The following is a 542371-nucleotide window of genomic DNA, read 5'->3' as shown; positions in this document are numbered from 1 at the left end:
TACACACACACACACACACCATGCTCCAGTCTGAGAGCTTGCACACGCGCACATGGACACACACACACACACACACATACACACACACCATGCTCCAGTTTGTTCAAGAGCTTGCCCTGGACTGGAGCTAATAAGCTCATCTCATGGTTAAGAATCTTTTCAGGGCAGGAGTTTATCAGCTGTGCGACTTGGAAGAGATGACACAGGGAGGCCTGGAGAGGGAGAGATGGAGGGAGCAGAGTGAGAAGAGCCCTGACAGCGAGCGAGGGGAAGAGGGCAGGGCAGGGGCGGGAGGCGGGGCCGGGGAAAGTTGCCCACAGTTGTCACGGGGCTTCAAGTCTTTCTGCCAGACAGCAGATTGACAGCTCAGTGGGCAGGGGGAGGGCTGGGCTCCACCCCCTCCCCCTTCAGCATTTCAGGGGCAAAGGAATGGGAGGAGGGGGATCTGCGAACACGGGGGTGGAAGGCGGCGGCCCAGGCTCTGGCTCCCTGCGGGCGAGGGTGGAGGGGACGCCCACCACGCATTCACCCCTGGCTGCCTTTCCCTGGGTTCGTGTCTGCGGCGTCTCTGCACAGCACCCTTTCTCCGGAGGCCGCTCTAGTGCCCTTGCAGTGGGGGGCGTCGGCAGCTCTCCCACCCTGCCCCGGCCTGGCTCCTGGGTGCATTCGTGCTCTCAGATGGGACTGAGGAGCTGGCCTGGCTGCGACTGCCCGTCCTCACCCACACTGGATGTGGAGGAGGCCCAGGCGGCCATGGCGGGGGAAGAGGCCGTGGGCACTGAGAAAGCAGGTGGTCCAGCAGGTCCAGCAGGCTGAGAAATGGCCCCACTTCCTCCATGTGTCCCTGAGTGTGTGCTGATGGAGCAACAGTTGCATTCCAGGCCCCGGGCGAGGTGCCGGGGCAGGTGGTGGTCCTGATGCCTTCCTTTATGGGTTCGCAGTATGATGGGATGACAGGCAAAGAGCCAATAATGGCATAGTTATGCCAGCGCTCTGCTTCTCCCCTCCAGGGCCCTGGCTAGGTGTGGGGACCGTGGCCAGGGCCTGGGCGAGGACTGCAAGGCACAGGCTTGCTCTGCTCAGCTCCAGGCACTCTTCCTGGGTGACGTGGGGTGCCTTGGCCTTGAGCAAGCAGGTGACGAGGCAGCAAGGGCAAGAAGACTGGCAATGTGGAGAACTTCCTGCGAGGCCGGGGCAGGAGAAGCTGGAAGAAGCAGCTACAGATCCTGCCTCCCGGCGGTCTCACAACAGGAGCAGTCACCTACCAGCTAGAAGCAGCCTGGCAGACTGGCCTGCCTCGCACTTCCGGGACCCCACCGGTCTAGGACCCTTTGTCAAACCATCCCTGCCCCGGGGACTGCCCAGCTGCCTTCACCTGCCAGCCCAGCCCTCCTGTGCCCCGCCCCCCCACCCCACTCACTGCCTCCCCCAGTCCAGGACCCAGGCTCCGGCTGTGACTTCAGCACCCACCTATGCAGGGGCCTTCAATGAGTTCCTGTTCTGCTCCTGCTGGGGAGGCGGAGGGGAGAACCATTGCTGTCATCTCCACTCCTGGGAGATCCTTTCCTACAGGGAGCGTGCTCTGTCTGGGGCCGGGCTGGCCGTGACTCCACGTCTTGTAGCACTCAGTCCAGCGCAGCTCTTAACCAGCCCAGAGTACAGTTGGAGGAGGCTGGTGTGATCCGAAGATTGGTTTTGAAAAGAAGAGAGAAGGAAAAGCTGTAGGGGACAAGACCTTGACTGTCGCGCTGTAGGGATGCAGGCAAGCAATGGTTGCTGCCCCAGCACAGGCGTGTAGGGGAGTGGGGTTGGGATGCAGCCAGTGGAGCTTCAGGAATCTGAGGGTCCTCTCCTGGCAGCAGGTGTCTCTGGCTGTGCCACACCCAGGTTGTGTGAAGCGGAAGTTGGGGGTGGGAGGGGCAGGTCATCTTTGGAGTCTGGAGACCCATGCTGGAGGGCTGAGGGGCGGCAGAAGGGGGTGTTTGGTAAGAGTACTTTTTCCTTTCCTCCTGCTTCCAAGTCCTGTACTTGGCAAATACAAGGCCGCACCACAGCAGGGGCTCGTGGTGTCCCAAGAGTAGGGGTGCGGTGAGAGTTGCTGGACAGAGCCCTGGCCAGGGGGCCATTAGTTGGGAAGTCCACAGTATTGCTGTCCACCTGCTACACTTGGTGCCAGCTTTCCCATAGTCAACACCTGACCTCTGAGATGGGGGATGTGCTGAGGCCAGGGCGAGGGGGCCAGCCCCCCGGCACCTCGGGGTCGTGGTTGAAGGGAAGGATGGTGGCCAGGGGAGGGGAGGCAGGTGGCACCGTGGGGGTGGGCAGGGCCTAGGGAAGGGCTGTCCATGCCTTCTGTGTTTTCCTGGCTTAGTGCAGCTCTGAGTGTCCTGTCCTGTCACTGCTGGGAGTTCACAGATGGGGAAAGAGAGGCATTTGGTGGCCAGGCTCAGTGCTGCCTCCAGGGCTGGGAAAGCAGAGAGAGGGCAAGCCCGCCTGCAGGAGGCACGTCCATCATCTAGTTTCCCCCACACAGGTGTCCCCCGCACAGGTGCTCTGATCTGGAGTCTGGAGTGGGAAAAGCTGAGCCACAGATGGGAACCCAGCCCCTTCCTCCCACCAAGCCTCAGGTCCCCCCTGGCCTCCTCTCCCTCCTCCTCCTCTTCTCTCCAAGTTGCTGGCTTCACCTGCCACCTCCCACCTGTGTGTGCACAGCCCTTTGCCCATCTGAAGGCTGAGCAGAGCCTAAAAGCAGCTCATTGGCCTCAGACCCTCCTGCTCCCGTCGGTGCAAACATGGCCCGTTTGCTTTGCTTGTGCTGAACCCGCACCTGGCTCTTAGGGCTCCAGGTACCAGCATAGTCTGTGTATCACCCCCACTGTGTCCCCTGCAGCTTGCCTGGCACCTGTCTCAGTGTCACAGCCCACCCTAAAGCACAGAAGTGCAGTCTCTCCCGCATTCCCCGAGTGCAAAGGAAAAGAGGCAGCTGTTCCCAACAGCATCCTCACCAAAAGGCTGTGTAGTCTGGGCCCTCGTCCAAGAGGAAACTTCCTCAGGACTCAGAAAACCTGCAAGAAATGTATGGGCTGGGTGCTGCCTTGCCCTCCGACCGGCGTGGCACCAGACTGATTCCAGCACACAGTGAGAGAAGATCATCTCTGCTACATGACGCAGACAAGGCTGAGCAAGACAGCCAGCCACACCAGAGATCCGTCAACGAGTGGGTGGCACCTAGGCCTGCCTGCCTGGCTCCCTCAACCCAGCCTCCCAGAGCCCCTCCCCGCCTCCGCCAGCAAAACCCCTACCCCTACCTCCCAGACTCGGACTCGGCAGGTATGGATGGAGCACCTTCCAGGCACCGAGAGGACTGGGTGGAATGCGGAAGTGAGTAGCATGTGGGGACGTGGCGGGCATGGAGCCAGAAAGGCAGGGCAGGCGGCAGCCCTTGAAGCTTCACTGTCCAGGGTGCTGGCACCGAACACCCTTGAGGTTCGCAGCAGGGCAAGCAGGGAAGGCTTCCTGACAGAAGCAGGCGAGCTGGATCCCCTGTGCCAAGTGCCCACCCCACCCCACTTTGGGACACTAGGGGTGTAAGCGCTCCATAGGGTCTCCAAGTGAAGATGCCCAGTAAGAAATTGGGGGTCTCTAGCCTCCCTGCTGCCCAGCTACCGTAAAGGGGGCTCACAATTCAGCTGGAGACCACTCCCTGGGAACATCCAGAGCCTCATTAGAAGCCTATTTTATTTTATTTTATTTTTTTGACAGGCAGAGTGGACAGTGAGACAGAGAGAAAGGTCTTCCTTTTCCATTGGTTCACCCCCCAATGGCCGCTGTGGCTGGCACACCGCGCTGATCCGAAGCCAGGAGCCAGGTGCTTCTCCTGGTCTCCCATGGGGCGCAGGGCCCAAGCACCTGGGCCATCCTCCACTGCACTCCCTGGCCACAGCAGAGAGCTGGCCTGGAAGAGGGGCAGCCGGGACAGAATCCAGCGCCCTGACCGGGACTAGAACCCGGTGTGCCGGCGCTGCAAGGCAGAGGATTAGCCTAGTGAGCTGCGGCGCCGGCCCAGAAGCCAGTTTTAAACATCCTGAGAAGAGCCCCGGGAGGCAGCATGTTAAAATAGGGCTTGAGGTGGCTAATGTGCGTGTGTGTGTGCGTGTGTGTGTGTGTGTGTCTGGCGAGGGTGGCTTGGGAAGGGAGAGGCGGTGCTAGCAAGTCTAGAAGCTGCCCCTTGACCCTAAGGGCGCGGCTTCTGTTCTCTCTTGGAAGAGGGGAGCAGGGGTCTGAGCAGAGATGGCTCCCAGGGACTTTCCTGTCCACGTCCCCAAAGGATCTCTCCATTCCCGGACAGCGGGTGCCAAAGGATCAACCGCCTTTCCAACCCGTTTCTTCAAGACCTCAGACGCTTCCCAAATGGAGAGCACGCAGGGCTGACCACTCTCCCGCAGGCTGGAAGTAAGCAGTCCCAACTCCCCTGTCCCCGGCTCACACAGAGCCCTAGGCTTGAACCTAGACTCAGACTTCAGGGTCAGGGAGTAGCAAGCCGCCCCCTGCCCCCTCCTGCTGGCGCCTGCTCTGGGAAAGAACTCTCAGGGGGGCATTTGTAACTGCAAGTTCCGCCCCAGGCTGTCTCAGGAAGAACAAAGAGACTGGGCCAAGCGCCTTAGCAGGGAGTGGGAATGGAACCACCGCCAAGGGCCTGCAGCTTCCAGTCTTCAGGCTTTCCCACCCGTCCAACCTGGCAAGGAAAAGACACACACACACACACACACACACCCGCCACAGTACTGGCCAGGGTCTGTCTCCATGACTGCGCTAGGGAAGTTGCGCAGAGAATCCAAGGCACGCCCCCTGGTGGCGGTTCTCAGCCCGGGCACCTGAGTTAACGTTAATGACAGGGTAGGATCCCATGCTGGAGACTCCGGTGTGATTGGTGGGGAGCTGGCTCGAACTGGTGCATGTGAAAAGCCCCCCACCTGGGAGAGTCTAATGTGCAGCTCACCTTGGAACTGCTGTCCTAGGACACAACCCAGCTGGTGCTGCTTGCCGACGCACTCCTGGCTTCCCTTGGCAGCTGCAGGCTATGGCAGGGTGGGGTGAAGTGCTCAGGGCCCTACAGGCTGGAGCCACGGTCCAGAGGCCACAAGGACAGGGGACACAATGCTGCTGGTCTGCTAAAAAGGACTTAACGCACTGAACACCTGCCACACCTCTCACCCTGCGCCGATGCCGGGCTGCTGACAGGCCCCTGCTCAGCCTGGACGGGAGAGCCACATGAAGGTGGGCCTGCCGGCTGGCTCTGGGTCAGAACTGGCCAAGAGTAGGAGCAGATGAGCCCTCGCTGACCATCCTTGGGTTGGAGGGGCTGCTTTCATCGTGCTGTCCAACAGCCTGGACAGGCAGAGGGGGGCAGGCCAGCACCCCAGGACATCTGTCCTGCCTTCACCCCTCCCACAGCTGGTACCCACCAGCCACCTAGCCACAGCCTCGGACACACAAGGTTAGTGTGGGCAGCCCCAGCCCTGCCCACAACCCCAGGCCAGGCGAGGTCAGCTGACGGATGACTGATGTGGCGCAGGGACTGTTCACCAGGCATGGCTGAAGAGAAGCGAGCCTACCCTGTGACATCCCAGGCCTGAACACCGCCCTTGCAGCTCCCTCTGCTGTCCCCCGCCCTGTGTGAACTCACACACATGTAATACAGCTCGCCAGACAGCTCCCACACGTGTGCGCATGCACACACACACACAAATAGTGCACAGATCAACCTGTATGCAGAGGGACGCTCTGATCCACAGCTGCACTGACTCCAGGCTGAAGCCTGGTAGCACAACTGCACCCAGGGAAGGGCAGGACTGGGGGCCAGGAACCTCGTGTCTCATTTGAGATCATAAATCCACAGCAGGGGCCACACCCTGATCTCACAAGAAAACCATGTGGGAGAGCAGTCATTGGGATGAGGGTCCCTGGGAAGGGGAGGGTGGTCACGGTGGCAGCAGTGGCTGGCCAGGGCCTTCGGCAATGGGCAGGTCTGACAGCTCTGAGGCCCTTGGAGCAAAGCACCTGCCTCTGGCTCCCTTGCTCCAGCCTGAGATGTGGGGCCTGAGCTGGGAGGAAGACACTTCCCAGGCCTCTGTGGTCCCTTGGTCTTGGTGGGAGGCATCCTAGGATTCAAGAAACCCCGTGAACTTAGGTGAAAGGTGGCAGGAGCCTTGGGGAGCAGACGGAGTTCACGCTGGAGATGAAGTTCATGCAAGAAGCATCTGATGATGAGAAAACAGCGTCCCCAGCTCCAGCCTCCGTGGTTCCTCTCCCCACCTTGCATCACCCAGGAGGCCAGGTCCCGTTCGCCCGCAAGGCCTAGGGTGAGGGTGAGAGCAGAGGGGAAGGGCCAGCTTCCCTTCCACCACCCCCTCCCCTTCCAGGCAGGACACCCCAGGTTGTCCAGACCTCCAGGGAGAAGGCCACCGTGCTTTTGGTTCTGGAGGGCAAGCTGCAAGGCCATCCTGCCTCCACCGTGTATGGCCAGCACTTTGAGGATGGCTGTGGTCCCCTTGAAGGCAACCAGGTGTAGACGCCTACACAGTGCTCCAAGAGGTTGAAGGCACTGGGAAGGTGCCCCCCAGGATGGGCGGGTGGAGTGGTGTGCAGCCGGCCTCCTCAGCAGCACTGGCATCAGCTCCACACTACAGCAGTGCAGACGCCACTCTTCCTCCCCGGGGCAGGTAGCCAGGTGCAGCAGTGTCCAGTTCAGCCTCCAAGAGGACCCAAGTCTATGTGGCTCTCAGCCAGCAGGTGCACGACCTCCAGGGGGCCCTTGTAGGCTGCTAGATAACGGGACATCAAGTCCTTCTGGGTGGGCAGCTTGCGGCTGGCCTCATACCTACGACACATCTTGCAGATAAGGTACTTGCCCCAGCAGCTGCAGAGTGCAGTGGGTCCAGAGGACCCTGTTGCCCCACTCTTCAGCAGGTGTGGGATGGCCCTCTCCACACACCACTGCCAGGTGCATGGCGTCCTCAGGTGTCTCTGCGGAACATCTGGCTTAGCTCCCCCCGGCCAGCCTGCAGCTTGACAAGGCTGACATGAGTGAAGCAGGCGTGCCCTGTGGAGCGGAGTCTTGCCCTCCGTCTCACACAAGCTGGGGTCTGCTGTTTGGGAAACCAGAAGCTGTGCCACATTTCCCAAGTTGCGTGTGGTCAGGTGCCACAGGGCCCGGTCCTTATGTTCCATGAGAGGCGGGCGGTGTGGTCGTCCCCGTCCTGGGCCACAAAGTGCAGTGGGGCAAGGCTCTCCTCCTCCTTAGGAAGCAGGTGGAGCGCACAGGCTGCTGGGACTGTGTGGCGATGGGGGGCGGGGTGGGGCATGTAGCTGGAGGCTTGTGGCGCTGTGTGGCGCAGCCCCACTGACCCCATAGCAGACTCCCTGGGCCAGCAGGGAGTGGAGGGGACAGACCTGGTTCCAGTAGATGCTCAGCTCCTCACTGCTTAAGACCAAGCACTCGCTGTCTGCGAGCTGTAGGACCTGTTTCCAGTAATCCCCGAAGTCTGCTGGGAAGACAATGAGGTCAGAGAAAAGGACCTGTGACCTATCTAGAGGTCATCGTGGCCATCCTCCTGCAGGAACTACCCAGACTAGAGGGCAAGGATAATACCTTTCCTGCATCACAGATCTCTGCCCACTCATTGCTGCTATGCACAACAGAGTCCAGCCTGAGCGGTCTTGGAGTACCGTGCGTGCAGCTGTATTGCACTGCTGAGGCGGGAAGAGCCGCGGGCTCAGGAGGCGTGAGAGAGGTCCTGGCTCCTGGCATCAGCCAGTTCCCAGCCGCTTTGGTCTTCCATACCCAGTTCAGGGGAGGGGGGTGACTGACGCCCAGCTCTCTCTGCCCTGTGAGGACAGATTATGTAGGGGAGAACTGCAGAGGAGCGCCTGGGGCCAGATCAGGAAACAACTCAGGCTGGGAAATGAATTTGTGGCTGGAGCTCTGTGATTTTACGCTTTCCCTGAGGGCTGAAGGCCCCACCGTCCCCTGCTCCACGCACTGGCCCACGATGCAGATTCTGAGTTAATTAGCCTGGGGGAGGGGGTGCAGAACACACCGCTGTTTTGTTTTTAATTTCCTGAGTTTTTCCAACAAGCAGCCAGCCTTGAGACCCAGTGCCCTACCTTTCAATCCTCTCTCACGCAAAGACCAGAGGGGACGCAGATGCAGGTCCCCCCTACCAGGGACACGCTTGGAGGGTCTGGGAGAGGGAGGGGACTGGGGAGGGTAGAGGAGGGTACCATTGATTCCACCGTCTCCTTTGCTGTGGATTCCCTGGTCCCCCCAACATCATGGCACTTACGTCTCACCACTGTCCATTGGCTCCTGGCTGGCCCCGGAAGAAGAGACAGAAGACACAGGTGGTCTGTGCTAGCCCTGTGCGCCCCTGCCATCCCACCCGGTCCCGGGAGATCCTCCTCCTGTGCCATTGCGCTTCCTGCTGTGTCTACAGGAAAACCTCAAATAGGGGAGGTGACCCAGGGCCTCGCCTCCCTGGTGAGCTGTGCAGACGGCAGGGTGAATATGGCACCCCCATGCTTGGCTGGTTGCCAAGGCAGTTTAGGGACAGGAGAGCGAGGGGTGGTGCTGATGTTCTGGGTGAAGTGAACATATTATTACCTTGTTCCTCATCTCACATAGAGGAAGAACTTCCAAGCAGAGAAATTTAAAAGCAAGATTTATTAGAGTCAAAGACCTCCAAGCCAAAGAGGCATGGAGGGGGCCTCCAAGGTAATATCAGAGTACGAGGTGCCATTAATGTTACTGGGTGCTTATTAAAAATTTTGGAATATTAATAAGCATTGTAGGTTCTTGCCTAATATTCAGAGAACTGTGAATACTGGCATAAATGAACGAGGCAGCATGATAATTTTTGGGCTTTATATTCAGTGAGAGAAGGGGAGTGAGGGCCCTACCTAAGAAGGAGGGGAAGTCTGGACTCATCCCGGCAGCCGGGGCAGCCACCTGGAGGAGCACGCAGGCCAGGAGGCACAGGCGGGTGGCCCAAAGGCGCGGGCACAGCAAGGACCCACATGGAGAAAGAGGCAAAAAGGCCAAAAAGGGCCGGGCCCACCCCGTCTCAGGCCATTAATCCATTTCCAAAGGGGCGTGGTTAATTAGCCTGATTGGTGGTGGACACACAGGTGAGGTCACACAGGGGGCATGGTGAAGGCGTGGTCTTCCAGCTCACAGACCTGATCAATTTTATCCTGTATGTCTGCCTACAACAAAGGGAAGAAAAAAAAACCGGAAGTGGCTGGTGGTAGTGGGGTTTTTAAGCACAATTTAAAAAAAAAAAGAAAAAAGTGACCATCAGATTGACATCCAGTTGCAAGGCAGGGACAAAACCCATCAAAAGACCTGATTTGCAATCCTTTATCCTCTCTGGCTTGCTTTTTTTTTTTTTTTTTTTTTTTGACAGGCAGAGTGGATAGTGAGAGAGAGACAGAGAGAAAGATCTTCCTTTGCCATTGGTTCACCCTCCAATGGCCGCCGCGGCCGGCGCACCGCGCTGATCCGATGGCAGGAGCCAGGTACTTATCCTGGTCTCCCATAGGGTGCAGGGCCCAAGCACTTGGGCCATCCTCCACTGCACTCCCGGGCCACAGCAGAGAGCTGGCCTGGAAGAGGGGCAACCGGGACAGAATCCAGTGACCCGACAGGGACTAGAACCCGGTGTGCTGGCGCAGCAAGGCGGAGGATTAGCCTAGTGAACCACGGTGCCGGCCTTGGCTTGCTCTTGATAAAACAAAAAAGCCACCTAGAAGGCTGGGAAAGGTAACTTGTTTTTGCCATAATCTGTGAGCTCTGGAGATGGAATCGCCACACCCAAGCTATTATCATGGTAAATTTGGAGATTCCTAAGGAAATACACCCCAATTTCCACTGAGTGCCTATTAACTCATTGGACCCCTCACACTGACAGCTTGGGAGAGCCAAGTGCTCCCTCTGTGGGAGCCCGCACGTGTGTCTTTCCCAGGGGCTCGGGCCATGTCGCTGCTAGCCCTCAGGTCACGCCTGTGCCCGTTAGGAGCGGGCGCCCTCTGCACAGGGGCAGTCCTGAGGTGTGCTCCCTGGCTCGGGCAGCACAGCGGGGGCTGTTTCAGCCTCTACTTGCCCCTCAGCTGGGCGGCCTTGTAAAGAACACGACCTGTGACCACGCAGTCCACACGGCAGGCTCCAGGAAGCACGGTGGTGAAGGAGGAGAGAGGGGAGGGCAGGCAGCGGGCTGGCCAGCGGTCCCTTCCCTGCTTTAGGCACCATTCCTGGGCTCACGTGTGTTCACACATGTGCAGGAGAGGGTGGGAAGATCAAGCCTCCTTGGTGTGATCGCTCAGGATGAGGGGGCGGGACTGAGTGATCTCCGTGACACACTCACACACACACACGTATGCATTTTTTCTCAGTCCCCGAAGGACTAGCTAACCTCACCCCATTTCCCAGGTGTGTGAGCTCATTGTCTGGGGACATTTTACAAATGAAGACAATGCGGCTCAGAAAGAACCCAGGGTAGCTGGAGCCAGGCTCAGATGCTGCAGCTTCTGCATGGAGGGTTTTGTAGCCTACCTCCCGCAGGTGCACACATTAACACACAGACCAGATCCTGGCCTCAGCCGCCCTGGCTCCCCAGGCATCCTCCCAGCCCCGCCAGGCAGCTGATGCCTCCAAAAGTTGCTCTGGCCCTGGTGCCAGCGGCTGTCTCTGCGTGGCTCTCCAGAGTGGCCTTGGACCCAATCAACTCCCTTCCTGGTCGCACTAGCTCCCTGGGCCCCAGGCAGGGAGGCTGGGTGGGCTCCAGGAAGCAGGGCCTCTTCTTGGGGTCCTGGCTCCTGTAGCATCTCATCAGGTCCACCACGTGCTGGGCCTCACCTGACCACCCATCAGAGGTACCTCGGGGGGCTGCATGCCCACGGTCTCTTGGCTGATGATGGTGAACACTGTATTGGGAGGTCTGGGCTGTGCAGGGGCTGGGAGGCAGGAGCCGAGGGGCCGGGCAGGAGGCTGGGGCTGAGCGTCCTGGTGGATGTGCACACAGATGTGCGGTCAGTAAACGCTAGGTTTCAGGCCCACCTGAGGTTCCGATTTGAGCAGCTGAGTCTCCCAGGTCAAGGGCAGGCATGACACCACACCATAGGCTTGTGCCCTCCAGCTGGGCGAGGTGTCCCAGCTGACCTGACCATCTCTCTACCAGGAGGAGGTGGTGGGGCAGGGCTGGGAGAAGGCAGGGATGGGTGCTGTGGACAGCAGGAACTTGAGCCACAGAGCTGGTCTGGCCTGAATTGTGTCTCTCCTTTCATGAGCATGTGAGCCCTAGAGACATGGAGTGGAAGAGAGAAGGGTGAGGATGCCAGGACATGAACCTACCCTTGCTCTGCCCTCCTCAGCCCTAGTCCCTCACGGCACCATCCATGACCCCATCTCTGCCCCAGACACACTGCCACCAGAGCTCTGTGCCTCTGGAATTCTGTCCCAAAGCTGCAGGTGAGGATCATGTGCCCCAGGGGACTTTGTTGAGTGTCTGTGATCACCCCAGCAGGCAGGCCCACAGCTCACACTGTCCCAGGAGAAGCCTCCCCAGCTAGGGTCCACCCTGTCCTCCACCTCCAACCTGGACCAGGAGGGGCCTGACCTCACCCCTGTCCTGCCTTGCCAGGTTGGGTGGGGGCAGCAGGCTGCCTTCTGGGCATGTGGCTCGGAGCCCTGCCCCCTCTCACCTGCACATCTGATAAGTGGACCCTGGAGAACATCACAGGGCGTGCAGCCGAGCGCACCCTGCAGAGCCCACCCCTCCGTGTGCAGCATCCAGGCCATCTGTCCCACTTGGACAGGCCCAAGTCTGAAGGCTGGAGAAGGCCAGGCCACCTGGAGTCGTGCCCCCAGGAGGCTGCCTGGCATTCTCAGCCATCCCACTGCCCACCTGCAACCGCCGGGTGTGACGGCTTCCTACCACCCCGTCTCCAGCTCCACACTCACTACTCGCGTGATCACAGACAAGGTGCTTATCTTCTCAGAGCTCCTGTCCCCTTATCTGTGTGTGGAAATCACATGAGGGCCTAACTAATGATGCACTATTGTGAGCATTGCATGAGGCTACCTGTAAAACTGAGAACAGTGCCTAGCACGGAGTACATACGCGGCAGGTGTTGCCTTATCCCATAGAGTGAGGATGAGGTCAGCACCTTCAGTGAGTGAGCTTCTGCTCATCCCACCTCCACGGGCCCCGAGGCACTCACACCCACAGCTATTAATCCTCATTTATCTTCTGACCATGGCTTCCTTCATTCATCCACCAGCCACTCACTTAGGGCCAATGAGGCGAGGACTGAGGACCAGGCAGCGGTTAAAAAGGATGCCTGCTGTCCTCTCCCTCTCGCCCTCCTGTGTGCTTATTCAAACAGGGAGTGTAGTCACAATGGAAGTCTCAGACATGATTATGGGTCTAGCAATATGAAGAAGTACAGGTGCTGTGAGGGCACACAGCAGGGACCTGTTGGTGTAGAACAGGGAAGGCTTCCCTGAGGAGGTGATATTCGAGCTGAGAGCTGAAAGAGGAGTGAGTCTCTACTAGAGAGAGAGGACTGGGACAGGAGTAAGTCTCTACTAGAGAGAGAGGACTGGGGCACAGAATGTTCACCGATCATGGGGGGAGAGGGAGTGGCATGTTTTAGGAACTAGAAAAAAATGGCCCTTGGGATTTTTTTTTTTTTTAAGATTTACTTATTTATTTGAAAGTCAGAGTTACAGAGAGGCAGAGGCAGAGAGAGAGGTCTTCCATCTGCTGGTTCATTCCCCAAATGGCTTCAATTCCTGGAGCTGCACTGATCTGAAGCCAGGAGCCAGGAGCTTCTTCCGGGTCTCCCACGTGGGTGCAGGGGTGCAAGGATTTGGGCCATCTTCTACTGCTTTCCCAGGCCACAGCAGAGAGCTGGATCAGAAGACGAGCAGCTGGGACTAGAACAAGTGCTCATATGGGATGCTGGCACTGCAGGCGGCGGCTTTACCCACTATGCCACAGCACTGACCCCGGTTGTGATCTTTTTTAACCATGATCTGTTACACACATCCTCATCCAAAGCAAAAGTTGGGAAGGGAGGGATTGAAATGGGAGCCTGCAGCCCAGCTAAGGTGATGCAGGCTTCCTGGTACCTGTTTCATGCACCAAACTCTGCTGCTTAGAAGCCTGTGTTCCAGCTGTGGCCCCTGACTTCTACATTTGTCCATGACGGGCCAGTCGGCAGGTGAGACTCCTGCCCAGGGATTGCTCAGGACCCTGACCTTGCGAAGCACGCTGCTGCCCAGGAGGGTGAGGTCCAGGGGGAGCAGGGGTGGCTGGAGGCCGTGGAGGAAGTTCATGGCTAAGCTGGTCTCATGGAGGGTAGGGAAGCTGAGCTGCCAACTGAGGCTGGGTGTGGGTGGCACCTTCTCCTGGGAGCCCTTGGTGTTATCCCCATCACCATGACCAGGGACTGCTGAGGTAGCCCCAGGTGGACAGGACGTACTGAAACTCCATCTTCTCCGTGCTGGCTGCTACTTCAACGAGGTGATTCACCACAGAGCCCCAGGCAAATGAGAGCGAGAGATGGAAGAGTGACCCCTTAGTTACAAGAGCAACTGGTAAGACACAAGCTGCGTGTGACGCCAAGCTGTGGGGACCCTGGCCTGGTCCCAGAAGCTTGCGAGGCAAGTGGGGAGGAAAAAGAGAGGAAGGGAGGGCCAGCAGACAGCACAGACCCCAGCCTGCCGTATACTCTGCTACTTGTTTCTGTTTATCTCCCCTAGGAGACTCTGAGCCCAGGAAGGAGCAATATTATATGTCCTGCTTCTGCTTCAAAATGCCATCAATTGCTATTTTGATTATGAAAGTAATACACATGCTCAGAGAAAATCTAGGGAACTCAGCTATGAAAAGGAAAATTAAATAATCAGTAATCCAAGCTTCCTGAGTTGGTCTCTATTAATATCTTCGGATATTCTTTGATGATGCCTTGATACATTTTCAGGTATCTTTCTGTTCTATCTCTCTCTTGTGATCTTCCGATCACACAATGCATGGAGCATGCGTGTGATCCCCACCCTGCTGCTCTCCCTCCCGAAGCAGGGTGGCTGGTGGAGCGCTGTTCTGCTCACGGAGGAACCGTAATCATTCCTCCTTGTACTTCCCCACGGCACATATGCACTGCACGATGCCTCTGTAGAAGCAAGTGGGAGTCTAGACTGAAGCGAAGACGTCACAAAATAAGCATTTGCAAGCCCACCTTTCAGTCTAGGTGACTGCACAACAGTAAACACGCAAATTGTTGCAGATTGTTTGGGGAGCCTGGGGACAAGGATTAGAGGAGAAATGGCCTGTGTGGAAGCATTGCATTTGCAAAGCTATTGGCACTGCGGTCAGAAGCTGCTGGAAGTGTGCTGGCAGAGTCCCTCTGGGCAGCCAGCTAGAGAGGCTGAGCTCCAGGCAAAACCACCGTGGTGCCAGGCATCGGACAGCTTGGCTACTCCAGGTCCCTCGTGTTTCTGCCCTTACTTCTCCACTGTTCTCCAGACGGCCCCGCAATGCTGTGGCATGTTTCTATCTGTCTCCTTTTGTCCTCTTGGGCTCACAGGAACCAGAACAGTATCTGTCAAGTGGGGCAAGCGAGGGATCCAGCAGTCACTCCACCCTGACTTCGAATCCCACATTCCCCACTTACTCTGTGTGTGGCCCGTGAGTCCCCGGGGCCACGTTTTCTCAACAGTAAAATGGGAACGCTAGTCACTGCCTTGCACAACTCCACTTCATATCCTGACTGGTGAAAGCCGGGGCTGCCGTCTCCTTTGTCTCGGTGCCCAGCACCCCTTTCATCTCGTTTCTGGTGCCAGTACCTCCCTGATGCCTGTTAAGGTCGCCAACCACCTCCAGGTTGCTCCAGCCAATGACCAGTTCCCAGTTCCTGGTTTATGTATGGTTCACATCTCTCTCCCTCCCTCCCTCCCTCCCACCCTCCCTATCTCTCTCCCTCTCTCTCTCTCTCATCCTTTCTGGCCTTAGCCCTGTGTCAACATTCTGTTTCTCTTTCTCTAGTCACATCCTCTCTGTGTCTTTTGCAGGCTCATATTCTGTTGTTTGACTACAGGGCTGGATTCTAAGCCCTCTCCTCTCCTTTTCTCACTATGTGTTCTTGCTCTAGTTGATCTCAGCATCTCCGGTTGGACATTCAAAATCAACATATCTGGGGCCAGCATCATGGTATAGCAGGTAAAGCTGCCACCTGCAATGCTAGCATCTCCTATGGGTGCCAGTTTGAGTCCCAGCTGCTCCACGTCCAATCCAGCTCTTTGCTAACAGCCTGGGAAGGCAGCAGAAGATGGCCCAAGTGCTTGTCTTGCTTGCAGTCTCCCTTCTACCCACATGGGAGACCTGGAAAAAGCTGCTGGCTCCTGGATTCAGCCTGGCCCAGCCCTGGCCATTGCAGCCTTCGGGGGAGTGAATCAACAGATGGAAAATCTCTGTCTCTCTCTCTCTCTCTCTCTCTCTCTCTCTCTCGGAAGTGGAGCAGCTGGGACTCGAACTGGCGCCCACATGGGATGCCAGCGCTGCAGGCAGCTGCTTTACCCACCACGCCATAGTGTCAGCCCCCAGAGTGATAGTTTTAAGAGGTAGGTGGTAGCATGTCCTGCTCAGGATCCTCCAAGGCATCCTTTCTAGTCCTCAGTAACACAGTGTTCTTACAGCGACCCACCAAGTCCCACGTAGTCTGCTCTCACCTCCAGGTGTAGCTTGCCAACCTCACCAGCTGCTAATCGCTCCCTCTCTCACTCTTCTGCTGTTCCCACCTCACTGGCAGCTCCCACCCTCTGCCTGCAGCGCTCTCCCTAGGAGAGCCCCGTGTCTTCGCTTCAAGTCTCTATGCAAATGACACCTAAGCAGTAAAGCTTTCACAAACACGCGTCTACACCAAGTGGCACCCCCAGCTCCGGCGAGCCTTGTTCTTCCTTACCCAGAAGGCTGCAAACTTAGGATTTCCACAGCAAACGTTTCCCCGCAGGATCAGGCTACTCAACTCCCCTTAGAGATTTGATTCGAGCAAATGCCAGGTGGCCGTGATGCTACATGTCTGTCTGTCTGTTTCCCTCCTTCCGCCCTTTAGATTCTAAGCTGCACAAGCCAGGGACTTTGTCTCATTCAGTCAGTGCTGAGGCTGAACGCACCTCACCCAGGCGCTGGCTTCAGTCACCACCCAACACAGCCGACTCGGGCATTTTCCCACCGGGAGCTCCAACCTTCCCTCTGAGGTCTGCGTGGCAAATCTGGGCTCTTTGAAGGCACCTCAAACTCAGCGTGTACAAAACTGAACACAGGACGGGCTTCTCCAAACCCGGGCCTCTCTTCCCGTTCCCTGTATCACCACGCTGCCATTCAGCACTTAGGTGCTGAGCACCAGCTGTGTGCCAGGCCCCAGGGACAGAGCACTGAGCAGACAGACACAACCCCGCCCTCTCAGGGCTGGGGACTCTGCTGACCCCTCCCTCCCTTTGGAAACCAGACATGGCGTGAACCCTGACATCCCTCCGCCTCCTCACTGGCCCTCTATAGCCAATCCAGTGCCAGGCTGGGTAGATTTTTCACCTCTTAACTACTGCTTAACCCAGTCCTTTCCCTCAGAACCCCAGCATAGACCCCAATCTTCTCTCGCCTGAGTGAAGACAGCAGGCTCTTGTCGGACCCCTTCTAAGCCATAGTCCACTGCAACTACAACGAGCTCCTTCCTGTCACAGCCGCCCCTGCCTGACAGCAGACCCTCCACGGGCTCTCCACTGCTCCTTTCCTCTCCCAGCTCCAGCCATGGTGGCCTTTTGACCAGCCTTATACTTACCACGCCCCTGCTGCCACAGGCCCTTTGCATACCCTGTCGCCTGTTCCTGGAAAGCTTTCTGCTCCTCACCCACTTAACTCACATGGATTCTTCCCATTCCAGCTCTAACACAACTTACTCTGGGAGGCCTCTTCTGTCTCAGCGAAACCTGCTGTTAATAAGCTTTCACGGAACCCTACATCTCTCCTTTCTCTCGCTTCTCACAGCAATGCTACATTGATCAGGGTGGGAAGCTCCTGCAGGGCCGGGCCATATCTCGTTCATCCTTCACTGCATCCCAGCGGCCAGCACAGTGCCTGCCACGTAGTAGGAGCGCCCGAAGCACTCATCAAGTGATGAATAAATGCGCAGGCGGGAGGAGCACCCGGCGAAGTGATGCACCTGTGATGCCTCGAGCGCCCAGCCCAGCTCTCCGCACGCAGCAGTCACTGACTGCCATGAACTCCTTTACCCGTTCCACCCTGGGAGTTCCCAGACCTTGGGAAGGGAAAGTGGCAGGTGTTGTCATCAGTGTCTTCCAGGAGAGTCTTGTCAATGCCATCTGTTTCCTTTTGCTCTTTGCTCCAAAGCCCATCAATCCCAGACTAATCTGACTGAACTCCAAAGCCAGCAGGCAGGTGTCGGGGGAGGAAGGTGCAGGAGCCCTAAGCTATCTCACCTTTCCCCCTCTTCATGAAGTGGGGGGTCCAGGCTCAGAGGGAGAGTGTGGGACCTCAGCTGTCTTGAGGGGCGTGATGACCAGGGAGCAGGTGACAAATAGATCCATGCAGGAGGCCAACAGGAGACCTCCCCTCCCCAGGTTCTCTAGGTGATGAACCAGCAGTCTCGGCAGGAGGACGTGGCTGCCATGGTTCTCGGACTTGACCTCCCAAGCATCCACAAGGCAGGCAATCGCATGGCCAAGTACGTGCAAATCCTGCAAGAATGAGACTGGCGCTCAGCCCAGTGGGAAGAGAGCAACGAGTGGGAACAGTGGTCACGAGGGGAAAGGAAAGGTCCATTAAAGTATGTCAAAGTGACAGCCAGGGGCCAATCAAGGCCAGAGATCTGAGTCCCCAGGCCTCAGCCTCCAGCAGGGGAGCTGCATGCCTGTGGCCACTTGGATGATGATTGTCACCATGTTGAACCCTGCAAGGGGAGGTCTGGGCTTTACAGGTGCTGGGAGGGAAGGGTATGGGGGCTGAGCAGGTGGCTGGGGCTTTGAGGGTCCCAAAATGAGGTGGCCGAGTCGCTAAAAGGGATTCACAGCCCAGCTGTGGCTGTCGGCATGAGCAGGTTGGTGCTGGGTGTCCGGCTGGTGCACCTTCCTTGCAAGCATCGGGGCCGTGAGTCTGCCTTCCGGTTCCAGCATATGAGCTGCTTGGATCGCAGCAGTGATCTTTTCTGCTGGGACAGCTGCACTTGGCTATTTCATCACAACAAAGCCATGGGAAGGTTTATTCCCGCTGGGAAGGCCGACCCCAGGACAGTTCATGCTTCTGACATGGAGGGTTTGGGAGATAAAGCTGTGCACTGCTGTTGCGGAGGTTCAAAAGTTCCTGGTCTGTGATGGGTTCCATGCAAAACACAATGAAGAGACTGGAGCCCACGTGGGACCCCTGATGCTCAAGGAAAAGGAAACATAAATGGACAGTTTGGATGCCGCAAACCCACATGTCATGATGCGACCTGGCTGTTTAATTAGAGTGACTGCGCTTCTACTTCACCTCCCTTGGTCCGGGATGTGATATATTGCAAACTGCACCTTTCACATTCATGGCATTTACTTTTCTTGTTGAAACTTCATGGCGTACATTTGTTTAAACCAAAACCAAAAAAAAAAAAAAAAGTAAAAACCAGCGTCATGGCCTGTGAGTTATTTTGGTCTTGTAAGGGTCTGTTTCTTTAAATTTAAAGTAATGATATTATGGGCCGGTGCCGCGGCTCACTAGGCTAATCCTCTGCCTAGCGGCGCCGGCACACCGGGTTCTAGTCCCGGTTGGGGCGCCGGATTCTGTCCCGGTTGCCCCTCTTCCAGGCCAGCTCTCTGCTGTGGCCAGGGAGTGCAGTGGAGGATGGCCCAAGTGCTTGGGCCCTGTACCCCATGGGAGACCAGGAAAAGCACCTGGCTCCTGGCTCCTGCCATCGGATCAGCGCGGTGCGCCGGCCGCGGTGCGCCGGCCGCGGCGGCCATTGGAGGGTAAACCAACGGCAAAGGAAGACCTTTCTCTCTCTCTCTCTCACTGTCCACTCTGCCTGTCAAAAAAAAAAAATTTAAAAAAAATAAAGTAATGATATTATGATATAGTTGTATCTTGAGGTTGATGTGTTAAATTTTTCTCAAAATTGTGCCTAAGCAGATTGTAAGTTTCAAGCAAAAAATACCAAATGACTTAGTAGAAGGTAAATAGGGTGTGATCAAGCTACACAGACTTCTTAATACAACCTAGGAAAAGCCCGATTATGACCTTGATTTTGTTCTTGACAACAGTAATGACAGTGAGAGGATATGGCTTCTGTGGTTTCAAAGTTTTCCATCAAAAAAATGAGTTGTGAATGCTGTTCTGCTTAATTATAACTGGTCAGGCCAATAACAAAGGGGCAATAACTTCTTTGTACTCATCTTGATGGGTGTTTCATTGATCCATTACAGGAACTAATAGATCAAAGTGAAAAAAAAGAGATTCATGCCACTCTCAGGGGACTTGGTCAATTTTTTTTAAGAATTATTTATTTATTTGAAAGGTAGAGATACAGAGAAAGAAGGAGAGAGAGAGAGAGAGAGAGAGAGAGAGAGAGAGAGAGGTCTTTCATCTGCTGGTTCACTCCTCAAATGGCCTCAACGGCCAGGGCTGGGCCAGGCTGAAGCCAGGAGCCAGGAGATTCTCCTTGGTCTCCCATGTGAGTGCAGGCGTTCAAACACTCCGGCCATCTTCCACTGCTTTCCCAGGTGCATTAGCAGGGAGCTGGATCGGAAGTGGAGCGACCGATACTCAAACTGGAGCCCATGTAGGATGCAGGCACTGCAGGCAGGGGTTTAGCCTTGCCCCAGACTTAGTTAATATTCACAGGAATGACAGTGAGGGGCTGCATTTGTTACAAGAGGAACATTTTTTAAAAAAAGATTGATTTTATTTATTTGAAATACAGAGTTAACAGAAAGAGGTAGAGACAGAGAGGTCTTCTATCCGCTGGTTTACTCTGCAGATGGCCGCAATGGCCGGAGCTGAGCTGATCCGAAGCCAGGAGCCAGGAGCTTCTTCCAGGTCTCCCATGTGGGTGCAGGGACCCAAGGACTTGGGCCATCTTCTACTGCTTTCCCAGGCCATAGCAGAGAGCTGGATCAGAAGAGGAGCAGCCGGGATTAGAACTGGTGTCCATATGGGATGCCGGCGCTTCAGGCCAGGGCTTTAACCCGCTGTGCCACAGCGTCGGCCCCATGGAACAGGTTGTTATAAGGTAGGACAGCATCTCAAGTCTTGCAGGTATCCCTTGTCCTTCTGCCTTCGGCCACGCTGTGACGCAACTTGAGTCTCCTGCCGGATGCAGCCACCCAATCTCAGATTTTCAGCCTCTGGAACTGTGAGCCAAAATAAAGCTTTTTTCTTCTTCTTCTTTTTATTTTTTTAAATAAATGACTCCGTCTGTGGTATTCTGCTATAACAGAAAACAGAGATGGAAATATGTATCCCAAAATGGGGTATTGCTATAAAAAGACCTGAAAATGTGGAAGGGTCTTTGGCACTGGACGATAAGCAGCAGTTGGGACGGTTTGAAGGGAGTGCCGGGAAAAGCAGGGGCCACATACATGCAGCATTGGGGGAGACTGAGGGCTCAGGAGACAAGAGGAGCAGGGGAAGACAGAAGCTCCTTGGAGACCACGTGAACGGTCGTGAGCGCAATGCTGACAGCAACGTGGACAGTCAGGGCGGCGAGGACAAGGTCTCCTTCAGAAAAGAAGGGTCTTTGCGGGACTAGAATACAGACCTGCCTGGTGATAAATGGGCAAAGGCTTGGGCAGAATCCTGCCCATGACCCAGGAGCTCGTGGAAGGCTGAAGTTAATAGTGGTAAACGGCAGTACCTGGCAGAAGAAATACCCTAGCCACAAAGCCTTCATGCCGCCACGCAGCGGCTCAGGGCCACCGCCAGCGAGTTGCGAGAGCACAGGGATGACCTAAAGGCAGCATTTATCATGAACAGGCAAGCAGAGCATAAACATCGGGAAAATTCAGAACTTGGCCATGAGTGAAAAAGCACGCGAGAGTGCAGCCAAGCAACCGTTTGCTAAAGAGATTAGCATGGACAGAGGGAGCCAGGTGCTATTCATCGGGACAGTGAGAGAACGGCCCCCAGATGTGTTAGGGATCTCTCAGGCTGCCTCTCCCAACACAGGCTCAGAATATCAAGGCCTGAAGGGCTCACCGCCCAGGGCTGCCTTGTGCCTCTGCTGCCCACACTCCGGCACGGCACTGCGCAGCTGCTCCCGCCAGGGTCCAGCAGGCCCAGGTGCGGCTTATGCTGCAGCTCCAGAAGATGTAAGCTGGAAGTCTTGATGGCATGCAGTGGTGGTGGTGATTCTTCAAGTGTGTGAAATTCTAGGGCTGTGGAGGCACGGCTTCTTCCTAAGACGTCAAAGGATGCATGGAACGGCCTGGGGGTCCAGGCAGCGGGTCTCAGGGCTGGACCCCCTGCAGAGAGCCCCTACCCGGGCGACACTCAGCCGAAACATGGGGTTAGAACCATCACAGAATCCACATCAGGGCAGTGCTCAGCTGGGCTCCAGGGGCTGGAATGCCACCAGGACCCTAGGACTATGGGATTGCCAGAGTGCAATGCCAGTGGGGGAGAGCTGAGTCCTGGGACCCCAACCCAAGAAAGCTGGCGTACGGACTGAGCCCAGCAAAGCCATGGGTGGGCGCAGGGCAGCATGACGGGTTGGAGGCCCAAACTCTGCTCTGTGTCTAAAAGGCAGAGCATGGAGTGAAAAAGTCTCTTTTAGGAGCTGGGCTGTGGCACAGCAGGTTAAAGCCCTGGCCTGCAGCAATGGAATCCCATATGGATTCTGGTTCAAGTCCTGGCTGCTGCACTTCTTCCTTTTTTTTATTTTTTTTTTAATACTTTATTTGTTTGAAGGGCAGAGCTACAGAGAAGCAGAGGTGAGAGATGGAGATAGAGAGAGAGAGAGAGAGAGAGAAAGAGAGGGAGAAAGAGAGAGAAAGAAAAAGGTCTTCCATCCATTGGTTCACTCCCTAAATGGTTGCTGGCCACAATGGCCAGAGCTGAGCCAATCCAATGTCAGGAGCAAGGGGCCTCTTCTGGGTCTTCCACACAAGCGCAAGGACCCAAAGACTTGGGCCATCTTCTATTGCTTTCCCAGACCATAGCAGAGAGCTGGATTGGAAGTGGGGCAGCCAGGACACAAACCGGCACCCATATGGGATGCTGGCACTGCAAGCAGCAGCTTTACCCCCTATGCCACAGCACTGACCCCTGCTCCACTTCTGATCCAGCTCCCTACTAATGCACCTGGGAAAGCAGTGGAAGATGGCCCAAGTCCTTGGGTCCCTGTACCCATGTGGGAGACCTGGAAGAAACTACTGGCTCCTGGCTTTGGATCAGCTCAGCTCCAGTTGTTGCTGCCATTTGGGGAGTGAGTGAACTAGTGGATGGAAGACTGACCTCTCTCTCTCTCTCTCTCTTTCTGTATCTCTTCCTCTCTCCTGTAACTCTGCTTTTCAAATAAATAAAATAAATTTATAAAAAAAAAAGTCTTTTCTGGTTTTAACACTTACCCCCTGCCTTCTTGGGTTTTGGACTTGCTCGGGCCTGTTACCTTTTCCTTCTGGCCTATTTATCCCTTTAAGAATGGGAACAGGGGCTGGCGCCGTGGCGCAGTAGGTTAATCCTCTGCCCTTAGTGCCGGCATCCCATATAGCGCCAGTTCTAGTCCTGGCTGCTCCTCTTCCAATCCAGCTCTCTGCTGTAGCCTGGGAAAGCAGTAGAAGATGGCCCAAGTCCTTGGGGCCCTGCATCCACATGGGAGACCTGGAGGAAGCTTCTGGCTTCGGATCAGCAAAGCTCTGGCCGTTGTGGCCATTTGGGGAGTGAACCAGCAGATGGAAGATCTCTCTCTGTCTGTAACTCTACCTCTCAAGTAAATAAATAAATATTTTTTTTTAAATGACAACATGTCAGACCCACGCTCAGTCACTGGGGATGTTGAGGCAGGCAGGGCCAGGAAGAGAAAGGACATCGAAGAGCTGGAGGCAGATGGGTCATTCTTGATTCAGGCAGCAGTAGCAGCGGCATAGGTGACCAGCACAGAGCAGCCGCTGCTGCCTGCAGGCCTGGGGTTATACAGGGTTATACAATAGCGGCCATTAGCCAAGCAGTCACCTAGCAGAATACTGGGCTCACTGACCAGCAGGAATGTATCTATCACTGGGACCTGCCCAGATGCCATGAGGCATAGATAAGAAGGCATAGTAGTATGCAGTTGCAACGCTATTAATCAATCTGCTTACCTGGATTTTATTAATGGTTCCAACAGAACGCCCACTCTACGTCCATTTGCATTTGGGAAATCATTCCCTTGCTTGGATTTTATAAGCTTGTGGCTAGACTTTGGGCTCTTGAGTTGATATTGATGACAAGTTAATACTCTTAGGACAATGGGGATGGAAGGATTGTAGTTTCCATGTGAGAAAGACAGGAGCTTTGGGGGCCAGGAGCGGAATGCTGAAGTCAGGAGACGGTTTGCCATCTGAAACCCATGCTGGAATCGGATAGCCCTCATGGTGGTGTTGGGAGACGGGGCCCTTGAGAAGTGACCGGGCTGTTAAGAGACATGATGGCTGCCCTCATGGAATTGGGTTAATTCTCGCAGGAGTGAATGAGTTCTTGCTCCCGAGGGACTGCATTGGTTACAGTGAGAACAACATGTTCTAAAACGAGGCCACTTCTCATGTTTGGTCTCTTCTGCCCGAGTCTGCGTGCCCGGCTGCCTTCCCGCCCTGTGAGGGTGCAGCCCAGGCTCTTGCAGGTAGGACTGCCCAGGCTTGGACTTCCAGCTCCCAGAACCACGAGGCAAATAAACCTCTATTCCTTACTACCTCTCCTGTCTGTGCTAAGGCAGTCAGCTCCCTCGGAATCTCGTGGTCTAAGCGTAGGGGAGGTGTGGTTCCCCAAGAAACAGCAAGGCATCATTAGCAGACCCTTTGTGGCGTGGATAAGCAAGCACTCACTGTCCAGGACAACAGGCAAGCCAAAGGCCAGATGCGGAGGAGAGAGCTGATGCTTGGCGGTCCCACGCCTGGCTAGGGCAGAGCTGAGCCCCGACTCTCGGTGCACGCTGGTCCCAGAGGGCCTCCAGAAAGCTCCTGGGTGGGGTGGCCTCCCGCTGCTGAAGACCCATTCCCACCACCCCAGCAGAGTGATTTTCTTTTCTCCCTGGCTTTGGTGACAGCAACTAACAGTCCAGCTATTAGCAATGTCTTCATTTCAAAAACACCAAGCCTGCTTGCAGTCCCTGAGGCCTGAATTTCCAATGATCCCCCTGGTTCTGAGCAGCAGCAGCAGCCCATGTCTCCTTGTTACTCTCATAATGATCCAGCATCAGATGTGGGCCAACCAGGACTCGGTACCGAAACCCAGTCGTGCTTTGATGGAGGAGGCTGCCCAGCAAGCACAGAAGGGAGAGATGGAACCAGGCCCTCCTCCCTCTACTTGCTGCAGGCCAGTTTCTCCTGGTGGACTCCCATTCGGCCCTGGGGAGAAGACGGCACAGCTGAGCCGGGAGCAGTGAAGCCCACCGAGGAAAGGAATCGCGCCATCAGCCGCGATGCCTCTATTCACAAACCAGCAGGGGCCGCACCACGACGCACCTGGGCACCCACGGCAGCCGGATCCCCTCCGTGGACGCTGCTGAAAGACCTGACTCTGCAGTGCGCATGGGTCCTGGCCAAAGGAGAGCTGTTGCTTGTGTCTGATTCGTTGTCACCCAGTTAATACCCTGCTATAACCGTAATAGAGGTGGACTAGGACAATGGACTCATTTTACTCAAAGTCACTTGAGCCACGTAGCGTGGTGCTTTGGCACACAGTAGGTGCTTGATACATCCATGCTCACTGCATGAATGAATGAGGAGCTTTTGGGGGCGCATGTGTCGGCTCAGTAACCTTGGCTGAGGAGCCACCTGACGTGCACACAGGGCGTGATGTACTGAGAGCAGCAGGGCCCCTGGTCCTCTGTGGAAGGCAGCAGGATCTGGACATCTGAGCAGCCCACTTCCACGGAGACAGCGCCACAGCCACTGCAGGCTCGAAGCCACCGCACGCCTCCCGTAACCGGCTCTGCTGGATCAGATGGGCAGGTAATCCGCGGCGGTGGGGGGACTTAAGCTGCTATCTAACAGACTGCCGATGGATTAGCAAGGCTTTCTGCTAAGACCTTAAAGGGGTTAGAGTTTCATTCGCCCTTCATGCTCAGGGAGCAAGGGGAGGAAACTGGCTAGTTGACCGAGGTGCAGGCTGGGCACAAAAAATTAATGAGAGCAGAGACCAGGCAGTAACATGCAAGGTCAAGTCTCAGTTTTTGGTATCAGCTCAGCCATGATGTCCTTGGCAAATTCCAGACAAGACATTGAACCTCCCTGCCTCTCTTCCCCGTAGCTTCAAATGGGCCCTAATAATGCCTGCCTCCCAGCGCCATGGTGCAGATGGAATGAGATCACGGACATGAAAGGCCTTTGAAGAAGTTAAAAGTCTTTCTCCATAGGCGGCTGCTATTATCATGTACAGGAGACACCGCAGGACCGAGGCTGGGCCCAAAACATCAGGGTTCTCAGTGACCTTTGAAGCACAGCCTTTGACCTACATTTGCCCAGAGGCAGCAGCAAGGGGACCCTCGCCTCCCCTGCTGGCGACTGGGAGCCTGGCCACCGGCTTGGGAGCCACAGGACATAGTGCCACGATGTCAAAGGAAGCCACGCCCATTGGCGGCCCCTCATCCACCTGCTCTTGAGGCCACGACCATGCACTGTCGCAAGGCCATGCCCCACAGAATGATATTTTCTTGGTGTGAGGACATTATTTCCCTCTTCTCCTCCTCCTCTTTCCTTTATCTAAAGCTCTCCCACAAGAAAAGAAATCTTCCAGGTCCTTAATGAAGTCACATTTGGGTTGGAGAGAAGAAATAAAGACATGGAAAATAATTCTGTAGCAGTGAGTGTGCAAATGCGCAGCCCATGGCAGGAATTCAAAAGCTGGGGGGCAGTGCGGGCTGGAGGGGCCTCCACGTGCATGGGGCCGTGGGTGCGTGGGGAGGCCAGATGCAGGTCTCAGGGCAGTGGCTGGGCCACTCTGCACCTCAAGGCTCTCATCTCTAGAGGGAAGGTCACAGTAGTACCTGCCTTGTTGGACAGAATGTGAAACCCATTCCCTAAGAAAGAGAAGGTGTCTGTCGTGCATAGGCTTAGGAAAAGCAAGGGGAACATTGTTCAAGTGGGGGAAAGAGCAGAGCAGTGGGGACAGGGATGAGTGCGTTATGTGCAGAGGATGTTGGGAAGCTGGCCCAAGAAAAGGGGTGGGGGGAGGAATAGTCAACAAATACCACTCAGTCTTCCATGGGGAGCGGGAGCCCCACAGCAAACTCCAAACACCCAGGGTCCAGAGTGGATACCAGAGGTTGGCTGACCCAAGTGGAAACCAGAACTTGACCCTAGGATCAAGCCTGCTTTAAAGCTGGGTGAGGGACAGGTGTTTGGTGTGGTGGTTAAGATGTCTGCATTCCAGAGCGGAGTGCCTGGGATGGAGTCTCAGCTCCGCTCCGGCTTCCAGCTTCCCGCTAACGGGCACCCTGGGAGGCAGCGGATAAACAGCTTTGGCAGTTGGGTCCCTGCCACCCACATGGAGACAAGGATTGCGCTCTCAGCTCCTGGACATTGTGAGCATTCGGGAAGTGAACATGAACTAGCGGGTGGAAGCTTTCTCAAATAATAATTTTTCTTTTTAAAACAACTCAGTAAAGTCAATTGAATTGGGTTATGTGCAAAGGCCATGCATACGTCTATCACTAGCATTTATAACCAGAGGGGTAATGATAAATATGCTTATTTTAAATTATACCTAAGTCTTATGAAAGTAGCTCTTATTCTGTCCTGTGAAGGAACGCCTATACATCCTACAGTAGTGTAGGCAAAAGTAATGTGAAAGCTTAATCAGTAAAACCTAGGAAAACGGAAAAAGCTCTCTGGTCTCACTCCACCTCCACACACATAGGCACATACCCCCCCGCACGCATGCATGCCAAGCAAAGGAGTTCACCCTTTATCCTGTAGCCAGTGGGGAGCGTTGCCTGAGAAGGGGCCTGGCGTGATGAAAGTGGTGTTTAAGAGGATTACCCTGGCTGCAGCGTGCAGGGTCGCTCAGAGGCGAAGAGGGAGCCGGGGAGATCCACTTGGAGATGGTACAATTATTCATGTAAACTCAATCCAGGACCCGCCTCCTCCTTCCGGTCTCCTGCGGTGGTTAACCCAGTGCAGAGCTCAACAACATGCGCATTCCCTGGACCCTCCCCTGCCCCACCTGGGTCCCCACCAGTCTGCCCCAGCCCACTCCTCCACTTCTGCAGGCCCATGTACAGCTGGATAACCCGGACCCTGGACGCCCAGTCCACTGTCCCCTGCCTTGGGGTAGGCTCTTGCAGGACTCCTTCCAACCATAATTTAAAATCCTTGGGTTTAAGAACTTCGTGAAGTACACGGTGGAAGACCGGGCAGGGGGCATCTCTGATCCGAAGGCAGGAGCCAGGTGCCTCTCCTGGTCTCCCATGGGGTGCAGGGCCCAAGCACTTGGGCCATCCTCCACTGCACTCCTGGGCCACAGCAGAGAGCTGGCCTGGAAGAGGGGCAACCGGGACAGAATCCGGCGCCCTGACCAGGACTAGAACCCGGTGTGCCAGCACTGCAGGCGGAGGATTAGCCTATTGAGCCGCAGCGCTGGCCAAGTTTCACTTTCCTGCTGGGTCTTTGATCTAACCTGAATTTTGATTGCATGTTAACTCACCATTTTTGCGTGAAAATTCATGCAAAAGGATGAACTCTGCACGGGCATGCGTGTGTATGGGTGTGCTTGCAGCCCAAGGGGGAAGGGGTGAGGGAGCTGAGTGAGCAGGGATAGCTGCCAAAGATGCAAAGCACAGATGTAAAGGTGGAGACACCTGTGCCAACAGAGTGGGGGGCAGGCTGAGCTGAACCTGCACAGCTGGCAGGCAGCCCCAGGCGCACGGAGCCGCTCCTTGGCTCCTGCCAGGGACAGGAGCCCAGCCCCAGCACTGGGAACTCCTGGGCCAGGGGTGGCTGGCAGAAATGCTCCCTCCACAGCCCTGCCCACGCTGAATCCTCCAGGGAGAACTCACTCTTTATTTCGCCTTTTTGAAACGGAGGTCGAATTAGAGACCTTGCTAGCCAGAAATAAATCACCCAGCCGGCTGCAGATCACAGAAGCCCGGCGCTTGGCTGGCAGGCAGCCATGGTTGGGCCGGGAGCTGTGGAGCCCTGTTGGGCTCAGCTACCCTCTTTCCTGGACATTAGGGAGGGAGGGGCTGGGGCCTGCAGAATGTGCAGTTGGAGCAAATTTCATCGGGATCAACAGGTTTTCCTGATTCTCAACTGAAGACAAAGAGCAAGAAACAGCAGAGCATATGCGTTTGGGGAGGGGATTTCGGGCACTGATTCTGGCACCTTCTGCTGCACAGTAGGTCCTGTTGATGGAAACACAGCCCAGCCTCAGGCTCTGGCAAGCCCCACCCCTTGGCTCCTGGCAAGGAACACTCACCGCACCCCTGAGCCCTGAGTGTGCTCAGGACTCCATCTCAGCTAGGACTGGTGCTCTCAGACCTCGTTCCCTCAGAGCTAACATGGGAAGGCGGGATGCTGGCCAATAGCTGGGTCTTGGGGGAGCCTCAAGTTGGTCCCGGGCACAAGAGAGGAGAAAGGCAAACAGCCCAAATGCATGCTGCCTTCAGGGAGCCATCCGAGAGAGTGGGAGGGCGAACAATGAGTTCATGATCATCGCTGGTCCGAGTAAATAAATGCCTTGGGTTTGCTGGTCCCCTCTGCTCGACACTCGTGCCTGTAGCATCCAAACCACAGAATGCAAGGGGACAGCTGTGTATGACGTTACTGGCACTTCAGCTGTGGCTTCAGGATGGCCAGTGAGTTCCTTCTGGGCCACATCCTCCCCAGAATGGGCCTCCTAGCTACTTTGTCCCGCTTTCCCCAGAGAAGCCATGCCCCTGGCACGTGGAGGTGAGGCCCTTCCTAAACACGTCTTTAGTTTGTTTTTTACCCCCACACTGCCTGGAAGGCCTGCATGGCAGCAAATGTTCGAGGTAACAAGAATGAGGAGTGGGGGTGTGGGTGTTGGGCACAGTGGTTACGACCCAGTTGGGATGCCTGCATCCCCTAGCAGAGGGCCTGGGTGCCATGCCCAAGCTCTGCTCCTGACCTCAGCTTCCTGCTAATGCCAACCCAGGTGCGAGGAAGACTGGGTAGAATTCCAGCGCCAGTCCTGACCATTGCAGGCATTTGGGAAATGAGCCAGTGGGTTGGATCTCTTCTCTGTGTGCTCTCAGATAATAAAAGAAAAAGGCTGGAGCGGGGAAGGGCAGCTGGTGTTGGAGATATGGAGATGGAGAACAGAAACTAGGATGTCAGACACCTTTCTCACCTGTGCAGTGGCGCACCTCAGGTGCAGCGGACCCTCCTCCAAAGCGGAGGCGACCGCTCCAGAGACGATCATAGAACGTGACATTGCCCACTCTTTAGGGAAGGGCTTGCCCCTTTAAAAGGCACTTTTAAGAGCCAGGAAGGGGGGATGTAGTGCAGAGAAAGTGAAGGAGGAGCTTGGGCTCCAACACTTCCCCATTTTGAAAGCCCCACTGAATTCTCTGAGAACAGCAGGGGGGTTTGCAGCCTCTAATTTCTTTTCTGCGCTGTTCAGCATCAAGCCATTCTCCCTTTGCAATTCAGTAGCCTCTTACAGGGTGTTTGCTTGCAGGATGGGAGTGGGCAGCTCAGGCCCCTCATTCACATGCCTTCCAGGGCAGTGTTGCAGAGCAGTCACAAAGCTCATCCTTGCCCCAGGAGCCCCACCTGCAACCCGGATCAAGAGTGAGGGTGCTCGGGCTATGGATTTTTTCCAGTCCCCCAAAGCGCCAATTATCCATCTTGGTTTTATGAACAAAGCATGTACTGAAACAAGTGGCGACCTCCCTTGTGAGGGCCGTTTCTTTGGAGGTGCCGAATACAGTCTCCCTGGGGAGGCGGATGCCCTCTCCCACATGCTCCAGACGTCCAGCCTTGATTCTCGTTCCCAGACCCCTCAAACCCAGCCCAACTGACGTCCTGGCCAAGCCCTCCATCTCAAGCTGTAGCCTGCGCATCTCTCATATTTGTGTAGCTTTCTGGGTAATTCCCAGAGTGCCTGCCCCTCCAAATCCTCATTTAACCTTCACAGCGTTGGACAGGCATGGTTCTAGTTTCTCCAGACGCGGCGGCCGAAATGCAGAGAGCTTAAGTGACTTGAGCAAGTCACATAGATGGCAGGTAGCTGGGAAGGACTAAAGGTCTTTGGAACTTTGATCTGGAACTTTTGACGTTCACTGTCCCATGTTTTTCGTACCCTAAAGCCACCAAGGGAGGCACTGAGGAAGTCCAGAGCAATGTCACTCACAGGCTACCTTCGTTTAGGGTGGCCTTGGGGCATGGGAGGGAGTGCAAGGAGGGTCAGGGAGATTCACACGGGAGTATGAGGTTCAGTAGTGTCGCTCCCCCATTCGCAGAGGAACGACACAGGACCCTGCGCTGTTCTTTTGTCTGCTCGGCCCTTCCCGGGTTTGCTGCTGGTTCTTCCCGGGTTGGCTGGCAACCCCTCCACCTCCGTGGAGGGGCGGTTCCCCCTGCCACTTTCCCCACTTCCGCGGAGAAGCGGCACACCTCCGGCCGGCTCTCTCGGGGGCTGCTCAGATGTTATCCGGATGTTCCTGGTGCATGTTGTCTCTCTCCTCCTTTATAGTCCTCTTCCACCAATCCCAACTCTGCTACCCACACGCCGAGCACGCTGCTCTCCTCCAATCAGGAGCAGGATCAGCTCCTGCAGCTCATCAAATTGGCGAGAGGCAGCTGTGTAGAAGTTGCTTGGTCTCTTTCTCTCTGCGCCATATTGTGGGAGAGCAGATGCATAGAATAAGTCTTAATTCCAGTAACTTAGTCTAGTCCGAGTTGCTCCCCACAAGTAGGGGAACAGAAGCACCTGCTCTGGCATCTGATGCAGAGAGCAATCTGGCGCCGACTGGGGCACTTACAGCACCCTTCCATGGGCTGGAGGTGTGTGCCGGGGGAGACCTCCACGAGAGCTTCCAGGACTGCAGAGTTCCCCCAACAGCAGAGTCACCGACCACTCAACGCACTGAATCCAATAGCGTGTGTCCCCGCTGGGGCCAGGCTTCAGGCTGCTGCCATGACTCATGCTGCTGCAACTACCACTAGGGTCCCCTGTGCTGCTGTGCCACTCCCAGGGAATCCAACGTTTCCAGCACGCTGCCTGCAGAGGAAGCAGTCAGGGCAGGGAGTGGCGCTGGGTTGGCAGAAGGGAGTCCCCCTCTAGAATGGTGCTGCCAGGGAGTCTGGGAAGCATGGCGTCTCCTTGGCTGAGGAAGAGCACTGGAGGCAGGCGCAATGGACGCTGCACAGGGTCCACCCCAGTGGCCACCCTGATGCCCGTTCTCCTATGCCCAATGAAAACCAGACAGGCAAATACACGGAAAATAAGTATTTGATTCTGGAGTAGTCTTTATTACAAGCGAAGGAACAAACCCTAGCATACAACCAGTGTCTGCATATAGTTGAGAATTCACAAAAACGCACACAGATGCATGTCTCTCAAGAATCAGTGATGTACTTCATCGTGGAGCTGAGAATTTCTATCCCGTGCAGCTCTCTGAGTTGAGTGGCAAACCTGTCATAATCAGAATACAAGGCCCACGGCATCAACGCCATGTTTCAGAGCCAGCCCCTCTGGGAACAGAGGCTGGCAAGGTCAGCCCCACCACTCTGGGTGGAAATGGGCAGTAGCTGTGGCACCCAGAAGCCCCAAAGATCAAAGGGGAGAAAGAGGGAGGCTCCAAGGGAGGCTCCTGAAACCCTAAGAGCTCTCCTCTCACTGCAGGGGGCAGGTGTGCCAAGCTGATCAGATGGGACCCTGCCTCTGGGAGCTCGCCAGCAGGTGCCACTTGGAGCTCATCCTGACTAGTGGGTCTCGCCTTCCCTGTAGCAAAAATTTTATCTATTCCCTCCATTTGAACAATCAGACAGAATTTGTCACCCAGGCCACGCCCCTCTTTCTGCAGAGAAGGAGCCAGCAGTGTTAAGGGAAGGGCCCAGTCCCTCTCCATCCCTAACGACCACCCCCGTTTCTGGGCCATGCTCAGCCGCAGGGTGCAGGCCCTGGAAGCAGGCCTGAGGAAGAGTTTAAGCAGAGCATGGTCTGTGCTAAAAGGGAAACAACCCGGGTGGTAAAGCCAGGCTCCCCTGCCCTGGTCGCAGCGTGGCGTGGTGCACGCAGCTCTGCACCTCTGCGTCTCCTGCAGGATGCTGGACCCCCACAAGGTCCTCCATTTGCTTGGGCCCGGGCAGAAAAGTGAAATTAGGAACCCCACTGTGTCTGAAAAAGCAGAGAAGTGAGAATGGAGGGAGAGAAAAGGGAGAGGGCGGGCCAGGGAGAGGAGGCTGGGTGGGAAAAGCAAGGGCAGTCGGTGCATGGAGCGGAGCACAGCCCTGGGGTCTGAGTGCTCCCTGGGAGGGCTACAGGGCCCCCACGTGGGCCTTTGCAGAAGACCACGGGCTTGCCTGCATGCTGTGTGTCACACGGTTGCCACTGAGGCACAGCACCTCGGCTCGGCCCGCTTGCCCTGACGTGACAGACGCTCAGCCCACTGGCTCAGAGGTGGCCTGGTGTACCTGGGCTCGGCGGTGCACAGCTTCCCCAGCGCGATGCCCGCGTTGAGCTGCACGGCCGTCTTCTGCGCATCACCGCCGGCCAGCTTTAGTAGGACCTGCACGAGGTCAGTCTTCAGCAGGGAGGCTGCAACGTGCGGCACCTCCATGCAGTTGCCGAGGCACAGGGCGGCGTTCCCCACCAGGACCTCGTCCTCAGAGCCGAGCAGCTGCAGCAACACGCCAAACTCTACACGGATGCAAGAGAACACGGGAGGGGCCGGGAGCTGTCAGTGAACGCCTGCTACCCCAGAAACTCCTAGGACGTGCTCACTCAGCCACCGTGCACATGAGAATTTCTGTCAGAGCCGCCTCACTCAGGCGCCCAGCACTGTGCCCAGGCACCAGTTGCAGTGTGAAGGAACAGCAGGTGTCAGACAGGTGTCTTCTCCCAACTCCACATTCCTAACCCTCTATATGCTCCACCTCGGGGTAAGGGGGCCCTCCTGACAACCCTATAGTGGGACAGCGTGCCCACCGGGAGCCTGCAGGGCAAGAGACGGGAACAGCAGGAAGGGTCCTGCTGCCACGTTGGGGCGGCCCTCAGGTCCTGTCTGCACACACCAGGGAGGTGGCGAGGAGACCTGAGAAGGTGCCCCCAGGAGGGGCCGAGCCGACTCCCTCCACTGGACTAAAGCTCGGCTCAGGCTCTGACACCTGCCCCCGCCACTAAAGGCTCGAGGTGGCTGCGAGCTCTGTTTCAGTGGCTGCTCCAGAAACAATTTCCATTTAACCTGGGAGAGGAGAGCTTCCCGGCTTGGATCGCCTCCATCAGCCAGGTCTCCGGCAGGGGCATTCCACCCGTGTGCAGCCAGAAGGTGGGTGAACCGCTCCCAGCTGCGGGGGTGGCCCGACCCGCCTCTTCGTAAACACCGCGCAGGTCTGGGGACTGGGTGACGGCCTTCACAGCTCCGGGGCTGGCCCGACCCGTGGGATGCAGGCGTGCGCGGCGGAACTGTCACTTACGTTTATCCAGCCTCACTACTTCCTCCCGAGCGCCGTGGCAACTATTGGTGCAGGCAGCTAGGATCTTTATGGCGTAACGCGATGCCGTCTGGCCTCCAGTCTGGGAATGAAAGCAGGGACGATTGGTGTGATGATCCTTCTCGGCCAGACACCACCTAACTGGTAGAAGGGAGCTGCCGCACCGTCTCTACCCCTGCCCGTGCCCCATGGCGTACACGGGTAGGAGCCTTGGGAGACGGTGGCTGAGAAGACGATGCTGGCAATTGCAGAGCTACCAAAGAGCGGAGAAAGGGAGGGGAAGGCCCTCCTACGTCATCGAGGACACGGGCTCCCCTGCTAAGGCTACCAGGCTGAATACCAGGAGATGTCACAACTGGCAAATCACAACCCTGACAGCCCCTGAAGCCACTTAACTGCTGTGTGGCCTCACTTGGAAAATCCCAGCATCCCTTGGTCACATGGTAACTCTGCAGCCTGCACACCTGCTGGGGCCCTCTCCAGAGAACCATGGAAAGCATCACCAGTTGCAAGAGTGGGCCAGAAAAAACCTGGCACAAAGCCGCGTGGATGTCTCGTTCAAGGACGGAGGTCACACGTTTTAAAGTGAGGCTTGAGGGGTAAGCAGTTTTCCTGGGTGCGTCTAATGAGAGCCTTCCTGTTTTATTCAACATTCTTTTGTCGGGGTTCAGAGCAACATCTGGGGGAATAGGCGGCAGATAATCCCCTATGCCATGCATTTAAAATTGAGCAGGTGTGAAGGCCACCCTTGTGGCACAGTAGCTTCAGCCGCCACCTCCCGTGATTCTAGCATCCCATATCGGATTGCTGGCTTGAGTCCCTGCTGTTCTCGTTCCCCTCCAGCTCCCTGCTAATGAGCCTGGGAAAGCAGCAGAGGATGGCCCAGGTGCTTGGGCCCCTGCACCCATGTGGGAGACTCGGACAGAGGCCCAACCATTGCAACCATCTGGGGATGAACCAGCAGATGGAAGATCTCTATCTCTCCTTCCCTCTCTCTGTCACTCTGCCTTTCAAACAAAATAAAAGATAACTCTTCCAAAAGTAGTCAGGCAGGGAGAAGTAGCAGCACGCTGGCCGTCCAGAGGCCATCTTGATTCTGTTCCTCCATAAGCGAGGAACTCCTGGGACCTGGAACTGGTGACGTCACTCTACCTTCAGGAATTTCATCATTTTCTTCACCACTCCGGCTCTCAGGGCCTCCTGGGTGATTCTCGGAGAGGACGGGAGGGTGCGGCTGAGGACGCCAGCGGCTCTCTGGGAGACACAGGAGAAGGGTGATTCAAGGTCCTTTTCAGAAACACACACGGCCTTTCACAGTTAACGAGGAGCTTGGTGAGGCCAAAGCAACGGCTGGGATGCAAGCGAAGGGTGCACCTTGGTTTTTAAACCATGTGGTGGCCACATAATAAACAGTGGACTCTGTTGTGTTTAAAGAGGCTGCTGGGCAGGCAACCCCAAGGGCTGGGGTCCCTGCCCCTCGGCACCTGGAGGCCCAGCTTGTTACATGGAGCAACCGGCCCAAGGCCGAGAGGGGACGTTTGCCTCTGGGCCCTGGGCCCCTGGCCCCAGCAGGGCCCTTACTAGGAGATGTCACTTCCTGGATTGATCCTCTGCACCTCTCAGCTTTCCCTTATCGTCATCTTTCTGAACCTCTGCTTTCTCCTTCTCGGGTCTGGGAGATCTCACTTCCTTAACAGCGAGCCGTTACTGCTGCACGCCTATCCATACCCGGCCTCTTACTCGGGATACAAATGAGAGCTACTGTTTGCTTCTCCTGTTTTCCTTTTTTCACCGTCTTTCTTTTGGGTCAATTTTTCTGTTTACCTTGGTTTTCCTTTTTATGTGTGTGCTGCCCAATCAGAATAAAGAAAAAGCAAACTGGCGTTTATGGGGAGTCTGTTGACTCACAGGCGGAAAAGTAGTATTGCTAAAGGCTAGAAGGCAAAGATCTCTGCTCTGGCCTTTCAACTCCATTCCAGGGAAAAATGCTGGCATTCCATGCCTGGGGTGGGGGAAGAGCTTGCCCGCCCACCATGATTCCCCCGCCTCGCACAGCTGCCCTCTGCTGACCCTGGGCGCCCCACGTGGCATCTCAACTGTGTGCCGAACGCCTGCCCCTGCGCAGGGTATCCTGAAATGGGACAGGCCAGATGGATTCTGCTATGGAAGCGGTTGAGATTCAGGTTCAGGATCCTGGACCCCAGGGGGTCCACAGAGGGGCACTGGGAGGAGGTGGCAGGCAAGATGAGAGCATTCATCCCAGGAGGATGTCCACACCATGCCTAGAGTGAGCAGATTCTCCAAGGGGGCGCTTCCACTGAAGGTAGAACCAGAACAGGAGTAAGTGAAGAGCTCTGCGATTGCCCTGCGGGAACTTACCGTCAGGATGCCTCCGTCCTGGCTGTTCAGGAGAGACAGGCACTGAGCGCTCAACTCCGCAGCCCACACCTGCACCCGCAGGAGAGGGGAGAAGGGCGGGCGGTTACCTTCCTGCCAGCTCAGTCCTCCATGGTGCACTCCCTCCGCGTTGCCGCCATCACCTGTCCCGACTGTCCTCACAGCACCTTCTTCATGGCTCCTGCGCCTCCCCATGGCTGTCCCCACCAACTGCAGGGCACTTGGACAACAGTGGGGCCCCACTGTTCCTGGCTTTTGTGAAAGCACCCTCTGGGACGTCACCCTCAATGGAGCACAGCGGCAGGGCGTCCCTCCCGCCTCCCCCCCCCCCCACCTCCACTGACGGCGTCTGAACCCGGATGTCACGTGGCAGCTAACAGTGGGCTCCATGGGACAGGCGTGCGGTGTGTCGTGTCCCAGGGAAGGAGACGAGGATGCTGTACCTCTGAGACAAACGGAGTCTGAAGACACAAGTTCATCAGGAGTCCCAGGAGCGTGTATGTGACTTCTCGGAACCCAGCCGCATCCTCCTCACACCTGGCCTTTGGAAACGAAGCGAGGTGATCGAGGACCTGCCTGCCTTGTGGCCGTGACCTTCCATGGATTCCCATGCTTCCCTTGAGCAAAGGTCTGGGAGGTAAGTACACTCCCTGAATAATCAATGCCACCCATGTAAGTGATGCTGGGAGACCAGGAGCTAGTGTTGACCTAGGGAAGCTGGCAGGGGCCTCTGCTGGCCCTGCCAGGGACTGGAGCTCCACCTAGTCCTGGTTTCAAACTGAAGATGAGTCTCTGAGATGGATGATGGAGCAGACTCCACCAGAAGGGCCTTCAAATCGCCCCGGGGCAGCTGAGACTCCACCTGCAGGGCTCTTTAAGGAAAAGCCACTAAGGCCAGCGCCCTCAGAACAGCAATTTTGGGAAAGCCAGAACGTCAGGAGACCAATGCCCCAAAGAGGCTAAGAGACCAACTCTGGGTAGAATAAGCTGGAATACCAGGAGGCCTAAGCAGGCATCCCCAAATTCTTCGCAGGCTGCCATGTGTCTCCGGGTGGCAGGCTCGGCGCTGAGGTTTCCCAGGATGGCAAGACACTGGCAGAACGCTGTGTAGTTGGTTGTCCTGGGATCGTGCTTCTACAGTGAACCAAGAGACAGTGAGGCTGTGAGAGCAAGCCAATGTGTTGCAGCAACGTCACTCACCGCCCCCAGCCTGGGAGCAGAGCCGCCTGGTGTCACACGGGGGTGTCGCTGGAGTCACACTCACAACAGATGGGGGCACAGAGAGGGGTGCCTCGGCCCAGGGCTCGGTCCCAGCTCCTCCAGCACCTGGCCGGGAGGACCTGGGCAAGTCCTTCTCCTCTCAGAGCCTCCGTTCAGCCCCAGGAGATACCAGGGTATGGTAATGCCCTCTGGGGCCACTGGCACTTTTGTGGCTCACCGGGGACAGCACACTTGCCAAGGAGAAGAACCCCTGACAGTCCTCTGCCTCATCTGCTCTAAGTGCTGTACCTGTCCTGCCTGGGATGACCTCCACTCGGGACAGGGTTGCGTGTTGGACTGACGACAAGGCTCAGAGTCAGCAGGGGACTGATGGAGACGGACAGCCTCCCCCTGCCTTTAACAAAGACGCTGCCCACACCCACCTTTCTCTCCCTGGGAGCCAGCCCCGCTCAGATGCCACCTCCCCCTGTCTCAACCCCAGCTGTAGACACTGAGAACTGTGTCAACTCCAGCTGTGAGTGAACGATCAGTCAACCCCAGAGATGGCAAGGGTTCGGAGGTGTGAATGGCGCTGAGACAGCTGTCACAGATGACAAACAGAGGCTTTGCTCACCAGAATGCCTGTGAGTGCAGGGAGAACAGCTGGAAGGTTGGCCTGGAACCAGACTTGGAGTCTGTCGAGAAAACATCAGCTAGGATTTACTTCCACAGGGCACACCTGCAGCATGAACGCACTGTCTTGGCTGGGGCACAGTCACAAACTCTCGGCCTGTGTGACTGCAGCGTGCAAGGCTACTTCACTGGGAACCCAAACACACATCGCTGGTGGCACCGTGGCCTTAATGCTTGTCTCTGCAGAGCTGCTCTCGATGTTACAGATTTTAGAAGGCAGCTCTCTTATGCAGAAGTTGCTGGAATCCTTAGGCTTCGGCCACGCCGGCTCCCCACCTCTTCCCTGGCTCTGGGTTTCCACGCCAGGCCGAGCGGGTGCCGCACACATGGGTGACTTGGGCAAGCTTCATCCTTGTCGCAGACACGCACGCAGGGCCAGCTGCACGCATGGCTCCGTGTGCTGCTGCAGCAATTTCGTAACCTCAGCTTGGGCCAGCGCCCAGCCTGGCTGTGAGCACGACAGCTTTCTCTTGTGATGTGACCACTTCTAAGCAAGACACTTTTTTTTAAAAAAGTATGTTTTAAAAGAAAAACTTAAAGAGTTATAAAAACTAAGACCTTTACTATTTTCCCCAGCAGCTAAGCAGGAGGTGGGGTGGGGCAAGAAGAACCAAGACAGAAACACACACAAACTCAGACAAGACAGGGCAGAGAGAGGCAGTCACTCACAATGCCAGTGGCAACACAAGAGGAGCTACATTTTGCTGTTTGTTCGTAGTGCTTGTTCTCTGGTTCTCTCACGTTCATTCAACACAAGCTGGCCGTGAGTTACCACGTGCCAGGTCCCGATGAAGTGGGGACACACAGCAGGTGTGCTTGCTGCCAGAGCTGCTGGTGACTATGCTACTGTTTCCAAACCCACTGAGGCCCGGGTCACCCTCTTCCCAGAGAACTTGGGATGGGAGTGGCAGGCCACAATGCCCAGCAGGAACCTTGTGCCTCATTTCTCTGCTGCAAGGTTTGCAAGGTGGAAGAAGTAGTCAGCGTCTGGGAAAACAGCGTTACCTTTGCTCGATGGCCAAGTCTGTAAGCAGTTGCATGGCGCTGGTGGCCTTCTTATCTGAGAAATCAAGAAATGACACCAGGGCTTCCAGCAACCTGCAAAAACCCAGAACCACCTCAGAGGAGCTGCCTCCACCAACAGCATCCCCAACCACGTGGAACACCAGGAAAGGGTCAGCATTCACGGGAGGCAGGCTGGGAGGGAGGCCTAGCCGAGCCCTCCCTGCACACCAGCTCCTTGCTCACCCGAAACATGGCTCCATCCCTTAATGTGACTGCCCAGGGACTGAACGCTCTGAGCCAAAGCTGACTGACTACCAGATGCCAGCTAGGAAAGAGTACCTGGTGCTCTGCCATGCGACTCTGGCTCAGTCAAGGTCATTTACATAGATGGCATCTACATGGTGCACTCTGCTGATGACTCTGTGCTATGGCCTGCAAAAGCAGTGGAAGATGGCCCACGTCCTTGGGACCCTGCACCCACACGGGAGACCCAGAAGAAACTCCTGGCTCCTGATTTTGGATCGACCCAGATCTGGCCATTGCGGCCATTTGGGGAGTGAACCAGCAGATGGAAGACCTCTCTCTGCCTCTCTGTAACTCTGCCTTTCAAATTAATAAATAAATCTTTTTTTTTTTTTTAAAGACTTAACTGTTCAATCCATCAGGCTGTTCAATGCATCAGATGACACTGAATTGGGTTAAACTCAAAGTCCTCAACTCACAGCTGGAAACTCTGTGTAAGTAACAGAATTTGGAGACCTAGTTTAAGACTGGTTCATGGGGCCGGTGCCCCACAACTGGTTAAGCTGCTGCCTGCAGTGCCGGCATCCCACATAGGCACTGCTTTGGAGTCCTGGCTGCTCCACCTCTGATCCAGCTCCCTGCTAATACACCTGGGAAAGCAGCAGAAAGTGGCCCAAGTGCCTGGGTCCCTGCCACCCATATGAGAAACTAGAAAGAAACTGCTGGCTCTGGCCTGGCCCAGCCCCAGCAGTTGTGGCCATTTGGGGAGTGAACCAGCAGATGGAAGACCTCTGTCTCTCCTTCTATCTCCATAATTCTATCTTTCAAATAAATAAGTAAATCTTTTTTTAAAAAAAACTGGTTCAATGAAGAAGATTTTAAGGGTCTTTAGCCAACTGCAAACACAGTCTGAGCAAACAGTGTAGCTACATCCTCTCATTTTTTTGCTGTCCAAAAAACGCTAACACCACCGTAGGCTGTCCTGATGCACTTGTGGCACCAGGACAGGGTAGGCAGAGGGATCTCTTCACCCTGCAGACACACCCTAAGCATCTGCAGGGTGCACAGAGCTGTGCTCAGCACTGAGCTCATCTCCTGCCGTGACACCCCCAGAAGTCAATAAGGAGGATAAACTGCCTTAGGGGCTCTGTTAGAAGCGGCCTCCCTGGCAGGTGTGGCGGAGAGCAGAGAAGGTGGCATCAACAGCAGGTGCAGAGTGCGAGGTGAGCCGTCTGCTCCTTCATTCAGTCGACAATACAGATGCTGACTGTGAACCAGGAGGAGGAGGAGGTGCTGGGGCCACAGCAGTGAAACTAGACAAGGTTCTGGCTCCGGGGGGGGGGGGGGGCTTGTGGCCCAGCATCAGGCACATGGGGGCAGGGGCAGGCATGTGGCACAGAGCACCCAGTGCTCACAGACTGTGAGGTGCACTTGGCCACATCCTCCCGCTAGCTGGGGAAAGACCCCTGGTTTACCAGCTGTCTTACTGCCCGCCCCAATCGGAGGAAAACGCTGGGACGGTGCATGAGCTGGGACACCGCCGACAGGGGTGGGCTGGCCTGGACTGTCTCTGAGGTCCAGGCGGCGCCAAGCTCCTGCAAACCCGACATCCTGGGGGCGTCCTCCACGTTCCCGCTGGTGGAGAGGACCTGCCCCACAATGAGTCCAGATTCCCCCATCACCGATTTCAGTCTGTTTGCTTCGCTCTCCAAGATGCAGGCTAACGAACCTGAGCGGCACAGAAAATGAGACAACAGCGCGACGGCGCACTGGTTTTGCCATGGGAGCCAGAAGCCTGAGGCTCCCTTACTGTGTGACTCAGTGCACACTACCACTGAGTTTGTCACTCAGAAGGACAGCGTGTCCCTTCCCACTTCCAGGGCGGACCACGAGTTCGAGGTCTCATGCACCCAATGAACGTGCTGCCACCTCAGTTTAGGGCCTTAAACAGCACAGCGTGCAGAGAGAAAATGACCGTGTCCAGACCGTGTGTCCAGCATGGTATTATTTTGCTTTCCCCTTCTATGGCCAATGCTGCTCGCAGACCAGCCCCACTAACATCCTACTTACTCCCTTCTACAGCGCCGGGCCCTACTCCAGAAGTTGGTGCCACTTTGTCCTCCAGCCTGGCAGGGGACACAACTCTGTCCAAGGAGACGTGAGCAGCAGTTTTCCTTGACAACAGGGAATGAAGTAGCTGGTGCTAACCCGTCTCCCAGGAAGCTGTGAGGCTTGGGGTTGCAACAAGGAGGGAAGCTCAAGAGGACAGACCTGGCCTTGATACCTCTAAGCCACTGCTTCTGTGAGAAAAGCAAGCCAGGCTCTGTCTCACTCACACTCTTTTGGGCAAGTGTTCTGCACAATGCAACATGCAAGCTTGTAACTGGCATAGACCGATCACCACTCCCCCACCCACACAGCGAAGTCTGCGGTGCAGTCGGGCCTCGGGGCCCATCCAGGCTGAGCAGCTTTGCTGGACCACATGGAGGACTTAGGCTCAGGCCTGCTTCCATCTATAGGCTCAGCACTTTCTACAAAGTGACACTGGCCATTGGCCATCCCCGCCTGCACACAGCCAGCCTCCCCCACGAGGACAAACACTTTGGGAGGAATGTGAAATATGTGCCTCCTTGGGAGACCTGGGACTGTGTACGGCCCTGTCCTGCCTCGGATCGCTTCATCCATCCCAGAGGATCCATTATGTCGCCTCGCGGCTTAACTAGAGACAGACATTTGTGAGACAAGTGGACACGGAAGCAATAAGCAGAGGTTTCCTTGGCTGTCAAGAGTAGTGAGGTGGTCATAAATGCCATTCTCCAAGACACTGGAAAAATTCAAATTGGAACTCAAGCAATTCAAGGGTCGCTTGGGGGAAAAGCTGATGATAACTAAACCTCTATTTACTCAAAGGGGCAAAAATCAAATAAAGGAAACCATATGATGAAGATACTGAGGGGATGACTGCAGTCATTTCAAATGTGGAATGCAGCCGGCGCCGTGGCTCACTAGGCTAATCCTCCGCCTTGCGGCGCTGGCACGCTGGGTTCTAGTCCCGGTCGGGGTGCTGGATTCTGTCCCGGTTGCCCCTCTTCCAGTCCAGCTCTCTGCTGTGGCCAGGGAGTGCAGGGGAGGATGGCCCAAGTGCTTGGGCCCTGCACCCCATGGGAGACCCAGGAGAAGCACCTGGCTCCTGCCATCCGATCAGCATGGTGCGCCGGCCACAGCGCACTGGCCGCGGCGGCCATTGGAGGGTGAACCAATGGCAAAGGAAGACCTTTCTCTCTGTCTCACTCTCTCTCACTGTCCACTCTGCCTGTCCAAAAAAAAAAAAAAAATGTGGAATGCACTTTTGGAGACTCTAATCCCACTAAGAACCCATGTGCCGTGTGCACTGCTTGGTGGGGCCTTGCCAAGGCCTCTCCCGGGAGCCAGTGGGTGGTGACGGGGAGGGGGCAGAGCCACAGCCAAGGGTTAGCAGCCACTCTGTTCTTAGTAGACAAAGGCCCTCCTCACCCAAGGGGCAGGTGCAGGAAGGCTCAGCGCCGCCCAGAGAAGGGCAGACGGGGCTGAATAGTCGACTCCTCTTGTTGGGAGCAGACGGTGGGAGCTGGGTGCCAAGGAACAGGTCCCGGGAGACAGCTGGGGGAGATTTCCTGGGTGGCTGCTGCAGTGGCTCCTGCCTCATCTGCAAAATGGACCAACAATACCGACCTTGCCTACCTTTCAGGATTGGGGGGGGGGAGGCGGGAAACAAAGCGAAGTAACAGTGAAGAAAATCAAGGTCTGCTTTTCAATAATGTGTGAAACATTTATAAAACGCCTGGAATGATGGCTACAATTTTTGTTAGGCTGAGCCACGTGAAGGCTGACATGCCACCCTTGTGATGTGAAGACAGCAGTTTCACCTGCTGAAACTAACTGAAGATTTAAACTGAAAAATAAAACAAATGTGTAACTAATAAAGAAAGCTATAAAAACGCACTGGCAGGCACTGGGCAGGACTACTGGGGTTTGGGTTAATTTTTTAGGGCCTCTACTTAGGAGAGCAACACACTGTTCTTGCAGCCCTCAGGTCTGCGAAGCTCTCCAGGCCACAGCCCTGGAGATGTTTTGCTCATTTATCCAGGAAGGGTTTAAGGATGTGCAATGTAAGAACATATCACCTCAAACTGGAAAGAAAGAAGAAAAGTTATGGCAGGAGCAGGTGGAGCCAAGACCGAGGCAGAAAGGAAAGAAGCAAGCAAGGGACCTACTTCAAGGCTGGGCGCCCACTCCAGCGCCGCAGGGCGGCCACTGAGCCCACCGTCTACAGTGCCTGTGCGGTGGAGCTGTCCTTGGTACTGAGTTCAGGTGGCAGCCTGACCCGGAGCTCCTCGGGACGGAGCGCTGCCTTCCATGGCTCTCTCTGCTGCTGATCCGTCCTCAGCCCAATGGCGCCCACACATCAGATGCAGGCCAGTCGGAACTGGACAGGAGCCGACCTGCGACGCTGCAAGGAGCATCGTTGTGGTGGAGACTTACCGGGCCAGGTCAAGGTGGGAGGCGATCAGGTTCCGCCCGTTCTCCGTCTGCGCGAGCTGCAGCAGCAGGGCCAGGCTCTGCTGTCGGATGGCCAGCACTCTGGAGGCCAAGAGGGAGGGCAGCAGCGCCGCCCTGTCGGGGTGCGACACGAGCAGACGCTGGTTTTCCTCTGCAAAACACAGGGGGCCGTCTGACTTGGGCGCGCCGCAGTGGCAGTGGGCCCACATCCGTCTCCACCGTCCCAAAGTGAAGCTCCATCTTCCCCATTCTTTCAAGAGGCAGGAAAATGTGCCAGACCATGAGGTCTCCAGCCAGGCTGCCGGGTCTGCAACCTCAGCCAGTGATTAGCTCCCGTGCCCTCAGTCTCCTCATCAGTAAAATGGGGATGATGACCCGCCTAAGGGAGTTGTTAGGAGGTTTACACTACTAGTAGGTACCAATTAGCTGTGTCATTATCATTGACAAAAGGCTGCTTGGAGTATGGGATCTGGGAATGTGAGCCAAGGGAAAGAAATCAGCTTAACTGTGGGATGTCTCTATATCATCCCTCTTCACCGAACGGTCCCAGTAACATCCGAGTTTTGTTTAGGAAACTAAAATGTCACATGAGAACAATTGTTCCTTCCTGGGCCATGAGTTTTAGCTGCTTCATTTTCTGACCACGCACATGAATGGGTTGTGGACAGCAGGCAGGGGCACAGGCTGGAGCATGAGGCTAGCTCTGAACACAATGGATCTTCTCCTTACCCTGGAGCCCGCCCCCGGGCCGCTGGTCTGTTTACACACAAGACACAGTGGTCAAGAACACACACCAGTGTTCTAGCCCTAGAGGAGTCAGGGGCATGGGATCTGACTTGCAGCCCACATAGGAAACCATGTTTTTACTGCGAACATAGCTTAAGCCTAGAGCTCACCTGTGACTACTCCTGTCCATGTGAAGTAGGATTGACCGATTTCCCAAATGGAGATGTTTTAGTTGGTTTCCCTGATGAACATATTTTTCTTATACATAAATAACTCAAAGGACAGAGAGGCAGGATCGAGCCGAAAACAGAAGCTCTCTGCTCTAGTGCCACCTGCAGACTGGCGCCCACTCCCCGGAGGAGCTGGTGCTCACCCCTCCACGAATCACGCAGACGCCACTACCCATCCCGCCCTGGAACCGCTTCTCTCCCCGACTCTACAACATCTCCCTGGCAGATTTTCACAGCCTCAGCCTCACCTTCAAGCATTTCCTTGCACTTTTTAAAAATTGCTGTGTATTTATTGAGCTAGGTACCAGGATTTCACTCACCCGATATACAGCATTTATATCACAGGCCATGTCCAATGATATTTTTCAGACGAGATATATATATATATATATATATACATATATATATAAAAAACTCTTGAGTTCCCAGGAACCAAAATAAGTGGGTTGGATTCACCCTGAGTAAGCACACCCCAAGTGCTTCCTTCCTTCCTTTCTGTCCTTCCCAAGGTACGACCTGCAAACACCCAGCCCTGAGTGGCACTCCCTTCAGGAAACAGGCACCTGACTGTCTAGCTTCCTAGAGCCTATTTTCTTAAGTTCTTGATTTCTCCATTCTACTAAATCATGATAAAACACCATGGTGCCGGCCGGCGCCATGGTTCAATAGGCTAATCCTCCACCTTGCGGCGCCAGCACACCAGGTTCTAGTCCCAGTCGGGGCGCCGGATTCTGTCCCGGTTGCTCCTCTTCCAGTCCAGCTCTCTGCTGTGGCCCAGGAGTGCAGTGGAGGATGGCCCAACTCCTTGGGCCCTGCACCCGCATGGAAGACCAGGAGAAGCACCTGGCTCCTGGCTTTGGATCAGCGTGGTACACCGGCTGCAGCGCGCCGGCCACAGTGGCCATTGGGGGCAGTGAACCAATGGAAAAGGAAGACCTTTCTCTCTGTCTCACTGTCCACTCTGCCTGCCCAAAAAAAAAAAAAAAAAAAAAAAACACCATGGTGCCTCACACTCAGTATTTTATAGTTTGCAAACTGCAAAACTGCACTCCCACACCCCATCGCTGGCTCCCCTGCAAAATGGAGACCCAGCCGTCAATAACCCCATTTTCAGTGTCTGCATCCAAGGTCAATTCTTTTCCTGTGAGATACACTTTTTTAGAAATGAGGGAAATACTTAGAAGTTTTATTTACATTGAAGTCATAGATGCGAATAAGAAAGATTGCCCAAGCACTTAATGACCAGCACAGGACACTAATGTGAGAGAATGGAAGAGTTACTATGGTAAATATGTTCCCTACAGTACTTTACTGTCTCGCTATCGGACGCTAATCAGTGTCTGGAAATGCTGGCAGGCAGGATCACAAATCTCATGATGCCGAAATGGGTTCTGTGGTCAGCAAAAAGAAACAAGGTGTTTAGGCAGGCAGGAAGGGCATGAGTCTGCAGAGGGAGGGAGAGGGCTCGGGAAGGAACCACAGTGGCCTTGCTCACCACCTGCCGGGCGGTTCTCCATCACCCTGAGGCTGGGTGGGGGAGCTGGCCACCGTGATGCCGGGGACATCATTGCAACACAGGCCTGGCTTTCGATCGACACCTCTTTTAAAGGGAGGGGCGTGTGTGTGGCAGTCTAGACATCAGCTCTCCAGGGCCTGGCCTTCACGGGGGCCGATCAAGCCTGCCTGCGTAGCTCTGCAGTAGCAGCACGTTCTCGGTGACTAACGGTGAGGAGCCAGGCTTACCGTTCCCGCTGCACACGGCTTGCCAGAGCTTGAGGACGGATAGGCAGGCTGTCTCTTCAACTGCATCCTTTTCTGCCGTGGAAAAGCACCTGGAGTGGACCAGGCAGGAGTGCTATGGAGGCTGGAGAACAGCTGTGATCTCTGTCGTTGCATTTCTCCCCCAGACTTGCTCAATTTTGGTTTAAGAACGTGATTTTACAGGGCAGCGCCACAGATCTCCCGGCATCCATGGGCTGCCAATCACTGAGCCCAGAGCTCCAGGTAGAGGAGGAGGAGGTGAGGGCTGCGTGGAGCTGGGCAGAGCCAGGGGCCAGGGGTGATGGCTGCACTGGGACCAGGGAACTGGCACTGGGCACACCGGCGTGCGCTAGCGACTCCTGCTCACAGCAGGATGCTGAGCCTCTGGAATCTTTCCAGAAATATGCAGGAAGAGGAAAACAAAGTTAGCGAACCACCTCCTCCCACATGGGTCTTTCCTCAGGTGATATCATAATAAGGGGTCAGCCAGGGCCCAGCTGATCTCACTCCCTGGTAGGATCAGCACATCGCAAATGAGGAGGAGAACAAACAGCAGCCTTGGCGGGGAAACCAGCACAGAGGTCATTTCTCTGACTTGGCAGTGCCCAGAGCGGCCCTGGGAGGTGCTGCGTTCCCTCGCCCGCCGCTAGGTGCGCCCGGAGGCTCCAGGGCGTCCCTGTAGGAACCGTGCGCTCCTGGAGGGGCCTCGGCTACTGAGGGAGGGGCGGGGACCACTGGGTTTGCTCTTCCAGCTCTGAGGTCAGGCTGTCGTTGCAAAGGCTCTCCTACCTTCTCAGGACCTCGTTGTCACTGATGATGCTGAACCCATTGTGTGTCCTGAATAAAGTCCGTTCTGTGCCTGAAAGAGACCCACGGAAAGCTACATCAGACTCCCACAGCCCAGGGGTGGTGAGAAACCCAACAGGAACGCCAAGGTCACCCAAGGAACAGTTTAGCAGGAACAAGCATTTTTACGTGCTGAAAAATGTGACTGTCGCCGGGCGCCCGGTGCTGCCATCAGAGGGGCTGTTTAGAGGCAGGGAGCTGGGCGGGCCCCGGCGTGCGGCGCACAGCTCATCGCCCCGCAGTCTTCGGAGAGCCCTCAGGAGCTGTCACCTCCGGATGCAGTGGCACATCGCTCTGCCCTGCTCCTTAAACGTTTATTTCCAAGCTGTTTCCAGGGGAGCCCATCTTCTCCAAAGAGCGCTGCAGGCCTATCTGAGCACCCCCTGTGGCATGCTAACGGGGAGTGTGAGGCTCGATCCGTCTGTACAATCGGCGTCTGCCAGCGTGACAAAGATCGTTTAAGCCCGGGCCTCCGTGTTTACAAGAACTGCTCGGAGAGAACAGGGCGCTCTCATTAGCAGGAGAGAGTTGATGTGTGCTGTGAAACTGCTTGCCCGTCCTAAGTAGCTGTTAAGCCTAACGAGGGTAAACCTTACCACTTCTCTACCGTACCGGAGGGGAAGGCGTCTGGGCACTGGGGATGTTTGGGGTGGGAGTGGGGTAGATGTGGGGCTGTACAGATCACACGTGATGGGGAGTGCGTAGGATACAAATACTGATAAAGTACTGATGGTGTCAGGGTACGTGTGTGTGTGTGTGTGTGTGTGTGTTGTGGTGCAGGAAATGCAAGTGTGTCTGGGTGAGTGCACGCCATGTGTATGTGTGTCTTGTGCTGTGCCCTGTGCCGGCGTTTACTGCCTGTGTGGTGAGCAGTTGCACGCTCTGAGGAGAGAACTGAGTACGGTGGGCCTGTTTCGTAGGCACCCCTGCTAGCAACTGCATTAGTGGGTTCTTCACCATTATCTGTGGAAGACAGGAGGGAGCGTGCCCTCACACTGACGGCACTCCTGAGACCACACTTACAATCCTGCATCATTTCCGTCAGGATCTCGATCCCCCCAGCGTAGAACAAAGGCGTGCGGCCGGGCTTGGAAAGGGTCTCCAGGAGGTTCCTGGTTGACACAGCTGTGCTCCTTCCCGCGTCTAGAAGTCCTCGGGCTTCCTGCTCTTGAAGGTCTGCTTTCTCCCGAAGATCTACTTGGTTCAGGTATTCTGGCAAAAGGAAGCAAAAACCAAACAGTGCTCTAACAAATCAACACCACCACCCAAGAAGCAACCCTTCTCTCTCTTTTGAGGATGGAAGGTTGAGCAGCGTGAAGAATTCAGATCATTCTAGAACACGGGACAGGCCACACCCAGAGTCTTCAACATCGCGGGGATTCAGGACAGCCTAGAAGGCGCTGCAGTGCACAAGGGTCGCAGGGAAATAGACTGAGGCCAAGATTTGAGTGGGAGACAGAGGGAAGAGAGGCTGAGCCAGGCAGTTGACACCGAGGACCAGGCTGTTACAAAGGCCGAGGGCAGCAGTGCCGGAAGGCATCCTAAGGCGGGAGCCCAAGAGAAGTGAAATTCAACCGCAGGACGGCAGCAGGAACGTGCTCACCTTTCACCTGTGTCTGCAGCTTGGGGTTGATTTCTAAGATCTTCCGGTAGCTGTCTCTCGACTACAAAAAAAAAAAAAAAAAAGGAATGTTAGGGGTGATGGGGATTACCAGGAAGACACTGGGCATCGTGGGGTTCGGCTTCTTTGTTAGTTGTTCTCTACCTCCTCCCGCAGCAGGCCTGGGGAACGCGGTGTGCACTTGGCACTTTGTTTAGGCTGTTCTGGTTCTGCAGGGTAACAGGTATTGTTTCAAAATCTGTTCTTAAAAAGAGTCCTGTCAGAGGCAGTCAGTGACAAAGAATACCCAGGCCTAGATTTGTGTGGATCGTGTCTGTCTGGGGTGGGAGTGACCATGAAGTCAATGCAGACCTTAGACAGGATGTCTGCACTGAGAGAGAACAGGAGGGCTGTCAGACGTGCCCCTGGGGAGTTAGGGCATCAACAAAGAGGGACACAGTACCAACAGAGGCCCAGGAACGGGAGAGAGAACACAGAACTGCTGAGTGAAGCGTACAGGCTGCAAAGAGAGCTGGCTAGGGGTCAGCCGGAAAACCTGGGAGGGAGGGACTCTCCTCCAGGGCACGGTGAGATAGGATAGTTTCTAGAAAAAGAAACATTCTAGTTCATAGGGATTTCTGGGCCAAAGTACTATGGCCCTGGGGACAGAAGAAATTCTCAGCATGTAATCCAAGCACTCATGCAAAGAAAAAGCTCAGAAAAAAATTTAGAAAAAAAAAAACAAACCACTTGTGAGAGATCTTCAAGGTTCAAGACCTTCCTAGAAGACTAGAATTAAGACATGAACTGAACAAAAAAGACATTAAAACAAAGGACAGTTTCACAGGATAGATGCATACATATTAAACAAAGTGAACAGGCATCCAAATTCTCTTTAGGCCCAGGTCTAACCTATCAGCAATTTCTGTTGGCTTCACTGTCAGTACATATTTGGAATCTCATCACTTCTTAACACCTCCATCGTCTTCATGCTGGTCCAAGCCACCACCACCCCAGCTTAGATAATTTATTGCAACAGCCTTCTAACTTGTTCTCTGCTCTTGGTGTGCTAAGATATATCCTCAATGTAGCAATAGGAGCAATCCTTTAAAACAGAGTCAGATCACGTCTCACAATCCTCTGATGGCTCTCAGATCACTCAAAACCAAGGCCAAGGTCCTCCCCCAAGCCTGGAGGGCCCTGTGGGATAGCCTTCCTGCCTCCAGGGCCTCTCTGATCTATCTCCTATGCTCTCCCTTGCGTCTTCCTTCTAGCCATCCCTCTGCCTTGAATGCTCTCCTTTTATAGCCACATGGGTTGCCTAGGTCACTCCCTCCATTCCTGAAGAGAGGCCTTCCCTGATCACCCTACCTAAAACCAATCCCACCTTCACTACTTCCTGACTTTTTTCTCGATAATACTCATCGCGACCTAACATGCCAACACATTACATATCTACTAATCTAGTTCGTGTCTCCCAGCTGTCCCCACCCCAGGAATGTGGATTCCATGAACTCAAGGACTTTGTCTTGTTCACTGCTGACTGTTACTGTGTGTGGCTGACACACTGAGCACGAAATAAAAATCTGCTGAGAGGATTACTTAATCGAATGAATAAAAATCAGTGCAGGGGGGAGATTAAAATGTTCTTTACTCATATTGTTTATTTGACTTGATTACTATAAGTCTGTCTCATCTTTACAATTAATATATAACAATAGCTTTCAAAAATGCTCAATATGAGGCAATGTCACTTAAAAATATAATAAATAGACATCTCACCGGCGCCGCAGCTCACTAGGCTAATCCTCCACCTTGCGGCGTTGGCACACCGGGTTCTAGTCCCAGTCGGGGCGCCGGATTCTGTCCCGGTTGCCCCTCTTCCAGGCCAGCTCTCTGCTATGGCCAGGGAGTGCAGGGGAGGATGGCCCAAGTCCTTGGGCCCTGAACCCCACGGGAGACCAGGAGAAGCACCTGGCTCCTGCCATCGGATCAGCGCTGTGCGCCGTTGTAGCGCGCAGGCCGCGGCGGCCATTGGAGGGTGAACCAATGACAAAGGAAGACCTTTCTCTCTGTCTCTCTCTCTCACTATCCACTCTGCCTGTCAAAACAAACAAACAAACAAACAAACAAAAACAAAAAACAAAAAACAAAAAACAAAAAAAAACAAAAAAAACACAAATAGACATCTCATATTCATAGATTGGAAGACTTTATAGTGCTCATATGGCAATGCTATCCAAATTAATCTACAATTTCATGTTGTAACCATCAAAATTCATCTGCCTTTTTTGTAGAAATCGACAAGATAATCCTTAAACTCCAATAGAAATTCAAGAGAACCAGAACAGCTCAAACAATCTTGAAAAAGAAGAGAAGAAGAATTGGAAGAATCACAATTCTCAATTTTAAAACTCACTACAAAACTGCAAAAATCAAGACAGTGTGGTATTGGCACAAGGACAGATATGTACACTAAAGAAATAAAGCAAAGTTCAGAAACAAATTCATATATTTATAGTCAACTGATTTTTGACAGGGTGCCAAAATCCTTCAACAGGAGAAAAGCAGTCTCTTCAATATATGGTACTGAGATAGCTGGACATCCTCATGCAGCATAATAAAGCTGAACCTCTACCTCATCTCATATACAAGAGTTAACTCCAAGTGGATCCAATATCTCAATGCCAGAGCTAAAGCCATAAAACTCTTAAAAGAAAACACAAACATAAATTTCATGAGCTTAGACTATCATTTCTTTTTTTTTTTTTTTTTTTTTGGACAGGCAGAGTTAGACAGTGAAAGAGAGTGAGAGAGACAGAGAGAAAGGTCTTCCTTCCATTGGTTCACCCCACAAATGGCCACTACAGCCGGTGCACTGTGCCAATTCAAAGCCAGGAGCCGGGTGCTTCCCCCTGGTCTCCCATGCGGGTGCAGGGCCCAAGCACTTGGGCCATCCTCCACTGCACTCCCGGGCCACAGCAGAGAGCTGGCCTGGAAGAGGAGCAACCGGGACAGAATCCGGCACCCCAACCGGGACTAGAACCCGGGGTGCCGGCGCCACAGGAGGAGGATTAGCCAAGTGAGCCACGGCACTGGCCAAGACTATCAGTTCTTAAATATGACACCAAAAGCACAAACAACCAAAGAAACAATAGGTGGGGCTGGTGCTGTGGCATACAGGGTAAAGCCGCTGCCTGCAGTGCCAGCATCCCCTATGGGCACTGGTTCCAGCTCCCTGCTATGGCGTGGGAAAGCACTAGGCGACGGCCTAAGTCCTTGGGCCCCTACACCCGTGTGGGAGACACAGAAGCTCCTGGCTTTGGATCAGCACAGCTCCAGCCGTTGCGGCCATCCTGGGAGTGAACCAACAGATGGAAGACCTCTCTCTCTCTCTGCCTCTCATCTCTCTCTATGTAACTCTGACTTTCAAGTAAATTAAAAAAATAAAAAAGAAAAAAAGAAACAATAGGTTACTGACGCTGCATAAAAATTAAAAATCCTTGTGTTGTAAAGAATATCAACAATAAAGTGAATAGGAAACACACAAAGTAGAAGAAAATATTTGTAAACTGTATATTTGACCAGAAACTTACATGCAGAATATATTTTTTAAAAATTCTTAAAATTCATTGTAAGTAGACAAATAAACTAACTTTAAATGAACAGCCTCTGAAAAGACATTTCTTCAAAGAAGATATAGAAATGACCTCAACACCATTAATCATTTGGGCAATGCAAATGCACGCTACAATGAGATAGTGCTTCCTGCCCACTAGAATGGTTGTGGTTAGAGACAGAGAATACCAAGCACTGGGGAACACATGAGCAACTGAAGCTCCCAACACTGCTGGACGGGATGCAGAATGGGACAGCCACCTTAGAAAACAGCCTTGCATTCCTCCAAAGGTTACACACGGCGTTGCCATCTGACTTAGCAATTCTACCTGGGTGTAAATCTAGCCCATAGGTTGCATGACTCCATTTATAAGCCATGTCTAGCATAGGCGAATGTATGGAGACAGGAAGATTCGCGGTTGCCTGAGTTTGAGGTGGGGGTGAGAGGAAGGGGATGACTGTTAAAGGGTACAGAGGTTTTGTGGTTTTTTTTTTTTTTTTAAGAGGTGACAAAAGTGTTTTCGAATTGGTTGTGGTAGTGGTTGCTCAACTCTATGACTATATAAAAATCACTGAATTGTATACTTTCTATAGGTACACAATTGTACTTGGATAGTATGTGACTTTTACGTAAAGCTGCCATTATCGATATGTAACAACCCGGTGTGTGTATCCTCATACAAACATATATATGTGTATAAATGCATGTATATATACATATAAGTATGCAAGCGGTCTTCAAGAAGCTCATGGAAAATGTGTTATTAAAAAGCTATGCATGGATTTCGAAAACATTTTTCCACCAAAATAACAGCCAATATAAACTTTTCCTACCAAATGTTTGAATTACCTGTGTATATGAAAGGGGTTTCAAAAAATTCATGGGACATGGAATGAAGATAACATGAATTTTCCATGACCTTTCTGCAGTCCCTTCATATTGGCGTGGTGGCTTCTGGGTGACGAGGTTACAGGTGAATTCTGCTGCTGTTTTGCTTAGGTCTACGCCAGCAGAGAATGCTGCTGCTGAGACCCCCACAGCTGAGGGGGCGGGGGCCGTTCTAGCTGACACCCAACTCCCTTCCCAGCTCTAGGATCTTACGCTCTACTTGGGCGAACACTAAAAGGTGGAACACTGTCTAAGTGACAGGGGACCAGGGTCCTCCCCGGGGGCAGTGAGGGGCACGGCTCTGGGATCGGCTAAGAACTTACGGCGCCGTAGTTCCTGAGGGCCAAGTGGGCTTTTCCCATGTGGAAATACGCCTTCGTGCAGTTTTCATCACACTGCATGAAAGAGAATGGCTGATCAGACGTTTAGTGGATTTCCAGTCGTTAGCTGATCTGCTAAGCACTCGGCTGATCCAGTTAAGGCAGAGCTGTGGTTCTCAGGATGGCTACCAGAGTTGACAATTAAAACTTTCTACATCTGTGACCAAACTACTTGATGCCTGCGAGGAGCCTGGGTGCACAAGTAAGCTCTCTATCAAATTAGTGACACCTGCCAGTTGTCATGTCCTTCTAAAGGGCCTGCATCAGGAAGCAGACCAGGAACCTGTCGTGCAGAAGAGCTCTCCACGCCGGCCGAACAGTCCCGGCACCTGGGGTGCTTACACAGCTCTTCCCCAGGCTGTGCCCCATCCCGCTCATCCTCGGGACGGGCCCAGGCGTACGTAATTTTTCAAGCTCTCTAGGTGATGCACATGCACACCTACACTGGAGAACCACCGCTTTGTCAGAAGAGAGACTGAGCCTGGGAACAGACCTGAGGCTACCAAGCATCTCAGTGGGTGGGGCAGTCCCACAGCGGATTATACTGGGAACTTCCATTTCATTTAAGATCGGGCCGGACGCCCCCTCCAAATGGCAGAATTGAAACTTATGACTGAGAACGGATCCTTTCCACAGGTGGCCCTGCACCTGCCTGCTCCAGTGACTGTAACCCCACAGGGAATGATTTAGCACAGAGAAACTAAAGTCTGAAACAGGCATTTAGTTAACTAACGTGTCAAGGCTCTTCTATGTGCACAGCGTGATGCTGGGTCAGAGGCTCCTCAGGGCCTGAGATTGAGAGGTCGGGTGTCTGCGGCTTGGGGGTGCATTCTCACTGGGCTGCTGCTCAGCCGTGGGGTGCTGGCCCCGCCACCTAACTTTCCCGGCACTCGCTTTCCTCCTCTAGAAAGTGAGGGGAGAGCCTCTCTCGCACGTTGCTGTGAGGAAGAATCATGTAAAACAGGCACTGCGGGGCCAGGTAACGCGTCATTAGCTCTGTTGCTGCAGTACAACAGCCATCCCTTCAGAGCAAATGAGAAACTAAAGAGCAGAATAAACAACAGAAGAGGGGACAGGGCTGCTGGAGAAGCCTCTACAGATGCATGTCCGTGCGTGTCATTTCCGATGACGGCTGTCACGGTAATGACAGCACAGGAACAGTCTGAGCTACACTGTTCAGGTGAACCATCTCGGGAAAGCCTTGTACCTACTCTAGGAAGTAGATACAATTATAATCCTCACTGCACAGAGCAAGGAACTAGGAGTTGAGAGGTTCAAGGTCACACGAATAGTAAGTGGGAGAGGTGGAGTTTGAAATTTGGTCACTTAACTCCGGGAAGCAAGGGCTTGAAACTTAAACCTCCTTCTGAAAAGTGCTATATTAAAAAAATAAATATGGCTGGTGCCGCGGCTCACTAGGCTAATCCTCCACCTGCGGCGCCGGCACACCGGGTTCTAGTCCTGGTCGGGGCGCCGGATTCTGTCCCGGTTGCCCCTCTTCCAGGCCAGCTCTCTGCTGTGGCCCGGGAAGGCAGTGGAGGATGGCCCAAGTGCTTGGGCCCTGCACCCCATGGGAGACCAGGAGAAGCACCTGGCTCCTGGCTTCGGATCAGCGCAGTGTGCCGGCTGCAGCTCGCCGGCCACGGCGGCCATTGGGGAGTAAACCAACGGAAAAAAGGAAGACCTTTCTCTCTGTCTCTTTCTGTCCACTCTGCCTGTCAAAAAATAAAAAAATAAAAAAATAAATAGCTGCTATGGAAAAATGCCAGAGAAATAGTTTAGCAGAAGGAAATCTAAAGAGCTGTAATCTACACCAGTGCATGCAGAGGAGGTGGAGTCTGGGCTGGATCTTGACTGGTGTGAAGAACTGAAGAGAGGAGGATGCAGGGAGAAGGGGCTGAGTGAAGTCCTGTGCTGGCAGAGAGCCGGGGCTCCCAGGCCAGTGCAGCGGGACTGACAGTGCAGCGGGACTGAGCAGGTGCTGGGCACGGGGAGCTCGGGCTGCAGCGGTGAGCCAGACCATGACTGCACAGGGAGGACTTGGACGCTGGGTCGCCATGTTCACACTCAGGTGCCCAGAGGAGGGAAAGGCAGGGAGATGACAAGACCACAGCCTCACTTGGAGCAAGGGCTGATGCCTGAAATCCTGGTGAAGGGGGTGGGAGGGAGAGAAGGAAGTGCAGAGCTTTGCTGAAGAGGAGCTGGCCAGTCCCCACTCAATGAGAAGGGTTTGAAGGAGAATGGGAAGACAAGGCCGGATGCAGGCAGGCAGAGAGGAAGGTGAGTGGGATGGAGAGGCAGCTTCTAGACAGCCTGAGTTTCAGATGACCCCGATGACCAAATGGAAACACACAGCAGGTGACCGAAAGGCAGCCCTGGAGCCAAGGGCTCGGGTGGGAGGGACTGGGTAAGCAGGTCTGAGAGTCATTTGCAGAGAAGAGAGTTGAACCCGTGAGAGGAGACCAGAGCCCTGGGGGAGCACTGTGTCTTCTAGGAGATAAAGAAACCAGCGAGGCAGGGGCTGGCAGTGTTTGTAAGAGGATTAGGCTACTACTTGACAGACTGGCATTCCATATCAAAGTGCTGGTTTGGGTCCTAGCTAATCTTCTTCCAATCCAGCTTCCTGCTAATACACCTGGGAAGGCATTAGAAGATGGCCCAAATCCTTGGGCCCCTGCCACCCGTGTGGAGGATTCGGATGAAATTCTGGGCTCCTGGCTTTGGCCCTGCCCCAGCCTGGCTCCTGAAGTCATCTGGGGAGTGAACCAGCAGATGGACACTCTGTTCTCTTTAACTATGCTTTTCAAATAAATAATAAATCTTTAAAAATAAACTAATAAAAGGAGATCTCTTTTAAAAAGAATTTATTTGAAAGGCAGAGTGACAGAGAGAAAAGGAAAGACAGAGATCTTCCCATCTGCTAGTTGACTCCCCAAATGGCCACAACAGCTGGGGCTGGGCCAGGAAAATGTCAGGAACTTCATCTGGGTCTCCCACATGGGTGCAGGGGCCCAAGGACTTGGGCCATCTTCTGCTGCTTTCCCAGGTACACTGGTAGGGAGCTGGATCAGAAGTGGAGCAACCGGGACTCGAACTGGTGCCTTTATGGTACACTGGCATTGCAGGTGGCAGTTTAACCTGCTGTTCCATGGCGCAGGGCCCAAAGGGATCATCTTATAAAAAAGAGGAACAGGAAACACCAGCATGTCCAATGTTCATCACAGACTCATTGGCAGAGCCCCAGGGAGGCAAACGGATGAGCAGCTGGAAGCCCTGGCCACGGCCACCGTCAAGTGGGTGCAGCTGTCACACTGCCTTTCTCAGATACTGCCCCCCAAGGGCTGCTCGCAGAGTTCTGTACTACCAGGCCCGTTCTTCTGTGCTCATGGTTCAACCCTCAGCATGATTCTCTCGGGGCACCCCAGGTTCCCTTTAAAGGAGTCCCACCTTCGGAGGAAGACGGATTGGGTCGTGCAGGAAGAGTCCTGCCAGGAAAGAAATGAGTCCAGTCCCAGCTGAAACCGGCTCTGCTGCCCTATCCGCCTTGACAAGAAACGTCTGTCTTCAAATTTCATTACATGGACTGGTCTCTAGCCACTCAAAAGTGGCATCAAAGTCCAAATACTGTCCATGAAGGAGTGCCAGTGACAGTCATGATTGATATTTTAAAGACCTGTAAGGACACTGAAACTTTTTCTTTTAAATCACAGCTTCCATATAGTCAAGGCCATTATTAGTTTTTAGAACTCCTTGTATTTTTTTCCCATCCCTCCCGGTGTTTACCAAAACCTCTTCAATAAAGAGCCTGGCTGGGTGTTTCACCAGACTGACTGTGGAGTGGCAATGGTTTTAATGTCAGCTCCGCTGGGCTCCCGTGAGTACCTGGGCGCGGGCCAGTGTGGTCCCCGGAACCAACACCATGGTGCATTGACTTCTTTGGTTCTTCCCAGATCAGAAAAGATCCTTTGGGAGGCCCTGAGAGCAGATTTTCTTTTTTTTACGAAAGGGAGTGAGAGATCCACACCCAGGGATTACGGGATTTGCGGGTTTCCAAAGAGAGGCCATTTATAGAAGATGGCTAAGAGCTCATTCTAGTTAAACCAATACTAGCTTTGTGATCCTGCACAAGTTAATCTCCGGGGCTTGGCTTCCTTGTTAAAAATGCAGGGGAAACAGTGAGATTGAACTGAACTGCAGAGAACAGTGTGGTGTTGCTGTTACCATTGGACCAGCGCAGGAAAAGGTCCTTGCCTCTCCCTTTGCTCACAGAGTGATGGTAGAAAGAGCCACTCTGATCAGGCAAGGTGACTAAGCCAGCTGGAAGGTCTGTCCGGAGCTGTGAGGAGCTGCATGTCAGTGGCTTTGGGCAATTCTTGTGAATCAGAGATCACAGCAATGCAATGGGACAAGACTTGCCCCATGCTGTCTCTTCTAACAGATAAGGAAGTCAGACACTCCAGATGTCAGTTTTAAAGGATCCCCAGGGTTTCATGCGCTATTCGAAGAGAAGGTTGACTTTCCAATTCATCCGCATCCCCAGTGCTCACGCTCTCAGGGTGAAAGAAGCAAGCAGATGTGGTCAGCATGTTGCCACCACCATGTGCCTTGACTTGGGCCATGCTCTGGGCTAGGATTAGCATTAGGACTCAAAGCCACAGGATAAGCCTGGCGCATTCTTCTGACACCTCGGTTATTTACGATAACACCCTCCTATTAAAACAGGTGAGGATTATGGAGTGCCATGCAAAATCCACAAGGACTTTTTAGATAGAACACTCATCTTAAAAGAAACTGCAGGGGCCGATGTTGTGGCATAGCTGGTGAAGCCAACACCGGCAGTGCTGGCATCCCATATGGGCACTGGTTCGTGTCCTGGCTGTTCCACTTCGGATCCAGCGCCATGTTAATGCACCGGGGAAAGCAGTAGAAGATGGCCCAAGTGCTTGGTCCCCTGCTACCCACATGGGAGACCCAGAAGAAGTTCCTGGCTCCTGGCTTTGGCCTGGCCCAGCCCTGGCCATTGCAGCCATATGAGGAGTGAACCAGGGAATGGCAGATCTCTCTCTCCGTAACTCTTTCAAATAAATAAAACTTTTTTAAAAAGAGAAAGAAACTTCATACTTTCTGTGTCCAGACCCTCAAGGGTCTCATGTCCATTCTGGTCTGACGTCAGCAGCACTCCATGTCAGAAGTTGGAGAAATACTAGTTTGGGTTAGTTAAAGACCCCTGTGACAGAGCAGAAGGGAAATGTGAATTAAGGGTTCTTTAGTTACCTGCAATAACGTTGCTAAGAAACGAGCGTGCCATTTCTTTTAAAGACTCCCACACTTCTGCACACCTGTGATGGTCCGAGGACATGTCATGTGCAGAGTGGTGCGATCTGCCTGAGGACTGACTACGACTGAGCCGGAATCCTTCCTTCCGGTTATACGTCTTCAGACAGAGGGTGTGGGTGGGGGCTGGGGTGGGGGGACAGCACAAATTGATGAGGAAGAAAGACAACAGTGCAGGGAGCAGCTCTCGAGGCTGGCTCTAGCGGAGAGAAGGCATTTACACTATCCCATGGAGCCAAGCAGGAAAGAAGGAGCTGTTAGGACATTACCCTTAAAGACCACTACAGCAGCTTCTCTGGAGTGAAGCTATGGTGAGCCGGGCGCGTCACGTGCATTGCCAGAACCCTCACAATAACTCTACGCTATCCCACTTTGGAGATGAGGAAGCTGAGCCCTTTTCCTACCACGACACACGGACAGCTCCTTTCACTTCAGCATGAAGACACCGGGCCCCAGCAAGCCCAACACCGTCTTGTGGGAAGGGAAGTCGTCTCTTACCTTCAGAGCCCAGTCGCAATCCTCCAGCGCCTTCTGATAATCCCCCAGTTTTATGTAAGCCTACAACGACACAGACAGCTGGGGCTCACACACAACTCAGCGGCAAGCAGTCTTTGGCCACACAGGAAGACCCGATGGGACATAGGTGGTGAGAAGTCGCCGGCTGCTGCCTGGATCTGTCAGGGAGCTGGCAGGAAACGCATGGGACACTCACCCCGGGCAGCTGGGGAGTCTGAGAAAGGCATTACTTACAGGCTGCCACGGTGGGCAACCACTAGTACCACAGCTAGCACCGAGGGCTGGGAGGAAGGGAGCAGCGAATGAAATGGGAGAGGAAAGCTATGTTCAGAGATCTGCCTGGGGGGCAGGCGTGGTGGCGCAGTGAGTTGAACTGCTGCTTGGGATGCCTGCACCCCACATCAGAGTGCTTGGTTCGAATCCCAGCTGCTTTGCTTCTATTCCAGCATCCTGCTAATGCGTACCCTGGGAGGCAGCAGATGATGGGGTCCCTGTTGCCATGTGGGTGACCTAGATGGAATTCCTGGCTTCTGGCTTCAGCAGGGCCCTGCTAAGGCTGTTGCAGGCGTTTGGAAACTGAGCCAGTGGGTAGAAGATCTAGCCATAGCCTTTTCTCTTTCTTTCTCTCTTTCAAATAAATAAAAACAAGTAAACTTTAAAAAAAAAAGATTTATTTATTTGAAAGTCTGAGTTACACAGAGAGAGGAGAGGCAGAGAGAGAGAGAGAGAGAGAGAGAGAGAATTCTTCCATCTGCTGGTTCACTCCCCAGATGGCTGCAATGGCTAAGAGCTGTGCCGATCCGAAGCCAGGAGCCAGGAGCCTCTTCTTGGTCTCCCACATGGGTGCAGGGGCCCAAGGAGTTGGGCCATCTTCTACTGCTTTCCCAGGCCATAGCAGAAAACTGGATCAGAAGTGGAGCAGTCAGGTCTCAAACCGGCACCCATATGGCAGTAGCTTTACCCGCTATGCCACAGTGCTGGCCCCCACAAATAAACTTTTTTAGAAAAGAAAAAAATGCCTAATGTGAGCCGAGGCCTTTACTGCAGCCATAAGTTATAGAATAAATACCCAGTTTCCTTTCTTTGGCTCTTACTGGCTGAACCCACAAGGAAGAAAAAGGGCTGGGACGCCAAAGAAACCACACAGGCCAGTCTGCCAGGACATAGAGCTGCCCAGAGAAGGATCTGGAGGGGAAACAGGAAATACTCAGGCACACTGAGCACTCTGCAAAGGAAGGGCTAAGTTCTAGCATCTACCCTGCTGTGAATGTTCCAAAAGGATGCTGAATGCTAAAGGGAATCAGGAAAACAAGAGGATAAATAAGGGTTAGTGAGGATGTGGGCATCCCATATGGGTGCCGGTTCTAGTTCCGGCTGCTCCACTTCCGATTCAGCTCTCTGCTGTGGCCTGAGAAAGCAGTAGATGGCCCAAGTCCTTGGGCCCCTGCACCCATGTGGGAGACCTGGAAGAAGCTCCTGGCTTCTGGCTTTGGATCAGTGCAGCTCTGGCCACTGCTGCCATCTGGGGAGTGAACCAGCGGATGGAAGACCTCTCTCTCTCTGCCTCTGCCTCTCTGTAACTCTGCCTTTCAAATAAATAAATCTTAAAATAGACATTTAAGAGTCAGATCATCACCACAAAGCCTCAGTGCTGGGGGCACTCCTTTGACATCTCCTAGAATTGGGCAAAATCAAGAACGGACTTAGACTTCTGTGACGCAGTCACACTACACCGACTTGAGAATTTAGTTCATTTGAAGTGTCCAAGGGCTGGAGACGTATAAACAGGTGAGCGTCTGCTTAGAAACAAGCACAGTGGCCTCTGCCTTCACCCTGGCCACAGGAAGTGGTCAACACAGGCTTCCCAGGCTGCGCTCAGCAGATCTGAGCAGTCTTCTTTCAGAAAGCACGGTAAGAAAGGAAAACCTCGGCACTGATGACGGAGTGGCTTCCCAGGGTCCTGTGCGTCACCAGGAGTAAACCCAGTAAGAGGGTGACACGTAGGTTGCCCATGATCAAAAGTGTACCAGGCGCTGCAACATTCTTAGTGAGAAGCCCGATGAGATATACGCATGGACAAGCCAATTATAAGGGCAGTGTTGCGAGTCATGGGGAATCCGGGCATCCAACCGTGGTGAGACGGGGGCGGGCAATGCCTGCTGGTGATTCTGCAGTGCCGCTCCAGAAGGCAGGCCGCCACGCGGGGCTTTCGGGAGTTCGCTTCTGGACTAATTGAAAAGGACAACTGCTGGAGCTGTCTCTTCTACAAAGCCCCGTCCTGTGCTCCGGGGCCCAGGCCTCATCTGGAAGTCAGAGGATGCGAGGAGAAGCTGGCGTCGTCTGGGCCGCGGCAGCCGTGACCTCGTGGCATGGTTACCCAGGATACACACAGGCCCGGGAAGGCTCCGTGATTTCTCTACATGCTCTTTTACCTTTTTTTAAAAAAAGTATTATTATTAAGGGCTTGGACTCAACACCCTGTAACTTTCTCATTCTCCTCTGATTTTCCACATTTTGAAAAGAACTACTTTTCCAAAGGGCAATTCAACTCCGGATTCATTCAACTTACACCAGCAATCTATTGATCATAACATCAGCTCCAGGAGAAAAACAAAGCCGTGAAAGTGTGCGTTTTCTCTCCAGCGGGCAAGCCCAAGTCACAGGTTCCTTACTAAGTGTTTCCTAACACTGCAGGCAAACAGGGGAGGCATTTTAAAAATAGTCCGTGGTTCAAATGATTCGTAACAACGGGCAGCACATTTTGTGTTTATCCGTGTCTGAGTAAGGTCTCTCCCTGGGCAGGCTGGAAGGAATTGCTTCCCTAAAGCTTTGCGTTGCATTTACTTCCATTTCTCCAAATCCATTCCTAATGTGATTCTTCAGAACTAATCAAAGTGCTGCTTAAAATTGAGTATGGCAAAAATGTAATTAATTTAGATGACTCAGGGTATAGATAGTCTGAACGAGATGTAAGTCTGGATTACGTAACGTTTTAAAAGCAATTCAATTTTATTGCTTTCAAATGCCTCCTGACTCACAAAGACTGCATCAGGATGAGAAGGCAGATGTTTTTAGAGACCAAATCTGGAGATAAATAAGAGGGAACTATGATTATTGTATTAACTGCTTTCCTTTAAATGATCCTTCTGAATTGTCAACAGAAACTTAGCTCCCTTAAATGGGATTACTGTTCCTCCAACATCGTGGAACTCCGCAAGGACTGAATGGATTTCTGTTGTAAATAAGGCATCGGGAGTGGGGGTGGGCAGCAGAGAGCAGATTTCCTCTAAGAAAATTTATCATCTTGTTAGAGTGCTAAAATGTACGTGACTAACCCAAGCTCTGGCCATCTGGTTTACCAAGTCACTCCCTTATTACGAGATTCCTCCAGGCCTGGGTAGGTAAATGACGCCTCCTCTCTAATCTGACTTCTGCAGGCCGCTCCAGGGCTGGGGTTCCGCTGCTCTCCCATTAGTTTCGTATTAAAGTCCCTGTCGCTCCCCAGACTTTCTGTCCTCCTGTGCCTGCTTTCAATACTCTCCCTCAGCATCCCACAGCCAGACACTCTTCACCCAGAGTTCCAGAAATTGGAGCTGATGAGAACTCGGCTGTGGCCCCGAGATCATTGTATGCCGGTCCTGCTGACATCCGCTGGCCAGCGCGCAATCACAACCTTGAACCTGTCAAGTTTTCAGGCCTGAGCCACAGAGAACTCCCACTCAAAAGCTCAACTGCTTTTCAAAGGTAAGGTCACAGGCGACATCTTTGGTTCAAGTGAGAACCAAATTGGCCTTGCCACTTCATTACGTAGCAGGTAACACACATCTGGGTGAGGGCTTCTACCTGGGACTCCAGGAAGCGCAGCTTAAGAGGGACTTTTGCGAAACTGGCTGTGTGTGCATCAGCTAAGCCACTTCCCCAGTCACAGAGCATTCGCCTTAAAGAGGAGTCGATTCGATGAGTAAGACGCCTGCAGGAGGGCAGCCCTGCGGCATTAACTTCGTGCAGCACAGTCCTGAGGTGTCACAGGCCACTCCACTGGGCTAGTTCTCTCCTTTATCCACATAGCCAAGGGCCCGGGCACCATCAGCGACGCAGCCTTGCTGAAGCCTCCTTCAGTGATGTTCCACTGGGAGCTTGAGGCGACAGGACTCACACCACAGGAACTGGCAGATGCTCCGTGTCCACCAGCTCCCCCACACCCAACCCAAAAGCCCGCCTGCTGTTCCAGGTCTGGGGGCGCCCGCGCATGGCTCACTGACCTGGGCTCGGTTGGTGTAGAGGACCTTCATGTCCTTCAGCTTCTCCAAACCCTCGCTGTAGTGCAGGACAGCCGTGTTGTAGTCGCCTCTGCCAAAGGCCTCGTTCCCCTTCTCTTTCAGGGCTGTGGGGGGCCAGGGCACACAGGTGAGCGCTCCTCTCACAGTTGCCACCCCTGCTTCTCCAATTCCACTCCGGACACCCTAGCCTGCCAGGGATCCCAAAGGGACTCCTCTTGCTCCTCCCTGCAGACACTCAGGGCCGGCATCTTCAGGTGTGTCTCCTGAGAGCGACTTCTTGGTACAAGTAGACTTCTGCACCAGGGCTCAGAACCACTCCAGCCTCACCACTGAGGCCAAACTGGAGGGCTCAGTGCCTCTGAGAAAGGGGCAGGTAACTGATCTGCTAAGTGACATGGGAGCATCCACACCTGCAGCACACACGCCCCCGGTGGCAGGAGGTAAGCGCTGGAAGCATTCTTCCGTCCTGGGCCCCCTCCCCACACACACGACCCTGTGTCTATTTCTCTCCTCCTTTTTCACACCTTTGTCTGTCTTGCTTTGTTTTTCTTCTCCATCTAAGGCTAGGCTAGCCAGTGGTACCTCACTCCCATCCTCTACCCCACCCCCTTCCCCCTGGGCATGGTGCTGCACCCTCCATTCACTCGGATCTGCTAAGCCCACCCACAGCTTAGAGGCAGGGCTGACCATGGCGGTGAGTGAGGGCGACGTCCCACTCCTGCCTGTTGCAGCACACACACAGGGCAGACTGCCAGGGACTGCTGCCTGGCCCAGTCCCCCTGCCTCGGGCCTGTCACCAGCCTGCCACCTGGGAGCCCTGTGCCTGGGGGCTCTTTCCAGGGCGCGCGTCCCAGCTGCAGGAAGGCAGGGAGGGAAGGGCTGACAATTACCGTCTGCCAAGGCTTTGTTTTCCCTTCTTCTCCTGGCTCGTTCCTTTGCGTCCTTTTCCACAGATGCCAAGAAGGCCTCTGACCGCGGAGGCATTTAAATATTAAAAAGAAAAATCCAGATAGGAGCATTAGTTCTTGAGTTCCAGTGCAGGAGAAAGCTATGTTAGAGCGTCACAGCCACACCTCTCATGCACACACACGCACACACGATTAACTTGGAGGCAACTGAAGTGACATTTTTTAAAACTTGACACTAAATGGCAATCTGTGTGATGTATTATTATGCATGATGGTGATGACTGTGCTTCAAATGTGAATTATGCCTTTTAAAAAAGGTTTTCTTTGAAGAGAGACTTTTTTTTTGTTTCATTTAGCATAATGAGCCTCTGTGCTGAGCAACAGAAAATATCTGGGTCCCTCGAGCAGCTCCAAGTAAATTGGATGACAAAATAACTGAATTCAGTGTATCAGAGACTGGCCAGGAGAAAATACAGAAAAACCTCCGTGTGCAGTCCCCCTCTGACCAGTTGTGGCAGGAAGGGTTTTCATCTGTGGGTTGTGTGTAAGCCCAGAGGCTATCATTTAAGGGTCTGGATGTACGATCATTAAAAACTGATCTTAAATAATAAATGGCAGATATGGGAGAGAGAGATTCTGTCCTTACCTGGGTTTATTTCCTCTGTATTCTACAGGACACAGGTTGTCATAAAAACAAAGAAACAAAGTTTAAAAACCACTGCCTGATTTAAACTTTTAAACTAAGAAGGGAGATAAAGTACAAGGAGGGCGAGGTGGTTCCCCACTAATTTGGAAGGGCCCAGGACTCAGCGGGCTTGGTTTATATCCGCGGGCCTGACCTGTGCAGAACCAACGCTGGGCAGGTGAAGGGGCCCAGGCTCCCCCAGGCAGTCTGAGATTCACCCACAGCCTCAGTGCCTGTGTTCTTGCTGCACCCACTTAGATCCCCACCCTACAGGAAGGGACACCTCCGTCGGAGCTTGCGGAGGGCTGATCGTGGTCTTGTTCAAGGTGGTCCTGCACCCGTCCTCCTCCTCCCGGGCCCCCTCCATGAGCAGTAGTCTCTTTTCTGTCTCCAGGACGGCTTTCTGCTGCACAGCTGGGTCATCGGAATTCATCTCCTGAATTAAATTGGCTAGAGGAGGAAACAGATGTGAATCAAACAAACAAGGTCTTCACAAGATTCCATCCGCGCGAGAGGATGGTGCAGACGATTAATGGAGACAAGCTCAACGAGGGAACAACAAGGCAGAGGCAAGCAATACAGAGCGATCAGAACCAACGTGAAACAACCAAAACCAGGATCTATTTTGCCTAGAAAAGACTGCAGGAGAATTTAACAAGGGACTTCAAGGAGCACAGTGTGAGATATTATTTAATTCAACAATAACCTACAGGGGAGCTTATTATGAGTTAGATATTATGCTATTATGCTGAACACTATAGATAACAATGATGGAATAAAAAAGGTTTCTATTTAAAAAAAAACTGATAATTTTGTGTGGGAGATAAACGTGTAAGTACAGACAGCTCTGACATCACAAAACAACCTTGAAAACTCCCCCACCTGCCTTCACTTTACTGCCTACCCAGCTTCGGTTCTATGCCCCATCACTTGGTGGTGATCCTGCCCACATACCTCCAACTCCACCACACAGACAAAACTCCAACTTCAGATGAATCCAACTATCTACCTGTGAGCCCTTGGTAGAGGGATACTGAGTAAGGATGGAGAAAGACAGATGCTTGGGGGAACTAGTCCTCAACTGAACCTTCAATGAGGCACAGCAACCCTTATTGTTATCCTAGGCAAGTTGTCCTATTAATCTCCCAAAGGCATTGAATCTAAACCTGACCATTTCACACAGGTGACCCGACCAATTCAGAGACGAACATCAGAAAGGAACTCTTTCAACTTCCTGACATCAAAACTACTAGTGGATACGTGTCTGCATCTTTCCTCCCCACCTACTCCAAGGAAGAGCTGTCCCTCCTCCTGTGCTCAGCATCCCATCAGCCTGTTTTGTGTAACCAGGAACCTACACACCAATGAATGAGCCCAGTTCGCAATGTTTTCAGCCTCTCCCAGTTGATCAGTGTTCTCCCTAAAGGGCTTTGTCCCCTTTAAATTTATCCCAAAGTCCTGACTCCTGCCCTTCACATCTAAACTTCTCAAAGACACTGTCCCGTTTCCATTCCTTCATTTCCCACCTGACCCTTGGCAAACTTGTCTTGAAAATTTTTAGCCATAAATCTTTCAAACACACAGAAAATAATCTAATAGCATTTCTGCTTCCACCTGCGAGTTTGTATCCTTTCTCTAACATTTAAATCACTCGGCTTTTGTTGCATAAGACACCACCTTAAACCTTAGTGGCTTAACTGCATTTAGTTCACAATCCTTTGGGTTGGCAATTTGAGCTGGTCATACTGGCTAATTGTTCTTTTGGTTTCAGCTGGGCTCACAGATCATATCTATGGTCAGCCATCAGTCACCTAAGTGGCTCTACTTTGGAAAGATATCTGGTTGGGGCCAGCACTATGGCATAGTAGGTTAAGCCACTATCTGCAGGCATCCCATATGAGCATTGGTTCAAGTCCCAGCCGCTCCACTTCCCATCCAGCTCCCTGCTAATGCGCCTGGGAAAGCAGCAGAAGATGGCCCAAGTGCTTGGGCTCCTACACCCATGTAGGAGACTCGGAAGAAGATCCTGGCTCCTGGCTTCATCCAGGCCCAGCCCTGGCTGTTGTGGCCATTTGGGGAATGAACCAGCGAATGGAAGACCTCTCTCTCTTTCTGTAATTCTTTCAAGTAAGTACATAAATAAATTTTTTCAAAGCTATCTGGCTGCTGTCCCACGCAATAAGAACAAACAGGCAAAGTGTACCTTATCCCCTGACAGGAGTTCCCAAGAGGAGCAGGAGAGCACTGCCCAGTTCATGAGCACTTTTCCAGCCTCTGCTTGTGCCATGTTTGCAAACATCCCTTTGGCCAAAGCAGAGTCACATGGCCAGTCCAGATTCATGGGGTGGAGAAAGAGACCCTGCTATTGTTATAATGAAAGGATTTTTTTTTTCAGTCTACTAGAGTATTATATGTACATATTTAAACATTTTAAATAAATGGTTATAGAAGTGCATTCTCTTGCAACCATTTTTTCTCTCAGTGTACATTAGAGATTTGTTCTGATACATATGGTCTCAGGTGATTCACTTTAATCAATCATTATATATACCAGTTAATCTACTCTTATTGATGGATAGCCAGATGTTTAATTTTTGTCTTTAAACAGTAGATAAATGCCAAGTTGAATACTGGTATGTGTAAGCATATTTCCTTGTGTATATCTGTTATCTATAATTCAGGATATGACTGTACTAAGTTCTCCAAGCAGTATACAAAAACAGTTCCCATCCCTCCACGTTCTTGTCAACATCTGCTATTGTCAAATTTTTAAATTGCTGCCACCATAATGGATGAGAATGGTATCTCAATGTTCTGATTCAGTCTGCTGAGTATGATTGGGACTGAATATTTTTTCACTGGTTTGCAGGCCATTTGGATTTCTTCTGTGAAGTGCCTGCTCCTATTCTTGGCCACTTTTCTATTGGATCATTTGTCTCTGTTAATTTAGGATTCCTTTAGATAGTCTGGACTGGTTACATGTATTTACAAACATTGTCTTCTTGAATACCATCTGTTTCTTCATTTTTTTTGTGTGAGAATACTTTATAGTCTTTATTTATTTTTTTATTTGTATCTCTTTGGTCATTACTGGAGTTGAACTTTTTTTAAAAGATTTTTTTAAAGATTTATTTATTCATTTGAAAGTCAGAGTTACACAGAGAAGAGACGGGGGGTGGGGGTTGTCTTCCATCTATGGTTCACTCCCTAACTGGCTGCAATGGCCAGAACTGTGCCAAATTGAAGCAAGGAGCCAGGAGCTTCTTCTGGGTCTCTCATATGGGTGCAGGGGCCGAAGGACTTGGGCCATCTTCTACTGCTTTCCCAGGCCATAGCAGAGAGCTGCATTGGAAGTGGAGCAGCCGGGTCTCAAACCAGCGCCCATAGGGGATGCTGGCATTTCAGGCCAGGGCGTTAACCCGCTGCGCCACAACGCCGGCCCCTCTTCATTTGTTTTTATGGGATCTTCTGTTGAAATTTCCTTTTTCATTTTAAGGTATTTAGTCCACCTGGAGTTGATTCTTGTGTACGGCAGGAACGTTATTTGTGAAAGGGTCCCTGCCTCTCTGCTGATGCACCTTGTTGTCCTGGGTGTGAGCATGGATCTACTCTAGGCTCTTCTCTCCTCCCCTCCTGGATCGATTGTCTTTTCCAACACCAAAACACCCACGCAGTAGTCCCAATAGCCTTGCAATAAATCTTGGACATTGGGTAGTGCAGGTTGTCCCACTCTTTTTTTTTTTTTTTTTTTTTTTTGCCCTGCTGAATTTTCTTGGTTATTCTTTGTCCTTTGCTCTTCCATGTGAACTCTGGCAACTGCTTGTTGAATTTGAGCACAAAGCACCTTTGGAATTTTGATCTAAATAGTAATTGACTACATAGAATAATACCAGAATTGGCATATTTGCCAAATAAATCTTCCCTTCTATGATAAAAGTCTCCATTTATTTAGATAAATATCTTTTAACTAATTAAGTTTTTCATTAAACCAATTCGATATTTAACTATAACTTCATTAGAATATCCCTTCTCAGGGCCAGTGCTGTGGTGTAGTAGGCTAAGCCTCTCTCTGTGGTGCCAGCATCTCATAAGGGCACTGGTTTGTGTCCTGGCTGCTCCTCTTCCAATCCAGCTTCCCGCTTGTGGCCTGGGAAAGCAGTAGAAGGTGGCCCAAATGCTTGGGCCCCTGCACCCACATGGGAGACCCAGAAGCAGCTCCTGGCTCCTGATCGGCCCAGCTCTGGCCACTGAGGCCATTTGTGGAGTTGGCCAGCGGATGAAAGACCTTTCTGTGTCTTTCCCGCTCTCTGTAACTCTGCTTCTCAAATAAATAAATAATCTTAAAAAAAAAAAAAAAAAAAGGAATATCCCTTCTCAATCCCAAGATATCACATTACACTTGGTTGTGTAACCCTAGGCTGCTTCTGGCTGTGACAATTTCTCGCTTTCCTTGTTTCTGATGACCTTGATGATTCTGAGGGCTGCTGCTCACATATCTGATAGTATGAACAGATTAACAGAGAAGGGAAATATGGGATGCACACACAATTTGAGTTATCTGGTATTTTTCTCATGGGTAAAACAGAGCTACAGGACTTGGGGAGGAAGACCACAGCACATTGTATTGAGGGCACATGCTGTCAACATGATTTATCACAATGTTAACCTTGACCTTCTGCTGAAAGTTGCATTGGTCAGCTTTTCCCACTGTAAAGTTAATTTCTCCCCTCCCTTTCTACACTTTGGAAGCAAGTCACTAAATGTCTCTCAAATTTAAGGGTGTAAAAGTTATGCACCTTCTTGATTAGGGATCATCTACATAAATTATCTGTTATGGGAAATTTTCTATTTGGTTACTTATTTATTCAATCACTTATTTAGATCAGGATAGATCTGTGGACATTTATTTCTCACTCTGGATTTATTTTGTTGTTCAAATGGTTCTACCTTTGACCGCTGGAAGCTCTTTCAGTTAAATTTTATAATTTTTCTCCATAAATGTCTTGTATATATTTGCTTTACTTTGGTGTTGTGAATGAAGGCTTTCTTGAGGACAAAAATTAAAAACAAAACTATCATATGAAAAAAAAAAGGACCTAAATGAAAGATCTCTGCAAGTGAGATCCCAGTGGAAAGAACGGGCCATCAAAGAAGGAGGTACCTTTCTCTGAAGGGAGGAGAGAACTTCTACTTTGACTATGGCCTTGTCTACATAAGATCGGAGTCGGCGAGCTCAGGGGGCTCCATGGCCTTGGCAACTCATGACTAGAGCCTGGGGAGATTGCTGACACCTTAAACAAGAGTGTCAATTTGTTAAGTCAACAACAGGAGTCACTGTGCACTTACTCCTCATGTAGGATCTCTGTCCTTAATGTGTAGTTCAATGTGAATTAATGATATGACTAGTGCTCAAACAGTATTTGGCAATTTGTGTTCTGTGTGGGGGCAAACTGATGAAATCTTTACTTAATATATACTAAATTGATCTTCTATATATAAAGATAATCGAAAATGAATCTTGATATGAATGGAATGGGAGAGGGAGCGGGAGATGGGAGGGCTGTGGGTGGGTGGGAAGTTATGGGGGGGAAAAGCCATTGTAACCCATAAACTGTACTTTGGAAATTTATATCTACTAAATAAAAGTTTAAAAAAAACTATCATACGATGCAGCAATCTCACTTATAGGTATGTAACCAAAGGAAATTAGATCAGTACATCAAAGGGAAGTATTATTCAAAATAGGAAAGATTGGCTGGCGCTGCGGCTCACTAGGCTAATCCTCCACCTGCGGCGCCGGCACACCAGGTTCTAGTCCCGGTCGGGGCGCCGGATTCTGTCCTGGTTGTCCCTCTTCCAGGCCAGCTCTCTGCTGTGGCCAGGGAGTGCAGTGGAGGATGGCCCAAGTCCTTGGGCCCTGCACCCCATGGGAGACCAGGATAAGTACCTGGCTCCTGGCTTCGGATCAGCGCAGTGCGCCAGCGGCCATTGGGGGGTGAACCAAAGGAAAAGGAAAACCTTTCTCTCTGTCTCTCTCACTGTCCACTCTGCCTGTCAAAAAAAAAAAAAAAAAAAAAAAATGATCCAGAACTTCCCTGAGTATCCATCAGCAGATGAACAGAGGATGGACACACAATGGAATCCTATTGGACCTGAAAAAGGCAGGCTACCCCGCCATGTGTCTTAACATCCCAGTTACAAGCTGGCCAAGGAAGACGACTTCTGCATGATCTCTTTCATACGTGGATTCTAAAAAGCTGAACAGATGTGGAGAGTAGAAGGCTGGTTACCAAGGGTCACAGGGGTGGAGAGGAAGGGATGTCGGTCACAGGGCACTGAGTGTCAGCAGGAATGAGTTCTGGTGATCTCCCATACAGCGTGGTGACTGCATTAGTGCTTTGGAGTCTCTAAAACAGCTAAAACAGGAGATGAACGTTCTTACTACAAGAAATGGTACGTATGTGAGGTGAGGAATATGTAAATCACCTTGATTTGAGCACTTCACAATGTACACATTAATCAAAACATCAAGTTATACCCTATAAATAGATACACTTTTATTTGTCAGTTAAACCGTAATAAAGAAAAATTTAATTACGGTCTTCTTTGAAATCTTTACCATCTGATTTTAATGTTCAACATGGACTTTCTTCGAGACAATCTTTGCTTGGCAATATTTTTCCATTTTCAAAGTTTCAACTTTTCCTATGTCCTCAAGCTCAGGTGTGTCTGCATTGTGTTACCTGGAGTTTGAGAACCCAGTCTGACAATGTGGCTTAACTGGAGAGTAGTTTGTTTTACTATGGTTCCTGAAACAGTATTTGGACTGAGTTCTAGTATTAGTTGGGTTTGATGCCTTCTATTTACCCAAACCTTTCTATGTTTTCCTCTCCTCATTGGATTCATGGAGCTTTCTTTATTCGCTCTGTGGCCTGTACAAGCTTAGGTGTTGTACCTTCTTTTTCTGTTCCTGTAGTGGTAACTCTGACAATTGTAACCAACACGCTAAACAAAATCTAAACTCCCAGCAGCTACCATGTTTTATCCAGCCTTTCTCCATGTTTTATAGTGGGAAGGGTTTTGGATTATCTCATCAGCCAGACTGCTGGAAATGGAAGCCCCCACTTCCTCTTCAAAATTTAGTTTCTCTTCTCACTACTGCTCCAAAGTTGTTCCCATCAATTACAAAGACCCCCAGGTTGCTAAATTTAGTGGTCACTTTTTAGTCCTTGTTTTGATAGAGCTCTCTGAAACAGATGACGCTAACCATGATGTTTTCTATGAATCTTTTTCATTTGGCTCCCATAACTGAATGCTTCCAGTTTTCCTCCTACCTCTCAGTCATCATTTTTAGGCTTCCTTTGTTTGCTTCTCCTCTCCCTCTCCTGTCTATATTCTTTTGGTTTGTTTGTTTGTTTAAGATTTATGTATTTATTGGAAAGGCAGGGACACACAGCGAGATCTCTTCTTTCATCTATTAGCTCACCCCCAAAATGGGCACAAAAACTAGGTCTAGGTCAGGCCAAAGCCAGGACCCCCATCCTGCTGTCCCACTTGGGTGGCAGGGGCCCCAGGTACCAGGGCCATCCTCTGCTGCCTGTCTGGGTGCATCAGCTGCAGCTGCCGCCTCCCCCACTGCACCACAATGCCAGCCCGTCTCCTGTGCATCTTTTAAGCTGCACTGACACTCGAGTCTCTGCCTGAGGCCCTCTTTTCTGATATCTCTTTCCAGGTATTCCCATTCTCTCTGATGGCTCCAAACACTAATCAAAAGCCAACCCCTCCTAACTGACATCTTCGCTCCATTCTCTCTCCTGGAATCCGGCCTTCTGAACGTCTGCACTAGTATGTCTTACTCATCAAACTCAACACGTTCGTTTTCCTTCCAAGTCTGTTCCCGCTTCAAATGCCTGTCTCAGTCAATGGCCTAACCATCCACCTGTCATTTCACCAAAAACTCTCAAAACTCACCCTGGTCTTTATTCTCTCTCAGACCTCAAAGCCATCAAACACCAAAGCTTGTCAAGGATGACTCTGAAGCACACCTCACATCGACCTACTATGTTCATTCCCACCACCAAACTCTAAACCAAGCTACCAGTCTCCTTTCCTTGGAATATTCTAATAGGGCCTAACTATAACCTACATTCTACACCACAGCTGGAGTGACTTTATAAGCCAGGAATCTGGTCATGTTTCTGCCCTAAGCAAACCTTTCCAAGGATTCTCATCGCTCTCAGGAGAAACAAATTCCTACTGCAGCTTCCAAAGTCTTCCCTGCTCTGGGCTCCCTACACCCTGGCGAGAGCTCTCGCTGAGTGAACTCTTCTTCTCTCGGGCCAGACAGGCTTTCTACTCCTTCATTTTCCCCCATCTTAACTGCCAGTTTCCTTCTGTCCCAGCTAGAAAACTCTCTGGGCTTCTCATCCATGGCCACGTCCTAACCACTTCAGATTCTGGCTTAAATTTTCCTTCTTCAGGGAAACTGTATCCGGCCTCTGTTATAAACTGATTGTATCTCCCCAAAATTCATATGTTGAAACCCTAGCCCCAGTGGGACTGGATTCAAAATAGGACCTTTGAAGAGTGGAGCCCTAATTCAATGTGGCTGGTATCTTTGGAAGAACACACACAGAGATGGCCATGTATGGAGAGATGGCCATCTGCAAGCCAAGGAGAGGCCTCAGGAAAACCCAACCCTGGCAACACTTAGATCTTGGACTTCTAGACTACAGAAAATCAGTTTCTGTTATTTAAGCCACCCAGTCAGTGGTATTTTGGTATAACAGCCATAATAGACTGATACGACTAATACAATGCCTAAGTTGGGTTAGATTCTCCTGTACATATTTTGAGGCTCTCTTTATATCACTAATCACACTCCAAGTTACTTGTTTAGTATCTGTTTGCCCCACTGGCCCGTAGATCTCCTGAAAGAAGGTGATTTCTTTTACTGTACCTTGCAATGCCTAGAAACACTCAACACAAGGCAAGTGCCCAAGAAATGCAAGTACAGAATCTCTACACACATGGCTATGTACACTTCAACTAAGAAAGCATAAAATAAAATTCGAAACTCCGTTCTTCACACCAGCCACACTGTAAATGTTCAACAGTCACATGTGGCCACTGATCATCGTGATGGGTGGTACAGACTACAGAACATCTCCATCATCACAGAACGTTCTCTTGGATAGCAGTGGCATTTAAGACATCTGCAAGAACTTCAAGTACGAAAACCTCAGGTAAAGAAAGCCAGGGAGGCAGAGGGAATGACAAGGACCATGTGAATCAGAACATGAGTGGGAAACTAGAAGTGGCCTGTTGCTGCTCAAGTGCGAGGCAGGGAGAGGCGAGCGCTAAGGACAAGGTCATGCGAGGACTTCAGTCCTGATGAGAGCTTGGAATTGACTGATTGGGAAGGATCCAAGCAGAGAAGTGTCTGGGCCAGATCTGCATTTTAGATACATTACTCTGTGGGGAGTAAAAGCCTGGAGGCAGGAAAACAATTAGGGGGTTGTTGAAGCAGTCTGGGTAAGAGGGACTGGAACAAGGGGAGGGTGGGCGAGGATGGCGTGGCAGACACAAGTGAAAACTAGATATCTGATTGGATGTAGGGCAGGACTCGTACATTCTGGGTGGTGGTGCCACCAACCAAGATCAGGTTGTAGGTTTTGTTTGGGATGGGAAGGCAGGGGGAGGAAAGCCAGGACGACTCCATTTGAACACACCGTTTGAGGTTATTTACAGTGGACATGACAGTTAGCCACAGAGGCTGAGGCCTGGACAAGAAAGCCGGGTGGCACTTTAGGTGTGAGGGTCACCAGCAAACAGGTGGTGAAGCCACGTGCTTAGCCTGGACCCCTTGGAGAGAAAGGTGAGCCGTAAGCCTCACGCTCGAGAACAGCGTCCAGGGAGGAGCAGAAGGGAGGCCAATGAGGAACAGAAGGAGCACACTAGGGATGGATCGTTTAGAAAAGTATCCCAACCCTTAAAACTACTTTATTCTTTGGGTTCATACAGTCATGGCCAGGAAGAGCAATTTAAACACATCAAAAGTCTGAGGAAAAATGTAATTAATGGGTAAGTTTATTTTGGCACAAAATTTTTTTGGAATCCATGTTTTTTCATACAACGCATTTCCCATGAAGACCTTTCGTATTTGCTATGTGATGTCTGCCGGTTGGTTGGTTTCTGTCCTCAAACCAGATCCCTGAAGTCCAAACAGAGACGGGGTTTGGAATCTCCTGAACAGGATCTGGGGGTGTAGAGTACTTTCTCTGGACCCCCACTCCTCTTGCTGAGAAGGGCAGAGAAGGGGATGACAACCATAAGCCATCCATCTAACATGCTGCATGTGAAGGGAAGCCACTTGATTTGTGTCTCCAGTTCAAAACCAGAAACGGCCCCGCCTGAAGACAGAGTGACCTGGAACTGATCGAGAAGGCTCGGGCGTGATCCTGAAGGGAGCGGCCAGGCTCTTCGGCAGTAAGAAAATGACACGGAGAACCAGGCAGGAAGCTTAGGTAGGAGAAGCTGAGCTGGAATTTTTTTCCTATAATTTCTCTGTAGCATTGCATTGGCACTCCACCCTCTTTCTTACCTGTCAATCTGGCAGGCGGACTTTCCCATGAGGCCCCTGTGTCTCATCCGGAACCAGGAAGGAGGAACGCCAGGAAACTTCCAGAAAGCCGCACACAAAGGGCACCACCCCCTGGCTTATAAGAGACACTGATACACAGGGACACCCTCTTCTGCTCTTAGCTTCTGGCCCTAGCTTTTGGGCCTTCTCTGGCCTCCTCCAACACTCCTCCACTGGGCAACAACACTCTTGCCCAGTGACGGCTATCTCCCCGTGGGGGGCGGCTACACTCACACGTGGATGTATATTCATATTCATTCTCTCTAAATATGTCCTGCACTCCCCTGCACACTGCATTTCCACCTCTGCTTTGAATTCTCTCTGTGGGGGCAGGAGCTTGGAATAAAGATGAGGCCTCTTATACCCACAATGGAAACAGACGCTCCTTTTGACCCGAAAGAGCTGTCCACCTGAATTCCAATCAGAAGGTTTAACAGCTTTTGTGCTACCAATTAGCCAGAACATTCTGCTGCGAGACTATAATATAATTTGCTCCTCAATGCTCTGTTTAATTTTAATTTCATTTTTTTTTTTCCTTCAGAGTCATCATGTTGTCACGCAACCTCGGAACCATCTCGGGGCGATCATTTGTTTACCCACTCCAACTCTCCAAAGTATTTCATTTGTTTACGATTTATCAGTACTTACCGACTTCATCCACGTTTTTAAGAAATCTCTGCAAATCTTTATCTTGATTGTCAGCCATTGTGGACCAGAATCCCTGAGGGGTGCAGGATAAATGATGAAATTAATAACAATAAAACACTAAACAGAACTGTCAGGCTTATTAGTCTTCTAAAGCTAAGCCAAATGATTATTTCTGAGACAGATTTGTGTGTATTAATGTCATGAGCAAGAGCAGGGTGATTCATTTTCACTCTGCCTGCTGTCTGAGGCCAAGGGACACTCATTATTTGTGGCAATGCTTCCAGAAAGCTGCCAGCCCTCCCTCCGCTGGGGAAATCACTCGGCAAAACATTCCTCCAAAGCCAATGTTATCGGCTGTGATTCAGGGACCTGCAGGAAGGCCAGGCGAGCCGCTGACAGGCAGCCAGGAACAGAGGAGGAAGCTAATGCCTGGCGGGACGACAGCTCGGCCTAGTCTGCAGCTTGCACCTGCAGGCGTCACAGGTACCCAGGGATGGGACAGTCGGCATCTGAATGTCCATACTCGCTTAAAATAGGAGCCTCTGGCTTGTTTCGGAGGAGTGAAGAGAAGCTACACATTGGCTGATGGGATTAGAACCTGATGCCACAGTGCTCTGCTCCTCTCCAGCGACTCTGGATTTAAAACGTCACAGCTGTTTCCCAGTGAAGGGGACACGCGGTATCCCCAATAGCACCCACAAGTTCACCCACCACCATGAAAATAGCATGCAGAGGCTTGTGAAATGTGCAGAATCTTTAGGCTCAGCCCCAGGGACTCTCAGTACGCCTGGGATGGTGCTCAGGAATGCACATTTAAAATTTTTTATTTATCTACTTGAAAGGCGGAGACAAGAGAGAGAGAGAGAGAGAGAGAGAGAGAGAGAGAGAGATCTTCTATCTGCTGGTTCACTCCCCAGATGCCTACAACAGCTGGGGCTGGGTTAGGAGCCAGGAACTCCATCCGGGTATCCCACATGGGGTGGCAGGGGCCCAAGTATCTGAGCCATCATCTGCCACCTCCCGCGATGGGCATTAGCAAGAAGCTGGAATTGGAGGCCATGCAGGGAATGGGACCCAGGGACTGGGCTATGGGATCGCGGGCATTTTAACCACACTGCACCAGACACCCACCTCCATTCATGTGTAGTGCAGACACTGCCCAGCTGCTTCCAATTTACAAGGAGTGGGAGTAGAACCCACCTATGAGCAGCAACTAGAAATCGCGCTTACAAGCTGTCAGTGTCCTTAATCTCCACAGATCACCGGCCCTCTGGGCCGAGGCCTCCTCGGTGCTATGGAAACGGTAACACAAACGGGGCGCGCCCCAGGGGTTAACAGAAGCCCCAGGCCCGAGGACGTGGCCTCCCCGAAGGGCCGCGCGGCCTTTGAAACTCCCGCGGAACGCGCGCCCGAACCAAGTAAGGCTCCACACCCGCACCGACCCGGACCAACGCCCCGCACCAGCGCCCCGCACCAGGGCACCGGTCTCGGGGCGCCCACCGCCCGGCCGGCGTCCCCAGGGCAAGAAGCGGGCACGGACCGACGGCGAAGGCCAGCTTGCAGCAGCAGTGGGCCCGGCCCGCGTCCAGGGCAGCGCATGCGCCACTCGCGTCCGGGCCGCGCGCGGGGGACGGGGCCGCGCCGTTGCTCAGCAACTGCTCACCGCGTCCTCCCGCCGCGGTGCCCCACGGAGGTCCCAGCCCGCAGCGCCACCATCCCGTCCGCCGGGACCCAACCCAGCGCCCTCTGCCCGGCTCTGAGGGCCAGTCGAGGGCCAGATCCTGGGGGAGACCTCAGCGTTACCCACGGCACTGACCTGACTCCAGAGTAGGACAGGAAATGGCAGTTGGGGTGGAGGGGAACAGGGCCTCTGCTGGAGCCAAGGGAGGCGGGGCTAGAGGCCAGGGGCGTGGCTGGGGGCGGGGCCAAGCGACGGGATGGGGCGTGGAGCGCTCTCCAGTTGCCAAGTTCAAGGCTAAATTGAGGGCCAAGATTTCCAGTGAGGGCACATGGAAGTTGGAGGAAGCAAAGCGCTGGCCTCTAAGGCGAGAGTCAAGGTTCTTGTTTTTGTTTTAACTCTAAAGAGAGGGAGCCTCTTTCCCGTTAATTTAATATCCTTAACCCAAAAGGTCAGCCGGCAGCATACCTGGGAGAGACAGGTTTGGGCTTGAATCTGGTTTTATTGATAAATGTGTGACCTTCAGAGAATTGAATAATTTATTTGACTCTCAGATCTCTCATCTGTCAGAGAGATGGCACTTTCTCATAAGGTTCATGGTTAAATGGCCTGGAGCCTAGTGGGCAGGAATAAGTGGTAATGCATATCTTGGAAATCATAGGATTTGGAGCAAAAAGAGCTAGTGGACACATCCATTCCAGTATATTTTTATTTATTTACTTTTATGTACTTGAAATGCAGTGAGAAGCAGAGATCTTCCATCTTCTAAGTCACTCCTCAAATGCCCGCAACAGCCAGGCCTAGGCCAGGCTGAAGCCAGGAGCCCCATCCAGGTCTCCCATGTGGGCAGTCGGGACTCAAGTGCTTGAGCCATCACTGATGCATCGCAGGGCATACAGGAGCAGGAAGCTGGATTAGAACCCGGGCACTCTGATGGGCATGCAGGCCTCCAAAGCGGTGTCTTTCCCTCTGCCCCAAGTGCACCCCTCCATCTAGTTTTTGAACAAAAGCTCAATGTACGTTGTGCTGGATTGCCAAGGGGGAAAATCAGGTGTAGGGACAATGTAAACTGAAGCTCAGAAGCCTCTGAGAATTCTTGTCCAATCTGTGGGTACTTGATGGAAACCTGATGGGGACTGAGTAGTACCTGGGGCTAGAACTTACCAGAAGCGGAGCGAGGTCCCGGATGGCCAGCCAGATCCAATGTTGACTCTGGGACGTCTTGTGGGCTGGTCCCAGAGATGCATACCTGAGCCCTGTGGAGAACAGGAGGGCTGCTTGGCTGAAGGCTCCAGCAGGCACTGATACACACACCACGTGGGTACCCCTGGTGGAGTTACAGCACCAAGGGGCTCACAGCAGTGGAGTGTGTGCAGCTTCAGCAGTGTGAGCTTTCAGCACACCAGCTGTAGCAGGTGGTGGTGGCCGACAGCGGCTGTTCAGAGGGGCGGGGGCAGAGCATGAACGTGCCAGGTTGTTGGTGAGCACAAGTCAGCACACCCTGGGGGTTCCCACCTGGGCTGCCCACAGCGACTTGAGAGCCCGTGGGAATTGATGGCGATGAGAATCAGTGACATCCGGGCCATTACTGTCAGTGTCGTTCCATTTTCCTCTCAGCTGTGTTAGGCCTTGAGCACATCACAGCAGGGTCTTTGGCCTCAGGGTGTTCCTTGTCACTTTGGGGCTGATCGGTCCAAACCACCTGCTTCTTATTTCACAACTCTTTCACCAAACTCTTTCTGGAGGGACCTACTCCTAACCAACCACATCACACATTCATTCATTCACACACTCCATTTATCGAATGTGAGTGGGCCACAGGGTTCCAGGTTCTGGGTGCACCTGACAAGTGTCTCGGGTGCTGAGTAGATAAGAGTGACAGGCTCTGAGGCCAGTCTGATTTGAATCTCAGCTCTCTTCTTAGTAACATTTATTAAAATGTCCTTAAGCACTACCTCACACCCTCATACCCTGCTGCACACTGGAGATCATATCTCTCCTCTTTTATTACTAACTAGTACTAACTAGTACTCCTCTGATTGTGACCAGGTATGTGACCCTCAGCAAGTTACTTAGTCTCTCTGTACTTTAGTTTCTTTATCTGTAAAATGGGATAACAAATGATTGCTATCCCATAGGTTTGCTGTGAAAAGTTCGAGAGTTAATATGATTGGAATAAGGCCTAGAGCATTATCAATGCCTGGTAAATGGAACCATTTTTGCTACTAGTATGATAGGCAAGCCTGAGGCCAGGGCCTGTGAACGCTGACTGTGCGTGGGAATTGCCCAGAGATCTTGTTAAAGGCAGATTCTTAGTCGGCAGGTGTTGGAGCTGTGCTTCTGCAGGGACACTGGTCTGCTGGATGTGGTCAGAGCAGCAAGGTACAGAGACTTTGTTACAGGCTCCAGGCATTGGCGACCAAGCTGGGGTAAAGGTCACCCAGCAAGTACCCATCTCCTGCTCAATGTTGGAAGTCAAGGGTGAAAAGCCAAAGGGTGCTGAGAAAGTCTGGCCTCAAACCTTGGAAGTCTCCCCGACACCGTGACCTGTCATGGAGTGGGCACCGGCCAGTTGCAGGAGGAGGCAGAAGCGGAGGGAGCGGCCTGGGCAGTGAGGAAGGGGCCAGCAGGAGGCCAGGCCGGCCTGCTGCCTGACAGCGAGAGGGGAGCAGTGCGAGACGGAGCAGGGGCCAGATCACAGTAGGGCTTTGAAAGCCTGGTGGAAGTTTTGGGTCCTTGTCCTACGTCCCTTGGGCAGCCTTTGTGGGGTTTTAGTAGAACAGCAACATGCTCAGATCTTTTTGCTTTCTTGGCTTTTCTGGCTGCAGTGTGTAGAATAATCTGGGAGAAGAGAAGAGAGACATTAGGAGACAAGGTAGGAAGTTGTGGACAATGGGTATTGGCAAGAGAACGGAGATGAACTTGGGATGCATGTTAGAGGGAGAATTGACAGCAGAGAAGCATCCACAGTAACATCAGGTTTCTAGACTGTGCCAGACTGGAGCCCTCTGTTGGTGGAGAGATCAGAGGAGAACTAGGTTTGGAGAAAAGATGAGCTCAGGCGTGTCGTATGCCTGTGTATTATCTGCATCTAGATGGTGAGTACAATGAGGCTTGTCCCTTAATTGTTACTGTCCTTGGGGCCAGCGTTGTGGCATAACAGGTTAAGCCTCTGCCTGTGATGCCAGCATCCCATATGGGCGCGTGTTCAAGACTCGGCTGCTCCATTTCTGATCCAGCTCCCTTCTGATGTGCCTGGGAGAGCAGCAGAAGATGGTCCAAGTACACTGACCCCTTCATCCACATGGGAGACCCAGATAAAGCTACAGGCTCTTGGCTCCAGCCCAGCATAGCCCAACCCTGGCTGTTGCAGCCATTTGGGGAATACACCAGAAGATGGAAGATCTCTCTGTTGCTCTCTATCTCTGTCTCTGTTTCTGTCTCTTTTTCTCTCCATAACTCTTCAAATAAGTAAAAAATAAATATTTAAAAAATTAGCTATTGTCCTCTTCTTCAGATCCTCTGCTCTTTAGTAATGTACACAGCACCTAGAACAGGAGTTTCCCAGCTGTCATTATACATGACTAGGTTCTGGGCAATCAGATAGAGGAGGAAATGGTGGTGCCACTTCTGAAAAGTGTCCCAAGAAAGGAGGTCCCTCCCTCTCCTGGCCTTTCCTTCAATGTGGACACCATGGCTAGAGCTGGATTGGCCATTTTTGACCTTGAGCTAGAAGCAGTGTGTTGAGGATGGAAGGCTACAGGCTAGAAGGAGCCTGGACTTGGCTGATCATGGGGTTGCCTAACACAGAGTTTCTGTGTGAGAGACATTTAGCTCCAACAATACTTCAAGCTGCTGAGAGTACAAAGACTTTTCTCTTGCTTAAGTCACTGCTATGCTGGGTTTCCCATCATTCCCAGCCAAGCATAAGTTAACTAAATACGGAAGGTATTACTCATTCATTCAGCTAACATTCTCTTAATGTTTATATCTAAATTTTTTTCATCATAAGCTCAAAGAATATAAGTGTTATTCTACTAGCATAATAAAAATGTTAACATTTTAAAAATAACACACATGTTACATTTAAAATGCATCTCAGCCAGTGGATCTTCAACACCAGAGTAATTTGATACTGTGGTCATACAGTTAAGAAGTCAATGAATTGTGTTTTCTTTATAATTAGAAGTTATGTTATCACCATTTACCCTTAAGTCATGTTTCCACCTTCCATCTCCCTATACACACCCAGAATGCTCTCCAAATATAGGACACTTTGATGATCATTTCTTTTTTTTTTTAAGTTTTTTTTATTTATTTATTTGACAGGCAGATTTACACACAATGAGAGAGAGAGACAGAAAGGTCTTCCTTCTGTTGGTTCACTCCCCAAATGGCTGCCAACGGCCAGAGCTATGCCAATCTGAAGCCAGGAGCCAGGTGCTTCTTCCCAGTTTCCCAAGCGGGTGCAGGGGCCCAAGGACTTAGGCCACCCTCCATTGCTTTCTCAGGCCATAGCAGAGAGCTGGACTGGAAGAGGAGCAACCGGGATTAGAACCCGGAGCCCATATGGGATGCCGGCACCACAGGCAGAGGATTAACCTAGTGCGCCATGGCGCTGGCCCCAATTTTTTTTTTTTTTTTTAAGATTTATTATTTATTTGAAAGAGTTAAAGAGAGAGGTAGAGACAGAGAGAGAGAGAGAGATCTCCCATCCACTGGTTCACTCCCCAGATGGCCACAACGCCTGGAGCTGTGCCAATCCGAAGCCAGGAGCCAGGAGCTTCTTCCTGGTCTCCCACGTGGGTGATCATTTCGTCACCCTCCTCTCACAGAAATACCAGGGAACATGGCTGGCGTGATTGCTTGACCTAGGACACAGTCTGGGTCCTGGACGAGCTCATAGTCTAATGAGGAAGACGGAAGCACGATGAAATCACTATAGAACTGTGTGATAAGGGCAGCGATGGTCTCGTGCCTAAATAAAGGGGAGGGAAGGAGGAGACAGCGTTGGCCCAGGCCCCATAGGAAGAGGAATTTCCATAGTTAGCATGGAGGCTGGGGGGTGTGGAGGGTGCCAGGCAGAAGGGACAGCAAGAGCAAACGTGTGATGGAGAAAGCAGGAAAGTGTAGGGCAAGATTGGTGACAGGTGAGCCCAGAGACATGGGTGCAGGGGAGACGTGTCAGGAGGAGGCCGTAGGGAGAGTGAGAGGCAGGCACGCAGCGAGGCAGGCAGGCAGCGAGGCAGGAGCAGAGCAGGCGAGGATGAGAGGCTACAGAAGGGGAGAGGAGCCTGCCTGCTCCGGAGCACTGACACCCAGCAGCCCCGGACAGGGCCAGCTCTGCGGACGTCGCTTCCTGTGCATCCCACGCGCCTCTCTGGTGTACCCAGACCCTGCTGCAAGCTGCAGCCGTGTAACTCCAGCAGGCTAATTAGGATGATTAGAGTCTCTCGGCAGCGAGGGTTTTGCCGGATTTTATCTTTGTATTCCCAGCACCTGGTGCTTAGTTGGCGCTAAATAAAGACCTGTTGAACACATGAGTTAATCTCTTGCTCTCTGTTGAGAAAAGCCCTATGTAAGTTACTCCAGCTGGAAAAGGAATAATGAGAGTTTCCAATCTCTCAGCCTCGGGACCCCGAGTGGGCCACTGTGGAGGGGAAACACAGTCATGTAACACCCTTCAGAATGAATCTTAGCTTTGACAGGTGGATGGATCCCTTTAACGCGTCGAAGTTCTAGTAAACCCTGCATAGTAACGGGCAGGCTGTCCACAAACCTTCCACTTGTACTCCTTCCAGGCTCCTGGTAGGGTCCCATGTCTCTGTAGCCTGGTGACTCGCTTTTGCCAACACAGTGTGGAAAGAAGGGAAGCGGACAGAGACGTGCAGAGCTGGTGTGTGAGTCACCGTGTGCCCCTTCTCCTGGACCTGGAGCAGATGGCAGGGGCTGTGTCTGCTGGGGGGCCTGAGAGAGTCGAGGTGGAGCAGACACCTGTCTCCCTTCGCCGCGGGATGAGTGAGCAATGGACCTTTTCTGTTACAATCCTTCACAACTTGGGCCTGATTGTTAGCATAACGTTGCCTGTTCTGTGTAATACAGCCACGCACACCAATTTTCTTCACTTGCTACAAAGACAAAATCCATGTGCCTAAGCATATGTAGACTGTGATCATGTGGTTTACACTCTCCTATATTGAGAGAGAAAGAGTGAGCGAGTGAGAGAGAGAGAGAGAGAGAGAAAAGAAAGAGAGAGAGCACTCCCATCTGCTGATTCACTTCCCAAATATCTGCAATGGCTGGGGCTGAACCAGGAGCTAGGAACCCAACCCAGGTCTCCCACATGGGTGGCAGGGACCCAAACACTTGCGCCACCACTGCTGCCTCCCAGGGTCTGCCTCAGCAGGAAGCTGGAGCCAGGAGCTGGAGGGGGGACCAAAACCCAGGCTCTCCCTGCTGTGGGATGTGGGCGTCGCAACCAGTAGGCCAAGTGCCTGCTCCTGTGATTTGCGGGTCAGCGTCGATGCCTGTGTATTTCCACGTCCATTCAGACACACAGGGGAAGACAGCAGTTTAAAGCATTGGTTACTTGCATTGCAAACACACTTCTCCTAGACGATCTTTATGAACCATCCTTTCACAACCGCCACTTCCTCCAGACTTAAATCCCTTATGTGGTGCTTAAGTTTTACTTTTTCTTTATGCTGTCCATAAAAACTGGAGAACATTTGGTGCCCTTCCACCGTAGAGTAAATGTGAGACTTGGAGGCTGCCTGCTCGCTTTTGTGTAAGCAATCCTAGCTCTTTAACTTCTCACATCAATCAGACCTTATAAGCTTAGAGGAGGTTAAAGAACAAGTCTTCTCACCAAGACAATGCATGAGGAATAAAATGAGCCAGCCTCTGCCCGCTGCTACGAAACGGTGCACACAAGGTTAGCCTGAATCCAGGAGCCGAGCGGCAATGGCTTCCTGTTAGACAAAACCCTTCCCCCTGGGTGCTGGGGCTGCAAGTCCTTTGGTAATTTTGGTGGAAAGATTAAACAGGGAGGACTTGGAAGGAGATCAGCACTGTCTTTTCCCTCCCTAGAGAGAATTTAAAAATCACGTTTGAGCCTCCCCCCCATATGTCCTACTAAAAATTGTAAAAACGGTAGCAGCAATTCTAGCTTTTTGGACCTTGGTTCCCTCCTCATCATAGATCAAGGAATCATTGAAGACTCTAGTCACATGCTTAATCTGTGGCCATGGGGGCGAGAATCTTCCTTGGGATTTCTGTGATCCATTAATGACATTGCAGTTATTAGCAACAACAGTCTTATTCCCATTTCACAGAGAGGAAAATGAAGCCGGGGAGGCTAAGTGATTTTCAGAGGCTGAGCCGTGATGTGAGCCCTGGCCTGTGTCCCATTGTGTCACCACCTTGGGGCACTGCCTCCCGTGTACCCCCTTCCCTGGGGAGTCCTGTTTGCAAACCCCTGTGGTCGGTGACCATTTCTGGGGCCTCTTATCCTGGCGTGAGCCTTGTGGTGTATAAACCTCACCTAGGCTGCTCCATCAGCTTCAGATTTTTCCTATAACCAAGAGGGTGTGTTCTTGCTCCATTAAGAAAGCCAGGGCGGCCTCTCTATGGATCGCGGCGCGCCAGTGCCGCCCAATCCTGCCTAGAGTGGAGCAGCACTGCCACCGTGTGGGCAGCCTGGCTATGCGCGGGCAACTGGGGTGGCAGAAAAAGACCAGGCAAGTCAGGGGCCAGCTGCTTCTGCATTTATTTGATGTGCGTTGTGCACCTACTGTGTGTCCTGTGCTTGACTAGGCTCCCTCCGCTGCTGTTGCAACTACTGAGATGCCTTCTCTGGATAGGGAATTAAATGATGTCCACAATTCAGGCTCTCTAGAGAATTTTAAAAATTAATTCATTTGAAAGGCAGAGTTATAGAGACAGAGAAAGCTTTCATCTTCTTGTCCACTTCTCAAATGGTGGCAACAACTTGGGCTGGTCCAGGAGCCCAGAACTCCCTCTGGGTCTCCCACACGTGTGGCAGGGACCCAAGCACTTGAGCCATGACCTGCTGCCTCCAGGGTGCACATTAGCAGGAAGTCAGAATCGGGAGTGGAGCTGGGACTTGAACCCAGGCTCTCCAGTACGGGATGTGGGTGTCCCAACTGGTGGGTTTAACCACAAGGCCAAATGCCTGCTTTTGCATGCGTTTTACATTTAAAAATCTTACTCTGAGAAGAGGTCTAGAGGCTTTACTTTACCACCTGTCGGTCGTGGGTTGTAACAAAACAAAACCTAAAGCTCCTGCCCTACAAGTCTTATAGGAGAATCCCAAATGCTCAGGGAAGGCAGCGCCCCTTCTATGGGGTGGAGCTCAGTCCCTCACCCTTGAGTGTCCACTGAGCTGAGTGGTGTACTTCTAAAGAGGAGTGTGATGAGTCTACAGTGACGAGATGTGGCTGACACCGCTTTAACCAAGTGACCAGAGCTAACCCCAGCAGTGATGTCACGTGCCGCTAAGAGAAGGGTATTCCTCCCCCAGAATAGATAATCATAGTCAGATCATGAAGAAGCGTCTTATTTATTTGAGAGGCAGAGTTACAGACAGAGAGAGGGAGAGACAGAGAGAAAGGTTTTCTGACCACTGGTTCACCCCCCAAATGGCTGCAATGGCTGGGACTGAGCCAGGCCAAAGCCAGGAGCCAGGAGCTTCCTCTAGGTCTCCTACATGGGTGCAGGGGCCCAAGGACTTGGACCATCTTCTGTTGCTTTTCCAGGCCAACAGCAGAGAGATGGATTGGAAGTGGAGCAGCCGGGACTAGAACCAGCACCCATATGGGATGCTGGTGCCACAGGTGGAGGCTTAACCCACTGCGCCATGGTGCCAGCCCCAGAGAGACATTCTACAAAACACTTGACAAGTTTCTTCAAAGGGGCCAAGGTCATGAAACACAAGGAAAGACTGAGAAACTGCCACAGATAGGAGGAGACTAAGGAGGCAGATTACTCAACGGAGCATGGTACCCATGAGTAGGTGAGAAGACACTGGTCGCAAATGTGAAATGTAAAGACTGTGTAGTTTAGTTCGTAGGAGGAGGGTATTTCTTTTTTTTAAGTTTTTATTTAATGATGCATTTTTTCATAGCTACAACTTTAGGAATATAGCAGTTCTTTCCCCCATACCCACCCTCCCACCCTGACTCCCATCCCTCCTCCCTCTCCCTCTCCCCTTCCCTCCCCTTCTTTGTTATGGTTCATTTTTAGTTTGATTTTATAGACCAACTCCGTGTTAAGCAAAGATTTCAACAGTGTGCACACACACACATAACATATAGAGTACCATTTGAGAACAAGATTTGCAGTTGATTCTCATATTACAACTCATTAAGGACAGAGGTCCTACATGGGGAGTAAGTGCACAGTGACTTTGGTAAGAGGAGGGTATTTCAAAATGTTTGTGAAAGAATGAGTTAAAAGATGTTTATTTTGGTGCAAAAATATTTGCATTGTTTTTTCATAATATGCATCTTCTGTGAAATTTTTTTCTAAGATTTTATTTACTTATTTGGGAGGTAGAGTTACAGACAGAGTGGGAGAGGCAGAGAGAGAGAGAGCAGTCTTTCATCTGATGGCTCACTCCCTAAATGGCTGCAACAGCCAGAGCTGGGCTGATCCAAAGTCAAGAGCCAGGAGCCTCTTCTGGGTTTCCCACGCAGGTACAGGGGCCCAAGACTTGGGCCATTTTCTACTGCTTTCCCAGGCCATAGCAGAGAGCTGGATGGGAAGTGGAGCGGCTGGGACTTGAACCGGTGCCCATATGGGATGCTGGCACCGCAGGTGGTGGCTTTACCTGTTACACCACAATGCCAGGCCCATCTTCTGTGAGCTTTTAAAAAACCCTTTGTATTGTGCCAATGACACTTCTTGAGTTTTAGGAAACCTTCCCTGGTCAAATAAGATACTAACATTAACAGGACCTGGGTGAAGGGTATATAAGAACTCTCTGTACTATCACTGAAACTCTCTGTCAATGTAATAATATTCCAAAATAAAATATTTTGAAAAATGTGAACAAAATATGCCAGAACCATTCTCATCTTCAGTTTCTAGTTCATCCAGTGACCAAACGTCTTGAGCAGCTACTTGGTAGCCAGAGAATTAGACCGGGGTGTGACGATGAGGAGGAGAGAATGGAAAGACAGTGGCTTCAGGGAGCATATGGTCTTCCAGGAAAACCTGCCAGGGCCACAGACAGGCTCGATGCAATGGCCTGGAAGCTTCTGGGGAGCTGTGCACCGTGCACAACAAGAGCATGGGAGAGCTGGCGCCGTGGCTCACTAGGCTAATCCTCCGCCTTGCGGCGCCGGCTCACTGGGTTCTAGTCCCGGTCGGGGCGCCGGATTCTGTCCTGGTTGCCCCTCTTCCAGGCCAGCTCTCTGCTGTGGCCAGGGAGTGCAGTGGAGGATGGCCCAAGTGCTTGGGCCCTGCACCCCATGGGAGACCAGGAGAAGCACCTGGCTCCTGGCTCCTGCCATTGGATCAGCGCAGTGCCATTGGAGGGTGAACCAACAGCAAAGGAAGACCTTTCTCTTTGTCTCTCACTGTCCACTCTGCCTGTCAAAAAAAAAAAAAAAAAAAAAAAAAAAAAAAAAAAGAGCATGGGAGAGGGGAGAAAGGAAGGTGTTGGCACCGTGGTCAGAGTGTGTGAAGGCACACAGGTGTGACAGCATGGTGTCACAGGGGTCCTGAGGTAGTTCCCTTTCGGAGGAGGGAGAGTAGAGAGCGAGGGGAGGTTGCACTGAGGGAGGCCAGAGGGGCAGGCAGGTGAGCCTTCTTTGGTTTTAACGTGTGGGTGAAGGTGAAGGTGAAGGACTGAGGTGCTCTGAGCCAGCCAGTCCCAGATTTGCACTCCAGGAAGATAGGAAAGGACGGAGAGAGGCGGGAGGCTTTCTGGCTGTAGGCAGAGGAAGTACCCCAGGCCTTGTCTCTTGCCATCTGCTTTGAGTTCTCTCTTGCCTTGCCCTCCCTGGTCTGGGCTTCTCTGTCCACACACCATGAGCCACCTTCCCTGCCTGTCTTCTCGGAGATGTGCAGCCCGGGTTGAGAATCGTGGGGCTGAACATGCTGACTGCTGTGGAGACGGCTCCGCAGACCACACACTCCTGTCCTTTACCAGCTCTCGCTCCCTGACTCCTTGCTCCCTGGCAGGTGCTCAACCTGGGTGCCAGCCTGTGGGGGAGGATCTGTGAGCTTACAAAGACACAGAAAGGGCTGATGGGAGCCTGACCAGGTCAACAGTCACGTGGGTGACAAGGAGGAAGTGGATACAAGAGACGTTAATAGTAGAGAAAATCAATAGAAACATTGATTAATTGGAAGTGGAGAGGAAGAGAAAGGAAGATTTCTGGGCCGATGAGCTAATTTGGCTTTGGGAAGTGAGTGGGGACCTGTGCTCCTCTCTGGGACTGGGAATGGAGGAAGAGAAGGAGGAGGGGGAGGAGGGACGAGGAAAGTGATAATGAGCAGGACTGAATCCTTCGAAGGATGGACTCCACGGTGCTAGGGAAACGGTTGTTGGTCCAGATACTCATTCAGGAGGAGCATTTTGGAACTGGAATAAATAGCATATTTCTAGTATTCTGTGTCTTAGCCCCTTTCCTGCGGCTATAATGGAATACCCCAGACTGGGTCAGTCATAAAGTAAAGAAGCTCAGGGAGCTTGCGCATCTCTGCAGGCGACTGCGTCACTTCCGCCTTCCCAGCTCACTGCAGTCCTTTCTGCCAACTCTAACTGGAACGGAGCAAGGAGGGGGTTCTGGAAAACGCATGTAGCTCCTAATCAACAGGGGACATTTGGGGGCCAACATTGTGGCACAGTGGGTAAAGTCACGGCCTATGATGCTGGGGTCCCATATGATCCCTGGTTCAAGGCCCGGCTGCTCTGCTTCCGATCCAGGTCTCTGCTAATGCACCTGGGAAAACAGTGGAAGATGGTCCAAGTGCTTGGGGCCCCGATATCTATGTGGGAGACCCGGATGGAGTTCTAGACTCCTGGTCTGACCCAGCCCTATCTGTTGCAGCCACTTGAGGAGTAAGCCAGAGGTAGAAGATTTTCTCTCTCTCTCTCCTCTCTCTTTCTAAATCTGCCTCTTAAATAAATAAATAAATCTTTTTACACACGCACACACACACACGCATGCACACAGAACACTTTCAGTGTACCATCCACAGTCTGAAGAAGCCACACCGGCGCTGGATTCCCTGCGGAGCTGCTGTTTGCTACACTGCTGACCGTGGCCTGCCCTGGTCTCAGCCAGCCTCTCCCTGTGGGGTGGCACCAGGAAGCTCAAGACCTGTCTTTGGGGCAGGCATGTGGAGGAGTGGTTGAGACGCTGCTTCGGATGCCCACACCCCTGTCAGAGTCCCCGGATGGAGCCCTGGCTCCGCTCCCGACTCCGGCTTCCTGCTGATGCACAACCCTGGGAGGCAGCAGTGACGGCTGAAGTGGTTGGGGTCCTGCCACCCACATGGGAGACCTGGGCTGAGCTCCCAGCTCCTGGCTCTGGCCCAGGTCCCGGCTGTTGCAGGCATTTGTGGAGTGGCTTAGCAGATGGGAATTCTCTGTCGGCCTTGCTGATAAAACGTAAAAAATAAAAAACTGAAGAGAAAAAAACCTTCAGTGGATTAAAACGGGTATGGCTGGGTGAATACATTGGTTCAGCACAGACGCGTGGCGAGGGCTGAGGCGACATCAGGTTTCTGGTACACAGGAAGGCCTCAGTTAAGGAGTTTCCACAGTAATCCAATCACGTACTCGTCCTCACTCCCTGAGAGCGTTTGTACACAGCAGGGCGCCAAACCCAGATGTCTTATCTCCTTCCAAGGTCAGCAGACAGCTCAATCCCGGAGCAGGGCGGAGGGGAGGCGGGGCTTTCTGTCTGGGCTGGGCGGGTTGGCCGCCAGGCCCCGCGCGCCTGTGCGTCTCAGGACGGCCACTTGGTGGCAGCCTTCGCCCACTCTGTGCCCTTCCCAGCCGGAGCCCGCCCAGCGGGTCTGCTCCTCCGCGCGTTCTTGGGGAGTCTCAGGGACCCCGCCCTACTCACCCCTGCTGCCCGAGACTCGCTCTAGTTGGGGATGGAGGCGCCCACGTGTTGGTGGATGCGTGCGTCGGGGTCGCAGGGAGGTTTTGCCAAGCCTGGAGCGTCCTCACCGGCTGGACAGGAGGTGGGTGTGGCTTTGGTGATTGGGCAGGGGCCTGGGGCGCAGATCCTGGTCATGTTCCCGCTGCCCAGCGCTTGGAGCATCCTTGCTCTACTGTGCCATTGGCTGCCAACGAAGGACCAAATTCTCAACTCAGAGAGGACAGTGGGCAGTGACAGAGAGGCCCAATGAGTGGCTGGGAGTCTGACCTTAGCTGTGTTCTCCAGGCCTCCTGCAGGTGTGGGACACACTTGACAGCCTTCAGCAAACTTCCGGTTTGGTACAATCGGCCAACGTTTGCTTCAACTGCCCTCCTCTGGACGCTGCTCCTCCTGGGGTGTGGCAAGGGACAGGAGAGCCGCCCCACAGACGTGGCCTGACCAGCACCGGACAGACCGATGGCTCCTACATTCTCCCCTGTGGATCCCTTATGTCTGGGTTCAAATCTGGGCTCTGCTTCTTGGTGTGACTTTGGGCAAGTTACCCAGCCCATCCCAGCTGCATTTGCCTCCTCAGTGAAATGGGGTTAATAACGGCACCCATCTCACAGGGTTATTCTAACGACTCAATGAGTAAATATTTATAAGGCACTTAGAACCGTGATCGTTACAGTGTTACAGAGTGTTTAAAAAAATCAAGCTGTCAATGTCAACATCCCGAGTAGTTTTATCTATTTGCTTATTTTGTTTATTTGAAAGGCAGAAAGACAGAGACAGACCGACTGACAGACAGAGGTCTTCAATCCGCTTCCCAAATGCCCACAACAGCTGGGGCTGCCATAGGTGGAAGCCAGGAGCCAGGAACTCCATCTGCGGCTCCCACGTGGGTGTCGGGATCCCAGCTAGTTGAGCCATCACCTGCTGCCTCCCAGGGTGCTCTTGAGCAGGAAGCTGGGATTGACAGGAGAGGCAGGACTCGAACCCAGGACACTGCATGTGAGCAGTCCCAAACAGCATCTTAAGCCCTGTGCCATACGCCCACCCCGCAGGTGTTTTTGATCGTCCCTGCTGCGTTGCCTGTCGGACTGAATTCAAAGCCGATTTAAAGGCCGTGGTCTGCTTGATTCTATTTAAAGCATAGTCTGCCATTAAGCCCATCCCCGTCTGGTGTGCTGCGGGCGGGCTGGGTTTTCAGAGCTGTGCAGGAGTCTGCACCTGGCCCTCTGGCATGACGTCATCTTGGCTGCTGGCCGCCTGGGGCGGCGGAGGCTGGCTCGTCTTGCCTGCAAGATCCCAGACGCACACTGTGTCTACCATACTTCCTGTCTGTGGGGGGACCCTGTCCCCAGCCCTTAGCCTGCAGGGCTGGGCCTCACCCCACAGCTGCCACGTTCCCCAGGCACCTGCCTGCTGGTGTGTCTCCACCCTCTGCCCAAGGACCACCTCCGGTGGAGTCCCACAGGCCCAGATCCTCAGCCGCGGGGTCTCTGGGGGTGGGTTCTGGAAATGCTTAGTTCAAACAAATGCGCAGGAGCCTAGACGCTGGTGTGGGATGAGGGGAACCTGGGCCAGGGCGGGGCTCCACTGCTGCCTCCCAGCCTGGGCCGTGTGGGGCATGGTGGCTGCGCACGGGAGACCCTCTCCTCATCCGGGGGACCTGCTTCCCTTTGCCAACATCAGGACACAGATGTGGCAGGATTTCCTTGGTGCGCCACACTGTCCCCCGTCAGCCTGAGAGAGCTTTTGGCTTTGTCCCTCGGGTCGCAGCCCATCACCCCTAGGAGGCTCCTGGCGACCAGCCATGGTCCTGGGCTCCCCTGGTTAGAAACAGCACAGGGCTGTCCCCTGGTCACTGGCGCCTCAACCTGGGGACTGGTACACCCTTGGCTGGTTCACACCCCGACCCCTGTTTGCTGGTTCCTGGTCTCCCAACCTAGAGAGCCACCTGCTCAGTAGGAAGATCCCAAGGAAGGAGGCTCCCAGGCTTTGCCGGGCCAGCCTTGTCCATTGAATAACCGTGACTTTGAGACAGACACGGCAGACCGGGGAGCATTGATCCTGACCGTCAGGATCAATCAGAGAGGCACTCTCATTGGCTGGACATTGCCACCAGCCGGGGAGAAGGGGAGGGTGGTGACCCACGAGCAGAAGCTGGGGCAAGCAGAGTCCCTCCGCAGCCGCATGGGAGCCCTGTGCCCTGACGCCTCCCCTGCCCCATACAGACTTCTCCAGGGTGCAGGCTGCAGGGTCTCTGGCGAGGCTGTGGCTCAAAGGCGCCCTCTCTGGCCAGATGTAGACCCTGTATGCACACACAGATGAATGTGGTTCTTCATGAAGTTCATGAAAATGGAATTTAAAAAAATCTACTCTGGTGCAAAAATTTTAGGGGTCGTCAAATAATTCATGAATATGCATATTATTAAAAACTATGTGGGAATCTCAATATTTTACACAAAAATAAACTTATGTTTTAATTCCGTTTTCCACAAACTTTTCAAAGCTCCCTTGTATTTTCAATTTCGAAGCTCCCTTGTATCACTGCTTCACTCACATGATCAGGCATTCCCGATGTGTGCAAGGTGCTGCAAGGTACAGGAAAAAAATGAATACAACAGGCAGACTCTGCCCTGGGGGAGTTGAGAATTCAGTGGGAAAGAAAAACATGGAATTAGAGATTAAATAAAGCGTGGAGCCTTAGCATATGGCCAAAGGGTATGTAAGGAACATTCTATAGACTGCATTTCACAGGGTCAGGGGTGCGCCAGTGGTGGAATCCCAGGGCCACCTGCAGATTCTTGTGTGAAAGGCGACGGCGCGGGCAACAGCACAAAAGCACCTTGAGATTTTCAAAAGCAGCGAGGCCAGCCCTGTCCTGACCTTGGATGGAACCTAGGACAGCAGGCTGCAGGCTGGACCCAGAGACAGAAGATCCTGAGACGGAGGCTGGAGTGAAAGTGAAGCCGGGCCAGGGGTACAGCAGGGAGCTGCAACGCGGTGCAGGGAAAGCCGAGTCCCCTTGGGCACGTGGGCGCTGGAGGTTGGAAAGAGCGTGGCGTTGTGTGCGATGGGGGAATCGTGTAGAGAGACAGAGAGTGAGATCTTCCACCTGCTGGTTCACTCCTCAAATGCCCACCACAGCCAGGTCTGGGCCTGGTAATTAAGGGGCTCACGAGCAACACTGAGAGAGTTGAGGGGGGACCCCAAGTTGATGGAGATAAAACTTCTACTGCTCCAATGCAATGGTGGAGTAAAAGAGAAATTGAGTTGAATGTTAGAAAATATTCATTGCATTTTCTCCAGGGAGTCTTATCCTTACTTAGAGGGAAGGCACCAGCAGAGGGCTCTGTGCTTAGAACACAGGCTCCCTCACAGTTTTAGGTCTCTGCTTAAAGGCCACCTCCTCAAGGAGGTCTTCCCTGATTGGCCCTTGTAAACTGGCGCTCCCTGCTCATGAGTTTCTCACCCCCTAAACTCACACATGCAATTAGACCTAGAACGCAAGCCCCAGAGGTCAGGTCTTAGCGCCTCAGCACCTAGACTAGGCCTTGGCCCTCCTCGGTGGGAAGGGGCTCTTTGAGCGAGCCAGTGTGATGACTGGGGGCAGGCGTGCAGCACAGTGGGTAAGTCGTCACTTGGGACGCCTGTGTCCCACCGTGAAGGGCCTGGGTTTGAGTCCCTACTCCACTGTCATCCAGTTTCCTGCTGGTGTGCACCCTGGGAGGTAACATGAGAGACCCGGATTGACTTCCGGGTTCTTGGCTTTGGCCTGGCCCAGACCTGGCTGTTGTGGGCATTTGAGGAGTGAACCAGCAGATGGAAGATCTCGCTCTCTGTCTCTCTGACTTTCAAATAAAATGAAAAAGAAAAAACAATTTGTTGAAGGGACATTGAGTAGATGAAGAAAGGGCCTTGCAAGCAGAAGCCAAAGGCCAGGGCCCCGGGGGAGGGGTCGGTTCAGACAGAGGAGGCGCTGCGGGGCCGCGTGGGTGGAGGCGGAAGGGAGCTAGGCAGGCGGGCGTGGGCGGCCGCGGGGCTGAGCGTGTCCCCTCTGACGGCTTCTCTTTTCCCTCGCAGGAAGTGATAGGCGCTTGGCTGAGGCTGGTGGAGGGGCTGTTTTGGGGGAAATGAAGTGCTTTCGTGGAGGGGTGCAGCCAGGAGTTGTTGAGAAGTGTCAGCAGGATTGTGGGGCGGTGCTGGCGGCCAGCCTGAGCGGGACCCCGGTTACCTCTCGGTGCCACTGCGCCTGCTTACCTGGCTTTTCTCGGGCAGCACCCCCTGACCAGGTGTGGGGGGCAGATGGCAGCCAGGTAACTGCGAGGCGGGAGTCTTTGAGCAGGGCTGCAGCATGAGGACACGGTGGTGGCAGGAGCGTCGCAGTGGGCGTGTTGGGCCAGGGGGCCAAAGCAGGTGACATCGGCAGGCAGTAAGCGGAAAAGTCTGGGAGTCGATCAGCAGGGGACTTTGCCAGGCTCAAGAGCCAAGGATGGGAGCTTCTGAGTGCGGGAGCCGGCGGAGTCCGGGAGACCTCAGGGGAACTGACGCTGTGACATGGGTGGGTGGCGGAGAGGAGACGGGGTCCAGCTGGGGGACTGGTGTGTTGGAGGAGGTGTCCACCCAAAGCACTGACGTCACCCGGAGTGTGGTAGAACCGCACCGTCATCTGCAGGGCTGTGGGCTAAAAAGCCAAGGACCCCCCGAGGGTGTGCCCATGGTTAGCATGGCCCCGGGGGGACGGCCAGCCTTCTGGGGGGCAGGGACACTGGCAGCCTGGAGGTGACCAGCAGGAGCCACCGAGACTCGGCCCCTAGCCCCGAGCGCTAGGGCACCTGGAATGCAAAGTGAGTCGCAATGCTGGGAGGGGAGAACCCATTAAGGAGGGCAGCAGAGGCGCCGGCTGATGGAGGAGGCGGAAGCCTGGGAGTCCCAGAGCCCAGCAGAGTTTAGGAGGGAGAAACGGGGGGAATGGATGTTTGCCTGCCCCGTGCGCCTCTCCCGGGCTTCTGTCCTGTTGAATTAGTCCTCGCTGTTGCACAGCCACGTGTGTCAGGGAAGGCAGCGTGCCCTCACCTTCTCTTTCTTCCTTGTGTTGTTGGAGAACAGGTTGCACTCACACAGGGAGACGACAGAGAGAGATAAGCTCCATGGCTTAGCTCTGCACCTGCCACAGCACCGAGAAAATTCTACCAACCAGCTTTCTGGGATAGAACAGCATTGTAGTCCGGCTTCCCAAGGGACCTCTCTTGCCATCCCTGTACGTCCCACTGACCACTTGCCCCACTGAACGGCATGTGATCCCTTGCCCCAGACCCTGAGTGTTTGTCCCCTGCCACTTGCCATCTGAGCCGAGAGCAGACTGGGCTCCGTGAGCTTCACAGCCTGTGCTCAGACGGAATCCCAGTGTTCCCTTTACCCCAGCCTGGCCGTATTCGCCTGTTCACACTAGTCAGGCAGTTGAACAACCCAGGCATGGAAGGGACATGGAACATAGCTGTGTAAAGTTCTTGGGGGCAGAGACGGGCAGGAGCATGGAGCACTTTAGGGCTCACAGGGAGTTGAGCAGAGCTGGGGGGTCATTTAGGTGGGAGGGGCGCCTCTTCACTCTCTACCCTGCCTCATCTCTTGCTCTCTGTCCAGCCACGTGGACTTTTTGTTCTTCCAAGACACCAGTGGAGTCCTCACCTCAGGACCTTTGCACCTGCTGCTCCCTCTTTCTGAACAGTGACTCAGTTCTTTCAGGTTTTTGCTCAGATTCACCGTTTTAGACATGTCTGCTGTGGCTGCTCTGTACCTGGACTTATTGTTATCCATGGCATTTGCTGTTCTCTGACTTAGCCGAGATAAATTAGATAATGCTATGGTAAAAAAAAAAAAATCCCAAATTAAGGGACTCGTGACAACTCTGAAGGAAGGGTTATTCAGTGATGTGCTGAGAACAGCTTGTACTGACTCCAGAGCTCGCTCGCTGTCTCTCAAATAAAAGAAATCAGAACAATGTTTTGAAAGTTACATTAAATTAGCTTACAATTAACTGAATCATGGGAAAAACAGGGCCGGCGTGGTGGTGCAGCTGGTTAAGTTGCCGCCTGTGAAGCCAGCATCCCAGAGGGGCACCCACTGGAGTCCTGGCTGCTCCACTTCCGATCCAGCTCCCTGCTAACGCACCTGGGAGAGCAGCAGAAGACGGCCCAAGACCTTGGGTCCTTGCTGCCCACACAGGAGACCCAGAAGGAGGTCCAGGCTCCTGCTTTGGCCTGGCCCAGCCCTTGGGGAATGAACCAGCAGATGGAAGACCTCTCTTGCTTTGTCTCTCCTTCTCTCTAACACTGCCTTTCAAATAAAATAAAGTCTTAAAGCAGAAGCAGCTTTAAGACTTTAATACCCCAAGTTCAGCTCTTCTTTATTGTGCTACTTGTTATTATATTCACTCTGTTGAAGGCAGTGGCCTGTTACCATGACACGTTACTCTTACCTACCTGCCTACGCGTCCTCGTGCCCGTGAACCTGGGTGATGGATACGGATGGCTGTGCATCCTACCTACTCCCCGGCTGCAGATGCCAGATTGCAAAGAGCCAGATTGTGCGTATTTACACACTGCTGAAATCAGTAAATGCTACAAATCAGAGTTTATTTATTTATTTTTTAGTGCCTGTCTAGACGTAAGGAAGTGATGGGAAAATATTTATGATGCAGATTAAGTTTACAGTGTGCCATGCCTGCAGCTGTTAACACTGTGAATGGCACCAAAACATTGAGACAGGGCTCTGCTCGTACGCAGAAACGTGTGCCCAATTCCACAGGGAAGCACCCCCGCAGCGCTGGTGAGGAGAGAGTCCGGGGCCCTCCGAATACGAGTCTCTGTGGCTTCCCCTTCATCTTCCCGTTAGCATCAAGGAAGGTAGCAGACAGCACTCAGGTGGGAACTACCCTGTTTTGAGTGGGAACCGTGGGCTGATTTTGGATTCAGTGCTATAGCACAAAGATTCTCATTTTAACTGGCTGTATATAATTTCTTTTTTTTTTTCTTTTTGACAGGCAGAGTTAGACAATGAGAGAGAGAGACACAGAGAGAAAGGTCTTCTTTTCGTTGGTTCACCCCCCAAACGGCTGCTATGGCCGGCGCTACGCCGATCCAAAGCCAGGAGCCAGGTGCTTCTCCTGGTCTCCCATGCAGGTGCAGGGCCCAAGGACCTGGGCCATCCTCCACTGCACTCCTGGGCCACAGCAGAGAGCTGGACTGGAAGAGGAGCAACCGGGACAGAACCGGCGCCCCAACTGGCACTAGAACCTGGGGTGCCGGCGCCGCAAGCGGAGGATTAGCCAAGTGAGCCGCGGCGCCGGCCTTTGCATATAATTTCAGTTTAGAGTACTCTCTGCTTTATTACTTGTAAATTGCATCCCTTATATCAGTAAGGTTGATAGCACGCACGTGCACACACACACACACAGCTCTCCTTCTCCCCTGCCACTGTTGGTTGATGCTTACTTTATTTATTTTTATTTTTATGTATTTATTTAAAAAACAGAGCAACAGAGTGAGGGAGACACACCACACACAGAGGTCCTCCATCTCCCAATTCACTTCCCCAAATGGCTGTAACAACCAGGAGCCAGGAGCTTCTTCCAGGTCTCCCACATGGGTGCAGGGGCCCAAGCATTTGGGCCACCTTCCGCTTCTTTCCCAGGCTCTTAGCAGGGAATGGGGTCAGAAGAGGAGCAGCTGGAATCTGAACCAGTGCCCATCTGGGATGCTGGCGCTGCAGGCGGAGGCTTAGCCCACTACACCACAGCGCCGGCTCCAACTGATGCTTTTTATCCACTGGATGATCTTGGGCCACCTGTCCAGACCCTACACTCAGGTCCTGGCACATCTACCACCCAAAGCACCGCTGACTGCTGTGGCCAGAACCGAGGGTATCTATCAAAAGCTCTGCCTAGACCTGCGAAACAGTGCTACTTTGCTTGTATCCCACTGGCTGTCGCAAGTCGCATGCCGTGCCCACCTGCATGTGAGCAGAGAAGTGTGATGCTGTCATGTTCCTGGAAGGAGGAAAGGAGGCCTGGACTCTATGCACACAGCCCCGATAACCATCAGGACCTACTAGGATGCTTACGTGTTTACCGTCTGCCCCACCCCTCACCTGACCATAACTTCAGTGGAGAAAGACGGCGAGAGCAACGGAGATGCCCCGTAGATCCTTACTGGATGAGTCTGAGTAGAAAGGAACCTGGAGGAGATGGCTCAGTCTGCTAAGGGCCAGGGGCACTAGCAAGGCCCAGGGGATGCAGAATGCGGAGGCGTCCCCCTCGGATTCCTACAAGCGTGGTGGCAGTACTGAAAGGAGCGCTCCGATACAGGTGCGAGCAAGGCAAGCCGTGTTTTAACCACCGTGCGGTGTCCTGAGGCCTCCTCCGGCCCTGCAGCCGGGCCTCCTCCAGGAATTCCCCATCCCAGCGCCAGCAGCTGCTGCTTCCAGACACAGCCAGACAGCGGCTCGCGTTCGGGATGTGGAGATGAGGTATAGTTGTCATCACTGTCTAGCTGGAGGCTTTGGTCAGCTCCAGTTACAGCTTAAGTGCTGAGGGTGAAGCTACAGGAGAGGGGCATTCTTTCTAGAAGAATCCTTGTGCGTCTGCTTTAGTTGAATTCTTTTAAGTAGGCAGAGAGAGAGAGGGAGGGAGGGAGGGAGAGACAGAAACCTCTCATTCAGTGTCACCCCCCCCCCCAAGTGGCCACAGCAGCTAGGACTGGGTCCAGCGGAAGCCAGGAGCCAGGAACTCCATCCAAGTCTTCCGCAAGGCCGGCAGGGGCCCCAGGACTTGGGCCATCACGTGCTGCCTCCCCAGGCACGTTAGCAGGGAGCTGGATTGGAAGCAGAGTGGCCGGGGCTTGAAACGTCACTCTGATACGGAACGCTGGGGTCACAAGCAGAAGCTGAGCCTGCTGCACTGTGACACTGCCCCACTGTGGCAGTGCTGAGGCTCAGGTGTTGATGGCTGTGGCAAGTGTGTTGTGTCCTACCCACGGCAGCCAGCGGCACACACTCCCATGGAGAGAGGAGCTGCCTTGTGCAAAAAAAAAAAAAAAAAAAAAAAATTACACTAGGCCTTCTGCAGTGTCTCACTCATCAACCAGGGTGTCAGCTCCGTTCCCTTCCTGGGTAGTTCCTGTCCCCCAAAAGGGGAAGCTGAGTCCCAGGGAGATGACGTCATTCTTCTGAGAGCAATCAGGGAATGGCAGATGGGGCTGGCGCTGCTATGGTCTGGGAAAGCAGTGGAAGATGGCCCAAGTTCTTGGGCTCCTGCACCCACATGAGAGACCTGGAGGAAGCTCCTGGCGCCTGGCTTCAGATTGGTGCAGCTTCAGCTGTTGTGGCCAATTGGAGAGTGAACCAGCAGATGGAAGACCTCTCTCTCTCTCTCTCTCTCTCTGTGTAACTCTGACTTTCAGGTAAATAAATAAAAAAATGGCAGAATCAATCTTTCTGAATCCGATGTGTGGTCCTTCCAGACCAGGACTCTACTACCAGCCCATGAGAAACAAAAGGGGGACAAAAGCCTGCATTCAGGCAACAGAACTCAAAACACCAGGGTTTCCTGGATCTTTCTCACCAGGTTTCAGAATCAAAGGGCACAGGCACGCGCACACTGGACTCCACGACAGAGTCTCACTGAACGGAAATAAATCCCAGCCGGACCATGACAGCTTTTTTTTTTTCTTTCAATTTTTATTGAACACAAGTATTCTGACAGAATGCAAAGTCAAAATTCTCAGTTAGTACTCAGTATTTACACCAGTGAGAATGGAAACAAAGGTGGCATCGGTGTTTCACTCGGTAAAAAGTTTCGTAACAAGAGAGAAGGCCCCCGGATACGGAGTGCTGGGCGGGGGATGCTCACGGAGGGCTCTGAGAACCACCATCCAGCCAGCCAGCCGGGCTGGGCGACCCTGGGCTGTGGAAGGCGCCGTACAAAAGTGTGAAAAGAGACTTCCACGGCGAAAAGCTGCGCTATATACACGGCGGCCCTGCAGGACTGGGAGGCCCTGCTCGCGGCCCCGGGCGCCCCTCCCGCACCACCTGGCCATGCCGGTCTCTATGTGAATACATACGTATGGCACATACACACATAGACACATTGACACTGGAAACTTGGGGAGTGGATCCCTCCTTCAAAGAATTAAGAAAGGAAAAGTATTGATAAAGATAGAACATCTTGAAAATAAAGTAACTCCCTCTTTGATCTTAGAGAAAGCATTGCTCTTTAAAATAAAAGAAGAGGAAAGGAACGCTCACGCATGCAGAGACACACGTATGTGTGATGGGAGAGAGGCAGGCCAGCGTGTGGGCAGTCTTGGGTTCCGGCTGGTGGTGGAGCCAGGGTTCTAGGGGGTGTGGGAGGGGGGTCAGCTGCCCTGGGCCAGGTTATCTGAGGGCTCCCTCAACCTCTGTCTCTTCCGAACCATCACAACCAAAATCAGTTTGCCTGATGGCAACGGCCTGGAGTGAAATGCACGTTTTCCGCGAGGTACAGCGTGGGCTTTGGCCTACTTGGTCAAAGCCATTAATATCAACAGAGGAGGAACTAATTCCACTGAACAGCCTGGTGACCGGAAGAGCCTGCCCGTCCCCCTCCCCGTCCCAGGCACCCAGCCTCTCCCATTCTGCTGCCTGCTCCAAGATCTGTCTCTGCCTTCTTTTCCCCCTGGAACCCGTGCATTTGCACCACAGACGTTGCACAAGGCCGTACAATCAGAGAGACCAACCAAGGCTGTGGGTTCTGGGATCCTCCATTTCCATCCCCAGGAGGTGAGAAAATGCAAAATAACCCCAAGTTGAGCAAATGACAAGACCATTAGTTTTCACAGTTTGAAATGATAATCTAGCATCGCCACTGGGCAGACCGCAGAAGTGTCAGAACATGGGGGAGAGGGTCCAGAGGCAGAGGCAGCCGCACCACCCTAAGCTCTGCTGCTTTGTACCTTAGGAAGGGAATGCATGCCGGAGGACTGGTTTCTGTTTACTTAGCGTCACCTTCATCATCATCTGTATTTCATCTGCTTTGTTTAAAGGCTTCAATTCCTTTTAAGAACTCTTTTTGTTTCCTGAATATTTTTTTTCTGAACTATCTGCTATACCTTCCACAACCAAACTATGTTGAAGTTTTTATTTCAATACTATGACAAAAACACGTTTCACACTAAGATAGTCACGCATCCACAGTGCACAAGCTTGCAGTTCTAAAGTAGAATGAGAAAAACAAAAGCAAAATTTCTATACAAAGGGCTGGCTTTTCCCTTCTCCCCCCTCCCATTCCCCTTAAAGTTTCTGTTATGTTTTCCCCCGCTTGGTTTCCGATCCAGGAAGTTGTGTTATGATTCCAGACAGTCGGTGGTTGTTGTCACTGTTGCTTTTTTTCCCTACAAATGCTGCCTAAGTGAACAGAAGGCTGATGTTATTTGACTTCCATAGATTTCCAAAAAATGACACTAATTCCCTGAAGCACACATGCTCTTCCGCTCAAATCTAGATTCTGGGCTCAAAAGGAGATGGTATGGATGTGTTTTATTTGGCTTTCTACAAAAAAAGGGGATGTTTGGGGTAAAAATGTGTGTTCACCAAGACCAGCCCCAACTATACAATCTTCTCTGCTTCATTCAGCAAAGCCAAAGGAGTCCTTCAAATGCGAGGGCACCAACACCTGGGGAGCAGAGCCTTGTTCACCGATGCAGGTGGGTGGCGGCTAATCAGAAAGTGGTTTGACCCCCCCGGAAGGAACACAGAAAGAATTGAAACCAAAACACAAAACCCTTCCAGGACGAGACAGATTTTCACCTGGGCCGGACACAGGTAAAAACTGCACATCAGAGCGTCAGGGAGAGCCGCTGCGGATGATGATGTTTTGTCAAGTTCTCTGCTAAAGCAATCCTGCGATGATCTCACCTACCTCTAGGCAGAATTTGTTACTTAAAAAGTAAAAAAAAAAAAAAAAAAAAAAAAAGGCAGCTGTTTTATAAACACAACCGAAGTCAAACATTTATCAACTTGTAAACACTGGCAAACAAAGTTGGCAGAAAGGAAGAGAGAGAGAGAGAGAGAGAACCAAAGAGAAACATAAAAAGTCCAAATACTGCAAATTGAGATCTACCCCCAGAAGCTGCGATTTGGCATTCTTCCTACAAAACAAGAGTCTACGTGGGAATCGAATTCAGCTAGAAAGGGTGACACACTTTGCATACTGAACAAATACAAAGTGAACAGAAATGATAACTTATTTATGAGGTTTTACAGAGTTCGAACTCGACTGAAAGTACAAAAATAAACTGTGGACTTTGTTCATTCGGTTAGTCTTAGTGCCTGAAAGGGTTTCTCTAAAACAGGTCTGTGCCAATTGGGTAACACCAAGTGTGGTCTTCCCGAACCTAGACTTTTTTCTTTCTTTTTCTGAGCTTCCTAGATTCTTAATTTGGGGTCCTTTTGTTTGATTTTTTAAATGGTTTCAGGGAACAGAGTGTCCTAGTTTGGCTGTGGGTTTAACCTTATTGTCTCATTTTCTTACAAGTGAGTGCGCAAGAAAGGGACCCTTTCTATAAACCTACAAAAAGGATATCCTGTATTTATCTGTTTTAGTTAATTTTTTAAAGGCAAAAGACACTAGAGGAATGAGGTGTGTGTGTGTGTGTGTGTGTGTGTGTGTGTGTGGTGTGCGCGCGCGTGCGTGGGATGCAGGAATCACTCCGGGGAAGCTGCTGTGCCGCGTCATGTTTTGCTCTCTGCTCCTGGCCGCTCGCCCATCATGCTTTGCTCTCGTTCTCCTTTGTCTGTGTGGCGTCGTTGGGGACCGTCTGGGCTTCGGCTGGCGCTGGCTTCGTTTCTGACTCCTGGCTCTCCGACTTGGCTTCCACAGGGCCCTTCCTGCGGAGAATCAGGAAAACAGCGCCGCTGAGACAGTGGCTTGCACACGCCTCCCCTCTGCCTGGGGTCTCCAACTTTGGATGCACCTGTGCATCACCTGGGCTGCGTCCCCAGAACGGATCTGGATGTATTTTAGAAGCACCCAGGTGACTCTCATGTGTGGCCCGAGTGGAGAAACACCCAGAGAACAAGCCCTTTCCAGTTCCATGGGTGCCGGGGACTCTGCTTGTACTCGCGGCAGGAGAAGGGGCAGTGGAGGCCACTGCCACCTCTGCGCCCTGACTAGGGCTGCCGTGCAGCTGGGCGTGCTGCACCTGAGGCACACAGCTGGCTCCTCTAGGATCTTCCCCTCCCCACCCTGCCCGGGCTCTGCGTCTCAGGGTGGAGCCTCCATGGCCTGCTGGCCACAGGGGAGCTGCACGGGCAGGGCTCTCAGAGTTCTGTTCCCTCTGGACACTGACCTGTGGGCTTCCTGGTGAGGTTGTTTGGCAGCCATAGAAGCTTCCAGAAAACCCCAAGTCTGGCCCTGTCTCCATGAGATTCAAGCCTAAGCTGGCACCACTGCATTCTGGCGTTACACGGAAGAAACCCAAAAGACTGAAGGCTTTGCCTTGACCTTGTAGACCTGGTAGCTGAGAGGTGTGTGGGTGGCCTGGGTCTTCCCCGCCACCCCAGGAGCGCGGTGGGAGGAAGGGTGGGCATCTCAGCAGGAGGTCACAGGACCTCTGGACCACACCCTCTCCCCCCTCCCAGTCCCCGAGCCCGGGGGCTGCCTCTCTTCCTCCCGAGCGGTGGGGGCTCAGCCTGGCACTCGGTAGCACCCGACAGTGGCCCTGGCATAACTGAGAAGGGCACCTTGGCCTCCTTCGCTGCCTCCCCCTGCTATGCTTGTCAGGGGCCCGACCGCCAGGGCTCCCTAGGGTAAACCAGAAGCCGCTGCTCGGATGATAAGGATGAAACGTAATTAACACGGCCTAATTAGTGAGCAGCGGCTGCTCTGCTGGCCGGGGCCCAGCTGCCTGCCCCGGACTCTGTCTGCCGGTCCCAGGCCCAGGGCTGACAGTGGCGTCAGAGAAGCCCCAGGGGAGGCTGCAGACGTCCGACCAGGAGGACACAGCACAGCACAGACACACACCACCACAGGACACACCCCGACGACAGCACACAGAGAGAGGCCGTACTCGGTCTTTGCTGGCGCAGGCGACACAGAGCTGTCTGCAGTGGAAGGAGCAAGCTCAGGGGCTTGTCCACTGGCCCCAGCGGCGGGAGCAGGAGAGCCCAGGGCTGCAAAAACATCCTTTGCAAGGTCAATATCTGGGGTCTTGAAGTTCCCTTCGTCCATTTTAAAGTCCTCGCCCTGGGAAGGGTTTGTGGCGCTGACGGAGGCAGCCTCGCTCTTCGGGCTAGCGGGGGCTGTGGCTGCCTCGGGCAGGCTCTTCGCGGCGCCGGGCTGGGTGGGCTCCGGGTCCGGGCCTTTGGTGCTGGGAGCCTCCTGCTTGGCCTGGGAGGCTTCTGTAGCAGGAGCAGCCGGGGCTGCCAGGGGACTGGCTGCACCAGTGGGGGCCGGCTTGCTGGCCGCAGGGGCCGTGGAGGCGTCCCCCACGCCGGTGGGGGCGCTGGGGCTGAGCACGGCCCCCTGGTTGGCCAGGACACTAGAGGACAAACTGCTCGCCGCGGGGGCTGAGGTCGGGGTGTCGCTCAGGTCAACGAGGGGGGCGACTTTGGGGGCCGAGGCCGGGGGAGGGGAGGCGGCCGAGACGCTGGGCCCCTTGGAAGGGGTGGCCTGGCCAGCGGGCACAGAGTTCAAGTCTGGCGCGGCTGTGGCCGGCGGGGCAAGACTGGAGGTCAGGGTGGTGGTTTCACTGGTGGGGCTGTTCTGAGCAGTGGCAAAGGTTTCGGTGATAGTGTCAGAGTTAGTGGTGACGGTGGTGACAGAAGGCAGCATGTCCTCGACAGTGGCTGTGGTATCGGCAGGCAGCCTGTGGGGAGGACAGGAAGTAGAAGAGAATAGACAATGAGGCGGAGACTGACAGAGAGGCCGGGAGGAGGGCTGGAGCCGAGCAGAGGGGGCCGTGGGTGGGCATGCGGTGACGCACAGGCACGGACGCAGCCCCACAGAGAGACAAGGACGCCGAGAGAAGCACACGCCCAGGCGGGCAGAAGAGGACACGGGGAGACGACAAAGAACGTGGCGGTCGCAAAGGGCCCGGCCAGCCCTTCCTCCTGCTGCTGTCCCTCCAGCTCGCTGCAGCGGGCTCCCTTCCTCACACACCTGCTGGGGCCTTCGGATCCCCACCCAGAGCTCCACTGAACCAGAGCCAGGCCTCGGTTCAGTGTCTGCCTGCACTGGGACCTGGGCCAGCCACCGTGCAGGGCCCCAGGGGACAGGGATGGGGACAGGCAGGAATAAGGCAGAGCATGAGTGCCCCAAAGGGCTCCTAGAAGCCACAGGTTCTGTGGTCCCGAGAGACGCCATTCCCTTCAAACCCACAGGTGCACGTCACAGCCACGGCTGGTCAAGGTCACTGAGGGTACCCAGGCTTCCAATAACAATACAGCTGGGGAGCTGTTCTGCATCACCAGTTTCCCTCACTCTTTTAGGCAGAAAACCAAAAAATCCTAGCACTCTAAGACATCCTATACAGAACCTGCCTAGCCTCTCTCCACGAGCAGTTCCCAGAGTATGTGTATAGCCTGGAACAGGATCCCTTCTCGGGCAAGGAGCCCTGCAGGGGCACCCATGCAGCCACCCTCAATGGAACCAAGAGTGCCTTCTCTCTAAGGAGAGAGGGGGCCAGGCAGCTCCTAGCCATGTGGGTCTTCCAGCCAAGGGCTCCGGGGTCCTGGCCTGCACTGTAGGGCTCCGGACTGAGGACGGGGAGCAAGGAACGTGGGGCAGGAGGTGGAGATGGGTGTGGGGCTCTGTAGAGGAGGTGCCAGCCCCGCCCTGCCCACGTACTCGGGCTCCGTCAGCGGCGTGGTCTCATTGGGCTCTGTGTGTTTCCCACCATCATGGTTTGGGGTCCGCTCCTCCTCGGTTCGAACCTCCACGATGGGCTCCTTGGACTCGTCTTTCCTGCAGAGAGAGAGTTCTGGGGGTTACATCCCAGGGAGAACAGCGATGCCTCAGGGGCCCCAGGCAAGACGGGCTTCTAGAGCCGGGCACCAGAATCTGTCTCGGTGGCACCTGGGCTAGTGGTGTGACCTAGAGTCTCTGACCTGCTCACTGCCGCCTCGGTGCCTTCATTGGGGAAATGGGGCAAGGACCAGTTCCTACCTCTCCTGGTGGTGACGAGGACTTTGTGCAGTCCTCCCGTGGGTGTGTGTTCCGGCAGTACCTGCCGTGCGTGGGGTGCTAAAACACTTATCTCCTTCTGCCCCCCTTTCTGGCTGGCTGCAGGTCAGCCAGTCTTCCAAGGTGCCCACTAACTGGCTCGCCAGCTGCTGCTGGAGGGGACAGCATCTAGATTGTCAGCTCTGCAAGGACAGGACTTTTGGTTCATTGTTTCCTGTTGTGCGGGAGAGCCTGGATAAATACTTGTTGAGTGATGTATGAGTGAATGACAACACGGAGGAATTGGAAGCAAGGCAAGTGTGTGCCTGAGACACCCACTCCTCTGCTGTAGCTCCGTGCAGGGTCAGCTCTGACAATTCCCCTTATCTTCACAGAGAGATTTGAATACACCAGATCTGGGGCTGGGCCTCCCAATCTACTTTGCAAATAGGCAATGCTTCTCTCCACCAAGGGTGCAGTTGAAGGGAAGGCCACCCCCGGGTGCAGTGGATGCTCAGAGTGGGGACAGCTGCCAGGGCTCTAGGCCAGGGCCCGCAGGGGTGGGTGTCTGCACTCACGAGAAGGCGGCTTTGCCCTCCTCCATGTCCTTGCCCTTGGCTCCGGGCCCGGCTTTCCCACACAGGTTGACGGCGATACACATAAGCAGGCCACACTTGTTCAGGAAGTAGCAGGTGATGTCCACAACCACCAGGAGCAGGACAAAGATGACAATGAGGATGCCCACGATGGCGCCGGTGCTCAGGCCTGAGGTGGGGCTGCCGTTGGCTTACGTAAGAGAGAGAGGGGGCTGGTGGTTAATAGGTGGAGACATGGGAACCCTGGACCCTACAAAGCAATAGCCCTTGGGGTTGGGGTTGGGCCCACAGGACAGAGCCAGGGTGTTCGTGTCCAGAGGGACACCTTCCGTGGGGCCTTCCTACACTCTGGTGTTGAGATGACAGGGTCTCTCTACATCTTGAGGGAGGGATGACAATCTCATGTCACAGACTTAGGGACAGGGTCATGAGCCTTCCCCAGAGCCACCCTCTGCAGGCCTCCCATGAGTCCTGGGAGCAGGCTGGGACAGGGGATGAAGCAGCTGGGGGGCGGTGTGGCTGTCTCCTCCGCAGCAGGTGGTGCTCACTAGTTTCAGGCTGGGCTGTGGCTCCCGACAGCAGCCTGGGACAAGGCGGAGGAGGGCTCCAGGCTGTCCTCGGGGACATCAGGTGCCAGGAGGTGCTGAATCTGCTCCCTACTTCCTCCCTGCCCTGCCTGAGGAATGGCGCCAGAGGACCTCATTCTTCCTGGTTCACCCTCCTGCACAGTACCCAGGAGGATGAACAAAGTCCACCTAGCTCTGGAGACATGGAAGCTGCCCAGGCCTGGAGGGCATGGTGACCCGTCTGGGAATACTCACCGTCTGGGAGCTCCGGCACGCTTGGCTCAGACTTCGGGGAAACCCGCAGACTCACCAGAGATGCACACTCCCAGACAGGCACGCTCACACACAGAGCAAGCGTCCACACACACAGACACCCGTTCTCACAGTCAGTCCAGCAGCACCCAGCACCCTGGTTCTGGCTGGACGCACCAGCCCCTGAGACTAACTCCCTTGGTGTCCTCTGCAGAGTCCCCCAGGGCCCGAGGCTATTGGTGCTGTCCCGGAAGGGCCGGGGCTCAGTGCTCGGGGGCCCCGGGAGCCGTGAGGGTGGACCGGCTGACCTTGGTGGGTTCTATGCGGCTAGGAGACAAATGGTTGTGCTGCAGGAAGCAAGAGCCCATGAGCAGCTCTGCTGATTGGTGAATGTGGACGCAGTGACCCCAGCAGAAATATGAGCACTTGCCATTCCGTGTTTAGGGGTGGGGAAAGGCCTTGCAACCAAGTGGCCTGGCCCTGTCAAGGGAACTGCTGGCAGGACCCAAAATTCAATACATCTACATGGCAGGCTAATTTTTTAAAGTTGATAATTTTGTATGGGCTGTGAATGATGTTATAACTATCCTAATGGCCCTTAGCAGAGCAAAGGTTCCTCCTCCCTGGTCGAAGGACATGGGCACGGAACTAACAACCTCACCCCACCAAGCAGACCCTGTCTGAAGCTTCCTAGGCTCTCAGAGCTCCCTGGCATTAATTAGCTCAGTGCACTGGGGGCGGGGACTGTAGCCAATGCTACCTGGAGCTCGGCCCCACCTAACTCTGTGCTTTGCTGAGCTCCAGGCCAGGCCCAGGGGCCCTCTAGCCACAAGTCACACAGATCATGGACGTGGCCCAGGGGATCCAGTGCAGACATGGGCCACCCAGGCCTCATTTTTCATGCATCTATCTGTCTCATTGTTGGGGGGCTTCCCTCACTGCCCCAGGGATCTCTGCCCAGGCACTGTGGTCTTCCCCAGCGACAGGCCCACCCACTGATCCTCATTTCAAACTTCAGTTTAGGGTAGAGGGTGCAAGCCCAGCATGGCCAACAGGATCGTGTTCCCCGTAATAAGGAAGGCATTTCAGTCTTGGGTTTGCTCTCCAGCCCATGACGCTGGGTGCGGAGCCTCTGCAACCCCCGACTTTAGTATCTGATGAGTGTGGCATGTCTGTATCCTCAAGAGGGGATCGGAAGCAGGCTGTTTTTTATTTTGGTAGTGGTGGTGGAGGAGATATGTCTGTACTTTTTGGTTTGTGTTTGATTCTGTGGCACCAAGTCTGCATACTGATGTTTATGCGTGAAGGTGAGATTGCGGGACTAATCACAGGTCTAAAGAGGAAAAGAAACTGCTGAAAAGCCGCTCTCTGTGCCCAAGAGGATGGCAGCTGGGGCAGTGTTTGCTCTGTGCTCGTCAGACCCAGTCCAGAGGCCCACACTTGCTCTGAGCACAGGCAGGAGGATAAGACTCTGAACTGCACCATAAGCCAAGAGCAGGGCAGTGGTCTCCCCTTTGATTTGCTGTGAAATCCAAAGTCTTTCTCCTGGCCTGTACATGCTGGGGACTCTGATAACCCCTTGGACCACGGTGACTCATGGTACAAACCCGGATGGGTGGTGAACACACAGCCTGTGCCCACCCAGGACTGGGCTCCTTCCTCGGTGGCTCTTTGTCATCCTGCAGGCCTCTGGGTGCAGCTCTCGGAGAGGCATCCCCCAGTAGCTCACCGAGGGAGGAACTTTCCCCCAAGTCTCCCACAGCCCCTCATTTTCTCCTCTTACCACTGCCTGCTGCCTTCCACGCATTCACAGCCCATTCTCTCTGGACCTCTTCCCTAGAACATCCCACAGGGGCCTGCCTCTCTGTCTCCCCAGCATCTAGAATGGACCTTAACTCATAGAAAATGTTCCGAGAATACTTGCTGCACACATGAATGAGTATCTCCCCCGGGGATGAGAAGGCCGCTTCGTAATTTAAAGGTGTGTCATGAGAAGACAGAAGCATCTAACTGGGCATGGCACCAGTGGCTGGCAACGAGGGGCCCGGGGACAGGGTGCAGCTCCACTGAGACAGGACGAGCTGTTCAAACACAGCGTGGGAGCTGACTTCCCTGTTGCTGGAGGCCTTTGAGCTGGGGCTGAGCCTGGGGGAGGGGGTGCCTTCAGGTTCTCTTCAACCACAGAGCCTGGCTCTCCAGGTCAGTGTTCTACAGATCTGGGCACAGCTATAGATTCCCTAGTGCCAGTGTCCTCCTCCGTGGTGTGCACCAGGGTTTTCTCCTGGAAGACTAAAATGCTCGCTCAGTCCTATCTTTAATCATGGTTTCTAGAGCTTTTGTTTTTGCATGAAAAAGAAATACCTTACAACTCATGGATTTTTCCACCTGCAGTGGACTTTCTGGGGTGCCTTATTACAGATCCAGAATCTGGGGCTCCCCATTGCCATGGAATCAAGATCGCTGGGCTCAGGCTCAGCATCAGGATTGGAACAAGCAAGCCCGGGGATCCAAAGGAGAACCAGCCCTCCTGGGTTCTCCCTCCCCTGCACCACAGTGTATTGCAGCTGGCCGGTGATCCGCACCCAGCCGTGAGCTGTTACCATCTTGCCCTGATGAGCCAGATGTATTGCGAGAGAACAGATACTCTCCCCCTCCAAAAAAGGGGCGACCCTGACCACTGCTGACTGCCCAGACTCTAGACATCTGGAGCAAGCAAGGCTCTCCTCAAGCTGGCGAGAGAAGGCTTGCCATTTTCCCGAGAAGAATCCATAAGAGGGCATGCCATGGTACAGAGAAAAGGGTATCCAAGGTAAGTCCACGTTCATTCCCTCTTGCGAATGTTACAGAACTGCTTAGTCCAGGAAAGCCAGAGGACCGACTGTCTCCTGAGTCCTGGCTAACATCCTGCAGAAGGAAAAATAAAGCCCCTTCCGTGGCGTGTGTGTGCTATGACCCTCCCCCTGACCTCCCCTGGCTCACACACCCTTGCATCTCGCACACAAAGAAGGCTTCCTGGGAGAGCTTCCTCCAAACCTCAGAGGTCACAGCCACCCTGGAGGTGAGATTACAGGGCTGGGCTGTCTTCTGTGTCTCCTGGCTTGAGAGAGGAACTAGCACTCAAGAGGTAACTGGCTGGCCCCTAGATGAGACCCACATATGTCCACTTCCTCAACCTTCAGATGGGACCAAGGGCTTGCATTTTACATGCCCAATGGGCCTGAGTTACGGTCCTACAGGAGCCTGGAGCAGAAGTTCCCTTCCCACTCTTTCCTCCCCAATCTGACTGTCAGATTCTCAGAACTGTCGAGAGGGGTTCTGGTTTACTCATAAACCTTTCCATGCATGCTGGTCCTCCCTAGAATCAGCTGACGGCAGGGGCTTGCAGGACGTGTCTGACTAAGTGTGATGACAAGCAGCACACAGGTCCCTAAAACCTTCCCGGATTTTCTCAAAGGCAAGATCACTCTCTGCAGCCTCCGTGAGGGCAGGAAGGAGACCTTGCTACAGAGTGGTGCATCTGATGGCTGCAAACGTGCCCCTGTTTCCATGGGGACGACCCTCCCCAGTCTGCAAGGGCAACCCTCCTCCCCCTCCCCCCGCTGGGACTCTTGGCTGACTCCCAGGAGAGCTGAGAAGCCTGCTGCTCCTCTTTAGGAAGGGCGTCTGTTTCTTTGGGCTAGTACTGCATTCGCCAAGCTAGAAACGTGAGGTCTCTCTGGGTTATCAGACAGCCAGGCACATGGAAGTAGAGGGAAGGGACATTGGAAACTCTGTTGGACACACAACTACCAAATAAAATCCAAAGACGCTGGTGAGTTCACATGAACTGTTATTCTCTTTAATAATGCAAAGATGTCAACTTCATAAAGGCCTTGCTGATTATCTACACGTTAGCATTCTTGTTAGTAGAAAAACGTGATCCAAACCTGCTATATAAATATGCCCTCCCCCCCGAAAAAAAAAAAAAAACAAGCAGAGGAACCCTATGGTGTGTGGCCTGTGGATAGCTCTATGGAGCGTGGGAAGGGCACAGAGCAAGGTGCTCACTCCTGCAGGTGTGCCACAGGCTTCACCGGGAACCCAGGGTGCAGTGGGGGCTGGGGTGCACTATGCTGTCTCCCAGAGGGCTACCATCACGGCCAAGGCCTGTCTGAAAGAATGGGCCCATGGCAGTGACCCCCAAGTTGCCCCAGCTCAGGTCTGCCTGGCCCCTGGATGTGCTGAGGGGACAGGGTCCACGCCAGGTCGCTGCATACTTAGGGCCACATCAACAAAGGGTCCCTTGAGAGACCCTGACCCTGTCTCTCCCCTGTGGGTGAACCTGGGACCAGGGTGAGGCAGACCCCTGAGCCGGTCCCCTAGGGTAAGTACCCATGATGCCTGCCTAAGACAACCACAGCAGTGGGGAGGACCTGGTGGGGGCCTCTTCTGCCTTCCCTGGCGCTCTCCCGCCCTGCCCTGTGATTCTCACACTGGGCCCTGCAGGTGCCAGCTTCCTCCCCGGCTGCATCTGTTGCCCTGGGGAGAAGCGCGGTGAGGGAGTCCGGGGAGAGGCCTGTGGCGGGGGTGAGGGGCACTCGCCCGTGGGAGCTGCTGAGCTGTGTGCAGCCCCTGTGGCTGCACGTGAGCCTGCACACTGAACGCCGGGGACACGGGCCTGTGCCAGCACAGTTAGGGGCCACGAGGATCCCCAGAGGGAAAGGCCAGTCTTTGAACATTAACAAACAACAACAGAAAACACACACACACACACACACAAAGAACCAAAAGGAACAAAAATCAAACTGGCATGGAGACACTCAGCGATGAGATGTGTAGGATGACAGGGGACCACAGTGACCGGAGGGAGCCTTTATTCAGGAGAAGGCCAGCCCCAAGCACACACATCCGGACGGGATCCGGCCCTGGGTCTCTGCAGGACCTTCAAGCACACCCACTGCCTCTCCTGCGTGGGTCCCCAACAGCAGGCTGAAGCCAGGGAGCACTTGGCTTTGCAGGAGTGTTTTAAAAGTGTTACCAACCCAAGTGCCCAACAGAGCAGCTGGGACATTCAGAAGGTGCAGGCAGGCTGACTCGGCCCCCGTGTGCTGGCCCTCTGGGGCTGGGCTGTCCGGATGGCCAATCCCTCCCCTGCCACGTATCTGGGCATGGACAGGACTCACGCCTGGCTCACAGGGGACGGTTCCAGCCTGCCTGGAGGACTGACAACATACAGTGATTACACAGGTCTCAGCTGGACCACATGCCCAGGACACGGAGCCTCTGTGCTGATCTGTGACGTGCTGTCCACGCAGCAGGGGATGCAGCCCGACCTGGGGACAAGCCCCTTTCAAAACCGACACATGCTGGGCCCATCATGGCTTGACTCTGTTCACAGAGCCGGCACAAGGAGCTGGTTATGCTACCGGCATCAGAGCATCTCGCAGAATGTTTCATCAGCCCCAGAAAATCCCAGCAAATGCAACAGTTTCCACGGGATGGGCTTCGGGGGACGTAATCTTTGCCTATCATGCCAGCGAAGTGCTCAAACGAATCACTACAGTCTGGCTCTCTCCACGCGGGCACTTCAGTATTTAAAGGCAAGCTAAGCCAACTACCTACTGAAGGGAGGGGGAAGAGGAGCACAGAGTTAGAACTGGGGGGGACATGAGTGATTTTAACAATTTGATGCAAGCTTTGTCAGGTACTTAAGAGTTCTTCCTCTGCTACATTTTAGGCATGAACAAAAAAAATGCAACAAGCAGCAGATATGCAGAAACTTCTCTGTAAACCTAGTATTATGCTTTTTCTTTGTTTAAAAAATAGTATTTAAAGAAAGAGCTCTGAAATTTTGAACTGCCATGAAAAAGGGGGCGAACTCCTTCCGAAGTGGCACGAAGGTATCTGTGGATGGCAAAATGTCTGGAGGTAAAGCTTTTTCCAATTGCAAAACCTTCCTCTTCCACACAGAGGGCTTGCTCGGTGGCCAGTGAGTGCCCGTGGTGGTCCTGACAGGCTCATCCAAAGGGGGTACTGATCATTTTCATAGGAACTGGGCTTTTAAGCAAATTTTTTGTGTTCAAGTTCCTAACAGAGCAAGACAAGAGTCACTGCAGAGAGAAGCAAGGAGACAAAAGTGTAGGACGCAGAATTCCCTCCCAGTGTGGCTGTAGAGCCAAGCAGTGGGGCCCCGGAGAGAATGTGGTTGTTTACAAACATAGGTGGCAGTGGGGATGTCCCAGTGACGTCCAAGGTGGCAAGTGTGACAACAGACACAGGAAGGGGAGGGGGAGAGAAGGAGAGAGGGGGTAGAGACAGAAACAGAGAAAAACAAATAGATAAAAAGAAAAAAAAATTAGGTCAAATATAGAAAACACAGGAATCCAAGGTTAATTCAACTTAGTCAATTAAACCGACACAGGTTAGAGAGGAGTTCAGTGCGGTCTCAATACCAAAGGCCAGTTCAGAAGCTTAGCAATGCCAGAAGCAGCACAGCGGGGTTAACTCTGGGGTTAGGGGTCAGCGAGCAAATGAAATTAAAGTGAGAGAACGGGAGCCTCCACAGGAAGACACAGGAGTTGGATTAGGAGCGTGTTACCTTTGGCTAAGTGAGGTCTTTTAGATGCGGTCAACGAGTGTGGTCTTCTAGCGTCTAGCGTTTTTGCCCGTGGTGGTGGAGATGCATTGGATGGCTGCACTAGGCTGTGCTCAGGACAGCGCATGGCCTGCACAGAGATGCCACTGACTTGCTTCCACTGTACAAGTCCCTGTCATTGGGCTGTTCACATGTCCAGTCCCGCACCCCTCTCCTCCTGCCACCGTCCTGACCACAGAGTGCAGCCACACTCGTCTGTCTCGTAACTCAGAGAGCTTTTCCTCTTGAATCCCAACACGATGGCCAGGAAAGCCCAACCAAGCATGGAGCCACAGCCTTCTGAGACCTGAGTGTGGAGCCACGCAGCCCACTGTGGGGGAGGCAAGCGATCCCCCTACCCTCTCTAGCTTAAGTGGGCACCTGGGCGACTCCCACAACTGTGATGTCTCCAGCTGCCATGACTCTGGAGGACAAAGTCTCCCCAGAATTCCTGACTTGGACAGCCAAACCCCACAAGCTGATGCAGCACACCTGAGCCACCTGCCCAGGGAACAACAAGGAGTCGACTTTGCGGTAAAGAGCTTACTTAGCCCCATATTCCCCCACCTCCTAGGCGTCCCACAAAGATCTGCTCACTCACTCTGGACTGTTGATTTTAAGGATGAACTGACCAAGGAGTGCAAAGGAAGAAAGGGCACTTCAGCCGGGCTATCTCCACGGAGACAGCCTGCTAGGCAGCAATTAGGACACTTCCTGCAGCCACACCCACATGCCTGGTCTTCAGCACCAACCATCTGACCAGCGCCTGGGGAGACATCCCCACCCCAGCATCCCTGCCCTAGGAGCCTTCCTGACAAAGGACACTTCTGGTCCACAGCTGAGGACTCACCTGTCAACTCGCTGGAGGCCCCACACGTCTCCCCTACACACACACACACACACACACACATTCTCACCACCAACCGCTGGTGTCTCTCACTGCTGCACACATAGGTGGCCCACGCCCTGTCTGGCCTGTCTCCTTCTGGGAGGGGCAATCATGACAACTGATCTGAGAACTGGGGAGCACTACAGACAGGGTAGGCCCATCTGTCTTCCATGGTTGGCCATGGCAGGGAGGCTATGGGGACCCCTCCTCCTGCCTGTGGTTAGCATTCGGCTGCACTGGAAGAGCAGAGAGTGGTGTTGAGAGTTCTCTGCGAGACTGGGGCCGTGAGGAGACTGGCTGACAGTGGCCAGGTAGCTGGCCCAGGCAGTAGAGCTCTCACTTTATTCCCACACCTGAGTTGGTCCTGGATCCCTAGAGACGGATCTGCATCTCCAGCAGATCCGCTGCCATCATGGTCTCTAGCAGACGGACTGCCTTTCCTTGATGGTGCTTTCCAGACACTTGCTCTGTTACGAGAGGTTCAATTTCAACTTTGCTTCAATTGAGAGGCCCTTGGCAGATAGGGTGCACGGCTCATTGGGCACCATCTCCTCCTTCTCTTGGAGTTACCAGAGAGAAGAGAACTGGACCATGGTTGTGCAGGTAAAGCAAGCATCAGATAGAGGGCGCAAAAAACAAGTTCTGTGGTCCTAGCACGGAAAGGCGGATGGCAGACAAGATCTCATGAAAGGATCCGTACTCAACCAGCTTCCAAGGCGAGGCGGGAGCCAGGGCGCTGCCCATCTGTGGGGTCCCATGGACTGGTAGGTAGTTATCAGTCCTTCCAAGTTGAATGAGACAGGACCTTTTCCCCAGGATGCTTGGCCAAGCCTTCCTGGGGGTCCAGTACATCTCAACCCACTGCACAGATAGGTACAAGGCAAAACTAAGCTTTGCATGGGCAACCGATCATGAGGATGGCCGTAAGCAAGCAAGTTGTCAGGGCTGTTCAGGCACATTAGGAGGGGCAGCACTGTGCATTACTTCGAAGCGGGAAACTAACAAGAGAGCAGAAGCAGCCGTACCTGGGATGGCTGTGGGCTGCGCCGAGGTCCTGAAGACAAAATGAGCCGCCTTGGACTTCCCCTGCTGGTTCTCAGCCACCACGTAGACCTCATACTCGGCATTCCAGTCCAGGGACTTGAGCATGACGTGGTCACTGCCCGACGGGAGCCTGATTTCTGGTTTCCACTCGGAGGACAGCTTCTGGGAGAAATTGGCCAGAGGGACACAGGACACCAGACAGTGTTAAGACACAAATGCGGGGTACACTGGCTGATGGGCAGAACTTAGGGGAGTCCCAAACTATCGGTGCAAAAATCATGAAAAGAAGAAACGATGGTAAGATATGGTTTGGATTCGTCATGAGTTTAGAGACTGATTCCTGAGGGTCACGCAGATCTGGAGGTCAACCCTGTGTGGCTTCAAATACAAAGAGCAGTGGTGCCAGCGCAGCACTGGACCACCCCCTTCAACACCCATCCCCCCTGCAGTACTCAGGGGCTCAGGCAGACCCCGTACCCCAGGCTGCACCCTCGAGTACTGGGCACATATGCATCAGGACGACCTAGAAGAGTAATACAACAGATGTTTCTTGTGTATTTCTGTACAGCTCCCTATTCAGGTGTGTGTGTCACCTCGCTGATGTGTGAGCACTGCACAGATTCCAGTTTTATTAAAAATAAAACCTGTCCTTCTCTGAGAACCTACTATGTGCCTGGCCTGTACTAAAGAATTTGCTGACATGTTTGCTTGTATCCCAGTGACAAGCCTGTTGGGGAAGGGAGGTGACTAGGCTCCGGCTAGATCTGATGTGGGGGATGTGAGAGAGAAGTAAGGTAACTCTGCAGACTTTCCTAAAACACACCACAGTCAAGGCTGGAGCCACACTCAGCTGGGCCCAAAGCAGCAGTCTTCCTTTTCAACAGCAGGGAGCTCAACACTCGTCTGTTGAACTGAATGGGATTTTCCTGTTCTGTGCAGTGTGGCCCTGTTTCTGCACCTGCAGCTGAATTGGTGAGGTGTCTCGGGTGTAAATCTCGCTGTCAGGTCCAACCCAGGGGTGCTCAGAGGACCCCCAAGCAGGGATCCTCTGAGCTCAGCAGCACAGCCTGGGCGTAAGTATAGGCAGGGAGCTAGAGTTCTGCACTCCTCCCTTTTTCTCATGGAACACCCTTTCTTGTTATTACCTACACACTCACCAATGACTTTGTACTGGGTGGGAGTTTATAAGGCTATTGTTGGCTGATTGCTTCCCTAACAAAACAACTGTGGCAAAAGGTTGGAAGACCCCCAGAAGTCCTCCAATGGCCTCACAGGTGCACAGCTCACGTCTTGATAATCTTTGGTCTTTTCACAAAGGCACACGCCCCAAGGTATCTACCATGCACAAAAGAAGGCATGACACATCTGGAGGCCCATGGCTGAAGCTGGAGGAAGAATTCTGCTACAGCAAAGCTTCTTCCAGGCAGAATGGTTGGTGGAGCCAAGGGGAAGCCTTCAATAATGTGGCAGTGCTCATGCTGTGGCTGCGACCATCATGGGGAAATGCTAGGACGGGAACCCTCTCGTGCACAGAGTCTAATCAGGAAGCCGGGGCTATGGAGCAAGCCAGCTGGTGCACAGGCCACCAAGTAGCTCTGCTTTAATTTTCAACAGGGAAATTGAGCTGCCTCTTTTATCTTCGTTGATACACATCATTATAGATCAGACAACCAGAAGATAAGGCACATATTTAATAAAGTAAGCGTATGGTATACAATACATAATAATAATACAGAATAATTTTTTTTCAGAATAATATTTAGCAAACTGATCTTCTGAAGCAAAAGAGGATGGTTAAGGTTGTTGTAATCTAACGCATCTTGGCGTTTTAGCCCTACTGCCTCTCCAGAGCAGGGCCTGCCTGGTACCGCCACCAGGGCTCTTTGGGCAAAATAACATCCGAGGTGACCTCATGCAGGAGATATTTCCAGCCTGCTCCCACATCTTAGTGGTAATTATAGTTACCATTTATAGAGGTTTCCAAGTACCAGGCACATTTTTGATGCTTTGCGTTCATTATAAGAATCCTTGCAGCAACTCAATAAACTATTTCGTTCCCATTTTACAGATGGTGAAATCGAAGTTTTGGAAGATTGGGTGATCTATTCACCATCATCTGTTCAGGATTTATGTTGGTAAGTGGGCAGGTTGGAACTGGACGTCACGTCTGGCTCTAAAACCCGTGTTCTGCCCACTGGGTCATGTTAGCATGACAATGGCCAGAAGCCGTTGGGGTACTTGGGGCCACCTGCCCAGTCCTGGCATCCTACTCTGGAGTGAGGGAGCCACAGGGCTACTCATTCAGTGGGACCTCTGGGTTGGGCTGGAGGGACATTGATTGAAGTTTTCTTGCCATGTCAGCTTCCACCTGGCTTAGAAATTAAGTCGGCAGGAGGGCTGAGTGACTGCCAGGCCTGCCCACCAGCTGAGCCCTGTGCTGGATTAACGCTGCAGATACCCAGCCAGCTAAAGACCCATGCGTCTCTTCTGTGGGGACTGGCTAAAGACCCACGCGTCTCTTCCGTGGGGACTGGTCACCCAGCAGAGAGGAAGGATGTCAACCTACTCAAAAAAGCCTGTCTTTGGGCAATCTGAAGAAAGTACATTGCTCTCTGGTTCCTTACTCTCTACCATTTAGAAATCCGATCTGGAGGTTATTCCCAGTGTCCAGAGGCCACCTCTAATCTCCCAGCAGTTGGGTGTCGCTGGCGATGGCCAGGTGTCACTATAAACCCCATAGGAGAGAGCGATTCTCAGTTCTGGGGTTTGGGGACGAAAGGTGGAACCATGGGAATCTGAGATGGGTGGGGAACAAACTAGGAAGAAGGCGGCTTAGGACCAGGTACCCTGTGTGCGGGACTGCAGGGGCGGACAGCAGGGGAGAGAACTGGCCTTATTTTAGGAGCTTCAGGCTACCTTGGGTAGAGGTAAGAGGCCCGGATTGGACTCTGGCTCCCCAAGCTGTGACTGTAGCTGTAACATGGGGTAATCGTGAGACTGACTGCTCGTTAGACAACAGCAACACCTTTGCAAAAGGCACTGGAAGATGGCAAAGTACACTTGTTGAAAAGTTCCAGAAAAAAAACAAAAACAAAAACAAAAACATGTCAATTGTGGTATCAGTTTGTGACTCCCACAAACTCATGGTTTTAAAATGGTCCCAGTGTGGACAGGGCCGACAAGCCACCTGCGGGACATAGGTCCTGCTGGTCCCATCTCACCCCCAGGTCTCCCGGGCTTTGCATGCTGTTCCCTAGCTAAGTTGGGAGCCAGGGCTGTGGGGCAGGGGAGGGGCTGTGGAGGGAGGTCACTCACCGCTCGGTACTTGACCAGGTAGTGTCTGATGGGGGAGCCCCCGTCGTCCTGCTTGATCAGGTTCACCTTAATAGAGTTCCCATCCTCTCCCATCTGCCCTTCGAGCTTGGGTGCACTGGGTTCCCCTGAAACAGGCAGTGAGCTCACATGAAATCCTGTCCACAGGTGAAACGCAGTCCATCAGACTGGGGCGCAGTGGCAGGTTAGGGACGGGCTCTTTTTTATTTTCTCAGAAATGCCAATGGTTAAGAAGCCATAAATGTACAACTTCAGACTCGAGGTAGCGGCCTCAGACTCAGCCCAGATGGCGAGTGCCTTTTGGGAGTGTTTTGGAAACACCTTTCCTATTTGCACAGCCCTTGTGCCAGTTTAGCAAGTGGCATTCTCTGTCGCTCTGTCTCTGCTGCCTGCGTGTCCTTTTGGCAGACTTAGTTTTTATAAACCTGACACATCTGGAGGAACAGCCTGAAATATGGGGAAATGTGCTGTGAACAGAAAACTTGAACCTATACAAATGTTTTTTAAAAAGGTTAAGTTTTTTTTTCTCTGGATATATCCCTTAGCCCAGGGAAGTCTGACCCCCTAATGGAAATGAATGATGCAGTATTTTTGTGAGTACCTTTACACAAGTTGGATTTTATGACTTAGAATCACTTGTTTGGAAAACAACAACAACAACACATTTCCAGTTGTAATTAAACAAAGCACAACTGGCCACAGGCAAGAGACCTGTATTTGTGGCTCAACTGAGTGAGCAATAATCCTTGGCATTTTCATGTATTAGCGTAACAACCATTTAAGTATTTTTTCTTTGGGAGAGCAGACCGAACAAAATGCCTTTAGTTTTCTCAACAGAAAAATGGTTGATGTTCCCCTTTGCCATACCCGCTAGGCTTGTAGCACTGCAAACCCATGGTTAAGAAGGAAGATGAATTTGTACGTATGTCACACACTACCAGGGCCGGGAAGGTTCCACAATGAGACCCAGACTGACTTCGAGAGAAACTATTTCGTTAGTATATGCTGAGTAATGAGGTGAGAGGCTATCTGACACAAAACATTAAAATGAAGATGGAGCACACCTGGGGAGCCCGCACTTTCTACATCTATTCCATGACTGCAGACAGAAAACTTGGAGGCTGTAAAATAACTGCTTTCTGAGTAGGTTACCCTGGCCCACTCTGGGAAACAGAATCACAGACATGTCGGGAAGGCTGGGGGAGGACGTGTCACCAGGCTGCTGGCCAAGCCATCTACGGCCTCACCACTTCATTGAGCTACTTGGGAATCTCCTCCCTGCGACACAAGGAGGAATCACAGAAGAGCATAACCTATGAGGGTGCTTCAAGAAGTTCATAGACAATGGAAGCAAAAGAGGAGTTTGTCTCGATGCACCGTAATTTTGTAATCCATGCTCAGGGGTGGACTTCCAAAAGCTCATGGAAAAAATGCAGCATCATGGAACAACTATGCATGGATTTCATATTTTTGCACCAAAATAAACCAATTTTCAATGCCATTTTCCATGAGTGTTTTGAAGTCCCCCTGTGGAATCCTAGTACTCATACTTGTAGGGCCAGCTGCATGCATGTCACTGGGAGCTTGTTAGAAATGTGGATTCTGGAACAAGATCCCTTGGCGACCCATGTACACCTAGTTTGGGGAAGTAGTAATGAGGACTCATAAAAGTTGGAATGCCGGCTTATGTAGTCTTGATGCTGGAGAGATATTTAGGAAAAGGGGTGCTTATTACTTGTTTTTGTCAATCAGTAGTTTGAGAGAAAATAAATGCAGCAATAAAAAGACAGGTGAGGGGCCCACATTGTGGCATAGCCAGTAAAGCCACTGTCTGTGGTGCTGGCATCCCATATGTATGCCAGTTTGTGTTCTGGTTGCTCTACTTCCAATCCAGCTCCCAGATACTAGCATGGGAAAAGCAGTGGAGGATGGCCCAAGTGTTTGGGCCCCTACCAAGCACTTGTGGGAGACCAAGAAGAAGCTCCTGACTCCTGTTTCAGTTTGGTCCAGCCCCAGCCATTGTGGGAACCAGCATATAGAAGACTTCTCTCTGTGTAACTCTGACTTTAAATAAACCTTTAAAAAGACAGGCAAACATTTGTCCTGCTTCTAAGCCGTGGTATAGCCACTGGCTGCACCTAATGGTTAGGCGTAGATATATCAAGCTATGTTGTATTTTCAAGCTACTCTGGGCTCTTCTAAGTCTTTGAATTACTACTCATTCATGTCTACAACATTATAAATACCCAGTGCTAAAAAGCAACTCAAAATGGAGTGTATTTTTAGTAAGACATGAGTTTGTGGGAGCTTCACCAATGCTGAGCAAATGGAAGGTGGCACAGAAGTTGATAAATTCTATTCTGACTGTCTGGAGTTACCAACTTATCTGGGTAAGCCTGGGATGTACCAGATTTTAGCACTGTAAGTTCAACAACTGAGAAATCCTTTAGTCCCAGGCAAAGTGGACCAATCGGTAACCTTACACTGAATAGAATGGGACATCACTCATTCTAACTTTCTGCACTTGGAATCACAGCATGGCTGTGTGTCAAGTGGTCTGACACAACGGTGTGTGAGGTGGCTTATATGCCTTAGGAAGGAGAAGAGTTTCATTTTATTTTTTTTATTTTTATTTTTAGGGTTTATTTATTTATTTGAGAGGCAGAGTTATAGCCAGTGAAAGGAAGAGAGACAAAGAGAGGTCTTCCATCCACTGGCTCTCTCCTCTAATGGCCACAATGGCTGGAGCTAGGCCAATCCAAGGCCAGAAGCCAGAAGCTTCCTCTGGGTCTCCCACATGAGTCCAGGGTCCCAAGCACTTGGGCCATCCTCCACTGCTTTCCCAGGCCTTATCGGAGTTGGATCAGAAGAGGAGCAGCTGGGACTAGAACTGTACCCATATGGGATGCTGGCGCTGCAGGCAGAGGATTAACCTACTGCGCCACAGACCAGCCCCAGGAGTTTCATTTTAGGATGCATTAGTGACTCTTTCACCCTTCTCCAAGCCTTCTTGGAGGAATATAAAGATCTGTCCATGGAGATATTTTGTTGTGCCCTCCTTACTATTTCCTCTCCCAATTGGGCAGTGTGAGTTTCCAATGCTGAATCAGTACCGTCAAACACTGTCAGAACTCTGCTTTGCCATGGCTCTGTTGCCTTGGCCAATCACTGTGTCAGTCTCCACACGTGCCATATGGACACTGGGTCAAATACTCTCTAAGGTTCCTTCCGGCTCTGTCGTCACGGTGACCCAGTGATGACCACTGTGGTAGAGTGGACTACCATCTATGCCTTGGCTATTTCTCACAACAAAGTGGAAGACATAACACAAGAGATATGGCCTCCAGTCAGCTGTAGGGAGATACACCCTACAACAATCCCAAGTATCTACAAGTCCCTGCAGCACAAAGGTGCCAACTCTTTGCCTAGCAATTTTGAAAAAGTTATCTCAAAAAGTCCTATCTTTGAAAAGAGAGCCTCCAAGTCTTTTGAAAGACAAAGAACACAAATCTCTCCAAGGAACCCTTGCAGAAGCCAAAAGCCCTGCTGAAGGAACTCCCTTATCTTCAATTTTGCTTCAGAAAAAAAAAAATCACTGGGATCACCATTAAAAAATGTATCACCACCAAAAAGAAATCGTTGGGAAAAATCACTAAAAATTGTACCATAGCACTTAGTTCTAACATTTACCAAGGTTAGACCACTATAATTTGCTGCCATTTAGTTTGAGTGACTACCATGTGACTCAGAAATGTATTATTTTCTCGTAGAAGTTAGAAGTTTCGTATTGTGTAATGTTTAGGTGTATCATCGGGAGTGCTTTACCTCTGATTCACACAGCAAGTGAGTGTCTACTAGGTACCAGGTTGTAAGCAATTCAAGTCTCAAAGGCAAACAGGGATTTTTATTATTTTGCCAAATGCAAAGAAAAAAAAAACTTAGCTATGGTCTATCCTTTTAAAAAAGGTGTGGAGTACTCAGACAGCAACATAACCCTTCCAAAGGCAATATTTGTAAAGGATGATCATATTCCAGTGATGTCATAGAGGTCTGGTCAAACCCAGTTGAAGGACATTCAGACGTGAAGAGAGTAATTGTTCAATCAACTCTCTTACCATCTGATGCTTACTCTTTCTCTTAAAGATTAGCAGTGAGGTCACAGAAACTTCCCCAAGATCTCTGTATAGAGCCATGCCAGATGGGGGAGGGGCTGCTGCAGAAGCAATGCGACCTTGACCTTGGGGAGGGCTCACTGCTTTCCTGACCACATTAGCAAGGAAATGCTTTAGAGGGTCCTGTTGTGCAGGGTGTTCTGAGACGGCTGCTCTGATTGAAATCATTATGGGTAATTTCAGCAAAACCAATATTGTAATTATTTGTAAATGTTGGTTTGCAATTCAGCAGTAAGTGGCAGGTTGCTCCAAGAAGACCCCTGTGGTTAGTTATACCCTTTGAATTGAGCTGCAGGCATGAGTCAAATTCTACCCCCCCCCCCATATTTTATGTAAAGACTGAAACAGTGGTACCTTAAAAATAAACCCTGCCAATAGCAAATACGCCATAATGGGCAGTTCTGGTATGCTGCAGTAAAATGTAATCCATGAACACAAGGGAAAAAGAGCCAACCATAGAGAGGCCACACACAGTCACATCCATCACAGGCAGGTCCTCGGGAGCCCCCCCTTAGAAGCTGTAATTGGAAGTGTATTTCTGGCCGTGTGGATTGCAGGTTCTTGGTAATTACTGGGCTACTGTGCCCTCAACTCGGAGTCAACTTCGTGCCCTTCCTCTCATCAGCAGAAGCCCTGGGGTTAGGAAACTGCTGGAAATCCAAATTCCACAACAAAAATGACACAAGCCTGGGGCATCTGGAGAGCCTGTGTGAATCTCGGAGGGAAGCGAGCACTCTGCTTCTCCCTCCAGCAAGGCCAAGCACCCAGAGTTGAATCTTGGGAATGAAACGTCGGGGTGCCGGGCAGGTACCCTGAGAAAGCCTCGTGCTGTGTTTTCTCTCCAGTCACTCCTTGTCAGCATCAGCATCTGAGTATACATTAGTGATGGATGTAGGGCTTGCATTAAAATCCGTTATTATTCAATAGGATTTGGCATTACAAATACTGCTCATTTTATTTATCCTGTCTCCTTTGGTTGATGGTTTCTTGTAAGCAATTTGAAACTTGTGTATACCTTTTTACTATTTACCTCTAAAATGTCTCAAATGGATGACTTAGCTATTCAGACATGAAGTCTATTCGATTTTTCCAACTCAGAAACATTCAATCACATCAGGACATTGGAAGTTTGGTGCTTTGGGGATTAGACTGCCTTAGGGGGTCAGGAGGCAGAGGTACTGGGCCACAAATTCTCCTGGCTACAGAGCTCTTGGTCCCAGTGTCAGACAAAGGTATCAAATATGAGCCATGCTACATACACCCCTGGATTCTCAAAATGCCCCCAATGCCTCTTTTGGTAACGACCTGGCTAGGCTAGGATGCCAGGGGTCTCTTAGTCCCACAGAACGGCCTGGCGCTGCAAGGATGGTTATCAATTTCTCCTCAAGCATTGCTCCCCAGTGGTGTTCCTTTTCTCTTGAGCTCTTTGTTGTCCAGTGTGGAGGATCTGATTATGTCTACACATCCTGACTCTGCCAGTGTGGATGCAGAACAGGTGTGTGGGCAGTGTGGGCAGGGGCGTGGCCAGTCCCCCGGGATTTTAGAGAGAGGACGCTTTGCTTTATCTGTTGGGGCTGAGCTGGCGAAGGACCTGGTCCCCAACTCGTTTTCAGCACCAGTTCCCCTAGGAATCAGGAATGGGAGTGTGCGTGTTGAGGCTGGGGTGGCAAACGGCAGCAGAAAGTACAAATGAAACAACAACAAATGAGCTCTGACAGACAGAGCCACAAAAATACCAATCCCCTTCTCACGGGTGTCGTGAAAACACCAACAGATTAATTGATCAATTATCTCCGCTTCATCATCCCAAAAAGAAATATGAGCGTGAGGGTATAGCCTGTGGTTCTGGGGCTGATCCAGGCTGAGGAAGTTATGGCAGAAATAACTATCACCAGCAATTAACTCGGCTCCAGCCTCCTCGGCCACAAACGGAGCTGCTGCACGTCTCCCACACTATTTCACGGCCCTGCGACTGGTTATGAAGAAGAATGAGGCTGCCGGGACATTTCAGCCCTCACACTGGGAACCCTAGGGGGAACCGGCAGCTTCCGCAGCGAGCAGCGGCTCTCGGTCCCTGCCTACACAGGATGCGGGTGGATACACTTCACTGCCTCCTCTTTAGCCCCTTCTCGCTGCCTACCCTGGGAACCGCCAGTGCAGGGAACCCTTAGATATAAAGGCAATCCGAGCAGACACCCTGGTGGCAAGTGTGTGTCGACCTGCCAGACACGGGGTCATCCAGACACACAGCTGTAAAAAATAAAGGAGGGGGTGGAAGGGGTGGTTAGTGATGTTTTCGATCTAAGAAGGAAGAGTGGGTGTTAAAGAGTTTAGTTCATCAGAATCAGCACTTCCTAGCACGAGTCAGTGTCAGTAGCTAAAGAAAAAAAAAAGATCATTATGAATGGAGGTGGGAGGGAGCCATGCTCATACATGCAGCATCGTGACACAGGGGGGCTTCTCGTCACACACATGCTGGGGGAGGGAGTCCCATCTACCCAGAGTCCTCATAGCTCCAGAGAGTCACTGGAGGATGCCCTGCCGTCCTGGGACAGGTGCCTCAGTTCATGGGTCACACGCTCCTACACAGGACAGGCTCAGGAGTCCAGCCACTCTGGGGGGCGGGGGCGGCGGGCGGGCAGTACCCAAGCCGCTTAACCTCCCCTCTTCTCCTGATTGGCCCTGCTTCTTTCAGGGCTGGCCAGCTGAATTTAGGGTGGCTGCAGCATCTGGGGCACGTTCAGCACACAGCAGGCAATTTCTTGGTGGGTGGAGGGAGTAGTGGCTAGGCAGAGACCCTGCATTTCATCCCCCGTTGGGTACACAAGCCACTGATGGGATGAGGATTCCCAGCTTGCTTAAGCCGTTCTAATTCAGGCCCAATTCCCCTTAAATCTTTACTAATGTCCAGGGAAAAGAGGCAATCACCATCCCTAACTAAGCTTTCTTTCTCTCCCCCATAAATTTTATTTGCTTTAACCTCTACATTCCCTTCGATTTTATTATCCAAGACCATTGCTGCGGTTTGTGGCTCACCTGAGTAGCAAGGCTGAGCCTGTAGTCAGAGAGGGAGGTACTGGCATGGCTGGGGACATGGTTTGATGAGGGGGAGGTCGCAGTTTTGGAATTCCTGGGGAGTTTTTAAAGTACTGGCCACGTGTTTGTACTGCCGGCCCAGACCACGGCTGAGCTGTATTTCCGGGGCAGGTGCAGGAAACATCTTCAGACAAATAGCCTAAAATGTTGGGAAGAGACAGCTCTTAGAGTGAATTAGCTTCCACCTTGTTAATGTGGTCCTTGCTTCATTCTGAAGCACAGCATTGCATAGAAATGACCAGACTTGTTTTTAAAAATAGCTGAATGCGTTGCATAGGCAACATCTAGCATCTGCTCACATTTAATATTTCATAGGGCAGGCCCAGACCTTGTGCCAGGGCACCAGCCACTGAGCAGTCCCCACAAGTCTGAAAAAAGAGGCTGCACCTGCACCTGCTCAGCCTTATGAAGCCACAAAATTGTGGATGGGTCTTGAAGTCAGGGGATCTCAGGCTCCCGGTATTCTCCATCCTACAGCCTGCAAGAGCTCATTTATTTTAAGAGAGGTCACATTCCCACTTGGCTTCATGCAACATCTCTTTTTGGAAAAAAGGGCAGACATAGGCAAGTCTGGGAGTCTGGCTGTAAATGGGACTCAACTGGGGGCAAAGCAGAAGTCCTTGGAGATGGGGAATGTGGAGGGTGAATGAGAGGGAACACACACAGGGCAGGCACAAAACAAAAGGACAGAGCAGGGACACAGAACATGCGAGACAAGCTATGGCCGGTTTTGTTCCAGTGGATGTCGCCCAATCAGTTCTTGGGGAAGTGAGGCCCTACGGGGCAGCCCTGCATGCACGGGCACCCTGGGCAGTTACTGGTGTTAGTTTTCCTCTGTGGTCACTGCAGCCCCTGTGTGTCCCAGGCGTGAGGTGAAGCGACAAATTTAGCCAGGAAGAAGGGAATGCGTAGACTCCCTGGGGGCAGGGTCTAAACAGGGATCTGATTTCAGTGGGGGAAGCCTTGAGCAGCCACTTCCTTAAGTGAGAAATGTCTTAACAAGGTTGTGACAGTCACAATATTAACTAATTATTTTGTCACCGCTAGCCACTTAATTAGGCTACAATTTTATTTTCTTTGCTGAGGGTCAATCCTGTGCTTCTTGATTACACGGAGACCTCCATCAAGTAATTGCCAAGTGACTTTGGCTCTTTTCACCCCCTGCCTGGGGGAGGGCCACTCTGGAGAAGTGGCACCTCAGTAATCACAACCACAGTGGTAATCCAAATTCTTATCTCAGAAAGTCCTTAATTTGCATGACTGTTTTGAAGCACTCTCATTGGCTTTGAACAAAAAAAGACCTCTGCAATTGACACATTTCTCTCTGTAGCATTTCAAGGTTGTAAACACTGTCCTGGGCGCCTGACTCATGTTAGCGCGACTGAGGTTTTCAGAACCATAGGAGTAAGTTAAGTAATGATGCTCTCAAGGTCATTTACAATATACCTTTTCGGGAAGTAAGCTTTATGAACTGTCAGGTAAAAACATCAGGTGATTTTGTTGTGGGGAGCCATCAGCCTGACCAAATTTCTAGAAGCCAAACATTAAACCAAAGGCTGCCATGATATCAACAATTGTCATATGCAGGCTGTAGGGAATGATGAACTCTGGATTGTGAACTGGGAACAAGAGGAAATCTCTAAAATGGCTTTGCTTGGGAAATCCGTGACAGGAAGAAATGAACGAGCCCTGGGTGTCAGGTTGTGGGCCCAGATTTATTTCACTAATCAGAACAAAGAGTTTTACCTTCTGTTCATCAGCGTGGACGACATCGTCAGCACCATGCAAGCCACATGACAAAGTCACATGATACGCACGCACATGATTGGTTGAAAGGAAAGTGGAGGAGGTCACATGGAAAATACAAAAAAATTAAAAACTGATGTAAACAATGGGCAGGGAGAGAAATCAACAACAAAATCACAGACTAAATAAAAGGAGAAATCAAATTAAATTAGCAGCATATATAGAAAACACCGGGAGCACAGTAAAACTGCCCGGAAATAGAAGAATAATAAATCATAAAGGGCCTTTGGTTAACAACACCAAAAAGCATTAGCTACAGCTGCAACATTGCATTATTAATCCACAACCAAGGAGCACGGGCACTCGTTTGGAAATGGGGAGATATTTCTGTTGGGACCCAGGTGTCAAAGCCAATCCAGGAAGACTGTTAAAGGAAAAGATAAAACAAAACAAAAAAAAAGCAAGTTATTATTCACAGATTCCAGAAATGTCTCAGCATCCTTGGGAAACAAAGGCAATGAAACACAACGCGGTTCATCGAGGAACAGTCTGAGCTTAGCGAAGCGTGGATTGCGCACCCTGGAAGAACAAAAGATTCCATTAAATTAAGAGAATTCATGTCATGTTTCTTCCAGCGTAACAGGGAGAGACAGCCTGAGCTGACGGGGGCAGGGTGCATGCAGGGGTGGTGGCCTTGAGGGTCCTCTCCAGCTTGCCCAGCCACACACCCACGGTGATCCCAGGACCCACGATGAGACTCCCTGAAGTCTAAGCGTAAAGGAAGAGGCCAGTGCAGACTGGGGGGCTAAGTTTCCCTCTGATAGTTCCCACAGAGGCTTGGTCCACAGGAAACCGCAGAAGCAGCCCGGGGCAGTTTGACATTAGACAGGGCGAGGCCACTTGGGGGGCAAAGTGAATTATCTTTATCCTGCATTGACAAGAAATGAGATTTACAAAGAAAATGAATTTCTTATTCGGAGTCACCTACGTTCCTTTTAGCCCTACACCGTTATGTAGATTCACACCTGTAGCCAGATGACTTTGACTTTTAAAGGGCATTTTCGCTTTTCCACCTCAACTTTGCTAGGCCAGCAGACGTTTTGGTCTTTGCCAGATGAGGCTAAGGGGGAAGAATGGCAGAGAGGTGAAAACCCCTTCCTGCCTGAAGCACACTGCTGGTGAAACATATTTAGAGGCAAGAGTTTTAACCAAGTGAACCAAGATCCCTTGCCACTGGGAGATGTGTCTGACATTTACACAAGTTCTGGAACATTCCTATCGGGGTGTCCTGCATATATACAACTGCAATTTTATTTTAGGACATTTTTAGTTGTGATACATGGATCGACACACACACACAAGCACACACGCACGCAAAACTAGCAGATGACTTTCAACCCCAGATTGACAATTGAAGGAGTTTTGCATGCTCATAGCTACTATGCTATTAGTTGCACTGCAATCCACACGTGCTACATTTTATCTTCCTGGTTGAGGAGTATGTTCACACTAGCTACGGGCTGCAGCCCAATTGTGACTGCCTTTTCTTTTTCTCAGTATTCATTAGGAGTCACAATTTGGGTCAGCAGTCAAGTGGTTCAAAATAAAAAAGACTCAGACTTTCCCCCTTGAGATGCCACAACAATGCATTTGATCTGTGATGTTTAAAAATTCAAACACATCGGGCGAGGAACACCTCATTCTCCCCTTCAGGAAGAATCTGCAAGCGAGGCCGTGTTCATTGACAGAGACCAACCTAACGCGAGGCATCTTAAAATGCACCTTGGGTGCAAATGCCTCCTGTAGATTTCGCCATCCTGCACTCAGTGGAAAAATCAGAGGAGCCACACTGTGGAAGGAAGGGTTCTGTTAACTGTGTTCCTTTTCCAAATGCAAAATAACTCCATCATCTGAATTAAACCCGTGTGAGCGCAGCTCATTGTCACCGACTCTGCTCTGCTGACAAAATGAAACCTCAAAAGCATCAGGAATTAAAATTCATCGCAGCACACACATGGCAGGAACACCAAGGAAGCAGACCCTTTGCTCTGTTCTGCAGTTTAAAAAAAAAAAAAAAAAAAAAGGAGCCATTTTGTGCACCATGCAGAATCGGGAAACTCTTTTCTTCTCTGTTCAATTATGCATCGGCAGCCTTGGCCTGGGGAGCCGGAGCTGGATTTTGTGTACCTGCTTTCTGCCTTCTCAGGCCGACTTCTGCTCCACTGCACGTGTGCCATTTTTTTTTCTATGCACCCAGAAATACGATCAAAGCTCAGAGCCTCACAAAGCTTCGGCGCTTGGACATTACAGGCATGCCCACACACTCCTGATGCCCTGTCAGGGGGTTTATGTCCTCAGCACACACCTTCACGGGAGCCTTGTAAAGACCAGCCTGCAGCCTGCAACGTGTCACAGTGCTGTCCGTGCTTAGCTCTCCACCACAGAAAAGAGAGGATATGGGCCGGCCCTGACTGCTGCTGTCCAGAGGCTAACTCCAGCCTTTGCATCTGGACTTTCAGCCCACAGGGAGCTGGCTTAGGCTTCCTCCATCCAAGTAGTCTAGCATTGAGACAGAAGCCTGAAGGGCGGCGGGAGGGAGGGGGATCGCTCCTTCCCGTAAGGGCTCGGGTTCGGCAAGACAAAGGAGGGCGTGCAGCGAGGAAGCAGCGATTCCCTCCTCTCTGCACCACTCTCTGCCGTCCCCACGCAGCTGTGTGCTCCACTCCTGCTCCTCGCTCTCAGTCTTTTTGCTACGTCTCTCCCCGCACACGTGAGCGTGGTGCGTGCATTGGGCGTGTGCACGTTTCAGAGGGAGGGACGGCAGGAGCTGGAAGGAGATGCTGCTCTTTTGTCTCCTCAGCGCTTTCCTAGTCCTTTTCTGTTCTTCACCTGACGGCCAATTTGGAGAGGCCTCCTCATGCACAGAGAACTATACGAATCATCACCCCAGTTCTCTCGGGGACACACTGCGGGCTCTCGTGGCCAAGCAGACGGCATGCCTAGGAAACCATGCCAGCCTCGGGGCCTCCATGCAGTCACAACTGTTGCTGTTAACGAAAGGGAAGACAACGGGCAGAGCTGTGACCCAGAAGGGGGCTCTGCGACACACAGCACGAGCGGTCTGCGGAGAGCAGCTGGGCTCTCTGTACTCACTAGCTGGTTCTGTGGCTGGAAGGGCAGGAGGAGGCCAGGTTGCTATGGAAACGCAATAGACAAAAAGGGCACAGAAAGGTGAAAGAGAGCGGAGGTACATTAAATTCATAATATATGTATGTCTATATATGATATACAGACATCATCATGAAGACAAGACAGAATGCTAAAGGAGATAGTCCCTTACTCCTTTTCCCCTTGATATTCCTCTATCCCTATGAGTATTTTAAAGACATTATCAGAGATTTTGCTGACACAGTACTCTCACACAGCAAAAAATAACACAGCCTCCCACAATTCCTACTATTAATTGCAGCTGTTTTGTGTCTTTCACGTTGGTGCTCTAATTTCTGTAAGCCCTTGGGAGGCAAGTGGAATCTGTCCTCCAGTTGAGGTGAGTAATCTGAGATTCAGGAGGCTTTGTGACTTATCTGAGGTTGTGCAGAGGAGCAGAGCTGAGACTGGCACCCAGGCCTGATGACCCAGTGCCTGAGCTCCTTCGGCTGCAGTGCACGGCCTCGAACAGCGCCGTGTGGGGAGGTGGGCATGTTTCTGGGCCAAACAGATGGCAAGAGAGGGCTTTTGCGTGTGGGGCTTGAGTCCTCTCCCAAGCTGGAGCCCAGACAGAGCTGTTCATGATACAGCAGAGAGAATAAAGCCAGCTGGGCGGCGCCACCCTGCCTGCAGGCTGGGTGCTGTCTGCTCCTCTGAGCAGATGCGGGCGACACAGCCTGATCCTCAGGCAGCTGTGGCCTCACGTTGCTGTTCAAACCCAGAGAACCAGGTTCAAACTTCTGCAAAGTGGCAGGCCTGCAGCTCTCTCTCCTCCTGCGGATTCAAGGGAACAAAAGGACAGAGCAGCAAAACGAACTACGACCAGAAATGAGCGAGGCTCACCAGGTGACCAAGCCCAGGACCGAGCAGCGGATGCTGGCACCAGCTCAGTGGCACTGATCCAGGGTGGCAAAGTGGGATTGGGGCCATGTGCACTAAGGCTGTGTGTGGAAGGCCACTGTGTATCAAGAACATCAGGGCTCACTCACGAAGGGTTAAATTATTTGTCTAAGCCCCTACTGCCAAACACTGTGGGCAGGCATTGTTTATCTTCTTCCAAATATTTATGAGAAATTATGCATTTATGGATAAAGCAAAAGCTATAGGACTATCTAATTTCAATGCCTGAATCCAACTGTTCCAATTAAAATGAGGGTAAAAGCACAACACCTCAAAGTGTTTTAGAGGATCCTGCAGGGTAGATATTTTTCTTGGTAAATTTCTTTGGTGCAGGCCACTGGGAATCCTGGAGACAGGGCTGGCCGGAGCAGCCCTGTCCAGAGCAAGGCCCTTCCCCTGCTTCCTTGAAGCTGAGAGGTCCTATGCCTATTTCTCTTCTCATTTGCTTCCCTAAAACCCGACAGAGCTTCCCGCTGTGGGAGGTGAGTTATCACCCTGCTCAGGAGATAGCGTGCGACAGAGCACTCGGGCTGTTGGAAAGCAACCTGCAGGGAGATGGATGAAGAAAATGATACTCACTCTCTGGTGAAGACAATGGAACAGGGGTAGAGGAGCTAGCAGGAGCTGCTGAAGAAAGAAAAATGAAGGTGAAAAATAAATGGGGTGGGGGAAGAAAGCTCATGGAGGGAGTGGGACACAGGATGGAAAAACAGCCACGACATCCCGGAGTGTCAGTAGGACGGGCTGAAGTGAGTTACTGTAGGGAAGAGAAACACCATGCATAGAACAGGTGGCCGCAGATCCATGGAGACCAGGGTGCCCTCTGCCTTCAACCCTTGAGCCTGGGCACCTGCCAAACCCTGCTGCTCAGGTCAGGGGTTGGCTGGGAACAGCTGCAGAGGCCTTGAACCACGACTGGAAACAAACAGCCAATAATGCAGGACCTGCTGTCTCCATAGGGTCAGAGGGCCCAGGGCAAAGGCACTTGGACCTCGATATAAGGTAAGCAAAAGGAGATAACACTTGGACTTTTCATGCCACACACAAGGTTTATTAAGAAGTCCAGAGAACATCTATCTACTATGAAAATACCATGCATGTATTTCAAATTTTTTGCAGCAAAAATATTTATTTTTTCTTACACACACGCACACATGCATACACACACAGCTCTGCTGATTCATTCTCCAAATGCTTGCAATGACCAGGTGGCCAAATCTGGGAGCCAGAACCCAATTCAGGTCTCCATGTGGGTGGCAGAACCCAATTATTTGAGCCATCATCACTGCCTCCCAGGGTCTGCATTAGCAGGATGCTGGAACTGCAGCCAGATAGCAAATGTAGGCCTTCCAATGTGGGATGTGAGTATCTTAACCTGCAACTAAACCACCAGGTCATATGCTCACCTCAAAACTTATTTTTTCATGCCATTTTCCATCAACTTTTTGATGCCACTTTGTATCGCTCATCTATGTTTAAATATGGGTATATATTTACATAGATAGTGCATATTTATAACAAAGCTATGTAACTGCAACAACTAATAGAATAGAAGTGACTGTGCTGCTTAAGGCTTGTTATGGGTGAAGTTCATGATCCCTTGTATACAGACGATCATACAACACCACTGCCTCCAAAAGAACTCCTATAGAATGCGATTATTTGGGGGCATGTGTTTGGCACAGCAGCTAATGCTTCTAGGGATGCCTATATCCCATATCTGGGTGTCTGGTTTGGGGCCCCCATTCTATTTCCAATTCCAGCTTCCTGCTAGTGCATGCCCCAAGAGGCAGCAGATGATGGTTCAAGTGCTTGGGTCCTTGTCATTCACATGGAAGAGCTACATTAGGTCTGGTCTCCTGGCTTTGACCTAGCTTAACCTTGGCTGTTGCGGGCATTTGAGGAGTGAACAATGGAAGATCTGTCTCTCTCTCTCTGTTTCAAACTACCACAAATTCACACATAAGAAAACCACTTCTTGAATGTCTATAACATAACTTGGGTGCTGCTATAGAAGAGCGCTGTAGGTAATGTGCAGGTTTTTCTCAGTCGCCCTGAGAAAGGGAATGCTGAAGAGACAGGAGCTGACACTCACCGACTTCGCATGGAGGATGGTTAGAAATGGTGCATCTGGAGACTGGGGCACTGAATGGATCTTTGGTTTGTCATTGGCAAATATTCAGGAGTCAACCCATCAACAATCACAAAACAAAGACCCCTTTGACAGCTAGATGAACACTGGAGAAAACATCAGCCAATGTGCAACACTGCCTTAATGTGCATGATTTATCTTCCTTAAACCATGAGAGTACAATACCACTGGAATTACAGCCAGCTAGGTCACTGACTGGTGATGCCTGGACAGTCTGGTTAATTCAGGTAGAAGCGTATTGCCTTCTCAATCCCTTTCCTTCATTTACTTTTTGGCTTTTACGGGGAGCACAATTGTCCATATCATTCTGGCAAAGGGATGAAATTTTTATGTGTTTTAACCACATTTTTGGTGCTTCCAAAAAACTTCTGGAAAATAAAATTAAAAGATAAGTTTATCTTGATGCAAAAGATTTTGAAATCCAAGCATATGAGAGTTATTAAAAAATTCATGGCAAATAGATATTATGAGAAAAGTCTGTATGACTTCTAAAACTTTTTGCACCAAAATAAACATCTTTTAATCCAATTGTTCTTGAAGTTTCTGAAGTCCTTTTCTGTGTTACATACAATGCATTCAACTTATACTTGAATGTGCCATCTGTTTTCTAAAGGACAACATGTGAGAACTAAAATCTCAGGACACTACTTCTAAAATGCAGAGACTCATTCAGAACCTCTACATTCCAGAAGCGACGGTCTGTTCTGCTTTGTGGGACACAGCCCATTAGGAGGGAGCCCAGCCAGGCAAGGACCTTCCACAGGTGTGTGGCTCTGTCATGGAGGAAAAGAATCCTAAGAAGGCACAGAGCCCCTCCCAGGCCCACAGAGGCCACAGGCTTCTCCACCTGAGCATCCCATCCTGACAGCAGCAGATATGTGGCTTAAAAGAACACGAAACAGGAACCCTTCCCCAGCTGAGGGCTTTATTGGTTTCGAGTCTCAGATTCTCATCACCTTCATGTATGTTTATCCCCTGCACGCAAAGGAACCTCCAAGCAGGTAAGCCCTGCTTTCTGATCTGCTGGCAAGGACATGGGAGTCTTCTGCTAGTGTTACCTGCTCATTCCTGCTTTGCTATGTCCATGCCTTTGGATGGGGAGAAATGCTCTTTCTTTTCTTTCTTTTTTTTTTAAAGAACCAAGAAAGCAATCTCACTGTTGAGATATCTCCACAAACTCCCAAGTGATGAGTTAATGCCAAAAATCGGCCTCACCCAACACCTCCATGCCCAGGGGACTGAGAGCAAGTCTCACTGCCCAGCACGCCAGGCCCTGCTGCCTGTGGCTTCCCTTCCAGCGTCACAGGATCCGACCATGCATGTGCTCCCCTGCAGCAGTAGAGGTCAGGGAGCGGCGACTCAGCATCAGGAACCAATGCCATTGGTTCCTGGTTTGATGCAAGCGCACAGGCAAACCGGTGGCTAAGTCTGATGACCTTGGTTCAGACAACCTTTGTGCTATGCAAGGAGCGGGAGCAAAAACTCAGAGAAGGTCCTTCTTAAAACCTGTCCTGGCATCTCTTAGGAAAAAGTAAGGTTTGTAACAACTGGCGCCATCTCTCGGGGCAGCAGGATACCCCTGGGGCTAGGCCCTCCCTTCAGCAGCTCTGGGAAGGTCAGGAGGTCACAGGAACTGCCCCGGTGAGGCCTCCTTAGTGAGATGATGATGTTCCCACATGTTCAGCGCCTCCTCTCTTTTATGTTCTTAAGAAAGGCACGCTGAACTCCAAGACGATGCCCCGGTCCCTCTCATCTGAGAGGTTTGCTTTTTAATTCCTTGCTCCATGGCTTCACTACATGATTGAGGAAAACTGACTTTCTGTGCCACCAGGAATGCCTGCTGCTGTATGGTCCCTGGTTCACTTGGAATGGGGAGTCGATGCCATTGTCTTCCAAAGGGCTTCTTGGAATCTTGGTCACTCATCTGCTTTCATGCTAGCAGACAATAAACAGTAAGGTCTAGGGGTCCTGTTTTTCTTTTTTAAATTGAAATGTAAGTAAAAATTAAAATTTTAATTAAACATTGACTTTAAAAACATGATCTTTGCTATAAAAAATACTCTCACCTTCCCAAGGCCTGAGCTGACAATAAATAAACACCACTGTGGCCTTTGAAGTCCCGATCCAGTTACTGTGTGTCAGGAGAGGTTAGAAACCCAAGAGGAGGCCTCATCCCAGTCTTCTTTTCAATGTAACTAAGCCACCACTCACTCACTGATCAAATCCAAAGGGAGGAGACTTGGAGACTCAGCGGCAGGACCCGTCAAGGGTCAGCGGAAGGATCCAGCAGCAGATGCTGTCCTGCCCGGAGCTGTTCCTCCCGAAGCAGCCCAGACTGACAGCTGTCACTCCCGACTCTGCCATCGTTCGGAGCTGGTGCTTTCAGACACCAACTCTGCTGAGATAGTGGATCTGGGTCTTGCTCAAGATCTCCAAACGCCTACACTTAGCTACTTGGTTTTTGCTGTTGCTGCAATATTTCTGAATGCATTTTGACAAGATAAGCTTCCCTGAGTGCTTTTCAGGAGCTGGGAGCTTTTTGTGACAAGAGCAGGCAGTTTCCTGAATACCTTCTACCCTGAGCCCATGTGAGTAATGCTTCCCTCCACTCTCGTCTGAGCTCTGCCTAGGAGAGAAGAGCCAGGCCCCGGTCGGGGTGAAGCTTGGGGGTGTCTACAGAAGCCAAGAGGGTCAGACTGCAGTGTCGCTCCCTGTAGCTCTGTTACCTGTGTTTACAGCTTACACCATCAGGGTGGCCTTTCCATGGGGTTCTCCCCCTTCTCCATGCTAGACAGGAGAGTTACTAGGTCGGCTGATCAGTCTTTTACAAACATGGAGATGCACACTGCAGATAACCCAGTGCTAATGAACACAGCTGCCTGGAACTAGGGATTTAACTCCCATAGCTGCCTGCGGGATATGCCATGACTTGGAACCAAAATTCGTGCCAGGTTTTTATAAGCGTGGGCTGCAGGGACCTCCCAAGTCAGTCCTGTTGTTTCCTTCCAGCTCCCAACTGCAAGACAGGAGGGCAAGGAAGAAACTGAACTCCATTCTTTTGTTTTCTTAGAGCACATGTGAAAATTCTTTCGGGGGGCTGGCGCTGTGGTGTAGAGGGTAAAGCCGTCGCCTGCAGTGCCGGCATCCCATATGGGCGCCGGTTCAAGTTCCAGCTGCTCCACTTCCAATCCAGCTGTCAGCTATGGCCTGGGAAAGCAGCAGAAGATGGCCCAAGTGCTTGGGCCCCTGCACCTGCTTGGGAGACCTGGAAGAAGCTCCTGGCTCCTGGCTGCAGATCAGTGCAACTCCCACTGTTGCAGCCATCTAAGGAGTGAACCAGCGGATGGAAGACCTCTCTCTCTCTCTCTCTCTCTCTCTCTCTCTCTCTCTCTCTGCCTCTCTGTAACTCTGACTTTCAAGTAAACAAATAAATCTTTAAAAAAAATCCTTTCAGGCTATTTTCTTTTTTTCCCTTGAAGGGATGTTGATCGCGGTCACCTTCTCGTGTCCTGGCTAAAGGTGAGGTGGTGCTCCAGTGTGGGCCTCAGAGGCCACGTGCAGACTTCATCATGCTTGGCTCAGCAAACATTAGTGTTGTCGTCACAGGGCGATCATCACACACAAGATCAGTGAACACAATTTCAAAAGACACAGAAGTTGCATGCTCTAAGAGAGGAAGAGGGTTAGCCTCTTGGAGTAACCTACAGATGTTAACAAGGGCACAACTAGACTAAGGTCAGTGTGGTTAAGGCCCAGGCGGTACCATCTACTCCAGCCTCTAGGGGACAAAAAGGGACTGGAACTAAATTAAGAACTAGGACTACCAGACGTTAACGCTATGGAAACAGGTAATGGGGTATGAAGAGGCACTTACGTGGAGGAGGGCTATCTGCATTTCCCATGGATGGAACACAGACGGAAAGAAAAGACAAGAGACAGACCCAAGAAAAAAAAATAAGATGTAAAAGAAATGACTAGAATCTGAGGAGCACACGGAGCTGGAAACTCAAATTATCAAATTACTTCAAATCCCGAAGGTAGCAATTCCTGTAGAATGAAGATGACACGGGCTTTTCCACTTCTGGGCTAAGGTAAGGGAGCCCCCTCTGCAGGCTCCTGACTCCAAAGAGAATGAAACCGAGTGCATGTGAACCCCAGGGTCAGAGCGAGCTCGGGGCGCTCGGTGCCCCTCGGGAGCCAAGTTCTAGAGTTTCTGCAGCTGGAGGGACTCCGGCGCTGCCCAGCGCAGCCACTCTGGGCCACAGAGAGACGTGGCCAGAGCTGAGCCTGGCTGCTGTGGGAAGGGAGGACAGACCAGGGCCGGCAGAGTTTAAGGGAAGAGGGAATGATTGAGGGAAAGCAGAGATGCCAGCCCAAGCAGAATCAGGGAGAAGCAACTCTCAAGAGAGAGTGACAAACACTTCTCGTGTGTGTGTGTGTGTGCGCGCGCGCGCGTGTGTTGGAGGAGCAGAGAAGTCCAAGGCCACCACCCTCCTTTCCCTTCCTGCACCCTGGGACTTTGCTCCTGCTCATGTATCCTAACAGCAGTCTCCGTTTCTCCACGACTTGCAGCACTGTCCCTGCCTTGACCCTCTCCTTTCAAGCCACAGGGTGCTCAGGGCCACTGTGGCTCCTGGGAAAAAGCAAATCCTCCAGATCCCTCCATGCACATCACTGGTTTGATTCCCTGTGTGCTGTAGGCCTCCTCCCCCCTCCCCAGCAGGCGGGTACTCTAACAAGCTGAAGCAGGACTAGCACAGTGTCCCCATGCCCCTGAGAAAGACAGGATGCAGGCTGTGTGTTAGCTGGAGTTCTAGAGGTGGGGCTATCAAGAGCAGAGGGCAAAAGCTGGCATCCAAACAGTGAGGTGGGTCCGCTCAGGGTCCTCTCTGCTCCCAAGGGGCAGAGGGTGGGCGTGGGGCAGGGGCAGGGCAGCTGGCTCTACTTACGGACTGGCTGTGTCTTGAACTCGGAGGCCGCGCTGATCTCACCCAGCCCCTTGCCGTTGAGGGCTGCCAGTCGTACAGCATACGTGGTCTCCGGCTTCAGGCCCACGATGGTGACGATGCCCTCCATGCTGGCTGTGGTGAGAATATGGGAAGTGTCACAAAAGGGTGTGAGGCTCTGGGAAGAAGGCGCAGATGCTGGTGACCACAGCAGGGCAGGGCCGCAGTGTCTCACACAGGGGATCAGCTCTGGCTCCCACAATTCTACTTGTGAGCATACGCAGAAAAGAATGAAAACACAGGACACAAAGAGATGCCTGGGTCCCCAGGGTCGCAGCAGCCATCATTCACCCCCAGCAAAAGGCAGACACAACCCAAAGGACCACAGGCAGAAGAGGGAGTGGATGTAGGAAATGTGGCACATACATATGATGGAGTATGAGAATTCTGACATGGATCATATAACACAGATGAACTCTGAGGCCAAGATGCTACGTGACATAAGCCTGACACAAAAGGACACACACTGTGGTTCCACTTGGACAAGGTACCTCCAGTAGACAACTACAGGGTAACAGGAGAATGGTGGCTGCCAGGGAAGGGTGGGAGTGAGTTAGCACTGCACGGCTACACAGTTTCTGTGTGCGAGGCCAGGAAGGTTCTTCCGGAGATGGGTGGTGCTAATGGTTGTGATTGTAATGCTACTGAAACACGCACTTCAGAATGGTTAAAATGGTAAAGTCCATTTTACTGTGATGAAAACGTAACTAGAATGGATGTATAAAAAAGAGGGGAAAAGCCCAGTAGACGGATTCTAGCACGGGATCAACCTGCCAGGTATGGGGTTTCAGGGCAAGTCAGAAGACAAAACCACCACTTTCTTCCAGCTCCCCTTCTGACTACACGGAGGTCCCTCTCAGGCCCACGCCCACTCTCCCCATAAAGAGGAGTGGGAGCTTGTTCACAGAGCTAATTCTCAGTGAAGCCAGTTGGACCTTGTCTCTCGATGGCCATGACACTGAAATCCCACCCACTTCCAGTTCCACCCTGTACCACGCACCAGACCAGGATGAAAATGTCTACAAAACCAAAGCACCCATCACCGAGTTAGTCCAACAACCCCCCCCCACCCCCCCCAAAGAGATGCTGCACATAAACACACTCCATCCTCAGCTAGTCTGGGCTCAGCATATTCGAATTACAGCAATCCAAGGCCATTTTAAAAAAATTAGCTTGGAAAGGCATCACAGGGTCGACCCCAGAGCAGACTAGTCTTCCTGCTCTAACTCACTGGATTACCATCCTACTCCTGCTACAGTCCCCGAGTACAGATTTCTAAGCAGCACTGGCTGTGTCAGCAGGCAAGCTGCAGCACGGGGGACCTACATGTGCACAGCATGAGCGGCCGTACTCCTCTCGTCAGCACTGAAGTAGGCCTTCTGCCTGGAACATGGCCGAGCTGGCCTCATCCATCCTGGCAGGGTCATGAGAACCAGGTTCTGAGGCACCAGGGAGCAGAAGGCCAGTAACTCTATACACAGATGTGACCATGACCTACTGCTGTAGGGACACAAACAGGATGGCAGGTGGTAGCCTCCGGCTTGCTCCAGTGGGTGAGTGGAGGCCACCCTACCCAAACAGGCAGCCAGGCTCTGGAGTGCACCCTAGCACTGGGTACTGAAGGACTCATCAACCCCAAGGGAACCTGACTCTTGCTGACTCACCTTCTTTGGCATCATACCACTTGAAATGCCAGGCTTCCTCGCCCATTGCCTTCCACTCAGCCTTGTATTTGAGGATGGGCACGCCGCCTGTGGCCTCAGGCTCATCAAACTGCACCTGCGCAGTACTGGAGTAGGGCTCCACCTGGTCGATGGATGGCGAAGACGGGGTGTCTGTGGAGGACACATATGGAGATGCAGGTGAGCCCAGCTAGGCTTGGGATACTATCCCCAGCCATGTAGCACAGCTCTCCCATTCCTGTTCCCTCTTGGGTACCTTGCCACCATCTCCTCTCCTCCATTCCCCAAGTGATTCTCCTACAACACAGCCCATGCTCAGATCCTCACACCTCCAGTGACCCCCGCTCCCCCCCCCCCAGCTTCCTGACCCTATGACTTTGTTGGGCCTGGCCTTCTTTTCTTCCCACTATCCTGGAACTACTGAAACACACGCAATGGACTGGAAATGGCAAAATGGCATGGACGTCGCCATGAGGGGCACTCACCTGCCTGAACAAGGATGAACTCCAACGACTCCTGTCCAATACGGTTCACGGCAGTACAGTTGTAGTTTCCGAAATCATTTTCTGAGTCCGGGGTCACCTTTAAGAGGAAGCAGCTCTTGGGTTACAAGTATCCCCTGAGATGGCCAGAGACTCAGATCTTTAATCACTGGTTTAAATTAGTGAGGAGCGGAACTAGGAAAGCACCAATCAGTAGCTGCAGCCAAGCCTTACACAAGAGATAAGAACAGCAAAAGGGTTCCTGGGAGGGGCAAACTGCACCCCAATGTCCCTGCTCTGGCTGCAGGGAGAGGATGAGCGTGGTGGCGACAGGTGACCTGGGACAATGTTCAGTTTCTCCTCTAGCCAATGGCTTCCCTGCTCAGGGTGTGCCAGGGAAGCAAGAGAGAATGTGAGAGGGAGCTGCAGTAGACAATTCCTCCATCACCCAACTATGCCTTTTCCACCCCGCCTCCACCCAACTCACCTCCAGATAGCTGGCAGAGGGTGTGTTGTAGATCTTGATATTGCTGTAGTTGGAGCTTGGTAGCAACTGACCATCTCGGAACCATGAGATCGTAGCACTGGGGTAAGCAAACACCTCGCAGGTGATGTTCACCTGGTTCCCCTCCCAAGTGTACACAGCCACTGGGCCCTGTAGCTTGGGGGCATCTGCAATGAATGACAGAGACTCTCGGGATGACTGGCATTATCATGAAGTCCCCTACATCCTGTCTGTTGGTGCTGGGAAGGCAGGTGTTCCCTGGATCAGAGCTAGTGCCTGGAGAGTTACATGGGAAGACTCAAGGGCACGGCGGAAGGCTTATGGAAGGAAGCCTGGGGATGGTGTAGGGTGTGGCTTGGGGACACTGCTCTGGGGCCAACTGCCACTGGGAATGTGAACACAGCCCGTGGGGTGCAGCCTGGTCTGGGCCGCCATTTCCCCTTTGCATCCTGGTCCTGCACTGCTCCTCCCTCCCAAGCCCACCCCACACCTTTCCCCAGTTATTCCTCACATTGCACTTCAAGGTACATGGACTGCGAGTCCTGGCCGATGGTGTTGCTGGCAGTGCAGATGTATTCTCCAGCGTCTGTGTACTGGATGCTCTTCAGGGTCAGGGACGACACGCGGGCGTGGCTGCGCACCACCATGTGCCCATCCAGAGTCTGCCAGGAGGGAAGGGAGAGCGTCACAGGCTGCAGCAGGGGAGGGGACTAGGAGACTCGGCCATCGCTGCTCTGTGCCCAGTCTCCCATCCTCTCTCCTGTCCTGGCCACCGTCTAACTCTTACGTATCATCTAATGGCAGAGGCTTTGGGGAGCACTATGAGAATCTGAGTGGAACCAAAACAGAAGATAGGATGCAGTTAAGTCAGATGGCCTGCACTATGTGTCAAAATTAGTTTGGGGCAAGGACAAGGTAAGTCCCGAGAGACGACTGGTTGGGATTTCTGAAATGGAAGCAGAAGTCCTGGCCAGCAACAAATGAGATTCCGGGAACGTGCACTCCCTTCCTTTCCTTCCAGTCTGCCCATCTGCCAGCTCCATGGTGTACGCACATGGAATGGGAAATCCAAATGTGCCCAATAGAAGGAATTACACAGGACACCCACATTTCTGCAGGTGCCTTCGTCCCTTGGTGCTTAAGAGTAAAATAACTCCATAAAGAAGCCAAGTAACTCAAAGCTGTTGAGCTGGAAGTGGAGGTAAATGGGTTCCCTCTCTAGGAACAGTGGCACAGAAAGCTCCTGGCTGATCCAGGATCTTTGACACCTGGCCACCACCAATTCTTAGTCCTTGAGACTGCTTTTGGCTTCCCGAGTCTCTGGAATTACAGGTGCATCAGAAAGACAGTAAATACTTGACCTTCTGGCAATAGGTACTGGGGTGTTTCTAAGGGGTTTCCTTCTTTGGTAGTCTGAGTTAAATGGCTGCTGGCCCAGGAAGACTCCAGGCATGGGGTCCAAGTCTAGAACCATGAGAATGCTGGCAGTCTCAAGAAGGGGTCTGAATCTTGAAGACTGGGCCATTCTTTTATCTCTTGGAAGGGTACTTTGCATGTGGCCCCTGCCATACTATGAGTTAGGTCTTTAGAGAAAGACGGGACACCTGGCTTCAGGTTCCTTTGATATGCTGGTTTGGAAGTCTGATGCCCAGAACTGCCATGCTATAGAGTAGCCAGCCTGGGAAGCCCAAAAGCCAGGCATCACTGGCCTTCTGCAGAACCATCAGCAGATCTAGCACAGGAAACACCTGTCCTAGCGCTAACACAGCTCGTCCATCTCAGCCCTACCATAGGGCACATCTGGGAGCTGGGAAAGAAGTGAGAAGACAGCAAAACCAAGCAAAATCATCCCTGTCCACTGCTGTGAGCGTCTGTTCTCACTGAGATGCATGTCCTGATGCTCCCATTTGACCTGTGAGTCTGGGGAACAGGCGGTAGAGAAGCAGCATCCCAGGAGATGCCACACACTGATGAGCGATAACAACAGTCAGGTGTGGAGCACTTCACCAGCAAGTCTGAGACATTCAGGTTGTGGGAAACACTGGCTTCCGGGACCCCATTCCTTGTGGGCTGACAGTGCTGTGCTGGCCCACCCTAGTGGCCATTTCCTTGTGCCATACCCAATCTTTACCCATTGGTCTATGCAAGTGACATAAAGGGTGGGAAGCCACCCTGCCAGTGTCTTGAAAGACCTGGCATGAGCTGCTTGCTACTTCTATTTGCTGCAAACACAGCGGGAGTGAGGGCAGAGAGGACTTGAAGTCCACATCTGGCCTTTGTGGTCATCCCAACTGATTCTTTGGGACCCAGATAGGACTATCCCAGGGATGCTAGGCACGACACAGCATTCTGACCCTGATCCTCAGAAGGTCAAGGGAGTGTTTCCTCAGGAAGTGATGCTGTAACAAAAGAGTCAAGAAAGTCATGTAGGTACGAGGACACCTACGACAACAAAGCAAGGGCTGAGCAGTCTCTATCCAGAATAATCTAGAGAATGGTGCAAGAGACGCTCATAAAAGGGTTGCACGGAGAGTCCCACTTCCCCCACCCCACTCTTGTCTTATTTCTGAAATTTCTCTATGTGGGAATTTCTTTCATTTAATGACATCAGAGATGGGCAGGCCATCCCTCTAGAGAGAATTCTCACTTCCCAGTGGCTCACTACAGGCTTGATGATGGGGTTATTTGTAGCTGCCCAGTTTCCCCTTTGAGAATTTGCAGATGGATTCCAGTGTGATTGGACTATCCCCCCCGCCATGCTTCACTCTGGCATCAGGACAAAGTCAGGGTCAAAGCCCTCCAGAGCAAAAGCCATGCTGACTATGCAGGCTCTCACAGAGGCAGCCGATGAATTCCAGGTAGGAGTGGGAAGATCACCACCACAAGAGGACTCCCTTTCTCCCATCCAAGTACCAACTGGGCCCAACCCTGCTTAGCTTCCGAGATCAGAGGAGATCGGGCACGCTCAGGGTGATATGGCCATAGACAGAAGACTGCTGTTCTAATAGTAAAAAGGGCAATGCTAACTGTTTCATCAAACCATTTCTGTCTCCCTTTTTCCAAAGGTCAGGCTTTTCAGAGCACACAGCAAGAGATTAGCCCCAGCCCAAGTCTTCCTCCATGCTCATCTGGACTTGGGTCCTTGTCTCTGCATCACACAAACCGGAGAGAATGGAACTTCTGAGCCCCATGCAGCATTCACTTGAAAGTCAATTACGCCCAAAATGAGACACTCATGATAAGGACACTTCTGGAAGACAGAGTGAGGTGCCTGCTTTTCTGGGAGCAAACCGATTACTTCTACTTAGGATAATAATAACTCTGTTAACATCTTCTGAATGCTCCCTGATAAATCTCAGTTCTACCTCTAATCAGGTCTAAACCAGAATGACAGAGGGAAGATGTAGAAGGCCAAGGAGAACGAGATCTGTAGCTGCTTAAGAGTAGCTAATAATTAGCCCGTTCTTCTCTCCCTTCCTCAACCCCAACTCCGTGACTGTGGGGCAGTAAAACACCCAGCACGTGACAGCACTAAGCGATTCCTGTGCATTGGAGAGAAGCATTTCGGAGAGGATGTACACTTCACTACAGTCCCTGTGACATCGAGGAGGTACGATGCTGAGAGAGTTCATAATGCACTAGATTTGACAATGGCAGTTTGTTCATGTGCAAAAACTAATGTCAGTGCCTGGGGACAAGCAGTCAACTTTTAAATATTAAGCCATATTAAATATTTATAGCCCTGACCCGAACACACGAGTTATGTGTTCTGAATAATCATTGTTCCTGAAGGAAGGACTGTGAGAATAGATTTACTGAATAAATCTATACAAATCTATAGGATCTTCTGTGTCTATAGTGTAACATATCACAGTTCTGTACAGAGAAGAGATAAAAGGCTATGTTTTTAAAAAGGGATTTAAAGACCAGATCCCTGAATCTCATCTGAAGCATACTGGTTCTTATTTTACTACATGTTGCTTAATCACACAAGTCAGGTCAAATATGATAGGTGTAGTCCAAGGTAGGGTCTTGGAGTGCAGCAATTAAAATCTGAATATTAATGTTTACTTCCAATTTTCAAACTAAGTCCCACAATACCCTGGACTGCAGGAAGCCGTCAGAGACATTTCAATGATTTTTAAAAACATAAAACCATTTGCAGAAAATCATTCTAATGTCACAAATTTAATGCTTTCTAAAAGTAACATCCATGTGTTTAGTAATTTGGAAAAACTACCAAGAGATTTTTGTGGTGTTGCTTTTGAGATGAAACGACACGTGATCATTACCAAGACCAATCGTTATAGAACAAGTGAGCAACAAGATGAGTTGAGCTGGAAAGGAAAGGGCTGAGTGGGTTTTTAGATCACCGACTCTATGACTTTATAGTCCCAAGCCACATCAACCACGTGAGTCAAAAAATTTCTATCATTTCACAGTGCCTGGCTTGGGAATTGGGGCAATTTATTTCTATCAGTATAATTACCTGGATGAGATTTTTACTAGCACCAGCAAGAGAACAGGATCCCGTTTTAGGAAATAATAGATTTGTTCATCCATTCCCAACACAGCTTGCTTGCTCATCCTAAAATGACACTATTGCTCACTAATGCCTACCACTATTGACCTATGCTTTAATTCAACTACAGTACTAGTTAGTTAGGCATGTCTGGTTATGCAACTGTAATGGTGAGTTAAACTGTAATGTTTTCAACACTAAGGACTGGCTAGTGGTCAGGTAAGCTATACCTCTTGCTTCTCTGGTCGAGTCCACGAAGCCTGGAGAGAAGAAGATATAAAACACAACAAGAAAGCAGTAAAATTTTACAACATGTTGCTTTAAAGAATTGATCTATCATACTGCATTCCGTGCACATGCAGCTTCTTCTTAATTCAGAACTTTTTCCAAGGCCCACTTTCAATGGTGTGTTTATTACCCAATTTAATGTAGGATTTAGCTTATGTTCAGCTCCCCCCCTTCTTCTGCACATTAAAATGTAGAATTCAAAGGTAAAGTAAAGGCTTCCCTAGTCCCTGGGAGACATATATATAAAGACACCAGCAGATACAGTACACTGCTGCTGCTCCAAAACATCTTAAATATTCCTTTTATTTGGTGACACTACCAGTTCTAACCACATAATCCAGAGATGCTTAGAGAGCAGGCTTCCGCTGTTGGACTTTATTAGATCGCTTTTCACAGATATACTAATGCCGTTTTATGCTCATGCATTTTATAACCCTTTGCATGCATTCTATTAAATACCAAGGAATACATTAGGAATGAGAAGTATGAAGGCATTGAGATTATGGGTCAGAAAGTTTTGAGAATACCAAATGCATCTGGCACGTGGGAATCTATTCCACTTCCAGTTATTCTGTTTGCATCCTGAGAGTCAAAGACAACCTAGCTGCATTGTTTTCATCAGGTGGCCTGAGTGCTTGATTGTCCCTATGTTCAGACGGAAAAGGACAGAAAAGGTGCTCGAAATAGAAACACAGAAATGCAATCAAGGGGACACAAATAAGTTAGCAAACATCAAGTAAGAGTTCGCTAAATGCAAGGAGCTTTTGAGAGAAATAAGCATGAAAATACTAGGTTATGGCACATGATACTGGAATGAAAAAGGAGGAACACACACAGACTAGTGGAACAGTGGCCCAACATGTCAAATGCGGATGTCAGTTTCACATCACTCAGAAGCTTGTCTGTCACAAAACAAGGCTGCATTTTTTAAAGGGCTATATCATATGGAGTTATTTGTTTTTTCAAATCAGATTTTTCTCGTGTCTTGCCCAAATCACTATAGTTCTGTGGCTTTTAGAATAAGTAGTTGCAAGTAACAATGTTTTCTAGTAACCTGACCTTTTACCTGTGTGCCTGGTGGAATGATAGGAAATGTGATAGCCCTAATCATTTGTTGAAGGTGTGGTCACTTTAAGACAACCTGATATGCAAATATGCACACTTATGAAATAAATAAGGATATGATCAGCAATGGTTAGCTCTAGGCTGTTTGAATATTTACATGTTTTACTATCTTACACGCAAGACTGCAGGAATACAATCTAAAGTTAAGCTTCCCTATAATAATCCTATCATCATGTTCCCTGTTATACATTTGCCCACGCCCTGGATAAACCAGGTTCCGCTTGTTCCATGCAGTCACCTTTCCCAGTGTTTAAACCTGAGCACTAGGTCTGTATCGAATGAGGAACCCTCCTGGTGAAAACAAAGCTCCAGAATTTCAGCAGTGCTCTCCTATTTGTGGGATACTCCGTCAGCCCAAGATTCAGGGTTCGTGAAATATTTTTTTTTCCATCTGTCTCTTCTGATCTCAACTCTTCACACCTCTCTTTGTCCATAATCACTAAGGTTTCATATGCTTTTCTTTCCCATTTCAAAGGCACAGAGATATTCAAATGAGAAAATGATGGATTTTTTTTCCAGCCAGGGAGAGAATATGGAAATCATCATCCCTGGGTCTTAACATGTAAATGGTGCCTGAAACTTAGTGTCGCTCACTCAAATACCGGGCAGTCTTTAAAATGAATCTGGGTAGGAGAGACATGAGAGGACACAGTTGCACAAACTTTCTCAAATATCACAATGACCTTCACACACATGATCCAACTAAACCATTATGACTGTCAAATATTTTCTTTTTTTCACAACACAAGAGTGACCACCAGAAAGAGATGTAACAACTGATTTACCTTAGTGATCTCAATGAACCCAACAACTGGACCTAGCCTAACTACTGCCAGTTGTTAAAGTAAAGCAACTGAACTAGCTGAAGCTTAACAACTTGGTAATGATTATCCTCCAGTGAGGGACTGGACTCAGGCCAGAGACGAGATTAAAGATAGGCTGTGACATCCAGGCTCACTGTGCTGGTTTGCTTGCCTCTCCCTTCACTGATGAAGAACAACATGGGTATTCCTCTAGAAGGTCACTGTGTCTGCGGTTGAAAGCCTTCTTGTCCCTCTTCCGACTGGAAGGTTAACATCAGACTCAGCTACACAGCGAAGCACAAGACAAAGCTGCTGTCATTAGCTTCTGTTGGAACTAACTTTACTCCAGGGATCATGGGCCCTTCCACAACAGTCGTCAAAATCATGAGGGAGCACCGTGGCTCTAAGGCCTCAGGTGTCGGATCTTCTGAGCCACTGACCAGAGGGAAGCCATGGCAGTTTGAGGGTTCTGTACTTGACCTTGCTGCAGTCCACACTTTTATCAGTACCTTGGTAAAGATATTTCAAATAAGTGTTCATACAAGGTTGAAAGCAGCAGCTCATACACATTGTGGGTGACAGCTGTGTGGGGAAGGCTTGGCTTCAGACTGTATGCTTGGGACTGGGGTCACCAGTGACTACCTCATTACATATAATATACATATATAAAGGGGCCTGTGCTACTGTACAGGTTACCTGTGGTGCTGGCACCCCATATCAGCACCAGTTCAATCCTCGCTGCCCCCCTTCTGATCCAGCTCCCTGCTGATGGCCTGGGAAAGCAGCAGAAGATGGCCCAAGTGCTTGCGCCCCTGAACCCTCATGGGAGACCCAGAGGAATCTCCTGGCTCCTGGCTTTGGATTGGCCCAGCTCTGGCCATTGTGGCCAATTGGGCAGTGAACCAGTGAATGGAAGACCTCTCTCTCTGTAACTCTGCCTCTCAAATAAATAAATCTTTTAAAAATATACACACACATAAAACAAGAGGCCCCACATGGGCTGAAATACCTCGGCTCATAGACTTCTAGGGACAGTTCTGATGACAGTCCTGACTGCCCAGAAAGAAGGGCTTAAACAATTGTTCTCAAGCCAGAGGGTGTTTGTATATGTGGCATTTTTAGCAGTGATCAGAGGTGGCTAAAGGCTTTATAGGGGAGGGGACCAGCGATGTGCAATATCTCTCAATGCATATGACAGTCCCAGGGAAGCAAGATTCTTCCCAAATTACCATAGTGACCCTGTCATGAAACACTGTAACAAACAAAATAGAATTTTTAATACAAATGAATTAAAATTTTAGCTTATTGGTTAAGCAATCAATTGCAGAAGAGTGAGACAGGGGGATGTGTAGCTTAAATGCAGTTCACGTAAAACAGACCTGAGCATTTTAGCTGACCACAAGCTCAATATGAGGCTACCAAATGAAGATACTGAGAAAGAGCTAATGCAATTATAAGTGCCCAGTGGTGTCCACAGCAAGGAGGCAATATCCCCACTGCAGTCTGCACGAGTCCCATGGGGCATGATAAAGTTTTAGGGGAGCATTAATGAACTGAAGCTGTCTGGTACAGGACAGCTAAAAATGTACGGAGTGTGGATACAGAGAAGAGCCACAGTGACGACAGCTGGGTGTGTGAAAGGAACAGTAGGCTGACCAAAGGGAGGTGGGTGGAGCAGCGACTCCAGTGACCATCGTACAAAGGACAGAATGGCAGAGGCTGGAGGACCAAACAGAGGAAGAACAAGGAAGTGGCCGTTTCTGATCACCAGTGTTGGCCAGCTGCCCTGCACGGGACAGACATCATCACCCCACAGACAGGGCTCAGAGACTTCCAGCACGCATGTGAGAAAAGATGAGGCTAGACAACCCCAGAAGCTGCCTTTCCACCTTCTATGGCTTTTGTGTTTTGTGTGATCTGAATTTCAGGAAGCTTCCTTCCCTTACCAATTTGATGTTTGTCTACTTTTGCCTAACTAGAGACAATCATCCTAATTGTTAAAAAACAAATTGTTTTCTTCCACCCTTGTAATGCAATGACAGTAGTAATCTTGAACCCTACCTACTGATAGATTTAATGTAGCTTTCGACGGAGCACAGGAAGACAAGTTGCCAAAGTGAAAGGAGAATGTTTTAGCTGGTGTCTCAGACAGCCCGCATTTGTTCTCTTAATCATTAGGTGTCTATAGTGTAAGATGGACACCATGCCTCTTTGCTGTCAATACATAATGAAGAGAGATGGCAAATTTTCTCAGGTTGCAACTTCGTCTAGGCAAGTGTTACTCTGGTGTCCCAGCGCCGGCTGCTTTGGAGGGCTTATTTTCACGTTGACTTGCTCATGCTCTAATAACGGCACTGCAAGTAAACTTTTTTTTTTTTTTTTTTGGACAGGCAGAGTGGACAGTGAGAGAGAGAGAGACAGAGAGAAAGGTCTTCCTTTTGCCGTTGGTTCACCCTCCAATGGCAGCCATCGGCGCATCGCGCTGATCCGACGAAGCCAGGAGCCAGGTACTTATCCTGGTCTCCCATGTGGGTGCGGGGCCCAAGCACTTGGGCCATCCTCCACCTGCAAGTAAACTTGAGGGTAGCCCTCAATTGGTCATGACAGCACCCACAAGGCTGAGCTTAGATAATGATCTGAGCTGCAGACACTCCAGGACTGTGCTGATAACCGAATTGTACAAAAGTCAGTCCCCAGCAGGCTTGACACAGCCTCTGCCGGGCACCGTCAGTCTCAATATTTAGTAACTATGCATCTGTGTTAGTTCCTGGCTATTTATTCTCATTCCATAAAAATGAAATCACAGGTGTAGGCCATAAGTGCCAACCTATTAAAGAACCTGAGTTAGGCACCAATCTTAATAATCCTTCTGGTTTAGCTCAGCTATTGTGCTGTTCCTGGAAAAGATACAGAATTTAAAGGTGTCGTTCATCTGATATAAGATATTATTTCTGTCCTTCACTGTAGGTCAGAGATATCCACTGGATCGCCTTGGACAAATCTGCTGTTTGGTATGACATAGAAAGATCCCCCAAACAGTGGTCCTGTGGGATAAGTCCTGAAATGGACATTCAGTCCACGTAACACACAAGATGGGGAGCTGACACCTTAGCTAAGGTTTTAATTCCAACATGATAAAGAAAAGTATCCAAGTAAACACATTTCTTAATATAGTTGGTTTTCATGTATCAGACAGCCTATGTGAGTTTCAAAAATATTTAGCAGTTCCTCAGTTGAGTTTTTGTTAAGTTGGATTCAATTGTGGACAAAAAAACTTGCCAAAAACGGCGGGGCGGGTACTTGGAACAGAGATTTTTGTTCCTTTTGATTTAGTTTGGTTTTCTATTAGTGGGACAGAAATCAGTTCCTCAAATGCAAATTCCAAATTTAGCATTGGTATTTCACGCTATCCTTTTTTGGCACTGAGTTTCTCCTCTCTAGGGATTTCCTCTGGCCAGCCAGAAGAGTGACGATCTATCATTTTTAACATTCTGGTCAATAAGCAATCCATTATAAATGTTCTTTAAGGCTAAGGCCATTACTCCTGAAGAGGTGACAAAGTCTTGGCCAACTAAAACAAAGCCCAGTACTACAGGAAACAAGACGTGAGGCTGGAGAAGTGCCACAAGAACTTTTAAGCTGCTTTAAAACCAAGCTTTCCCGCCTCCTGTTTTTGGCCCACTCCACAGTAAAAGGCTGCACAATGCGTAGGAGTTAACTCAATCTTTATTTATTGTCAATAGCAAAGACAGCTTTCCAATGGTCTACATATCCATGTGCTTTGGAGCTAAATCTTCCCAGGCATTTTAATTTGCCAGGAAGGTTGCTATCACACTCTGAAGCCCTCACTGAAAATACTGCAGAACCCAGGTGTAATCGTCATCATTGAGAAACTGCTAATTATTTTTGCCTTTAGAACAAAATGAAATCCAAGTGTGACCAAGAATACAGGCAGACACAAAGGCAACCAAGCTTTTTTGCATACAGTGCATATATAGCATGAGTATAGACAATGCAAGGAAAAGAATTAATAGGCTCATTTTGATCCCTATTATTTCTGGGAGATTATATTTCCTTGGGTGCTCCTGAGATGAAGATACTATGACCTGGTGCACCAGGATCTTGGTTTACCCCAGTTCCTTACAGCTCCCAAAACCTGGGTCTGGTCACCGCTATCTCCTTTTCTTTAGACTATCTCTCTTGACCACACCCACCAACATCACACCCTTGCTAACCTATAAGAGGAATTGTGCTCATTCCACTGCAAGGGGATGCTGAGCAGGCCAGGGGAAGGAGGTCACAGGACCTGTTATGGCCTCCAGTGACCACGTCCCACCTTTCAGCTCACCAAAGAGAACTGGGCATGGGGCAGACTTGGGTGTGCTCCGAGTCTGTATTCCATGGCCCTGAAACTCTTGGGTGACACAATACCTTTTCTTCACTGCTGATGTTTCGAGTGGAGGTTCTCCAGGTGATGGAGGGAATAGGGTCTCCCGAGGCTTCACAGGTCAGCGTGACCTGCTCTTCCAGCTCCATGGCAGTCTGGTTTTCTACGTAAGTGATTTTGGGTTTTGCTGAAAAGATACAACATTTCTATGAGTTAATCTGATCATTGGGCTTCCTGGATTTGAATGCTGACATGTACCTATTCAACAAATGTTATCTATGTACTAGGTACTACACCCTAATGTAGGTGTTGCAAGAGATACAGAGCTGAACCCTCAAGAGGTTCACACAAAGCCATAATAAAAATAAAAACCACATCCTGCAGAGGAAGAGTAGTGGTGACAATGTACACAGGAGACATGAAGCCGAGGAAGGGCACTCCCCTGCGTGGGAGCTTCAGGAGGAGACTTCTTAGGTGGGCCATGAGCTTCTCAACAGGTGGCATGTTGGGGTACAGAGTTATTCCATGTGTAGGAAATTGCTTGACCAACAGCAAAACAAAACAAAACAAAACAAAACAAAACAAGAGCAACAACAAAAAACCAAGAACATGAGGAGAGGACATCAGTGTGGCATGAGGCAGAGGGGACAAGACTGGATTGTTAGACTTTGTCCACTAGCTGGTGGAGGCCCACAGACAGTGTATGAACAGGAGAATCAGCGGATCACTTGTATTTCAAGAAAGTTAATCTAGGAAACATTCAAGATAATTGAGCATGGAGAAGAATTCTGAGGCAAGAAAACCAAATTGGAAGCTCTGGTAATGACCTGGATGCAAAGTTGACACTGAGTCCTAGACAAGGTCATTTAGCAGGGGCAGAAAGCCAAGCCAAGGGCATCTATGCCTTTAAGGGAAGGTACAGAGGAAGTGGTCAGGGAACGGAGCACCAGGAGCAGTAGAAAGAGTCGAAGGAAGGAAGGGGTAGGAGCATAAATCAGTCAGATTCTTAATGGCTGGAAGGACGGTGCTGGCACTAACTCTGGGGAGGAAACGGGGAGTAACTGGTTGGGGGGGCTATGGGGTGGGCTGAGTATGGGAAGGAAGATGAGTTGAGATGAGTTCATTTTCCAAATGTTTTGGGTAATGCAATAAAACACAAGCATTCCAAAGCTGTTAAATGTTAAAACATTAGAGAAAATTGAATTTTCCCAATTTAAAACAATTATGTCCTGAAATTGCTGAACCTTTTGTAGAAAAGATAACACTGCACAAACGTAATTTATTTCACAAACAGAGAAAAAGGCTGGGTTAGATAAACAAACCCAACAATAAATCAGAATTACAGATAATTTTTGAAATCATGATGTTTCCTTTATATTCGAGTTCATGCAGTCAGCCCAAGTAGGCTAATAAACAATTGCTTATACTTATCCTGAGTTGAGGTCTTTCCTGCTGTTTAATAAACAAAAGACAATGATAGAGCTATACTTTTTTTTTCAGCAAATGCCTGCTTCTACAGAGTTCAGATATTCTCCTGAAGTTAATCTGCACTAATAGCCTGCTTAGCAAATCCTTTTTTTTTTTTTTTTTTTTGGTGGCCAGCACATAAGCCCATCTTCATCCAAGGCAGCCAACTGATTACAAATCTGATGCAGTCCACAGGGACTCAGTTTTCCTGTAAGAAGACTTTGAGTCCATCTTGATCACAGTGATTTTGAAGGAGGTACATCTTGGACAGAAAAAGTGTTCAGTGCTGTTGAGTAGGAGGTTTAGAGAGTAAGTGAATAAACTAAAATAGACACAAACGATACAAAGAAAAATAGAATAAAGTAAAATAAAGGGACAGCCAAGCTTGAATTTGTACACCATAAAAATCACACAAAGAAAAGCTAAAAGAAAAAAAATGTTAAATTTCAAGTTTGGGGGGTCTGGGGACATACTATGAAGCTGCCTTTTTCGCTGCTGGAACCCTTGTCAGACATGAAGTCTAGACAGCATCTTGATGACCCAGCCCACAGCACTTTGTACTGGCAGCCAAAGACCAACAGAAGACAGCAAGGGTCAGTTCCCATCTATCAGTATTTGGTCTTGTGGGGTCCCATTTCCCAGATGCCTACAAATGGTGCATTGTACAAGTCCTAAGGAAAAGGCAAACTATATCCTTATTAAAAACATTATTAACAAAGGCTAATTTTGCATGGAGTGCGGAAGGCTGTTGGGAAGAAGGCAAGCTGCTCACTGATTACTATATCGTAGCTACTCCAGAAGCAGGACTTCTGTCCAAGCTAACTCTGCACGTTCAAGGTGAGAATACTACCGTGGACACAGGACAGAAATACATGAAGTTTATCATCAAAATTGGGACACTCGTCAAGAGTGACAGGCTGCTCTAAACAATTCCACTGGGATGATGACCATTACTAGGCCAACAGGGAGAGATGCGGGGCCACCCTACTTGTAAAGGATGCTCTGCCTTGGCAGGCTGGCACCCAGGGGGGCCTTGCCAGCGTTCACCTTCTGACCGTCTTTGCTCTCTCTCAATCAACCTCTGTTGCGGGTTTGTGACTTCTGAATCCCTGTTCTATTCTCCATCTGTCTCTGTGGGACTTAGTGCCTCTGCCTGTTCCATTGTACCTCTCCCCACGACTCTCCTGGGAACACAGCTGTCCTGTGAGTTTTCCAGGAAAATGCATGGCCCTGCAGCCTACCCCTGAGAAGCAGCCCGTCTCCTCCCACTCCAATCCAGGCTCCTGCAGCCCAAAGAGAGACGGGGGTGGTTGGGGGGGATCTTGCTTCCTCATGTGGACAGGATGGATAGAATACTGGGGACATGAGCAGGTGCACTTCCCTTCAGGCCCCTGCTGGTCCTTTGCCGTGACCCCAGAGGGCTGCTTTAGTTTACAACGGACAAGCTGAGCACAGCTTCCTCCCACTGGGGAATTTGCCTCAGCCCAAAGCAGCCTGAGACCTCAAGAGCATTAGTTTGAACACAATAGGGATCTGTGGAGACAAAAATACTTCCCGAGAAGGGCCCATGGGGTAGGAGCAATGGAAACACACTGCCAAATTTAAATAAGGATGGGATGCAAATGCCTAGCTTTGAGCTGATAACCAGGGCAGGCCATGCTGGCACAGTGCACTTTCTTAGGAAAAAGTGATGTCAGTTAGGTGCAATCACAGCAGTCCCTAATTTAGATCTGTCCCTTCCATACTGACTGCAGCCTCTCTGAAGCCACAGGCATTCCGAGCGCTTGCTCACTATCTTACTACAGGATTCTTTCCTCTTCTGCCACACAGCAGTACACCCTGCTATATATACCAACCAACTGTCCTGCTTTCTCCCCTAGCCAGTGATGGTCCACAATGGTAGACAGGTAGAGGGAGAAGGATGGACAGGTGGGAGAAACACAGCTCTAGCCTGCTGGGCCCTGCACATTTGGTTCCCTAGCCCTGTACTGGTCTCCTCAACCCACAGGGGATGCCAGGAGGTAGAGGTGAAACGGAGGGGTAAGGGAATGTGCAAGAGGCCCCAGGTTACATCAAGGAGACTTCTCATTCTAGGATTCCTGTTCTAGTTTGGACACAGTGTCTACAAGCCATGATGTTCTTACCCGCCTCTCCAGGAGCCTGGCCACCTCTTGCATGTCTGCTGCACACTATCCCAGCTGCAGTGTGGAGAAGCAAACTGGAGTGTGTGTGTGATGTAGAGAGGTGTACAAGCCTTGCAGGCTCCCCAGTCTTACTTTGCCTGCCTCAGTATCTCTTCCCCTTGACCTTCTCCACGCTCTCATTCTTTCACGGCCACACGTGGCTCTTCAGGCCCCTCCACTCCTCCTGGCTGGGCAGCCAGCACCACAGGAGAGGTCTGGAAAAGAAGCCATGATCTGTTCCTCACCAGCCAAGCTAGAACTGCTATGTTTCTGCAGAGACAGCAGGAGCTGTGGGCAGTGATGGGGAGCACACAGGTTCTGGTGTAACTACCCGTTCCCTACGTAACTCAGACACAGTAGGTGTCCTGCTGGGTTCTGTGGAGCATGGACATCCATTGTCTGTTTTGAAAATGTTTAGAAAATGGACTTAGAAGCCAACTGCCTCTGAACCCTGGCTCTGTGGGGAAGGAGGGAGACACTTAATCTCCCCATGAGTGGTATCCTCATCTGTAACATGGGATTGAGATGAGGATTAAAAGGGCGAATCTATGGACAGCACTTCTCTCAGTGCTTAGCGCAGTGGAAGTGCTCAGTTTGTGTTGGGTGTTATTTTGCAGGGTTAATGTCTAAAAGCACTGTCCAAGCACAAGTGATAATGCGTTTCCAAGTCTGTCTCCCCATCACATGTGAAGCTCCACTCACATGCAACTCTTCCTTCATTTATGCCAAGGCGTGTGCCTATTGATGCTCTATCTTGTCCTAGCCGCTGGGGGGATACCTGTGTGCACACCAAATACAAGTCTCTGTACACAGGCAGCTCTCACAGGTGCTTTTCCTGGCTCTGTGCCTATGCCCAAGGTGCTGGGAATGCTTCTCCCAGGCCCCACAGCTAGCTAATTCCCACCTGTGAATCGGGACATCCTTTGTGATGGCTTCCCCAGCTTACATCACAGATGACCAGAGATGCTCTTTTTCTCTAAAACACCATGCACACTGCTAGTAGGACGTCATCCTACCGGGTCCTCATTTAAGGTGTCAGCCCTGCCCATCCGCATTAGCCTATGAACGCACTAATGAGAACTGAGTCCCTGTGATTCATGTTTGTGAATTTAGCCCTGGCTGGGTCCGTGGCAGTCACTCAAATGCAACTGACTGACACTGTCGCTCCCCCTCTTCGTGGAGGAACGACACAGGACCCTGCGTTGTTCTTTCGTCTGCTCGGCCCTCCCCGGGTTTGCTGCTGGTTCTCCCCGGGTTGGCTGCCGACCCTTCCACCTCCGTGGAAGGGCGGTTCCCCCTGGCCACTTTCCCCACTTCCGCAGGGGAGCGGCACACCGCTGGCCGGCTCTCTCGGGGGCTGCACAGGTGTTCCTTCAGATAGATGTTCCCCTTAGATGTTCCTGGTGCATGCTGTCTCTCTGCTCCTTTATAGTCCTCTTCCACCAATCCCAACTCTGCTACCCACACGCCAAGTACGCTGCTCTCCTCCAATCAGGAGTAGGTCCTACAGTTTATTGGTTGAACTGGAGGCAGCTGTGTAGAAGCTGTTTCTCCCTTCTCAGCGCCATATTGTGGGAGAGCAGATGCATAGAATAAGTCTTAATTCCAGTAACAGTCTAGTCCGAGTTGCTCCCAGTTGCTCCCCACAGACACTGTCTATTATCACTTGTATGCTAGTATGTTTACCTCCCTCCTTGTGCTTTGCAAGGTCAAGGGTCCACATCCCACCCATCTCTGTAGCCTCCCTGTCCAGTGACAATGGTTCTCAATATATATTTGTTAAGTGAGGGAATCAATGGACAAACGCATCTGTCCTTTTCTATAATATGGGAATACCTACAGTCGGAGTATTGAGAAAGATTAGACAGAACTCGGGAAAAGATTGTCAAGTCTTTTTCATGAAGTTTAACTTTCATTCTCAAGGGTATACAGTTAACTTGAACCAGATGTATGCTTGTCAGCAGTTTTCCTGATCAGCCTAAACAAGCATGTCCCCTTCCCCGTTTCCAGGTGCACATGCGACCTGCGAGAGACAAGTACAGGGGCAATGCCAACTACAGTGGGTCAGCTTATCTGTGCTTCTTAAGCAGATGAGCAGGGAGCATTGACAGTCACTAGAAGAACTCATTCTCTGCAGCAAATTCCTTTTCCAAGGTTAGGTCAAGTCCATTGCAGTCCCGAAATGAATGAAATTCACTGAGTTTATAAAGATGAAGTGAGTAGAGATCTGAGGGCTCTCTTCCTGACTTTCTAAGGCACTGGCTCACACCAGCTGGGGGAGAAGCAGCCAGTCAGTCAGTTACTACTATTTATCAAGGGCTGATTGTAAGTCTGGCACTGTATTTAGAGTGCCAGGGACAAAGCCGTGTATAAGACATCCAGCGCCCTCCAATTCTAAACTATACAGGTGGGAGACAAACATTCCCCCAAATATGTGAATGAGATTAGTTCAGCTAATGATAAGAGCAGAGAAGATACAATAGGAGTAATGAGAGCAACTAGTGGAGGTAGTAAGGGTGGGGGCAGGGATAGGGGACCTGCTTAGCCGGAGCAGGGAGGGTTCACTGAGAAGGTGAGATTGAGCTGAGATCCAAGTGACAGATGAGAAGAAGCAAGCTTGGAGCAGATCTGAGCAAACAGCATGCCCAGAAGAAGTATCAAGTGCAATGTCCCCAGGATGGGGGACAAGCACAGTGTGTCCGAAGGCCAGCAAAGTGAAAAGAAAGACAAAGTTGGAAGGGAAGGCAAGAGCTAGCCCATGTTTGGTCTTGCAGGCCACAGCAGGGAGTCTGGATTTTATTCTGGTTGCAACAAGAAGCCACTGGAGGATTTTCAACCAAGGAGTGCCTCTTGGGTCACCCTGGACACTGTGAGTAGGACTGAAGAGGACCAGTGAAGGACTTTGTCCAGGTGAAGATGACGGTGGCTTGGATTGGGCTCAGGTGGTGCAACTGGCAAGAAATGGGTGTATTTGGGCTATGCCGCCAGGCAGAGCAGACAGGGTCTTGGTGATGGATGGGGGGGAGGAGGAGGAGGAACTGCGGCAGAGCGGCGGCCTGGACGCCCACTTCCCTTACCAAAGACTTTGAGGTGGATGGACGCATCCTGCTCGCCAGCCTTGTTCTCGGCAATGCAGACGTACTCGGCCTCGTCGTCCTTCCCCACCTTCCTGATGGTGAGCTCAGAGCTGTCGTCGCTGAAGGCGTACTTCTCATCGTCTTCCTCTTTCTCTATCTGTTCTCCATCCCTGTGGGGTGCAGAAATGCAAGGGCTGTGGCTTTGACCACACAGCTGGTTATCCCAGTTAGTCCATGGTGCTCAGGCTCCAGGAACCATTAAGGCACCAAGGCACACATCCACATTTAACTTTTACTCCTTACCCAGTCCTCTGACTCTACCCAAAAGCTTTCAAAGGGGGCCCTCCCAAGGGTGCACCCTCTGGTCCTGCCCCCACAAGACTGAAAAGGAAGGCAGAAAGCAATGCCTGAGCAAGAAAACCTTACTGAAAAGAATCCATTCTCCAGCGAGACTTGATGTTCCCAAGAAGCCCACACCTGATCCACTGAAAAGCCAAAACAGAGCAGGCCCCGTGACGCCCCCTTCTCCTCTAACCCACAACACAAGGCACAGGCCAGTTTCTTACTTTGTCCAACTCATGGTGGGCTCCGGGAAGCCTTCAGCATCACACACCAGGGTGACAGACTGGCCGAGGTTGGCAGTGGCATTCACAACGCTCTGCCTGGCCTGGACGGTGGGCGGCACTGAGGAGAGAAGAATGTCAGGGGAGGCTGTGCAAGCGAGGGTGAGCCCAGTGGCCTGGGAAAGAGAGGCTTCCGGGGCCCCAGGCAGGCAGCCTTGGCCTGTGGGTTAAGAGTCCCGGGCAGCCGCCGAGTCAGTGTTAGGGGTCTGAGGCACATGTGCTAAATAATTACTGTTCATGGAATAAACAATTCTCCCACAAGCATGTATTACTGTTTTTCAAGAGTTCAGATGCTGTAACACATTTGACTTACTTAAAAATGGAATTTGATTTATGATAGGTATTTATCATATATTTTCTCAATCAATGCACAGAAAACAACTCCAAGAGTCCCTGGAACTTTTAGATGAAAAAGGGACTCTTGGGAAGGGCATTTGGTGCAGTGGTTGGGTGCTGCTTGGGACACGAACCTGGGTGGACATCCTGTTCCTGCTATTGCAGACCCTGGGAGGCAGCAGGGATGGCTTGGGTGTTGGGTCTCTGCCTCCTGCATGGGAGACCTGGGTTGAGTTTCTGTTTAAGGGGTGAGCCAGTAGATAGGAAATCATTGTTTGTCTCTCTCTGTCTTTTCAAATAAATAAAAATAAAATGAATGCACTCTTGACCCTGGAAAAAGCAGGGCACGACTGCTTCTGGTGGTGATACAGTTAACACGCAATCTGAAATGTACCAGCTCACCACAGAGTGACATTTCTCAGGGACTGTCATAAACAACCCAGCACACAAACTGTTTTTACCAAAGGAATGAGTGGGGGAGAGTTTGGCAAAAATTATGTATCAATAACCAAAACAATTCGGCCGTGATTTACTTATATTCTTAGTACTGACATTATAATTTCCTGTAAACATCTTGTAAATGTCAGATCGATTCCGCGGGTGTGTTTATTTGACACTGCAAATTAAGATTAATAAGCCCGTGGCCATGATTCGGACTATTCTGAGGCCTGAATTGATTCTAATATTTTCTTTGAACATTGAACCAAGGGGACTAACTTCCCAATTACAGCAGCATCAAGGACAATGAAGATGAATAAGAGTTTAGTAGGAAAGCATGGGGGAAGTTTCTAGTGTTACAGGAAGGGTATTTAATAACTACATCACAACCACCCTTAGCTGAGGAGAGATTCACAAGGCAAGTCTGTCTGTCTGTCTGTCTGTCTCTCTCTCCAACACACAAACACATAGAACAAGAAAACACCCCAGAGGTTATGATGGGCTGTGGGGGAGGGGACTCAGCTGACACGGACCACGGTGGAGCAAGTCAGGACAGGATTACTTTACAGACCAGAGGGCCCAAGGCCGAGCGCCGGAGCGAGCAGGAAGAATGGAGCTCCTCACCATTCACAACCACCTGAATGTCCTTGAAGTTGATCTCGCCCCGCGCCAGGATTCTGCCCTCACAGCGGTAAGTGCCCTCATCTGTTTTCTTGATGCCTCGGATCTGCAGGTAGTTGTTGGACAGGACTATGAATCGGACTAGAAGAGACAAGAGGCAGGTTCATCAGGGACCAGTCAGAGAACTCCGGCCCCTGTAGCCAGCTAGCTGGGCCTCTTTCCTTTGTCCTAACTTCAGTCTTAGGGAATGTCACTTGAAGGTGACTTAAGAAAATGTGTCCCCTTGGGACCAGCGTTGGGGCATAGTGGGTAAGGGTAAAGCTACTGCCTGTGGCACTGGCATCCCATATGGGCACTGGTTTGAGTCCAGGCTGCTCCACTTCCGGTCCAGTTCCTTGCTAATGTGCCTGGGAAAGCAGTGGAAGATGGCTCAAGCGCTTGGGCCCCTGCACCCACGTGAGAGACTGGGAGGAGGCTCCTGACTACAGATGGGCCAAGCTCTGGCCTTTGTGGCCATTTGGGAAGTGAACCAGCAGATGGAAGATCTCTCTATCTCTCCCTCTTTCTCTGTAACTCTGCCTTTCAAATAATAAATAAAAGTAAATCTTAAAAAAAAAAAAAAGTGTCCCCAGCTCTGAAATACAGACCTGAGTAAAAGTCTATTGGAAACATGACTTTTGTTTTGGAGAGAAAATCAGGTGCCTAAATACACCTGCTAGGGCCTTCCAGCCACTCAGGCCCTGGAGACTGCATGTGGGTTCTGGGACACTTGAACTGGAGTTTGGCCTGGAATCCCTCATGGGCTGGCAGAGCAGAACCTTGGGATTGGGAGGGCCCGGGAGAAGAGGCAACTGCAGGGGGCTCAGGTCTCACCATCTTTCTTCAGGATGACGTCTCGGCCTTTGTGTTTCCAGATGATGGTGGGGGGCAGGGAGCTGACCACATCGCACACGATCACGGCGTCTTCTCCCTCCCTGAACTCCTGCGGGGTCGGTGCATTCTTGAACATGAGTTTCTCTGGAAAAGGAGCAGGAGAAGAGTGAGGAAAATGGCCAGATCTCCCACAAAGATCCCTCTTTCTAGAACTGTCTTGCCTGGACTTGAGCCTCAGGCAAGCCTCAAGTCATATCCACAGCTGTGCAAGAAGGGGGCTTGCATTTGGCACATGGCCATGGCTGCCCTGCCCAAGTAGCAGAATACACAGTCAGTGTCTGACAAGCAGCACCTGCTCCCTGAGAGCTACATTTCTCACAGGTGGAGTCTTCAAAAACCTCATGGAAAACGTGCCTTACAAAACAACCATGCATGGATTCTAAAACAGACTTATCCATTCTTCCACTTTCTCATACGGTGCTTGAAGGAATTTTGCAGTTTGTGCAAAATGTCTCCAGAGGGAAAAGAATGTCTTGCACAAGGCATAGGTAGAACATCTGTTCTAAAATAAAGAGCAGAAGTCGTCGGGGCTTTGATTTGTCTTCCACTCTGACCCTTACCCTCAGCCCCACCTCAACTTCCCTAGAGCAGAGAGAATGCTAGACCAAAAAAAAAAAAAAAAAAAAAAAACCCAGAAGAAAAGCATGCTTAATGGCAATAAATACTATGGCAATCAATACTGTTCCATTAGCTGTCACCCACCATGACTCCGGCCAACAGGACAGATGCATGATAACAAGGTAATGAGAAGCCACCTCCAGACGGGGTTTCTGGCTGCTCAGAGTGGCACAGCGTGTTCAGATAACAGTCCCCACCCCACCGAGCCCGTGGGCTGCATCACCAGCAGGGGAGATTGAAATGAGAAGGAGAGCCTGAATCATACGCCTGCCAGTCAACTGCCAGGGAAGGCACAGAGGGACTCACAACAGCCCTCTGGAAGCTGTGTGATTTGGATTTAGCGACCAGAGGCCAGTGAGGGGAGGGGAGGGCTGTGATCAGTGGGAACGAGCGGTGTAGGTTCCGAGTTGGCCAAAGATCACTGAAGAATGTCCTGGAGCTCTGATCTGGGTCAGAAAAGACTCATGGGCGGGTTGGTCTTGGTGCAGCACCTAAGAACCCACACCCCCATCAGATGCCTGGGTTTGAATTCTGGCTCCCTTCCTGATTCCCGCTTCCTGCTAATGTGCACCCTGGAAGGTGGCAGGTGATGGCTCAAGTAACTGGGTCCCTGCCACCCACGTGGGAGACCTGGAGTGAGTTTCCAGCTCCCAGCTCCAGCCAGTGCAGGTATTTGGGGAGTGAACCAGTGCTGGAGAGGTCTGTCTCTCCATCTCTCTGCCTTCAAATAAAATTAAAAAAAATTTTTTTAAAGAAATTCTCTTTAAAAAAGAAGAGACTTAAGAGGAGGAAAAAGCAGCTGTCTGGCCCCTGGCAGCCCCCGGCAGCCCCCGGCAGCTCCCGGCAGTGGGCTTTCTACTGCCCAGCGCGTGTTTCCTACACAGAGAACACAGGAGGTGAGGGCGGTGCTTACGGAAGATCTTCACGTTGACGGTGGCTTCGGACTCGCTGCCATCCTCGCCGGTGACCACGCACTTGTAGATGCCGGCATCGTCGATGTCAGCGTTGTAGATGGTGAGGGTGGAAGAGGAGTCGTCGTTCCACACCACCGAGATCCGTTGCTGGTTCGGGCTGAGCTTCTCTCCATTGGGGGAGAACCAGGAGATGTCCTTGTCTTTGGCATCCCCTGCCACTGAGGAAGAAGACGAGATTTTCAAACCCACTGAAACAGAAAAGGCTCAGTCCCCTCCCGAGTGACAGCAGGGGCATGGGATCAGTGAAGGCTGGATGGTCAGGGAGGGCTGTTGACATGAGAGCACTAGGCAGCCCCTCTGTGGCTTGGGTGCTCCGTTATTCTACACCTGACAGCTTTTGGGACACTGGGCAAGGTCTCACCAGCCACATGTGCCAGTGCTTGGTCAGAGGCTCCTGTCCGTGGTGAGGGAAGAGAAGGGGTGTTTGCTGGGGACCTCCTCTGCTCCAGGCACTGCGCTGGGAACTGATACACCTCGGACAAAGAGACTTTGTAGATCTAGACTCCAAGTTCAAGAGCCTAGTTGACCTGAGCCAAATGATAGGTTTGTTTGTGAAAAATCAGATTACGGCACCCTAATCCGAAGCTGAGGGACGCTGGCTAGTCCAGCAGTTGCACACCCTGCGTGTGTTCACTGTGGCATCTGCCTGTGCACGCTGGCATCTGTGTCATTGGTTTCAGCACCCCCTGCCTCAGACAGGCAAGCCCACTGCCCTACATGCTGCAAAGGATGTACCCAGCACCACCCATGCCTCCTTTTCCCGGGCACCCCAGATGGGCAGACCACTGCGGCTCACAGCTGAGCTGCACCAGGGCTGAGCGGCTCTGCCGTGCCTTCTGCACAGCGCCCTTCCTGGCCCGTAGGGACGCTTAGTATGGAAATGCAGCCATCTTCCTTTCAGCGCCCATGATGTGTTCAGTAAATATCGCTGATTGCAAGATGTGCTGTGGGCTCCACGGCAGCATCACCAGATCATTGAAATTGCTACGACGAAGGCAAAGCCAGAGCAAAGGCAGCCGGCGGCCCCGTCACCCCGCCCAATGCAAACCATGGTGATGTAAAAGTCCTTCCCTGCCAAGAGCTGCTTGCTAAATGCCACAGCCGTCTCCCCTAGCTCAGCCTTGTCCTGGTTTCCCTGTGCTTCGAATCCTTCAGGGATGTGAAGTACTGCAGGGAATCTGAGATCTGACCTGACACCCTTGCCTCCACACATAGGGTGTTTCCTGTTAATTACCTGAGCGGTGGAAATGGGGCACATTTTCTAAACAAGAAAACAAGGGCACCAGGTCTGGCCTATCTCAGAGCGCTGCTGGGAACTGTGGGACCCGAGACAGCTATTCGTGATAGGCCTCGGAGACCCAGGAGACCCCTGGGAGAGGTGTCATCAACCACTGACGTGACAGCTGTGTTCCATTCACTTTCAGGCAAGTCTTAGACCTTGGATTTTCAAGTTCCCAGGGATCCTGAGAAATAAGCCCTAAATCAACCTATGGACGAATTATTTCTGAGCCAGTGCTGGTCCCTAGTGTCATTTACAGAGCTCTGGATGTGGACAAGAAGGAAACCCAGGAGACTCACTGTCTGGGAGTTGTGCTTTCCAAAGAAAACGCCAACTCTCCTCCAATGTCAAGCAGATGCTGAGACGACACCTTCCCCTACGTTGGGGCAGCTCTAAGAGGGGAAGGAAGAGAGCCTAAGAACCATCCTGGCTCATCACCAGCAGCAGTATGGACCCTGCCACATGGCACTGCCAACAACTCTCCATGTGGTGAGATTAGCACAGCCCGCTGCCTTCTGTGTCCCGGGGGGCTTCTGAGGCAAGTTCTGAAATGCAGTGGGACGTGGGACACTTGCCTTGGCACAGGAAGAATTTGGACTCTCCAACGCTGATTTCCCCTTGGCTGGGAACAATATCCACCTGCAGAGAAACTGACAGACAAAGTCCAGTTGAAATTCAAAATTCCGAGAATGAAACCCACAGCTTTCATCTTCACACGAGGTCCCCCAGCTCACTTTAAGAAAGCGTGAAAAGAGGACATTGTTTGCATCTGGAGAACTCATCATCACCCAAGTGTCCTCACGCAGCAGCCAGGGGTGGACGCAGTCCAGTTGCTGCCCTGGGCAACTGCTCTCCCAATCAAGACCATGCGCAAGGTCTCCTGGAGGATCCGGGATGACCTCATCCTCAATGTTGCTGACCCCTTGAGAAAGCTATGGACTTGCTCCAAACAGAAGCACTTCTGAGAAACAGCCGCCCAACCAGTTCCTTCGGGAACTTCAGCCTGGAGGGTCCCACAGCTGTGTGAGCGCCAGGCAGAGGGGTCTCTGGCGATTCCTGTACCCGCCACGCTTCATCACTGCAGAGAAGAATGGGGTCATCGGGAAAGTATAGGCTGAGCCTGCGCAGGAGATGCCTCCCAAGGCTCCCCGTGCCTCCCACGACGGGACCACAAGCCCCATTCTCTCACGGGAGACAACATCACACAGAACCAACCCCAATCCATCTCTGCAGTCTGTGCCCTGCAGAATTCCCCGTATCCCTTGGCTACATCCCCCGAATTTTTATTTGAATGCATTCTGTCATTCCATTACACTGATAAGGCAAAAATCCACTGCACCCGATCCCACCGATTCCTGTATTCACTCTGCTCCGCATTTATCTGTTTGGAGCAGATAACCATACCTCACGAAAATACGGCTTCAGGTAGAAAAATTGCTTTATTCTTTTGAATAACTTCCTTCTGCCTCCCAAAAGCTACCGCAGGAGCAGACATTTGGCTCAATGCATAGCAGCTTCTTAAAACTAATGTGAAGGGGACTTAGAGACCCAGAGGGCGCCTCCTCCAGCAGCCATTTTCTTGCACAGGAACAGGGAGGAAAAGCTGGTTGCCATGGTGACTGGCTCACAGGCCTTGGTGGCAGCCCTGGGCCTGCACTCATTTGATGAGGAGACTATAGCTGGCTCAACAGAATACAGGGGTCACAGGGTGTGCTTAGCGTGGGGCAGGGGGCTCAGGGGATGTCCAGCTGTTTCCGGTGCTGCCTTCCTATCCACTCTGCCAAGAGACAAAGCAAGAGAACCCGCAGAGAGACGGGGATAATGTGGGGGAGACAGGGATTGCAATGGAAGGAGCAGGCATGAGAGTAACGAATCGGGTGCGAGGCAGAAGCAGGGCGGAGGCTGGGTCTTCTCTGTGAGAATGCAGTGGTCCGGAGCCTTCCCAACAATGGTTGCCTAAGGTGGCTGGTTTCTCCCTCATTCTGTCTGCTGCTGCCGACTCCTCCGGGTCTGAAAACAGAACTCTTACCTGGGAGAAGTCAAGGCCTCCCCCCACCTTTCCTGAAGGTGCCTGAAGCAAGCAGGGCTGATCTGGAACACGAGGCTGGCCACGGCCCCAGCGTCCATGTCCTTGGGTGCAGGTGCAACCAGCTGTGGCTGGTCTCTCCCATCATTCTCCTCTGAATGAGCTTAGGGTGAGCCAAGAGGGGTCTCAGACACCTCCATGCCTGGCCTCTCATTTCCCAGAGGAGAAGGGAGGCAAAGTACCTTCCCTGGATCACATCTAGTTAGGGCCAGGCTGACCCCAGAGCCCTGGCTGCCTGGGTCCCCGGTGAGTGTCCTCTGCACGAGTCAGTGCTGTCCTCGCATGGAGGCTGAGTGTTCCCACTCAGGGTAACATCCCTGAGCCGAACAGAGTGAGCCCGGAGCTGACGAGGGCCCAGGGTGTTGTAGGGATGCACGGGGCCTGCAGGCCAGGGCTGGCCACCTTCAGGCCAATGAGCATGTTTTCTATCACATCCCGAGGCTCATCATCCCTGGGGAACAGAAGCCATGCCCGAGCCTCCCTTCCCCTAAGCCACGGTCCTTTCTGGAGCTCCCGGGCGGCACTGTCAGAGCATGCCCGGCACGTTTCTGCTGCGAGGTTCCTGGCCCATACGCCGAGCCTCCTCACATGAGTGCTGTTACTCCCCGAGAGCCCTCGCGCTTCCAGAAGGATGTTCTTATCCCTTGTGAGAAAACCGCCTTCATTCGTTCCTCTTTTCAAATCGACAGGGTCAGCAGGGCAAAAGGCTTTTCCCGGTTAGGGTCTATCTCTGGCCCACAGAGACAAACGGGAAACAAGAATTTCAAAGGACCCCCCCCCCCCAGCTTCTTGGTGATGCCACAGACACACACGTGGATCAAACCGGAAGCTTTACACAGAGATGCACTGAGACTCTTGGTGTTTTGCACACATGGAAAACAGCGGCTCCTCCCTCAAGACACCAGACGGAGGATCTCAGAGCCTCAGGAAACCAAGGCTCAGATGTTTTCCCCGGTAGCACCATGGCTGCCCCTTTACTCCCAGGGCTGAAATGTGAAACATCAGGTCTGATAATGCGAAGAGGAAATCCAGCCCTAACTCCTGCCCTCCACTTCTGATCGCCTTTGCCTTTCTTACTGCTCCTTTCATTGTTTCCAATAAAAATTCCTACCTCGGTGTATTAGTTGGCTTTTCAATACTAGAACAAAACATCAAATGCATGCTAACTAATAAAGAAAAGGAGTTTGTTTGGGCTCAGGGTTCTGTAGGTTCAAATCCAAACAGCAGGACACAGGCTTCGGCCAGGGCGCCCTGGGCTGCATCACATCACAGCAGGGGCACATGTGTCTGTCCGTGTCTGTGTGGCCTCTCTCTCTTCCCTTAAAAAGCAACCAGGACTCAATCATGGGAGCTCCACCCTAACAACCTCATCTAATCCTTATCGCTTCCCACAGGCCCCACCTGCTAACACCATAGTTGGGTGAAGTCAGCACTCTCTTAATGTAATTAATTTACAATGTTGAGGTCTAAACTCCTGCATGAGTTTGGGGCCAAATCATTTTCAAAGCACAGCATGTAACTTCCCCCTTTCTTCAATCACTCACATAACTGAAATGTCCCAGCTAACATAACTGACACCTTTAAAGAAACTTAGAAAAACCGAGTTTCCCAGCTAAAGGATCTCATGTCCCTCTTTCCATCAAGACCCTCTGCATAAATGCTACATCATCTTAGCTGCATCCAAAGAGACTCACTTATAAACCTGGCTGTTTGGACTTCAGTGAGACCCAGGGGTGGGGCTGTCTGCTCTCCCCATGCAGTGATTCCTGGTCCTCCAGTAAGTACACACCCTGCAAGTTCACCTCTTGCAGCTCACAAAACACACTTATTATTTCAAACAATGCTTACAACAGTTCTGAGAAATACAAGGCACTATTATTACCTCCATCTTACAACATCCTCAGGAGGAAACTGAGGCTCAGAGGAATGAGATAACCCGCCCACAGTAGCTCCCAGGAGCAAGGTCGGCACACCTGAGGAGGGTGCGCTGCTCACCAACTTGAGAGAGGGAAACTGTAGAGGATGGATCTGATGAGTGACTCTGCAGCAGATGAGGGAATTTTCTAGAACTTGTTGACCAGTTGCTGAGGACTGGAGTGGACACTGTGGCATATCCCATACCAGAGCACTAGTTGAGTCTTGGTCACTTCACATGTCTGCTAATGTGCCTAGGGGGCAGCAGATGGTTCAAGCACTTGGGTCCCTGCCACCCACGTGAGAGTTCTGGGCTCCTAGCCTCAACCTAGACCAGCCACGCCTAGCTGTTTCAGGCATTTGGGGAGTGAACCAGTGGATGGAACTATTTCTGTCCCTCTCTCTCTCTCTCTGCTTTTCAAAAATACCAATCTGTTAAGGACTGCTAGAAAAGGCATAAAATTGCAGTTATAAATTTATTTTGTTGGCTACTGCTCTAAAAATGAGCCTGAAATATCCCTATATATCACTATAATGGAATTTTCTTTTTTAAAAAAGATTTATTTATTTATTTGAAAGGCAGAGTTACAGAGAGGCAGAGGCAGAGATCTTCCATCCACTGGTTCACTCACCAAATGGCCTAAACAGCTGGAGCTGTGCTGATCCAAAGTCAGGAGCCAGGAGCTTCCTCCAGGTCTCCCACATGGGTGCAAGGGCCCAAGCACTTGAACCATCTTGCACTGTTTACCCAAGCCACAGCAGGGAGCTGAATTGGAAGTGGAGCAGCTGGGTCTTGAACTGGTGTCCATATGGGATGCTAGCACCACAGGTGGCGGCTTTACCTGCTATGCCACATTGCCAGCCCCTCTTTTTCTTTTTCTTTTTCTTAACAGATTATTGTATTTATTTGGGGCCGGTGCTATTGTGTAACAGGTTAAGCTGCTGCCTGCAATGCTGGCATCCAGGTGGGCATGGCTTCGAGTCCTGGCTTCTCCACTTCTGATCTAGCTCCCTGCTAATGCTCCTGGGAAAGCAGTGGAAGATGGCCCAAGTGCTTGGGCCCCTGCATCCACATGGGAGACCTAGAACAAGCTTCTGGCATCAGCCTGGTCCAGCCCTAGCTGTTGTGGCCATTTGGGGAGTGAACTAGCAAATGAAGACCTGTCTCTCCCTGTTTCTTCCTCTCTCTAACTTTGTCTTTCAAACAAATAAGATAAATCTTTAAAAAAATTATTGTATTTATTTGAGAGGGAGAGAGAGGGCATGCATGCTCCCATCTACTGATTCACTCTTCAAATGCCTAGAGTGAGTGGGTCTGGACCAGACCAAAGCCAGGAGCTGGGAACTCAATCTGGGTCTCCCACATGGGTGACAGGGACCCAATCTCTTGAGCCTTTATCTGCTGCCTCCCAGGGTGAGCATTAGCAGGAAGCTAGAATTTGGAGTGGAGCTGGGACCTGAACCCAGGCTCTCTGATGTAGAAAGCATTTGTCTTAACTTCCAGACCAAGTGACCACTCCTTTTTTTTTAAACTATGTTTTATTTTCCGAAGAATAACTGAATGCTAACAGCCAGATGTTCAGATGGGGAGTCTAAGAACTGAGGCTACACACGCCTGTGAGAGCTTGCTCTCATTATTATGAAAGCACTAGGAGGAAAACAGAGATCTGCTTCACTGCCACACCTCTGAACCGAGGGCAGCAGGTACAAGAGAAACCCACACGACCGTTCCCAGAGTGCTTCTCCAGACAGCTCGAGCTGAATCTCAGCTTTATCACCGAGTAGCTGTGCAGTTCTGGCCATGATACCTAACCTCTCAGGGCTTCTTCTGTGACACAGGAAACACCAGAACCATCCTCACAGGGCCCTGGGCATAGTCAAAGGATTAAAATACGTAAGTACTAATAAACATTTAATATCTGTTGTGTGTCATTATTATGAATCACCCTGTAGTCCTGGCCCTTCTCAAAGAAATTGCTTCTGTTAATGAGAGAAGCAATATTTTCCTTCATTTTTTAAAAAAGAACCTTTGCAAATAAGCCCATTTTTGGTCACTTCTGCCCTCTACATGAATTTATTTTATTTGTTGGTCAGAACTTTTCAGATTAAAAAGAAACAAAAATTGAATTCAATCAGAGCCACAAAACAATGATATGGAGGGAGGGGACCTTTGGATGAGTCATTTCACCTGGGTGCCAGTTTCCCTCTCTGAGGGGCCTGAGCTGTGGACCTGGTGTATTTATGAGAGGGTAAACAACTGCACTTGTGTGACTGGATCATGGTTAAACAGTCAAAACAGGGTTGTGGTTCAGAACCCAGGGTCTGGGTCAGGTATCCCTGTATCAGAATCCCAGCTCCGACGCTTGGGAATTGGTTTCGTGGGTGACTCTCACAGCCTGCATTCCTCATGTGTAAATGAACACGATGACCCAGCTGAATTCACAGAGATATCGGGATGGTTTCTACAGGAAATGTATGTTAAGTGCACTGTTGTTGTTGATGACAGTACACACGTGTTGTCTGTGATAATACTTTGAACTTCATACACACACACACACACACACAGGCCCCAAAGAGACACAATCCTTATTAATCTTCATAATGAGAATGAGACAGCAGGAGATTCTTATAAACTACTGGGTTCAACCTGTCCAAAATCTATTAAGGTGTGTGTGTGTGTGTGTGTGTGTGTGTATTTGTATGGTGACAGCCACTGAGATGTGTGTCTATGTGAGTGTGTGTGTTTAAATAAGGTAATGTAATTTGCCACACTGATACTATTTCAAGAAGTGGCTATACTAAGTAAATGATCTCATTTGGCAGGAGAAAAATGAATAAATTACTAGGGATGCCAGAAGGGTCTCATCCATCCCTGACACATGAGCCCGACCATTTTCATTGAGCTCTATTGATACTAACTGGATAGAAGAAAAAATGAAGTAGGTTGCATTAACTCTCAACTATTGACACACAACTTAGCTGTCACTTTAAAAGGACTATGAAATACATGTTCTTATAGGCTTTGGCTGCCCATTCTACATGATACCATCATCATGACAGACCACACTTCAGTGACCACTGGAAGCATCTGCGTTGCTTACAAGGGGCTCATGGCAGCTGTAATCACCTAGAAGTCATCCTTCGTCATAGTTAGGGTCCCATCTAAATAAATCCTGAGAGTTTGAATTCCCATTTAAACATGCACACACAGAGGTATTCTAGTTTGATTTCCAAACCAACTAAGGTTATGACCAAAACCTTGCGAAAATCTCTACAGGATTCCAGACTCCTGAGCTTCCTGTAAGAGGTAGGGCAGCCTGGAGAGCCCCCTGTGAAGCTGAGTTTATGAGTGGGGGAGGGAAAGGTGACTCTTGGTGGAGGTGGTGGGGTCACTGTTTATCCCGCTGGTATGGAGAAATGGGAGCTTCCTGGCATAATGATAAGTCACATAGACAAGGGTCAGACGTACACAGAGGTCCTCAAACCCCTCACTTGAAAGCACCACTGGGCTCTTTTACCCTCAGACAGCAAATAGGTTTCCAAAATCCACCATTCTCACAAAGCCACCCATACCAGGCACTCTTGCATATCCCAAAGTCATGCGACCGTGGTCCTGGTGGCAGTTCTCTTTACTCTCCCCGCATTCCGTGACTCTTCCGAACAGAGCGACCAGGCAAGTATGGAGAGGGTGAAAAGGGCTCCAGATGCCTCAGCATTCTAGACACGATGATCTTTTTTTCTTTTTCTTTCCTTTTTTTTTTTTTTTTTTTTGAACATTCTTTAAACCAGAGCACAAGCCAGGCCAGGTAACGGCCTCACCTCTAGGGCCTCCCAGTCCCCTGGGTCACGATAGCATTCTAACAATCAGATGGCTTAGTTTTCCAGGAAAGAAATCAGTGGCTTCCTCCATGGGTGCCCCCTCACAAGCTCTCTAGCAGCTACCCAATGTGCCTAACTTCATGTCACACAGTATTTCTGGTGATACGGCGAGAAGATCTGCATGCTGTTGTTATGGGTTTAACAGGGTTTGGCTTCCCTAAAGAATGCAGTGTTTCATGTTAAGGGTTAATGGATTGATGGCTGATGGGTTAGAAAGGAGGCTTGATCCAACTGTGGGGTCTGAAGGTAGAGCCTTTGGGAAGTGACTGGGTTTGGATGCTAAGGAGGAGCCCTGTGATGGAACCATGAGGGCATTATAAGGAAAGGCCACGATGGAGGTGGAATAAGAGCTTCTCCCCTGCCTCTCTCTGCATCCTGGCTCACCACTTGATACTTCCTCCACACATTTCTGCCACGGGGCAGCCTCCACCTGCTGCTGGACTGAAGGGGCCGCTCAATTGTGGACTGTGAATCGAGGAACTGAAAGCAGGAAAAAACCTGTTCCCTCCTCAATTTCTGCCCTTGGATATCTTAAAGTAACCAATGGCTGACAAATACAGGTGGCAAACCTGCTCAGAAGTAGCAGAATCCTGCCAATTCCCAGGCCCTCTCTCCCACTACCAATGCCAGTGCCCTAGTCGGCACTCAGTTCTCACGAGGAACACTCGGGAGCAGTCACTTTAATGGGCAATCAGAAGAAAGGAGTCAAGAGGATACTAAGCAGGGCATGAGCCACCACAGTACAGACCATGGGCACAGGTCCTGCGTCTGGCCAGGAGTGGACCAGCCTGCTGGACACAAAGGAGCTTGTCTGTCTTTTGTTTGTTTTCAAAGAGCCTCACAAGGAAGGGAGATGTAGTCAAGATTTTACTGGTTTTGGTTTTAGCCAAAGCAGAAAAAAGTAGTCTCTTTCCCCATAGAGCTCCCAAAAGGGCCATCTCCAGGTGGGGAGGGAAGTCCTTTTAGGATGGGAATTAGCTCTGTCTCAGGCAGTCCACAACAGGTGGAGGCAGGGACATCCCGCAGTCCCCCACACGGAAGCTCACAGCTGAAGGGCCTGGGGAGTGGACCTGGTGTATTTATGTAACACGACTCCTCAGTCTTCCACTGTGCTGGATTCTGGCTCCCTGATAGAGCTGGCTGGTAACAGAGAAGCTAGGAAAGGACCACAAGCACCACCTTAAGCCCCTTGGTTCTGCAGATGGGAAACACCAGAGCAGAAATCTGGAATCCCCGCAGCGAAGTCTGGAAGCCAGGAGATTGGCCCCTCACACTGCCTCCTGCTCAGGACTGCTTGCCCCTTCGGGTGCCTTCCTCAGCTATTTCTCCAACTGTTTCATCTTTGGGCCATTTGTCCTGTTCTCTCTCACCTCCACCCTCAAAGAGCAAGAGTTACTAAGTAGAGCTAATTGCTCCATTACATTCAGCCAAATAAGCTTGACAAATGGCCTGTGGCCTACTGGACCTGGGGCGAGCTGATTAAACCATCCAGTGCTTCCAACACCGGGGCCACTTTTTAGCAGAAGCTCAGGTTTCTTGCTCCCTTTCCAGGTCTCTCCCTTTGCCAGAGAGATCCTGATTGTGGGCCAGCATTAGGCATGAAGCAAGAATGCAAATAGTTGCTTGGAACTCAGCGAAGGTTCTCCAGATAAACAAAAACAATCCATCAATCTGCCTGATAAGCCAGGCCTTCTTAGTAGATTGCTGCTTGTATCTGATTGCTTCCAGGCCGCCTCTGACAATGTTGTCTTGTGTCTACTCTCCTGAAAACTTGCCTTGACAACATGACTCATGGAAGTTCTTTGCTTCCAGCCATAAAAAGGTACTGATACAAGGCGAATCACTTCCCTCCCTCCCAACAGCTTTTTCCTACGCAGCAAGAAGTTGGAATTATATCTTTCAATATTTGTCCAGCTGTTGTTTTGCAGATGTTGTACTCTTTATACCCAGAAAATAGAAATTTGGAGAATGCTAGCATGCAACTTCAGCCTGAGAATTTTAGATATTGCCTGTGTCTTTCAAAAATGTCCCTATGTGCTCATAACACATCTGGGCTATTGAAGATACAAAGCTGAACAATCTCTCAAGCAACCAGAGCGAAGAATTGTTAAATTTTGTGTCTGTTGAGTGAAGACTCCCACACGCTCAAAGATACATACAAAGCAATCATTTTGTGCTGGTCACTGTACTGAGCTCTTCGTTTAGTCCCCATGACAATCCTAAGAGATGGGTATTGCTATTATCCTATTTGACAGGCAAATTGAGGAATGCAGGGGTCAAATCTCTGACCCAAGGTCCCAAAGTTGGTAGGTGGTAGAGCCAAGGTTTGAACCGAGCCAGGCTTGGCTCCATACTCCTATTCTTAAGTACATCCTTAGGTAAAGTCAGTCCCAATTGAAGTCAACTTTGATAAAAAACTGGGTTGATTTTCTGTGGGATGAACTGGCAGTCAGGAACATAAGCAGAGAAAAAAAACTACCAATTAGGAGCTCTGACACAGACATGTGAATACAACACAGATTCCCAACAAGAGCTGGAAAGTGAGATTGATTGAATTCCACAGCCTAGGGCCAGCGCTATGGCACAGCAGGCAAAGCCGTGGCCTGCAGCGCCAGCATCCCTTATGGGCACCTGTTCGAGTCCCATCTGCTCTGCTTCTGATTCAGCTCCCTGCTAATGCTCCTGGGAAAGCATAAGAAGATGGCCCAAGTCTCTGTGCCCTGCTACTCACATGGGAGGCCCGGAAGAAGCTCCTGGTTCCTGGCCTTGGCCTGGCCCAGCCTTAATAGGTGGGGCCACGGGGGAGTGAACCAGCAGCTTTGAATATCTTTCGGTCTCTCTGTTTCTCTTTCTCTGTAACTCTTTCAAATAAATAAATAAATCTTAAAAAAAAAAATTCTACAACCTACCAGGCTGTACCCCTCTCCCTGCTGCGGGTCTGTCCTTTCTCCTCTCCACCAATGGGTCTGGCCTCAGCGCCTCCCCGCTGACCTGCTCTGTAGCTACTGCAGCTCAGCACTCAGTATCAGTGGTGGCCACCACAAGGGCCAGGGCCAGAGGCTGTGGGTTAGATTTTCCCATCTTTGGGTCATTTCTCCTGACCCCTTGATATGAATTCTGGACAAGCCATGACTATTTTATTAAAATTTTGGTATTCAAATGAGTCTGTGCTGGGTGTACATTTGAGATGGATTATTCAAGCAGCTGTAGGACCTGTGCCCCTCAGAGCAGTCCGGCTCCCCAGAAGGCCATGTGCAGAGTGCCCAGGGGAAAGGGATTCCTGTTGGAGGTCACACTCTTTGCTGCTGGGTGGACAATCATTGCCACCCAAGAGGCAGATGGTGTCTGACTGCTGGATGTCACACAGGACTAAGTTACACAACATTTTGAAGCAGGCAGAGCAGAAGCAAACCCAACGACTGAATGAACAGTTTTCCTTCTGGGAAGTAATAGTGTTGTTTTCTTTTGTTATTTTTAAGTATTTATTCGAAAGGCAGAATGACTTGGAGGGAGGGAGAGAGAGAGAAAGATAGATAAATAGAGATATCCTCCATCTGCTGGTTCACTCCCTAAATGGCCTCAATGTCTAGAGCTGGGCCAGCCCAAAGCCAGGAACCAGGAACTCCATCTGGTTTCCCACACGGGTGGCAGGGGCCCAAGCACGTGGGCCATCTCCCTCTGCTTTACCAGATGCATTAGCAAGGAGCTGGATGGGAAGCAGGGTGGCTGGGACTGAACCTGCATTCATAGAGGGAACGCTTGTGTGTCACTCAGTGGGCACTTAATCCCCTGTTCCACGATGCTGGTCCCTGTGTTGCTTTCTTGAGTTAGGGAAAGGAGGAGAGAAAGCTGCCATCCATGACTAATCAGCTGAAATGCCACCTCATTCTCACCATGGCTTGCCAGGAACTTGGAACCCAGAGCAACCAAGAGCTGGGTGAGGCTCAGAGAGGGCAGAGGAGCAGAGCAGCAGTAGATGGCAGCCCCGGGGTGGTGATGGCACACCTGGGATTCCTCCCCAGTCAGTGAGCCTGTGCTGTGACATCTGCCCACATTATGATCCAATCATGCATGGGACTACCCCTAACATCACTTTCTGATTCTCAGTTAAAAGTCCTTTGATTAGGCCGGCGCCGCGGCTCACTAGGCTAATCCTCCGCCTAGCGGCGCCGGCACACCGGGTTCTAGTCCCAGTCGGGGTGCCGGATTCTGTCCCGGTTGCCCCTCTTCCAGGCCAGCCCTCTGCTGTGGCCCGGGAGTGCAGTGGAGGATGGCCCAGGTGCTTGGGCCCTGCACCCCATGGGAGACCAGGAAAAGCACCTGGCTCCTGGCTCCTGCCATCGGATCAGCGCGGTGCGCCGGCCGCAGCGCACCGGCCGCAGCGGCCATTGGAGGGTGAACCAACGGCAAAGGAAGACCTTTCTCTCTGTCTCTCTCTCTCACTGTCCACTCTGCCTGTCAAAAAAAAAAAAGTCCTTTGATTACACGTGCGGCCTTCTGTCTCCACATAGTGTGATCTCAGAGAGCTAGGAGAGCCGCCCAGTCCTCCCCAGCCCCCGGCTGGTGACTGATATTCTGTCTTCATTCTTGGGGCTTTCACCTTATGATTTAATCTGTCAGCCATCAGCAGGGCCTCTGGCTGCACTGGAGGGTGCTATCCTGCTAATCAAAGATTTGGGTAGAGTTTGTCGAATGGGCTGGGAAAGGTATCCACAGGGTAGGAGCAAGAAGGCTGGGAGAACATAAGTAAATACAACACCTGGACAGCAGTGGCCTCCCCTGTGTGCTAACAACCCTAACAATGGTAAGGAAGTCACACTGGGTGATTCTTACAGATTCATTATGGTTTCTTCTATGGGTTCTGTTTTCCCAGTAGGGTTTTTATGTAAGCAACCATTCTAAATTCTTTCATTGCATACATAGATTCTGTCCCTCCCCAAACCAAGCCAAGCCAAACCATCCTTGAGAAACACATGCTGCTTTATCTGATGGATGGAAGACCCTTGGATCCTTGTCTGTGAGATTGGTGTAGCCCCCCGTGTGCTCTGATGCTCAAGGACTAAAATCTGTGTGAGGCTCCACCCATGGGACAGACCTACACCGTCTGGTCTGACGGAGCTGGAAGAACCAACCAGTCTGATGGTAATGGAGGAACTTCACAGAGGCAGTGCTTCTGCATTGTGCCCTCCCCTACTCTCCAGGGTGACAAACTTTAATAAGCAGCTTTAACACTAGGAAACTGCACCTGCTCATTCCTGGGGCCTTCTCACTGCTGTCTAGATGAGACAGAAAACCTCCCAGGGGCAGACTCCCTCCTCAGGAGGCTATGGGTGAGCTCCTGTCCATCTTCAGGGAACCAAACCCCTTTTCTGGAAACGAGTACTGACAGTGGCCACGCAGCCCTGCCAGGCAGTCTCAGCACCACGTCTGAATAAGGGAATCACAGATAAACACAGACACATACAGATAGATATACAGACACATGAGATGCAAGACATGCACATATACAGATGGACACACAGAAACATGCAGACACAGAGAAAGACATGCACCGACACATACATGTGATCACACAGATACATATACCTATAGATTATATAGACACAGAGACACACATGCAAAGATATACACACATACAGACATAGAGACACATGCAAACACACAGACACAAATAAACAGCCACAGGAGAATGAACCTACAGCGTACACACATAAAAAGTCTAGGTGTGTAGTAGGCTGTACCATCTAGGCATGTGCAAATGCACTCTATAATGCTTGCATAACAAGGATATCAATCTAATGTCATATTTCTCAGAATACATCCTTGTGGTTAAGCAAGGCATATTTGCATTTCTGGAAGACTGACAGACAAACCCAAGTCCTCCACACCCAACACCACCAGCAGCCACAAACTGGCCAGAAAGAGAAAGAGAAAGCACTGGCACCTTTGACCGTATGCTCTCATTCATGCAATGGACCTTGTTCTGTAACAGGCAAGCTGCCTGTATTCCTATAAACAAGTCAAGGTGGTCAATACTGCTACTGGGCCTTTAACAACACCAGCGTCTTATGAAATGCTGTGAAACTGTAATAGCCCAACAGTCTGTTCTTCTATAGGGCTACAGCTGCAGGAATAAATGGCCAGAGAAAAGAGAGCAGGCAAAACCAGCAGCAGTCTTTGAACTCCTTCTGGGATAACAAATCTGGCTTCAGATTTCATCTTGCTCTCTGGAGGTACAGCCATCGCTCCTGACTCTTCTTTGGCATGGTGTCTCTACACAGCTTTACATTTGAGGAGAAATTTCTCATCAAGTCGTTTCAAGCAAGATGCCACACCGTGAGTAGGGTACTCAGCTATTACCCAAACACACATGCTACAACCTCCAGTGTGCATGAAGTCAGTTGCAAAAGTCACTAGACTTTGAGTCTGTTTCTTTGGTGAGAAGTACTGATGAAGTCTTCCCCAAGACTGCAAGGTAAGTCATAAGGCTCAAAAATCAAACAAGCGAAAAACAAAAGCAACAAAAGACGATTATCCTGTCAAAGGCTTCTTATTCTCTGCGCTCTGTACTTTTGCTCTGAGTCCTTAGGGAAAAAGCTATCAAATGATAGGAATGGGTTCAAGTCTAGGGTTGGCCCTTGTCTTAGACTAACGTGTTTCTGTAATGTCACCAGGAGCATGACCCAGAGACCAAAGCCTGAGGGCAAGAGGGCTGGGTCTAGTTTCTTCCAAGAGTGAAATCTGGTGGAGTTGAACAGGAGTTTGGCTTATTCCTACCCCTTGGTGAAAAGCTTTGCCATTCAGCTCAAGAGATGAGGTTTCCTCTTACAGTGGGTAACTCCCCTGGACACCAGCTGCAAGAGGCAAACCTGCAAAGGTGGGAATGGATCAAGAAAGAGAGGTAAAGGGGCCAGCACTGTGGAGTGGTGGATAAAGCCACCGCCTGTGATGCCAGCATCTTATATGGGTGCTGGTTTGAGACCTGGCTGCTCCACTTTCAATCCAGCTCACTGCTAATGTGCCTAGGAAAGCAGTGGAAGATGGTCCAAGTGCTTGGGCCCCTGCACCAGCATGGGAGACCTGGATGAAACTCCTGACTCCTGCCTTTGGACTGGCCCAGCTCTGGCCATTGTGACCATTTGGGGATGAACTAGTGGATGCAAGATCTCTCTTTGTCTCTCTCTCCATAACTCTGCCTTTCAAACAAACAAACAAACAAACAAATAAATCTTTAAAAGAGAGAGAGAGAGGTAATAACTGTCTTTTACAAGGAAAGTACCGCTAGAATAAAGAAAAGAGAGAAAACTAACATGAAGACAGACAAGTGCAGTGTGTCTGATGGCCTCTATGGAGCCTCAGTAGGAAGCCACCTTCTGTGCTGACTCCGCTACATCTCACAGCCTTCCAGGAGCCATCACCTGGGATGTCATCTGCAGACCTATGCTGTGTAAACAGCCTCCTCCCTCCCTTTATTGTATGCCCTGGACTCAGAGGCTAGCACAGCAATCTTCAACGAGACCTCAACTGTTTGCCCAGAGACCTGGCCCAGACAGGACTGAGCAGAATGGACAGGAGTCCCCTGTGGACTTCAGAAAGCGATACTTCTGGATTCCTTTTTCTGTGGAAAGTCAACCCTGGCTACTAGAGGGCTGACCTGAGGTTAACTCCTGGGCTTCACTGAGAAAATGTGGCCAAGGATCCTCCAAGGCCATGGAAGCCAGAACTGGAAGGGATTAGAACGTAAAGAGCTACTCCACCACAAAACTTTCTGTGTTATAATGTGAGGTATTAATGTCTGATCAGGTGTCTGAACTCTGTAGGGACTGAGTCTTTGCAGCTCCAGTGCCCACTATAGTGCGTGGCACGTGGCATACCTTAAAAGATAGTTGCTGAACTAACCTGAAGATCATTTTGTGACAGTTGTTTCTTTAAATTTGTAATAGTAGAACTTTAGGAACTATAACCCTACACCAAAAACCAATTGTGATGGTTACTTTTAGGCATTCATTTGCCTGGGCCACAGGGTTCCCAGGTGTTTGTTTAGGTGTGTCTGTGCAGGTGTCTCTGGATCAGATCAACCCTCCAATGAGTAGGCTCAGTAGAGCAGACAGTCCTCCCCAAGATGGGTGCACCTCATCCGGTCAGGTTAAGGGTAGAACAGAAGAAAAGTCCGAGAGAGGATTCCGTCTGTTTTTGAACTAGGAAATCACCTTCTCCCCTCTTCAGACTTGGACGTGGACTGAAGCTTGCATCATCAGCTCTGTACTATCAGCCCTCTCAGGTCTCCAGCTTGCCGACTACACATTTTGGATTTCTCAGGCTTCATAGCTGTCTGAATCAATTCCTTATAACACACATACACACACACACATGTGTATATATGGATACAAATATACACAATCATGCAACAGTCAACAACAGACCACCTATACAAATGTTGTCTCACAAGATTATACGGCAGTTGACAAATTCTTGTCACCTAATGACATCGTAGGCTATAGTAATGATATAGCACACATCACCACTCATGTGTTTGTGGTGACACTGGTATACACAAATCCAGTGGACTGCCAGTGGTATAAAAGTCTAACACTTGCATATAACTACATATAATTAAAAATAAAAACAAAACTAAAAAATGGAGAAAATATAGCATATATAATTAATTAAGTACATTACATAATATTTAACAATGATGATAAACAATTATGTTACTGGTTTATTATTTGCTATGCTTTTGATCATGAATTTAGAATATAATCCTACTAAGTTGACTATAAATCAGAACAGTGCATTATGCTGCAACAGCTTCATCTATCTCATGTTTAACTGGTCTCTTGATCACATCATTTTCCCTTATGGCTGATTTAATCTTGGTTTGCTTGATTCATCATGGCCATGGGAGCAGCAGGCTATGCCATACATCTATACCATACACTCACAGCCTATCTATATACCAGGCTGTATCGAGGTCTGTGTAAGTACACTCTATGATGTTCATAGGAAGAAATCATCAATCGCAGTTCTCAGAGCATATCCCCATCGATAAACGACACATGACCATCCGTCTATCTATCTATTGGCTCTCTGTCTGGAGAACTCAGACTAATACACTAATGTAAATCAAGCCATTGTGTATTTTCTACAAGTTGATATGCCTTGCAATCAAACTGAATATAATCATAGAAGACAGGATGTGATTAACAGGCACGACTGCCCTGAATGCAACAGCTCCACATCCGTGGTCCACGGAGCCCCTAAAGCCCACGTGGATGCTACAGATGGAAGGTGCAGGTGTCAGACTTGACCAGTCCAGCAGTCTTTTACTGCTCTGCAGAGCAGGTCACCCAGAAACGTTCCCTGCATGAGCCACGTCCAGAGTTCCCAAGGATGAATGCGCTGGCCATTAAGTGCACGTGGTGTAAGCAGAAGCTCAGTGTGGATTGTTGTTAATTAGACAAAAGCGAGGTGACGGCAGGCATAAGACACCAGACTCCATCTTTGTAAATGGAGACGCTGAGGTTCTGAATTCGAAGCCTTTAGAAAATTTGAAGTAGCTGTGCATCACAAGACGAGTTACTGCTATGGTATCTTTAAAATGGCAGTTAAAAAGGACGCCTGGCGCTAAATGGTAGACTTTCAGCAGAGAACGCTTTCTGTTCAATGGTACAGGCGACTACCTGCCTCTCACCTTTATTCTGTTACATTGATGAATTTCAAACTTCTACAGGAACATTAACCGGATTCTCAATCCCCTGCTGAGTCCGATAAAAGAAAACTTTCCATTGTTTCCAACAATTCCTAGCTGAATTTATCTTGCCTTCAAAGCCGCAGCATCCCAAGGACAAATGCTCCCCTTATATGGGAAGGATTATGATTTATTCTTAATATCTCTATGCTTGTTCATTGATTTTTTTTTCTTCCTCCTTCTAACAGACGCCTGATTTCAAAAGAAAAAGCCATTTGGTGATTCATGAGCTTTTCCTGAACCTGGGAATTCATAACCACAGCACAAGTGCAGATGCGTTTCCCCTGGAGTTATAGATATTTTGGACCATTCAACGTGGGTCTCTACAGCTTACTCCCTGCCTGTCACCTACACGCAGAAAATATACAAAGATGGTTTTCTCTTAATGCTTTTTGTTTTCTTTATTTTGAACCATCAAGAGACACAGAGGTGATGGTCACTACAGCTCACTCTCTTGAGGAGGGTGGTGGACAAGATCCAGTGTGACACACACGTGTGCACCCAGTGGGGACCTCATTTGCTTTCCAAGTGGCAGGCACACACTAACACAGGAAAGCTCTCGGCGGCGTGAGCTCCAGTTAAACAATTTACAGCTGAAAGCTTCTTAAAATTAGAAATTGATAACAATATTTAAGAGATGACTCAAGTAGTAAATGGGGGGAAAATAGAGAACAAGAGAATCACACCAAGAAGCCAGGACTATAAGCTACCTAGAGCGGGGTCAGGTCATTTCTGGAATTTCAAAGTGTCTCGTACTTGGTTTTCTACCCAGCAGGTTCCAATAAATGCTTTCCACTGCGTGACAGCAACCTTCCTTTCTTTTATGTTTTATCTCCTGAGGTGAATATTGCTTCTTAAATTACTTGGTTAAAAAATGTATTTTAAAGTTGTTGTCAATGGAAATGCCTGGAACCAAACTTAAGAGTGAGACAGTGAGGGCGGGCCCATGGAAAGAAGATCAGTGTGTCCACGTGGCAGGAGATCTGGGCTCATTTCTAAGGTCCTCCTGTGTGCTGTGACACTGGTGCCTCAACGTACAATTAGGATAAAGACAAAAGCGATAGGCAGCAAAGTGGGAACAGTAGTCAGAAAGGACCCAGAAAACCAGGGTTTTTGTCTCGCTTACTCTTTAAACACCCCAAGGATCGGAGGGAAGTTATTTTGCAGTAGACCAGGTCTTGGTTTACTCATTTAGAAAGGAAGGGGTAGGACTAGTTGATTTTTTATGTCCATTCCACCTCTCTATTTGTAGGAGTGCTACGAAATTGGCCATTTATCAAGGAGTTTCCTAATGTTCCTATCTTTCTTCCAGACCTGGCTTGCCTGCTGGGTGGGGCTGCCCTGTGCATTTAAGATCCTCTGGTTCCTGGGCCAATCCCTGCTGATCCAGGCAGCACAGCAGAGGCCCTCATCCAGCTCCACAAAGCCAGTGTTGCTACCTTATGCCTGAGGTCCTACAGCACCTAGGAGGTGCTGTCCTCTTTCCATCCCTCTCCCAAGGTGGGGCTCTGCTTCTGGGACTCTGCTACTGGCTGATGTTCTGGTCCAAACCATACTGACCACCCAGAACACAGTGCTGCCACCCACCCAGTCAAGAATTCTACTCTTCCTCTGCGCTCCTGCTGCTGCAACTCCAGCTCCAGGTCTCCCAGTTGCTGCCCTCCGGGGAAGCAGAGATGGTGACACTACCTATACCTGGAGTGGTGGTGACCATCAAGTCAAACGACACACAAAGGCCCTGGTACGCAGTAGGCACTCCACATATGGCCATCGTGACTACCCACAACCACAAGACGAGGCAGAAGGAAGCAAGAACCAGACAGCTGCCAGTGACATTGTGGAGGACCCAGAATGAAGCATCAAGGCCAGCCTGATGGAGGAGGAGTGAAATGAATTAGCAGATCCACTTCCCACACCCACAGCTTGACCGACACTGAGAACTCCCCAGTGGGGCTGGTGTGGTTCCCTAACGCATTCCCTGAACATAGCACCATGTGGTGGCAGAGTGAGTGTGGAGAAAGAGAGGAGGCAGATCACTGTTCTGTCAAGCCTTTGCCTCCCTTTGGACTACAGCCGAAAAGCTTGAAATTTCTTCAAGTGTTAACAAAATCCCTGTGGATTTCAGGGAAGAGGTACAGCTAACTCAGAGGACAGTGAGTTGTGTTTTCCTAAGTCACATCATTACGACAAGGGCTATGAGAAAACAGAGGAGTCAGAAAGACACTGAAGTCTCGATCTGTCTCTTTTCCCTTTGGGTTTCTGCGGTAGTAAGCGACTTAGACATGTGTATACCAGATGAACCCCGGGGGCCTATTTCAAGGAAAACTTTTTGAAGCTAAAGTATCTAAGTGGCCTCATCCAAAGAATTTCGAAACTCTGGAGGCTGGTATGTCAAGCATGGAGTCTCAGTCAAATCCTGCATTGTTATCTGTCAATGTGATTAAATCATCGGTCCAGGCACCACCAGGACTTCTGAGGTCCAGTCCTGTTTCTTGGGAGAAAAGAGCATGTGGACCAAAACTATACAGTAAATTCCTTTCCCAAGGCAAATCTGAGCATATAATTGTTGGCCATTCCCACACTCATCGCAGGGACTCTGGCTCCAGAACCTGCAGGTCCAGAACCAGACAATCTCAATCCCACCAAATAAAGATCTAGATGCCAAGCTGACCTGAGCAGCAAGGGAGTGGGCAGCAGGGAAGCATGGGGCTCACAAGGCCCGAGAGGCACTCAGGACTCCCCCACACCACACGTTTCCAGACCAGATCTCAGAGCCCAGAGCCCTCTTTGTTTTTCTTTTTGTTTGTTTGTTTTAGTTTTTTTTTTTTTTTTGACAGATAGAGTTAGACAGTGAGAGAGAGAGAGAGAGAGAGAAAGAGAGAGAGAGAAAGGTCTTCCTTCCGTTGGTTCACCCCCCAAATGGCCACTACGGCTGGAGCTACACCCATGAGAAGCCAGGAGCCAGGTGCTTGTCCTGGTCTCCCATGCGGGTGCAGGGCCCAAGCACTTGGGCCATCCTCCACTGCACTCCCGGGCCACAGCAGAGAGCTGGGCTGGAAGAGGAGCAACCAGGACTAGAACCCGGTGCCCATATGGGATGCCAGCACCGCAGGTGGAGGATTAACCAAGTGAGCCATGGCACCAGCCCCGAGAGCCCTCTTTGTAAATCAGTAACAAATTCCTCCAACTATATTCTCGCAGGCGAGGGAGAATGGAACGCATCTCTACAGCATTAATAAAATTGAGAAAATGCCACGGAAACCCCAGCAACAGAGTCAGCATTGCTCTTCCAGATCAGGGATAGTTTTACGGTTGTTTGATTCTGCACCAAGGAGCAAAGAGAATCTGAGGTAGAAAGCGGCTCCATACTAACGCCTATCAACAATCAAGCATTGAAGCCTGGGCTAGATGCTTTTCAAACACCATGTCCGGGATTCCTGGGATCTCTGCACACTTACAAATGGAGTGGTCGGACCTCACAACCACCTGCCCACTCTACAGAGATGAAGCGACTGAGGCTCAGAGATGGAGGGCACTGCCCAACATGACACAGCTGAGAGATGGCGAGACGGGTTTGAAAACTCGGCTTTGTTCTGCTCCACAGTCTAACCTCTTTCTCTTGTACCATGAAATCCCGATAACGCAGTGAGGCCTCAAAGGGGAGACTGAGTCTTGTACTTTTTCTACTCTAAGCACAGGCCCTTGCTGTTTATGCATAGCGGCAGGGTGGAAGAAGGCAAGGTTAATGCCACAGGAAGTCTGTCCTCAGCAAATTGCACGCACACATCACACCCACACTTCCCAGAGACCCAGTGGCTCCCTGGCATGTGTTCTGCCTAGGGCTAGGGGCCATAGCATCAGGTTATATGAAAGATTATTCCGGAAAATCCCTTGTAAATCTTTCAGTACCAAGAACCATGGAATGAAAAACTCCTCCTTATAGCCACTAGAAGTTCATTTTCATCTTTTTGTTAATGCTTCCCAAAGAAGAATTTCAGGGGTAGCTATAAACCTTAATCAAAGACACTTTTCCCTGCCTTCAATCCCTGGAGCACTTAAGTGACTCTCATTGGGGTGTTTCTTAACTGATAAGCAAAATGAGACTGGATCCTTTCTCAGGACCAGGGTTATAAGTCTCAGTGCTCTCTGCATCCTCCAGGTGCTTGGCCATACCTGGGCCCAGCAGGTGCTCAGTGCCTATCAGACAAAGCAAGACGCGTGCAGACTGCTGAGCACAGCACCCGTGCAGCCAGTAGCCCACAGACTGCCGGAGTGAGGAGGAGGGAACGCTAGGAGGGAGGCAGATGTTGCTGCTGCTCCCAGCTGCCCTGTGATTTGAGGTCCGATTCTGCCTAACTACCTTGGGAAAGTCACAAAACCTCCAGCTCCATGGCTTCTTCATTTGTGAGATTATAGAGATGTGCTGTGAACATTCTTTGACTCTAGAATATTAATGAGTTGAGTCTTTCCTTACCCACTCTCTCCTACTAACCAAGATGTCTCCTACAGGCACAGTCACAAAAGCCACTTGTTTCTGTATTTCAAGAGATGCAAATGGAAAGCAAAGGACATCTTGGCATTTCACGCTAAGGTTTCAGACAATCCCATAGCTCTAGCAATTTCCAAGTGGTTTGCGAGATGTGCTTTCTGAAATCCTCTGGTGATTGTCTTCACTTCATCATAGCACCCTGAGGGATGGGAGAGAAGACACGACCCAAGTGTTGATAGAAAAGCCACACAAAGACTGTCTGGCAGCATTCGCTTATTAAGCAAAGCAGACAGAGCAAGTGATGGCTACATCACATACCTGCCTCCCGCTCACCGCCTCGCAGTGGCGTCACACACAATAGGCCTTAGGAAGCAGCCAGCTTGTCAGCAGCATTCCTTCGCACAGTGGGTGAGCTGAGGCAAAGATAATTTTCCAGGCCGCTTGGCTATCAACAGACACCAAATTGCTTAGCTGAGCTGACAAGATTTCCTTCAACTTGTTGCAAAATTCTTCAACAAACCCTGAAAATGGAAATGTGTTCTCATTTGACTTCATCGCCAAAGGAGGGTGAATTCTTTGCTTAGAGATCAACAAGTGTGTGTTGGGGGGGGGGGCGGAATACACACTTAAATATACAGTCTCAGGGAAAATCAATTAGGCTTTCAAACAATGAAAAATACATGCAGTCATTCCTCCATATCTACTGGTTCTCTATCCAGAGTCAACCAACCACGGATGGAAACTACTAAAAAAAAATCACATCTGTAGTAAATATGTATTGATTTCTTTCCTTGTCACTATTCCTGAAGCCATACAGTATAAGAACTATTTGCATAGCGTTTACACTGTATTATGTGTTACAAGCCACCTAGAGATGCTTTAGAGTATATGGGAGCACAGTGCAGGGCATATGCGAATTGTGCAGTATTTCTATAAGAGACTTGAGAATCCTTGGATTTTTCTAATCCACAGGGGATCCTGGAACCAATTCCCATAGCTTCCAAGGGATGACTGGAGTTTAAAAGAAAATGATACAGTTTCTTCACCCTTCTCTCCTGCATGCTGTAAACATTTACCAAAAGAAAAAAAAAAGAAATGGAAGAAAAACAATTCACCAAAGGGCTCTGTGGTAGAGGAGCCCGGAATTATGGCACTGAACGCCCTGTGTTACTAAAAGCGGGGTTGGGAAGACAGGTGGACAACTGGCTCCCAAGCCAGTTGAGCAGCATGAGCCCACAGTTATCCTGCTGGACATTCGCACCCTGGTCCTGGTCTGCAGATACAAGAGTGGGCCACCAAGAGCCCCTGCTTCTTCCAGGCTGGCATCAGCAGCAGGGTTGTGAGCTGATGCAAATGAGATGTGAGCACTTGCGGCTCTCCAAAGGCCAGCCTTCAAACACTGGGATCTTTCTGTCATCTTCCAGGCAATCAGCACTCCCTGGGTTCCACCCTCAGGTTATTCACTCTTCAGAAACCCAGCAAACATTTTCTGAGGTCAGCTGGAGCGCAACGTGCCATTTACTCAGGAAGAGACACATCCTTTTCTTTCCTTACTGAGCTCTTCTGTTTCCTTCATGTGCCAGAAATGGGCTATTTGTCAGAACCTTGCAGAATAGCAGAGCATTGAATACCTCTCTGCCAGGTCTCCAGGGTGAGGGGGTTTCATCAGAGCCCCGGGGATATGAGTCAACACCAGCCTCACCAGTCTGGATGCACTATTACCTCCATGACAGCCCCACGTTTCATCATCCTGCTAATGAAATGCATATCAAAACACCAAGTCAAGTCCAAGGGCAGGAAGCTGGGCCTTGTCCTGAGAGAGGTGAACCCCTACCGTCTTATTTAGGTCCACAAATTGACTCACTAGATTTGTGGTGCAACACGTTGGTGCCCTATTCTAAGTTATTTTACTGCTCTCCTATCTTACTCCTCTCTGGAGTCTCCCACTGTCTTCTGCCTGCAAGATTCCTCTGTGCTAAGGTTCACCTTCTGTCTCTCTTCTAAGATGGGACACACAGAGAATAGGGTAAAGAAGAAGGAAATTTTGTAATGTAAGGACTGCATTTGCATTTCTTTCATCTGTATGGTCTATCTCGAGCTTGTTTCTTGATTTGAGATCCACACAGTCTTTAAGGAACTTCTTTTTAGAGCTCAACTATTCTTTACCCAGTTGCTTTTTCTAAAATAGCATCCCTCCACCCACTCTCCCCTACTGAATTCCTCTTTGGCTGCTGCAGTAGGCATCCTTTGGAGGACTGAAGGGGAGGCTGTGGGAGAATGTGAAGGTAGTAAGAGAGAGAGAGAGAGAGAGAGAGAGAAAGCAGAATGGAGCAAAGTGTGGGCAGTCCTACTTCTGCAGCCCCTGGCTCCTTTCCAATTGAAGCCTGCCCATCACAACTTGGCACTTACCAGGTGAGCCTCATCTACCCAGCCATGCTGGCTCCCTTCATCCACCTGTGCAGATCTGACCTGCTCTCCACCTGCCTCTCTCAGGGGTGTGTTCAACTACACATTCTAAGAAAACCCTGATGCTTCCTCTCCCAGGTGACTTACAACAGTGTCTTTTCTCCCCCTTCCTGGTAGAATTTCAGGCCACAGTACCGTAGGGTGGTAGGGCAAGAAGGAAGTATGAAGAGTTGATGTCCTTCAGGCTACCTAACATGGTCAGCAGCTCACATACACCAGGGCCCGTTCCACCCACAGATGTGACCAACACGGGCACTGCAAACAGTCCAACCAGAGATCTGTTTAAATATGCAATCTGTGAATTGGACACAGCCAGGAAAACATATCCCAGGGTTTGCTTGAGATAACATTTTGTGATCTTGCCAGCTACCCCCACCACACTGTCAAACAAGAAGGACTATCAAGAAGTTTGGAGAAGATGAAGCACGGCTGTAAATTCCAATCTTCCAAAGCCAAGTTTATCATTCTGGCAAGCCCAGTGCAGCCTATCACGCGCCTCTGCACATTAATTTTTCACCAAGGATGCACCCTCAAAAGACATTGATGGGTTAGCTTTTCTCCACAGGCTGGGAAGTAAATTGTGTGTTTTTTTCATGGTACAATGGAAACATTTGGAAAGCATTTGTTGATCTGCCTTTAGGAATTTGTCAAGCTAAATTTGGCCCCATCCCAATGACCACAGAGAAAAACCACATAAATTAAACACACAAAAACCAAACAATGGAGGGATTTACAGATGTCTCATATCTAAGGATGTAACGAAGAGAGAAAATGAATCTTTTCAAAAGCCCATAACACCTCCCTTGAAAACCATAGAGTGATTTGTGTTTATCCTTCCCAGACTAGTGGGTGTTCTCAGAGATGGGGTGGGGATATGACCTCGGAGTAGACCAGATGGGTTTTTTAAATGTCTGGGAAATGAATAGTGGTCAAATAGGGCTTCATGCACACTCCTGTAAAATTAACGATTGCATTGACTGAGGATGAAACAGCTTTGATGAGCTTTGGCACACCTAGGATCCTTTCTGGACTTGGGATGCTTTCACGTACAAGCGCCTTCCAGTAGGCACAGCAGAATCCAACTCAGAGTGACACGTGAGTCTTCGAGAAACACCTTTGCTTTTAAAAGGCTGTAGAGGTGCTGGCACTGTGGGGTAGTGGGTAAAGCCGCTGCCTGAAGTGCCAGCATCTCCTATGGGTGCTGGTTCAACTCTTGGCTGCTCTACTTCCGATCCAGCTCTCTGCTATGGCCTGGGAAGGCAGCGGAAGATGGCCCAAGTCCTTGGGCCCCTGCACCCACGTGGGAGACCCAGAGGAAGCTCCTGGCTCCTGGTTTTGGATCAGCGCAGCTCCAGCCATTGTGACCATCTGGGGAGTGAACCAGGAGATGGAAGACTTTCTCTCTCTCTCTCTCTGTCCCTCCCTCCCTCCCTCCCTCCCTCTCTGTAACAACTATGCCTTTCAAATAAATAAATACATCTTTAAAAAAAAGGCTGTAGAGCACTCTTCCTAAGTATCATCCCCCCATGGTCTATACCTGCCTTTGACCTGGACATCTCCAGGACCAGCTCCACTCCTGGCACTTACCTGGGGCTTCCTGGCGTTGATGAAGGGTTTGAATTCTCAGCTCCGTGTGGCTCCCATTCAAGTCTCTGATGACTAGCCCCTGCTCTCCTAACACACATTGTATTATATCAGAAACACCAGCATCTGGCGGCTGTTTGGCCACCCACACACATTCTTATCACCCTCCTTTCTTACTCACATTTCCTTTTCTGCCCACTCATCAACTTCTGCATTGCCTCCAATTTACTTAAATAGCATCCCCATTTCATTATTTTTGCCTTATTCTTTCCCTCACTCATGTATTTTTATACATGCATATTTATATTCAAGCATAATGTGGTTTATAAATGTATGTGAGCAGGATGTGGGGAGTAATTTTTTTTTACAGTGGCAAATAGTATGAAAAACATGAAAACAAAGATGTCTTCTTATTTGTCTATAGGAAGACAAAGAGTGACGGTCAAGGATCCGTGCTTCTGGTGCTAAACCTTTTTGGTTAACTGCTTCACTAACTGTATCCTGGGGACAGACAAACTGATTCTCTAGCTTAGGCCTGGCTTGGGTCTAAAACCAAGTATACACATGTGGTATATTAAGTATGTCACACTTCTTACTCATGAGTGGGAGCTGATGTGTAAAACTCGTAAATCAAAAGAGCTTTCTACAAGGTGAATAAATCAATGACATAGCGTGACCAGTGGGGTGAAGTTTCCCAACTGGGGTTGATGTACACAACTCAAGTGCTTTCCAAATTGTTACAAAATGCACGACTCACATGCTATTCCTCGCCACCTTCATTCAAGCAGTACACACAGCCTCCATTTCTTAGGCCAAGGGTTACTGTGGTGCTGTCATTCACAAATCAGTGCAACTGGTAAACTCTATTAAGCTTCCATCAGCTCCTCATGTTGCATTAGAGACCTCTGTCAACCTTTTGACAACAACTGTAAAATGTCTCCAGATGGTTAACATAGCACATCAAAGTTAGCATTCAAAGGCTTCAGTCAATCTAAGAAATACAAATCTCCTACAAAGGTATGACATCATGCAGTAACTACAGTTGTCAGGGCACCTCTGGAGACTTTTCTTTTATAGGGACTGCAAGGAGGAAGCCTTTAGGGTCCCCAACTGATGTGCAAACTACACACACACACACACACACACACACACACACTATTGTAGCAGATGCAAAGGCTCTGTGTTCCCTGGTAATTGAGATACAGTTGCTCGTAGGCCGGGGGTGAAACCAAATGTGAGCATTCTTCTGGCTGCCATCCCTGATCCTAATTCGCCTTCCCTCCTTTGCCTCCTTTCGTATATACCCCTTGCTAATTCTCTGCCTCTGTGAAAAAACGAATGGGGTTTTGTTCCTCTACGCCATATGCAAGGGAAAGAAGTACTAAGCATATTTTATGTGTAATTTTTCACATTCCCAAATGTGAAACTGGATTAAAACTGATGCCAGCCACCAAGAAGAGTTGAAGGAGCCCCCTTCCTCTTGGAGCTGCGGCCAAGGTGCAGAGGGACTGACCCAAAGTCCCCTGAGGTGTGTGTGCCAGGAGTTGCAGCTTTACCTGTTGACAACATTTACTGCAATAAGCCACTGCCACGGAAGTTTTTTTCCTTTTCACTCTGGCCTCCCGAATTTATTTTGTCACACGCAAAGAGCCTTTTTCTACAACCTGCACTCCACCAAAGGGAATCAGGGTGGCTTAGAAATGCCTGGCATTTGATGGGGAACTGGGGTCTTATCTCTCAGAGAGTACGAAAGTGTGGCCACCAGCCGGGGAGCGCCAGAGCCTTTGTGGCTGCTGAGTCACCGCAGGGAGAAGAAATCCTCTCTTCGGGTCTCACAGGGGCTCTGGCTCTGCGGGATTTCCAGACAATCTTCAGAAGGCGATAGGTATTTATATTTTTATATATTTAGGATTTTCAATTTCTAATCTCCCAGATGAAAGCAGACCGTAATAACAACTCCATTGTCTAGTTAAAGGCATTATTTTGCTACACAGGGCATGTGCAATTGTACCAGACATACAGTGGCCAAGGTAACATGCCACAGAGATTTTTTTTTTTTTTAAAGCAAACCCATTCACTGGGGGTAAGGCATGATTTGGGAAAAGTAGCTTCTAGAGCTAAACTATTCAGAGGCAACAAAAAGTCCAGTTCAGACACTGACCCTTCTGTTCCTCACTCCCTCTGCCATCTTCCATCTTGGCCAGAACCGCAGTGACCCACAAGGCCAAGGCCAAAGCTGTAGCACTGACCCCACCCTCGCCCCCTCTCAGTTCTGCACATCCTATTTTCTCCTATCCCAAGGAGAAAGGAGCTGAAGTTTTGAAGGTTAAATCCAAGAACACGAGCCTCCAACCAGGTAAGAATGAACCCGGATGGATTTTCTGTCTTCCTCTCACTCCCACGGGTTTTCAAACACGTCCTGCTGCCTCTGGAATGTGGATGCTCCAAGCAGGTTGTCACCATCGGTCATACATTTTCCTCCCCACAGCAAAAGTGCTCACAAGCCTAAGAAACGCACCGGACAAACTGCTGTTATTAAAGTGGTGAAGGCCACGCAAGTAGCCGCTTCCCTGTCTGGATCCCCATTTAGCTCACCGTGTGGGTAATTTGCACTATCATGCAATCTCCCTTCTTATTGTGCCATCAGGGCTGAGGTCCAGGGAAGCAATTCCAATTAGACCCTAGGTTGAAGGAGATTCTGAACGTATCTATAAATATTCAAATCAGGGCTGGATCTTGGCAGAATTTTTCTAATTAAAATTTCATTCAAATTAAATCAGTCACATTTTGACAGACACGGGAGACAAAAAGCCTTGAGGTTTCATAAGAGATTTTTTCCCCCCAACTAATCAAAAACATGGCTAATGTAATATGAGCAGGAAAAGGACTCAATCCACACCCCCTTCCTTCCCTCCTCCTCCCATGGTTGTCATGGGTAAGGAATGAAGGTAGGTTGTGACCACAAGCTGTGGCTTTCCTGAGTTAACATCACTGTAAGACTCCCTAGTACTTACACATCTGCAATGGGGAGGTGAGGCTGGAAGGGCCACGGGAGGTATTTTTAAAAAGGAAAAGTTGACATCATGGGAAACTATTCGACATCATTTGCATCTCAGTCCGATACCAGATTAAGCCTTCCAAACACAGCTGCCATGCTCGAATTTGCAAATACGGATACAAATTTCCTTTTTATAACAGTCAGACTTGGAAAAGGCAAGCAAAATAGACAATGCAGCACTTAGAACATTTCCAGCTAAGAAGGAAAAATAAAACCCATTCCAAGATCCAAGGCAAAATACCTACTCTTCATGGTAAAACAGCTTTATTCATTTCTACTTCCTTCACCGAACACAATTTAAACTCCACATAATTTTTGCTATCAACTCCTCTCCCACAGACTGTAACAGCTAAAATGCCAGTCTGTCTCTAGCATAATTAAACAAAATGTGCAATCTTCTAAAATCTGTGAATAAACAATATAAGGCAAAATAAAAGACCCAGACAAAAGAACATACCAAGATCAATCCTTGCACCATACTATCCTGACATCCAGCCAAGGAATGCTTGAGGAGTCCACTGTGGCCCCAAAAATAATAATAATAATTCCAGCACCAATGAGGATAAGGTTGCTGGGAGAGCAGAGGCTGTGGGGACAGGCCAGGGCCGTTATTTGAGATGCAGAGAATGAGTTTTATGTGCACATGAGCAAGATGGCTGCAAAGGCAGTGCCTGGAGTCTCTGCTCCAAGTGTGAGAAGACAGCTTGGGAGAAAAACCAACAACTCAGCGTGGACTGATGGGGAAAAGGCTAGGCAACAAGACAAAGGATGTCATGGTCCTGGATTAGTTTGCTCAAGTTGCCGATACAAAGTGCCCCAAACTGAGTGGCTTCACCAAAAGACATTTCTGGTCTCGCCGTCCTGCAGGTTGGAAGTCCAAGATCAAGGTGGGGGCAGGGCCTGCTCCCTGGGAAGGGGCTAAGGCAGGCTCTGTCCCACGCCCCCCTCCTAGCTTCTGGTGCTCTCCTGGCTTGCGGCAGCACAGCTCTAATCACACTGGCTGCATCTGTGATGACCCTTCCACCAAATAAGGTCACCTTCAGACGTCCTGCAGGTTAGGACCAACGTCCGAATCAGGGAAAGACACATCTGAACCCTAAAACACGTGCAAAAGACATGAATTTCCCAATTGGGCAATGTGTGGTCAGTAAATCCAATTCACCATTGATTTTTAGAGAGAAGAAAGCTATTACTTTCCATGATGTATTTCAAGCTGAGTGCCTCCCCCAAACTTCCCTCTGGGACATGATCTAGGGGAATGGGCCTGGGTTCAAGTTCTGGCTCTGTACCTAAGAGCTGTGTTTTGGGACTAACTGTTTAACCTCTCTGAACATCTGTTTTGTCCTCTGTACAATGGAAGTAATAACAGGTATCTAGCAGGTTTGTGGTGGGGATTGCACGAGACAGCACAAAGCACTTGTCACAACCCACGGCACGTGCAGGCAACCGGCATTCACTAACCCACCTCCTCCTTCTCTCCCACTCTCCCTGGAACCCTGAACTTCCTACAGAAAGCAAGGCAGTTGGCAATCAAGTCACTGTGTTTTACTTTTAATTACACTACTGCAGATTTCCTAAACACAAGCACAACCCCACACTAGGATCAGCTCAGGTTACCTGGCTCTTATTTACGGCAGAAATATTCCAATGCAATTAGCTTTCAGTGGTGTTGGAGGACAAGCTCAATGATTTTTTTTTCCCACCCAAGAGAGCTCTGATTCACGACTCCCAATATCTATTCTGTGTAGCATGAAAGAAAATCACCTTCTTTGTGCCCTTAGTTTTCTTAGTCCCTTTGTTCTACGAACAGGCCAGGGAAACGTAAAGGTAAACTCGAAGAAGCAGCCCAAAGATGAAAAAGTAAAACAGCAAAAACCAAGCAACAATGACAACAGCCACCTGCTCTTCCCTCCTTGTCCACCTCCCCTTCCCCAAGACCAATTTTGCAAAATGATTCCTCCCCTTATTTTGACCCTGGGATATTTTTTCGAGTGGTGAGAACCCAAGGCTTCACTTTCCTATTTAACATCTAGCCGGTGCACTTCAGCTTCCTTTTTCTCTTTTACTTGTTCCTTGTCACAATGGCACAGCACCCTTGTGTCACAGAAAGCCAGAAAGGGCGGGCACGAGTAAAGGAGGACGCCTTCATTTAGGAGTGGGTAGGATTGTAACAGTGGTGAGAAATTGCTTGACAAACATGGAACCAGCAGTGAATTGCTGTGGCCTCCTGGGGAAGAGGCTGGAATCTGGGGGCCTGGAGACCCGGTGTGGGGTCCAGCACCTTCTCTGCTGGTAGCCAGGGACCCTGCCCATGTCTTTCTGACCGCAGCTTCCTTTCCATGAGAGGACAATGCCAGCCTCCTCGCTACCTCGTGTCAGGCTGTGAGGAGTTGCCAGCCAGCCAGCCAGCCAGTCTCAAACGCTCTAAAAAGCACCACAGAAATCTAATTTGCTAGGAAAAAAAAAACAGCTTTTGATCTACAAAGGAGGTGCAATAATTGAGACATGAAAATGAAGACATGTGGAAACCAGAGCGAGGTTTCCTGCTTCTTAGAATAATCAAGCAAATAAACTACTGTAACAAGGCTGTGGAAAATGCCTCCCACCCGAGTGGGGATCAGCCACATGAAATGCCCAGGACCGACATCCTCCCAGAATCAAACCAGCTGCCACCCGAGCACCTCAACACAAATCCGGGAACTCGTCCTGCGTTCTCACGCTTATCGTGTGCTCCGCTCGCCCAGGTGAGGCCCAGGATAGGGTGGGGAAGCTGCCACAGCACTCAGGAAGCCAGATCGCAGTTCATTCTCTGGCTTTTCCCAAACAGACAGCTTTTCTCTCTGTTTTATTAATGTGCAGCCAATCTGCCCTCCTGATTTCACACTGGGGAGAGTTCAGCCCTAATTGTTCTACCAATAAAAGCAAGTTGAAATGGTCTGCTCGCTTCGGGACGTGGGTAAACATCACTGGGTAGCTACCTAGGAAGCCACGGAAGCAACCGCTCCTAGTTTCTGTGTTTGGTGCAGGGTTGGTATCAACTAGGTCATTCTCATCTTGCTTTTCCCAAACTGGCTGTTATTTCTGTGAAGCAACCTAGAAATGAGCAGAAGACGAGCGTGCGCGCGCGTGAGAATCCTTTCTCTCCTCTCTAACAGGCACATGAGCACATTTACATTCTGCCTCCAAATTCATGCAATAAAGGCCTCTTTAGTATCCTGTAATAACTCCATTAGAAAGCTTATGCTTAATCACACAGTTAACATTTGCGTGTGGAATGGGTTGCCTGCACCTCCCCATCTGCATCCCCAGCTCTCCCACCTCACACCAGCTAAACATTTCCCATTGATCACAAAATGCTGTTAGTGCAACTTTACTATCATCTGTGGTTCAATATAATTAACTCAGTGTTGCAACAAAAGAAACTGGATCAAATTGCTCTGCAATTTTTGGTAAGAAACAGGATTTCTTCCCACTGCGTATAGACTAAACCGGGAGCAGCAGGACAGAGCTGAGAAGTTAATAACAAACCCCAGCAGAAGTGAAAGCAGTACATTAATTACTAAGTAGTAGATATCAACACAGCAACTAACTGCAGTTACGCAAGCTGGAGGGACTGGGGGGTGAACCAGTCTGAGAGGACGTACACGCTGTCCCTGCCTGATTCCGAAGGCACGTTGAATGGAATGCGTGGAACCTCAGAACTGAGCTAGTCTGATGGCCGTGAGCTAGCAGGGAGGCCCTTGGCATAACAGCTGTGCGCTGGAATTCCAAACCTGCTTTAACAAAAACAGTAAAAGTGAACTGGACAAAGGAACAGGAGATCAAAAGCCAGGAGGCCCAGGAGATCTGAGTGCTCAGAATGCAGACGGATGCACTGTGCACACAGTAGCTCCTTGCAAAGCTGTGCCTTCCAAAGATAGTCCGTCCAATGGATTTGCATGAATTTGACTAACCTGGAAGACGCCTTATGCATCAGATTCAACTGTAAATACAATTAAATCTTTTAAGAAAGAAAAAGAGAACCAAGTTGTTGGATAAAAAACAACACACACATCCCTATCTATTATGCTATATTATAAAGGCAAAGCAAACTGGTCATACTGGTTGTGTTCTAGAAAAGTCTTGTAAACCCAGCAGGGGGACAAGAATTAAGTGCACCACACTTCGAGCTCGAGTTGTGTGAGTCAGCCACGAGAGAGAATGCACAAAACTCCACCTCCAGACTGTAAATGGACCTTACCTCTCCCCTCAAGGAGCTCCCCACCTACTTGCCCTAGGGCCTGCTCCAGCTGCAGAGTTCAGCAATGAAACTAGTAGGCAATTTCTGAGTGCCACGTAAGGGTTTTGTAAAATTAAAAAAAATTTTGTTGTTGTTGTTGTTTATTTTCATTTTATTTGAAAGACAGAGAGACCTTCACGCTTCTAATGCCCAGCTGGGCCAGGCTGAAGCCAGGAGCCGAGAAATCCATCCAGGTCTCCCACATGAGTGATAAGGACCCAAGTACTTGAGCTATCACCTGCTGCCTCCCAGGGTGCACATTAGCAGGAAGCTGGATCAGAAGCGGAGGAGCCAGGACTTGAACCAGTCACTTTGACGTGGGTTATGGGAGTCCCATGTGGTAACTTAACTGTTAAGCCAAAATGTCTGCCTTAGTGAATATTTTAAAAATAAAAAATATATATATTTTGCTGCTCTGAAACAGGGGCGACCTGTCCCCCTGGAGAAGTGGCACCTACCCCTCACAGGAAGGCTGTGGCGATGTGGCTGCAGCCCCCGTGTGAACACCATGCCAGGGGGCTTCAGGGCAGCAGACTCTGGAAGGTGGTTCCCCTCAAAGCATCCCAGCTTGTGGGGCTCCGTAAGTCAGCTTTGTAAACCATCTGGAAACATGGGATTCTTCCCAAGAATGGAAGCGATGATGCTTAGTAAAGATACACACATAGAAAGAGCACTTGAGCCTCTTCCAGAAGTGAGCACATCCAAGGCCAGTGAGTAACAGCGTAGCTTCAGGGTTCGGGATTCCTTACAGCCACAGGTCTGTGCTCCTTGACAGTGCCTCCGATGACGGAAGACCAAGGCTGCACCGGCAGCAGTCAGTGCCACGTGGCGGCACGTCCTAGGTGTTCATCAACTTGTCCAGCAAGAAAAGTCAAGACTGTTTCATCAAATTCCAAACAGTCAGAAATCAAATTTTTTTGGACGGAATGAAGTAGTCAAAGAGTGAATTCTCTATAAAAGGTCATTTTTAAATATGAAACCTGATCTAACCTAGCTGGATGTGTGAATTATGAAGAAGTTCTTAAAATGATTATACTTGGCATTTCATTGTGCTTGGCTATTCAGGGAATCATGCATTGTGAAGCTGGTATATAGTAAGTAGAATGGAGCTGATTTTTTTTTGTTCCAATGACGACTGTATGAGGGGTCTTCAAAAAGTTCATGGAAAAGCATATTGTGATAAAAATATGTATGGATTTTAATTTTTTTGCATTAAAACAAACTTATCTTTTAACTCCATTTTTCTATGAACCTGCCCAAGTCCCCATGTATGGGACCAGGACAGAGCTCCAATTTCCTTCCATGCAAAGTCATCCATCACGAACCTGAGGATCTAAGCAGCTGCCTCATTATCTGATGAGTCATAAACTGGTATCATCATTTATCAAGGTACAGGCATAAAACAACCTCCACCAGGATTTGATTATTCCTCATATTTACCACACTTCATTATATACACATCCCATCAATCTTAAAAAAAAAAAAAATCTGTGCTTAAAGTAAAAATGCACCTGTTTTACAGGTGAGGAAGTAGAGGCCAGAGAATGTCCAGATGAGCCACCCAAGGTCACACAGCTGTTCCACTCGATCTGCTACTGCACAGCAGCACGAGCAGGGCCCACCAGGGCACTCTTCCTCCTATGCTGTGTTTGCCTTGACCTTCAGGGTCCTTCATCGCAGATTCCTTTCACATTTTGCCCCTCCCATCTAGCCCCAGGCTTCAGGCTAGGGCTGTGGCTGTTGTCCAGGCTCTGAGCTCCTCCTCCTCCCTCCTGCTGCTGCCTTTTGCCATTTTCTGATCATTATCACCTCTCCCAGGGAGAAGGCGGAGAATGGGAAAAGGCAAGGAACAGAAATCCTCAATTGTGCTACTTCAGAGCAACAGAAGCAGGGGAGCCGGCAAGAAGCCAGTCCAGCTAATGGTGGTCCTCTCCCCCCTAGGGCTGAGCTAGCACCGAGGACTCCAGACAGCTGGGGAGGAAGGAGAGCCTTCTCTGTGCTGGATGATGGGTCCCCAAGGATGTGGGAAAATGCTCCCCATCAACAATGGTCCAGAACCCAGATCCAACCAGATGTCTCAGAGGTTTAAACTTCATTGTCCGCTAGCTGGTTTGTAAATTAACTGCAGGGCATTACAACATGCCCTCTGTAGACGCCGGTTCTGCATGCCTGGCTTCAACCAACCAAAACAGGAGAAAAAAATTGCATCTCTACTTAACATTCACAGATACCGTCTTGTCATTACTCCCAAAACAATACAGCATAACAACTATTTATATAGCATTCACATTAGGTATTGTAAGTAATTCTAGCGGTTATTGTAAGTAATTAGAAGATAATTTAAAGTATATGAGAGGGTGTGTGTAAGTTATATGCAAATACTACTCCATTTTATGTAGGGGACTTGATCATCTGTGGATTTGATATTCACTGGGCAGTTCTGGAACCCATGGAGGCTGAGGGGTGACTGTACACAGCCTGAAAAGCAGTGATTCTAGTCCTTCCCAGTCTGCACCACTGGGGGATCAGTGGCTGAATCAAGATAGAGTCATGGGGGCCCACACTGAGGCATAGTGTGTAAAGCCGCTGCCTGAAGTGCCGGCATCCCGGACTCCTGGCTGCTTTGCTTCCGATCCAGCTCTCTGCTACAGCCTGGGAGGGCAGTGGAAGATGGCCCAAGTCCTTGGGTCCCTGTACTCATGTGGCAGGCCTGGAGGAAGCTCCTGGCTCCTGGCTTCAGATTGGCACAGCTCTGGCCATTGCGGCCATGTGGGGAGCGAACCAGTGGATGGAAGAGACACACACACACACACATCCCTGCCTTTCAAATAAATAAATAAATCTTAAAAAAAAAAAGAGTCAATGAGTCTTCACTATCTCAGAGACCACAGCTGAGAATGAGTATCTGAGGTCTAAAGGTGACCTTAGAAATGACCTTTCTGAAGGTGCATCTGAAAGTACTGGGCCTTACCCAAAGCCATCTAAGTAGACTGAGGTCGCTTTTGCTTATGTCTCCTTTCGTGTCTAAGTCACTCTGTCTTGTGGCAGGTCCCAGGGGATGGCAGGTGGAGCCCATGGAGGTGCAGGTTCTCACACCCGACTCTGCCCATCTTCAGGCCTCCCCTCAGGGACACTTCTGCTGCCCACACCAGGCCTTTGTAGCCAACGAATAAGCAGTGAGTCCCTGTGATATTGTGACACGGTAATAAGAAAAACATGGTTGCTTTCTGCACTCAGTTCCCGGCCCCGAGCTCCTCAAACATCTGTAATCTTCTGAGCAATGGGAGTACCAGGCCCACCTTTTGTTGGAATATTTCATCTCTGACCCCAGCTCCTGACACAGAGCTCCTAAATTCCTTGGACTTTCTTGCGTGACAGGTGCATCTTGTGTTCTGCGGAGGTGACTCTGTGAGCTCCTGGATGGGAGTTAGTTACCAGCAAGACCAAACCATGATTAGAAGCATGGAACATTCAGCCCCACCCCTTCTCACCCTCTGGGGAGGGGAGAGAAGCTGGAGATTGAGTTTACGACCAATCATCCCCATGGGATGATGTCTCCGGAACAGTTCCTGAACTACAGGATTTGGGGAGCTTCCGGGCTGTCGGACACGTGGTGGTACAGGGCGGACGGTAGCCCCGCCCTCTGGCCATACCTCTTGCCCTATTACCTGTGCACGTGGCTGTTCACTCTGCATCCTTTGTAACACCCTGTATAACGAATGGGTCAAATATAAGTCAAGTGTTTCCTGGAGTTCTGTGAGCTCTGCTAGCAAATCAGGAAGCACAAGAAGGGGGCTCTGGGAATCCCCCTTTCAAGGGGTCAGCAGCGCAGGGCACAACCTGGCACTTGCAACTAGCATCCGAAGAGAGGGGAGTCTTGTGGGACCCAGCCTCCACAACCTAGCTCCAAAGATAGTGTCAGAAATGGATTAAATTATAGGGCACCTTATTAGTGTCTGCTGAGAACTGCTTTGTGCAGAGGAGAAAAATCTCACTGATCTGGGATCAGAAGTGGAGAACTGAATGGATGTGAGTGCCATGGGAGCAAGCAGTCAGCTGGTTTGTTTTTCCTTACTATTCAATCCCCTTCTCCACCCTGAGATCACAGTGCAGTGCTGAGTTCAGACTGAAAGCAGACATACCAGGGGCCGGCGCTGTGGCGCAGCGGGTTAAAGCCCTGTTCTGAAGCACTGGCGTCTCATATGGGCACCAGTTCAACTCTTGGCTGTTCTACTTCCGATCCAGCTCTCTGCTATGGCCTGGGAAAGCAGTGGAAGATGGTCCAAGTCCTTGGGCCCCTGCACCCATGTGGGAGACCTGGAAGAAGCTCCTGGCTCCTGGCTTCAGATTGGTGTAGCTCTGGCCGTTGCAGCCATCTGGGGGAGTGAACCAGTGGATGGAAGACCTCTCTCTCTGTCTCTACCTCTCTCTGTAACTCTGTCTTTCAATTAAATAAATCTGAAAGAAAGCAAGCAAGCAAGCAAGCAAGCAGACATACTAGAGGTATCTGGTCTACGTGGAGAACGAGCAGACCTTCACTCAATCTTGAGACCACATCCACTCAGCTTACCTTCATACTAAGGGCTAGCATGTCCCATGATCAGAGCTGTTGGCCCCCTGCATGCAGCTATTCAGTGCCCCTACTTGGTGGCTATGGGGAACACACCCATGGGAGGTTCCTGGTACCATTTCCTCCCACAATGCCCTGCACTTCCCTCTTGAACCCCCATGCCATCGGTTTTGACCACTACCTGTCTTCCTTGCTTGCACACACAGGCGGGTGGCTGCAACTAGCTTTCTTTTGCTCAGCCCTGCGTGCCCCACAGTGCCTGGCACATTCACAGGCCTCGATGCCAGGGTAGCTGAACCTTGATACTCTCCTCCTGCAATCCCAGCCAGACCTCAGCCAGACTCTTCCTTAACTTCAATCAGGGATGGGGAAGCCTTCTTCTGCCAAGGGCCATTTGGATATTTAGAACATAATTTGCAGGCCATACAAAATTATCAACTTAAAAATTGGCCTGCTATATATAAATTTGTTGAATTTTGAGTTCAGCCTGTGGTTGCCTTGGCAGGCCGAGATCAAATGACTTTGGGGGCCTCATGTGGCCTGCAGGCTGGATGTCCCCCACCCGCTGCTCACTTCTTACCCACTCTATGGTCCCCAGCCAGCAGAATGCTCAAAATGTGGCCTTCCCTCCCTGGCCTCCTGGCTTCCCTGGGACAGGACAGAACGTCTTCCTTCCTTTCAGAGAACCACAGCTGCAGTCTGGATCTTAGCTACTTTCCATAATGTCCTGGACAGTTTCCAAGAGAAGAACCTCTGGACCTCAGACCCAGCAGTGAACTTGGGCCCTGGGGACAAGTGTGAGAGTGACACCCACAGAGGTCAAGGCTGTGACATCTTCATCTTGTGTGGGGAGGAAGAGGTTCCAACCCTGACAAAAGCCAGGAGGGTGACATCGGTCTGGCTGCCTGGGCTGCTGAGCCAGGACCGATGCGTAATAGCAGCATGCATGGTACATTTCAGACTGCCAGCACACTTGTGGTATTTATTTTACAGACAGAAAAAGATACGCCACAGCCTAAGAAAATTACATCCCCGACGCCTATCCCCAAGGGTCTTCTTCGCCCCTCTTTTGGGCGGTCAGCAGACAGCTGCTGTCCCGCAGGAGAAAGTGGGCAGGGGCTTGAGGATCCAGGAGGAGGCTGCCTCCGAGTCTCCCAGCACTCATTTGTCCTTAAGCTGTGGTCCCCCCCTACCTCCACCTGCACAACAGAATCACACAAAGAGACTGAAAAATACAAAAGCCCGGTCCCTCTGCCTGACCCAGGAATGCACTGTGAAGATGGAAAGGGTGCTAGCCACTGTTAAGGCCCCCAGGTGATTCGCAGATGAAGCCCGAACAACAGACAAGGAACTGAAATGTCCACTCCAAATCTGCATGTGAGCCATGTGCTCGGGTGGCCGCTAGGGTGGCGTGTTGAATCATTAATGAGATAGTGCGTCCGTTGCTGCCACCTTGTGCACTGCCTGCCGAGAACACACACTGACTGTAACAACAAAGGAAGAAAAAACCCGGCAGTCTCAGTAACATGCCTGCTGGAGACAAACACTCGGACGGTCCCATGCTCAATTTTTCTCTCCCCCCTCACATCACAGCTATCCCTACACAACACTTCATATTTAGGTCAAAAAGCCATTAAAACAATGGTTCTGACTGTGATTTGTTCAAGGAGAATGCCATCGTGGGCTCGCTTTCCATATAATTTAGAAACGAGAAATGGATTCTTCCATTCCCATGCCCGGGAGTGGTTACTAGGCCAGGAGTGGGCACTGTGAAACCAGCTCTGAGATAACAGCAGGCGCCCTGGTCTCCTGCCGCTACGTGAGCAGCCAGCGAGGGCTGCGGCACGTAGCCCACGCCTGAGCTGTTTTTTTTTTTTTTTTTTTTTTTTTTTGTGTTGTTGTTGTTGTTTTGTTTTTGGACAAATAAATGACAAGATATGGGATATGCTTTGGCTGACTGCAAACCAAGCAGACAAAAGGGTTGCTATAATATCATGTTTTGGTATTTTTAGCTCTGTTTGCAAAGGCTAAATTATAGGAGGACTCTAGACTTGTTCCTGTAGCAATTGCCTTATAACACACCATAACCATCCCGGCTGCTCCTCCTCCAGCGCAACTGCAACTCAAAATTACAGATCGGACAGAAATAAAACCCCATAATGGCTTGTTTGTTTGTTTTACTTAAATGATCCTGACTTCCTAGCCTGACACCCTTGTGTTCTGAAAATATCTCGAACAGCAGTTCACCTGGCATCCGGGCAAGATCTCACGTTGTTTGCAGGAATCCAGCCAAGCCAAGCTTTCAGGCAAAGATCAGTCCAGGGGATGGACAAATATGACCAGCTGCTCCCTGGCACCCAAGGCTCCGTAGAAACCCAGTCTCCTGCGGGAAGCCCAAGCCCAGGCCCGGCTTGCTTCTCCAGTTTCCCTTCTGCTGCAAACCACCCCAAATCTAAACATTCCAGTTTCTGCTGAATGATGGCCAAGGCCAGAGCAGGGCAGGGGAGCCAACTGCACAGAATTTCCTTAACTGCCTCCCCCTGCTCACAGCAAACGCGGTGACCTTTCTGACCAGCATAATGCACTGACCACACTCAATAGGCAGAGGGGTCTGATGAATGCTTACCCCTGATGAATGCACTCAAATTTTTTTTTTAAAGGTTTAATTTGATAACAAGATCGATCAGTCTTCAGGAATAAGCTGTCCAAAGGTGATAACTGAATCAAGATCAGGGAGCCCAGATATTTTTGGTAACTCAGCAACTACACAATTAGCAGGAAGAACACATATACTAGTAGCCCCTTATGAAACCCTGGCCCTTCTTGACTAACACAAGATTTAGAAATAACAAGGAAAAAGGGATTCCAACTGCAAGATATGACATCCACCAACTCAAAAATGCCGAGTGGTGAGAGGTATTCGGCCCAGCAACTGAGACCTGTGTCCCACATTGGAATGCCGGGGTTTGATTCCTGGCTCCACTCCTGATTCCAGCTTCCTGTTTATCTGCACCCTGGGAGGAGGCTGGTGATGGCTCACTTAGTTGAGTGCCTGCCACCCACACAGAAGACTTGGATTGAGTTCCTGACTCCCAGCTTCTGCCTGGCCCAGCCATGGCTGTTGCAGACGTTAGGGGAGTGAATCAGCAAATAACAACTGTCTGTCTTACTCAAAAACAAATACATAAGAATGCAATGCAGGTGCAAGAGGATGCAATGAAACACTTTGAATCAAGAAATCTTTCAAAAATTGAAATAGATGCTTTCTTACAATTGACAAGGAAATTTCATGTATAGAATTTTCATTTTATAAGATGAAAGCAATCATCTCTTTGCGGGCTATTTGGATCCCTTCTCCCCTTTCCTCACTGGTAGTGCAGATTTTCACTTTTTTCCTAAAACAGACTGTGTATCCCACGATCAAGGGTAAACCAGGGTTCTTGTCCTGCAGTTCTCTTCCCTCAGATGACAGAGCAGGAAGAGCACGCCTGCTCAGGGCCCTGTGGATGCATTCCCGCCACGGGGCCTCACCTAGAGACAGCCATAGGAATGGGGAGGTGCACATCTCAATGGGTAAGAAGACAGAGCTTAATCCAAACTCTCACAAAAGCCCTGGAGGAACTATCAGGGAGTAGACAAGGCCCAGACAGAATTTACGGCTGATTTAACCTTGTAAAAATTCCCTGGGTCAGCAGAGTCCAGTGTGCTCGGGCTTCACTTACAATCTGTAGTGAATTCCTCCCAGAAACCACACTCTATAAGCAGAACCCTCGGTGACCCTCTTTGTTTGGAGTGGGTACAGCCATCTGCAACTGCAAAAGTAATCATTTTAAGTGCTCATGATGGACACCTAGGGCAACCACTGGCACAGTCACACAAGCAGTTTCCGACGAAAAAGTGTTCAGCGCCAAGTAGCTTTGAGGCTTTGTGTTGGTTGCTGTTGGTAGAAAGTAAAGTGAATTGAGGAGTTGAAAGGCTGTGGAGTTTCTCTTCTTTAAGACCAATTATACCAGTTATGTCTCAGTCCTTCATAATTTCTGCAAAACTCTTCAGTTTCAAGTTCACATCCCCCCTGGGCAAGATTTGGGATTTTGTACCAGTGCCAGGAAAATTGGATAACACAAAAGGGGCCCTTGGACTTTATGTCTTGCAATTGGAACAGTCCCATGGAAACTGGGGCAGTTGGTAACCTGGAACGAAGCAGAACTAAAGAGGAGGTACAGCCTCATTCTCTGAAACACCATTTAGCTCCATGACCGCATTCATACTGTCAGCTCCAATGTGGTGACAGATTGTCTAAGGCTGCGTTCCTCAGCTTGGTGTTCAAAGGCTGCCCTGGGGAGCTCAGCAGGGTTTGCCCCGGTGAGTGACCTCAGGGACCGATAGGAATAACAGCAGCTGTAAACCAAAGCCTTCACGCTGGCCACAGGCTCTCCAGCCCCTGCACGGCAGGAGCAGGTATAGTGGGAAGGAGAGGGCTAGGTACAGTCTTGAATAACAGGCCTGACTGTTGCCAGGGGGCATTTAAACAATGCTAAAAATCAGATTACTACCAGTTTCAACTGGGTTTTCTCATTTAAGATGCATTTAGAAGTAACTCTATATGGTCACACAAGGGGCTTCAACAAGTACAGGGAAATGCATGTGACAAAAAAAAATGATGTATGGGTTTTAATTTTTTGCACCACATATTTATCTTTTAGTTCCATTTTCCATGAGATTTTGAAGTACCCTTGTGTATACAGAAACAGTCTGAGAGTCTGAAAGGACTGTTCAGCTCCTAAGTGACAAGGCCACACCGCAGACTGCCTTTGCTGTTTTCTTGCCAGCAGCTTGTCGATTTCATGCAGATGAGTGGTGGCTTCTCGGGGTAACCCTGCTGGGGGTAACCCTACTGAACTGAAAATGGAGACCTACCTGCTGCTGTGCACACGACCGCAACTGCAGATTTCTCAATGAGCAAGTATCATTTCATTTCTAATACCCGTCTACACTCGAAAGTGAATTATTAAAATGTATCAGTTTATAATTTAAAAACGATCTTGCATTTTAAAGTGTGAAACACAGATCATAACTGGTAAACTGCAATATTCTTGACCACCCAGTTTGAGGCATATACCAATGCGAGTTTTAAAAAATTATCTTGTTACAGTTCACAAATAAGCTACAGCAGTCATTGATTTTATTACAGCCTTCATCTTGGGAAGCTCCCACAGGCGTCTCTATGTAATTTAGCAAGAGCAGATAAATCACTCTACTCAATAGGAGTCCACGCTTCAGCTAGAAAACCCCATCTTGCAACGAAGGACATGCTGAGTTTTGGTTTTCAATTGGGAAGCACTGGTCTCTGGAAATAACTATCGTTAGAATCACTGTATTATTATTCATTAGTGAGGAGACATCCTACAAAACAAACTCATTGCTTGAGACAGACACAGCCAGTAAGATGTGAGCTGTTTTGGGTGATGGTGCTTATCTTAATCATGCCATTTTGCAAAGATATGCCCTAAAAGGCCAGACCTAACCCAACGAATAGGAGAGTCTCTCCTCCGTTTCATTCATCCAGTGTTCACCTGATAGCCGTGTACTGTGTGTCCATGTACATGTGAGGAAGATGCACTGCGTTCTGAGAGGAATAAGAAGTCTGAGTTGTGGTCCTGGGAGTGCGTCCTACGTGACTAGCAAAGCCACAAGGTAGGTGAGAGAGTTTCAAAGTGCAGCCAAGATAATGTAGAACGTGTCTGACTGTCTCATTAAAGACAAAACAAGGGGGGCATCACAAGAAGGCAGGCACAACTCAACAGTGTGTGCGACAAAGAGCAGGGCAGAATCAGGGTTCTGCAGTGGACAGATGGTGCAACTCAGTTCTGAGCCCAACTCGCCATGCTCTCCACGGTTCACCTTCTTCACTTGAAATAACTACTGATGGTCCAATGAGGGTTATTCTGACTTGGCTAGATATTATCTGAACACTAAATAAAGTGAGACATGTCATTTCAAAGAAACAACTTGGTGGTATTTGTGGCTAATAATAAAATTCAAGGTTTTAAGTGAAAACTGTAATTTTGAAAAACTTGAGCTTATCTACCAACCTGAGCTTAACAACTTTCCAATATCTACAGACTTTTCTGATGAAATGTCAGTGATACCAACATTGAATTTTAAAATATTATGTATATATTACTGTCAACATTGTTTGCATTATTTAGTGAACCAATGTCCTCTAAACAGCCAAGAGATGGTGTCAAAAATCATACATGTTAACCCCCGGGGTGGGGAACACACAGCTCGCAGGCCACTAAGTCCTGCTAAATCATTTGGTCTGGCCCTGCTAAAGCAACTGCAGGCAGGACTCGAAATTCAATAAATCTATAACAGGCTAATTTTTAAGTTGATAATTTTGTATGGCCTGTAAGTGATGTTATAAATGTCCATATGGCCTTTGGAAGAAAAAATGTCCCCCACCTGTAAAACCGTAGGACAAACCAACGATTCTGATGTAACTGAGTACGAAAAGTTAACCGATAATATCTCAGTTCCATATTGCACCTAACTTTTAAGAAACTGTCACTTGTCAAGTTTAGGTATAGAATATCCACAATTATTTTTACAGTCTATTCAAATATTCCTCCCTACATGCCTGGCTGACACTAGATTTTCTGGATACATTTCAACAAGAACAGAATAGGCTGAATGTGGAAGCACATATGAGAATCCCACTGTCTTCATTAAGGCAAATATTAAATAGATTTGCAAAAATGAAAAAAAATTGCTTCTTTTCTGTATTGGTTTTGTAAAACTGAGTTATTTTATGAAAGATATCATTTGTGACAACATACAATGATGTATTAGTGCTATTTTAAATGTCAGTAAGTTTAATTTAATATTTTCATTTTTATTTTCTGCAAGTATCAATTCAAAGAGCCGCCACAACTGAAAGATCACTGGGATTCTCACCAAGTTTTTGGAGTATAAAGGAGCCTGAGATAAAAAATATCAAGAACTGATGATTTGGAAGGTGATTAAAAAATAATTGGTTCCTAACAATAAAACACTGCTGTGGGACTCGTAAGACTGACACGGATCAAGAAGGCAGGGAGAGAAAGGGCAGAAGAACGCACTGGCAACTGCTCCAAACAGAAGCAGTGTGAACAACAGCACCAAACGTCCTTGATCTGGTCCGCTTGATGGGAAAAGAAACCTGCAGTGGGTTCAGCTAGGTGTGGGCATCTGGTCAGCAGTCACATTTTCATTAACTACACGTCACATGCTCTGGGTGCTACAGCCTTGAGCCAAGCGTTCTCCTATAGGACCTAATAGTGCAAACGGAAGTGCTGCGTGCCTCGGGTTCTTAAGTTAAATACGCACGTGGGTCTGGTTCTGTGTGTTTTGTTTTTGTTTTTGCTTTTTTCCCCCTGCTGATTAGGGAATCATCTTTCGTCTTTAAGTCATTATCACTTCTCTCCGGGGTGACTTTGCAATACATATTCCAGTCTGACTCAATGAAGAGTGACCAGGAGTACAATTAGAATAGTTACGCCAGAGTAACAGGCACACATCCTGAGAGTCCTGGGAATACCAGGGCACATGAGCATCTCGTTTCTTCCCAGCCCATCCCCTCCAGGTCTATCAGATGGCCTTCCCCATCCTGCAATGTCTACTCCAAGCCTTCCACCTGGAGACGACTGTTTCTCCTCTAACGCCGAGACCACCAGCCTGCTGTCTGTCCACCTCAACATTACCCTCTGTCCCCCATTGCTCCTTCTCTACCTCCCAGAGGAACAGGCACCCAGGGCTCCGTCCTTCCCTGATTCCTGCTCAATCCAACGAGCAGCTCCTTGCTTGCATGTGTTCTTCCCCCTTGTCTCCTCCCACTGAGCCACAACCATTCCAGTCTCACTTTCCTAAACAGTCTTCCCTACACCCCCGGTGACTGCTCTCTTTCCTGTTGCTGTAGTCACCTTCCCCCCATCCACTACATCACGAGCAGCCATTTCCTGCTGCCCCTTTCCCACGGGTGTCTCTGAGGTTCTCTAGCTGGTCTACCTCTCCTCTCCTCCTGCCTGCCTGCTCTCAGAGCCTACGGCATTCTCCTATAGTGTGCCACCCACACCTCTCACTTAGTTAAGTGATTAGTTCTCATATCCGTATTTCTAGTGCTCACCTCTCTGTCTTCAGAGTGCCATATTCAACATCCCTCATCTGAATGGGCAGCTGGCTCCCTAAACTTAATGTGCCCCACCCAGTACCCACTGGCTCCCTTCTCCCTCCAAGCTCTGTCCTCTCGTGTTGTCTCTTTCTGGCTATGCCTTCCTCTCAGCAGGCCTCAGCATTTCCATCATCTTCTGTCCTTCTGTTTCCATCTCCCCCCACATACATGCTTCTCCCAGGGTCAAATCCTGTTGACTTCTACGACAAACTGAAATAGCTTCTACCTCCATGTCTCCCCTTTTCCCCCACTGCCACCTCTCTAATTCAGGCCCATGTGTGACTTCCTTGAATTTCAGATGCCGTTCTATAACCAATCTTCTGGCCTCCTCTCGCCCTCTACCAGTCTTTGTGGTGGTGGCGGGTGGGGAGACTCTGACAGTAAAAGTCGGGGCAGCTCCAGGAAGTCTTAAGGGAATGTCTCCCTCTGCAAGTGGGAACTCAAAAGAGGAGACAGAAGATGGATGGGAAAGGAAGAAGGAGAAACAAAAGGGTCCATGCACCAGATGGCCGAAGAGGTAGGGCCCCAAGGAAGGAGGTGGTCAACAGCAAAGAATGCTAAGTCACGGGTTTGCAAATGCAGACAAGGATTTGGGCAACTAAGGATCACTGTGCATGGATAAAGAGATTTCAGTTCATTGCTGTGGGGGAAGCGTGCAGGACCACCCTCTAAGCTGCTTGACTCTCTATGTCCACAATTTCCATACCATCTCAGAAACACCTTACCTGGGACACTCCGTAACACTGCTTCCTTTGAAAATCGAAATTCCAATACAAGGCTCTCTGATGACTGATTTCTATTCTTCTGGTTCCGCTACTCTCTCAGGGTCCCCATACTTGGGTCGGATGTTATGGAGACATTTAGTGTCACCCACTCGGGGTTCCCTTTGGCTCCACTCATTTTTTTATGCAGCCAAACCTTGAAGTCCAACATTTCATTACCTTTCCTGCTAACCTCCTTCTGTCACCTGCTTTTTCCTACACCACAGCTGCACGGCCAACCTCAAGGGCATAAACAATCCAAGACAAGGGCTATGTCTATAACATGTGATCTCTAAGCTCAGTGAATCCTGAGTGTCACTCAGTAATCCTCCTTTTTTGTTGTTTACATTTCTTTTTTTTAAGATTTATTTATTTTACTTGAAAGTCAGAGTTAACACAGAGAGAGGAGAGGCAGAGAGAGAGAGAAAGAGGTCTTCCATCTGCTGGTTCACTCCCCAATTAGCCTCAATGGCTGGAGCTGCGCCGGATCTGAATCCAGGAGTCTTTTCTGGGTCTCCCATGCAGGTGCAGGGCCCCAAGGACTTGGGCCATATTCTACTGCTTTTCCATGCCATAGCAGAGAGCTGGATCAGGAAAGGAGCAGCCAGGACTAGAACCGGTGCCCATATGGGATGCTGGCACTACAGGCCGCGGCTCTACCTGCTATGCCACAGCGCTGGGCCCAGTAATCCTCTTCTATGTCAACATCCTTTCATTCCTGTTTAAACCATCACTTTTATCCTCATGGCCCTACAACTCTGCCCCATATCTCTAAGAGGGTGTTTCAGCTTCTTTATAAGGAATGTGAGGCAACCAAGCATGAACTTCAACTTCTCTTCAGTCCCAATTAGAATGTTTAACTCTGTGTACCAGTAGATACATACATTAATTAGGAGGGGGAAGGTCACGGGAAAATGGAATTAAAAGATAAATCCATGCATGGTTTCTGTTTTAAAGTCCTCTCCTGCATGTACACATAGGTGCCTATGTGTGGTACCCATGCTCACAACCAACCTCAGCACAGCTTGCTAAGTACCCACCACGTGCCACTCTCAGCATTCTGTGTTGCACTGTCTCACCATACTTCTTTTGCCAGCTCAGAAGACATGTGTTTTCTTTGCATCTGCCCATCTCCTGAGAGACTGCTCTCCCTCTGTACTCTAACTTCATCCTCTCCATCAGCGCCTGCCCCTCAACATGCCAGCATAGTCAAGCCCGGCATCCAGAAAGCCCCTTTCCTCAACTACAAGGCTTCTCTATATAGTTCTCAAAAATCACTATTCCTCATTGTAGTCGCATTTTTAATATAACAATCTTGGTTCATTAATGCCAGTTCCTCCACTCTTATTCGCTTCTCAACCCTGAGGGAACTGGAATCTATCTGCACCCTTCCATGAGCAGTTATAGCAGGTGTTTCTCCTCCTGCTGGAGCCGTCTGAAGACCTACTGTGTGCTATGCAATGGGGCCAGGAGTCCCACATTTGTTGTCTTATACAATTTTTCTCAGTCTCTCTCCAAATAGTAATTATTTGTGTGATTATATGTTTATTGTCTGGCCACCTCTCAGTCCCAGAACAAAAGGCTGAAATTAAATTCAGAGCATGGACTGTGTCTGTTTTGCCCATATTTGCATACTCAAGTCCACGCATATAGTAGGAACTCAAACGATATCTGTTGGATGATAACCAATGTCTTCAGTAGATCCTTTTATTTGCATTTACCAAATGAGGAAAGTACAGCTCAGTGTGGGTGAACCACTCTTCCAGGGTCAGTCAGCAAGCATGTGACAGAGCCAGAGCTCAAACCCAGGTCTGATCAGCAGTCTTGTGCCCCTTCCACCTGCCCCGTGAGCTTCCTCTTTCATTACCCTCACTGCCACCTGCACACAGAAGCCACACTCCCTAATGTAGTGACTTTCTTGTTAGCACCATAGTCACACGTAGAACTGTCCACTTTAAATTTCCCTCCAAAAGCCTGCCTCTAAGGATACTCAACTCAGTATCTTTCCATGCAAACTTGTTCTTTCATTCATATTCTTATTTACTTTGATTCTTCAGCCAAGGCAACAGAAGAGATGATTTATTGTTTGTGAGTTACCTTCAGCTGCAGCTAAGAACAGAAATAGTCCTGACTCTCACAGGCCCAGAGCAAAGGACCTGGAGGGACTCCTCTAGTTCTGGGCATGAAGGGTCTGTCACAGCGGTTCTGGAGGTCCAGTATCCTAGAGCCATGGACAGAACAGTTCTTGAGGGCAGCCCTGGCCTCTGTCACGCCTTGCTGATGTTCCTGTGGCCACCGTGGTACGCCAGGTGGCGGTTTACTTAGATTTCTTCCTCGCCTTTCTTCTGTCACTCTTCAGTCTGCGCATTCAGTTCTTCCTCTGCTTGGTTCTCATGATGTGTAGGTTCTAAGAAAATGGCTCCAAGCTAAGAGTTCACTCATAGTCTTTTTTTTTTTTTTTTTTTTTTTTTTTGACAGGCAGAGTGGACAGTGAGAGAGAGAGACAGAGAGAGAAAGGTCTTCCTTTGCCGCTGGTTCACCCTCCAATGGCCGCCGCTGCAGCCGGCGCACCGCGCTGATCCTGGCAGGAGCCAGGAGCCAGGTGCTTTTCCTGGTCTCCCATGGGGTGCAGGGCCCAAGCACCTGGGCCATCCTCCACTGCACTCCCTGGCCATAGCAGAGAGCTGGCCTGGAAGAGGGGCAACCGGGACAGAATCCGGCGCCCCAACCGGGACTAGAACCCGGTGTGCCGGCGCCGCAAGGTGGAGGATTAGCCTATTGAGCCACGGCGCCGGCTTACTCATAGTCTTAAAGGTGCCATCATCTCACCATCTACCTAGATGTCTAAGTCACAATCCTAGAAAACACCTACACACACACACACGAGAGAGAGAGAGAGAGAGAGAGAGAGAGAGAGAGATTCTCTCCTACTCTCCTACTCCCAGGAACTATATTCTGCCAATTCTCATCACCCATCTCTTTTGTCTATCCTTTCTTTTAAATCACTGATATTGCCACCATAGCTTAGATTTTCACAGACCTCATCTGGACTACTAGAAATTTTTAAAAATCCTATGATTTAAATTTTTATCATATGTAATACTGTACAGTGCAATATTTCAACACATATATAGCCAATCAAGCTAGGGACTAGCCTTTCCATTTCCTTATCTTCTTCTTGAAGCTACAGACTATTGGCTCTCCTCTTCCAGTTGTTTAATACAGTGTGTGATCCATTATTGTGAACTACAGTCACCCCACTGTGCTGCAGAACACAGAACTTGGTAAGTCCTGCTGCTTTTGTGCTTGTTATCCAACCTCTATCTCCCCACCTCCACCTTCTCCAGCCTCTAGTAATCACTGTCCCAAGTCCAGATCAACTATTTCTTTTAACTTCCACATATGAGAGAATATGTGGTATCTGTGTTACTATAGCTGACTTATTTCACTTAACATAATGATCTCGGGGCAACCTAGAGTGTATCCTCAAGCGCAGGCACGGTCAGCATGGCTACCAGCAGCTGAATCTATCTGGTTTCTTTGCTTCCGGCTCAATGCTTCTCAGTTTATTTTTCCCGCTTCTATCAGAGTCACTTGCATAAAGCAGAAGTATGATGCCGTTGCTTCCTTTCTTCACCCTTTGCAATGGCTTGCTACCCCTGCTAATGGGACAATTGAGCACAAATTCCCTAATGTGGGATACACAGCCTTGTAATGGGTCCATTCTGTCCAGGCCCCTGGCCTCACACCTGCTTCCTGCCCTGGACACACTGGGTGGCTTACAGGCTCACTGCTGCACCACGCTGTTTCCGAACACCCCGCCTCTGTGCGTGCTTTCTTCAGGAAGAAACACTTTTGTTCACTGTAGTCTTCCTCGTGAGCTCCTGCTCGTACTAAAACACTCACTCTCCTCAACAAAAGCTTCCCCGATCCTCCACACTCCCCCTTTGAGTTTCCACCGCACCGCATGGTTTTCATTTGCATATATCACACTTTGCGTCAAGTATTAAAATATTTGCCTGTTTCTCTGCTATAAGTTCCTGAAAGAAAGGACCAATTCTTAAAAATCCTTTTAAGTTTAGCACCTATGACAATGGCTAGCAAAGGGTGTTCAATACAAATTTATTGATTGAATTAACAAACGGCAGTTAAAGTCCTGACACCAGCTATTGCAGACCCTGGGAGGAAGCAATGATGGCTCAAGTATTTGAGTTCCTGCCATCCACGTGGGAGACCTGGACCGAGTTCTCAACTCCCAGCTTCAGCTCAGTCTCAATCCCAATCCCAATCCCAGCCATCGCAAGCTTTTGGGGATTGGACCAGTTGATGGGAGCTCTTTCTGATATTGCCTCTCAAACAATAGTAACTTTAGAATGCTCTGTGTGAGTCAGTTTCATAGAGAAGATGAACAAAAGCAAAATCAGCCTGGCTAAGGACGGGCCTGGTAGAGAGAGCAGAAGCATGTGAAGGTAATGCTTGCTTGCCAAGGCAGCGGGCTCTGCAGGAGAGCATGTTGGAAACACACATTTGTGATCACTACATGAATATTTTAAGAACATACTACACTAACTTGCTTCATATGTTGGTGCATAGAAAACAAAGATGCCAAGGGGATGGGTGGCAGTTGTAGTTTCCATTTGTTAAAAAAAAAAAAAAAAAGAAAGGAAACCATAATGCTGAAAACAGAGATACACAAATGCAGTATGGGAGAAGTGCAGCAACTCCACAGCAAGACCTCAGCAGACTTTACATCTAGATTTTGCCTGCAAAGAGGAGGCCTGTGACCCAACATATGGGGTACATCAACGGGCTAAGAACTGAGCTCTGATCCAGAACTGCAGATGACTTTCTGCATCTGAGACTCACGTGAGAGATGCCTTTCTCATTAAAAAGGATTCCTAAGATTTGGGCTGCTTTCAACCATTTCTTTCTTCTTTTTTAAAAGATTTATTTAATTAAAAATTGAATTACAAAGAGAGCGAGAGAGAAATCTCCCATCTGCTGGCTCACTCTTCAATGGCCACACCAACCAGGGTTGGGCCAGGCTGAAAATAGGAGCCTCGAACTCCATCTGGGTCTTCCATGTGGGTGACAGGGGCCCAAGTCCTTGGGACACCCTCCACTGCTTTCCCAAGAGCATTGGATCAGAAGTGGAGCAACCGGGACTCAAACCAGCACTCAATAGGATGTCAGCATCACAGGTAGCAGCTTAACCTGTTTTGCCACAAATGGACTGCTTTCAACCACTTGCTTTTCTCTGGGACCCACTCCAAGTCTAGGATATCCTCACTACTAGGCAGAGTGTTGCATGGGGTGTTTATACAGCTAGAGGTGATCAATGGCCCAATGGATCTCCCCAGTCCCCTATACCTGTGGCTCTACTGAGGATATTTCTGCTCTGTGGTTGCCCCCCACATCCATTTTCCACCCTTCCTGAGTCAGCTCCTCAGCCCTGCAGGGCTATGAACTGCTGGTCTGCCATGATCTAGCTGTGTACTCACAGCACCCTGGGGAGAGCAGACCACTGTGGCCAACGAGAGCGATGAAGCTGAGCACACGGAGTGCTGAGGGCTGCTGGGGTGGGCCTGGATCTTCCAGCCACACCTCACTCTTGCATGAAGTGCTTTCCATGAAGGGTAATGACAGAAGTGAAAGACCAGGATGAAAGAGACAAATACAGGTGCCCGTTTCCTACCATTCCGGCTTTATCCAACAGCAAGCAGAGTGAGGGTGCTCACAAATTGGGCAGCAAGCAGGTGAGACTATGGCTTTTTCTACACAATGCCAAGCTGCCTTAAAAGTGAAAAATCCATTGAATTCGTCAAGCGGAGGAATGTCTCTTGACCGTATCCAGGCGACTAGTCATTCACTTTCAGCCTCCCCAGAGGTAAGTACATTTTCACTTAAGGGAATGATTTTAGGATCATAAAGATGGTCAATTCGATTCGCCTGTATTTCCTATCTTTTGAGCTCCCGTGTGTGATGCCCAACTAGGTCCTGGCTCTTGCAAACTGACAGAGATCACACAGCTTCTGCCTTTCTTCTCTAAGAGTTATACTATCTGGACTCAGTATTTCTTGAATTTAACTGCAGCTGACACTGTCAGGTTAAGGCCATTTGCTTTGTCCATGCAAGGTTTGGGACTTTGAGGAGCTAGAGGCATGCGAACAATCATTCCTCTTAAGCTCACTGTATCACAGTCAACGTGACCAGTGATGCCCAGTGAGAAGCACCTGCACCACTCCCTGGCTTTGCTCCTATTCTACAGTTTTGTGTTCAAAACCACAATGTCTCGTTGTTCATATTCTGTATCTAACACTTACTAAATCATTAACCAGATCCACTAACTTTTTTCTTCTTTTTTTAATAAGATTTATTTATTTATTTGAAAGTCAGAGTTACACAGAGAGAGGAGAGGCAGAGAGAGAGAGAGATCTTCCATCCGCTGGTTCACTTTCCAATTGGCTGCAATGGCCAGAGCTGCGCCAATCGGAAGCCAGGAGCCAGGAGCTTCTTCCGGGTCTCCCAAGTGGGTGCAGGGGCCCAAGAACTTGGGCCATCTTCTACTGCTTTCCCAGGACATAGCAGGGAGCTGGACCGGAAGTGGAGTAGCTGGGACCAGAACTGGTGCCCATATAGGATGTCAACGCTTCAGGCCAGGGTGTTAATCCACTGAGCCACAGCGCTGCCCCCTAGATCCATTAACTTTCTTCTCTTTTCTTTTCTTTTCTTTTTTTGACAGGCAGAGTTAGACAGTGAGAGAGAGAGAGAGAGAGAAAGGTCTTCCTTCTGTTGGTTCACCCCCCACCCCACATGGCCTCTACGGCTGGCGTGCTGCGCCGATCTGAAGCCAGGAGCCAGGTGCCTCATCCTGGTCTCCCATGCAGATGCAGGGACCCAAGCACCTGGGCCATCCTCCACTGCCTTCCCGGGCCATAGCAGAGAGCTGGGCTGGAAGAGGAGCAACCAGGACAGAATCCGGCGCCTCAACCGGAACTGGAACCCGGGGTGCTGGCGCCGCAGGGGGAGGATTAACCAAGTGAGCCACAGCGCCAGCCAATCTATTAACTTTCAAAACCTTCCCAGGTCTGAGACTTTCAGCACGAGGCTCTGATCGTTCTTTCTTCCCCACCCAGCACATCCTTGCCTGTCTTCCTAGTGTGAGGACATTCTAGTCCAAAGCCATTAAACTCTTCGGTTACCACTTCAGTTCAGAGTGCTCTCTCAATCTGCCCCCATACTCACAATGTCGCTGTAGGAAAAAGTGCCCACAATATTACAACAGAACATATTCTTTTATGCACTCTGATTCCTACGTGTTTGTCTTACAGGTTCCTAAATGGCAGGGAAAGGGTCATGTGTTTCTTATTCCTCCCAGAGTCTATGTTGGTGCTGGAGTATGAAAAAAGCTTTAAAAAGACTTGTTGAGCTGAATCGAATATAGCAACTTAGATCATAAAAGATTCTCTAGGCAGGAGATTCCCAGGAGCAGGTTGGTGTCATCACTCCGGGAAGCATGCACATCAGCTCCCAAGTGACGCATTCCGTCTCCTTGGAGACAGGGCCACATATGCAACCATCCCTTTGCTGCAGCCAAGTGGATTGCTTTTAAATCAATATAAACTAGGATGCACAACTCAATCCAAAAAAGGTATATTTGCATGGCTTGAAATCTTAATTCATATTCTCCAATTCAGAGATCTATTCATTGAATTGGTCCTTTCTACAACAATGATTGATCTTCTTATTTTGGTAGTTCATTTTCTTCAGAGAGAAATTGATTTTTTAAAAATTTTAAATGAAGCAAATATCGTATTGTCTTTTCTTTCAGTACTAAACTACTGTACAGATGATTTCTCCTGCTATCTCAATTTTTCCCACTGCCCACTTTTCAATCATTATCATACTTTTAAATTCTGACTTTGATGGAAATAACCCAGAAATATATGCTTCCCAACTTTACCCTTCTTCTGAGAGTCAATTCCACATTGACTATGAAAATATCTCTTTTTGGAATAAAATGTAATAAAAGAAGCCCACAACTTTGTATTCCAAAATGCTATTCCCAAGGCTGTTTGAAATTTATAATTCACTTTCCATAGAAACTGCATTATAAATAGTAACTCAGTTTGTTCTCTGGCTGTGAAACAAAGTTCAACTAATCCATCTGCAAGGAAAAGTAGCAGAAAGCAATATGGTAACAGTACGGGTAATTAAATGAAACACTAAAAAATGAATGCTGAAAAATGAAGTTTATCCCAGTTGTTAATACTTGAAGAAAAGCATTTTTGTTTCGAGAAGGATATGGAAATGGAGATTCTGGGGGTCTTGAGGGTGCCTTAGTTACCAGCACACGGTGCTGAGCCCCTGCGCACTCTGGACCCGCCTCCTGGATTCAGTGACCAGTTCTTGTCATTCTTCCTTCTTCTTACCTCTTCGGTTTCTCCATTTCCTTCTTTCTATTCCCTCTGCCTCGGGCCTCACCCAGGCACTGTCCTTTCTGACCTGGATTATTATAAGCCCCTTTTTATGACCCAATTTGCACACAGCCTGTAGAGGGGTCCTTTTCTGAACGTATCATTATTTTGCTCAACGACATGCCATCTGCCCCAACCAGTCAGAAAGGCAGGGGTCTGGCCAAGCTGTGCTGGGAGGATGTGCATCCTTGTCTTGAAGGAGAGCCCCCAGACTGGCAGGGCCTCCCAGGGTGCAGTAGAGGTTCTGGCACCCATCCAAGTTATTAGGGTTCTTGGTTGGAAGGCAGCAAAAGCCATCATTCCCTTTCGAAGTCCCTGAGCAGTGGGTCTGATCTTGAAGACAGAAAGTGACAGCCTGACACTGTTATTTCTCCATCTTACCAGAGAGGAGCTAGGGTGTGGACGCTCTCAGGTACAAGCGGGACCACAGTGGGGCAGACAGTCGCCCACTTCATGGCCTCCGGCTCTTCTTCAAGAGTCCGAAGCCCCATCAGTATGACCGTGCAGAGAAGCAGCACGGTACTGGAAGAGCCCTAGCCTTGGGGACAAAGCAGCTTTTCTGAGACTGGAGAGCTTTCCCCTTGAGCAAAGCGGGCAGTAATGTCCTGCACCCAAAACTGCTATGCGGACTGAGTGCACATGTCTGAAAATACCCACAGTGATGACCAGTAAGTAAATACATCTATCGGCAGCAGGTTTCACATCAATGTGTTTAAGACAGGGAGATGTACCAAAGCAACTGGTCAGAGCCTTGGAATTCTAACTCAACTCCAGCAAATGCCTTCAACTGGATGAGTGACCCCTTCCCCACTTTAGACCAGAGTTCAAGCAGAATCCTGTCTGGTGCCCCGCCCCTCATCTTGTCTCACTAAGAGGAAGTATCTAGGGAAAAGAGAATCACAGATTTACAATCAGATCCAAGATATACTCAGGAATGAAGACAATAGAAAAATCCAAATAAGACACGAAGTCTGCCGTGGTAATTAAAAAACAAAAAAGCCTAACAAATAACAAACAACTAGGCCAGTGCTGGCCCAGGCGATTGATCTGGCTGGCTGGGAGCTGAGCTGCAGCCTGTTGTCATGGCAACATGAGCATCCTAATCCCAGGCCTGGAGAAAGCCAACATTGCAGGCATCGAAAGACCACACCCAGCAGCCCCAGTCCCAAGGGCCAGGGCTCTAAGGTACCTAATTCAGGCTTCTCGTTTCAGATTCCAACAAGAAAGGTCAAAGGAAATGTGGGACCATGTCTATTTGCTTCCATTCTCCGTGCAGTAATCAGAAATGTGTATTGTAGGACGAACTGTTACGAGGTGTCACGTTTGTGGAGGACTCAATCATTTGCAAAGTGTTTCCTCACACATTATTTTACAAAATTATAACAGCTGGTGTAAGTATGATGGTTTTATTTCCATTTTGTAGGTCACAGAGACTAGAGTGCTGGCCAGGGACAGGTCACTTAAACCTTCTGAAATGTGGACTTTTGTTGGCATTATGTAGGTAATGTACTTTCCCTGGTAAATGAGAGAGCTTGAACTGTTACAGAAATGTCTTTATGTGAACTCCCGGCCAGTGAATTTCCTACGGGAATGGAGACGATCCTGTCTGTTCCTTAGAAAAGAGGGCACCGTGCAGTGCCTTCGTAGATACTTAATAAAAGATGGGTCGGATCTGGCTCTCGCATATTTGTAGAAGAGGCGCCCCCGTTTCTGGCTCCCTGGGCTGTTTGGAAACTATGGGAGCTATCTGGAAACAAAGACTGTAATTGCAATCTGCGATTCTGAAGCTCCCATTAGCACAGTCGTCCCACCTACTGTGCTGACAGTGACCTCATTAGAGAGAGGAGTCATCATCGGTGAAAAACTCAGAGCGTTCCCAACCCTCTGGCGGTTGAGCTGTGCTGGGGGAAGGTGTGCATGAGCTGCTGCTGACAATAGGCTTCTGTCCCCCACTCCCAAAAAGGCCTTTGCCCCTTCAACGTTTTGTTTGTTTGTTTGCTTTGCTTTGCTTTATCCTCAAGCAAGATGGCTGCTGATTGCAATGAGCTCAGAATAGCAGAAAGTAATTAAAAATTCATTTTAGAATCTAGCACAGAGCGTAACATCCATCTACATGAAGAACACTGCTGGGGTAAAGACGCTGGCACCATCTTTAGCAAGGCAAGAAACAGAAGAATGCAGTTTGTCCTATGTGACTCAGGAACTGTGGATAAAATAGGTGGGAGCGCAGCTGGCCTTTGCTATGTTTTATAGACCTCTTCCTGAAAATGCAGGTGGTCATCACAGACCCCAGTGTTTTGTCAGGAGAACATGGTAGCAACTTAATGGCCCAACAAGAGTACTTGCCAGGGGGGCAAATTTTTCCAGGCAATGGGTCTCATGCTATCAAAGAGGTAGGCCCCTTTCTGAACAGTTCTCTTCAGGGCCCTGTGACAAGTCATTTGGGAAGAGATGACATTTTAATAAGTGCTAGATTTTTTTTTTTTTTTTTTTTTTTTTTGCCCTCACATGCCATGGGCCCCTCACTTACTGCACTGTTTTGATTATCTTGAGTTCAAACCAACATGCCATAGGCAGCCTGGTCTGCCGAGGAAGTAACGGGACTTGGTGGCTGCCCTCTCTTCCACCAAGCCCCTGCTGGGCCTTCTCTGCTCTCAGAACAGCCTTGGCCCAGCAAACATGCCCAGCAGTGCTGCTGCCACCCCTGTCGCCAGTATCTCCATATCACTGGCAACTAGGAGCAAACTGCACAGGAAAACGGACAGACGTGTTCTGCGTGTCCACAAACACGTTTTGTTGCACATTTTTTCTCTCTAGTAGAAATTGTGATGTTACGAGTGCCCTACTCAAGAGAACCTAACTTTCATTAGAGTGATCTGGATTTTTCAACCATGAGCTGTGTTGTCTGGGTCCAAACATCACTTTATATCAATTTTGAAGACTGTCTAGGTGGCAATAGGAATCTGATGTTGAATATAATAAAACAGGTTCATTTAGCAATCAAATTACATTACTATCAATACCACATTACCCGTTTTGTTCTAAAATTTATGTTCATTTTCAGAACCAACAACCCATTCTGCTCATTGCATTCAGGGGCAGCACATGTATTTTACGTTTAAAGTAACTTGCCGTGCTCCATCCTCAGGAATAAATACCAAATCAATCTATTTTCTCCTTCTTCCTCGAACACTGCAAGCAAATGTCAAGTGCTAGAAAGCTCCCCAACGATATCAATAATTTTATTAAAAATTGAGATTTAATATCTCTTCTCATATTCCTGATAGAGGTTTTGAAGCAAGTAGGGCTATAAAACTAATAACCTTTTTTTCATAGCAAATATTTTCATTCACCAGGGCAGAGTAAACCAAGGCCTTTATGGCATTGTTAAGTCAGATTACGAGCAATTTTGATCAAAATCGAAGACACTGACATTTTCCAACCCAGAAAGGAGTGTCACCAGGTTCAGTGTCTGTGAGGGCGCTTGTGTCTGGAGCAATGACTCCAACAGTCGGTGCACAGAGAACTCACCGCTGGCGGGTTGTAGGTCCCTGCATTGGCATTTGGCTGTGCCTAAACGGTCACAAACTGCTGCATCGTGCCCTGTTTCTAAGCAGGTGGAGGCAAGGAGACCAGGGGGCACAAGGTGACAGGGAGGGGGGATGCTCCATTCCCAGTCGCACAAAGACCATGCCATTCTGACCTCAACAGACACAGACATGGAACAAAAACAGGCAACATTTCTTTACATGGACCCGGGAAATATTAAAAACTAATCTTTTGCCAACTGTGTAGCAATGAAGACAACCACGGCTAGCTAAGTTTTTTGAAAGAAGGCACAATAAGATAGAATAATAATGTTCACATTTCTTGCTATTATCAATATTGGGGTTGTCTTCATTAACATAATTAAGGATATTTTCAAGTGTCTAAGCTGAAAAAAATCGAATTGAGTAATTCTGATTTTCTTCTCTTGCAATTATAACAGAGAGAGTCAGTAAATCATTTATAATCTAGTGGTTGAAAATTATAATGCTAGGGCTCAGCATGCTGCCTGAATTGTATCAGATTTTTGCCATTTGTGGGTTTTGTATTTAGGAAAATGTGATTTGATCCTGCCCAGTTCCAAATATAGAGAATAATCGTAACATTTGTAATAATAATCTGTTTTGTGGATTCTTTGTTCTTCTTATTATATGTTTACATCTGAAGATGAGGCAGCTGCTATTGGTATTCCTGGGGCTAGCAAAATGGAAAGAGTTAATTAGTAGGTGTCAGTCTCTTCTAGACAGAACATCCACAAAGCTTGAATTAGAGTATTCATATTTGCAACATTAAACTAAGAGGAGATATCCATCTTTCTAAGGTTATGAGCTACAGAATGAGTTGCTGCAAGGTCGATCCAATGTTGGGAGCCAACTAAGATCACTGACGTAGTGTCGTGAGTCTTGACTCTTGGTTGTGTAGACTGGATGAGGGCCCCGCACTCTGGAGGAAATGGCAAGGAGCCCTGACACCAGTTCGTCCATGATCATCCACATCTGTCAACACCTGTTATGCACGAGGCACCTCGCACACGTGATGTGGCTGATTTTCATCCTTGTTACCCTTTGACACAGGTATTCCTACATCACAGAGAGGGAAACAAAGCCTTCGATGCACAGGAAGTTTGTCGAAGGCTATGCAAGACATATTCTGCTGACCTGGAAAATACAAGAGCTGAACTGGTTTCTACAATTAAAATCCAACACAATACTGCTTTGGGTAATGAATGGGGTCAGCTCTTTTTCTCTTAGGTTGCTGAATTACCATGAATTAAGGACTTTCAAGCAATAACTGCAATGTTTGAGTGGTTATCTCATTCTTCATATATGTAAATCTTTTTAATTGCAATGAGATTTCTTTTATTCTACATGGTTACAGAATGGACTATTCTGATGAATAAAACAATCTGGTTAATAAAGTATTAGAGGAAGACTACTAATACTTAGGAAGTAGAAAAATCACGTGTGCTTCCTATAAACTAAAAGCATACTTTAATTTTTCTTTGATGACTCAGGAAACATGTTAGGGGAACTGAGGTGGTGTAGGGTCATTGTGACCAAACCAGCTATCATGACCAAGGAAAGCAGGACAGCACTATGTGGTACAGATTCCTAGCTGTTGAAATCCGAGGTCTTGGATTTTCACCCTAGTCTTTCACTTATAGATGAAAGGCAGCCTGAGTGCTTGACCCAAAGTCATCCAGACATCCCGTGGCAGCCACACCGTGTCCATTACACACAATGACCAGTTTTGCTGTGCTAACCTTCCTCATCAAACTCATACTGATCCCGCTTGTCTTGTTGCAAAAAGAACAAAACAACAAAGAAGTGCTATCACTTGCCTTCCAACTTTGTTAATTTCCAAGCAACCATGGATCTCTAGTCCTGTCTGTGTGATGGGACAGCTCTTTCCTGGATCTTCATGCTCTTACCATTCCATCCACAGCACAATGGACACACACAATGCGCTGCTGCAAATAAGACACAGCCAGCGACAGCCCCTTTCTCTGAACAGTTTCTGATTTTTCTCTAATCTTTAATACACTTTCTATTAGGACTAAACTGTGGAGAGGAGCTTCCACTGAGCACTCAATTCCAGCCTGGCAATTTAACTTGCCAAGTTTAACTAGGGGATGATTAATCAATTATTTACTTAGCTGGCACCATTTTCCTGTCACTTAAATCATATTTAATTTCAATCTATTATAATCCATTATCAGTGCTGAGCCCAAACCCATGATGCACTACTTGCTTATGAGATGGTTTCACACGTAGAAAATCAAAGCACTAAGCATCCCATGTACATTTACAGATGACGGACTGCTTCTGTTATGATGTGGTTCATGGACTCACTTTGGAGACTTCTATATTTTACAACTTTAACATATCCGGCACCACTTACTACCAAGCAAAAAACCACCAGAACAATCTAGATCGATAGTCTATTTAATCCGAAAAGTCATCAGTCATGTAAAATGGGATTTACTTTAAAAAATCAAGATCTTTTATTCCTACCTTCTTTACAACAAAAAGCCTAAACTCTAAAATGATCAGCAATCTAAAAGTCAAATGTCTGAAACTTAATTCAATCATAATTTGGGAAAAAATAGACACTTTGAAGGGATGGTTGCACGAGGTACTACATGAAACTGGAGAATGAGTGTTAAATTTTTCTTTCAAAGATTTATTTAATTTATTTGAAACATAGAGTGACAGAGAGTGGCAGACAGAGAAAGGTCTTCTAACTGCTTGTTCACTCCCAAAATGGCTGCAACAGCTGGAGCTGAGCCGATCTGAAGCTAGGAGCCAGGAACTTCCTCTGGGTGCAGGGACCCAAGAACTTGGGCTGGTTCCTAGGCTTTAACTGGTTTCCACTGGTTTCCTAGGCTTTAACCTGCTGCACCACAGCACCAGCCCCTGAATGTTTAATTTTTATGTAGGAGAATGGCACTGGAGCTGTGCAGGATAACGACCTTATATTTTAGGGATATGATCCTTAGTTTTAGGAGAAAGAATGATGAAATATTTGGGAATGATGAGTTAGGTGTGATAATATCTGAAACTCTTTATATAGTTCAGAAATAAAATCTATGCAGAGGAAGCAAAATATTGACTTGAATCTAAGCAACTGGTAAACAGATACCCAATGCACTACTTTTTCAATTTTTAACATTTGCCTAAGGGGCCAGCGTTATGGCATAGCAGGTTAAATGCCACCTGTGACACCAGTATCCCATATGAGTGCTGGATGAAGTCCCAGCTGCTCCACTTATGATATAGCTCCCTTAATGCACTTGGGAAAGTAGCAGAAGATGGCCCAAGTATTTGTGCCTCTGCCACCCACAAGGGAGACTTGGCCGAAACTCCTAACTCCTGGCTTTGGCCTGGCCCAGCCCAAGGCATTGCAGCCATTTGGGGGAGTGAATCAGGGGTTGGAAGATCCTCTCTCTCACTCTCTCTCTCTCAAATAAATAAATAAATAAGTCTTTTTTGAAAATAAAAAATATCATTTCAGAAAAATAGCTCAAAATTGCTTAGTTTACATACTTGTCCTTTCCAGAGGATACAGAATCACTGCTTGGAGCAGGTGGTGGGACAGTGATGCCCCAGTCAGCAAAGGGAAACACAGTCAAGAGGGGACAGAAGCAAAAGTGGTGAGGACACAGCGAGAGGGCAGTCACCTCCTTCACATGTGGTCCTATTGCCAGGCCCTAGCAAGTTCCACCTGTGTTCCTACAAAAGTAGCCTCTGCAGCTGTGGGTAAGCAGGTGTCTATGTCTTAGGCAGTGTGGCCAAGGAGAAGAAGGAGGCATCAGGATATTACAAATGAGAAATGTCCCAGTTTTTACTAGGAGGTAAAGTAGGACACATTCAAAGAACACAATGGTTTAAAACCTGGGTTTCTTTATCCTTTGCAACTATCTCGTTCACTCTAGTGGTTTATGTGGGAGACACACCCAAGTACAGTGCTAATGTCCAAAAGTCTGTTTGCTTCCTACTTAGAAGTCTCCTCAACTTTACCCTTCTGTGCCTCAATGTCTGATCTGTAGCACAGGCAGAAAATGCCCAGCTCACAGGCTTCCCATGAGAATGAAATGAACAGCACTTGTAAAGAGCCACATACGAAGCCTGCCACCAAGTAGGGGCCCATAAAGCGGTCATTGTCAGCACCATATGGGTGTCTAGAATCACAGTATTTGACTAAGCGACTCATTCTATTCTTCTAGCCAAGACGGAAAAATTGAGGGCATGCTGTCACATGATTAAACTTACCTGTATCTACTCATAAACTGCATCTCAAGAGCATTGGTGAATGGATCAATGTCAGCCTAGAGAGGAGGTCCCTACTGTGCCAAGAATTTATCTTAATCCTCCTTTAACTCCCACCCTTCTACTGCAAATGACCAGAATGAACGCTGAGAGCTGAGCTACCAAAATCCAGGTGGCAAAAAACATTACAGAGACACTGATAGACTAGAGGAGATGGCTGGAGTATGGTGAGCACACCCCTGGGAGGTATCTGAGATACCTCAGTAGGGGTGGGGACACCCTATTACAGCTGTTTCTAAAACTGAAAACGTTGGGCTTCAGAAATATTTTAAATGGGCTGACTGGCAGGGACAGTGTCACCTGATCTGCAGGGGGATGATGGCATGTCAGGTGAGGCTGGAGGGGAGCCTGGGGCTGAAGGGGTTCCCCAGTACGGAGAGAGCAAAGCTCGTCCCTCACCCACTTTTCTCTTTCACTGGATTGGCATCCGCATCCCTCTGGCTGAGCTCCGTGAAGGAGACTTATGGATCGCACTACCTGCTTTTAACTAAACCAATCTTCCCCCAATGAGTAGCTGGCTTAACAAAAAATATCCCCACAAAGAAATAGTGGTTTCACGATGATAATAAGGCAGGCACAAGTGAACAGCACGCGGACGGCAGGGCAGACGGTTCTACTCTCCTGAGAGCTGTGTCAAGACAACAATAGCCTAATGAGAAATGAACAGAAATCAGCAAAAAATGAAACCATCGGGGCACGTGTTTGACCTAGTGGCTTAGACACTGCTTGAGATGTCTGCATCCCATATAGAGTTCCTGGGTTTCAGCCTTAGCTCCGTTTCCAAGTCCATCTTCCTTATAATAATGGGAAGGTGGCCGGGAGGTGGCTGGTGATGGCTCAAAGAGTTGGGCTCCTTCGGTCCACGTGGGAGGCCAATTGAGCTCCCAGCGTCTGGCTTAGGTCTGACCCAGCCCCAGCCACGTGCGTATTTGGGGAGGCAACCAGCAGATGGCAGATCTCATTCTCTTTTACAAAATAAAAAAAATTTAAATGAAATCAAGAACAATTTCACTGGAATATAGATTTCATTGTAATATGGATTGAATTCACTATATGAACCTTGCCCTAGACATATATTCTGGCTTGAGATACCAGTTAATGTTACGTGCACACAATGTATAAAATAATAAACACACATATATGTAAGAGAATACTCAAAAGTTGTTTACAGATGAAGGAGTCCGTCAAAAACATGCATAAAAAAGTAATCAGGATTCATAAAGTTCAAAAGAAGCTGGGCCATGGGCTGATTTTAACCATAATGAAACAAAGGAGATTCTCTCTCTCTCTCTCTCTCTCTCTCACACACACACACACATACGTGTGCTCATCCCACATCCAATAGAGAGCAGCCTGTGCTGTGATTTCTCTCTTTCTCTCTCTCTCTCTCACACACACACACACACACACTCACACTCACACACGCATGCTCGTCCTACATCCAATAGAGAGCAGCCTGTGCTGTGAAAACGCTGAGGTCTGCAGCTGAGCATGAGCCATACAGCAGGTGCCCATGTGCCAGGGCTCACAAAACACCGAGCCCCATCTCAGGCTGCCTCCCTCCGGGCAGCTCTATGTCCCAGAGCATCCCAAGAGGCTGCTGGAGCACAGGTAGAAGCAGAAACACTGAACTGCCAGAGGCCAGCCAGAGGAGGGTTTCTTTGTTTGGTTTAAGATTTACTTATTGGGGACAGCACTGTGGCATAGCGGGTAAAGCCACCACCTGCAGTACCGGCATTCCATATAGGTGCCAGTCAAGTCCTGGCTTCTCCCACTTCCAATCCAGCTCTCTGCTGTGGCCTGGGAAAGCAGTAGAAGATGGCCCAAGTCCTTGGGCCCCCTGGCTTTGGATCAGCTCAGCTCCAGCCGTTGTGGCCATCTGGGGAGCAAAACAGCAGATGGAAGACCTCTCTCTCTCTTTCTGCTTCTATGTAGCTCTGCCTTTCGAATAAATAAATACATCTTTTAAAAAAAGATGTACTTATTTATTCAAAAGGCAGAGAAATAGACCAAGAAGGAGAGACAGAGACATCTCCCATCTTCTGGTTCACTCTGTGCCAGGCCAAAGCCAAGAGCTGAGAACACCATCCTGGTCTCACACATGGGTAGCAGGGACCATGCAGCTTAGCCACTGCCACAATATTGGCCCTGGAGGAGGGTTTCTGATACCAGCAGGTGCAATCCTGACTCTACAGTCCCTGAGTCCATGAAGACACAGAGACAGCAGAACATGGGGAGCGGATTTTAAACATGTCAGCTTGCTGTCAGCGACAGGTAGCCCACTCAAGTGTCACTCCATGCAGTAGGAGCTGTCTTCCCTTTGTCCTGTTCAACCCTGCAACCCAACACCCTGCACCGTGCTTGGTGTCGAATCCTTATGTGGTAAATGTCTGAGATGGTGATGATGCACTGCTTCTCCCGTGAGGTATTCCTGAGGAGGATGCATGGTCTCATCTCCAGGATACTGCCCACTCTAAGACATTAGTATTGTATCTGCACACCCCCTCCTTCCTTGACAGATGACGACATCAGCAGTAACAATTTTTGAGCCTCTTCCCCACTTTTTATCTGATTCCTCCACATTTCTATAGGTGAATCTCTATTCACATCAACTTTGATTCTGTTCTCCTAAATTAGCTGGGCTGCTGGTTTTCATCTATTCCCTCTGATTTCTGACAACTTCTTCTTCTTTTTTAGCTGAAAATGGATGCAGAGATTTTTGAGGTCAATTCTGCCAAAAATCTGCAAATAATATTTCATTTTACTTCTCTTCAAAGGTTGAAAATAAATTCAAAACCAAATGTTTTTGCTAAGGCTTAAGGAAGAAAAAAATGTAATTAAGGGCTGCGAATAGAGGTGTGGATCTTGACACACATCAAGCTGACAAGAGCACAGGTCAATATTTGATGTCTCCTGTAACTTGACAGGACAAACAAGAGTGAGTCCTTAAACCACAGCAGCTTGTTAATAGAAATTAGATTATTTTGTAAAAATGATTTCAAGTGGAAACAAACAGTGGAGGAAAACACTACCCATATGATGAATACAAAAGATAAACATTTAAATTGTTCAGTGGTCTTCTTTGGAAGTGCCATTGTACGTAATATTTTGTAGTGTAACTAAATTTAAAAGACATTTCACTCATCTTTTTTTTTTTAATTACCTTTTTTATATATTTATTTTTATTTGCAAGACAGAGTGACAGAGAGAGATCTTCTTCCACCTACTGGTTCACTCTCTCAATGCCCACAACAGCCATAGCTGGGCTAAGCTGAAGCTGGGAGTCTGGAACTAAATTCACACCTCCCACAGGAAGGGGCAGGGACCCCAGGATTTGAGCGATCGCCTGCTGCCTCCCAGGGTGTGCATCAGCAGGAAACTGGAATGAGGAGCAGAGCTGGAACTCAATCCAGGCACTCTGCTATGGGATGCAGACATCCTAACTGCTGTGTCAAATGCCTGCCCCGCTCATCTCTGATTTTATAAGAAATATCAAAGAGCTGACTTTTACCCCGCCAGGAATAATCAGCTAATATTTTCTGTAGAAGGCTCTGACTGACATTAGCGAATTATTTTATTCAGAAGACACAATGTATCCAAGCAAGCCTCTCCAGTGACAGTCTGGCAAGAAAGCCTGGTATATAGCAACCTTTGATATTATCCAGGAAAGGTAGGCTAAGCCTTACTGGGACAGAGCCCCATGCGGGCCTAGACATCAGGGCCAGCCTCAGTGCGTCAGGCAGAGGCTGTGTGGCCCTCTGTGACGGATGGGGCACAGATCCCGCATGCTGGATGCACAGGGAAGATGATCCTTGAAGATTACCCCACACTGAAACTCGTAATGTTGAGAAACGTTGAAAATGTGGGTCGGCGGGATGATTAAATTCCACAAAGATTTCCGGACTGTGTGGAAAATACATTATTCCTTCAAGACTTAATCCAAGGGACAAGAAAGCAGGTCATTTTTTTATCTCTGTGTACCACCAGCAAGATTAAAATACAAAGAGAAGCACATTCAAATATAAGAATGTTATTGATGCAATAAAACCGAGTAAGGCGGAATCGTGAAAGAGCCCAGATCCTGGGTACCCAAGGGCAAGGTGGAGGGGAAGGCATGTGTGTATGTCAAGAGAAGACTCAAAACGCAACACCAAAAACCACCGGCTCAACTCTGCGGGCTCCTGCTGTCACTGTGTGCTGTGCGGGGCCTGGAGATGCTGGGAGACTCAGGCAACATGGTGGCTCCCCAGGTCTGAGCTGGCAGAAGCCCCCGAGTCCTGCTCCATGACAGATGCTGGGTCGAGATAACCAAAAAGAATAGGAAATGTGAGCAGCAGCAGCTGGGCCAGACAAATCCAACTTCCCACCTGCTGTTGATTTCCACATTCATCTCTCAGACCCGATCCCCGTCCACGTAAAAATCTGCCAGCACGTCGAGAAATTAATCAATCTGGGGACAGGGAGGGGGTTCTCCGCGGTCGACGTTATATTCTTTCTGTAAACACATTTGCGCAGCACAGAGACAGCTGAGCCGCACACCAGCCGCTTTCTGGGCTCTGCAGTAATCACCCGTACACCTGGGACTCACACAGCCCGCACTGCTGTGTTCTGAGATGAGAACTTTTTTTTTTTTTTCTCCTTGGGTAATGCTGGCTTTGGAAACTAATTAGATAGGTCTGTGTTTTTTTGTTTGGCTTCCAGGGTGCTCTGTGGACCTGTGATTTGCATTTCTGTCTTGTCCCTCCCTTGTTGCCTTTGTTGCTTTTCCTTTTGTCTGCACACAGATCAAGAATGATTCGGGAGCACAGGACGCCTCAGACTCTGAGTCTCCGTCTGCGTGGAAAATCCAAGGGCTTTGCTTGCTGCGAGACAACCTTTATCCGAAGACCATTTCCGTTCAAGGAAATGCTCTTTAAAATGTCTAATTCCCTACTGTGATTTCTTGTAAAGTTCTAATTAGTTGTGCACCGTAATGAATTCTGTAAATTGCAGAGTTTCACTGAAAGCTTTTAAGGTAAAAAAAAAAAGGGGGGGGGGGCTCTAATAATGAGTTTTTGCCATCACCAGGCTTGAGGAAAGTCGTTTTGAGATGTGGGCTTCATGTTTTTGGAGACGTCACCTATCTTAGAAACAATCACAGTGTTGAGTCTCTAAGTAGTATTTGTTGCTGGATGCCACCAGAATGTCAGATGACTGAGTAATTAGTGATGTCTGTACGTAGCGTTACTTCCTTCTCTTTCTTCAGAGGCCAGGAGCATAATGGAGAATTCAAGTCAAGAAACATCTTGCGACAAATGTGTTTTCAGAGCTTCCATTTTAAAATAACTCACTACTGGGTCTATAACTGGCTTCCTTTAATGGTCAGCAAGCAGCTGGGTTTCCAGATAACACGGAGAACATAAAATATTCCTGTTATTTAAGCTATTTCGACATTTTGCTCATATTCTCTGAATTTTTGGTCTTGAAGGGGAAAGAAAACATGGCTGCACTGCTTACCCTCTCCTCCTCCTCTTCTTCTTCTTCTTTTTTTTTTTTTTTTAAGCAAAGCTTTATTCCATTGTCACCCTTTTTCTGTGGTGGCCCGGTTTGCGGCTACCATGCTACTTTTTATCCCACGTCTATTTTTCAATCTCCCCTCTCTTCTTGGACTTAATTGAAACTGGACTCTCACGGGCACACTGCCCAGCTTGTTCCCTCCCGGGAGGAGCAGGGGCCCTCTTCTGCTTGGTCAGTGTCAGCCCTGACCTTCCCCTGGGCGTCCTCTCTCCTTGTCCATCACAGAGCCCTCGGGTCCCCCAACTTCGACCACTACCCACAGCCTTTCACCCCTACTCAACTCCTCTTATTTTTTTTTTTTTGAGTCCAGTTTTTGCCTCTTGTCTACACTGCCCTGCCATTTCCAGTCCAAAAGATCAGGCTTCAGGATTGGAAGCTACTTCCTACAGCCCAGCTTCCCATAGCACCCTCACATCGTCCCTAAACCCTGCAAGCCAGTTCCCAACCCCAGACCACCCCAGCTGTCCAGCCGGCCACAGATCCCCGAGACAGGAAGAGCTGGCCCATTTCTGCCAGCTTGGGCAGCGCGGAAGCTGCCCAGGCGTCACTGCGCTGGCCTCCATGCCTGTGCGACCCAGGCACAGCAGCAACTATTCCAGCCCCTCCTGTGTCTGCCTGACTTCCCAGCCCCCCTCACTCCCCAGCCATGTCTTTGCAGGGAGCACCTCCCGCGCGACAGGGAAGGGCTCCTTCCGTGTGTGGGGCTCCTTTGTGAAAACCTCCTTCCTGGCCATGGTCCCCCACCCCTCCTCACTCTTCACTAAGAACAAGACCTCCCCCCGCCCCCGAATTCCAGGTCAAGTTTGTTCCGGCCCACTTTAATGTTAGCCCTTCTGCAGTGCTCCTCACTGTGGCTTAAAACAAGATGGCATCCCTTTGCTGGACAGCGCCATTCTTTCTCTCACTCTTCCATCTCTCCCCTGCTTTCCTGCCACATTCTTGGATTCTGTGCCCCCTAGTTGTAGGCTCTGCATTTGCATTCAACCCTTGCCTAACCATCCAGTCGGGCTCCTTTCAACTCCACAAGTCTACTGAAGAGCGCACTGCAAATTGACCAAGCACCTGCTTTGTGGCATTTCCATTAGAATTTCTCTTTCCCTCAGTTTTGAACACTGCATGGATATAAGAATCCTTTTAGAAGGCTTTAAGGAATAGAAGTCTGAACAAGTACTCTCTGCTTCCTCCTCCCCCACCCCACATCTGGATTTAATTGCATGGGTGCGGGGCTGAAGCCCGAGGGCGTAGGAGACTGTTCTGAGATCCTTTACTGGGTACCTGGGAAGACCCTCAACCTGGGCTCCAGCTGTGGTGCTCTCTCTTTGCCTTCCCCCGTTCTCCTGGTGACTCCTTCAGGTTGTATTTTTGGATGCCTGTATCTTTTCTCCAATAGATAGCATCCCTTGTCCCTATCCTCTTCCCGGTATGAATCATGCCCAAATCTTGCCTCCAGTCCAAGCCTAAAACTCAGATCTCCACTATGTTTCTCTCTGCACGTTTCATAGTGACCTGGCTATGACTAAAATGATACAATGTCCCCCACTAGCTCCTTGTCTCATTCTCAGCATTCATACTATGTGTTAAATTAAAAAAAAAAAAATAGGGCCAACGCCGTAGCTCACTTGGTTAATCTTTCGCCTGCAGTGCCGGCATCCCATATGGGTGCTGGGTTCTAGTCCCGGTTGCTCCTCTTCCAGGCCAGCTCTCTGCTGTGGACCAAGAGGGCAGTGGAGGATGGCCTACGTGCTTGGACTCTGCACCCCATGGGAGACCAGGAGGAAGCACCTGGCTGCTGGATTTGGATCGGTGTAGCTCCAGCCGTAGCGGCCATTTGGGGAGTGAACCAATGGAAGGAAGACCTTTCTCTCTCTCTCTCTCTCACTGTCTATAACTCTACCTGTCAAATAAAAAAGAAAGAAAGAAAGAAAGAAAGAAAGAAAGAAAGAAAGAAAGAAAGAAAGAAAGAAAAACAAAGTCCCCTCCTCTCTGGTCTGGGGAGAAAATCCACTACCTAGGTAGTAAAAAAAAAAAAAAAAAGAGAGAGAGATTTATTTATTTATTTATTTATTTGAAAGGCAGCATTACAGAGAGAGCGGGAGGGACAGAGATCTTCCATATGCTGGTTCATTCCCCAGATGGCTGCAACAGCCAGGACTGAGCCAAGCTGGAATCAGGAACTAGGGTCTTCACCCAGATCTCCCAGCTGGGTGGCAGGCTTTTTCCCGGGTGCAGTTCTCAGAGAGCTGCATCAGAAGGGGAGCAGCTGGGACTGAAACCTGTGCTCCAGTATGGGACGCTGTTGTTCAAAGCAGCAGCTTACTCCTCTGTGCCACAATGCTGTCCTTACGTCTTTAAAAATGTTTTTATTAATTGATTTGAAAGGCAGGGGATGGGGAGGAAGAAGAGGAAGGGGGGAGAAAGAGAGATCGAGATTGAGAGCTACTCTTCCATCCATTAGCTCATGACTCAAATGCCTGCAACACCTGGGAATGGGTTAGGCAGAAGCCAGAAGCTGAGCACACAATCCAGGTCTGGAACATGGGGTGGCAGGGACCAACCACTTGAACCATCACCTGCGGCCTCATGGGGTGTGAACTGGCTGGAAAATGGAGTCAAGAGTGGAACTGGGACTTGAACCCAGGCACTTTAATATGAGGTTCAGGCATTCCAAATGGTGTCCCAATTGCCACGCTAAACATCTGCCCCTAATTTCAACTTAAAGTACACTACAAAATATGGAGAAAATGGAACCTCTGCATACTGCTGGGGGCAAGGCAAATCAGTAAAGGCATTATAGAAAACTGTGTAGAGATTCCTAAAAACAACCACTGAAAAGTAGAATTACTATAGGATCTAGCCACCCCACTGTGTTGCAGAGGTATCAGCATTCCCATGTTCGTTATAGCATGATGCACACAGGTCAAGTAACAGCTAAGTGGGGGGATCAATCTAAAGTGTCCAGCAACAATGAGTTGATAAAGAAACCTGATATATGTATCCACTGGAACACTATTCAGCCTTAAAAATAAGAAATTCTGTCATTTGAAACAACACGAAGAACATTATGTGAAGTGAAATAAGCCAGGCACAAAAAGCCAAATACCACATGCTCTCACTCACATGTGGGATCTACAACAACTGAAATCACAGAGGCAGACAGCAAAGTGGGGGTAGAGGGACCGGAGGATGACGGCAACGGGCAGACAATAGTTGAAGGGTCCAAGGTCTCAGGTAGAAGCAGTGTTTTATTTTTTATTTTTTTTTTCCTTTGAGGTATGCTACACAGGATGCAGAATACAGCAAATAATACTGAATTGTATATTTCAAAACTTCTGAGAAAAATTTCAAATATTTTCACCGTAAAAAAGATAAATATTTGAGGAGATGGATATGCTAATCAGCTTGATTTAATTATCCCACATTGTATCCATAAATCATAAATACACATATAAACGTATACAATTATAATCTGTTAATTTATAATCTAAAAAGTAAAATTTAAAAAGACACAATCATTTTTAAAATAATAAAGTACACTAAAATAAAACTCCTGAACATGTTAAGTATCCACTGTCCAACCTCATTTACTTCCAAATTAATGTGAAAGTAAATTAAACCACAAGGGAGATTCATTGTGTTCTATCAATTATACGAGTTTTTGGACACACACAAAAAAGAGGTACTCCCCAAGCCCATATAACATGCAAGAAAGCCTGCTTTCCAGCCTCCTCATTACTGATGTTCAAGCAGTCGCTGGCCCTGGGTTTCCCAGCAAACATTTTCATCATGACATTGGCTTTGTGAGTATTAAGTCATCTTGCCTCCACAGCACTGCAGGTGGATCGGGCAGAATGCAAGACGCCCCTGATCTCCATGCAGAGCACATAGGAATATTCACTGGTTAGAAAATGTCTCCCAAGCAGCTCCCACAGCCTCCAGTGTCACTAACTGTCCTGGATCAGGAGGCCCCACCTCGCTGGCTGCGTGCCCAGTGACCTGCACCACCCAGGTGGTGTATTTTATGAAGCCAGATAGTAGGAGCCTCCTCATTTGCCACAGACCCTGTTGCTAAGTCTGTCTGTCTTCCACCCCAAGAACCCAGTCTCAAGGCAGGCGTTTGGTGCTGCAGGTAAGATGCCACACTGGCAGAGTGCTGGGTTTAAGTCCAAGCTCTGCTCCTGATTCCAGCTTCTGCTAATGTGCACCCTGGGAGGCAGCAAGTGATGGATCAAGTACTTGGGTCCCTTCCACCACAAAGGAGACCCAGACTGAGGGCCCAGTTCCATGCTCAGCCTGGCCCAGTTATGGCTGTCGCTGGTATCTGGGGAGTAAACCAGCAGGTGGATGATCTGTCTTGTGAAGAAATAAATTTTCTAGGGCACACTTTCAAAACCACTCATATTGCCCGTTAAAAAGCATATTCTTGGTGCTTTCTTATAAACTATATTTTTCTAAAAAAGTCATAACACGGTTATTCCCCCCCCCCATTTGCCTCTCCGAAGGTGACTCCAATCCCTACCTATAGATAATACCCCTGTAGAGCATCTGGGCCTGCCCTCAGCCATGCCAATTGCAACAGCACCAACATCACTGAAACCTCCCAGCCGCTCACCTCCTTGGCTCCCATCCTTGCCACTACTCTCAGAGGCTTCTTTTTTTTATTTTTTATTTTTATTTTATTTTATTTTATTTTTTTACAGACAGAGTGGACAGTGAGAGAGAGAGACAGAGAGAAAGGTCTTCCTTTGCTGTTGGTTCACCTTCCAATGGCCGCCGTGGCTGTCACGCTGCAACCGCGTGCTGATCCAAAGGCAGGAACCAGATGCTTCTCCTGGTCTCCCATGGGGTGCAGGGCCCAAGCAAGCACTTGGGCCATCCTCCACTGCACTCCCTGGCCACATCAGAGAGCTGGCCTGGAAGAGGGGCAACCGGGACAGAATCTGGCGCCCTGACTGGGACTAGAACCCGGTGTGCCGGCGCCGCAAGGTGGAGGATTAGCCCAGTGAGCTGTGGCGCTGGCTCTCAGAGGCTTCTAAGCACCCAGCAGAATGTAAGGAAAACAGTTCCCTTCTCCATCAGGCCCATCATGACGGAGTCTGAGGGCCACAGCACCATAGAAAGCAGGTCCAGGCAGCACTCTCCATCACCTGATCTGGTGTGCCCAGCAGGGAGCTCACAGGAAACAGCAGAAAAGCATCCACCATCAAGGACCCACATGGTGCTTTCCTCTTCTTAGTATGGATGAATACAAGGAAACAAACTTTTTCCAACCACAAAGCAGCAAGATTTGAATTCATGACCAGTCCCAAGCTCACATGATTGATATGAAATGATACATTACAAAAATACTTGCAGCAGCTGTATGTTTTGAAAGAATATCATCCCACAAGCTGGAATACGAGTGGAGGCGGAAAATGTGCTTCTACAACCTCCTGCCCAAAATTTGTAGGGAAGAGAAAGGGGGCTGGGTTACCAGATAGGAGATAAGTATCTGCCAGCCACCAAACTTCCTGATGCATGCTAAGCACTAACCTTGAAGGGAGAGGCTATGGTAACTAAATGACTAACACAGGAGAGTGAAGACTCACTTTCAGAATGGATGTGTACAACTCATGCAGTGCGAAGGTAGGCTGGAATATTTACATGCCCATGTTCACCTTAGCATTGTGCACAACAGCCAAGAGGTGGGAGCAAGCCAAGTGTCCATCAACAGAGAGACAGATCAACAAGATGCAGGATATATGCACAGCAGAATATTATTCAGTCTTCAAAGGGGAAGGAAATCCTGTTACACACTAAAATGTGGGTGAACCTTGAGGATATTATGGCGTGCAGACTAAGGCAAATGCTCGAACACTCCACTGACATGAGGTTTCTAAAGCAGAGCAGAGACTGCCAGGGGCTGGAAGCTAGGGGCAGAGCAAGGTCGCTGTTTAAGAGGCATAGAGTTCTAATTTTGCAAGAAGAGAAAGTTCTGGAAATCTGCTTCCCATCCTTGCAAATATACCTAACAATACCTAATGGCACACAAATACAGTTGTAAATGGTATGTGTTATGTGGCTTCTTTTTAACCATGAAAAAAAGGCAAAGAAAGAAAACGGCAACTATGGCAGGTGGGTGTGGTTAGCAGGCACAAACTCCAAGCCCTCCCACCTGGCAGAACACCTGAGCGGTCTTGCCCCTACCGTCACACCCACCTAACAAAACCCCAGATTGCACTCAGTCACTATTGCTTGCATTACTGTTGCTTCAAAGCATGGGGATAGAGCAACGTTAACACTCCACTCACCTTTACATTTAAAATGTTGATCCTTATGAAGTGTAACCGTGAAATGTCTGTGAATTGCCCACTGTGCTAGTGGGCTACTGACAACAATTCACAAAGACACATGCCTCTCCACTCACACACGCCGCACCCCCCCAACCTGAGTGTCACTCAACACCAGGCCTCAGGAGACGTGGCATCAATCAGCCAGACACCCATACAAAAAGGACCATCTTTCCAACCCATCGCATTTCTCTTAAAGGAAAGAAAGCCCAGAGGTCACAGCATGCCTGCTCAGCGCATCAAAACATTTTGCAGTTCTTACCTTTTTGTTGGGATGTGAGATAGATGAAGGAATTCCATTGTGACAGGACACACAGGCACAGCACCAGGGTGGAAAGCAAAGCAAAAAAGAAAAGAGAAGACTGTTAGTTTATGTCCTTGGAAAGAAGGACACAGTGTTCTCCTAAGTAACATTCATTTCATGAAGAGCACAGCAATACACAACACGGATATTTCAATACACAATGACACCCTTCATGAGCGCCATTCTCCTTCCTTCCTAATTAGAAACCTATAGCTTCCGGCACAGAGAACAAAGAGAAGACTTCCCCGTCTACCCAAGGACTTCCCTCCCGAGCTTGTCTTTTCTTAGCTGCTGATTCTGTTACTAAAAACACACAGGACACAACTCCTCCTTCGACGACGCCAGACAACGGGGCTGTCGGAGCGCTAATTTCTCTCCTGAACTCAAGAAAAGAAATCCACTCCGTAAACCCGGATCCAAGGCACTGGCACCAACGCTTGTTACATCGGCCAGCGTTTCAGAGCCGTGACCTGTGAGACACTGATATACACGGCCTCTCAGGCGAGGCCTTGCGGGGAGGTGGCTACTGTTCTCCAGCCCTCACCGGTGTGGGCAGGGCAGGTGCTCTGGTCCCCAACACCGCTGCGTTGCCTCTCTTTCACACTTGATCTCGGTTTCTCTTATACACAATTTCAATCTTACAGTCTCTCTCACTCGGTCTCAATTTCTCTCATACACAATCTCAATCTCTCCCTCTCTCATACGCACAACCTCCATTTCTCTCCTCTCCTCTCCTCTTTCTTTCTCTCACACGCTCCAGTATATGCCTGATCCCAAAGCCATCTGCACCCTCCTTAAAGCTGAGAGTGGGGCTGACTGCCATTCTGGGGAGAGAATCCAGCGTGGACACCACGGGAGGAGAGGTGGAGCTCTGTTCTCTTCGGGAATCAAACAGCACACTTTACCCAGAGCCGAGGCAGAACTGAACAGATGTGACTTGAGGGAAGCTGTCCTTTTATCATCTTTCCCTTGTTTAAAAAAAAAAAAAAGGCAAATTCTCACTGCCTGGCTCAAAATTTAGGTCAGTCTCACGAGTCAGCCAGCTTTCCTCCCATGTTGTACAGACAGTATTTCCACGCCTCTCGTCAGCGTGTGCAGTGAGCCCTGCGCACGATACGCCAACAGCTCAGTTGACCGGTGACTGCCAGCAAGGGCTGAGGGGCAACGAAAGGGCCTGTGTGGACAGTGGCCCTAAGCAGGCAGGACAGTGGAAGTCTCTGGTGCTTCCTTTCTCACTAAAGAGCATCATTTGTCCTCATCTGACCAGGAACAGGGCTGGGATGCACAGCTGTGGCAGGGCACGGGAAGTGGTTCATCTGGCGTGGCAGAGATGGGTAGCCTTCCTCCCATTCCCCCCGGGCAGATGGCTGCACACCGTGGCCACACGGCTGGTTCCGGCCAGTGGGCTCTGGGTGGACATGGGATGTGCCGCCTCCATGACTGGCCTGTAGAAGGGCCTGCCGGTCTTCCCTCTGGCTGCCAACTGGCTGGTGATATCCAGCATGAAGACAGTAGAGCTCTAGCATCCTGGGCCCCTGAGTGACTGTATGGAGCACAGCCTACCCTGCCCAGCCACTGATGCCTGTGTGAGGAGTCGGTGTCTACCCCGCTGAGCACTGAGGCCCCGAGTTAACCTGCTACAGCGGTGCACACCACCCTGAGCTGCACACCCCTCACTTCCAGATCTCAGCTTCTACTAGCTGCCTCTGTACGCCTCTAACAAATCCGCCTTTTAAAGCTCCTCTGGACATGTGTTGGTCCTCATAGTCTCTGACTAACACGGACTTGAAGAGAATGCCCCTAGGAGCCCAGTGAAGGGCACAGCTGCCAGTGTGTGGTAGTGCAGCAGGTGGCTTTGTGTCACTCCTCACGCAGCCCTGCAGGGCTCCTGACAGGGCTGGCTGCTCATCACATCAACTGGGTTGTCTGCCTCTACCAAGGCCCACCTCGAGAAAGACAAACAGGCTTCAATTAAATTTAGAAGGAGCATAAGAAAGAAATTCCTAACAGCAACTGGAATATCTTGCGTCAGACCACAAGGTCTGATTAACTTCAGAGCTAAATATGAACCGAGAGACAACTGTTGCCAGTTGGTTTAGATCAGCGGAGAGAAACAACATGGGTAAAACTCTAGTAGTTTTTCTTGTAATCTATCTTGGGCTGTAAGAAGGTGGTTACTATGAACTGGTAGGCCAAGAAGTCCAACAATAAAACTGTTCTACCTTAGGAAAAACATCCATAGCCACATGGACCCCCAAAACACCATCGATAGAGGCTTATAAAGCAGCCACACCAAGGCCACACTTGTCTCATGTCAACAGAGATGTCTAAATTCACTACGTGAGGCAGGAAGCATCTACAACGTGGATCTCAATGGAATCAATGCTGTAGAGGAAGGCAGGACTTAGGATTTGCAAGCCCTGTTTTCCCGTTGCTTACAAACTACTAATAGAAGCAGGGCATAGCATGAAGCATTAAATAATAAGACAATAGTACAACTGATATCTACAGAGTAAGCATTGTGCAGAATTCAGTCCATAACCCAAACCCAAGTTGTTTTGCAAACCTGCGTAATTTGCCAGCACCACTGTTCCCTGGAGCTGCCAATCCCAGTTGCTCTTTGATTTCTTTCCTCACTGAAACATGTCACTTTCTAGCACACTTTTTAACTTTCATTCAATGTATGTGCACACACTCACAGTTCACAGTTATACCCTGTGCCCTGCACAGTGCTAGACGTGTGGAAAGTATATAATACAAATATATCAAATGAAAGAACATCACTCCACGGTTCTAAATATGGAAGTTAACAATAAACAAGTACCATGATCCTAAAAATATTCTTTATCCCCTCATGAAACAACCCAGGTTCTTCAGACACTGCTAAGAAAAGCTTAGCGCTCCCAGACCTGCTTCCTAGAAGGACCAGTGAGAAAGGCCTCAAAGTTACCAGTGTCTCAAGTGTCAGACAAAAGATGCTGAAATTTAGAAGATGTACTGGGCCTAGCCTGTGGTTATCTGATCATTTGAATTAACAATGGTATAGCCGAGAAGGTGGCCCTAGGTGTCCACATGTTCAGCCAGTAGAGCTATTAGTGCTATTAAAAATATAGCAATGACATGAAAAGGTAATGTGTGCCCTGCCTAAAATGTTTGTATTGTACGAATACAACAAAACCTAAACAGAAAGACCATTATGCTACATCACCAGCCTATTGACTGATCCAGAAGGGGCTGAAAGAACCTCAAGGGCAGAGTGATTAAAGCTGCCTCACCCTGGCCACTCACCACACATCTTCTTTATTCAAGATCTCCACAATACTGCCCAGGCTCATAAAAGCACCTCAGAACCCAGATTCCTGCCTCTCTCCTAGCAATCCTGGTGCCAGGGTATTTATTTTACATGTTGTGCTCCTCTGGCATGCGTGGGGAAAGATCAGTCCTAAGGAGTTCCTCCAACAGAACGCCCCATTTAATCACGGGATAAAATGCACAGGACTTGGCCTTGCTCACTCCTCGTGTTCATCTCACAGCTGTGACTGAGCGGGCGATTCGGGGGCAAAGGACGGCTGCTCATACATCTCGGTCACTGTCACTGGCATAAAAAAATACAGACCCTTGTCTATAGAGTGCCCAGGAAACACACCGAGAAAGAATCTCATTATAGTGAGGACTAAGCCAATGGATGCATACAGAGCCAGAGAAAATCATGCAGAAACCGATCTGCCGGGGCAACAGTTTAATTTTCAAAAGCAAAACTTGGCCCTTAGATTCCACACTAATAATAGATTTTTATTGAAAGTATCTTCATTTGTCAGACAAAAAGGGCCCTCTTCAGGGAACACGGAGGCCCTCCGTCTAACAGAACTGGAAGGAGAATGTTGCCATGTCGTGTTGGCTTTTCCTAGAGTCCCTCTAAGAGACCAAATGGCATGAAAAGACCAAAGGCCTCCCTCGAAGTGCACGGCTCCCAGGTAGGCAATGGCTTAATGTTTCTACTCTCTTCAATTTTTTTTCTGTATTCATTTGAGCGGGAAGAGAGAGATCAAGCAAGTGTGTTCCTATCCACTGTTTCACTCACCAAATGCCCCTAAGAGTCAGGTTGGGCCAGGCCAAAGTTGGGAGCCAAGAATTCAATCCAGGTCTCCCACGTGGGTGGCAGAGACCCAACAACTTGAGCCACCACCACTGCATCCCAGGGTCTGTGTTGCTAGGGCTGCTGGAGACAGGAGCAGAGCCAGGCAAGGCACACACTGTGATGTGGGTGGGGCCAGGCACTGCACCTGGTGTCTTACCCCCTGGGCTAAACACCCTCTCCTCTGTCCTCTCTTTGCTCTACATAATCTCAGTCAGGATTTCATTTTAATAAATTGTGGATGTATGTGTCTCAGAGCACATATATGCACGTGCACACTTTGACAAAGTACGGCTTCAAAAACTCTACAACTACGTATCATGCAAAACCAGAGACTACAAGCCACCCCCAGAGACACAAATCACACCCGCACCCTCAGCCACACACAGCTGCTCCTGTCTTTCCACTCACTCCATCCTCTTTGGAGTCCAGGCTGACCTGCTGAGCAGAGTCTAAAATAAAACAAGGTGTACGAGACCTATTTTTAAGCTTGCAAGCCCAGGCACAAAGCAGTGAGCAAACCAACCCCAAGAAACAAGTGACAAAAGGCAGGAGCATGTCCCATAAAGACAGCAGAGGGAAAGGGCACTGTTGCAGGGGTGAGCAGGCAGAGAGCTCTTTGGCACTACTGTCATCGTGACACATGTAGCTTTGCACAATCAGCCCACCCCCTGGATTGTGGACACTGAAGGGAGAAACTGTTCATCCCTGATTCTTGTACCCAGAGCTCCAAGAGAAGAACAGTAGGTTCAGGAGCCATTCTAATACCTGACCAGACTGGCTGATAACCTACAGGTTGCTTTTATTCCCATTTCACAGAAGAACAAACTGAGGTATGGAGATGAGAGTATGCCAACTCCAGCGCACAGCTCATAAGGTGCACACTGGGGATACAATGATTGGTCTTCCTGTTTTCCAAACCTTTCTTCCATGCCTCCTGTTGCATAACAAGAGCCAAGCAGCAAAAACTTACTGCATCCATGGGCAGTGCCGTGAGCACTGGGTGTTGTTGGAAGGAGAGCGTGCTTGCTAAAACTGTCTGGGGTTAATGGTGCATGGATTAAATAATGGAGCAGACACCAGACGAGGAAAAACACAAGACCAGCCCCAGGGACGGGACATCACACCTCAGTGCCAGGCCCTCGGGTGGGCATGCTACCGGGGGTATTTGGTAGCCCTGTCCACCCCTTCACACTCCCTTCTGCCAGCTCAGGCTGGTACAGGCGCCCAGCACAAACGTGGTGCCCCTTTGTGCTGAAGGCAAATATACCCTAAGTTCCCAGCAATTGACACAGAGCTGCTTTGCTCGGTTGCAGCCCAATTTGACGGTCAAGATCTACCTGGATCTTTCGCTCGTGCAGTGAGTAAGGAGGATGTAGAGTAGTTGCTTAGTTTCTGCTTCTTGCACTAACCACTTAGCTCTTTATTGCTACAGCTCATTTTTCTTTAGATGGATATTGAATCACAAAGTGTGGATACCTCCATTTTTAACATTGGCATTTTATTTATTTATATCTACCCCCTCAACACTACTTAACCATCATCAATTTTTCTGAGAGCAAGGAGGATTTGAAAAGACTATCCCTTAAGGTGTCTGCCTAAAAACACGTTACATTTATTCTTCCACCTTAATCGTCATTCCTTTCTTTTTATAGGAGCAATTAGACCAGCAGTGCTGCAGTGAGCGCTTTGTGTTGAACAGCTCCTGGAAGAAGACAGACAAAAGCATAGGTCCTGAAGCAGTTCCCTGTGAGGGCACGGAGGTCCTGCCATCACCTGGATAAGCCCTTGATTATTGCAATCTGTTCACGACAAATTCTGTTTGTGCAAAGCCCCAGTTTGAATCCTGGTTGCTCTGCTTCTGATCCAGCTCCCTACTGAAGCGCCTGCAAGAGCAGCAGAAGATGGCCAGAGTATCCAGACCCCTGCCACCCATGTGGGATGGAGCTTGGCTCCTGCTTCAGCCTGGCCCAGCCCAGGCCATTGCAGCCATTTGGAGGAGTGAACAAGTGGATGGAAGCTCTCTCTCCCACTCTCTGTCATTCTGCCTCTCAAATAAGTAAGCAAATCTGAAAAAAAAAAAATCCACTTGTTATTCCAAGGCAGTACCTGCACAACAGAATTACCTGGTTGCTTTTATAAAAATGATTCCTAAACCCTGCCCCTGGCGCTTCTGGGGTGGAGCCCTGGAATGTGTATTTAACAAGCACCCTGCTGAGTCTGTTAGGGAATCAGGCTTGGCGATCCTGGTTCTGACACACAAGAGGGAATGGGACAGAGTGAAGTGCAGTGCAGACAATGAGCAGAAACCACGAGCTTCTTGGCGCTTCACGCTGGAACGAATGTGGCCGGGAGGCATCAGGCTCTGCACTGACACAGGCGGGAGACACACAGGCAGGAGACACGCAGGAGGATTCCTCTTCCAGTGGAGGTTTACACCTGGCCAGGTCCCTTGCACCAAGATCTGGCTGGTTGGTCTGCAGTATCCGGCGCACTGTCAGGGGGCCCAGGGGATGCCGGGATAAGAGGGAACTGTGCAGGCAGTTCTGCCCGAGTCTGCCCAGTGCACTGCCATGAGTTTCCGTGTTCTCTATCTGCGTCGTGGGGGAATTCGCCTTGTGATTGCAGTGGGGGCTCCGGAGCAGAGCGGATTCTGACTGAAAACCAACAATGCTGCTTTTTATGAGAGAAATTTTAATCTAAATGCATTTCAAAATTACATAAGAATGTCAGGGAGATGAGAGAAGCTTGATAATTTGCCAATTGCATCTGCCGAGGATACAATTATGAGAAAAATGAACGGGAATGATGGAACAGACCTCTTTGTGTTACTTAAAGACTAGGCTATGGAATAGGGTGATAAGCATAAGGAGATGGTGGTGATAAACACATCTGAATTAGGGTCCTGAGCACACCCCCCACCCCCGGCTCAGCTCCGCCCTGGGACGGAGGAGCATGGAGACCTCTGTGCCTTAGGCTCTGATCCAGCACCATCTCTCTGAGGAGCTGCCTGACCTTGAGTGAGCCAGGCCGGCCCAGTGAGTCTGACCTTCCAAGAGTGGTGCAAAGATTAGAGCTACTGTTGAAAAGCACAGGGCCCAGGGCCATCCCCAAGGCAGGCACGGAATAAACGGCAGCTTTAATTATTAGCATTATTGTTATTGTTTGTTGTTGTTGTTGTCAAGGATAGTTTAGGAATGGAGAAGCTCAGAAACATCTCAGATCAAACTTGGCAATGAGGGACAAAAACCAGCCTCGCAGATTTCCCAACGGGTGATGTTGGGATGTTTCAAAGTTGAAGGGCGATTTGGAGCCTGAGACGCTCTGGCCCCAGTCACCTGGGCTGCTCCCTGCCTGGCCAGCGCGGAGCAGACCTCTGCCTGACTCAAGCGCACGCTGCCGCCGCCGCGGAGACACACAGACAGTTCGGGCTGCTCAAACCTAATAAAGGGCCCTTTCATCACCCCTAAGCCGCCGTCTCTTGCTGTAACTCTACACAGGAGAACGGAAGTTCATCAGTGTAATCCTTCCTTCCATAAAGATCATTGAGATTGCTTTTGATTTGTTTACGACCATTTCCCCACTTCTTCCTAAGTGGAATATGCTGTCATCTTTCAGCAGGAAATGGGGTCAGGAATTAGACTTCTTAAGATACAACAAAAATCTTTAGAGAGGAAATGTGGCTCCTTCGTTAACAGGTGTAACAATGAAAACCAACCTTGTCCGACAACCTTAGAAGACTTGCAGGAAGCCCGTTTGATCAGATCCCTTATTCAAATGCTAAACTACCTACTTATCAAAGTCACCCACTCTGCACAAGCATTGTCCAAAAGTTCCTACCCAACTGAACCTCAGAATTCTAAGGGCTTCTTTCTACATCACTCTCATCCTGTCCCTTAGCACAGTGTCTGATTAGCAGGCTGATTTCATTAGTGTATGTACTAATAGAGATGACAAACATTACATATGCTCATGTATTGCTAAAATCTCTGCCAATGATATCTGAGGTGCTGGGAGCGGGATGGATTATGCTAACGCATCCGGGCCTTTAACGACAGAAGCCTCCGGCAATCTGCACATACTTTTATGACACACATTAAATATACATTCAAGCTACTGCTGAGAAAGTTCACAGAAGTGTCGATCCACGCTCTTTTTGCTAGACCCCAAGTAACCCAGCTGTCAGTAAATGCGTCTAGTATCGCCGTGACGGCTGCGGTAAGAGTCTGTGAGCACACACAGGAATCATGGGGGCTTCTTTTTACTCCTTTTTTAAATTTCAAAGTATTAGACCTGCTTATCACTCTGCCATTTTTTGATAAATTAGTAGCCAAGGCAAGCTCTTCCAAAGAAAGTCATTGTCATCAAGAGCCACAGCAAAGAATGAAATCAGCCCAGTGTCATAGGTAGTGAGGTCTATGAGCACCACAAGACTAACAGCGAGTGAAGGGTCCTGAGCTCTCGGGTGACTCTGCAGTTTGCACTCTGAAGAACACACAACAGCTGCTTTACTGCGCAGACAGGGACTTAGCAACGGTGCCATCAGCCTGCGGGGCTGGATTTAGAGGATTCCAAAGGAGTGGTGGAGATCTGTTTATTTTACTGGGGGGCAGAATGCTGAGCAGGATTTGTTCTGTTGGCCCATTCTGGTAACCAAGGAAGCAAGGCTAAGGTCAAAGAGACAGTCAGGTCCTTACATTCTAAAGAACTCAAATCGTTAGCAAGAGTGGCAGACCAGCCAGCCCTGCTGTACCTCACTCCCACCTTGCCCCTTCCTTCTTCCTCCTCCACACAGAGAAGACAAAGGAGGAGAGAGCAGGTGGAGGGCTTGGCTCCTCCAAGGACTTTGCTTTCTCCTCCCCAGAGTCGGTGTCCTCTGTCTCCCCACAGACACCAGAAAGGGGACCATGTAAGAGAATGGCTTTGGAAGAGCCTCCTGCAAGGGAACCCAATACCCTGTTCTCAGGCGGGTGACTGCTAGGTCAGCTGACTTGTTACCTGCACCTTCCCGAGCAGGCGAACAATGACCTGGACAGAAAAGGCAGGGGGAAAGGGGGCAGCAGTCATGTAAGGGAAGCGAGGCCTGTTGCCAGGACTCCATCCAAGAGGGCAGCCTACAGGTAAAGGAAGGAAGGAAAGATTATGGGCTGCCCCAGCAGGGGCAGAGTTGAGGGGGTCCCTGGACAAAGTAGAGTCAACATCAATCCCCTCAATCCAGGAACCATGGAAGAGGGAGACCTTTGGAGGAGATCCAGGGGCAGGCATTTGGCGGACTGGCTAAGCCACTAGTTGGGACGCTCGCTTCCTATAATGGAGCAGCAACGTTCAAGCTTTGACTCTATTCCTAGTCCCAGCTTCCTGCAGGTGGACATCATGGGAAGCAGCAGTGAGTCCCTGCTACCAGGTAGGAGACCCAGATCGCTTTCCTGGCTCCTGGCTCTGCCTGGCCCAGCTGTGGCTGAGCAAGGCATAGGGGTGTGAACCAGTGGGTAGGAGGTCTGTCTGTCTCTCTCAAAGAAAAAAGAAGTGGAGAAGGAAAGAAAGCAGGGAGGGAGGGGAGGAGGGAGGAGGTGTTCTGAAGGACTCTCCTTTGGGTCAGTATTTGGATGTCTCCCACCTGGTGGGCACCCACCACCACTCTGGGGTACTGGAGAAGCAGCCACACCTACAGAGAGCACTGTATGTGTGAGCAGTGGCATGAGGAACATCTGTGTCTTCTCTCCACCTAAAATACAGGAGGAGAAGGAGGATGAGGCAAAGGTAGGGGTAAGTGTCCCAGAGCGATGGAGCACTGCTCTACCCTTCTCTCAGGTGTGGGAGGGGAGGGAGAGGAGAGTCCCTATCCCCTCAAGTCCCTTCCCACTTAGAGCAGCAAATGATGAAGGCAGGAGGAAACGATGACATACATACAAGGATGTGCAACTGGTGCACAAAACCAGATGGTCCAGAGTTTGTTTAAAAGGCAGAATGAGAGAGAGACAGAGAGAGAGAGATCTTTCACCTGCTGGTTCAATCCCCAAATGCCCACAACAGCTGGCACTGGGCCAAGCTGAAGCCAAGAGACAGTAACTCCACCCAGGTCTCCGAGGTGGGAGGCAGGAACCCAAACACTTGGGTCATTGTCTGCACCTCCTAGGCACATAATAAAGAAGCTGGATAGGAGGCAGAGGCAGGACTAGATCTTAGGCACTCCTATGTGAGATGCAGGCACCCCAAGCTGCACCTTAGCCCACCGTGCCACAACTCAAATCCCAAGTTTAGTTATGTTATATAAATTAACCCATTTATTATAGGCTACTGATGTCTCAAAGATGGCACCCCTACTGGTCTTTCAATTCTTTCAGCCTTCTGATTACAGACTTCACTGTGATGGTGTTGTATGTCCAGGTGCCACCAGCTACTGTTTGCATGCAGGAACCAGAGTGCCAGATCTCCATGGCTCGTCTTTTCACCTTGATTTTGCTGCAGAAGGCGCAAGTGTTACTTGGTATTCTGGCTGATTTCAATTTTCTTCACCATTTTCCAGAGGGAGGCACCATAGCGGGTCCCATATCCTGACCTTCCAGAGGGAGGCACCATAGCGGGTCCCATGATCCTGACCTTCTTGGTGCGTTTGGCCATATCGCTGCCACCTAGGTCCCAGCCCAGAGAGGTATTTAGCTTTGAAGATTTATATATTTATTTATTTGAACGTCAGAGTTACATAGAGAGACAGAGAGATAGAGAAGTCTTCCATCTGCTGGTTCAATCCACAGATGGCCACAATGTCCTAGGTTGGGCCAGGCCAAAGCCAGAAGCCAGGAGCTTCTTCCAGGTCTCCCACGTGAGGGCAGGGGCCCAAGGACTTGCATCACCCTCTGCTGCTTTCCCAGGCCATTAGCAGGGAACTGGATGGGAAGTGGAGCAGCTGGGACTCAAACTGGCATCCATATGGGATGCCAGCAACACAGACTGTGGCTTTCAAACAAAGATCCCAGCCTTCTTGCTACAAGCAAGAAGGGAGATTTAACCCAGCGCAGTCAGAACAATATGTAGAGGAAAATAAAATCAATGAACCTCCAACACCTTTCAAAGACCAAACAATTTCTTTCTGAAATTTCTGCTCTCATGCAAAACACTGCCTTTTGCCAAAAGGCCCAGAGAGTGAAGAGGAGGGGACAGGATTTGAAGGAAAGCTGGTGCCATCCAACAAACCACAGGCTTAGAAGATCAGGGCACACAGGATCCACTGAAATAGGCTAGCGGGACCTGATCAGGAATTAAGAGCTGCTTTAACTTATCATAAGGCGGGTACTAGTTCTAGATCATTCCTCTTAAGAGAAAGGACACTATTTATATGGTGAATAGACTCACATTTTTTTTATTTTCAATTATCTTTATATACAGAAGATCAATTCAGTATATATTAAGTAAAGATTTCATCAGTTTGCACCCACACAGAAACACAAAGTGTAAAAATACTGTTTCAGTACTAGTTATAGCACTACTTCACAATGGACAACACATTAAGGACAGATCCCACATGAGAAGTAAGTACACAGTGACTCCTGTCGTTGACTTAACAATTTGACACTCTTGTTTGTGGCATCAGTAATCTCCCTAGGCTCTAGTCATGAGTTGCCAAGGCTATGGAAGCCTTTTGGGTTCGCCGACTTCAATCTTATTCAGACAGGGTCATAGTCAAAGTGGAAGTTTTCTCCTCCCTTCAGAGAAAGGTACCTCCTTCTTTGATGGCCCCGTTCTTTCCATTGGGATCTCACTCGCAGAGATCTTTCATTTAGGTCTTTTTTTTTTTTTTTTTCCCAGAGTGTCTTGGCTTTCCATGCCTAAAATACTCTCATGGGCTCTTCAGGCATATCTGAATGCCTTGAGGGCTGATTCTGAGGCCAGAGTGCTATTTAGGACATCTGCCATTCTATGAGTCTGCTGTGTATCCCGCTTCCCATGTTGGATCGTTCTCTCCCTTTTTGATTCTATCAGTCAGTATTAGCAGACACTAGTCTTGTTTGTGTGATCCCTTTGACTCTTAGACCTATCAGTGTGATAATTGTGAACTGAAGTTGATCACTTGGACTAGTGAGATGGCATGGGTACATGCCACCTTGATGGGACTGTACTGGAATCCCCTGGCACATTTCTAACTCCACCATTTGGGGCAAGTCTGATTGAGCATGTCCCAAATTGTACATCTCCTCCCTCTCTTATTCCCACTCTTATATTTAACAGGGATCACTTTTCAGTTAAAATTTAAACACCTAAGAATAATTGTGTGTTAATTACAGAGTTCAACCAATAGTACTAGAACAAAAAAAATACTAAAATGGATAAAGTATTACATTGTACATCAACAGTCAGGACAAGAGCTGATCAAGTCACTGTTTCTCATAGTGTCCATTTCACTTCAACAGGTTTCCCCTTTGGTGCTCAGTTAGTTGTCACAGATCAGGGAGAACATATGATATTTGTCCCTTTGGGACTGGCTTAGTTCACTCAGCATGATGTTTCCAGATTCCTCCATCTTGTTGCAAATGATGCGGTTTCATTGTTTTTGACTGCTGTATAGTATTCTATAGAGTACATGTCCACATTTTTAAAAAAGATTTATTTATTTATTTGAAAGGCAGAGTTACAGAGAGAGAGAGAAGAGAAACAGAGCGAGATCTTCCATCTGCTGGTTCACTCACAAATGGCCGCAATGGACAGATCTGGGCCAGGCCAAAGCTAGGAGCCAAGAGCTTCTTCAGGGTCTCCCAGGTGGGTGCAGAGGCCCAAGGACTTGGGCCATCCCCCACTGCTTTCCCAGGTATATTAGCTGGGAGCTGGATTAGAAGAGGAGCATCCGGGACTTGAACCTGCACCTAAATGGGATGCAGGCATGGCAGATGGTTGCTTAACCCAGTGCTCCACAGCACTGGCCCAAATAAGTCCATTAAAAAAATTTTTTTTTTTACTTATTTTTATTTATTTGACAGGCATAGAGACCAAGGAGACACAGACAAAGTGATCTTCCATTTGCCAGTTCACTCCTCAAATGTCCCCAACAGCTGGATCTGAGGTTGGTTGGGACCCAACTACTTGAACCACTTGTATCTCCCAGAGTGTACATTAGCAGAAAACTGGAACAGGAAGTGAAGTTAGGACTTGAACCCAAGCACTCTGACGTGGATACAGGCACGACAAAGAGGCATCTTCACCACCAGGTAAATGCCCACCCCAGGCCCACATTCGGACAACTCAAAACCTTTAGAAAGACACCCTCAGCTTTCTCCTTCCTTTCCCCTGATTTCCTTTCTCCTTTCCTAGTTTCCAACTTATTCCACCTTCCCTGAGAAGGACTGTTCCGCCCACGTGAGAACCATCCAACTCGTGAGGCCTCCCAAGGTGATGCAGAACCCCCGGGTCTAAGGGGTGGATTCCACAGCAAATCCTACCCATCTCCTGCCTGAAACGCTGTGCTTCTCCCAAGGCCCTTTCAGGAGTGCATTGCCTCCTTTTCCTGTATGATTGGGGCGTGCTTCCCGCACCAATTCCATCCGAGGCACAGCTGTGTCCTGGCCAAGCTCTGTCCCCGCAGGAGAACAGAGTCAGCCTGAGAAGTGAGTCAGGGCCAAGCATGACTGCAGCAAGCTGCAGGGGGCCGAGCGCTCCTAATGAGGCTGGGGTGCAGCCTTACTGAACGGTAGGTTATTACTGCTGTGAAGTCACCTAGACGGCCTCTGCCAGGCCTCAGTTCTCGGCTGTTTGCAAGGTGCAGCGTTACTTTTCAACAGCTGAGGACTCAAACAGAGGACACTTCTACCCCAAAACCCTCCAACTTCCCCTTCCATGGGTAATGATGTCAACCCACAGGTTGCTAACGACCCAGGGAAGCTCCTGGCAACAAACACTGGATTAAAACCACAGCTTCTTCATGTTGGGAATAAAGGTGTCAGAGCAAATGCAAAATCCTGCATTGTGGTTTCTGCAAAAGGCCCCCAATTCATAAACCAGTAACATTGCCCGCCTGGAACAGTCATTGGCTAATTCTTTTTAGGCAACTGAGAGAACATTCTAGAGTCAATTCTTTATGGAAACTATGGGGGCATAATTAAACCCAACAGCCAGAGCTCTATGTGAAAACCTTCACCCCAGAGCAATTTAGTTTAAGTAGCTAAGCTACTCTTGTTTTTCTGTCTTCCAACTAAGTATTTTGTCTTCATGAATCGAGAAGAGTAATAAACCAATGCTGGGAAATGTAACCCCAGACAGGGTACTGGGTTGTGTGCAGATCTATGGGACTGACATTAATAAAATTCTGTTTATCTCTAATACATTACAATAGTATTTTATAGGAAAATTTCAATGTGTGGCACAGATAGGAGACACGCTGAACCCATTGACATTTAGCTAACAGAATTTTTAATAGAATTGAGCTGGCCTGGGAAGGAAGAAAAATAGGAAAGAAATGCCAACCAGATGACTCCCTGGAGAATAATTCATTTTGGTTTTATGTGATATTAAATATCACTTCCTCCACCAAAGTTGGAACCTGCATTAGTCTTAACAAAGCAAGTTTTGTCCATCCAAAAGCTCTGCCAGGAAGACCCCCAGGTCAGTATCAGGGTCTCAGGCACTGCTACCGGGCCATCATGACAAAGACAAACCCACTCACGATGAAGGGCGCCATGCTCATTCACGGTGTTCGTGATGGGAGGTCCTCCACATCACAGGGCAGAGTTTACAGCCCCTGCCCCGCTGGCTGAGTCTGATTTCTGGCTTGATTTCACCGGGTCCGTGGCAGGCACAGGCTATTGCTCTGCACAAGAGCTCTGAAGCTCAGGGAGCGGCTCTCACTCCCATGGGACAGACAGGTCCAGGACGCTGCGCTGTGCTCACTCTACCCACTGCTATTCCAGAGGGCAGCGAGCCCTCCAAGCCCTCGATGGCCAAAGCCTCCAGAGGAGCTTCTCCTCCTGCCTCTACCCCCACATCGCCTCCACTTTTTTTTTTCCATCCTTCCCCATCCCCTTTCCCACTGGCCTCCAACTCTCCCTCTTCCTGCCATTTTCCTTCTCTTAAAATTGGCCACGGAGATGTTCATCCACCGTTCTAATGCTCTGCTCTTAATTTTAACATGACCTGAACATTTCATATTTTCCTTACAAATATTTTGAAAAGAACCTCCCTGATTATTGTTTATGCATGCTCTATAATCATTAGACTTGGGTATTTTTAACACTTGCTCTCCTTGACTTTTTTCTTCCTGTCTTTCAGTGGTTCATTTTTGTTCTCTCTGTCTCAAATGAACACTAACATTCAGTAGCCACACCTGTAGATTCTTTTCTCTACTTCCATAGATTCCGAAGGTTAGCACTTCAGTTCTGTACGTGTTCTTACATCCCCTGCACCAAAATATTTCAACACTTAGAGGTGAGGAATTGAGCTAGGCCCTGAGAAGTCAACATTTCACAAGATGGGCATTCCACAAGGGGAGACAGACAACAGGTAAGTGGATAATAAAAATGCATATATAAAATAATCAGGGGTTATAGGTGTTGCAGAGAAAATGACCAGCATTTTGTGAACAGATGAGTAGGAGGAGGCCTGTTTGAGATGGGTGGTCAGAAAACGCTTCTCCACAGAGATGCATTTAAGTCAATATCCAAAGGGTGATGAGAACCAGTCTTGCAAAGAACTCGGAAAGAGAATTTCGGGGAGGGAACAGCAAGCACGAATGCCTTGAGGCAGGCAGAGCTGGATTTTCTAGGAACTCAGGAGCAAAGTGCGTGTGAGTGACACAGGACAAGACTGCAGAGAGAACAGGGGCCGAAGCTTGCATGGTTTTTCTAAAGAGCATGGATTTCACTCCTCAGCATATTGTTAAGCCCTGAAAGACTTTAAGCAGGACAATGCCATGATCTGATTGTCAAGCTATTTCTCTTTATACTTCCCTCTGGGAGAATGTAAACCTTTGACTTCTGACTCCAGGCCAGATCACCTTCCCTTGGTTGCTAGGATCCCACAGTAAGTTACATCTTTGAAACACAATTGCATGCAAAATCAGCACCACTCAAAGAAAAGGGACACTATATGTCTTTATTAACTCAAAAGAACCTGCAGGCTATATGACCAACATGACTGTGAAATTAAAGGCTCATCTAGTTTCTAAAAATACAATGATGGGGCGGGCATTTGGCCTGGTGGTTCACTTGCCAATTAAAATATCCCTGCTCTATACAGGAGTGCCCGGGTGTGATTCCTGGCTCCAGCTTCTTGCAGTGCAGACCCTGCAAGACAGTGGTGATGGCTCAAGTAATTAGGTTCTGGCCATCCACATGGGCAGTTTGGATTCAGGTCCCAGCTCTGGGGCTTGGCCTAGTCCAAGTCTGGTTGCTGCAGGCATTTGAAGACTGAACCAGTGGCTGAGAGCTCTGTCTGTCTGTCTCTCAAGAACATAAATAACCAAATAATTACTTTTTCATTTAAAAAATTTTAAGATTTATTTATTTATTTCCAAGTCAGAGTTACAGAGAGGGTGATGCAGAGGCAGACCAAGAGGTCTTCCACCCATTGATTCACTCCCGCATTGGCCAGAGCTGGACCAGGCCAAAGCCAAGAGCCAGGAGTTTCATCCAGGTATCCCATGTGGGTGCAGGGGCCTACGGACTTGGGCCATCTTTCACTGCTTTCCCAGGCACATTAGCAGGGAGCCGGGTCACAAGTGGAGCAGCCAGGTGCCTATATGGGATGCTGGCACTGCAGGTGGAGGCTTTACCTGCTACACCACAGTGCTGGCCCCTAACCAAATAATCCCCAAAACACAATACTAGTTTACTACCTGGACATGTTTGTTATTTTTCCCCAGATGTTTCCTGAGAAATCACTAGTAAGAGTTTAAAATAATGACATGTGTACACACCTTCACTGAAGCAACGAAGAAGTTATTTCAGAAACAAATTAAGGAATATATTAAAAAGAATGAGACCAGGAAACATAAATAAAAACTAACAGCTATGTATCTACATTCAGTGTATCCGTTGAATTTTAGGTGATAAGTAGGGATCAAATCAGAAGTTAATCTGCTTTGGGAAACTGAGTAACACACAGCGCCCCAACTTTCATCTGACCCCAGCACTGACAAATTTATGGGGGATTCACTATTTACCTGTGCCATCACTCACCCCACCTGCACCACCTGAAACTCTGCCTCTCCCTCCACCGTTTCTGAACAGGTGGCGGCTCCACCTACCTGCCTGCCCACCCAGCCACAGCTCTCCACACAAAGCCCAGCCTCCCTCAGAAAGGCCTCCCCTGGGCCAGGGCCAGCTCTCACTCTAAAATGCACCAAGGGCTGTAAGGGAGGTGTGGTCAGGCCACAGAACGGAACCTGCCCAGCTAACATGACTCCCCATGCCCAAGGAGATCCTTCCAGGCAAGGGCTGTGGCCCCTTCTGCGGCACTGCACAGGTATCCTTGTTAATTACATGAGAATCATTTGGACTCATTCAGGTTTCTCATCCACCCATTGGGGCTAAAATAACAGCTGAACAAAGGCAAGACAGGGCTCCCACACAGACACAGGCGAAGAACAAATGCTTAAGATGCAAGATTAATATCCTCAGAGAGTACAAAGACTGAACATCTTATTTTTAGATCCTAAGTACGGAGATAGCATGATAAGAAGCTTCAGAGAAATCAAGACTCAACGGGAAAAAATATGACAAAGTCTTATTTACAGTGGGTTATTTAAAGTGTAAAACTAAGTATCCTTGTAACCTCATGATACTTAAAATCGAAAGTAACAAACGGTAATGCACTTTAAGAAATACCTTCTTTCAATCATCGCTATTCATCACCCTTAAGTCGTCATAGTCCAGGATGATCTTGCAAATTGGAAGCAAACAACCGCCTGAGATATCTATTTATAATATTTTGAGGACATAAAAATATGCCTTCCTTCTTCCTCCTCCTTCAAAAATTTTACACAATATCCTGTACTTGACTTTCACAGGTGCTTCAGATTCTATCCCAGCTAGAAACTAAAAGCTAAGAAATCCAACAGATTTATAACTGGCATGAAACTTACTAGGCTTTAAGTTGTCTTGCCAATTAAAATTGCTATATTGTACACAATTTTGTTTTCCCTCCCTATGGCTAGACATAGTTTCTGAGTCGATCAATAATTTTCATTATCCCTGAAGTCTGCAATCCTCAGAAACAAATTTCTGGGTGGTCAACAAAAATTTCACAGTCATTTTGATTGGGTGCAAAGCACAAATGCCACTAAGACATTTTTCATGACAAATAGATGGTGGGGGTGGGTGGGCAGAGAGGGGCGGTGTGGAAAGGAGGGAGGTTGGAGGACCACCTTCCAGCAGGATGCTGGGGAGGGGAGCTGGTTCTTAATAGCAGCATGACTCACCTGAAGGCAGGCCACGGCATCTGTAAGCCTCACTTCCTAGAATCCTGCCTGGGGGCCCCGTAGTGGAAAGGACACTGAATTGGGAATAATTTAGATTCGAGCAGGAAGTACACCTTGAGTTTTGTCCATAACATACTAATTTACTTCTGCATAACATTTCTGAGCCACCAAATGACTCATGCAAACAAGACAAAATACAGGGGGGAAAAATGTTTAGAGAGCATTTGGAAAAAGATATTAATGCTGCTCCAATTTTGTAACATATTCTTGGCACACGAACCGAGGGTCAAATTGCAAAGAGAAACATGTAATTTGGGTATATTCTGCTCACACTCAAAAAAACCAGAGGTGGAAAAACAGAATTCGTCTTACAGGGACACTTGAACTCACCAAACCAGGGAACTCGGTTTTTGATATTCACGCAGAGGCAGGTTTTTATAAACATTTTTCTGTGAACTCCCACATTGTCACGGAAGTTCCCAGTGCTGAAACCATGCTTTCTGCTGCCTTTCGGCCCCCTCCCACAATGCAGCGGCACCAGGACGGGACGCGCACGCCAAGGGCCGACCGCAGAAGCTCACGGCGCAGCGCCACTGTGCGTCACACAGAAGTCACCAGAGGGGCCACACTCGCCGCCAGCCGCATCTAGGCTCACCTTGCTGAATAACATCTTTATCGATAGGCATGGCTCCTTGAAAAGAGCCCAACAGGGCGTTTGACAGGCTGACACCCTCCCCCGTCCCCGGGGAAAAGCAGCTGCCTTTCTGAGCCTCAGTCAGTAAGCTTAAAACCAGCACCCGCAGGAATGAGGCCAATGGGTGGTCATCACTGGAAGTCCTGTTTCTGAGTCAGGTGCCTGCTGCCAAGGCCCGGCTCTGGTTTAGCGTTTGCTGGACCTGCTGGACTGTCCTTGCTGCGGGAGGCTTTGCAGGCGGGAGATCTCCAGGGAGGGCTGAAACCCCAGAGCTCTGCTGCTGTCTGTCTGCCTCTCTTCCTCCTCCATCCATGATGAAGTAATGCTGCAGGTGGTCCCAACAAGCAGCAGGGTTTCTGAGCACCCAAGAGTGAGCCCAATGCTAAGAGCTGTGAGTTAGCAGGACACAGTCCTTTCTGTCCACCCCCTCCCCACCTCCCCCAGAACAAGGAAGGACTGGACCAGGCGTCAACAGTATGCAAGAATACGTCTGTCATTCATTCCCCTCAATCTCACTTGCTCTCGTTCCACCTCCATGTTGTTGTTGTTGTTGTTGTTGTTTTGTTTTGTTTTGTTTTGTTTTTTTTGCCACAGACCCATGTCTTCTTGGGATTTGGAGAAGGCAGTGTAAACTTACGAAAGGAAGAAAAAAATTCTTAATCCCTTAGCAGCAAAATTCTCCTTTAGAAGAGACTCACAGACTATCCTGCACGCTTAAAATGGCTTAGATGGCACATTTCATAGTCTGTATGTTTTACCACAATTTGAGAGAGGGAGACAGAAAGTGGGGGGAGAGGTACCCCACTATGAGAGACAGAAAGCAGGGGGAGAGGTACCCCACTATGAGAGACAGAAAGCAGGGGGAGAGGTACCCCCCTATTAAGCTGGGGGCAATCCGAGTCTCTGTTTGGCCCGATTTTTGTTATTGTTATTTGTTTGGAAACAAAAACTGTTTCTCAGCTAGTGCATGCAAATAAAGCTTTCTTTGGAGCATGGACAGAGGAGACCCCGGAACACGCGTGTCACAGGGACCTCATTGTGCGGTTTCTGCTCTCATTGCTGGAGCAATTTAGAAATTCATTTCGTTAGCTGGCTAATGGCAGAACCTGTTAGTCCTGACTTGCTGGTCACTGTGCTTCTCGCCAAATCGGAGACACTGCCGGCATCCTCAGTGGCTGGCTGGGTGAGAGGGAAGCTTTTGTCTCTTGAGGGGATTACTCAGAAATGATAGAAAGTAGAAGTGGTATCGGCCTGTCATGAGCTGGGCATTAGACAGCTCACACACGGGTAACTCTCTGCTGTGTATTTGGAGCCCTTACCAGAAATGTGGAGGCAGAATACGTGGGTCTATCCGTGGCTTTCCATGGCCAATGGCAAGGCTTCTGTGAACACAGCGCCCTATGCTTTATGACGGACAGGTGGATGGGTGTGACTTTGTGTTGGCTTTCATGCTGTCCTGCAGGTGGCGCCAGTGAGCACACAGTGAGGTCAGACTAAGAGGGCCAGGAGGGTCCCCAGGACAGCTTCTCCCAACCCTTTTCTCTTTCTAGATGATGCTTTTCATGTCTCCTGATGAACAGCTTAAGATTGGTACCTACCTTTTCTGGACTTCCACATTCCCTACTCCAGAAAGGAGACACTGGAGAATGGAGTGTAATGTCCTAAGAATTAAGTGAGACAGTTTTTTTCTTTTTATTGGGACAAGAGTGTCTTAATTTATGTTTCTTTGGTATCTACACTGTTGATATAAAATTTTTAAAATATTTATTCATTTATTTGAGAGGGAGATTTAGAGAGAAAGAGAGATCTTCATCCACTGGTTCATTCCACAAATGGCTGCGACAACTGGGGCTGGGCCAAGCCAGGAGCCAGGAGTTTCTTCCAGGTCTCCCACGTGGGTGCAGGGGCTCAAGCACTTGGGCCATCCTCCGCTGCCTTCCCAGGCCATTAGTAGGGAGCTGGATCAGAAGTGGAGCAGCTGGGACTCGAACTGCGCCCATATGGGGTGCCAGTGCTGCCGGTCATAGCACCTGCCCCTTGATACAAAAGGTTAATGTTCCACTAACATACAGGCTCCACGACGCAGGAACTTGGTTTAGTTCCCGGTTGAGCCTGCTGTCTTGAGCAGTCCAGAAACACCTGTCACCGACAGCCTGAATGAGTGGTCATGGCTTCTGGGCAGCAAGCTGAAGATTCTCCTGGGACTTCCTGGCCAGCACCTTTGTGTCAGTGGCAGGAGCTCCCTGAGCACTGTATTCCACCAGGGGGAGCAGGGACGCCACCCCAACACAGAGGACATGAGGTGCAAAACCTAGGGAGGTGCTGGGAGAGGAAAACCAAGTTCCCCCCAGCACAGCAACAGAGAACTGAAATAAAAGCCCAAGTGAGGAAGAAAAAATGGGGAGGGGGTGTCATCACATTCAATGAACTGGCTGGCAAAGCCAAGGCACTCTCCCCTATTCCTGCCGCTGCGTGAGGCCTCCTCTGCCCCAGGGACCTCTGTGTCCTTGGGCCCTCTCCTGGTTGCAAATGTGGAGCTGGCCTGGGCACAGTGTGCCTCATCCTTAAGGCAGAGAGCAGTCTGACTACGGCCAAACCACTCTGAAGTTCCCACCGCCAGACTCTGCCGCGGCTCTGTTTGTGTCTTTGACTCCAGGAGAAAAAGATCCGTTATAGGGGTTGCTTTTGGTCTGGCACAAGTGGCCATGATGACTTCATTCCAAACTCTGGGCTGAAAGTCTACCTAAGAATAAATAATACCCCAGCAAACCGCCATCCAATCACACGAGGCAACAGACATTCAACATGCAAGGTCTCCACTTTCTTTTCCAGCAAACCGAAACCTAAAAAGGGCAACAGCTTGAAGCGCTGGGCACCAAAATGCGTCGCTGATTTGAAGGCAGACAGCCAGCCCCTTCTGAGCCTCTTATATCAACAAGAGGAGATGGCGTCCCGGCGGCCATCTATTGTGCAGGTCCAAGAGACGCACACGGGCGAGCAACTTTCCTGACGGGTCTCCATCCGTGGCTCGTGCCCACCACGAGCGTGACGTCAAAGCCCTGCGGCATCTACAAGCAAAGGCGAGCTAAGAGAGGCGATCAGGTGCCTGATTGCTTAAAAAACACAAAAAGCCCATCTCGACCTAGGGCGGTAAGAGCTGAGTTCCACTCAGGTGATGGAGCTTTGGAGAGAAACGTATTCTTCCGAGGCTGCTGAAATCAGCGACTAGGACAAAAGACGCTCTCCATTCCCTTGGTGGCTCCACCCCAACCAGCCCGGTCCAGGTCGGCACATTCCTGGGGGTCCACCGCAGAATACAACTTCTGAGTGGTCACGAATCAGAACATTCCAAGAAGTCTGCGTGATATTATTTCAGGGTTATTTTAAGGTAATGGCGAGAGCAAATGGGAAAATCACATATAATTTCAGAGAGAAACTAAGTCAACAGTGTCGAACGAAGGACCATGAGCTCCCACAGAGCGAGCTACTGCTGTACTTCCCTGCGGCGCCCAGCGAGAGCGCCCTGCCCGTCCACCGGGACTTGCCCATGCTCTAACTCACCAAAAATAAATCAACAAAATCACCTATGGGCTTATCTAAAAAGAAGCCCGAGGTTGAGAGCCTTTCTAGACAGCTGCCACGACATCAGAGGACCACAGTTTTGGATGCGCAGGACAGGAAACAGCAGCTAACCAAATCCATTTAGACTGGAAACAGTCTTCCAAGTCCCGCGGGAGCCTGCGTATACAGCAGATGGCTTCTTGTGCTCGTCCCACTCCTCCAGGCAGAAGGCTGTGTGTGGAACTAACATACGGAAAAAGTTTAACGCCCCCTCCCCCCCCCAGGAGAGGCAGAGGCAGGAAGGCACTGACTTTCAGGGAAACACAGAGGTTGGCCACACTCAGGGAGACCCAGGGTGCTCTCCCAGCGGCTGGGGAGAGATCTTTTGCTACATGGTGGTGAACAATGAGCCTTGTCAGATTGTTCTTCTTTTTCATTCTAGGAAAGTGTCACAATACTTCACGCGTGTGGCGGGAATGGAAAACAAGATGGCCCAGTGACTTCACGACAATGGTAAATCAAGGGCTCCGTGTGGCAGGAAAAATGTCATTAGCCTGCAAAGCGATCTAGCTAATATCATTTGTGAAACAGAGGCAATATGTCTATTTAAATGTATGAGGAAAACAATCGATTTGATTTTCTGCCATGTACTTTCAGAGGTCAGAAGGAAAATATTTACTGTGCCTTTTAAAAGCAATATCATTCATTATACTCCCCCCACACACACCAAATAAGTTTCAAACAGAGTAAATATTTCCAATGGCAAAACCCAAGAAACAGAAGTTTGTTCCTCAAAGTCAGATTGTAAATGAACATCTACCCAACTGGAACACTACAGTAAAAATAGTTTTCCATTCTTACTGCCTTGCACAGGTAGGTTCTGCTTTGGCTACATGTTCAATTCAAGGTCAAGGAAAATGCATAGTAAAATAGTCTTCAGCTCCCTAATAAGTAGCAGTCTACCAATAGACATGGTTTCTCTAAAGAGGTTATTTAAGCAATTTACCAGTTCCACTGTTTTGCAGTCAAAGCAACTTCAAAATACATAATTCTTTCAAACTCAAACACACACACACACATTCATATGCATATTTTAAAAGAGAAAAAGAGATCTTCCATCCACTGGTCCACTCCACCTACCTGCAACAGCGGGGGCTGAGTTGGGCTGAATCTCTAAAAATTTTCTTTTCACTTAGTAAATGCATGCACTAGTAAATCTTAAAAAGACGACGTGCTATAAGAATATTCAGGCTAATGTACGAGCTAATTTAAATAATTAATAAGGATATTCAGATAGCCATGCTGATTAGGTGATGATAGATAAAGGTGTCCTAATTAGAAAGATGAAGAAATAGTTTACCATACTAGCGTGTAATCTACTTTTCAAAGACATACACTTGTAATGGATATGCACGGGAACAGGTGAGGCAGAACAAACCACAAGGGGTTAATACTGACTTGTCTTTTCAGGGACATTTACCACTTGTGTGGAGTAAAATTCTGTATTTCTGTATACAGTTCCAAGGGCTTCAGCCTAACTCAGCCCCAGCTGTTGCTGGGAGGTGGGGAGTGGACCAGCGGATAGAAGATCTCTTTTTTCTATTTAAAAATATATAATTTTTTCAAACTGAAACAGCCACACACACACATTCACACAAGCCCTTCCCAACCAAGACACAGAACCCTTCCATCACTCCAGAGTGCGTCCTGCGTTCCAGCCTTTCTCACCCTACCCCTGCCCATGGTTGACCTAGTTTCTTGACTTACAGTATTGCCTATTCTGGAACATCACACAAATGGCATCACGCAGTAAGTGACCTTTTAAAACATGTATTTATGCATTTGTTTGAGAGAGAGAGAGAAAGAGAAACATGGTCCCATATACTGACTCACTTCTCAGATGCTCTTAATAGTTCAGAGCTGGGCCAAGCCAAACTCAGGAGCCCAGAACTCAATCCAGCGTCTCCACACAGGTGGCAGGGATCCACGTAGGTGAACCATTCATTACCTACTATCTCCCAGAGTGTGCATCAGGAGGAATCTAACACCAGGTGCAGGGCTGGGACTCAAACCCAGGCATTCTGATAGGAGATGTGGGCATCCTGAGCGTGCATCTTAACCAGTCAGCCAAATACCTGCCAGGTGAGTAACCTTTGGATTAACACTGCCCTTTTTCCCCTAGAATATGGGATTATAGATCGTGAGGATTTCTTTACTCTTATTGATCTTATTTTCATTTTTTCATGATAAATATCATTACTTTTGCAACTCAGAAAAACCAAAGTAAAAAACCCACCTAATTGTGAGAGGCCACCCTGGGAAGCAGATGAAGCCACAAGGGCACACGTGAGAACATATGTAAAATATGCACATGATGAATTCCTCCACAAAGAATTAACGTGGAGAGACAGACTTAGCCAGAGCTAGGCAGAATGCTAGCTGCACTGCCTTCTAGCTGTACGACCTCAGGCAGGGGCTTATTATCTTTTAGCTTCTATGTCTTCATCTTTAAAACACAGGCTCAAACAATACTTATCAGAGTTGCAAGAAGGATTAGATGAGGGGCCAGCGCTGTGGCGTAGCTGGTAAAGCCACCGCCTGCAGTGCCGGCATCCCATATGGGCGCCCATTTGAGGCCCAGCTGCTCCACTTCCGATCCAGCTCTCTGCTATGGCCTGGGAGGGCAGTGGAGGATGGCCCGAGTGCTTGGGCCCCTGCACCCACGTGGGAGATCCAGAAGAAGCTCCTGGCTCTGGATCGACTCAGCTCTGGCTGTTGCGGCCATTTGGGGAGTGAACCAGTGGACGGAAGAACTTTCTCTCTCTCTGCCTCTCTGCAATTCTGCCTTTCAAATAAACAAATCTTTAAAAAAAGGGGGGGGGGGGCCTGATTAGATTATACAGGAAGGTCACTGGCACTCAGGGAGGTTTAGCATTCAAGTTATGTTTATTATTCTTTGGCTGTTCTTACTACTGTTACAATCATGACTGAGGACTTGGCGGGTGTTCACTAAGAGAGCACCCTCTAGGCCCAGGCCTGCAGGAGAAGAATTAGGAGGAGGAGAATGGCAAAGAGAGGCAGAGGGAAAGGGGTGTGGGTGACATGGAGCCACTCACAGCCGGTACCCCTCAAAACTCATTCAAGATATTTCCCTTAAGAAACTTAAAATTGCTGGCTCTTCAAAGCAAAGTTCTCGTTGTTTCGTTAGGATTTCTGAGCGCATTCACACACCTGTGGTCTCCTACCACTGGACACTTAAACGTGATGGCTCCTTATTCAAGGGCCTTGAGAAATACAGGAGCAAAGACCGTTCACCCTCACAACTCCCATCCATTTTCTGACCACTTGGATCCCAGCAATGCCAAGGGAAGCACCTGTGCATCTGAACAGTTCTTCCCTCTCACCCCCAGTGAACAGCCCTGACCCTCCAACCTTTCTTCACTCCACTCCACGGCGCGCAGTGAGGGGCGATGAGGGAAGCCAGCCATGAAGCCAGGATTCTAAACAAAACCATACCGTTGATGGTTCGTGCACAGAGAGGCGGGGCGAGTGCAGCCGGGCATTTCTGCAAGGCTTTCAGGAAGTGAGGGAGTCAGTCTGCTGGGCAGCTCCCAAGTATTTAGACTGAAACAGAGCACCCCATTCAATTCTCATCCACAAGGTGACTGCAGACCACTAAACTCATGCAGGCTTTTTCTTTTTTAACAATTGGCAATTGAATTAAAAACATGTCTGCTGTCCTTGGCCAAATACACACATATACCACAAGCAGGGCTATTGGCTTCATACAGTCTGGCCATAAAACTATTAAAACCATATTACAGTTATGTTCAAATATATGAGGGGGATTCAAAAAGTTCATGGAAAAATGGAATCTGAATATGATGTACATTTACCATGAACTTTTTGAAGATCCCTACTTCGTACTCATCTGCTTGTGTGTATACATGTAAATGATTTATGTGTGTACATGTATGTGAAATATTCATGGGCCAGGCACTAAGAATCTCAGGAGCCCAGGAGTGATCTCTCTAACTACAATCCTTGTGTCTGCTCAGCCACATGGGACAGCCCCTGTGGCTTGGAAAATAGCATCTCCATACTCTACCCGACATTCAAGCCACAGCGCAAGGCCACTTGTCCATCAAGCCCTTCCCAGCCTGCCTACATCAGAAACTGTGACGTTTTGCATTCTACCCTGGATCCATGATTTATTTGCAGGTCTTCCCCCCACAATGCAACAGAAGGCTGCTGGGAAGCAGGGCCCGTTGGCAATTCTTACATGTATTCTTTTTGCTCACAGTGTTAGCAAAGTGCTTTGTACAAAATTGGGGGTCAACAGAAATTTTCAGAATGAAATAAATGAATGCTGTTTTGTTCTATTTTAATATAATCATCAATTTTGGCGCTCAGAAGATAGCAATTGCCGTACAGCCTGGGGAGTATGACTGAGGATTCTGGCTTGGGCAGTATTCTGACTTCCAATTCCTCACAGCCCCTGGCTCCTCGGGAAACTTTGTTAAAATACTTCCATGCACACATCAGATCGCTCAATGGATCTCTGGGCCCGATTCCCATAAAACAAAAGAAGCTGAGAGCCGAGGGTTAATTCTGGATGGCACAGAATGCTTAGATTCGGATTTATGAGCTCATGAAGAAACGACGTGACCTCCACACGCCTTCAGGTGGACAAACCCTTTCGTCCAGTCACTAATGCACAAATCTTCTCAGGGCCCACACCAGCTTCTAAGTTTGACTCAGCTAAATGACCTGCGTGAGAGCATCTAGAAAGAGAGGGTATGAACCGAGTACGATGATGAGGAAGAGCCTCTCCGTGGATCTGAGAGAGCACTCGCTCACAAAGGTAAAGTCTCAGCCCATTTTACAGATGAAAATACTGAGACCTATATTATTTACAGTTATGCATACAGTAGGGTCCATAGGAAAATACCCCTTAACTTATTACAGCTTAATTCCTACAAGTTAATCATTAAAGTCCAACATTTTTTTTAAAAAAAGATTTATTTTATTTTTTATTTTTATTTGACAGGCACAGTAACAGAAACAGAGGGAAAGAGATCTTCCATTAGCTGTTTCACTCTGCAGATGGCCAAAATGATTACAGCTGCACCAAACCAAAGCCAGGAGGCAAGAATTCCATATGGGTCTCCCACATGGGTGCAGGGGCCAAAGCTTGGGGCATCTTCTGGTGTTTTTCCAGGCACATTAGCAGGGAACTGGATTAGAAGTGGAGCAGCCAGGACTTGAACCTGTGCTCCAATATGGGATGCCAGCATTGTAGCTAGCGGCTTAACCCACTGTACGACAATGCCAGCCCCTAAAGTCTAATATTAAACTTGGGATTTATGGATAAGATCAGTCAATTTATTTTCAGCTGATTCAAATGAATACAACCTATTTTCTAATGCTAAAGTCTTTTTAGAACTTATTTCTAGATGACTGTAGAATTTCCAGAAAATTCCGACGTGACATAAACGTTAACAATAATCATTTCTGAGAAAAGAATAACAGGTTTAATAACATAGAAGTTCCAGTTCAGTTGTGGACTTTTACGGGTTAGATCCCAGGTCTGGATGATTCCACCCCCTTAACTTAGGCCATTTGGCCAACATGAGGGGTATAAGGTTTCCAGTGGCGGTGTTTTCTTTCTTAAAGTTCAACCTCAAAAGGAGTTATGGAATACTTTAAAAGTCTGGAGCTTTGCACATATTATTTCATTTAATTCTCACTAGCTAATGAAATTAGTATTTTAACCCCTCGAGGACCATCAGGCTCCAGATAGAGATGCTATGGTTTCTTGTCTACAACCGCACAGCTGCTAAGGAGTGGAGCCGGAGCAAGAATGCAAATATTTCTAACTTTAGAACCCCAGCTTTGTCAACCACACCGCATCCCACACTCCCCCAAGTGTCTCTGTCTGCCATTCGCCTGGGCTCTTCTTTTCAAAATACAATCATTTTCTTAATCCTCTTCTTCATCATTAAAGATTCACCCAACTGAACTGAAAGTGGCAAACGCTGCAACACAGAAATCATTGTGTGAAATTCAAATCAGATGGAATTTTGACTCCGATTCCAATACTTACACGACTGGGAGCAGGGAGAAACCCCCAGCAACTGCTGACTGTGTCTTATCCCACACCACATAACTGCCTCTGTTCTGGCAGCCATTTTTACATTTCTCTTTGGGCTTTTTTTAGGAACAGATGGGCTACTGACTATTATCAGCTCCAATCTATGCAGCTGGAGCAGCCCAGAACTGCAGAAATAGCAATCTTCTGAATAATTTCTCCTGCCACAAACAACTGCTGCTTCTCCTATAATAATCCCTTTAGTGGGCCTACAGAGCTTTCTTCCCATTCCAAGAGCCACAGTTGAGTTTATTTTAAATGACAATGGCCTTTTGTATCTTGGCTTCAATAAATGCTTCAAACTTGCGGATCACCTGGTCTTTGTTTTGTCTTTCCTAAGGCAGATACAGCAGATTACATTAAGGGGAGGCAGTTCTACTATTTTCCCCTCCAGTAGGAGAGCCTTCAAATGCAGGGTGTAGCTCTGAGCTGCCCATTTTGACACTCACATCGTGAGACTCCTGAAAAGCCAAATTTATACAAACCACAAACCCTGTTGACCATATTTTGACCATAATGCCAGACATTCAGAAGTTTTCAGTTAAGATGTTTGTTGTTAAAGAAAAGGATAAATCCAGATTTTGGGGCAAATATATATATATATATATATATTTTTTTTTTTCATGTGGGTGCATAGAAAATCCAAAGTACTCATCAGATAAATGTGATCTGGTAATATTTAGAAGTAACTGAAATCACAGTATACAGAATAATAAATTCAATTTGTCACAAATAAGACAGGACTTAGTTTTTTCGCATAATCTTTTCCCCCTTAGTGGCAAAGACTGCACCAATCAGCCAAATAAATAAACAAGTAAACAAAATATGTTAAAATCTATAAAACACACTGTATATTACAATATATAGTACAAACTATAGAGGTTCTATCAATACATACTTTTTCTCTTTTCAAAAGATTTATTTATTTATTTACTTGAAAGGCAGAGTGATAGAGAGCGAGAGAGAGAAGAGATAGATCTTCCATCCACTCATTCACTCCCCAGTGGCCACAATGGCGGGAGCTGGGCCAGGCTGAAGCCAAGAGCCAGGAGCTTCTTCTGGGTTCCCCACATAGGTGGCAGGGGCCCAAGCCAGTGGGCTGTCCTCCACTGCTTTTTCTCAGGCATATTAGCAGGGAGTTGGATCAGAAATGGAGCAGCCAGGACACAAACTGGTGCCCATATGGGATGGCAGAGCTTCAGGCAGCAGCTTAACCCACTGTGCCATAGTCCTGGCCCCCAAACATCATTTTATAATAGCCTTACTAAAATATAATGCAAATATTCAGGTTTTTAAAGATTGGTGGCTGTTAGTATATTCACTGAAGTATGCAAGCGTCACCACTGTCAATTTTCAAACATTTTCATCACCTCCAAGCATACCCATCGGCAGTCACTTTCAATCCTATCTCCGTAGGCACTCAACCACTGATCTACTCCCCATCTACACAGATTGTCTCTTACAAACACTGCAAACAAATGGAATAATACACTCTAGGGCCTTTTGTATCTGGCTTCTTTCACTTAGCATAAGATTTTCAAGATTAATCTATGCTGTGGCAGTTTATCTGTACTGCACTCCTTTTATGGTGGTGTAATATTTCACTGTGTGGATGTACACCTTTTATTTATTCACCCATTAGTGGATGCACATTTGGTTTGTTTCCAATTTTTGGCTGTTACATGTAAGGTTGCTATAAACACTGGGTCCAAGGTTTTTCATGGATATATGTCAAGCCCCCCATGTTTTATGAACACTATCATCTTCAGAAAAGAAAGCAATATAAATTACCTATATCAGTGCAAGGAACAGTCATCATGGTAAGAACATGGGAAAGTAGGATTCACAGGTACAACGCAAATACACCAGATGTGAGAACACAGCTCGAGGCCAGCCGCTCCCAGGAGCAGCAGCAGAGAATGTCGGCCTCTCTCAGCTTCCTCCAACTGCTAGTGAAATCCCATGGACCCTTAAACTTCAACTGCCCCTACCCAGGCATGAGCAAACCTTGCACACCCCAACCATAAAGCTCAAAAGTCTATCACCATGTCCTGTGCGATGAAGTGGAAAGAGATCTTGGAGCCAAGCCCTGACATTCTTCTCAGATGGCCTCAAAGTTGTTCTCATTGAGTTCCTGAAGCAGGTCAAGAGGCAATGCACCAGCTTCATCCAAACAAAAGCACAGGCCCAAGTAAACAGGCAAGTTCATAAAAGAATAACTCAACCTATTTTATGAAAATATTCCTGGAAATAGACATACACCGTTAAAACTGACTGGGTTTCTATGTCAATTAAATATCAAAGGCATTCTCCAAGTGTCTGAAGTACAAGCCAAAGAGGTTGTACATTAACTTCTTCACCCTTAATTAAAATAATGTTATGGGACTCAAGTGCATAAGATTCAATTTATTCCAAAACTGGAGGTTCAAAGTTATGTAGGATAAAGGGATGTTTTGCACCCTCCAAGTCACCAGAGGTGGTTTGCTAACTAGTGCCTGAGCACAATGAGCTATGACCCCCAATCCAGCTTTGTTCTCATTAGAAAGGACTTGAACCAAGCTGAAAGGCAGCCAGGGCCCAATCACACTGTGGTCAACCCCTGTTGTCTTCACAATTGGATTCACTTTTTTTTTTTTTTTCTTAAGGAACACACTTAAAATCACAAGTTGATGGGTCTCCAATGCAATATACTCATTCACACATACATCATCCTGATCTTTTTCATTAGCAAAATTACAGCATCTGAATCTCATGTTAAAAACAAAACCATCTAGCTACAGAAGCAGCACCAGATTGTCTATGTCTAAGCTATTGACCCCTTTAGCAGGGCAGCATAAATCACTGTTACTGTACTCCTAGGAACACAAAACCTTTGCCTGTCCTCCCTCCAACCCCAAGCAGAAAAACAAAACGAAACCTAGTCAGGGCCTCCACATAAAGCGTCGGATTTAACCCCCAAACAGAGTGGAGGCAGTGCTGGGTCTGAGCTGAGAAAGCTGCAAGAAGAGATGGGGGGGTGGGAAATGAACACACACAGGAGAAAGAAAGGGTCTGAGCCCCGGGTCAGCACACTGTGGTTCCCACCCAAGTCCACGGTGTGTGGCTACAAGAAACTAAACTGTCAGAAACATTATTTACATTGTTATTGGAGTCAAAGGAACACTACTTCATGAAAGGTGAAAATTATGGTAACACAGAGTTAATTATGTGTATTTTAAAGCAATTGGAAAAAGATCCCAGTTAAAAAAAAAGGGAGGGAATGAGATGGGGGAGGTAGTCTAAAACTGTAAAACAGTATAGTTCTGCATACAGGCATATAGACTCACCTCTCAGGGTACAGCCTAAGAACTAATCATGGGCTCCAAACCCATAAGAATCAGTGGTATAAACACCATCTTCACTGTTACAATGATCATATTAAATGTTAAAGGCAACAGATAGACCAGTCTAAGTTTAAAAGGGACGACATAAATAACATTGAGTACCTGGTAAAAATAATAGAATTAAAAAAGGAAGGAAGGACCAACATGGGAAGCAGTCCACACAGCAGACTCCTAGAATGACTTTCACAGTAAGTAACACTCTGACCTCAGAATCAACCCTTAAGGCTTCCTGGTCGGGCTGAAAGGCCTGCAAGAGCATCTCAGGCATGGAAAGACAAGACTCTGCGGAAAAAAAAAATCCTATATGGAGGATCTCTGCGAGACCTCAGAGGAAAGGAAGGGTCATCAAAGAAGGAGACGCTCTTCTCTGAAGGGAGAGGAGAACATCCTCTTTGCTTATGGCCGTATCCAAATACCGATGGAGTCTGTGGTCACAAAAGGCCTCCACAGCCTTGGCAGCCCACAACAAAAGCCTTGGAGGACCAGTGATGTCATAAAAAAGGAGTGTTAATTGTTAAAGGAACAACAGTAGTCACTGTGCACCTGTTCCCCAGGTAGGATCTCTGTCCCTATTGAATTGTAATATGAGAATTGGTTGCAAATTCTCTCCTCAAACTGTACTCTATATGTTGTGTGTGGGCGTGAGGGAAAATTGTTGAAATCTATGATTAGCATAGAGTTGGTCCTCTGTATATAAAGTCATACTAAAAATGATCCATAATGAAGAAGGAGATGGGAGAGGGAATGGGAGGTGGGATGGGAGCGGGGCTAGGGGCATGGGGGAAAGAACCACTGTATTCCTAAAGTTTTATTTATGTAAAAATGCATTCATTACATAAAAATAAAAAAATAAAATAAAAAGAAAACTATGTACAGTTGAATTTCAGTGCCTATAAATAAAGTTTTATTGGCACACTCCTCTGCTCACTCATTTGCATATTGTGCCTGGTTACTTTGGGGCCACAAAGGCAGGGTGGAGCAGCTGTGGAAGAGACCATGAGGCCTGCAAAGCCCCAAGTGACTGCTGTCCATGCCTTCATGTTAGATGTGTGGGGCCCTCTCCTCACCCAGCCAGGTGGACATTTCATCCCAAATCTCTAACATGGATCTCAAGCAACAGAGAGGATTATAAACCACCTGTGGTCACGGGGTGAGCCGGTGGGGAGGCACTGCACTGTGGAAGGAGGTGACTTACATGGGATTCCTGTCCAAAAATGCGCCAATAAATAAATACTCGACACACCAAGCTGACCGTGTTGAGCATTTCTGCCGACAAACGATTTGTCTCTTTATAAATTTGTTGCTAGCAACACAGCTTATCAGTGAACACACGAACACATTAGTTGCTCACAAATTAGCATTTAGTACAATTATCTACAAAAGGGACAAGGAATTCATTTACATTTCAAATCTTCTTCACTCCATTTAGCCTGAAACTTTTTCAAGTAACAAACACACACAGGAACACCCGATAACTGCTTCTTATCAATGTGGACGCCATTTTAATCCACCCTTTAATAATGTGGCTGTTGTGTGAGGGCGGGGGAGGGAAGCCAGCGGGGAAGCAGAATAACTAATGAACAGAAATTGGAAGCCTCACAAGCTCACTGACAATAGCCACAGTGCTGTGATGTCGAAGTTTCATTAATTGGATGTGTTAATCAACCACTCCCCATGTACTCCTGTTACCTTAACTCTATCCTGTGCTTAACCAAGAATGCAATGCACTGTGGCTTTCAGCTAATTCAAAACCAACGTGGGGAAAAATGCCTGTCACCAAATTTTATAATCTAAACGTCACCTGGTTTATTTTGTGTCCAAGAATCCAGTAGGTAAATTTCTTTTTATAAGGGAAAAAGGGAGATAACCACATCTTATTTATGTAATTTTTATATAATCAAACATGTCTAGATGTTTTCAAAATCTAGGATGGGAATTAAAAGACTTTTGACAGCTGACCTTGTTTTCTAGATTCCGCTCCAAAATCCTTAAGCCAGTCCCTCTACTTCCCCTTGAAGATTTAGGCTAATCTGTGGTTTGCTTTTAACAGTTCTTTTCAGTGCAAGAGTGGAGTGATGCCCTAAATTTCAGGGAATATTTTCTCCTGCTTAAACTCTCTGGTTCATTTTTTAAGTCATTCCAGGTAAATAAGAGACTCCCAAGTTTCAGGGAGGTACAGATGGCTAGAGAATCTATGGGATGCCCAGATGGCACAGCACCGTGCCCAGGAGCCAGGAATCTCAGTGGCAGCTTCCACTCTGACAGCGGCTGGGAGAAATGTCACCTCCACGGCTTCCACGCCAGCCAAGAGAACTGCAAGACTGGCGAGCAGGCCAGAAAAGATGCTGACTAAAGACACACAGCTGTCACCCACTGTCTGTGCAGCAACTGGATTCCCGGTTTCATGTGGACTTCCTCTGTAGCTGTTACAGACTTCACTCACAATATTTTCCCAAAGAATCTTACTTCTTTAACACACACGGAACAGAAAATGAATGGTTCATTGAATGAGTATAAACCCAGCCATGCTTCAAGGACCACATGGGCACTGTGTGTGGGAACACACGCACAGGTGTGCCCACCGTGTATTATAACTTCCCGTGTTTCTGTAGGACGCCCTTATCACACTGATAACCTGTATTTCCTGAGAAGAAATGCACCTGAACAATTACACAGAAATAGAATGACACTAGGAGACTGTCACACGAATAAAGAATACTGTTGATCAACATTACAGCAGGGTCGGCTTTATTATGCTCTTCTGAACAAATAATGAGTTGACATAATTAAGAAACACATTTCCCTTCGTTTTTATCAGGTACTAATCTATACTGGGGGGGAAATAAAAACAAACACTGCAGTGTTCTTACCCAATCTGTAGAAAAGACCAACAGACCACCATTGAACAGGGCTATGTGTGCAAACAAAGGAGAAATGCCCAGTGTCTGGAAATCAACTTATTTAATGTAAAAGAACACAAATCATTTGGAAAGCATATCCTGGGAAAAGCAAAACCAAGTTTATTAAGTTATACAATGCTCCAGGCCTCAGTTTTTCAGTAGAGAAAATGAATTCAAAGAGTGATTGTAGGGATTCAGTGGATGCGGCAGCTACTCAGCACACCAAAGTGCACATTATCATTATTTAATTATTAAGATTATTCCTAAAGTTTCAGTCACCATTTCTTCCAAAGAATCTCACATTTTGGGGGATGCTTAAGTAGAAAATAAATGGTTCACTTGATAAGCATACACCCAGCCAAAGGGAAGAAATTAAATAATCAGAAAGAAAGAGGGTACAAAAGCCAGGAGAAAGTGTGACACTAGGATTCTAATTACAGAGTAATATGCAATGCAACCATCATTGAGAACAGACCATAGAGGGGCAAAGTATAGAACGAAGTAGAGTATGAGCATAACGGAGAAAAATAACGACGCCATTAAAAACAAGGTCAGACATTCAGCAGTGCTAACAGCCAACTCGGGAATTGAGGCCATTATAGAAGAATTTGCTGCCTCTTTCATATTTCATTTTAAAGATTTTTATAATTTCATTCAAACTTCCTGGCATTGCCACAACAGTGGAGGCCATAGAAACTCTGGAATTGTTACCAAAGAATATTCTAGAAGTTGGTGAGTGTACCAAGGCAGTGCAACAGTGATTCCAATGAAGCATTTCCAGCTCAAAGGCAAACCAGGTAACTTTTTCCTTAATTTTCCCCAAAAAAGAAGAGGTTTACTTCTCCAGGTACAACCTAAGCCAGATTCTACTAATTTGAATGTCATCAGGTTCCTTCTTGGGTCAAGAAGAATAAGACAGAAAAGGAGGAAGTGATCTCCTTTGACATATTTTTTTTTCAACATCAAAGTGATACGAGGATCAGAATGGGGAATTCGAGGAAATTCTAAGGAATCTGTATTAGAGTTGATATAGCATCCTGCAGGATGAGTTTATGATTAAGGGGTGGGAAAAGGAAATGTTGGGTGACTTCTTCCAGGCATACCAGGCACAATTCAGAGTGGCAGGCCTGGTTCAGGAGGTGGTGGGACTTTTGTCATGGACTGCAAATAGCCTGTCTGACTGCTAAAGTTAACAACCACTTGAAGCCAACCTGGGGAATTCAGGGCTCTCACTCTTACAAAATGTCTCAGGTTTTTTTCAGCTCCCTTCTTCTTTCTGGTTTGTTTGTTTGCTCATTCACAGTCCTCTGTTAGCTACTTGAAGAGTTTATTATAAACAAAATTAATTTATTCTAGTTTCTCGTCCAGGAAACATATGGTGCATATGTTGGAACAATAGTTATCTCAACTGCATGGTGATAAACTCAAGGGAGCCAAGTGAAGCCCAGGAACCCACTACACTTCCAGCAGACAATGGGTTTATTACTTTACTCAACACTCTCCCATCTTCTCATTATGATGTCTGTATTCCCTTGCTTAGCTTTCTCCAAGGTGTTGTTTATCCCACCTTGACACGCAGTCTATGAGTCTATTTAGAATAGTTAACATCACAGACTCCACACCGAGTGACCAAGGTTTGCCTGACTAAACAAATGCATTCTTGGGAAAATTAACACGTCTGCCTCAGTTTCCTTATCTGCAAAGCGCAAGGAAAATAACAGCATCTGCTTCTAGGGCAGTTGTGAGGATTACATGAGCTAATATTTGTAGTGTGCTTAGAATAATGCCCCGCGGGACCTACTGTCACCAGGGATATAGCAAGGAAGGAAAGCAGCTTCCACAATGGTTCTTATGAACAATGGTCTTGTTCAGTGGCTTTAGATCTCTCCAGGAACCTGATGACTGTGCAATCCTTATCTCCTGTGTCATCATTCTCCCATGCTCCTGTCTCCCATACCCTTTATCTGCCCAACCTAGAGTCTTGAAAATCCCATGAGCATTTCAGACAAAACAAACCAACTCAAATTTGAGCATACTATGTTTCCTTTATTTCAGGGCCTTTCCTCTACTCCAATTCATTATTATTCTGGTCTCAGGTCTAATGGCCCCTCCCAAGGTCTTATCTGATCATATTATTTAAAGGTGTTCCTCCTTCCTGTCCCTGCACCAGAGAAAATCATTCCTTACCCTAACATACTACTGTAGTTTCTTCATGGCACTGGTCAGTAAATTGGAGGTTGTCTTTCTCATGTGTTTGGTTGATCTCGTATTCACCCTACTGGAATGAGAGCCGAGACCAGGTGCCTTGTTTCCTTCACTTATTTGGAACCCAGAACAGTCCCTGGGACTCTGTACATCCCTGGTGTTTATTAAATCAATGTGTTGAATAAATTCTGTGTTATGAATTTTATTACACTGCATGAACCTCAGAAAACTTTTGCTCTTATGTATTTTGCTTGATATGTTTTCATCCATTATGTTTAAGATAAAAGGCCTTGGCACCTGTCAGGATAGACTATGGATGTCAGAAATATTCAGACATGTAGAACACTTTGCTCTCCCTGCAGTGGGAGATACATGAAGGCTCTCTATAGTTTTCTTTATTGTTCATGTTTGCAAAAATTGAAAGATATCTTGTTGATGATCATGGTGTTCCTGCCACGATTTTAAGTGTTTATGTCAAAAATAATGTCCACAAAGGATAAATAGATTTCCCTTGACAATAATAACTCTCTGTCCTTTAAATAACATTTTAAATGTTTTGCTTACAGTTATTTAAAGTGTATTCTAAAAAACAACTCTTAGCCTTAAGGACAAAAAGTAAAAACAATCCTAATTTATCCCTTAGCAACTTCAACAAATGGCAAGTTGATATACTTTTACCAATGAAACTGGAAGTTATCTGACAGGTAACCAGATCATTAGCTAATAAAGAATATATTTGTTGACTCTTAATTCTATATTAGGTGAGTGACATTCATTTAGGTTGAACTCAAAAAAACATTTATTGAGTTTCTACTATGTGGACCACTGTTCTCGGTTAAGTCCTGGTAAGAATATATTAAGTAGGATATAGAAACTGCCTCAAAGGACTTAACATTTGTGCAGGTGCCCAGAGTACAGCAGATAATCAGTAAAATTACAGTGGGCCCACAAGAGCAGAAGACAATATTCGGTAAGAGCATTAAGATGCACCAAGGTTCTAAGGCTTGCAGATCAGTAAGTAGGAAGAGGCTAGGGTTTGGGAACAGAGTGAGGAAAGCAAGGATCTCAACCCTGAGACTTCCTGGCTGGCTGGTCTTCAGTGAGCATGTCAGCACATAAGACTCAGCTGGATCTCATGTAGAAATGGAGAAAAGATGTCCTGTATCCTACAGTACTTGCCACTGAAGCATTAGCTATTATAACATGGTGTAATGGGGTGTGGGTGACAAATGGCTGTAATGGGGTGCAGGTGACTAAAGGCACATAAACCTTACTAATCATAGACTGTAGGGTGAGTAGGCCTCATTATAGTTAATGAAACACTAGAATCTCTTAACACAACTCTTGCCTGTTTCTGATTCCAGCCAAACAATGTTCTGTGGCTACTTATCTATGCATAATGGGGTGTTATGTTTGATCCATGCTAAGATCAAATAATCAATTCTCCTTCAGTATGCCCAAGAAACTGTACTGATGTTTGAGATTTATATAAAACATGTTATTGGGCTCATAACCAGTTTCATTGCTTGACAGTTTACTCCCAAGTCCCTATTTCTAACTCCCAGGTCATCCTCTGCTCCCTTCCTGGCCTTGCCACAGCGTCTGGACCTCCTACAGAGCCCCACAAGTGACTGAACTCTTGTGGGTCCAAGAGCAGTCATGAATCATAATAAAAATTCTGAATGTTTACCCTGTGTCAGACTCAACGCGGTGCTCCATTTATACGATTTCACCTAATCCTCAGAACATTGCACAGGTGAAGAAACTGAGGCACCCACAGATGGTAGTCATTTGCTCATGGCCGCACAGTCAGTAGGTGGCAATAAACTGGACAGGCTAGTGTTGAAGCGGCCCTCCCGTAAGACTAATCTAGTTGATTCTCAATGTGCATTTAGCCTCCCTAAGACCCAGCTGCTTCACCTGTAACATGGGATTAATAAAACCCGCCTTGTAAGACTGCTGAAAGGATTAAATGAAATAACTCAAAAAGCGTTAGCTATCATTAGTAACTGGATGGTTTCCAGTTCCTGGAGAAGGGATTTGGAGAGCCTTTGCTTAACAGCTCCCAGGGCTTCCCTGGTATGTGTCAGGACTCCGGGAAGAGCCAGGACCTGTGCACTGAGTTGGCCTGGAGGTGGGCAGTGACTCATCTGCTGAGCCCCGGGTGGGCAACCTCCACTGGGCTGAGGGCAGGGTAAACCGACTGTAGGTGCTTGGTCTGTGGATAAGATACACACACACCACACACAAATTCCAGTCTAGTGGGGTTGGGAGATTGCCAGAGGCTGGTACAAAGCTGAGAAGGCAGCAACTGGCTTTGTTTGGGGAAATTGATGTTCAGGCACTCATTCTTCCTGAGCACTTGGCAAATATTAACATCCTTTGGATCAGCTAGATTGCTTCTCTTCAGTCACATCCCCTTTACACAGCTACTGGGTTTCAATAAGACCTCAGAGAAACACCCAGGGCTAACCCGTTTCGGGCTCAGGGTTATCAGGAAATCTCAACAGCAAGGCTTCACAGGTCCCCTTTACTGTAAACAACCCAGAGCTTGAAGAAGAGAAATAGAAAATGATTAATCATTCAAAACCAGATACCACTTTACTTATTTATATAAGCACTCACATAAAGAGGCACCAATGGCTATTTGCATGTGACATAAATATAATTTGATATTAAGGATGTCTCTCTACTACACGTCTCTTTATTTAGAAAAGGTGCCATAAATTCTCTTGTTAATGTAACTTAGAAAACACTTGGGCCACGGCTAACAGAGTTGTTTGTGAAGTACCAAAAAAAATCTGTACTCCCTAATTCCAGACCAAATGGCCTGGATCCCTTTGCTGGCCCACCTGCTGCACACCCATCACTCATGGGCTGGTGGAGTGTTGGCCTAGCTTAAAGCCGGGCAGGGAGGCTGGGATGTGTGTGTGTTGGGGGGAAGGGGAGATGGAGAGCCCAGACAGAGGCAATAAACAAGAGTGTGGGGCCCCTGTGGGGAGTTACAGGCCCCAGTTGCCTGTGAAACATGGAATGTCACCTACATGTGGGCTTCAAAGAACCTTTTGCCAGATGAGGAATGGGATGTGCCACACACAAGACCAGCAGAGAAATGTAAAAGCCTGGGGTTCTTGTGTCTGGGTAAGATTCCAGGAGTTCCACCAATGAAAAGACCTCTCCATTCTATAACAAGGGAAACTGAACCAATAAATTAGTTCAAGCCCTGGAGACTAAAGGGCTGGTCGTGTAAAGATTTACACAGCACCCAAAACCAGGCTGCCAACCAAAATTCAGAATACGTCATTTCCACGAGGATTTTAACACACATACTAGCCTGGTTTCTATCTCTGATCAAAATGGTGCCACATGATAGAGCTTTTTTCCCCCTACTCTGAAACCTTAAAATCTTTTTGACCCTTTTTCCTTGATGCTGTCCTTGGTCAAGTTTCCTGAGTGGGACACCCATGAGCTACTGGCCAAATGGTCAACAGCTGTAGGATGGGTCCCTCTCCAAGTCACCCCTCTCCGTGTGTCAGTTGTTTCTTTGACTGCCTGAGAGGGCTCTTATTTTCCCTCTCCTGTGTTAGACGCAGCGGGATAGCATTTATCTGCTATTGATTGTTTCTCCTGTGCTGAAACCCCAGAGATGCAGCAGCCAGGAAAGCAGCCGGGGCAGGTGTGTGGGTGGGGGCTCGGCGGGTCTCCTGCCGGGAAGCACAGCACAATTGGTCTGAAGACTGCGGAGGCAAGGCAGACAGAGGGAAGGCAATCACTTCCTGGCCTGCCGGGGTGGGAGGCCATTCCCGAGCGCTTCCAGCAGCCTGCGGAGGCCCCTTTGCTGGCTTTTTACCGGCTCTAACCCATCTGCTTATTGCATTTAAGTTGAAGGATAGGAAGCCACCCCTCCAGTCAGAACTGCACTGACGCCCGTGTCGATGGACACTGAGTGTGCCCCCCTTCCACGGACGTCTGCTCCTCGTGCTCCCACCTTGAGAAAAGAGACTGGGCGTCTGTGAGCTCTCAAAGGGAAGCAGCCTAAAGGCTTCAGAAGAAAAACTCTATCCAGCTGTGCTTCGTAGGCCCACAAATCTTAAAGGAGCTAGAGAACCTTCAGTACAGAGCTGCATTACAGTCGGGGTGGGTGGCAGGCAGCAGGAAGACTAGGGTATAACCAGGTCTGAGAATAAAATGAGAAAATCTGCTCGTTGGTGCAAGGAAACAGAACAGATTCTCTGAACACCTACTTGGGCATCTGTCTCTGGAACGAGCTTTCCCTTAGTGAGCCTTCGCTGTGCTAAATAAGATGCCCAAAGAAAAGCCTTGTGGGCCGTGTGTGATGAAATACCCTGCTGCATGCTGGCTGGGTGACTTCACGGCCTCCAGCCAGGGGTTAGGGCACGCTTAGAAGACTACACACACACACACACAAAATCATGATCTTTGTTATGGACGCAACAGAAAACCGTGACACCCCTACCCACCAATACAGCTGGTACGGACCAGGAAGTTTCTACAGATTCTGTTTGCCACTCATTCATAATGCTGCCCAAGAACAAGGTTTTATTTCCCTCAACTAACTGACAAGCAGAGTAGGAGAGAGCCGGTCACTCTCCTGATTCTCTCCAAGGCCTCCAACATGTAATCATTTTTGAAACTTACAGACCACACACACACTTTTATGTCATTGCACTCTGGCTGGATTCTGGCTGGCTCTGAATCCTGATTCCGCCGCTTGGTAGCTCTGTGCCCAGGGACATATTACTTCCTCCTCCCCATGTCTCATCTGGCTTCCCCACCTGTAACAGGACACCGTAATAATAAAAGTCCCTGCCCCTCAGGGTTGCTGGGATGATTCAGTCACTGGTAAGACACTGGGAAGTATCAGCTTATGCTACCTCCTTGTCTTTCGTTGAAGAAGCAGCATGGCATAGCAGATAAAGGCTTACTGGGTTTAAATTGCTGGTTCTGTATTTTTGCAAATGCAGATTTTGTGAAATCCTGGGTAAGTTCATTTCTCTATGCCTCAGTTTGCTCATCTATGAAATATAAAATATAACAGACACTACTTCATATGGATGTAATAAGATTTTAATGAATCAAATTCAGAACATGTTCCAGCAAAGAGTAAGTGCTTACTAAAACTTGGCTTTATCGCTCACAGGCAAGTTAAAAGATGTAGCTCCCAAAGATACTGTCAAAGACAGCTGACAACTGTGAGATGGTTTCCAAGTAAAGCAAAGGTTGTTACCGAAAGCAGGTGGACAGCAATGGAAGGAAACCTTGCTACCTTCATAGCAGTATTTCTTAAATCAGAACTCAGTTGTATTCAAGAAAGGACTGGTGAAGAATACCAACAGATACACATCATTGTGCCTATTCTTTTTGATTTTTGTTTGTTTCTTTCCCTTTTCATCTTCTTCTGACTCCCTGGCACAGTGGAAAGAAGCAGGGATGTTCAGCCCAAGAACCTAGATTTCAATTCTCACTCCACCTTGGTGACTGTGAGGCCAGCCACCTAATCTCTTAATTTGCTAATATATAAAATGGGGGTATGAAATCTACTTCAGAGAGCTCAGGAGTTGAACGAGATACTGCACGTGAGTGATGAAACCAGCAGCACTAACTACTCGTGTTGCTTTACGTCCTTTATGATGGATGCCTTATGTACTGTCCTCAGGACCAACCTTGGACACAATTTTCTTGTTAAGTAATTACCTCCCTTCACCTCTGGTACAGCTCTGCCCTCTAACCTACTTTCTTCATCTTAACATTTCCATCCTAGCCTTCTTATCCTCTCATGCATGTCTAATTTTCAGTTATTATAAGCTGCTATTCCCAAGGATGTAACTACAGCAATGAACTATGTCCGGCGCTGGAACCTTGAACGGCCTAGAAAAAGTCTGAGTCCCATAAAACATCTGCAGCACACTCTCCTGAAACCAATCATTTGGGCCAAAGATATCCCTGGCAGAAAGCAACGGCAACAGAGGAGCAAGGAGCCCACTGAGCTGGGAGCAGCAGGGGATGATAAAATGTTTTGGAGTAAGCAGATTTCTCTCTTGCCAGCTGTTTGATGCAGGGCAAATGACTTAACCTTTTTGGGATGCAGTTATCTGATAACTTAAAATAGACCTCTATGGGGCTGGGGTACTGGATGTTCTAGGGGATCAAACTTGTGACAACTGTCCACACACTGCCCACCCACATGTGCTCCAAATCTCTTACTCTGTCCTGAACTTTCTTTGTCCATGGTTATTATCATTGTCTAATGCACTATATAATCTACTCATTTATTATATCTGCTGTTGCAAATTGTCCACCTCCTCCACGGCATCTTTGCCATTGCATTGCAAGTACTTACCTAGAACGATACCCGACTCACAGCAGGTGCTAGTGAGCATCTGCTGGATGAATGACCAAATACTAGCCAAAATGAATATAAACCAAAATATGGGTAGAAGTGCTACTTTTTGGAAGTCATGCTTTTGGTATAATTTTAGTTTCTACAAAAGTTCTCACTTTTTCCAATTTTTAACTCTTCCTTTTCTCCTTTCAAGTTGTATCCTGAGATTATAAACTTAGACCTTTATGTTTCACACGTTCTCTACAAGTTCAAGAGTTCATTCATTGCATGTCCCTACTAATCATGTTATTTCCCAAAGAAATAATGTGCTGTGTGCTCCTAAAGCTCTTCCACACACTATACTATCTCCCTTTAGTACTCAGCAGAAACTTCTCCTTTACAGAAGATGCATTGGCCTCATTTCTATTAATACGGATCAGTAATACTCTAAGTAATAACCCAGGCAAGACAAAATCATCATGAATGTCAACCAAAACATTTAATTTACAGCAGAGCTTCCTGTCAGAGCTTTTGAGTTTATCAACTAATAGTCCATTGCATAACAGATATTAACGAGGTCAGAAAAGGCAGTTACAAATTATTTGCTCATAACTACTTGTTGAGATAATAAAACAAAACCAACTGGAAAAATCAGTCTATGGCTAGCCAGAAAAACTTTAATTATCCAACGCACACAAACTCCTACACATTTTGAAGATGTTCTTTTCATCAACCTAATGTATGTATTCCATTCAGCACATATTAGGTTAGGTTTTCAAACAAATTATTTATTTTAATTAACAAGAATCTTTTGTTACTTTTAGGGAGGAAAAATGGATCAGAATCCTTGGTTGTGCTTTCTTGCTTCACTTCCTCAAAGCAGCAGCATGACAACCTTTCTTTGGGAGAACATGTTTTCTTCACATGGTGATGACCATATTATGTATCTGCATGCCTCATTCCTGAAATGCCTCCCCTTTTGCTTTTCTGTGAAACATTCTTTACTCCATCACACAGCTGCCTTTGCTTTCCACACTGCTCCGACAGACGTGTTCCGCAGACTGCCGGGTTATATACCACCTACAGATTAGGCAAGGGAGGAGATTCAAAGCATATCTATCTGGAAACACGGTGTCCCAACACAAAGAAAAGTAAACCTAATTAACAGATTTTTAGCTCTGATTAAAAAAAAAAACCTAAATCCACCCTATTTTGAACTTTTAAGAACTTTCAAGAACCCAAAGCCTTCAGAATTTTTAAGTCAGATACAAGTTTTAATAAAATGCATAGATATGGCACATCCTGATTTCTCAACTGCTTTGCTATTTTTAATATTTTTAATACACTAGTCCCAATTACAGCTCAGGCCAGAACAAAAACAAACAAGATCCTCCAAATTCCCCATTAAACTCCAACAAAACAAGTCAATAAATACACTATATATTTATGAAAACGGTACTGTTTAGGAGCTGGGTTTTGAAACGTAACCCCTTAAAATATAGGGATCTAGGAAAAGAAGACTAAAAGAGCCCCAGCAGTTACCCACATGAACCTGTGTTCTCTACAAGCCATCTTCTGTTACTCACATCCTAGCCCTGCCCACACAAACACATCAGAAGATGAGGCCACAGAGTTTGGCTTTGCAAACTACAAAGGAATCTGATAGCTGCATTCTCTCAGTCATCCAATGGCTGGGCTCATCTCTATGCCACATCAAACGATGGAGAAAAACCAACATGGGCAGAGAGTGTGGGTTGATCAAGCTAGTGCCACCTTACAGTTTTAGTCTCTACTCAGAGTACTGCCCATTGCACGAATGACAGCTTCTCATAAGGACCACCATGGAAATGGCTTTGGAGTCTCTTCCTAAGATAATAAATGTGCTTGATCAGTTCTTGCTCTCCCTAATTCCTGTCATCTTTCTTTTTTCTTTAAAGATTTATTTATTTGAGAGGCTGAGTTACAGAAAGAGAGAGAGGTCTTCGATCTGGTGGTTCACTCCCCAAATGGCCGCAACATCCAAAGCTGAGCCGATCCGAAGCCAGGAGCCAGGAGCTTTCTCCGGGTCTCCCACATGGGTGCAGGGGCCCAAGCACATGTACTATCTTCCACTGCTTTTCCAGGACACAGCAGAGAGCTGGATCAGAAGAGCATCTGGGACATGAATTGGCTTCCATATGGGATGCCAGCGTCGCAGGAAGAGGTTTAGCCTACTATACCACAGTGCCAGCCCCAATTCCTGTCTTCTAATCTGCCTATTTCAGACTGAGGAATAAATATCATTCTCCTGAGAATTACCAATTTTACTATGAGTTGGAGTTAAGAACAGGATTTTAATTTTCTTAGCGTTTCTGTTTAAATCATGTCATGCTTCTCTCCATAAGGGTATTAGTTCTTTGTGGGGAGCAACTGGGAGCAACTCGGACTAGACTAAGTTACTGGAATTAAGACTTATTCTATGCATCTGCTCTCCCACAATATGGCGCTGAGAAGGGAGAAACAGCTTCTACACAGCTGCCTCCAGTTCAACCAATAAACTGTAGGACCTGCTCCTGATTGGAGGGCAGCGTACTCGGCGTGTGGGTAGCAGAGTTGGGATTGGTGGAAGAGGACTATAAAGGAGGAGAGAGACAACATGCACGAGGAACATCTAAGGGGAACATCTAAGAGGAACACCTGTGCAGCCCCCGAGAGAGCTGGCCGGCCGGCGGTATGCCGCTCCCCCTGCGGAAGTGGGGAAAGTGGCCAGGGGGAACTGCCCTTCCACGGAGGTGGAAGGGACGGTAGCCAACCCGGGAAGAACCAGCAGCAAACCCGGGGAGGGCCGAGCAGACAAAAGAACAGCGCGGGGTCCTGTGTCGTTCCTCCATGAAGACGGGGAGCGACAGTTCTTCTCTGATAAAGCAACTTCAACAAATGAACAAACTCAAGACAAACACTAAACTCCAATTCTGGAGTGTTTTGTATCCCTGATGAACTGTCCATTTTGTTAAGATAATGGGGCCAGCACAGGACAGAAGCCACTGCTTGTTAAGGTGGTTAAAGATAAGTTTACTTTTCGAATGTCTTAGAAGGCGATTGCTAGGACACCTGGAATGGGACAGGACTGGTTGGCGGTGCTACTTTGCTGGCTGAAGTCCTGCAGAGAATGGCCTGTGATCAGAGCAGCTAATGATAGGCTCTGTCCTCTGCTCTCCATAATGCCACAAATCAATGGCAGGTGTAAAGAACCATCCTCCTTTAAGCAAGATTTAATGTGCTTTCTATTAAAAGGTTGAAAGTGCAGTGAACAGCATTGTAATGCAAATCCATTTTATGATAACAAAGAGAGCTCTGCTAGGAAGACCCCTAAGTGTTCCAGAAGAACAAATTGAGAGTTATTCATGCTTCACACTCTCCCTCTATCCAGGCTGCCGAGTTGAATAGCTCCTGTCAATAGGGAGTTTGACACTCGTGGGTTACCTGCATCCATCAGGAAGGGCATTTCTGGGTCTCTAATGTGAGAATAGCTTCACAGACAGACAAAACTGGACTGGCTGACAAACTGCTAGAGAACTGCAGTAACTGTGAACTCGGGGAGATAGAATTATGGATATACAGTTGCAAGGCAGCTGTAATTGGGCCAATGTGTATTAAAAATGTAAAATTACCAGGGGCCGGTGCCGTGGCTCACTTGGTTAATCCTCCGCCTGCGGTGCTGGCATCCTATATGGGCTCCGGGTTCTAGTCCCGGTTGCTCCTCTTCCAGTCCAGCTCTTTGCTGTGGCCCGGGAAGGCAGTGGAGGATGGCCCAAGTGCTTGGGCCCCTGCACCCGAATGGGAGACCAGGAAGAAGCACCTGGCTCCTGACTTCGGGTTGGCACAGCACCAGCTGTGGCAGACATTTGGGGAGTGAACCAATGGAAGGAAGACCTTTCTTTCTGTCTCTCTCTCTCACTGTCTATAACTCTACCTGTCAAATAAAAAAAAATGTAAAATTACCAAAGCAGTTCAGAAATCAGAAGATGCCAGATCTATACAAAGAACTAAGAAAGTAAAAAATCAGTCAGCCTAGGCTTGGGCTTCTGTCTTTTAGTCTCTCATTTTTATTTATTTATATTGTTAAAAATTATTTATTTATTGGAAAGAGAGAGATTGATTGATCGATTGTCTAAGCATTGGTTCACTCTCCAAATGGCCACAACGGCCTGGGCTGGACCAGGCCAAAACCAGGAGCCTGGAACTTCATCCCGATCTCTCATATGCATCTCTTACATTGTGCCATCATCATCTGCTTTTTCAGTTGCATTAGAAGGAAGTTGGATCAGAAGCAGAGCAGCTGAGACTGAAACTGGCTCTCTGGTATGGGATGCTGGTGTCAGAAGCAGCAGCTTAACTCACTGTGCCATAGTTGTGGCCCCAGAACTCCTAGTCTCAGTCCATAATGTGAATGCTAACAACATACTGAGATAAACGAGAAAGAGCAGCAATTAGGAGACACGTTCGGAATCTCTATGCTCAGTTGAGTTCCCCCGCCTCTCTGTTTCTCACACATACCCCCAGGGACACACTGGTCTGTTTGCGAAGGAAAACCAGTGCAAGAAAGAATGACGTAGTAGGTTGAGCCTCCACCTCTGGTGCCGGCATCCCATATGGGCACCAGTTCAAGTTCCCCAAGTCCCAAGAAGCTCCTCTTCTAATCCAGCTCTCTGCTTGTGGCCTGGGAGAGCAGTGGAAGATGGCCCAAGTGCTTGAGTCCCTGAACCCATGTGGGAGACCCAGAAGAAGCTCCTGGCTCCTGGCTTCAGATCAGCCCAGCTCTGGCCATTGCGGCCATTTGGGGAGTGAACCAGCAGATGGAAGACCTTTCTCTCCATCTCTCCCTCTCTCTGTCTGTGGCCCTGTCTTTCAAATGAATAAAAGAATCTTCAAAACAAAGAAAGAATGAATGAATGACTGGAAGACAGTCATGTACTTTCCCTCTGGTTGAAAGCCTTAGAAAAACAGACTCTAAAGTCCCAGTCAAATAATCTCTGTGGGCATGGACTAATCTGCAGTTTGCCACATTTGAATTATTTACTTACCCTCATCATTACAGGGCTTCAAGTACAGCAACTTGTAAATGGCCGAGAAAATGGAAGGGCAGTTAGTCAGCTAAAATACAACCTTAGTATTATTTTTCGTACCTCGAGATTATGATTTATGTTCTAAGAAATTTTAACACTTTTAAGTATGTGTTTTTTAAATTATCTAATAAAGACTCTGCCAGAAGCTAGAAATTTATCTAGGTTTACTAATCAAATACTCTGTTCACACCTCTTCCCAACTTTCCAAATCAGAAATAGCCTCTTTCACCTAAAGTGGATGCCACACATGAGTCGGAGCACTGATGTGTGACTCACACTTTCTGACGTGAAAGAGGTAAATAAGAGACAATGAAGTGCTCAGTGATGAATGGACTTTTAACACCTACCTTCCTTAGACTGGCAACAAGAACCTAGAAGCAAAATCCATCCAGGGCATCTGAACTAGGAGTTCACTCCAAATTGAATCAGATAGAATCAAATTGAATGTCAATGTCAGATTGTTCTACCCCTCCCAACATGCTTCCACTGATGAATGACGTGTATTTAAGAAGACTGATGGGTCACAAACTTAGTAAATGTTACCTGAAGACTCACCGGAAGTCTTAAGTGCCTATCAGACCATTTGTCCAAAAGTGTTCCCCACTCTGTGGGTTCTGGAAGACCAACATCCCACTCAGGAGATCTCTGGCCAACAGCCCCTTGCAGGCTGCTCCTTCTTGTTCACAGCTACATAAGTGAAACAGCAGACTCCTCCTCCCTCAACCTCCCTTTCTGGGATTACTCCTTAAACTATCTCCTTACAACTCCCATAACCAGCAGAAGAGATTTCTCACAGGCAATGGTGTCAGCGCATTGTGAGGTTTGTTGTGTGCATCCCATATGGGTGCCAGTTCAAGTCCTGGCTGCTCCACTTCCAACCCTGCTAATAACCTGAGAAACCAGCAGAAGATGGCCCGAGTGCTTGGGTCCCTGGACCCATATTTGAGACCTGGATGAAGCTCCTGGTTCCTGGCTTCAGCCTGGCCCAGCCCCAGCTGTTGTGGCCATCTTGGGAGTGAACCAGCAAACCAGCAGATGGAAGATCTGTGTGTGTGTGTGTGTGTGTGTGCATGCGCACGTGCCTTTCCTTCTCTCTCTCTCTCTGTAATTCTGGCTTTCAAATAAATAGGTAAGTCAAAAAATAAACAAATCTGTCTGGGGCAGGAGTTGTGGCGCAGTGGGTTAAGCTGCTGCTTGGAACACCCACATCCCATACCAGAGTGCTGGCTCCAGCCCCTCCACTCCACTTCAGATGCAGCCCTCTGCCAATGAAGCAGTACATAATGGTTCAAGTACTTGAATCACTGATATGCATGTGGGAGACCCAGATGGAGTTCCAGGCTCCTGGCTTTGGCCTGACCCAGCCCTGGCTGTTGTGGTCATTTTGGGGAGTGAACCTGTGTCTCTGCCTCACCCCATCACTCTACCTTTCAAATAAATACTAAACAAATATAAATATTTTTAAAAACAATAAAATGTATCTGAACTCATCTAGTCTCACTTATTCTTGTTATTATTGATAGATAATGCAATTCACAGAAGTAGGGTATAACTTGCTACATTGTGCGAGAATCCTTGTCCAACTTTTACAAGATTGAATATTAGTAAGAATGAAATAAACTCAGATCTATCTATACAGTACATACAAAATGGATGAAATAAATTTGTTCTCTGTCTGCTCAGAGACTCAGAGTATCTATCCAATGAGCTTCCTTGGTGAATTGTAAAATCCTCTGCTGGGCCCCATAGAGTAATAAAAAGAAGAAGCCAAGATCCCTTCTTTAAGGATTCTTATTCCAAAAAGGAAAGAAAACAGGTAAACACATCAACTAATGTGAGGCAGCTCCTGAAAAATGGTCTAAGACGCCTGCCAAGTGCCTGGGCGTTCAGGAGGTGAAACTGTTTCCTGCCAGGTGGAAGGAAGAAGCTTAGGAAGGGCATGAGCCAGATCCCCAGTTCACCCCGTTAAGCACGAAGACTGCGAGAGGAGAAAGGAAAAGATGGAGAAAACCCTTAAGTGTGTCCATATCCATTACACTCAAGATGACTGTATTAGGCAACCACACAATGGAACAAATCTGAATGATAACTGCAGAGCTGAAGGTAGAATAGAGGATGGCACCGTGCTAAACTACGTCTCATGTGATCAAGTCTTACAACAAATGCCATCGGATCAGAACTCCCCAGCACTGCAGGATTACAGAAAATCAGCGCCGTTGCTGATGTCACCTGGCACAGCTCCCTTTGCAGACAGGCCGACATCTGTATCAGGCAAGACAGATCTTGGCCAATTTGCTCTTTTAATACGCTTTATAGATGGAAATGCTACCACTTCCCTTAGTAGTAGGCATGAACATTGACTCACACTGATACCCCCAAATCCCAGGGTGTGCACAGAAGAACACCTGCTATGTCCGAGTAACTCTGTGCGTGTTGTTGGGGGTCCAGGATGACTGGATCAGGGAGACACTAACAACAGGACATTTACAGAGTGTTTACAGCGGGCCAGCAAGCGTTCTGACGGATGTGTGTGGATGAACTCATTTCACTCTCACAAGGACACCGCTGGGCAGTTAACACTTTTGTCACCCTGAGGTTACAGGATGTAAATGGATGTGGCAGAGCACTCTAGAGTCCACGGTCCTAACCACCAGGCTAAGCTGTCTCCAAGAGACACCAGGACATCAGTACAATGATGTCATGAGGTACTCAGCAGGACAGCACCGAGTAAGAAGAGAGGATATCTAGATCTCTACGTCCGTACTTCATGGCCTATAAAAACCCTGTCAATGACAAGATGTGCCAGTATTGATTTTTATACTACTATGAAAGACAAAACGCTGCCAAATGATAATATCATGGCTGAAAGCCATCGACCACAAGAAAATCTTAATTTCAAGAGAATTTAAAATGTGCATCTTAGAATTTATTAAGAGATGGCCAAAAAATCATGGAAACTATATTGCAAAAAGCAGGGCTGGCACTGTGGCGCGGTAGGTTAATCCTCTCTGCTTGCGGCACTGGCATCCTAGTTCCAGCAGCTCCTCTTCCAATCCAGCTCTCTGCTGTGGCCTGGGAAGGCAGGGGAAGATGGCCCAAGTCCTTGGGCCCCTGCACCTGCGTGGGAGACCAGAAAAAGCTCCTGGCTCCTGGCTTCAGATAGACCCAGCTCTGGCCACTGTGGCCATGTGGGGAGTGAACCAATAGAAGGAAGACTTCTCTCTCTGTTTCTCCCTCTCACTATCTATAATTCTACCTCTCAAATAAGCAAATAAATAAATAAAATCTTTTTTAAAAAAAAAACTAGATATATATTTCAAATTTTTGCAACAAAATAAACTTATCTTTTAATTCAATTTTTTCTTGAACTTTAAAATAGTTATTTATTTATTTGAGACAGAGAGTTAGAAAGAGAGAGAGGGAGGGAGAGAGAGAGAGCGATTGATCCTCTCTGCTGGTTCACTCACAAGCTGGGAACTGGAACTCCCAAGTGGATGACAGGAATCCAATGACGTGAGCCATCACTGCTGCCTCCCAGGACCTGCACTGGTGGGAGGCTGGAGTCAGGAGCCAAGGCCTAGATTGGAGCCCAGATTCTCCAATAGGAGATGCAGGTATCTTCACCTCTAGGGTGGGCTCCCCCACTCCCAAAACTTTATACCTCTTTAAAGGACCCTTGCATTTTACCATTAATTACACTGAACAAGCCATTTTACCCGGGGCTCATTTTCTGTATCTCTAAAACAGGTGACTGCATGATTACTCGGGTCCTGCCCAGACTGACAGCTCTCGGTGACACGGATGGGAAGAACAAGGCTGCACTAGGATGGGGACAGGGAGGTGCCTGCCATCCAAATTGCACTCTCGGTGGGTGCAAGTGCAGGCTGGGCACTTAAATCTTATATCCTAGCAGCACGATAAAGAAAGCAACGAGGGAGTATGTGTCGCTCCCCCTCTTCGTGGAGGAGCAACACTGAACCCTGCCTAGGCTTCATATCCGAGTCACGGCACCATTATGTCGCTCCCCCTCTTCGTGGGGGAGCGACACAGGACCCTGCGCTGTTCTTTCGTCTGCTCGGCCCTCCCCGGGTTTGCTGCTGGTTCTTCCCGGGTTGGCTACTATCCCTTCCACCTCCGTGGAAGGGCAGTTCCCCCTGGCCACATCCCCACTTCCGCAGGGGAGCGGCACACCGCCGGCCGGCTTTCTCGGGGGCTGCACGGGTTCCCTTAGATGTTCCCCATAGATGTTCCTGGTGCATGCCGTCTCTCTCCTCCTTTATAGTCCTCCTCCGCCAATCCTAACTCGGCTGCCCACACGCCGAGTACGCTGCTCTCCTCCAATCAGGAGCAAGTCCTACAGTTTATTGGTTGAACTGGAGGCAGCTGTGTAGAAGCTGTTTCCCTTCTCAGCGCCATATTGTGGGAGAGCAGATGCATAGAATAAGTCTTAATTCCAGTAACTCAGTCCAGTCCGGATTGCTCCCCACAAGTATGAGAATTTGTCTTCTGTACGATGATCTGTTCACACGTAGGAAAGACTTTTTCCAGCTGCTTCCATGTTTCCTGGGGTGATGTAGTTCCTTGCCTTGCAACCTTTCTCTTCATTTTTGGTCCTTCTCTAGCCGCTTCTCCTTTCTGTGAAAATGCCCAGAGTTTCAGTGAGACCGAGGCTACATCGCCTCTAGGCTGCTGGTTCTGTGGAATCTCAGTGGAAAACTACACCCCCGACTCACTGGACACCCATCGCTGATCTCAAGGGCTAGGCTCTCACTCCTCAAAGAGTGGTCCAAGGACCACCAGCACCGCACTGCCTGGCAGCAGTTTAGAAACGCAGAATGCACTCCAGACTTGCAAAATGTGCATTTTCACAAGATTCCTAAAGGGCCCATAAGCAGAGCAAGTTTGAGCAAAGCCATGCTGAGCACATAGAAAAGCAATCTGAATAACCGCTACATGTTAATCACGTAAAACAAGAAGGCAAATGCTTTTATCATAAAGAAACAGTCCATGTTTGAGGAGATGGCTATGCTTGCTCTGACTTGGACATTACACAAAGTGTATCTGTATCAAAACATCACTTGGTACCCCATGAATCTGCACAATTTTTTATGCATCAATATTAAGAAAAAAAGGTTTAGGAAGATGAAATTAAAAGACAGAAAAAATGGTTTAGGAAGATGACATTAAAAGACATTAAAGCTTTGGTATAAATGCATAGGTTTTTTTTTTTTTTTTTTTTTTGGACAGGCAGAGTGGACAGTGAGAGAGAGAGAGAGACAGAGAGAAAGGTCTTCCTTTGCCATTGGTTCACCCTCCAATGGCCGCTGCGGCCGGTGCACTGTGGCCAGCACACCACGCTGAGCCGAAGCCAGGACCCAGGTGCTTCTCCTGGTCTCCCATGCGGGTGCAGGGCCCAAGCACTTGGGCCATCCTCCACTGCACTCCCTGGCCACAGCAGAGAGCTGGACTGGAAGAGGAGAAACTGGGACAGAATCCGGTGCCCGGACTGGGACTAGAACCTGGTGTGCCGACGCTACAGGCGGAGGATTAGCCTAGTGAGCCATGGCGCCAGCCACAGGGTTTTGTAATATGCATTTCTTTGAAGACTCCTCAGCCATGTCAAGTGCTTTCCACATAGCATCTCCATCGCAGGCAGTACTATGGAGAAGCAAACCATGGCTCATTCAGATGCAGCGATCCAAGCAGAAGTGGTACACTGATTGCTTCACACTGAGGGGGCAACATTTTGTCAACTTTTCCCTGTATACAGCATCCTATTTGTCCCCCATTCTCTCCTATCTGGTGATCAGACCATGGTGGGAGGCAGTACAGTTGTGAAGACAAAAGACAAGGGACTGTGTGCACTTGGCTAGTTATTAAATTCTCTGAAATTGAATCTCTTCATCAATAAAATAGGAGATGATAGGGTAGGGCTGAAATTATATAAGAGATGTAATGTGCTTAGAGTCTGACACATTGAAAGGCTCAACAAATGCACTACACTGCATGACCAGCAGCAGAGACTTGCTGCAATAAACCCAGACAAATCTTTGGCCTAACAATCTGCCCTTGGCTTCAGTTTCTTCAAGAAAAAACACTAACTCACTCACCATGTCTTGAGATTATTCATCTATTTACACTCCTAGATGACTGAAGACAAAGATATCATCTCTTTGAAAACATTCCCTTATGAGGAAAGGTATCTGATACAACTTTAATTGTCATTGAAAAATCAAACAATAAACAATGCCTTCCTCCTAGGACCATGGATGTCCACAACCTGATGGTACAAGAGGCACCTTACTCAGTTATTGAGCTCCAGGGACATGGAGGCCTTCTTTTGACAGAGCTGTTAAGCAAATAAGTATACTCCTGGTTGCTGAATAAATTAAGCTATTCTTACTTGACCTTGCCAAACTGGGTTTGAGTGACCGACATGACCTGGTATTGTCTCGTGTTCACTCGTAGCTGTGTCAAGCGTGCTCACCATGTCCAGACCCTTCTTGCCTTTGTTGCTTTTATAAAAGGTTTCATTGAATTGCTTATTAAAACTGCTGTATATAAAACTACTCCTTTGAAAGATTCCTCTGGCTTGCCTCCAGCTCAATTAGCAGGGTACTTCCAGCTGATGAACAGTAACAGTCAATATCAGATTATAGTTAGCAGCTATTCACAAGAGTAATCAAATTAGATTTGGGTAGCTATGGTGACACAACAAAAATTTCCACTAAGCCCTGTTGACTTTACAATAAGACTACCACAGCTTTATATTAAATTATTGTTCAAAACTGTTTCTCCAAATTTAATCTGCATCTCAAGAGATACACACACACACACACGTCCACGGGCATAGCAAAAAATGTGTAACTGTGGCTTTTCCAATTTAAATACTAAGTAGTCTTAAGAATATATGGAAATAATGTGTATGGTTCTTGGTCTATTTTCTCTAACAACAACTCCCTCAGTTATCAATGACAACTTGCCATTGTCAAGATGATTCCTAGACATTCCATGAAGTTTACCAAGGCTATATTAGGGATTGGGCCAAGTGGAAAGATAAAAGGACAAAGAAAAGGCAATCACGGCATTTGGTGTACTTATAATCTAAATAGGATATTAAATGAACAAATTAAAACACAATGTCAATACCAATTTCAATTTATGTGCACATAGTATAAAGAGAATGTGTGTGTGTGTGTGTGTGTGTGTATGTATGTATGCATGCACAATTGAATTTATCTACAAGTTGAGAGAGTAAAAGCACTATTTGAGTTGGGTGCAGTTCATTTTTAAAAAAGTCAACCAGTTGAGATTTTCTTTAGCTTTTTTAAAAAAGTCTCTGGTCCCTTGTGAGAAGCAGTCAATCTTCAGGCAGACCTGTGGTTGATGGTCCCACCGCCTTCTCTGGTGACTACCTCTCCCCATCATGCTGCAGACATCTCACCAAAACTACAGACCTCATCTGTATGTCCTAGGCTGCACTTGCAAGCACACATGGGGACCACTGTCTGTACTTCCTGGGAACTGGGACGTGGTCGAGTGAAAGATAGGAGTCTGTCTTAGGTCCCCTTTCTGCACAAGTCCTCCATCCTGCCTTCCTGCCTTGTTTCTCTGCTCTGCAAGGGCAGGGTGGTAAGCACTTTCTGGCAGGAGTCATGCAACTGGGGAGCAAAGTGCCAGTCTCCTGGCTTCTGGGCATCCCCAGTGGTCACTAGGGATGTCCCCCTCACTCCACTGGGCAAATCATACTACCTTTTCATGTTGGGAGAACCAAATGAAATTGCACGTGTGAAAGTAATTTATAAAATGTAAAGGCTAAACAAGTGTAAGAAATTATCAATACAAAGTAGTAACTATTAAACACACATTCACAAGTAGAGTGCTCACCTTCACTCAAATGCCAGTCATGTGGTTCTGGATCCAAGCAACGTGCAAAACCACATGAGAAACAGCACAGCAGAAGCCACTCTACTTTGTCCCCACGATGGCTTACATTTACCTTGGCAACTAAATATACACTCACTTGGCACTTAGGAGCCCCTCAAGCAGCTGGGAAAACAAAGCCAGCACGAATCTGCCTCTATATATGATTCCAATTATATGACCCAATGTTTTGGCAAGTTAGTCACAGCCATGTCTCTTTTCTTGTCACTATAAAAATACTGTTATGTGATCTAGAGCTTTAGAAATTCTATCAGTTAAAGCCTCCATTCAAATAATTAACTTGACATACCATGATTACCAATTAGATGCTCAAGTGGACAGATGCTTGCTTGTACATATAAAAGAAAGGCTGCATAAGAGTACTGCATCCAACTTGATTGGCAGGCCTTTTTTTTTTTTTTTTTTAGTGAAGAAACGAGAACTCTTTCTTCCCAGAGCATTTAATTTTCAGGTTTTCATGGATACACAACCTGTATGTGCTCTAGATGAAATGCTTTTATAGATTTGCTTTGTAAACCAAAATTTTCACCAGGAAATGGTGTTTCTCTCAGGGACATTTCAAAATTTGGAAAAAGATTACCTGAAAGACCTGTGAGACCCATTTCAAATGATCAGGCACATTCTGTAGTGGGCACTTGAAAATCACACTGTATATTACTGACTCAATAGCGTATATTATCCTCTATCAGTCTTTCTTTTCATTATCACATAAATGGATGACAGAAAAAAAGTGGTAACTTGTAATTTCACATGCCTTTTCCAAACCCAAATCTACTCCCTTTTCTGGAAACACAATCAGATATCTGAGACTGTTCTCTGTAGGAGTTCAGGTTCTGAATCTATAATATTATCCGTGAAGATTTCATATTTAAATTACAATAAACTGCAATATTATTGGAATTTCATACATTTACAAGATCCCTCTGTGTATAAAGCTTATCAACACAGGAAGAACATTTCTTCACATTGGGAGAAAAAAGCAATCTGGAGCAAGAGTTCATTTCTTGCTCAAAAGAGTTTGTCATGACATAGTGATCATGCCTTCCTAGTGAAGGGGAATGGCTGGAGAAGCAGGCCAGTGATTTTCAGCCATCGTGGACAGACTGGTTGGACTGGCTCATTTTGTTGGAGGTGCTAAGATAAGATGTCATGGTATCACCAAATACCAAGTTTACTTCAATTTTAAAAATGTTAACTGACTTTATTAAGAAACGTGTCAACATATTTTGAAACATGTCATAAAACTTCCACACCTCCGTGGGTTATCAGAGACAACTTGCTGATGTGGATTCTGGAAAACATCATGAAACTGAGTTCCTGCCACCCACGTGGGAGACCTGGATTGAATTCCAGGCTCCCAGATTCAGCTTGACCCAGCTGTGTCTGTTGCAAGCATGTGAGGAGTGAGACAGCAGATAAGAACTTTCTCAGAAACATAAGTCCCAAAAAAGGATGGGTGTCGGTGGCAGCACAGTTCTGGAGTCAAACCCTTTGGGTTTGACATTTCTCTACCACTTATCAGCTGACTGGTTTTAAAAAGTCCCTTCACCTCTGTTCCCTCCATATTCACATATGTTACATGAGCAACAAATCAGATAATGCATGTACAATGCTCAGTACACAGTGTACTTACATTTGTGTGCTTAAAACACAAATGGGTTGTAGGTATATTTTTCATGGACATCCAAGAATAGGAAACATGACATCACAACCTCATGCCAATTAGAAAGAGGCTGGTCTTTCTGGAGGATGCACACACACACACACACACACACACCCCTTCTATCATGGTACCATCAGCTGTATCAGCTCTCCCTCCTGACAACTCTGCAGCTGGCAGAGCTCCCCAGGACCTAATGGTTACAGAGCACACGATCAACTAACTCAGTCTTGGGAGTTTCAAGCTTCAAAATCCCATGAAATAAATATAAGTGTATCACCTGAACTTGCTAATAAGACCATCAACTACAGGCCACTGGACACTCATTGAGTTGGGTGTCCTTGGGACAGGTCTCCCACCCAGTTCATATCAGCTACGGTCAGGAGTGAGCAGCTATGGTCTAAAGCAAGGCTGTATGGGTCACAGGAGCTACAGGCCAACCACAGTGGATGGCCTCAATGACTAAGTGAAATGCTCTTCCAGAACACGCTTCCTCAAGAGGCAGTGGATTAATAAAGAGTGAAATACAATGAGACCTCTTTGAAAATTTTCTGTCACCACTGCCCTCCACTCTGATCTCAATATTGCAATAATACCTATCCAAACAAAGCTTTCTCTGCCATGCTCTATTCTGCCCTGGGCCCTGGCAAGGACTCTACAACAGGTGGAATAGTGACCCCCTGAAAATATACAGGTATGTTCTAACCCTAGAACCAGTAAAAGTGACCTTATTTGGAAAAACGGTCTTGGTGGATGTAATTAAGGACTTCTAATTGAGATCCTGAACTGAGGGTGGGCCGAAAACCCAGTGACAGGCATCCTAATAAGAAAGGCAGGCCGGCGCCGCGGCTCACTTGGCTAATCCTCCACCTGAGGCACCAGCACCCCAGTTCTAATTCCAGTTGGGGCGCCGGTTCTGTCCCGGTTTCTCCTCTTCCAGTCAGCTCTCTGCTGTGGTCTGGGAGGGCAGTGGAGGATGGCCCAAGTCTTTGGGCCCTGCACCCGCATGAGAGACCAGGAGGAAGCACCTGGCTCCTTGGTTTTGGATCGGCGCAGTGCACTGGCCATAGCAGCCATTTGTGGGGTGAATCAACAGAAGGAAGACCTTTCTCTCTGTCTCTCTCTCTCTCATTAACTCTGCCTGTCAAAAAAAGAAAAGAAAAAGAAAAAGAAAAAGAAAAAGAGAAAGAAAGAAAGAAAGAAAGAAAGAAAGAAAGAAAGAAAGAAAGACAGGCAGAGGAAGAAGATGTGTGAAGAAGAGACAGAGGTAGGGGCAAGGCTATCACAACCTAATAATGCCTGGGGTCGTTGGGCGTCAGAAGCTGGAAAGGGCAAGGAAGGATGCCCCCTGGAGCTGCCAGAGGGAGCACCACAGCCCCGCTGACACGCTGCTTTCACACTTGCAGCACAGGAGCTGGGAGAGAATAAATGTGTTGTTTTAGGTCACCAAGGTCCTGGGACTAATTACGACAGTCCTGGGAAACTAATATAGTCTCTAAAATAAGCAGCTGGGTAACCCATTCAAGCAGTTCATCCTGAGCACCTCCCGCAGGCCAAGCCCTGAGCAAGGCAGGAAACATGCTGGAGATGACAAAGAAAAGGGGAATTCAAAATGAACTCTGGCACTAGGGCCGGCCTGGCATCCAGCTTCAGGTGATGGTATGGTCAGAACACACGGAAGGGCCAGCTCAAGTAACGGAAGTGTATGCGTAAAGTAGGCTGCTGTTCTGTGGCTGGATTCCTGGGGCGAGCGCATCACAACCCAGGAGCAAGTGTGTACAGCTAAGTCAAACACACTCTCAGAGGATACAAGCGGAGTCAGCCCTCTCTACCTGAGGGCTCTGCATCGTTGGATCCGAATGACGATGGGTGGAAAACATTCAGAAAAAAAATCTATCTGTACTAAACATGAACAGACTTCTTCTAGCAATTTTTTCCTAGGCAACAGAGTATAACTACCACCCACACAGCATTTCCACTGTCCTGGGTATTGTAAGTGATCTAGAGGTGATCTAAAAGACACAGAAGGAGGTGTATAGGTTAGACACAAATACTATGCCGCTTTATATATGGGACTTGAAACCCACAGATTCTGGTATCCCCAAGGGAAAGGGGGACTGGCGCCAAACCCCTATAAATATCAATAGACCACTGTACACAGAAGAACTTCAATGTATTTTCCTTGCTTCTTTACCCAGCAAATGTCTTTTTTTTTAAAGATTTATTTTTATTTATTTGAAAAGCAGAGTTACAGAGAGGCAGAGGCAGAGAGAGAGAGAGAGAAAGGTCTTCCATCTGCTGGTTCACTCACCAGACGGCCGTAACAGCTGGACCTGCACCCATCCGAAGCCAAGAGCCAGGAGGTTTCTCTGGGTCTCTCACATGGGTGCAGGGGCCCAAGAACCTGGGCTATCCTCCACCGCTTTTCCAAGTGCATTAGCAGCAAGCTGGATTGGACATGGAGCAACTGGGACTTGAACCGGCACCCATATGGGATGCCGGCCTTGCAGGTGGTGGCTTTACCTGCTACACCACAGCACTAGCCCCCCAGCAAATGTTTTTATGTCAAGATCAAATACCACTTTGAAATCCGTGCTGATCAACTCCCTAAGCAAATCAGTGATTTCTTCGTCTATCCATCCACATCAGCCTGTTCTCACCTTTCAAACGATGCTAATCATGCAGTGTTGCCCGTTCTCACTGTCCACCATGCCTCCTCCACCTGACTGCAGGCTCCTAGGGAGGAGACCAGTGTCTGATGCATCCCAGAGTCCCTAGGACCTGGCAAGAGACACTCAATACATTTCTCGAGTGACTGAGTCGAGGCTATTTATTTATGAGTCAGGATCCTGTGTTGACACATGCATAGTAATTAAACACTAAAATATTTTTAGGTTGGATATTTAAGAGTAGTCAGACTGAATCATATTCTCCTTTCCAAATAGAAACTGTTTTTCTCTTTGCTCAACTGTAATTCAATGCCAATATTACAGTCATTCGCAATACTGGATGTAAATATAGGAATAAAATGGCCTGAACATGATGAAACAAGGAGTAATATTTATCAATTTCAATTCTGCTGAATGGAATTCTTTTAAACACTAGAAACAAACAGGCTATACTGCTTCCAGAAGGTAAATAAACACATAAATATCTCTACCTAGGCCCTAGATGGAGGGAATGCTTTGAATTGGAGAGCTATCGAAGCAGACTAGTATTAGGAGAATGAAGTTTGGTGCTGAGGACTCAAATAAAAGTCCCTCAACCGCTTCGCTCAGGCAGATTCCAGCCTGTTTTTAGCATCTAGGCCTTAGAAATACACATTACCTGTGCAGAAATGGGGAAGCCATTTCCTTCTTCAAACACCATTTTCTTCTCTGAAGGCGACTAATGATGTGTTGACACAGGCCTACAGGGGCCATTGCTATGCATTTCGCAGGAGAATGAACAAGCAGCCTCCACAATTCGCAGCATACAATCCCGAAGTGGACGGGCTGAGCACACATGAATCTTGTTCCAATGCTGATGCTGACTACCGGGGACAAGGAGAGCTGACCCGCCAACCACTGCTGCTCCCCGTACCACTGATTACACAAAAGGCTCCTCCCTCTCCTCGGGCAAACACTTTCCATCAGGGTCAGGAGTCCCTTTGTGTGTGCCCCTCTGACCAGGGCCACTGAGTTGGGAGACGTTGCCCCGTCTTAGCTCTGCCACAGTCCCAGACTCACTAGACACAAATCAGTTCCCAAGAGGGCTGGGGACCTTGGCCCAGCAGCCAGCCGGACTTTCCCTTTGTGCCAATGAGAAGCCAATTTTAGGCAGTTCCTTTAAGTACATGAAATTCGTTTATTCCTTTTCATTTTGGCTACCTTTCTAGTTAATGAGAAGTCAGAGGGAATGGATGCTAAAGGACAAGGATGATGATACACATTTAAACAGCATCCTGTAGTAGATACTGTTTCAATGTCACCCACAAAAGCAGGCACAGCAGTTAGTTTCTGAGAGACCAAGTTGATGTATCAAGATTCCCTGGCTAGTAGGAGTTCTTGATGCCGGTGGTTTTCCTTATCCAAAATCCCATCATCTTTCCTTTAACCCTGGGTGGCTTGATTCACCTAGGACCTTAACAAGTTCTCCCAATGTAGTCCTAGTCAATCTTTTTTTTTTTTTTTGACAGGCAGAGTTAGACAGTGAGAGAGAGACAGAGAGAAAGGTCTTCCTTCCATTGGTTCACCCCTCAAATGGCTGCTACCGCAGGCGCACTGCGCTGATCCGAAGCCAGGAGCCAGGTGCTTCCTCCTGGTCTCCCACGCGGGTGCAGGGCCCAAGCACTTGGGCCATCCTCCACTGCCTTCCTGGGCCACAGCAGAGAGCTGGATTGGAAGAGGAGCAACCAGGACAGAACCCGGCACCCCAACTGGGACTAGGACCCGGGGTGCCGGCGCCGCAGGCAGAGGATTAGCCTAGTGAGCCGCGGTGCCGGCCAGTCCTATTCAATCTTTTATTTCTAGCAGCAGCCAAGAGAAAGTGAGTCTTCCTCTACAGAGTGACTCCTAATAAGTGACTCCAGAACTACAAGTCTGAACCTTTGCTTCCCCACCCCCCCCATCAAAGACCTCTAAGGAATACCACCAGGTAGCCATTCCATAAAGACCCGCCAATGCCAGTCCATGCACATGCAGGTCTCCTCATGGCCCATGAGTGAGGGAGGGAAGGGCCCAAGCAAGGAGGGTTTATGATCCCAGAGTGAGCAGGACCTGGAACATGGAGGGAGAAATTCAGGGAGCAGCTCTCTTTTCAGACATGCGCTGTCCAGTGCTGTAGCCACTAGCCACAGGTGGCCCTTTCAATTTTGATTTGAACCAATAGAAATTGAGTATCACTAAAAATCCAATTCCTCAGTGGCACCAGCCACATTTCAAGGCTCCATTGCTACATGGGACAAGTGGGTGCCCCTGGGACCACATAAATACACAATATTTCCCCATGGAAGGAAGTTCTATTAGGGTGCTTTGTATGTTCAATAATTCAAGATTTTAATTTTAGGTATATCTCAGAAAGAACTACTGTTACTGAAAGGAGATGCAAAACACACCACTGTGGAGAGCAAGCTGAAGAAATTACTGTTTCCACAGTAGCACCTGTACACCATACCCAGGGCCACCACATTATATGAATCCAGGGGTACCATTCACATCGCAATGTATCTGGTATCATGGCTGCCCATTCCAACTCTGATCACCACAAATTTATGGCTTCTTCTTCAAGTATTTCATGTTATCCTCAGTGTTAAGGAACAGTTAGGACCTAATACTGCTTCAAAGGAACTTGGAGGGGCCAGTGCTGTGACGCAGCAGGCTAAGCCAGCACCTGCAACACATCTGCATCCCAGTTTGAGTCCCAGCCTACCCTGCCTCTGATCTAGCTCCCTGCTAATGCACCTGCAAAGGCAGCAGAAGCAGCCCAAGTGCTTGGGTTCCTGCACCAACGTGGGAGACTCAGATGGAGTTCCTGGCTCCTGGCTTTGGCCAGGCCCAGACCTGGCTGGTGTGCTATTTGGGGAGTAAACCAACAGATGGAAGATCTGTCTGTCTCGTCAGCTCTGTTGCTCTGCCTCTCAAATATATCCTTACATAAAAATGATCTCAGAGAAAACCATACAGCAACAGCATCAAAAACTATTTTTAAAAACCTTACCTGAGTCAAGGTGTTTCCTTTTATATATTATTATTACTTCTGCACTGGCACCTTTTTCTTTCCAAATTTCATTACAAATGCTTCTCTAACATCTACTATTTACTCTACAGCAGAAATCAACCCACTCAGAAAAACAGCTACGGACTGCCTCTTACAGAGCATAACCAGCAGATGGGGACACTTTATGAGAACACTTTCAATATTCAAATTATAGGTGAATGCTTTTGATTTCTTTCTACAACAGTCTTTGCACAGGATTGCAAATTAATTGATCAAGAATAAAAAGAATGGCAGGTGTGTTCTTCACTTCTGACACATACACATTCCCATCATCCCCATCCAAGTCAGGTGTTCAAAATGTGCAATGTGTATTTAAATGTTTTGTTAAAGGTTCTTCCCCATGAGCCTAAATTGGAATAAGATGCTCCCATATGGCCCCAGGACATTAACAAGTCAGTAAAACTTTTTAAAATAACAAAATTAACATAAAATAACCTTCTAATTAAAAAATGGAGGAAGTCAAATGTCAGCTAAAAATACCCTTGCTGTGCCAGAAGGCGGAGCAACTGCCAGAGGCGTAAAGACAGACGCATCTCTACAGAGACACTCCTGTGGTCTGTGAGAAATGAAGTGTGTTCTAAGCTAAACTTTTCTATATGCAGCTCTCTATTGCTCCGGTTAATGCATCCTGGACTCTGTGTAAGTGAGCTGTGTTTTTCTTTTAAAGAGGCTCTTTAAAAATTTTCTGCATAGAGATGCAGCTGTACTCACCTGGAGAAAAAAAATAATAAGGCAAGAAAAAAATATGGTTAATGCATGCAATGGGATACTATTCATCCTTGAAAGGGGAAGACATTCTGACACATGCTGCAACATTACACTAAGTGAAATAAGCCAGTTACAAAAGGCAAATGCTGCATGATTCTACTCCCAAGAAGCACTTCCAGCAGTCAAGTTCACAGAGACAGAAAGTAGAATGGTAGCTGCCAGGGACTCGCGGAGGAAGAAATTGGTTAATGGATTTAGAGTTTCATTTTTGTAAGAAGGAAAGCATTCTGGAGCTGGATGGTGGTGACAGGTGCACAGTATTGTGAAAGCATTTAATACCACTCAAGTCTACGCTTAAAAATGGTTAGGAAATTTTATAGAATATGTCTTTCATCACAATCAAAACATAAGGAGTAATGTGAAACATGGAGAAATCGTGATTATGGGTCTAAAATCCATGGAAGAAACTTTACTTTAGCAAGACAGTAAGGAAAGATGACCCTGGCAACATAGCAACCAACTCAGGAAGTGTCTGAGGTATGCACATAGAGTCAACAGTACCTAAGTCAACATGCAGAGCATTTAAAGTAGTTCAATAAATGCACCTCAACTGAGGGTGGCCCCAAAATGTGACCCCCTCCATAGAGAGGCAATGCACAAGAAACCTACAGGCTTAATCAAACACAATAATTCAAGAAACAGGCATGGATTTGGCTTTTTTTTCTTTTTTTAGCTCTGCATATCCCAAGTGCCACTACAAAGTCTCTATAAGATGTCTATCTTCATTGTCAAAGATATTGACACAAATCACTAACTAGGCAATTAAAAATAAACATTTGTTGAATTCATTATACATTTATCTGAGACTAATGTTTCACAGATCATGTTTTTTATTCTAAATATGACAATAGCCTTTGCCTTCCCCAAAATGGTGACCTTTAATCCAATCTTCAATTATAGCCTTTATTAATACACTTAATCAAAATTAATGCACTGATTGGTCAAAATAAAACCCAACAAAACAAATGATAACTTCTAGGAAAACTTACGGGTGATCAATTATTAGTGATCATTTTTATGACCATTACTAATTATTGATGAAACTCTGCTAAATAACTAGCAGTCTTCATTTTTTAACCTAATTAGAATTACAAATGAAAACTGAGTCCTGCAGTTGCCCACTGCCAGCAAAGCAAGTCAGAAAAAGATTCAGCAATTCCTGACAGCAGCAGCAAATCCCAAAGTCACACTTGGGAAGGCTGCTCAAACCGAAAGCCCCAGGGAAGAACACGCTATTCACTGGACCAACATTCACTGAATTTACTTAAGCAACAAATTCCTACTGCCGCATCCTACACTTTGTTACCACTGGCAATTGTTCCACCTCTGCAATCTTTTATTCAGATACTCCCACATCCAAGTGCAATCATTAGCATCCCCCCTCTTTTTCATTTGCCTGTTCCAGCCTTACCAACTCCTGCCACCTGTTGGGACCACATCCCTCTTCCTGTCCCTCTTTTTCCTACCAGCCTCTTTGACTTCACTTTCAACTTCAGGGCTCACTCACCCTCAACTTGAATTCTTCGCCCCTCGTCCCTCTGTCTCACATAGCCACTTCCAGGAATAGGTTCAAGCCAACTACCTATAGAGGCCCCTACAGCCTTGGGCTTGCCAAGTGCTACAGCAGAAAAATAAATGATGCAGACTGAATCTGTGATAAATCCATGGTTTTCTCTTTCAACGCATCCTCACAACATTTTTGTGAGGGAGGCATCCAGTCAGCTCCGTTCCTTGTTTCTCCGAATTTCTAGCACCTCCTCAAGCTCCCAGATCCTCCCTTTTCAGCCCTATCAGCAAATGACCCCATCTCTGCCTTTATCATGGAAATACTCCGAGAGGCCACTGCAAAATTGACTTGAACAGCTTTCAGGTCTTCTTCCCAGCTACCTTCAAATGTATTTGTATTCCTATTCATTCTTTCCCTGATTCCTCCAATTACAAAGAAAAAGTCAGAGCTTCTATTTAGGGCTACCTCTCCCAGGTATACCCTTTATCTCCAGTCTTCCTTGAATTCTGCCACCCTCCCTCCTCTCTCTCTCTCCTCTCTCTCATCTTTCCCTCACTGACTGATTCCAGTCCACTGAAATGGCCTAGTCCTCTTTGGGGTAAAGGGTCTCCTTTAACAGCAAGTCTTTCACCAGCTCCTTCAAGGCAAACTGCCTGGAAGGGCAGTGTCTTCACATCTTTCCTGTGGTCCCAAAGGCACTGCCAGCTCGCTTTTTCCTATACACTCTCTGGCTCGTTATTCTCAGTCCCCCTTCTCTCTGTAAATGCCGATGTTTCCTAGGTTTTCATCAAGGGTAATCACATCATTTAGCATTGAAACCAGGCCACTCTGAAGCGTGACAGCGAGTCCATGTGCACCGGTGCTTGGAGCCTCCTGGCTATGGCTTTCTCACTGGCTAACTCCCTAACTCCAATTCAGCCTGAGTCCCCTCTGCTCCCCTCCTGTGACCTGCCCTCTCCCCACACCGGCTGACAAATCCTGTATTCACATCTGCAGCCCAGAGCTATTGGGAGTGTCAGAGCCATATCTGTACTTTTTTACTGGAGAAATTCTCTGAATACCCAACAGGCACGTCAGACTCAGTAGACCTTCCCCTCCCAAAACACACGTCCCCTGGCCCAGTCAATGGCCTCCCGCTCCTCCAGTCATCCACCAGGAACCTCAGAGTCATCCTAGGTGTCCTCCCTCCCTACTTTCCACCAAAATAACGTGAACAACAAGCCATCACCACGTTCTATCAATTCAGCAACTCAAGAATCTCTTATGCCTCTCCTCACTTCCCCAACTCCAAGGTCACTGTCATTTAAGTCCTTCTTCATAAGCTTACAATGATGTTGCTTGACTTTTTAAAACCCTCACATGCCTCTTTTTCCTAAACAGACATGTACCTCGTCTTGCCCAGCCCAGTCCTGAACAACTCAGCACCTTTACCCAAAGGCATCCGCTTTGGTTCCTTCCCGGTCCTTCTCCACACTGCTTTTAGTTATCTGCTTTAAAAACAAGCCGGTTATTACTCCAAGGCCCCAATCCTACAAACACCTTGCCCTGTCACAGAGCCTTCTTCACAGTCTGCTCTTGTCCACTGCCACTGGGTCTACATCAAACCATTTTAAGGTCCCCAAAGATTTTTTTTGTCATTGGCTGCAGAGAAAACTTCCACCCTACTCTGAAGATTTTCCTGCTTGGGTTTGAATGCCACCCTCTCTGTCCTCCCTCTCCTGTGTTTCCACTGCACTCGGATTTTCCCACTCAGCTCTGCCTCCAGAAGGCAACTCTATGGCCTGGAGACAGGGGCTACTTACTCATCTTTACCTCCCCCATACCCAGCACATAGGAAGCAGGCATTCAACACTTGTGAATTAATTAATGAATACAAACAAAGTACCAGGTGCCAAGACATCTGTTAATCCAGGAAAAATATCAAGTATGTAGAAATTAAGCACATTCATCAAGTTTAGCTGGATATTCCCCTCTCTACTGGTGAGCCATATAATGTGCCTTCTTGACAGGATATGACCACATAGTATCATGTACATTTAATACACACTAGATAATATTGTAAGGCTATAACAGAGAAAGTGTGTAAATGAACCACTACACTAGGTCCAATTTGTCAACACCCTACATTACCCAATGTTCCCAAAACAGGCAGAAGGCCAGGTATTAAAATTAGATGCTTTGAGTAGAATGTTTACATGACAATATGCTCTGTAAAATGACAGAATTGGCATTTGCACTAGGAATAGAACAAGGATTAGACCTTGGAATCAACCACAAGAATTTATTCTTGGCCTCATCTGTAAAATTACAATGAATGACCAATATGAATTAGAGATCAGCATTTCCAAAACTGTGTTTTGCAGAACTCTAGGACTCTCCAAAATATTAATTTTATCATTAACTACCATTTACTAAGGACACTCCACATACCAGTCATGGTTTCAAGTGTTTCATAAATAATTATTTCATTTAATTGTCATAATAACCCTGCAATTATTACACCCACCTTGAAGACAAGGAAACTGCAGCTTAATTATAAAACTTCCCCAAGGTTCCATAATCCAGGTGAACATGACTCTACCACCAGTATTATTAACTGCTGCTGCTACACTTGGGAAAAAGTCCATGTTGCAGCAAGTTTTGGAAACCTGGCTAACGCACTTCTTGGAGGTTACCGAGGTCATTAACATTATAAGGACTCTCAAAAGTCTTCCTATAAAGAAAGACTTTGCTGAACACAATATTTCCCAAGTTACTGACTAGAGGAGCCTTTTCTGATGGAGTCATTTGTGACAGATCAAAGAGTACACATTTTGCAGAACACAACTTGGCTTCTGATGATAACCAAAGGTATTATGAACTCACTGAGACCAGAAAGCAGGAAGGAGCTAATTGTAGTATTTGTTACAGGTGATGGGGCCAGTGAGGCCTTTATGTCACAATCTCAAATGTCAGATGACATGATGGTGTCAGTATTCATGAGTCAAATAAAAAGTATTTTTCATCATGAATTAAACACCAATACCCTGCTTGATTTGAGCCCATGAATTAAGAAGCCAATTCAAGATGACAATTTTCCAAAGAGGAGGAGTCGGTAAGGGCTGCATAAGTGGTTTTCACATTCTGAGGTCACGTCAGTGCGCACTGGTGCTATTTTTCAGTCTTGTCACATTTCCTTCCTCTCCAAGACACTCAGATGCTTTAAAGAACCCTGACCTTCCAATACCCAGATGTGTCTGGGAGATCCAATTGTAAGAAAATTGGAGAACAAGTGCCTTTGTTACAAATGACTTACTAGGCAATTCCATGGTGTCACTCTGTGCTATTTGTTGAAATTCCATTTATTGGCCACCTAATATGAGTCAAGCTCTAAGACAGAAAGCCAGCCTCTTCCTGCAAGGACCTCAGATTCTGGTGGGAAGAAAGCCACAGACAGAGATGTAACACAAACTTGTGCTGTCACAGCAAACGTGTGAGGTGCTATGTGAGCTCTTGCACTCACATTCTCTCTACAGGGAAGGGAGATGGAAAAAGGTGTCACAGTCCTCATCCTCCATGCACACCTATAATGAAACTCGCCTCCCAAAATCCTAAAAGAAAGTGAAAGCTGGAGCCGGCACTGCAACACAGTGGGTTTAGCCACCATTTTTTTTTTTTTTTTTTTTTTTTTTTTTGGACAGGCAGAGTTAGACAGTGAGAGAGAGAGAGAGAGACAGAGAGAAAGGTCTTTCTTCTGTTGGTTCACTCCACAAATGGCTGCTATGGCCAGTGCACTGCGCCGATCCAAAGTCAGGAGCCAGGTGCTTCCTCCTGGCTCTCATGCGGGTGCAGGGCCCAAGCACTTGGGCCATCCTCCACTGCACTCCCTGGCCACAGCAGAGAGCTGGCCTGGAAGAGGAGCAACCAGGACAGAATCTGGCGCCCCAACTGGGACTAGAACCCAGGGTGCCCGCACTGCAGGCGGAGGATCAGCCAAGTGAGCCACGGCGCCGGCCTTAGCCACCATTTTTGACACCAGCATCCCACTGCAGACTGATGTTTCGAGCTCTGGCTGCTGCCTTTCCAATCCAGCTCCATGCTAATGCTCCCAAGAAAGCATCAGAAAATGGCCCAAGTGCTTGTGCCCCTGCTACCTACATAGGAGACTCGCATGGAGTTCTGGCTCCAGAACTGGCTACTGCAGCCCCTTGGCAAGTGAACCAGCAGAACGAAGATCTCTCTCTGTCTCTCTTCTTCTCTGTTACTCTTTCAAATAAGTGAATAAATAAATCTTAAAAAAATAGGAAGGAAAAGCTGATTAGAAGAGTATGCAATTTGAAAATCAGCCAATATGTTCACGGTGGACAAAGCCCAGAATGCACACAGGTGGTCCGGTGTTGATTCTCAGTGACCTTAGGGAGACTCTTGGCCTTCTGTCCTCTCCTTCCTCTGCCCCACTGGATGCAATGGAGATAAACCAATGTAATAGGTAACGTGTTATGTAACTAGTGAAGCAAAGCAGGAAAGATAAAAAGCTGATTTAATATTCATTAAAATTATTACCAAAAAATAAATACATCTCTGTACACAAATAATCTTCATACCTTTATGTGGACTTTTATAAGATCAAAATTAATTTATAGAATTACCTCTTGCCTACATGTTTTTTTCCCACTGAACTGCTCATTCTCTAAGGTGGAATGTGTTCAAAGGGACCCATACATGAATGTTTTAATGAAAATTACTTATCGGACAAACCTTAATTAAATAAATTCACATCCACATCCATCCTAACCATGGAATCATCCTGTAGATGCATTACGAAAATGAAGGGACAGGAACCAAGCAAATAATCTTTTCTCATAAATTACATTAAAATGCTCACATACATTGCTTTAAATTAAAAGATGTTATATTTTAAATAATTTTAGATTGAGAAAATAGCACAGACTTCCCATATACCCTGTCAATACATAGATTTCCTTTCATTATTTCCTATGTTAGTATAGTACACCTATTAGAGTTTATGAACAAATATTGATGTTATAATGAACAAAAGCCTGCCATTTATTCAAATATCGTTTAAAACAAACAACTAACGTTCTTCAGCGCTCCGACATGCAGGACACCACTCCACATTAAGTCGTCATGTGTCTGACGTCTTCTCAGGGTGTGGCAATTTCTGTGACTTTGCTTGCTTTACAGGACCTGGACACTTCTGAAGAGAACTGGTCAAACAGGTGAGGGATCTTATAGGCTATCCCTCTACTGAGTTTGTCTGGTGTTTGCCTCATGATTAGACTGGGGTTGTGGGGTTTGGGTGGCAAGATCACGGTGGGGAAGTGAATTGCCTCCACACCACCCCAAGGATATGTGCTTTCAACATGATTTCTGAGCATGGTTTTAGAAACCAAGAAACCAAGAGATGGGAGTGCCTGTTGCTACTGGGGTATCATTTCTTTTCAGCTCTCTTGGCCAATAAAGGGACATAAGTATGTATGCTCACCTATGTCTATAAAAATAATCAACAGTTCCCTATGCAATCATATTCATTTATATAAAGTATTATGTATTTTTAAGTTCTGCTGAAAACTTCAAACACTTCTAAATTTGCTCTTTGAAGTGCCTCAGAAGAAAATCGTCATTTACATTTTACACTTCAGTAGGCACGTGGCACTGATGATCAATGAGATTTTTCAGAGTTCAAGAATGAATTCAGCTATACCTGGCATGAGTGTGTAAACCTCAGTCCCCTCGAGTGAAAAAATGGGACAGTAAAGACAAGAACTGCAAAGGGAGGCTGGAGAATTGAAGAAGATGATGCATTTGCATTTTTTAGAATAGAATCTAACACATGACAAATGTTTAATAAATGATAGATGAAATAAATATATAGAAAGGAGAACATTTACAGAAATAACAGTTATAACAGTGTGACTTTAAGTCCAAACTTCTTTTTGTTTGGCTGTTGTTATTCATTTCGAACATTTAACTTAAAGCCCAGCATTGATTCAGATGTATTATTTTACTCCAAATACGTTCTCTTGAAAGGTTATTCCACGAAGGCACTAAAAAAGTGACTTCCTCAACAATACTATCATTATCCATTTCAAGGAGTGCGAATGGGTTTAAAGCAGTTGTCACAGTGAGGAAGAGGAGAAAACACCGAGACATGGGGCATCAATCTCCCCGTGCCTCCACGCCATCAGAATGTCAATCATTCACTACCAGGCACACCTCTGAATGCAAGGTAGTCAGGGCTCCCTCAGAAAGTAATTTCCATCCATGCAGCTGATTAGAACTGTCTCAACACTTGTAAAACCTGTCCCTGTAAATGTGCAATAACAGCATCAGATGTCTTCCACCCTGTGGAGGAAGAAATGCGACTACATTTGGCAAAGACGCTGCACGACTGCTTCGTGAAGCGCCAGTGAGATAGCAGTCACTGGGAAGATGACACACCAGTTCATTCATTTCAAGTCAATGCTTTATGCATATAAGGGCACTTCCAAAAGCTCATGGAAAACGTAAGTTGGGGCAGCTGTTTGGCCCAGTTATTAAAATTTGAAAATTGGCCAGCACCGCGGCTCACTTGGCTAATCCTCTGACTGCAGCGCTGGCACCCCAGGTTCTAGTCCCAGTCAGGGCACTGGATTCTGTCCCGGTTGCTCCTCTTCCACTCCAGCTCTCTGCTGTGGCCCGGGAGGGCAGTGGAGGATGGCCCAAGTGCTTGGGCCCTGCACCCGCATGGGAGACCAGGAGGAAGCACCTGGCTCCTGGCTTCGGATCGGTGTAGCGGTGTAGTGGCCACTTGGGGAGTGAACCAATGGAAAAGGAAGACCTTTCTCTCTGTCTCTCTTTCTCTCTGTCTAACTCTGCCTGTCAAAAAAAAAAATTTAAAAAAATGTGAAAATGAACTTCTGCTATACAGAAGAGACAAATATGATAGTTTGTATTTAGAAATGTATAGGAGCAGGGATGTTTTCATTCTTCATGAATACTTTTGTATTGCTGCTTGCAAATATGCATCTCCAAACTTGAAATATAGTTGTGAACAGTGTGTACCAGTTTAAAGTTTTCACTTCATTTGTGTTTTTTAATTAAGGAATTCGATGTTCCCCCAATTACAAACTGGTTTTACATATTGGACATAACACCAGTTTTAGTACCTGCTTTGCATTTTCATCCACTGTCAACTGTGTCAACTGGGACATGTAAACTTTCATATGTCGAATTTCATGCTGTGTGAAATTCTAACTACTTTATGTATTTTTTAAAAAAATATGCTACATGGGATGCCAACATCCCATATCAAAGTGCCTGGGTTTCAGTTTCAGTTCTATGTCCAGTTCTAGCTTCCTACACACCCTGGGAGGCAGTAGATGAAGGCTCAAGTAGCTGTGCACCTGACACCCACATGGGGAGACCTGGATTGAGTTTCTGGTTCCTGGCTTCAGCCTGGCCTACACCTGGCTGTCATGAGTATTTGGCAGTGAACCAAAGGATGCAAAATCTGTGTGTGTGTGTGTGTGTGTGCGTGCGCGTGCATGTGTACCTGCCTTTTGAATAAAATAGAAATTTTTAACTTAAAAAGATAAGCTTCTTTTGGTGTAAAAATTTTAAGTTATTTGTTTCTTCTTGAAGACCTCTTGTATACATGGTTTTCAAAAAATTTTGCACTAAAAATTATCATTTAATTCTATTGTCTGTGAACTTGTTCAAGTGTCCTCGTACTCGGGTACTCAAAAAGATCACTAAAACTAAATCTGATTTCATATTTTTTCCACAATGGATTCAAGTATTTCATTTGCTTAGCATGGCGCTGAATCTCAGTGTAGGCTGCCTGCCCTCCGTCAACCACAGGAACAGCCCTGTGACCGACCTTGTCCTCACTTCTCACACAGCACCAGGTAAATTTCCCTTCCTGTGAAAATGCTTCACTGGAATCCTGTTACCCTCTGCCCCTGGCTGATTCAGCCACTGTGGCGGCCCTTCAGTAGCTGCAAGATTCTTCCTGACCCTGGGGCCTTTGCACATGCTGTGCTTCTCTCCAACATCTCCTTGCTCCCATTCTTCAAAGACTTGGTTCTTCCTAAATGTTTTAAATTTATTTTTTTCTTACTTATATGTTATCTCCTTGGAGAGGTCTTCCCTGCCCTCTCTCTTAAACAGTACCTACTCCCGCTCATACTCCTTCATTGTTCTCTCGCCCAGCGCCCTGTGTGCTGTCTGCACGGCCCACAGTATGGTTCACAGTCATCATCTTATTTATTTGCTTATTTACTTGTTTTTTGGTCTGATTCCAGCACCAGGGGACATGGTGGTTTTGTTTGTCACTGTGCATCTAGTTGCCTGAGCACACCACAAGCATCTGTAAAACTTAGCCATGTTAACAACACTATACACAGTGAAAGAAGCCAGACACATGAGGTCCCACAATGCACGGTTCCATCACAGGAAATGTCCTGAATGGGCAAATGCACAGGGACAGAACACAAATGAGTGGTTGCCACGTGTTAGGGGAGGAGGGAATGGGGACGGACTACTTACTGGGTACAGGGTTGGTTCCCTGGGTAGTGATGAAAACGTTCTGGGACTGGAGAGAAATGACGGTTGCATGACATTATTACTGTACTAAATATCACTAATGGCACATTTTACACTGAGCGTGTTTTACCACAATGGAAGAACATCGACTATGTGAACACACGCATGCCCACACTACCTCACACCACCTTCCACTCTCCCGGCACATGCCAGCCAAGAGGTCGGGTGCTTCTCCTTAGACTGATGTCAGGTTGCATGTCTGCTGGATGTGACAGTTGACAGACCAGGTCCTCAAAAACCAAACCATCCCAAAGGACAACCACATCCTCATTTGTGTGCTAAGTATGTACAAACACGGAACCCCAAGTTCAAGTATCCTAATGTTAACATAGCACAGCAATTATCTCCTTTCTGCTGTTGTCATAATCAGCACTAATCACCAGGCTCAGATTAAGTTCAGGACAAGCTGTGCTGCTTACAAGCAGAAATGCACACATGGCGTTTGCTGCATTTCATATATTTTACGCAGATAGGGGACAGGAGCTGAGTTTCATGTATTTGTCCCATGGAAAAGCCAACCAAGCTGGTTCAGAGGGGGCTGGGAATGGGAAAGTCCAAAGCAGAAGGAGCTGTGTTCTATCCAAATGTTCCTGTCCCTCTTCTGTGTCAGTCCTATGACCAGTAGTGCAATACCACAGAAGAGCATGGCTTGACTATCCAAGACAGGGGTGGGGAATCTTTTCTCTGCAAGGGTCACTGGCATATTTATGACTCCATTCAAGAGCCATACAAAATTATCAACTTAAAAATGAGCCTGTCGTAGACGCTGAATTTCAAGTCCCACCTTCAGCTGCCTTGGCAGGGCCAGACCCAATGATTTCACTTGCATTGTACGGTGCACAGGCCAGATGTTCCCCAACCCTGACCTAACAGCTTCTTCTTTATTTCTAATATTACTTCTGTCATTTTTCTGTTTCTGAAACTACTGGTCAGGAAGACTGGGGAGGTACTGGAAGGAATTGTTCAAGTATTATTATGTGGCATTATACTAACTGTACAGGTAAAATCTTACTATATTTCAGATGTAGCATATTTATAATTTTTCACAGTAATATGGAGCCCTCCAGTAAGCACACGACTGCTAAGAAGGTGGCCAGTCACTTAACCATCACTTTTCTTTTTTATATATGTTGAGACATTATTCATCCTTAAAAAAGGAAATCCTGCCATTTGCTACATCTTGGATAAATCTAAAGGACATTACACTAAATGAAAGAAGCCAGACACAGAAAGAGAAATAACATGCAATATCATATGTGGAACCGAGAACAGTCAAACTTACAGAAATGGAGAGTTTGGTAGTGGTAGGCTGTAAAGGCTAGGGAGAGGGCAAAATCGGGTGTGTAGGTCCAAAGGTCCAAAGTTGTGGTTACACAGATACACAAGTTCTGAAGATCCACACAGAGTGACATTTACAGGTATTGTACACTTAACGTTTGCAAAGAGATAGACCTAATTAATTTATGTTTTCATGGGCAAATAAAAATCGTAGATATTTATCACATACAAAATGATGTTTTGAAATATGTACATACTGCAGAATGGCTGAATCTATATGTATTACCTCAGTCACTACAAGTCTTTCATTCAATGTTCTGATCCAGCAGTCTTTATGTGTTCTTCCATTTACCTTCAATATTTCAATCAACACCTTGTGAACCCTCCCCTTGCTCTAGGAAAATTTCCCAGTGATCCATGACAATAACAGAAATATATGTTCAGAGGAAATAATGGGGCACACTGAGGAAATGAAATGCAAAAGATAAAAATGCATCATCTTTTATGGGGCTGGCACCGTGGCTCACTTGGCTAATCCTCCACCCGCGGCACCGGCATCCCATATGGGCACCGGGTGCTAGTCCTGGTTGCTCCTCTTCCAGTCCAGCTCTCTGCTGTGGCCCAGGAAGGCAGTAGAGGATGGCCCAAGTGCTTGGGCCCTGCACCCACATGGAAGACCAGGAGGAAGCACCTGGCTCCTGGCTTTGGATGGCTGGCCTTAGCAGCCATTTTGGGGGTGAACCAACGGAAGGAAGACCTTTCTCTCTGTCTCTCTCTTTCACTATCTAACTCTGTCAAATAAATAATAATAAAAAAATTTTAAAAATGCATCATCTTTTTTCATTTTAATTGCACATTTTTGTGGAGTACAGTGAAAACACACAAATTCAATGTATGAAGATAAAATCAGACTAGTTGGCATTTCTGTCTTCTTAAATATTTTTTAAAAATTCTGATTAATAACTAACCATTGTACATATTTAAAGGTTACAGTGTGACATTACAATAAATGTTTACAATGTGTGCTGACAAAATCATGGCAATTAGCAATTCCCTCTCATTGTTTCCAATTGCAAAAATGTAAATATAGAGATAGTAAAAAGATCTGCAGCCAACAAGCTAAGATTCAGTTTTTGAACAAGGGGGAATGGGAAACCATCAGAATTTCTTATATTTCTTACCTACATAACACAGCCTTTCTACAACCATGAATAAATTAACTTGATGAGTTCATAGAAGGGAGGGATTGTTCTAAATCAGCTTTAAAAACTAGAATTCTTGATAAGCTGAACCTACCCATTGCCAAATGCAGATGCTATCTAAAAGGAATGTACTATCTAAAAGGAATCTAAAATGCTATCTAAAAGGGGCCAGCCCTGTGGCATAGCTAGTAAAGCTGCCACCTGCAGTGCCAGCATCCCACATGGGTGCTGGCTCGAGACTCGGCTACTCCACTTCCAATCCAGCTCTCTGCTGTGGCCTGGGAAAGCAGTGGAAGATGGCCTCTGCACCCTCACGGGAGACCCAGGGAAAGCTCCTGGCTCCTGGCTTCGGATAGGTGTAGCTCTAGCTGTTGCAGCCAACTAGGAAGTGAACCAGCAGATGGAAAACCTCTCTCCCTCTCTGCCTTTCCTTCTCTCTCTCTGTAACTCTGACTTTCAAATAAATAAATAAATCTTAAAAAAAAAAAATAAAAGGTATGTACATATACTCTGTTAAGGACCAGCATCAGTACTCTAAACAAAGATGGTTACATTATACACAAATTTCCCAATGAATATGCAAATTAAGTTCATAATGTGAAGAGAGAGACACTGATCCAGTCACCTTGGAATCAGCCCCCACAGCATCCTAACACATGATGTAGCAAGCAGAATGGACGTGTGTCGGGATCACATTGAGTATATTATCTGAAATGCTTCTGAATTGTCTTTTTAAGTGATGCCTCCAAAATCTATAAGACCTAGAGATGAATATTTTGAAGCCAGAAAAAAGTGAACCTTAGAAACACTCAGTGTTTCAACTTCACTTAAATCATGTTGAGACTCTTCCACCCTGTGTTCAATCTCTTCAATGTGTTCTCATTCATCTGTGTTTTAACGACAGCCAGGCTCTTCTCCCTGCGGAATTCTGGCAAGGGAGAGAGGTCCTGGTTCTCACGCCTGCCCTGCCTCCCTTTATTTTCATGCGACTCAAAATAGAGCCTGTTCATTAACACTTGCTGCTGTTCCTAAAACCAAGTTTCTTCTGCATTAATGCGACGGGATCACTGGCTGTGGCAGATCACATTTTCCAAAGACCCTCTCACACCCTGTACAAGGTGGCTTTGCCACGGAGAAGTGGGTCCTGTGACTGCCTGGACCAGCTGAATATGGTGGAGATGGCCCTGTGCAACTCACAGTGTGGCCCCTAAAAGGCTTGCAGATTCAGCTTCCTGCCTCTTGAACACCAGCTGCTACACCAGAAGCCACCGCCCTGCCACCACCGGATGAGCCAGCATGTGGGGAGCAGGGCCAAGGAGCGCTGATGACCTATGAGTGAAGAAGCCACACTGGACGTGGATCCTCCAGCCTCAGTCCCCAAAGTGCATGCCCTGAGGACCAGAAATAAAATGTCCAGCCCAACCCTATCTGGATGCCTGCTTCACAAACATGCTGGCAAAACAAAAGGGCTGTTTTAAGTCACTGGACTTTGAGTTGTTAACACAGAAAGGCACCAACCATAACACCCTCCCGGGGTCTTAGCATTGTAACGGTCTGAGACATGAAAAGGATTTAAAGGGACTGTAGTTGTGCTCTCTACCTTAGAATTGGTAAAGTATAAATTATCCCATTTTACTAACAGACCAACCGAGGCCCAAGAAGATTAAGTGGCTTGCTCAGGACAGAATTTATGGAGGAGACAGGGAGATTTCTGGAACCCAGCTCTGCTCCTTTGCCTTTTTTTTTTTTTTAAGATTTATTAATTTTATTTGAAAGGCAGAGTTACAGAGAAGCTGAGGTAGAGAGAAAGAGAGAGAGAGAAAGAGGGGGGGAGGGAGGGAGAGAGAGAGAGTCTTCCAGCTGCTGGTTCACTCCCCAGATGGTCGCAATGGCCAGAGCTGAGCTGATCTAAAGCCAGGAACCAAGAGCCTCCTCTGGGTCTCCCATGTGGCTACAGAACTTGGGCCATCTTCCACTGCTTTCCTAGGCCATAGCAGAGAGCCAGATGGGACGTGGAGCAGCCTGGACTCGAACCAGTGCCCGTACAGAATGCCCACACTGCAGGTGGTGGCTTTACCTGCTTCGCCACAGCACTGGGCCCTCCCTTGCTTCTTTATAGCTGTGTAGCATTTCTCTTTGTTACTTTTCAGGATGCTTGACCACAGCACGAATAGATCCATGAAATAAATGGAGACAGAAAAAAAAAACAATAGACAAAGAATATGGTAGTTCATCATATGAAGTGTCTTTTAATTTGACAGAGATCGAGACAGACAGATTAATCTTTCATCCACTGGTTCATTCCCCAAATGACCAAAACACTGGGCGCTGGACAGGGCCACAGCCAGGAACTGGCAGCTCAACCTGGGTCTCCTGTGTGGGTAGCAGAGACCTAATCACCTGAGCCACCATCTGCTGCCTTTTGGGGTGGGCATTAGCAGAAAGCTGGAATCAGGATCAGAGTGAGGCTCAAAGCCAGGCAGTCAGGCACGACATGCAGGTGTCCCAACTGGCATCAATTATGTGCCAAAACCCACCCCATAGATATCCTATCAATTTATGTGTCCCTTGGGAGTGAGCAGTGACTTTCCCCAAACCAGGGTGTCTTGACAGGAGAGTGCACCTTGCTCTCAGTAGCAGCAGGGAAAGACTGTATGGACCAACTTCAGACAGGGCTGGCCACCAAAGCCACGCAGTTAAGCTGGTGGGGTCAGTGTGAGAGAATAAGGAAGCAGACGTGGGCTGGAGACTGGCCTGTTCTCTACAACAGTTCTTTTAAAGGTCAGGAAGAAGCAGTCTGTTCCAAACAGCTACACAACAAAAGCAAATGCAAACATATAATTTAATAAAGCAGCAAATGCATTTGTCCCACTCCTTAATTTGAACCATGCTGTTCAATATAAAGATTCTGCAAGCCAGGAATACATGAAGAGGCCAGCGCTTCCTTCTGCACGAAGGAAGACCTTTCTATCCCGGCCATCATTCCCTCTTCCCTTTGTGCTCTGCCAACCTCCTCTCACAACCCCTTCTTCCAGGCTGTCCAGAAGTCTCCACTGCAGACAGCCCCCTGCCCAACCCCTGATTTGCATCTCTCCACATTTCTCTCTTGATGACAGCCAGGTTCTTTTCCAAGGCCAGTGCCTCCCCTATAGGAGTATACAAGGAATGACAGATTCTCCTCTGTTCTCCACACCACAGGGCCATAACAGGGGCAGGGGATAGGAATCGCAACCATGTCACAGACAGCACTGTCCACTGTCCTCGAACTTCCTCATTCCAGCCAACATGTGCATAACTGAGTTTGATCATCTTCCCTCAAATGAAGCCTGCTATTTTGTATTTTCTGTTTAATTGGCAGGGTCGGCTCGGACACTCCTGCTGGAAATCCAGGAGTTACTTCTGCCCCTCACTCTCTAACTCTCACAATCAGTGCAAATTACAAGCTTTTCCCTCACAGAGTACATTTTAAACCTTAGCCTTCCTCTGCATTCCACCACAGTCCTGGTTTAGAGACTTGCCCATTCTTCATGGGCTATTGCAACAACAGCCTGAATGCCCTGATTCCAAGTTCAGCCTCCAGTAGCCAGTGTGGTCCCTCTAAAATACAAATGTGTCCTCATCATTCCATGAACTGGCTGTAATGATCCCTTGTGCACGGGATGAGGCCCACCTCCCTTCACACTGCACTGCACACCACACCCTCCGTGATCTGATCCCTACCCATGTCTTCAGTACAGTGTGTTAGCCCTCACTGTCTCACCTCCTTGTGGTGGCTCTCAGACCCTCCGTGCCTGTGCTGGGGCTGCTCCCTCTGCCTCTGGGTGCTCACCACCTCTCTCTTCTCTCCGACAGATCTCCTGGCCATCGTCTATTCACTACGGCACTCAAATGTGCCTGCCACCAGGACTTCTTCCTGCCATTGCTCTGTATCTTCCGCCACCTGGAAGCTAGGCTCCCTGACTCTTTGTCCCCGTGAGGCGCTATCACTGCATCTCTAGCACTTAGACCACTGCAGCACTCAGCACTAACGTGGTTTAAAGAGGCTCTGACTTACTCATTCTTTGATTCTCCAGCACCTACCTTGGCATTGCAGGAGATACTCAAGAAATTTTTCATGACCGGAAGGCTAAATGATTATATGAAGGTAAATCTCAGCGGATATGCCTGCTTTAATATAAACAGGCACACTTCAAAAAGTTAATGGAAAAAGGAATTAAATGATAAGTGAATATGGGGCAAAAAATTGAAATTGTATTTACACAGGGGTCCTCAAAAAGTTCATGTAAATGGGTGTTATGGAAAAAAAAAAGCATGCATAGATTTCAATGTTTTGCACCAAAATAAACTTACCTTTTAATCCATTTTTCTGCTGATTCTTTAGAAATACTCTCATGTTAGTTATCTCTTGCTGGGTAACAGCATTACCACCAGCTCAGTGGCTTTCAATAATACAGTTTTCCATCTTGGGGTTTCTGAGGGTCAGGCATCCAAGCACAGCTTCTACCATCAAGGTCTCCCAGGCTGCCATTAGGGGTGGTTAGGGCTATGTTTTCATCTGAGGCTTGACAGGGAAAGCATCTGCTTCAAGTGTAAGAGTCCCTCAGCAAAACAGACATTGCAATTTCACATAATGTCCTCACAGACTTGACACCACATCGCCCATGCTGCAATATATCGTTAAGAGCTAAGTCACAGGTCCCACCTGTGCTCAAGGGGCAGGGTTTAGACAAGGGCACCAGAAGGAGGGGGTCACTTTGTACAGCGGATTATGTCAACCCCACAAAGAGAGTGTCTTCTAAAAAATAATAAATTGAGAGACAGAGTTCCTATCTGCTGGTTCTCAAAATGCCCACAGTGGCCAGGGTCGGGCCAAGCCGAAACCAAGAGCTGGTTACACCATCTGGGTTTACCATGTGGGTGGCAGGGACCCAACCACTTGAGCCATCACCTGCTGCCTTCCTGGGTGCACATTAGCAGGAAGCTGGAATTAGGAGCAGAACAAGAACTCAAGCCTAGACACTCCAATACAGAACGCAGGTGTATCAAGGGGCATCTTAATCGCTGGGCCAAACACCCACTACAGAAGATCTAGTTTTGAGAGTCCTCACCATAAAGTCTGTGTGGCTAACACAGCAAGACATGTTAAGTGGCCGGCGCCACGGCTCACTAGGCTAATCCTCCGCCTTGCGGCGCTGGCACACTGGGTTCTAGTCCCGGTCGGGGCGCCGGATTCTGTCCCGGTTGCCCCTCTTCCAGGCCAGCTCTCTGCTGTGGCCAGGGAAGTGCAGTGGAGGATGGCCCAAGTGCTTGGGCCCTGCACCCCATGGGAGACCAGGATAAGCACCTGGCTCCTGCCATCGGATCAGCGTGGTGTGCCGGCCGCAGCACGCTGGCTGCGGCGGCCATTGGAGGGTGAACCAACAGCAAAGAAAGACCTTTCTCTCTGTCTCTCTCTCACTGTCCACTCTGCCTGTCAAAAAAAAAAATAATAATAAAAAATTTTAAAAAAAGACATGTTAAGTGGAGAAGGAGTGTGTTTATGTAAGAAATTCCATGTATAATCTTAAACCGTTTTTTCCTCTTCATGGAGTTTTCAGTTACTAGCCAAGTCTACAATTAATAAAGATTTCTGTAATGCACAATTCTGGGTTTGGCATCAAACACTAAACTTGAAACGGTGACCTAGTTCTACATTCCTTGCTGCATCATTATTTTTGTAACTGTCTCTTTAGGTCAGCTGGATTCTTATTCAATCATTTTTTTTATCCGTTTTTCAGGGTGTTTGGGACCTGGGAGGCAGAGCTTTATTTAACACATCTCAATCATGGGTAGCCAATACCACATAAAAGAAAATGTCCACCTCATAAGAAGAGATCTTTGAACAGTGATTTTCTAGCTTTCCTTGGGGAAAGGAACTTCATGGAAAGAAGGCAAAGTCAAGTTAGTACGCGGAAACCTGCTAAGACAAAGCCTGTGCTTACTGTCTCGGCAGTCTTGGGCTGTGCTCCCGAGGGCTCAGCCAGCTCGCTGACCCACACACGGCGGCCCCGACGGCAGCCGCTGACCTGGCGGTCCCTGCAAGGTGCAGCTTCACCCTGGGCCTTCCTCTGTCCTGTAAAGGCCTTTGAACCTTTTGTACAAATATTATGCTTCCCCAGAGCAGTTCTCATGCTCTCTGTGACTGTGGGTTCATTGCAACCTCATGGGGAAGCTCCTACGTGCCGTCCAGGCAGCGCTGTGCATGGGGAGAGAGGGGAAAAACAATGCTGACTTTTCATGGAAACCTCACAGCTACTAGTGATCATCTGCAAAGACTTGGAAGCTGGGCCAACCCCACCCAAAAAACTTCAGGAGGGCAGAGTATCCATAACAAAAATGGTCCCTCAGACGTCTCTTTAGCTTTGCATTCAGGGAACACAGAGAGAATGTTTGAGCAAAAATCTTTCCTATTTTTATTTTATTTCTCTCTCTCTCTCTCTCTCTCTCACACACACACACACACAGGAGAGTGAGAAAGAGAATCAGACAGAAAGCTCCCACCCACTGAGCCAAGCCAAACCCACGAGTCAGGAACTCCATCCATCTGGATTTCCTATGTGGGTGGTAGGGACCCAACCACTGGAGCCACCACCACCTGCTGCCTCCAGAACGTGCATTGGCAGGAAGTTGGACTCAGAAGCGGGATGCTGGCATCCCACGTAGTATCCCGACTGCTGGACCAAACGCAGTGATTTCAGTCGGGATTGACAATGAATTATTAGGGTTTTCCCAATGCAATTCAATAGCTCCCTGAGGATTCAACTGAAAAAGTAGTCATCCTCAAGGGTAGGACCAGGTTCTACAGGACCCAGCTAACGTCACAGGTTAAAGGTCCAAAGTGCTGAGGACGGGACTTCTATATTAAGCCTACACGTCCACCGGCTCTGATGCTAAACTGGCTGACACTGGGCGCCTGGGAGGTGTCAGGAATGTTCAAAGCAGCAAGCGACAAGGACTTCAGATGGGAACAAGCTTCACTTACCTGCTGAGTGCGCCCTTTCACCTCCCTGAGCCTCAGTTTCTCATCCGGAAATTGCCTGTTTGTGGGTTAATTCACCACACTGGCAGCCTGCATCTGGATTCAGCTATGTCTGAGCACATCTGGCGGCCTCAGAGCATGCGGTATCCATCAGTTATCTCTGCACACAAGAGACCGGGGTGCTTCCAGCAACTGACTTTACCCTCAAGAGGCCAAGAGCCAGGCTCATCAACTTGACCCTGGCTTGGAGACAGTGATTCTGCACACAGCAAGCCAGAGGCTGCACAGATCCAGCCCTGGCCAAGACCCTCCGGGCTTGAGCCTGGGCCCAGAGAACAGAAGGCTGAGAAGGGGAAAGCAAAGATGCTTTTTTTGATGCGGAGCTCTGGGTGATGTTGGGGGATGCTTTGGTTAGAATGCCCCCTCCACAACTCACACGGAAATTTAATTCCAACAGTAATAAGAGGCGGAGCCTTTAACAGGTGATCAGGGCCTGGGGCCTCTGTGCTTGTGAATGGGTTCAGGCCACCGTCTCACAGTTAGGTACCCTGAGAACGTGTTCCCGATAAAAAGCAGGAGTTTGGCCCAATTTCCCTCCTTCTTGCACTTGCTCTCTTGTACTTCGACCAGGTTATGAGATTGCAGATCAGCTCACCTGAGACAAGGTTTGGGAACACTTTTATAAATCCAGACGACACAAAATTTACTTTAAACCAGGAGACTTCTGTTATTATAAGGCAAGGAACTGCTTCCATCGAACTGCACTAAATGGTGCTAACTTAACTACCTTTCGGGGTACGCTACAGTGTTTCTCAGTCTATCTACTCCTGGTTTCCCACAGGCCCAGAACCCCAAGTGAACCCCAGTTCTCTGGGAGAGGGCGGCCACTGCAAGGCTTCTATTCATGTTAGGCACGAGATGGAAATCCAAGTCACATTTCAAAAAAGATGACTTCTGAGAAATATCAACTCTGCTTCCCACAGCTCCAGGGTTCTTCAAACTCCATTTTAATTAACAATGTTTCAGAGGAAAAGCCCTTTGTCTGTTTATTCTTTAAAAGGAAGTTCAGGTTTTCTTCCCCCTGAAATTGCTTTATTGACTCGACTTGCAGCAATTCCCTCAGGTGGGGATCACCGGCACATGCAATCGAGCAAAGGATTGGATTCGATTACTGTCAGGTAAACAACTTACTCCCCACGCAGACTCAGTCCCCGATGAAATCCCCTTGTTATTAAGCTGAACACTTCTCTATGAAGGGACATTTAAAAGGATTTCTTGCCAAAAGGAACACCTTGGTGCTATGTAGTACTAGGGGTCCAGGGAGCCAGAGGAACATTGCACCTGGAAGACCAGTGAGAGCTCAGGGAGGAGGACAACACACCCCTTGAATCTTTTTTTTTTTTTGACAGGCAGAGTGGACAGTGAGAGAGAGAGACAGAGAGAAAGGTCTTCCTTTGCCGTTGGTTCACCCTCCAATGGCCGCCGCGGCTGGCGCGCTGCGGCCGGCGCACCGCGCTGATCTGATGGCAGGAGCCAGGAGCCAGGTGCTTTTCCTGGTCTCCCATGGGGTGCAGGGCACAAGTACTTGGGCCATCCTCCACTGCACTCCCTGGCCACAGCAGAGGGCTGGCCTGGAAGAGGGGCAACCGGGACAGAATCCGGCGCCCCAACCGGTACTAGAACCCGGTGTGCCGGCGCCGCTAGGCGGAGGATTAGCCTAGTGAGCCGCGGCGCCGGCCACCCCTTGAATCTTGAATCTACATTAGTATTACCTGTCAGGAGATCAACTTATAACAGGTATCAAAGATCTCAAATATGCTTATAATGTGTACTAATAAAATCAGTGTAGAAGGTTAGAAGGATGCTCACTGCAATGCAGTTTATGAAGAGTGATCTTAATTTTTTAAACAAATATTTATGTGTATTTATTTGGAAGGCAGAGTTACAGAGAGAAACAAATCTTCCATCCACTGATTGCCTCTCCAAATGGCCCAGGGGAGCCTGGAACTTCATCCAGGTCTTCCACATGAATGGCAGGGGTCCAAGCATTTTGGCCATCTTCTGCTACCTTCCCAGGTACACTAGCAGGGAGCTGGATTAGAGCTGGAGTGATTGGGACTGGAACTGACACTTACATGGGATGTTGGTGTCACAGGTGGAGGCTTAATCCACTGTGCCAGGATGCTAGCCCATAGGGAACGATCTTAGAAGTAAACAACACCTGATGATAGGGATAAAATTAATTAAATGAATTATACAATTTAACATTTTATAAGTAGCTTCAGATGTTAAAAATAATACAGTAGAGCAGGCATTTGGTCCAGTGGTTAAGAAGCCAGCTGAGAAACCGAAGTCCCATATCCAGCTCTGGACTCCAGCTTCCTGCCAGACACAGTCCCTGAGATACACTGGTGATGGCTCAAGTAACTGGGTTCCTGCCACTCTCATGGGAGACCTGGATTGAGTTCCTGGCTCCCAATTTCTGCCTGGCTCAGCCCTGGCCATTGCAGGTATTTGGGAGTGAACCAAAGGATGAGAGGTCTTTCTCTGGCTCTTTGTCTCCCAAATAAATAAATAACAGAAAATACAGACTTATGTAAAGGGGGCTGGCTACTTCACTTCCCAAAGAGTTCCCTACTAATGAGCCTAGGAGGCAGTGGATGATGGTCCAAGTGCTGGGACCCAGATGCAATTCTTGGTTCCTGATTGTGGCCTGGACAAACTCTGGTTGTTTTCAGGCACTTGGGGAGTAAATCAGTGCATGGAAAACTCTTTCTCCCTCTCTGTGTGTAGCTCCTCCTTTCCAATAAATAAATAAATCCCTAAAAAGAATTAAGTAGAAAAACATAGTGAGCAAAGAAAGCTATAAAATAGATTGCCACAAAACTGCTATTTATGAAGCCTATGCATTTGTACCTAGAAAAAAAAGACCTGAGGGAAGACTAAAATGTTATATTTATTTTGTAGGAAGTAATTTAATGGGCAAGTTTTTTTCCTCTCCTCTTTAATTTGTCTACGTTTGTAAAATTTCTACCATAAACAATTATTGCTTATTTAATAATAAAATATAAAGTATTTGGTTAAAGTGAGAACTTAAAACACCTAAAAGTAATCTGGCTCAAGCCTGCATTTCACACAGAGTGATGCTGGTGCTTCCAAGTCAACCTGGGGAAAAAGAAATTCTGCTACCCAAAAGGGGAATGAATTTCCCAAATCACTGTTCACATTACTATCACCTTTAAATTTATTAGAAATTAAATGTGTTACAAAGCTATCAAAATAACCTCTAACATCAAAATAACCTCTAACTAGTGAAAATAATGACCCTCTGAAATTTCAGATCTTAAGCTTTTCTGGGTCACTAAAGTTACCTTTGAAATCTTTGACGAATGCTATGGCTGCTGTTTCCCGAGAAATGCACATGACCTCCCACAGAAATTCAGGACATTCGTTCAAGGGTTCACACACAGACCCCGAAGCTGGCCCCTGGATTCCCTACAGTGTGTTCTGCGTTCTACACCACGACATGGAATAAAAAATCTATTTATGAGCAAGACAACCTCCCCAGGTGACCCCAGGTTTACAAATTCCTGCACCAGAAAGGAAAACGGCATCTGGGTGACTTAATGGAGCATCTACCTACTCTTCCCGAGGAAATCAGGCAAAGAGAAGAGTTTCTCAAACCTCCCAGAGTGAATGAGTGAATGACCTGTTCTGATTTAGAAAGAACTGGAATTAAAAAATGGGTCAGAAACTGAGCGAGTGGTTTTGAATCCTTGTCAGTCTACATTCCATGAGCACTGATTTCTAAATATGGTTTATTTATCACCGCTAATTATCAACGACATTCGCCTACTTGCTGCTTTGCCTCTGTGAAAGTAAGTCATATCCAGGCACATAAAACCCAACTGTGTCTTGCATTCGGTCCCCATTCCTCTCTCTCCAGAGGAAAGGACAGCAATGGCAAAACTCCACAAAATCAGCTGCATCTGAGCTGGCCACACTGGCCACGAAGACACAAATGCTGGCTTCGCATGGTCTCTGACTCTTGCAAATGTCTCATTTGTGCCCCATGAAGACAACTGATTCAGTCAAGGTTTTCCTCACACAAGCATCAGCCAGGCCACCTGAATGGCCCTCATCTAGTACTTGCCCGTGGCACAGAGCTGTGTGGTGCGTGGGAAGGCATCAGGACTGAGTTCCAGCTCAGGGGACATGAGCAAGGCAGGAAAATGGCGCTCGGCGGGGTGCCTGCCCCAGAGCACCTGCTGCTCTCCCTTCTGTCTTTCAGTGCTGCAGGCCTGCGCTCTCTGAGGCAGGGCAGCCCCAGGCAGTTCCCTGTCCAACTCCTGGAAGCCCTCCACACTGTGTCTGAGAATCACCCCTCCACCTCCAGGAGTGGGAGCAGAACGTTAGGCATTACCCAGAGAGAGAGAGAGAGAGAGAGAGAGAGAGAGAGAGAGCATTATCATTAATTCATTACATGTGTCAAACACTCTTGGGGAAACCTGAAGTCCCAGACATAGGTTACCCTCTGGCCCCGATCCAGGAGTTTCAAAGGTATTTCCAAATAAAGCAGAGGAATTTACAAGGTCGAAATTACCTAAGGTCAATAAGAATCAAGGCCAGGATGAATTATGACTTGGAGTGAAGGCCAGGCAGCTGATCATAGGATCTTTTTTTAAATCCTCAATTAAGGCGAAATTCACATGACATAGAATTACCCACTGAAAGTGAACAATTCAGTGACAATTAATATATTTATAATGTCAGGCTACCACCTTCTCTCTCAAGCTCCAAAACATGATCCCAAAAGAAAACAGGATGCCTACAAAGCACTCCTCCCCAATCAGACAGCATCTTGGGCTCAGAGGCAGGTGTGGCAGTGAGGCCTGTTGACAGAGGGTCTAAGCTGAGGTCCATGTCAGGGCAGACACTGTACCTGTCTCAGCTCTTACTGTACCCCTAGTCCCTCGAATAACAACCAGCTCACTAGAGAGCCTCGGAAGATATTCAATGAAAGAAATTTGCAAACAACTTGTGTTGGTGCTAAGTCAGTGAACTACCAGTCCTCTCTCTTTCTCTCTCCTTTTTTTTTTTTTTTAAACAGGCAGAATGGACAGTGAGAGAGAGAGACAGAGAGAAAGGTCTTCCTTTGCCGTTGGTTCACCCTCCAATGGCTGCCGCGGCCGGCGCACTGCACCTATCTGAACGCAGGAGCCAGGTGCTTCTCCATGGGATGCAGGGCCCAAGCACTTGGGCCATCCTCCACTGCACTCCCTGGCCACAGCAGAGAGCTGGCCTGGAAGAGGGGCAACCGGGACAGAATCCGGTGCCCCGACCGGGACTAGAACCCGGTGTGCCAGCACCACAAGGCGGAGGATTAGCCTAGTGAGCTGAGGCGCCGGCCCTTCCTTTCTTTTTAAAAGATTTATTTATTTATCTGAAAGAGTTACAGAGAGGAGGGAGGCAGGGAGGGAGGGAGGGAGGGAGGAAGGGAGAGAAAGAGAGAGAGAGAGAGAGAGAGAGAGAGAGAGATCTTCCATCCACTGGTTTACTCCCTAAATGGTTTACTCCCTAAATGACAACAGCTGGGCCCAGCTGAAGCCAGAAGCCTGGAGCTTCATCCAGGACTCCCACGTGGGTGGTAAAGGCCCAAGGACCAAAGATTTGAGACATCTGCTGCTGCTTTCCCAGGTGCAGTGGCAGGGAGCTGGATCAGAAGTGGAGCAACCAGGATTCAAAGTGCTGCCCATATGGGATGCTGGCATTGCAGGTGGTGACTTTACCCACTATGCCACATCACCAGCCCCCTACCAGTCCTCTCTCACCCTGCACATGCAGGCAGACAGGCAACTGGTTCTGGAATCTAGAATTCTGAAGGGGGCAGTCACACGGGGAAGAGAAAGAAGGACCAGGTTTGAAGATGAAGTTTACCCAGCTCTTCCTAAGTGAAGGAACTGTTACATTATCCCTTTGGACCCCCAGGGGGACACCTGAAGCTTATAGAAGCAACTTGTCTGAGGTCACTGAGCTGGTCAGCATAACTCAAGGCTTACGCCATCTGACAAGAGACCAGTGGCCAGTTCACAGATGAGGAAATTAGAGCTCAGAGCTCTAACTGTCCTTTGCTGGTTTTGTAAAAGCAGTGGGGCAGAAAAGCAGAGAATCTGCAGGCCTTGAGACAGTTCAGTGTCAGGATGTAAAGTTCACTGCTGGGTGGACAAGTTTATATCAGTCCAAAGTAACTCCCAGGCCAGGTTCCATTTGCTGGTGATCTCGGCAAGTCTGCATGAAGTGTATGGTGGACTAAAGGTACTGCTAGAAGGCAAACTGACCTATGCAGTGATGCACAAAATCCATTCATATAATGCTGCGAAGCTAAAAACGAACTTTCTAACTGCCTAAATACCATGCTTGAAAAAGCGTTCCATGTTTCTTCTGCCAGAAGAATATTCTTGGAACAGATGGCAATGCCAATCCAAACACATGGTCTTTTCTCCTCCTTCTCAATATTTTAAAGCTCTTTTCTCAGGAAAAGCAGGGGACAGCAGTGTCACACTGCCTGCTTACTTCAGTGTCAGCAGCAAGCTCGGGGGTCGGCCCTGCGAGGATGCTCATTTTCAGACATGGAGCGTGAAGGCCAAACAGATACACTGCAACCGAAGTGTCCCTGCAGAAGCTGGGGCGCAGGACCAGCTGGGACTGGTTCACACAGGGGTCAGGAGAAAGACGACACGGATGCAGAACGACACACAAGGATTTTCACCACCCCGGAGCAGGCAGGACAGAGCCATAAGGCTGAGACTCTCCTCGCAATAGAAGCTTTGTCCCCAGCTTGGCATGGACTGGGAAGCAGAGGTTTTATTCTCTATCCTGAGGCTTGCTGGGTTCAGTGCAAGACATTGTCCATATTTGCAAGGCTTGCTTTTTTTTTTTTTTCCAGTATTGCTGTATCTGAGGGCTACAATCTAAAGCAATTTTTAAATACTTTCAGTGTGATTTTATTTTTAATTGTTTTGTATGTGATGTTTTTCCCTTCCATGGTTTTATTACATGGAGGGTGAGAATTTCCCCAATATTTAATTAAATAAATAACGGACTCTAATGGAAGAATAGGATTCCCTTTGCTTGGCCGTTATTGTTCAGGAAGAACGTGGTCCCATGAAGGAGTTAGCTCCTGTACTACCAGCCTTACAGAAACCCATGCACTCAGCCAATGTCCCCATGGCCTAAAATCACGCATCTCCAGAGCGCCTAGGTTGTCATCTCCATGGCTCACATGAAGACCTAACAAATATAAAGCTTAAAAGATGAACTTGAACAACCAAAGCCATTCAGTAGTTCTCTCTCCTTTCTTCCACCCATCTTCTCTGTCTGTATATATCCTATATTTCTACCCATCTTTTCCTTATTTCTTTCCTTCTTGTCCATCTGTCTCTTTCTGTCTGCACATCTGCTTATCAATTGATCTATAATCTAAGTTAGCATCTATCATCTATCTATCTAGCATTTCCAATGTTGCTACGATTAAAACACGTGAGATGTTTCTCTCTCTCCCTTTTTCTGTAACTCTGCCTCAAATAAATAAATAAATAAAGTTAAAAAAAAAAAGAATGGGAGGCAGCACTGTGGCATAGTAGGCTAAGCATCCACCTGTGGCCCTGGCATCATACGGGTGCTGGTTCGAGTCCCGGCTGTTTCTCTTCTGATCCAGCTCTCTGCTGTGTCCTGGGAAAGCAGTGGCGGATGGCTCAAGTGCTTGGGCCCCTACACCCATGTGGGAGACCTAGAGAAAGCTCCTGTCTCCTGGCTTTGGATTGGCTCAGCTTTGGCCATTGTGGCCATCTGGGGGGTCAACCAGAGGATGGAAGACCCCTCTTTCCATCTCTCCTTCTGTCTGTAACTCTGCCTCAAATAAATAAATAAAATCTTTTTCAAAAACCACATACACATATCTGAGATGGTGATAAACGACAGCTTCCCAGCCAGGTATTTTTGACCCTCTTGTTGGAAAGATTCAACCCTTATTCACCTACAGCTATAAAAGCAAAGTTGCATTTAAGGAAGCTGAGAGCTGTGTGCACAGGTGAAATTAAGCACAGGTGAAATATTCCATGTGCCTTAGGCTAATGATGTTTTAGTCCTGCCAACATGGGATGAGGAGGTGGGAGAGCCATCAGTTAAGAGCTCAGGTTCTGGTATCTGACTGCCTGTGTTCAAAGCCCAACCTCCTCTCTTCTCTTTGTGTTCTTACACAAGTTACCTAACCTTTCCACTCTCCCACTTCTCAGGTTGTGCAAGGAGGTGACTAACACCAAACCCCTGGCACTGGCGCCCGTGAGTCAAACAAGTAGGGTGGCTCAAGGGCACCTGGCACCTTCAGAGCACGCAACGATGGTACTCCTCGGCCTTCCCCAAATGAGTTTTTATCTGGTTCTTTAACAGCAATCAAATTAACATAGACTAACGAGCACTCATCTGATAAATAATTATCAGACTGTGCTCTCTCTCTCCCACATTATTTTCCCCAAATGCCATTAAAAGGGATGGAGCAAGTCTTTAGAAACACACCACAATTCATCTTTTTTTCATAATGTACCTGTAGCTTTGCACTCCATTCATCTCACTTCAAAGCTTTAAATGACAGCACTTCTAACATTCCCAAAGCTCATCGGTAGAGAATGTAACACAGTCAAAACGCCAATTTAAACCAAAAAAGAACCCCTCTTTTATTCAAAGAAAAATTTCCTTGAGTTGAGCCACTTCACTCACCTCAAAGAGAAAAGCATATTTCTATAATACGTTGGCCTATTTTAGCAGACAGGTTGAAATAAAATAAAGGAATTTATCCAGTCTGAATCTATCACCAGGGGAAAAGAAGAAATATTATCTCTCTCATTTAAATTCATTTGCGATATATTTTTGTATCAGGAGGTATAAATAATGCATGCTGGCATTTCAGACCTCAGATTAATGCTCCAGTGTGTTCTGCTCCCTTACATTCTGCAGTCGTGGCGTGCACGATCCTATGGCAGCCTCAGGGAGTATGGCTCCCTGGGGACTGTCGTAGGCAGGAAAGGGGGGTGGGATTTGCCTCCCCCAGGTCTCCATGCATCCGAGAGCAGAGCCTTCCTCCACTGCTGGTACTTCCTCAGCAGGTGCTCCCTCACGCGCCCAGCGGCTGAAGACTGGCTGTGACTACCGCCCTCCATGTTTCCAACAGGCCTCACTGCCCAGCAATGACTCTGCAGCCCTGCCAAGGGCCATCTCCTCTCTCTGTCAGGCAGCAGAGGGAATCTGCCCAGGCTGGTACTGTTACTGGCAGGGGCAACTTAACTTCCATTCCAGCAATTTTTCCCTAGGAAAAAAAAACTATGGTCTTCCGCTCATATAAACATCTGGGTATTTGCTTCATATATATTTAAAGAATATACCAACAACGGGGATATTTAAGCTAAAAAATGTGGTCCTTGGGGCAGGCGTTGTGGTGCAATGGGTTAAGCCACTGCCTGCAAAGGCAGCATCCCATACTGGAACACTGGTTAGAGTCCCAGGTGCTCTGCTTCCCATCCAGCTCCCTGCTAATGCACCTGGGAAGGCAGCAGAGGATGGTCCCTGCTACCCACGTGGAAGACCTGGATGGAGCTCCTGGCTCCTGGCTTCAGAGTGGTCCAGCTCTGGCTATTACAGGCATTTGGTGAGTGAATCAGTGATGGAAGCGCTCTCTCTCTCTCTCTTTCTGCTTTTTAAATAATAAATAAATAAATCTTTTTAAGAAAATGTGCTCCAGGGGCTGGCATTGTGGCTAATCCTCAACCTGCGGCTCCAACATCTCATATGGGTAACAGTTTTATGTCCTGGCTGCTCCTCTTCCAATCCAGCTCTCTGTTATAGCCTGGGAAAGCAGCTGAAGATGGCCCAAGTGCTTGGGCTCCTGAACCCACATGGGAGACCCAGAATAAACTTCTGGCTCCTGCCTTTGGATCAGCTCAGCTCTGGCTACTGAGGCCATTTGGGGAAGGAACTAATAGATGGAAGACTTCTCTACCATACTATACAGCAGTGAAAAACAATGAAATCCGGTCATTTGCAACAAAATGGAGGAATCTGGAACACATCATGCTGAGTGAAATAAGCCAGTCCCAAAGGGACAAATATATATGTTCTCCAACTGACTGAACACCAAAAAGGAAACCTGTTGAAGTGAAATGGACACTATGAGAAACGGTGACTTGATCAGCCATAGCCCCGACTGTTGATGAACAACTTAATATGTTATCCCTCTTAATATTTTTTTGTCTGTTCTACTTAATACTATTGGTTTAATTCTGTAATTAATACACAGTTATTCTTAAGTGTTGAAATTTAACTGAAAAGTGATCCCTGTTAAATATAAGAGTGGGAATAAGAGAGCGAAGAGATGTACAATTTGGGACATGCTCAAGCTGACTTGCCCCAAACAGTAGAGTTAGAAACATACCAGGGGCCGGCGCCGTGGCTCACTAGGCTAATCCTCTGCCTTGCAGCGCTGGAACACCGGGTTCTAGTCCTGGTCGGGGCACCGGATTCTGTCCCGGTTGCCCCTCTTCCAGGCCAGCTTTCTGCTGTGGCCAAGGAGTGCAGTGGAGGATGGCCCAAGTGCTTGGGCCCTGCACCCCATGGGAGACCAGGATAAGTACCTGGCTCCTGCCATCGGATCAGCGGGGTGTGCCAGCCACAGCGCGCCGGCTGCAGCAGCCATTGGAGGGTGAACCAACGGCAAAAGGAAGACCTTTCTCTCTGTCTGTCTCTCTCACTGTCCACTCTGCCTGTCAAAAAAAAAAAAAAAAAGAAAGAAAGAAAGAAAGAAAGAAAGAAAGATAGATACCAGGGGATTCCAATTCAATCCCATCAAGGTGGCATGTACCAATGCCATCTCACTAGTCCAAGTGATCAATATCTGTTCACAATTGATCATAATGAAAGGACTAAGAGTCAAAGGGATCACATAAACAAGACTAGTGTCTGCTAATACTGATAGAATCAAAAAGGGAGAGAACGATCCATCATGGGAAGCGAGATACACAGCAGACTCATAGAATGACGGATGTCCTAAACAGCACTCTGGCCTCAGAATCAGCCCTAAAGGCATTCAGATCCAGCTGAAAAGCCCATGAGAGTATTTCAGGCATGGAAAGCCAAGACACTCTGGCAAAAAAAAAAAAAAAAAAAAAAAAAAAAAAAAAAAACCACACACAAAAAAACACCTAAATGAAAGATCTCCATGAGTAAGATCCCAGTGGAAAGAACAGGTCTTCAAAGAAGGAGGTACCTTTCTCTGAAGGGAGGATAGAACTTCCACTCTGACTGCGACCTTGTCTAAATATGATAAGAGTCAGTGAACTCAAAAGGCTTCCATAGCCTTGGAAACTCATGACTGGAGCATAGGGAGATTACTGATGCCATAAACAGGAGTGTCAATTGGTAAAGTCAACAACAGGAGTCACTGTGCACTTACTCCTCATGTAGGATCTCTGTCTTTAATGTGCTATACATTGTGATTTAATGCTATAACGAGTACTCAAACAGTATTTTTCACTTTGTGTTTCTATGTGGGTGCAAACTGTTGAAACCTTTACTTAATATATGCTAAACTGATCTTCTGTATATAAAGAGAATTGAAAATGAATCTTGATATGAATGGAAGGGGAGAGAGAGTGGGAAAGGGGAGGGTTGTGGGTGGGAGGGAAGTTATGGGGGGGAAAGCCATTGTAATCCATAAGCTGTACTTTGGAAATTTATATTCACTAAATAAAAGTTAGAAAAAAAAAAGACTTCTCTACCTCTGCCTCTGCCTCTCTCTGTCTGTAACTTTACCTCTCAAATAAATAAATAAACAAAATCTTTAAAAAAAAGTGCTCCCTGCTATGCCCTATAAATAAAGGGGGGGGGGGAGCTCACAAGCTGGTATTTCATTGCTGTGTTCTAAAAATCACGTTTTACAGCTTCTCTCCCTCCCTCCCTTCTTCCTTCCCTCCCTCTCTCTCTCTCTCTCTCTCTCTCTCTCTCTCTGTGTGTGTGTGTGTGTGTGTGTGTAGGAAGAATTGGCAAACTACAACACAATGCAACAAGTACCTAGAAAGAGAAAATTTTCTTATACTCTCTCAAAGATCAAGTAAAAATTGGTAGGTCCATCCTACTGAGCAGGTTTTAGAACATGACCATGTTTTTGAGAACAATGGGTACCGTGTTGCTCAGACACCAGTCTGATGAGGTAGAGCATGAAAAAGAGCAAGTCAAAAGGAAGGAGCCAGGCAGTGTGTTCTCCTTGCCTGGGGATAAAACTACTCAGACTTACCTGATTTCCAGCTGATCCAGCAAAGCCTTATTTCCTTTGAATTAAAGAGATTTCATTGTCTGTGGCTAAATATCACCAAGGCTTTCAAGATTGTAATAAAAAATAACACCAAAAAGAATGATCCCACATAAATCTGCTAAGAAATCTTAAAATACAGCAAATATTCAAAAACATCTAGGTCACGGTTAAATTCCCACAACCACCTGCAGAGCCTCTGCTGGGCGCATGACACCATGCTAGGTACTGCGGGGGCCTGGCAGCTGTGTTAGACCAGGACCCTGCAGGCTGGTGAGTGTCAGGTGCCATGGACACAGGGAGACGCACAACGGGACAGCAAGCTGGAAGTGCTCGCAGCAACAAGGACACTCTGAGAGCAAGTGTTTGTTGTCAGCTGGAGAGATCACAAAAGGCTTCTCCAAAGCAATGGTATTCCAGACTCACAGAAGGACCCCCACAGAAACAGATGAGGGAGTGGAAATGATGAGTTAGACAGCAAGGGGTCTCTATTCATTGGCACACACGCATGTCATGTCTCTACCTAAAAGCCTCCTTGGCACCCATAGGATGAAGTTCAAACACCTGAGTAATGTCTCCTCCCATCTGTCCTCTGTACTCCTTCTCCAACCCTGTACCCATTTCACACTTCAGAAGAACCACCAGCAGTTCCCAAGTTCCTGTTCTATTTCTACAGGTGGGAAATAAAGCAGTCAAGAAGGTTGGTCCAGATCACAGGAGGCTTTCAATGGCAAAATAAGAACTAGAGGACACCAAGGATGAAGAAGAGGAAGAGGAAAACATCCGACATTAACTGAGCACTCACCCTGCGTCAGGCACTGCTCCAACTTACCAGGAAACACACGGAGCCCAGGAAGGCTTTGGAGCAGCAGAGTGATGGGATGAAGTTATACTTTATGAAGATTAATCTGGCAGCGGCAGGTCAAGGGCAGGGTGGGGAAGAGAGACTGGCAGTGATCCCGAGAAAGCACACAGGTGGTGGAGTGGATGGAAAAGTCAGGGAGGAGGCGGCACCTGAGTCCCTCCCAGGTGACAGATGTGACCAGTGAGAGTGAGAACAAGAGGGTGACAGTGGCCCTAAAGAGGAGATGATGGGAGCTGTCTGGGGCATTACTGAGCAGGCCTGGGGAACACGGACTACAGCTCAGGTGAGGCAGCAGAGACCAGGATAGGCACAGGTGTCTATGCAGATGGACTCCCCAAGGCCAGGAAGACAGCTCTCCAAGGGGCAGCAGCAAAGATCAAGTGCAGAGCTTCTAAGAGCAGACCCAAAGGGAGGGGAGATGAGGAAGGGGAAAGGCCAACTGAGAAGAGGAGGGCAAGGGAAGTCACAGGACATGAGGGGTACGGGGCTGCAGTGAGGCAGGTGGAGGCAGAGGCTGGGAGGGGTCGCCCATCTACGGCCTGGGAGGACCCTGTGGGCAGAAAGCTTGTGGCTTGCAGGGAGTTGGTGGTGGAAGGAAAAGGAGGTGGTGGTGTCTCTTCAGAGACGAGTGGCAAGGCAAGGAAGGGCAAGGAGCCAGAGGGCAGGAGGCATTCCATGTCCCTCAGGCCCGAGGAGGCTGTGGGACGTCCTTGGGAAAGAACACATCCCAGTGCTCAGGAAGAAGAGGCTGAGCTGATGCCACCACGTCCCAGAGGGAGGCCTGAGGACAACGCACAGAGAGCCTCTGAAGGGGACTCCCCATCTCCCCCAAAATTAGAGTGAAGAGGAAAGTGGATTCAGGCAAGAGGAGTCATCGGGAGGAAGAGCCGAGAGGCCCAGGGAGCTTTCCCCAAGGGCTTCTGCTCTTCTGGGCAAGGGTGGGAGGGAAGTGCTCCACCAGGACCACCATGGGATCCCCACCTGCTGGAGGAGCCGCTGCGGAACCAGGCAGACCTGACTCCAGGGCAGTCAGGGGGCTGCTGCCACGGCTTTGGCTTTCAGATGGGGGAGAACACTCTGAAAATGGTTTTCTTTTTATAAAGACACAGTAAACGACATGACAAGGAGAGACTTCAAGGTGCTGATGATGTCTTTCTTGCAATTTTCCTTTTACGCCCTGATGAGCAGGTTCCTAATGTGCAGTCGGAACAAACCTGCAGATAGCCTTCTCCATTACATAACCGAAGGGCCAGCTCCTTGTAGGACCATCCTCCCCCCTCAAAGGACACACCAGCACACTCCTCCATGCCAAGGCACAAGGAGACCTCTCCTTCCAGCATTCCTGATGTGAGGACTGTCTTTAAAACTTTTAACATAGTCACAGTAACACACAGGAAGACATGGATGAGTTCATGGGAGTCTTATAGCCAATTAGGGAATGAAAAAAATGAGACCATATGATTCTGCATCATGTGCTTTTTAAAAAAAATGTGTATTAAGTGTAAAGCATGTCTTATAAAATATCCCAAGAGGATATTCCACACTCAACTGACATCCAGCTCACCATAGGTTCTGTATCAATTACTGTTTACTTGTAGCTGAAAACAAGTTAACTCAAAACAAATGCAAGGGAACTATTAAAATTAAATTAAAAGCAAAGCCGGACATATGAATTTTTGTGACACTGAGCAGAACCATTCTTGAAGAGGAAAGAAAAGGATCTTACCTATTGTAACAGAATAATATGAGTTGGGAGACAAGTGCCCGATCATCCAGAAATGTGATTCCAGCCAGAAGGGATGGAGAGTGGGAGGGAAGAAAACAGAGAGAGAGAGAGGTAAGTTATAATCAAGAGTGATACAACAACATTTTCATTTTCTAAACCAACAAACAACACATACAGCAATGTGAGAATCAACAATTCTTTTATAAAAGAGAAAACCAACCACAAACTCCATTGTTTGCTGTATTCATGGTTTCTAAATAGGAACAGAATGATCCACTCCACAAACAATAACTCCAAACAGAAACAATTTTGATTTATAGGACAGACCAATGGCTTCCAAAGCAAACAACAGGGGTGGGCAATTGCAGCCCACAAACCAAGTTCTCCCACCACCTGTTTTTGTAAATAAAGTTTTATTGGAACCCAGCCACATCCATTTGTTTATGTATTGTCTGTGACTACTTCTGTGCTACAGCAACACAGCAATGGAAACCATATGGCCCACAAACCTAAATATGCATTATTTGGACCATGACTGACAATCTGCTGACCCCTATGAGGGGGGACACAAGTATTCTTTTATCTTTTTCCTTCTCACACAATCACACCCCAGCCAGCCTGGACTGCTGGGCTTCCAAGTCACCAGCTCATCAGCTACACACATGGGCCACAGCCAACCTCAAACAAGGCATGTAAAACCCACACCTGGTCTCAAAGACTTAGCAGTTAACAATAGCAATGAACTAAAGATATCTCATCAATGATTGTTAGGACCCTGATTTCATGTCAAAATAATACTTCTGAAACGTTGGACTACATAAATACATTATTAAAATGAGTTCAGTTGTTTCTTCGGCTGTTATTTTTTTAGATGTGGCTACTAGAAAAATCATAAATGCACATGAAGCTCCCGTTTTATTTCTGTTGAGAAGTACTGGTGCCCTCAACAAGTAATACTGTGAAATCTGGGTCTCCCTAAGCTCTGCCCCTATAAACAACGCTGCTCAACTTCACCCTGGTCTGAGCGAGAGTCCTGGGATTCAGACAGCAAATGATAGGTGATTGTTCTACTTTTCGGTTTGCTTAGTAACTGGAATGTACAGCTTGTCTGGTTATTTGGTCCTTGAAATGGCTGAAGAAAATGAGCAAAAATGTTCAATTATCAGCTCCACACAGACACAGTATACGACTCTGGGATCAAACTAAGAGCAATCAATTTTGGTGAAAGCCAAATACATCCTTTCATCTCCCTTCATTACACAGCTAAAAGCAGCACAGGCGTTCACCCACAGCAAGCTGCCCACAGAACACAAACATGCAAGTGAGGTGAGAAGGAAGAGTAAAAAACCTTGCCCGAGGAAACAAGAAGCTCACGTGAGCTCACATGTGCCAAACCGAAAAGCAGATCTGGACGCTACACCATGTTGCATCATCCAACATCATCACAATTTCCCATGCATCCTATTGACCTCACTTAACACCTCAAGGTCAACAAGTTCGGAATGTGTATTCTCTTTAATCAGTGAGTTTCCTCTTTGGATAAGCCTCTGACTTATGATTAGACAAACTGGTGAAATTTACATACATGCTGGACTTGTGCTGCCTGGGGATGACTGTTCTCCTCATGGGGCCAACAGTGTCTTTGAACTATGACACCACTTCCCAGAACACACTCGTGTCTCCCAATGATGCACAGTTGGCCACATTAGGTGTGACGGTGATGGAAGCAGAGTGATTGTCACTACTGGAGGAGGGAGTCTCATCACTCAACACTGAACAACTACCACAGGGTGGGTATGCAAGAAATAGAGGACGCAAAGTATTTCTCCCTTTCAGTATCATTGTTAACATTTTTAAAAAACATACTGCAGCTAATTTCAATTCTGGGTTCAAATCCCAGAGCTGATTAGGGGATGAACTGAAGTCCAAGGCTCCCCATACACTGATCAGAGCTTTCCCCAGCACTGGCTTTCTTCATATTGTCAGCCATCCCATCACCAAACTGGTACCCATCCTAAGCCAATTTCCTCTGCCGACAGCAAAGGATGCCAAGGTGAAGCAGAAACAATTCTCCCTTGCTCTCGAGATGCTCAGAATTCACAGGTAGGTCAGATGAGCCCCGGAATAAACATGATGGCAGGTGGACCAAGGGAGATCCAGAGTGAAGTGATGTGCCATGAGCTCTCACAGGTAGAAAAGGCCTCTCCTTCCCCACTACAGGCAAGTCAGGGAGATTTTCATGGGAAGGACAGAGTAAGAAGGAGGATGACGGAGGAATTCTATGTAGAGAGAATTACCCAAAAAAGGCAAGATGCAGAGGGTGCGTGGAAGGAATAGCAAGCAGTGCATCTTGGCTGGGAGGTCGGTTTAGGGATTAGCAGGAGATAATTCAAACAGCGTGTTGGGACTGAGTCACGGAGAGCTTCACAATGCCGGACACAGAAACCTGCACTTCATTTGGCAGCCTCGGGAGAATCAGTGACAATCTCAGACCAAGGGAATGACAAGATGTGGGACGACAGAGCCAGGGGTTGCCGGGGCCTCAGAAGGCCCTGAGAAGGGGGCGGTCCATCTGCAAGAGTGAGCCCCTCCTCAAGGACCACATTTTCCTTTTTTTCCTTCCCTGGAGGTCGGCTGGATCGGACAATCTCTACAATCCTATGCGCCCTAGGTAAAAGCTTGAGTCCAGGAGGAGAGCCGTGTGGTAGGGACACTTACCTGGTATGCGTGGATCCAGAGCCTGGAAAGCTGGGGACTCAGGGAGGGGGCCACAGGGACATGGCAGGGGGATAGATCAAAATGCAAGGTTGAGTATGTGTGTTTGAAGCAGAAAGAGAGAGCAGCTTGGACATACCTGAAGCACTGAATATGGAAAAATATACAGGATTTATTTATTCAATGTCTTGGTAGAAAGAAAGGATGGAGCCCAAAATGACTGCCACGCTTTGCGCCTGAACGCTAAACAATTCAGCTAAAATCAACAGAGCATCGACTCCTATATGCAGAACGGTGCAGGGTGACAGGCCTCAGGGATGACAGCAGCCGGGTCTCTGTGGCCAAGACAGTCCCCTCCTGAACACCTCAACCCTAGGGTGAGGCTGCTGTTGGGCTGCGCTTTGTTTTCCGTATTTCATCACCAGTGGTGGGAGATCACAGCCATTTCAGCCTTGGCCTAGGCAAGACCACAGCCCTCAGCAGCCTGGAGCAAGGAAAGAACAAAATGCTCCCAATTCATAAACCCACTCTCATTTTTGAGCAATTTCTGCAACTTCTGAGCTTCAACTGCCTTATCATTAAAGTCGGCCAATAACGCTGTCCTCCCTAAGCTATGATGAGAAATCAATAAGCCGATGGATGTGGGAGCTCCTGGTGACTCTCCCAATGCATTCTGAATGGGTTTTGATGTGGCGGTTAATTCTGTGGGTACCTGATAACAACTCAGGCACGTTGGCCAGGAAAGGGGTGCACTAAAAGGAAGTCCGGAAGCCATCGTAGTTGAGACTGGACAGGAGTAGATGAAGGGACCAAGGGAGAAAGCAGAGCAGAAAAGCTAAGAAATGAAGGGAGGCGAACACCCACACTGACTGACAGGAATAACAAAAGAGTCCAGAAAGAACAGAAAAGTGTTCCTGGCAGAACAGTGTGGGCACTGGGAAAAACTGGCCTGGGCTTCACACTTTGAAAACATAGGCTGAGTTATCACGCTGTGTCCCATAAATACGTACAATTAGAATAATAATAACAAAAGAAGAAACACCAGGCTGGGAAGCAGGCAGCCCTGGTCCCCATTCTGTGCCTACTACTGTACCTAAGAGTGCAGGCTCTGCGCAAAAGGGAGGCCCTGGAACACATACAGAGAATCTGAGCTCGTGTTTCAGAGGCTGCCTCAGGAGAGCTGACCTTGCAAGGGGGCCAGACCACCACAAACAAGGAATGGTTAAAGTGCAAAAGCAATTTGAGTAAGACTTCTTTTATTTTTTAATTGTTGCGGGGGAGGGCAGTGACGGGGAGTTCCCACGTATTGGTCCACTCCAAAACACCTGCAATGGTTAAGGCTGGGCTAGGCCAAAGCTCAGCATCACAAACTCAATCCAGGTCTCCCACACGGATGGCAGGAACTCAATCGCTTGGGTCTGCATTGAGAGAAAATGGAGTCTGGAGCTGGGTATTTTTTTTTAATTTATTTTTATTTATTTATTTTTTGACAGGCAGAGTGGACAGTGAGAGAGAGAGACAGAGAAAAGGTTTTCCTTTTGCCGTTGGTTCACCCTCCAGTGGCCGCCGCGGCCAGCGCACTGCGGCCGGTGCACCGCACTGATCCGATGGCTGGAGCCAGGAGCCAGGTGCTTCTCCTGGTCTCCCATGGGGTGCAGGGCCCAAGCACTTGGGCCATCCTCCACTGCACACTCCCTGGCCACAGCAGAGAGCTGGCCTGGAAGAGGGGCAACCGGGACAGAATCCGGCGCCCCGACCAGGACTAGAACCCGGTGTGCCGGCGCTGCAAGGTGGAGGATTAGCCTAGTGAGCCACGGCGCCGGCCTGGAGCTGGGTATTAAATCTAGTAGGCACCTGCTATGGAACGCAGGCATTTTAACCTCTTCCCAGCCCCATGAATCAGATTTCAAACCTATATGAAGATGTACATTGCAAGCAAGGAGGGCCGTCCCCGTCCCGCTTTTCTACTTCCTGGAAAGTCGTCTAACTTTTGCTATAAAATCCCTAGCAAACTGCTTCTTAAAGAGGTGATTTCTTTTCAGGAACTACCTTCCCAGTGTCTCCTTCACTTCTCACAGGTAAATCAGGCTTCCCTCTGAGTAACTACCTCCCGAGGCTGATTATCTCATGCCACTGTGAGCAAGAAGACCCGTTGTGTCCAGGAGCACTACTTACTCATGATTTGGTGTTGAGTTATTGAACCTCATGGTACATATAATCCTAGACACAGGCACCCCCAGGGCATTTGGAGACATGCAAATATGTCCTGGATCTCAGCCCACCTGGACACAGTGACCTCTTCCTGCAAAGATGCGGGCGGTGCGATTGTGAGGGAACTTAGGTAGCAAGGTGGAGTGGTAACAAGGACTTGAGGACTGTGATGACAGCAAAGAGCCCTAAGCACACGGAGGGAAAGGGGTCAGAATTAGTGAATGGAGTGAACAGGCAAAAGGAGTGGATCCTAAAAGAGTACAAGGAGTAGGGGATACAGGAATCATCTCTATAGCAGAGGGGACAGAGGTGGCCAAGATAAAGGGGAGGATGGAGGGTGAGTGGTGAAGACGAGGCAAGGAGGAAAGGAGAAGTTGTAGGGGGAGGCACTGGAGCTGGGGAGTGCAGTTAGGGGACAGCAGAGTTTGCAGCCAGACAGGCAGGAGAGAAAGGCAAGAGGATGAGTCAGAGGTCCTGAGGAGGTAGAGGGCCCCACGCAGAGCCCAGCCCGACAGGTGGCTCCTCTGCTGAGTGCCGGTGAGGAGGGTTGCAAGGACTGCAAAACTGAAGCTGGAGGCAAAAAGTAAGAAGCAGTTTGTGTCATGCAGATGAGAACTTCCAAACTGGAGGAGTGCGCACTTACGCAGAGTAGCAGGAACGGAGTGGGGACTGGGCGCTGCGGGGGCATAGAAATGGCTTGCAAAAGCCCCTGTGGGGACTAGCACAGGGGGTCTGGCAGTCTCCAAGGAATGCCTGAGACCTGGCTTCAAACTGGAGACTCTCTCCAGGCACATGGTGCAGGAACAGGGAGGTGAGCGGGCCACCCTGTTATGGACAGGCTCTGAAAGAGACCGGGGCTTTCCAGGTACTGGAGTCACACGCTTGAGACTGGCTGGTGGGTGGATGGGCGAGGTCATAGTCGGGGACTCCCAGGTAAGAGCTTATTCCAGGGAGAGAGGGGCAGTTTGTGCATCCCTTCCTGCTCTTCTTCTGTCTTGGAAAGATGACATTAAGAGGAAAAATATGCTGTGGTATGGATGGCTAAGCCTCTGACTGTGGTGCTGGCATCCCACGTGGACTCCCTGGACTCCATGGACTGCCAGCTGCTCCACTTCCCATCCAGCTCCTGGCTTATGCACCTGGGAAAGCACTGAAGGACGGCTCAAGTGCTTGGGCCCCTGCACGCACATAGGAGACCCGGAAGAAGCTCCTGGCTCCTGGCTTTGGATCGGTGCAGCTCCGGCCATTGCAGCCAACTGGGGAGTGAACCAGTGGATGGAAGACCTCTCTGTCTCTATCTCTGCCTCTCTGTGATTCTGCCCTTCAAATAAATAAATCAATCTTTAAAAAAAGAAACGAAAATAAAAAAAGAAGGCTGGCAAAATCACTTGGTCTGTCCCTGCCAAGGTAACTGCAAGTAGGACTCATAATTCAATAGATCTATAGCCAGCACATTTTTTTAAAGATTTTTTTTTTTTTTTGAAAGACAGAGTTACAGAAAGAGGTAGAGACAGAGGTCTTCTATCCACTGGTTCACTCCCCAGATGGCCACAATGGCAGGAGCCGCGCTAAACCGAAGCCAGGAGCCAGGAGCTTCTTCTAGGTCTCCCACACGGGTGCAGGGGCCCAAGGACTTGGGACATCTTCCACTGCTTTCCCAGGCCATAGCAGAGAGCTGGATCGGAAGTGGAGCAGCCGGGACTCAACCAGTGCCCATATGGGATGCCGGCACTGCAGGGGGATGCTTTACCTGCTATGCCACAGCGTCGGCCCCTTACATATCCTCTAATGGTCTGTGGGCCAGACACTCCCCACCCTTGTAATCATACTTAATGGTACAAAGAAGGAGGGCAGGGACAGTGTTCTGTTTCATCTAAAAATACACCCCAGTTCCTCTGATACAGCTCTGCCCCCTGATAACAAGTTCTCACACATGAATTTAACCCAAATGAAGTGTTCTTTCTAGAGAATTTTGAAAAATAATTTTAACAGCCTATTCTTTTAAAAAGAAAGCAATAGCAGGTTTAGTACAAATTACTATCTTCTTGGTGTCATCGCTACAAAAATGTGCCACTCTGCTGGACAATACGATAGAGCAACACTGCTGGGTGCTGACCATTGAACAGGAGGTCACAGACCTCAGTGCTGTCAGCGTTCGTCATTCTCCTGTCTCCTTCCTAGCCAAGTGTCTCATCCCAGGTCGAGATGTGCCTTACAATGTGTCCTCCATGCAAACCTGGAAGAACTAAGGATTGGGAAGGAAAATAGACACAATCAAATTTATGAATCCAGAAATCACTGTTTTCATAACGAATAAAACAAGAGGGCTCTCGTTGAAATGTCTAGGGCATATTTCCACATGTCTCCTATGAAGTAAAGGGCAGGGCTTCTGTGGCAACTATTTTATTCTGTGTCTCTATGTTTCACTGTGTTTCATTGTCTGCTCTCTACAAACTGAAAAAAAAAATGCGATGTTAAAAGTCAGAGCCCCTGGGGCCGGCACTGTGGCAAAATGAGTAAAGACGCTGCCTGCAGTACCGGCATCCCATATGGGCACTGGTTCGTGTCCCAGCTGCTCTACTTCCGATCCAGCTCTCTGCTGTGGTCTAGGAAAGCAGTAGAGGATGGCCCAACTCCGTGGGCCCCTGCACCCACGTGAGAGGCCCAGAAGAAGCTCCTGGCTCCTGGCTTCGGATCAGCACAGTTCTGGCTATTGCAGCCAATTGGGGAGTGTACCAGCAGATAGAAGACTTCTCTCTCTCTCTCTCCCTCTCTCTCTCTCTCCTCTCTCTCTCTCTGCCTCTCCTTCTCTCTGTGTGTAATTCTAACTTTCAAATAAATAAATAAATCTTAAAAAAAAAAAAGTCAGAGCCCCCGAGGTGAATGTGGTGTAATTATATTGCCTTCTCCACCATTAAGAGTGCCAGAGTCTTGGTTCAAGGTTATGAACACGGTGTTCTTAACATGGACTCCAGACTGTTTTATTAAAATAACAGAATATGTCCATGCATTCTTAAATGTCTAAAAAGAATAACAACTATTTTTCAGCCCAGAATTTCTCATCACAAATGGCATCATGATTACTTAAATCACTTGGGTTCTGGGTTTGGCTAGTCATACTGACGCTTTCCAATAATGAATCCCTTATTTAATATTTATAAACCACAAGCTATTTGTGAATCCCAAAAGCTGCTGACAACTCAGGAAAGGGAATATTAAAATAATATTTCATCTTCATCTTCTGTTCCATCCTACACCATGAGATGTGAACAGATTGGAACTGTCACCCAACCACACAATGCATAGGCCTTCAGAAACCAAGCCCATTAAAAAGAAGATGAGCAAGAAGAAAAGAAAAAAACCACAAAACCCCATAAGCAATTCACAGGTACAGATAAATTATCTTTTCTTTTTTGGTGGGGAGCAGAATGTGACTGGATATTTAGTTTTTATCATACAGCTTAACAATGGCTTCCTTTCTTGATGAAGTAAAAGAGCCTTGGTTGGTCCCAAGACTGCCCTCAATTTATCCATTAGTGTGCTTTATGTTTTAAACAACTGAGGCTACTAGAAGGCCTTAAAGGTCCTCTTTTAAATCTGCGCACCAAGTTTACAGCTCTTCTAGGATATGTGAAAATGGAAAAAAAAATTGTTTTTAGGTCTTTTGTCTCCAGGACAAATTCCCCCCAAGAAGACTTCACTTGTCCAGGTAGAAACATAAAGACCATGTAAATGCAACTGGACAGACAAGCAGCCAAGACAATGGACAAATGGGTGGGTAAAGCTAGAATCTCATTATGACAACTGGATTTGAGATAGATTTCCTTTTCTGTCAATAGCAGAAAATAAAAGCTCATCAATCACCTAAGTTAGCATAGCGCTCAGGACCAACTCTCAAAGAAACTGGGCCAAATCCAAAAGAAACTGCAAGTCAGTGCTTGAGCAAAAGCTAATTACAACTCCCAGCAGCTTTCCCCTCCCAGGGATTCCAATGACACCAAATGGAACACGCAGGGTCTTCAAAAAGTTCGTGGAAATCATTCATTACGCCAAAACTCTGAATCATGGATTTCAAAAAACTTTTGCACCAAAGTAACTTACCTTTTAGACAACTTCCTACAAGCTTTTTGAATTCCCCTCATATATCTAAAATAGTAATAACAATAGGACTACTGGATGAAAATATTGCTGGTCAAGAGAGTTTATAATTCTCCTTAGATGTAAGCTGGATGGATCTAATTTGGGTACACACCAGCAGTGTTGGTTACAATGCTGTGAAACAGTGGACATTCAATAAGTGCCTCTTACTCAACAAAGGATAAATGGCAATGAAAGTGCTTTTCATAATGGTGAAAACCCAAATCATAAAGATAATATAAGATGTGATTCTTCATCCTTTTTATGGACAGATTGAACACAAGCCCATTTTTCCACTGTCATCAGTGAGACAGGAGGACAAGAGAGTGAGATAAGGAGAGGTTAAAGAAAACCTTTACTTATAAAGGGAAATAGGAAACTACAACTATCTAATGAATAACTCTGCTTTAACGTGGTGACTGTAGGGGCCTGGGTAAGTGTGTATGGCACCATAAATAGCTAGAATTTTATCAATTAAAAAAATTAAAGGGCTAAGTATGCAAAAGCTCCAGGCGGCCTCTCAGAGCACACACTTTATTAAGATGTGCAAGAAAGCTGGGAAAGCATAACCCTTCATAAAGACAGCCCCTGAAGGAAGAAGAAACCCAAAACCATATGGCTCACTTACCTTTAACTCACATGGGCTTTTGAATTCTCCAGAGAGAATAAGCCCTGTTCTCTTCGGAAAGCAGAGGAAAAACATGTTTCCCCTTCAACCAAGGGGAATATTAACCCAGGATCGAATTTAGGACTGAGAGACAAAGTGAGAAACCCCTGCGTTTTCATCCTAACCTCTTGCTCCCGCTCCCAACTGCACACAGCTTGTGATACTTTCAAAACATCAAGAACTACTACAATTATTATCGCAGGCTACACAGTAGGGCAAGAAATCTGCTCAGCTCTGCCCCCCAAAGCCAGTCTGGCAGTATGACCGCTCACACATGGAACAGCCTGTTTCAGACGGATGCCTCCTCCCAGAGCTGCAATTACTGGCCCTAATTCTGCAGCCAGAAGCAGCAATGTGTCTGAATTCCATGGAGATGATTGAATGGAAATGTTCACATCTGATCACCTCTCACATACAAATTACTGTGTATGCCAATCTGGCAATTACCTCAAAAGTAATAGGAAAAGCCATGCAATCAAATTCGATATTATGGTTGCCTTCAATTATGGAAGGCAAGAACCTGCTTGCAGAAAATTTACTGAGGGGGAGAGAATGCCTCTCTGTATCTATTTTAATTTTAAATCAAGTCATTTCATTTGGAAAGCGCTTTTAATTTTGGAAAAGTCTGTTGGAATACCCAGCTAAGTATAAGGAAATCATCAGCTCATTTTCGCTGGCAGGCAAGGAAACTTTTACTGCACAGCTTACAAAACCTCAACTTCCACTCGTGTCTGCAACTGAATTCCAAAAGTGAAACCTATAAGTAACATATTTTAAAGAAACAAGTGAAAACGGCAGAAGAAATAGAAGAATGTCATTAAAATACAGGGGCCAGTGCTGTGGCTCACTTGGTTAATTCTCTGCCTGCGGCGCCGGCATCCCATATGGGCGCCAGATTCTGTCCCGGTTGCTCCTCTTCCACTCCAGCTCTCTGCTGTAGCCCGGGAAGGCAGTGGAGGATGGCCCAAGTGCTTGGGCCCTTGCACCTGCGCGGGAGACCAGGAGGAAGCACCTGGCTCCTGGCTTCGGATCGGAGCGTAGCTCCGGCAGTAGTAGCCATTTGGGGGGTGAACCAACGGAAGGAAGACCTTTCTCTCTGTCTCTCTCACCTTCTAACTCTGCCTGTCAAATAAATTTAACAAAACATCACTATGTCCTCCTGGCATCATTAACATCACCAACCCTGTTCCTTCTTCTGCTTGGGTGCACGGGAAACGAGTGTTTCCCAGGCTCCTCTAACAATGGAACATGGAGGGAAGTGGGGCAAACCATGCCCAGTCCATGTCTGTAAGACCTCCTCCCTGCTCTTCTACACGGTCCCTCTTCTCTGTAGGTCAGCTGACTGGAGCAGGGGATTCTGGGAAGGACTAGGGGATTATGTGAGCTTGAATTCCGGAATGATTGTAAGAAGTAGAACCTGCTGCACTCCCAGTCCCTGTTGGCGTGTGTCAAGTCCCTGAGATCAGGGAGTTAGGGAGAGGTTGTTTCAGCAGATAGTATGCCTTGACTAAGGAAGTGCAGAAAGTATAGAAACTGGATCTACCACCTACTGCTTACATGGAAGTTAGGCAAGTCACCCAGTCTAAAATTCGTTTCTTAATTTGTAGTAAAAGATGATGACATAGCCAAGGCTCACTCTTTGCAGATTCTGCATTTACAAGCCCACCTAATGGCTAAAATTTATTTGTAATTCCCCAATCAGTACTTAGAGTGACTTCTTGGTCACGCTCACAGCATTGCTGGAAGCCCAGGTTCCCAGCTGAGGTTGAACAAGGCTAAGCTCTGCCTTCTTGCCTCAACTCTTACACCGTCAACAAGCATCCTTTCCATGGTCTATTTAGTGCTGTGTTCTTCACATTTCTGTGCTTTTTGTTGGTGACTCTGCTGTTGAAAATCGCCCCCAAGATAGTGCTGAAGAGCTATCTAGTGCTCCCAAGTGCAAGAAATCTGTGATGTGCCTTACAAAGAAAAGCCATGTGTTATGTAAGCTTTATTCTGCTACAAATTAGTCTTGCTACTGGCTGTGGGTTCAGTGGGAATGAACCAACAATATACATTATATAAGGACTCTTTAATCAGAAACACATAAAATAAGGCTATGGGTTGATCAGAAATACAAGGGTACTTCAAAGAGTTAATGTGCATTATCCTCTAGTTCTGCTTTTCCATTAACTTTTTGAAATACCTTTACATGGGGACCAGAGGCTTGCCAAAATCTACCTTTGTGTTACTCAAGGAACAAAGATTTAATATTCATTAATTCAGTGTCTGCGATGACTTTAAAATGTATAACTACCAAAAATGAGGAGAACTGACTGTAACAGTATCCTTAAGAGTTATGTCATACAAGATAATTCATGTTAAACTCTCCAATGCATACAGGAGTATACAATTTTAGACATGATTTCCTTTAAATATGTGGGTGGATTTTTCATAAATCGAAGCTGCACAGTGGAGCCAAAGTAATTGCTTTATTTGCTCTTGTATCCTACCTCAAAGCCCTAGAAGCACAGAGATTAGCTGAATTTTCTCTTTTGTAATTTCAAATGGAGAATATTTTTGCAACAGTTCAAGTAGAACATTGTATAACAAAGGATAAAGGGATTTTCTGGCACCTTAAAAAGACCTGGAAGCCATGGTGATATATCTAACATACAAGGGATTTTAATGTTTTCCTTACCAACTATCTAAAGACTCTTCTTGCTCTCCAATGAGACTGACAATCTTACCAAAAGCTAAACAAAAGAACAACATGCATATATTCACTTATCAAATATTTTATAGTAATCAGTGAGAGATCATCTCAGTTCTGGAAGGGATCATGCTTGCGACGGTGCACATAGATAACGTTCTCCCACACTTTTTTTCCTGATAGCACCAAATCCTATCATCAAGAGTTGAGAGGACTTCCAATGCATACTCCTAATATACTCCCCAATACTGTACAGTTACCAAGCCTGGAATTATTGTTTTCATCTTCTAGAAAACAGAGGAACTAAGTGCAACACCTATCCAGTAGCATGGCTAAAACCACAGTTTAATAATTACTACTAGTACTTGTGTAGTGTTTACAAGTGAGACATAGTGAGGCCCATGGGGTGTTACCCCTTACTGTCACAGAAACCTCACTGAACAACTACTGCACATATCACTGTAAGAAACTGAGGGGCAGAAAGTTTAAATAACCTGCCAAAGATCATGCTGCCATCACGCTAAGCTGTCATCACCCACAGCCTCACAACTAGGAAGAGGCCATTCTCTGTGGAGCCCAAGCCTGAATTTTTTCCCCACCATAGCTGAGTCTTCCTGTGAATACACTGGGGCCCAGGCCAAAATCAAGCAGCCTTCCCAAGAGTGGCCAAGTTCTTCCTCCATCAGCCTTACTAACTCAGTCTATCCATCACTTTTTAAACTGCACAAATATCTTAATAAAGTCCTCCATTTGATTAGTGCATGCAAGGTAACTGAAAGATCAATAGGTCAGCAACAATTCCTCCGTTAACACGAAGCAGTGCCTGCCCCTTTCTAGCCTCGTTCCCACTCGCTAGAAGCAAATTTCCAGTCTTTATGAATTTTTTTTCTGGAGTTATCATCATACCTACAAACGTTCTATTAAATACATATGTATTGATTTATCAATTTTAGATATTATCCTTTAATTTCATGCCACAATAGATGACAAATCATTTCCTTACAGCACCATCTCCATGTTTATATTCTTTCTTTTAAATGACTACAGTAAACATTAGTAATTTATTATATAGTTTTATTATACAGTTTTATACAGCTTCCAGAAATTCCTAGTTGCATTTTTTGTTTTTCCTTGCTTTATTTGCCTTTCTCATATCTCAATATCTTTGAAACTCTTTTGACACATTTGGTTATCTTACAGGCTAGAGGCCTTTTTTTTTAAACCAGAGTCATCTCTTTGAGGAGTCCTGAATCCATCTAAACTGGTTCCTCTTAAACCCTTCTTTTTCACGGGAAGGAGAGGAGAGAGAGAGATATCTTCCATGCCCTGGTTCACTCCTCAAATGACCACAAAGGCCAGAGCAGGGTTAAGTCAAAATCCAGAGCCAGGAGCTTCGTCTGGGTCTCCCACATGGATGGCAGGGGCCCAAGTACCCTGGCCAGCTTCTCTGCTTTCCCAGGTGCATTAGCCGGGAGCTGGGTCAGAAGTGGAGCAGTCAGGACTTGAAGCGGTACTCATATGGGATGCTGGCATCACAAGCAGTGGCTTAACCCACTGCATCACAATGTCAGCCCCATCCTTCTGGGCTTCTACTACCCTCTGGGGATAGATGAATTTTTACCTCCTTTTGTGACTTTTCTTCCTCTCATCTTGCTAGATAACTTACAAAAACACTCAGAGTTATTAATTCTCAACCAGTGTTGAGTTGTGATCATGGTCATGTAGGATGTTGCTACCATCTGATAGTATCATCAAATCAATCATTACGTGTAAGCTTCATCCTACATGATCTACACTAATCATAGAAAAGATACACTCACAATGTCTATGCTAAAGGAGCAATGTTAGCGGGCTTTATTTCCAGTTCTGCTCATGCTGTAACCTGCTAGGATTAAGAGATCACCTCACAACATAGAAGAAATAAATTTGCTAGTTATATATCGGATGTATTATTTTCCAAGCCACAGTGATATTTTGAGATTTTTAGTTAAAGGGATTGTATTGCATGTTGCTTAGAATAAAAAGAAAATTAAAAGCAGATGTAAATGCTCAGCTAGTGTTATGCTATTCTATTTCATTCCAATGTTAATAAAGAAAAAACAAAATGGTCAGTTGAAGTAATTGCCAAAATAACTTACAGAGAAAAATCACCCTCATAGTACATGAATGTACTGCTCCCGAATTGCTTAAAATGTGTATATATTTATATGACTTATCAAATAGCCCCATAATACCATACTGCGAAACAACTTAGAAATACAGACAGGATTTGACAAAGAAATCTAAATCATTATGCAGACAGCTTTCTCCCCATGATATAACGTTCCAGAAAACATGAATTCATGGATGCGGTTTGGCGTGAGTCAAACCCAACATGCCTGGTAATTTTAGGAGTCTCTGAAGCATGAGAGAAACACCTTTTTTTTTTTTTTTTTTTTTTTTTTTTTGGCACTTGTGTGATTTATGTCCTTTGCTACCAATGCTGGAAGGGGCTTCCCACTCTATTCTATATGAAGCTAAATCCTGAGAGGTAGTTTCTGATGACCTCAAGCCTAGCAAGGTAAAACATTTGATTTAATTACCTTAAATTGAAATAAAAACTTATTAAACGAGTATTCTTAGAGAAGTTAGCTCACTGAAGTCACATGGCTCAGGTCTTTGGTTACTGGGAGGTACCTAGTCTAAGAGTTTCCTCCATGTGACAGTTCAGGGAGAGACAGTTTTTAGACACTCAGGTAAAAATTCATTTGAGATGAACTTTCATGCCAACAGCATATCTACATCAATGATTTTTTTTACTCTTCAGCTCCTTGTTAGAAGCAGAACAGTGATTACGAGGACTCAAATCCAAGAGACCATCTTTGAGGATCTTGAGGTCCAAAAGGAACCTCATATTGAGCAGCAGCTTCCATCCCTACAGGGGGCGTAGCAGACTGGAACGGAACTTCGCCAGCAATGTCACTGTTGCGTGCTACTCCCGTCTCTTAGACAAGACCCTACTATTTTAAACTCCTACAACACTGCTTCTCTTCAGTCACCTTTTGGTCATCTCCACCTACACACTGAAGCAACATGTTGCTTGTACTCTTGAAGCTCCCAAATTTCACTTCTTCTTTGGGGAAGCAAATAATCACACTTTTCTACTTTTGTACTGAGCTGACAATGGAAGCAGTCATGCATTCTAACATTTAATTATACAGAAAATTAAGATTTCCCATATTGAATTGTGCCTTTGTTCTTACAGGATCTCAAGATGACCCCAGTCCTTGGACATGGGAGGAGAAAGCATGGAATATACCTCTGCTTGGAGCTCACCGTGGCATCCTGCCAGCCTGCCCGGCAGCCTTTTTTCAACCATTGGTGCTCTAACCTTTCCAAGAAGCTTGCGAGCCTTTGAGGCTGAGGGGACCAGGTGTGGGTCCAGCTGGGCCACACATGGAGTATGAGTTGCCTACTCACTCTAAGCTTGCTTACCCGGCTATAAAATAGAGACTTAAAACTTATAACTTAGGCCGGCGCGGTGGCTCAATAGGCTAATCCTCTGCCTTGCGGCGCCGGCACAACAGGCTCTAGTCCCGGTCGGGGCGCCAGATTCTGTCCGGGTTGCCCCTTTCCAGGCCAGCTCTCTGCTGTGGCCCAGGAGTGCAGTGGAGGATGGCCCAAGTGCTTGGGCCCTGCACCCGCATGGGAGACCAGGATAAGTACCTGGCTCCTGGCTTCAGATCAGCGCGGTGCACTGGACACAGCGCGCCTGCTGTGGCGGCCATTGGAGGGTGAACCAATGGCAAAAGGAAGACCTTTCTCTCTGTCTCTCTCTCTCTCTCACTGTCCACTCTGCCTATCAAAACAAACAAACAAACAAACAAACAAAAACTTATAACTCAGCATGGCTGTGATGTATTTAAGATGACTAGCAGGTACTTAATAAATGATACCAATCATCATTATGATGTTGACCTCAAAAATAAGTAAACATAGGCTCCAAGATGATAAATCATTCATCTAACCAGATTGTGGGGAGCAATCCGGACCAGACTAAGTTACTCGAATTAGGACTTATTCTATGCATCTGCTCTCCCACAATATGGCGCTGGGAGAGAAGTAAACAGCTTCCGCACAGCTGCCTCCAGTTCAACCAATTAACTGTAGGACTTGCTCCTGATTGGAGAGCAGCGTACTCGGCGTGTGGGCAGCCGAGTTGGGATTGGCAGAGAAGGACTATAAAGGAGGAGAGAGACGGCACGCACCAGGAACATCTATGGGGAACATCTAAGGGAACCCGTGCAGCCCCCAGAGAGCCGGCCGGCGGTGTGCCGCTCCCCTGCGGAAGTGGGGAATGCGGCCAGGGGGAACTGCCCTTCCACGGAGGTGGAAGGGATAGTAGCCAACCCGGGAAGAACCAGCAGCAAGCCCGGGGAGGGCCGAGCAGACAGAAAGAACAGCGCAGGGTCCTGTGTCGTTCCTCCACGAAGACGGGGAGCGACATAATGGTGCCGTGACTCGGATAGGAAACCTGACTTGGATAGGAAACCTAGGACGGATAGGAAACTTAGGAGGGAAGAAACGGGAAGAACTAGGGAAAATATCGGAGAGATAGACTCGAAACAGCCTAGGGAAAAACCGGACGAAAAGGAGCCGGAAGAAGCTATTGAAAGCCTAGGCATAGACTCGGATACGGACTACGGGGGGAAGCTGGGAGAAATCTCTAAGGTCGAAAGCGAAAGTGAAAGCTAGAACAAACAGACTCGGACGCGGACTGTGGGGAGAGGCCAGGAGAAATGAGGGAGGAGTATTGTTGGAGGAAAGCTTGGGGAAACATACCGGGTAGAGAAAAATGTTAGGGAAATTGAAGCCGCGGGGGGCAGGCCAAGGCGGAAACGAAAGCCACTTTGGGGTTCTCAAGTTAGCCCGGGAATAGGGGGCGAAAAGTTGAAACCAGAAGCTGAGACGTAAGCCAGATTGGGATCCGTCTGATTAGCCCGGGGAGCAAAGGACGGGAAGCCAAATCGTGGGGCGGAGACGTACGCTGGGTTGAATTCGCCAGGCTAGCCCGGGGAACTTAGATTGAATCCTAGTGGCGGAGACGCAAGCTACGCTGTGTTACTCGCGGAAGCCGCCGCGTGCAGAGAGAGCACGGGGCGTGAATAGATAGGGAACGCTGGCGTAGGCCGTGGTTCAGACGCGAAAGGGTTAAGCGTGGAGACCGCGGAGCGCGCAAAGCCAAGCCGAGCCGCGCAAAGCCGGGAAGCTGCGCAGATGAGAGAGGCGCGCGCGCGGGCTGAAGCGGCGAGGTGCCGGGAAGCTGCGGGGATAAGAGAAACAGAAGTTTGGAAGTGAAGTAAAAGAGAAATGGGAATGCTGGAAGATAGAAGTAAAATGGGAGAAATAGGAATGCCCGGAGATAGAGAAATAGAGAAAATAAGGCCTCCCCTCAACATCCCAATTAGAAGGCTTGGATTCGGTCTGCCCGATTAGTGAGGCGATGAGCACCTGGGCGGCTAGCCGCAGGTCACTGAAGACAGGCACGAATTAACATCAGTAAAGCTTCCCCACAATGCAACAATCAGGAGGCTTGGATTCGGTCTGCCTGATTTAAGGCGGTAAGCGCCAGCAAAGCTCGACCAGAGTATGAGCTGCAGGTCACCGAAGATAGGCACGAACCAACACTAATAAGTCTCCCCCACAATAAGGCAATGAGAAGGCTTGGATTCGGTTTGCCTGATAGGTCTTGTAAGTCCCCTGCGGGCAGAGCAGGGCATGCGCTGCGGGGCACCGAACACAGGCACGCATCAGCGCCTAAAAACCTCCTCACAACATGGCGAAGAGAGGACCCGGATTCGGTTTTCCTGATTGATAGGACTTGTAAGAGCCTGTGGCGGCTCTAGCAAGTAGAGCAGAGTGTGTGCCGCGGGACACCGAGGACAGGCGCGTATCAACGCTAAAAAATAAAAAGAAAGGGGGATCTGTGGGGAGCAATCCGGACCAGACTAAGTTACTCGAATTAGGACTTATTCTATGCATCTGCTCTCCCACAATATGGCGCTGGGAGAGAAGTAAACAGCTTCCGCACAGCTGCCTCCAGTTCAACCAATTAACTGTAGGACTTGCTCCTGATTGGAGAGCAGCGTACTCGGCGTGTGGGCAGCCGAGTTGGGATTGGCAGAGAAGGACTATAAAGGAGGAGAGAGACGGCACGCACCAGGAACATCTATGGGGAACATCTAAGGGAACCCGTGCAGCCCCCAGAGAGCCGGCCGGCGGTGTGCCGCTCCCCTGCGGAAGTGGGGAATGCGGCCAGGGGGAACTGCCCTTCCACGGAGGTGGAAGGGATAGTAGCCAACCCGGGAAGAACCAGCAGCAAGCCCGGGGAGGGCCGAGCAGACAGAAAGAACAGCGCAGGGTCCTGTGTCGTTCCTCCACGAAGACGGGGAGCGACACCAGATGTCTGCCTGGGGACAGAGCCTGTGCTCTCTGCCCTACAAAATGTTCATCTAAACAAGGACATTTGAAAGTGTCCAGTATCTTTCCATAGCTTTTGTTTAAACTTTATACAAAATTTGCTTCTTATCTTTCCAAAATAATAAGATTCTCTTTCCCATCTGCATCCTTGAGGGTGACACAACCACGAGTGCCATGCTCTCAAGAATGTCACTCTGTACGCCTGACACATTGACTTAAATACAAAAGCAAGACAACCAATGAAAACCTTACCTGCCAAGCCAACGTCTTCCTACAGCCACTACACCTTCAGGTGGGCCCTAAATATGCGTCCCTGCCCACTCTGCAATTCTTATCAGTAGGGTAATGAGAAAGAAAATCATGGCCCATCTGGTTTCATCTGTTGGCTTTATATGCTGTATCTACAATGTACAGTGCTTCTCAAAGGAGGCCCTGGAGTTTTTGAAATTAATTTGTAATTCCTTTGAAATATTTCTCTGAAACTACTGAATCCTATCTTTTGAAAAATCCTTCTAACTCATAATACAGAGCTCTGCACTTAATAAGTGTTCTTGAGCACAGCAGGCTCTCCATAAGTATTTGCTGACAGTTCAATAAGCAGTAGCTGATGATGGTAACCCACTTAATATATACGAATGGTATTGGCATGCATAACATGGGCCCAGCCTCCAAAAAGCTAGAGTTTCCCTAAAGCATCAACTCATGCTGATCCTTCTTTTACTCTATGCTAACACCTTGATGCCCCCCACCGCACACACCCCAACACTCTTAACCCCTCTGTCTTATTTCCAGTATCAGAGGGAGTTTTCTTTGACCATCCCTGTTACAGTTTGAACTCCATGATTTGGCTCCCTAATCCATGCAGCAGTTTAAAACCCAAAATCATAAATTAACAGTACTAGGAAGGCAAAGACTTCTTCCAATTTGGGAGTATAGCGGTGGGGCCTCAGGGATGTGATTAGATTGGATTCCGTCGTTCCGGTGGAGCCCCCATGACTGAATCGTGGGGGCTTTATAAGGAGACACAGACTGACACACATGTACTCCCTCTCTTACTACATGATCCTGTCCACCACCTGGGTCTCTGCCAGAAGTCAAACCAACAGCACTGTCCAGTCTTGGATGGTGAACCTCCAAAACCATGGGCTGAAATAAACCTTCTTCCTTCCTAAGTAGCTGGTCGTAGGTATTCCATTGTAGTAATGAAAGGCTGATTAATACAATACCTTTCACGTCCCCTCTATAGCACAAAGCCCTTAATTTTCTTCCCAGGAATTCTTACCATATGAAACTTCTTAGTCATCAATTCATTCATTCCTTTACCTTTTCAGCAGCTGCCACCTCCAATCAGAGTGATAGCTCTGTAAGAACAGGGTCCTTGGGAGGAAGTACCCGGCTCCTGGCTTTGGATCGGTGCAGCGCCAGCCATAGGGGCCATTAGGGGAGTGAACCAACAGAAGGAAGACCTTTCTCTCTGTCTCTCTCTCACTGTCTATAACTCTTTCTGTCTCTCTCTCTCTCTCTCTCACTGTCTAACTCTGCCTGGCAAAAAAAAAAAAAAAAACAGGGTCCTAACCTATAGGCTGCCACTGTAACCCCCACACCTACAAGGGTGCACAGACAGGTGCTCAGCAAATAAAATGTGAATGAAGTAAGAGAGAGATGAATAAATACAGCTATTTTTATACTTGTTCTCTAGGTAGGTCTCCAAACTAACTAAAACTACAACCCAACACATAGGCACAAAGTATTTAGTACAATTCTATCAGCACTTTAGGTGCTTTCCTGATGTACAATGATTTGGGCAATATCTAAGTTATTCAGTATGAAAAACAAATTATTTAATTCCAGCAATTTGCATACTAAGTGATCAAACAGTTTAACGACAAAGCCATTTTCAACTGGCTATGGCATTTCCTGGAACCAACGATGAGACCATTTGGAAGATGTTGGCTATTTACTGCCAATGAGATTTAGATTATTTCAGCACTGCTTCAAACTAACTGTCCATACCTGACAAATGGCCAGATGTTCCAGAAGACAAAGGCTTTTGGGAGCACCTACCATCTTGCAGCAGATTACTTATTTTTTTCAAAGCAACTAGTGGTGAGATCCAAGACAACCTTCATAATACTGTGCATGCTTAGGCAAAGGGGGGGGGGATAATTTCTAATTTTCTCAGTAGATATTAAGAACAATCCAAGTAGCAAATTACCCTGGCTTCAATTGCTTATTTTTTTTCCCCACCACACTTAAAGTCTTACATTTCATAATTCCCATTTTACTACTGAAAATATGTGGTAGAACTATACATATTCTGGTATTATTTTTGCAAACAATGTGTCAGGATAGACTAAGGTCTAGGAAACCTTCTACTAGATTACACTCAGATACAGAAGCTTGCAGAACATTAGCAGATACAAATCTCCTTTCCTAGACTGCAAGAGACTCCTAGAATAATACAGAAGAACAGATAAACCTCACAACACTTCTAACACAATGAAGCAGTGAATTAAAATGAAACAACAAAAAGGGATAAATTAATAAACTGCAGAGTCTAAGATATAAAGATATAAAGCCCATTACATGGATGACTGGGCATAGAATGGGAATTTGCCTGCTGGCTCCAAATTTCAGCTCAAGTTCAAAGTGGAAGACAGTGGCAGCTAAGTTAGCCTGACATTCACAACACACCGCCCCAGCTCCTACTAATAAATACCGGCTGGTCCTTGGAGCAGCCTTACCTCTGAGAGACTAAAGGTTTTTTTTTCTTTTATTTTTTTTCTTTTTTATTTTTTGACAGGTAGAGTGGACAGTGAGAGAGAGAGACAGGGAGAAAGGTCTTCCTTTACCATTGGTTCACCCTCCAACGGCCACTGTGGCCGACACGCTGTGGCTGGTGCACCACGCTGATCCAAAGCCTGGAGGAGCGACTGGGACAGAATCTGGCGCCCCGACTGGGACTAGAACCCGGGGTGCTGGTGCCGCAGGCGGAGGATTAGCCTAGTGAGCTGTGGCACCGGCCCTGAGGCTAAAAGTTGTTAAGGAGCAGATATTCCCAGGTCAAATGATTCACAAGCACAGGGGGACTCATACCTTTCCCACTCACCTACCTACAGCCAGAAAGGATGCCCAACAGAACACCCTGCCTTGAGGTGGAGCTGGACCAAACTTCCAGGACCGGAGAATCATGGGGTCTGCCCAAGAAGCTGGTACAAACTTGTGTTTGAGGTTTACAGAATGTGTTTTTGTGAAAGATAAAACCAAAAACTTGCTCCATGCATTAAACATGCAGTGACCTCCCCAACGGGGGAAGGGGAGATGTGGTTTACTGACTGCAAAAAGCTTTTTCATGTTTTTGGCAAGGCTGTTTTAACAGAACTTCCTCCTAGTTTCTGTTTTTATTCAATATGATTACAACAAGGAATCAGGCAAAGTCCCCAGTTCCGTGAAGTTACTCATTTTGCCTTGAATACCTATGCATATGTTTGTATTGACTTAGATGTGCAAACACAGACAAACAGAGCCCTAAAATTCCTAATCAAAGCTAGGTGTTTTAAGACTGTTTCTTTTTCAGATTTCCTTTTAAAGGAAAACTCTGTTCATACTCCCCAAGTCCCCTAACGGATTTTCTTCTTTCAAAATGTTTTTTTCCTGGAGATGGTCATTGAAATGAATGAAAAATGGACAAGGCCAGCCAAGTGAATTCTTGGCTGTAACTGCCTTGGGAAGTGCTTTGTGGGTAGGCATCTGAATGAACTGCTATAAAAGTCATGGAGTTGGCATTTAATCATTTCCGTCTCTCTGTTCCTGGGCCACATCTTTCCTTTTGGCTTGCATAAGAAATGTCAGGCTACTAAGAGGGATTCGATGTTTTAATGTCCAATTTCAGTCAATTACTGAATATTTCTTTTCTCATAAGAGTTTCTTCAAAAAAATTTTTTTTTACTTATTTATTTGAAAGTCAGAGAGAGAGAGAGAGAGAGGGAGAAAGATAACTTCCATCCACTGGTTCACTCCCCAGATGGTATCAACAGCCAGGACTGGGCCAGGCCAAAGCCAAGAGCTTCATCTGGGTCTCCCACATGGGTGCAGGGGCCCAAGAACTTGGGGTATCTTCTGCTGCTTTCCTAGGCCATTAGCAGGGAGCTGGATCAGAAGTGGAGGAGCCAGGACTCGATGCCCATGTGGGATGCCGGCATTGCAGGCGGCAACTAAACCTACTCTGCCATAAACACCAGCCCCAGTCTGGCAAGAGTTTCTTCAACGGATTTTCTGTTTGTGTCCATGGTGAGAGATAACCCATATCTTTGTGTCATCATCTTATATTAAAGTTCTTGCTACTCTGACTCTTGTATGAACAGTATAGCAGTGGCAACTGTGCCGAAGTCTGCTACATTCCCCAAAATCCATTTGTCTCTTCTTTTGTGGTAACAAGAGCTGCAGTTTTAGTGAGGGACACTGTCACGCAACTAAAAGTCTGTATTCTCTGGTTTCTCCTGTACTGAGTACATGACCAAGCTGGCACCAAAGAGATATACAGCTTCCAAGACACTTGCACATGTCATTTCCTCCTTCCACATGGATAGATACACATGTGATGCAATGACTGGACCTGCAGCAGCAGTGTTGGACCACGAAGTAGAAGCCTAATAATTCAGAGTCAAAACAACAGAATCCCAGGTCCCTTGATGGGACACTGAAATCATCACACTAATCCCGAACTATCTACCTAGCTTTGGATTTTGCTTATCTAAAACAAAACAAAACAAAACAAAACAAAAAAAAACAATGTTGTTGAAGTCATCATTATTTTAGGCTTTTGGTCAACTGTGGCCAAACATAATCCTAATGTAGACACTACATTCTACTTCATGCTTCCAAGGCAGCTTCTCTATCAAATTCTATTCTCAAAATCATTCATGCTCAATTCTAACAAATCTGACCTTTAAATTCTATCAGGCAAGTTTATAAAAAGCCACTGGCTATATTCCTTATCTCATAAGTCTATGCGGCAAGTATACTATAAACTTAGAATAACACTGGAGTTTATCTATGTAATCCCAGAGATTTTACCCTGTCCAGAATGGAAACAACAAAGATGGAGAGCACTCGTGAGTTCTGATGGTTCAGAAAGACTCTGTCTTCCTCACTCATCTCATAAACCAGCAAATTCTTGACCTCTGTGTACCACACATCTGGCTCTCTAAACCATGAGCCAGAGAATTAGATGGACTGCCCCAAGCCAAGGTATTTGCATGCACGGCATTATCTCAGGTGAAATATGTTAGAGGCCCGAGGGTTTAAACCAACTCCTTTCCAACATATGCAGAGTTCCAACACATCTTTTAAACTCAAGTTTAGCGTGAGTGGATTAACAACAGCCCTGTGGTTATGAGTCTCTGGTAATTTTACTGCATTGACTATAATATTCCAAAAAAAAAAATCTGCAGATTAGTCTTAGCACACTGATGAAAAGCTGGTTCTGCTCAACACATTATCAGGCTTCCCACCTTCTCCCCATTGCCACGGCTGGGAACTGGTTTGATTCTCAACCCTTGCTATTTTAGAGGTTTAGTAAAGTCTAGTTACTGGCATTAACATCCTGAAGGCTAGCCAAACACAGCCAGAGGACTACAACATGTTTCTTTTCTTCTTCTTTTTTAGATTTATGTATTTATTTGAAAGGCAGAGAATTACAGAAAGAAAGGAAGAGACAGAGAGAGAGGTATCTTTCATCTGCTGGTTCAATCCCCAAACAGCTGCAACAGCCTGGGCTGGGTAGTGCCCAAGCCGGGAACATCTTCCAGGTCTCCCTCATGGGTGGCAGGGGCCCATGTTCTTAGTCCACCTCCTGCTTCCCAGGCACATTGGCAATGAACTGGATTGGAAGTGGAGCAACAAGACACAAACCAGCACCCACATGGGATGCCAGCATTGCTGACAGCAGCTTTATCAGCTATGCCACAATGCCGATGCCTACAACAGGCTTTTAAAAGCCATAAATATTTCTCGTAATACTATAAACTTGCAAAATAATAATAATAATAATTTGTGTAAGCCTGCATAAGCCAACTTATTTAGTGACAATTAGAAAATCACCATGGCTTTATTAGTTGTATTTGGTATCAAAGAGTTATTTTCAAGGCTCTTAATGATACCATGTATAAATAACAAGTATTTTCCTCACATTATTAAGCATGGAAAAATTCACAGAAGTTCCTAAGCTAATTTGATTGTCTCTGCAGTTCAGAAAGAATGAAAGCATACTCTTGTTTGTCTGTTAAGATCACTTTCCTATACCAACTACTATATGACTTAAACTCAAATGAATAGCCAAAGGATGTTACCATAGCTTAATTCCATTTCCTATTAGATTAAGGCTTCCAAATATGTCCCTAGAGACATTTATATAATGTCTTCTTTATTCATGGTTAACTTCCTGGATTCCTGACCAGACATTTCCATAAGGCCATCCTAACAAGTGATTCCATTCACTGCATCCCTATAAGAGTGCTCTGTGAACCTGGATGGACAGAGAATGGACCCCTGCATTCTAACTCATGAGACCCTCTGCAGTGATGGTCTGACTCCTTCAGTCTGTTCAGACATTCAAATATGAGCAAAGGATTTAACAGTGCCTGCTGTGAAAGAAGCATGCAATTGTATTACTGTTATTGCTATTAATTTCTTATCCTGCAAGCTAGTAATTGCTGACTAGTAGGAGCCACCGATTAAGAAAACCGTAAACAGTAAAACATTGCCAACTACCTCAAATGAAAGAGCAAATCAATGAAATGGTAGGTATAGAAGTGCTTTTCAAATCCTAAGGTCAGTTTCATCGCTGGGGATTTTCTGGAAGCAAACTAAATTGGACTCTAAATTTGTAAACTAACTCATGTCACCATCTTCCATGTTTCTTCTTATTAAGTAATCTCTATAGCCTCCAAAATCAAAATATTTTTAAAAATCTAAGAACGGGGGCTGGCGCTGTGGTGTTGCGGGTAATGCTGCCTCTTGCAATGCCGGTATCCCATATTAGCGCCAATTTGAATCCCAACTACTCCACTTCCAATCCAGCTCTCTGCTATGGCCTGGGAAAGCAGTAGAAAACGGCCAAGTCCTTGGGCCCCTGCACATGCATGGGAGACCCAGAGGAAGCTCCTGGCTCCTGGCTTCAGATGGGTGCAGCTCTGGCTGTTGCAGCCATCTGGGGAGTGAACCAGCGGATGGAAGAGCTTTCTCTCTCTCTCTCTCTCTCTCTCTCTCTCTCTCTCTCTGTGTGTGTGTGTGTGTGTGTGTGTCTTTCTCTGTCTCTTTGTGCCTCTGCCTCTCTGTAACTCAGCCTTTCAAATAAATAAATAAATCTTAAAAAAAAATCTAAGAATGATTCAAATGTGAAATGCAAAGGAACCTTGAATATAAGCACCCAAGACCCTAGAGTTAAGAGGGTAGGTGGGAGGGCAAACTGTGCCCTAACAGTGGGATAGTCACTGATGCAATGAGTTCAGTAATGAAATGTCTTCCAATTCAAACAGCCTGTCTTATGCCAGGGCTGCTTCTATACATCAAGCTCAGAGGGTGTTATCTGTTACACATCACTTTCAGTGACGCTGGATACCACAAGAGTATCAATAATGGCCCAAGGAGAGTATAAAAACAGAAGGCAGCCAATATGCATCAGCACTGAAGGATGGATAGAGAAAAGAGGCCAGAGAAGGAAACCAGAGATAGGAATTATTCAGGAGACAGCACGTCTAGTAAACAAGCAAAAAAAAAAAAAAAAAAAAAGTGGAAATGAGAAATTCTTCAAAAAGGAGACAGCACCTGCTTGAGCTTGTCACCAGTTACTAAACTCAGAAAACTGTTGGGACTCAAGAAGCCCTGGAAGGCAAGCAGAGTGAATTCACCAAACATCTGTGTGATCCACCGACACAGATACGCTCAGCTTTGCGCCTGGTAGGTTGGTTGGTGGCAGAAGGACCACAGTTTACCAAATGGTGCAGGGATGTGCTGAATACAGTTGTCAATGAAGTGACACACAGGTGTCACCCCACCCTAAGAATGACCCAGTGTCACTTTTCATTCATGGGATTTCTACATGGAAGGCTTCCTCTTCTCTCGGGCTAGGACATAGAAATAAGGGAAAACACTTCCCACTGCTCCTGAAAACTAGAAACTTAGTCTTTCACTTTTGTTCATGAGTAGAATCTGTGGAAGTACTTTTCTCCATTTCTTGTAAAGAGTCCCAGTTTGGAAAAAAATAATAACTTCTGCAGTGAAAGCTCCCTATCAAAAATAACAATCCAATAAAACTAGCCCACTTAGCAATTTTATAATGGCTCTATTAAATAGATCTTTTAAGACAAAGCACTTAAGACTATGACTGTTTTAAATGACTGAAACAAAATAGAAACTGAGAACAACCAAAGCAGTGTTTTGCATGGCTGATTGATTCTAAGGCCATTATCTAGATAATCAATCACTAATAGAGCTAAATATCTCAAGGTTATTATGCAGCGGCTGACTCGGGCTTATCGAATGGACATGGCTAAAACTCAGAGGAACTTTCTGGCAATTCCACATATGTAGCCTCATTCAAGAGCCACCAACTCAGGAGCCATCAGAGGCAGAAATCGATGCTTCCCACCATGAGCCCAGCACATGAGAATAATGTTCCAAGGGAAGAGCTCCCATAACAGGTTCACAAGTGTGGATCAACAAGTTACATCATTGAGAAGTAACTTCTACTGGAAATATAGGCACCTGCCAAAAAGTCCCTTTTAATTTCCCACTTTTTTTGAAAAAAGAAATTTTGCAAATGTAGAACTTAGAGTACTAAAGCTGTTGTAAAAGAATATGAACAAATATAGATACTGAAAGGAAACTAAAAAAAACTAATTAAAATGGTAAATGTTATATGAGGTTTTTTTTTAACAATTAGAATTTTTGTTAAATTAAATAGAGATAAAGTGAATATGTCAGGGAATTCCACAAACCTGGCTAAGACATAGGCCAGTGGGACAGTGTAAGGGAGATGAGATCTAGGGGGCCCGCACGGTGGCGCAGCGGGTTAACACCCTGGCCTGAAGTGCCAGCATCCCATATGAGCACTGGTTCTAGTCCCGGCTACTCCTCTTCCGATCCAGCTCTCTGCTATGGCCTGGGAAAGCAGTAGAAGATGGCCCAAGCCCTTGGGCCCCTGCACGCATGTGGGAGACCTGGAAGAAGCTCCTGGCTCCTGGCTTCGGATTGGCGCAGCTCCGGCCGTTGCGGCCATCTGGGGAGTAAACCAGCAGATGGAAGACCTTTCTCTCTGTCTCTACCTCTCTCTGTAACCCTCTTTCAAATAAAATAAAATAAATCTTTAAAAATAAAAAAGGGAGATGAGATTTAAATCTGAGGAATATATATTTCAATTTATGTACTTTGGCCAATGGAAATTTATTCTAAACAAAATTGGTGCAAATAGTATATACATGGATAGAGAGTTTTGGGGTTCATTTGATTTGTCTTTTTTGACTTCTAATATTCTACAGCTATCTGTTGAAGGGATCAAAGCAATCCCGTTTAACTTAAACTCCACACTATGACTTGCTAATGCATGTCTAACAATATGCCAAGACCACAGTCTATCCGAATTTCGTTAAGACTGGGAAATTTTCAAGGGGGACATGTTGTTGGTACAACGTGCTAGGACAAAAACATCTGATATAAATATAAGAAAATATATGGTTTAGCATTCCACACTTGATCTTAGCCAAAAGGCTGAGAAGCGATGGTTTAGTATTCCTACAAATTCAAAGCACAAAGCCTCCTATTTCCTTTGCACATATTCCTTACTCCTTTGAAGTCCACAGCTTCTGGTTAGCATTCACTAACGTATTAAGCTCAAGGCTCATGGATGCATGGATGCACACATGAGCACACACACACACACACACACAAACAAAACTGATGGCTGATTTTACTACCAACATAAAAGTATAATTAATTTTATTTTCATAGACACAGTGAAGGATGTTTGGATGTTTTTGTTTGTACATTGGAGTCATTGATGAAGTCACCATGGCTCTGGGTATGACTTAGCAGCTAAATAAACCGCCTATGATCCCAGAGAATATAGTCATGGTTTTCTCCAAGAGTCACTATAATGGCTGCTATTTCTATTTGTTCTTCTTTAAAGGTTAGAGATAGGAGAGTCTTCAAAAATAAATTCCAAAGATTTGAGGAGCACAGTAACTTTATGTTTGCTCCAAAAACCAACCCTGCACATATCTAAACACAATTAGATTGCCATTCAAGTGTATTAAAATTGCTTTTTTCTGAGTAGGCCACCTTCACCTCTTCTAGTTCCAAAGGATTTAAGAACAAACTCTCCCAAGCTGTAGTGGTAGTAGAACCTATCTCAGATCCTCTGGCAGAAGGGCAGCTTCTTCCACGACTATGAGAACTGCTGAATATGCACAGAAGGCAACAAATCGCTATCCTCTAATCTGTGAGCCACTGAAGCAGGTGGACAGACAAACCATTGAATTAAAGAAGGCTTAATGGTCCAAGCTGTGAGAAAACTGATTAGGTCTCATCTTAGAGCTAAAAGGTTCCTTTTAATACAACAGTCATTGGAGGCACTCTCTTCCTGCAAACACTCACCAGAGAAAAATAAGCATGAAAGTGAGAGACTCTTTTATGCCCCCAGCTTGCCTGGTAAAGGCCATTTTCACATATAACCCTTGGTCTTCTTTCTGATCCATCTCACCCAAATTATCTGGAAAGCTGGAGGGCCGACCTGCCCCTTCCACCTTGGGCCCCATCACCTTCCCTCAGAGCAACAGAATCAATCTACTCACACTCACCCTACCTGCTTATCTGTCTTCAGGGCCACCAGCAAGCACCAGCAGAGGCTCAAGAGGAGATGGTCACACAAAGTAAGGTGCACACCCTAAAAAGTTGTGTCTGTCCCCACACGTCTCCTTCATTCCCAGGTTGGATGCTCTTCCCAACAGGTTCCATCTTATCCTGCTGGGCAGAACCCTAAAATCTCTATGGTAAACCATCCTCACTCCCCACTACAAGCAGCTGGGGCTGGAGGAGGTGGCAATGGGAGCAGCCTCAGAGAGAAAGACACACCTGGGGTGGAATTAGTAGGAGACTGCAGTATTGATTGTTCCAAAATGGGGTATAGTGCAAATACCACCTTCCACACTAAACCTCTCCATGGGGACAAAGAACACAGAATCACTGCTTAGATCTTTTCTCCAAATGACAAGAAGACTTGTTGCTCAATTGAAGAGGAATGGAATGGTGTAATGTAGGCAAAATATGCAACAGGGAAATACAGTCTTTGTTGATACAAAAAGATTGCTTATAATCAAGAAGGCAAGGAAGTTGGAAGATTAGAATGAGTCTCGCTGCCTTTAGAAGGATGTCACTTTCAGTTGAAAAATCAGAGACTTTGATGTGGCAACTGAAGCAAAGCACACTTGAAGACAGACAGAGAGAGAGTCCAAGAAAGGAAGGAGTAGGAAATTCTTCATGCAAGGTTATTGCATGAAGATGGCAGATGCTGGGTTCATGAGGAGCCATGAAATGTGCTGATGTTGCCAAGCACTGGGTTGGGAAATACAAAGTTCACACCTGGCGACCAGGGAAGTAGGTATAATCAAGCAACAATATTTATTTGGGAGAACCTATTCATTCCCTTCTTGGTTTAGTGGTTCCTGTCTCAGGGAATCAGCACTTTTCAACACAGATGAAGAATTACGGTAAGAAAAACTTCTTTTTTTCCTCTGTAGTAGTTATAACTTTTATTTCAGTCCTGAGAAAAATTTCAGGTTTTGAAAACATGATGACTGCCCCTTTTCCAAACCTTATGCTCTGAAAAGCGTTTATAAATTCAAGTCTCAAGCTCAGCACTCTGGTATTGCTATGAAAGATATACAACCTGTTTCCTAGTTCAAGTATTCTTGGATTATATATATATATATATGTGTGTGTGTGTGTGTGTGTGTGTGTGTGTATACGTATATATATGTATATACACACACACACACATACACACTATGACCATACTTGATGTCAGATCTTTTTATAAATACTCCACCTACTGTAAACATTGGTTCCTCAGAGATGTTTTAGAATATTGGCACAAGTGTTTAAGGAAATTTCATGGTTTCACTTACCATAACTTTTATTTTGGAACTGAGCAGTTATTAAATTGTATCTAATCCTGGATTACAGTTTCATTATACTCAGTGCTTCTGATGGCCTCATGAAGTAATTTTGCAAAAGAAGAAGAAAGATGCACCATCCAGAAACAGACACCCAGCTTCAAATCCGCAGCTCAAGCACCATTTTCATGAACCTGAGAAAGTCGCCCGGCCTCTTGAAAGCCTATTTTTGTCAGTTGCAGAACAGAGATAATAAGCATTATAATAAGCTTGCCTCAAAAGGGTGTCCTGAGGATTAAGGGGGTGGTGTGTGGAAGTTCTTGGACCAGTGCCCGACTTATCATACAGTAAAGGTCCCTAAATCACGGTTATTGTTCTCGTGAATCCAACCTCCTAAACAGATCTGTGAAGGGGTGTAATAAACTGAACCATTTATGGACATCTCCTTGGCTTGCTCCAATTAAAGCTGTTATTGGATGCCAATCAATTTGAATTAAGTATTTCAAACGTGGCACACCACCATCACCCTGGCCAAGCTCACTGTACAGGAAAGCCCTGGAGGCCTGATAATCTCATGCAGCGGAATGGAAGTCTTCTCATCCTACCACTTGTATCTCAAAGATGAGGGCTCTTCTCGATGCCTTCCTCTTACGACAAACACCCTAAGGGAGAGGTGCCGTCGCCCACATTTAGAGTTGAAGTGTAAGACTTGCTCCTGGTTACATGTTTGCATCTTAAAAGCTATCTCTCTTAAAGCACCCATGACATAACAGGGTCACAATCAAAATTTTTTGCAATCCTGGTTATACCAGACCTGCCTGCCAATCATGTCTTCTATGCCCACAGCTCTTGCAGAAGGAAGCTGCCTTGGATGACGGACTACCATCATCTGTCCCAGCTAACCCCTCCTGCTTGCCCACCACTACTACTTGGCACAGGGATGAGACGCTGCAACACGGCGTGGTGAACAATGACAAACGGGCCACCAGTCTGTCTTTTTAGAGATTTGAACTAGAAAAATCTGAAAGGACATGAAGTCAGGTACAAGAAAAGAAGCCGAAAGGATGAGACAGAGAAAATGGCTAGAGAAAACACAGCGAACCAGAGAGACCCAGGGAACATTAAGAGAAATGAGAAACCATGAGGGGGCTGAGACGGCAAGGTGACGAAACTGAGAAGAGAAGGCAGGGTGCCAGCTGGCAGCGGCACAGGCAGGAGACGGCTGCTGGGCCCCGCCCACCTGCACCTTTGAGTGCAGATCCCGAAGCACCTGCCGCAAGGGACCCCAGCCCAGCAGCTCTGGCTCCAGACTGACCCCCTCGAGCTCCCAATGTTACTGGGCCCAGGACTCCAATTTGCAGTCTCAGATTTCCACGAGCTCTGCTTCCCTGAATGGCACAGCTGTGAGCTCACCTGAAAGTATTTGTGTCCTTAGAACCCACAGAGTCTCAGGGAAACCCAGCAGCTATTGCGAACATTACAGAGACTCAGCCTTTTACTACAACTGAGTCCTCCAACATCTTACTGTAAGGCACACGTTAGAAAACGCACCCGAACTGCTTCCATCACCTACTTGGAGAACATACAGTTTTGTATTTCATGACAACATTCTTTCTGCATCACGTCACACTCTTCAGTAAAAGTCCCTCCTTATGGCAGTGTTCATTCATCTTAAAGAGATGAAGGAGCCACAGGGCTGTGTAGTTTGTGTCGGGGGTGACGCCAGGCAGACGACATGAGCCCCGTGGGAATAACTTTACAAGCTGGCTCTCTCGCTATCAGACACAAGCTCTCGGCACAGAGGAGTCCCCCTGGGCCTCTGCCGGACTAGGTGGAGCCAGAGCCGTAGCTTGGAGAGAATGCTATTTCTCTCCAATGGCTTGCCTGAGCTAATAGTTCTCTTTTTTCAAAGGGTAGCACCAAGTTATATTTTGTACAGCTCTGCTTTATTTATTCCAGGAAATGCAAAATATATGGTCTGAAAGTATTCTAAACTGAAGACCACAATATATTTCCACTATGTTCCCCAGACCTATGCAATATACCATTTATATGGCATAATAGTGTTAGTACTCAAAGGTTGCCGGCACTGTGCTGCAACGAGTTAAAGTCCCAGCCTGCAGCCCCAGCATCCCACAGGGATGCCAGTTTGAGTCCCGGCTGCTCCACTTCCAATCCAGCTCTCTGCTACGGCCTAGGAAAGCAGTAGAGGGTGGCCCAAATCCTTGGATCCCTGCACTGGCATGGGAGACCCAGAAGAAGCTCCTGGCTTCGAATCAGCTCAGCTCTGGCCGTTGCAGTCATTTGGGAAGTGAACCAGTGGATGGAAAACCTCTCTCTGTAACTCTTTGAAATAAATAAAATAAATCGTTTAAAAAATATTCAAGGGTCACAAAAATTGGAAATGTATTAAGAAAAAATATTTGCTGAGAGCTATATAAAAAATCAGGGGGGAAAACCTAAACTTTTTATAACTGTCTCTGAAAAATGCCATTTAAACAGAGACATTCAAAAGGGACAATTAGGTCAGCTGTTATATATTAGAATCTCAGGCAAAATGCCATACATTTAACTTGAAAACTGCCTTAGAGTTTGTATACAAATTTTTAAATTTACTTTTATAGATACTCATATGTATATGGCATGGAAGTACCAAAGATGAAACTAATTTTAACCTGATGAATATAACATACAGCTTTGCAATAGTATATTGATTGATGCAGCATGCTTTCAGCTACAAGAAACTAAAACCCTGATTTAAACCTGCTTAAGCCATTTTTTAAAAAAACCTAGGAGAAGAACAGAGATAGTGTAGATTTTGGAACTAGTCAATGATGCCAAAATCAAAAACTCATCCCACAGCCCCGCTGTGCAGCTGCGTCTTTAGACCTATGCCAATAGATTCAGCCATTTCAGGCACCACACCAGACATGAACATGTCCAGAAGAAAAATCAATATGACCCTCTTCTTGGTGGATTCTGGGGCTTTTTAAAAATATTTTTATTTTGAAAAATTTCAAACGTATAGAAAAGCTGCAAAGTATATTCATTTAGGAAATTCATATCCTTTACTGAAATCCATCCTTTGCTATCATTATTTCACCTGGTGTTTTTTCTCCCTCTCCATAAATATGTACAGAATTTTATTAATATGGTTATGGAAGCATTTAGAGCATGTTGCAGACATCAAGATCCTCTACCCCTGGCCGGCGCTGTGGCTCACTTGGCTAATCCTCTGCCTGCAGCGCCGGCACCGGGTTGGGGTGCCAGGTACTAGTCCTGGCTGCTCCTCTTCCTGTCCAGCTCTCTGCTGTGGCCCGGGAGGGCAGCAGAGGATGGCCCAAGTACTTGGGTCCCTGCACCTGCATGGGAGACCAGGAGGAGGCAGCCGGCTCCTGGCTTCATTTGGCACAGCACCGGCCATAGCGGCCATTAGGGGAGTGAACCAACAGAAGGAAGACCTTTCTCTCTGTCTCTCTCTCTCTCACTGTCTATAACTCTACCTGTCAAATAAAGTAAAAATTAAAAAAAAGGTCCTCTACCCCTAAATATCCATATCCTAGAAACTGTAACATTCTTACATAGAATCTGTTGAATAGCATCCTCCCAAAATTCATATTCACCTGGAACCTTAGAATGCTACTGTGTCTAGAGACGGAATGTCTGCAGATGTAATTAGTTGAAATGTTGCCACATTGCATTAGAGTGGAGACTAAATCCAATGAGTGAAGACACAGGCACACAGGGGGAAAAGCTTGTGACAACAGAGAGACACTGCAGTCATGTCCCTGTAAGCTACAACACAGCAAAGTTTGCTGTCCAAAACCAGAGGCTGCGAAGGCAAGGAAAAACTTTGTCAGAGGCTTCAAAGGGAGCAGGGCCCCACCCACACCGTGGCTTCAGGCTTCCAGCTCTCAGTCCTATGACAGAATGTATTTCTGGAGTTATGAGGCTTCCAGTTTGTGGTACTTTGTAAGAGGAACTCTGGGGAACCAATAGCATATAACCACAATGCAGCTGTTTAGCAAAAGAAATTTAACACTAACATAGTACTAGCATCTCATGTACAACCTATATTCAAATCTCATGGGTTTTCCCAATAATGACCTTCACAGAAACTTTCTTCCCAAGCCAGGCCCCTATCCAAGGTCACACATTGCACTGAGATGTCACGTCTCCTTAGTCTTCCTCCATCTGAATCAGTTCTTCAGCTGATACTTTTGACTTGTACAAGCCAGTTGTTTGGTAGACCAAAGCAAGTTGTTGAAGATCTCCATCAAATGTAGATCATGTAGATCATTTCTTTTGCCATTGCTCATGCCGACCATCGTATCACTACTATCAACCTCTATAATTTTCTATCCCGTGGCTCAGCATGTTAACACCCTGGCCTGAAGCGCTGACATCCCAAAATGGTGCTGGTTCAAGACCCGGCTGCTCCACTTCCAATCCAGCTCTCTGCTATGGCCTGGAAAGGTAGTAGAAGATGGCCCAAGTCCATGGGCCCCTGTACCCGCATGGGAGACCTGGAAGAAGCTCCTGGCTCCTGGCTTTAGATCAGCGCAGCTCTGGCTGTTATGGTCAACTGGGGAGTGAACCAGCGGATGGAAGACCTCTCTCTCTCTGCCTCTTCTCTCTCTGTGTAACTCTTTCAAATAAATAAATTAAAAAAATAATTTTCCATCCTTCTCATCCCAAAAACATTAACCTACTTAAAGATCCAAATCAAGACTCACCACCACCGTGAATCCTCGACTGATTCCTGATCATATGATTCCTCCCTCTTCTAGAGTTGCAAAACAGTTTCTATGTCAAGTGTTCACTTGGCACTTGATAATCTGACTTTACTGCTGTCATTTTGTGTCATATTCTACCAAATTCCTCCTTGGAGCTACTACTATGTGCTTAATACATTTATTACTTGACTGTAATTACATTAATATTTTAGCAACTTACTACCCAATGAAGTACATGCTACTTTCACCAAATGACTTTTGCTGCTTGCCTTAGGTATAGTGTAAAAGGAAGAGCAGATCTTTCCATCTCAGCACAGTCGCTAATTACAACTCAGTAATTAGTTCCAGAAGAACAGTTATTCTTTCAGGTATACAGCTGATGTTTGCTCATTAGGCAAAGGCACTCCAGAGAATAGAATATGACTCATAAATAATATGTAAGGTGGTTTTATTACCAGCTATTGTATTGAAAAACTGTATGATCCTGTTATTCATCAGAATAAGGAAAATGAAGCAATCAGAAGCAAGCCCCACTAGTTTAAGCCTATTGGGCTAAATAGAAAAGTCTGATTTATAGAATATTTCTGAAGAAATGCATTTTAATTCTTTCAAATACACAGACTTATTTTTTAACCCCAAATCATAATGAATGGCTCCAATGAGATCCTACTTTAATACATAAGAAGGGTCTGTAATTAGCATATCACAGTCGGAGACATGAATCAAATAGAAAACCAATTTAGTTCAGTATGGAATCTGAAAATGCTTTGACATTCTACTCCATCCCAGTTTCATTTCTTACAGAAAATATAAAATGTGCTCATTAGGGAGGGGGATTTGCTTTTCCTTTTTAACTGAATTAACAGTTCCATTTTGATTTAAAATGAAGCTCAATTTCCTAAATCATAGAAAACTGCAGCAGCTTCCTGGCCTGCATCCTGGCGTCTGCTTACACTGGAAATTGTGGATTCTTTGCATTAATAAGAGCTTCAGTGCATGAAGATAAGTCACCTTGCTCTCTTCTGCTTTTGTTGACTTTCTCCCTATCTTAGTAGGCCTCCTTTTCACAGACAGACAACAGTAAGCGTCACTCTAGCCCCTTCTGAATTATCACAAACAACTGGATCTTCAGAACCAATGGTAAGCCTCTCACCTTCCTAATCCCAGAGCATCCCTAGGACTCTGATCTCAGTTTCCAAGCTGGATACATGGTCTTCCCAAAAGGTCTTCCTGGCCTGTGAACAGCTGTAAGAGACGAGTCCTACAGAGTCCTACAGCATTACCTCATTTATTTACTGCAGCTCTTGTCCTCACTGGGGCTCTAGTTATACAGCCTCTCACATACACTACAGTTGAGGACCTTCCAATTAAATAACCCCAAAGAAGACTTTCTGCCACCACATATTTCAAAGTCAAGTCTGAGCAGGTAAAACTTTTGACAATTTTAAACAATTTTGTGGATATAGTCCTACATGAGTCTGTCCTATATTTGTTTGGATTTTTAAATATTTTATATTTATTTGAGAAAGTGAGAGACAAAGACAGAAAGACAGACTGACAGGCAGAGAAAGGGAGCTCTCATCCACTGGCTCATTTGCTAAATATCTACAGTGGCCGGGACTGGGCAAAGCTGAAGCTCTGAGCTGGGAACTCAACCCAGGTCTTCCACATATGTGTCAGGATCTCAATTACTTGAGCCATCAATGTAGCCTCCTAGGTATTTGCATTAGCAGGAAGTTGAAGCCAGGCACTGGAGTTAGGTATCAAATCCTAGTACTTCAATGTGGGACATGGGCATCTTAACCTATATCTTAAACATTAGGCTAACCACCCGCCCCATGTCTTTTTTTTTTTTTTTTTTTTTTGACAGGCAGAGTGGACAGTGAGAGAGAGAGACAGAGAGAAAGGTCTTCCTTTGCCGTTGGTTCACCCTCCAATGGCCGCCGTGGCCGGCGCGCTGCGGCCAGCGCACCGCGCTCATGCGATGGCAGGAGCCAGGTGCTTCTCCTGGTCTCCCATGGGGTGCAGGGCCCAAGCACTTGGGCCATCCTCCACTGCACTCCCGGGCCACAGCAGAGAGCTGGCCTGGAAGAGGGGCAACCGGGACAGAATCCGGCGCCCCGACTGGGACTGGAACCCGGTGTGCCGGCACCGCAAGGTGGAGGATTAGCCTATTGAGCCGCGGCGCCGGCCCCCATGTTTTACTATAAAAAGAAAAAACAAATTGGGGTGACTATCACATGGAACATGTTGGCCAGTTTCTTCCATTGTAAAGTTCAAGTTTCAGTTTCTCAGGCTAATGTTCTATGAGCAGCCAAAGGGTTTAGTCCAGGGTATGGTACTCTTCCACTGTGATACCCCATCACCCCGTGAGATATCTGTGGGAATGACATAGGGAGTCTGCATTCATATTATGGCTTGAGCACAATCTGGCCCTTGAGCTCATGCAGGACTTTAAGGTTCAAAGTCATGGGAGGCCCTCAGGCCACTGGGGGTATGCGGTGGGTGACGGTTTTCACACGAAGGCTTTTTGTAAAGCCTGAGCCAGTCCCAGCTGTCTTCGCTTCCTGGCTCATCTGCCCACTTTCTGCCATTGCTGTCTGCTGGCCTTATCAGAGGCCAAACCCATGGGGTCATCTGACCTTGGACTTGAAACTTCAAAATTGTGAGCTAAATAAGCCTTTTCTCTTGTTAAAGTTAGTTCCCTTGGGTATTTTGTTATAGCAATGAAGACCTACATAACACAGCTTGTATAACCTTTCCTTGGTCTTTGGTCCAATGCACCGGGGGCCCACACTGAGCCTGGATCCCACTAATATAGTGCCTCTAGTCTAATATTGTAGTTTAAGGAAGATCTGTGGGAATGCTATCCCAACTGATCAGGAAAACATTCCAGTGTGTAAAACAAAGATGTGTTCTGGTGCCTTTTCTTTCTGACTTTTAACTTACTGATTTCAACTCACAATAGAGAGCAGAAGGGATAAGCAAGCTCCTGACAATGTTTTAGTTTCACTCCTTCACCAGACAGTTGATGCCTCAATGGAACCATTAGCAGGAAGAAAGGCTTCTGTTTGAATACTTTAAAATCGAAACCATAATCTTGGGAAGTAGTCCACCAATACTGACTGTCTTAAAACCAACAACTCATTTAGGAGCACATTTTGCAACTGATTTATGGGGAGGGTTTAGCTGGAAATAAAATTAGACCATAAACCTAGAAAATGTTTCAACAGCTAGAATAAGTCATTGTTAAACTTGCTCTGAAACTGGCTGAATTCATCACAACCCCAGTTCCCCACCCCAAACAACTGCTTTAATAGAGGTGTGCTTTGGAAAAATGCCTTCCCCACCTCTCTCTCCCCGTTTCAGAAGGAGGCCATAGAAATGGGCGCGTGAAACTTACTCCACACCTGTGATTATTTTAAAAAATATTTATTTTATTTATTTGCTATGCAGAATTAGAGAGATCTTCTATCCACTGGTTCATTCTCCAAATGGTCCCAACAAACAGGGCTGGGTCTTATGGAAGCCAGGAGCATCTTCTGGGTCTCCCTCGTGGGTGCAGGTGCTCAAGCATTTGGGTCATCCTCCACTGCTTTCCCAGGTGCATTAGCAGGGAGATGGAATGGCAATGGGGCAGCTGGGACTCAAACCAGCGCCCATATGGGATGCCGGCGTCACAGGTGGCGGCTTTAACCTGTTGCAGCACAATGCAGGCCCAGCCTTGTGATTATTTTTAAGGACAACACCAGAACATCACATTGTGAACAACCTAAATTTGAGAATAAGTTTACTAATCATCTTCTGAAAAAGTCATTATTGACATTCAGAATCCATGCCGATGACAGCATATTGGAATTAGAATATAAAGAGGGATTTCGAGCAACTTCTAACTACCATAGTTCACGAACTTTAGATCACAATGTATTGTAAGATGCATCAGTATTTTATGTACGAAGAAAGAAAAGCTGTCAACCATGTTAACACAATGCTTTGTCACTGAAGATTTTTATTTTACACCTATAAGGGGGTTCTTTTATACACAGACACAGATTTTTGTCATTTATCAACCTTGGGCTAAGTACAAAGGAAGATAGGAAAAAAATTATTTAAGTAACCCTAACAGTTCTTCATGTTCAGAATCCAACTGAATTCCATTTTGACTGCAAACCATTGAGGCCCGTATCTTTCAGCACAGTACCACCCTGTGCTATTAAGAACACAAATGATGCAGCATTCCATCGAAGTGCTCCAGTATTGTCTCCAGACTTTCCTTCCACACTGCTGACACCCACTGGGCAACTTGTAGGATACTCACCTGTGCGCTGACAACTGCTACTACCCCAGGACTGCTCCACGGCTGGGAGCACAGTGAGACACCACTGGACAAAAGCAGCATCCTGTTTTCAGTCTTTCGAATGGAAACACGTGCCTCTTATAGCCAGTTAAATATGGCAGCCTTGTGGCGTTGTACCAGTCCCTTAGCCTGGATTTTATTTGATAATGCTAACCAGAAAGCTCTGAGGGCTTTAAGATTCTATGACTTGGGGCCAGCACTGTGGCATGGAAGGTAAAGCTGCTGCCTGCAGGGCTGGCATCCGATACGTGCACTAGTTCGAGTCCTGGCTGCTCCACTTCCAATCCAGCTCTCTGCTATGGCCTGGGAAAGCAGTAGAGGATGGCCCAAGTCCTTGGGCCCCTACACCAGTGTGGGAGACCCAGAAGAAGCTCTTGGCTTCGGATCGGCGCAGTTCCAGCCGTTGCGGCCATCTGGGGAGTGAACTTGCAAATGGAAGACCTCTCTCTCTCTCTCTCTCTCTCTCTGCCTCTACGTAACTCTGCCTTTCAAAAAAAAAAAAATAAATCTTTTTAAAAAAAGATTCTCTGACTTTATTTGCACCATTTGGGTTAAGGCAGATCTGTTCCCAGTAATCACACACATGCTTCAGACTACTTAGTAATGATCTGAGAATACAGATAGGTCTTTCCTGGCCCTGATCCCTTCACTAGGCATTGCCCAAGAGGCTCTAGTCCGAAGGACAATGATTTAGAAAGCTACTTTTCTTTCAACGGAGCTGGCTTTAAATATTTATTTATTATTAAAAGGAACATGGCCGCTCTGGCCAGAACTGCTCCGAATCCTCATTACTCTGAGGATTTAACTCTCCTCCTCTGTAGGACAGGTTCGCTCTTCCCTCGCAAAGGTATTCATTTCTTATTATATTCATTCAACAAAAATGTTCTGGAAGCTTCATATACGCCTTAATCTGTGACATCTGAAAGTCAGATAATTTTTTTATTCTCTGTAGGTTCCCAAGAACAGAGTGAACAGTTTTCCTTCGCTCATTTATTCAATACGAATGTATGGAATAACTGTGGTAACAGACATAGGTTTCTACTTGTTCAGTACCCCTTGGGGAACAACTGTTCCCCCATTATCAGTCCCTGGGGTTTCCAGTAAGGCCGACTCCTCCACACACCAGCTCCGGCCTCGGGGATATCATCTCCCTAGCCTAGCTTCAGAAATGGGCATTTGACTCAAACCAAGCCAAGCAGAGTTACCTCCAGGGGTTTGTCATGACAGTCAGAAGAAGACAAGCTCTTGTTTCTGGACTCGGCAGTCTAGAATTGCTGGTGGTTCTAATTGCCTCCCCGTGGACAGCACCTTCCCAGGAAACATTTCAGCACAGCCAAAGGATGGAAAGAAAGGCCGACCTGTTGACATCATCTGTGGACCTGTACCCACCATGTCTGAAGTGCTGTGCACCACCACTGGATTTTTTATCTACAGGAGCTTACGCTGGTTTGATTTATATCTCCAGCACTTGAAATCCAAGGCGTACTAATAAACCCAACCCAGGGTCAGCCACCATAGCAGCCGGTGGGGCTGCAATGGCTAATGAGGCAGGTGAGTGGGCATCAGTTTGGCTTCCCCAGCAAGAGAATGAGTAGGGATGAGAGACTGTCCATTGAAGAGGGCCAGCTACACAACCAGACATACCTACGTTCAGCACCTCCTGTGCTATTTACTGGATGCAAAATACTCAAAAATATCTTCCAGCCTTGTCTCTGGAATAACAAGCTAAATGCCCCAAGCCATGACTCTCGTTAGTAAGGGAAACATTGAATTCTACATTGATCTTCCTATTTCATTTGAGTAAAGGACTCAACTCCCTTAAGCCCAGTTCTTCCTTGGACTCAGGCATGCCTTCCCAGAACGATGTCCATGCTCTAGGAAATACTGCTGCCCATCAGCAAGAGTCTGCCTGCTGGCTGGGTAGTGCTGGGGGGGGGGGGGGATATGTGTTATCGTAATGAGGTTATCACTCCAGACCTCAGAGAGCATCCGGGATGCTGCTTCTTCCTAAAGCCCTGTTATACCAAGAAGGTGTAGGAACACACTAAGAATGCCTGTTCTAGAAAGAACTAGAAGGCTCACCATCACCTCTAGGTGAACTCTTTAAAGAATTTCTGCATCTGAATTTAGGACAGCCTGCTTTCCAACTTCAGACTGAAGACGTGGGAAGATTTCTTCTTTCCCATAATTACAAGTGTCTAGATCCTGAAGACGGCACAACTATTCATATACGAGGGTATTCCCAAAAGTTCATGGAAATGCATATTGTCTTTTAACTCCATTTTCCCATGAACTCGTTAAGGTGATATACATATACACAAACACATGTACATATACAAGGATATTTCAAAGTTCGTGGAAAGATGGAACTCAAGGTCATCATTTGACACAGAGATTAAGCTACCTCTTGGAACACCCATCCATAGCCCCTACCAGAGTGCTTGGGTAAGTGTCCCGGGCCCGCTCTCCATTGCAGTGCACTGCCGATGTGAACCCTGAGAGGATGCAGCTGATAGCTCAAATACTTGTGTCCCTGCCCTCAAGGGGAAGACCCAGATTGAATTCTTGGATCATGGCTTTGGCCTGGTCCAGCCCGGGATGTTGCAGGCATTTGAGGGGTGAACCAGTGGAAGAGTGATCTGTCTTTCTGCCTTTCTAATAAATTTAAAAAATAAATAAAAGAGAGCTGATGTCCCTGCCCTATAGACTTTTTTTAAAAAAAAGTGGAATTAAAAGATGAGTTTATTTTGCTGCAAATAAATTTTGAAATCAATGGATGGTTTTTCATAATATGCATTTTCCATAAAATTTTAAATACCTTTTATATGCATGGATTTAAAAATCTTTTGCACTAAAATGCACTTATCTTTAATTCCATTTTCCAGGAACTTTTTGGAATATAAACATATACTCCATAGGAAGCCCCCAAACACTGAGGAGTTTGAAGCAAAGGCAGTTCTTTAAGTTAACCACTAGTATACATCCTTCCTTAAGCAACCTTGACCTAGCAACCTTCATGGAGCAGAACAGAAGCCATGGAGCAAACATCCAACTGTCCATCAAGTAACAGGCATTCAGAGCCTACCATGACAGGGCTCTAAATTTACCCGTGGAGAAACACCCTCTGCCACCTCATCCCAAATTCACCCTATTTCATTACCGCATCACTCAGCCTGTCTCTAGCTCTCTGCACTCTGTCTTTGCCTGCTCATGTTTGTGTTTGGCATCATCATCATAATACCAATAGTACCTCCAGTAGTCACTACTGCCATTCTTCGAGCTTTCTATGTGTCAACGCCTTGAAAAGGAGACCATATTATTCCAATTTCACTGCCTCACTCTGAATTCTCCCTGCTCCCAGCACTTAGCACAACTGTAATTGTATCATTTGCATGATTATTCGTCCAATGCCTGGCTCTCCCACTACACTGCCAGCTCCGTGAGATCAAGGGCAATTTCTTTTTGGCTCCTCACATTATCCCCAGTACCTAGCAACATGCCTGGGACAGACTAAGAGACTTGAGAAATAGTTGCTGAATGCAAAAACAAATCAATGTACAGACAATGATGTTAAGTCTCAAAAGTAAAGTAAACTTTATTGGGTCACAGCTAATAAATTAGCAGCAGCAGTGTAGGCCAGGTCTACCTCCAGTGTCTTTTCTCTGCATAACAAGGCTTCTTATTTATCTGAGTCTTCAGAAATTCGAGTTTATTTTATAATAGAGGATATACAGATAATCAAATGCCCCTGTGACCTAAGAGTGCTTTGATTGACATACTCTTTCTTTATTCACTAACGGGTGCTTTAATTAAAATAAACCTTACTTCTTCCAGTGAGCAATAACCACAAAAGGAAGAAAGAACTGCATGCTCAGCACACACTCCGCTACAGTTCTGTTCCACCTGAGGCTCTCCTGCAGCCCTCAAAGTGACGCAGCTGTCGTGACAGGCACACTCTCTCGAGGGAAATATTGCCCGACTGTGATTACCTGGAAGTGACATTGTGATTTATAACACAATTTTCTAAATTCTAAAGCTGCAATTTATAATGAATCAGACACTATCCATGTGGGACCTCTTAATTGGGGTTATCTGCATTATCCACTTTCTCCTAATTTTTTGTTGAAAAAAAAAATCTGCAAAACATGAACTGCAGACAGACTCACAGGCTCCATAATTTGAAAATGAATATCCATGGAATTTTTTAAAAACAAAGGAAACAAGCGTGCTATTTTAAATAGCATTTTTAAGGATTCTTTAGAAATGTGTCATGTATAGATCCTGTTAATATTCCAGAAAACATGATTCATTTCTTAACATTACTGATACATTTGGGTGGCATTTTTCCTCTGCTTTGGAACAACGGAACAATGGGATAAAAATTACCAACAGGAACCATTGGCATAGATACAAAATGAAAAAACTGTTAGTTTTATTTGAAGCAGTCCCTTCTCCACTTAGAGGAGTTAAGGCTTTTGGATAGATTCTTCCTGATACAATCACTAGTACAACATCCTCTATGTTCCATAAAAATATCACAAACGTGCCTATAAAATTAATCACACTATGTACTTTTAAATCCAATGCCCCATTTTGAATATGTGTTTCACACCAACCTGATGGTTTTTCACAGTATTTGAATACACCTTGAAGGAGGGAAATTATAGGGCCTAATCTGCAGGTCCATGAGGATCTGAAATAAGGGGGATTTGTTTGTTTTCATTTTGGCTCAGTCCACCATGAATGAAAAACATGAACTGATTTCCATGCATCATCCAACTATACCAGATCCTGTTTAGCCTAATTTTTAAAAGCATGTTATTTGCTGAAATTGATAGAAGCCAAATAAATGTCCAGGAGAGTTGGCTTCCCGGAAAGTGAAGTTCTAGATGAGAAGAGAGACCTGGGCACACAGTTAAGGTTCGTGTGAATGGAAGGCATTCAGAATCTCTAGGAGTGCAGAGGAGCAGGGATTCGTTCCAACTCTGTGGCTAAAAAGCGGTCACTTACGCTAGGAGACCTGAGAGCACCTAGTGTCGGACAGTGTCTGGAAAGCAGTAAACGCCTGCATGTTAAGTGGCAGCGAACACAGAAAGAACAGATGGGCCCAGAGAAGGAGAAAACACAGAGAGTTCATGAACCACATCTGAACCAGGGCTTTGGGACCCACCACATTCTGTCAGCAGGACACGAAGGTTAACTACAGCAACAGTGAAAACACAAAAGCCAGGAGGACTGAGTGGGCATCCCCATTTCTCTGCCACCCATGCTCAGGGGTCTCTACCTGCAGCACTGGATCGGACACCACGGCAGGCAGGTGGGCTCCGGTGCTCCAGGCTCACGCTGGGTGAATTCACCAAGGCTCAGCAGAAACTGCCACGCGGTTTCAACCCCTCTTATGACTGAGACGCCACGTGGTACCTGCGGAGTCTGGGTGCTGCACTAGTTATGGAAAGTTCTAGGGGTGCTGCTTCCAGGTTCTGTGCAGTCGTATAAACCCTGTCCCGGCTGAGCCCTCCGCAGCTCCAGGACCAGGAGAGGAACCCCTACCCCAATTCTACCCTCTTTAGAGCACCCCTTCTGGCTCAGCCTTCCCTGGGACACACAGGCCAAGGTGAGGCAGGCCAGCCCACCCCTGTGTGCAACATCGATAGGATCGAGAAAGAAGCAAAGAGTGTGCACACTACAAAAGATTGTTCTGCAGGTCCTCATAAGAACAGATCCACATATTCACAGAGCTATACTGTTTGAAACAAAGTCATCCATTAGCTACCACCCAGATACATTTCTTTAGAGTTGAAAATACTCTTTGATGAGCATAACTTCTTTATTACTTAATTTAATTTTGGTTCTTATGGGAGACATTCCAGGAACAGGCAGCCCTAAATAATTCTTTTATGTCTTAACTCCCTTTTGACTCATCCATTTACTTGTCTTGTATCCTCCAGCTAGAGAGAGATAGAGAGGGAGAGGGAGCCAGAAATAAGGGGCATTGCATATGGCTACATACATCTTACTATCTAGTAAAAATAATAAATCATACTTTTCAGAAAAAAAAATAACTTTTTCCTAGCCCTGAACTCTAATGACTTTATCATCTGGATCTTTATAACAGAAAAATTGCAAATAATGGGCAATGTCCCAACAACAGTTTTACCAAGGAATGTTAAAAACATTCTTCATATGACCCTTTTCCATAGTCTCTTTTGAAAATTCACCCCCAAAAACAAAGAACATGACAACACATATAAATCTATTCTCATAGTGAATTAATACACCAGAAGTAATTCATGTTCCTTCAGTTTAACCCTAGTTTTTATGTTGGACATTGCTAAAAGCAAAGTAAACTTTTAATTTTGAGTAGTTATTTTGTCAAAAATGATCATTTCTGTGGCATCTACTTCCCAATTGTCTAATTATCCTTTTAATCGAGCTAATTATTGCAGAAACAGGAGAAGGCCTAAGACAGGGTGTGAACCATTAGGAACTCATCCTGAAAGCCTCCCACCTCCCAATTATACTCTGCCCATGCCGCCGGTGCCTACTCCCCTAGCAGGTGCCTGCCTTGGGCACTGTTCTTAGATGCACCGCTCTCAGCTACATGTTAGGAGTGCAAGTTAAGCTGATAAAGCGATCATTACCACCAGGTTCACTGCTAAACACCTGACTCGTGTTACCTTCCCCAGTGATGTCTGCACTTCAGCTGGAGGAATCTACTCCCCAGAAAAGCACTGTGCTGGAAGAGGGGAGGGTGTCCTTCCAAGTTAGAGACACTGGGGCAGGCACTTGGCCTTAGCAGTTACGATACTGACTGGGACACCTGCATCCCCCAGCAGGTGCCTGGGTTCAGCTGCTGGCTTCAGCACCCAGTTCTAGCTTCCTGCCAACAGAGACCCTGGGTGGCGACAGCTACAGGTTCTTGGGTGGCTGGGTTCCTGCCACCACCTGGGAGATCTGGATAGGATTCCCAGCTTCTGGCTCTGGCCCCAGCCTGGCTCCAGCTGTTGCTGGCATTAGGGAATGAACCAGCAGAGTAAAGCTCCTTCCTTCCTTCCCTCACTCTCAAATTAAAAAAAAAAAAGACATTGATCATCTATGTTCAAACTTTTGCCATACAATTAGCAGATTCAGCTAAAAGTATCAAACTGTTGACCTTCCTTTCCATAAGTACACTGACACAGGAGAAAATGTTCCGCCTCTCAACCCTGCCATTCTGGAGATCAAAACAAAGGTATAAAATATCAGCCCTCAGAATTCCACTTGGAGAATTATGCTGAGAAAACTATCCAGAGGCAGAGCAGTCTTTTTTTACAAAGAGACCTTAATACTGCTTATAATAAACAATAGAAACAAGCCAGTTCATAGCCATGAGGGAAAGGTTACGCATGTTACGATGTATCAAGGTTAGAAATTCTATATCAGGGCTAAAACCAGCACTAAGGAAGTTCCAGTTAAGCAGGATAATGAAGTTCTAGAGAGCTGCTGAATAACATTGTGCTTATAGTTATCAGTACTTTATTGGTAGATTGAAACGTGCTAAGAAGGTAGAGCTCCTGGAAGTACATGTGTAAGCACACAGTTGTTATAAACGACATACAAATACTGCTAGGTAGGCAAAGTAAAACATGTATAAATGCAAACGCACACAGTTAAAAATTGGAAGCAAATTTAAAGTTATCAACAAAGATTTAGGAGCCAGCATTGTGGCACAGTGGGTTAAGCTGAAGCCTGTGGCACCAGTTCGAGGCCCAGTTGCTCCACTTCTGATCCAGATCCCTGCTAATGCACTTGGGAAAAATGGCCCAAGTGCTTGGGCCCCTGTACCCAGATAAAGCTCCTGACTCCTGGCTTCGCCATGGCCCAGTCCTGGCCATTGTGGTCATTTGGGGAGTGAACCAGTGGATGGAGCATCTCTCTCTCTGTGTGTGTGTCTCTTCCCTTTCTCTCTGTAACTCTGCCTTTCAAATTTAAAAAAAAAAATCTTCAAAAAAAGATATAAACTATTTTCCCTTTTTGCTACCAGATTGATTGAGTATATAATGACTTTTTTAAAAAAATCATAACAGTATTTAGGACATCTGCCATTCTGAGTCTGCTGTGCATCCTGCTTCCCATGTTGGATCATTCTCTCCCTTTTTGATTCTATCAGTTAGTATTAGCAGACACTAGTCTTGTTTGTGTGATCCCTTTGACTCTTAGTCCTATCATTATGATCAATTGTGAACAGAAGTTGATCACTTGGACTAGTGAGATGGCATTGGTACATGCCACCTTGATGGGATTGAATTGGAATCCCCTGGCACATTTCTAACTCCACCACTTGGGGCAAGTCCGATTGAGCATGTCCCAAATTGTACATCTCCTCCCTCTCTCATTCCCACTCTTATTTTTAACAGGGATCACTTTTCAGTTAAAATTTAAACACCTAAGAATAATTGTGTGTTAATTACAGAGTTCAACCAATAGTACTAGAACAAAAAAAAATACTAAAATGGATAAAGTATTACATTGTACATCAACAGTCAGGACAAGAGCTGATCAAGTCACTGTTTCTCATAGTGTCCATTTCACTTCAACAGGTTTCTCCTTTGGTGCTCAGTTAGTTGTCGCCGTTCAGGGAGAACATTTGATATTTGTCCCTTTGGGACTGGCTTAATTCACTCAGCATGTTTTCCAGATTCCTCCATCTTGTTGCATTGTTTTTGACTACAGTATAGTACGCTATAGAGTACATGTCCCATAATTTTTTTATCCAGTCTACTGTTGATGGGCATTTGGGTTGGTTCCAGGTCTTAGCTATTGTGAATTGAGCTGCAATAAACATTAATGTGCAGACAGCTTTTTTGTTTGCCAACTAACTAGCACTCTGGCCTCAGAATCAGCCCTTAAGGCATTCGGATCTGGCTGAAGAGCCCATGAGAGTATTTTAGGGATGGAAAGCCAAGACACCCTGGAAAAAAAAAAAGACCTAAATGAAAGATCTCTGCAAGTGAGATCCCAGTGGAAAGAACAGGGCCATCAAAGAAGGAGGTACCTTTCTTTGAAGGGAGGAGAGAACTTCCACTTTGACTATAACCCTGTCGGAATAAGATCGAAGTCGGCGAATTCAAAAGACTTCCATAGCCTTGGCAACTCATGACTAGAGCCTAGGGAGATTACTGACGCCATAAACAAGAGTGTCAAATTGTTAAGTCAACAACAGGAGTCACTGGGTACTTACTTCTCATGTGGGATCTGTCCTTAATGTGTTGTCCAATGTGAAGTAATGCTATAACTAGTACTGAAACAGTATTTTTACACTTTGTGTTTCTGTGTGGGTGCAAACTGATGAAATCTTTACTTAATATATACTGAATCGATCTTCTGTATATAAAGATAATTGAAAATGAATCTTGATGTGAATGGAATGGGAGAGGGAGCGGGAGATGGGAGGGGTGCGAGTGGGAGGGAAGTTATGGGGGGGAAAGCCATTGTAATCCATAAACTGTACTTTGGAAATTTATATTTACTAAATAAAAGTTAATAAAAAATAAAAACAGTAGACACAGGGAAAGAGACGGGTCCTTGAATACAAACGCCACCAGGAGTTTTGACTTGCGCAAAGAGCGCGGCTGTCATGTGCAATGACAATTCAGCGTCTCGGGCCTTTTGGTGGTCAGGCTCCAGCACCCTCCCTCCCAGTCAGGCAGGTTTGATTGATTACTGCAATAAAAGTAGCCAAACAGAACCAGATGTGGGTCAGTAGATTTTTACCACCGAGGCATATTACATTTATATTTGAGAGATGGCCAGAGATCTTCACAGCAGGCTTAGGCCCCCACATTTCCCTAACGCTGTGTCTCCCGCAGCCACACTCATCTGAAAATCACCACACCCTGTGCAGGGCAACTCCATATTACAAAATCAGCCCTCCTCCATGTAAAGGACACAAATAGATGACAGTAGCATGCTAATTAGTGCTTTTATCCTGGCTCAAAATAGCACAGCGTACAAAACAATTCTGGCAGTTGCCACACCATAACATCAACAAAACCTCAAACGTGCACAGCACTTCACAGTATATAAAATGTTGCTGTAAACATTAGTGTATGCCACCACTAGATCCTTGCATTAGTTAAAGTTCAGCTTGGCTTACATTAAAGAGGAGTGTCGAGTTCTGGCGGCTTTCTAATTGCAAGGAAAAGCTAGGCAATTAAAAGAAGTGTACTTAGAGGAACCACTTCTCAAACAGCTCTGCCACCGAAAACGAAATCCTTGAAGCTGGCTCACCCAGAGTCAGGTGGAAAGTATCAGATCCACTTCTAAAGCCTCCTTAGGCTCAGATGTCCTTTTAATGCTTCTATATTGCAGGGGTGGAGATGATGGGGGTGGGGTGCACAATTTAGTAATCACTCTATTCAAGGGCAGCCCACACTTCAATATAACGAGGTTCCTTTACCATCCTAAAGACAACACTTCCGTGTTCACAGCTCTTGTAATTCAGCAGGCGTCTAGGCGGTGCTGACCATGTGCCAAGCTCCAGGCTACAGAAGATGACTACGACTAAGGTTCTGCCTCCAGGTACTGAGGTGGGAACACTGGTGGCTCTAGCAGGCCAGGGATCTGGCTAAGCCTGTCCAACTCTGGCGGGACACGACCCAGGAGTTTACTCCTTCTCCCACTCAGTCTCCACTAGAGTGGTAATAAAGGGATAAAGGGGAGGGAGACCTTCAATAAAAAAGAACTACCAGGATTTCTACAAAAGCAGGTAGAAAACAGCACCTGAATAAACAGGAGGAGGTACACCTTCAGGAGACCCTCGGCCAAAGCTGGCCCCTGACACTCAGATGCAAGGTGCAGAAATGCCAGGTATCCCGGGCAGGACACAGAGCTGACGGCAATGGGTACTAATTAGGGGGAACTAATTAAAAAATCACAGCCCAGCCTGCTGCCTCTTCTCCATCACCCTTTCACTGATGGCTAAATTATCGGGTATCTAGACCTCAGGCTGATAGAAGAATATTTATCATTCTAAAAGATCTAAGTCTTCCTGTGGAAAAGAGCCACTAAGTAATCAGAAAAATAATTTTGCCAGATCCACACTGAGACAGATTGTGTTAGAATATTCAGAACACCAACCACAAGGAGAAGACCCTGTAAACCTCCAAATAGAAAAATAAAGCCATCTCAAAAAAAATAAAAATCAGATTGGTAGCTGACTTATTAGAATCACAGAGGCTACAAGAGCATGAGAAATGTCTTCTAGTTTGATGGAGAAGTTATTTTCAGTCTGGAAATCGTATCTAGCCAACCTCATTATCCACAGGACAGAATAAAGCCATTATCAGACATGTCTGAGCAGAATAAAGACGTGATTAGAGATGCATGCGCTGACAACACGCAAAGTTTACCTTCCATTCACTCTTTCTGGGGAAACGACTTGAAATTTGCTCAAGCAAAGCTAGATGGCAAACTGGGAAGCATATTCATTAAATTCCAAACACTGGATTCAGCCAGAAAGGGTCATCCTGCGGTGACAGCTGTGCGGCTGATCCCGGGGCAGTCAACCCAGCAGACAGCAGGAAGCACATGGGGGAACCAGGGGCTCACAAGTCTGACAGTATCCTTGAGGCCTAGAGAAACTTAAGGGAGTGATAAAGGCAGAGGGGGAAAAAAAAAGAAGAGTACACTCTTTACATTTGTTAAGAAACTGAGTGGGTCGGCGCTGCGGCTCACTAGGCTAATCCTCCGCCTTGCAGCGCCGGCACACCGGGTTCTAGTCCCGGTCGGGGCGCCGGATTCTGTCCTGGTTGCCCCTCTTCCAGGCCAGCTCTCTGCTGTGGCCAGGGAGTGCAGTGGAGGATGGCCCAAGTGCTTGGGCCCTGCACCCCATGGGAGACCAGGAGAAGCGCCTGGCTCCTGGCTTTGGATCAGCATGGTGCACCAGCCACAGCGCGCCGGCCACAGCAGCCACTGGGGGGTGAACCAACAGCAAAGGAAGACCTTTCTCTCTGTCTCTCTCTCTCACTGTCCACTCTGCCTGTCCAAAAAAAAAAAAAAAAAAAAAAAAACTGAGTAAGAAAGGAAATAAAATCATAAAATGCCACTAGATCTTCTGTGAGGAATATTTACTTGGTATTTATAACATATGAGTTATTGATGGAACTTCAATTTCTAAATTTTAAGCTATAAAGAAATTAGTGATGCCTTGATTAAGGGTAAAGAACAGAAAGTGGATGTAACCGACAATGGTAACATGGGTTCTAGTCCCGGTCGGGGTGCCGGATTCTGTCCCGGTTGCCCCTCTTCTAGGCCAGCTCTCTGCTGTGGCCCGGGAGGGCAGTGGAGGATGGCCCAAGTGCTTGGGCCCTGCACCCCATGGGAGACCAGGAGAAGCACCTGACTCCCGGTTTCGGATCAGCACAATGCGCCAGCCGCAGCGGCCATTGGAGGGTGAACCAGCGGTAAAGGAAGGCCTTTCTCTCTGTCTCTCTCTCTCACTGTCCACTCTGCCTGTCAAAAAAATTAAAAAAAAAAAAAAAGATAGATGTTAACGATTGGAGGACTCAAAACACAGGGGAGAGCTGAAGGGAACCCTCAAAGGTTATTAATTCCCATGTTACAAAATGAGGACTCCAGGGACCCCACCTCTGCAGTGAGGACACAAAAGGCCAAGCACCAGTTGGCTCTTCCATGTAGGAATTCAGCCGACATGGGCTAGTGTTGTGGCGGAGCCAGCTGGTGTCCCAGCTGCTCCACTTCTAATCCAGCTCCCTGCTAATGGCTTAGGAAAAGCAGCAGAAGATGGCCCAAGTGTCTGGGCCCCTGGCACCCACATGGGAGACACAGATGAAACACCTGGCTCTTGGCCTCAGCCTGCCTCAGCCCTGACTATTACAGCTACTTGGGGAGTGAACCAGCAGATGAAAAGACCTTTCTCTCTGTCTCTCCCTCTCTCAGTGAAACTCTTTCAAATAAATAAATAAATCTTTTTTTTAAAGCCAATGCTATCAGACTTTTAAAAAAAAGGAATTCAGCAACAGAGGAATTACTAATAGTGATGCACCTGCTTTGGATGGTGGGGATTTACTGAACAATGGTGATACAGGAATATACACTTGTTTTATCATAGCAAGGGGTCAATAAATAATGACTAAAATTGATAAACAAGTAACAATTTTGCACCTTTAAAAGGTGGGGAAAATATTTTGCTATTTGCTTATCTATCAATATGAAGAATTTTCTAGATGATGTAAACATAATTTAAATTACTTTTCTGGGAGAGGAGGAGATTTTTTTCACTCAAGATATTTATATTATTTTCATTTTAAAACTGTGCAAATGAGTTACCTTTCAAACAAGCAAATATGCTAAAATTTAAAACATAAAAAATATATAATGTCATAATATGGCAGCAACCACCTAGACAAACAATTAAAAGACATAAAAATGTTTCCTTCTACAAATGAGAGGTAGTCATCAGGAAACCATGGCTTATCGTTTGAACATTGCTTGCACAATGCTTTTTAACAATTTATGAAAACCAATTTTAGTTGACAAGTTAAATGCACAAAAACAAAGAAAAATTTGAAATGGAGGAAAATTATCTTTAAGGAAAGATACCTTAGGGGCAGGCATTGTGGCGCAGCAGCGTAAGCTACCACTTGGGACATCTGCATCCCATATTGGAGAGTACCTGGTTTGAACCCCAAGCTACTCCATACTTCCCATCCAGTTCCCTGCTAATACAGCTGGGCAGTAGCAGTTGATGGCCCAGGCACCTGGGTTCTGCCACCCGCGTGGGAGACTCAGATGGAGTTCTTGGCTCCTGCCTTTGGGCTAGCCCAACTATTGGGGAGTGAACAAGCAAATGAAAGATTCCACCTACCTCTACCCTCTCACCTCCATCATTCTGCTTTTCAAATAAATAAAATGAAAAAACATTTTTTAGGGGATGGAGCTGTGGTGTAGCACCATCTGAAGTGCTGGCATTCCATATGGGTGCTCATTCAAGTCCCAGCTGCTCCACTTCCAATCCAAGTCTCTGCTATGGCCTGGGAAGATGACCAAGTCCTTGGGCCCCTGCACTCATGTGGGAGACCTGGAAGAAGTTCCTGGCTCTTGGCTTCAGATTGGCGCAGCTCTGGCCATTGTGGCCATTTGGGGAGTGAACCAGCAGATGGAAGACCTCTCTCTCTCTCTCTCTGCCTCTGCCTCTGCCTCTCTGCAACTCTGCCTTTCAAATAAATAAATAAATCATTAATTTTAAAAAAAGAAGAAGAAAAAGAAAAGATGCCTTTAGGAAGAAGCAGTGTCATTCAAGAATACAACTAATCTTTCACCCTCTACAATCCCTCTGTCTGCCATTTCTCCATGGCTTCCTCCTCCCTACCCCTTCTATGTATGCACTCATAATAACAATACAATTTCCAATAAAAGATGCCTTGACATTAAAAATAACACAGAAGTATATTAATGCCTTAAAGATTTAATAAAATCTAAAATATTTTCCATTTAATACTTTTATAAGTGGGGAAACTAATATTTAAGCAGTTAGATTGCTCATCATCAAAAGCAATGGAAAGTATCAACTATTATAGATTATATTGCCAATCATAACATGCTTTATTATACATAATTACTAATTGATAATAACCACATGTATAAAATTATCAAGGATATTTTTCATATAAATAAAAAACCAGAAAAACATTCATACTGAGAGTAAAATTAAAAGTCAGGATCCCAGTGTTTATCCCAGAACAGTGAATGCCAATCTGTGCGAACCTAGCCAGGTCACTTCTCTCTCTCTCTCTCTCTCTCTCTCTTTTCTTCTCCTCCTTTCTCTATCTGTCAACTGGATCTGTAAGCTGGATAAACTCAATGATTTCTAAAATACCTGCTACCTTTGATCATTTCTATTCTTTTCCCTTCAGGCCATTTGCCAATGACAATTTAAAGCAAAGAATCAATTAACCAGTTCACAGCCATTCATGTTCCAGTAGGTGCCAAACCCAGAAACTGCATTTGGAACCCAAGCTGCAGGGATGCCTTAGGGTCCACAGCTGGCCTGAGGAAGACACGCCTACCCAGAGGACTCAGATGGGCAAATCTCACTCAATGTTCCTATGCCACCAGCAGAACTTGCCTCTGACTATTGCTGATAAGGATACAGCCAAGTTTCAGAGTCATTTCTCAATCCACAGCAGGTTTGTCACTCAAGAGATGACTGGGTCTGACTCCTCGTAGGTCCCAGGGAGCAAGACCAAACAGGGTTGTGCCTGTCCAGGGACCCAGAGGATACATCAATTTGTAAACCTGGAAACAAGACCACTGTCTGCAGACCCTAAATCAGATGCTCAACCCAGCATCTGGAAGCGCCATGGACAAAGGTCCTGGGGGAAGTCCGGCCCACTTGAGGACCAGAGTGGCTCCATGCCCACGAAGTCCAGGGAAACAGGCCCACAAACCATAGCGACCCCACTGCAGACATAGTAGCAGCTACTTAACTGCAAACCTAGAGGTGAGAATTTAAAAGCAGTTGTTATCCTGCTGAAACCAGTCTGTAAATACCACCAGTCTGTAAATAAGAAAGGTGCTTACTCATTCAAATGCAGACACTAACATTAGATTTTACAGATACAAAGAATCAGGTAAATATAACACCATCAAAGGAAACCAATAAAGCTCCAACAACTAACATAAACAAATGGAAGTCTATGAATTGCCTGAAAGAGGATTAAAATAATCAACTTCAACCAGCTCAGTGAGATGCAAGAAAATAGAAGTAGACAACTTGATGAAATTAGGAAAATAACATGAACAAACGGATAAATTTAATAAAGAAACAGAAAAGAGAAAAAAGCCAAAAATATACTAGAACTGAACTCAAAATGGAGAGCTTCAACAGTGGACTTAGTCACACACAAGAAACAATCAGTAAATTAGAAGACAAGTTATCTGCAATTAATCAATTAGAGGGATAAAAAAAGAATGAGAGAGAGAGAAGACAGCATAAAGAATCTATGGTACCCATCAAGAAATGAGCATGCTAATTATATATCTCAGAATGAGAAGAATGACTGAGGCAATGCTTATTTAAAGAAATATTGCCTGGGGGCACAAGCTCTGATGTGACAGGTAAAGCTGCTGCCTGGGATGCCGGCATCCCATATGGGTGCTGGTTTGAGTCCCAGCTGCTCCACTTCCGATCCAGCTCTCTGCTTATTGCCTGGGAAAGCAGTGGAAGATGGCCCAGATGCTGGGGCCCCTGCACCTGGGGTGGGAGACCTGGAAGAAACTCCTGGCTCCTGACTTTGGATCAGCGCAGCTCTGGCCACTGCGGCCATTTGGGGAGTGAACCAGTGGATGGAAGACCTTTCTCTCTCTCTCTCCCTCTCTGTCTCTGTAACTTTGTCTCTCAAATAAATAAATAAATCTTAAAAAAAAAGAAAACAAATATTGTCTGGAAAGTTCCCAAATCCTGGATGGAATATGGACATCCAGACTGATGAAGATCCAAAGATCTCAAGCAAGAGCAACCCAAAGGAAAACACTCCACAGCAGATTGTTCTTGACTTGTAAAATCAAAGGAGAAAACCTTGAAAGCAGCAAGACAGAAGGGACTAATCACACATAAGGAATGCCATCCATAAGCTATCAGACTTCTCAACAAAGATACTTTATTATAAACCAGGAAGAAGTGGAATGAGATCATCAAAAGGCTGAAAGAAAAAAAAAAAACAACACTGCAGCAAAGAGAAAAGAATACTCTGCCCAGCAAAACTGTTCTCCAGAAATAAAGACGTTCCCAAAGAACAAATGCCAAGGGAGTACATCACCAGTAGATCCACCTTGTAAGAAATGCAAACAGGAGTTGAAATGAAAGCGTGTGAATTAACAAAATCAAAATATATTAAAGTTTAAAAATTCAATGGTAATTATAAATATATAATCAAACTCAGAATATTTTAATTATGTAATAGTGGTATGGAAAAACTATTATATAAGAGTTAAAAGACAAAACTATTCAAAATAGCTATAGCTATAATAATTTGTTAAAGGATGCATAATATTAATGTGACATCAATAACATAAATGAGATAGAGAAGTGTACAGTCTTTGTATCTGATCAAATTTAAGTTGTTTAATCATCTGAAAACAACCTGTTATCATTATGAAATATTCTATTTAAGCCTCTGCTAATCATAAAGTGAAAACATGCAGGAAATATGCAAAACATAAGAAGAAAGGAATCAAAACATATCACCAGAGAAAATCGTCAAAACACAAAGGAAGAAAGCAAGAGGAAGAAAGTAATAAAGGATTCACAAAACAGCCACAAGGCAATCAATAGAATGGCTGTAATAAATGTTTACTTTCCAATAGTTAACTTGAATGTAAATAGATTAAATCTTCCAATCAAAAGACGGTATAGCTAAATGAATAAAAATGAAGATCCAGCTAACTAAATGCTGCCTACAAGAACTCACTTCAGTTTTAAGGACACATATAGACTGCAAGTGGAGGAATATAAAAAGATATTCTATGCAAATAGGAACTCAAAGTGAGAAGCACTAGTTTATTTATTTCAGACAAAATATATTTTAACTCAAAAACACGAAGAAAAGAAAGTCATTATATAATGATAAAGGGGTAAATTCACCAAGAGAATATTAACAAGTATAAATGTATATGCACTTAACGTAAGAGCATCTAAATAAACAAAATAACAGACATGCAGTAATAGAATAACAGAAAGGAACTTCAATAAACCACTTGCAATAACAGATAAATCATCTAGACAGAATCAATAAGGAAACAGTGGACTGGAACTACACTTCCGACCAAATGGACTTCACAGACATGTACAGAACAGAACATCCAACAGCAGAATTCACATCCTTCTCAGGCACACATGAAACATTCTCTAGGATATATTATATGTTAGGTCACAAAACAAGCCTCACATTTAGGATGACTGAAATGATATTCAAGTATCTTTCTGACAGCAATGGCATGAAACTAGAAATGAGTAATAGGAGGAAATTTCAAAAATTCAACCAATATGCAGAAGTTGACATTTGAACAACAAATGGATCAAAGAAGAAATCAAAAGCAAATCTAAAAAATATATTGAGACATATCAAAACTTATAGGGTATAACAAGTATAGCCCTTTAAGAGAAGCTGATAACAATAAACACATTAAAAAAAGGTAAAAGATTCTCTAAAAACACCATATGTCACATCTCATGGGACTAAAAATTAAAAAAGCAACTAAGTCCAAAGTGAACAGAAGGACGGAAATAACAAGATCAGGTCATAAGTGAATGAAAGAGAGACTGAAAAAGCAATAAAAAAACAATCAACAAGATTAAGAAGTGTTTTTTTTTAAACTACAAACAAAGAAAAATGGTTATAGGAATGATGGATATGTTAATCTCCTTAACTTTACTAATCACACACGCACACACATGAAACACCATGTTCCCCAACCTTAAATATATACAATAAAAAGTAAACATATTAGAAAACACAAAAAAGTTTTGCAAAATTTAAGAGTCCCTCCAAGTTGAAGATTGGTGTAGCCATTTGACTAATCACCTGCACCTAGCTTATATTTATTTTTCCATTTGCCTATCATGAAATATGTACCCCATTTTCAGTCTAGAAATCCTGCCAGGAGAGAACTGAGGTCCAACGTAATTTGTCCTCAGGGAACTTATGTTCGATCCTGACTCTCTTCTCCATGCTCCCATTATCATCTGCGTAGTAGTCCATTCTGAAAACTTGGCTCGGATAGGCATCAAGTTTCTAATCTTCCCCAGGGAAGAACTCATCCACCTTCCATTTGAGAAACAATCACAAATGAATTTTTGTTCATTTTCATGACTTCCGAAGGTCATTTTCTAGAGCTGCCCAAGAAGCTTATTTACAAGTCTTCCTAGTATCTGGAATCCAATTTTGTTAAAGTTTGAGGATTTTAAATCAATTAAAGCTACATACCCTCTCAATCTACCAGATATATTAATTCACCACCAGCTTTAAATATAAAATCTCAACAAGAAATTGGTACAGACTGCAAACAAACATCTTCACTAGAATGGAGCCACAATGAACAGATAGGTACTAAAACACAGTTCAACAGAAGGAATATGTTCTAGTGTCCCACAACACAGTGGGGTGACCCTAGCTCACTATTTTTTGAACAAATAGAAGACCTCAAATGCTCCACACACAGTCATGATAACAAGAGGCAGATGGTAGTTACCCTGGTTTGATCAGTACGCACTGCATACATTTCTTGAAATACCACACTCTACTCCAGTACTCATCAAAAAAAATTTTTTTTGAAGAGAAGGAAATGTTAATTAGCCTGGTTTGATCATCATGCATTGAATACATGCATTGAATTATCACAGTGCACTCCATAAATTCATATAATTAAAACAATCATTTAAAAAACAAAAGTAGAGCATAATATAAAAAATGGTTAGTCTTTAGTTTCAATTCCATAGGAATATCCAAAACAATAATTTGCTTAAATGATTCTGCACCTTTTTAAAATAACTACTACGTACAAAAGCTGCCGATTTGCAGACTGTTGGGTGTTGGGCTAGACTCTGTCCTTGGTCCTCTCTGCTCTCCCTCTGAATGCACTGATCTTCTGAAAGCCATCTAGTGTGTAATGACTACAGGTCTGTCTCTGGCCTGGTCCCTCCGAAGAGCTCTAGGATTCCATTTCCAGTTATCTTCTCAGCGTTTCTTCTCATACAGCCCACTTTAACCTCAGGGTCACTCTGCCCCAGGCCAAGTGATCACTTCTGAAAAAATTAAAAGCTCCTCTCTTCCCTCTCCCATTTCTGTTGCTAGTGCCATTCATTCTTCCTGTGACCCTAACTGGAAACCTAAATCATCTTCACTCTTCCCATCCCTCCATATCCAAATCAGTCCCCAAGTTCATCAACTTCCCTTTGTAGTTTCTCTTGCATAATGCATTCCTCTAATTCTCACGATCAAAACTGAAATTAACCTCCTATGTCCTCACACACCTCTGCCCCAACTATCTGGCCTTCCTGACTATACTCTCTCCCAGTTTCAAAGAGGAGGGCAAAAGATCCAACTTTCTGAGGCCGGCATTGTGGTACAGTGGGTTAAGCAGCTGCCGCAAGACCTGCATCCCATATGGGCACAGGTTCAATTATCTGGCTGTTCCACTTCCAATCTAGCTCCCTATTAATGGCCTTGGGAAAACGGTGGAGGATGGCCCAAGTGCTTGGGTTCCTCCACCCATATGGGAGATCTGGAAGAAGCTCTGGGCTCCCAGCTTCAATCTGGCACAGTCCTAGCTGTTGAGGTCATTTGAGGAGTGAATCAGCAGATTCTCTTTCTCTTTCTCTGTAACTCTAACTTTCAAATAAATTTAAAACAAATTTTTAAAAAAATATCCAACTTTCCAAAACTGCTCTCATAGAGTGATGACTTCCACCCTCTCTCTGATGAAGAAGGCCACACAAAGTTTGACGTCCTATAATGACTGGTCCTTGTTTGCTCACTGCCATCAAACCACTGCACACACATTCCCAGCTACATCACGTTTACAACTTTCTTCAATAACACCCAGTCTTCTTTTAAATCTCTCCTCTTTGTCAAAGGCATAAATATGGAATGCACAAATGAACGTGTTATACCTATAAGTGACTAAGAACAAAGCTGCATTTCATGTTGGGCAGCTATTTGCATGATCTTTTGCTGGGCACTTTAAACGATCTGAAGATTTGCATTTATGGTCAAAACAACAAGAATGATCATGTATAGCATCTTATAGGGAAAAGCATCATAATTTCCAATCAAAATTAAGTTACAAACCTCTTGGGGAGGGGAGAGGCAGGGATCATATTATAGGCATGGTACAGCCTGTATCACAAAATGAAGATATCTGGAAAGGCACACCAAAAGCTGGCTGTTTTCCTCCATAAATACTCAATTCAGTCTAAAAAATGAAAGCTACCTAATAAAAGTGAGCTAATTTCATTACAATACCAATAACTTTTGATCTTTACCTCCATCTGTATGTCATTTGTAATGAGATATTCTTATCTGAGATGTTTGTGAATTTTATCTTAAAGAAGTAGGTAAGACGGATTTTCAAAGATCTTTCAAATTCCTGAATTCATCAGAAGTGAGTTAATTACCTCCATGTGGCTTCTCTGAAGGATCCTGGGAAGCGTAGTGCCAAATACTCACGTCTCCATACAAAGCATCTTGGTGGAAAATCCACAGGCAACCTTGAGCAGCTCCAGTTATCTCAAGACCACTACTGAAGATTTTTCTTGCAATGAAAGAGCAGTCCCATCAGAGACTCCCTGCTAATACCCTAGAAAAGTTGTGTTTGCCAAACACAATCCATGTCATCTAAGAATTATTTACCCATTTCCTGTTCATCATGTCAGCATTACCTAATGAACATTGTATTTAAGATTACTGAGGAAGGTTCACATGCCAAGAAATACATTTTAAATCCATCTTGGCCTGCTGTAAATGCAACCATGTGTATTGTGTATCACCTTATGACTAATGGGACTAAAAATGAATGAACACTTTTCTTCTGTGATGACTGAGTGAAAGATTATTAAATCCTGGCAAGCATATCTTTCCATTTTGTTCTATATACAAAGAATCAATGACAAAAACTGGACTATCAAAATAGTGCAAGTAAAGAGAAAATTACTGCATAGGACATAAATAGTACCCAATGATCTCATGAAGCTATCAGGTATGTGAGGAGATTCTTGTCTATATTCTCTTATCCTGAATAACAGCTCCAGAAAACAAAAACTGAAACTTACCAAGGCCAAAGGACATAGAAACATAAATGTTTCCTCTCTCCTAGAAGATAGGTCGATATTTTCAATTATTAGGTATTTTTCTTGGGGTTACAGTATCCCTAGAATGTTGGTACACCATTGTTCTTTCAAGAATATCAAAATAAAATTATTTCAATTATTCTCAAGAAGACATAATAGTTACTACCTGAAAGTTAATAAAAACAAGGATGAACATGAAGGAGCACTAGGATTAAGATCAACCTTCGGGCTGGCGCCGCGGCTCACTAGGCTAATCCTCCACCTAGCGGCGCCGGCACACCGGGTTCTAGTCCCAGTCGGGGCGCTGTCCCGGTTGCCCCTCTTCCAGGCCAGCTCTCTGCTGTGGTCCAGGAGGGCAGTGGAGGATGGCCCAAGTGCTTGGGCCCTGCACCCCATGGGAGACCAGGAGAAGCACCTGGCTCCTGCCATCGGATCAGCGCAGTGCGCCGGGCACAGCGCACCAGCTGTGGCGGCCTTTGGAGGGTGAACCAACGGCAAAAGGAAGACCTTTCTTTCTGTCTCTCTCTCTCTCACTATCCACTCTGCCTGTCAAAAAAAAAAAAAAAAAAAAAAAAAAGATCAACCTTCACAGTCACAAACAATAGGCTAGCACAGTGAAGGCTCTTACATGACTAAAAAGCAGGATCAAGGCATATCCATGTGGCGGTATCTGTCAGTACTCCATCCCTTTTTATTTCTAAATAATATTCCACTACATGGATAGGCCACATTTTTTTGTCCATTCATTAGTTAATGAATATTTGGGTTGTTCCATTTTTGACTATTATTCAGAATGCTTAAACACTAATAGTGAACAAGTTTTTGTACAGACATATGTTTTTATTTCTCTTGGCAAAGTGAACTGCTAGTTCATATGGTAGCTCTGCTAATGAACTGCCAGACTGTTTTCCAAACGGACTTCTGCATTTCCACCAGCAATGTATGAGGGTTCCAATTTTTTCCACATTGTTGCTAACACTTGCTATTATCTTTCTTTTTGATTCTAGCTATCTTGGCAAATCTAAAGAGGAATCTTACTCTGCCTTTGATTGACATTTCCCGGGCGGTTAATGATGTTGAGTATTTTTTGGCCATCTGCGCTTATTGGCCATTTGTATTTGTTTCTCTGGATTTTTCATAGATGCCCTTCAGCAGGTCAGAGAAGTCCTTTTTTATTCATAGTTTACTTGATGTTTGAATCATGAAAGGATGTTGCATTTTGTCAAATGCCTTTTCTGCCTATGGAGTTGATCATGTGGTTTTGCTACCAGCTATTTTTGTTGGTACATAATTTTTCACACTTAGGAAAGCTGTACAATCCTAAAAATGTATAATGAATTTCACATTTTTATAATTAGGCTAAAATTTAAGTCCTTAACCATAATAAATTTTAAATATTATGTTCCTTGAACAAAATTTATGAGAGGCTGCTGTTGTTTTTGGGCTGATCTCCTGCACTAAGCCCAACCAACCAGATCACATCAAAATGTATGCACTAGTGCCAAATGCCACGCCATCAAACTGAAATTCTGAGGACCAGGTAGATCTCAAAGAGATCAGGTTTTCCTTAAAGCAGGATATTAAAGTCTACCAGAGTCAGCTTAATAAAGAAGTCCCCTCTGCCTTAACCCTTAAGAAAGGGAACTTGATGCTAATCAATTTTCTATTGTTTTAGTTCCCTGTTCCCCCAGTACAGAACCCACTGTTGAGCCACTGTCCAGAAGGCACTCCTTCCTAGTCTAAAGAACAGAGCCAGGCCGGCACTGTGGCGTAGCAGATACAGCTGCCACCTGCAACACTGGCATCCCATATGGGCACTGGTTCAAGTCCCAACTGCTCCACTTCCAATCCAGCTCTCTGCTATGGCCTGGGAAAGCAGTGGAAGGTGGGACCCTGCACCAACGTGGGAAACCTGGAAGAAGCTCCAGGCACAGCTCTGGCAGTTGTGGCCACCATCTCAGAAGTGAACCAGTGGATGGAAGACTTTTCTGTCTCTGCCTCTGCTTCTCTGTAACTCTGCCTTTCAAATAATTAACAAAGCATAAAAAAAAAGTCTGCCTTGACTCATGAATCACAGGAAAAAGCCAATTCACTCTATAACTAAACGTGTTATAATTTTGCCTTTCAATATGGCTTACAACAAAAAATGTGGAGGAGCATTAAAAATAATGTATTTATTTTGGAAGAAATGTCTCATGAACTCTATTTATGGTCTTCTTTGAATGTAGAAATTGTAGTTTTTTTTTTTCCTTCTACTAGTCTGATTTTTTGTGGTCTTCATTTTTTGAACTACTTCTTGGCTACTTCTCCTCTTGAGAACAACAGAGACCAAAAGTCTGGAATGCATTGCATAAGCCCAAATTAAATATAAGGCCCATGGAGACGAATATTACAGAAAGTAAATCAAATAGAATAGAAATGGTAGCATCAGAGGATGTGTGTTCAACTGTCCAAGAAAAAAAATCTGTACAACATTGAGAGTGATAAGAAGTTGTTTCAGGGCCAGCACTGGAGAGCAGAGGGTTAAAGCCCTGGCCTGAAGCACCGGCATCCCATATGGGCACTGGTTCTAGTCCCAGCTGCTCCTCTTCCAATCCAGCTCTCTGCTATGGCCTGGGAAAGCAGTAGAAAATGGCCCAAGCAGATGGAAGACCTCTCTCTCTGTCTCTACTTCTCTCTGTAACTCTATCTTTCAAATAATAAAATAAATCTTAAAAAAAAAAAAAAAAGAAGTTGTTTCAACGAAAGTCAAATATACCCAAGCCAAGTGGTTTATAGTAAACCCTGAGTGTGGCCTTTTAATTCAGAAACGAACCTTCTAGTGTTCCACCTAATCATTAGAACGATAGGCCATGTAGCATGACTACACATAATCATACTGTCAAAATATGTGCACACAGATAATGGTTCATTTCCACCCCCCACTTCCTTATCATACCCAAATCTAACTGGAAATTATACATTACATGCAGAGTTTTAAAAACATGTAAAGTATGTTAAGCCAGTCCAAAACAATGGGCCTCCAAAGTAACTAATGAGCATGTTGGGATTTTAGAAACCTCTGGCTAATATGGCTATTATCAGATGGAACTCATTAGAATGAGGAGGACAGGAAAAGGCTTCCTAAAGAAGATGTGTTTTGGGGCTGGCACTGTGGCGTAACAGGTAAAGCCAATGCCTGCAGGCCGGCATCCTACATGGGTGCCGGTTCAAGTCCCAGCTGTTCCACTTCTGATCCAGCTCTGTTATGGCCTGGGAAAGCAGTAGTCAATGGCCCAAACGCTTCGGCCCCTGCACCTGCGTGGGAGACCAGGAAGAAGCTCCTGGATCCTGATCAGCACAGCTCCCGCCTTTGTGGCCAATTGGGGAGTGAACCAGTGGATGGAAGGCCTCTCTCTCTCTCCCTCTCTCTCTCTCTCTCTCTCTCTGCCTCTTTGTAACTCTGCCTTTCAAATAAATAAATAAATCTTTAAAAAAAAAGAATTAGATGTGTTTTACCATGGAAGAAAAAAATTAAAACTAGCTCATCATATGAGACCTTATTAAAACAAAGTCTCAACAATAGTGATAACATCTCTAGTGTTTATTGTCAATGTTTATATTCAACCAATGAGCCTTCAAATACAATAAAGTGAAAAATAGGCTGTTATTAAGATAATTTCAAATATATAATTTAAAAATAATTTGGGGACAAATGATTCTATAAGCCATTAAAAGTCACATATTTTCTAAATATATTCATCTTTACTTTTGAATTATGAATTATGTATTATGAATTCTTATCACTACCTTCACCACTGCCAAAAAAAACCTCTCTGAAAGCAGAGGAGAAAGAGACAAAGAAATAAATGATAGAATAAAAAGAAAAGAAAAATGAGATGACCTTCCCCACTGCCCACGCTCAAAAAAAAACCACACCAGCTATTTAGCTTCAGATTCTTGGGTTCATATTTAGTTCTCCTCAGATGCCCAACACTGCAAAGATTGCCAGAATTCCATGCTAATTCTTGCTGGTTCCAGAACATGGAGAAAATGCTTAGAAGATTACAGAGATCTCGGAGGACACAGATTGCATCACAGCAAGATGAAGTCACTTTCCTCCTCCCCTGGCCTGGGGGTCAGCACACTCTGGGTTTGCACCACATGAAATGCAGTGGCCAAAGGGACTCTTCTTCCACAAAACACTGCACTAATTCTCCAGCATTCAGCTTTTCCACTTGAATGGAATAAAAACCCTTTGAGAACAACAATTACAATCCCCCATTTTTCTCAGGCATACGATTGGATTTCGTAGTGCATGCACAATGCAAATAAGGCGAGCTTCCTTTCACCAAGTGATTAATATGCAAAGACAGCCAGCTTTTTTTAGTAGGATGTGAAGAACCACCAACAAGCTTTTCTAAACCCAGAGGTTTCTACAATTATTTCCACTGTTTATTTTTAAACAGAAAATCACACAATAACACCAAGCGCTTTAGCCCTAATTCGCCAATATTTTGTAAACAATGACAATTTAGATTTTTAAACCTTTTGTATCATTTAAATCTATGGTCAACTATTGATTCCAATGTATTAGTTGTTTTTTCCAAGCCTAGAAAACTCTCTTGTATGAAACAAGATTCAAGCTGTATTTTCTGTACAAGAAATCACATTAATTATAAAGTAGCAAATGATCTGGCTGGTTTGAAACTTTGGAAAACTTGTATTTTTTAAGATTCATTATAAATTCCAAATTAAGATAGGAAACTGCATTTTAATAGTAAGCCATCTAACCTACATGTTCAATTAAAGAAGAGATAAATTATCTGAGTAGATATTTCTCTATAGAATATACAGAAAAACAATAAAAAATGAAAAAATTCTCAGCATCACTAATCATCAGGGAAATGTAAATCAAAACTGCATCTTAGTTCAGTTGAGAATGGCTATTATCAAAAAGACGAAAAACAACCAATGTTTATAAGGATTTGCAGAAAGGTGAGCTCTTCACATTGTTGATGGGAATATAAATTAGTACAGTCACTATGAAAAACAGAATGGAGGTTCCTTTAGAAGCTAAAAATAGATCTACCATATGATGTTGCTATCCACTGTTGGGTATATATCCAAAGGAAAGGAAATCAGCACAGCAAACAGATGCCTGCACAGCCACGTTCATTGTAGCACTATTTACAATAGCCAAGATATGGAATCAATCTAGGTGTCCATTGATAAGGAAATACACATACACGGATATATACATACATGTCTTCCTACAACATACATATGCAAATATGCACATCCACTAGAATATTATTCAGCCATAAAAAAGAATGGAATCTTGTTATCTGCATAACACAGACAGAACTGGAAGATGTAACATTAAGTGAAACAAGCCAGGCAGGCATAAAAGACATACTGCATGTTCCCACTCACATGGAAGGTAAAACATCTGATCCCAGAACAGAGGAGTGGTCACTGGAGGATACCAAGGGGAGGGGTGGCAGAGGAAGGATAAAGGAAACGAGGATACAATTAAGGAAGAAGAAGAAATCAGTACAGTGGAGTCACCACACAACAATTAATCATATATTTTATACAGAATCAGAGGAGGAATTCCAAGCTTCCAAACATAGACATGATAAATGTTTAAGGAGATGGAAATCTTAATTCCTCTGATCTGGTCACTACACATAGTGTACACATACTGAGTTATCACTGTACCCCATACATATGTACAATTATTATGTCAGTTAAAAACTATTAAAAGCACAATGCCACAAAGAAAATGGAAACTTTATGAAGCAAATTTTACATATATATATATATACACTTAGATATACATAAACACATACACATTTTAAGGATCATTTCTAATCATATATTTCCTAGGTGATTTTTGCAAAAGTTTCCAAGATAATACAAATCTGCCAGATAAAACTGTTAGACCTTCCTTAATAAAATTTTCACCTAGCTCATCATTTTCATTTTGGCCCATATCCACTAACAAAGTCTCATGAAGTGTCACACAATTATCTGAATTTTTACCTAATGTTTTTAAGGGAAAAAAAATCAACAATTTGAATGTTTTTGCTGTGGATATCAACTTTTTTCATCAATGTATTAAATATCAAAATGTTAATTTGGGCCGGCGCCGCAGCTCACTAGGCTAATCCTCCACCTTGAGGCGCCGGCACACCAGGTTCTAGTCCCGGACGGGGCGCCGGATTCTGTCCTGGTTGCCCCTCTTCCAGGCCAGCTCTCTGCTGTGGCCAGGGAGTGCAGTGGAGGATGGCCCAGGTGCTTGGGCCCTGCACCCCATGGGAGACCAGGATAAGTACCTGGCTCCTGCCATTGGATCGGTGCGGCGCGCCGACTGCGGCGCGCCAGCCATTGGAGAGTGAACCAGCAGCAAAGGAAGACCTTTCTCTCTGTCTCTCTCTCTCACTGTCCACTCTGCCTGTCAAAAAAAATGTAAATTTGATTTTTGTGGTTTTATTAAGACTTACTTATGTATTTATTTGAAAGGCAAAGTGGCAAAGAGAGAGGTAGAAACAGGGAGAGGGGCTGGCGCCATGGCTCACTTAAATCCTCGGCCTGTGGCACCAGCATCCCATATGAGCGCCAGGTTCTAGTCCCGGCTGCTCCTCTTCCAGTCCAGCTCTCTGCTGTGGCCCAGGAGGGCAGTGGAGGATGGCCCAAGTGCTTGGGCCCTGCACCCCATGGGAGACCAGGAGAAGCACCTGGCTCCTGGCTTCGGATCGGCACAGCGCCAACCACAGCGGCCATTTGGGGGTGAGCCAACGGAAGGAAGATCTTTCTCTCTGTCTCTCTCTCTCATTGTCTAATTCTATCTGTCACATAAATAAAAATGAAAAAAAAGAAAGAAAGAAAAAGAAACAGAGGAAGAGGGGGCTGACACTGTGGCGTAGTGGGTAAAGCCACCGCCTGCAATGCTGGCATCCCATATGGGTGCAGGTTCTAGTCACAGCTGCTCCATTTCTGATCCAGCTCTCTGCTGTGGCCTGGGAAAGCAGTGGAGGATGGCTCAAGTGCTTGGGCCCCTGCACCCGTGTGGCAGAACCAGAGGAGGCTCCTGGCTCTTGGCTTCGGATCAGCTCAGCTCCAGCCATTGCTGCCATCTGGGGAGTGAACCAGTGGATGGAAGATGTCTCTCTCTCTCTCTTGCTATGCCTCTCTGTAACTCTGCCTTTCAAATAAATAAATAAATCTTTTTAAAAAATTATTATACATATTTATAATTAAAGTTTTCTTAAAATAACTACAACTATATACTTGTTGTGGTTAAATAAAATAATTTAACTGAAGTTTGTGATAGTTACTTTCTTAATAGTGTACATAGCAGCAAAAATATAACTCCGAATAACGTATTGATTTTCCTCCCAATATCTTCAAAAGGATTCACTATAAATATCTCTGGAAAACCAAATAACAAATGTTTATTCAAGTTTCTTATTTAAATACAAAACTATAATAAATATCTAAATCAATTACTATTTGAAATGTTTATCTTCTGAAGAATAATGGCTATATCTAATGCGGCTATAAAGAAGTACAAACAACAAAAATATTCTTATTTATGCAACAGAAGGTAGGAAAATAAATTGGTTTCAAGACCAGTTATCTTAATTGAGCCTGACCAGTAATTTAAATTCTGCTTCCAAAGCCAATTTAGCTCAGAATGACCTCAAATTGTAATCTAGGGCAGTTAATTGACTACTTTCAATTTTGCATCCTCAAGGAGTATCATATAATGTCCCTTTTTGCTTCATTATGACAGATTTTCTTGGTGAAAATTTGAATTTTAAACATGTTATGAGTAATTTCAAGTTACATCCACAAAAGAAAAAAAAATTTGAGAAATGGATAACTCTTAATTATCTTTTCCCTGACACTAAAATGTTGTCTCAGATGTCATTTCCAAACATTACAAATGTATTAAATATTACAAGTGTAACCAGAAATAGTTTAGCGGGACGGGCACCGTGGCACAGCAGGTTAAACAGCCAATGCAATGTGAGTATCCCACATCAGAGTGCCAGTTCAAGTCCTGGCTGCTTTGCTTCCAACCCGGCCCTCTGGAAATGCAACTGGGAAAGCAGGAGAAAACGGCTGCAGTGCTTGGGCCCCAGCCCAGGTGAGACACCAGGATGGAGTTCCAAGCTCCTGGCTTTCGCCTGGCCCAACCCTAGACCCACAGCCATTTGGGAAATGAAATAGTATGAAATAGTAGATAGAAGAATTCTCTACCTATCGCTCCCTCTCTCTGTGTTACACTGTGTTTAAAATAAATAAATGAAAAAATCTTAAAAAAAATTAGAATATGGTCTAGAATTTTTTTTTATGAAGACATACCTAGTAAATTCATCTTTTATCTGTAACTCCTAGACAAACTACATGGAACACGGGAGTTATCCCATAAATATTTAGGTTAAGTGCATGATTTTGACAAATGTTCTAATATCTAATACATTTGGGGCATAACTGCTTACAAATGCATTGTAAAGGTTTATTTATTTATTTACTTATTTAGGAAGACAGAGAGGGAGAGAAAAACAGAGAAAGAGAGACAGAGATTTTTTCCGCCTACTGGTTCACCCCCCAAATGACCACAAAGACTGTGGCTGGGCCAGGCAGAGGCCAGCACCCAGAAGCTTCTTCCAGGTATTTGACAGCAGTGTGGGGGCCCAATCACTAGGACCATCTTCCTGTACTTTTCTCAGGCCATTAGCAAGGAGATGGATTGCAAGTGGAGCATCCAGGACAGGAACCGGTGCTCATACGCGATGCTGGCACTGCAGGCAGCAGCTTAACCTGCTATGCCACAATGCTGGCCCTGCAAAAGTATTCACAAAACTGCTCCCATTCCAGTTCAAACATCCCTGCCATGCCCATATCTTTAAATCCAAGAAACGTGCAATATCAGTCCACCTGGAATTTTTTGAGAATTCTTAAGTTTGGAGAAGGGTCTTCAAAAATCCGTCACTGGCTTTGACTCTTTGTCAATCCCTTCAAGTTGCCTTAATAAGACTTTATTTAGGTTTCAGCTTTTGATGCACCCCTAGAGCCTTCATCCTGTCCTTTAAGAAGTCTGCAGGCTTCTTTCAAACTCAATAGTTCTATACTAAAACATGTGAGGTAAGAGACTTCAAAAGGCTGCTTTGACTTGGAGCAACAGAGAACCCTGAAACAGACATGGCACCGCACCTGCAGGCTCTTGGTCAGTTCCAAAAGTGATGCTTATTAGTAATTCACCCCACAAATACACATACAATTGTAAGCTGCAAGAGGACAGCAGTCATGAATCTTTTCTCCAGTTTCCCTTTACCCCAGCAAAAGAGTGCCTTTATTAACTGAAGAGGTTGAACCAGAGGGTTTACATGCATTGTTGAAGGCAGAAGTGTACTCCTAAAAATAGGAAGGGGGGGGGGTGTAAATGAAATCTTGACAACTGAAGGGGAAAAAAGAAATCAGAGGTATACCCTAGAGGCAGCAAAACATTAGATTCTCTTTAATTAAGCAGCTCAGAAAAAAAGGTAGGGATCAATAAGAGGATATTGAGACCTCACAGCCAACACAGCAGGTCTCCACGCCATCACTTTGCCATGAAGACCCCCCACCACGACCTCCTGGTGTCTCACTCCTAATTACTAATAGGTAGTCAAGGATTAGATTTTGAGCATTTAAATGGAATAATGCAAGACACAAAACAAGATACTAACTCAAACATAATAAAAAGGAATTCAGAGGAAAAAGATCATATAGGAACCAAGGGAATATTTCTAAAATCCTCAGTGATTTAAATGATACTAAATCAAGAAAGAAAAACAGGATGCTATAAAAGTACCCTAATCCACTGCTGGTGGGAATGTAAACTAGTACAGCCACTGTGCAAGACAGTATGGAGATACCTCAGAAATCTGAATATATGACCCAGCCATCCAACTCCTGGGAATTTACCCAAAAGAAAAGAAATCAGCATATGAAAAAGTGATCTGTACCCCCATGGTTATTGTAGCTCAATTCACAATAGCTATGATATAGAATCAACCCATATGTTCATCAACTGAAGACTAGATAAAGAAATTATGGTATGTATACACAATGGAGTACTACACAGTGGTAAAAAAAAATGGATGCAACTAGAAACCATTATATTTAATGAAATAAGCCAGTCCCAAAAAGACAAATACCATATATTCTCCCTGATCTGTGGTAACTAATATAGTACCCAAAAGGTAATCAATAGAAGTTAAACTGACACTTTGAATTAAAATGATTTTGAACAGCCTTTGTCTCAACTGTTGAGGAACATTTTTTTTTCTTCATAATATTTGTTGAACTCTTTACCTAGTGTAGGGTTAATCTTATGAGTATAAAGTTAACTGAAAATAGATCCTTGTGAAAAATAAGATTAGGAATAGGAGAGGAAGGAGGAAGAAGGGTGGGAATGTAGGTGGGAGGGTGGGTAGGGTAGGAAGAATCACTGTGTTCCTAAATTTGTATGTATGAAATGCATAAAGTTTGTATACCTTAAATAAAAGGTTTTAAGGTAAGATATATATATATATATATATATATATATATATATTTAGACAAAAAAGGGCTCTTAGAAATTTAAAATGTTAAGAAAACAGACAATTCAATAGAAAGACTGAGGAAAAACAACAAAAAAAAAACCTCTCTGAAAGCAGAGGAGAAAGAAACAAAGAAATGAATGATAGGATAAAAAGAAAAGAAAAATGAGATGACCAAACCAATTTCTGAATAAGAATTCCAGAAAGAAAAATAGAAAATAAAGACAGAAAAATATAAATAAACATGATGGGAACATTCCTAATACTGAAAGACTAATATGGGTCACAAAGAACCTACCTCAATAAATGAAAACAGATCTACATGAATACAAGTCATTGAGAAACTTTACAACATTGCAGGCAAAGAGAAGCTTTCAAAATCTTCTAAAAGAGAAATAAACAAGTTTCATAAATAATATCAAGAATCAAGATGGCCCTGGGCTGTACAACCACAGCAGCAAAAGCAGGAAAACATGGAGCAACACCTTCCAAAGGCTTAGGAAAAATAACTTCAAATCTAGAGAACTGTATACCAGGAAAATATAAATTAACTACAGTAAATCTAAAAACCCAATAGTTTAGATTGAAAGAAAGTATGGTCTAAGATATATATTCCCAGGACAGAAAAGGAAACAATCAAGATTTATGCTTTAGTCTGATGACTTTATGATGAATTGGTATGGGTATATAATATAGAAAACTAAGAAAAGGAAAACTGAGGCCATTACAAACTCCAGGAAAGACATAAAGTTATGCAAGAAAAGGAGTAAAATCATAGGATTGCTTAAGGCTCAGCTATGAATAATACTGACATGGTAACAATAATGTAAGCATTAAATATTGGTTCAATTGGAAATGGTTACATTAGAACAGGGTAAAGGAAGTCAGAGGTATTGGACAGTGTGTAAGAGCACCAAATTTCATAGGAAAAAGTCGATAAAACTGAACAACTAAGAAAGTGTAAATATGGAGTTTAAAAATGTAGGAACAGCTAAATAAGTTGAAAGTAATTGCTTTTGAAGACACAAAATTGAGGTAGGAAGGCTAAGAAAAGATACAGAAGGTTAGGGTAGGTGACTAATTATATAATTGCTAGTATATAAAACTATTTCAGTGTTTATGCAATGCAGACATATCACTGCTAAAAATTAAAATTAAGTTCAATAAAAAAGGAAAGAATAGCAACCAATTAACTACACTTACATGAGTAGTTAGTATATTTTTAAAGCATGTGCTAGGAACTTGTTTGAAAATTTTATTTTATATGTTATTTATTGGAGAGGCAGAGAGACAGAGTAAAAAGACAGACAGAACCCATCCACTGGTTCTCTTTCCAAAAACCCATTACAGCCAGGGCTGAGTGAGGCCAAAGCCATGAGCACATAACTCAGTCCAGGTCTCTCACATGAGTGGCAGGGTCAACAATTTGAGCAATCACTGCTGCCTCCCAGGATCCACATTGGCAGGAAGCTGGAATCAGAGCCAGAGTTAGAAACTGAACCGAGACACTCTAATAAGGGATTCAGGCATGGTAAGAGGTGCATTATCACTAGGTCAAATGCCCTTCCCAATGGTTAGGATTTTAAAACTCACAACATATTTTTTATAACTTAGCAGAAGAGAAACTGGCTGGCTGCCTTTGTTTCAACAGTAAGTCTATGACTATGGACTGGAAGCCACGCCAAGAAGCTGTATATCACAAGGTTACTGAACGAAAAGAAATGAAATCTCATTTGTCCTAAATTCTTAGAGATTAGAATATCTTGTGAGTGAATTTTCCAGATGAGTAACACTAATTGTATGGCCTTTTATATTTCAGCCTGCTGATGGTGAAGACAACAGTATTTGGCCTTACATCTGCTTTATCTTTCCAAGTAGGTGAGACCCCTTGATGTCATTAACTATGTACTAACACACAGCTGAACACTAAAGACACATGCTCAGTAACTAAATCCTGCTTTGTGAAACGGGCAACAGTTGGTTCTTCCAAATAAGGCTTAACCATGAGCACTCATTACTTGTACTGCACTGTTATAAACCTTTCCTCAGTATTGTGTGATATACAGCACATCCCTCACCCCTTATCTGTAGTTTCGTGTTCCTTGGTTTCGGTTATCCATGGTCAGTGGCAATCCAAAAACCATTATCTGTCTTGACCCTTTCCAGAGAAAGAAACCACATTCACATACCTTTTAGTACAGTCCACTATTATAATCATTCTATTTTATTGTTATTATTGTTAAATTACCATGCCAAGGTTATATATAGAGAGATACAGATATATAGATATGTATATATACAGATATCTATCTGTATATATATATATATGTATGATATATGTTAAACCTATGATAAAGTTTAAATTATAAGGTGGCAGGAATCTCCTGGAAGTTCTGAAACATATCCCCTCTGGATAAGGGAGGCAATAGTGCATAATTTTTTTTATTTTTTTAAAGATTTATTTAATTTATTTGAAAGGCAGAGTTAGACAGAGGGAGAGACAGACAGAAACAGACAGAGGGAGAGAGAGAGAGAGAGCTTCCACCCACTGGTTCACTCCCAAAATGGTCACAATGGCTGGAGTTGGGGCAGGCTCAAGCCAGGATCCAGAAGCTTCTTCTGGGTCCACCACATGGGTGGCAGGGGCCCAAGCATTTGTGGCATCTTCCAGTGCTTTCCCAGATACATAACCAGGGAGCTGGATGGGAAATGGAGCAGCCAGGAATTGAACCAGTGGCCATATGAGATGCTGGCACTGCAGGCAGCAGCTTAACTTGCTATACCACAGCACCAGCCCCAATACATTTTCTATTTTAATCAAATATTAAATGGCTAAAATTGATACATGTTTTAGATTCTTTTGTCTTTTTCATACACCTTTTGCATTCTCTAGTCAATTTACTACATCTCCTTACTATCAGTGTACGTGTATCTAACAGTCATGTTTTCTTGATTCTACTCTGCATCCAACAGCCTTTATAAATGTGGTGAAAGTTGGTAAATTAATTAATAATATATGGATTCTTTCTGAATGAAGTTAAAAGACTTCCCTAGGGGTCAAGTGCATGCAATTCAATACATGGACTAGATGCATTTTGGCTATTTGGAAGCTTCTTTCCCTTCCTTCTTCATTTGTCATGTTTCAAAGAATAAAGATTGCCAGATAAATGGCTCCCAAATTAATACAGTGACATCAGTATGACCCTTAGCAGCAGCCACTATTTAAATATGCTGGATTTTATAACTCCATCATTGTGGCAGACTGACAGCTTTGATCTTAGACCTATGCAAATACAAAATAGAAACTATATAAATCAATTTGATTTTTAATATTCCACCTTTTTAAAATCTGTATCTATTAGACTTTACTTCCACAGGAGGAAAACAGCTAAGCAACCAGCCCCAGAAGTTCTGAGTTACAACTCATGGTGATCCTAAACTCGAAAATGAAAAATAAATGGGAAAAGTGGGATTCTAATTATAATCAATACTTAAATCCAGCACCAATTGTATATCCCTTCACTATGAACTTCAGCCAAGAACAAGAAAATGGGGAAATTACTGAGCTCACTATGTGCCAGATCATTGTAAAAGCTGTCTTATTTCCTCCTCACAATAACCCTATTAGATGAGTATTATCCTTGTTTCATAGATACATCAGCTGAGTGTTTGAGAGAGTAAGTGACTGCCCCAAGGTGGTGGAAACAGTGGAGTCAGGGCTCAAAAGGCAAGTTGGAAAGAAAGCCCTGTGGGACACTCCCTGTAACTTGTGCTACCTCTGTCACACCACACTGGGACAGTAAATTAAGGACGAAAGGTAACTTATAGTTGTCAACCCAAATCAAAGAGCTTGCCTTGGATTTGCATCTTCTCGCGTCTATCAGAACAGGTCTTTAAGGTCGCCAGGTTGTACCCTAAATCCTATTTTCATACAGGAACTGCAGCTTAACTGCTGATTGGCAGCATATAGAGTCAGCAGAACAGACATACCACGCCCACCTCCCCCCCATAAATGAAAAATTCAGAAAAGACAAGTAGTCTGTCACCAAGATGTTTCAAAGTCTCAGAAACAGAAGTATGAACATCACAGGCAATGACACAAGATGACAAAGTCGTGCTTAAAAAGTATCCTCTCCCAGGAACAATGAAATCACCTGGGGGAAACTCACTTCCTCACAGGTGAATTCACTCCATCATCCTCTGAGAAGGTAGACCCCCACCTTCCCCTCTCCCTGCTTCTTCTCCCTTGAGGAGTGGCTGGGTGTTAAACCTACCAGAGACTGTCGGATGGAGCCTCCACCCACCCTTACAACATTTCTCTCCTCCTCCTCCTCCATCTCCCGGAGGATCACTCCTCTTCAGTATCGGCAATTAAGAAACTGAATTTCACTGTTCAGCTGAAGACACTCTAAGGCCTCCACTCCCATCTGAAACAAATCCAAAGTTTCTACCTTATTCTCCCCTTCCTTAGATTTCTAACTATAGAAAGTCCTGCAGCCCTCTTTGTTAATATTCTGTCTTACCGCTGAATATGAAGCAGTGTGTGCTCATTATGGAGAATTAGATAATATAAAAAGTCATCTACTGTCTTCCAGTCTTGACAGAGTGACTGAAAGAGGTGTGTGTGTGTCTTTGTGTGTGTGTAACAAAACTGGGATTATGCCTATCAATAGCATGTCCTTCCAATTTTTTTAACTCACATTTTACTGGTCTAACCTGGGCATTCACACCACTAAGCTTGGGTTCTTTCCCTTTGTTCAATATTATTTCCCCAATTAAGACAATTCTACCATTCTAGAGGCTACAGAATAAATACTCCTGGGTGTGACAGAAGCCCCACAAAGTATGGTTCCTAAATACTGCTGTTTTCCCTCTGCTGAAAGACATAAACACACAGACCTGGACAAGGTGTTCTCGGTCTCCTAAGCTGTTTCCTCAGCTGCCCTCCCAACCTGCGACGCACACACAGTTAGCTCACCCGGCCTTCCTCCAAAGCCTCCTCCAGCTCTCCTTGGGAAGCGTTCTCCAACCACCACAGATCCCCCGTGATTTTTATCCTGCCTCCGAAACCTTAGGTGCCATGTATTTTGCCACAGATGCTGCCTAGTACTCCCAGCGATCCTCTCATGCCCAGACAGACGGTAGGCTCCCTGAGGTCACTGCAGCCAACAGAAGGCTTAGATGCTCACTTATTGCTTCTGCTGTCATTTCTGCTCCCTGCCTCACAGCCCACTAAACCCTGTACCTGCTGATGTTCTCCCCTACCCTCACCCCAACCCCTACAAGTCGCTTAACGCCCTGGCCAGCCTTGTCGTCTCCCTTCTTCAATAGTAGCTTTCAAACTCTTGACCTGAGCCAGGCATATTCTGCACCACAGCCAGGTCTGTCTCCCCCACCCCTCCATCTCTAACACACACACACACACACACACACACACAGAGTCTCTCAAAACAACCCTTACCGTTACTATATAAAACTTTTTTTAAAAGATTTATTTAGAGCCGGCGCCGTGGCTCAATAGGCTAATCCTCCACCTTGCGGCGCCGGCACACCGGGTTCTAGTCCCGGTTGGGGCGCCGGATTCTGTCCCGGCTGCCCCTCTTCCAGGTCAGCTCTCTGCTGTGGCCAGGGAGTGCAGTGGAGGATGGCCCAGGTGCTTGGGCCCTGCACCCCATGGGAGACCAGGAAAAGCACCTGGATCCTGGCTCCTGCAATCGGATCAGCGCAGTGCGCCGGCTGCAGCGGCGGCCATTGGAGGGTGAACCAACGGCAAAGGAAGACCTTTCTCTCTCTGTCTCTCTCTCTCACTGTCCACTCTGCCTGTCAAAAAAAAAAAAAAAAAAAAAAAAAAAAAAGATTTATTTATTTATTTATTTATTTGAAAGGTAGAGCTACAGACTGAGATCTCCCATCTGCTGGTTCACTCCCCAAATGGCCACAACAGCCAGGGCTGGGCCAGGCTGAAGCCAAGAGCCAGGAGCTTCTTCCAGGTCTCTCACGTGGGTGCAGGGGCCCAAGCACTTCAGCAATCCTCCACTGCTTTCCAGACCATAAGCAGAGAGCTGGGTGGGAAGTGGAGCAGCAGGGACTTGAACAGGCTCCTTCCTTCTTTTTTGCTCCTTCCTTCTTTCCCTCCCTTTCCTTCATACCATCTTTCTTACCTTCCTTCCTTCTTTTTCAAAATTTATAGAGGCCAACTAAAAAGATTTCACCATTGAAAATTTTAAAAATATGTTAAGGTATTAGGATGCCAAAACTTTTCTAAAAACATAACAGGTCTCTTCATTTCCCCATCATACAGACAGTACTAGGATTATCTCATTCCCCTTGAGTTTGTAACTTAAAAGATCTTCCTCTGGGTCAGGTGCTGTGACGCAGCAGGTAAAGCTGCTGCCTGCAGTGCCGGCATCACATATGGGTGCCGGTTCGAGTCCCGGCTGCTCCATTTCCGATCCAGCTCTCTGCTGTGGCCTGGGAAAGCAGTAGAAGATGGTCCAAGTCCTTGGGCCCCTGCACTCGTGTGGGAGACCCAGAAGAAGCTCCTGGCTCCGGATCAGCTCAGCTCCAGCCACTGCGGCCATCTTGGAGAGTGAACCAGCTGGACAGAAGACCTTTTTCTCTCTCTGCCTCTGCCTCTCTGTAACTCCGCCTTTCAAATAAATACATAAATTAAAAAAAAAAAAAAAGATCTTCCTCTGCCTCGGTCACCTTCTATTGAGGATCTGTCATCTACCCTGGCTGGTTGAGTTGTCTTCTCTGACATCTCAGTGATGCCTCTTTTTATCTTTTTTTTTCTTTCCCTTTTTATCTTTGTCTAAAGTCATTGCAAGTGTTATCTTTCCAAAATTATCTACTTTATAAAATATACATCACAGCTGGGTTACAATCCCACTCTGGTACATAAAATTTCATTTCTACAAAGCTTTTCAACTACACATTCATTAACAAAAGGTAGAGTTGTGAAATCATTTCATTTGCAATAGATTTCACATACCTTATTTTGCTTTGACAGTCACATGAGGAATTACCATTAGAGATTAAGAGACAAATTCACTTGGCTAGTTAGCAGCAGACTCAAATCTTGAACCCAAATCTTTATTTTTGTTTGTTATTTTTTAAACATTTTCTTAAAAGTTTATTTACTTAGGGCCAGCATGTGGTACAGTGGGTTAAGCTGTCGTATGCAACAACAGCATCCCGCTCCACTTCCAATCCAGCTGCCTAGTAATGCACTTGGGAAAGCAGCAGAGGATGGCTCAAGTGTTCGGGCCCCCACTACCCTTGTGGGAGACCCAGCTGGAGTTCTGGGATCCTAGCTTTGTCCTGGTCCATTGCAGCCATTTGGGGAGTGAACCAGAGGATAGAAGATCTTGTTCTCTCTCTTTGTCTGCCTCTCTCTATAACTGATTTCTTTCTTATTTATTTGAAAAGCAGCATGAGAGAGAGAAAGAGACAGACAGAGAGTGTGCCCGCACCTGCTGGTTCACTCCTCAAACAGCCACAATTTCAGGGCTGTGCCAGGCAGAAGCCAGGAGCTTCGTTTGGATTTCCCACGTAGGTGGCAGAGATTTAAGGATTTGAGCCATCATCTGCTTCCCACACACCATCAGCAGGCAGAAGTGGAGTAGCCAGGCATCCAACTTGTCTTGCAATATAGGATGTGGATGGCCCAAGCAGGATGTGGATGGCCCAAGCTGCACCACAATGCCCACCCAGATATTTTGAATCTAAATCCAACCGCACCCTTTTCCCACATCAGGCTACCTATTCCATGAAGCAAGGTTCTTTCATTGGACTTCCTAAACCCGCTTTAACTGGTCTCTTTCCTCTATTCTCTGAGTTCTCAACCCTCTATTGATTTTTCCTACAGCAACAAAAATCCTCTCACTAACCCATTATTTTGTCCAGCCACTAGAGTGCAGGCTATGTAAGATCAAAACTCCCGGTCAGGGTCATGCAGATGTGTGTCCAAGTGCTCCTACCTACCAGTCTGCTAAAGCGCAGTTAGCATCACACTCGGAGCCTGGTACAGCACACGTCAGCGGGTAGCACCGACTTCCTCTCAAACATTTTGTTTTTGCAGCAAGGTTTTTGCAGCAACACCCATCTCCTTCATCTAGCATTAATTATTTGACTATGACCTGCCCCAACACCCAGCCTTTCACTGCCCTTCAATTCCTCAGCCAGACCCATCTCCTCCTACTGGGAAGTAGATCCCTTGGCTCCTTAATCCTCAGGTCCACGGAGGTCCTGACCAAGTTCTAGCTCTATGCACACCTTTTGCCAGGCATTGCAACCAGCCAAGCTGATTTTTGTCTCTAAGTATAAAATGCTTACACCGCCTTCCCAGGGCACTTATCCCCATGGTAGCTTTCGTGTCTTCCGAGCCGTTTGCACTGACTTTTCTCTCCAATCCAACCGCGTGAAAGCTTCTGCAGGGCCAGTACAGGGTCCATAGCTTAATCTTATTTTTCCCCTCAGCTCAGAGCTTTGCATATCATATTCACAGTACACTCTTTAAGCAAACATTTCAGATGAAGTCTCCATTCAAGATGTACTTTTAAAAAAGCACACACTGAATGCCCTCTGTTTATCTGCTACGCACGTGTGATTTTATGACACTCAATCTAACCTCCAAGGGAGTGCCAAGGGCCCCCTTTTACAGACGGGGAAGCAGGCTCAGAAGGGTCAGTGTGGTTGGTGCAGACCTCTCAGACTCCAGAGCCCTCGCTCTTGTTCCTGGGCCACGTCACTCACCTCACCATGCACAGTGGCTCCCTTGTGCTTGGCATGCGTGCCGATGTTGTGTGGTTTCAAATCACCTTCACTTAAAGAAGATGTCCAGATGCAGCCCACTAGCTCAGTGATGCTCCCTGCTCTACCTGAAGAAGTCATTTAACCTCTTTCTCAGCCTCAGTTTCCACTGCAAGATCTGACACAACTTGGCCCCATGCAAGTTTTCTCTCCTAATTCCTGTCTCGCACACTGTTCCCCAAACACAACTGGATATACTCTGCTTGAGTGTTTACGGGCCAAATCACCACTTCCTCTGGCTCCATCTGGTGAACACGGACTCAGCCCCTAGCCACACTCAAGGGAGTCCCCGGCAGAAGTAACTGCTTCCTTCCTTGTGGCCCAGCACCATGCAAGCTGTGCCTCTGGGAGGAGAGAACGTCCCCCTCCCTGACCAGATGGAATGCTCCAGAGACGGAGGCACCTCTTTGTGCACTTTGTAACCTTAGAACCCGACACCCAGCACAGGTCCCGGGCTGTCTGCCCCTCCGCAGGCTTCAGGAAGCTGTGCTGAATTGAGGAATTCCAGAATGTTTGTTGTAATTTGATGTTGGTTGAAGTACTTGGTCAGTCCATCATGACTTAAAATGAGAACACCATCTGGCCTCCCACTTGACAGAGCTGTTTCAATGTTACCCCCTCTAGCTGTCCGATCTCCTAACTGGAAGTGGATTTCCCCTTGATGATCTTTCATAGTATCCTGTTCCTCTCCTTAGTTGTCAACTAAATACACAATTTTAAGTATGTGTGTGTGTGTGTGCATGCTTTAGTTGTTTCATGGTCTTTATTCCCCTGCACCCTACAACTGGAGGGTCCATGGGAATAGGGACCCTAAGTTTAGCTGATTGCTCACTGCACCCCCAATACCTAGCACACAGCAAGTACTCAATAACTGCTTACTGACTAAATGATATGGATACTACACGGTACAAGTATATCAAAGTGTTGGGTAAACCCTCTAGATTAAGATGTCATTATTTGCGTTATATATCCAGTGTATGTACTCTGACCTACCTAGAACAAAATCAGCTGCTTTTTCAACATCATATGTCCTGAGCTGGCAAAACCATTCCCTGCCCTGCCAATAGGGCACTTATGTCTGACTCATGTGCATAATAATAGCAATTTCTTTATTTAATTTAGTTAGTGATTTTCAAAAAATAAGCAATGAGAACTATTAAGTCACCTCAAATCTCACATAAATTTTCTGTAAAACAAATGTCAAACAGCATCTTCTCAAAAATAATTTAGAGACATGAGCCAGCCTTAAAAGTACTACACAACCAAGCGTTATAAGGTATATGTTTAACAAACTAGAACAATAAGCCCATGTTCTCAAGCAATGGACACAAGCACATCTAAGCTAACACAGGGCCATACATTTTCAAGGACCCTTAATTACATGAGCCCCTTCCTAAGCTTTGGATGATGAGTATGTGTAAGTGTGTTCTCATGGATGTGTTTTGCAAATTTCATAAAAGAAGGCCCTCAAAATCGTATACCCTTCCACTGTGGGAAACCTAGATCCATCCATGTGCCAATGGCTTTCAACTAACTTATCATCAGACCACTTTTCTCTCTAAAGCACTGGCCCACCAACACGGCAGTGCAGGCATATTCAGCAACCAATTCTTTAGTCAAATTCTGACTATTTACGTCTTTCTAAAAAGCAAGCACTATCTTGTTGGAATAATTCTTCTTCTGGATCCATAGACGTTCTTCTTCCTCATTAACAAAAACAGCTGATGGGCAGTGAAGTCCTGTGATCTCTAAAATAGTCACACCAACTCTAACAAGTATGCATTGTCCCATTTCACAGAAGAGGAAGCTGACACATGGAGATGGTGAATAACTTGTCTAAGCTCCAACAGCTGCTAAGGGATATGGCTGGGCTTTCAACCTAGGGTAACCTTCTGGGTGTTCACCCCTCTCAGTGCTTGTACTCTGTGCTCCCAGGGTTTCTTGACAGTGGAAATTATGTCATCTTATTCCTCTGTAACTCCCCACAGAGCTGAGGAGACAGAGCTGGCAGTCAATAAACACATGCGATCAACTGCTGAAGAGAATACCTAATGTGACATAATCTCAGACCACGTGACATTACTGTGCATATTCCTCGGTGATGAAATAACCAGTGACCAGAGGAGGGATTAATATACAATAAAAGGCTTTGCACACACTATCTCAGGAATGATAGAAAACAGGAAACAGGAGCCCAGATGCTGCCAGCGTCTGCAGTTACAAATCAAAAACCAATCCGCGAGAGTATATAGTGGGATGCAGGTTATGTAGAAGCCTTTTAAGTCACATCAGCGACACAGTCATTGGAGTCAAGAAAGTGGCATCTGTATGAGTTCAAAAAGTTCAGGGGAAAATGGAATTATTTTAAAAAATGTTTATTTTGATGTAAAAATATGAAATCCACACATATTTTTCATGATATTCATTTCTCATGAACTTTTTGAAGATCCCTTATATGCATGGATTTCAACATTTTTTGTACCCGCTGACTTATCTTTTAACCGCATTTTCCATGACCTTTTTGAGGTACCTTCTTACATGGGAGGAAAAGAAGAAATGAGCATTTTATTCAAATATTTTTCCCAAAAACACACAAGATAGGGCAAATGGCTTATCCTCTTAAGGTTGTCCTCTTTAAGTCTCTGATGGCTTAGAAGCTATATTAATAGAGCAGGAAGGGGAAAGTATGTCAACTTAACTGAAAACCAGTTAGCTCAGTGGCTGTGTGTAGACATGGCCTAAGAGCATTTTAAATGTAATGCATTGAAACTGCCTGAAAGGCCGCCATTTGGCACGCAGACCAACATCAAAAGGCAATGTTCCTAATGAGCATGTGCAGCTGAGAGACAGCATTTCAACAACGTGAAATGAAAGGGCATAATGGCACCACTGCCAACGCCAAATAATTTACATCCCTTTACATCAGTCAGTGGTTTTAAGGTTTGGCACCAAGAGTTAATAACAAAAAGGGCTAGAGGTCACATGACTATGACCTTCAGACTAGCTTCTATCCTCTCTTGCCCTACAGTAGGAAGCAGATTGAAAATCACTTCACTAAAATGTCTTTTAATATTAATAATTCTGGACCCTAGAGAAACCTAATCATTAGGATCCAGTGAACTCTTTGGCTATTTCTGCCTTCCTAAAGGGGCATCTCTTATGTTACTGCTCAAGGACTTGTTGAGTATTAAAAAAATAAAATTCTCTTCTGAATTTTACTCAGAATTCTTTCTTTTTAACCAAAAAGAATCTTAGCCTTTATTATTCAGGGCTCAAAAGGCCATTATTTTATGCAGCCAAATGAGTAATGTTTTCTATTTGGGCTACTTTGTAACCCGGTTTTAAAATTTGTGAAGTGTTATTTGTAATTAAATGCCATTTCTTTCAAAGTTCCAGACATGCCTTATCTTCCATATTTGTTAGACTGATAAAATGAAGAACTGTCTAATACAAAATTTCCATTAAAATATTTATCCTGAAACAGGACCTTTCTGTGTGCTCAAAAAAAAAAAAAATAGCACATGGGGAGTCTTTTAAAAATGTCTTTGTCTCTCCCAGATTGTCCCAGCAAACTGATGGGGGCAGGTGCCGTCCCCTCCCTGCCAATTGGTTCTGGTCTCCATCACCACAAACCCAAGACCATTAGAGAAAGCTCAAACTGTCCTTTAGTAACAGGTAGTCAATCACTTATTTTATACCACGTCAGGGAGGGCTGTCGGGAGACTGCCTTGGAAGTTATGCCAGTGGCATGGAAGCCACTCTGGGACTGGAAGGCAGTTACATACTTTTAAGACTTAAGGCGTAAAATATGGGGAATTCATCAAACTCATCTCGAGTAAAGGCTCTGCTGTTTCAAAAAACTAAGTGATGGAACTGGAATTCCAAAGTCCACATTGAAAGCAGTGTGAGGACTATATTGCATTGTCTATAATTCAAGAAAGGTGAAAAAAAGATCTGTCATATCTAAAGATTAGTTTCAGGATGACAAAATGGTGCTATCTGTTTTGAAAGGCAATTAAGAAGACATTGTTCCCTAGGACAGAAACCTGCAGTTTACTTACCTCAAATTACACATTAACCTAGCTGAGCAATCCCATTAATAGCAACTGTTCTCCAAAGAGGAGCACGTTGTAACACTCTGAATTACCGGGTTCTATGGACCTAATTTCCCACTCTTGTTGCTGCCTTGAGTAAGCACTACATCTCTTGCAGATAGCACACGTATACCTTGATCTTTTAAAAAACTTTTTTGTGTTTATGTTTATCTTTCCACTTATTACCCTAATTCCTTAACTATCAAGTTCAAGAAACCAGTCACCAACTTAATCAATACATCCTTAGGTTAATCAATTAACACAGAAAGCCTTGGAAGACCTTCCTAACGAGGGTATGTCCTGCTATCTTCTGCTATACAGATTTTTTAAGGTCCAAGGTAAAATTATCTGGAAAAACATCATCACGTTCACTTGTTTGAGGGAAGTAGAAGAAATCTTGAAAAATTAACTTTTAAAAGATGCAAGTTCTATATTAATGAAAATTTAGCCACATTAGTAGATCCTTAGGCCTTTGTAGAAGACTACTAAGTCAAAAACTTAAATGGCATGCAACATTTCTACAATGTCTGGATGATATTCCCTTTTTGCTTTTAACTGTTGCATTTTAAGTAAATTCTAAGTTATTTTCAATATCTTAAGCTTTGCTACTATTTATTGAAAGAATCTTTGCATGTTTTGGATAGAATTATGAAAGGCTTTCCCTATTTAATATGACATTACATTTTGCTCAGAAAGATACACTTCCAATCTTAAAAATGAAAATCAATGAAAAAAATGCAGCTCATCCTAACTGTGCTCAGTAAATTTTGCCTTAACATGTCCTAGTTCGTTTAGTGCGGGTGATAATAATGCTTTATATGCATATTAGCTTTTGTAATGTAGCAAAGGTGTTCTTTGTTCTTAGTCCGGTGCTACCTTCTTAGAAAAGTGGTCCTATACATTCCTTGACATGGCCGAGGATTGCAAAATTATCAACTATACATGTGACTTACGCATTCCAGGTCGCCCAAACAATCTTTTCACACGACATCCAAAAACTGCTGCGAGATTAGACTCAAATTTACTATGCAGCTCCACCTTTCATTTTATGTCTAAGGATCCGGAAGACACCAAAAATGAGAGAGGGGGCAGCCAACCCGACTCACTCAATATAAAAAGGTTACCACATCTTAAATAGCTAAATGTTCATATGCACAGAATGGAGCATAGAACCTGAATTACATTGACCCTGGAGATGCTACCATATTTGAAGCCAAAAAAGGGAGAGAGAGAGAGAGGAGGAGAGAGAAAGGAGACAAAGCCTACTCGCATATATACATATACACTCCTATACGTTTGTGTGTGTGTTCTGTCATTTTCATTTTCATCCTGAGCCTTCGACTTGAATTCTTCCTTTTCTTTTTCAGCTATGGTACAGACAATACTTTAATGGAAAACTGTTTCTGGTCAGAAAGCCATGCAACTTCTTTTGTTAGGCAACCTTGGCTGTGTTACGGTGTCGTCTCCCCATCCTCAGGGTACGGGTACCGGAGCCAGGGATAAGGATGCTGTCACTCCCGGCAACACTGGCCAGCTCCCACCCCTGCCTGAGAATCCACGGATCTCCCAAGGTGGGATTCCCCGCACACCCGGCTGCAACTCCCATGGGATCCAACCGCAGGGGGTCCCACCCATCACAGGGACAGAAAGGACCCCCAGGCGACCCTCTAAAGGCCCACCAAAGATCAGTCTCCATTGTCACGTCCCCACCCAGCGTCTCCACCCAGCAGGGAGCAGAGATCAGCAACACACCGCTGGCACCATGGAGAAGGACACACCCCAGGCGGCTCCAGGCCAGGTGGCAGTGGGCACCCAGCGCCGAGAGGGCGTGGCTCGGCCCCAGCTCCCCCCCCCCGCGCCCCGCCCCTGGCCCCGGCCAGCCCCCAGCCTCGCCCCGAGGCCGGTGGTCAGCGCAGGCGCGCGGGTGCGCCCCGCCACGCTCTGGGGGCCGGCGGCGGCGCCCGCCCGCCGGCCTAGACGACGCGCTGGGGCCTGGCTGCCGCGACGCGCGAGCGTGTGTGCTGTAGCGGGCGTGGGGCGCGCCGAGTGGCGTGCGGGAGGCACGAGGGGACGAGCAGGGGCGCGCCCACCCAAGACCGCCGGTGACCACCTGGTCTCCATTTTATTTCCTCGGAAACCGCCCGGGCAGGTGGGGGGTGGGATGTGGGGGAGTGGCCTCAGGGCGGGGCTCCTCGCGGCAGGGCCTCCTGAGACCGTTAGGCTGGGACACCAGGAGACAGTCCTGGCAGCTCCGGGCCGCCACCCGCGCCGCAATAAAAGCCTCTCGCGGCTTCCCGCCCATCCAGCCTCGCTGTGATTGGTCGCCATGGGAGGGACCCGAGTTGGCTGGAGGCGGCAGCCAGCAAGCTGCTCCCGTGCCGCCCGCCGAGGGGGCGCGCTGGGAGCTCCCCGGCCCGCCCCGTGTACTCCCGCACCGGGGCTTGGCCGTCCGGGACAGGTACCGCGACACCTAGCCACGATGGGCGACACACACGCCCCTCCACCCGGCTTCTCCCCCTCTCCCCGGCGCTCCTCAGCGCACGACCCCCCACCCTCCGCCCAGACTGTCTACCCAACCCACCCAGCTCCTTTGCGGCCCCAGCTCTTTTTCTTCCTCCCCTGCCGTCCATCAGTGCCAAAGCGCAAATCTTTGGGTGGGGTGGGGGAGCAGCTGGAGGGGAGGGCGCGCACGCACAGAATTTTTCCGGGGAGGCCAGGATGGAAATAGCAAAAATGAAATGCAGCTCCCAGGCACTGCCGAGGTGCTCTGGGCGGCGGCACAGCCCCAGCCACCCGCGGCAGCATCACTGTCGTCTCCCTCCCAGCTCCCTATTGTTCGCACTCTGCAAGGATCGGGGACCTCGCCCAGAGAAAGGAGGCTCGGAGAGGTGTTCCGGGCAGCTACCTGCCTTTCTCCCCGCCCCGGCACAGCGCACGGGGGCCAGTGGCGCGGGAGGGCACACGCGCGCACTCGCGCGCACCCCGGCCGCCGATCACGCCCTCCTCGCCCTCCGCCCCTCCGCACTTCCTCCTGTCAAACGCGGCGCTCGACCCTCCCTCCCATCCCCTCCGTGCTCCGGGCCGAGGGCAGGCTTGGCAACTAACCGGCAATCTGGCAAATGAAAAACTAACGTCATGCCGACCAGGGTGCCACCACGGCCACACAGCCCTGCTAGTCTGCCCACTGCGCTCCGTTTTGCAAACCGTTATTCGGCACGGGGTGGGGGAGGGGGGCGAAGGCAGCGAGCCCCCACTTTATGAGACCCCAGGAAATAAGGATCAGGGCGGCTTCCCCGGCCTTTTTGTTCATTCCTCCCGGAGCCGGGCGCTGACAAGCCCCTTCCCCGCGGAATCCAAGCCCGCACGGCTGCACTGCTGGAGCCGTGGCACCCGCCTTCGCCTTGGGAAGCGCTGCCGGGGGCTGACACTCCGGCCGCGGCGTCCCTGGGAGCCGGTCGGCTCACCTAGTGGGCTAGGCAGGCGCTCCGGAGGGGCGCCGGGCGCTCGCGGTGCGGGAAACCAGCCCAGCTCCGGCACTGCCCGGGAGGGCGCAGGGTTCGGCTGGTCAGCAAGGGCGACACGCTGCCTTCCCAGCCCAACGGAAATGCCCAGCCTCACAATCCCTGTAAAACCACCCAAAATAACAGTGTTCCTTGTGGGGAGGAGGAAAGGGAAGGGAGCATTTCACAAATCAGACTGAGAATTTAAAACCAAAAAAAAAAAAAAATGTACCTGCAGTTCCCAGGAAAAACAAAGTCCAGATGAGATCCTTAGTTTGCAGCATTGTAATCTGCTGGCTGGGAGGGATGTTCTTGCCGCGGTAAATTCTGTGCCCCCCTCGCAGCGAGTGTGGACGGCGGCAGAGCAACAGACCTAGGGGCAGACAATTGCCAGGCTGAGTATGATTATTTTTGCAGAATTGTTTCCTGCCAGCCGCCGCCGAGCTGCGTTCACGCGCTGATCGGAGAATGAGTGACAGTCCCAGCCTCAGCACACTCGCAACTCGGAGATCCTTGCGCTGGCCCGGGCTCGCTTTGATGGAACTGGGGATGGGAGCGAGGGGCGGGGGGCGGGGGTGAGAACCTCACTGTGTCCTTCCACCACGCCGGCCACAAATAGTGCCGAACATCAAGGAGGTAAGAGAGACGGGGAGGCAGATGCGGCCGCCTGCAAAACGCGGCCTGGAGCCGCCGGGGGAGCTGGGCTCTGTCACAGGCAGTCTCCCAGGCAGAGCTGGGATCTCCTCTCTTCGCACTTCTCCCCACACCCCTCCAACGCCTTTGCAGTCCTTCCTGCCATCCAGCCTCCCTGCATCAGGAGAGTGGATATTTTAATAGCCAGCAAATAATAAAAACGGAATCTTCTATGTGGTTAGGGCCTCTAGTCCCTCCATGCAGATCCCAAGGTCCTTGCAATGCGAAGATAATCTAGGGCTTAATTTTTCTTTCAGGCGCAGGAGATGTGAAATTTGGAGAGGGGTGGGGGTTGCTGCTGCTGGATTGTGTTTTGGTATTGTTTTTTTGTTTGTTTGTTTGTTCCTAGCAGTGAAGTTTGCTCTCCCATAGAGAGGCAGGATAACAAATCAGCAGATCCCAGGGGAAAGAGGTGGGACCCAACTAAAGTTAGAAGGAAACGCAGCTGTTAGAAGGAATTTCCAGAAATCAGCTGAGCAAAATGTTTTCTTAGATGTAAATGCAGAAAACTGATCTGTTTATTAAAATCACCGTGCCTTTTGGGTAGGTATGATGATACAGAAGCGACACATGACCGTATTTTCTTGCAAGGGGACACAGCCTTAATTCTTAAAAATATTAAGCTAAAATAATATTAAGGTACCAGTACAAAAGGCTTCGATTAATCTTACAGTTGTTTTTGAGAAAGAAGGGAGTAGGGAGAACGGGTGAAAAGAAACGTGTCCCAGTCCCTGTATCCTCTTAAGGGTACAAGGACTCAGGAGAGTAAGGTGCTGTGGGAGTGGGGTTAGCCCATAGCCTTGCACAGTGAAACCCTCCACAGAGGGAAGGCTGGCTGCATTCAGAGAAGCAATGCACCGAGGACATCACATACTCCCTTCTTCTTTAAAGGTCAGACTCCCCATCACACTTTTAAAAAGCCCATCCCCTGCTGGCTGACCAGCCACCCTTTGTTACTAGGGAGGCCCATCTCCTCCCTGCCTCTTCCACCGTATTAGACCAAGTGGGCCACACCAGCACGATGTGATTTGGGAGAACCCTGGAAAACACTTCCTCCCCCATCTAAATCTTTCCCAATGTTTACATGGCACTATATGTCTGATATTAATTATAAATTATTCAAAAATACAGAAAAGTAGAGGGAAGCACTAAAAATAATCCCAAATCCCACAGATGTCAGAGATACCTGCAGATTTTCTAAGCCTTCCATATATGCGTGTGAGTTTTATAATTGACGTATTATAGTAGCAATTTGGATCCTGCTGGTTTTTCCCAAATGTTTCATTATCAGATTTCCCCAGGCTGTTAAAAGCCCTTTCTAAATATTTTTATAGCTTTGTACTATTTCTGCATAGGGAGGATTCTCCAATGGTTCCCCCATTGTTGGATACCTAGATTGCTCCCAGAGTTTGATAAAATAAATAATGCTTTTCTGAACGTCTTTCAACAAATATTTGCTGAACAACCATTGTGTTTAACCTGTGCTGGGTGCAGCACACTGCAGTGTACACATTTTTTCTTGATGGTTGCTGTATTTAAGTATCCTTGACTTCAGATATGAGCTGCTGCTAACATATCAAATTGCCACCTGAGACAGTATAAATTTACATGGATGGATGGCTTACATGGTTTCCTGAAGAAGGGCTTTGATAGGGCAGAGAGACGGAGAGATGGGCCAGAGGGAACAGGGAAGGAACGGAAGGTTTTGGCATCCAAAATAAAATTTGTCTAATTTTACCACCAACTGTGCGGGACACACCCTTCCTAGCAATCCTGCCTCATTATAGCCCATGTCAGCGGAATTGAAAGGTCCCTCACTATTTTTCTCCCCAAATATCCCTATTTTTAACTTTTCAATGTAGACAAGTGTAGAAATACTATCTCACTTGAGCATGACTGAGTTTATTTTTTTTTCATCTTTCTCTGTCTCTCTCCAGCTCCTCCCTGCCCCGTGTAGCTGTTGATCTCTGTTGTAATGACTCATTCTAGAATTCTGCCCTAGTTACTTCATTCTACACTCCAAGTATCTCTGCCCTGTTCTTTTAACAGGATACATCACTTGTCTCTAGTTTTCAACTCTCAAATTGCCAGTGCCTACCTCTATGAGCTCCACAATGCATTTCAATCCCTCTCTGAATGTCAGTTTAAAATAGGACAAAACAGTGGCCCTCCCCGGACCTCTGCCCCAGAGACAATCCTAGGCTGTCAGGCATACACTAATGAGCAGCCACCCTGTGAACATCTACAGGGCTGACGCAGAGCAAGGAGATACTTCAGCTAGGTTTTCATAGAGGGAGCTTTGCCAGTAGAGCAAAGAGTGGTCTATGAAGATGGCTGTGCCAAGGAGCCAGTTAGGAGGCTGTCGTGCTGTGCTGGACGGTGCAGCAGGTCCTGGTCTCAGGCAGGGCTGGAAAGAAAGGGAGGAAGGAAGACACAGAACTTTCTGAAGATTGACATCGAAGGCAGAGAAATCCAAGCTCCTCTCACTCACTCAAATATTTTTTGAGTGCCTGGCACAGCTGCAGATGCTGGAGAGATAGCAGTGGACAAAAGACAATCTTCACCCTCATGGGCTTCTATTCTTATGGGGAAGACAGATAAACACACCACTGAGCCTCTAGCTTACAGATGGTGATAAGAACTAAGGAGAGGGGCCGGCGCTGTGGTGTAGCAGGTAAAGCTGCCGCCTGCAATGCTGGTATCCCATAAGGGCGCCGGTTCAAGTCCCGGATGCTTCACACCAGGAAGAAGCTCCTGGCTCCTGGCTTCAGATCGGTGCAGCTCTGGCTATTGTGGCTATTTGGGAAGTGAACCAGCAGATGAAAGACCTTGTCTCTCTCTCTCTCTCTCTCTCTCAAACAGATAAATATTTAAAAAAGAAGAAGAGCTAAGGAGAGCAGTACAGAGGAGTAAAAGGATTCAGTAAAAGGATAGGATTCTGGACTGGATCTCTGCTGTGGCCAGGGAAGTGCAGTGGAGGATGACCCAAGTGCTTGGGCCAAGCACGTCATGGGAGACCAGGATAAGCACCTGGCTCCTGCCATCGGATCAGCGAGGTGCGCCAGCCGCAGCGCGCCGGCCGCGGCGGCCATTGGAGGGTGAACCAACGGCAAAAGGAAGACCTTTCTCTCTGTCTTTCTCTGTCCACTCTGCCTGTCAAAAAAAAAAAAAAATTCTGGGCTCTGGGCTGGAGAGGGATTGCCTTTATGTATAGGAGAATTCTATGGGGATATTTGACCAAGATCCAGGGAAAATTATGACTCCAAAGCTTCCAGTGCGGGTATTGGGTAGCTGCCAGTGACACTGGTGGGGAGTAGAAGAGGATGGAAAGGTTCAGACCAGGCAATATGCAAGCAGCAATGATGTCAATTCTGGAAAGACTACGGCTGGGATATCTGTGGGCATGTGCAGTGAACAGGCAGGATCCAGAGAAAATCAATATTTAAGGCATGGACAGAAGGAATTGCAATGACAACTCAAAGAAATTAGAGAGTTTAGAGTGAGAACTGAAATGTGAGAACATCACAAAACAAAGGAGAAGAAAGTTTGGAAGTAGTCAGAAAACATGGATTTAAAAGAGTCTTCTAGATTTGGCAGTTGCAAAGTCCATGTGGTCCTCAAGAGAGCAGCATTCTTGGAGTGATGGGGAGGGAGACACCAGTGTTCTGGCAATGAAAGGGTGGGGAGGAAGGCAGGTGCAGGGATGTGGGTACCTCTTCCCAGTCCTGTGATGATGGAGGAGTGGTATGACTATGACAGACAGAAGGCTGGGCCGGCGCTGTGGCTCACTTGGTTAATCCTCCGGCTGCGGCGCCGGCATCCCATATGGATGCCGGGTTCTAGTCCCGGCTGCTCCTCTTCCAGTCCAGCTCTCTGCTGTGGTCTGAGAAGGCATGGAGGATGGCCCAAGTGCTTGGGCCCTGCACCCACGTGGGAGACCAGGAAGAAGCACCTGGCTCCTGGCTTTGGATCGGTGCAGCATGGCCGTGGAGCCCATTTGTGGGGTACGGAAGGAAGACCTTTCTCTCTCTGCTCTCTCTGTCTATAACTCTACCTGTCAAATAAAAAAAAAATAAAGACAGAAGGCAAGCTTCAGGGGAAGGAGGCTTGAAGGTGGATTTTTCCTATCTTCTTTCTTAATATAAAGATTTTATTACTAGGTTATACATTAAGTCAGTTGCTAGCTTCTGCTCACCACGATGACCTCATTCAGTAACTCAACTCAGGCTACTTGGAAACCAAACTGGATCTAGAACTAAGTACTTCCATGTAGGACTTCATTCCTGTTGCTGTGGAGAAGGGGGAACCCAGATTTGATCGGAGGACTCACGGCTGCCTTAGCAACTTTAATTCACTCTTGACAGGTACACACTGAATTCTGGAAAACATAACAGCTTAAGACTCACACAAGAGACGGTGACCTGGGGCTAGGAGCGGCTGGGGAATATGCTGGTCCAACAGGCTGAGCCTGATCCAGAAAGTGTTAGGACCTGGAGGTAAAACTGAGCCCAGCGCACTGAAGAGTGAAGGGAGACCTCTGAGCTCGCTCTCAGCTTCTCATAGTCCAGAACCGGCTGACACCAGCCGTTCCATCTAAGCTCTGCTTGGTGGTGGGGCTGAGCCAACTGACATGCTTGCCGTCTCTGTTTCAGGTTGGCTTGGGACATTCACCAGTCGGTCCAGCTGTGTGGCCCTGGGGACTCCCAAAAGCAGGGGGAGTAAGACAGGCATCCACAGAAAGCCCCTGCTTCTCTGTGCAGGTTGTGCACTGCACAACTTCAAGGGGGCCTTTCAAATCCCACTCATCACATATTTATGTGGTTGTCATGACAATTTTTCTGGCATTGACAGAAGCCAAGCATGGAAGAAGGGGTGCTATTTTCTTCAGCTTTTCTGTTTTTAAACTGTGCACAAGGCGTATTAGGGAGTGCTTTCAAGATCAACACCTGTGCGGGAAGGGAAGAGAACAGCCTGGAAAGAGAAGTTGGGCCACAGTGCTGGCAACAGCAAGACATCCATCAGCCCCCGGAGAGCTCTGAAACCAGTTGCGATGCCCTCACACTGCTAGTCACCACACTCGGGCCACCCCAGCAGTGACATCTTAGCTTACCTAACAGCTAAGAGCATGCCAGCAGCGGGGGAATAAGTCCCCTGTTCTGCAAGGGGAATCTGAGCAGCTTGGCACAGGATGTGATGTTAGCTGTCAATCAAAATTTCCAATTTGGAAAGTTAAATTTTTGTTTTTTATTATGATAAAATATGAAACATGTAACATAAAATTTACCATTTCGGGCCGGCGCCGTGGCTCACTAGGCTAATCCTCTGCCTTGTGGCGCCAGCACACCGAGTTCTAGTCCCGGTCGGGGCGCCGAATTCTGTCCCGGTTGCCCCTCTTCCAGGCCAGCCCTCTGCTGTGGCCAGGGAGTGCAGTGGAGGATGGCCCAGGTGCTTGGGCCCTGCACCCCATGGGAGACCAGGAAAAGCACCTGGCTCCTGGCTCCTGCCATCGGATCAGCGCGGTGCGCCGGCTGCGGCGGCCATTGGAGGGTGAACCAACGGCCAAGGAAGACCTTTCTCTCTGTCTCTCTCTCTCACTGTCCACTCTGCCTGTCAAAAAAATAAAAATAAAATAAAAGAATAAAATAAAATAAAAATTTACCATTTCAACACCTGCAGGTCCATGGTCTTTTTTTTTTTCTTTTTGACAGGCAGAGTGGACAGTGAGAGAGAGAGACAGAGAGAAAGGTCTTCCTTTGTCGTTGGTTCACCCTCCAATGGCCGGCGCGGCCGGCGCGCAGCGGCCAGTGCACCATGCTGATCCGATGGCAGGAGCCAGGAGCCAGGTGCTTTTCCTGGTCTCCCATGGGGTGCAGGGCCCAAGCACCTGGGCCATCCTCCACTGCACTCCCTGGCCACAGCAGAGGGCTGGCCTGGAAGAGGGGCAACCGGGACAGAATCCGGCGCCCCGACCGGGACTAGAACCCGGTGTGCCGGCGCCGCAAGGCGGAGGATTAGCCTAGTGAGCCGCGGCGCCGGCCACAGGTCCATGGTCTTAAACGTATTTTCACGGTTGTGCCACCATCACCATCGGTCACCTCCAGAGCTCTTTCGTCTCCCCAGACCATGAAACACTAGCTCCCAGTTCCCCTACACCTCAGCTCTTGGCAGCCCCATTCTACTTTCTGTCTCGATGAACTTGGCTACTCTAGGTACCTGATATAAGAAGAATCATACAATGTTGGTCCTTTTGTAACTGACTCATTTCACTTAGCATAATATATTCAAGGTTCACAGGTGAAAATATATTCCCTTTTTAAGGCTGAATAATATTCCATTGTGTGTATATGACACATTTTCTCAATCCATTCATCTGTCAGTGGAGCCTTGAATTGCTCTGCCTTCTAGAGCTTTACGAATAACACCAATATGAACATGGGTATCTAAGTATTTGTTCAAGTCCCTGCTTTCATGTCTTTTTGGTGTGTACCCACGAGGAAAATTGCTGAATTATATGGGAATCCTATGTTTTATTTTTTGAGGAATTTCCATACCTTCTCCCACAGGGACAGCACATAATTTTACACTCCTTCCAGCAAGACATAAGGGTCCCAATTTCTCCACTTCCTCAAGAACACTTGTTACTTTCTCTTTCCTACTCCTTCCTCCAGTTCTTCTTCTCATCCTCTTCCTCATCTTTCTTTTTTTTTTTTTTTTGGTGGATAACCATCATCCTAATGTGTAATGTTAAGTGTATCTCATGGTTTTGACTTACATTTTTTTTAATGTCCAATGATACTGAGAATATTTTCCTGTGGTTATTAGCCATTTCTATGCCTTCTATGAAGAAAAATCTATCCAAGTCTTTTGCCCATTTTTAAATTGGGTTGTTTGCTCTGTTGGTAAGCCATAAAGTTCTTTACATAAGTTAGATATGAATCTTTTGTCTGACATGATTTGCAAATATTTTCCCATTCCATCGGTTGCTTTTCCACTCTGTTGATAGTGTTCTTTCATATACAATAGCTTATAATTTTGACAAAGTCAAAATTTATTGCTTGTTTGTTGTTGTTGTCATAATCAAAACATCATTTTCAAATCTATGTCTTGTGGCTTTCTCCTATGTTTTCTTCTAAGAGTTTTATAGCTTTAGCTCTTACATTTAGTTCTTTGGCCCATTTTGAATTACCACTTTCATATGATGTAGGGAAAGCATCCCAATTCACTTCTGAGTGTATGTTTGCATGGATATACAGTTTCTCCAATAGCATTTGCTGAAAAGGCTGTCTTCTTTCTCTTGAATGGTATTGAATTCCTTCTCAAAAATCATTTGACTCTATATGCAAGTGTTTAGACTCCACTGTATTACATTGGTCTGTAGTCCCTGTCTTTAGGCCAGCACAACACCAAATCAATTAATATGTTTTGAAGAGAGGGAGTGTAAGATATTCAACTTCATTCTTCTTTGTCAAGATTATTTTGCTTATTTGAGTTCTCTCTCAGATTCCATATGAATTTTAGGGTGAACTTTTCCATTTCTGTAGAAACCAACAGTACGATTTTGACAGGAATTGAGGGGTGCTGCATTCTCATACTCCCAAAGTTATTATTCATTTGTATTAGAGTCATACTGACATCTTGGACATGAGTGTATTTAGACATCTCACTGCAGAGCTTTTGGAAACTGAGTCACGGGGAACTGTCACAAATTGTCAACCCAGGCAATGTAGATATAGAGGGACAAAGCACAATCAGATCTCAGTAATGAGGTCACGAAATGTGTGGTCAGCTGTGGAAAATTACAGTGAGCTGGCAAACGAAAAATGGGCTTAAATGGTTCCTTGATTCTGTGCTAAATTCAAAACCTAGACTGCCTAACTCCCTGTTTTGTCCTTGAAATAAAACTCTGGAACAGAGGACTTAACAAACCTAATAGAAGAGCCACGGTCTGCTTGTCAAAATTTTATAAATCACACAGTATGGATGAGCTTATGTTAAAGATTCAATAACTTCCCTCTCCCTCTTATACATTCTCCCACAAGCCCCAGTAGCAATGAAGCAAAGTGGGCGAGGACTCAGCTCTTCAAATTCCAGCTGCCCCATATGTAGACCCTGTGGATTGGGGCCAATTATCTCACATTCTTAGGTCAGCTTTCTCTCCTATAAAATGGGTTTGGAGAAAAAACTATTGCTCAGACTCCTTATGAATATGAATAAATACTCCAGGTAGACAGCTAACTGTGAACCTGACAGTCGTTCATTCAACAGGTGTACGTTGGACATCTATTGCATGCAAAGTACTGTATTAGTAGTAGGGAATTTTAACAAGGAACAAAATATACATATTTACAGCCTTGTCAAGAAGATAAATAACTAAAGAGACAGACTAAAAAATTATAAATTTTAATTAGAGCATGAAAGAAATAAACAGGATTTCTTTATAAAGAATGACAGTAGAGATCAACTTTAGATCAGGGAAGACATCCTAGGGGAAGTGACAGGTCAGCTGCAGTTCCAAAGGGAGAGAAGTACCCAGCCAGGGAAAGGTCAAGTAGCATGCGAAGATCCTGGGGTCAGAAAAGCCTGGGTAGTTCTAGAAACTAACAGAATGGCAAGGAGACCAGCATGGAAGGAGCTAATGAGGGAGGGATACAGGACAGAGTGAGGCAGTGAGTATGAGACACATTGAAGGCAAATGTAAGGAGTTCGTGTTTTGTTCAAGGAAAAGGCCCTGCCAAATTTTTGGCAGCAGATTGCCACAAGTTGTCTTAAGTCTCCAGCTGCTGAGTGGAGAACAGTTTGTGGGGAGGTAGAAGCGGGTGTGGGCAGCTGGTCAGAACCACTGCAGAATGGGAAGCTGGGAGGGCGGTGACAGAGGCTGGAGAGAAGCAGAGGTAGAATTGACCAAGCTTGCTGCTGGAGGTGAGGAAGGGAGAGAAGCAGAAATCAAAAATTTCTGTCAAAGTTGCAGGAAGGATCTATTAGAGAAAAGAGAAAACCAAGGGGTCAATTTAGGATGAACAGAGCATGCCTGTGAGACATCCGAGTGGAGACGTCAAGATAGTGGAGGTCAGGGGAAGGGTCATAGGAGGAGAAATAAATCTCAGCGTCATCAGCCTGAATGGTAGCTAAAGCCAGGAGGAAAGATGAGAACATCTAGCCAAAAATGTGGAAAAGGAAGACAGGGGGACCCAGGCCCCAACGCTGAGAGCCACTAACATGTTGAGCTTCAGAAGAGACAAAAGAATAAGGAAAAAGATTGAAATGAGCAAAGAGGAGAGGCAAGAGGCCAGCCAGGAGAGAACGGTGTCGCAGGGCCAAGGGCAGTGAGAGAGCTTTATAAAGGAAGCATCTGTCACTCACTCTAGCGAACGCTGCCGAGAGGATGAGCAAATGGAGGGCAGGGCAGTGTCCAGCACATTGGAGAACACGAAAGTCATTAGGCACCTGCACAGGCACGCATGCAGTTCCCTGGACTCAAAATGAGAGACAGACAAATGTTCACTAGAATGGCAGTAATCCTAGGCTCCCTGCTCCCTCCTTTGCACTTAGGTGATAACAGGAAGACCCTTGGGGCTAGATTAGGGCACAGAGTACGGAGCTGGGTGATCAGCTACCCATAGCAGAAGCTGCTCTTGCAAGCACAGAGCAGGATGTCAGGCCCTTTTCAAGTAGTCACCATCTTAGTTGTGGGCAACCGGTTGGTACTTGGGGTAAGAGGGAAAACATCCTTTCTTCTCCTGCCTCCTTTACTTCTCCAGTTTACTCTTCCTCAGCTTTGTCCTCTGTGTGCCCTGTGGTCACACTGCTTCTCTTGGTCACACATCCAAACACCATGTGGCATCCATCCTAGCAGTAAGGAAAGGGGCCTTAAAGGCAGAATCAACACTAGATTCGATCTCTCCGGCTTCAGCTGTGTTTGGGGGACCAGAGACCCACCCAGGGAGCCTGGGCCACCCTCTCTCCTAATCACAGCACCCTTGAGAATGAGAGAAGAGTTCATAAAAGAAAGAAGCAAGATTGCAGGCAGTCATTATGGTCAGCAAATTTATTTACCCCATTCACCCACCTCCTGCATCACTTTTTTGCAAAAAGAACCAAACTGTGTTCCCCTCAATGCAGCCACTTACAATCTCTCTCTCTTTCTTTCTTTCTTTCTTTCTTTTTTTTTTTTTTTTTTTTGACAGGCAGAGTGGACAATGAGAGAGAGAGAGAGAGAGACAAAAGGTCCTCCTTTTCCATTGGTTCACACCCCAGTGGCCGCTGCGACCGGTGCACCACACTGATCTGAAGCCAGGAGCCAGGTGCTTCTCCTGGTCTCCCATGGGGTGCAGGGCCCAAGCACCTGGGCCATCCTCCACTGCACTCCCGGGCCATAGCAGAGAGCTGGCCTGGAAGAGGGGCAACCAGGACAGAATCCGGCGCCCCAACCAGGACTGGAACCCAGTGTGCCGGCGCCGCAGGCGGAGGATTAGCCTAGTGAGCTACGGCGGCACCGGCCATATCTCTCTCTGTTAAGAATCCTCTGGCACCATCCTGAAAAGGCAGCGTGCCTAACGGGATGGTGTTGCTGTCTCCACATTTGTTACAGAATCCTAAAGCACACTGAACTTGGAGTTGGTATCTATCTGAATTCCCGTGGATTCCCATCCATGTCTTCCAAAGACTGGCAGCCATTCTTATCCTTAATCCCTGTCCCCTTAGGTGCCAAGGTTTCCACAGAGCCTGAGAGTCCCCAAGAGTTCCAAGGAGACACAGTGCTCACTCCAGCCACGCTCTCTGAAAGCAATTCCCTGTTGCATCAGCAAGATCCATGAGGTAAGCCAGACATGATCCAGCACAGGAAACCCCACCCCAACTACCATCCCTCCTTGCATCGGCAAAGGAGCAATTGAGAAGATGCGACAAGCAGGAGGGACAGGTGACAAACACCAGACCTCTGCCCCCAGTGCCTCTCCAAGGCCCCACCATAAATGTCACTCTATGTTTGTTGAAAGAATGGGATCAATAAAAACAACACAACAAAGGCCTGAGGTTTACTTTGTTCTGGGATTTGGCCCAGGAGCCCTGCCTCAGCCCCTTGGCTGCTACCCGGACCCTCAGCTTGCCTCATGTGGCTTTCTGCCACAGCTTCCTGACTCATCTTCCCACCTCCACTCTCCACTCTTTAAATCCACCTACCCCCACCCCCAGAGCCATCTTCCTAAAGCAAATAGCTGTGAAAGCTGAAAATGTCCCTTCCCTACATAAACCCTTTCTTGGCTCTCCATTTCTCTAAGAACACCTGTTGGCTGCCTGGCTGACACTTCTCATCCCCTAAGACTAGGTTACAAGGTCATTTCTGCCATAACCTTTCCCTCGTCATGCTCCTCACTGCCTTCTCCTGGGTGGGGTGATCTTTCCAGAATCTTCTAGAATCACCTCCACGATTATTCTCATATCACACATTGCAGTCTGATTGTCTACTTCTGATCTATCTCCTCCACCAGCCAATGACATTCTGTAAGACAGATAATGTCTGTATCATTACTATCCAGCTTGTTGCCTGACATGTAACAGATCTTCAATGCTTATTGTGGAATAAATGAATAAATATCATCAATCCCTTCATCTCGGGATGAGCTTGTGGTTAAGATGCTTTGTGTGCTGTGACTCAGCCCCCAGTGCAGACCTAGAAGAGGCAAGAGGTGAGACGGGCATCCTCTATTGGAGTATCTGACTTCAACAGATATTCTGCTCCAGCTGCTGACACCAGCTTCCGGCTAATGCAGGCTGTGGTGATGGATCAAGAATTGGGTTCCTGTCCCCTGCATAGGAGACCTACATTGAGCTCTTGGCTCCTGGCTTCTGCCTCCTGGCCATTGAAGATTTTTAGGGGGTGAATGCAAACTCTTTATCTCCTTCTCAAATACATACACTAATCAGTTTGAAAACATTACTTCTTTCTGGACCACTTGCTTTTGATGTAGTAAAAGCCACCTCTCCACAATGGAGGTATTGCTCAGGGAACAAAGTACACTTGTACAGTGATGACAATTGGAGGTCTAGCAAGTAAAGTCAAACTTCATCTTAAGATGTTTTACAGGGTCTTTGGACTCAATGTCTCAGAGCAGCCCCTGAGACCAGTTCTTTTTGGTTCTAATTCTCTGACCCTTCTCTGACTGTCACCAATTCTACCCTGTTTATGTCTGTGATGCTAGGCTCCCTGGTACCACGCTTAGCTATACAGTAGATTCTTCTAGTCTAAGGTTCCTCCTCTGAGCTCTAGAATAGCAGCCCCCAGACATCTGCAGAAGGGGTCTATCCTGACCCATGGCTCCCCAGATCATAACTCCCTATTCTCATCCTCCTCTGGCCTTTTTTTTGCCTTTTATATAATGCTTGGTCCTTTTCTGCCTTTGCTAATGCAGTTCACGATGAAATTGGGTGACAAAAATGCTATGCTAATTATTTTCCATCTTTCTGCTTGCTAGACAGTTGCAGGTTGCATTTGTCTCCTACGATTTCTAAACAAGTGGATGGAGAAGTTATTTCTGTGCCCTTCAATCACAAGACAGATTTTGGTTTAATCATCAGTATCTTTTTTACTCACTTTGTCCACTGATGTACTGAGAACACAGCTCTCATTTCTGTGTCCAATTGACCTTCCAACAAACTGAGTCTGGAGCCATAAACAATGACTTCCCAACATCTCAGCTTCTTATTTCATTTTCCGTGCTGCTCCCCCCACAGCCACTTGTGCGTGTTCCAGTTTTGAGTGTCCTTCTCCAGTGGGGATGCTCAGAGCAGAGCTTAATACTCCAAAAAGGACTGGCCAAAGTAGAGAGCCCTGGAGTCCTGCCACCTCAGCTCAGGATGCTACAGATTGTCCCATTTAGTTCGGGGTCACTCAGTTGAGCCATGGGCTGAGCAGGAGTTAAAACCCCAACATAGAGGGTATTCTCCCTTCCTCATCCTATCTGTCTCCTTGCCCAGCTTGGCTTGGGAAACCTAATATAAGAAAAATATATGGAAATAAAAGAATGTTCATGTTGCAAAATGATTGCTAAAGACTCTTCTAAATACAGAGGTGATTTTAAAAGTTTGTGGAAATAGAATTAAAAGAGAACTTTCAGTGCAAAACAATTTTGAAATCCATGCATATGAAGGGTCTTCAAAGAGTTCATGAAAAAAATTATAAGAAAACTGTGAATGGTTTTCAAAATTTTTTCAGCAAAATTGTCTTTTAACTCAAATTTACATGAACTATTTCTTTAAGACTTTATGTATTTGAAAGTTAGAGTTACAGAGAGAGAGAGGGAGAGAGAGGGAGAGAGAGAGAGAGAGAGAGAGAGAGAGATCTTCCATCAACTGGTACACTCCCCAAATGGCCACAGTGGTCAGGAATGGGCCAGGCCAAAGCCAGGAGCCAGGAGCTTCCTCCAGGTCTCCCACATGGGTGCAGGGGCCCAAGCATTTGGCCCATCTTCTGCAGCTTTTCAGGGTATATTAGCAGGGAGCTGTATCGGAAGTGGAGCAGCCACAACTTGAACCAATGCCCATATGGCACGCTTGCACTGCAGGTGGCAGCTTAATCTGCTGTACTACAGCACCAGCCCCTCTGTGAATTTCTGATGCACCCTCATAAGCTACTCTAAACATATCTAAATACTTCTATGTATTTGGGGCTGGTGTTATGGCACAGAGGGTGAAGCCACCACCTGTGATGCCAGCAGCCAATAACAAAGTGCCTGTTGGAGTTCTGGCTGCTCTGCTTCACATCCAGCTTCCTGCTAATGCACCTGAGAAAGCAGTAAATGATGGCCCAAGTACTTGGGTCTCTGACACCTATGTGGGAGACCCAGAAGGACTTCCTGGCTCCTGGCTTTGGTCTGACCCAGCCTTGGCTGTTGTGAGCATTTGAGGAGTGAACTAGCAGATGGAAGATCTGTGAGTGTATGTGTGTCTCCCTTTCTTTCTGCCATTCTGCCCTTCAAATAAATGTTTAAAGAATACATTTCTGTGTACTCAGTCATTTATTCAGGTATCTTCTATATTCAAGACTTAGACATGGCACAATGAAGTAGTAAACGAGATCCTCATCTCTCCTCATATGCAGGGAGGAAAGAGGAAGAACAAGAGAAATAAGCAATGGTATGCACCCTCTCTGGGCAAACATACTCTAATCTTCACAGCAGTAAATTTCATCATTTGTTCAAAGATCTGAACCCAGGGTTGTTTGCACCTGTATCAGTTGGGATACACTAACCAATGCACATGTCTCATTGTCTTAAAACTAATGAAGGTTATTTTCTGGAAGTGAAGGGTTCACTGTACGTTGTCTTCACTAGCGGACTCCATCAGAGCGTGGCCCCACTAGAAAAAGTAGAGTGTGTTGGGCGCCGGTTCTGTCACGGTTGCCCCTCTTCCAATCCAGCTCTCTGCTGTGGCCCGAGAAGGCAGTGGAGGATGGCCCAAGTGCTTGGGCCCTGCACCTGCATGGGAGACCAGGAGGAAGCACCTGGCTCCTGGTTTTGGATCGGTGCAGCTCTGGCTGTGGCGGCCATTTGGGGGGTGAACCAACGGAAGGAAGACCTTTCTCTCTGTGTCTCTTTTTCACTGTCTAACTCTGCCTATCCAAAAAAAAAAAAAAAAGTACAGTGGTGTGTTGAATCTCAGTGTAGACTCTTAAACCTTTCACTTGAACAAGGCCACATCATTTATACTTCCATTTCCTTAAACAAGCCACAGGGATATCCCTACCTTCAAGGGGGCAGGGAGGCAAAAATCTATTGTGCCCAGGGGGAGAATCAGAAATATTTAATGGACAGCCTAAGAGTCACCATAGACTCCACAGCCTACATTCTTTCCCAGTGCACTAAACTCACAAGGAGCGGGAGAAGATTAACTACTTTCAAAGGAGCTAGGGGCAGAGAAACATAAATCCAGAGAGTTAGGAGCCACTACCAATGGAAGATCAAAATCAGGAATGAAGATAAGTTATCTCTGAAATATACATGAACATCAGTGAGCTGTGGGATCCTGGTGACACAATTCAGATTTACCCACCAAATTTACAAGCGTCTACAAGAACATGCACAAGATGTGAGACATTGCTATCATCAGATCTTTTAGGATTTTAATAACTAGGACTTGGTTCAAAGAGCTGTTATATAATAGCCAATTCTGGCTGGAATTTATATTACGCGACGGCTTCCAAGTGTGAGGAAAGAGCCTGCCACCTTCCCTCAGTTCTTTCCTTTGTGCTCTCACTACAGACGAGAGCACTGATGACTGGGGTTGATTTCCACTTATTTTTGAAATAATATCCTGGCAATTAGCTATAAATTTGAAAGTGATAAATATGCATAAGAAAGCCAAGCTTGAGAGAACTGCATAGCCCCACACAGAGAGAAAGGGGAGCTACAGCCGAGTGCATGATTCTGGAAATCCTGGTAAGAATCTAGGGCTCAAGATAAAGCCTCGCCCTTTCCCACTCATAAATGTTGACTCATAGGTGGCCCGGATTAGATCATTATGTACTACCTCAGGCATATCACATATTGTTTGTCTAATAGCATCATGCTTAGTAAGTGAGGAGCTTAATTCCCAAACCAATTACCAAATATCACAAGAGACCTGCAAGACCCTCCCCACTTTGAAACACACACACACACTATTGCTGCTCTTCTTTAAGCCAGGAATAAAATTCTGCATTCTGAAATTGCTTACGATCTTAAATTCCCAAGATTGCAAAATGATGCAACTATATGGTAATATGACCTGTCATATGGGTAAACATGGGTAAACCAGCTAAACCACCGCCATCAATGAACTTGAACTGACTGCACTGTTTTCCAGTGCCAGCTTCTCTAAGGTGCAGGAGGATAAGGAAGACTGATTGGCTGTCACCCATTCAATTGCATACACTGGGTGTGGTTTTTCTGGATGGTGACAGGATGTGCTTTTGAGCTACCATCCACTACAGTTATCTGACATGGGCTCTCACAATGCACATATTTTACTGTTATTGTACATTAAAGAATTTAAAAGGCAAGAATATTCACATAAATAAACATATATTTTCTATATTTCAACCACAAACACCAAAGTCTTTTGATCTTGAACTGATTTTTAAATCTCTTAACCTTCTAAAACAGCCACTGTTTCTTAAATCTGAGGGCTACTGCTACCTCCCGCTTGCATGAATAACCAGAGTGAATGCAAGCACAGTGAAGAATCAACTTGATATCCAACAGATACTAACCGAACACTTACCACATATAAGGCACTGAGCTGCTGCACACCCAATGAACAATGGTTTAGACCACTATAAATTTGATATATCCTAGTAAAGATACTTCAAACGACTTATGAAAAATGTTTTTACTTAAATAAGGAAACACCTTCAAATCAGACTATTTTGTGCTTTTTATGAATATTAAGTGTCATAAATAGTAAATAAGATGTCGATTTATTAACAATATACAAAAGAAAGAGGCAAGTGCATTACCTTTGCTCATGTTTTAAATAAGAAGCCATATTTATACTAATCTCTCCAAGATTTTCTTTTCACAGTCACTTTCCTACCTAAGAATGGTACAGGAGCTCTGCACTGCCCAGGGCACCAAAGCTTGACCTTCTGGACCTCAAGCCTCACTCTATCTTACGAACTTAATGCTCACTGTTTTGCGGTGTAAATCCTTGACTACCGTCAAATCGTTCCCCACCTGCCTCCTGGACATGTCCTGCTCATTCACTCAGCCTCTCAAAATCAACCACTCCAAACACATGTATAAGGGCTTGCTTTCTGTGCCAGGCTCCAAGATGGGGACGCAATTGTGTCTTTACAGAGCTCAATCTTGATTTGGGTCCTTCCACATAATGAAAGAATCACAAATTGGGGACCCTGAGGAGGGAGTGTATCTGAGTGTGTGTGTGTGTGTGTATGTGTGTGTACATCTTGGGAGTGGGGGATGGGTTGAGGGAGAGGTCAAAGACAGCTTTGGTGAGGGGAGGAGCGGAAGCTGGCTGAGCTGATCCCTGGACATTGGCCAAGTGAGCAAGTGGGGAGAGGGTATTTTGGGCAGAGGGAACATTCTGTCCAAAGGAATGTATTAGCTCATGTTGCTCCTCCTAAATGCTCTTCCCTCTTGTCTGAGGCTCTAGAATTCTCATCCCAGCCTAGCAGGGTACATTCCTAAGACGGGAAGGAGACCTGGAGAGGGTTCCACCCAAGTCCTGGGTTTCCCAGAGATGAAACCTGAGGTGCATATGCATTGCCTTCCAGTCCACCCACTCACCTGCTCACTTCATTCAACATGTCTCTGAGCACTGACTATGTGAAAGGCATGGATACAAAAACGAAACTGTTTTTTTTTTTTTCCCTGCAAGAATTTGTTTCTCACTGGAAATAGATGGCCTGGGGATTAAAAGAGCTTTGATGCCAGAGGGATCTGAGCTTGCAGTCTGACCTGTGACATTCTTGCTGTGGATCTTGGATTGGTTGTTCATCCTCGCTGAACCTAAGTTTTTTCTTATGTGAATGAGGCTAGGAACTGAACAGTATTCCTAGGTTTGTTATGAAAATTCAGTGTCATAACATTTGCAGAGCTTCAGCACTCATTAAATCTTAGAGCCTAGTAATAAAGCCTTAATACAGTATAGGGAAATTAAGTGATTGCACAGAGTAGGTACTCAATTAAAAAAGGGCTAGATGATTAATTAATTAAAGTTGCAATTTCAAGGTCTTTACCTGATCAAAAATTAACATAAAATTCTTTGAGAATCTCAGCTCCTCAAAGCTTTGTGTCAAGCCAAATTAAAATGGAGATTTTTTTTTTCTCCCTAAGGTCCAGTAACCTCCTACAATGCAATGAATCCTAATTGCTCCATTAGTATCAGACAATCTTTAAAATTGGGAGGTCTGAACAGTATCCTAAAAATCAGCTGTTCTAGAAAAGTAGAGAGCTCCTTCCTGGTTCTGTGAGTTACGTATAGCATTCTGTCATTTGTTCTCAGCTGCCAGCATCCTGGGCTCCCGCGGGGAGTTGTGCAACTCTGACCCTGCTGTCCCCACCATTGTCAAGCAAACAAGGTATCATTCAAGAGGGAAGAACAAGAATTAAGGAAGGAAGACACAGTAGATTGTGATCCCAAGTAAGAGAAGACCTGAACAATGAGAGACCCCCAGAGAAGCACAGACTGTGTTCCAGTACTGAGGAGTCCTGTAGTAGTAATAACAGGGCTTCTAGAAGGTACAAGACGGGCAGTTACCCTTCTGAAGAGGGGCAGTTGAAGTGGCTGGGAAGTCAAATCTGCAGAGCTCAGCTCCCTTCCAACAATAAGCTTCTGTGATTCAAACATGTATGTATTAATCACCTAATAATGTATTCAGTCCCACCTCAAAGCACTAGCTAGACAGCAGTTAACAAAGCAAACAATGTCCCTCTCCTCATGGGGATTACATCCCAGTGAATTTGCCATGAACCCTTCAGTGGGGTGACAAACAGCCAAGGTCTGACACCAGGGCACTGAGTTGATTCCCTCCTCGCAGGTGCAGGGAGGTGCCTTGCTAGGTCAGGAGCGCATGAACCTTCATCAACCCACACCACTTCTCCTGGTGAACACGAGGCAAGAGAAGTAACTCAGCAAGCCATACATGGAATAAACAAGAACAACTGTAAATGCTGGAGCTAACACTGCCCCAAACCACAGCGGCAATGCTCGAATCATCAAAATCCTTCAAGATAAAGTTACAGGCCACGACTTAAACATTTGCCTGGTTTTTATTTTATGTGCTGCACAGCTCTAACCCCAACCTTTGACTCTGTAACCATCCCTGGTTTGAGTTCGGGTTTGAACAGCTGCCCGACCCATCAGTGCATCATTGCATTTGAGCTATAACTCATGCAAAGACATTTAAGAGCTCACAAGTCCTTGATAGACTAAAAGCAGAGAGAAATAAGATTCCATAGCAACAACATGTCATTCTAAATCATCATTGCTGTTTCATGAGCAAAGTAAGGATCGAAATAGAAAATATAGCAGGGAGCAGGACCAGTTCAGCAGCTATGATTTATTTTCGGGGAATCGGATCACTTCAGTTAGAGATACAACAATATGCTCATTTTTGGTAGCTAAGCTGTTGAACTCAAAAGCTAGGAAAACTTGTCATTATTTGTAACTTCCTCTTTCACTGAAAAAAAGGGTTTTGTTCCCTTCCCTTGTTCTTTGCATTCAAATATGAGCCCTGATGGGGACTGTCAGCATGAATGCAGGATGACGGAACTTAAACACTGCCAGTGAAAACCTTTGCTGACTTGATTAAGATTTTCCTTATTATGGTAAATATTCCAGCAGCCAAAAAGTAGCCAGTAAACATTTGAAAGGCTGAGCTGGGGACTTACCTCATTGTAGAGTTTGCTAATCATCCTTAATCATCCTTTCTCATCCTTTCTCATCCTTTCTCATCCTTTCTTTCTTTCTTTCTTTCTTTCTTTCTTTCTTTCTTTCTTTCTTTCTTTCTTTCTTTCTTTCTTTCTTTCTTTCTTTCTTTCTTTCTTTCTTTCTTTCTTTCTTTCTTTCTTTCTTTCTTTCTTTCTTTCTTTCTTTCTTTCTTTCTTTCTTTCTTTCTTTCTTTCTTTCTTTCTTTCTTTCTTTCTTTCTTTCTTTCTTTCTTTCTTTCTTTCTTTCTTTCTTTCTTTCTTTCTTTCTTTCTTTCTTTCTTTCTTTCTTTCTTTCTTTCTTTCTTTCTTTCTTTCTTTCTTTCTTTCTTTCTTTTTTTTAAGGACAATGTGCCCACAGTGAGTTCTCACACGTGAGAAAGCCTGGAGTACGCTGTGTTGGCTCAGCACGGACTCTCACCACATACACTACTTAGAGTAAATAGGATCTCAGGCAGAAACAGCTTTCCAACATAAACAGTGAAGGGAAGCCTCTTGGAAATGACTTGATAAACTGTTAGAATAATAACTGCTTATCTTAGAGTTGGCTCAAGGCTGCGAGTGTTGGAAGCGACACAGCCGAAGACCAGAGCACGTACTTCCTTCAGTGGAGCAGGGCACGAAGGTGGTTTTGTTTCATTTATTTAGTAGGGACGGGGCAGTGAGAATCAATTCTCGTACACGAAAGCGAAGAGGACTCTTGTGTGCTCATATACCTAAGAATTATGAATATCAAGACTTTTGTTTAAAATTCAGGCGATTTCCTATCCTCTCTCCCTGTTTTGATAACAAACAGCTGTGTTTCCAGAGCCTTCTGTGTGCTCTGAAATAATGGGCATTCATTGTTTCTGCTAACATCTTCGTCTTAGGTGGTTCCATGCTGGCTTTCTTGTCCCATAGACATCATTCCAGCCCACAAGCAAAATGTTTGTTAAAGTCCTTGTCATTTTCATCCACTAAATCCCTTCACAGCTCTTGAGTGGATCCCCCACCCATGGTAGGATCCTCCTGTAAATGTACTAGAGTAACAGACATATACTACTAGTGTTTTTAACTAACTTTATTTAACATGATGTCTTGACATCATTGCTGACTAGATTATTTGGCTATCTTCTGAGGCGACCGATTTTTCAACAACCAGCATTTATTAAGCATTTATACCTGGGGATATAAAACGAATATTCTTTGGGGTCAGTGATGTGGCATGGTGGATTAAGCTACCACCTGTGATGCTGGCATCCTTATGGGCACCGGCTCAATTCCTGGCTGCTCCACTTCCAATCCAGCTTCCTGCTAATGTGCTTGGGCCCCTGTTACCCATGTGGGAAACCCAAATGAAGCTCTTAGCTCCTGGCTTCCAACTGGCCCAACTCTGGTGATTGCTGCCATTTGGGGGAATGAACCAACAGATGGAAGATCTCTCTCTCCCTAACTCTCCCTCTCTCTCTCTAACTCTACCTTTCAAATAAGTGAATGAATAAATCTTTTTAAGAAATGAATATTCTTTAAATTATTTATCATCTTTATAAAATGAAGAAAAGAGTGGAATGAATTGTTGTTAAATATCATGTGTATAATCCCATTTAATTTTCATGACAGTTAGAGGTAGGCTCTGCTTACACTGGTCATATTATGATTAAAAAATAAACAAAAAAAATCTGAAGTTTAGAGACACTCATTTTCCTTCCAATTTGTACTGTCCAGAGCAAAGTCATCTTTCAAAGACACAAATTTTCATGTTTTCAGCCAAGGTGTGATAACAATTACTGAAATGATCCTTTCATTTGAAACCATTAAAAACTGGAGAAAATATGAAGGTACTTCAAAAGGTTTGTGGAAAAGTTGAATTAAAAGATAATTTTAGCTGGCGCCACAGCTCACTAGGCTAATCTTCCACCTGCGGCGCCAGTACTCCGGGTTCTAGTCCCGGTTGGGGTGCTGGATTCTGTCCCGGTTGCTCCTCTTCCAGTCCAGCTCCCTGCTGTCGCCTGGGAGTGCAGTGGAGGATGGCCCAAGTCCTTGGGCCCTGCACCTGCATGGGAGACCAGGAGGAAGCTCCTGATTCCAGGAAGACCTGGCTTCTGGCTTCAGATTGGCACAGCTCCTGTCACGGCGGCCATTTGGGGGGTGAACCAACGGAAGGAAGACCTTTCTCTCTGTCTCTCTCTCTCACTATCTAACTCTGCCTGTCAAAAAAAAAAAAAAAAAAAGAAGAAGAAGAAGAAGAAGATAATTTTATTTTGGTGCAGATTTTGGAATCTATGCATAAGTTTGTCATGATATGTATTTTCCACAAACTTTTTGAAGACCCCTTGTATGTAGATTTCAGGGCTTTATTTATTTTTCCCAAAATACATAACTTTCAAGTCCATTTTCTACAAACTTTTCAAAGCGCTGTTATATGAAACCAGCAACTTTTGAAACGATAGACCTCAGTCAACTAAGGATACTGGGTGCTGAGAAGAACAGAGAAGAGTTCTGCAATTGCTCTAGCTTATTACCTTACTACTTTCTCCAGCACTGTTCAGGAAACAGAACTGGGAGGACGAGGGGGCTGAGGCAGCCAGAAGTTATGGACAAAGAGAAAGCTGTACCAGCAGATGGTTCTGGTGATCTGCAGAGGGTCTCGTCAAGTCTTCAACCAAGTGCTGTTTGGTTGATACATGTGAAGAATTGCCCCATGCTGGGGAAGGCACCACAGCAGAATCAGAGGGCACGGCTGATCACCGGGATCACATGAGACCAGCAGTCGTTCTTTCCCAATGCCAGAGCGGAAAATCTCATATGGAAGGGGGCATTGGGTAGAATACGCAAAGGCATTTTGCTCCAGAAGTAGAACAAAATCAGCACTCAATAAAATGCTACTCTGACATCCCTAACAAAATACTAAAGTCAAAAAAAAAAAAAAAAGATCAAGCTGTTTCCAGGCAATTGTACTGTGTTTCAGAACAATAGTTATGGAACTGTGGGTCTGGTATTGTGCTGTAATGAACTAAACTGCCACCTGCATCCCATATGGGCGCTGGTTCGAGTGCCCGTTGCTCCACTTCCAATCTTGCTCCCTGCCAATGCTCCTGGGAAAGCAGTGGAAGATGGCCCAAGTCCTTGGGCCCCTGCACCCATGTGGGAGACCTGGAAGAAACTGCTGGCTTCTGCTGTTGTGGTCATTTGGAGAGTGAACCAGCAGAAGGAAGATCTCCCTCTCTTTATCTCTCCCCCCCAACTCTTTCTTTCACATAAATAAAATAAATCTTTTTTTAAAAAAAGAATAGTTATAGGATTGCAAAAATATATTACATTCAACAAAGATTTACAATATCTATTAGCTAATTGAAAATTAATAATCATGTTTAAAAAGTAGGAAAATATGAACTCACACTAAGAAGAAAAGTCAATTATAATGACCCAGAAATAACATAAATGAGGGAATTCATAAATTAGCCCATTAAAACAGGTATTATATCATATCCCATGTATTCAAGAATTTACAGGAAAGATTGAACAATTAAGTAAGGACAAAATATAAAGATCCAAACTGAATTTCCACAAGTGAAAACTATATGTCTGCAATGAAAAATATGAGGTTATGGAGTAATTAACAACAGATTAGATATTGCAGGAGAGAAGAATAGGGAACTCAAGAAACAGAAATGATCAAAAATTAAAGAGGAAAAAAGACTAAAAATAATTAACAGTGTACTATGAGACAAATTCAAACATTATAATACACATTTAATCGATGTCACCAAAGAAGGAGAGGCAGACAAATATTTGAAAAAAATAATGGACAAATGTTTTTCAAATTTGGTGAATTATTTTAAATAGTTATTTTAAATAATTTGATCAGAAATCAAAGACTTCCAATGAACTCCATACACAAAAGCATGAAAGAAAATCACCCAAGACACAGAATAGTCAAACTTTTACAAAAGAGTAGGAAACTGAATATGTTAAAAAAAAAGTTACATACAGTCAAGATAAGAGTAAGAGCAGACATTTAGTCAGAACAATGCAAGCCAAAATATAGTGAAGCAACAGATTTCACTTAAAGTGAAAAATATCAATCCCATAATTCTATAGTCAGTAAAACGTTGTTCAAAAATGAACTAATACACTTTTCTGAAAGTATCTATTGTTAGTAGATCAGCACCAAAAAATAAAAAAAGTTTCAACAGAAATGAGACTGGAGGAAATCTGAATCCACACAAAGGAAATGTAGATCACCAGAAATGACAATTTGGGTCAATGAACTTTTTCTTACAGTCTTAACTATTTTTAAAAACAGGGACAATGCTTGGCACCGTGGTTGAGTGCTGCTTGGGGTACCCACATCCTTTCTCAGCTTGCTTGGGCTCGGGCCTGATTAGCTTCCAACTCCAGCCTCCTGCTAACACACACCCTGAGAGGCAGCAGAGGATAGCTCAAATGCTGGGTCTCTGCCACCCTTGTAGGAGGCCCAGATTCAGTTACTGGCTCCTGACTTCAGCCTTGGCACAGTCCAGGCTGTGGCTGGCATTTGGGGAGTGAATCAATAGATCCAAGATCTCTTTCTGTCTCTCTGCCTTTCAAATAAATAACAACAGCAAAATATAAAATGATGGCCAATCATTTAAAATAATCAGTAGCCATTTAAAACAAAAATAATAAACATATACCATGAGGGTTATAACATATTACATAAAATCTATGAAAAATAGCACTTATGTAAGTAAGGAGTCAAGAATTAGAAAGTACTGATATTAAGATTTTCTATGATACATTGAAATGATCTAAAATCATTTGTAGGTCAATGTTGATGACATAAAGATGTATAGTATGAATCCTAAAGCTACCACTACAGTAACACAACAAAGAGGAAATAAAAGAAATAAAATGTAATCATAAAAAGTACCTGATGTCGTGAAAGAAAAAAGTGAAATAATAAAGACAAATAAAAAACCAGTATCAACATGGCAGTTTAAACTCAAACATTTTTATTTAGTGATGCATTATGCCTTTGACTATAATGTAAATGAAAAATATTTTATCTCGAAAATAAAAAATACATTTAAAAATAGGGAGAAAAAAACACACTTAAATATAAATGGTCTAAATACTCCAACTAGAAGGCAGAGATATTAGACTGAACAAAAATTAAATAACTCAGCCTATAAGAAAACCACTTTAAATAAAAAGACCCAAATAGGCTAAAAGTAAAAGAATGTAGGACTTCCACTACTTGATTTCAGGTTGTATAAAGCTCTAGTACTAATGCTACAGGGTAGCAGTCAGCTAAAGTTAAATGGATCAAGGGAACAGAATACAGGGTCCCAAAATAAGCCGGCACATATGTGGTTGCCTGGTTTTTGGCAAACATGCAGAGGCAATTCAGCAGGGAAAGGATAATCTTTTCTTAAATGGTTCTAGAAAATTTGGTACTCATTAGCCCAAAATCAGACAACCAAAATGGTGGTACCCTGCATCTGAAAATTATGAAAAACGAAATCAAAATGGATCATGTTTCAGAACAACCCCCTCAACCAAGTTAGAAGCATTACTATAGAACCCCTAAATTTGGGTCTGCTCTCCCAATGCACAGAGAGCCAATCACTGACGTCAGGGTGGTAGAAAAAAGTAGGTATTTATTTGCAAAGTACAGAGCAAGGAGCTGGGCAGCTGTTGCTAAATTCCTGGACTCCCTAAGGAGTTAGGGATGAAGGTTCTTATAGGTTGAAATTGAGACTGAGAGCCTCATGTTCAGCTCATGTCCAAGTTCCCATTTGGTCAGTGGTGCTCCTGCCCTCTTTTGACTGGCCAGCAATGCCATGCTTTTGGGGAAGTTTTATGGTGGCCAAATGGCCTCCATTAAGTCTAGAGGCTTACATGCATTGGGTGGCTACATCCTGCCCCAGACCTGGCATTTCCCTGCCCAGACTCGAAGATCCCCTAAAAACATCCTCCGTACAATGCTGGCCAGCAAGGTGTCATGAATCACAGAAGCAAATGACTTCTTGAGCCTGGCAGTTAGAATCTCACAGGGCCAGTGGGACCACTCCTTCAATTCAGTGAATTCCTGTAGGCATCCTAAAGATGAGGCAAAGAAACTTGAGCTAAGTGTGGGGGGCCGGGTCCTGGAGCTATCTCTTGCCTTGGTTTTTAGGGATAGTTGAATGGGGGTTCAGTTTCAATCATGGACACAAATGTTAGGCCCAAATTTATACAATCCCTAGAGGAAAGATGAGATTAGATTTGCTGTGATCATCAGCATTAAGGAGAGGCTTCTTAGACAGCAAAAGCATGACCCATTAAATAACAAATTGACAAACGGAAAAAGTGAACATCCAAATTAAAACATTTGCTCTTCCAGAATGGTGTTAAGAGAATGAAAACAAACTGAGAGAAAACATTTGCAAGTCACATATCTGATAAGCAACTTGAATCTAGACTCAAAACTCGGGAAGAAGAGAACCCAATATCAAAGATTTCAGAGACACTTTGTCAAAGAGGAAGAGATGACAAACACAAAAGAGACGATTGACCTACATTAGGAGAATGCAAATTAAAACCATTTCAAGACACCATTGCATACCCATCAGAATGCTAAAATGAAGAGGAATTGATGTATCAAGTTTTGGTGAGAAGATGCAGCAATTTGTTGTCCCCTTTGCTGCCAGTGGAGACAGACAATGGTACAGCCATTTGGGAAAATGGCTTTCCAGCATTTAAACATGTTGACTATACACCTACCATATGACCCAGCCATTCTGCTCCTATTTACCCAAGTAAATAAAAATGTATGTTCATGCAAATATTTGTACACAAATGTTCATAGTGGTTTTGTTTGTAAAGCCAAAAATGGAAGACAATTATTCCTTACTGAATAATTTTAAAAGCTGTTCTTTATTTCTCCACCCACAACAGGAAACAAGTCAAATGTCCATCAACAGATTAGTGGCTAAAAACTGGTGGATATCCATACAATAGACTACTACTCAGCAATGTAAAGAAACAATCCATTCATAGACTCAACTATATGAATTAATTTTAAAATAATTTTGTTGAGTGAAAGAAGCCATATAAAATATGAACATAGTATATCATTACTTTTATATAAAATTCCAGGAAATGTAACCTATCACTAGGGAGAGAAAGTAGAACAGTGGTTGCCTGGGGAGATGGGTAGCAACTAAGGGGTAGTAGGAAAGAATTACAAAGGAGAATTTGGGGAATGTTGAATGTATTCACAACCCTGATTCTGTTGATGCTGTCATAGCTTCATACATGTCAAAACTGATCAAGTGTCATAGTCTAAGGATATATGGCTTATTATACATTAGTCATATGCAAATAAAGGCTTAAAAATGCATAAATTGAAATGTGTCCCACCCCCAGCTTTAAATTCTGAATATTCTTATTAGATTTAGAACAAAGTCCACAATGCCAGCCTTGCACAGTATCATTTCCTAACACAGCTTGTTTTGCTCATGTCTTAATCAACACATACTGGTGATATCCAGTCCTCTAGGTTCTTTGGGCACACTGAACTCTGGTCTACTTAAGGGTATTTGTTGTGCTGATTCCTCTCTCTGGACACTTGACGCTAGGAGTTCACCTGTTTAGCTCCCTTTTAGCATTCAGCCTTGTTATCACATCATCAGGGAAGCTCCCTGTGCCTCCCTGTGCAAGAGTCTTCCCTCTAGGGCTGGAGCAGTGGCACAGCAGGTTAACCACCATCTGCAGTGCCCGCATTCCTAATGGATGCCAGTTTGAACTCTAGCTGCTCCACTTCTGATCCAGCTCCCTGCTAGTGTGCCTGGGAAGGCAGCAGAGGATGGTCCAAGTGCTTGGGCCCCTGCACCTACATGGGAAACTCCTGGATGAGGCTCCTGGCTCCTGGCCTCGGCCTGCCCCAGCTCTGGCCATTACCACCATTTGAGGAGTGAACCAGCGAATAGAAGATCTCTCCCTCCATCTCTCCATCTCTTTGATTCTTTCAAATAAACAAATTTTTTTAATAAAGTACCTTATTCATGTCTGTGACAGTTAGCAGTTAGTTGCTCGGTTATTTCCTGTCTCTCACTAGGCTAGAGGCAGATCACGTCTTATCACGTTGCCCTTGTCAATGACACATTCATACCTCCCCTGCCACTTTCTCCCATGCACACCTCATGGTAGCTTGAACGTTTCTCTTCTAGCTATAGTAGTTCATATTAACCATATTCATGAGTGCACATGCAGTCTTTAACAAAAGGATCAACTCAGGGGCAAGCATTTAGTCTAGAAGTTAACAAACCTATTCCTCATCAGAGTACCTGAGTTCAGTACTTGGTTCTAATTCCTGACTTCAACTTGCTGCTCATGCAGACACAGGGAAGTGGTGGTGATGGCTCAGACACTCGGATCCCTGCCATTCGTATGGGGACCCAGATTGAGTTCCCAGTTCCCATGTTTGTCCTGACTCAGTCCTGGCTGTTATGGGTACCTGGGAAGAGAATCAGTGGATGGAAGCTCTCTTTGTCTGCCTGTCGCTCACATAAATGAACAATTAAAAATTTTTTCTGAATATTTAATTTAACATGGGGGCCGTGCTGTGGCACAGTGGGTTAAAGCCCTGGCCTAAAGCACCTGCATCCCATATGGGCACTGGTTTGAGTCCCAGCTGCTCCACTTACGATCCAGCTCTTTGCTATGGCCTGGGAAAGCAGTAGAGGAGTTCCAAGTCCTCGGGCCCCTGCACCCATGTGGGAGACCTGGAAAAATCTCCTGGCTCCTGGCTTCAGATCAGCTCAGCTCTGGCTGTTGTGGCCATTTGGGGAGTGAATCAGCGGATGGAAGACCTCTCTTTAGCTCTACCTCTCTCTATAACTCTGCCTCTCAAATAAATAAATCACTTTTTTTAAGATTTACTTATTTTATTTGAAAGGCAGAGTTAGGCAGAGGCAGAGAGAGAAAGAGAAGAGAGAGGTCTTCCATCTGCTGGTTCACTCCCCAGATGGCTGCAATGGCCACAGCTGCACAGATCTGAAGCCAGGAGCTTCCTTCAGGTCTCCTATGCTGGTGCAGAACTTGGGCCATCTTCCACTGCTTTCCCAGGCTATAGTAGAGAGCTGGATCAGAAGTGGAACAGCCAGGACTCTCAGTACTCATATGGGATGTGGCACTGCAAGCACCACAGTACCAACCCCTAAAATAAATTTCTTTAAAAAAACATTTTATGGGGCCAGAGTTGTGGTGTAGCAGGTAAGGCCGTTGCCTGCAGTGCCAGCATCCCATATGGGCACCGGTTCAAGTCCCAGATACTCCACTTCCAATCCAGCTCTCTGCTATGGCCTGGGAAGGCAGTAGGAGATGGCCCAAGTGCTTGGGTCCCAGCACTGGGGAGACCCCAAAGAAGCTCCTGGCTTCAGATTGGCGCAGCTCTGGCCATTGTGACCAACTGGGGAATGAACCAGCGGATGGCAGACCTCTCTCTCTCTCTCTCTCCCTCTCCTCTCTCTGTGTAACTCTGACTTTCAAATAAATAAATAAATCTTTAAAAAAAATTTACTTTTAAAATCAGGGCAAGGATCCATACTTTCAGCGCCAAAGTTTTTATTTGCAGGTGTTGGGGAGAGAGAGAGAGAGAGAGAGATTCTCCCATTGTTGTAGTTGACCCAAGATTTACACAAAACAAAATGTATAAATTTTAAGTTTTGAAAAATGTATATGCCTGGGTAACTCCCACCACACTGAAGATGGAGAACATTTCCTTTGTCCTGGTAGTTCCCTGTGCCCCTTTATAGAGAAGAAGCCTCCGACCCCCTACAACCCCTATTCTGATTTCACTCCATCATAACAGTCTGGGTTATTCTAGGATTTTATATATGTGGGCTCCTACTTTTGTGCCTGGCTGATCTCATCTGCCGCATCGTCTTTGCTCTCTGCCCACGCTGTTCATGTCTGAGGAGCTTGTCTTCCTTTGATCGCCGAGCGATATTCTTTTGTATGGATATGCCACAGTTGGTTCAATCAGTGTTCTGCTGTTGGGAACTTAAAATTTTGAAGTTTTAGCTCTTTGCATAAAGCTGCTATGAACATCCTCATTCAAGATTTTTTTTTTCGTGTGGAAATGTGTTTGTATATGCCTTCAAATAATGCGGTGAGATAATTTAATTCTGTAAGAAAACAGAAAACCATCTTCCATAGTTTGCTATTTTCCATTCGCACCAGCAGTGTGGGAGTTCCAGGTGCTGCATGTCCTGGCCTCATCTGTTATTAGCAGTCTCTTAGGTGTGAGCCGTTCTAGCATACGGGAAGTGGTATCTCATGATAACTCTAATTTGCATGTCCCTGATGACCAATGATGTTCAGTGTCTTTTTGTGTGCTTATTGACCATTCATAAGACTGCTTTTATGAGGTGTCTTTTCAAGTCTCTTGGCCATTTTAAAAGTTGCATTGTCTTTGTGATGTTGAGTCGTAGGAATTTTTATTACAGTCTGGAGACTGAGCCCCAGACTAATATGTGCTTCGTGAATCTCTTCTCTCTCTCGGTGGTTTGTGTGTTTTCTGAACAGTATCTTTTGAGAAAAAGAGATTTTAAGTTTCAACAAAGTTCAGTTTATCAATTTATGAAGAGGGCTTTAAGCATCGAAACATTGTCATAAAGATAGTAGCATGCATGAGCATAATTTATTCCACAAGCGATATTTTTGAAAGAATTTGTGATGATATAGGATCTGGTTTTCCTCATCACCCAGGATGAGATTAAAAGTACTTTCTGGGTGGAAGAGAGGGAGTTTGGGAACTGCCCCAGCTGTAAGGTGAGTGATTGAAGGCTTGGCTGGCACCTGGGTATTCTCTGGGGGAAACCCAGAGAAACAGCCAGTCTCGTGGAAAAGGCTCTCCAAGGGTGGGAGGCCAGTGGGGAAGACAGGGGCGCGTGACGTGGGCAATGAGTGCATTCACTGTTTTTTTTTTTTTTCTTTTCTTTTCACTTTTTATTTTTTGACAGGCAGAGTGGACAGTGAGAGAGAGAGACAGAGAGAAAGGTCTTCCTTTGCTGTTGGTTCACCCTCCAATGGCCGCCGCGGCCGGTGCGCTGTGGCCGGCGTACCGCACTGATCCGATGGCAGGAGCCAGGTGCTTCTCCTGGTCTCCCATGCGGGTGCAGGGCCCAAGCACTTGGGCCATCCTCCACTGCACTCCCTGGCCACAGCAGAGAGCTAGACTGGAATAGGGGCAACCGGGACAGAATCTGGCGCCCCGACCAGGACTAGAACCAGGTGTGCCGGCGCCGCTAGGCGGAGGATTAGCCTAGTGAGCCGCGGCGCCGGCGCATTCACTGTTAATCCAGGTCTCCCCCAGAGGCAAGTTAAGCAGAGTGTGGTATCATGCGCGAATAGGACAGAGTTCTCCTGGCTGAGACGGAACAAGCGTACATTCACGTGCAAGGGTGGACCACCCGACACAGAGAAATGACCAATATGAGCGGGCCAAAGACTTTCTCATAAACTACGAAGAAAAGGAACACCGGAAATGGTACGTGCAATAGGGACGGTCCGCCCAAGACCAGTCTGCGGCAGGACAGCGCACGGGAGGGCAGGACGTGGCAGGGCGTTCCTCAGCCCAAAGAGCACAAACCAGACGGTAGGTCCAAGGCGGGTCCGTGGTGGGGAGGGAGCTGGCGCCCCCTTCCTCCTCTCCTTATGCAAACGGAGTAGGCTAGTAGTGGGGCCCAGATTTGACAGGTGCATCCTGGGAAAGTGGGTGCATCAATCGACAGTTAAAGAGATAGCACCACATTTCAGGAGTGCAAGAATTCCAGCTGGGCCCAGCTCTGTGGCATAGCCAGTAATGCCGCTGCCTGCAACACAGGCATCCCGTATGGGCAGCTACTCCTCTTCCGAGCCAGCTCCCTGCTAATGCACCTGGGAAAACAGCAGAAGAGGATGGCCCAAGTCCCTGGGCCCCTGCACCCACATGAGACACCCGATGAGGCTCTTGGCTCCTGGCTTCAGATTGGCCCAGCCCGCACAGCTTCCGCCACTTGGGGAGTGAACCAGCAGATGGAACAGCTCTCTTCTCTCCTTGCCTCTCCCATCTCTCTCCAACTTTGCCTTTCAAATAAATAAATAAATCCTTAAAAAGCAAAGATAGAATTCCAGCTCAACTAAAATAACGACTTGCCTACTTTTCCCACTCCACGTGGGCCTGGGGAAGCCCGCGGAAGTACTTATTCTCTCAGGAAGGATAGCGAAAGCAGACAAGAGCTCAAAGACCCAGTGCTGGGGAGAGGGGTGCCAGTGTGGGCTCACTCAGCGTGATCAGGATTCCGAACAAGGATGACTCAAAGACCACCCTGAAAGTGTGGACCTGAGGAATGAAACCAAGAAGCTGAATTTGAAGGCAAAACATGGTGAGACTCAACCCAGTAAGGGTCAGTGTGCACGATGGACTATCGCAGGTGGGACCCAATTTTTCCCTGACTTCCTCAGAATATAAATGCCCCCCCCCCCGGAAGGGTGCACAGGGAGGTCGACCGATTCTCCACCCTAAAAGACTGCATTGTCTTCCCAAAGGAACCGAGTTTTACTTTCAGTTGGCAAAGCTGTTTTCTGCCCAAAAAATGCTAGGAGGCCCTGAGAAATAAGTACAATTAAGGTTTAGATAAACAAAGCTGCATTTAGCACCTCTGAGTTTTATGATAGTGACATCAGATGTCTGAAAGCAAAGACTGTTTCTGTGTCATGGGCCAACTTATATTCAGCGTACGGTGCCAGGTACAGTGCAGATGGCCACGCAGTGACTTGAGTGAGCGAGGCAAATGGTCCAACTGTGGCGGACCGAAGTTTGTGTGACCTTAGATCCCGCAGTCGAAAGGCTGTCTACACTGCTTCCTTCCCCACACAGGGAAAGTAGCCATGTTCCCGGAACATAGCAATGATGGAAACAGGCATTTTTAATTTTCCCTTTGCTTACCAACTGGTAAGCAATTATTTCCTAAACTGTGCCTTTATAAGCTAGAGGATATTTTATCTACTAAATTCATCCCCAGATGCCAAATCACATAAAAATTATTACTTCTGCATGATTCACTATGCTCAGCTCTTTGTACATTTTACTATGGCTCCTGCAATGTTCTGTAGGAGCTTAAAGTTTTAAACAATGCGCTTGAGGCCAACAACACTCACTTGGTTATTAATTTATTTGTTTGTTTTTCACACACTGTGCCTGACATTCCCAGGTCTCCATTCCCAAGAACAACAAAGAACTGTCCCTTAAAAGCTGAGGACACTGGCAGATGGGGAGAAACGTTGTTTAGACTTGTAAGAGCTGATGGAGGCTGTGGAGGGACTTCCGAAAGTGCTGTTGGGAAGCGCGTTGTGCGCACTTTAGAGAGCCGGCTTAGAAATCACACTTCATTCCACTCTGTGTTCCACCACTTCTTGGCTGTGGGGACTCGGCGCGTTATATAAGGTCTCCACGCTTCAGGGAAGTTGAGATTGGTAAGTGAGATAATATGAACTGAACTTAGTACCAAACCTGGCGCATATTAAGCCCACAATTCACTTTAGTTCTTTTAGCATCATTATCTTTACTTTCCTGGCTGGCGCTCTGTAACAGGAGAGAAGCAATGTGTGGGCGTGGCTTTGGTGTGTGCTTGTGGAAGCCAGGTGTTTGGTTTTCAGCGAGGAAAGCCCCAGACCCAGGCACCTCTTTAAACATAAATGAAAAACATCAGAAGCGAAATCGCTCTTACGGAGCAACCAAATGTACATCTTGGGCTTGGGAAAGCTTGGGATTCTTCTGGAAGATGAAAAAAAAAAAAAGCCTAGAAACAGGAAAAACATGGGCTACACTTGGGTTTCTTTTGGTCCCTGCTCCTTGCCATTCTTTAGGACAAATCCTGTGAGAGCACCAGGGGCTCCTGGTTTCATCCCTGATCTCCAACCCTTTTTGAAAGAAGACGCAAACCTCTGCCAGCACTAGCTGATGAGCCACCTGCTAAGTCTTCAAGCAAACAGAGTTTCCAGAGCAGGAATTCAAGGAAGCTGATTTTGAAGAAAACATTCCTCATTTGATCCTCCTAAAGCCCAAGTTCTTTAATATAATTCAATCGAGGTGAGACAGCTGTTCCAGAAATCAGGAAAAAAAAACCCTACTTGTTTCATGTTGGCTTAGTTGTTCTTCTGCTAAAGAAATTAATGGGAGGGTGCAGACCCGCCCCCCCTGGGCCACGTGGAGACTTGACACCAGGCAGCTGCAGCAGCAGCAGCTCCCAGATGGCACTTTGGAGCAGAAACAGAGACTTTGAAAGAACCAATAAAACAGAGACCAGGGGACTGGCGCTGTGGCGTAGTGAGTAAAGCCGCTGCCCGCGATGCTGGCATCCCATATGGGTGCCGGTTTGAGTCCTGACTGCTCCACTTCCCATGCGGGTCTCTGCTGTGGCCTGGGAAAGCAGTGGAAGAAACGCCTGGCTCCTGACTTGGGATCGGCGCAGCTCCTGCCACTGAGGCCATTTGGGGAGTAAACCAGCGGATAGAAGACCTCTCTCTCTCTCTACCTCTGCTTCTCTGTAACTCTGCCTTTCAAATAAATAAAAAAAAATCTTTAAAAAAACACCAAAAAAAACAAAAACAAAAACAGAGATTGGAAACAGGGGAGGGAATGATGCTGACTTCTTTCCAGGGTACAAGCGGAGTCATCTCATGCCATTCAGACAAGGATTCTGAAAAAGCCCTGGACTTGGCATTGGGACAAGGGCAGTGATGTTTAAGAGCAATGGTGTGAATATCATAACTCGATTTTCTTCTGCACATTACTACTGCTAAACTCCTCCCAGATCCCAGATGTCTGCACAAGAGAAGCTGGCTGTGTAGAAAGTGGATGGTGGCCTAAGGGGAAAATTTTAGGTGATGGGGAGAATGTCTGAGGTTAAGAAATGGGCAGCAGTTCATTCACAGAGGATGGTATTGCTGTTGAGGACAGGAAAGGACAGATTTACAAGAAGGAATGTGATGCACAATGTGGCCAAAAAGAGTCTTCTTCAGTCCTACACACAAGACTGGAATATTCCTCCCATTTTTCTCAGGCTTTGCATATCTCAAGTACATTGAATCCCAAAGCCATGGTATAGATGTGATTTGCTGGAGGTCCTTTTATTTCTAGGATGCTATTTTACATGACTTGAAAAGTCTTGGGTGAGTTTAAAGAACTCTTAGGCAATGATCTAATGCAGTGATACCCATGATAATGCACATTTTAACCATAATTTACCCACCAAACGTGTTGGGTTATTCATTCATTCAACAAACATTTATTGAGTATGCACTTTGTTCCAGGGACTGCTCTAGGTTTTCATATGGTGAACAAAGAAGGCATGCCCCTGGCCTCAAGAAGCTGGCATTTTGGAGAGAGACATGATTGAAATACAAGCAAGCAGACCAGTAGAACAATGCAATTTCATGAAGGAAGTAAGCAACTGAAATGCAGAGTAAGAGGAGGCAGAATCACCTTTGCAGTCCAGGGAATGATTCTCTGAGGCCTAGGAAAGACATACACAAAGGCTCTTCAACAAGTTCATGGACAATACAAAAAGCTGTGCATGCGTTTCAAAATATTTTTCTCTAAAAGCAATTTATTCTTCAATTCCATTTTTCCAGGAACTTTCGCAAGTGACCTCATGTTTTTGTTTATCTCATAAGAGGTCAAGAAAAGTGGGTTTCATACCAGCATGGTTGTGTGTTCAGTGATGTGGCTGCAGGCCACGCTGACGTGTCACAGCTGAGCCCACCCCCTCACCCCACCCCCACCCTGCCACTGTGTCACATTCACCGGATACAACAGACATCTATTACCTTTCTCTATTCCCCTCCCTTCCACCCACACTCAGGCCTCAGTGGGTTTTCAAAAGGCAATGCCATTAAAGTTTCACAGTGGGTTTGAAAGACCAGTAGAATTAACCCTGGCCCTCTCTGTTATTTGCATTTTAAAAGGACAGTTTTTAATCTGAATGGTCCACTAATTTGTTGACTTGAGAGTGAGAAAATGTGCTTTTTCAAAGGTTCTCCCCAGCAGGACTAGGCCAGACCTTAGATACCCTCAAGCATTTTAACCAGTAGGCTCCCCCCCTCCCAGCCCCCGTGGGTGCCTAGGTGGGCCTGTACCACAAGCTGCCAGTGCAGGCTCAGTTCACCTCTGTGTCTGGTCAGTGCTGTTGTAACCCACTTTCCACAGGGGAAACCTGCCAGCCGCTCACTTTAGTTGCAGCCTGTTTCTCTGATACCTGTAGGAACCCACTTGCTTTTCCACTATAGTCCCGAAGGGAAGATGCACTAATAAGCGCAGGGGTGGCTGGAGCTGGGGGTAACTTTCTTGTCTTTTCCATGGGCAATTCTGAGGCCCTGTGCACTGGCAACCCAAAGTCCAGCGGCAGCGGTTCCCCATTGCCACCACGGTGACCATTTCCAGCATGCTCCCCTGTACCAGCCTACCTTCCTCCTGTGTTCCTCTCCCCCATTCCCTCCTCCTGTGCACCTATGCAAACAGACTACTTGTTTCTGGAGGGAACCCAGGCCAAAACACTACCAGTGTGCCTCCACCTGCCCGCTTACTGTTGAACTGTTCTGGGTGGGGCTGGCAGGTTTAAAGAGGACAATTTATAAAGCAGGGAAATTGGGCACAGTGTTTGTGAACACTCCAGATCAACTCAGTTGTCTGAAATTTAACGCAACTCATATTTATTGCAGTTTCCTTAGTGCCAGGTGCAGAGCCAGGCTTTGGGGAAACTGGTGAAGGAGCCCTCCTTGAGAGTGTAGCCTAATGCCTGGTGGCTCCACCCTCCGCCAAGAGAGAGCCTAGGAGCCCACTCTCAGAAGTGGAACCGCCCTGGGTTAAGACAGTGGATGCTGAAGGCAGTCTGCCTCAGTTCCCTTTCTGGTCCCTTCATGACTTCCTAGCTGGGTCAATTACCTAATTTCACCAAGCCCCAGTTTCCTCCTCAGTGCAATGTGGAAAGTTGCGCAGAGTTCTTGTGGTGACTGAATGGAAAAATGTGTTGCATGGTCTTCTGCCACCTGACATGTAGCAGGTGTGCAGCCAATTCCAGCTCTGCAGTAAGTTGCTGATTCCTCCACCATGTGTTAGCGCTGGGAGAGGGTTGGCTTTAAAGGGACGAGACAAAGAGGAAGGGGTGTGGAGTGGGGGGTGCTATGCCTCCGGCCAGCCTGGGTCCAAGTTTAATAATAAGGACCAAAAGAGAGAAGTCAGCCAAGAGAAAAAGGTAAACCACAATGCATTATGTTCATAACTTTTAAATGTTTGGCCCCTTTTTAATTCAAGGAATTTATATCATGTTCTGTGTTCTCAAAGTATTGCCTTCTGTTTATACATTTAGATGGCTCCTGTGGGAAGACAACTGTGTTCTTAAATGTAGGATATAATTTTAACTAAAAACTTGGCATCCGCATACATTTTGTACTGCACTTTGACTAGTTTTGGTTTACCCAACGCCTCCCTCTCCCTAATTATCCCAGTCTGTCAAAAGTTCCTTCTATTTCCCGTTCACAGTGCTCGTCAGCGTCTAGGATGTCTCTGGGGAACTATCAGCCATTTCGATGGAGATGGTGAAGGGGATGGATGGTGGGAGGAGGGAGATTGGGCCAGGATGCCATCAGTGGAGCTCCCGAATGTACACCCCTGCCTGAAGAACAAGAGGCATTTCTGAGGCCGGAGACGTCATCTTGGACTCACCCCCGTCCCGTTTACCTGCGCCGGCTGGGGTGTCTCCTTCTCATGCCAAGCCTGCAAGTCTTCTCTGAATAAGGTTTTTCATGGCACTGGCAAAACTGGAGAGCGGACCACTCCTCTTGGCTCCTGCCCTCTCTCCCTCCTGTTCTCTGGAGCCTCCTGTCCCATGCAGGTGGCAGTGAAGATATTTTTGGCTAAGGAGAGCATTCCCAGCACTCTGACGGGACAGATGAAGGGGGAGTGGTGTCTGGGAGTGGTCTGAGAAATGGGCAGAAAGGTGGGGCTGCCATGAGGGGCGTCTGGCAGGTCTGGACTGCGGGGGTCTGAGAATCTCTCTTTCAGCCCTGAAGTCTCTGATTGGCTTTTTAGAGACTCTATCAGGTCCTGAATTGAACCAGAGAGCCACTGCAAACAGATGATTTTTCCTGCAGATGAATGGCTTGTTGTATCCTTTGTAGGTGTAAAAAGATTTATTAACTCATAATTTTATCAAGTAGTAATGTGTGAGTAAATGTTTTAATAAGGTCACTAATTCCATTACAGTATGTTGTGTTTAATAGCCTTTAAAGGGGAAATAAAATTATCTGCCTTTATTTATTCTGCTCCAATTGTCTGTAGACTTAATGAGGGGGTTTCTCTAGAAGCCGATGCCTCTCTCACCTCCTTACCTCCTCCACGACCCCCCACAGCACTCTTCTTCCTTGAAGACACGGGTAGTGTAACAGTTCAGAATTGGCATTGTGGGGTAGAGAAGATGAAAATTAGAATCATGGCTTAGCCACCTGTGTGAGCTGGGAGAGTTCCTTAAATTGGTTAAGCCTCCAGATGCTCATCTGTAAAATGGAACCATTTTCCTACCTCATATAGTTCACCCTGAAGGTTGGATGAGATCATCATTGCCTATGTGGTGCGTAACAAAGTGCCTAGCAGAGGGTGTGAGGTAAATAAGTATTTAGCTATTGTATTAGTTATATATTACTGGGGGACACATTATCCCACATTATCCTAGTGGCTTAAAGCCACACACATTCGGGGTCGGCACTGTGGCATAGCAAGTAAAGCCGCTGCCTGCAGTGCCGGCATCCCATGTGGGTGCCAGTTCAAGTCCCAGCTGCTCCACTTCCAGTCCAGCTCTCTGCTATGGCCTAGGAAAGCAATGGAAGATGACCCAAGTCCTTGGGCCCCTGTACCCACGTAGGAGACCCAGAAGAAGCTCCTGGTCCCTGGCTTCGGATTGGCGCAGCTCTGGCCATTGCAGCCACAGGGCGACTGGCTTCCATCAGGGTGAAAAGCCAGAGGTCAAGAAAGGGCCAGCAAGTCAGAGGACACAGCCCTTTTGCAACCAATCCTGCAGAGGCCAATCCATCATTTTTTTTGTTACAGTCTCTTTGCTAGAAGCAAGTTACCAGGTCCAGACCATATTCAAGGGGAACAGGGGCATGCAAAGGTGTGCACACCAGGAAGTGAGAGCATTTTGGAAGTTACATATCCCAGCTATACTCAGTGAAACTCTGAAAGTGGCTTAGTATTTACAACTACCCCATTTTGTACAGCCCCTACTCGAAAACCACCCTCCACCCAGCTTTGTTTATCATAGGAAGTTCGCAGGCCTCACACAGCATATGAGACTTGGCTTTCCAGTTCTCTTTTGCTCTTCTAGTGTTTTCCCTTGTCACTCTCCACCAATCCCTTTAGTCTACTCTACACATACTTCTCAGATTGTCCAAACAGGCCAGACACTAAGATCGCTCAAGTGGTTCCCCTGGAGTCGCAGCGATATTCCAGGGGACTGATGTCGTTGGAAGAAGTGATCGTGTTTGTTTGGATTCTTAATTAAAAAAAAAATCAATATACAAAGTTATTTGCATATTTTTCCCTTTCAAAGCAGAGCAGGAGAGCCTTTGAGTATGTAGCAACTGAACATGTGAGGGTTGAAAGTCAAAAAAGGTTGGGAGATGTTGGTGTGCATATTCATGGTTCTGTCTCCATTAGGCTGCTGTCTCTCTTTTTCTCTGATGGACTCAGACTCGTCTTTCCAAACGATACTTAGGAGGGCCGCCGTTGTGATGCTGCGTGGGTGAAGCTGCCACTTGCGATGCTTGCATCCCACATTGGAGTGCCAGTTTGAGTCCCGGCTACTCTGATTCCAATCCAGCTGCCTGGTAATGCATCGGAGAAGCACCGGATGATGGCTCAAGTGCTTGGATTCCTGCCATCCCTATGGGAGACCAAGATGGAATTCCTGGTTTTTGGCTTTGGCCTGGCCCAGCTCTAGCTGTTAGGGCCATACGGAGAGTGAACCATCAGATGGACAATCTCTTCCTTTGTCTCCCGTTCTCTCTCTCTCTCTCTCTCTCTCTCTCTCTCTCTCTCCCTATCTCTCTCTCCTTCTCTATCATTCTGCTTTTCAAATAAATAAAATATATTTTAAGAATGACATTGGACCTCACCTGTGTTTGTTGAACAAGTCTTCAAGCTCCCCACCACAATACATCTCTTCTGCTTCCCCATAGCATTTTAGATACAACCCTCTGTGAGCACTGATCTTTGTTACAAAAAGTGTGCTTAGAAAGCATTCCAGAGGGCCCTGGGATTCCACACAGTGAGGGGGACCCCTGGGGGAGCTTAACTTCTTAGATGGGTGGTCTGTTTGGGTGTCCTGCCCATAGCTGGCTTCTACGGAGACATCTTTTGCTTGTGAAACTTGCTGACCAAGAAGTTCCTGCCTATCCTGGAATGAGCCCTTGTCGCAAGAGTAACTCACCCAGTGCAGGAGTGCCAGCCCCACCTTATCAGACAATGTGTCCATCACTAAGCAAGTAGTAGAACTGGGATTCAAATCCTACAGTCTTACTGCAGAGCCCAGACTTCTACTCTCTGCACTATACCTGGACATCTACAAACATCCATCCTGGGGCCAGCGCTGTGGCTCACTTGGCTAATCTTCTGCCTGTGGCCCTGGAATTCCATATGGGCGCCAGGTTCTAGTCTCGGTTGCCCCTCTTCCAGGCCAGCTCTCTGCTGTGGCCCGGGAGGGCAGTGGAGGATGGCCCAAGTGCTTGGGCCCTGCACCCGCATGGGAGACCGGGAGGAAGCACCTGGCTCCTGGCTTCGGATCCCAACAGCACCGGTCATAGGGGTCATTTGGGGGGTGAACCAATGGAAGGAAGACCTTTCTCTCTGTCTCTCTGTCTCTGTCTCTCTCTCTCTCTCTCTCTCTGACTGTCTAATTCTACCTGTCAAATAAGTAAAAATAAAATAAAATAAAAATCTACAAACATGCAGAGGGGACTAATTTTAAGGATTTTTTTTGTGGTGCTGGCACTGTGGCATAGCCTCCACCTGCAACACCAGCATCCTGTATGGGCACCAGTTTGTGTCCCAGCTGCTCTACTTCCCAATCAGCTTCCTGCTAAAGGCCTGGGAAAAGCAGTAGAAGATGGCCTAAGTACTTGGGACCCTGCCATCCACATGGGAGACCTGGATGAATCTCCTGGCCTCTGACTTCTGCCTGGCCCAGCCCTGGCTGTTGTGGCCATCTGGGGAGTGAATCAGCCAATGGGAGACATCTCTGTCTTTCCGTCTCTCTGTAACTCTGACTTTCAAATAAATAAATAAATCTTTAAAACAAAAAAGGGATCTTTTGTAGTCACCCCTTGGAGCTCTGACAGGCAGATGCTTCAAAGGCGTGAGGAAAGCATCACATTTTTCCCCGTGCTACAAAACTGTTTGAAAACCAATACTCAGACTCCCCTCGGGAGCATTTACAGGCAATTCTTACTGTCCTTGTCAATTACTCACAGAACTCTCCCTGCATCATTCTGGTAACAAAATATTTGGTTGTGACAGATCACTATTTTTTTGCCTTCTGGAGTACCCTAGTACCTTGAATTTATTACAGTTAATTACATAGCAAGCTACCACACTAGCTTATTACATGTTTGTTTCAGCAGATTCTGACCTGATACTGAAGCCTTCTCTAATTCCATGAGTTAGACAGCACAGAAGGAGTTGGCTGGCGTTTTTCTACCTGGCTCCCTGCTTTCTTAAGGAATGGTATCTCCCCCACACTAAGTGGTCCTGGTAGACTAACCATCCAGGCATCTTCATCCAACCCCACCCACAGGCAAGGATCCTTGATCTAGTCTAGGCTTGGCCCAGTGGCAACAGGTATAGGCTTAGAGATGGGCATATGACCTACGGTAGCCCAGTCAGAGTAGCCCTGGATGACTATGCAGAAGTTGGGATAAAGAAATTCCCAGGTTGTTAAGTTGGGAACAAATAAACTTGCCCTTGAGGGAGCCTTTCCACCACCAAGTACAGAGATCTGGGCTGTAGAACAAAGCCAACAGTGAAGCAGCCCCAGGGCTGCAGGGAACGCCCCTTTTGTTTGATTCTTGAGTCCACTGGTACGCGATGCATTGTGCAGCCTGGGAAGAAAATAGGTGAACTTCATCCCTAATGATAGTTAGAACTGAGTTTTGATCATTTGATAGCTCAATCTTATGATCATTGTAGAAGTCAGGGATGACAAGGCAATTTCAGCTCAGGTGTGTACCACAGGTTTATCAAACAGAGTATGTGATTTTGTAGTTACATTTGAATTTCAGACAAATAATAAATCATTTTAGAGTTACTTTTATTCGCTATTTTAATATGTGTTCTAATTATTACATGGGACATGCTTATACTAAAAATGTGTTCATTGTTTATCTAAAATTCAAACATAATTGGGCCTCCTGTATTTTTCTTTATAAATAAAAAGAAGTAGAGGCTACTTGTAATGCTGTATTGAGGATTCTGAGGCCAAGTGAAGCCTCAATGGGACAGAGTATGGTGATTGCTTAGCAATGTTTACTGTGACTATGGAAGCCAACAGAGGCACCGTGAGTGCCACGTGTATGCCATTCCTGGCTCACCCCAAGTGTTTAGAAATGTTTTCCTCTTGTTGCCTTACGTGATGCATTTTATTTTAATAATCATATCAATAATTTTATTTATTGAGTCCCCTTCCCTTAAGGGCCTTATATCAATCATCTAATTTAATCCACATGACACTATTTTATAGGCTGCATTTTGCAGCTGAGACTCAGAGGAGTTAAACTCTCACAGGCGGTAAGTGGCAGAGCTGAGAGTCAAACCCTCGGCTTTCTGATACTAAAGCCAGTGCTTGTTCCAATTCTTCCTTCTGCAGCAGGCAAATATTGTCCTGACAGCTATCTGCTGAAGTCATCTTAAAATGCTATTCTACAAATTGCTATATAAACACTTATAAACCCAGTTCTTGGTCCAAAACGGTAAACTGTCCTTTCACGACAAAGAGCGGCGATTCAGCAACAAATTGGAGCCTCTCATGAGGCAGTGTTTTGGCAAACAGATTTCAACAGTTGACACCAGAGGAGTGCCAATTGTGGGAACTGGTTTTAGTCTATAAATTACTATGTAAAGCCAGCATTAAGATGAGGAGGGGATCTGTTTAACGTGTAGCAGGGGGGCCTTGATGAGTCCCTATGTGGCATTTAGTTTTCTATCTCTGGAACTGGAAGGCTAGTGGTTCTCAACTATCTGTGCGAGCTGATATGTACAACAGAATTTCTATTTTGGTGGAAGAGGGAGTGCTAGGGCTTCTAAGTGGCCCTCCAAATTCACATGTCAGGGGCCAGCTTTGCGGCATAGTTGATTAAGCCTCTGCCTGTGATGCCGGAATCCCGTATGGAAGCCTAGGTTCCCAGCTGCTCTACTTCCGATCCAGCTCCCCACTGATGCACCTGGGAGGCAGCAGATGCTGGCCCACGTACTTGGGCCCTTGTTACCCACGTGAGAGATGGCTCAAGTGCTTGGATTCCTGCCATCCCTATGGGAGACCAAGATGGAATTCCTGGCTTTTGGCTTCGGCCTGGCCCAGCCCTGATTCCTGTGGCCATCTGGGGAGTGAACCAACAGATGAAAGAGCTCTGTTCCTATTTCTCCGTCTGTCTGTCACTCTGCCTTTCAAATCTTTAACCCCCTTGTCCCACATGAAGTTTATATGTTGGGAAGTTGATCCCCAATGTGTTGGGAGGTAGGGCTTAGTGGGAGGAGTTTTGGCCCTGGGGACACTCTCCTCATGGGTGGATTATTGCTGTTATTGTGGAAATGGGGTCACCCCTCTGGCTTGCTCTCATTCTCATCCTCTCTTGCTCTTTTGCCTTCCACCAAGGGATGACTTTGGAAGAAGGACCTCATCAGATGTTATCCCCCTGCTCTCAGACTTCCTGTCTTCTAGAATCATGAGTTAATAAATTTGTTTATTATAAGTTAGTCAGTGTTGGATATTCTATGATAGCCTCATAAAACAGACTGAGACACAGAGGAAGAGGATGACTTTTGTGCATAAGTGTGCACATACTGTCTTTTTTATTTATTTGTTTGAGAGGTAGAGTTACAGACAGTGAAAGGGAGAAACAGAAAGAATGATCTTCTATCCCTTGGTTCACTCTCCAAATGGCCACAACAGTGGGGGCTGAGCCAATCCAAAGTCAGGAGCTTTCATTCGCGTCTCCCACGTGGATGCAGGGGCCCAAGTGCTTGGGCATCTTTTCCTGCTTTCCCAGGCCATAGCAGGGAGCTGGATTGGAAGAGGAGCAGCTGGGACTTGAACTGGCTCCCGTGTGGGATGCCGGCACTGCAGGCTGAGGATTAACCTACTGCACCACAGTGCCAGCCCCGTGTACTTTTCATACATTTCATGTTTAGTGCTTTTAGAGATAGGGTGCAAGATAGAAAGGCAATGGTTATGCAGAAAATGCAGGCAATGGGACAGGATGGGATCTTTTCCTACAATACTTCTTGGAAACAAGGATAAGGGAAAAGCTGAAGGAAAACTGTATGATTTGGACATAAGCAATGACATGGCAGGCCCCATAGAAAAAGAGAAATATGGAACTCTGGGGAACAGTATTTCCCACATTTACATGCTACCTAGCCCTCCCCAGGGTCTGGAGGCCTGGGCACTTGGGGCTCACTTAAAGGCAGCATCTTGGCCTGAATATTTTCTCTCTCTCTCTTTCTTTCTTTTTTTATTATTTTTTTTGACAGGCAGAGTTAGACAGTGAGAAAGGTCTTCCTTTTCTGTTGGTTCACCCCCCAAATGGCCGCCACGGCTGGCGCGCTGTGCTGATCCAAAGCCAGAAGCCAGGTGCTTCCTCCTGGTCTCCCATGGGGTGCAGGGCCCAAGGACCTGGGCCATCCTCCACTGCCCTCCCGGGCCACAGCAGAGAGCTGGCCTGGAAGAGGAGCAACCGGGACAGAATCCGGCACCCCGACCGGGACTAGAACCCGGTGTGCCGGCGCCGCAAGGCGGAGGATTAGCCTAGTGAGCTGCGGCGCGGGCCTCTTTCTTTCTTTTTTAAGATTTATTTATTTTATTCAAAAGGCAGAGTTGTAGAGAGAGAGAGGAGGGATAAAGATTGAGAGATCTTCCATCTGCTGGTTCACTTCCCAAATGGCTTCAACAGCTGGGGCTGGGCCGATCTGAAGCCAGGAGCCAGCAGCTTCTTCCAGGTCTTCCACATGGGTGCAGGGGCCCAAGCAGTTGGGCCATTCTCCACTGCTTTCCCAGGCCATCAGCAGGGAGCTGAATAGGAAATGGAGCAGCCGGGACCCGAACCAGCATCCACACGGGCTTTAACCTTCTACACCATAGCGCTGGCCCCTGAACATTTTCATTCTTAGGTAAAGACTGATTCATGCTTGCAGGGATGTGACTTCTTCTAGATACTTTACTGGGCTGAGCACTGAGTGGTTTGTGATGGAGACTGACAGTGAAGTTCATGATCAGTGCCCTGTGGCAATTCTTAGACATACTTGGAAGACTCCTCAGGGGACCGGATGCCTATATAAACAGATAGCATTACACTATTAGGATTATGGGGCATTGTTTGTACCTACAGACCAGTAAGTGCCGGGACACCCAGCTTACAAGCACAGAGCCTGACTCGAGTGGAAGGATAAAATAAATCGAAGGAATTTTGAAAAAATTGGGGCCTAAATAACCTTAGCAAAGACAAGAGAGTCTAAATGGTAGATGAAGGCAATTCCTGTCCAATGGATGAAAAGAAAAATCTATGGAGGAAAATGTAACCTTTTTTCTTATCCAATCTTGGAGGAATAACTCTCCTCATCCTGCTTGATTTGGGAGCCATGGCTTGGACTCTCCTGCTGGTGACAGCTGGAATCGTGTTTCCAGGTATTAGAAACCTGCACTGTGCCCCTTTCCTTTTTCCCTCTTCTCACAGGATGTTCTACTTTAAGACCAATGAGTATATCCTGAGATCACAAGGTGCCATTAATATTTCTCCAGTAGTACAGGTTGTCTCTGGGGCACTCTTATTGTATTTCTCTAAACCTTATGAATGGGATGAATATTTCATTGTATTTGTTACACAACAGTCCTTAATATATATTATATAGCTCTAATTTTTACAAATATGGCTCAGCCTTGGCACCTGCTGAGCCTGAGTCCTTTTAGACTTATCAGCGAGGCACAAAAGGCAGTTCTGTGAAAGAAAAAAGGAGAAACTTAAATCAGTCAATAGATGACTACATTCAGAGCAGAATTGGGCTTCTGCAGGCTTAAAAGGAGTATTGGCATTTACAGCAGCACGGGAAAATTAAGGAGTGGGACATTTCTCAAGGTTAAGGCCAAATTGTGAGCAAAAAATCAGCTTCCTTGGAGAGCTCCTGAAAATAGCCGTCTTTGCTCAAAGTGATCCACTGGCTTGCTGCAGCTGGCAGATTCAAGCCAAATGCTCAATCCAACATTTCAGGTCCTTTGTGCCCACTGCTCTGCCTTGTTCCATCTCAACTTCCTTTCATGCCCCTCATAGTAAATAAACCAATCTAGTCAATGTTCCCTGAGTCTTCCTGCTGAGCTTTCTCTAGACATTTTCTTCCACCAGGAGGGCCCAGCTCTCTCTCTCTTCATCAAGGTCAACTTCTTCTTTGGATCTCTGGGATATCCACAGCAGGTTATCCACTGTTCCCACCTTGAAATTCCTACAGCATCTCTGTTGATCTCTCTACTAGACCTGAACGTTGTCCTATGGTTATTTCTGTGCCTACCATGCCTTCCTTACTGGAATATTATACCCTTACATGTAAGATTCACATACAAATCTCCTTTGTGGTGCGCCTGACTCTCCCCTCCCCACTCCCAATCCCATAATTCTTGGTGGCATGGTGCTGGACACATCTCAGGCTACAGTCAATGAGGGGTGAATACAATAACAAGTGAATTATCCCTGAAGATTTGGTGATAGCTGTGTCAAGTACTTTTAGTCTCTGAAAATGTCAGGTCTGGGGCACCTGCTGAGACCACAGTGTGATCCCAACTTGCCCAGGACATCTTCAGTGGGAGGTTAGCATGAGTGAGCTCAAACACACAAGCTGTGCTGAGAAGGGCGCACTGACCTGGTGCGGTACAGTGGAACCATTCTGTAGGGTTCTTCCTAAGAGCAGTGGGCAGGTAGAAGCAATGTACCATCTGCAGGCAGGCTCCCGGATTTGCAGCTCCAGCGTTTTTCTCTGAGTTCTGACTCCCCTTACTTCTCATCACTAGGCTTGGAAACCTGCCCACTTCCCAGACCACTGGTTCCTCACAAGTCCAAGGTAACTCCAAATCATGGCAGTGATGGGCATAGACAGGACTGGCTGGGGTAGGTCTAACCTGCCTGGGTTCCAGGTCATCCTTGGCGCTCTTTAACCCAGGTTGTTGCTAACAGAGTACTTGGAATCTCAGTTCTGTCCTTTCAGGAAGTGCCTATGTCCCTGCCCATCCCAAGAACCTTTCCTCCTGGTCTGCTGGGGACCCTCATCATCCCTTATCAGACCACAGAATATGTCTTCCTGATACTCTCTCTGCCTCTGGCTGTTCCTCCAGAGACATCCTTCACGCAGTGAAACTGTACTTGTCTGCGCTGCACAACCCACTCAGCATCACCACCACATGTTGAAGAAGAAGCAGCTTCCTTACCAGAGCATGCAAGGCCTTTATCCTGCTTATTTGGCCATCTACCATTTTTCCTTTGAGAGTGGTTCCAAGGTACAACCTCTTAGAACAGCTCAGATGAGATGGCACTCTTGAGTTCTTTGTATGTTATGAACCATGGCTCTGGCAGGACAATTCTCAAAACCCCATCTGGATGAGGTTCTCCTGTTCCATTGCCTTCAGTGATACCGCTCAAACCCACACAGATCCCCCTCAACATCCCACATTAGCAGGTGATGCATTGTGATTCTGTAGCTCCCATGTTGCGAATGGAAGGGAGGTAAAAAGTTCGACACTCACTTTTTTCTATACTCCAATCACAAAAGAACCCTATAAAATATTCTAAGATGAAAGATATGCAGGATGTCAGTGGGTGGCAAATCCCACAGATGAAGACATTCGGGCTGTTAGATATCAGCAGGGCACATCATGAAAGGCACTATTCAAGAGAACTGAAGGGAAAGGAACCAGGGAGATGAGAGTGGGCTCAAGACATTCTCTGCAAGAACTGTGTCCTTCAAGTCCGAGCCAGATCACTCCGATTCAATCATTTCAGCCAACTCCTCCACAATAGATACTTTGATTAGAAAGGAAACCAAGCTGAAGGGATACAATATGTTTAATGAAAACACATTGCTATTATTGGAACATGGGTGCAAAGAAATGATCTATAAAGCATTTCGCAGGCATTATTGCCAGATGAGGGTACTTCAGAAAGTTCATAGAAAATGAAATTAAAAGAAATTTCCTTTGATCCAAACATTTTGGAAATCCATACATTGCTGTTACACAATATGTGATTTTCATAAACTTGGTGAAGACCCTTCATTTGCATGGCTTTCACATTTTTCTACACCAAAATCAATTTTTTTCAATTTTTAAAATTTGTATGAGGTGAAGAAATTTCATGTATTTCATATATACAGATTTAGGAACATAGTGATATTCCCACTCCCCTTCTTCCTTCCTATCTTTTCTTTCTTTTAATTTTTACAATGATATATTCTCAGTTTATTTTATAATCATAAATGTAACCCTCCACTATGTAAAGAATTCAACAAACAGTAAGAAGAAAACAACATTTTTCCTCAACAGTAGAGATAAGGGCTATAAACAATCAACAAATCTCAAAATGTCAATTCTGTGCATATCAACTGTGCATATCAAACATTCTGTTTCCCATTAACTTTTTGAAGTACTCTTGGCTATGAAGCTTAGTGGCTTAAGCTCATGTTACATTCAGAATTAAGTGCTTGGCCCAGCCCTTGACATCCTTTACAAGTCAAGCCAACTGAATGCCCCATCCACCTAGATCTTTGTAATACTGGCTTAGTATGAGAGATGCAAATAGAGTGCTCATCTCACAGTCATCATTACCGAAAATAATGCAGTCTCTTTGGACAGATTTAATATTGGCCCTTCTTTAAAAGGTTCGAAAGTCCCATCAAACACCTTCTTTATGATGTCTTTCTTTCACTGTATTTCTAATTGCATTGACTTATTCACCATCAGTGAATAAGTTGGGTACTGGAGATTAAGTTAAATTAGTACTTAATGGGTTCTAAACAGCTCCACTGCGGTTTAGAGCATGGCGCTCGTTCTTGATTTAAACAGCAAATTGGACCACCATTTGCCAGCATGGTGATTTGCACCTTGGCAGCCTTAGCAGATCCATAAGTAAACTAGTAGATTTCCCTGACACAGTAATCGGCCTTACTGTCTAGAGCCATCACACATTTTTCTTATACGTTGAATTAATATAGAGAAGCAGGAAGGTTGATGGTTTCATTTGTTGTACCATTAATGAAACATAAAACAGATGTGTGAAACACTGTCTTAGTAATAGAAACTGCATTGCAAATTATTTATCTGCAGAAATCATGTCCTGAATGTAAGGCGGGAACAAAATGTAGTTTTTCTCTTGACAGTACTAGGTCAAACTATATTAAAAAACCTATTAAGCATAAAGTCTCTTGCTGCAGTTAAATATAAAACACAATTTGTGCTCTCCCTTCAGCACAGCATTAAGATCTTATAAAATCAACAGTACTTTGGACCCACTTGTGTGTGAATTTCACTTTCTTCCAGGTCACTACGCAGGTAATTCATTTGAAGGGAAAAGAAGAACATACGTGCTCTCTCTCCTCCTCCCCATGAAGACCAAGCCGACAATGAAATGCTGTGAGAGGAGATAAACTCAGCCAGAGAAGCTTGGCAGCTGCCTCGGGTACTAAGGGAACGTGTCCATCACCTCGAGCTTCACCCTTTAATATGCAAAGGAAAACACAGCATGCTCAACCCAGGAGGGAATATAAAACAGTCTTCCAGAAAGCCTTGGCCGAGGCGCAAGGGCGGGCTGCAACTTGCAATGCTCTTCTTGACTGGGATCTTTAAGAGGCTGGCGTGATTGAGCGTTCAGGTTAAGCTGTGTTCTTGGCTGTCAGCACTTCCCACCGGCACCTGTCACAGGAAGGGATGGTAACAGAGTGGTGGGGGGAAGGGCAGAATGGTTCAGGGGGTTCAGGATGTTCTGGAAGCCACAGGGCTGGCAGTCTTCCCTCATTTGCCCTCAGGGGCCATGGTAGGTGTTACTGGACACTCTAATTCCGGGGGGGTTCATGGACACTTCCCAGGTAGAATAAGCAACTCAGTTGTGCCACCTTTCCCTGGGAGTCCAGAGACCATGACCCCAAATTGTATTGTCTCATCATGGTAATTCCTAAGAGCCTTGATTTATTCATTGTTCATTCTACTCATAGATAATCCACACATTCCTGTCTCAGCCTCTCAAGTCCAACCTGGCCACTCCCAAACCATTTTGCAGCTTTGCTTACTTCTAATAGAAGTATACTTCAAAAAGTTGGGAACCAGAGTTCAAAGAGGAACTTATTTTGGTGCAAAAATTTTTGAAACACTTGTATATGCAAGGTCTTTATAAAATTCATGGAAAATGTGTATTATGAAAAAACTATGCATGGACTTCAAAAATTTTGCACAGAATAAGTTTGTCTTGATTCCATATTCCACAAGTTTGTTGAGGTTAATCACTCTTCCTTCATGCTCTCGTAGTACACTCTCTGCCTGCAAAAGGTAGCAAAGATAGGCTACTATATATTGTTATTTACTTATATTTTAAAAATATGCTCCCATTAGTAGATTGGGTGATTGAACACATAGACTTCCAGGGGTGGAGGTTTGGTGCAACGGTTAAGACTGCCTCCTATAACAGAATGTCTAGGTTTGGGTCCCTACTCCACTTCTGATTCCAGTTTCCTGCTAATATACTCTGGGAGGCATCAGATGATGGCTCAAGTACTTAGGTCCCTGCCACCCACATGGGAGACCCAGATTTGGCTCCAGGTTCCTGGCTTCAGCTGGGCAAGCCCCAGTGGTTTCAAGCATTTGGAGAGTAAGCCAGCAGTTAGAGCTCTCTCCGCTTTTCAGATAAAATGAAAATAAATAAAAGATTTTAAAAGCAAACAGAGCTTTCCAAAGTGTGTATCAGTTTATTTCACAGGACGTGGCACACAATAGGCAATTGAGAAATAAGCACTAAGTGAACAGATGAATGAATGATTACACTTGGAGGAGGGACAAAAGGAACCCTACATGTCCATCCGTCTATTATAACACAAGTGAGGGGGAAATGAGGGTTGTCAGGAAGCCCACTTCCAATAGCCTCAGAACTAGTGTGGTGCCTAGGACCTTACATCTTGGCCTTGGGTGTACAGTGAAGGAGTCTAAATACAAATGGGAACTGTCCCCAGATGCTCTGGTTCATGAAGAGCCAAGAACAAGGGTCCTTCCCTCTGGAAATACCTTTGAAATTTCCCATCAACACTGCTGGTCATCTTAAATATTTCATTTTTGGTGAATAATTTGGACTTTTAAAAGTTTGACTTAGAGGGAAATCTGTGCACATATTCATTCAAGAAATCGTTGAGTCTCCCATGGTGGGTATAATGTGAGCGAGCACTGGAAAGGCAAAACCTTTGCCTCAGGGACGCATGACGCACTTAGAGAGCAGACATGGAAACGGGACTCAGGTGAGACCTGGCTGTGACACAGAAGCAGTCATATGACAGCATAGACCATGTGCCCAGGTAGAGACAGACAGGACACATTCACTAGGGCAGACTAGCAGAGAGGGCCACGGAAGTACAGCAATGTTCACCCAAGGGGTCACTTAGGCAAACAAATGGCGGGACAGTGTACTGTAGCTGCATTTTAAAAAGGAGCTAAGGTCCTACTGCTGGGACTCTTCCACCCACTCACCGGGACACGGGCAAAGGCAGCTGAAGGAGTAACCAGGAAAAGGCATCACCAGGGCCAGGACAGCTGTGGAGGCAGATGCCACATTGCTCTCATTGGCCCAAGAATTGTCAGCTACCCTCAGCACGTTACAGGCCGGGATCAAACTCCTTGATAGGTGCTTGTTCTGGGTACTTAGAGATCTAAAACTACTTATCAGAAAAAATAAATCTGGGGACAGGAATCCTAAAATCCTCGCTAAAACAAGCCTCACCTAAAGGCGCGCACTGCTTTGGACAATGGTGTTTGGGGTTTGCAGGTCATTGCTGTCCAAAACCAAGCATGAGAGGGAAGGCGAAGCAGATGGATTCCTCACCAAGGACACGTAGGAAAGGCGTTCCCTGGAGAAGAGGGGCTGGCATGGGCACTGGGACAGGGGCTTGGGGGGCGGCTTTCCTCCTGGGGGACACCGCTGTCATTTTATGTTGAACTACTGGGAAGGGCAGAAGCTCTTTGGCAAGAGTTGCCATTTGTTGAACTGTGGGAGGTGGGTCTCACAGGCCCCCAGGGACCAGGGCACCAGGGGACCCCTCTGATCTTCCCTGCGTGCGGAGAAGGACGGGACATCCCGCAGGTGGCTGGGAGATTTCCTTTGGTTGCGTGTCTGCTCAGCTAGAACAGGCGCCTTGTCAGTGATCATCCCCTCTGTAAATGCTTCTCCAGAAATTTTTCTGCTGGTTTCTTTGACCTATAATCTGGGAGGAGGCTGCTATTCCCTCCGCCGCCGAGCTGACAGCTTCAACGTGGGCTGTGAATGCCTGGAGCCTCCCAAAGAGCCAATCGTCTTTTGAAGAGACGCCTTGATGGGTCTGGACTTCAGCACAAACCCGCCAGTCTCTGCTCCTCAGCCGCGGAAAATCAATGCCATTCCCTTTGCAGAAGCAGCGAAGTGAGTGCCAGGCAGTTTGCTTTAATGGGGTCCCTGGAGTTTGTGGGAGGAGGAGCTGGTCTTTATTTCCCGAGTGCCTGAGTTCACCAGGCATGGTTAATGGGCGGACAGAGCCGGAGAGCAGCAGGCCTCCTTCCTGCTGGTGGTCGCCTTTCCGTTGCAAACACCGCAGAAGCTGAGGAGCCAGGGCGGGTTGTTAAGGGGCCTGCCTGTGCAAAGCACTTCCGGGCTGAAATGGCAGCCCTGTCCCTGACACTGAGGACAAGCGTTCCAACTTCTCAGACCTACCCTCCCCACCATGCACCCAGCGCCTGATGGGAAAGGCCCTGTCCTCAGAGACACTGACTTTGTGGTCCTCATTTGCATCGGGTCCTCAAATCCTTTGGGCCAGGCTGGGCGCTGACTCCTCATGGAGGTCGGGAGGTAGATGGATGAGGCTGAGACATGGTGCCAGGAGAACTTCCTAGGTCAATCAAAGGAATCAAAACGCTATCACATAAAAGAGGGAGAACGGCTGAGGACTATTTGGCTGGGGACTAACAGGATCAGCCTGGCATTGTGGCAGTCCAGGGCAGATGGGTTTGCGAGGGACCGGAGACACCAGCTAGGGCTCTCTAGTCATAGTTCAGGACAGAGTCCCGGGGTCAGGTGGATCAAACCAGCTGTGGGCCTTCCACTTCCAGTCTACACAAGGAAACCAAACTACCCTCTTACCTCAAAATCACACTCCTCCTGAATTGCCTGTCTTGATGAGCAGTGAGTTGCCCAACAATCCCAGTCAGGAACTAGGTAAGCCCCTTGCCACCTCCTGTTGCTCCATTTTTTACCACCACGGCCTTTTCATTTTACCTGCTAAATGGTTCTCCTGTCGTCCCTCCACTCCATTCCTAAAATCATCGCTCCAGTTCAGGTCTTTGTCTTCTCTCTCCTGGATTATGGCAACGCCCTTCTGAACTGGAAAGTGGTTGTCCTTGGAAGCTCTGCTCTTTCAGGAAAGCAAAGAAATTAGAGATGGCCCACCCTGAGTAGAAGATGTAAATGCCTACGTAGAAACCCTTACCTGAGACCCCCCCCCTCCCCCCGCCCCATGCCAGGTTATGCACCTGTCTCTGTCCCTTTGGGATGCAAGAACAAAATACCTTAGACGGGATAATTTAAAAAGGCCAGAACTTCATTTTTCATAATTCTGGTGACCGGGAATTCAAGATCAAGGTGCCAGCAGATCTGGCACTTGGGGAAGTCTGGCTCTTTGCTTCCTGGGCGGTATCTTCTTGCTGAGTGCTCAGGTGGTGCGAGGGATGAGCTCTGTCTTCCTATGGCAGAAGTCCAGGATGGGCAAGCAGGCACCCCCAAGCCTCTTTTATAAAGGCCTTGCTCCCACTCACGGGGGCAGTGCCCTCATGACCCATGTCTTCCAATAGAACCCATCAGGTGGTATTATTGCATTGGTGGTTGGTATCAACACAAAGCTGGGGAGACACAGACGTTCCGAGAGCAGCAGTACTCATCCCCTCCATTTCTCACTTTTTATGGACAGTATCTGGTGACAATCTCTCTTCTTCTCAACCAAGTGTTGGCAAAATGAGGCCTGTGTGCCAGATCTGGACTGCCACCTGTTTTTATACAGAAAGTTTTATTGGCTGGTAGCTATGTACAATCATTTACATGTTATCTATGGCTGGTTTTCTTTTTTTTTTTTTTTCTCATTCCAAGGATGCTGTTGAGTAGTTGTGATAGAGATTGTGTGGCTCACAAAAGCTAAAGGATTCACTCCCTGGCCCTTCATGGAAAAAGTTTGCTGACCCTCATTCTAGACATTAAATCTGTCGAGGGATCTGATGTTATGAGATTTCTATATCCCTGGGATGTAGCCCAGACTTAGGACTTAAGTGCAGTGTTTGTCGTACGTCTGACATATGGGAATACCAGCCCACATGTTGACTCAGTGGTACTGAGAAGGATGAGTCACAGCCTACAAGCACATGTTGATCCCACTCCCCCATGGCCTCTGTTATTATTATTACTCAACAAGGCTTAGCTCCTTTGAAGGTGAGCCCCAACCACCTTGGTCGTCTATGCCTAGTGTTGGCTCTACCTGCAACCCACATGATCCACCAATGCAGCCCATCCTTCAACAGCTGGCCAGAGTTCCTGGCTGCTGCCAGTCCTATAGGAGGAGAAAAGGTGAGGGATTCTGTAAAGCATTGAGCTCTTGCTTTAGTCCTGGAGTTGGGCTGCTTTTAATAAGTTTTGATGAAACTTGTGATTTCAGAGATAAATAATGGATTCATAGGGGACCTTCCGGAAGCAAGCATCAGTCTGACACAAGGGCCATAGACCTGTCTGTTGGCCATGCAAGTGACTAGGCACTGTTCAGGGTGCTTTGCAACATCCGCTCTCTGTGTTGGTGTTGCTCATGGCTATGTCCCATGTGTCTAGAACAGTGCCTGATGTGTGGGAGGCAATCAACAAGACATTTTTGATAAAAATGCATTTGGGTTGTTCTGTGTCATCCTTTTCTCCGTGCTGTGAACTGTGGCTTACTAGCCTCTGCCTTCCAGGTGAGTAAAGCCAAGCCCAGGAAGCTCTGTAACACAGCCGGCCCATGTCGTGGACATGGTTTAACTTGGAATCTTCCTGTCTTCGAGGTGTGTGTTCTGTCCATGACATCAAGATTTGGACTGATAGGTGTGCCACTGAAGGCCTGCTAGCCTCCCCCTTCTTATTATGGGGCCAAAAATGTACAGGACAAGCTACCCCGTCACTATTTCCCAGGTTATGATCACCATCTATGTCATTTCAAAAGCTGGATTTTCAAGAGCTTTGGTTAATTACACGCACAGAAAATGGTACAAAGACCCCTGGGAATTCCGTGCTGCAATGCAGATTTTGGCAAATTCTCTGAAAATTCTGAAGACAGCGACCCTCTCCCATGCCACTGTAGGGAGTCCTGGATTCCCCTAAGGCTACTCCGTGTTCCATTCAGGCCCAACAGGAATGGGGCAATTGAGCTGTACACCGGCTTTTCAAAAGGCTCCAGTATAATGTAGCAATTGTGTCATGGACAACAATAATACAGAAGAAGCCCTCCCAGCCAACTTTCTTCACATGACTGGACAGAGCAAACAAGCAAACACAAAACTGAATGAGCAGCCCCTCCAACTCTCCCCCACCCCAGAAGGCAGATTCCGGAACCACTGCTTGCCTCTCTGTGTCACAGAGAGGATGGGAATTGGAAATGTCCTATCTAGCACAGTAAGTGAAACCATGTGTGATCTTTATTCCCTTCAGTCTGAGCTCTATTTGTGGATGAACTCCGGTGTCACAGCCATTTCCCAAATCTATCATTAAGTAGCAGAAACGTCCTCAGCAGGTGACATGACAACTGATCAAGTGCAAGTTCCTCCTTGTGTTCCTAACACTTCTTTACCCAGGCTGCAAACCAAGACTTTGTGCTTTTCTTTCCCCAGAGATAATCTTCTCTTTAATGAGCTACAGAAAGCAGTCTAGCAGCCAAAAATCCCCAACATGTATTCAAGCCTCCATAGCTAGTGATTCACTGACGATAAGAGTCAAAGTCTAAATGGCTTCTACAAATTATTTCAGAAAAAAAAATGTTGCTAAAGGATTAAGAGATCGAGTGTCTAAGTCTTCTGTTGTTCATGTTCAGCGTGGTATTCCCTTGAGAATGTTAAAGCAAGCCAGGGAGGAAAGCTGCAGAGAGGACGAGTGCGAGGTCTGCGGTAGCTCCTGAGAGAGGGAGGTTCGTGTTGCATGAGGCTGCTTCTCTCTCTGCTCCTCACCCCTGCTCTGTTCCTTTCTGATTTGCACTTGGTGCTGGTCATGGGTTTGCTTGCTCTCAGGTCCTTGGAATGAATCCCAGAGAAGAGCCTGGGAGTTTCTGAGGTCAGAGAAGCCTCCGTCTGTACAGGCTGGGAGGGAAGGCTAGCGAGATGGAAATCCAGTGTCGATATGAGGTGGCCCACACACCTTCAGACCCCTGGGAACTCCCCCTGGGGCTGCCTGGGCTCAGAGCTCATCAGAATGGCCTGACTCGGGGAAGGAGCGAGGGACAGGCAGGTGAAAGGACTGATACCCATGTTGAATAACTTGCCATTTTTTTTAAAAAATGTTTTAATTTATTTTTTAAGCAATACATATTTCATAAGTACAACTTTAGGGATGTAGTTATCCTTCCCACCATAGCAGCCCTCCCACCCACACTCCCAACCCTACTTTGCATTTTCCTGTTTATATTTCTTATACTGGAAACCCTCCAATAACAGGAGATATGTTCTGTTCTTGAATATAGCCCCTAGAATCAAAGGACAAAATTGTTGCCAGAATCCTGATGGCCTCCTTGTCTAATCTCCTCCTCTGTACATTTAAAAACCTCTCACTACTCTGTGCTGTTCTCCTGTCACCTCGTTCCCCTTTCCCTTTATTGCAAATACATTGAAAACGGCCTCTCCTCACTGACTCTAATATCGCCTTGCCTGTCTGTAATCCATCTTTTATTATCATTCCTAGAAACCGCTCATTGCAAAGTCATTGATAACTCTCTAGTTGCCAAAACCAATGAATGCTTATCCAAGGGAGCACTTAAATTTTTGCCACTTGTATTCTGTTCACTGCCCCCTTGAGAAATTCTCCTCTCTAGGCTGGTTCTCCCACTTCCTTGACAGCTTTTGCTCAGTTGCATTAGCAGGAAGCTGGCTTGGAAGCAAAGGAGAAACTCCATCCCAGGGACTGTGATGTGAGTGTTCCAAGCAGGTGACTTAACATGCTTTGCCACACGGCCTGCCCCATACCACAATTTTTAGATTATTTGTTTATAAGAATGTTTTCCTAGCTAGAATGAGCTTTTCAGTGCACACTCTGGGAGGCAGCAGATGCTGGCTCAAGTTCTTGGATCCCTGCCACCAATGTGGGAGACGCAGGGGGAGTTCCAGCTTCCTGGATTTGTCCTAGCAGCCCCTGCTATTGGAAGTCTTTGAGGAGTGAACCAGCAGATGGAAGATTGATCTCTCTCTCCCTCCCTCTATGTAACTGCCTTTCTTTCCCTATCTCCCTCCCTCCCTCCATTCCTTTCTTTCTTTCTTCAAGATTTATTTATTTATTTGAAAGTCAGAGTTACACACAGAGAGAAGGAGAGGCAGAGAGAGAGAGAGAGAGAGAGAGAGAGAGAGAGAGAGAAAGAGAGAGGTCTTCCATCCGCTGGTTCACTCCCCAATTGACCGCAACAGGCAGAGCTGTGCCAATCTGAAACCAGGAGCCAGGAGCTTCTTCCAGCTCTCCTATGTGGGTGCAGGGGCCCAAGGACTTGGGCCATCTTCTACTTCTTTCCTAGGCTACAGCAGAGAGCTGTATTGGAAGAGGAGCAGCCAGGATATTAAATGGTGGCCATATGGGATGCCGGCACTGCAGGCAGTGGTTTTACCAGCTACGCCACAGCACCAACCCAATACCCCTGTTTCTTATCTATGTAATTTCTCAAAGGTAGTGGGAGTCAAGAAAACAGTATCCAACACCTCCATTCATACTGATCTCCAGTTCCATTTTCTTTATTCCCAGCTTTATTTCTCTGTTCTCATTAAAAACAAACTGATGCTGATTGAATGATTGGCCAATGCCACCCATTTGAGCCAGAGACAGGCATCTGTTGTGCCTGCGCTCAAGGTCTAGCTAGAGCTCGGAAGGTCAGCAGTTCCTCCCTGGAGCGACAGTCTCAGGTGCTTGGGAGCCTGCGTCTGAAAGGACGCCCTTTGGCTTGCTGCAGGTCAACACATCTGTTCACTTCTCACCTGGCCTCAAAGGAGTATTAAAATGTGCTTCAGCCCTTTGGTTTTCCCTCCCTAATTAACCAAAGTGTTTAATAAGTAACAAGGATGTTTCCAGTAATTTAGCACTTCATTAGTAATTTGTTCCATTATAATATGTATCAACCAAATCAACTCAATTCAGACAACCATTTGCCGCCTTCATGAAAGATAATGACTTCTAATTCCCCATGACTTGAGCATCTTCTCGAACTTGCGAGTGGTTTGCAACTTTTCATTAAGGTGTATCTCAGAGAGATTTTGGCCTATGCAAAAAAGTAAATAAAACCCATGGAAATTGAACCACTGATAAGCAAATAAAATTGAGTAAACACACATAGAGAATCCCCTTGGGAACACTGCACTGTGACTGTGAGGAGATAGGCTTGGTATTTTTGCATAAAACAAAGTCCATTTCTTAAATCAGCAAATTTTAAGTTCACATTCTCAAATACCTAAGGGAGTTAGAAATATCATTCTGTTTCACAGAGATGTGGGCTTATAAAATAAGAGGATGTTGCAATCAGGCATCTAAATATTCCATAATGCGGGTAAGAATGATTTGCAGGTCAACAGAACGTGTTTGGGATAGAAATTGGTTCACGTGATAACTGGATCTTGACTAATAGCGGTTGTGGCAGAGATCTCGCCCTGGTTCCTGGTTTCACATTGGCTTTGCCTGTTTGCATTATGTTTTTCAAGATTTACTTATTTATTTGAAAGATAGCATTATGGGGTGGCAGGAAGGAGATACACAGAGAGAGGTCTTCCATCTGCTGGTTCACTCCCCAAGTAGCCACAATAGCTGAAGCTGGGCTGATCTGAAGCCAGGAGCCAGGAGCTTCTTCTGGGTTTCCTATATGTGTGCAGGAGCCCAAGCACTTGGACCATCTTCCACTGCTTTTCTCAGGCCATTAGCAGGAAACTGGATCAGAAGTGGAGCAGTTGGGACTCAAACAAGCACCCAGTTGAGATGTCAGTGTTGTAGTTGGTGGCTTTACCAGATATGCCACAGCACTGGCCCCTGCATTACTTTCTGTATCTCTCCCACAGCACCTGTATCTGCCCCAAAGCACATAGTAGGTTGAACAGTGGTCAGTTGCTTGATTCCAGATTGCCTAGTGTTAACTGAAGGAATTCCATGTGATAGTGTCTGTAGGGAGAAGTCCAAAGTCACTTCATTTGCCTAATGCTTAGGGTTTACTCTTTGAGCAGCAAAACATTTACCATTTTATGCTAGCCCATATTGACAGAAATTATTCTATAACAGAATGCATCTTTTTTGTCTTCCTTTAAAGAGAAGGCAGAATATTGCTTAGAGCCCTGTATTTAAGGGGCTAGATGGAAAGCAAGACTCAAGGTATGAACTGATAGCAATACCTATGAAAGGGAGAGCAGGATGGGAGGAAAGGCAAAATGGGAAGTGGCCCTCCATGGAGATGTGGCTTTTTTTCTGTGCCGTGAGGGCAGTTGCAGTATCTACCTGGGCTGAGGTAGTGAACAAGCTCAATCTGCTTCCCCTTTCTGGTGTGATATTCTGTTCCTTAAGGAAGCTTCAGCGGGTGTCTTCACGGAGCCCCTTATGTGAATCTGATGTCTCAGAGAGCTATTGCTGCATAACAAACGACCTCCAAACTCAGCTGCTGCAAGCAGTATGTATGTATCGTGACCCATGAGTGTAGAGATGAGCTGAGTGGCTCTTCTGGTGTCAGTTGGGTTCACTTACATGCTAAGAGTCATCTGTGGGTCAGTGACAATTCTGGGGGGTCTGGGCTGGTCCCTGTCACATTTTAGGGGGAGGTGATTGACGGTTGGTTGGTTGGGGATTGGTGACTGGGATAAGTGGCCTTTCCTCCGCATAGTCTCTCATCTTCCGGCAGCTTAGCCTGGTTTTGGGTGCCTGTGGTGTCAGAGTTCCAAGAGCAAGGAGAACATGCGGGGCCTCTTGAGGAGCAGCTTAGAAGTAGCATCCCTGAGTCCCAGTCCATGGGTGAGGCAAGCCAGCCAGTCCAGATTTAAGGGTGAAGAAATAGGTGCCACTTTCCTCATGGGAAAGACTATGAGGCCAAGCCCTTCTCCAAGGCATAAACTTGGGGGAAGGACTAATCAGGTCCATTCTACAATCAATCTATCACAAATACCAACCTTGAAAGCACCGGGAAACCCAGTGTCACATATCCCTGTGCCCCCTGGGCCTCAGCATGAATGTGCATGCTCATTCCTGGGAAAATGACCCAGTCATCAGGCCCCTAATAGTTTTCTCAGCCTCCTTGGTAGGTTGTCCAGCCTCCCCACGTGCATAGGGTGGAAGTCAGCCAATCCAAGGGTCAGAGTGCAGACGCCTGTTACACAGTGCTGGTCGGCTGTACTGACCATCACCACTGTATCGCCCACTGACATGCATAGATCTGCCCTGGTCCGCAGACAGCCTCCCTGGGACACGGTGGATGGCAGCTGCACTCTTTAAGTGCTTTGCTTATTTTAATTGTTTTTATATTGAATGATAGGAGTTCCTTGGATATTTTGGGTATGAAGCTTTTATCAGATTATTAGTGATAGCCAGAATATGGAAACAAGCTAAATATCCATGGATAGGTGACTGTATAAAGAAATAAAATATCACTCAGCCCGAAACAAAGACATGCCACCATATGTGACAACATGGACGAACCTGGAGGATATTATATTTAGTGAATTAAGCCAGACTGAGCATGACAAATGTCACTTCTATAAAGTATCCATAGAACTCAAACTTGTATAAGGAGAGAGTAGCATGGTGGTTGCTAGGGGCTGAGAGGAAGGGGGAATGGGAGGCGGTGTGAAATGTGTACAAAGTCCTGGTAAGTTCTCAGTTATGCTGTATAATGCATACCTGTAATTAAAAATACTACATTTGCTCAGTGAAAAAAATTGAGAGTAAATCTCATGCTGTGTTCTTAATACATGCACACAAAAGCAAAAACAGCAGAGGCTGTTTGGAGAGAGTTTTGGAGGCAATAGATATGTTTATTGCCATATTGTAGTGCTAAACAAGAAAAATGTGCAGTGTTTTATTATCAGTTATGCCTAAATCAGGTTATTGATGAAAAAAAGAACTAAGAAGGAAAACCAGGAAAGGGCTGTGACAGGACCTGTTTAAGCCGAGGTGCCTGCTACAGTCCAATCTCTGCCTCCAGGGGTGGGTACTATTGCCCTAGCCGGGCAGTTTCTATGGCAACCATATATGGAGGAAGGAGCAGTTCCTGCCAAGGTGCGTGGAAAGGGGCCAGTGTGGGCATGGGGGATGAGGGCAGCAGCAATGGGACAGGGAGCACAGTAGGTAAATTAGCATTTCTCTCTTTGGGACATTCTGGTATATTCAGACTAGCTTGTAAATGCCATTTGGCTCTCTAGACAACAAGTTTTCAAACAATTAAAATACCAACATGAAAGCTATATAAGGCATTTACTCTTGATTATAAATATGTAAGTGTCCTCAGATTCCACAAGAAAGTAAGGACAAATTCCCAACTGTGTTCCAAAATGTTATTTTTCCTAATGGTCCCAATATGGCTTTTTAACTTGTTGGTTTGTATCTTTTTAATGAATTATGTTAGGATGATTATTTGAGACTTCGGGTCTGTTGACATCTGGATTGGCAGGCTCTAGTTCATTGACAGAGGGCTTGGCCTGCTGGTAGAAGCCTTGCCGCACCTGCAGCCTCAACCTCAGCCGTGGTTCTGTGCAACTCCCTCCGGCCCTCCCTGCTCTAAGCCCCACTCTTTCAGCTCCAAACAATCTCCTGAGCTCTCAGTCCTCATATGGCCCATCTGCTGGTTGCATGGGTGCACTCGAAGGAAAAGAGCAAGAACATTATGGCCAAGCTTTATGGGAGGAAACAAGCTAATAATTGTTCCGATGGATAGCTGCTATATTACCCATTCCGTGAAGAGTGGTTTAAAGGAAGTGTACATAATAAGTGAGAGGAAGAAAAGAATGGCTTGCCTCGGGTTTTAAATGCTCTGGCTCCAAAAGACTTTCACTGCTGGGTGCAAATGTCTCCAGTGCACGACTCCAAAACAATTTCAGACAACACAAGCCAATATCCCCCAAATACCACGGTCAGAATTTAACCCTTTCACAGCTGCTGTTCCCCTGAGTGAGACCACAGGCTCCCTAAAGGGTCTCAGGGCCAATCTTTTACTCCTATCCTCCCACATTACTCCCATCCTGGAGGCCACTGGTTCCTCCAGAACCTGCTTATCTAATTGGCACTGGTATTCCTTGCTGAGAAATAGCGACGAAAGGATTGTGGATTGGGCAGCAACAGAAATGTTCTGGGCAGAGCTGGTGTGTACCTTCTTGGTAACTTCTGCCATGGGAAGTTAAATGGCAACCAAGGAAGAAATTCAGCAGGAGGAGATGGGTTTCGCATCTCCAGATTGCCCTGTGAGAATTGAGGCCCTTTCATGTGCAACAAATAAGTATCTGTAAGTCAGATGTTTTGAGCAACAGCAAAGTACAGGATTTTCCTGGTAAAAAACTGCTTTTCCTGGCTGAGCCTGGGTCAACATCTTCCTCGGTGCAGAACCGCTTCTGCAGTCTCTTCATGTTTTTATTGCTTATTGTGGAAAGCATACACACACATATATATATATATATCCGTATATATATATATATATATATAAAATCTTTAGTTATTTATTAGAAAGGGAGGGAGAGAGAGATATATACATAGTGAGAGAGGGGGAGAGCGAGAGCTCCCATCCACTGGTTCCCTCTCCACTTGCCTGTAATGGCTAGGGCTGGGCTGGGACAAATCCAGGAACTGGGAACTCAGTATGGGTCTCCCATGTAGATGGCAGGGGCTCAGCTACTTGAGCCTCTACTACTGCCTCCCAGGATCTGCACTGGCAGGAAGCTGGAGTCAAGAGCTAGAGCAGGGAGTTAAACCCAGCTACATGATGTGGGGTGTGATGGTCCTAAATGCGGCTTAATTGCTAGGCCAAACACTCGCCCTTGAAAAGGTGGCTCAATAGGCTAATCCTCCACCTGTGGCACAGGCACACCGGGTTCTAGTCCTGGTTGGGGCGCCGGTTCTGTCCTGGTTGCTCCTCTTCCAGTCCAGCTCTCTGCTATGGCCCAGGAGTGCAGTGGAGTATGGCCCAGGTCCTTGGGCCCTGCACCTGCATGGGAGACCAGGAGAAGCACCTGGCTCCTGGCTTCAGATTGGCGCAGCACACCAGCCGCAACGCACCAGCCATAGCGGCCACTTGCGGGGTGAACCAACAGAAAAAGGAAGACCTTTCTCTCCGTCTCTAACTCTGCCTGTAAAAAAAAAAAAAAAAAGGTTATAAATATTAACATGTAAGCTTGTAGTCTGGCCTTTCCTGATGGCAGTATTTCACCTTTCCCTGGGCACCAGGAAGGCCTCCAGCTCCCCGTATAATTAGTATCAATGAGCCTCTTGTTGGCTCTGCAAAATAGGCATCAGAAGCACTGCATTGGTTTCTGCTGTTGTGTTTGCTTGTTTTCCCCAATTTGCACACAGAACATAAGAGGACTACTCCAACTACTGTTGTTAGCCTTGATTGCTGCTGAAGCATTATTAACAGCCACAAACTGGGAGTCCTTTTGTTCTTTGCCCTCTGGTCAACTGCCATGGAGACCCATACTTGGGACAGCTCTGTGAGCCCAAGTGCCCCAGCCCCATGAGGGAATAGTGAGTTGGCCCTCCCACAATGAAATCAGATGCTTTCCTTCCTGCGAGTTCACACTTGCTTTGACTCTGATACCGTGCATTTGAGCTGAGTGACAGTGTTGGGGGAAGGTTCCCTTTGTAGAATACTTTGATGCACTAGTTGGGTTTATCTCATTTCATCTCAACAAACATTAGATTTTTGCCTTTTGGCTTGTGCACAGAAATGAAGTCATGTCCTTGTCCTCAATGAGCTTACAGTCTATTGGTGGAGAAATAGATGCAGTAATGCAAATGAAAATGAATTTGAGGCCAGTGCCGTGGCTCACTAGGCTAATCCTCCGCCTTGCGGCGCCGGCACACCGGGTTCTAGTCCCGGTCGGGGCTTTGGATTCTGTCCCGGTTGCCCCTCTTCCAGGCCAGCTCTCTGCTGTGGCCAGGGAGTGCAGTGGAGGATGGCCCAAGTGCTTGGGCCCTGCACCCCATGGGAGACCAGGATAAGTACCTGGCTCCTGGCTTCGGATCAGCGCAGTGCACGGGGCGCAGTGCACGGGGCGCGGTGCGCTGGCCGCGGCGGCCATTGGAGGGTGAACCAACGGCAAAAGGAAGACCTTTCTCTCTGTCTCTCTCTCTCACTGTCCACTCTGCCTGTCAAAAAATTTTAAAAAAATAAATAAAAAATAAATTAAAAAAAGAAAATGAATTTGAAGCAATCTACAAGAAGGAACGTAGAGGTTACTATGGAAACAAAGAAGAGGGACACTAATCCTGCCAGGACAAGATCTGAGGGCCTCCTGGAGACAGTGATGATAGAGCCAAATCTTAAAGGAAGAGTTGAGTTTTCAAGCATTTATTCATTCATTCAACAAATATTAAACTTCCCATAACTCTAGACAGATAAGGACACCAGGGAGTATGTGCACAGCATCATACCATGATGAAGAAACATACCAGGGGAAGAAGCACAGATGGATGAAAACAAGGTGTTGTATACAAGAAACTGCCAAAGGATAAATGCTTAGAAGGAAGTGGTAAAGCAGGAGGAGGAGGTAGGACATGAGCACGTGAGGGCTCAGTGCTATAGGGGTGAAACTTTTCTTTGAGTAGGAGGGAACATAATGAGGGCTCTTCATAGTGACGTAATCATATCTGTGTTTAAGAAATATATAGTCCATGGGGCCGGCGCTGTGGCACAGTGGGTTAATCCACTGCCTGCGGCGCCAGCATCCCATATGGGCACCAGTTCTGGTTCCGGCTGCCCCTCTTCCGACCCAGCTCTCTGCTGTGGGCTGGGAAAGCAGTGGAAGATGGCCCAAGTGCTTGGGCACCTGCACCCACATGGGAGACCCAAAAGAAGCTCCTGGCTCCTGGCTTTGGATCAGCAGAGCTCTGGCCGTTGCAGCCATTTGGGGAGTGAACTAGCAGATGGAAGAACTTTCTTTCTCTCTCTCTCATTGTCTGTAACTCTACTTCTCAAATAAATAAATAAATCTTTTAAAAAATATATATAGCCCTGTCCTATTTAAGAGTGGCCCAGGTGGAGGCAAGACTTGAAGAAGGAAAGCCATCATTACAGTTAACGGAGGAGAGCAAAGGCTTCGATCTGGACAAAAGCAGCGATGCTGGATTGGAGAAAAGGTGCACATGTGAGATGCATTTGAGTTGAGCAAGGATGGGTTCAGGTGAGGAGGAGGAGAGAGGAAGTGGATGGAAAAGCTCCGGGATGCCTTCCGGTTATCAGGCTCGAATGGGCAGCTGGAAGGGAAAACTTTGGATCAGAGAAGCCTGGAACAGGAGAGGACATGGGGGAAGGGAGGTGATGAGTTATGTTTTGAATAAGTTAAGTTTGAAAAGCGTGAGCAAGTCTTTTGGGAAGCCAGGTATGTGGGTCTTGGGTTTTGGAGAAAAGCTGGGTTTGGTGGTATTATTGGAGGGATCACCTACGTGGTAGTGATCAACACCACAGGAGAGGTTGTATGAGAAGAAAACAAGATAAGGGAGGAGGCACAAGGACAGCAACTGTTGATGGGAAGCCAGCAAGGAGACCAAGAAGGAGAAGAAACCAGAGATCATTCCTTCAGAACCAGCGCTGAGAGTATCAGGAAAGTGAGGGTGCAGAAAGAAATGCTTTATAAAAATAAAAAAGAAGAAGGGAGAGAGGAAAGGACGGAGGAAGTGAATGAAAGGAGAGAAGGAGGGAAGGAGGGCAGGAGGAAGGAGGGGGTTTCATAGAGGCAAGCAGGATGAGGACTCAAAAAAGCTCTTGGATTTGGAGGTTAGAAGAATGTCACTGTTGAACCTAGAATTCAATAGCATTGTTGAAGACATATAGGTTCCTTCCTAGTTCAAACTGTTTCATGAGAACTTTCTTTGCAAGAGGCAAAGCAAACAAAAAACTCCCTATATCTGATTCTTTAAAGACAAATAAGACAAGCTACACCAACATAGGTCCAGTTTAGTTCAAGCTTGAGTAAATTCGTGTGGTTCAATCTGCTTTTGGGGCTCATAGTTCAGTGCAGTTAATATCTGTCTCCCAGGCTTCACTTCTTCTACCTCTTTGGGTGACAATGGCCGGTTCCTGGAAGCAGACTGTCTCTGGAAGACCTTCTCCTCGCTGGTGAATTTGGGACTTTAGCTGCTGATTTTGCCACTTCAGAGGTGGCATTCTGTCCTGAGGTCTGATGACAGAATTTTTCCAGCTCATAGAGAGCTTGTTTATAAAGATAATACCCTGTTTTCTAAGGATTGTGTTGAGTTTATTTTCTTCCATGTCCAGGAGTGAGTTTTAGGTCTCTTGGGCAGAGTATTTTAAGAAGTAAATTGGGAAGCTAAAACATCGAGGACCCAGGGAAACTTGTCAAGAGGAAACAGAGGAATTGGAAGAGAAGACTCTGCAGAAGAGAGTGAGAATGGCCAGGTAGGGGAACATGGAAAATAAGCAAGAAGGAGTGAGGAGGAGGGTGCTGAGAGATACAAAAGGGAAGTGACTATATTCTTAGGGGTACATAGTAGGTGCTTCTAGAACATTGAGTAAGTGAATACAAACAAAAAAAAGAGGCCCCAAGGGGCCACTGTCCAGGCAGAACCTCTCTGATGACTCTGTGTAGATGGGACCCTTTGCCGTCTGTATTTGTGATCTTGGCGAGTCCCTAGGCACTGGGGTAAACCCCACCCGCTTCCAGCAGGTGAGTCAAGGCATGGGCTGAACAGCGCGACTGCCCCCTGAGCCTCCCACACTGCAGTGATGTGCTCTTCTTTCCACACTTGCTTAGATGTCACTGATACGCTGGACCCCACAAGGCTTCTAGGTAGTAAGTAAGCCCATGAGCTTGCACTTTGCAAGGACCTGACAAGCAGATGAGCTGGAAACCAGTAGATGAGATGCTCCAAGGGCACATTGAGCAGGTTGGCTTGGAAACCTTTCTTTCATTACCCAGAGAGACATATCAGCATTCAAATAATGTATGATCCTGGAGGTCATCTTGTTGCTAGAATGCACACCATGTTGCTCGCCCAACATCCAGTCCAGGCCTGGTTCTTCCTTTGTAACTGAATCCCACATTTGTTCTGAAACCTGACTCTCCCTTGCAGGACAGGGGAAGGTGATCCCCCCTCTCTAGAGCAGATCTGGTCGCCTGAGCCAGTCCTTGTGCGCTCATCCCTTTGCCATTTATACACTTAGCAATGGGCATGTGAGGTGGAAGGGTGAGGGGAATATCTTCAGCAGGGAGTTACTGTCTGACAGAGGGAGATTCTAGGAGAGGAGAAGTGCAGCCGACCTTAGGCACCAGTGGAAGCAGGAAGCATGGTCTACTAGGATTCTGGCTCTGGCTCTTGCTGAGGTCTCTGATTCCTGGCATTGCCTCAGAGGCTTTTTCCATGAGGATATGTGTGACAGCTGGCAGGCCCAGGCTAAGATCCACACAGGATCACAAACAAGCAGAGAGAGGTGGCTCTTGATCCCAGTTTTGGTGATAAAATTCCTAAGAAGTCATCATAAAAAGCCTGGCCAGGGTTCCATGCCCATCCACAGACCAATCATTGTGGCCAACAGGATAAAAGTCTCTCCATGAGCTCATTTGGAGTCAGGTATCCACGCCTTAATCCATCCAGCAGGTTGCTCTGAAGGTTGCAGCCAAGAGCACTCCCACTGGTATATGGTGGGTGAGGATGGGAGGAGCACCATTCCCAGAGAAAGAAGGGGTGCCGAGCACCCAAGGAAACATCCACTAAAATGAAGCTGTTGCGTGTGTTGCGTGGAGGATGTCCGTGGGGCTCCGAGGCAGGAGGCAGGCAAGGTTGAGTGCCACGTGGAAAGAGACAGTTCTTTGAGGCAAGGGCTCTGGGGTAAAAGCTCTCCGAGGAAGGCCAGGACAACAGAGCGAGTCTCTGCATCAGTTTGGAAGCTGGCGGCCCGGCCAGCTGCTTGGGAAATCGCTGTTCCCCAGGTGCCAGCTTCTCTCCAGACCTCTGCGGCCCAGGGAGCCTCCTCATCTCTCTTTCTCTTGCCCAAGCCTCCAGAAAGCCCAAGCCCAGGGGACAATGCTGCCTTGTTTCAGAACTGTGGTTTCTGAGCGGCCTCTTGTTCGGGGGTCCCGGGAGCAAGAACTAGCTGTGAAGCAAGGAAAGCATTGCCCTGGGAGCCAGGCTGCTGTTTCCTTTTGTCCCCTGCCAAGTGCCCCTCCAATGTAGGACAGAGCTGCTCCCAGCTGGGACTCGGAAGGGGCCCCAGCCTCAGGCTCTGGGGAAGCAGGACTAGGGGTGGAAGGGACAAAGACATCACAGATACCTCAAGGCAGCCTGGAGTATCTGAGCGTGAGCACCGTTCAGCCTAACTTTATCAGGAAGCTGTGAACATGTGTATGTGTGGGTGCAGGCATGCGACTCTATGAATATATGGATTTCTTCTGTCTGTGATTTCTTGATGGTGAATGAGTAGAACTAGAACCCCAAATTTGGTAGAGGTTGTATGTCAGAAATTGACTTACCCTCTGCAAACCCATGTCTAAGCAGAGCCAGGAGCCACAAGCTTCCTCAGGGTCTCCCACATGGGTGCAGGGACCTAAGCACTTGGACCTTCTTCCACTGCTTTCCCAGGTCATAGCGGAGAGCTGGATTGGAAGTGGAGCAGCTGGGACTTGAACCAGCACCCATATGGGATGCCGGCCCTGCAGGTTGCGAATTAACCCACTACACCACAACACCAGCCCCCAGGACTCCACTTGTTCTGTTCTTATTTTTTTTTATTTAAGTTTTTTAAGCTTTTATTTAGTGAGAGGAATATATAGGGCAGTGAGGTCTTGGTCTAATGGAGAAAAAAGAGTCTAGAAACTAAGATGGGGTCCATACCAAGCAGAGAGCAGGCCAGGAGCCACGTGCAGTGAGCATGTGGTTCTGAGAAGCCACAAGCAGCTTAGCATGAGCAGGGAGGCGCAGGCAGAGAGAGAGAGGTCAGCAGAAGGCCACCCGCCCCGAAGGCACAGCGCAACAGGGCAACAAAGGTCAACAATGGTGAAAGAAGATTGTTCCTGTTCTTTTTTTTTTTTTTTTAATTTATTTATTTATTTGAGAGGCAGAGTTACAGACACAGAGAGGGAGAGACAGAGAGAAAGGTCTTCCATCTACTGGTTCACTCCCCAAATGGCTGCAACAGCCAGAGCTAGGCCAATCCAAAGCCAGGAGCTGGGAGCTTCCTCTAGGACTCCCACATGGGTGCAAGGACCCAAACACGTGGGCCATCTTTTGCTGCTTTCCTAGGCCATTAGCATGGAGCTGGATGGGAAGTGGAGCAGCCAGAACTTGAACCAGCACCCATATGGGATGCTGGCACTGCAGGCAGAAGCTTAACCTACTATACGCCACGGCACCAGCCTCAGGACTCCACTTCTTGATGGGGTGGTGAGGTGCTCGGAGAACATGCAGGATGAATGATATTGTCATGGCCGTTTTGAGAAATGTGTGTATAGTACAACACAATCCGTTTCTTGGATTGCATATACGTTTCAAGGTCTATAAATACATGTGTAAGTTATATTTGCAATGAATGGGAAAGACACACTTTCTTCTTTCTCCCCTCCATCACGACAAGGAGCTGGAATGAGAACGCTTGACAGAAAGGCCCTGACTCAGCTGGCCAACTAAGCCAAAGTGGACAGGGCTCTGCGGCCTCCTTCCCACCCCTTGCAAGTGCTGGAGACCAACACGGCCGGAGCAGGCGGGTACGGCAGAGCGTGCGGTGGGCCTGGCTGCATTGCCTTGCCTGCCAATCCTCTTCTTGGCATTTCACTTGGGTTCCTGGCACACACTCCCTGGGCCATGCGCTTCTGCCCATGCCTGCAGGGGGAACATGCAGAAGCTGAGGGAGGGAGGCAGCCAGCACAGGTTCCCTGGGGAGGCAGTACCACGTCGTGATGGAGAGAAGGGGTCCTGGAGTCAGATGGACTTGAGTTTAAGTCCCGGTTCTGCTGACACTGTGGCTCTGGAGAAATTTCTCAACTTCTTTCTAAGATGGCTGTCCCTCATCAGTGAGGTGCAGGTAATGCTATGTCTTGTCAGGGAGCTGCGAGGAGCAAAGGATGTAATGGTGAAAGACTACTCCTGTGTGAGTGCCTGTGGTTAAGGGAGGGGACTTGGCGAGAAAGGACTCATAGTATCATATAAATAATCCATGGTGTTTACCGAGTGTTTACTGCATACTGGGCACTTCACATACATAGGCTAATTTAATCCCTGGAACTTTTTTTTTTTTAATTTTTAAAAATGTATTTTGGCGAGCAGGAAGAAATAGAGAGATCTCTCATCCACTGGATCACTGCCCTAAATGCCCACAATGGCCAGGGCTGGGCCAGGACAAAGCCAGAAGCCAGGAAGTCAATTCAAGTCTTCCATGTGGGTGGCAGGGGTCCACCTATTTGAGCCATCACCTCCTGCCTCCCAGGGTGCACATTTTCAAGAAGCTGGAATAGGAAATAAAGCCAAGACTTGAACCCAGCCACTCTGATTGAATGCTGGTCTGTCCCATCTAGTGTCTTAACTGCCAGGTCAAACACTCGCCCCGCCCTGAAAGTTTTAAGAAGTAAATATTTTTCATCTCCCTTCTAAAGTTGGAGAAAGTGCTAAGAGAGATTAAGTACATTACTTAAGACCAAGTTTGTTGAATCTGAATCCAGGCTTCTCTGGCTCTGGCCTCGGTCATGTTTCCATCTTGGATGGGACTTGCCAAGAGCAAGCATGGGTAGAAGCCCCGGTGATTGCTCTGGGCTACAGAGAGGCTGTCAGATGGTCATGGCTGGTGTCCTTTCCCACAGTTCTCTGCCAGTGGTACTTGGGAGTCACTGACAATTAACCCTGAGGTCATGGAGACACATAGCTGCTGCTGTTCCAACATGCAAACTGCTGGTCTACCTTAGTTAGCAGGGAAAAGGTGGGTAGGGTGAGAGAACAGACAGAGACTAGGGGTGAGGCCTGGAAGAGACATGGAGTAACGTGGCATCATGGCCATCAGCTTCCTAGAACAGGGGCAGGCACTGTGTGGCACAGCAGGTTAAGCTACCAGTGGGATGCCTGCATCCAACATCAGAGTGCCAGTTCAAGTCCTGGCTGCTCTGTTTCTGACCAGCTTCCTGTGAATGCATACCTGTGAGAGCCTGTGCCACCCATGTGGGAGGCCCGGATGGAGTTCCAGGCTCCTGGCTTCAGCCTGACCCAGCCCCTCTGCTGCAGGCGTTTAGGGAGTAGACCAGCAGATAGAAGATCTCCCTCTGTCTCAGACTCTGTCGATCTCCCTTTCAAGTAGATGAAAATAAATAAGAAATAAATGTTAAAAAAATTCCCTAGAACACATCATGTGCTTTCTCAGCTCTGGAGCTTTGAACAAGCCAATGTTCATCGATTCCTTCAATAAGTGTTGAGCCCTTGCTCTGTGCTAAACGTGATTATGTATGCTAGGATAACAGATGAGATGGACAAAGTGTGCATTGTCATGGAACTACCTTTACCTTGTAGGGATAAGAGGGAGACAGAAAAAGTTCACATTAACAAATGAGTAAAGAAGATCACCCCAGATTTGTGATATACTAATCACTAAGAAAATAAACACAGTAATGGAAAAAAAAAATAATCTGGAACACTTCCCAGACCTAATTATCTCTCTCTCTCTCTCTCTCTCTCTCTCTTTTTACCTTTTAACCCTTTATTTAAAGTATACAGACTTCATGCACTTCCAATACAAATTTAGAAATGTAGTGATTCTCCCCATCCTGCCTACCACACTCCCACCCTCCTTCCTCCTCCTTCTCCTATCTCCATTCTTATTTTTTATAACCCAGATAATACTTCCTATGAGAAGTCAGCCTGATCCAACAGGGTTGGGGGGCTGAGTGTCTCATGTGCTACCAGGACTCCGGGCTTCCCACTGCCATCACAGTTACACTGCCTGTTTGTTTACTTACCTGTCTCTCACCTGGCATGTGTGCTCCTTGAAGACAAGGACCTGGTATTGTCCCCTGCATCTGTAAGGTGTCTGACACAGCACAGGTGTCCAATGGATGGGTGGGGGATACACATCTTGTGGAGTCTTCAGGGTGAGACTGCAAGCCTCTTTCACGCAGTTATGTCCTCAAAGCTGTGTGATCTCTTTGTATTCTTCCTAACTGCTGATTGTTGTTCCTTTTTTTTTTAAACATATTTTTGGGTTTTAATGAATGAGAATGATTTGCGCTGCAGCATATGGCTACTTCAATTAAGCATAGGGGGTCATTTTAGTACCGTAATAAATAGTACATAATTTATCAGGCCTCGTGTGTATTTTACAAGTACACCATGTGGGCTATCCACATCTTTCTTTCTTTCTTTTTTTTAAGATTTATTTATTTATTTGAAAGGCAGAGGCAGAGAGAGAGAGAAATCTTCCATCTGCTGGTCCACTCCCCAAATGCCTGCAATGGCTGGAGCTGTGCCGATCTGAAGCCAGGAGAAAGGAGCTTCTTCTGGGTTTCCCACGAGGGTGCAGGGGCCCAAGCACTTGGACCATCTTCCACTGCTTCTGCAGGCCATAGCAGACAGCTGGATCCGAAGAGGAACAGCCGGGACTAGAACAGGTACCCATATGCAATGCCAACACCGCAGGCGACAGCTTTACCCACTACACCACAGCGCCAGCCCCTACCCACATCTTTCTATATTTGAAAGGGGTGAAAAGACTCACTGTTGATTTCATGCAAGACAGTGCATGGAAAACATGACCTGAATATCCTGATTGCCCCAGAAGATGAGCGATCCATACTGGAGTGCTCTTGGGGTTCCCTGGATACCCTGATAAGGGCAGAGTGGGGGTGGGGAAGGGTCACCAGCTGGGGCTGTGGGACTCAGGGCCACCCTCCGCATTTGTCCTTGTGAACAGGGAACATTGCTACTCAGAGAGGAGCAGGCAGGACTGCATGGAAAGAGCCTCTGCTCAGGGGATTGGAAAGAGGCCCTGGACTCCTGGGCTTTGTTGCTAAGCATTTTCACAGGGCTGAAGAATTAGAATACATTTGGAATGGGAGGCAGACTAAAAATAAGGCAGGGAGAAGGCCAGCTGAGCACATGTGTGTGATGGAAACCCAGTAACACCGAGATGTGGCAGAGCCAGCCAACAGGTGGGAAACAGCCCCTGGCCCAGCCACAGGGGCGGATGGAGGCTGGCTCGCCCGGGCTTTCCAGTGAGCAAAGTGCCTTTGACCCAGAAAGCAGCCCTGGCACTCTGAAAACACCCAGTGCAGTGGTGGGGGACCTTCCTGGATCACCACACGCATGTTCGGGCTGCGAGTCCACAGGCAAACAGACCCCTGCGAGCGGTGCTGTAACAAGTGAACTTTCCCCTCCAGAGTGTGGAGAGGCTTTCCCCCATGTCTAACCTGTGAGTTGTCTTCCTCGTGGGAGGGAAGCCGAGAAGGACTCATGGAGAATGTGGGACTGGGACTGGGTCAGGAACGGTGAGGAGTGGAGGGAGGACACTGGCAGAAATGGAGTCTCACGTGTCCTACAGCTTACCCTGTACTGCATTCTGTGTGTGTCCCATGTGGGAGACATCAGCACTGTCTCCATCCTCTCTCTGCTCCAGAGGCTTCCAGGGTGTGCCTGGTGGTGCCTATTCTGATCCCACACCTTTGAGAAGAACAAAAAGATCAGATGGAAAAGTAGATGCAGAAGAGAGTGTTACTTGAACACTTTAAAATAAAAGCGTGCACTCACTCTCTACACTCTGCAGGTTTGCTATTTAGGAGGCTGAGATGCACCAAGAAGTCTAAGGCTTCACTGTCATCGGGACATCACCGCGCCCACGTCCCACGGGCACAGCAGACTCCACGCGGCCATCGCTCTGCTTCTCATCTGTCTGCACAAGTGTGTCCCCTCTCCCCTCTACTCCTTTTCCTAGTCAAAGACACCTGCGTGTACCCAGCCACCCAAGCCATAGTCACTCTAGACACCTGCTTCACTGTCCCCACTTACAGTCCATCGACAAGTGCCATCAGGGTTCCCTTCTAGTCCTGCCTGCAGCCTCTTGGCGCCTCTCGATTTTCCTTCTTGGAGCATGGCAACAGTCTCCTGTTTCCTGTGCCCCTCCCCTGCTTAAAACTCTACAAGGATTCCTCATTAGCTAATGGAACAGTATCTGTCGATCTTTCAAGCTTTAGGACATCTTCGATCCAAGTGGAACCCTGACACATAAAACAGCAAAGCAGCGGAAGCGCCGACAAGTGTCGCATCCTGTCAGTCTTTCTCCTTATCTGAAGCCCCATCACAGAGCCCCGGTGCTCATACATGATTTGAAAGCCCACTGGGAACTTGCAAGCCATGTCCCATGGTGTCTCTCTCCCATCTCTCCCATCCCCACTCCTGTCCCTTCTCCTTCACACTGTAGACTCCAGTAACACTGGCTGACATGCAGTTCTTTCCAGCGATCCAATGCTTCCTGCCTCCTGCTCCTGCCCACACAATGTCCCCATTGGGCCATCCGGCTCTCCACCCCTGCCCTATCAGTGGCTTGACTCCACTGATGTCTCCAGATTCTCTTCGGGCATCAGTCCCTGCTGGAGGCCTCTCTGAGCCCCCAGCCAGGGTCAGCTGCCCCGGTCCTCTCTGACTCAACCACAGCCCTACATTGGGTGATGGGAACAGCCTACCCCAGGAGACTGTAAGCTTCTTGTGGACCAAACCGTGACTTGTTTGTCTCTTTGGCTCTTAGCGCAGTGCCTGTGCCTGGCACCTAGGGGATATTCAAGAAATCTTCATTGTACTGAGCTGTGGAATGCAGACCAGCTACCTCTCCTAGCTTTAAGTAGCCTGCCCAGCACCCTGCTATGCAGCCCTAGGTACTCACAGATTATAGAGCACCCACTATGCCCCAGGGTGGCAGACTCGTGCTCCCCAGGGGACTCAGACTGGCCTGTGTGGGTCCTGGCTGATGGATGGCTGCTTTACTGGCTCTCCCCCAGCCAGGCCTACTGCAGACCCCAGCCCTTATCACAGATAAAATGACTTATCGGCTCCCTTGGGCATGGGGCCAGTGAGCAGGCCTGTTGCGCAGCGCAAGGAGGTTGTTGCAAGGATCTGGTTGACATGCAGCTTTTCAAGAGCATATGAGTGATGAGGCTTTTGTTTCAAGAGCCAGATGCAGGTCTTCATCATCTCTGACAGGTGCTGGTCCAAGTCTGAGTCCACAGGCACTTCATCCAGGAGATTTGGAGGACAGAAACCGCTGGTCACTGTGTCCTCTGGGGAGGAAGTGGCTACGTAGGAACTTCATAATTGTTGTGGAAAATAATGGTGTCAGGGGCTGAATTGTGTCCCTCCCAAAATGTATCCACTGAAGCTGTAACTTGCAGTATGTAAGAACATGACTGTGTTTGCAGACAGGGTCTTGAAAGAGGTAAAATGAGGTCATTAGAGGTGGATGCTAATCCACTATGACTGATGTCCTCATAAGAGGCAGTTCAGGGGTTGGCACCGTGGCACAGAGGGTTAAGCCTCCCCTTGCATCCCATATGGGTGCCAGTTTGAGACTGGCTGCTCCAATTCCCAACCAGCTCCCCTGCTAACTCACCTGGGAAAGCAGCAGTGGATGGCCTAGTGCTTGGGCCTGGGCATCCACATGGGAGACCAGGAAGAAGCTCCTGGCTCCTGGCTTCAGCCTGGCCCAGTCCCGGTAGTTGCAGCCATTTGGCGAGTGAACCAGCAGATGGAAAATCTTTCTTTCTGTCACTCCCTCTATATGTAATTCTCAAATAAATAAATAAATCTTATAGAGAGAGAGAGAGAGTTTTTATATAGTAAGGGAAGAGTTGTTTTGAGACTCTGTGTGTGTGTGTGTGTGTGTGTGTGTGTGTGTGTGTGAGATGAAGGGTTTGGGGAGACAGACCTGGCTGTAGTGCAGAATACGCCCAGCTCAGGTCAAGAGTTTGAAAGCTACTGTTGAAGAAGGAAGAAGATAAGGCTGGCCAGGGGTAAAGCGATTTGTAAGGGTGGGGTGAACCATCAGATGGAAGATCTCTCTGTCCCTCTCTTTCTCTGTCTCTCCTCCTCTCTCTGTAAGTCTGCCTTTCAAATAAATAAATAATTAAAAAAATGAAAAGAGGAAATTCGGACGATACACATCGGCAGGAAGATAAAGTGAAGACGTGTGGAGAAGTCAGCCATCAACTAGCCAAGGAGAGAGGCCACAGAGGACAGCCACCCTGCTGACACCCTGAGCTCAGATTTGCAGCCTCCAGGAACGTGCGGCAACGCATTTCTGATGTCTACCGTCAGTCTGATAAAGACGGGCACGATGTGGTGCGGTCTCACTGCAACACAGGACCTCTCGGGCTGGCTGTGCCCCCGAGTGCCACTGTGCCTCCTCTCGGAGGGTGTCCTGACACCCTCTCCCCAGGTAGCCATGCCTGTGTCACCTGCTCTCCAGGCGCCTCGTTCTTTTCACTGGACTCTCTCTCACCACACTCTGATGGAAGAATGAAGGTACTCCAGACAGTCCATGGAAAATGGAATTAAAGATACGTTCAGGGGCCAGCATGGTGGCATAGTGTGTTAAGCCACCACTTGTGATGCCAGTGTATCAAGTGTATCTTGTATCAGAGTACTGGTTTGAATCCTGGCTACTCTGCCTCCCATCTAGCTTCCTGCTAAGCTGCCTGGGAAGGCAGTGATGATAGCCCAAGTACTTGGGCCTCTGCCACCCACGTGGACGACCTGAATGAAGTTCCTGGCTCCTGCCTAAGGACTGACTGTTGCAGCCATTTGGAGAGTGAACCAGCAAATGGAAGATTTCTCTCTCCCTTTCTCATTCCTTGTCACTCTGCCTTACAAATAAATAAATATCTTTTTTTAAAAAGGTCTTTATTTTGGTGCAAAACCTCTTGAAATCGATGCATAGTTGTTTCATAATAGGAATTCTCCCTGGACTTTTTGGAGAGCCCCGTGTTTATTGCCCTGTGTCCCCCACTGGACCCCAAGCTCTTAGAGGGTGGGGACTGTGTCTTCCAGATTCCCAGTACCTGACACAAAAACAGTTCCCGGCAAACAAAGATTTGTGGACCTGGCGACCCGGAGTTGGGGTCTGCCCTGGGTGTTTCCCGGCAGCCCTGCCTCAGCCCTTCTGTGCGACCCGGCTTGGGGCTCCGGGCTCCCCCTCCCCTCCCCTCCAACTCCCCTCTGAGAGACTGGCAGCGCTGGTAAACAAGCCCAGGTGGGCGGAGGCTGGAGCCAAAATGGCCTAGATGGAGAAGCAAGATGATTGGTCCCTGTCCTGCTAGGTGATGTCATTGGCTGCCTGTGTGAACAGGCTCCAGCGATTGGCTCGGCGGACAGGGAGGGAGGCTATCCCTCCCCCTTAGCGTTCCCTGTGAGCCTTCTGCTTGGGAGAGCAGGCTTGGGTGGCGCTGAGCTTGCTCTGCTCTAGTCCCTGTCTGCTGCAGGCTCAAGTTCCAGAAACTGCTGACAGCCAAGAGCAAACAGCCCTTCTTTGCACCTGCCTGGGGAAGGGGTTTGCCGCGGGTCAGTGGGGATCCAGCGCAATCTTTCTGTTGGGCAAGGGGAAAAACTATTGATAGGCCTGCACTCTGCTCTGGCTGTGACATCTTTGGCAGAAAATCAAACCACCTAAATCCTAGCCTGTTTCTTCACTCCTCTTGTTCTTTGGTTGCCCTCCAGGGGTTAAACCTGTATTTTCATTCTTCTGCGGGTTGCAAATGTAGGTTAAGGGCGGGGTTGTCAGTCAGCAAGACTGGCAGTTAGAACAAGGGTGACTCTTACTCCTCCAGCAGCCCCAATGTTGTTTGGAGGTTTCTAGAGTGATAATTACTATTATTTACCTATTGGAGCTGTAATGGTTCTCATAACTAGCCTTTATAAAGTTTTAGCCTTACACGAAGAGGTATTTTTTGTTCTCAAAACGCTGGTATAGTTTATATTTTTTCTTCTTCTTTAAGTTTTACTTCACACTTTACATTTTGCGGAGAAGGTAGACCGTGGCTGGGAGGTTCAGGACTTGGCCAGGATCGCGATCGTCAGGTGCAGCTGGCGTCCCACCCACACTGGGCTCACAGACCCCTTCTATGCAGAAGGAGTGAGACCACTGTGGATGGAGCAGCAAGATCTTTGTGGGAGGAGGGAGGCGGTTCCGTGAAGTTTAACTCTGTGGACTAGACTCAGCACCCAGCCCTCCTTTTCTGACCCGGTTTGCAGGAAACCTCAGTTGTGCTCACTCCCTGAGTGGGGTTGTCTGCTCCCCCCATCAGGCCTTGGCAGTGACAGCCGCACACCTGCCAGGTGACGGTGGTGACCCTGGAGGAGGGGCTTCGGTTTCCCCCACTTCCTCTCTTCTGCTCAGCACACTTGGCAAAGCGTAGGAAGGTGAGACCATTTGTCTTCTAGTCACTGGGGCTTCTCTGGACCCTTGCCTTTTCTCCCCCTCTGCTTGAGCAGGGGTCCCAGGACAGTAAGCCTCAGGTTGTTTGTGTTGTGATAGGATTTGAACAGCTGAGCCGATGTGACCGTGCCTTGGGTCTCTGATACTTTTCTAGTTCTTCCTGGATCTGCTCTCCTGCTAGGTAGCTTTTCTGTTGTCTCCTTTCAATTTTGTGAAAATAGCACCAACTTCAAAGAACAAAACCCTGCTTTGTAGAGAATGGGGACCAGGATGAGTAAATGGATAGATGCAAAGGGAATTATTGTTGGCATCAGGTGAATTCCTGATGCTCCGCAAGACTTTGAAAAGTCCCTCTGTCGTCCTCCTCAAGCTCAGCCCATGGGGTTGTGGGTGTGACCGTGCCAGGCGTGTTCCTTTGTGTGTCTCCAGGACCCCAAGGGCTTATGTCAGGGGAGCTGTACATGAGAAAAATCCTTATGAAGTTCTTGACAGTGCCTGGAGGTACTGCGTGAGCGCTCCATAACTGATAGGTAGTCCTAGAATTCTTAATAGCATTTTATGGACGAATGGAAGTTTGATCTGTCTCCTTTTCTTCAATCCTCTCAGAAAGTCTGTCATTCAGGGCGATCGGGAATCTGCTGGCTATTGCACCTGACCACGAGATGCCCCAGGCACAGGGTTGGCCTTGCAGGCTGACTCTTGGACTGTCCATGGAAGAACAGCCTGAGTGGTGACCACTCTCAGACAATTGGCTTTGAGATTCCACTCCCAGACTGAATCGTAGGTCTCACCAGTCACTGATTTGTGCACATGCCCGCTGAGCACGTGTTAGTTTCCACAGGCTGCCGTAACAAATCGCCACCAACCATTGTCTCAGAGTTCTGGAGGGTAGAAGTCCAACATTAAGGTGTCAGAAGGCCCACACTCCCGTGAAAGTCTGGAAGCAGCATTCTCCCCGGCTTTCTTCAGCCCCCGGCATTCCTCGGCTTGAGCAGCATCACTCCGGTCCCCGCCGCCATCATCTTCTCTGTGTCTATTGCTCTTCGATACTGGGTTAGGGTTCACCCTGCTCCTGTATGAGCTCATCTCATCTGAACTAATTCTAAGGCATCTGCAATTATTTAAGTAAGAGGTGCGGGGTGAGCACTACAGTCTCTGCCTTTGGAAGGGATCTGGTTCCAGCCATGTCAGGGCCCCTTGTTCATCACAATGGGCCTTGACGACAGCCAGGCTCTGGGACACAGCTCAAGCCCCACTTCCAGACCTGCTGCTCCAGAAGGAAGAGGAGCCTGGCCACGGTGGCCAGGGTTAATTCTACCCGGCCTAAGCTTCGGCCCCCTGCCAGGGCCAGGGTTGATGATACTCAGCACACACATCCCTACGCTGTTGCTTCCACACTGCTGAAGAGTTCTGACTGGGGTTGCTTCTCCAGGCCAGAGCCCTTCCCTGCCCAAGAGAGTCAGCTTATTGGGATGGCCACGACGTATCTGCTGGGCTTTCCCTCCCCTGCCCACTCCCAACCTCCTGTCCCCCAACTCTGCTGCCAGAAAAGGCTGTCATGGCATAGCCATTGTCTGAAGTCCCATTGTCTAGACTAGGATGGCGATTTCAGCTCAGGCTGGGCGACAGTCACAGCTGAGCAGAAAAGGGCGGCCAGAGGGAGAGCAAGAGGATGAGATGGAGCAAGAGCAGGAGCCGAGATCAAAGCCCAGAGAGACAGGGAGGGCCAATGCAGCAGCTGTTTGCCCTTGCTGCGGGAAGACCTGGCTCTGCTTCCAGAGCCCCGTCCCTCTGGGCTCCGGGGAATGTCTGGTCTGGTTGCTGGTGACACCCTGCAATGCTGAGGCCCTGAAGGACGAAGCAGAACAGTGAGGGCGCCACTTCCACGGTGCACGAGTGCTTAGGACACTCCCCATTCGCCTTGGGCGGAGACAGTCCTCAGCGTTCACTATTTTTTTTTTTTTTGCCAGAAAGATCTACATTTTCTCTAATTAACCTATTAGTTTTAATTATACACCCGTAGTCATTTATTTGCTCATCTAGAAACCGAACATCCTGGATTCAAAGAACAGATTCGCCCCCGCCCCCACCCCCATCCTTTTGTCCCCCCTGTGAAGTGTTTAAATCACTTGTCAACACAGAGGGAGCAATAATAATAAAAAGAGTGACATGTGATCAGAGAGCAGGGAAACAAAGCCCAGAGGGCTCCTCCATATTCATCACTGCGGGTGGGGGAGGCGACGGCTGAGGGTCCCCTGGCTCCGCCCAGCAGAGCTGCTGCCACTCCACAACCTGAATCTCCCACGCGCGCGGTGCCTCCTTTGGGACTTCCCGGCTCCGGTCTTGCTTCGGGACCCGCAGAGACTCCATGGATGATGCTGATGGCAGCTTCCAGCTGCCTGACTTCTTGACAGATGAGGTTTGTGTCTGAGACACACTCGCTGGGTGCAACCAAAATGAGGCAAGGGGAGAGGGGAAGAGGCATAGACACATATGTGTTTATCTTGGTGGGGAAATAAGGGATTATAATGAGTTGTAACATCACGAGCAGTATTAGTGCGTCAGGATGATCGCTCACCCAGAGATGTGACGGAAGATTGGATGAGTTGTCATTACGCACAGTTCCTCGTGCATAGCCTGCAGCTCTGCCTGCTTTGCTCCCTGCTGCAGAAAAGCCTGTCCAAACAGAAGGGAGAGAGAAGCTGGCCCAGTGCTGTGGCGTAGAGGGTAAAGCCGCTGCCCATGATGCTGGCATCCCATATGGGTGTCAGTTCAAGTCCCAGCTGCTTCACTTCCGATCCAGCTCCCTGCTAATGTACCTGGGAAAGCAGCAGTGCACCAATGTGGGAGACCTGGAAGAAACTCCTGGCTCCTGACCTCAATCTGGCCCAGCCCTGGTTGCTGTGGCCATTTGGGGAGTGAACCAGCGGATGGATGGATCTCTCTCTCTCTCTGTCCCCCCTCCATCTCTGCCTCTCTTTCTCTAACTGTGCCTTTCAAGTGAATAAAATGAATATTTAAAAAAGAAAGGCGAGAGGGTATAGTCATTACAGGTGGACTTTTGAACTTATTTCTGTGTGCAAATATAAATAGGAATAGCAATATTAATTATAGCCAAGATTTATTATAGTCCAGACATTGTGCCAAGTGCTTGGCGTCCTGTCTATTTAATCCTCACAACAAGCCCTAGGAGGTAGGTGTCATCGTTACCCCACTTTACAGATGGATAGATCGAGGGTTAAAGCCACATGGCCAAGGTGTGTGTGTACCCCAGGTCATAAAGGCAAGGAGCAGTGAAGCTAGAATTGGACTTTCTTGGGTTCCAAAGTGTCCGCTCAAGTCAGTGTTGCTACTCTCTTTCCCAAACTAAATTTGTGACAAAGTTAGCAATCTGCAAAATGTCGGTGCTTACTTTTGCTAACAAATCACCTGTTTGTCTCCTGTGAATGAGCCCGAGAACTGCTGGGGTAGGGGAGGGACCAGGAAGGCTGCTGGCCTGGTCTCAGCTTCGCTTACCTTGCAGCCCTCACTGATGTGCAGCCTTCCACTTCGTGCCAAGCTGGGGCTGGAGAGAGGAGCCCCCGACCTGACCTGCATGAAACCTGTCTGGAGAGGAACCGGGACAGCTGCTCTGAGAAGGGAGGGGCCTCCAGGGAGTCTGGGGACCCTGCTGGGTGTGGGGCTTAGGCCAGGGCCCCAGGATGACTCATTGCTTGTCAGAAGGGAGCCTGGGGTCTGCGGACACCCAATCAAGGAGGGGGTGGGGGTGGGGGTGGAGATGCGGGGTGGGGGGCTGGAGTGGGGGGTGGGGGAGGCGGTGTTCCCTGGACATGCCGCTGTGGATGAGTCTCAGTGAGCCCTTGAGAGTCCCGCAAAGGGCACAGCTCTGGGGTGGGAGCGGGGAGCTTGACCCCGGCTGGATGGGGAGCAAGAGTGCTGGTAGGAGGGGGAGCCAAGAGGACTTGCAAAGGCCCAGGAGTTGGATTTTTTTTTACCAGAATGTCAGGAAGGTTGAGACTGTTGTGAAGCTGAAGGCAAATGTTGTGCCTTCACACATTTGGATCCTTTTCCTACCCTGTCCTCTCTCCTGGAGTGGGACCCTAAACAGAGAGCGCTGTCCCAGAGTGTCCCCAGCAAGGGACAAATGTTTGTCTGAGACAATAGTTTCTCTTTTTCTTTCTTTTTTAAAAAAGGATTTATTTGTTTTATTTGAAAGTTGGAGTTACAGAGAGAGAGAGAGAGAGAGAGAGAAAGGGAGAGAGAGAGAAAGAAATCTTCCATCTGCTGGTTCACTCCCCAGATGGCTAGAACAGCCAGGGCTGGGCCAGACTGAAGCCAGGAGCCAGGCGCTCATCCAGGTCTCCCCCATGGACAAGCACTTGTGCTGTCTTCCACTGCTTTCCCAGGCTCATTAGCGGGGAGCTGGATCAGAAGTGGAGCAGCCAGGACAGGAAGCAGTGCTCATATGGGATGCCAGTGGCAGCTCTCCCTGGACACCACAGTGTCCCTGAGACTCTGGGAGCCAGGACCTCCCTCCCCCGAGTCTAGCAGAAAGCTGTGGGGTTTGCCCAGCTTGAGGGGCAGGGGCAGCTGTGGTCAGGGGTGCAGGCTCCTCTCCTCCAGCTCCATGGGGAGTCTGGGCAAACCCTCTGACACGGTCCTGAGGCTGCTACTTAAGGGGCTTTCACGCCTGTAGACACATGACAGCTCATGTTGCTGCCATGCAGGGCCTATGAAGAGAGGGCTTTAAAAAATAATTGAACGGGTAATTTGACACTTGCTCCTTTCTCCCCATCTCTGTTCATGGAAGATACATAAAACCTAATGGATGGCACTTGCTTTGGACCGAGCCATCTGCCACTTCAAGCTTGCACGTCTGCCTCCCTTCTCTTCTCTCACTCGGTTCCAGAGGGTGGTCTCCATGTCACAGCTTAGCTGGGGGCGGGGGGCAGTCCTCTGCCTGAGATCAATCAATAATAATCTTGTTTCAATTCACCCCATTGCTTAAACAGACCACGCAAGTCCAGGCGTGGAGTTTAAGTCCAGGGATGCCTCATTTATCTGGGCATTTTCAGAATTTATACACACTAACTAGATAACTGAAACCTGTCCTTACGGGAGCCAGCACTGCTTCTTCAAAAAATGAATCATTTTTAGCAGACATTTTTCAAATCCACATTACACACTCTCCTTCCTCCTTAAACGGAGGCCAGCGATCATCATGCCACGGGGCTGTGATCGATCCCTGCACCTGCTCTGTAGAGGCTGGAATCCCCCTCCATGTCTCTGCACCTGCTCTGCAGAGGCTGGAATCCCCCCCTCTGTGTCCCTGCACCTGCTCTGTAGTGCCTGGAATTCCCCTCTCCATGTCGGATCAGCTTTCACTCCAGCCACGCTGCCTTCCCTCTATGGGGCTCTTGTTGCGTGTGCTGCTGTGGGCCCGGGGGAGCCCTAAGGCCCCGCCTCCTGAGCCAGTGTAGGCAGATGAGTGTGCCTGGCCCTCTGTGACATCCTGAGCCTAACAAGTGTTAGGCTTTGTGATGGGCAGTCGGGGGCCTTTGGGGGTCATTTAATTGGATGTTCCTACTTTCTTGGATTCAGAGTTAAGATGCCATGGACGTCTTTTATTTAGGGGCATCACCACCCATGAAAACCCTCAGTTTGCTGTGCCTGGGTGGGGAGATGAGCAGGAGGAGGGAAAGAGACGGAGGAAGACTGGAGCTCACTGGATGCTGGTTTGGTGGCACGTGCTCCATCAGGCCTGTTCGCATGCTGTGCACTCCTTTCTCACCACAGCCCAGGGATTCGTGACCGTCCTCCCCATGGCACTGATGGGACGAGGGAGGCTTAGGGATGTGTCCCAGGTGCGGGACCAGGAGGCCAATTCAGCTCGCCTGACACTGAAGCCGGGTGTCCGTTGTACTCACTGAGCTCTAAGACATAGAATTCTTCCTTTGTTAGGAAATGCGATAACCCTGGGGATGCGCCTGTTGAAGACCTAAGCTTTTCCAGGCCTCAGGTCTCCATGGGAGCCTGAAGGCCCCAGGGAACCCAGGTTGAAAACCATGATCCCAGACCCTTCCACTTTCCTCGGAGATGTGTTCTGATAACACCTTCTGAGCTGGCGTTCTCACATAGGACCTAAATAAAATTTCTCTGAACCTGCCCAAGACAGAGCAGGGACAGGCAGACTTCCTCCAGAGAGATCTGCCTGTGAGGCATCCCTCACAGCTCAAGCCCTCCTCCCTCTCTGGCATCTCCGCACCCTCAGCTTACTAGATTTCTTAGAGGGTGGACATCGTGGCCGCCCAGGTTAAGCTGCCATTTAGGAGGCCTGCATCCCAGGTCAGAGTGCTGGTTCAAGTCCTGACTGCTCCAGCTTCCTGCTGAAGCATGCTGGGAAGGCAGCAGGTGATGACCCAAGTGCTTGGGCCCCTGCCATGATGGAGACCCAGATGGAGTTCCTGGCTTTGGATTGGTCCAGTTCTGGCTATTACAGGCATTTGGAGAGTGAACCCGAGGCTGGAAGAGTCTCTCTCTCTCTCTCTCTCTCTCCCTCTCTCTCTCAAGTAGATGAAAATAAATACATAAACATTAAAAAAAAAAAACAGATTTCTTGGACACCTGACTACATTTGGTGGCTTTGATGCTGCAGACCTGGACGACTGTTTCCTGGGCAACTCGCTGCTGGAGGAGCGGAGTTCAGCACCTCGGGTCTGGGCCTGTCTCCTCCTTGCCCTCTACTTCTCATAGCACAGGGGGCCAAAGTTATTTTATTAATATGTCTGACATCTATGATGCATGTATGGGAGCTCCCAAACCGAGACTCAGAGACAAGAGGCCGTGGCAGGCCTGGAGGGGCCACACCAGGACCTCCGAGAGCAGGTGCTGGCACAAAGTCGGTGTGGCTGCAGTGGGGGTTAACTAGAAGGGGCAGCTGACCAGAAGGTTTAGACCCTGAGGTCAGGTAAAACAGGATTATAATTCTGCTCCGCTGCACCAGTCATGCGACTGAAGGAAGCACTGTAATCTCTCTAAGCCTGACTGCTCGGAGTGCAAAACGGGGATAAAAATATCTCCCTCTTGGGCTCAGATGGTGTTACATGGAAGCACGCATGTAAGGTGTTTGGCACGATGCCTGGCACATGGGAAGAAATTAGTAACAGTCAGTTCTTACTACTATTGTTATGACTATAGTTAATCATTGCGTAATGAGGCAGGGGACCCAAGGAGTGAGAAGTAAGCAAAAGCAATATAAAAAACAGAAAGCTACTTAGGGCCTGGTCCTAATGTTGACATTGGTTTAACGATGATGAGTGCAGCAGTCTGAATTTTATGAGGGTCCCCAGGCCTGTGGTTTGCCATCCAGGCAGAGTTACAAAGTGTCAGGGCAATTGAACTTGGACATGGGGGGAAAGGTCAAGGAGTCCTCAGCATACAGATGGCGCTGTGCCACGGGGCTGGATAAAATATGCTTTCAGAAGAGATGATGGAGACGGGGCCCAGCAAAGGAAGCTGGGAAGAAAGAAGAGCCAGGTATCCAGAGAGGAGGGTGCTGCCGAGCCAGGGAGGGGAAGTCGGGGTGGGGTAGGGGGCTTGCAGCCAAGTTGTCAGGATGCTGGGAAGGTGTTTCATGGAGAGGAGTGGGCAGCAACACCTGATCTGGTGGCAAGGACGTCAGGGAAGCTCCATCATCCATGCAGACCACTCTTTCCCAGAGCTCTGCTGAGCTCACCCCTGCCGTGCCCCCGCCCGCCCACCGAGGACTGGAGAGGGTCTGGGTCCCTTTGGTAAATGCAGTTTGCAGAAGGAAGAAGGGTGACTCCTCCTTAGACCTGATGGCTGGCGAAGTGATGTCACATGCAAGGGAGAAATGAATTAAAAGCCCCTAAAGGCTGACGGACTCACTTTCCCTCCTGTTGCCCGCATGGCTGGGTATGAAGGCAGCAGGGCATCAGGCACAATCTTGCTGGGGCAAAATCCTCCTCTCCCTCAACAAAGTGCACGGCCCGTGGGTGACGTCAGGTGGGGGAGCGTCTGGACACCTGGGACACCCACCTGCCCTGGAGAATTCGGGGCCACGCCCAGTCTGGTCATATTGCCAAGCACCCTGGGACAGGTGGCCGGGGATGAATCAGACGGCCAATTAGCACTCTTTCCCCGCAGTCTATAAGGAGCCAGAGGTGCATAAATTGCTCCCAAGAGGGAAGGAAGGAGGCAGAGAGAAGGGAGGCAAGGAAACCAACAGGGGTTACATCAGAAAAACAACATCATCCAAACAGCCTTGCGGCCCAAATCAATGGTCTTCCTGCAGAAGCAGGGGTAGAGGTAGCTGGGACCCTGGGGATCCCTGAGGTAAGCCCCCTGGGGTGGTGTTGCCTCATTATCAGCAGGAAGGGACGCCGCCTTTCTTACTGCCATGAGCGCACACTTACTCTTCCCGGTTAATCTGCAGTTTCCTATCCCACTTACGGCCCTGTAAGTTTGTTACAGAATGTCAACGGGCAGCTCTGTCCTTAACTGAGTTTCTGTTCAGTGAGTCCAGCTGAGGCAGCAGGCGCAGCTGCACCAACTTGGGGCCATGAGGGACTCGGTGGACCTGGCCAGCATTGTGTTTTCCAGGGCATGCTGACCGGTTCAAGTCTACTCTTCGTCCTGACACCAGCTGACTGCCTGGCTCCGGGTCACTCACTTTACTTCTTAGGGCCTCAGAGACGTGAAAGTTTGGGATACCCCATATCCGTCACGTTCAGGAATCTACGAGGTCAGCATCCTTCCAATCAAATTGTTTCTGGATTCTTTACCGAGGCAAGCCTGTTGCCTTGCATGTTCACTCTCCTCGAACTTGAGATCTTGGCATTCCTGTTGATCTTAGTTCTGTGTGGGCAGGAAGAGAGAGAGAGAGAAAGAAACTGGAAGTGGGCAGAGGAGCCAAATAATTATTCATCTGAGAGATGGGGAAGGAAATCTTGAGTCTGTAATTAAAGACAACTGCCCACAATGAGCACATTTAGTGCTCAGATCTTGGTTGCTAATATTTTCTTCCATTACAGGGAACCAGGGCTCTCTGGAGAAGTAACCGACTCGGGACTGGCGGTGGGAACGTACAAGATGAGCCCAACGTGTCATGTAGTGTCAGGAAGAAGGGACTGCTAACACACGTGACCACACTCACACATGCACGTGTGTGTGCTGATGGGGGTATGTGAAAGGCACATAAGAGCCAATTGAAAGAGTTTCCAATGGCCACAGCTGCGAGAATTTGAGCAGAAAATAAAGAAATATTGGATCATTACTCAAGGTATAAGGTAAATATTCATGAGTGTATACTAACATAAATAAATGATTGAACACACGCATACACAAACAAAGGCGAGAAGACAAATCTCTCGCGCACAAGGACTTCAAATCATTTATGTGAGTCCTCTGCCGTCAAAGAGGAGAAGCGGAACTCCCCGCTCTGGATTGTGGTTTGTACATAGTGACTTCTTTCCCAAGAATATAGTGCGGAACGAGCCAGGGGAAGAGTGGCTTAGAGTGGAAACCCTGATCGACACCACCCCAACAGGCTAGTTACCAAGGTCAACATCAACAGGTGTACGTACATGTGATTGAACGTCCCCTTGTTTCCCCTTGTTAGGACAGGATGGGAACACAGTTTATCTCTGTGGACTCCCTCCCACCAGCCATAACGCCAGTGCAGTCACAAGAAAAACACCAGTCAATTGGGGTTCATTCTACACAATATCTAAGTGGTACTTCTCAAAACTGTCAGGGTCATCAAAAACAAGGCCAGTCTGAGAGACTGTCACAGCCAAGAGGAGTCTAGGGAGACAAGACAATCAAATGTAATAGATCTTAGATGGGATCCTGGAACAGAAGAAGAACATTATGTAAAAACGAATGCATCTGAATAAATTATGGGCTCCAGTTAATAACAATGCATTGATATTGGTTCATTCATTATTGTCGCTCCCCCTCTTCATGGAGGAACGACACAGGACCCTGCGCTGTTCTTTCGTCTGCTCGGCCCTCCCCGGGTTTGCTGCTGGTTCTTCCCGGGTTGGCTACTATCCCTTCCACCTCCGTGGAAGGGCAGTTCCCCCTGGCCGCATTCCCCACTTCCGCAGGGGAGCGGCACACCGCCGGCCGGGTCTCTCGGGGGCTGCACGGGTTCCCTTAGATGTTCCCCATAGATGTTCCCGGTGCATGCCGTCTCTCTCCTCCTTTATAGTCCTTCTCTGCCAATCCCAACTCGGCTGAGTACGCTGCTCTCCAATCAGGAGCAAGTCCTACAGTTAATTGGTTGAACTGGAGGCAGCTGTGCGGAAGCTGTTTACTTCTCTCCCAACGCCACATTGTGGGAGAGCAGATGCATAGAATAAGTCTTAATTCGAGTAACCTAGTCTAGTCCGGATTGCTCCCCACAGATCCCCCTTTCTTTTTATTTTTTGGCGTTGATACGCGCCTGTCTTCGGTGTCCCACGGCACACACTCTGCTCTACTTGCTAGCGTTGCCACAGGCTCTTACAAGTCCTATCAATCAGGAAAACCGAATCCGAGCTTAATATTGTTGCATTGTGGGGAAGCTTTACTGATGTTAATTCGTGCCTGTCTTCGGTGACCTGCGGCTAGCCACCCAGGTACTCATCGCCTCACTAATCGGGCAGACCGAATCCAAGCCTTCTAATTGGCATGTTGAGGGGAGGCCTCATTTTTCTCTATTTCTCTATCTCCGGGCATTTCTATTTCTCCCATTTCACTTCTATCTTCCAGCATTCCCATTTCTCTTTTACTTCACTTCCAAACTTCTGTTTCTCTTATCCCTGCGGCTTTCCGGCACCTCGCCCCGCCGGCGGGTTCCCGGCTCTGCGCCGCTTCAGCCCGCGCGCCTCTCTGCGCGGCTTCCCGGCTTTGCGCGGTCCGCGGTCTCCACGCTTAACCCTTTCGCGTCTGAACCACGGCCTACGCCAGCGTTCCCTATCTATTCACGCCCCGTGCTCTCTCTGCACGCGGCGGCTTCCGCGAGTAACACAGCGTAGCTTGCGTCTCCGCCACTAGGATTCAATCTAAGTTCCCCGGGCTAGCCTGGCGAATTCAACCCAGCGTACGTCTCCGCCCCACGATCTGGCTTCCCGTCCTTTGCTCCCCGGGCTAATCAGACGGATCCCAATCTGGCTTGCGTCTCAGCTTCTGGTTTCAACTTTTCGCCCCCTATTCCCGGGCTAACTTGAGAACCCCAAAGTGGCTTTCGTCTCCGCCTCGGCCTGCCCCCCGCGGCTTCAATTTCCCTAACATTTTTCTCTACCCGGTATGTTTCCCCAAGCTTTCCTCCAACGATATTCCTCCCTCATTTCTCCTGGCCTCTCCCCACAGTCCGCGTCCGAATCTGTTTGTTCTAGCTTTCACTTTCGCTTTCGACCTTAGAGATTTCTCCCAGCTTCCCCCCGTAGTCCGAATCCGAGTCTATGCCTAGGCTTTCAATAGCTTCTTCCGGCTCCTTTTTCGTCCGGCTTTTCCCTAGGCTGTTTGCTAGTCTCTCCCTCCGGTAATTTCCCAGTTCTTCCCGTTTCTTCCCTCCTAAGTTTCCTATCCGAGTCAGGTTTCCTATCCGAACTAGGTTTCCTATCCGAGTCACGGCACCATTATGTCGCTCCCCCTCTTCATGGAGGAACGACACAGGACCCTGCGCTGTTCTTTCGTCTGCTCGGCCCTCCCCGGGTTTGCTGCTGGTTCTTCCCGGGTTGGCTACTATCCCTTCCACCTCCGTGGAAGGGCAGTTCCCCCTGGCCGCATTCCCCACTTCCGCAGGGGAGCGGCACACCGCCGGCCGGGTCTCTCGGGGGCTGCACGGGTTCCCTTAGATGTTCCCCATAGATGTTCCCGGTGCATGCCGTCTCTCTCCTCCTTTATAGTCCTTCTCTGCCAATCCCAACTCGGCTGAGTACGCTGCTCTCCAATCAGGAGCAAGTCCTACAGTTAATTGGTTGAACTGGAGGCAGCTGTGCGGAAGCTGTTTACTTCTCTCCCAACGCCACATTGTGGGAGAGCAGATGCATAGAATAAGTCTTAATTCGAGTAACCTAGTCTAGTCCGGATTGCTCCCCACAATTATAATAAATGTGCCACCCTATTGTAAAATGTTAATCATAGATGAAACTGCAGGCTGAGTATGGAGTGAAATGTATCATTTCCTCATTTTTTTCTGTGCATATTACACTATTCAAAAAAAAGTTTACTTGAAAAAAAAAAAACCCTGACCAAATCATATGTTTCTAATGAAGTTATTTGACTAATTCAAATCATATGATTGGTAATTTCAAAGTCGTGTTTGAGTATAGGATTGCAGTGGGCACTGCCTACCTAATTTCTACTTTTGTCGTTAGGGGCAGAATCCTATTTTTCATTCAGGCAGACAGTATAACCTGCTAAAAGTACTTGTTTCCCCTCATCCTCTTGACGCAAGTGACCATGGACAAACAGTTCTGGAGAAGGGAATATGGTTGGGGTGCAGGACTTCTAGAAAGAGCTCACCTTCTTGAATAAAAACGGAAATTTCCACTAGCAGAAAATTCGTTGTCGAGTTGTCCTTCTCCCTCCCCCATCTCCCTGCCTGTAGCTTAGACGGTGGTCTCGAGGGGAGTAGCCTTTCTCAAATACCACGAGCTAAAGGTGTATCTACCACTGCTATGATTTGGGTCCACTGTGTTACAGGCTTTGTCTCCAGGGTAGTGGTATTGGGAGGCAGTGTGGACCTCTAAGAGGGTGGACCTAGTGGTAGGTCCCGCAGTCACTGGGGCCCTTAGAAGGGACCCTGGGATACCAGTTGTTCTCTTTGCTCCTGCGTGTGCTCCCACCACTGCTCTCCACCCTCGGGGTGATGCGGTCAGGAAGCAGCCCCCACCAAGCTGGCGCCATGATCCTTGTCCTTAAACCCCCAACACGCTGAGTGAAATAAACTTCTTTCCTTCACCGTAAACGGCCTATGTCAGGTATTTCATTGTAGTTATGAAAAACTGACCAATATAGCCATAGCAGGAGACGTCTAAAAGTACGTTGGAAACGGCATAGAAAACAAGTGTATTTTGGTGCAAAATTTTTTTGAAATTTGTGTGTATGAGGTGTCTTCATTGTTTTATGAAAATGTGTATTGTGAAAAAAACTATGCAGGAGTTTCAAAATTTTTTTTTGCACCAAAAATAAATTTACCTTTTCGTTGTATTTTCTCCAAACTATTTGAAGTAGCCATGTGATTCTTTGTTTTTTCCTTTCCCATAAGTACCTAAACATGTCATATTGATCTATTTGTTTCTACATTTATTATAATCTTGAAGGATGCTGCCTGTCTTGTTCACCTCTATGCTAAAACATATGAAGCATTTGGTACAGTGCATTTGTTGACTGATAGTTTTTTATTAAGCACATACTATGTGCAAGATGTTATTCTATTCTTTATGAGGGTTAGTTTGTTTAATTCTTACACTCATCCTATAAGGAGAAAATTGATTATTTGTTTCATTTTTTTAGACATCAAGTTTTTTTTAATTATTTATTTGAAAGTCAGAGTTACACAGAGAGAAGAGAGGTAGAGAGAAAGAGAGGTCTTCCATCTGCTGGTTCACTCCCCAAATGGCCGCAACAGCCAGAGTTGCACCAATCTGAAGCCAGGAGCCAGGAGCTTCCTCAGGGTCTCCTACATAGGTGCAGGAGCCCAAGGACTTGGGCCATCTTCCACAGCTTTCCCAGGCCATAGCAGAGAGCTGGATTGGAAGTGGATCAGCGGGGTCTCGAACCGGCGCCCATATAGGATGCCAGTGCTGCAGGCCATGGCTCCGGCCCCTATTTGTTTCATTTGACAGAGGAGTCACTGAGGCACAAAGGTTCAGCGCCTTACTCAAGGTCACACGGCAAGTCTGGCTGAGCTGGGTCTAGCTCCACAGCAGGAGGTCCCAGTCGCCATGCTATGTACTACAGAAAGTGCACATCCACGAGTCCCATTCCACTCCCAGAGCACCCAAAGTGCAGAGGCCTAGCCCTGCTGGGCCTTAAAGTATGAGTAGGAGTTTTACAGGTGACTGTAGCAAAAGACTGAAAACAAAACAAAACAAAACAAAAAAGCAGAGTGTGAGGGCAGGATAGGTAAAACTAGACAATGGAGACTGATGTTGTAGCACAGAGGGTTAAGCCACCACCTGTGACTCCAGCAACTCATATGAGCACCAGTTCAAGTCCCAGCTGCTCTACTTCTATCCAGCTCCCTGCTAATGCACCTGGGAAAGCTGTGGAAGATGGCCCAAGTGCTTGGGCTTCTGCCACCCTCAGGGGAGACTAGGATGAAGTCCCAGGCTCCTGGCTTTTGCTTGCCCTAGCTCTGAGAGTTGTGGCCATTTGGGGGGTGAACCAGTGGATGGAAGACCTCTGTCTTTTACTCTCTATGTTCTGAACTCTTCTTTTCAAATAAATAATTAAGTCTTTTAAAAAATCCTGGACATTATAGGTGGATAAGAATCTCCATGTACTCCTTTACATACATATTAGGGAAACTTCCAAGGGTTTTGAAGCTGGTGGGTAAGATGATCGGGTAAGATTGCTCTGGAAACATTAAAGAGTGCAGCTTGGAAGTCTTGCAGCTGGAGGCAGGGAGAACAGCTGCATATGTAAGTGAATGATCGGAGGCAGGCGTTTAGCAGTCAAAAAGCTCACTAACATGCCCGTGTCCCATATCAGAGTGCCTGGGTTCAATTCCCAGCTCTGGCTTCTAAGTCCACTTTCCTGTTAATGCAGACCTTGGGAGGCAATGCTGATGGCTCAAGTAGTTAGCACCTTGCCACTCACAAGGGAGAGCTAGACAGAGTTCCTGGTCCCTGCATCCAACCTGGCCCAGCCCTGGCCATTGTGGGCATCTGGGAAGTGAATCACTGGATGGGAACTGTCTGTGTTCGTCTCTCTGCCTTTCAAACAAATTAAAAAATAATAATAAGTATACTGTTTAAGAAAGGAAGGAAGGGAGAAATAAATAATCAGGAGAGAATCAACTGGAATTTGAACCTGATAGTCAAAGGGAATGGAAAGAAGAGAATGGACACCAAATTGTTACGGATCAAAAGCCTCTGGGAGCTGATTGGAGGAGATGGCCTAGAGACCAGGATGAAGCCAGACTATTTGAAGAAGTGGAAGGAAGAGGGGAAGTGGAACAGGCCGTGGCAAAGCCCCAGGGAAGTGACCTGATGGTTTTCTTATTTGACATCTGCTGACCTGGCAGGAGGGAAGTTCAAAGTGATGTCGTTTCTAGAGAATCCTGGGTCCCCTTTTGACCTTTGAAGGGTGATGCCTGGTCCTCAGTCCACAGGATCCGTGTCAGACTTCTGGGCAGATGAGCACGGGGAGATTGAGGTCCCACAAGGGGAGCTGCTGGCAGAGCTGACTGAGTGGGGATGCTGCTGCCAATACCCCCAGAATTTGAGGGTCCAGGTCTGGATGTAGTAACACTGGACAGAATAGGGTGCTCTGGGCTTTATCCATAGGAGAATTTATTGGATTAACCCTGAAGAGTGTTCAAAGGGTACTTGGGGTGCACATGAAACCTCATCCTTTCAGGTAGAACAAATGAGGAATAAAATTGCTCCTTGCCAGTGCCTGAGAAACCTGCCTGTCTGAGTGCTGCCCTCTTGCTCGTTATACCACAGTCTTCGTCGTGTCCTCTCTGCTCTTAATCTCAAAAACTAACAAACAAAAACAAAAGGGAGTCCTCCTGCCCGAGGGTTTGTCTCATCTGCCCTGTGGCTTCTCTTGCCTTAAACCCACTCTTCTGTTCCACAGATCTTGGCTCTAACACAGTCTCCGGGAGGCCTTCCCTGCCCATCCAAACTGATGTTGCTCTCCATGCACCACCCAGCCCCTGTTGTTCTGGATATAACTCCCTCATTTATTTAATTTAATATCAATTCACTTCTTGAATTTCTGACTCACCCAGGAGACCATAGATGCTGCTGTCCTAGGCTGTTTCTGGACCCACTGTAGGTGCCCAAGGGATAAAGGAGATAAACTGGCACACTGGGGAGCACCAGGACAGGTCCCCATCTCTGTCTCATCATACACCTGTCTTCACGCCCTCACCATGCACCTGTCTTCATGCCCTCTTTCAAACAGGTCCACAAAGACAATTCACACCTTCCTGAGGATGAAGATGAATTCCCATCTCCGTACCACACTCCCCGCCAGCAACGCTCCTCCCTGCCACCTGGTGATCAGACAGGAAGTGCAAGTGATTTGGAACATCCAAGTGTGTCTCAGAGGAAGGGTGTTTGCAGCTGGCTTCTCAGCAGGCAGAACCTCATGTCCTGGTGGGAAATGGGTTGACTACAGAGCCAGGGCAAAGAAAGTCTGTGCATTTCAACATGAGCCGGAAGACATGCAGTCATGCGCAGATCAAGTGCGGTTCATGTCCAGTCAGGTTCTCGGCACTGCTGTAGAGGCCCAGAGCCTCCCTCTGTCCCTCTCGGTTCTTGGGCACTGCAGAGACAGTGCTGGCATGGTGATGGCAGGTGCACGCTGGGAATCTGATCAGCATTCCGCTTAGGCAGCAGAGGGGCCTATTAATTGTAATGAATTAGCATTTTGGAGAAGCAGGGGATGGTGTTACGGTGCGTGAGTGGGTATCAGCTGCTGTCTCTTATGTCCCAGTGAAGAGCCATCTTCCTATATCATTCTGCCACCTCTTAGGTGTAGAAGACTGAAACTTCTCTAAAAGCGGGGATGAAAAAACAAACAAACAAACAAACAAACAAACCTCTGCTTTTTCCTCCCTGCTCCATTCTCTGAGCTGTTTATAGACCCAAATCACAGCACTTTTGAAGTCAAGGCAAGTTGGAATCATCCAGACTGGGCACTCTGATGTTACCAGGCCTGGGACCCCAGCAGCCTGTGCCACTCTGTCTGCACTCTTGCCACTCCAGATCCTGACCCTGCATGCCACATAGCTGCCCGTTGCATGGGAGGGCTCGACCACCCTTGTCAGCAACCTGAACAATGCAATTTCTCTGGCCTAAAACCGCCTGTGGGGGAAGAAATCAAACTTGGTACCAGTGAAGGATTCTTTAGCTGCAAACTCAAAATCCCTTTCAAAGTAGGTGGTTCCACGGCAGGTGGGAAGTTGTCACTGTATTGTGAAAGCGATTTTGTTGAAGAAGAATAAAGGGAGTGACAGACTCAGACAGGATCGGTCAAAGAGAAGGCGAGGCAGACACAGACCCACAACAGAGAGAAGCGAACAAAGAGACCTGAAATACTTAGGACAGGCAGCTGCTGCTTGGAGCGGGATTCATCCAGACACATGTATGTTTCCATGGGCAACTGTCCTGAGGAATCGCTGATGGCACCTGAGGGGACAGCTCTACCCTGAATCCCGGGGAGCTGCTGCAAGTTTTTGATGGAAACAGATTCCGGGTGGAATTTAACTGCTGAAGCAGAGAGAAAATGCAATCTGATGGCGGTGAAGAATCAAGGCCGGGGAATGAAGAGGGCTAGACCAAGATCGGTGACCAAGGTGGGCATCAGCCTTTGTCCTTTAAGTTCCCTGTAGCCTGGCTGCTTCCTCACACTGCGTGGTTCAGATCCCGACTCTGCAGTTCGTTAGCTGGGTGACCTTGGATAAGTGACTTCACTTTCTTGTGTCTCATGTCCTCCTCTGTGGAATGGGAGTAATAGTAACAACCAGATAGGCTCCTGGGAAGATTCAATGCGAGAACACGCGTCAAGTGCTTAGAGCAATGCTTGGCACACTTTAGCTTCATTATCATTAGCAGGGCTACTGACACCAGTGTTGTTAATGCTACCCTGTGCCTGATGGAGGGGCATGGAGGAGCAAGGGTGTCCATGTCTAGACTCTGGTTTTAGGTATTTCTCATTTTTTCCAAAGATTTATTTATTAATTTGAAAGATAGAGTTGAGAGAGAGAGAGAGATCTTCCATCTGCTGGTTCATTCCCCAAAGGACTGCAACAGCAGGGGCTGGGTCAAGCCAAAGCCAAGAGCCAGGAACTCCATCTGGGTCTCCCACATGGGTGCTAGGGGCCCGAGCACTTGGGGCATCATCTATTATCTTCCCAGGCACTTTAGCAGGGAGCTGGATCCAAAGCAGAACACTCAAACTAGCATCCGTGTGGGATGCTGGCGTTGTAGGTGGTGACTTTAGTCATCGTGCCACAATGCCAGCCCCACAGTTAATCATTTCTGAGGCCCTGGATTGGAATTGTTGAGTCCCCCAATGCCCCAGCCACTAGAGTGAAGGGATGGGACCCCATTCTTTACAGCTCGGGAGGAACGTCTTACTATTTCTCTTTTAGAAATGGGATTTGGTTCTGGTGAATTGGGATTGTGATGAAAGGAATTTGGATAAGAAGCAAATTGGTAAGCAAACTGGAAACCAGGAAGTCTAAATCTCAGCCATGTTACAGTTAATCCTAACACACAATTTCTCGACTCCTAAAGCTAGGAGAGTCACAACTCTTGAGAGGCAGTAATGAGCCGGGCACAATGCTGGTCTTTCACATATGTTGTCAGCGCTAACGCTCACATTAAGGCTTCTAGGTAGTTACCGTGGTTCTTCTTTCACACATGCATGAACCGAAGTCCAGAAGGGTCGAGCTGCTTGCCTTTGTCACTGAGCACAAGAGAATGTACGTGTGCATGAACGTGGCTAACTCAGCTGTCCAGACAGTGTTTAATGAGCACAGTGACTGTGTGGTTATAGACCCCCGGAGGGGAATGCGGATTATACTTTTTGACTTCTTGAAGGCTCTGTGAACTCGTTTCAGTACACCCTGCCTGAAATACAGCAATGGCAAATAAAGTGCAAAAAGAGGAAGCCACCAAGGAATCAAGTGGTTCCAAACTCACAGAAGCATTTCTGAGGAGCAGAAGCGGAAGACACAAGCAGGTTGCGGATGGCAGGGCAGGGCAAGGACCCGGATGATACAGGGCACCAGCCCAGGTGCTCTAAAGTGTGGAGCTGACTTGGATGAATGTCTCCCTTCTAGCAAGGGGCCTGGAAAAGCCACCGCTGGTGGCTGCCTGTGGGCCGGTTGCAATGGTTCTCACAATTGAATGTACATCGGAATCTCTTGGAAGACTTGTTAAAACACAGGTTGCTGAGCCTATCCCCAGGGGCTGTAATTCAGTAGATCCAGGGTGAAGATTTGCATTTCTAACTGGTTTCCAGGGAACTGATGCTACTGCACTAGGAATACGCTTTAAGAAACATTGTTTAAAAGAATGGTGTGGGGGCTGGTTCTGTGGCATAGAGGCTTAAGCCGCAACGCCAATATCTCTTATGGGGGTGGATTCAAGTCCTGGCTGTTCCACTTCCCATCCAGTTCCCTGCTAATGTCCTGGGAAAGCAGTGGAAGATGACTGAAGTCCTTGGCCCCCTGCACTCATGTAGGAGACCTAGAAGAAGCTCCTGGTTCCTGGCTTTGGACTGATCCAGCTCCAGCTGTTGTGGCCATTTGGGGAGTGAACCAGCAGGTGGAAGATCTCTCTCTTTCTCTCTCTCTCTGCCCCTGCCTCTCTGTAACTCTGCCTTTCAAATAAATAAATAAATCTTTGAAAAAAAAATAACCTGGAAAGACTCATTCCTTCTTGGACATCTTGAATACAAGCTGACAGCAATTAAACATCAATCCTGACAAATCTGCCTGTATTTTTGCATTTGCTTTCACCTCTGATTCACTTTTGCATGAGATAATTGTGGAAACTTTTGGGTAACAAGAAAAACCAATGACATAGATAGCTTGTGTGGTAAGACTCACGGAAGCTAGGCACATAGAAGCTTCCAGAGAGGGCTGGCCATGGGCTGAGTCTTCAGCATAACCCACCCTGTGGGTTGTACTCATGGATTTATTTTTGGAAGCCTCCATGCCTGCCACGGGTATTTCTTATTATCAGCTGATTCATCTACTTATGGGTTGTGTCCTCTGATATTCTAAGCAGCCTGACAAAGGAAGTACCATTATTACATGGCCAGTCCTGTAGGGCAGCTCTAGAGGCCAAGAAAGGCCTTTCTAGGTCCCTGGTCCTATCTGGGGAAGGCTGATGGTCATTGACTGGCTGTGGGCATAGCTAGATATGAACCCTGGCATCCCTTGGGAGAGGCAGAGCACTCCAGCCCAAGTTCTGCACCAACCTTTAAAGCTAAAGACAGCATCTCATTGGTTTTGCTCCCCCCATCACCTGAACACAAAGAACCCAGTGCTGGCATCTTGAAGGTGCTCAGGAATGTTTAATGGACTGAATGGGCAGGTTGATGGACAGCGGGGCTCGAGCTGCTGACCCCGCCTTTTTTAGCACTGGAGCTGGCGAGGCTCTCAGGAGTGACTTGTGTTGTTTGAAGGGCAGATGACTTGACTCTTCCTGTCCCCACAGTCTCTCCCCTAAAATGGACTAAAATCACCCCCAGTAGAGCTTCTTGTTTGATGCAACTGGGGGGGGGGGGCTCGTAGATGAAGAAAGATCAAATAAGTACATAAAGTATTAAATTCTTCATGTTCTTTTGTGCTTCTGCTTGTTTTTATTCCCAATATCATGTGGGGATTTTGATCAACGTCCCCTAGCCGCTGTTGCCTTCATTTCCGATGACTCTGCTGCAGCCTTTGGTGCTGTTACTAACGTCAGTCTAATTCCAGGTGAATCCACCTCTGGCTTCCCAGATGCTTCCACTCCCCACCTCCTGATGGCAGCTGAACACACCGCCGTGGCATTACCGCCGACCTCGGTCTCTCCAAGCTCCCTTCCTTCCCCAAGAGTGGAGATGACTTCACCTCCTGCTGTGGCATATGGAGGCTCTTCTCTTCCACTTCTGCATCTGCCTGTCTTTGTTGTCGTGCTTCCACCTTGTCTAAAAAGAACCGACCTTCCAAGTTTCAAGAAAAGAAATCTCCCAAGCGTGCTCTTGTCTCATCCCTTGGCACCATCCCCACAATATTTCCTCTCTCCACTTTTTCCTTCCTGTCAAGATGGTCTCGTTACACCTTCTGGAAAACAAAAGCTCCAGCAAGCAAACCCAAGGCCTCTGGTTGGCCCAGCTTCTCCTTTTGTCCTTTATAATACTTTTCTCATGCTTTTCTCTCTCAAACTACCAACGGGCTCACCAAGACTCTACCTTCTCACTGGTGAATTTTCCCATTGTGATCTGATTCTGTTTCATGTGCTCTCTGCAAAATCCCCAGTACTTTATTGTCTACCATTTCTATCGGCCACTTTCTACTTAGCTTCCTCTTGGACTCTTGGATGTCATAGCCGTTAATGGTAATACAGGGGACCATGGTCCTCTCTACTTTTCAGTCTAAAGAGTTTCACTAGCTACTTAATCCACGGAAATCTACCCCCCCCCCCCCGCACACACACACTTCATTAATTCATGGGCACTAGTCTTGTTATGGTTACCAAAGACATGCCAATTGCCAAATCCAAAGAATGCACTTTAGTGCTTTCTACTGCATTGACCAGGTGTTTACTGCCTTCGCAAAACTCTACTCTTGATCCCCTGGCCTTGTGAGTCTCCTATTCTCTCCTTGTTCTGAGTTTTTCTCCTTTTGTCACTTCTTCTCAGCCTCCTCTTGAAAATATGGTCTTTGTAATTCAGTCCTTGGCCATCACCTTATGTACTCCCCAATGGTGGTCTCACCTACTGGAGTGATAGCTGGTAACTCCCAAATCTGCACCCTCAAGCCCGGCTTCTCCCCGCAGCTTCCTTCTAGTCACCTCCCTACACTCTCCTAGGCTCCTTGCTACATCCAGTAATGACCTCACATTTTCTTTCCCTTCCTGTTTTAGTGACCAACTCACACAGGTGCCAAATCGGAACCTTCAGAATCCTAGTCATCACCGCCTTTCCCCTGCCTCTAGTCACCCTCAGTGACTGGCTCTGCCAATTTAACCTACTAAGGGTTTCTCAAAATTCTGTCTTTCGTTACTCCCCAGAAGTCCTGCCCCATTTCAGGCCCTCATCATGTCTTGCCTGGATTCCCAGTAGGTCTCCCTGCCCCCAGGCCTTTCCTCCTTAAATCAGTCCTCCGCAGAGCAGGAAGATCTATTTTTAAAACATGAATTTGACCCCATTATTCTCCTGCTTTAATCACTTGGATAAAGTCCAAGCTCCTTCACATGGTATAAAAGGGCCTTCATGATCTGCCCCTGCCAGCTCCTTGACGCTCACCTCCCACCCTAGCCTCCTTTCAACTTCATTCTCAGTGACACCGAACCTCTCCTACTTTTCACAAACCTTTGCCACTGTGTCTCCACCTTTGCTCACGGTGACCCTCTTACCTGGGACCCAAAGCCCTACCCCACCACCACCACTTTGGATGAGCCCTACTGAGTCAAATGTTCTCTGCACTTGTGAAATTATCCAGTGCACATCTTCATTATTGCATTTCCAGTGTTTGAAGCTTGTTGTTTATTTTTCCATTTCCCAACTAAACATTGAGCTTTCCCCTCAGTGGAAGCACAGTTCCTACACTGGTTTAGCCCAGTTCAGAAACCTGTGTACTGATAATAAGGGACATACTGTTGGAAGGCATAGCCACCCTCCTTAGTGCCTGTATTTCTTTCTTCCTTATCCTCTTTTCATAAAAATGTATTATATGCTCATATGAGCTTTGCCAGACACTGGAAATCAATGATTAGAAACATGATCAGAAGCTTCCACCTGTTTATAGAGAAGAGGGATCCTTTGGAATACTTAGTCTATTAGCTATTCTATAATTCAAGAGTTATCCTAATGCATTTATACTTTCTGACTCTATCATCTTTGAAGATGATAAATTCCATAAATTATTACTCATTATATGAAGTAGAGAAGCATGTAGCATAGGAGTTAAGGACTTTAGATTTGGAAAAATTATGGTTCAAACCTGGTTCTCCCAAACACTAGCTGTTTGACATTGGTATAATTACCTAACTTCCTTGAACTTGTTTCCTTATAAGTAAAAATAAGAAACCTAACCCCTAAAATATGATTACATGTGAATATTTGGTGATAATAATTGTAAACACCACTCAACACAGTGCTGACACATGGTAAATAATTATGTAAATGACAACTCTCACTATTGTTATTACTATTACTCAAATATAAAAGGATGTAGTATAGGAAAAAAACTCAAGATTAAAGATATTAAGCAAACCTCTGAAACTCCCTTAACTTTTGCTTCTTCACTTGTGAAATGAGGGGGGTGGTATATGTGATAGTTACTGCCTGTTCACCCAAGGTCTTAGGTCCTTTTTCTGTTGCTATGAAAAAGACTGGAGCTTTTTAGGTATTTTACAAAGAAGAGATTTATTTAGCTCCCAGTTCTGGAGGTCCATGAGTATGACACTGGCATCTACGTGGCTCTGGTGAGGGTCTTTTGGCTACATCACAGCACCGCATTGCTGGGAGCTCGTATGAGATGGAGCCATGGCATGGCTGGACAGGAAACCAATTGGACTCAAGGGCCAGGCCTGCTCTTTTAATAACAACTCACTCTCGTGGGAATTAACCTGGATCATACTAGAACTGCATTAATCCCCTCTGAAAGCAGTTTCCCAGGTGACGTAACCACCTTCTACTAGGCCCCACCTCCTAAAGGTTCCCTCTCCTCCAACACTTCCATTTTGGAGAGCAAGTTTCCAGTGCCTGTGATTGAAAAGGACAAACTCAAACAACATCCAAACCACAGCACTCATGACACCCTGCAGAGAGCCAGCCCACCAACCCCTTAGTAACTCTGTGCACGAGCACTCTGCTGTGCAACTCTGCTCAACCCAACCACCGGTGACAAGAGCAGAGGGGGACGCGCCAGGTCCTCTTCCAAGGAGTCTGGGAGTTGGATACTGGGACATGGGCTCAAAGGAGAGGAACATAGGGGGAAAGGCGTGCCCTTGTGTAGGGAACGAGAAAGCCCACGTGGGAAAGCATTGTCTCTGCCATGGGGATGCTGCAAGCACAGCCAGCAACAGGAAGTCTGACAGCAGGGAGGAAGCTGGGGGAGAGAGCGTTTCCCCCGAGTGGTGGATGGAGAATTTTCAGCATCTAAGTTTCCAGCTGCGACTCCCTTGAGTCTAGCTGGCTTTGATTGTGTGTCAACGAAACTGACTGTGTGTCTTCACATTAAGCCCCCTCCTCACACTAGCTCGAGTGGGCTTCTGTCTCTAGCAGCTAAACCATCCCTCAGCTCTCTGGTGGCCTTCCACCTCTCGAAACCGGGTGCCACGTTTCTATGCTCTGCTTCCAGTTTCCAGGCGCAGGGATTGGTAAAGCAACATCGTGGCCAGCTGAGTTGGGTTTGTTTGTCAGGGGTTTTGGTCACATCTCTTTCATGCCAGAGACTGAGGAATCTTGAGATGTTTAAGTATTTTCCTAAGTGGCAGTCTCTTCTGCTCCTTCCAGATCTCTTTTCAATAGATCTTCGCTCCTTCTGCATATTTCTTTCTCCTAAGAAGAAAAAAACATCTGAATTCTCACAGAATTTCAAGTTTAGGAGAAGTGAAGCTTAATGGGAGATTATTGATTTCTGTTACTTCAGGTGCTCAATATTTTTCTGTTCTTTTGAGGTATAACAAGCAGACATTGAGCTGAGAAAGCATCTTTGATGAATTCAAAAGGTGTCTTTAGATTTGGTTTCAAATCCTTCAATTTATTTAAATATTCTAGAATTTTTATCCCTAAACATTGCCCATCTTAAAACAGCCCTGTCACTTTTAAAAATAAAATACTCTCTCATGAGCTGGTCTTACTTGGAAGCATTAGCAATGGCATGTCAGAACACATTAAGGGAAAGTACAGCATGGATCTGAATCGGACAGTGCTTTGGGGATGCTTCTGCTGTATTATCCACATATGGGCACATAGTAGACACATGTGGCTACTTAAATTTAAATTAGAGTGTGTATTGTGGTGTAGCAGGTTAAGCCACCACTCAAGATGTTCTCAGCCCATGTATCACAGTGCTGGTTCAAGTCCTGGCTACTTCACTTCCAATCCAGGTTCTTGCTGAAGTACCTAGGAAGGCAGAAGATGATGGCCCAAGTGCTTGGGTCTCTTCCAGCCTCATGGAAGAGCCGGGTGGAATACCCAGCTCCTTGCTTCAGCCTGACGCAGGCCTGGCTGTTTTGAGCATTTGAGGAGTGAACCAGAGGATATATAAGATCTGTATGCATGTGTGTGTGTGTGTGTGTGTGTGTGTGGTGTCTGTGTGTTTGTCACTCTGCCTTTCAAATAAAATGAATAAATCTTCAACTTACTTAAACATTCAATCTTTCATTTTCACTAGCTGCTTTTCAAGTCCTGATAGTGATGTGTGTCCTGTAGCTACCACATTTGTTCAGATGTGGGTTGTTTCTATCACTGTAGAAAGTTCTGCTGAGGGGTTGGCATTGTGGCGTAGTAGGTAAAGCTGCCACCTAAGATGCCTACGTCCCATATGGGCACTGGTTTGAGTCCCAGTTGCTCCACTTCCAATCCAGCTCCCTGCTAATGGCCTGAGAAAAGCAGCAGAAGATGGCCCAAGTGTTTGCGCCCCTGCCACCTACATGGGAGAGACCCTGATGGAGCCCCTGGTTCTTGGCTCCTCTCTTCAGCCTAGCCCAGTGCTGGCCATTGCAGCCCAGATGGAAGATCTCTCTCTCTCTCTCTCTCTCTCTCTCTAACTGGCTTTCAAAATAAATAAATAAGTGAATCTTTAAAAAAAAAAAAAAGAAAGAAAGTTCTGTTGAACAATGCTATCCAGAGTGACCCAGTATCCAGTTAGGGAAAGACTGAAGTATCCAATGAATCTATAAGACTTACAGTGGTCCCTGAATATAAGAATGCAAGATAGGGGCTTTTGGAGCAGGCCACATTCGGAGGCAACTGTGGGTAGCAATGGTGCAGTCAGCTGCTCTCTAGGGACACATTTCGAGCTCTTGGGAAAGAATAGTGGTTATTTGGTATGGATAGACTGAGTTTGGTTGTTGGACAGACAATCCCACATCCTAAATTCAGTATCTTTTTTTTTTTTTTTTTTTTTTTGACAGGCAGAGTGGACAGTGAGAGAGAGAGAGACAGAGAGAAAGGTCTTCCTTTGCTGTTGGTTCACCCCCCAGTGGCTGCTGCAGCCGGCGTGCTATGGCCGGTGCACCATGCTGATCCAAAGCCAGGAGCCAGGTGCTTCTCCTGGTCTCCCATGGGGTGCAGGGCCCAAGTACTTGGGCCATCCTCCACTGCACTCCCGGGCCACAGCAGAGAGCTGGCCTGGAAGAGGGGCAACCAGGACAGACTCCGGCGCCCCGACCGGGACTAGAATCCGGTGTGCCGGCGCCGCTAGGCGGAGGATTAGCCTAGTGAGCTGCGGAATTGGCCCACATTTACATTTTGATATTTACATTTTGATATTTAATACATTGATGAAAAAAGTTGATATCCACAGCTGCAGCGTTGGCCCTAAATTCAGTATCTTAAACACAATGATAGTTTAGTTTTCTATGCTGAGGTCAGTGAGCATTGGATGGTCTTTTTCAAAGGTCACAAAGGAATTGAGAGATGGAACATATACTTCATTGTTCTGACTCAGAAATGAAGACCTTCCTTTCTGCTCACTGTCCATTAGTCAAAGCTAATCGTACGACCCCAACTTATCTTCAAGAGATGCTGGAAACTGTGTATTTGGTTAGAGCTATCTCTATAAGAACTAGAAAGAGCAAGGCAGCTCTCTAGCTCTGTGAACAACAGTGTTCTTCTAGAAGCTGATGAAGGCAGGGACTTGCAACTGTGACCTCTTTGAGGTTGGAGATTGTGCTAGCACTTATGTGGCACCTAACACACAGCAGTTGTTTAATAAGCAATTACTGTATTGCACTGGCCCAGTTACCAGGACTGACACTCACAATGGGTATTGGAGTCCAAACTAGGGTCATTGTGATGCTGAGGCCTAGGCATCGGGCTGGAGCGCCTTAAAGCCCTTCAGATTACAGACGTAACTGGCCCCAAGGCCAACGCTGAGCTTGCAGCCTAGACCTCGGGTGCTGGGGAGGGAGAGATGGAAGGGACTGAGTATTCAGCAGGGTTGCTGGGTTTTACCCATCCACACAAATTCCTTAAGTCCTTAAGAGACTCTAGTCTCTTCCACTTGGTACCTTACTTCTAGAAATAATTTAACGTCAATTATGGAAATTTTATTGGAAATGCCTTTACCCAGTTCATGGTTTAAAGATCTAGCACTGATCCTTTATTCTTGCCTACCTGGAGAGGTGGCCATCTGTTTTATCCTTTCTTTTATTTTCTGTGTCTGAGTCCATTCCTTGCTCCTAACTAAACCACTTTCCACATGTAGCCATCATGCCCTGATTCCTTATAGTCTTTGAAATGGAATCTTGCCAAAGGCTTATTGAAAGTCTGAGTAGATTACATCCACCAGTTCTCTTATCTACATGTCTATTTATTCCCTTCTAGAACATCCATAAATAAACATTGGCTCTATCCCAAGGTTCAATCCTTGGGGCTTTGTTCCTGTCTCTTTATTCTCTCAGTTAGGGATCACATCTACTGTTAAAGCTTTAACTGCCTCCTCTCCAGGGATGATCTCCACAGCCCTATCCTCTGTCCCAGCTGAGTTCTGAGTCTATGACTGATGGCTCCCTCCCTATATGCCTAAAGCTGAGCAGAACACCTCCCCTCCAAAACTCACTGCCCCTTTGGTTCTCCTATTTCTGTCTATTGTATCATCAGCTTTCCAGTCACCGAAGCTTGTCACCATGATTCAGCTCTGAGTCTCCTCTCGCCTTCCTTTTGCTCCCATTCCATATCCAGTTAGTCATTAAGTCTGTGCTTCCTTTGTCATGCCTCTCAGATTTCTCCCTTCCTTTCCCTTTTGCTCTGTCACCACTTAAATTTAACTCCCTGTGGTTTTCATTTTGGAGTATTGCAGAAGCCAGTTGGCTGTGCTTCCTCTCTGCCAATTCATCCTACACTCATTCATATCAAGCCATTGGGTTTGGAGACATCTAGGCCTGTATTTAAATTCTAACGCTATCATTTATAAACTGTGTGACCTTGGGCAAGTTACTTTACTTCTCTGAATCTCATTTTCTATACCTAAAAATAAAAATAATTAAGGAGGCATTAACAGTTACCTGTTATGACTATGTCCTCAGCATTGTCCTGGATGTGGTAGACATTATCTCATTCACTCTCACACAACTTTATGAGGTAGCTAGTATTATTATCCTTATTTTACAAATGAGAAAGTCCTGAAAAGTATAATAATTTGTCTAAGGCTACATAGCTAGTAAATATTAGAGCTGCTGTTCAAACCTAGCCAGTTTGATCCTGCAGTCTATACCTAACCACACTATTACCTCACCTATTAAAAGCTAAATAATCCAAATAAATTTTATTACATTAATAGTAAATAATCTGAAAATGCATATTTGATTCTCCTAAAATCTCTGTGATCATAAATGGTAGATTAAAAAGAATTCAGTTAAATTATATTATAGCGTCCACTGCTAAGATGTTTCAGTTGCTTCCCACTATGATCATGATTTTTTGGTTTATAGCATACTAATGCTTCTGGTTATTATAAATTTTTGTGTGGTATACTAATACTCCCTGTAAGAAGTGTAAACCTGAACGAAAGTACAGAAGTGCTATCTGGAAGTATAAAAGATTGTGCAAGACAGCCAGAACATGAGGCATGAAAATCCTGGGTGGAGGGTTCTAGTCCCGGTCGGGGCGCCGGATTCTGTCCCGGTTGCCCCTCTTCCAGGCCAGCTCTCTGCTGTGGCCAGGGAGTGCAGTGGAGGATGGCCCAGGTGCTTGGGCCCTGCACCCCATGGGAGACCAGGAAAAGCACCTGGCTCCTGGCTCCTGCCATCAGATCAGTGCGGTGCGCCGGCCGCAGCGCGCCGGCCGCGGCGGCCATTGGAGGGTGAACCAACGGCAAAAGGAAGACCTTTCTCTCTGTCTCTCTCTCTCACTGTCCACTCTGCCTGTAAAAAAAAATAAAAAAAAATAAAATAAATAAAATAAAAAAGAAAATCCTGGGTGGATAAATAGTCTTCAATGCATGCATTAGACAAGAAAGGCTAAAAGTCAATTACCTAAGTATCCCATTCAAAAAGCTCAAAAAAGAATCATAATTAATTCTAAAGAAGGTTAGAACAAAATTAATAAAGAGCATATATCAAAAAATAGAAAATAAATTTTATAATAAAGAAAATAAACAAAGCCAAACTTTGGTCCTTTGGAAAGTCTAATAAATTTATAAATCTCTAGCTAGACTTATCGACAAATAGGAGTCATCACTACACACCCTACAGATATTACAAAGATAGTAAGATGATACTATGATCAACTTCAAGTCAATGCATTTGAAAATGTAAATAAAGTGCGTAAATTCCTAGAAAAAAAGCATAATTTACCAAAATGGAGGTTAAAAGAAATAGAAAATAAGAACATTTAAAGACATCCTGCAAGCAAAAATCCAATAAAAGTTAACACAATCTGGAAGAAGAACACAACTGAAGAAGAAGGAAAAGGTTGAATATCAAGACAGAAAAGTAAATAATTAATGAAATATGTTCTTGTTGCCAAGATAACAAAATTTGCAATAGACTGTACAGTCCAAAAACAGATCTACAAGTATGGTTATCCCAGATTTATGACAAAAGCACACTGTTATACAGAGGAGAGATTTTTTTTCAATAAAGGACTTTAGATTAGTTGGACACACATGGGGAAAACAAATCTTTAACTACAAAACCAAGCCAAGAGGGCAAATGGACTTCATGGAAGTGTAAAACAGTAACGCTTTGAGTGGTTAACACAGAAGACTGTCTTCATGACCCTGATATAGAATAGGATTTCTGGAGACACAAAAAGGAGTTAACTATAAGGAGAAAGATTAATAAATGGTATATTACTAGCATAAATTACTTTTTACACACATGTGCACACAAAACAAATGTTCATTTTAGAGCACATTTAAGAAAAATCAGAGCAAAAAGAGTGAAAGAATGGATAAAAGAAAGAAAAAAGGAAAAGAATAAAGGAAGAAAGGGAAGAAGAGAGGCAGGGAGGAAGAGGAAGAAAAGTAAAGGCAGGGAAGGGGGGGAGGAGAAAGTGAAGAAGAATTGGCCAGAAGAAGGCAGGAAGGGACCAGAGGGAAGTGTACAGCCACAAAATCAAATAGTAGAAACTGCTTACTGTGCTCTAAATAGTCCATGTACATGAAACCCTACACTATTTATTCCCATCCTTACTTCACTTAGCACAATGTTCTCGCAGTTCATCCATTTTGTTGCATGGAACTGGGGTTCACTCATTTTTAATCGTTGTGTAGTATTCCATTGTAGGAATACACCACATTTTATTTATCCATTTCATTGTTGATGGATGTGTTTGCTCTAATTTTGAGGGCTATTACAAATTATGTTCCTCTGGACGTTCTGGTAGGGATTTTGTGTTCATATACTAGAATGTGTTAACTTTGTGAAAATAATTAAACACTTAGGATTTGTGTCCTTTCTTATAAGTTATACTTAAGTAAAAATGCTTATTAAAAATCGTGAGGGTAGGGGCCGGCGCTGTGGCGTAGTGAGTAAAGCTGCCACCTGCAATGCCAGCATCCCATATGGGCGCCAGTTCGAGTCCCAGCTGCTCCACTTCTGATCCAGCTCTCTGCTGTGGCCTGGAAAAGCAATAAAGATGGCTCAGGACCTTGGACTCCTGCACCTACATGGAAAGAGCCGGAGGAAGCTCATGGCTCCTAGCTTTGGATCAGTGCAGCTCTGGCCTTGCGGCCAACTGGGGAGTGAACCAGCGGATGGAAG

The 542371-nt window shown here is 47.4% G+C and overlaps 3 protein-coding genes, 1 long non-coding RNA gene and 2 pseudogenes across 42 annotated transcripts; 2 read left to right on the top strand and 4 right to left on the bottom strand.

The window, feature by feature from the left end:
- Positions 1-5529: 5529 nt before the first annotated feature.
- ANKK1 (ankyrin repeat and kinase domain containing 1) lies at positions 5530-15647 on the bottom strand. The gene is given in 9 exon segments (XM_089306052.1): positions 5530-6706; positions 6709-6753; positions 6756-7050; positions 7053-7097; positions 7099-7232; positions 7235-7452; positions 10687-11096; positions 13157-13570; positions 15636-15647. Coding segments are annotated over 9 exon segments (1704 nt in total). The 3' UTR covers positions 5530-6575.
- Positions 15648-17707: 2060 nt separating this feature from the next.
- LOC127483588 (CDGSH iron-sulfur domain-containing protein 1 pseudogene) lies at positions 17708-18596 on the top strand (annotated as a pseudogene).
- A 13115-nt stretch (positions 18597-31711) lies between these two features.
- On the bottom strand, positions 31712-78959 carry TTC12 (tetratricopeptide repeat domain 12). Of its 10 annotated transcripts, none has more exons than XM_089312689.1 (22): positions 78873-78959; positions 77057-77129; positions 66050-66216; positions 65728-65749; positions 65064-65141; positions 64156-64277; positions 59876-59935; positions 53987-54058; positions 49160-49220; positions 48580-48768; positions 47500-47569; positions 46693-46781; positions 43976-44144; positions 39212-39304; positions 38148-38208; positions 37286-37447; positions 36757-36855; positions 36296-36364; positions 35069-35170; positions 33899-33998; positions 32897-33122; positions 31712-31895 (listed from the first exon to the last, which is right to left on the bottom strand). In XM_089312689.1, exons 2-22 carry the CDS (start codon positions 77112-77114, stop codon positions 31820-31822), a joined length of 2145 nt encoding a protein of 714 aa, XP_089168815.1. In that variant the 5' UTR covers positions 77115-77129; positions 78873-78959; the 3' UTR covers positions 31712-31819. The 10 variants fall into 10 exon arrangements, with proteins under 10 accessions (XP_089168815.1, XP_051705204.3, XP_089168819.1 ...); XM_051849244.3 differs by having other exon boundaries at positions 37310-37447; XM_089312693.1 differs by having other exon boundaries at positions 78720-78874.
- A 22619-nt stretch (positions 78960-101578) lies between these two features.
- NCAM1 (neural cell adhesion molecule 1) lies at positions 101579-432787 on the bottom strand. 30 transcript variants are annotated; one of them, XM_089312543.1, is made up of 22 exons: positions 432307-432687; positions 168550-168624; positions 166635-166853; positions 165044-165187; positions 164174-164311; positions 162719-162836; positions 162153-162322; positions 155470-155612; positions 149053-149082; positions 144812-144962; positions 144283-144467; positions 143799-143895; positions 143296-143466; positions 141575-141706; positions 135053-135100; positions 133520-133561; positions 121335-121459; positions 118001-118181; positions 108638-108845; positions 107745-107861; positions 105967-106764; positions 103023-104785 (listed from the first exon to the last, which is right to left on the bottom strand). In XM_089312543.1, exons 1-22 carry the CDS (start codon positions 432356-432358, stop codon positions 104665-104667), a joined length of 3465 nt encoding a protein of 1154 aa, XP_089168669.1. In that variant the 5' UTR covers positions 432359-432687; the 3' UTR covers positions 103023-104664. The 30 variants fall into 30 exon arrangements, with proteins under 30 accessions (XP_089168717.1, XP_089168723.1, XP_051705271.1 ...); XM_089312548.1 differs by having other exon boundaries at positions 103880-104785; positions 118001-118178; XM_089312591.1 differs by lacking the exon at positions 105967-106764 and having other exon boundaries at positions 101579-104785.
- On the bottom strand, positions 371645-371759 carry LOC138847723 (U2 spliceosomal RNA; annotated as a pseudogene).
- Positions 432788-513788: 81001 nt separating the features above from the next.
- Positions 513789-522516, top strand: LOC149128537 (uncharacterized). Its single transcript, XR_016213217.1, has 2 exons — positions 513789-513945; positions 520580-522516. It is a non-coding gene; the product is annotated as an uncharacterized LOC149128537 (long non-coding RNA).
- Positions 522517-542371: the final 19855 nt, after the last annotated feature.

The sequence above is a fragment of the Oryctolagus cuniculus genome, chromosome 1 (assembly GCF_051225735.1).
Source record: "Oryctolagus cuniculus isolate XC-2025 breed Fujian yellow rabbit chromosome 1, ASM5122573v1, whole genome shotgun sequence".
Lineage (NCBI taxonomy): Eukaryota > Metazoa > Chordata > Mammalia > Lagomorpha > Leporidae > Oryctolagus > Oryctolagus cuniculus.
Note: the sequence above shows the minus strand (reverse complement) of the source record. Positions and strands in the feature narration are given on the sequence as shown.

What these genes read in the sequence shown, in the direction of transcription:
- NCAM1 (XM_089312543.1), bottom strand. Translation starts at nt 432,358, where the DNA reads ATGCTGCAAACTAAGGATCTCATCTGGACTTTGTTTTTCCTGGGAACT. An exon ending in CCCACCATGAGTTGGACAAA is followed by an intron (nt 162,323 to 162,718) that starts GTAAGAAACTGG and finishes TGCACCCCACAG; the next exon opens with GGATGGAGAACAGATAGAGA. An exon ending in CATCCACCTCAAAGTCTTTG is followed by an intron (nt 155,613 to 162,152) that starts GTAAGGGAAGTG and finishes GTATCTTTTCAG; the next exon opens with CAAAACCCAAAATCACTTAC.
- TTC12 (XM_089312685.1), bottom strand. An exon ending in ATTGCGACTGGGCTCTGAAG is followed by an intron (nt 54,059 to 59,875) that starts GTAAGAGACGAC and finishes TCTTTCATGCAG; the next exon opens with TGTGATGAAAACTGCACGAA. An exon ending in AGGACGGAGGCATCCTGACG is followed by an intron (nt 35,171 to 36,295) that starts GTAAGTTCCCGC and finishes TGTGTCTCCCAG; the next exon opens with AGAGCCGCTGGCGTCCTCAG.